At 44.3% G+C, this 576,716-nt stretch overlaps 2 protein-coding genes across 6 annotated transcripts; one reads left to right on the forward strand and one right to left on the reverse strand.

Moving 5' to 3' along the window:
* Positions 1-183,259: 183,259 nt before the first annotated feature.
* Positions 183,260-379,600, reverse strand: LOC135228988 (steryl-sulfatase-like). Of its 4 annotated transcripts, none has more exons than XM_064278727.1 (11): positions 379,096-379,600; positions 335,127-335,254; positions 306,587-306,727; positions 301,604-301,725; positions 301,390-301,512; positions 298,214-298,637; positions 275,273-275,409; positions 244,344-244,481; positions 222,609-222,768; positions 210,020-210,141; positions 183,260-188,017 (listed from the first exon to the last, which is right to left on the reverse strand). In XM_064278727.1, the coding sequence occupies exons 1-11, from the start codon at positions 379,162-379,164 to the stop codon at positions 187,644-187,646; spliced, it is 1,938 nt and encodes a 645-aa protein (XP_064134797.1). In that variant the 5' UTR covers positions 379,165-379,600; the 3' UTR covers positions 183,260-187,643. The 4 variants fall into 4 exon arrangements, with proteins under 4 accessions (XP_064134797.1, XP_064134799.1, XP_064134798.1 ...); XM_064278729.1 differs by having other exon boundaries at positions 379,134-379,599; XM_064278728.1 differs by lacking the exon at positions 379,096-379,600 and adding an exon at positions 372,658-373,930.
* On the forward strand, positions 378,599-469,182 carry LOC135228989 (pseudouridine-5'-phosphatase-like). 2 transcript variants are annotated; one of them, XM_064278731.1, is made up of 4 exons: positions 378,599-378,693; positions 418,033-418,251; positions 438,152-438,381; positions 467,085-469,182. In XM_064278731.1, the coding sequence occupies exons 1-4, from the start codon at positions 378,624-378,626 to the stop codon at positions 467,259-467,261; spliced, it is 696 nt and encodes a 231-aa protein (XP_064134801.1). In that variant the 5' UTR covers positions 378,599-378,623; the 3' UTR covers positions 467,262-469,182. The 2 variants fall into 2 exon arrangements, with proteins under 2 accessions (XP_064134801.1, XP_064134802.1); XM_064278732.1 differs by lacking the exon at positions 467,085-469,182 and adding an exon at positions 443,621-444,678.
* The last annotated feature ends 107,534 nt before the right edge of the window (positions 469,183-576,716 follow it).

The following is a 576,716-nucleotide window of genomic DNA, read 5'->3' on the forward strand; positions in this document are numbered from 1 at the left end:
TGTAGGACCTGTTGTTAGGTGCCGTCAAGTCGGCTCCGACTCGTAGCGACCCCATGTACAACACAATGAAAAGCTGCCTGGTCCCACACCATCCTCACAATTGTTTCAGTGTTTGAGCCCATTGTTGTAGCCACTATGTCAGTCTATCTCATCAAGGGTCTCCCTCGTTTTCATTGACCCTCTACTTTATCAAGCATGATGTCCTTCTCCAGGGATCAGTCCTTCCTGACAACATGTCCAAAGTAGGCAAGATGAAGTCTCACCCTCCTCACTTCTGAGGGGCATTCTGGCTGTACTTTTTCAGGACTGATTTGTTCATTCTTCTGCCAGCCCACAGTAGTGGGATGTGCCACAGTGAATTTCCTGGTTTTTTCTAATTCATTGATGATTATCAGCTAAGGGGCTACCTACTCATAATAATACAAATTTGAAACATGACAGTATATGAATGGAACCTTCATCCAGGGAGTCTTTCCTGATATCTCTGTTTCCATACAGTGAGGTAGCCCCTTAGATTGACAATTCATTACCTGTGACTTTTTAACCCAAGTACTTTTTAAAAAAAAAAAAATAGGTTCATTGTGGTATTCTTGTTGTTAGGTGCCTCAAGTTAGCCCTGACTCATAGCGACCCAGTGTATAACAGAACAAAACATTGCCTGGTCCAGTGCCAAACTCACAATAGTAGGTATGTCTGAGCCCATTGTTGCAGCCATCTCATTGAGGGTCTCCCTCTTTTATGATGACCCCCTACATTCCTACATTTTCAGAGATCAGTCTGTCCTAATAACTTGTCCAATGTATGACTATATAATAAAGACAATGTATTTATAAATGTATCATTTGATACATATATTTATACATACATATATATATATTTTTTTTTGGTGGAAGTAGTCACAGCCGAAGATACATCAGCTTAATAATTTCTACATGTAGAATTCAGTGACATTGGTTACATTCTTCAAGTCGTGCTAGCATTCTCTCTACCCTTTTCCAAATTATTCCAAGACCATTATATTAAAGTCAGTGCCCCCAATCTTGTCAGCCAACCTTTTAAGTTACTGTTGTCCATTTGCTCTCTCCTAGATTATTCTTTAAAACAGTACAATGCTCAAAGAAGTTGTATTTTACTAACTAAAATAAGCAATTTTTTGGTTCAAAGAAGACTTCAAGGGATAGTTTTAATTTAAGGTTTAAAGATGATCTCAGGGCAATAGTTTTAGGGGCTCATCAAGCCTCCATGGCTTCAGAAAGCCTGAATTCCATTGAGAATTTGAAATTCTCTTCCTCATTTTTTCCCCTACTTTTGAAAAAGCACAGGTAACTATTAGAGACAAACATCTAGAAGCCTCTAATAGTGACTTCAGAGTTTTAGGATAGAAAAGAATGGAAAGCACGTAAGATATTATTTAATCCCTGTTTCTCATACAACTCAAAGAGGCCAATACAAATCCCACCCCTTCTCGCACTCTGTCTACCTCCCTGCCCTCTGCGATAATAACTGAATTTCTAATAAAACTCTTGAAGCTTCATAGGATGGAATCATCAAGAAAATAATAACTGGTGTTCAATGTGTACTCCAGCACCGTCTGTCAGTTTGTTGTACTGTGGAGGCTTGTGTGTTGCTGTGATGCTGGAAGCTATGTCACCAGTGTTTCAAATGCCAGCAGGGTCACCAGTGGTGGACAGGTTTCAGCAGAGCTTCCAGACTAAGACCAGGAAGAAGAACCTGGTGATCTACTTCTAAAAAAACTGGCCAAGGAAAAAATTGTGAATAGCAGCAGAACACTGTCTGATATAGTGCCGGAAGATGAGCCCGTGTGGTTGGAAGGCACTCCAAAGATGACCGGGAAGAGCTGCTTCCTCAAAGGAGAGTCGGCCTTAATGACATGGATAGAATCAAGCTTTCGAGACCTTCACTTGCTGATGTGTCATGACTCAAAATGAGAAGAAACAGCTGCAAGCATCCATTAATAATTGGAGCGTGGAATGTGTGAAACATGAATCTAGGAAAATTGGAAGTCATCGAAAATGAAATGGAACACATAAAGAACAATATCCTAAGCTTAGTGAGCTGAAATGGACTGGTATTGGCCATTTTGAATCAGACAATCATATGGTCTACTATGCTGGGAATGACAAATTGAGGAGGAATGGAGTCACATGCACTGTCAAAAAGAACATTTTGAAATCTATCCTGAAGTACAACGCCGTCAGTAATAGGATAATATCTGCACACCTACAAAGAAGGCAAGTTAAAACGACTACTATTCAAATTTAGTAACAACCACTAAAGTCAATGATGAAGAAATTAAAGATTTTTACCAACTTCTTCAGCCTAAAATTGATCAAACATGCAATCAAGATGCATTGATAATTACTGGTAATTGGAATGTGAAAGTTGGAAACAAAGCATCAGTAGCTGGAAAACATGGCCTTGGTGACAAAATCAAGGCCATCAATCACATGATAGAATTTTGCAAGACTAACGACCTGTTCATTGGAAATACCATTTTCAACAACATAAATGGCAAATGTACACATGGACCTCCCCGGATAAACTACACAGGAATCAAAATGACTACATCTATGGAAAGAGATGATGGAAAAACTCAGTATCATTAGTGAGAATAAGGCCAGAGGCTGACTGTGGCACGGACCATCAACGGCTCATATGCAAGTTCAAGTTGAAGCTGAAAAAATATAAACAAGTCCACAAAAGCTAAAGTATGACCTTGAGTATATCCCACCTGAATTTAGAGACCATCTCAAGAATAGATTTGTTAAATCGAACACTAATGACCAAAGACCAGACGAGTTGTGGGAAGACATCAAGGACATCATACATGAAAAAAGCAAAAGGTCATCAAAAAGACAGGAAAGAAAGAAAAGACCAAAATAGATGTCTTGCTCTTGAACACAGAATTACCAAAGCGAATGGAAGAAATGATGAAGTTAAAGAACAGAAAAAATATTCCAAAGGGCGGTTTGAGGAGAAAAAGTGAAGTATTATAATAAAATGTGGAAAGACCTGCAGATGGAAAACCAAAAGGGAAAAAAACTCTCTGCCTTTCTCAAGCTGAAAGAATTGAAGAAAAAACTCAAGCCCAGAGTTGCAATATTGAAGGATTCTATGGGCAAAATATAGAACAATGCAGAAAGCATCAAAAGAAGGAAGAAGAAATACACAGAGTCACTGTGCCAAAAAGAATTGGTCAACGTTTAACCATTTCAGGAGGTAGCATATGATCGAGAATCCATGGTATTGAAGGAAGAAGTCCAAGCTGCACTGAAGGTGTTTGCAAAAAACAAGGCTCTAAGAATTGACACTATACCATTTGAGATGTTTCAACAAATGGATGCAGTGCTGGAAGCCGTCACTCATCCATGCCAAGAAATTCAGAAGACAGGTACCCGGCCAAACGAGCAGAAGAGATCCATAGTTGTGCCCATTCCAAAGAAAGGCAATCCAAAAGAATGAGGAAATAATTGAACAATATCGTTAATATCACACAAGTAAAATTTTCTGAAGATGATTCAAAAACTGTTGCAGCAGTACACTGACAGGGAACTGCCAGAAATTCAAGCTAGATCAGAATTGGGTGTGGAATAAGGAATACCATTGCTGAGGTCAGATGAATCTTGGCTGAAAGCAGAGAATATCAGAAAGACGGTTACCTGTGTTTTATTGGACTATGCACAGGCATTCTACTGTGTGGATCATAACAAATTATGGGTAACATTGCTAAGAGTGGGAATTCCAGAACACTTAATCGTGCTCATAGGGCCAGTACATAGATCAAGAGACAGTCGTTCGAACAGAACAAGGGGATGCTGTGTGGCTTGGGATCGGGAAGGGTGTGTGTCAGAGTTGCATCTTTTTACCACAATTATTCAATCTGTATGCTGAGCAAATAATCCAAGAAACTAGACTAAGTGAATAAGAACATGGTATCAGGATTGGAGCGAGACTCATTAACAACCTGTGATATGCAGATGACACAACCTTGCTTGCTGAAAGTGAAGAGGACTAGAAGCACCTACTGATGAAGATCAAAGACTACAGCCTTCAGTAGGGATTATGCCTCAGCATAAAGAAAACAAAAATCCTTACAAGTGGACCAATGAACAACATCATGATAAATGAAGAAAACATTAAAATTGTTAAAGATTTCATTTTACTTGGATCCACAATCAACACCCATGGAAGTAGTAGTCAAGAAATAAAATGATGTATTGCATTGGCAAATCGGCTGCAAAAGACCTCTTTAAAGTGCTGAAAAGCAAAGCTGTCACTTTGGTGACTAACATTTGCCTGTCACAAACCATGATATTTGCAATCGCCTCACATGCATGGGAAAGCTGGAGAAAAATTGATGCCTTTGGATTAAGGTGCTGGAGAAGAATTTGAATATACCACAGACTGCCAGAAGAACAAACAAATCTTGGAAGAAGTACATCAGAATGGTCCCTAGCAGTGAGGATGGCAAGACTTCATCTCACATACTTTGGACATGTTATCAGGAGGGATCAGTCCCTGGAGAAGCATATCTTGCTTGGTAAAGTAGAAGGTCAGCAAAAAGGAGGAAGACCCTCAATGAAATGGATTGACACAGTGGCTCCAACAATGGGTTCAAACATACCAATGACTGTGAGGATGGTGAAGGCCCGAGGAGTGTTTTGTTCTGTTGTGCATGGGGTCGCCATGAGTCAGAACCAACTGGATGGCACTGAACAACAACAATGTGCACTATTTAAGAAGTCAAGAAAATGTACTGAAACAGTCTTGAATTGTTCGTAATAGTAAGAGCAGGAAGAAAGTGTTTTGATAGCCTTCAGTTAAGCAGAGCATTTAACTGACCTGGCCATTACATTAGCTGAGTGTAGGAAGTGACTCATTTCCAAAAGTGTAAGTAAGGAAGAAAGTTAAGTAATTTTATGATATGCAGTCAAGTAAAAGGTAATGGTAGATATGGACATAGATGTAATGTAGGCATAAATGCAAACGGAGACAAGTCATTTTCAAACACTAGACCCACTCCCTCTTTGCGCATGTGTGATCTAGACGTCCCGCCATGGCGCATACGGCGAGTGGTGAAGGTATAACCAACGCTGTTCGAGCACCTGTAAGTGGAGAATTGCGTAACTCTTTGGCTTGACCTTCATCCATTTAGACATTTGGCTTGTCCTCTAGAATATCAAGACAAACACTGCCAAAGAGTGTGCTCAAGTCTAGGCAAGTCATATCCACGGGTTTTACAAAAACTAGCTTGATAAGGACTCGCACTTGGCAACTCCACTGAGCATCTACAAATCATGATTCCATTTACCATGGGTTTAGGGGACATCTGTTAGATTATCTCTTCTAGAACCTGAAGGATAATTGTCAAAGCCATCCATCTGCCATTTCCAGAGTACTTATCTTTCCCATCTTAGAAAAAAAATTGGGTCAACATTTATCCATCTCTTGTCTCTCAGTAGTGCTCTTGTTAACCGTGATTACTCAGCGATTACTAGCAAATACCTGCTGTCTCTGACATTTTATTTCACCTGGGATTGAATTTATTTTAAAAGGCTGGGTCCTCTCATTGTTTTCTCACCTGCCAAAGGCTTAATCCCTTCTCAACTCTATTTGCTTTAACCTTTAAGCTTTGAGGATCATTTTCTTGTGCAGAAAAGGAAGGAGAAAATTGGTATTTGAAGAAGCCCAGGGCTCAGTGTATATCTGACAACAAACCATTGCTCTCAGTAATGGGCTTGGGATTTTTTTTGGTCTTGCTACCTCAAACCTACTTCTAAAATACCTCTTAGTTTCCCCTGTTTGTTGGGTGCCGTCTGCTTGATTCCGACTCATAGCGACTCCATGTGTTACAGAGGAGAACGGCCCCATAGGGTTTTCTAAGCTGTCATCTTTACGGAAGCAGATTGACAGATCTTTCTCCCATGGGGCAGCTGGTGGGTTCCAACCGGCTAACTTTTGGTTAGCAGCTGAGCTTTGAACCGTCGCACCACCAGGGCTCCATTTTCCAGAAAAAAAAAGAAAAAAAAAATTTCCAGAAGGCCGTGATCAAATGTTCTTGACGTTTGTTCGTGATGATCTTATCATTCCATGTTTGTAAATGTTCTTTGATGTTCCCAAGTCATCAGGGAACATGTCCCAGTGCCCAAAGTTCCCCCCACTCCCCAAAACTGAATCGCCTAGGTCAGAATAAATCATGCTGTAATGGCTCTGATTTTAACTTATATAAAAAAGAAGAAATTTAAAAAGCCCTCTTCCTCTAGAACATGTGGGGGTTTTTTTTGTTTGTTTGTTTGTTTTTCTTTTTTCCTTCTTCTGTATCATCTGTCCTTCTGGCCACCTCCGTCCCCCATGTAATTCTTATATTTTAGCAGTCCCTTTATGAGATAAATATGCCTATGTTTAAATGCACCAAAATTAACTATGCCATTGTGGCACCTGGATACCCCCTAGAACCTACAGCCCTATCATCACAGGGACTATTTTCTTCTTCCCAGTCAATCCTCCAACAAGAAGCCAGCACTGTTTTAATCTTCTCTTTTTGTTTTTTTCACCTTTGATTTCGTTCTGCCTGTTCTAGCAATTTATACAGATGGAACCATGCACTGTATGAGCTCTGTTGCCTCAGGCTTCTTCTGCTCGTCATTCATCCGCGTGGTTCCATAGGTCAGTAAAACCGGGCGCCGTCCACTGGATTCCAACTCATGGCAACCCCATGTGTGTCAGACGAGAACTGTGCTCCATGGGATTTTCCAGGGCTGAAGTTTTGGAAGTAGATCTCCAGGCCTTTCTTCTGAGGCACCTCTGGGTGGACTCAAACCTCCAACCTTTAGATTAGGAGCCAGGCGCATTAAGCATTTGTACAACCCAGGCACTCCTCAAGTCCCAGGTGTTTGTTCCTTTTTATTCCTCGGTGATATTGCACGACAGGAGTACACAAAGACTGAGTTCACCCATTCCGCTGTTGTCCATTTAGGTTGTGGCAATCATAAATAAAGCTGTCAGGATCATTCTCCTACAATTGCTTTTCTTGGAAAAACACCTAGGATTGGAATTTCTGGGTCAAAAGATAGGTGCATATTTAATTTTATAAGAATTTGCCAAAATCTTATTCCAATGTGGTTGGACTATTTTATATTCTCACTAGCAATACAGGAGAGATCTAGTTTCTCCTTATATATGATTATTTTTTGGGTAGTTTTCTTTTATTTTAGTCATTCTAGCAAGTGTATAATGGTGCCCCATTGCGTTTTTTAATTTTTATTTTCCAGATGATTAATGATAATGAACAATTTTCATGTACTTATCAGCTATTCATATATTACCCTTTAAAAAGGAAAAAATAAAAAAAACTTACTTTGAACTAATTTAAGACTTAACTCAGTAACACCACTGCTTGCTCCACCCAGGGACTCATAGATAATATGTTGTGCACGTGCGCGCACACGTGTGCACCTGTGTGTGTATATTTACATATTAATACTACTTCTCCGCTTGATAGCAAAGCTCGATAAAAACCACCTGCCACTGAGTTGACTCGACTCAAGGCAACACTCGTGTGTGTCCGAGTAGAACTGCTCGAAAGGGTTGTCAATGGCTAAGACAACACTCGTGTGTGTCGAGTAGAACTGTGCTCCACAGGGTTGTCAATGGCTAAGGCAACACTCGTGTGTGTCGAGTAGAACTGTGCTCCACAGGGTTGTCAATGGCTAAGGCAACACTCGTGTGTGTCGAGTAGAACTGTGCTCCACAGGGTTGTCAATGGCTAAGGCAACACTCGTGTGTGTCGAGTAGAACTGTGCTCCACAGGGTTGTCAATGGCTGATTTTTTTGAATAACCAGGGCCTTCTTCTGAGGTGCCTCTGGGTGGACTTGAACCTCCAACCTTTAGGTTAGCCAAGTGCATTAGCTGTTCATATTAATAGGTTGTTTTGTATATATACACACATATAAATACAAAACCATCTATTAAATATGGTATTAATACGTGCATATATATATGAATGGTTACCTATTAAGTATATATGTTTATATATACTTATATATTTAAGTATTAAATATATATATATATATACTTTAATAGGTAATTTAGATAATACCTAAATTTAATAAGTAAAAAATCACATAGTTCAAAACCAAAATAATGTAAGAAGCATATATTAAGTAGTCTAGATTTTACTTATTCCTTGTCTCCATTTCTGGCCACCCCTTCAGTATCCTTCCAATGTTTCTTTATACAAACATGAATATCTATTCTTATCCCCCATTTCTTAAACAAACAAACAAAAACAACATACACTCTTTGTTCCTCTCTGGTGTTACTTCTCAGCTTTTCGGAGATTTCACGTATCGGCACGTAAAGAATGTTCTCATCTTTTCTGTGACTACACCATGTCTTATTGTTAGAATGTTCTCTCGTTTGGTAACCTCACGTATTGTCTGAAGAGTCCCCTACCCTCTTATTAGAGTGGTCTCGATGGTATTGTCAGAATGGCATTTCACTTTAGAACTTCTAACCAGGGGATCCTCACCAAGGAATTTCTTAAGTGGGAAGAACACGTGGTAGCCCTCGCCAAGCTTGCCTAGTTTTCGTTTTCATGAGCTCAGAAACCTCAGCCCATTGGTTGCAGGTTACCTAACCTGAACCCAGAAAGCAAGATTCCCATTGGTGTTGGGAGGGTGCCTCTGCTGACTTGTGCAGGAAACAGAGTACCTGATAGCTGTCTCCAGCTCAGTTATGGACGCGTTAACACAGACCGACAAAAAGGCAGAGCCTCCTGCTTCCAGAAACTGTCACCAACCTACGAGTTCTCTAAAATGGAGCAGATTCCTCCTTAAGGGCCATAAAACCCAGCTGCCATTGAGCTAACTCTACCTCATGGCCACCCTATATGTGTCAAAGTAGAACTGTGCTCCATGGGGTTTTCAATGGCTGATATTTTGGAAGAAGATCGCCAGGCCTTTCTTCCAAGGCACCTCTGGGTAGACTCAAACCTACAGCCTTTCAATGGTGAGCCAAGAGCATTAACTGTCTTCACTTCCAAGGGACTCCAGGGGAAGGAGTATACAGGGGGTTACTACACAGCAGTAAATGAAAGAGAGAGCCTTTAATCATCTTTTTCTCCAGAGACAGAATCTTCAGCTCCATCCTCAGTGCTGGGTGCCTGGAGCTCAAGCATGGGGAGACTGGCTGAACCTCCCTAGTACAGAAGCCGATATTTGTACAATCACAAGATGTCACAGACAGCATTTTTCCATTAACAGTGCTGCCACATAAAAAAAAAAAAACAAAAAACAAGTCCAGCAACACAGAAGTTTTTGTTGGTAAAAGTAAGGCTAAGCCACGTTTTAAGTTCAAACTCCATCAAGAGCTGAAGAATGGAAACTATTTTTAATTTAGGCTTGATGCAGTGTGTGTAACCAGGGAAGTAATACACTATTTACAAGTCAGTGGGAAACAAGCCTTAAAAATATACTGTTTCACAGAGTATTCAGGGGAGAAGGTGCGTTCCTACTGTTTTTCCATTTATTTAACCACTGGACCGTAGGCTTCTTTATCTCCCCGATGAAGTATTTGAGTTGAAACAAAGGAAACCATTTTTCAGTCTAGATGTATTAAACCTACATCTTTTTTTTTTTTTTTTTCCAAATGTGCAAATGGCAGGAACAATTTGATTATCCTGTATTTGGAGAAGCTGAAATAGAAAGTGTTTATTTAAAAAGAACAACAATTTGCTGATAAAACCTTTGTGTGTTGATCTGTTATTTGTATACTGATGGAACTACCAGGAATTCTCTATTGTCACATTTTGGCTGCTTTATTTAAAACATATAAAGGTAACAAAAAGAAAGAAAGAAGGAAGAGAGAGGGGAGGGAGGGAGGGAGGGAAGGAGGGAGGGAGGGAGGGAAGAAATAAGGAAGGTGAAAAGAAAGAAGGGAGGAAGGAAGGAAGGAGAAGAGAGAAAAAGAAAGAGTAAGAAAAGGAAGATGAAAGGAAGGAAGGAAGGAGGAGGAAGGGAGGGAGGGAAGGAGAATGGAGGGGGGAGGGAAGGGAGGAGGAAGGAGGGAGGGAGGAGGAAGGTGGAAGAAGGAGGAAGGGAGGGGGAAGGAGGAAGTATGGAAGGGAGGAAGGAAGGAGGAAGAAAGGAAGGAAGGGAGGGAGGAAGGAAGGAAGAAGGGAGAAAGGAAGGAAGAATGGGTGCTGGGAGAGAGGAAGTGAGTGAAGAAGGAAGGGAGTGGCCTTCTGATTCTTTGAATCTACCTGAGCAAATACATGAGTGGTCGTGTGCTCGGGTATTGTTAGCTGTTTCTGAAAGAGAATTATTCTCTTTACTTACCTGGGGTATAAATGAAGAATAAGACAATCAATTCCTTATTCAGTTGTCAGGGATGGTGTGTTAAATGTCCTGACAGTATCTGCAGATTCTTTCTACGAGCTTTTATTGAGCGCCTTCTAGCCGGCAGGTTGTTTTTGTTGTTGTTGTTGGGTGCCGTCAAGTCCATTTTGAATCCTGGTGATTCCATGTGTCGGAGCCGAGCTGCCCCACAGGCTTTCCTAGGCTGTGATCTCTGCAAGAGCAGATTGTCAGATCTTTCTCCTTTGGAGCCACTGCGTGGGCTCAAACCCCCGACCTTTCCGTTAGCAGCAGAGCACTTAACCGTTGCACCGCCAGGGCTCTTTAGGTTGTTTTTAGCCATGGAGAATGTAACACAAAATGAGACCTGGAGCAATTACTAAAGATTTACAACTGTTAAAGCTCATTAAAGAAATAGGAGAGGGTGGTTTGTTCCCTTGATTCTTTCTTGAAAAAAAAAAATCTGAATTCTTAGGTGCTGGCTAGTTAGGGTTTTTTTGGAGGGAGAACATGGACACAGGCCACAGAGCAATTGAGGTCCTATCAGAATGTTCTGTTTTCTACATGGCATCTGTAAAGTCAAGGTCCCATCCTGCAAAGGAATGACTTATATTTACTGAAAGGACGAGGTGAAAGCTGTGGGAAGCAGGCTTATGGAGAGAGGAAACTGACAGGTGAGGCAGGCACTCGGCTGGCTGCTAACTGGAAGGCCAGGGTTTCGAACCCATGCAGCTACTCCATGGAAGAAAGACCTGACAATCTGCTTCTGTAAAGATGACAGCCTAGGAAACTCTATGGGGCAGTTCTACTCTGTCACATGAGGTCGTCATGAGTTGAAAGCACACAACAATGACAACACACGGGTATGGAAACACCCTGGGTTTAGCAACAGAGGGAGCCATTCCTGTCCTGGAGCTGAAGGAGCAAGGGGAGAGAAGAGTTAGCAGAATCCAGAAAGAGACAGTCTCCTTTAGTTTAGGGACAAAGGTGGCTGGGCTGGCCCCTCAGGGAGACAGCAGGGAAGCCTGACTTCGCCCCCAGCCCTTCTTTGTACTCTGCGTCCGTCCAACCCATGGGGTGCATAGGGAGCCCAGAGGAGGACAGGATGAGGAGGGTGAAGGGAAATCCCAAGCAGAGAAAGTTTCCCACAGTGTTCAAGCATCAACAAAAATGCGTGAGACCTCTTTAGAATCTTAAACAGCCAAGACGTCCCTTGGATGACTAAGTTGTGTGTGACTCAAGCCATGGGCTTATCAACCACCTCCTATGCCTGTGAAAGCTTAACAATGAAAAAGATGGAAGCAGAATTGAAGCATTCAAATTGGGATTTTGGAGAAGAATGTTGAATATACTGTGGACTGTTGGAAGAACGAACAAATCTGTCTTGGAAGAAGTACAGCCAGAATGCTCTTTAGAAGTGAGGATGGCGAGACTTCACCTTGCTTACTTTGAATAAGTCATCAGGAAAGACCCACTGCTGGAAAAGGACGTCATGTTTGGTAATGTGGTTGTTGTTGTTGTTGTTAGGTGACTCTGTGAAGCCACCCTTAAGATGAGAAGCTGATTCTGAGGAGGCATCCCCAGAAAACCCGGTAAGGGTATAGGGGTATGACACAGATGGCAGAAGATGGCAACAAGGGAGCTATAAGCAAAGTCCCATGGAGGCTTACTTCGGCTCAATCTCACAGAGGAATTCCAAGGACAGGGGAAGTGACCCCCCAGCAGTGGTCTCCACCAGGGCCAGATGAGCTGAAATATTTCTCCTCATACACTGGCAGTCACTGGGGAGGGGCTGCCCTGGAGGAACATGGATTCCCAAGAACTTCCTGCTGTCCATATAGGCAAAGCTGCATAGTGCTTGGCGTCTTAAAAGCTTGTAAGTGGCCATCCAAGGCACAACAATTGGCCTCTATTCGCCTGGAGCAACAGAGGAAGAAGGAGAGTCAGGAATAGGAGGAGGAAATGGAATGTGTGGGTAACTGCCTCCATGAACAACTGCCTCCTTTGCCATGAGACCAGAAGAACTGGATGGTGCCCAGCTACCATTACTAAGCTTTTTGATCAAAGATTCTAACGAAGAATTCTGGTCAAAAGGGGGACAATGAAGAACAGAATTTCAAATTCTCATGGACCACAGACTTGCTGGAGCCATAGAGACTGGATGAACTGCTGAAGCAAAAAATATTCCCTGAAGTCTTCTTTAAACCAAACAGTGGTTTAGCTTAATTAGTAAGGACGGCCTGCTTTGAGCACTGTGCTCTTTTAAGATCTAAATGTATGGGCTCAAATTGACAGCAGCAACTTGAAAAGTTAGATAGGAGGCTTAAGGGGCAGTGAGTTTACATTAATGGGGGAGGAACAATTCAGAAAAGGAGGGTGAGAACGGTTGCACGACTTGAAGAATGTCATCAATGTCCCTGAATTGTACGTGCAGACATTGTTGGTGTGGGTTCTGCTGTGTATATTTTCAACTACAACAAAAATAAATAAAATAAAATAGTTTTTAAAAAAGCATCCTGAAAATGGTCTGACTGAAAGTAGAAGGACCCCAGAGGTCATAGGCCCCCAGACCTTCTGTTACCCCAAGACAGGAACCATTCCCAAAATCAACTCTTCAGACAGGAGTTGGACTGGACTATAAGACAGAAAATGATACTGGTGAGGAGTGAGCTTCTTGGCTGAAGTAGACACATGAGACTATTTGGGCAGGTCCTGCCTGGAGGGGAGATGAGAGGGCAGAGGGGGACAGGAGCTGGTGGAATGGACATGGAAATACAGGGTGGAGAGGAGGAGAGTGCTGTCACATTAGGGGGAGAGCAGCTAAGGTTACATAGCAAGGTGTGTATAAGTTTTTGTATGAGAGACTGACTTGATTTGTAAACTACCACTTAAAGCGCAATAAAAATTAAAAAAATCCTGCAGAAGCTCAAAGAGCAAAATGGAATCTGAGAAGGTGTGTGCTGTCTAATGACAACCTGTGGTACTACTGCAGAGACCCTTGTTTGAATTGAGTCCTTCAGGAGACCTTGCAGGTTGAAAACATAGCATTTAACCAAAAGGAACATCCAAAAAAAAAAAAAAGAGAGATATTAGTAGTCTGCTCTTGCACTCCCACACCCTGGGTGGTGCACATGGTTTGAGCTTGACTGCTAACCGAAGGGTTGGCAGTTTGAACCCACCCAGCTGTGCTGAGGAAGAAAGGCCTGGCATTCAGCTTTAGTAAAGATTACAGCCAGGAAAACCCCTTGAGCAGTTCCACTCTGACACACATGGGTGGCCATGAGTTGGAATCAACTTGACAGCAATGGGTTTGGTTTGGTTTTATCCCACTCTTTTCCTTCTTACCTGGGAAAAAGATGTGGCAGTCTGACTTCCCTAAAGATTTACAGCCTTGGAAAGAAACCTTATGGGGCAGTTCTACTCTGTCCTACAAGGTCGCTATGAGTCAGAACCGACTCGATGGCAGTAGGTGGGTTCTTCTTATAAGAAAATAACAAAAACCAAACCAAACCCGTTGCCGTCAGATCAATTCTGACTCATAGCAACCCTATAGGACAACGTAGAATTGCCCCATAGGGTTTCCAAGGAGCAGCTGGTGGATTCAAACTGCTGACCTTTTGGTTAGCAGCCAAATTCTTAACCACTGCGCCACCAGGGCTCCCTTCTCATCAGAACTGGACCAAAAATGAGCTTGGTCACGTGGCTCTTTTTTTTTTCCTTAATTTCAATGACTCTGAAATGCAAAGTGGAAATATCTGAGATAATTGTCACTTGATGGAGCTCTAGATCCATGCCTTTCTAGGCTCAGTGCTCCCATTTAACCAAGCTCAGGAAGCCACATAGCAAGCTGGAGTTCTCACTTGGGAGACCACGGGCCAGGAGAGGGCTTATCGTGGCAGCCAGACAACACTAAGACAGAGACAAATTGAGTCTTGGGGGACGGAAACACATGCAAACACTTCAAAAAGAGAGGGTTATCTGGAGGACTAAGAGAAAGGCACCCAGTTGGGTCTGTTTATAGGATCATGCATAATTTAACTTGATTTAGCATGATCACATTTTAATTTAATGGAACGTGACTGATCTTGTGATACCCATTTACACGCAGGCAAATCAAAATCCTGCCAAGACATTAGGCAAACTCCAGGGCCTGAACATCTCCCCGTCCCCGTCCCTGTCTACCTTAATCTTAATAGCTACATAATAAGTTTAAGTTTACATTTCAAAGTAAACAGAAATATACCCTACTCCCCAAATCGCTTCCGTGGTGGATGAGCCTATCTCCAATCATCTCTGAGAAAGGCTGCAATGCGTTTTCTCCTGCAGTCACCAAGTGCGCATATTTAATTGCGTTTGCGTTTTTCTGAAGAATTTAGGGGAATGCAGCAGGGAACCGGTAATAAAGAGTTTCTCAGAACATAATCCCACCAAGGAGAACAACGTTCAATGTTCTTGCCTGCTGTGGGCAGAGACCAGAAATAGATGCTATATTGGGCACTGTACTGGGACCTGGTTTTAGGTGGAAAGGGTTGTGCAAGAATTCTTTTTAGAAGTATGATGTCACGGTGAGTTTGTAACAAGCATTTCTGGGAAGAGAATCAAAATAGCTCACTCTCCCAAAGAGCCTTCGAATGAGACGGCTAAGACAGAGGCTTGAAATAGAATGGTTGACTGGAGAATCCATCAGTCACAAAGCCACGGTGGAGATGGTGACGTTGGGGCGGTGTGGCTTCCAAGCACCTTGCCTCCCTCAGAAAATGCAGACAGTATGGCTGCCCTCTATCCCTCCCTTCTTCCCTCCCTTCCTCCTCCTGGCTCCCTCGCTTCCTTTTTTTCTTCCTTCCGTCATCTCTCCTTCCCTCACTCTCTCTGTTTCCTTTCTCATTCTAATAACATTTTAATTACAGAAAAGGTATATACATTACAGAACCTTGGAAAATGTAAAAACGGCAGCAATAACCAAAATACAACTACGTCTAAGCTATTGTCAGAGAGGGGCAGTGGTGGGTCAGTGGTAGAATTCTCACCTTCCTTGCCAGAGACCAGGGTTCGATTATCTACCAGTGCACCCCACGCGCACCCACCACCCGTCTCTCAGTGGAGGCTTGTGTGTTGCTATGATGTTGGACAGTTTTCAGCACAGCTTCCAGACTAAGACTAGGAAGAAAGGCCTGGTGATTTGTGACCAAAAACCAGCCAATGAAAACCCTATGGATCACAATGGTTTGATCCACAGCCAATCATGGGGATGGCACAGGACCTGGCAGTGTTTTCTCCCACTGTGCATGGGGTCACCATGAATTGGGGCTGACTCGACTTGATGGCAGTGAACAACAACAATAACACGGTTAGAGAAGTCAGAGATCTAGAGAAAGGGCCGCTTAGGGCATACTGACTGGGCTGCAAGTAAGCCCTGTGGGATGCTAGAAATACTTCATTTCTTCATCTGGATGGATGCTACAGGGGGTTGTACATGTAAAAGTATACTGAACTGAACAATGAAAGTTTTGCACTTTATTGTAAATATTTTATACCTTAATAGGAATAGGTATTTTAAAAATAAAACCGTAGAAGTGCCTTAATCTTACTATCTTGAGAAAACTGTTTCCAAAATCAAACCATCAACCCCATTGCTGTCTGACTCACAGCGACCCCAGAGGACAGAGTAAAACTGCCCCATAGGGTTTCCAAGGTTGTAATCTTTAACCCTTTTCGTGACCCAATTATTTTTTCCTTTTAATTTTGCATCGATGTTATGTGTTTTCAGTAATGGAGAGCATGCTGAATCATTGAGTGTGTCTGTTTGGTAATTTTTTTTTTTTTTTAATGCCTCATTCCTCAAATTGTGCCTTTGGAGTCCAGAGGTACCTATGTGTACCCCTTGTGAACACAAACTCTACCCCCCAGAGTCCAGAGGTACATATGTGTACCAAATAAAAAATTTTCAAAATTCATGTTTTTCCTACTTAAAATCCAAAGACTCAAAGTCACCTTATACAACACCCTGTAAAAACAGCTATTTGCGGCCCTCACCTGCCTTTCTCCATCTCAAGCTCTTACACAGGGCCCTGCCTGCGGCAGCACACACCGTTACAGTAGCTTCCCAATGAGCCTCAGAGGTACAAAAACTAAGTGGTATCTACATACACCCCCAGTCCTGAAAGGGCTTTAAGGCAGCAAACCGCCACATCTTCCTCCTGCAGAGCGGCTGGTGGGTTTGAACCAAAGACCTTTCGTTTAGCAGCCAAGTGCTTAACCACTGCGCCTCCAGGGCTCCAACTAATATTTAGCTTCTTCCATTTAAATATATGTGTGCTTGTGTGTACCCGTGAAATTGCGTGTGCATATGGTTTTTAACCTCTTTTTTTCTCCTTAACAATAAACAGGAAAGTTTTGCCAAGCCATTCAGCATTCTTCTGCATTATGCCTTTAAAGGGTAACATTCGGTTCATAGGAAACACTGCTGGCGTAGTGGTTAAATGCTATGGCTGCTAACCAAGAGATTGGCAGTTCGAATCCGCCAGGTGCTCCTTGGAAACTCTATCGGGCAGTTCTACTCTGTCCTATAGGGTTGCTATGAGTCGGAATCGACTCGACGGCAGTGGGTTTGGTTTGGGTTGGTTTATTCTGTTCATATAATTCTTAACCATTCCTCACAGGTAAAGCATTTAGGTTAGTTCTGTTTTTCACCTTTATCATCGGCGGTCTAAGACACACCCTTATAAGCTCATTACGTGTTCCATGTGGTGCCATTTTGTAGAGTTAAAAATATCTTTCTACGACTGCCATTTTACATTTCCTCCCTTAGTGAATTTTCCACTGCCCCAATAGAAAAAAAAAACCAAACCCATTGCCATCAAGCCAATTCTGACTCATCGTGACCCTATAGGACAGAGTAGAACTGCCCCACAGGGTTTCCAAGATTGTAAATCTTTATGGAAGTCAGACTGCCACATCTTTCTCCCAGATAAGAAGAAAAAGAATGCAATAAAACCAAACCAAACCCATTGCCCTTGAGCTGATTCTGACTCATGGCAACCCCGGATGTGTCACAGTAGAGATGCTCAAGGGGTTTTCCTGGCTGTAATCTTTACCACAGCGGGATGCCAGGCCTTTCTTCCTTGGCACAAGCTGGGTGGATTTGAACTGCCAACCTTTTGGTTAGCAGCCAGAGCTGTTAAGCACTACACCACCAGAGGTTCTGCTCCAACAGGGTAGGGGAAAATCCTAAGTTTGATTCTGGGCATGATTATTTTTATATTTGAATGTTGAAAATAAAATCACATTTTTTACAGCAAAGAGAAATATTATTTTGAGGAAATAATTGAACAACATAAGGAAGGCTTCCCTTCTACTTGCTCTTACGTACACCAGTAGAACTTTTTAAAGGAGTACACATTTGTAAAGCCCATTTAACCACTGGGAGTTTTTTGTATTTTTGGGTTTTTTTTTAATGCTTTGAGAGATTGGAGTGGGGATGAGATTTTTCTCATGAATGAGCCAAAGCCCATTTCACTGGAATAGTCTCTCTTTCTCTCCTTTTTTTATTTTAAATAGGAGCTATGTTATTAAACCAATGATTCCCTAAGGTAACCACAATTATTTTTAATTTTTTTCTTATTAATGAATTAAAAAGGGGGAACATCTGATGCCTAGGAAACCAGGGGAAGTGCGAGGCAGGATAAAGGACTGAAACTAAATTTGAACGTGGCCGATTCATTGGCTCGAAAAGCAAATGACACGGGAAAACAAAGCCAGTAATGTCGCAGTCAAATAAGTAAAGAGCAAGAGTCTACCTGTCCTTTCCTGGGTCACCATCACGGACCCTACAGCTTATCTGAAGATTCACAACAGGAAAGGACTGGGCTCTGAGATATGTGAGGGCAAAGTGGGATCTGATTCCAAAGAAAATGAAGAGCCAAGAGTCAAATCCCATCCGTAAATGGCAGAAAGAGCAGAGAGGTTCACTTGGGTAAAAAACCTTTTGTGTTTAAAAAAAAACGTGGGTTCAGGAAGGAAAGGCAGCCACGGTCGAGTCTACACCATCATAACTGAAGTATGTCACATCAGGTATTGATAAACTTGGTTTACCAGAGAAGAGAGAAAGAGTGAATTCTCTAGAAGATAACATTGTTGACGCAAGAAAGAAATTGAGGAAACAGCCTGATAACATAAATTGCAGAGAAACTGAGGAAACAGCCTGATAACATAAATCGCAGAGAAACTGAGGAAACAGCCTGATAACATAAATCGCAGAGAAACTGAGGAAACAGCCTGATAACATAAATCGCAGTCTATAGCTCTTGAGAAGCTGTTTGGTGCCAAGCTCTTTTGTGGGGTGAGGGAAAGGGCAGAGGAAGACTCTCAAAACGAATAAGATGGTTTCTACTCTAAAGCTGTGTTTCCAACTTCAGTACTATTGATATGCTCCCCCATCCGAAGCCCCACTGCCATCGAGTCAATTCTGACTCATAGTGACCCTATAGGACCGGGTAGAACTGCCCCACAGGGTTTCCAAGGCTGTAATCTTTACAGAGCAGGTCACCAGATCTTTTTTAAGGAGTGAGAGAAGCTTCAACATCCCTGCAACCTAACTGACCTTGCTGCTACGCCTTTCCCGTTGACAGGGCAGGCAAGCAGCCACGGAGCTCACCATCTGCTCCCATCTCAATCTCCTTCCACGAAAATTTTCTTCCACATTCAACAAATGTTTACCTCCACTTTTACAATGGTTTTTAGAAAGCTTGGACTTACTAGAACGTTAGACTCCACATCCACCATTGTGGATCCCATAATACATAGTTTTAAAGGACGGTGTCAGATTTCTCATTAGGGATCCGAATTACATCTACCTTGAAAGCTGCTAGAGTCATTTGTAAGGATAGCATGGCGGATAATGAGCTGTGAAGTGTAAATCACTGGTGCACTGACATTTTAAATAAACACTTGTGCCAGAGCTAGATGTATTGGATCTCGTATAGTGTTCGGGACTGAACTGAGTCCCCCCAAAATATGTGCTGTAAATCCTAACCCCTACACCTGTGGATATAATCCCATTGGGAAATGGGGTTTTCTTTGTTATGTTAATGAGGTAGGATTAGTGTAGGGTGTATCTTGAGTCAATCTCTTTTGAGATACAAAAGAGATTAAACAAGCCAGTAGAGGGTCAGTGAAAAAGAGAAGGACCCTCAATGAGATGGACTGACACAGTGGCTGCAACAGTGGGCTCAAGCATAACAATGACTGTGAGGGCGGTGCAGGACCGGGCAGCGTTTCACTCTGTCGTACACAGAGTTGCTATGAGTTGGAACCGACTCGATGGCACCTTACAACAACAAACAAGTGACAGAGGAGAGATGGAGTAAGAAAATGCCAAGACACACGTAGGGTATGTTTCAAGCCAATCCCTTCTGAGATATAAATGGAGCAGAGGAAGCCCTGAAACAGGTGAAGACAAACTGGAGAAGATAGTGATTCAAGAATCACTGAGAAGAACACTAGAGAAGATGAGACAAGGCTTTTCCCCCAAAGCCGAGAAAACAAGACTTCCCCTAGACTATCCGGTGCCCTGAATTCAGACTTCCAACCTCCTCAACGCGAGAGAATAAATTTCTGTTCATTAACGCCACCCACTTGTGGAATTTCTGTTACAGCAGCACTAGCTAGCTAAGACACGTGGGTAAGTTTCTCCTCCAGGTCTTGGCTGGGGTTGAAGTTTCTACAGAAGACCTTCAGCAGTTAGGTAAGAGAAAATCAGCCTTTGAGAAAGATGAATTGTTTTGTGTTCACACTGCATTTGGAGGACAAGGGATAACGGGCAGAACTCACCAGAAAACCTTTTCTCTTTTCTGAAGGTTTCACTCACAGCTCTGCTGACAGAATTATATCACACAATCTACGACACCCCAGAGGTTCCACCAGCAAGTAATTAATTTCCTTTCCAGGGTTATGAGGCCATTTGCAAGCTGTTCTGGAAGCCAAGTTGTTGTTCTTTGGAATCACTTTGTAAAGACTAGTTTGCCGTTGTCGCGTAACAAGACATATGCCTTGGGAGATACGTATTTCATCTGAAGTATTGGCAGTTGGCTGAGGGAAGATCAATAGCATGTATTGCTAATAAGACACAAGCAAGGTACATTTGTGAAGGGCGATGGTTTCCTTGATTATTTCTGCCTTGCTGGGCTATGTTCAGAGGCAGGACTCCAGGGGGACCTGACGACTGTTGGCTCTGAGCATCTCAATGCGTTTGGATTGGTCATCAGCGAACAGTTGGCTTCCTCCTGCTGAAACCAGCTCAGTGTGGTTTGTCATATCCTCCACACATTCTCTTTTCTGGAGGAATGGATCATGTTGTCTGTGGAAGGATGTGATCAGTGGAGCCGGATTACAGTATACCATGCCTTGCGTGGATTTTATCTTAAAATAAGTAGAGACATGCTCAGCTCAGTCACGCATAAACTCGTTTAGTTTATTTCAAGGTAGTCGTGGCATAGCAGACAGGCTAGAAGCCCAGACGTTCATGTGGACCTGGATGGTCAGGGCAGGATAATGTTAGTCAGTGGCGACCCCACGTGTGCAGAGGAGAACTGTGCTCTGCAGGGCTCTCAAGGCTGTGAACTTTCAGAAGCAGATGGCCAAGACTTTCTTCCACTCTGCTGCTGGGTGGGTGTCAACCACCAAACTTTCACCCAGTAGTCGAGCATGCTTAGTGGTTTTCGACACCCAGGGTCACCTCAGTAATTTCCTGTAAAACCATGAAACCAAACCCATTGCTGTCGAGTTGATTCCAGCTCATAGTGACCCTATAGGGCACAGTAGAACTGCCCCATAGGGTTTCCCAGGAGCGCCTGGTAGATTCAAACTACCAACCTTTTGGTGGCCAGCTGGGCTAGGTGGTATTATTTTTATCCTTTTACAGATGACGAAAGTGGAACTTAAAGAAGTTAAATAAGTTACTCAGCCTTTGAGTGACAGAATAGGACCCGACTTTGGTCTGTCTGTCAATAGTCATTCCCCTCCCAAATTATGAAAACAAAACACGTATATTAATATGTGGTTCTGCTAGTTAAGCGCTGGCCTGCTGTTGAGCTCCTGGGGTTAAGCAGGTATCCTGCCACAAGCTAGCACCAATAATGAACACACAGCCCGTCAACTCATGTAGCCTTGTTATTACACTGTAAGCCAGCCCCCAGTAAAAAACCCCGTGCCGTCGAGTCGATTCCGACTCCTAGCGACCCTGTAGGACTGAGTAGAACTGCCCCATAGAGTTTCCAAGGAGCCCCTGGTAGATTCAAACTGCTGACCCTTTGGCTAGCAGCCGTAGCACTTGGTTTGGTTTTTGTAAGCCAGCAGAGTTGGAAAAACAAAAGGCACCATTTCAAAAAGTCTTTTCTTCAGGTTTTTCAACAACCGGACCTGGCTCTACACACACAGGACAGAGTCCATAAATACCCGGGAAATGAATCGAATTCCACTTGCCAATCTGAGTCATCACTTCCATCATCCCCAACAGCCACCCCACTTTGCAATGTCAAAGGAAAGGTCTTTCAGAGACAGAAGGCAATGTTTTTCCTATTTATTACGATTCTTTAAAAAAAAAAAAAAAAAGCCTGTGCCTTTAAACAGTTATTCTTTGTGGATAAATGTGTAGATTCCAGTGTTTCAAGCTTGCCCAGTAAAGAGCTGGTTTTATCTACATGTCAATTAATTCTATTATTGCTGGCTTACAATTTAGTCAGTGACTATTATTCCTATTTAATGGGTGTGACTGAGAACGTACTCCTACTCTAAGATACTTGCTGGTGGGCATGATCTCTTACTGGTATTTCTCTTGTTTCTCCCCAGTGGTGGGCAAGTTGTAGGTCCTCCTTAGTGGGAGTGGGCTCGTGCTTGGGAGAATCTGTGGGTATGGAAACAGCCACTTATCTTCAGATAGGAACAGACGAACTGAGAAATGGACCAGAGCAGAGGCACCGGGGTCTTCTCTTCGTAGTCCCCACTCGGTACTCAACTGCTGCTACTTTCGTTACTACCTTCTGTGGCTCACCCCCATCTCCTTGACCTACAAAGACCTTTACTAAATACATTCAGGGAGACCCTGCCTGGTGCAAACAGTTAATGCACTCGGCTGCCAACTGAATGTTTGGAGGTTTGAGTACACCCAGAGGTGCCTTGGAAGAAAGGCCTGGCGACCGACTTCCAAAGAGTCAGCCACTGAAAACCTTCTGGAGCAGAGTTGTACCCTGACACACAAGATGTCGCCTTGAGGTGGAGTCAACTACCCGGCAATGGGTTCTTAAATGCCTTCTAAGTTGCAGGCTGGAGTCCCAGAGGACCTGGGCTCCTGTCTGTGTGCTACACCCCTAACTTTACGGCCCTGCACGTATTGCCAAGTCCCCTGGTCTGTGACCCGTCTCTCCAAATCCACCCTGTCCTCTCCTCACTTCAAAACATGGACATGATTATGTACCTCTCCCATTTGAGGGCCTTCAGTAACTTCTCACTGCTTCTCAGATAAAGACGGAGGCCATAACCTGGCTCTCCCTGCAGGCCTGGGGTGTCCCGGCCCCCACCCATCTCTCTAGCCTCATCTCCCACTCCTGAAGCTTCGGATACTTTTTTTTTTTTTTTTTGCCAGTTCAACATTTTTTTACATGTACGATTCACTGATATCAATTACATCCGTCAGTCATATCTTTAGCCAGATTTTCCAGCACTGTAAACATAAACACACTGCTTCCTCATCACTGAGTCCCCCTCCCCACTTCCCTCCCACCCCTAATAACCACTAATAAACCTTGGTCTCTCCGCATTTGCCTGTCCTGGATATTTCATATCAGCGGGGTCACACAGTTATTTGTCTTTTTGTGTCTGAGTCACCTCACTCAGCATAATACTTTCTAGGTCCGTCCATGTCGTGGCATTCATCAGGACTTCGTTTCTCTTTGTGGCTGAATAGTATTCCATTGCGTAACTCTTCCACATTTCACCTACCCATCCATCAGCTGACGGATCTGTTGTTTCCTCCTATTGGCTGTTGTGAGTAGTGCTGCCAGGAGCATTGATACGGTAGCTTCAGACATTATGAATTCATCGTAGTTCCTCGATGGGACTTGTTGTTTTCCTGCCCCAGGGCATTTGCACGGTCTTTTCTTTCTGCCCTGGAGAACTTCCCAACCATCTTCTCCCAACTACACTATCACCTTCAACAGGGTAGGGATTGGGTCTCTCTTATCTCTCCTTTGTTATCTCTGCCTTTATTTCCATGGTACCTGGCACGGGGTAAGCTCAGGTGTGTGTGTGTGCGCGCGCACGTCTGTGTTTGCCTGAACACTCATGTGCACACACATACGCACTGATACACAGCAGGCCCCCAAGGGCAGAATTTTTTCCTATTATGTTTATTACCAAGAACAGGGCTTAACATGGGAGATTTCAATAAAATACATGTGGAATAACTATTAGATGTGATTATTATTATTTTTACGGTCCAAATAAGTTCTCAGTAAATAATTATAGAGTGAGTTTGGTTAGGTATTTATTCTCTAAGAACCTTAGTAAGGAGCCCTCATGGTGCAAGGACTAAGTGCTTAGGTGCTAACTGAATGGTCAGTGGTTCAAACCCACCTAGCGGCTCTACAAGAGAAAGACCTGGCGATCTGCTCCATAAAAGATGACAGCCAGCCCAAGAGACAGAAAGGGCCACAGGAACCAGCAACTACATCATCCGGAGACCAGAAGAACTAGATGGTGCCCAGCTACAACCGATGACTGCCCTGACAGGGAACACAACAGAGAACCCTAAGGGAGCAGGAGAGCAGTGGGATGCAGACCCCAAATTCTCATAAGACCAGACTTAATGGTCTGACTGAGACTAGAAGGACCCCGGTGGTCATGGACACCAGACCTTCTGTTGGCCCAGGGACAGGAACCATTCCTGAAGCCAACTCTTCAGACATGAATTGGACTGGACAATGGGTTGGAGAGGGATGCTGGTGAGGAGTGAGCTTCTTGGATCAGGTGGGGACACTTGATACTATGTTGGCATCTCCTGCCTGAAGGGGAGATGAGAGGGTGGAGGGGGTTAGAAGCTGGTGAAATGGACACGAGAAGAGAGAGGGGAGATAGGGAGCAGACTGTCTCATCAAGGGGAGAGTAATTGGGAGAGTGTAGCAAGGTGTATATGGGTTTTTGTGTGAGAGACTGACATGATTTGTAAACTTTCACTTAAAGCACAATAAAAATTATTTATATATATAAAAAAAAAAGATGACAGCCTAGGAAACCCTATGGGGAAGTCCTAATCTGTCACATGGGGTCACAGTGAGTCGGAATCAACTGAATGGCACTCACCCACAACAACTACGAGAACCTTAGTAGGCTTTGTCAACTATGATTCCACAGCCAGGCAGGCAGTTTTATCTCCTTTTTTCTCTTTGATCCCATGAATCGTAACAAGTCTTTGAGGAGCAAACTAAATTTTACACAAGAGCAATGCCACACCTGGTTCTAAACAGGCAAACAACCCAAAAGGTTTCCTTGCCCAAACAGGGGCATCCCAAGGTGGCATGAATGACACTCATCACCAGGCTTCACACTCACTGCAGAGGTCGCATTCAAAAGGGGCAAGGAGGGAGGGACCCAGCCTTCCCCAACCAGGGCCAGGATGAGGGGGAGATCAGTGAAGACCTTGCCTCAGTCTCAAAATTTAAAGTGACACAAAAAACTGATGAATAGAGATAAATCACCTTTTACTGCAATATCTTTCAAAAAATCAAAAGTAATGTAAAAACAAAAACTACGATGAACAGAATATCAAGTTTTCTAATAAAGACAACATCGGTATCAGTTTTCCTTTTGCCTGGGGCTCCAATCTGGCTCTTCATGACCAGTTACTTATCTTCTCTTTATTTAAAATGTTGATGTTTTGTTCTTCTTAAACGTTTTACATTCATTTTTATTTTTCTAAATATTGCAGTTTATATGATATTTTAACCACCTATCTAGATGACTGGGCTGTTTGGAACCCCCCTTCCTCTCCCCCCACTGAAATTTTGCACCTTAGACGAGTGTCTCAATAACTTCACTTAATTTGACCTAATACTGGCCCTTTCTCCAAGCCCCACAAAAAGGTATCTTGTCGCCAACTCTGGCATGTCCTCCAAATTCTTTCTGGCACCTTTAGAAAGAAATGAAGCTCTCCAGGAAAGCAGACTGTCTTTGAAGAAGAATAGAAAACGTGAAACATATGCTGATAACGTACCTCCACTATGTATTATTATTATTTTTTACCTCCCACGAAAAGCAAAAAAAAAAAGAATCTTGGAGTTTAAATCACAATGAAATACATGAAAATATGAATAATTATTTTTAAAAGGATCTGTGTTGATAACCGATTAAATAATGAGTCCTGAACGTGGAACTTATGCCTGCCGGCAGGTTTGCTAAGAAAGTCTTTTACGCTCACAGGCCAGAGATTCTTGCTGGAGAATAATACGGTTTAAGTAGCAGAATCAACACTCTTCTGCTAACCTATTTTAATGTGTAGTCATCGACAAAATCAGAGCCAGGAGACCTTGGACATAGTTCTCAGGCTGAACTGGTTTTCACCAAGGTTGTGAATATTGAAATTCTGTAAATTGCCCATCCCGAAGCTTACCAAGAGTTATGTTGCTGAACAGCTTCAAACATGTCCATAATTTCATATACATATATTTTTTTTTAGGTGAAAATGGATCTCTCTGGTCATCGCCGGTTTTATCAAAAGCCTCCCCTTCTTGATCACATTGTGGTGGTTACCACTCCTATCAAAGGCGCCCTTGTGGCACAACAGTTAAGCGCTCGCTGCCAACTGAAAGGTTGGCACCAGTAGCTCTACAGGAAAAAGACCCGGAGATCTGCTCCCTTAAAAATCACAGCCTAGGAAACTCTGTGGGGTAGTTCTACCCTGTCACATGGGATCGCTGTGAGTCAAAAATCAACTTTACAGCCTCTAACAGCCATAACAACAACAATTCATATCAACTCCTCCCTTCTCTAAACTGTATAATGTTTATCTTCTTTAGGCCACCAATTATCATTTATTTTTGTAACTCTTCGCATTGGCTCTACAATGAGATGGCAAGCACTTTGTGTGTATGAAGGTCTATGTGCTTCTATAACCAGCCTAAGCCAAACCAAAATCCAACCCATTGCCATCAACTGGATTCTGACTCACGGCAACCCAGTGTGTTATAGAGTAGCCCTGCTCCACGAGGTTTTCAAGGCTGTGACCCTTTGGGAGCAGACTCCCAGGACTTTCTTCCACAGCAAGGCTGGGTGGGTTGGAACTGCCAACCTTTAGGTTAGTAGTGGACCAAAAACTATTTGCGCCACCCAGGAACCTATAACCACCTTAACAAGGGATCTGGACTATAATATGAGTTTATGATTGTTAAACATTTTCATTTTTTTTAATTGAGAAACCCAGAATGTGAAATTAATCATGAATTACCATATTTCTGCGCTCTCCCATCCTATTTTATGCAGAAATCATTCTCTTGGATGATTTGCTTTGGATTGGAGGGATCTTTGTAAACTCACTGCGTGTGAGAATTTTGCAGATTTTTAACAGAAGGAAAAAGTGAATTTTTTTTTTTTTTTGTCTTGGCAGATGAAAGGAATAGAAAACAACAGATTGGCTTTCTGGGCATGAATCTCAGGATGAGGAAAATATAGAGTCACATATTGTAAATGAGAAGGAAAAAACCCAAAATCCTCGTGAATCATGTGTAATGTTCAAATGCTAAACTACTGAGACTTCATCATTGGAAAATAGATAGTAAGTAAGAGTTGTACATTTGAGTTCCTTCAAATTCTTTTCCTACTCCACCTTAGTAAACACTTCATGTGGGATATTCCATGCCTCCTATCTGTCTTAAGAATTTCCAGATATTATTTTATTTGGTTGAATATTAGAAAGCAAAAAGCTCTGATGAATATTTTCAGCTGATTTGAAAGATAAGCTGAAGATTGAAATAATGTCCGGCCATCCATCTGTCAGTTGTGTGGTGACACAACTGTGGTGGCTTGGTGTTGCTGGGATGCTGGAAGCTATGCCACCAGTATTTCAAATACCAGCAGGGTCACCCATGGTGGACAGGTTTCAGAGGAGCTTCCAGACTAAGACAGACTAGGAAGAAAGGCCTGGCAATCTACTTCTGAAAATCAGTCAGTGAAAACCCTATGGATCACAGCAGGACATTGTCCAACATAGTGCTGGAAGATAAGCCCCCTAGGCTGGAAGGCCCTCAATGAGATGGACTGACACAGTGGCTGCAACAATGGGCTCAAGCATAACAGTGATTGTGAACATGGCACAGGACCAGGCAGTGTTTCTTTCTGTTGTACATAGGGTCACTGTGAGCAGGAAGCAACTCGACCGCACCTAACAACAAGAACCTCTCAGTTACTAAGCGATATGACAGTGGATGTGTTAATATCCCCTTATAGTTTGGCTTATTTGCTTTGAGCTACATCGATAGTTGACTACAACCTTCGAATTCTTACATTTCCCTGATACATAAAATGTCTTGCATGCGTGCACTACGCGGTCGCCTTCTTTGTCTCTAGTATTGACAATGCATTAAAGACTCTTTTCAGAGAGTTATACGCCTGCAGCAGATTTATGTACTTTTACAACCATGTAATATATCATTTTTCCATCAGTTTAGCTTTACATCCTAATCTTTTAGGTATACACCACACACACGCATCCTAACACACAAATAAAACATGTATGTGGGCGTTTATGATCCATTCTAATATAATCTGTATCAGGAGAGCATAGTTTATGTATATATATATGTATTATTTGTTTATTTTTGAGAGTTGGCAAAATCTCACTATGATACAGTTCCAAAAAATAAACCAAACCCATTGATGTCAAGTCAATTTCGACTCATAACAACCCTATAGGACGGAATAGAGCTGTCCCATAGGGGTTTTCAAGGCAGTAATCTTTACAGAAGCGGATCGTCAGGTCTTTCTCCTGCGGAGTGGCTCGGGGGCTTGAACTGCCGACCTTTCTGTTACCAGCCAAGTGCTTAACCACTGCACCACCGTGACTCCTATGATGCAACTAGTATTAAAAAGCCAATCATAGGAATTAGACATGGGATGACATGTTATTCAGAGGTTAAAAAAGGGCCCAGGCAGGCGTGAGTGGCTAAATGCTCTACCGTCTTCCCTCCTGAGCGCCGTTTTCCGTTAGGCAGTGGTGGTTAGCTGAACCAGGACCAGTGGCCATCGAGGCAACTCCGACTCATGGCGAACGCACACGTGTCAGAGGGACCTGTGCTCCGTAAGGTTTTCAGTGGCTGATTTTTTAAAGGTAGATCACCAGGGCTTCCTTTGAGGTACCTTTGGATGGACTCAAACCTCCAACCGTTTGGTTAGCAGCCAAGCAGGTTAGCTGTTTGCACTACCCAGGGACTCTGGTGGTTATCTACTCCAAATTAAATAACAGTGGTAGCAGGTCTTGGTCCTGTGGCTGACTGGCACCATAGCCCTGATTCCAGGCTTCTCACAATTGATTGGTGCCCAACTGATTAGTCCAATCTGGTAGGTTTGGACCAGATGAATACTGGGGACTTAGACACCTGCGGATGGTTTCCTGTTACCTCTCCACGCCCAATTACTGCCCACCTCTGACAAACAAAAACAATGTTTCAAGATGTATTTATCAAAATGTGTTATGTATTCATATTCTCATTAATTATAATTAATAAAAATACAATGATAAGACATTAAAAGGAAAATGTTAAAACATAAGTCACTATTTATCCAGGACTTAGAACGAAGTTAATTCCCATTTTACATACATACGCAATTGCAGAGTCAGATGCCGATATAAAAATTTATTAAGGTTAAAATTCTTCGGCAAGGTTGAAATGTAAATATTAACTCAAGGAGGAAAGGAAAATAATGTGAAACTTTGGACTGTTGAAGAAGAGTCTGTTAATATATTTTAAAATGAGTAATAGTTTTCAGATCACTGTGGTATGAAGATACAATTGGAAACACCCATAAAAGTAATATGAGTTTTATTTTAATATGTCAAATGTATATACAACTGAAAATTATATTGTTGCCAAATATTTAAATTCATAATGAAAGGCTTTAGATTACCAGTAAAAATGTATGCCTGGGATTAATGCAAGCTTATTCCAGACCAGCATCAGCTATGCATGTTGATGCTTGAATATTAAATCAGATATCATCAAAGACAATGCAATGCCACGGTAAGAAAATGATACGCTATGACCAAGCGGCCCATTCATGCCAGAAGGGCCGGAAAGGATGCAAACTGTCATCACACTTAGTGAACATTATGCTGGTGGTGGCTGCAAATGCAAGCAGACAAAATAAACCAATTAGAAGTATGAGAATTGGAAAAGAAAAGGCAAATTTCTAAAGCTTTGCAGATGGTACCTGGAAAATCTTAAAGAATCAATGACACAACTAATTCAAACAATAAAATAATTTAGTAAAGTAACATATGACTCAATATCATACATATGCCGTTTCTATCTGAGTGACTTTACAAGTTTAGCTCTGTCACAATAAAAATATAAACACACTATCTTAGAAAGTTAGATTAATTGACACTGACGTTCATCTGTAGTAACAGGCATACAAGAATAGCCAGAAAAACCCTTGGTGAGGGGGTGTGGAAAGCTAGAAGATGGTCAAGCCCTTTGAGATTTTAAAACACGTTATAAAGCATCTATAATGAAGAGTGTCTCATAGATACATGGATATACAATACCACAAGAAATACAGACGAGTACATCTAGAAAGAGATGCAAGTACATGAGGAAATTCAGTCTATGACAAAGGTGGCATCTCAAAGCACTAGGCATAGAAGGATTTTTAATAACTGGTGCCGAAACAACTCAGTTGGCCGTGTGGAAAATGATAAATTTAGATCCGTATCTCAAACCATACCCAATAATAAATTCCAGATGACTCGGATATCTAAACACACATACACGCATGCACACGAACATAAGTACTAGGGAAAAATTGAATTAATTCTTCTATAAACTTGATGTGGGGAAAGGGTTTCTAAATATCGCTCAAATCCAAATGCAATCAAAGATTGATAAAACTGACCATATAATTTTTATTAAAAATATTCTGCATGGCAAAATAAATGCAATAAATAAAGCCATGACAAAACAAAAAAACTGGAGATAAATATTTGCAACTTAACAGATAAAGCACTAATATTTTTAATACACAAAAAACTCTTAAAATTAAGGGAAAACAAAGTTAAAAATTAAGAGAACAAGTACAAAATAAAATCTATTTTTTTTTTTTTGAATGAGCAAAAGACTCATCATCAACTGTTTTCCCTGGAATGATTGGCTATCCACTGGTTTTCCTGGATTGATACAATCATGACCTGTCATCTCTAACATTGACTCTTTTTCCTGGCAGGGGATCACATATGTCATCTCATCACTATCTGTTTTCCTTGGACAGAGGCAATCACAGCTCCATCTCGGTAGACCACTGATCTCCTTGGTCATTGTTTTCCTGGATTCACTCCAGCACTGACTATTTTCCCTGGACTGAGGCCATCACTAGTCACCACACTGGTACTAGTTCTTAGAAGTGGAATTTCTGGGAATATACATCTATGCCTGTATTTCTGTATGTCTATCTATCTATCTAATATATCCATCCATCCATCCATCCATCCATCCATCCATCCATCCATCCATCCATCCATCCATCCATCCATCCATCCACCTACCCACCAATTTCTCCCTTATCATGTTGGCAAAAAAAAAAAAAAATTAAAGTGTGCAGCACCTACATGTTTGAAAAGGCACACTCATACATTCCTGGTTGAGATGTAACTTGTACACCTCTTCTGGGAGTAATTTTGAAGAAAATATAGGCAGATGATAGAAGAACAGATGGACAGATGATGGTTAGATAGGTAAGATAGATGATAGACAGACAGTTGGATGAACAGGTAGGTAGATGGGTGGTTGACCGTGATCTTCTCAATGACCCAGTCAGCACAGGGAAAACAGTTGATGACCATGTCTGCTGAGGGAAGGTGACTGATGATTAGGGAAAACAGTCAATGGTGGGGAAGACAGGCTGTGATCACCTCCAGTAGGGAAATCAGTCCTTGACCACGAAGGAACTGCGATTCCTTCTCTCCAGGGAAAACAGCTGATGATGAAATGGAGACAGTGATACTATGAATCCGGGGAACCCAGTCGATGTTAGAGATGGCTGGACAAGATTGTCTCAGTCCAGCGAGAAGTGTCGATGACCTCATCAGTCCAGGGAAAACAGCTGATTACCAAGTCAGTCAGAGAAATGACTGGGATGGGTGGTTGAGATCGCCTCATCAAGGGATATCATTCCTCTACAGAGATGTGGCTGAAATGGGTTTGGCTTTGGATTTTATATATGAGATCTCTCCACGGTGGGTACAGGAACATGCACTGTTCACATCCCAGGGGACGTGTGGTAGTCCTTTACCCTTAGCCTACACGCACAGAGAGTACTGAGCTGGAGACTTCTCTGCGAATCTCAGGGCTCCTCTGTCTGTCTGTGAGGATCCTGCATCACCAGCGAGGGGCCTTGCAAGCCTTCCCATTTGTTGAGCTTGGATCCCTGTGTCCACAATTCAGCAAAAAACAGCTGTTTTTGTTCTTCCTCCCACAGCTGAGGCCTATGAACTGCCTTAAGCAGGAAGCTGGGGCCATCTCGGGGCTTGCCTCTTTTTATCCTGCAGCCTGTGGCCCAACCCATGAAAACCATAGTTTCCAGCACTCTAAGTTACATTCTAATTTATAGTGAGAAGGCAGATAACCCTTCGTTGGCAGGTAGAGACGTGTCTATATTCCCTTCAGTGTGTTTCTCTTTCTTCTACAAGTGTAAATCACATGTGCTAAAATTTACCACTTTTAAATTAATGCTCCCATTGAAATATGTTCTTCAAGAACGAAATTCTGTGTAATGAACTACTTCTGCCCCAAACCAGACCCGTTGCCATCAAGTCAATTCCGAGTCCTGGTGACCCTGTGTGTTACAGACTAGAACTGCTACCTATGGTTTGCTCAGCTGTAATTTTTCTGGAAGCAGGTCACCAGGCCTTCCTTCCCTGGCAGCGCTGGGTGGGTTCCGATGGCCAATCGTTAGCTTGGTAGCTGAGCGTAAACCGCTTGCCCCAACCAGGGACTTCTCGCCAGTGCCCTATACATACATCCATATAACCGCTGACTCTGTAATCCCTGCACAGAGCTCGGTTGATTGCCTTGAACTCAGTAGATGCTCAGAAAATATTGTTGAATGACTGAGAATAGTTTTAAGACCGTTTATTTACCTGTCAGCAACCCAGTTTTAACTTTTTTTTTTTTAATTCCCTATCCTTTTATCCACGTTCCCTTCCCCTGCCAGCAACGCTATTGCCTGGCGCTTTTTAGGTGGGTATTCACACTTTTTGCTGCATTCTGTAAAGTTGCAAACTGTGTTCCTTCTTCACACTGACTCACAAATCGTTTTATTAGCATCATCTCTCTGGTCCTGTTCCATGCCACAGACCATCATCACTGGGTTTAGACGTTTCTGGAGAGCTCAGAAAATCGAACGTCCTTTTCACTGAGGTTTTTGGGTGCCGCTTATGTTGGCGTGTTCTATCTCCCGTGCAGACCTTACTGTTTGCATGTATGTAACCGCACACGTATTTGTGTGTAGCCAATGACGTTAATGTGTTCTCTCTTCTTTTTATGCACACATATAATTACACGTGAATACTTTGTATTTTAACTTCTTAAGATATAATTTACAGCTGATTGACTATGAAACACAAGGATTAAGGACCCACTGACATTTCTTCTTATTTAATGTAATGGGAAAGAGGCCTTCGACTAAACACAGAAGATCTGAAAACAAACTGGCCTTAAAATAGGAAAATGTATTAGTTGGCGTAAGAAAAAGTGGGGTGTTAAGGTGTCTCCCCTTCTTCTTCCATTGCCATTGAGTCGATTCTAACTCATAGCAACTCTGTGGGACAGAGTAGAGCTGCCCCATAGGATTCCTAAGGCTGTCATCTTTACGGAAGCAGACTGCCACAGTTTTCTCCTTTAAGGAGGCTCCACGATCAACAAACTACTTAATTTTCTTCTAATACTAAATTTAACTGCTCGACTTTCTTCTGATACTATGTGTATTTTTTCTTTAGTTATTAAACCCCTCTGGAAAATTCTGGAAAATATGGTTGGATATATGAATGTTTAGGAAGAAGTACAGCCAGAATGCTCCTCGTTGTTGCTGTTGTTAGGTGCCGTCGAGTCAGTTCCGACTCATAGCGAGCGACTCCATGCACAACAGAACGAAACACTGCCTGGTCCTGCGCCATCCTTACAATCATTGTTAGGCTTGAGCTCGTTGTTGCAGCCACTGTGTCAATCCACCTCACTGAGGGTCTTCCTCTTTTCTGCTGACCCTGCACTTTGCCAAGCATGATGTCCTTCTCCGAGGACTGATCCCTCCTGACAACATGTCCAAAGTATGTAAGACGCAGTCTCGCCATCCTTGCTTCTAAGGAGCATTCCGGTTGTACTTCTTCCAAGACACATTTGTTCGTTCTTTTGGCAGTCCATGGTATAGTCAATATTCTTCGCCAACACCACAATTCAAAGGCATCAGTTCTTCTTCAGTCTTCCTTATTCATTGTCCAGCTTTCACATGCATATGATCGATTGAAAATACCCTGGCTTGGGTCAGGCGCACCTTAGTCTTCAAGGTGACATCTTTGCTTTTCAACACTTTAAAGAGGTCCTTTGCAGCAGTTTTACCAAATGCAATGCATCATTTGATTTCTTGACTGCTGCTTCCATGGCTGTTGATTGTGGATCCAAGTAAAATGAAATCCTTGACAACTTCAATCTTTTCTCCGTTTATCATGATGTTGCTTACTGATCCAGTTGTGAGGATTTTTGTTTTCTTTATGTTGAGGTGCAATCCATACTGAAGGCTGTGGTCTCTGATCTTCATTGGTAAATGAATGCTCCTTAGAAGTGAGGATAGGAAGACTTCGTCTCACATACTTTGGACATGTTATCATGGGGGACCATCCCTGGAGAAGGACATCATGTTTGATAAAGCAGACAGTCAGCAAAAGAGAAGAAGACTCTCAAAGAGAAGGATTGACAAGGTGGCTGCAACAATGGGCTCAAACATAGCAACAATTGTGAAGATGGCTCAGGACCAGGCAGTGTTTTGTTCTGTTGAATGCTATGAGTTGGAACCGACTCAACGGCACCTAACAACAAGACACAAGTGTACTTTTTAAAAATTCCAGATGGATAGCGAATTATGCCAGCACGATTTATTAAATAAATCAGTGTTAACCGTCTGTTCCTGCAGAACCGAAACGGAACCACGATGACATATTTATATAAAATGTATTGTTTGTTAATTTGGAGCCCTGGTGGCACAGTGGTTAACAGCTCAGCTGCTAACCGGAATGTCAGCAGTTCAAATACACCAGCTGCTCCTCGGAAACCCTATGGGGCAGTTCTACCCTGTCCTGTATGGTCGCTATGAGTTGGAATTGACTTGACGGCAAGGGGTTTGTTTTTTTGTCTTGTTTTGTTTACACACATACACTTAAGGACCACTGGTGGTGCAATGTTTAAGCACTTAACTGCTAAGCAAAAGGTTGGCAGTTCGAACCCACCTAGGGGCTACCCGGGAGAAAAGACCTGATGATGTGCTCTGGTAAAGATTACAGCCTGGAACACCCTATGGGGCAGCTATACTCTGACACATGGGTTCACCATGAATTGTAATCGACTTGACTGCAACAGGTTGGTTTTTAATTTCTTCTGTGGCACCACTGATACAGATATACGCCTTTTTCTCTTCCAATTTTTCATATAATTGATTATAATGACATCATTCCTGAGGTTGAAGCTGCCCTCATGTCTAGAAAAATTTTACTTTATCAGGGTGTATTATACTTTTGAGGTAGAGCTGGGTAATGCCTGCTAATATTTTATTTAGAAATTTGCATTTGCGGTCATAAATGAGATGATTCTACAATTTTCTTTCTTTTTTGCATTCACCATTCTTTTTATTAATGTTGTACTTCCTTATAAAATTTATCTGGACAACTTACATATTTTCTCTTGCCTGGACTATTTTAAGCCGGTGCGTCTCAAACTGGTTTGAATCATGATGCTCAAACTTCAGCATGCAAAAAAAAAGTCCTCTGGAAATCTTTTTAAATTACAGATTTCTGGCCCATCCCACATCCTTGCCCCACCCCCACTGCACCCTAAGTTTCTGATTCAATTACCCTCCTGTGGGTCCTGTGAATTTTCGTGTCCAAAGTGCTCCCCGGAGGTAGTGAGGGTGCTGGTCCACCACCATTTTTAGTAGCATTGGCATAAATTTCATTGGAGTTATTTGTTCTATAAAGGGTAGATATAAACCAGCTGCAAAGCCATCTGGTGCAGATTTAAATAAGTTTACTAACTTTTTTTTCTTACACTGTGTGGTTAGTTTTAGAAGTATACGTTTTCCTAGGAGATCGTTCATTTCTTTCATATTATCAAGTTTCTTGCCAGAGTTGCACTTAACATTCATAATTTTTTTTTATTAAGCTTTTAAAATCTTCATGTCAAAATCATTTCTCGAATGAAAGCAATCCCTCCAATGGCCTGATTTTCTATTTTGAGAGCCCCTGGATGGCACAAACAGCTAAGCACTCCACTGCTAACTGAAAGGTTGGCAGTTTGAAACCACCCAGGGGTGCCTCAGAAGACAAGCCTGGCCATCTGCTTCCGAAAGATCACAGCCAAGAAAATCCTGCGGAGCACAGTTCTACTTTGCACGCTTGGGGTCACCATGAGTCACAATCGCTTGATGGCAACCGGTTTCAGTTTTTGTTTTTGTGCCTGTGTGTGGTTTCTTCTTTGTGGTATTTTTAGATAGTTTTGAAGTTTTTTCTGTTTGGTTTGGTTCTCCTCTGCCTTTTCCAGTTTTGAAGACTACAGTTCCCAAACAATGACATCATTTATTGTTCTATATGGATATACAGTCACGCATTGCTTAACGTCCACAATACCTTCTGTGAAATAGGACATAATGTGATTTGGATGTTGTTCGAACACCATATTATAGATGAAAGTCCTCTCAGGCACTGGCTTCCAAAATAACGAGGTTCCGTGCATATTAAAAACCAGAACCCAGTGCCGTCGAGTCGATTCCAACTTATAGCGACCCTGTAGGACAGAGTAGAGCTGCCCCATAGAGTTTCCAAGGAGCGCCTGGCGGATTCGAACTGCCAACCCTTTGGTTAGCAGCCATAGCACTTAACCTCTATGCCACCAGGGTTTCCATGCATATTCAAAGGGGGGGCAAATAACCTCCCTCTATAATGAGTTTATCTAAGATTTCAACTAATTCTTCTGTGGCCTTCCCATCAGCACTCGCAGACTCACCACTCACTTTCACATCACACCGCAAAAAACGAAAAACATTGTCTGAAATGGGTGAAGCACCTAGAGTTAGCACTAAACTGGATATCCCAGTCTGGCCCTGCTTTTTCTTTAAGCATCTCAGACAAGCTCGTGCCTTAGTAGTGATCATCAGGGTGCTGAGAGGGGCTCGCTTTGGGTTTTGGTCCTGGGTGCACAGCATTAGCAGTTTCTCCACGTCGGGTGTAGGTCCCTCTTGCATTTTCGTTGGCCTTGTAGCTTTCAGTGGGGCCAACGCTTTAGCAGCTTGGAGAATTTTTTCTTTGTCTTAAGGATCGACATGATTGTTGAGTGAGATGGGCCCACATCCGTTGTGTTCCCTACTCCGATCGGGATTTCTGAACCCTATTATCTATAGCCTTATGGTAACTCTGGTGGTGCAGTGGTTAAGAGCTATCTATGGCTGCTAACCAAAAGGTAGGCAGTTCGAATCCACCAGGTGCTCCTTGGAAACTGTATGAGACAGTTGTACTCTGTCCTATAGGGTTGCTATGAGTCGGAATCAACTCGACGGCAACCTGTTCGGGGTTTTATTATAGCCTTATAGGACCGCGGTATACACGATCCCGCATTACCTAAAAGGACCTTATGTGGTGCATGACTACATACCAAATTCATGGGTGGGGGAAATTTTCCTCACAGTTGCTTACTGAAAGCAGATCCATTATTTGGAAGAAGCTTGGATTCTGGCACAAGAATGACGGGCCCATAGATTAGCAAAGTCCATCACCATAAATTTCTAAACAATGCCATGTGTATGTTTGACTCCGGTTTGGTCTAGAAAAATAATTAATTGCTTAGCTAATATGCTCCGTTTCTTCACCAATATTTTCTGCTTATTAGCAGGGATTCAGGACACCTTTTAATTTCTGGGAAATTATACCCCTACACACACACACACACACACGGAGCTCTGGTGATCTAACGGTTAACCGCTTGACTGCTAACTTGGTTGCTGCTACTTCATTGCCTCTCGTCCACTGTGAAGTCCTCGAAGTCATGAGCCATCAGAATCATCTCTGAGTCGCCACCACAGGTAAGCCTACCACCTGAAAACTTGAGAGTTTCCTCGTGATCGCAGTCTGCGATGAAACGTGCTCACAGAGACTCTTGCTCTGATTCTCACGCCGATCAGTGACTCTGGGAAACACGGATGGGATTCCTGGTCTTGGTAGGCAGCCTCCTAATAATTAACAGCATCCTGCTAAAGTCTTCCCAGTCAAAGCCGAATTCAGGTTGGGATCGACTCAACAACCAGGGGCTTGGTTTTTGGTTTTATTAACCTTCCACACCTTGTAAACATTCAATGAAGTACTCTTTCTTCCCCAGTAAAATGCCCCCAAGTGCCTGTGGAGATGTAGTCCAAAGGGGGGGGGAAAAACCCCAAACCTGTTGTTTTCAAGTCAACTCCCAGTCATAGTGATCTCTGCCCCATAAGGTTTCCAAGGAGTGGCTGGTGGGTTCAAACTGCCGACCTTTTTGGTTAGCAGCCTTAGGTCTTAGCCACTACACCACCAGGGCTCCAAAGTCCAAAGACGGTCACCATAAAAATATGGCACATTTTAGGAAGAAGACCGCAGTTGTGTTTCTTGTACGCTAACTGTCATATGGCAGCCTGAGGCCAGGCTATCCCTTGGAATTGTATTTCTTGCTTTGTTCTTGTTAGCTCTGTTAGAGCAGGTCCCTGACTTTTGTGATCCATAGGGTTTTCATTGGCTGAGTTTTGAAAGTAGACTGCCAGGCCTTTCTTCCTGGTCTGTCTTAGTGTGGAAGCTCTGTTGAAATCTGCTTAGCATCATAGCAACACACAAGCCTCCACTGACAGACGGTGGCGGCTACGCATGAGGTGCAGTGGCCGGGAATCGAACTCAGGTCTTCTGCATGGAAGGTGAGAATTCTACCAATGAACCCCTGCGGCCTCCATTTCCTGTTCAGCATGTGAAAAACAACCAAGCAGGAAGTGTTTCCATGCTTTCAGTCCATGACTGGTGGATAGATTTCAGCAGAATTTCCAGACTAAGACAGACTAGAAAGAAAGGCCTGGCAACCTACTTCTGCAAATCAGCCCAGGAAAACCCTATAGATCACAACAGAACTTTGTCCAGCTCGCTTGCTTTGGATGTGTCATCAGGAGGCATCCATTGCTGGAGGAGGACATCGTGTTTGGTTGAAGCAAAGGGCCAGCAAGGGCGAGGAAGACCCTCGGTGAGATGGATCGGTACAGCGGCCACAGCGATGGACTGAAGCATGCTGGTGGTTGTGAGGGTGACGCAGGACTAGACAACATTTTGTTCTGTTGTGCACAAGGTTGCCACGAGTCGGAGTCAACTCAATGGCAGCTAACAGCATCAATATCGACCTCTTAATTTGTTGCTGCTACTTAAGTCTGTCTTGTCCAGCCTTCCTTCCCTCCAGCTTCATGGTTCCTCTACCATTAAGCTTTGGAAACATTTCTCGCAGGATATTTCAAATTGTGTGTGATTTTCTCCATCTTTCTGATCCTTGCTCTAGACTTGAAATTCTTGGGGGAAAAAAGACCATAACAGTATTTTAGGCATCTCTGTCATAGTCGTGTGGTATAACGCACAGGCCATGGCCAGTACGTAACTATTTATGAATCAGATAAAATTTCGAGAGTTTTTTTTTTTTTTTTTTTTTTCCAGGATAATTTTGTTTCTTGAAGGTCCTCATTAGTTATCCTTTCCTCTGGGAATCCAACCCGGACCATTTCATCAACCTCTCGCCTGACTTCTATTAACCAGTTTTTCAATCATTTTTCTAGATTATGAAGCAAACTGTGTGTACATGTTTATCTCTCAGTCCATACAGCTCATCATAAAAAAAAAGATGTAACATAAGAATTAAACATAAATGCCTTTTTCAGCTGTACTCTGTGCTTGTGTGCTTAATTGGAGTGACAGCTTTTTTAACAAGCTATTCTTACTTAGTTATAACTCGTTTGGTAAACAAAGGCATTTGTGTTTTATGCCTGACTCAATAAACTGAGTGGAGGTGGAAAAAAAAAAAAAAAAAAACTACAGAACTTTAAATTCTGTGCATTGGATCCAAGCAACACGATTCCAAACCCACAAAACAAAACAAAACAAAACAAAGTGTTATAAACACAAGAGTCTGATTTCTCATGTTGAAAAGATAACATAGCAACCAAGTTCCTTGAAAGAACAAGAAAAGACACTCACGGCTTGACAAAACAACTTCTATGTCCACTTACTCTAGGAAATCGAAAAACCAGTAGGTGTAGAAGATGTAAACTGACATTTACTTAGAGACTAAAAAAAAAAAAGTTTAACACAGAGTGTATGTTGAATTTGTTTCTCAAATATGATCACAGTAACCTCGCCCGGAGTCCCTGGGTGGTGCCAATGGTGAACACACTTTGCTGGCAACTGAAGGGTTGGGGGATAAAGTCCGTTCAGAGGTACTTCAGAAAAAAGGACCAGCAATCTGTTTCCAAAAGATCACTGCCATTGATGACCCTGGGGAGCAGTTCTACTCTGACACACATGGGTGCCCATGGGTTGGGACTGACTCCATGGCAACTGGTTTTAATTCTGCCCTCTCTGGCACAGGACCGGCCACCATTTTGTTCCGTTATACATGAGTTTCCCACGAGTTGGAGTCGACTCCAGGGTACCTAACAACAACCATCATGCCTTCTAAACACGACAAGAGCTTCCTTGACTGCAAAAGGGGTGAGGACACCTGGACTGACCCATTCCTGCAATCAGCGTGTCGGGCGACTAGGCCAATGACTCCGTGTATAAAATTTCTAGTTGATTTTAACGATCACCTCACTTGCAGGATCACTGCTTCAGCCAGCAGCTCTCAAGCTTATTAGTCTCAGGACTCCTTTACACTGTTAAAATTACTGAGGACCCCTGAAGAGCTTTGGGGGGTAAGTATCTATGGTTATTTCTCACATCAGAAATTACAACTGAGACATTTTTTATAATACTTAATTAGTAGTATTATATAGGGTGGGAAACCCTGGTGGCATAGTGGTTAAGTGCTACGGCTGCTAACCAAAAGGTCAGCAGTTCGAATCCACCAGGCGCTCCTTGGAAACTCTATGGGGCAGTTCTACTCTGTCGCATAGGGTCGCTACGAGTTGGAATCGACTCGATGGCAGTGGTGGTTATTATATGGGGTTGCTATGAGTTGGAATCGACTTGACGGCAATGGGTTTGGTTTTTTGTTTTTGGTTTATATGTTATTGGAAAATATATACTGGTTTATATGTTATATGGAAAATAACCATATTTTACAAACAAAAAAGCAGTGAGCAGAGGGCTCTTACTTTACATTTTTGCAATATCTGTTTACTATACAGCTTAGGAGGAGAAGGCTGAATTCTAACACCTGCTTCTACCATCAATCCATCGCCCTGCGTTGGGTCGGCCACAGTCTATGAAGAAAATCCAGCCTCATACAGACATGGGGTTGAAAACGGGAAGAGTATTTTAATATGTTTTTCAGATAACTGTGGACATTCTTCTCTGGAGCTGTACCCAAACTCTGTAAGCCGTTGTTTCTTAAAGTTTGCATGAAATTTGGAACCTGCAATCAGTATTAATGAACCTTTCGTACCCTGTTATATTAAAATCTGTTGCTCTGTCTTAAGTTTTGAGTGCATCTTTTAGCCATGTGTTCATTTGGGACGTGATGCGTCAGTCATTTAGAAAATATTGTTTCAGGAAGGTATCCAGCTCTCCCAAACATCCACACGTTACATTATAAGATAGTAAATTATAACATCCGCTGATACCACCATCAACCTCATCAGAGACGTCTTTAAGGATTGGGAATCTGCTGAGCTCACGGCGGCAGAAACATGTCCTCCAAAATTCTAATTTTTGCTTGAAAGCCCAAATGTCATCACTCACAACAATTACTGTCCCTTGTGATGCTTGGACTGGCCGGCTCCCTTTGGTCACTCTGAAGAAAACGTCCACCAAATGATTAAGTCTGAAGGAAAATGGAGCCCTAGTGGTGCAGTGGTTAAGAGCTTGGCTGCTAACCAAAAGATCAGCAGTTGGAATCCACTAGGCGCTCCTTGGAAACTCTATGGGGCTGTTCTACTCTGTCCTACAGGGTCGCTATGAGTCAGAATCAACTTGGTGGCACTAGGTTCTTGCATCAAATTACAAACAGACAGAAGAGGAGGCTCCTCTTTGTTTAGTGCGGTTATTCAATTTATTTGACAAAATGAACCCAGTGTCTTTACTAGTCAGGCAATGAGGTAGATTCACAGTGCAGATTGGTGTATAGAGACTTGGGCCAAGGTGGATGGGAGAAGAAACAATCAGGAATAAATATAGGTGCAACTCCACACAGAGCTCACTGTCTGGCCAAGATATAATTCCAGACACAGGTAATCATACAACCGTGTCATCCTGCTCCAGGAGATGTTTGCGTAAAACACTGAAGGAGCACAGATAAGTTGTGCTCAAGTGCTAAGCACCCTACTGACAGGTGCTAATGAGGACTGAATGGAAGAGGAGAGCAGATGAAAAGCCAAGGTGCCTTCCTGCTCTGCAGAAAGTGCCACATCAAGAGGAAATCCACATGGAAGACAGAATGGACCGCTGATGGTAACATAACACTGAGGGGCCCTCGGAAGAGCCCAGCGTCTAATTAGCTTGCGGCATGGACCAGGGAGACAGAAAGGTGAGTCTTCTCACTTTATGCTTTGTTTCATCTTAGGGGGCAGGCTACGCCAGTATGCAGTTAAATAGGTAAGCTAAGTCTTGCATTTTGCTAGTATAACAAGTATGATGTATGTAAAGCTTTAATCTGAGAACTACAAAGACTGAACCTAACATGCTTATGAACTAAGTAATACAGTGCTTTCATTTAAAAGGGAAATTAAGCTAAAGTAAATGGACAGATGAACCATTTAACTATCCTTATATATGTATATAAAAAGCATGATATTCCATGAGTCAGACTCAACTCGACAGCAACTGGTTAAGGTATGTTTACATAAACCCGTTGCCGTAAATATCATGCTTTATATATATATATATAAGCATAGACTATCAAGCAATAGTATATATATACTCTGACACATATGAGTTCGCCATGAATCAGAATCAGTTAGATGGCAACTGGTTTACCGGTTACCCTCCATAAATGGTTCTAGGATAATATCAACTTCCAGCAAGCTAGGGTCCTTCTCTTTCCCCCAAAGGCTACACTCAACAGCTTCTCTATGCCCTCCTTCTTAATCTTTCTCCTGCCTGCAATGCCAAAGGTAGCATAGCACAGGAGCAGGTAAAGTGACGTTAATCCCCACGTTTGATGACTAGTATAAACCTCTTTATCTCCCACAGCAGAGTTCCCTTATTATAAGCTTCCTTCACTTGCAGAAGTCCTTGGGTGGTGCACATGGTTAAGTGTTCAACTACTAACCAAAAGGTCGGAGGTTGGAGTTCACCTGAGGTGCCTCGAAAGAAAGGCCTGGAGATCTGCTTCTGAAATATCAGCCACTGAAAACCCCACGGAGCACAGTTCTACTCTGACACACACGGAGCCGCCGTGACGTGGAGTTGACTCAATGGCAGCTGGTTAGGTTCTGTTTGTTTGTTTCGGTTTTCAGCCTCAACATCCAGCCCAAATGTAATAACTTTGACATCTAGATGTACCACACGCTCATTCTTCAAAGCTTTTTTTTTTAAACTTTCGTGCATCCTGATCGCCATGTAAACCAGACAACAAATTTCCCCATGGACATACAATGTTTCACCGCCCTCCCTGATGAATTTCCTCCAGACCAGAATGCACCCGTCTCTTACAGAAGAATGTAGCAGAATGAGACTTCTCGCATAGTGAGACTCAAGTTACATCCCTCTAAACCAAACCAAACCCACTGCCATCAAGTCAGCTTTGACTCATGGTGACCCCATGTGTGCAGAGTAGAACTGCTCCACAGGTTTTTCAAGGCTGTCTTTTCTGAAATAGATCTCCAGAACCTTTCTTCTGAGGCATCTCTGGGTGGACTCGAACCTCCAACCTTTCAGTTAGTAGTCAAGTGCTTAGCCATTGCACCACCCAGGACTGTACATCCCCTCTTTCCAACACAGGTATTTGGACAAGTTCTCTATCCGCCTCTGAAGTTTCCCTCTGCTCAGCCCCCCAGGAGGTGCCTGCAGGGAAGTTGACACCCTGAGGACAAGCCTGAGACCGACAGGAGAGGGACACACTGGACAATTGCCCTAAAGTTGCCCTGACCTCGTGTCTTCTTTTACCAAATCCTGTCAATGAGCGTTTGTAAGCATTTGAGTAATGCCTCTTGTTTCTGACCCAGCTTTAATATTAAATGGTAGGCTGGCTGTTGTGGGTGCTGTTGGCTACTGTCGCGTCCATTCCTACACGTGACGCCCCCATGGGTGCAGCGCAGAACTGTGCTTCATAGGGATTTCTATGGCTGTGAACTTTCAGAAGCAGGCTGCCAGGACTGTCTTCCAAGATGCCTCCGGGTGGATCCAAACTGTCAGCCTTCTGGTTAGAAGTCTGGTTTGCGCCACCCATGGACTGTGTTGGCTGGATATAGGCCGAACAGCGTATCGGCATCTGTTTTATAAATAGATAATTGTTAAAGCGTTTGTCTGCTAAGCAGAAAGTCAGCAGCTAGAATCTACCAGCCACTCCTTAGAAACCCTAGGGGGCAGTTCGACTCTGTCCTATAGGGTCACTTTGAGTAGAGCCGACTTGACGGCAACGGGTTTGAATTTTTTTTCTGTTGCAGTGTCTCTGTGGTGATCAATAGCTTAAGATTCTGGGCAAGGCTGTATCCAAAGACTGGTTAAATGAGAAGGCAGGTTCCACTGTAATTTTATCTGGGGAAGTGGTTGAAACAGTAATAGAAATTGCCACCAAGCACAGAAGATTGCTTTTGCCCAATTTCTCTATTTTATCTTCAAAAGCTTTTCATTTTTCAGAAATACCGTCTGCCTTTTCCATTCCTGGAGATCAAATTCACAACTTGTTCTTGGGCCTCTTTTTTTAAATGGTCTTAGAATTAAACTGTAGGATACCATGCTTCTTCAAAACACCCATACCTGGTTCCAGTAAAATTCCTGAAGAGACCAAGAGGTGACTGTTACATCAGACAGCACCAAAGGGCAGTCATGAGTCTCTCGGTTAGACCTTGAGGGCCTGGTGACATCACACACGTCTAACCAGAGGGCTTCATCTCCTGTTCCTTTTCTGACAGATGCCCAGAGTTAAAAAAACAAAACAAAACAAAAAAAAACCCTGTTACAAGGGACAAAGCCTTCAGAGCTCTGTGTCTAGGATCGCATGATGTAACAGGATAAAAACCAGTCAAAACAACCTCACCCAAAGAACTCCCAGAGCTAACTACCCCAATTCTGTATGAGCTCCACTTAGATGTAGCAAATTGCACAGAAAAGTTCCTATTCAGCTCTACCTACTTTCCCTTGAATAGAGTTTTCTCCCAACTGCCTGACAAATTGCCTTCCAATTACTGAAATTTTCTCCGTGGAGACATTACAGCTCACCCTCAGAGTTTGTTGTGATACAGAATCAACTCTTAACATGGCGGACCATTAACTTCCTGCTTCTCCTCCAGTGCACGCGGAATCCAGGGTCTCTCACACAGTTCTGCTCTTTGCCTTGCTAACGGGAGTTTCTGCCACAGCTCCTCAGACACGTCAGAGAGAAACCACAAGACAACGAGCTTAATTATTAGGAGTAAGAGACGATATTACTCATTGGTTCCTTGAGAAGGGGTTGACATTGATCATTCCCTATTTTCCCAAAATAGAAACAATTTAGAGCCCTGCTGGAGCAGTGGTTAAGAACTTGGCTGCTAACCAAAAGGTTGGCAGTTTAAATCCACCAACCGCTCCTTGGAAACCTGTGGGGCAGTTGTGCTCTGTCCTATTGGGTCGCTATGTGTCAGAATCGACTCGCTGGCAACAGGTACAGTGCAGTCTGTCATCCTGTGGTGGCTGGGGGTATTGCTATGATGCTGGAAGCTATGCCACCGGTATTTCAAACGCCAGCAGGGTCACCCATGGTGGATAGGTTTCCGTGGGGCTTCCGGACTAAGACCGACTAGGAAGGAGGGCCTGGTGATCTACTTCTCAAATCAGCCAATGAAAATTCTGTGGATCACAGAGTATTTCCTGGACTTAGGCTCATTTATTTCAGACGAGTCATCAGGAGGGACTGACCGCTGGGGAAGGACATCATGTTTGGTAAAATGGAGGACCAGCGAGGGTGAGGAGACCTTCAATGACATGGATTGACACAGTGGCTGCAACAATGGGCTCAGACGCACCCATTGTGATCATGGACATGGCAGAGGACCAAGTAATGTTTAGTCCTGAGATACATAAGGTCGCCATGAGTCAGAGCCAACTTGATGGCAACTAACAGCAACAACATAGTGCAAAATGTAAATTAATTGAAGCAGTAACAATCATAGTGACATGTTTAGCCTGGGCCTACTGTATTTATCTGTATTAAAAAAACTATTGGTTTATCTCTAGTTTGTAGAAATAAATGAAGACCACCCCAGATGAGAACAAACAGAGGCCCTCTATTCAGAGCTTGCTGTAACAAGGGAGTGAACCACCAACACTTGGGTTTGCCAGAGACTCCAAGGCAGGCAGGGAGTGGGAAGCTTCATAGCAAAAAACGAAAGAAGGCTTAGGTAGGTATGCCTGCTTGGAGGCTGTTGTGGGGAAGCTGGAGATGAGTTAACTAGAAGCGGGGCTTCTTTTGGGGTTGGCTGGGGAGCATATTTGGCTTTCTCTCCTTGATTCTGAGTTGGAAAAGGTGGCAAAAAAATAGAGACGCTGGCCATCATTGACCGAATCCTGAGCAACTTAAATGATAGCTACAGAATTTGTGGTTTATCTTGTCCTGCTGGTCACTGAAGAGGTGGTAAATCAAAAAACCAAACCCATTGCCATCGAGTCAATTCTGACTCATAGCAGCCCTATGAGGACAGAGTAGAACTGCCCCATAGGGTTTCCAAGGAGCACCTGGTGGATTCAAACTGCCGACCTTTGGGTTAGCAGCCATAGCTCTTAACTACTACACCACTGGGGTTTCCGAGAAGGTCATAGATCACAGTTTTATTGTCATATGTGGTTTGTCAGTTGATGCCTTTGAATTATGGTATTTTATTCGTGGCAAAAAAAATTGAATATACCATGGACTGCCAGAAGAAGGAACAAGTCTATCTTGGAAGAAGCACAGCCAGCATGCTCCTTAGAAGTGCTGATTGGGAGACTTCATCTCATGTACTTTGGACACGTTCTCAGGAGGGAGCAGTCCCTGGAGAAGGACATCATGCTTGGTAAAGTAGAGGGTTAGCACGAAAAAGAGGAAGACCCTCGAGCAGATGGATTGACACAGTGGCTGCAACAATGGGCTCCAACATAGCAACAGTTGTGCGGATGGCGCAGGACCAGGCAGGGTTTTGTTGTATTATCCACAGGGTCGTTAGGAATCAGAACCGATTCAAAGGCACCTAACAACAGCAACATGGTTTGGCCATTCCATTTGTATATTCAGTCTTTCAAGACCATTTGCAAAGCCCCACAGTTAAAAATGGATACTAGCCAGGATTAGCAATTCAGTATTTATTTATTAGAACAAAGGACATTTTGGAAAAATTATAAATTGCAATTACGAATTTTACTATAGAGCCAATAGAACTATAGAATGACCATGTTGCTGTGGGGGCATCAAGCCATTTCCAACCCTTAATGGCCCCGTGTGACAGAGTAGAACTGCCCATAAGGCTTTCTAGACTATATTACTTATGGGAGGAGCCCTGGTGGCACAGTGGTTAAGCACTCATTTGCTAACCAAAAGGCTAGTGGCTTGAACCCAGCAGCCACTCCATGGGAGAAAGATGCGACAGCCTGCTTCCGTAAAGGTTACAGCCTTGGAAACCCTGCGGGACACTTCTACTCCGTCTTGTAGGGTCACTATGAGTCAGAATCGGCTCAACAGCATTGCGTTTGGGTGTTTCCATCTTTATAGAAGCAAATCCCCGGGTCTTTCTCCCATGGAGGGGCTGAGTGGGTTTGAACCACCAACTTCTCAGTGAGCAGATAAGCGTTTAACTGTTTGCACCTCCAGGACTCCTTAGAACGATCATAAATATGTTATTACCATACTTTAAATTTGAAATCCATGAGTTACATTCGTAAAAACTATGATTCTAAAAATACAGGACATTTTACGTGGTGTTGTTTTCACTTAGTGTGAATTGTTTGACTCCTAATTAAAAACAGGAATGCCTGATTCTGCATAAATGGTGGAAGGGGCTGCTGAACCACCCAACAGAGAACCGAGGTCTTATCGTATGATCAGTGATGACACACGTCGTGACAAGTGCATTGAACGCGTTTGCAAGGTTCCTAACTTTTCAACATTGATCGAAGATGCCAAGGAAGCCAATGTCCGTTTGTTATGTTAAAGCATTAAAAAGCAAAGGCATTACTTTGAGGTTTGGTTTTCGGTTTCAATTTCACCTGAACAATGAATAAGGAAGACCAGAGAAGAGTTGATGCATTTGAGTTATGGTGTTGGCGAAGACTGTTGCCAGAAGAACCAACGAATGTGTCTTGGCAGAGTAGAACTGCCCCAAAGGGTTTCCTAGGCTATAATCTTTGCAGAAGCAGATTGCTGGGTCTTTCTCCTGTGGAGCTCCTGGGTGGGTTCAATCCACCAACCTTCCAGCTGGCAGCTGAGCACTTCTGTGTTGCATCAAATATCGTTGTTCTGTGCCTTCCAGTAGAAACAAGGATGACGAGACTTCATCTCACATACTTTGGACGCAGTATAGGTAGGGACCAGTCCCTGAAGAAGGACATGCTTGGTAAAGCAGAGGGTCAGCAAAAAAGAGGAAGACCCTCAATGAGATGGACTGACACAGTGGCTGCAACAATGGCTCAAACATAGCAACAATGGTCAGGATGGCGCAGGACCGGGCAGTGTTTCGTTCTGTTGTACACAGGGTTACTATGAGTCACTATGGACTGGATGGCACCTAACAACTTATTTAATATATTTTTAAACAAGGAGAGCCTGATAGATATAACTAAGAACCAGAAAGTCTTCAGATATTGGTCCATGTGAGGGGGTTCTGTGTTTTTTTAAGCACCCTTGCGGTTCTGCACTTACTCCGTCCCCTTCCTCTGATTTTAGTGCGCATCTTGCAAGCAGCCAAGTCTATTTCTAGAGAAAAAATCTTGCAAACAATGTTCAAAGTGAAAATTTATGCAAATCCAATGCTTCACCTTAATTACTTCGCTAGCACTTGTCAGCAGCCGCTTCCATGGTTTTGCTGATTAGCGAGCCATCTCAATTATTATTTCATCTGCAATTACAATGATCCCCAGCTCTGGCTTGCAGCCTGATCACCGCACTGCCTTCCACCCTCCAGTCTGCTCCTGCAGCCCAAATTAACTGTGACCTCGCCTCATGTTTCAACAAAACTCCTCCCTTTAGGATACTGCAAAGCCAGGATCTCTTGGCTGCCAAAAGTAAAGAAGCCACAGAAAACAGGTGACTCGAGCCTTCAACGTGGTGAAGAAAACCTTTGTGTGCTCATTGGATCTCTCCTAGCCACTCAACACACCTTTTGCAATTCTCTATAGCATATGTTAGCTTCCAAAATTCACGTTTACAGACCGAAACCCGGATTCTCGAAACACCCAAAACGGTGTGCCAAGGAAAAAAAAAAAAATCAAAACAATGAGAAGATGAGATGGAAGCAGCAGGGTTTGTACAATCACTAAGTTGCTTTAGTTAGATACTGAAAGGATGAAAAGTTACATTTCACACTCAAGAGGAGCAAATTGACCTAACAGCCTAAACAACGAGGCATACGATTTAAGAAGTCAGACACCCATAGCATAGAGCAGATTGCCAGATCTTTTCTCCCTCAGAGCTGCGGGGTGGGTTTGACCCAGTGACCTTTTGGTTAGCTTAACCATTGCACTTAACCAGGGCTCCTGGCACTACCTGGGTAGTTAATATAAATGGCTGCAGCTGGCCCTAATAGTGACATTAACACCAGGACTACGTCTTGGGGAGGGAGCAGGGTTTGGGGAGAGAAAGTAAAGCTTCCACTTAAATCTAGCAAATGCCTTTTGCCTTCCCTTCCTCACCTGTAAAACGTGTACAGTGAGATATACCTTGCAGGGTGAATGTAAGGATCAGTAGCAGTTTCAGTAAAATCCCTCAAGCACAGTAGGTTGCCAAAAAAAAGTAACTATTGTATTTAAGACATTTGTTAATGGGGGAGGAACAACTCAGAAAAAGAGGGTGAGAACGGTTGCATAATCCAAGAATGGAATCAATGCCCCCCAATTGTACACGTAGAAACTGTTGAACTGCTGTATGTTTTGATGTGTATATTCTCAACAACAACATAATAAATAAATATATTTTAAAAATAATTTTTTTTTAAAAGAACCATAAAAAAAATCTGAATAGATTCTCCTTTTATTGACACAGGTGACTTGGTGAATCTTGACAGCTACCCTTGGAATATCCGATCATTTCTGCCTGAATAATGAAGTGGTTTATTTAGAGTGCGCTGTACCTGAAAGTCTTTGTGGCTTTTTTTCCCCCTTATCCAAACGTAAAACTAATATAGTTAGAATTATTTCTGAAAATGCACATGAGCCACTTTTTAATATATGAAACATACATTTTTCCTCTTTTAATAAAGTCTTTGTTATATTGACAACTTGCATGCTTATTAATAAGAAAACATGGGGGCTGTGTTTCATTTTAGTTTCTGAGACGTTTAACCCTTTTTAGAATTGATGCATTTTTCCCACCGTGGAAGGATTTACTAAGACATGAAATGTCAGCGGAACACTGAGCAAGATATTCCAAGCTACTGAGGTGCTCCTTGGTTTATCAGAGTATGCTTTCAAAGATCTCCTTAGACATCAAGGCTGAGAAAGTATCGTTTACTGTAAAACACCAGAGTTTAAACAATACCACTGGTCAAGAAGTGGCTTCTATACTGGGATAATATGAAATAACATATTTCAAAAAAATTTTAAACCTGATTTTTTAACTATTTATAAGACTACTTTTTGTTGTTAGGTGTTTTCAAGTCCAACTCATAGCGACCCCATATGACAGAGTAGAACTGCCCCCATAGGGTTTCCAAGGCTGTAATCTTTACAGGAGTAGATCACCAGTTCTTCTCTCTCTGGGAGACACTGGTGAGCTCCAATCACCAACCTTTCAGTTAGCAGCCAAGTGCTTAATCATTGTGCCACCAGGGCTTCTTATAAAACAGTAATATCAATTCCATCAGATTAGCTCACAAACAGGTCCTAAAGCATGTAGAGGAGTCAATTAGCACTGCCATCTAGAGGGGCACTGGTGGTTCAGTGGTAGAGTTCTCATCTTCCATATAGGAGACCTGGGTTCAATTCCTGACTGGGCAACATTGTGCGTGGGTGCCCCATGAGTTGGGGGCCCTTTGAGTTAGGGACCACCTCCACAGCTAACAATAAAAACACTAGCACCTAAGCAGAGAATGAATATATACATATATATAGAGTCAAATTTTTCTCATTTCAGAGTTTAAGGGAAAAATCACTTGGTCATTTGGAATACACTGGGTGCTGAGGGGAGCCCTGGTGGCTCAGTGGTTAAGAGCTCAGGCTGCTCACCGAAAGGTCGGTAGTTCAAATCCCCCAGCTGCCCCTTGGAAACGCTATGAGCCGGAATCTACTTGACAGCAATGGATTTTTGGTGTGCTTTTTTTTTTAAGGCAGGCATCTCTGTGTCTCCCTTCATTAGTGCTCTGTCCTGATTTGCTTTGGATGGCTGTGGGATTTCTCCAGCTCCCTGTATCTTCCCTTCACTCTCTTCATCACAGAGATGATGACGTTAGAGACATCTATTCTAGAATTTTCTATCCAGAGTAGGGAAGTCGCATATCAGAGTCTCCTGCAGACCTTTTTCAATGAACCTGTGACACCCCCCCACCAAAGACCTTGAATCAAACTCCTCATCCCCACCCCCTCAACCCTACTGATCGTCACTCCTCTGTCCCTAAACTCAGGAGTCCCGGAACAATGCAAAGCGTTAAGCCCTCAACTACTAGTCGAAAGTTTGGTGATTCGAACCCCCTCAGAGGCACCTCGGAGGACCGGTCTAGTGATCTGCTTCTGAAAGGTCATAGCCTGGAAAACCCTATGGAGCACAGTTCTCCTTTGCACACGTGGGGGTGCCATGAGTCAGAATCGACTCGATGGTAAGTGACAGCAACATCCCTATGCCCTGACTGTATAGATAAGGAAACAAACTCGAGAACTGCATCTGCCCGGGGTTATAATGAGGACTAGGGGACCTCAAATACGAATCTACATTAGAGGAATCCAGGCCAGCGATGACATGCATGGCTTTAAGCTATAAGGAGGTAGGAGAGACACTGTCATTAAAGTCACAAGACATGATGACAAGGGTTTGTGATCTTCTACCAAGAGCCTTGGGTGAACTTTGCTCCCCACTGTATTGCATACATGGAATCTGAGCAACAGCTTTGCCGTGCTCAGAACTCAATTTAGAGTTGGGGAAGATCCTAACCCATTCTGATCCAAATTATCCTCTCGTTTTGACTCGAAGTCGATTAGTTCTATTCTTTGCTGGATGAGGTATATTGAACTAATTCGAGGAAGTCTTCCTTTGGATGAATTGCCTTTTCTGCTGGCACTATCAACTGAGCCAAGCAAATCTTAAAAGTTGAAAAACCAGCGGTGAGTGAGATTTCAAGCATGACAGTCCTAGGTGAAATTAATTTAGGAAAGTCACTGGTGATGGAATAGTTACTAGAATGTTCATTTTACTGAACTATTCCCACTGCTAAGCAACTACCGCACTTTCAATTTCGTCTGTAGCTGGTGATTTTCGGTGAAACTCTCCCACTGAGTTGCCATAGTATATAAAATGAGACGTAGTTTTTTAGAAAGGTAAGTTTGCTTCAGGCATTATAGCAGCACTACTAGCCTTCAGATAGACTCGGACTCATGGAAACCCCACGAGTGTCAGAGTGGAACTGTGCTCCGTAGTGTTTTCAATGGCGGATTTTTTAGAAGCACATCACCAGGTCTTTCTTCCAAGGCGCCTCTGGGCGGACGCAAACCTTCAACCTTTTGGTTAGCAGCCAAGAACTTAACCATTTGCGCCATCCAGGGACCCTCATAAATGTAATAGAAGATCACCTTTTATTATAGAGGTTTGCCCCCTTCATCTGTTTCAAAGCTTCCTAACAAAACTAAGAACTCTAACTGTAAGAAACAGCGCAATCTGACAAAGCCATGTTATTCTGTAAGTGTGAAGGAGCGTAAGAACTTGCAAATGAAGTGATGTTTACTGTATCCTCGTCAGCGGAAACAGGATCTGCCTGCACATAACACTTGGACTTCTGATAAAGACACAGTCAGTCTTCTGCTGCTAAATAATAGTCATAGCCTCTGTGTGCGCTTCGGATGGTAAAATAGAAAAGAAAAAGTGAGGTGGAGGGGAAAGAGAGAAAGTACAATCTCAAGGTCAAAAAACAGATCAAGAGAATTGATTCTGAAGTAAAAGTCAAAACAAAACACCTCGAAGGTCAAAACCGAAAGACGTAATCCTCGTGGTGATCAAAGGTCAACACCCAATGTGGTCATGTGTTCTGGTCGACAAATACAAATATTCTCAGCCAAATAGAAAATATAAAAATGCCAAAATGATCTCTGCAACCTGGGATACAAAATGAGCTCTGTCCATCTATTTCATAACACATATTTTCTAAAGGAAATTTTAGGACGTACTATGTTATCTATTGGGTCATTCTGGAAGTCAAGATAATAAATTGCGGGTGGATTTTCTGGTTGAACACAGTGGTTGGAGCAAAACACTTCCTTCCTCCCTTCTAGGATAGCACAGAAATGACAGATTGATAGCAGCGCTCTTCACAGTAGCCAAAAGGTGGAGACAACCAAAATGTCCATCAACGGATAAACAGAAAAACAAAATGTGGTCTATCCACACAACGGAACACTGCTCAGCGGCAAAGAAGAATGGAGTCCTGAAACAGGCCACAGCATGGAAGAGCCTTGAAAACATTATGCTGAGTGAAGTAAGTCGGCCACAAAAGGACAAAGGCTCTACGATCTCACTTATAGAAAATATCTACAATAGTCAACTGCATAGGGACCAAAGTTTATGAATCGGTAAGATGGGTGGGAGGCGGGGAGGGAGGAGAGCCATTGCTTAGGGGGCACTGAGCAATGGCTATAAAGGGTGATGGAAAAATCGGGAAATGGATAGTACTGATGGTTGTACAACGAGATGAATGTAATTAATGTCATGGTGCATGTAATAAATATCGAAATGGTAAATGGTTTATTATATATACACATATATATAAGAAACCCTGGTGGCATAGTTGTTAAGAGTTCAGCTGCTAACGAAACGGTTGGCAGTTCAAATCCAGCAGGTGCTCCTTGGAAAACCTATGGGACAGTTCTACTCTGTCCTGTAGGGTCCCTATGGGTTTGTTTGTTTGTTTTGGGTTATATATATATTATATATATATATATATATGTATGTATGTATTTATAGATATATATGTTGTTGTTTGCCTTCAAGTCAATTCTGACTCATAGTGACCATATATGACATAATAGAACAGCCCCAAAGGGTCTCCTAGGCTATAATACCACTTTCGATATTTCTATTATAGACTAAGACTGCACCCTGCCAAAGGCCGAAAACTTTGCATGACCCAGAAAAACAAGGCAGTCCCGTCAAGTTCTGGCTCTCACAGATTTCACTCTATTTTTAGAAGAAAATTACACTGACCAGTGTGGAAAGAAACATATAATCATTTCAACATTTAATCTATAACATGCATTGACTCAATACCCATAACGAAGCACTCAAACATACCAACTGTAGTAAAGATGGTACAGGACTAGACAACATTTCATTCTGCTGTCCATGGGGCTGCCATGAATTGGAGCCCTGTCTCTGGCAACTACCACCGCCACCAACCTTGATAAAACCCAATTAGACTAGAAGGTATATCTTTGTAGGTAGCCTGAGTCCACCTACAAAGATATACAGTCACTGTACCCACATATGTCAACTTCACTGTGTGTTTTCAAGGAGAGGATGGATTTAGACTGTGGCACAAAAGATAGAGAAGAAAATCCTTGGCTGAAAATAATTATTATTATTGGGGGAAACCATAAAAAGGGGTAGCAAGCTTCAACAGAGAGAAAAAAGGAAATGAGAATTGCCACATCAACTCAGAATTATATAAAGGAAGAATAAGAAATAATTATGTGTGTTGGGGGGAACAATGCATAATATCAAATTAATCCTAAAGAGGAGATAATTAGATAAAAGAAATCACCACTGTTCATCTGTTCACGTTGACTCTAATTCTCTCCCACATGAGTTTGCATTCAAGTCTGAATGATAAACTGAGTTTAGTATTTATAGTCAGATGCATAAAAGTTTGTACTCTCTTACATCGAGATTATTCTTTTCAAGATCACTATATATTGAATTTTCAGTGTGAATTAAATGGATGGGATTCATTTAGGCAGTGTGTCTTAGTAGAAATTATGATGTGCAGACATGCGTTGGGAAGCAAGGCTAGGTGTGAGTTCTTTTGCTGGGAACCTGGGATACAATGACTGTTACTATTGACGAATATTTGTAAAGGAAATATAACAGGTGATCAATTTAGAGTGAAACCCATGAGAACTGGAACTCGACAGGGATGCCTTGTTTGTCTGAGTCTCGCAGGTTTTCCACCTTTGACAAGGCACAGTCTTGCCACTTTTCAATCGATCGCTATTAAGAATCCTATGTCATAAACACCGGTGAGTTTTCCTTCTCTGACAGGTTCCCACCTTAGACAGGTTCCCACATAGCCAGGTTTTACTGTATCTCCTTTGATTATGAAAGTCACGGTGGAGACAGAAATGGATTGTCTGCGAATGGCACAGAGACTTGCTCTGTGTTTCTTGGCAATGACTCCTGAGACCAGGGGCTCCCCTCCCCCCAAGAAAAGAGATGACGAAGAGTGCAATTTCCCCTTGGGAGTCCCAGGTGTGGTCAGCACTGAGGTATAACTAACTACCTGATGAAATTGGCACCTGGAGCAAGACATCATTCTCCGTGAATGGGGCCACCACACGTACCCCGAGTGGTGCACCCCAATTCAGAGGCCTCAAGCTCCTTCCCTAGATCCCCTGTGAAGAGAAAGAACAGCCTAATGGCCCCACTGCCCAGCTCAGATGCCGATGGCCTGGGGGACAACAGGGCCACCTGCAACCCTTTCATCTAAGAGTCCCCAGTCTGCCTCAGCGACACTGGGCTGTGTCCCTGGGTCCTTCACCCGACAGAGAATAATCAGAGAATGACTGATAGAGTATCACTCGGAGAAGGAATGAAGTTGACAGCGTTAAGATGGTTTTCTATGCACACAGCGCAAAAAATGTTAAGAGATATCGCATGTTGACGTAAATCAAATATTTAGTTTATCTACAGGGAAGATTCCAGTGATTTTCCTTGTTGTCTACTTAACGTTTTAAGGATCTGGTCCTAAAATAGCCTCATGTCCTTAATAGCCCATTTCTTGGCCAGTTATCTACACATTTATAGAAATGCTTTTAAAGATAATCTATTTAACCCCAAAAAACACATTGCCATCGAGTTGAATCTGACTCACAGCAACCCCATGTGTGTCAGAGTAGAACTGTGCTCCCTAAGGTTTTCAGTGGCTGATGTTTTGGAAGTAGATTGCCAGGCTTTTCTTCTGAGACACCTCTGGGTAGACTCAAACCATCAAACTTTTAGTTAGCAGCCAAGCACTTTAACCATTTCCACCACACAGGGACTCTGGATGATCTATTTAGACACCGGATATTCTCAAATAGTTACAAAAATTAGGAAAGGTATTTTTTCACCATGCTAGATGTATATGTCATATATATCACATATATTGCATATGGAAACCCTGGTGGCCTAGTGGTTAAGTGCTACGGCTGCTAAGCAAAAGGTCAGCAGTTCGAATCCACCAGGCGCTCCTTGGAAACACTATGGAGCAGTTCTACTCTGTCCTCTTGAGTCACTATGAGTCAGAATCGATGCAACGTCAATGGGTTTTTTGGGTTATATTGCATATATAAACCAAAACCCAAACCAGTTGCCATCAAGTCAATTCTGACTCACAGTGACCCTATAGGACAGAGTAGAACGACCCAATAGGGTTTCCAAGGAGTGGGTGGTAGATTCGAACTGCCAACCTTTTGGTTAGCAGCCGAGGTCTTAACCACTGTACCACCAGGGCCCCATAGCATATATTTAAAGAAAAAACAAAAAAAAACACTCATTGCAGTTGAAAACCCATTGCCGTTGAGTTGATTCTGATGTTTGTATACAAAGCATTGTAATGTGTTATGTATAAATATATATACAGTTTTGTATATAACAACCATGCAATGTTTTACAATGTATAACATCACAAGATGACATTACAATAAATATACCATTATGAATAGCTATGTATACATACACACACACAGAGAGATATTTCAGCTCGAAGCTTAACTTTTCTCAAATACTTTCTGAATTTCTTAGTCTAAAGTTTGACAATTTTTATGTGTAGCCAAATCAAAAAGAAGTTTATCCTCCCATTATTCTCTGTACACAGAACCAATATCTTTCTCTCAGCACTTTAGCTAATGGGAGTTCCAGAAATAAAGAGAAAAATCTAATAAAAATGTCTCCTTCCTTCAGTTTTATTTTTACAAGTTCTGTGGTGTAGAGAACTTTAAATCCCCTCAGCAGCTTAGGAAATTCTTCCCCATGGCCTATGCTGACCCCATTTATTCATGGTGCCTTCCTCTCCAGTTCTGAAAAAGCTCTGGGTGATACTCCACACGAAAAAAAAAAAAAAAAAGGCAATTTGTTCACTCTCCTTGTTCTAAGGGCATTCAATGACTTTTCAGACAAGTTTCAAAAAATGTATGTATTCCTGAGATAGAGCTTCCCGTGACAAAAGGAAGCAGATATTTTGCAACTAGGGAGACAAAGCAATGCAAGCAGAGCCATAAAATTCATGTATATGTCTTAAATATTGGTTAAAACAGTGGTTAAGATTTATATAAATATTGGTTAAATTCGTGTAAATATTGGTTAAATTTCACATAAACACTGGTTAAAATCCAGGCAAGCTGAATCAACGGTTTCGGCTACTGCATCCCACTGAACACCTTTCTAAGGTCTGTTTAGCAGATTTGCGTCATCCCTTCTCAGTGGGATTATGGGTGGTCCTTTGAAAATGGAGACTCTGCTTCCATGGCAAGTCAAGAGGGAGAACATGGAGGTCAGGTGGTTATCTCACACTCGCAAGTCATTCTGGGTAAAGAATACATCCTAAAGGAGGTCCTTGGACAAGGAGCTCTGATGGAGCTGCCGTGTTTCCACCCCCTCCATGATCAGACCCTGTTTAGCTTTTCCCACGGAGGCAAGCAGAAGGATAGAGAACTCGGCGAGTAGGCTGCTCTCGCTGGGTCATCCCTGCGTAATTCTCTCATCAACACTCGTCTTCACCTGAAATCATCTCATCTTCTCAATTGCTTGCTTATCAACTAAACTCATCTCCCTCTTAAGAGTACAGACCTCTTGAGTGTTTTGCCTTCTTGAAGAAAAAAAAAAGACCCTCAAAATTTCCTCCCTGGTTTACTTTATTGTTTCCTACTTTTAGATTGCCGTTTACTTAGAAAAGATTTTATTTTAACAACTGTCGATCTCCTCATATAGAACAAAAGAGAAAGAAAGAAACAAAATGCTCAGAGAAGAAAAGAGTCTACAGGACTAACAGTCTACAAGAACCGTGACCTCATGTACCCTGAGACCAGAGGAACTAGATGGTGCCCAGCTACCACTACTGATCACTCTGATGAGGGCCACAACTCATGGATCCTGACAGAAGGGGGAAAAATGTGGAACAGAACTCAAATTCTTAAAAAGTCCAGACTTACTGGACTGGTTGAGATTAGAGGACCCCCTGAGACTATCACCTGAGATGCTCCATAAACCTTGAACTAAAACTACCCCCTGAAGGCACCTCGTAGCTAAATAACGGATTGGTTCATAAAATAAAGAATATGACCAGTGAGCACTGTGCGCATTTACAGAATCATCTGTATGACACAATTACTCTAAAGCACAGGAGAAAGGGTAAAGGGGACAGGGAAACTAGACGCCTGGAAGCCAAACATCCAGAAGGGAGTGAATGGGAAGATTGACACACGGTGAAACATGTAACCAAAGTCACTGAATAATTTGTGTAGTAATTGTTAAATGCGAACCTGATTTTCTGTAAAAACACAGTAAAATATTATTTTTAAAAAAGTCAGTAAACAAGAGATTTTATTTTCACTTAAAAATGTATTTGAATCAGTCATGTTTATATTAAAAGGGCAAAAAAGACTAAGGCACAAATTTTGTGAAATAAAATATTGAATTACGGTTTTTCAATTTTCACAAACACTGCCAGTTTTTGTACTCATTTCTGCTAAGGAATAGACATTCGGAGACCAGATAGGTGCCACACTTGATATCCACTTGAAAGAAAAGCATGAGAAAGAACAGGATACTGTCGAGTTTCTTTTTTCACCCTGCGGCCAATGGATCATGTCTTGTGGGTTGTCTTTGATTCTTGTCTGTTCCCATTCTTCCCTCTTTTCCTTTCATTTTGCCCGTTTTATCCACCACTTGTTCCAACCCTCTGTTACTTTTAGGTGTTGTGGCTTCGATTCCGACTCATAGAGACGCCATGTGACAGAGTAGGACTCCCCATAGGGTTTTCTAAAAGGTAACATTTATTGGAGCAGTTAGCCAGGCACTTAAGCACCGCGTCACTAGGGCTCCCAGCTATGAATTACGGAGGTTCATGTAAACTCAAATCCATTGACTTCGATTTTGTTCACTTATCTTAAGGAACTTTGGTGTTGGCGCTGCAAGGGCCCGTGAGTTCCTTTTCTTGTTATCTTCCTTTTCAGTGAACGACATTTTGCTGGAAGATTTTACTCTGTGAGGGGCCTTTTCAATTTCCCGTGCCCTCAGAATTCAGATTAAATGTGAAGATCCTTCTCTGTGAACCAGGCAATCAAACTGTCTCCCAGGCTGGATAGAAAGGCACTCACACAACTGCCTCAATCCAAGAATTTTAGAGAATGAATAAACAATAAACGGTTTTGTAGTGCCGAGAGGATAAATCGGCCCTTAGAAATGGGGGAAATTCTGATCATACCAAACTCTAAACAAGCCAACTCTTACAAGTTAAAGAACGTGGCTCCAGAGACATAACAAGCCCAGAGTAGGTTTCTCTTAAAAACTCTCAATCTCTTTTGTAATATCTCAGGAATCAGGTTCCCAGTTCTGAAGCTTCCTGGGGAAAACTGTTATGTCATAAATAAAAGATTCCTACCTGTAAACCCCTGCTTCCGAACCTTTGCTGACGCTGCCTTGCCACTCAGAAGCCTTCTCCTCCGAGCCCAGGTGTTCCCATCTGTTCTCTTATTCACCGTCCACATGGAATGTGATTTCTACCATAAAGTCTTACTGAATTCCCTCAACCAGAAAGCCAATCTGTCCTCTTCCAGATTCCCACAGATATTTGTAATCCCTCATAGCATGCTCTGGTGGCATGGTGGTTAAGAGCTCGGCTGCTAACCGAAAGGTGGGTGGTTTGAACCCACCCGCTGCTCCCCAGGGGAAAGATGTGGTAGTCTGCTTCCATAAAGATTACAGCCGTGGAAACCCTCTGAGACAATCCTACTCTGTACTATGGAGTCGCTATGAGTCAGATAGATTCAATGACACCTAACAACTCTCTCTCTATGTAATCTGAAAAGTAGCTGTGGATGGGACCATATATATGTAGCCCAGTCCTGCGCCATCTTCATGATTGTTGGTGTGCTCCAGTCCATTGTTTCAGCCACTGTGTATATTGTGTGGAGATATAGAAAATGTTATAATGTATAACATCTTACAATCTAATCCTAGGAGTGTGCCATCCATCCCATCTCTTTTGCCGTATTTTATTGGGTCAAAGCACGTCACTAGGCCAGGCCACATTAAAGACAGGGGCTTACACAGGATGTGAATACCAGAGGGGAACATCTCTGGAACCAAGTTAGTGTCATCCTGCCACAGGTAACACGAATATGGTTAATATAAGGAAGAACTTCAATCTTTGAATGCACGCTCAAAGAAAAGACTTGGTCCCATTAATAATAATAATAATAATAAAGAGTGCTGAATAAATGTATATTTATGCATTAAGTTAAATATAGCTTAAAGTATGCATACATCACCTTGTATGATTCCTCATTTTGACTCACAGTTGATTAAATCAATGTCTATAAGACAGGATCACTTTGGAGAAGAAATGAGCAAACTCATGAAAATTTCTCAAAAAAAAAAAAATGCTGAAAGACATTAGGTTCTTTAAAAGAACTGTCTATATGAGATCAAACTGACAACCGCAACGCAACGGTTACATAGGAAGCTTAGGGGCCCGTGAGTTTATGTTAGTGGGGAAGGAACAATTCGGAAAAGGAGGGCAGGAATGGTTACGCAACTTGAAGAACGTGGTCAGTGTCACTGAACTGTACATGTAGTAATTGTTGAATTGGGGTATGTTCTGCTGTGTATATCCTCTGCAACAATGACAAAAATAATCTTAAAAATGCTCTAATAACTATTTCAGTTTTGCTCAAATACCCTTGCCGTGCCAGTAACCATAACAAAAATGACAGCTTTACAGTAAAGGCAAAGCAGCCACTGAGAACCCTATAAAGTCCAGTTCCACTCTGACACACATGGGGGCGCCATAAGTCAAAATGTTTCCTGCTAACTGCCTGGAGCCACCATACAGGGCTAGAGTCCAGGTGATACCCACCCTGTTCAGGGGAGTGCAGCCTAGAATGGCTGGGACAGGGGAGAACGGATGGTGTTAAAATATGGTTCTGAAATCCCAAGGTTTGGCTTGTGCCCCGAAGTCTTACCGATTTAATAAAGAGCTCCTTTTATATTTTACAGTCTTTGGAAGCTAATTAATGTGGGGCATTGGACAACATGCCTGATAAACTTCAATATTACTTTATTTAACCATCACACTCTCCTGGTGGCACGGTGGTTAAGAGCTATGGCTGCTAACCAAGAGGTCTGAAGTTGGAATCCACCAGCCACTCCTTGGAAACCCTATGGGGCAGTTCTACTCTGTCCTATAGGGTGGCCATGAGTTGGAATTGACATGACAGCAATGGGTTTATACCGATGAGGAACCTGAAGGTTAGAGAGTTGAGGTCACACAACTATTAAGCAGTAGAAAAAACTATTAAGCAGTAGAGCTGGGAATAAATCCGAGTCTCTGAAACTTCACCTCCATACCCGTCAGTTCTCCTTTTAAGTTTGACACTTGTGTCCTGGGGATGGGCTGGAAACAACCTCAGAAGGATTGCTTCTCTCCTACAAGCAAAGTTAATTAACAGGGTGAATTCTATGTCGAGGCACCTTCCTTTGTTGGGGAGAATTTGTTAACCAGAAGTCTTCCAGCCCAGCCCAATAGGTTGTTTAGGACATCTTCTCTGATTGACCAGATGTACCCACAAATGTCTGCCTCTAGGCAGTTGACAAGGAGCCTTAGTGGTGCCACAGTTAAACAGCTGGCTGCTAACTGAAAGTTCAGTGGTTCAAACCCACCAGTGGCTCTGTGGGACAAAAGACCTAGCGATCTGCTCCTGTAAAGATTAAACCTAGGAAAGCCTATGGGCCAGTTCTACTCTGTCCTGTGAATCACTATGAGTTGGAATCGACTCGATGGCACAGACCAACAACAGGCAGTTGACAGATGTTATCTGTAGGGGCGTCCTCAAACCTCATGCATACTGGCTTCAGTGAATCACTGATTCATCAAACAGACACTAATACTCCTGAACCTCCTAGGCTCAAAAGCCCCACCTCACTGGCTGCATTTCCTCAGGGTGTGCTTCTTAGAGCCCTAGGCTTCTGTGAAATGTCCCAAGCCCAGTCCATACAAAACCAACCAAACCCATTACCATCAAGCCCATTCCAACTCATACAGACCCTATAGGTCAGGGTAGACCTGTCCCATATTGTTTCCAATGAGTGGCTGATGGAGTAGAACTGCCAACCTTTTGGTTACCAGACGAGCTCTTAACCACTGCACCACCAGGGTTCCAAGTCCAGTTCATAAGATGGGAGAACGGTTCAAAGGTGTAGTTCCTTCCCATCCCCACCCCTCTCCAACCCTGGTCTCCACCCGCTAGTCACTCTCCGTGGTGGGGGCCATCCTGTGACCTGTAGGGTGTTAGCAGCAACCCTGGTCTCCACCTCCTAGTCATTCCCTGTGGTGGGGCCCGTCCAGTGCACTGTAGGGTGTTGAACAGCATCCCTGGTCTCCACCCACTAGTCATCCTCTGTAGTGGGGGCCGTCCTGTGCACTGTAGGGTGTTGAGCAGCATCCCTGGTCTCCACCCACTAGTCATTCACTGTGGTGGGGGCCGTCCTGTGCACTGTAGGGTGTTGAGCAGCATCCCTGGTCTCCACCCCCTAGTCATTCCCTGTGGTGGGGCCGTCCTGTGACCTGTAGGGTGTTGAGCAGCATCCCTGGTCTCCAGCCCCTAGTCATTCTCTGTGGTGGGGGCCATGCTGTGCACTGTGGGGTGTTGAGCAGCATCCCTGGTCTCCACCCCCTAGTCATTCTCTGTGGTGGGGGCCATGCTGTGCACTGTGGGGTGTTGAGCAGCATCCCTGGTCTCCACCCCCTAGTCATTCTCTGTGGTGGGGCCGTCCTGTACACTGTAGGGTGTTAGCAGCATCCCTGGTCTCCACCCCCTAGTCATTCTCTGTGGTGGGGGCCATGCTGTGCACTGTGGGGTGTTGAGCAGCATCCCTGGTCTCCACCCCCTAGTCATTCTCTGTGGTGGGGGCCATGCTGTGCACTGTGGGGTGTTGAGCAGCATCCCTGGTCTCTACCCACTAGAGGCCAGGAGCACTCCCCCCACCTCCAGTTGTGAAAACCAAAAATGTCTCCAGACGCTGCCAAATGGCATCCCCAGAAAAAACTGCACGCTCACATCGCTCCCAGTGATTTACAAAGTACAGTAGGATGTTAAAGGCTGTGAAAAGTCAGAAGAGTCGGTCAGTTCAACCACATTTTCCAAATGGTTTTAGCCGTTTACCAGAGGACAGGTAATAATGTCTCAGAAAGTTAGACTAGAGCAGGAGAAAATTATGGGACTACTGGTCTGGAAAAGCTCCTTACTAATCCTACCCTTGGCACATGAGGCAAACACATGCCCTTACTAATTCAGGTGCTTGTGAAAATATACCCCGTAAGTGAATGTAGGTTAAAAAAAAAACAAAAAAAAAACTTCTCAATTATGAATGTGAATGCTCTATTAAAAGACACATTTGTAATGGAGATTTATCACCCGAAAATCGCTTCATTACTCTCTGATTTATTACTTGCTGCCACATTTCTCTAACTATACATATATATGTGCAAACGTTATTGTTGTTCGGTGCTGTGGAGCCTCCTAGTTGTGACCCCATGGACAACAGAAGGAAACACTGCCTGGTCCTGTGCCATCCTCACAGTCATTGCTGTGTTTGAGCCCATGGTTGAAGCCATCGTGTCAATCCATCTGGTTGAGGCTCTTCCTCTCTTTCTCTGACCTTCTACCAAGCATGATATCTTTCTCCAGGGACTTGTCCCTCCTGATACCATGTTGAAAATACGTAAGATGAAGTCTCATCATTCTCGCTTCTAAGGAACATTCTGGCTGTACTTCCTCCAAGACAGGTTTGTGAGTTTTTCTGGCAGACCATGGTGTATGTATCAAAGCAAAAACCAAACCCATTGCTGTCAAGTCGATTCTTACTCACAGAGACCCTATAGGACAGAGTAGAACTGCCTCATAGGGTCTCCAAGGAGTGGCTAGTGGATTCAAACTACTGATGTTTTTGGTTAGCAGCCTCAGCTCTTAACCACTATACCACCAGAATTTCCAGTATATGTGTATATATTAGTATATGCATATATACACCTATATAACATATATACCTATAGAACATGTATATACCTATATAACATATATTAATATGCAGTCCCCCAACAAAAGCACCTTAAGGTAGGTGATGTATTCTTTTGAATTGTTTAAACTGTCCACGTCTTTTAATTTTTCAAATTCATTTAGTGCCACATATTTCTTTTATGAAAGACACTGAAAAGTCATGGGCATTAAAGTCAGGTGTGTATCCAATTCTCACCTCACCCCTAAAAAACGTGGTGGCGTTGCATAAATTACTCAAACCTTCTCAAGTAGGAAGGACACTATTCAATCCACAAAACTATTATCCACGGCTACGGGAGATTGTGGAAATTTTTTCTAGTGCTGAAGATGGCCATTAAAGGTTAGTTAACATCCAACACCCACCCCTCACTGTCTACTGATCGGAGGAATGTGTCTGTCATGGATTGAATTGTGTCCCCCCAAAATATCTGTCAACTTAGCTAGGTCGCGATTCCCAGTATTGTGTGATTGTCCACCATTTTGTCATCTGATGTGATTTCCCTATGTGTTGTAAATCCTACCTCTATGATGTAATGAGGTGAATCAGTGACAGGTACATTGGTGAGATCTACAAGGATAGATAGTGTCTTAAGCCAATCTCTTTTGAGATATAAAAGAGAGAAGCCAGCAGAGAGACAAGGGGACCTCATACCACCAAGAAAGCAGCACCGGGAGCAGAGCATGTCCTTTGGACCTCAGGTTCCTGAGCAGAGCAGTTCCTAGTCCAGGAGAAGATTGATGACAAGGACCTTCCTCCAGAGCTGAGAGACAAGAGAAAGCCTCCCCCTGGAGATGACACCCTGAATTTGGACTTGTAGCCTACTAGATGTGAGAGAATGAACTCTTTGTTAAAGCCATCTACTTGTGGTATTTCTGTCATAGCAGCGTTAGATGGCTAAGAGAGCATCTCTGAGATGTTTTCCAAGTTGGTAGACTTCTTAAAAACCACTTTCTAAAATAGAGTATATACATCCATGCTCATTGTAAAAATGCATAAAATAAAAAAATGCAGAAAGAATAAAAGTCATGTATAACCTCACTGGAGCCCTGGTGGCCCAGTGGTTAAGAGCTCCACTGGTAACCAAAAGGTAGCAGTTTGAATCCCCAGCCACTCCTTGGAAACCCTATGGGGCAGTTCTACTCTGTCCTTCAGGGTCATTATGAGTCGGAATCGACTCAATGGCAGTAGGTTTTTGGTTTTGGTTTATAACCTCACTACACCTATACACATACCAAAAAACCAGTGCCGTCGAGTCGATTCCGGCCCATAGCGACCCTATAGGACAGAGTAGAACTGCCCCACAGAGTTTCCAAGGAGCGCCTGGTAGATTGGAACTGCTGACCCTTTGGTTAGCAGCCGTAGCACTTCACCAGTACACCACCAGGGTTTCCACCTATACACATATACACATACGAATGAGTTGGAATCTCGACAGCAACGGGTTTTAGAACCTCACTGCCCAGAGGCAATCCTTGCTTAGACCTGGGTTTATTTCTTTCCTGTCTTTTTTCACTAGATAATTGGAGACTTTTAAAATTAGACCACAGAATACATTGTATTTCTTTAGATTAATTCTGTCCTTTTATACTCTCCTAGGTGACTGAGTGCTCTGGGAATAGGCCTATCATTTTCCTATAAAGCAGTTAGGGACAAAGAGAGGTACTGTGGATTTTGTAATTCAACCCATACCCAAAAGCAGAGGTGAGCAAGCTTCTGTTAAGGGTCAGATCAGAAATATTTTAGGCTTGTGGGGCCTATGGTCAGTGTCACAACTGCCCAACGCTGCCCTTGCAGCCCCAAAACTTCAAGAGACAACATGTAAATGAACGTGCATGGTGTGTTCTAATAAAACTTTATTTACAAAACCACGTCGGGGGCGAGATTCAGCCAATGGGCCAGAGTTTGCCACTTTGTGCCTTACATTGTCAAATATTGATAAGGAATTAACAAGTTGTAAAATCCCAGAAATAAAGTAGCATTTGTATCTAATTAAGGAGCCCTGGCAGTTCAGTGGTTAAGTGCTCAGCTGCTAACCGGAAGGTCAGTGGTTGCAACCCACCAGGTGCTCTGCTGGAGGAAGATGTGGCAATCTGCTCCTATGAAGATTACGGACTCGCGACCCTAGGGGGCGGTTCTACTCTGTCCTATAGGGTCGCTATGAGCTGCATCGACTGGACGGCAATGAATTTATCCAACTGCTAAAAACAAGTTGCCTTCGAGCCGACTCCGACTCATGGCGGCTGCGTGTGAGTCAGACAGAACTGTGCTTCGCAAGGTTTTCGGTGGCTGGTTTTCTGACGCAGATCACCAGGCCTTTCTTCCCAGGCACCTCTGGGTGGACTGCAACCTCTAACCTTTCAGTTAGCAAGCAGCCCCATGCTTTCACCGTTTGCAGCACCCAGGGACTCCTCTCTAACTGCTAGAACAATGCATACTGCTTTTCTGGGTCCTGTTCTGGGGGGAAAAAGAGGAAAATTAAAAAAAAAAAAAAAAAAGAGCATCAGTGGGAAAATCCTCCTTAGCACATGACCGAATAATCACTAATTAAAACCTTTTATCAGAAAGAATATTTTGCCTCAAATTCTTCTCAAACCGGTACGCCGTCTTTGCCTTCGCACCATGCTTCACGGCTGGTTGTTTCTTCGTAGACAGCCCGCTCCCTGCAGTATTGATCACGCTGTAATCTCCAGATTCCGCGTTTCCCGGCTGCTTGCCAAGTGATAACGGTTCCTGCCACGACATAAATCTCTTCAATAATTTTCCCCAAATTAAGTCCCCTCTGTCTTTCCTGGTCAACCCATTTCCCTCCTACAAACCCCAGATTCGATCAGCCACACATGGCTGACAGAATCTATGTTTAAGGGGACATTTTGTGATTAGGCAATTTTCTTCAAGGATGATTGCTGAGAAAGGCCATCAACAGTCATTTTATTTTCCTAGCAAGGAATATATGAGCTGGAGATGGATTTACAAGGCATTCAATTTTTCTTTTCCTTTTTTTTTTTTTTTTTAGGTCTTCAATGTGCCACAGATTGGGCCATAACAGAGGCTACAGGTAAATGGATTTTCAGTTCCACAATTACTTAGCCCCCTGATGCCAGACGTTGTTTCTCAGAAAAGGCCCAAAAGCCAGTGGCTGTCCAGTCAACCATGACTCATGGCGACCCCGTGTGTGTCAGAGCAGAACTGGGCTCCATAGGGCTTTCAAGGGCCAAGTTTTCAGAAGTAGATTGCCAGGCCTTTCTTTCGACATGCCTCTAGGTGGAATCAAACCTCCAAACTGTTTAGCAGCTGAGGGCATTAACTATTTGCACTACTCGGGGATTGCAAAAAACAATTGCCGTCAAGTCAATCCCAGCTCATGGCAACCCCATTTGTGTCAGGATAGACCTGTATTCCACAGGGTTTCCAATGGCTGATTTTTCAGAAGTAGATCGCTAGGACTTTATCCTGAGGTGCCTCTGGGTAGACTTGAGCCTCCAACTTTCCGATTAGCAGCTGAGTGCTTTCACAGTTTGTGCCAACCAGGCATTCTGCAAAGGTCCTAACAGATACCTTTTAAACTAGTTCTGTGTGCCCACCTCTCAAGTTTTGAGTGCTTCCCCGCAAAAGGACTGGCTGACCTTGGGCTACTAAGGCTCAGAGAAGCACATAGGGCTCACTTTTCTTTCCTTCCCATCTGCATCTCCATCCCTCCATCCCACAAAGCCTCAACAGGGTAGTCAGTGATTGACTTCAAGCGGTTATTATGAAAATCCAGCTCCCTTACCTCAAGGCAAACAAACAAACAAACAATCCCCTAAGGTGTGGTGTAAGCTCCAGTGTTTCCCAGGAATCAGCTCCTGGGTGGTACAACTGTTAACACGTTGGGCTGCTGTCTTAGGCTGGGTCCTCTAGAGAAGCAAAACCAGTAAAGCATATAAATACATAGATTTATATCAAAGAAACGGCTCACGGAACTGTGGAGGCTGGAATGTCCTAAGTCCATGGATCAAGATAGAGGCTTCTCCTGATTCACGCAGCCACAGGGGCTGGTGGATCCAAGATCGGCAGTTTGGAGAGCAGGGCTCTTGCTCACAGGCTGTGAAGATCGACAAACCCCAAGATCGTCAGGCAAGACTGCAGGTAAGCTGCTAGCTCAAGGCCCAAGAACTAGAGATCAGATGAACAGGAGCCAACTGCAGGATCCAGAGCAGACAAAAGCCAGGATGTCCACTTATAGTCAGATGCAGGCCACACGCCCTGGGAAACTCCCTTTCAATTGATTGGCTCCTCACAGCAGATCACATTGTGGGGGTGATCATACATCAAATCTCAACAGGGAATTGATCACAACATTATACAACTGCCAAACCACTGAGAATCGTGGCCCAGGCAAGCTGATACACAATCTTAACCATCACAGCTACTAACCAAAAGATCGGAGGTTCCAGGGCACCCAGAGGTGCCTAGGAAGAAAGGCCCGGCAATCTGCACCTGAAAACTCAGCCACTGAAAATCCTAGGGAGCATAGTTCTACTCTGACAGGCAGAGTCGACTCAGTGACAGCTCGTCTGGTCTGGTCTGTCAATTTTCTCCACTTTCTTGTCCTCCCTCCTTCCTCCCTTGCTGGCTTCCCTTCCCTGGGACTCCAAGTCTCCTGGTCAAGATAGGACTCTGGGGAATCTGACCTAAGTTCCTACAAGATGGTAGGCACTGGAGCTTTTCTTCACTCTCTGCTACTGCACGTTCACGTTGATCTAGGATTAGACAACTGGACACAAATGAAATGAGTCCAGTACCAAGTATTTGTACCAACAGAAATCAAGAATACAGCTCCAGCAAATGGAGCCCTTGTGGGGAGCAACCAGTGAGTGCGCTCTGCTGCTAACGAAAATGTTGGAGGTTCAGGTCCACCCAGAGGTGCCTTGGAAGAAAGGGCTGATGATCTCCTTCTGAAAAGTCAGCCATTGGAAGCACGACGGAGCACAGGTCTGCTCTGACACACGTGAGGTCACTGTGAGTCAGAGCCGGCTCCATGGCAACTTGGTTTATCAAAGAAGCAGGATTCTAATTCTTTACGTTTTCTTAGATTTTCCAGATGGGTTACGGCCACCTCCCAGGTGGGGTGAGGTGGGACCTTTCAAGACATTACAGGGATTATCTGGGCACTCAACCTACCTAAGAGTCCTCTAACCACGTAATACCTACATTTGATTCTGCCCAGCTGTGGAGACAGCATAAAGGGTTCAGCCTCTATTGATTTGTATGATTACTTCCACTCTCGGATCAATACGATCCACACTGTCTCAAAAAAAAAAAAAAAAATCACAATTCCTATCTATTGACCCAGCATTGACCAGATCCTGGTCAATGGGCTAGAATGATGATACAGAATAATTCATGAAACAAAATGTCAGCTGATACAATAGCAACGAGAAGAAATTAAGCTTAGTTTCTGGGTATTGTATGTGGCTCAGCTCTTCCCTGGCCAGTGGTTTCGTGCCTGGGAAGCAAGATGTATTGTCAGATGGCAACTTTTGTTGGAATTACAGGAAAGCAATTTAAGAAAGGTCTCAGCTAGGCTTCGGCGTAAACGACCTAACCCGGTAAACAGAAGGGATTTGCATGTGGAAGGAGCTTGTCACTTTCCCTCCTGGATACTCACCGCCGTGTCAGGCTCACTACTGACATAATGACAAGAGGCTGGTGTCAAAATGTCTTCCTTGTTGTACATGTGCTCACACACCTGTGTCTGCTTCTGCTCAGGGTATAAAGGGTTCTTTAGAATTACAGTCGTTATGTTTTTAAAGTTAACATGTTAAAGCAAACATGTCACTTTGAGGACTAAGATGCACCTGACCCCAAGCCATGGTGTTTTCAATCGTCTCATATGTATGCAAAAGCTGGACCATGAATAAGGAAGACTGAAGAGGAATTGATGTCTTTGAAGTGTGGTGCTGGTGAAGAATATTGAATATAGCATGGACTGCCAGAAGAACGAACAAATCTGTCTCCTAAGATGTATAATCAGAATGCTCCTTAGAAGCAAGGATGACGAGACTTTGTCTCACATAGTTTGCACTTGTTATCAGGAGGGACCAGTCCCTGGAGAAGGACATCATGCTTGGTAAAAAAGAAGGTCAGCGAAAAAGAAGAAGACCCTCAACGAGATGGATTGACACAGTGGCTACAACGATGGACTCAAACATAGCAAGGACTGTGAGGATGGTGCAGGACCCAGCAGTGTTTCATCGTGTTGCACATAGGGTCACTATGAGTCGGAACCAACTCGTTGGCACCTAACAACAAACAGCATGTTTTTACTAGAGATTAAGCCTGAGCATGTCATGTGCATTTTATTTCCTATTTTTCCACTATCGTAACAGTTTATCTTAGTCTCTTAGTGCTGCTGCAACAGAAATATCATAAGTGGGTGGTTTTAAAGAACAGAAATTAATTTTCTCACGGTTCTGGAGGCTAGAAGCCCAAATCAAGGTGTTGGTAGTGTTCATTTTTTCCTTGTCGGTAGCCCCACGCATTCCTTGCTCCTTAGTGATCCCCACATGGCATCTGCCTTTCCCCTGTGTGCATCTCTGTGTCCACGCTGCTCCCTAGAACTCAAAGGGGATTAGATTTAGGACCCAGGATGCACTGATAGGGCCTCATTAACATAACAAAGATGACCTTATTTCCAAACAGGATTATATCCACAGGCACAGGGTTTAGGATTCAACATATATATGTGTGTGTGTGTGTGTGTGTGTGTATGTATATGTATGTATATATATACAGATGTGTTTGGGTGAACACAATTCAAACCATAGCTCATTTTTTCCATTTTAATTACTTAACCAGATAACTATTAAAGAGTTTAGAAACTAGCTAAATTTGAAGGAGTGCTGTTTTGAAAGAAAACATTGCACCAAAAGGTGAAAAAGCAAAACTTCAAAATTTCTAGAAGAAAATATATTAAAACAGTGTTATGACTTTGAGTAGTAAAAGTTGGCTCAATCAGATACAAATAATACATTTCCAGAAGTCAATAATAGATAAATCTGATCAACTTAACATTATGAAAGATCGTTCAGCCAAAACTTTAACAACCAATCATAAACAAAGCACAAAAACCTAAACCATAGTTGATACAGTTTCCTGACAAAGGTTTTAGGGCAATAGCATATATTTACATATAAAAGATTTTCTATGAATAATATAGGAGTGTGTATGCATGTGTGTATAAATTTCTATACATCACTGAAAAACAAAACCAAAGCAGAAAAATGGGCAAAAAATATGAACAGGAAATTCTCAGAAAAGTAAACTTCGTGACTAATAAACATACGGAAATATTTTCACCTGCACCAATAATCAGAAAAATGTAAATAAAAAGCACAATGACATATTGTTTAATAAGTATCAGATGAACAAATATTAAAATGTCCATCAATCCCAATAGTTAGCAGTGGGGATCCTCGGTTTAGTTGGGAGTGTAAACTGGTACAAACCCTATATTGGAGAACAATATGTAGAGGCACCTGCCTCTGAGCCAGCAATTCCATTCTTAATTACACATGCTAAAGAAAGACTCACACGTGTGTTCAAAATGACATGTACAAGAAGGCTTAATGTGGCATTTCCTATAACGCCAAACATTGGAAGTAACTTAATTTGTGAGCAATGGGGAAACAAAGGAGTCCCCGCTGCAAACATTTAAATCATTCAGCTGTTAACTGAAAGGTTAGATGTTTGAGCCACCCAGAGGTGACTTGGAAGAAAGGCCTGGCAATCTCCTAAAAAATCCACCATTGAAAGCCCTATGGAACACAGTTGTACTCTGACACACGTGATGTCGCCATGAGTCAAAGTTGACTCCATGTCAACTGGTTTAGTTTTTGGTTTGAAGGAAACAAAATCATGTGTTATATATTCATACAGCGAAAGACTTGTGAGTAGATCAAATTATTCAACTAGAGATCGTATTAATGTGTGAATATTTCTACTGTAAGTGGGGGCTGGAAAGGTAAGTGCCAGATAATAGGCACAAAACAATACCATTTAAAGTTTTTATTTTTAGCTTTTTTTTTATTGTTCTTTCCATGAAGGTTTACAGAGCAAATTAGTTTCTTATTAAACAATAAATACACATATTGCTTTGTGACATTGATTACCAACCCCACAACATGTCAACAACCTTGGGTTCCCTGTTACCAACTTTCTTGTCCCCTCCTGCCTTCTTGTCCCTGCCCCTGAGCTAGTGTGCCCCTTTAGTCTCATTTTGTTTTATGGGCCTGTTTAATCTTTGGTTGAAGGGTGAACCTCAGGAGTGACTTCATTACTGAGTTAAAAGAGTGTCCAGGGGCCATACCCTCAGGATTTCTCCAGTCTCTGTTGGGCCAGTAAGTCTGGTTTTATGTGTGTGTGTGTGTGTGTGTGTGTGAGTTAGAATTTTGTTTTACATTTTTCTCCAGCTCTGCCCAGGACCCTCTGCTGTGATTCCTAACAGAACAGTTGATGGTGGTAGCTGGGCACCATCTAGTTGTGCTGGACTCAGTCTGGTAGAGGCTGTGGTAGTTGTGGTCCATTAGTCCTTTGGATTAATCTTTCCCTTATGTCTTTGGTTTTCTTCATCCTCCCTTGCTCCAGAAGGGGTGAGACCGGCAGAGTACCTTAGATGGCTGCTCACAAGCTTTTAAGACCCCAGAAGCTACTCACCAAAGTAGGATGTAGAACATTTTCTTTATAAACTGTGTTATGCCAATTGAGCTAGATGTCCCCCAAGACCATGGACCCCAGCCCTCAGCCCAGTAACCCTGGCCCTCAGGGAGTTTCGATGTGTCTATGGAGAGCTTCCACGACCTTGCCTTGGTCAAGTTGTGCTGACATCTTCAGAATTGTGTACTATCTTGCGTTTAAACCATTTAAACTTTTTGATCATGCAAGGCAAGTCTATATATTGTTTCTGAATACCTAAGACATAGCAACAATTTAAAGCATACGTGGGAAAAATGAATACCAAATTTAGGATCTAGGTTTTTTTCCTGGGAGGGAGGTACGGGACTGTGTGAAGGGTACAAAGAAAATGTCAGCTGTACATGTAACTTTCCATTATGAAAGATGGAGCGATAGAAAAAAACAAAGAGAGAGGGAGCGAGGGAAGGAGGAAAAAAAGATGGAAGAAAGGAAAGATAGATAGATGACAGACAAATAGATAATAGAGATAGATATGATAGATAGACGAGAGATACAAATACATTAAAAACGCAAAACCAAACCCATTGCCATCATATTGATCCCAATTCACAGCAACCCAATAGGACAGAGTAGAACTGCCCCACAGGGTTTCCAAAGAGGGGGCTAGTGGTTTCAAACTGCTGACCTTTTGGTTAGCAGTCATAGCTCTTAACCACTGCACCACCAGGACTACATTAGGTAGATATATAATAGAGACAGATATGACAGATAAATGGATGGCTGGACGAAACATAGGTAGATGATAGATGTATAGATAAAGGATGGATGGATGGACGGACGGACGGACGGACGGACGGACGGACGGACGGACAGACGGACGGACGGATGGGTGGGTAGATAGGGATGGATGGATGGGGATGGACAGAGAGGGACAGATGGACGGAGAGGGACGGATGGAGAGGGACAGATGGATGGATAGGGATGGATGGATGGACGGACGGACGGACAGACGGACGGACGGACGGATGGATGGATGGATGGATGGAGACGGACGGACGGACGGACGGACAGACGGATGGATGGATAGATGGATGCGTGGATGGGGCGATGAATAGGGGTGGATAGACACAGGGATGGGTAGATGAATAGGGATGGATAGATGGATGGATGGGGTGGATGGATTGAAGACAGGTGGACAGAGAGATAAGTAGGTAGATAATTGTGACCATTTTACTTGTAACTCTGTGAGAAAGGCTGCTAAATATTTGTCAGATAGTCATTATGTATAAATATATGCCATACACTGTGTTAGATCTTGGGGAAATCATAATGAAAAGGGCTAAAAGAGTCCCTCCCACATCAATATTTAGTAAAAAGAAGGTAGTACTTCACTTTCTAAAGGCAAATGCAGTGTATCTGAGATCCTAAGTGGAGTCCTGGGTGGCTGCCAAGGAACTGTCCAAACAGGTCCTGGACTTTGGCCCAATTCTGCCCAATTAGGGATGTTCATAAAACCAAAAAACCAAAGCCGTTGCCATCGTCGATCCCAATTCATGGTGTGTTCATACTAGGTAAAAATTAATTTTGTATCACTGAGAAGTTGATTGTAATATATAAAGTTAAAACTAAAATTCCAGTGAACCCCAAAGCCACCATCCCCCAAATTACCACTAGCGCTGTACCTCTTCATCAGCACAGGTTTGAGAAAGTTAGGGGTTGACATGTGGATTTCAGCTTCCAGTAACGCATTTTCACATGTGCGATTCGGGGTTCGGTGATAGGATCACTCAAAGCCAGGTCAGTATTCTTTTTTGTTGTCTCTTTTCTTCCTCAAGGTCATTTCCAGTAAATAAAGTCCTCTAGTGTTTCTGTAAAAGGAACCCCAAACTTGAAGAAGATCCATAGAAAGAAAAACGTAGAAGAGCAATGTCCAAGAGAGAGGAGAGAAGGCAGTTACTTTCGTGCTCTGTCAGGAAATCTTGGCAGATTACTTTCAGGAATCTTAATGAGAAGGTCGGCTCGCTCTCAGATATTAAGAGAGAGATGAAACCCTTTAATATTTAACTTCTGCAAATCTCATCAACGGTCACTGAGTTATTAATCTGCTCATAAATATCCAAGAGTATAAAAATTCAGTATTTTTGAACCCACCCTTGCCTCATTTTAAATATTTCCAAAAAGTGACGCCACCCAAAGCGTCCCGGGCTGCAGATGATAAAGCTGACTTATAATCACCGTCAGTTTTATTCCACAAATTGTGTTTCCATCCTGAGCTGTTGGCCTCTGACCTTCTGTGTAAACCTAATTTGAAAGCCATGTTTTATTCAGATAACTGACATTTTGACCAACATACACAATGCTTTCTGTTATTCATGAAAGTTTATACAATTTACTCTTAACTCCAAAGTTTATTGAATCTTCGAGATGTGACTTGTGAATAATAAATGTAACAAAATGAACAGGAGGAAACGCCCTCAAGGTTAGGTTTGGACGACTATGTTACATGAAAGAAAAAGGAAACAAAGAGCTGCCCTTGTAAGTAAGAGTTGCACGGGGTTCGCCATAAGGTCATGGTCGACTCAATAGCAATTTTGAGATATTGTTCTCTATTATTCACAAGTGTAAAGATATTGATTAGTTGTAGACTTTAATAAGCTGAATGTGCATATTAAAAGAATAGAAACAGAGTGTATAACTTCCAACTTTGTGGAGGGAAGAAACAGAATAAGGAAAAAAAATGAAACCTAGGTTTCTGCATGAGAACTATCCAGGGCTGAATTTTCCTTCCAGTGCATCACGATACAGTAAATGCAAAATTCATGGTCTAAAAAAAAAAAAGCCTTGAATATCCAGATTAATGAACTGAAGCTAATTACCGAAGCACAGGATAATGACAGCAATTGCTAATGGAATTCTGCGGCCTGAATTTATAAAGACAAAGCAATAAAAGGGGTTAAATTAGCGTCGATGTTTTAGAAACCTCTGTTAGAACAGCCCAAAATGCAGCCAAGGTCGAGATGTATTGCTTAAACCAACACTGGTGCTTTACAGCTTTGCCTGAGCAGGAGCAGACCACGACGGTCTGGTTGAAATACCAAACACCTAGGTGCCTCCCCAGGGTCCCTTCGTGGCACAAATGGTTAAGCACTCAGCTGCTAACCTAAAGGTTGGTGGTTCGAACACACCCAGAGGCACCATCGAAGGGAGTTTTGGTGATCTGCTTCCATAAAGATCGTTGTTGTTGTTACGGGCCCTGGAGTCAATCTTGATTCATCGTGACCCCACGTGACGGAGAAGAACTGCCCCAGAACATTTCCTAGGCTCTAATATTTACCAGGTGTTTCTCCCACGGAAACACTGGGTGGGTTCAAACAGCCAACCTTCGGTTTGCAATTGAGCGCTTAACTGTTGCACCACCAGGGCCCCTTGTGGTAAAGATGACAGAAAACCCTATGGAGCACAGACCTACTCTGTAACACATGGGGTCACCGTGAGTCGGAATGAACTCAGTGACATTGGTTTTGGATTGGTTTAGGTCATCCCCAACCAAATTGAATGAGCCCTGAAAGGTGGGTTAAGGAGGGACTGCTCTGAGGCAATTGAGAAGGAAAAGAAATGAAGCAGTCCTCAGAAGCGGCTGTGATAAAAAGCTCTGGGAATGAAGTTCTTCTCCTCTGCTCCCCCCTCTCAAAACATAAGACCACCACCCATTTGTCAGTGTGTCCTACTACGGTGGCTTGCGTGTTGCTGTGATCCTGAAAGCTACTTCAATGATACTTCAGATACCAGCAGGGTGGCCCATGGTGGACCAGTTTCATCAAAGCTTCCAGACTAAGAGAGACTAGGAAGAAAGGCCTGGTAATCTACTTCCAAAAATCAACCAATGAAAAACTTATGAGTCACACCGTACTGTCCAAGACTTTGATTTGCTTACTTTGGATGCATCATCAGGAGGGACCAATCGCTGGAGAAGGGCATCATGGTTGGTAAAGTAGAGGGCCAGTGAAGGTGAAGGAAACCCTCAATGAGATGGCTTGACACCATCGCTGCAACGGTGGACTCACACATGCCAACTACTAAGACTTTTTGGTTAGAAGCTGAGCTCAGAACCATGTAGTCACCAGGGGTCCTTATTGCAAAGATTACAGCTTTGGAAACCCCATGGGGGCAGTTCTACTCTGTCACATGGGGTTGCCATAATTTGGAATCAGCTTGGCGGCAATGGGTATTAAGGAACTGGGTGACAAGAATTCATCGGTTTGGTCAGGGTCATAAGGCATATTTAGGACTCCGGTCTTCTCTCCACTATCCTCCACTCACTGTTAAAACTCACATCTGCTCCTATTCAGAGCTGAAAATGGGATTAGCATCTGACTTCCCAAAATGCATTAAACAGAAATCACACAACCCCTATAGAACACATCCGAGAAGAGGATGGATGAAGAGACTTCATGTTGTTAGTTGAATCAAATCTGACTCATGGCGACCCCATGTGTTACACAGTAGAACTGCCCCATAGGGTTTTCTTGGCTATGATCTTAATGGAAGCAGATCACCAGGTCTTTCTTCCACGTTGGTACTGATGGGTGGGTTTGAACCGCCAACTTTTAGGTTAACAGTTGGAGGCAAACCATTTTCATCATCCAGGGACCTTTGAAGAGACTCTATTGTTGTTAGGCACCATCGATTCACTTCCCACTCATAGTGACCCCACGGACAACAAAACAAAATGCTGCCCGGTCCTGCGCCATCCTCATGATCGTGGCTATGTCTGAGCCCATTGTTGAAGCCACTGTGTCAATCCATCTCATGGAGGGTCTTCCTGCTTTTTGTTGACCCTCTACTTTACCAAGCATGATGTCCTTCTCCAGGGCCTGGTCACTGTTGATAACATGTCCAAAGTATATGAGATGGAGTCTCGCCATCCTCACTTCTAATGAGCACTCTGGCTGTACTTCTTCCAGGATGGATTTGCTCATTCTTCTGGAAGTCCGTAGTGTGTTCAACATTGTTCACTAGCACCATAGTTCAAAGGTATCAGCTCTTCTTTGGTCTCCCTTATTCATTGTCCAGCTTTCACATTTGTATTGATTGAAAATACCATGGCTTGGGTCAAGTGCACCTTAGTCTTCAAAGTGACATCTTTGCTTTTTAATACTTTAAAGACGAGTTTTGCAACAGATTTGTCCAATGTAACGCGTCCTTTGATTTCTTGACTGCTGCTTCCATGGGTGTTGATTGTGGATCCAAGTAAAATGAAATCCTTGACAACTTCAATCTTTTCTCCATTTATCATGGTGTTGCTCGTTGGTTCCGTTGTGAGGATTTTTGTTTTCTTTATGTTGAGGTGTAATCCATACTAAAGGCTGTGATCTTTGACCTTCATCAGTAAGTGCTTCAAGTCCTCCTCACTTTCAGCAAGCAAGGTTGTGTCTTCTGCATATCACAGATTGTTAATGAGTCTTCCTCCAAACCTGATGCCATGTTCTTCTTCATATAGCCCGCTTTCTTGGATTATTTGCTCAACATACAGATTGAATAAGTATGTTGAAAGAATACAACCCTGACACACAACTTTCCTAACTTTAAACTGTGATGATATCCTCAAATTAAACACCAAGATTCTGTACAAGTATCCCTTTAAAAAAAAGAAATTTTTTATGCCAGTGTTATGATTGCCACACCTCCAGAGGCGACAACTAAAGGCCCTGTATTATTACAGTGGTATAATTTTTTAAACAATGATCAGCATCATCCCTTTCATCTAAGAGGGCTTGCTTTCCTACCCTGCTGTGGAGGAGAACAGTCAGTGTCAGGGAGAGCCTTCTTCACTGAGGAGTTCTCCTCCATGAAGAAGCAAACAGAGGTCGAGGCTGATGGCCAAGGTCTTTGCTATCGAGGGTGCCTCCTACCACCAGCTAACAATGCCTTTTAAGACAGGCGTGAAAGGCTTTCACTTCTCATTCTCCAAAATCCATTCTTCTTTCTCAGCAGTCAAATCCAGTGACAACACAGATCTTGAAGACACCACATCACAGATATTCTCCTTTGCAATTAAATTTCCTTTTAAAGTTTTTAAATGACTCTTTGAATAAATCTCAAAGGAAAAAAAAAAAGCCGCAGGCAATGCTTCCACTGTCTAAATGTTGTTTTACATAGTTTTTTCCCAGCAGACGTGCACGTGGGTAATTCTACAAGTACCTGTCATGGGTGTATGCTATGCTGGACACTGGGTTACGCATGGGACTCGTACCAATTAATAACCAGAAACATAAGAAGGTAGATTCAGTGCACTAGGAGGCTCCCAGGAACTCTGTGGAAGAAAGACCTGGCCTGCCTTAAAGGTTACAGCCAAGAAAGCCCTATGGGGCAGTTCTATGCTGTCACATGGGGTCCTAAGAGGTAGAGTCGACTCAAGGGCACCCAGCAAGAACTACAGGATGCATGTTGACATGAAGAAATATGGATGGTGGTAATGTCAGCAGAAACTAACCCAAACCAGGGGTGAAGTTCAACATGTCCCTCAACGCCTAGCCCAAAAGGTGTTTTCTTTGTCAAAACTCCCTCGGTGTTTTCATTTTCAGTCTATTGTTGGTGGCCACTGGGATTGCTTCCTCTCTGATATTATTGTGAACATTCTTTTACAAGCTAATGGTGGAAAATGTGAGGATTTGTAAGCGTGGAATTGACTCATAAGGTACGGAATGCCTGGGCAGTACAGTTGGGTTTGAACTGCCATTCTTTTGGTTAGCAGCTCAGTCCTTAACTGCTTAACCAGGCTCCTGGAAGATGTAATTAAAAATATGTTATCTCTTCAAAAGCTAGATGAAGGCAGCCGTGTAGCTTAATGGTTCTCTATCAGGATGCTTGAAAGACTTGTTTTATTAGTCGCCATCAAGTCAATTCCAACTCATGGTGACACCAAGTGTGCAGAGTGGAACTGTTCCATTGGGTTTTTGAAAGCTGTGACTTTTAGGGAGCAGGTCCGGTAGTTTGAACCCCCCAGAGGCAGCTCAGAAATCAGGTTTGGCCATCTGCTTCCAAAAGGTCACACAGCCTCGAAAACCCTCTGGAGCACAGTTCTACCCTGCACACGTGGGGTCACCATAAGTTAGACTCAACGGCAACCAGTTTAGTTCTCTTTTGTTTGTTGGTTTGCCTAGGTAGTCCAGTAGTGAATAGAGAGAATTAAAATTATGTGTGGAGAAATCTGAGCCGCGTCTTGCACAGGACAGAAACAGCGACTGAGCGAACCTCGGCTGCGAAGATCAAGGATCCGGGAAGGAAGCATGATAAAAAGTTGCACAGGGCCGAAATAACCCAGATTACAGCAAAGAAAGACCGATGATTAACGTGCAAACTCCACAGAGCAGCTGTCAAAGGCAAGGCGTCCGTGAGGGCTTAAGGGGTGGGCAGGCAGACAGAAGCAGGGCCGAGGGTCCAGAGGATAACCCTCACTAGCAATTGACAGGAAGGAGAGACAGAGAGACTTTGGCAAGAGACGAGGTTCACATGACCAACGGCGGATTTCAAGGCAGTTTTAGACACGTCTTACATCCCGGCTTCTGATCTTTGCGTCACTCCTTTCTAACAGCTGCTGGCCTGCACTGCCTGGATTGGCGTTCACAGAGAAAAGACTGGAACTGAAAATGCCGAGACCGGGGCTGAAGTCAATTTGCTTCCTGGGATCTTCCCTGTCAAGACCACATGAACAAGAATATTTCCCATGGCACCACCACTACCAAAGAAACCACTGCGTAACCAAGGCTCCTTGCATCAGGTGAAAAGGCCTGAAATTGTGGCAGGATATACCTGTAATAGAAACCCTGGTGGCGTAGTGGTTAAGAGATAGGGCTGCTAACCAAAAGGTTGGCGGTTCGAATCCACCAGGCGCTCCTTGGAAACTCCATTGGGGTAGTTCTACTCCGTCCTACAGGGTTGCTATGAGTCGGAATCGACTCAATGGCAGTGGGTTATACCTGTAATAAGGAGCCCTCGTGGCACAACGGTTAAGCACTTGGCTGCTAACCAAAAGGTTGTTGGTTTGAATTCATCCAGCAGCTCTGAGAAAGACCTGGCAATCTGCTTCCACAAAGATCACAGCCTAGAAAACCCTATGGGGCCGTTCTACTCCATCACATGGGGTTGCTATCAGTCGTAATCCACTCAAAGGCACCCAACAACAATATCTGTATTAGTTCTCTACTGCTGCCATAACAAATTACCATAAATTTAGCAGTTTTGAACAATAATCAGTTACCAGTAATCCAGTTACCTTCAAGTTGACTCCCACTCAGGATGACCCCGTATGTGTCAAAGCAGAACTATGCTCTATCGAGTTTTCGATGGCTGCTTTTTCAGAAGTAGATGATCAGGCCTTTCTCTAAGACATCTTTGGGTGGACTCTAACCTCCAACCTTTCGGTTAGCAGCCAAGCGTGTGGGCCTTGCCATCCACCCCGGGACTCGGCTTTAAACAATAAAAAAATTTATCATTCACGGTCTGTGGGTCGGTAATGTGGGTGGCTCACCTTGCTCGGGGTCTCACAAAGCCAAAGGCCAAGTATAGTCTGAGGTGGGGTCTTATTGGGAGGCTCCAGGCAGAATCCATTTCCAGGCTCATTCAGGTTGTTGGCACAATCCATGTCCTTGAAGTTGCCTTGCTGGCTGTCAGCTGGTAGCTGCCCTCAGCTCCTGCAGTCCCCTCTGCGGTCCTTGCACACAGCCACTGTCTTAGTCCCCTGGTGCTGCTATAACAGAAACACCCCAAGTGGGTGGCTCTAGAGAACAGTCATTTATTTACTCACAAGTCAGAAGGCTAGAGTCCAAATTCAGGGCACTGCCTCTGGGGAGATGTCATGGATTGAATTGTGTCCCCCAAAGATATGTGTATGAATTAGACTAGGCCATGGCTTCCAGTATTGTGTGACTGTCCATCATTTTGGCATCTGATGTGATTTTCCTGTGTGTTGTAAATCCTACCTCTATGATGTTAATGATTAGGGAAGTTATAATGAGGCAGGACTCAAGTTACAAGATGAGGTTGTGTCTTAAATCAATCTCGTTTGACATATAAAAGAAAGAAGTGAGCAGAGAGACAAGGGGACCTCGTACCACCAAGACAGCAGCACTAGGAGGGGAGCGTGTCCTTTGGACCCGGGGTTCCTGGGCAGGAAAGCTTCTCAATCAGGGCAAGATCGATGACAAGGACTTTCCTCTAGAACCGACTGAGAGAGAAACCTTCCCCTGGAGCTGACTCCCTGAATTTGGACTTCTAGCCTACTAGATTGTGAGAAAATAAACTTCTCTTTGTTTTTGTTTTAATTTTTTTTAATTGTGCTTTAGATGAAGGTTTACAGAACAAACTGATTCTCATTAAACAGTTAGTACACATACTATTTTATGACGTTGGTTAACATAACCCCATGGCATGGCAACGCTCTCTCTTCTCCACTTTGGGTTTCCCGTTACCAGCTTTCCTGTCCCTTCCTGCCTTCTAGTCCTTGCCCCTGGGCTGGTGTGCCCCTTTAATCTCTTTTTGTTTTATGGGCCTGTCTAATCTTTGGCTGAAGGGTGAACCTCAGGAGGGACTTCATTAGTGGGCTGTGAGGGTGTCTGGGGGCCATACTCTCAGAGTTTCTCCAGTCTCTGTCAGGCCAGTAAGACTTGTGATGCTGTAATGATAGACACATAACATTATGTGTTTGTTAAAATCCAGCTTTCCTGTCTCCTCACGTCATCATAGGGCACGGGGGTGCTAGATCTGTGGGTTTATCTTTGAAAGCCAGCTAGCTACACCCAAACACACACACCCACACACACGCACACACAGAGTCCTTTCATAGGGAGAATAAAGTCACTTGTCTTGTTTCTAGCACTCATTTTCAGTTACTTTGGAGTGGCTCTAAGAATGAACGATGGTGGCAGTGGTGCTATCAAGTTGATTCTCACTCATAGCGACCCCATGTGACAGGGTAGAACTGCCCCACAAGGTTTCCTAGGCTGTCATCTTTAAGAAAGGGAAGCACAATGGTTAAGCACTCAGCTGCTAACCGAGATGTCGAGGGTTCAAACCCACCAGAGGGCTCCAAAGGAGAAAAGACCTAGCGATCTAGTTCCTTAAAGATTATAGCCTAGAAAATTCTATGGGGCAGTTCTTCTCTGTCACATGGGGTTGCGATGAGTCAACAGCACACAGCAATAACAACAACAGCAATCGTTAAGAGGGCAGACTGCCAGGTCTCTCTCCCGCGGAACTGCTGGGTGGGTTCAGTTACCAACGAAACATTAAGTCACCAGAGGTCCTTAAGAATGAATGCAACAGACCCTAAAGCTGAGCTTCTGCTCTCACCAAGCAGAGAGGCTATTCCCCACCCCTTCCACCCCCCCCCACCCCCCGACAGGCACTCTTTGTTGCTGCAAACCTGCTCTCCTCAAGCGGAGGCAGGGGAGGCACTTAGAAGGAAGACTTGTTCTCAGCAATAAATAAAAACAGACGAGAACTCAGTTCTTCTTAATGGGTTTGCAAAAGGCTGGAAATGGTTTCAATTAGAGAGCGGTGCATGCTTCCTGGGAAGGGGAACAATCTGTACCTGAGTCGTTCTCTGATGTCAGATGACAATCTAAGCAAAGCAGTTAACTAAAAGCGTTTAGGAGGGAGCTTGGCAACAAAGGTGAGTATAACAGAGGAGGAATTTACTCTCGATACTCACGTGCAAAGTCCAAGAGTGAGAACCAATATTTTGCATTTCTTGTCTACAATAGGTGAATTTTCGTTAAGTATATACAGGAATTTTAGGTGCCTATGTAACTTTTTTTTTTTTTTTTATGTAACTAGGCTGGTGTTGTCCTTCCTATTAATGAAGGGGTCCTGGTGGTACAGTGGTTAAAGCACTCTGCTGCTAACTAAAAGGCCAGCACTTTGAACACCCCAGCAGCTCCTTGGGAGGAAGATGTGGTCATCTGCTTTCTTCAAGATTACAGCCTTGGAAACCCTATGGGGCAGTTCTACTCTGTCCTATAGGGTCACTATGAATCGGAATTGAGTCCACAGCAATGGGTTTGGTTTTTGGTTTTTCCTATTAGTAAGGCTATGTATCCACCTTGGACAAGGCAAGGGTTGGGGGATGCTTCCCCAAGAGTAGAAAGAGATCGACATTATTCCATTAATACATATGCCCTAGGTCTTTTAAGGAGCCCTGGTGGCACAGTGGTTAAGCACTCAGCCTCTAATTGAAAGGTTGGTGGTTCAAACACACCAGCCACGCTGCAGGAGAAAAATGTGACAATCTGATTATAACGATTGTTGTTATTAGGTGCCATTGAGTTGGTTCCAACTCATAGCCACAACCTATACAACAGAATGAAACACTGCCCAGTCCTGCGCCATCCTCACAATCGTTGTTACGCTTGAGCCCATTGTTGCAGCCACTGTGTCAGTCCATCTCATTGAGGGCCTTCCTCTTTTTCACTGACCCTCTACTTTACCAAACATGATGTCCTTCTGCAGGGACTGGTCCCTCCTGACAACATGTCCAAAGTCTGTGAGACGTACTCTCGCCATCCTCACTTCTACAGTGCATTCTGGCTGTACTCCTTCCGAGACAGACTTGGTCATTCTTCTGGCAGTCCATGGTAAAGTCAATACTCTTCACCTGCAGCATAATTCAAAGGCATCTATTCTCCTTCAGCCTTCCTTATTCATTGTCCAGCTTTCGCATGCATACGAGGTGACTGAAAATACCATGGTTTGGGTCAGGTGCACCTTAGACCTCAAGGTGACATCTTTGCTTTTTAACATTTTAAAGAGGTCTTCTGCAGCCCTCTTGGGGACTCTACGGGGTGGTTCTACCTTGTCCCACAGGGTCACTATCAGTCTAAATCAACTCTAGGTCCTTGGTGAGGCCGGCTGTGTGTTTAAAGGTTCATGCGAGAGTTTGCCTCTGACGCTAACTAGCTCTCGCAGGCCTCTGGCCCGAAAACGTGCTCCCTTAGACTGTCGCTCTGGCCAGCTGTTCAAACCAGCAGAGCCACTTCGGATTCCAAACATATTCATGGCTGTCAGACACATTTGATGCTGACTTTTTATTTATTTTTTATCTTTTTTAAGGTTGAATTGAGGCAGTTCAATGCTGTTAAAGTAGATGTGGAGAAAGAAAACCCACTAGTCTTTAGAATTTGGTAGCGCTCTGTTGTGCAAGATAAGCCTTTATCAGCTAGATGCTCAGTGAAATCGCTTCTATCCAGGTAGCAGAATTTGCTTTTATAGAAACTGTTGAGCCGAATGCGTCATTCCATTTACCAATAGTGGGAAGTTTAAGTAAAGAGAGGTTGTCGTATGAAACAAACAAACCCATCATGTCAAAGGCACTCGTATTGTATGTAAACTAAGCAAAATGGGGAGTCCCTGGGTGGTGCAAATGGCTAACAGAAAGGCTTGTGGTTCGAGTCTACCCAGAGGCACCTCAGAAGAAAGGACTGGCAATCTCCTTCCGGAAAACCAGCCATTGAGCACCCTGTGGAGCACAGCTCTGCTCTGACCTGCGTGGAGTCACCACGAGTCAGAATCAACTCAATAGCAGCTGGGTTTTCTGAGGCACTGGTGGTTCAGTGGTATAATTCTCACCCTCCTTGAGGAGGACCACGGTTTGATTCCCTGGCCAGTGTACTTCAGGTGTGGCCACTCCTGTCTGTCAGTGCAGGCTTGTGTTTTACTGTGATGCCGAACAGGCTTCGGCGAAGCTTCCAGACTAAAACGGGCTAGGAAGACAGGCCTGTCGATCTACTTCCAAAAATTGGCCATAAAAAACCGTATGGACTCCAATGATCCAATCCACAACCTTCAGGGGGAAGGTGCAGGACTAGGCACCGTTTCGTTCTGTTGTGCATGGGGTCGCCATGAGTCAGGGCCGACGTGACGGCAGCTCACAACAAGAGCAAAGACAAATTCTACCCATGTTATAACCTTGACCTTCTTTAAGGTATCGTGAAGGTTGCCTCTTCCCTCCTAGGTTATGCGGTTGCTAAATTTCCAGAAAGAAAAATTTCAAATCAACTAAAATTATGTTTTTCTAAATTTGTCACAAAATAACTCCCTCATTTCCAGCCATCATTTATGTTCGAAGTAGCAAATAATTTTTGTTTTTCTTTTCAAATCAGATTTCTTGTCAAAGGAAACCAGGTTCATTTTCCAGGCTAAACGATTCTAACTCATCGTATGGCCCCCCCTTTTTCTTTTTAATTATTATTATTTTAGTTTTAAATCATATTGGGACAGCATAATGCTACAAAACAAATGCTGTCAATAGACTTTATTATAAGAAAACAGGGACTTAAGTAAAAGTTGATTGCCAAGCCTGCAGCTTGCTTAAAAATAGTAGCCAAGCTTATGTTGTTCTTCTGTGAATGTTTTGTAAAAAAGGGCTTTATCTACCCAAAATTACGTGCTTTGGGCTTATTTCTTTTGTGTTTGTTGTCAGAGTTTGTCTACTAGTTTTCTTAAAATCAAAGAGAGGATTAGACTACATTTATAATTGTTCCTATAAATATAGAGGCTGAACATCTTTTCCTCCCCTCAGGGATAAAAAGAATTGCTTGGAAGCTATGTTCTGCAGAAATTCACATTTCCTCATAGTTTCTACTGAGATCAACTCTCTCTCTCTTTCTGTCCAGGCGGCCTTTTAATTTGTCCTAGTGGTCACGATCCTAATTTTAGCTAAATAAGTCATCACCACACACCTGAATGACAGCTGTGTTTAATGTTATCGGCATTTAACATGTCAAAATAGCTTCACTCTAAAAAGATGACATTTCTGTCTGTTGGCTTTCGATGGCCGGTTCTGACTATAATTTATGATTCCTTGCTAGCGATATTAGGGATGCTTGTTAATGTTTAGGATGTTTCTACAGTTCCCTACTGCTCAGACAAAACCAGGGTCTGTGCCACCCCAAAGGCAGACACCTTGCCCTCTTGGATTCTCTGGTTGAATGAAATCTGTCATTTGGGTTGTGGTTAGTTGCCGTTGAGTCAGTAATGACTCACGGTGATCTTGTGGAAAACAAATGAAACATTGCCCAGTCCTGTGCCGTCTTCCTGATGGTTGGTGTATTTGAGTCCATTATCGGGACGATTGTGTCATTTTTGCTGACCCTCCACTGTACCAAACAGGATGTCCTTTTCTAGCAGTTAGACTTTCCTGATGCCTTGTCCAAAGTAAACAAGACAAAATCTCACTGTCCTCACTTCTAAGGAGGCTTCTGGTTGTATTTCTTCTAAGACTGATTTGTGTTTTTCTGGCAGCCCAGAGTATATTCAATGTTTTCCACCAAGAGCACAATCTGAAGGCATTGATCCTCCTTCTGTCTTCCTTTGGCATTGCCCAGCTCTTACGTAACCGTGTATTAAACAGGGCAAGTGTCAACTACTTTGTGATTCATAAAGAGTTTTGATAGCCTCCCAGGAAGAGATGGTTCAAATAGCATTTCCAGTGGGTGGGGATGCCTGGGACCAGTGTTCTGGAATGGCTGAGTGCATCCTCTAATTTTACATAGATAAACATTGATCATAAACTTACCATCAACAATAAGCATAATTGAGTCTTGTCTCTATCTTGATTTTTCCCCAAGGGCCTTTTAGTCAGAATAAGCTAGGTTATATCACAGCATCTAACCGCTCCAAAATCTCATTGGCTGAAAACAACACAACTTCATTTCTTGCTCATGCTCTATGTTCAATGTGGTTAGCAGAGAGACTGCTCACCATGGTTACTCACAGACTTGGCTAGGGAAGCCTCACCACCTCAGAATAATACCACGTCCACCCAAGGAGTCAGGCTTTGCGTGGGGGGTAGAGGGAGGGAAGAGAGGCCTGGACAGTTGAGCTAAAGCAATTAAATGCTTGAGCCCAGACTGATCTACGTCACTGCTCATCACATTTCATTGTGAAGGGTCAGGAGTAGTCTCCTGAACTAGAAGGCCGGAGGGAACAGGAAAGCTGGTAATAGGGAACCCAAGGTCAAAAAGGGAGAATGTTGACATGTCGTGTACTAAAACGACATGTGTACCATATATGTACTAACTGTTTAATGAGATGCTAGTTTGTTCTGCAAACCTTCATCTGAAGTATAATTAAAAAAAAAGAAGAAGAAACCCTACGGATCACAATGGTCGAATCCACACCTGATCAGGGGGATGGTGTAGGACCAGGCAGCATTGGTTCTGTTGCACAGGGGGTCCCCATGATTCGGGGTCAACTAGACAGCAGCTAACAACAACAACAAAGGGCCCCTACTAGCGCTGTTGTTAGAACAATGGACATCCCCATTCAGGGCTGCCTCCTTCCCCACAGCTACAAAGGACGCCCTCCATGCCCCTTCTTCGTCTTGGCTGCTGAAGATACTCTTGTTTCACGGGCTCCTCTCTCCCCAGTTCAAATTATTCAATCCCTAATTAGACTCTACCCCAGGCCCAGCACTCTGCCATGATGGAGGAGGCAACTGGCTCCAATCAGCTGTGGCAAGTCCAGGGTGTCGGAAGGTAGAAGAAAAGAGAAAGCAGACATAGTTCAGTCTGCTGGCATGCTTTGAGGAACGAGGAAGAATGCTTTCTGGTGGACTTGAGAGGCAGCGCAAAGGTGAAGACAGGAGCAGGGCTAGGCCTGGCTCAGAGGATCAAAGGCTGAGAGTTGACAAAAAGAAAGACCAGACTTGCTGGCCTGACACAGACTGGAGAAACCCTGAGAATATGGCCCCCGGACACTCTTTCAGCTCATTAGTGAGGCCACTCCTGAGGTTCACCCTTCAGCCAATGATTGAACAGGCCCATGGAACAAAACAAGACTAAAGGGGTGCACCAGCACTAGGGCAGGGACTGCAAGGCAGGAGGGAACAGAAGAGCTGGTAATAGGGAACCCAGCGTTGAGAAGGGAGAGTGTTGACATGTTGTGGGGTTGTTAACCAATGGCATAGAACAATGTGTGTACTAACTGATGAGAACCTAGTTTGTTCTGTAAACCTTCATTTAAAGTACCATTAAAAAAAAAAACAAAACTAAACTAAAGTCAAGATCCACAAAGCACCAATACTAAGCTATTTCTGGTTAATAAAATGCCTTACCCACCTCCCCCCCCCCACATACACACACAAAGAGTAGTCTCCTGAGCACATCTAAAATAAAAAATATGCGGTAATTTTAATTCTCCATGTATCCAGAAATAGGCCAGAAGCAGACACAGTGGAGATTTGTAACGCAAACCCCGTATGCGGAATCATAGCTGGTACAAATCGTTAAGCGCTTGGCTGTTAACTGAAAGATTGGCATTTCAAACCCACCCAGAAGCAACTTGGAAGAAAGGCCTGGCAACCTACTTCCAAAAGGTCACAGCCATTGAAAACCCTAGGAAGCATAGTTCTACTCTGACATGCACGGGGTTTCCACGGTTGGAATCGACCCCACGGCCACTGGTAACCACATATACACATTAGTAGGATGCCTAAACCATCCAAAACTACCCAAATCCACTGCCATTGAGTCGATTCCAACTCACAGCAATCCTGTAGGATACAGTAGGACTGTCCCATAGGATTTCCAAGACTGTAAATCTTTGCAGAAAGCAGCAGACTGCCACATCTTTCTCCCTCAGAGCCGCTGGTGGGTTCGAACCGCTGACCTTTCTTTTAGCAGCTGAGCGTTTTAACCACTGTGCCACCAGGGCTCCTTGCCTAAACCACAGTGCTAAGCAAAACACAAGTGTCCAGAGTCCCCTGGTTTATTGTTTTAAGAACATTCATTTATTTCTCTGAATTAATTTAACAAGCCCTGGTGTTGCAGTGGTTCAAATGCACCTCGTGGTTCCGAGGGAGAAAGACCTCGCAATCTGCTTCCTTAAAGATTACAGCCTTGGAAACCCCGTAGGGAAGCTCAAGTCTGTCCCATGGGGTTGCTAGGAGTCAGAATTGGCTATCTGGCAGGTGGTAGACATATTATCTCCAACCATACAAAATTACCCTGGCCAAACACCGACAATTTCATATGGTTCAACATAATACTTCTGCAATGACGTTAATGTGTCTCAAACCGACTGTGTTAATTTGACTGGTCAGGCACGTCACCGTGGGAAGGCAGGGGGTAGACTATGCTCTGGTGTGACAACAGAACTTTACAAGGGAGAGCCTGGGAGAAGGTTGAGAATAATCGTCCCCGTTCTCAGCCTCCTTCTCAGGGCACATAAGGATTATTTATATTGATTCTAAGTAAATTGTACAACAAGGGCTGCTGGGCTGGTGAAAACAGTTTGCTCTCAGCTGCTAACCTAAACGTTGGAGGTGCAAATTCTCCCAGTGGCCCCATGGAAGAAGGGCCTGGCAACCTACTTCCATAAAGATCACAGCCAAGGAATCCCCAAGGAGCAGTGCTATTCTGTCACACACATGGGGCCACCACAAGTCTGAATCAACTTCAGGGTAATGGATTAAACTGCATGGCACCACGAAAGTGAGAGGGAAGAAGAGAAAAATCCAGAGGCACGTTGTTAGGCAATTGTCTTATAACCCGCTCTTCTTTGTTTTTGCTTTCATCTTCTCTCCCTCTTCTTGTGCTTCACCTCTCACCTCTTCCAGAGTACATCAGGTCTGCTTTGTTTCATGTGGAAAACTCTGTCCCAGCAGGGTAAATGTCCTGCCCCCTTGCGTAGACACTGGCTACTGTGGGGACTGAATCAAGCCCTTCCAGGAGACTCGGCGTTAGATAAGATCCCTCTAGGGGAAAATTGAGCCCAATTGGACACGGATTACAGGATCTCTTCCCAAAGAATAAATTAAATCTTGTTCAATGGCATAGAACCCTCTTTTCAAATGTACACCAGCAAACACTTCCCAAAAATACTTTTCAAATTATGACAGCAACTATCTTCTCTTTTTACACTATCTGATCTCAACATTGTTACCGACACAACAGGAGAAATTCAAAAGAAAAATAAAAGAGTGAAAGATGTGAAGCCGGTTGTGGTTTTCATGTACTCTTGGCACTTTGGAATGGAAATATCCACACTGAAATACAGGCAATGTCTTCATGGGTCATGGCTGGTGACCAGACAATGCAAATTGGATGGTCTGGTGGATCCTACAGGTATTTATAAGCCTTTAATCCAAAAGGCCAGCATCTTAGGTTGTGGCTTTTGGAGCTGGGTGTCCAAGGTGATGTTCTGGGCAGTTGCGTTACACGTTTACAGTTTGCAGCACAAATCCCCAAAGATGCAAAAATCCACAGGCTTATTATGCAAGCTTCTTGTGTGTGCAAGCATATATGGCTATGATTACCAAGCAGGCGCCTTCGGAGATACTAAAGAGGAAAAAAATAAGTGGAAGGAATAAGAGATGGGCGGTGCAAATGGTTAAGGGTTCGGCTACTAGCCCAAACGTTGGCAGTTTGAACCCAGCCAGCAGTGCCTCAGATGAAAAGCCTGGCGATCTGCTTCTGAAAGTTCACAATCCTTGAAAACCCTACGGAGCACGGTTCTGCTCTGACACACGTGGGGTCGCCACGCGTTCGAGTTCACTGTAACTGGTTTTATTCATCCTAACACACTCGGCAGGTAGGAGCTCGTGCTTTTGAGTCCAGGTAGCTGTATTTCAGCCATGGTATTCAGTGATCTCTGTCTCTGGGTGCTCAAACAGTTAATGAGCTTGGCTGCTCCCCACAAGACTGGATGTTCAGAGGTGCCTCGGAAGACAGACCGGGTGATATACAGCTGAAAAATCAGGCACTGGAAACTCCGTGGCACACAGCTCCACTCTGACACACGTGGGGACGCCAACAATTGACATCGACTCAAGGTAACTAACAACAACTAAAACTACCAACTAAAACCAGTACCCACTGCAACAACAATGATGTACTCATTGTTGTTTTCCATTTTCAGGAACAAGTACAGACGGACGGAGGTGAGGATCAGTGTTTTCTTCTTCCAGCCTCTTCATTCTTGAACTTATAGAATAACGAACGGCCGCACTTTGCAGGTAGGTGGATTTACATGTTTGTTCCTACCTTATTAATATAAGTGTTCATTTTATATAAGATGTAACAACCTCTGCCAAAAGTCCTTGGCTATCATTCGTGTCTGCAAATACAAACAAAAGAAAATACCTCTTTGAAATGTTTAGTGTCATGAGCTCCTAAATTTGGCGTGCTTTCCAATGCACTTTAGTTAGCCAGCCTCTCGCAAATGCAGTGCTGCACTTTCCATGACCAGACCAAGCTGCTAATGACTCAGTCCAGTGGGATTTCTTACATCACACCTATTCTGGCCTTGTGGTTTCTAATATTTCTTGGTCAAGTTGTACACACTTTGCCCACATTCAGTATTGCCTTTCCCATCACCAAAATAACAAGTGTCTGCTCTCTACAGAGTGATTCCCCCTCCTTCCCACTCTTATCCATGGTAACCACCAATGAACGTTGGTTCAAGCCACCAACCTTTTGGTTAGCAGCTGAGCGCTTAACCATTGCGCCACCAGAGTTCCTTTATATCAGTGTAGGTGTGTCTTACACCTAACCATTTTTGAAATATAAAAGGAGCAGGTTAGGCACAGAAGCAAGCAAGCACAAATAGAGGAAAGACAGATGCCACATAGAGATCTCCAGGGAACTAAGGAACACCTGAGCTATAGAAGCTGAAGGAGACAAGGACCTTCCCCCAGAGTCAACAGACAGAGAGCCTTCCCCTACAACTGGCATTCTGAATTTGGTCTCCTAGCCTCCTGAACTGTGAGAAAGTAAATTTGTGTTTGTTAAAGCCACCTCCTTGTGGTATTTCTGTGAGCAGCACTAGATAACGCAGACAGCATCCTATCCCCTCTCTCCTTTAGATGCAAGCATGTGTTGTAGCCATTGCTGACTCTTCACTTCAGCCCTTCCCACATGCTCTCATGCTTGGATTTCTGACCACCCCCAAGCCCTCTTGAAGTTTATCCTTCCTGAATGTTCTTTGAGCGCTGTTAATACCAGACTTAATCTTACAGGTAACCACAGATCTCCAATGAATTCCGCTAATTCCTCAACTGTTCTCTCTCCCTGAATAAACTTTTCACGGCCCAAGTATCCGGCTGCCTAATGTGAAGAGCAGATGTCAATAAATCATACCAAATGGTGCGCCTCCATGTGGTGTAGTTTTCTTTTGTTTCAGTAATTCACATGGCTCCCATGATTCCCAGTACTGTGTGGTCAATCTCCATTTTTTGTGATCTGATGTAATCATCCTCCATTTTGTGATGTGTTGGAAACCCTAACCTCTATATGTTAATGAGGCAGGATCGGTGTAGGGTGTATCTGGAGTCACAACCTTACAAGAGGGTCACACCGTCAAGTCACACCCTCAATCAAGTGATGCTCTCACCCAAGTCATACCCTTGCTTGAGCCACAAGAGATAAAAAGAGAGAGAAGTGAGCAGAGAGGAGAGGACCTCACTACCACCAAGAAAGAAGAGCCAGGAGTGGGGCACCTCCTTTGGACCCAGAGACAAGGACCTTCTCCAGAGCCAACAGAGAGAGAAAGCCCTCCTATAGAGCTGGCACCCTGAATTCAGACTTCTAGCCACCTAAATTGTGAAATAATAAATTTCTGTTTGTCAAAGCCATTCACTTGTGGTCTTTCTGTTATAGCAGCACCAGACACTAAGACACTGATTTACACCTTTTTTCTAGTCTTAGAAACCACAATTATTTCAACCATTTAAATTCCATGAATGATGCATGTCCTCATAACTATAAATTAAACATCATTTGTTAATGTAAGAAGTCCCTGAATGGCACAGATAGTTCATGCTTGACTGCTAAGGGTTGGCCATTCAAACAACCCATCCAGGGGTGCCACAGAACAAAGCCCTGATGATCTGCTTCTGTAAGGATTACAGCAAAGAAAACCCTATGGGGCAGCTCTATTCTGTAACACATGGGGTCGCCACGAGTCAGAATTGACTCAATAGCAATGGGGTATTTTTTTTTTATCAGTGTAAGAGATTTGCATTGTAAATCTAGTGTTAAAATTTAAAATCACAACATCATTTTTAAGCATAGAAAGCAACAATAAAAGTATAAAAATGCATAAAAATAAACGTACAAATTTCACTTTTATTCTAAGCCTCCCAAAGGGCCATATTTCACATGAATGGAGACCACTGGCCATTATAATGCAGGCAATAATGTGTGTTTGTTGGGCATTACAAGAAAGCAAAAAGAATAAGACATGGAGCAGACCTTTAGGATCATACAGTGCAGAGGAAATGCACGGGAAGTTATAAAACGGAACAAGCTCCGAAGAACGAGCATTCTCTTACCACCGTGAGGGAAATCACAGCAGATCAGCGTCACCCAGGAAGACTCCTTGTGCCTTGAAGTCCAGCTAGAATTTGAATAAATGAGGAAGAGGGGGGAATTGTGGGAGGAATCTTGGGAAGGGCATGTGTGTGGCTTTGTAGAGGGAAATCATGTACCCAAAGTTCTAATCACGTGAATTGTTGTTAGGTGCCATTGAGTCAGCTCCGACTCATAGCGACCCTATGCATAGCAGAACGAAACACTGCCCCGTCCTGCGCCATCCTCACGATGATTGCAATCTTTGAGCCCATTGTTGCAGCCACTGTGTAAGTCCATCTCATCGAGGGTCTTCCTCCTATTCGTTGTCCCCCTACTTTGCCAAGCATGATGTCCTCCTTCAGGGACTGGTCCCTTCTGACAACATGCCCAAAGTATGTAAGGCGCAGTCTCGCCATCCTCTCTTCTAAGGAGCATTCTGGAGGTACTTCTTTCAAGACAGATTTGCTTGTTCTTCTGGCAGTCCATAGTATATTCAATATTCTTCGCCAACACCGTAATTCAAATGCATCAAGTCTTCTGTCTTCCTTTGTTACTACCCACCTTTCCCACGCATATGAGGCGATTGAGAATACCATGGCTTGGGTCAGACACACCTTAGTCATCAAAGTGACATCTTTGCTTTTTAAGATTATGTGAGTAGCACCTAAAAATATGATTTTCATTCCAGAGAACCCAGATGGCAAGAGCAGTTAAGAAAGGCCCATCTGAAACCCATTTACTCAATAACAGCAATTCCACTTTGCCATTTAAACTATAAAATACTTACAATGCAATGGTAAATAAACTGTGCATAATATGTAAACCCTTGAAACAGAACTGGAAAGTTTCGTTATAGAATAAAAAATTTTATGGAAAGATATCCATTAATCCCCATTGAATATTTTCTTCTTTGTTGCAATCATTATTGAGTGCCTTGAAATTGTGAAAATTTGGATTATTCATATTCTGAGGTTTCATTGAGAGCAGAAGTTCTGTAGGGAACAAATCATGTTAACTCTCCATTTCCAAGCTTTACAGCAAGAGAAAACAATCTCTTAGATCCCTGAGAGATCTCCCCCCATTCAGATGTAAACAGATATAACTCTATAAAGATGTCACTTTGAGGACTAAGGTGAGCCTGACCTTAGTAGTTTCAATCTCCTCATATGCATGTGAGAGTTGGATAATGAATAGGGAAGACCAAAGAAGAGTTGATGCCTTTGAATTGTGGTGTTGATGAAGAATATTGAATATACCACGGACTGCCAAAAGAACGAACAAATCTGTCTTGGAAGAAGTACAACCAGAATGCTCCTTAGAGGCAAGGATGGCGAGACTGCATCTTACATACTTTGGACATGTTGTCAGAAGGGATCAGTCCCTGGAGAAGGACATCATGTTTGGTAAAGTACAGGGCCAGTGGAAAAGAGGAAGACCCTCAATGAGATGCATTTAAACGGTGGCTACAACAACGGGTTTGAGCATAGCAACAACTGTAGGCATGGTGCAGGACCGAGCAGTGTTTCGTTCTGTGTTACCTAGGGTCGCTATGAGTCGGAACTGACTCGACGGCACCTAACAACAACAAAAACAACAACATCTTGGATAGAAAGTATGGACACATGCACACACACGCACGCCTTAAATACTGGGGGTGAGTTAAATAAAATCATTATTGCTTATTGGAAGACGGTCTATGTAAATACGTTACATTTTTTCCTTTACCTAGAAACATCTTCCTGTGTGGTGTAGCTGTTCCCCTGCATCTGTAACAAGTTTTGAAAACTGAAACTATAAACCTTTCCCTACACCACTGATACTAAGTTGACAAACCTTTTCCCACATCACTAATACTAACTTGATGTTTTCAGGAAATAAAGTCTAATACTTCCAGCCTGAAAATGGGTACTTTCACAGAGTTAAGATGATCGCTTTGCAAATGCACGAGAACCTCATTCGAAGCTAGCGTTGAGGACAACGTGTACACTTGGGTAAGCAGTATGAGAACTATCGCAAGGAGCTTACAAAAACAGTTCCTTCCTCATACCGTGGCTGGCTGAACTCACTCTAGTTCTAATACTCCTGTTAGAATAAAACTACATGGTATGTCTCGGTTCATGCCGGTTCACTTAACAAAAGCACACCCACTCCTGATTTTTCCAAAGAGGAGTTACGAGGTTTTTACCGGGAAGCGGGAACTCTGGAGAGAGACCCTAATCATTTTGTCATTGTCTTCTCCTTACCAGAATGACTCCAACATTTTGATCTTATTTAATTCTTTATTGCTCCTATCACCTGCATGTTTGGTCTTCCATCTACTCTTCATTCTGATTTTCCCCAAGAGAAAGAAATCTCCCCATATCTTAAGTCCTCCTCTGAGCACCCACTTTAGAAGTAAATACCTAATCCCTAGAATTGTACAAAGGAGCCCTGGTGGCACAGTAGTTAAAGAGCCTGGCTTCCAACTGAAAGGTTTGTGGTTCGAACCCACCAGCTGCTCCTCGGGAGAAAGATGTAGCAGTCTGTTTCTATAATGATTACAGTCTTGGAAACCCTATGGGGTGGTTCTACTCTGCCCTACAGGGTCGCTATGAGTTGAATTGACTCTTCGGCACACAACAACAGAATAGGACAAATAATCAATAAATGATAGCTATTATTCTAAGGAAATATTATGTATTTGTGTTGTAATCATACAAGGTACATGCTGTCCGAGAGAATGCTTTTTTAAACAAGTTCTATATTTTCTAACTACAAAAAATAAAAGTCATGTATTAAGCACAGCTGTCATTGAAACACGTTATACACAACATTCAGTTTTAGAGTTCAAGGTCAACTGTATGGGCAATTGGATCTAAAATAGCAATGTATGCCCCAAATTTCTGTCCCCATAGTTGGCCCCGACAGACATAAGCTTAACAGGTTTTTCTATCATCAGACAATGTTTGCGACATTTCATTTTGGACTTGTGGATTTTTCTGAAGCCATTGTGTCAAAGTCACTCTATCCTTGACTTCTATATTACAAATAGCTTCTTCTATTTCCTTGTGATCCACAGTCCAACAAGCTTGCCTAAAATCGTAACTACGGCTTTCTAAATTTACCGTCACTTCCTGTGATTACCAACATTTGAGCATGGGGCATGATAGAAACAAAGCGAACAAAGAATATAGCCGTGTTTTGCCCTCTGGGTTTGATGCCCTAAGACGCTTTTACCAGGACGTTACTGCATAATTACCTGCAGTTAGCTTCCAATATTTTCTGCCTTTGTCTGGGAACTGGTCTCCCTCCCATTTGCTCTGTGAAGTTGAGAATGATTAAAAAGCCATTAGAATCCTCTGTCTGTGAGGACACTCCATAAATTAAATCTTGGTAGTGTTGAAAAGCTACAACGTGAGTGACCTAACCCTTCCAAAGTCTTGCTTTATCTACAATTCAAATTTCATTTGTGTGAACAGGTCTGTTTCAAGTGTTGTTAATTTGAAACTCTATGATTTGGATGTAAATAAGGAAAGTCAATTATTTGTTATTAATGAGACAGCTTGCAGACGACCTTCAGTGTGGGCGGGTTATGTTACTAGGCAAAGAACCCCAAAACAAAACCAAACCCATTGCTGTGGGGTCAATTCCGACTCATAGTGACCCCATAGGACAGAGTAGAACTGTCCCATAGGGCCTCCAAGAAGCAGCTGGTGGATTTGAGCTGCCGACCTTTTGGTTAGAAGCATGAGCTCTTAACCACCACGCCACCAGGGCTCCAACACACCCATATCATGAATATACCTACACATAAGCCATAAGCTCATTGCCGTCCAGTCAATTCCGACTCATAGCAACCCTATAGGATAGAATAGAACTGCCCCATAGGGTGTCCAAGGAGCGGCTGGTGGATTTGAACTGCCGCCATTTTGGTTAGCAGCTGTAAAACAGTACAGCAAAATCTGTGAGAGCTGGAACTCAATGGGACTGCCTTATTTTTCCAGGTCTCACAATTTTTCTGCCTTTGACAGGTTCCAGTCACGTCTTTTTTGTTGCTCTCTATTTAGCAGAAAATATTTGCATTTTCCTTCTCTGACAGGTTTCCGCCTTACACAGGTTCTAGCTTTTCACAGGTTTTACTGTGTATATGGCCTTGGTGATAGAAACAATGCCAGTGATTGAATGATAGAATTTTGCAAGACCAACGACTTCTTCATTGCAAATACCTTCTTTCACCAACAAAAACGGTACATGGACCTTGCCAGATGGAACACACGGAAAGCAAATTGACTACATCTGTGGAAAGAGATGATGGAAAAGCTCAATATTATCAGTCAGAATAAGGCCAGGGGCCAACTGTGGAACAGACCATCTATTGCTCGTATGCAAGTTCAAGCTGAAACTGAAGAAAATCAGAGCAAGTCCATGAGAGCCAAAATATAACCTTGAGTATATCCCACCTGAATTTAGAGACCATCTCAAGAATAGATTTGATGCATTGAACACTAGTGACTGAAGACCAGACGAGTTGTGGAATGACATCAAGGACATCATCCATGAAGAAAGCAAGAGGTCACAGAAAAGACAGGAAAGAAAGAAAAGTCCAAGATGGATGTCAGAGGAGACTCTGAAACTTGCTCTTGAGCGTCAAGCAGCTAAAGCAAAAGGAAGAATTGAAGTAAAAGAACTGAACAGAAGAGTTCAAAGGGCCTCACAAGAAGACAAAGTAAAGTACTATAATGACATGTGCAAAGAGCTGGAGATGGAAAACCAAAAGGGAAGAACACGCTAGGTGTTTCTCAAGCTGAAAGAACTGAAGAAAAAATTCAAGCCTTGAGTTGCAATAGTGAAGGATTCCATGGGGAAAATATTAAACGACACAGGAAGCATCAAAAGAAGATGGAAGGAATACACAGAGTCATTATACCAAAAAGAATTAGTCGATGTTCAACCATTTCAAGAGGTGGCATATGATCAGGAACCGATGGTACTGAAGGAAGAAGTCCAAGCTGTTCTGAAGGCATTGGCGAAAAACAAGGCTCCAGGAATTGATGCAATATCGATTGAGATGTTTCAACAAACAGATGTAGTGCTGGAGGTGCTCACTTGTCTATGCCAAGAAATATGGAAGACAGCTTCCTGGCCAACTGACTGGAAGAGATCCATATTTATGCCTATTTCCAAGAAAGGTGATCCAATCGAATGTGGAAATTATAGAACAATATCATTAATATCACGTTGAATCAAAATTTTGCTGAAGATCATTCAAAAACGGCTGCAGCAGTATGTTGACAGGGAACTGCCAGAAATTCAGGCCAGTTTAAGAAGAGGACGTGGAACCAGGGATATTATTGCTGATGTCAGATGGATCCTAGCTGAAAGCAGAGAATACCAGAAGGATGTTTACCTGTGTTTTATTGACTATGCAAAGGCATTCGACTGTGTGGATCATAACAAACTATGGATAACACTGCAAAGAATGGGAATTCCAGAACACCTCATTGTGCTCATGAGGAACCTTTTACATAGATCAAGAGACAATTGTTCAGACAGAACAAGGGGATACTGATTGGTTCAAAGTCAGGAAAGGTGTGCCTCAGGGTTGTATTCTTTCACCATACCTATTTAATCTGTATGCTGAACAAATAATATGAGAAGCTGGAGTATATGAAGAAGAACGGGGCATCAGGATTGGAGGAAGACTCATTAACAACCTGTGTTACGTAGATGACACAACCTTACTTGCTGAAAGTGAAGAGGACTTGAAGCACTTAGTAATGAAGATCAGAGATCACAGCCTTCAGTATGGATTATACCTCAACATAAAGAAAACAAAAATCCTCACAAGTGGACCAGTGAGCAACATCATGATAAACAGAGAAAAGATTGAAGTTGCCAAGATTTCGTTTTACTTGGATCACAATCAACAGCCATGGAAGCAGCAGTCAAGAAATCAAAAGACGCATTGCATTGGGTAAATCTGCTGCAAAGGACCTCTTCAAAGTGTTGAAGTGCAAAGATGTCACCCTGAAGATTAAGGTGCTCCTGACCCAAGCCATGGTATTTTCAATAGCATCATATGCATGTGGACAATGAATAAGGAAGACCAAAGACGGGTTGATGCCTTTGAATTGTGGTGTTGGCGAAGAATATTAAATATACCGTGGACTGCCAAAAGAACGAACAAATCTGTCTTGGAAGAAGTGTGGCCAGAATGCTCCTTAGAAGCAAGGATGGCGAGACTGCGTCTTATATACTTTGGACATGTTGTCAGGAGGGATCAGTCCCTGGAGAAGGACATGATGTGTGGCAAAGTACACGGTCAGCAGAAAAGAGGAAGACCCTCAACGAGGTGGATTGACACAGTGGCTGCAACAATGGGCTCAAGCATCACAACGATTGTAAGGATGGCGCAGGAGCGGGCAGTGTTTCATTCTGTTGTGCACAGGGTCGCTATGAGTCGGAACCGACTCGACGGCACCTAACAACAACAACTGTATCTTCTCAAGTGTTTCCAACAGTAAGGAAATCTCTGTTCGTATTTTAAGAGTTGAATAGAGGGTTTTCTTTTATTACTTGTGGACAAAGAGAGACTTAAGCCTTATACTTTCTGCCAATGTTTAGCCAGATGAAGAGGATTTTTATTGGTTTTCTAGTAGAAAGAGTTCAGGTTTGAAAGAAACGAATCCCAGGAGGTTTTAGTAGCAGAGTATAAGGGCATGAAAGGTAAGCCAAGAGAAAGCTATGATGTTTAATTGGATATGTCATCTTGGCTGGGCTATGGTGCCTAGTGTTTGAACAAACACTAGTCTGGGTGCTGTTATAAAGTAGTTGTACGTGGTTAAACCAGTTGGCCTCAAGTAAAGCACATTACCTTCCATGATGTGGGCAAGCTCAATCAATCAACTGAAGGCCTTCAGAACGAAAAAGAAGGTTCCCCAGGATGTCTTCTGCCTCCAGACTAGAAATAGACATTTTGCCAGAACACTCTCTTTTCTTACTCTTCTTCTCTCCTGACTTGTGGATTTGGGACTTCCCAGCCTCCACAATCACTTGAGGTAATAAGCCCTTGAAATAAATCAATCTCTCTCTCTCTCGCTCATCAATTCTGGCGCATAGCAGCACCATGTGACAGAGTAGAACTGTGCCTCATAAGGTTTCCTGGGCTGTAACCTTTACAGAAGCAGACTGCCATATTTTTCTCCCATGGAGCCACTGGTGGGTTCAAACCTTCGAACTGCTGACATTTCATTTAGCGACCAACTGCTTAACCATTAACCACTGTGCCACTAGGTCTCCTTCTCTCGTATGTATATTTATATATTGTCTTAGTCATCTAGTGCTGCTATAACAGAGATACCACAAGTAGATGGCTTTAACAAAGAGAATTTTATTTCTTCACAGTAAAGTAAGCTAAATGTCCAAATTCAAGGTGTCAGCTGCAGGGGAAGGCTTTTTCTCTCTGTCAGCCTTCTCATCAATCTTCCCCCACACTAGGAGCTTCTCTGCACAGGGACCCCAGGTCCAAAGGATAGGCTTTGCTCCTGGAACTGCTTTCTTGGTGGTATGAGGTCCCCAACTCTCTGCTTGCTTCCCTTTCCTTGAGAGATAAAAGGTGGTGCAGGTCACACCCTTTACATTTGTGACTTTAGTAAGCGTGTTACAATTCCACCCTAATTCTCTTTAACGTAAAATTACAATCACAAAATGGAGGACAATCACATAATACTGGGAATCACGGCCTAACCAAGTTGACATATATTTTTGGGGGACACAGTTCAGTCCATGACATATATCGTACTGGTTCTCTTTCTCTAGAGAATGCAAAGGCAGTTATTATTAACATGCATTCTCTCTCTCTACTTACCTTCCTACCTACCTATCTAATCTATCCACCTATCTATCTACCTATCTATCTACCTACCTATCTGTCTGTCTGTCTGTCTAACATCTATTTGTCATCTCTCTATCTTTCATTTATCATCTACCTATCTACCTACCTATCATCTATCTAATCTATCTATCTATCTATCATCTATCTGTCTGTCTGTCTGTCTACCTACCTACCTGTCTATCTTACCACTGATTCTGTTTCTCTAAAGAACCCTGACCAAGACAGTTATTACCAACAAGCATTCTCATATTCTTTCTCCATCTCTCTCCTGCTGTGGCTCACTCTCACTCTTTTTAACTGAGAAGCATGCACCAGGTAACATATTTATAATATAATATAACTGTGCCTGTCAGTGAAAACTCAGAGATGAATAAAATATTCCTTGGCACGGCTGGATCTCCTGGCTTAGGAGAGACAACACTCACTCAAGGACAGCTGCATTACAAGGTCAAGCGCGTGGTGGGAACGGTAAATCCAAGATGTCACGGAAACACACAAGGAGGAACCTAATGATTGCAGGAGAGCATAAGAATGAACTAAGGAGGCTTCACAAAGGACTGTGTGAGTCTTTGAGCTTGAGGAAGAATTAGCAAGGGGAACAAGGGCAGGAAAATTATCTTCTCCAGGAAGAGTTTTATTGGGTGCCATCGACTCAATTTAGATTCATGGTGGCCCCACGTGACAGAGTAGAACTATCCCACAGGGTTTCCTAGGCTGTAATCCTTATGGGAGCAGATCACCAGGCCTTTCTCCATGGAGCCAGTGGGTGGGTTTGAACTGTCAACCTTTCAATTACCCATTGAGTCTAAATGTGAAAGGAAGTGGGTCAAGATGGAAACCTGCTAATGTTGATAGTACCATGCAACCAAGGGTCTCGACACCATGTCAGAAACCATTGCTTGCGGATTTCAAGCAGAGGAATGATAAGGCTGGGTTTTTGCAGGGATCCTTCTGGCTGTCCCATAGAGAACCAATCAGAGACCACAACGAAGAGTGGAGAGAGCAATCTTTTGTTTTAATGCAGGAAACAAATGGTGAGAACATCTGCTAAGGGCAGTAGAAATGGGAATAGAGAAGACTGAAGAGATTTTGATGGTAAATTCTACCAACCCTAGTGGCTAGTTGGTCTGAGATATGAGAGACAGGAAGGAGATAAGATGATCAGAGGGTTCTGGCTTGGGTAACTACAGGGAAAGTGATGTTCTTCACCAAGCTAGGAGATAAAAAAGTAAGAGTCAAACTTATACACAAAACTTATCTAATGCACATAAATAAATAAAGACAACACAAGGACTAATGAGATAGCACTGGAGCCTATCTATCACTGCCAGAGTGGATAAAATGCTCAGGACCCAAAAAGAGATATCAAAGCCATTAACTACTAATAAAGATACCATACCTTAATCTATTCTCTAAATGTCCTTTCTTATTTATATTGTGAATTAGCTGCAGCTTACTAAACCATGTATAAATATACAGGTCAAGTAGTTAACAATCATTAGAGAACGACTATCTATTTAATGGTAGAGTAAAAAAGGGAATTTATAGAAATGCTTGGAAATACGGATGACCCAGCAATCCCAATCCTGGATATATACCCAAAAGGATTGAAGGCAGGGATGCAAACAGAAACTTGTACACCAACGTCCATTGTAGCAGTATTTGCAGTAGTCAAGAGATGGAAACAACCGAAATGTCCATCAACAGGTGAATAGGTAAATAAAACGGTTATCCAAAAATATATACACGATGGAGTATTATTGGGCCATAACATGGATAGACCTTGAAAACAGCATGCTGAGTGAAGTAAGTCAGACAGAAAAGGACAAATACTGTACGATCTTACTGCTATGAGAGAAGCAAGTATACAGAAACCAAGGGTTATTAGTGGTTACCAGGGGTGGGAAGGATGGGGAAAGGGGGAATTTTTTCTTAGGGGCCAGTGAGTTTATGTTAACTGCGATGGAATGATTGGGAAAAGGGTAGTGAGAATGGTTGCACAACTTAAAGACTGTAATCAATGTCACTGAATTATACATGAAGAAATTGTTGAATTGGCGATGTTTTGTTATGCATATTTTAACACAATTGAAAAAAAGAAAAGAAAATCCTATGTCTCAAAAAGAGAGAGAGAAGGAAGTATAAAAATTGCATCTATATATGCAACTGAATGTATAGTACCTAGTTTGAATGTTGGTGAAATGTGTAGCTACCCAACAGAGTAGAAATAAGAAGAACACAACAGCACAAGTGGGGTCCAGTGCAAAATGAAAATGTGAGACCTCTGTTCAAATTTATTAAGAATTAAGAATATATTCAAATTCATTAAGAATTTCAAGATGATGAGAGAAGAACATTAAGCCAACCATGGGGCCCTTGGAAACATGAGCACAGGTCTCGCACCCATAAAGCTGGCCCTGGCTCTCGAAGAAAAACAAACTGGAATCGTAGAACACAGACTGCAATCCCTCATCTGATCCTTTTCAAGAGAGCGGGACCACAACAGAATCACAGAGAGGCAACTACAAAGTAGCCTTCACAGAGAGCTTTCGTGTGGCCATCGTGGACGTTGATGTGCAGAAGAGAAAGCAAGCTAGCTAAGTGTCTGAATGATGACTAAACTTGAAAATGAACTCATATGATCACTCAAATGCACTTAAAATCTTAAGATTATAATTCGATCAAAAAAGACGGATGAAAAAATAATTTGGTATCAAAGAAGGGATGATAGGAAGAGTTTCCAGGTAGAATATTGAAGGAGATGACTTGGGAATTAAGAGCAAATGAAAAGAAGTCAAGACTACACAGGTGGTGAATCTCGAGTGGGAAACACCCATCACACTTTAGGTCCTGGACATCATAGAAGGTGGCATCATAGGAGATGGGGGACGGTAAGGGATGAAGTTGTGTCTTAGCTGCTTAAACCCAAAACCAAACTCAGTGCTGTCAAGGCGATTCTGACTCATACCGACCCTATAGGACACAGTAGAGGCACCCCATAGGGTTACCAAGGCTGTAATCTTTACGGAAGCAGACGGTCACATCTTTCTCCCATGGAGTCGCTAGTGAGTTCGAACCATCAAACTTTTGGTTAGCAGTCAAGCACTTAAGCACTGTGTCACCAGGGCTCCTTTTTTAGTTGCTTGTTGTTGTTAGCTGCCATTGAGTCGGTTCAACTCACAGTGACCCTATGCACAACAGAACAAAATGCTTCTTGGTCCTGAGCCATCCTCACAATTGTTGTTATGCTTGAGTCCATTGTTGCAGCCACTATGTCAATCCATCTCATTGAGGGTCTTCCTCTTTTTCACTGAACCTCTACTCTGCTAAGCACGATGTCCTTCTCCAAGGACTGATGCTTCCTGATAACATGTTTAAAGTATGTGAAATGTGAGACGAAGTCTTGTCATCCTCACTTCTACTGAGAGTTCTGGCTGTACTTCTTCCAAGACGGATTTGTTTGTTCTTCTGGCAGTCCACGGTATAGTCAATATTCTTCACCAACACCATAATTCAAAGGCATCAATTTTTCTTTGGCCTTCCTTATTCACTCTTCAGATTTCACATGCACATAGGCGACCGAAAACCCCACAGCTTGGGTCAGGTGCACCTTAGTCCTTAAAGCGACATCTTTGCTTTTTAATACCTTAAAGAGGAGTTTTGCAGCAGATTTGTCCAGTGTAACACATCCTTTGATTTCTTGACTGCTGCTTCCACGGCTGTTGATTGTGGAGCCAAGTAAAATGAAATCCTTGACAACTTCAGTCTTTTCTCTGTTTATCATGATGTTGCTCATTGGTCCAGTTGTGAGGATTTTTGTTTTCTTTATGCTGAGGTGTGATCCATACTGAAGACTGTGGTCTTTGATCTTCATCACTAAGTTCTTAAGTTCTCTTCACTTTCAGCAAGCAATGTTCTGTCCTCTGCATAACACAGGTTGTTAATGAGTCTTCCTCCAATCCTGATGCCCCATTCTTCTTCATATAGTCCAGCCTTCTCTGATTATGTTTTCAGCATACAGATTGAATAAGTATGGTAAAAGAATACAACCCTGATGCACACCTTTCCCGACTTTAAACCATACTCCTTTGTTCTATTTGAACAACTGCCTCTTCATCTAAGTATAGGTTCCTCATGAGCACAATTTAGCATTCTAGAATCCCATTCTTTGCAATGTTACCCATAATTTGTTATTATCCACACAGTCGAATGCCTTTGCATAGTCAATAAAACACAGGTAAACATCTTTCTGGTAGTCTCTGCTTTCAGCCAGGATCCATCTGACATCAGCAATGACACCCCTTGTTCCATGCTCACTTCTGTATCCACCTTGAATTTCTGACAATTCCCTGTTGAAGTACTGCTGCAATCACTTTTGAATGATATTTGGCAAAATTTTATTTGCCTATGATATTAATGATATTATTGGATAATTTCTGCATTCTGTTGTATTACCTTTCTTTGAAATGGGTATAAATATGGATCTCTTCCAGTCGGTTGACCAGGTGGGTGCCTTCCAAATTTGTTGACATAGATGAGTGAGTACTTCCAGCACTGCATCAGTTTGTTGGAACATCTCAACTGGTATTCCATCAATTCTTGGAGCCTTGTTTTTCACCAATGCTTTCAGTGCAGGTTGGACCTCTTCCTTCAGTACCTGGTTCTTGATCATATGTTACCTCCTGAAATGGCTGAATGTTACCTATTCTTTTTGGTACAGTGACTCTGTGTATTTCTTCCATCTTCTTTTGTTACTGCCTACACTGTTTAGTATTTTCCCTACAGAATCCTTGATTATTGCAACCTGAAGCTTGAATTTTTTTTTTTTTCAGTTCTTTCAGCTTAGAAATGCTGAGTGTGTTCTTCCTTTTTGGTTTTCTATCTCCAGCTTTTTGCACATTTCATTGTAATACTTTACTTTGTCTTCTTAAGCCGCCCTTTGAAATCTTCTGTTCAGCTCTTTTAGTTCATCATTTCTTCCTTTTGCTTTAGCTACTCAACGTTCAAGAGCAAGTTTCAGAGTCTCTTCTGGCATCCATTTTGGACTTTTCTTTCTTTCCTGTCTTTTTAATGATCTCTTGCTTTCTTCATATATGATGTCCTTGATGTCATTCCACAACTCATCTGGTCTTCGGTCATTAGTGTTCAACGAGTCAAATCTATTCTTGAGATGGTCTCTAAATTCAGGTTGGGTATATACTCTAGGTCGTACTTTAGCTCTTGTGGACTTGTTCTAATTTTCTTCAGTTTTAATTTGAACTCGCATATCAGTGATTCATGGTCTGATCTGCAGTTGACCCTGGCCTTGTTCTGACTGATGATATTGAGCTTTTCCATAGTCTCTTTCCACAGATGTAGTCAATTTGGTTCCTGTGTATTCCATCCAGCAAGGTCCGTGTGTATAGTTGCAGTTTATGTTGGTGAAAAAAGGTATTTTCAATGAAGAAGTCATTGTTCTTGCAAAATTCTGTCATGCAGTCTCCCCATCTTTCTATCACCAAGGGCATATTTTCCAACTATGGACCCTTCTTCAGTTAAAACAGAAATATCACAAATCAGTGGTTTTAATAAACAGAAGTTTATTTTCTCATAGTTTAGGAGACTAGAAGTCAAAATTTAGGGCACCAGCTCTAGAGGAAGACCATTCTAAGGACAAATCGTTGCTCTTTTCAGCTTCTGCTCCTCAGTTCCTTGGCAATCTCCACATAGCATCTACTTTCCTCTCCGTTTGTGCTTGCTTCTGTGTCTGATTTTCTCCTTTTATATCTCAAAAGTGATTGAGTTTAGGACACATCTCCACACTGACATGGCCTCACTAACATAACAAAGAAAACCGTACTCCCATATGCGATTACTTTTATGGATATAAGGATTAGGACTCCAACATATATTTTGGGGGGGACACAATTCAATCTGTAACAAGCTGTATCCAAAATCTACATCAAAATTTGTCTTGGCACATGTGATGGTTAAGATTGTGTGTCAACTTGGATGGGCCATGATTCTCAGTGTTTTGGCAGTCGTATAATGTGATCATTTCGCTGCTGAGATTTGATACGTGATCACTCTGATGATGGGATCTGCTGTGAGTAGCCAATAAATTGAAGGGGAGTTTTCCAGGGTGCATGGTCTGCATCAAGTGTGGGCAGACATCCAGGCAGGACTCAGGGGTTTTTGCTCGTTCTGGATCCTGTAGCTGGCTCCTAACTTCTGATTCATGGGACTTGAGCTAGCAGTTTATCTGCGGTCTTGCCTGCCAATTTTGGGATTCATTTATCTTCACGGCCCGTGAGCAACAGCCCTGCTCTCCAACCTGACGATCTTGGGTTCGCCAGCCCCACGTGTGGCTATGTGAATCAGGAGAAGCCTCTTTCCTGACCCACGGACTTGAGACGTTACAGATTCTACAACTGTGTGAGCCATTTCCTTGATACAAATCTCTCTCTCTCTCTAATACATATATATGTGTTTATATGCTTAACTGGTTTTGCTTCTCTAGAGAACCCAGCCTAAGACAGCACATCTTTACCTTCCATGCGATTACTTTCTCAGCTCTGTTTCCCAGAAAAAAGAGAGATAAACATAGAGTCTTTATTTAAAACTTCTAAAAGGAAGTGACACGGTGTTGATGTCGGCTGGGGACATAATTGTGTGCACTGGATTAATAACATATAGCAGATGGAGACAGTACAAGAAAGGAAGGAAGAAGAGGCAGGAATGGGTTACCATTTTTTATTAGCGAGAGTTCTCCTTCCCTTATTTTAGAGTTAACTACAAGATCTACGTAATGGACAAAGATCTGGGAACCTTTTCTAAAGTCTGGAGTGGAGACTAGGGTTTCTCAGCCTTGGCACTGTAGACAGTTGGGGCTGGATCATACTTTGTTGTGGCGGGGCCGTTCTGTGCACAGTAGGCTATTGAGTAGCACCCTTGGTCTCCATCCACAAGATGCCAGTAGCACTGTCCCCCCCTACCCAGTTGTGACAACCAAAAATGTCTCCATATTTTGGCAAAATGTCCCCTGGTGGCAGGGCGTGAGGTTTGAGAACCGCTGGACCAGTGTTGTCCCAATGGTTAAATGCTTGGCTGTTAACCGAAAGATTGGATATGGACCCCATCCAGCGAATCTGTGGAAGAAAGGACTGGCGATCTGCTTCTGTAAAGACCACAGCTAAGAAAACCTTATGGGGCAGTACTACCCTGTCACATGGGGTCACTATGGGTAGGAATTGACTGGACGGCACCCAACAACAACAATAAACAACTATTCTAAAGCAGTAAATATGCACATCTCACTCTTAAAAAGAAATCATGAAAATAGTTTTCAGATGGAAAATATGTCTCAAGTACATAAGACTCCATAAAACATATATATACAGTAAATATTTTTTTTAAAAATAAGAATATATGAAAAACCCAGAAATGTTTAAAAATTCAAATGAGATAATATCAGGAGAAAAATAGACGTGGAGGAAAAAATGATGAAAATTTTGGAAATATATTCACGTAAAAACAATATCAAATGTAGATGCAGATTAAAGATAAGGCATTCTCGTTTCTTTCCCAATGCAAAATAAAAATTCTTCTTCAGCCAGACTTGATGGTCTGACTGAGACTAGAAGGACCCCAGTGGTCATGGCCCCCAGACCTTCACTTGGCCCAGGACAGGAACCATTCCCAAAGCCAACTCTTCAGACATGGATTGGACTGGACAATGTGTTGGAGAGGGATGCTGGTGAGGTTTGAGCTTCTTGGATCAGGTGGACAGTTGAGACTATGTTGGCATCTTCTGCCTGGAGGGGAGATGAGAGGGTAGAGGGTGTTAGAAGCTGGTGAAATGGACACGAAAAGAGAGTGGAGGGAGAGAGCGGGCTGTCTTATTATGGGGAGAATAATTGGGGGTACATAGCAAGGTGTATGTAAGTTTTTGTGTGAGAGACTGACTTGATTTGTAAACTTTCACTTAAAGCACAATAAAAATTATATATAAAAAAAAATCTTCAAAATTCCTCCCATTTCTTAGTGATCAAGCCATAGTTTAGTACCGGGTAACCTTCAAGTTAATGGCGCTTACACTCCTAAAATTGAAAAGCAGGAGTGATCTAATCCCATTCTACCATGAAATCAGTTTTGCAAACATTTTAATCTTTGTCCCTAGATCATAAATCCCTCTGTTTATTGCAACTTTCTTAGAGATAAGCATGTTTTATATCCACAATGCTGCCGTGTGTAATGAACAGTACACCTTTCAATTTGAATCTGATATGGTTATTTGTGCGATAGAAAAAAAATAGGATTTGGGGATAATAGGATTACCTATATAGATTGCTTTTTCCTTTAGATTGTGATATCTGGACTTACCTTAGCCTGTAGTTGGCTTCTTTCAAGAGTCTTTCGTTCACTGACATTTAAGAGTCACACACAGGATCACGCATCTGTGAAAACCTGTGGGACTGTACACCACAAACAGTGAATTTTAATGTAAACTTTGGACTTTGGCTCCTTTAGCTAACAATAATTCATCAACATCGGGTCATTAATTGTAACAAAGGAAACCAGGTGGCGCAGCAGTTAAAGCGCTCAGCTGTTGGAACGCACCAGCCGTTCCACTGGAGAAAGATGTAGCAGTCTTCTTCCGTAAAGACTACAGCCTTGGAAACCCTATGGAGTAGTTCTACTCTGTCCTGTAGGGCCGCTGTGAGTTGGAATTTACTCAACAACAATGGGTACCGGGTATAAATTATAGCAAATATACCACATTGATGCAAGATATTAATAGTAGGGGAAACCAGGTACAGGGGAGGGGGGCATGTGGTAACTCTCTGTACCGTCTGCTCCATTTTTCTGTAAGTCTAAACTTGTTCTAAAACTAAATTGTTATGGGTTGAATTGTGTCCCTCCCAAAAGATGTTGAAGTCCTAATCCTTGTACTGGTGAATGTCACCTGCTTGTTCCCAAGCTTCTCTTCTTTGTTAGGTTAATGGCTTCATATCAGACTAGGGTGGGTAGTAAACTTAATTAATCCCTTCTGAGTGGTCTCTTAAAGACAGAAAACCGACGGACACCCATATAGTGGAAAGACAGAGGCCAGGTAAAGATGCATCTGAAGCAGGTTTCTGAGACCCTCAAGGGTGCAGCCCTGAAGGAACCTTGAAGAGCAAAGGAATCCAGGTTATCAAAGGATAAGACCTGTGCTGAAGGTGGAGGGAAGGCTCTGGAGCCAGAGAAGAAGGGGGCCTGCTTTTCCTGCCTTGCTCCCTCTCTTTCCCCCCATCTGTAGGCCACTGAGGGGGCTCTGTCTCCTCAGCTCCTTAAGACCCAGAGAAGGAACACAGGAGTCGGATCAGCTGGTGGGCAGCTAACAACAATGAGAAGATCCAGCTACGTCTCGGCTTCCTTTGTTGTTGTTGTTGGCTGCCTTCAAGTCGATGCCCACTGATGGTGACCCCAACTCATGGAGCAGATCTCCTCCATAGAGTTTTCTTGTCTGTGATCTTTAGGGAAGCAGATGGCCAGGTCTTTTCTTCTGCAGAGCCTCTGGGTGGGTTTGAACCGCCAACCTTTAGTAGCTGAGAGCAAACTGTTTGCGTCATCCAGGGACCACAGAACCTGAATACTCATTGCTGTCAACTCTGACTCATAGCAACCCTATAGGACAGACTAGAACTGCCTCATAGGGTTTCCAAGGCTGTAATCTTTACAGAAGGAGCCCTGGAAGTACACTGGCTAAGCATTCAGCTGCTAACAAAAAGATTCAAACCCACCAGACACTCTGCAGGAGACAGATGTGGCAGTCGGCTTCCCCCATAAAGATTACATCCTTTTGGACCCTATGGGACAGTTTTACTCTGTTCTATAGCCAAAAAACCCACTGCCGTTCTATAGCGACCCTATAGAACAGAGTAGTACTGCCCCATAGAGTTTCCAAGGACTGCCTGAAGGATTTGAACTGCTGACCTCTTGGTTAGCAGCCGTAGCTCTTAACCACTACGCCACCAGGGTTTCCCTGTCCTATAGGGTCACTATGAATCAGAATCAACTCGAAAACACTGGGTTGGGTTTGGGTTTGGAATCTTTACGGAAGCATGTCACCAGGTCTTTTTTCCCAAGAAGCCACTGGGTGGGTTTGAAGAGCCAACCTTTCAGTTAGCAGCTGAGCACTAACCACTGCTCCACTAGGACTCTTTAGAACCGGAACAATCTTCCTTTACTGGAAGTGGCGAAAAATGGATGAGATGTTATGAGTCTTCTTCCATGAAGTTTTGGCCCCTGTTGGGCTGCCATTTCAAATATGTGACTGCTTCGTACATGAGGTATCATTGAGAGTTAACCAAACTGGACCAAACCCATTGCTATCAAGTCGATTCCAACTCATAGTAACACTGTAGGGCAGTTAGTTGAGCTTAAAGGCATCGTCAGTTAAGTAAGGTGTGCTGTGCAGGGCCGGCTGACCTGGCTTCAGCCTTCTTACTCAGCTCCTGACCCCAAGGACAAGCCAAGATCCCTATGAGTGCTCCCCTCACAAGGTTTTACAGCAGAAATGGAACTCTTATTGTCTTAGTCATCTAGTGCTGCTCTAACAGAAATACCACAAGTGGATGGCCTTAACAAAGAGAAGTTTATCCTCTCACAGTCTAGTAGGCTAGAAGTCTGAATTCAGGGTGCCGGCCCCAGGAGAAGGCTTTCTCTCTCTGTTGGCCCTGGAGGAAGGCCCTCGTCAGCAGTCTTCCCTTGGTCTGGGAGCATCGCAGTGCAGGGACCTCAGGTCCAAATGACACACTCTACTCCCGGCACTGCTTTCTTGGTGGAATGAGGTCCCCATGTCTCTCTGCTCGCTTCTCTCTTTTATATCTCACAGAGATTGGCTTAAGTCACTATCTAATCTTGTAGACCTCATCAGTATAATTGACACTAATCTATCTTATTACATCACAGAGATAGCATTTACGACATATAGGGAAATCACGTCGGAAGATAAAATGGTAGACAATCATACAGTCATACAAGGGAATTGTGACCTAGCCAAGTCGACAGATATTTTTTGGGGACACAACTCAATCCATGACACTTATCTTTCAGTCACTCGATGCCTTCCTTTCCCTCTTTGTTACATGAGTTGGTGGTGCTGAAAATCAAAAAGATTAATCTCCTTCCATCAGAATGCAAATACAGTTGTTAACACAAAATACCTTTTTGGAGAACATTTTTGCAGTTTGTTATAAGGTTAGATATATACCTAGTCATTGTACTGTTGGAAATTTATCCAAGAAAAATAAAAGTATGTGCCTACACAAAGACTTATCCATAAATGATCACAGCAGCTTTATTTACAGGAGCCCAAATCTGGAAACACTCCAAATGTCCTCATCGACAGGTGACTGTGGGTCAGCACATTATGGTGTTTTCATTCAATGGAACACTAACCAAACCCCCTGCCGTTGAGTCAATTACAACTCATAGCAACCCCACAGGGTTTCCAAGGCTGTAAATCTCTATGGAAGCAAACTGTAACATCTTTCTCCCACAGGGCCATTGTTGGTGGTTTCCAACCACCCACCTTTCGGTTAGCAGTCAAGCACCTTAACCACTGTGCCACCAGAGATCCTTAATGAACGTTACGGATTGAATCGTGTCACCCAAAAACATGTGTCAACTTGGCTAGGCCGTGATTCCCAGTATTGTGTGATCACCCACCATTTTGTCATCTGATGTGATTTTCCTATGTGCTGTACATTGTATTTTATGATGTTAATGGAAACCCTGGTGGCATAGTGGTTAAGTGCTACAGCTGCTAACCAAAGGGTCGGTAGTTCAAATCCACCAGGCGCTCCTTGGAAACCCTATGGGGCAGTTCTACTCAGTCCTATAGGGTCCCTATGAGTCGGAATCGACTCGATGGCACTGGGTTTGTTTTTGTTTTTTTTTAAATGATGTTAATGAGGCAGGATCAGCAGCAGTTGTGTTAATGAAATAGGACTCAAGATTAGGTGGTACCTTAAGCCAATCTCTTTTGAGATATAAAAGAGAGAATCAAGCAGAGAGGAGGGGGACTTCATGCCACCAAGAAAGAAGAACCAGGAGCAAAGCGCATCCTTTGGACCTAGGGCCCCTGAGCTGAGAAGCTCCTAGACCAGCGGAAGATTGATGACAAGGACCTTCCTCCAGAGCTGAGAGAGAAAGACTTCCCCTGGAGCTGGTGCCCTGTATTCAGACTTCTAACCTACTAGAATGTTAGAGAATAAGTTTCCCTTTGTTAAAGCCATCCACTTGTAGTATTTCTGTCACAGCAGCACCAGATGACTAAGACAATGGAGTATTATTCAACTATAAAAATAAACGAACTACTGATACACACACGGATGGGAGTCCCTGGGTGGGGCAAATGGTTAATGTGCTCAGCTGCTAAATAAAAGGTTAGAGGTTCAAGTCCACCCAGAGGCACCTCAAAAGAAAGGCCTGGCAATCTACTTCTAAAAAACCAGTCATTAAAATCCCTGCTAAGCACAATTCTACTCTGACACACATGGAGGGGGCCATGAGTCAGAATCAACTCGATGGCAGTTTGTTGTTGTTGTTTACCCACATAGATGAATCTCAAAATCGTCACGCTGCAAAAAAGAAGACAGGCACAGAAGAGTCTGTACTGTACGATTCCATTTATATAAAAGTGTAGAAAATTCAGACAAGTACAGAGTGACTGAAATTAGCTCGCTCACTGCATTTCTGGAGGTAGGGAAAACGTACTGATGGACCAAAAAACAATATGAGGAAATTGGGAGGGGGCGGTTTGGAAATGTTCTCTATCTTGTTCGCAAAGGTGTTGCTTTCAGGGATGGACACAGCCCAATAAATTACAGGTTTAAACAGACAGTTTATTGTATATAAATCATACCTTAATAAAATTGTATATGACGTATAAATACATAAAAATGAATATAAATCATACCTTAATAAAATTACTTTTTAAAAAGCCAGAGAAAGCAAATTACCTTTAAAGTAATGATAGAATGCCTCTGACTTCTCAATATTACATACGGGAAATAATCAATGTAAAATGATACAGATGCATTTAATATAGATACAGTTATAGAAGACAAACATAGAGCTAAAAGACACAAAGGATTGAAATAAATAGGCAGAAGAAGATAAAGCTTATAACCACCCAATAAAAGAAAAGCGGTTCAGCTCTATTATCAGACAAAATATATTTTAGGAATGAATCATTACTACGTAAACAAAATTCATCTTCATGGTGAGAAAAATGTAATGAAGTCTTAAAACACAAACTATAATTGACAGAACTAAGGGAATTGTAGACAAATCTGTAATTATTGTGACAGATTTTACTGTATCTATTTCAGTAATTGATAGAGGAAACTGATGAAAATTTTAGTAAGGAGACTGGCGATTTGAATCATATAACTGGCACAGTCGATACTAATGAACATGTACAGATCATTGTACTAAAAACTGCAAGGTACACATTTTCAGAAAGCACACATAAAACCTTCACTTAAATCGACCATATAGTGCACACACACACACAAAAAGTCTTAACATATTTCAAAAGCTCTCTGACCACTATGCAATTAACTTTGAAATCACCATATGTTTGGCAAGTTTTTTTTTTTTAATTAATGAGTCTAAATTATCCATAAATAAAGAAGCATAATGAAAATCAGAAAATGTTTTAAAATAAATGACCTGGAAAATACAAATGGAATCTTTTGCATGCACCTAGAACAGTATTGAGGGAAATCATGCATGTGTTGGCAAAGAAGAAACACTGAAAATTAATAAACCTAGAAACATCTTAAAATATTGAAAAAAAAACAGTGAGTAATCAAGTAGAAGAAGGAAGGAAGAAAATATAGAGATAAGACCAGAATTTAACACAATAAAAAAGCAAATATATAATAGGGAAAACTGACAAAGCCAAAATTTGGTTCTTCAAAAAGGCCAATAAAATTAACAAATTAGCAAGTCTGATCAACAGACAGGAAAAGAGAGAAGGTAGGAGTAACAAACATTAGGAATGAAGAATGGAAGATAATATCTTCCAGGCATTAAAAAGATAAGGAAACAACATTATGGCAATAGATCTCTAGAAAGATGTAAGTTAAAAGTGTACATCTATCACGGCCTCATCTACCCTGAGACCGGAAGAATTAGATGGTGCCCAGCTACTACTACCAACCTTTCCCATCAGGGCCACAATAGATGGACCCCAACAGAGCAGGAGAAAAACACGGAACTAATTCTTAAAAAGTTCACACTTACCAGACCAGCTGAAACTAGAGGACTCCCTAAGACCTAAGACTCCCTAACATCCTGAGATACTCTTTAAACCTTGAACCAAAAGTATCCCCTGAGGTCGCCTTTTAGCAAAATAACAGACTGGCCCACAAAATAAAGGATATTATCCATGAGTATGGTACTCCATTAAAAAGCCATCTATATGAGACCAAAAGGTCAACAGTTACTGCAGAGCAAAGAAGAGAAGATAAGGGGGCAGGAAAACTAGACTACTGGAAACAGAACAACCAGAACGCAATTAAAAAGAATGCTGACACATTGTGGAAAATTTAACGAGCATCACTGAACAGCTTGTGTAGAAATTGTCAAATGGGAACCCAATTTGCTGTGTAAACTTTCACTGAAAACACAATAAAATATTATTAAAAACAAATTTCATCTAAGTTTTTAGAGAATGAATTAAAAAAAAAAAACCCTCAAGATCATATGTGTTCATTAGGAAAATTAAATTTCTAGTCCAAATATTTCCAGAAAAAAAAAATGCTAGTACTACATGGCTTTACCCTTGAATTCTATATTCAAGGAACGATGAATTCCAGTTTTCTTCAAGCTCTTATGGGGAAAAGAAAATGCTCAATAAATCATTTTATGACGTTAATATAACCTTCATCCCAATATCTGACAAGTCAGCATGAGAGAGAATACTTAAAAGCCAATCTCACTCAAGAAATGCAAACAAAAAAAACCCTACAAATTAAATTTCTGCACACACCTCCAGTAGTATATAAAAAAATGAAAATGCATTATAACCAAGCAGCTTTATCCCACGAAGACAAACACTAGTTTAACATACAAGTATGGTTCCAAAAACCTTCCTTTATTGATTAAGTGTTTTGTTATATTCATTTGCATTGCAATGCAAAATTAATGACTTAATTGAACCCTTTGAATAAAAATGATGTGAAATACAATGTATGATTAGGAAAGATTCAATGTTTGGAAAATGAGGTTGAAAGTAGGTCACATATAAATTAATTCTGGTCAATTGTTGCATTATTCACAAGCTATCTTTGAAAAGAATTTTTAAAGAAAAATCTGTAGAGGTATACTTCCGTGTTACTTTTTCCAGTAAATAACCCTGTTAAGTTAAATGTTTTTCTCTGATAACGCACCTGATTGGGTGTGCACTGGGTTATTGGGATAAAGTGTGTGGAAATGACCTCATGCACAATGGAATGAAACACTGCCCAGTCCTATGCCATCCCCATGATCAGCTGTGGATAGGACTATTGTGATCTGTAGGGTTTTCACTGGCTGATTTTCAGAAGTAGATCACCAAGGCTTTCTTCCAAGGCACCTCTAAGTGGACTTGAACTGCCGACTTTCAGTTAGCAGCCAAGTGTGTTAACCATTTGCACAACCCAGGAGTTCTCACCCCTACCGCTCAATACCCAAACAATGTGTAGACTTCTGGAGGTGCAGGGAAGGGGAGATGTACTCCAGCTTCACTCTTACCCTAAGGGTAGAGCCACTGGGACCCCAACTTGATGAAGCAGGGACTTCTCTTAGACCCTAGTGAGCCCTGAGCTTGGACATCTGCTCTGGTCCCCCTTCAGACTGTATCACCAAAGCCACGTTTTTGCGGTTCTGCAAATGTCTTCAGAAAACATGGCCATAGTTGTTCTGCTGGCCTCTTTGTGTTCCCCATTTCACTTAGATTTGACTAGATAATCCCTTAATATTTTGTCAACTCTTTGGTCCCATTGAGGATCCTCCGTCAAGGACCCCTTCTTTCTGAACATTTTAGCTGTTTTCTGGGGAAGGACTATTTCAGATAAACCAGCTGGCCACATTTCCCTTCTTCCTTCTGGAGACTTGCCGTCTGTCAGTCTGTCAGTCTTGGTGTCATCACAAACAGGCTAGCTCCAAATCTCCCTGCCCGCTCATTCTTCATCTTCTTAACGGGTGCTCCATCTTCCAATTGCCCCTTAAGTATTGTATTCTTTACGGAGACCCTGGGTGGCACAGTGAAGCACTTGACTACTAGCTGAAAGGTTGGCATTCAAACCCACTCAGAGGTGCTGGGAAGACAGGCCTGGCAATCTGCTTCCAAAAGGCTACAGCCTTGAAAACCCTATGGGGCAGTTCTACTCTGCACACATGGGGTGGCCATGAGTTGGAATCGGCTAGATTTGACAGCAACTGGCTGGTTTAAAAACACATTCTTAAAGTTGTCTGTTTCCAGGATAAAATTCAGTCTCCATGACACAGCACATAGGGTCTGGGATGACCCGTCCCCTTCCTATTCTTTAATGAGTCGGACACTGTTTTTGCCGATGATGTAGACGTAACATTACTTCTTAAAACTGCTCATGACAGTCCACAACATCACCTTGTTGGCTTTTCCAGGAAGAATTTTCTTCCCTTTATCTAACTGCAATTCATCCCCACGTCAACAAACTCCTGTTTCCTACTATTCTCACGTTGTATTTTATTTGCCACCAAAACCCAAACCAAACCTGTTGCCGTAGAGTCCATTCTGACTCATAGTAACCCTATAGGACAGAGCAGAACTGCTCTGTAGGGTTTCCAAGGAGCGCCTGGTGGATTCCAACTGCTGACCTTTGATTAGCAGCCAAACTCTTAAACACTGCTCCACCAGGGCTCCTTATTTGCCACCAAACCAAAAAACTAAACCCAATGCCGTCGAGTCAATTCTGACTCATAGTAACCCTATAGGACAGGGTAGAACTGCCCCATAGAGTTTCCAAAGAGCACCTGGTGGATTCGAACTGCCATCCTTCTGGTTAGCAGCTGTAGCTCTTAACCACTATGCCACCAGTGTTTCCATTTATTTACCACAGCTATGGTGAAACCCTTGTGAAACTGTTCACTACAGATGAGTAAGTAAGCACAAGTCAGCCTCTGCTCACCTTGCTTACTGGGTCATCCGCCCCTGCTACTACATCTTTCCCCATGGAGCGGTTGGTGGGTTTGAACAGCCAACCCTTCTGGTAGCAGCGCTTAACCACTGTACCACCAGGGCTCTCTATGCACCAGTGATAAAAACTGAAAAGCAAACCCATTACTGTCCAGTCCATTCCAACTCAAAGCGACCCTATAGGACAGAATAGAACTGTCCTGTAGGGTTTCCAAGGAGCTGCTAGTGCATTCAAACTGCTGACCTTTTGGTTAGCTGCCCAAGCTCCTAACCACTTCTCCATCAGGGCTCTCTATGCATCAGTAATAGACACAGTAATTACGAGAATGTGTTGAAGGGTGGGGTAAAGTCAGGAGTCATGTTGGAAGAGTAGCAGCAAATAGTGTTAAGTGATTTAAAATAATAGTATCGGAATTTTTTTTTTTTTTTTACAGCTTGTTTCAAGAGAAATGTGGTTGACAGTGAAACTGTGTAAGATTCCTCAATGAATTCTTTCCACTCAGCGTTCCCCACCAATCACAAGCTAAAATGGAGCTTAACGGGCTAATTTTCCACAAAATGGAACTGCACCCTCTTTGTTATAAAATTCTTACGTATAAAATACTTTGAACATGTTATCAGGAGGGACCAGTCCCTGGAAAAGGACATCACGCTTGGTAAAGTAGAGGGTCGGCGAAAAAGAGGAAGACCCTCAACAAGATGGATCGACACAGTGGCTGCAGCAATGGGCTCAAGCATAACGATTGTGAGGAGGGTGCAGGACCGGGCAGTGTTTTGTTCTGTTGTACACAGGGTTGCTACGAGTTAGAACCGACTTGACGGCACCTTAAAACAACACCACCACCTATAAAAATAGGAAGAAATTTTGTCTCAACACTAGGTCAGGACTGCGGCCACAGCCACCTCAATGGCTTGTCTACCTTGAATCTGGGGACTTGTTGTTCTCCCGAGCGCAATCATCTTTCGAGCAGGGGATTATATTACTGTAAAAGAAACCCAAGCAGGGCACATCCTCAGAAAACAGAGCCCTGTAACTGTTTGACTTTAAAGCAATCATAAAAGAGTCTTCCAGTCTGGGACGAAACGAGAGCGTTGTAATTTCAGGCTGCCCGGAAACCATGCAGCCTCAGTTTGCGTAACCCAGGATGAGATTTCAAGGTTATCGCTCCAGGCAGTGACAGTCTGTGGTTTGTAAAATTGATGCAGAAGAAATTTTGAAAAGCAACTCTCATCTCTTGGCAGCCGTGGCGTTTTGAAGGTCATGGGGGCAAGCAGGGTCTGCTCACCAACAGCAAACAGGAAGGAGCAATGGAAGGAGATAGTGGGCCACCTGCTTGCTTGCTGCTGCATGTGGTGAGCATGAAGGTGGAAGCCAGGAGGAAGCACGTCCAGAGTGGAATCACCGCTTGGCATTGAGCATCCTGCCATATTGGTTGGGGAGTCCCTGGGTGGCACAAATGGCTAGGCTACTAACCAAAGGGCTGGAGATTCGAGTCCACCCAGCAGCCTGGTGATCTACTTCCAAAAACTCAGCCATTGGAAACCGTCTGGAGCACAGTTCTACTCTGACACACAGGGTGGCCATGAGTTAGAATCAACTCAATGGCAACCGGTTTGATTTTTTGGTTTATATTGATTGGTCCCACATGACCAACAGGCAGGGGGCAGTAGACGGCTCTTGGACACATTGCAAAGGTGAAGGGTTCTAGCTGATGGATTCTTGTTCGATTTCTGTGACTATTTGGCCAATTCACTTAACTGGCTGTGCTGAATTTTCCTCCCTTTGGAGTATAATAAATGAGAGTAGACATCAACAGAAGGCAGATTTTAAGATGGCCCATAGTGTCGCCCACCTCCAGATGTTCCTGCCCTGGTGTAATCCCCTCCCCATGAACCTGGGCTGGACCTAGTGACACGCATCTAACAAATCACCAAACCAAAACCCGTTGCCTTCACATCAATTCAGATGGCGACCCCATGCGTGACAGAGTAGAACCATCCCAAAGGGTCTTCTTGGCTGTAACCTTTACAGAAGCAGGGTGTCAGACCTTTCTTCCACAATGCCAGTAGGTGGGTTCAAACTGCCAACTTTCAGGTTGGCAGCTAATTGCAAACCACCTGTTCCACCGAGGAACCTAACAAACAGGATATGGCAAAAGTAATGGAGGTCACTTCCATGATTAAGTCACAAAAGACTGGGATTCCCATCTTGCTAACAGACTCTAGGTCTTGCTGGCTTTGATGACACAAGATACCACATGGAGAGACCCACATGACAAGGAATTGGAGGTTGCCTTCAGCCAACAACTAGTGAAGAACCGAGACCCTCAGTCCAATGGCTGGCAAGGAACTGAATCCTACCAACAACCAGTGAGTGCACTAGAGCAGACCTTCCCCAGTCCCACCTTCAGATGACCACAGTCCCAGCCAACACCTTAATGGAAGCTCTGCGAGCTGATCTGGCGGACCCAGCTAAGCCATGCCGGGACCTGACCACACATTGTGAAATAAGAAACTTTGCTACTACCAAGTTTTTTATGTATATATAAAATAAGGAAGACAGAAGAACTATTGACGCCTTTGAATTACAATGCTGGCAAAGAATATTGAATACACCATGGACTGCCAGAAGAACAAATCTGTCTTAGAAGAAGTCCAGCCAGAGTGCTCCTTAGAAGCATGGATGGGAAGACTTTGTCTCACATAATTTGGACTCGTTATCAGGAGTGACCAGTCCCTGGAGAAGAACATCATGCTTGGTAAAGTAGAGGGGTCATCGAAAAAGAGGAAGACCTTCAACAAGATGGATTGACACAGTGGCTGCAGCAATGGGCTCAAGTATAACAACGATTGTGAGAATGGGGCAGGACTGGGCAGTGTTTTGTTGCTGTTAGTCAGAACTGACTTGACGGCACCTAACAACAAGTTTTTTGTGTTTTTTTTTTTGTGTGTGTGTGTGCAGCATGTGGTTATTTTCAACTGTAAAAATCTAGGCTGCTAAATTCAGTCTATTTATAGCAACCTATCAGGTCTTTTTTTTTTTTTTTTTCTGCAAAAAAATCTTTAGACTCCTGCCAATGAAGATAGAATATCATGACCTCTGAAAGGATTTATATATCTAATGGAGATCACACCACTCACAACACTCAAATCCTGGAGAACTTACAATATTTTTCTGGATCATTATGGCTAATGCTAAGATTGGAAACACAAGATAATTTTGATAAAATTCCATCTATTCCAAAACCTACAGATATGCTTTAAATATAGAAAATATTATTTTTCTCTTTCCCTTTTAGGAAACAACGAAATCGTCTTCAAATCACAAAAGCAGTAGTTGTGTGAGCCACCATATATCATGCCACAGTGATAACGCACAATCTTGTAGCATGCCAAGTCACTGGCGTCAAGATCTAATAACTCAAGCAACGTGTGCCGCTTACCTTCCAGATAAGAACACATATTATAAAACTGAAACATACTTGACTATTACTTTATATTGTTTTCTGTTTATTTTTGAATTTATATTTGTGTTGCTTTTTTTCTCAAAGAGGAATAGAACTGTCCTGTAGGGTTTTTTTTTTGCCTGGGGATTTAGTTTTTTTTTTTATTTCTCAGCATTTTATTGGAGTATGTTAAGATACAGGCATTCGAAAGCAGTAAGTTAATTTATAATCCTCAATAACCCTTGGTGCCTCGTTATGCAGGTGTTTTTGTCACATTCCTCCCACTTCAGATCACACTTCAGAAGGGAATTGTTGTGTCCTTCTTGGCCCACTTTGAGACCTACTTTGAGACTCTAACATCTGCCTATACTTGTTATTATTTCTCTATGTACTGCCCTTATGTCAGTTACTGTGGTAAAATGTGTAAGTAGCTGATTCTTCCAGCTTCGGCCATTCTATGTATCAGTATAGTAGAAACTCTGAATGTTACATAAATTATGTTTTCCTTAGTTGCCATTGGACCGATTCCATCTCATGGTGACCCCATGTGTGCAAAGTGGAACTGCTCCATAAGGTCTTCAAGGCTGTGACCTTTATTTTTTATTATTATTATACTTTAGATCAAGGTTTACAGAACAAACTAGCTTCTCATTAAACAATCTGCACACATGTTGTTTTGTGACATTGGTTAACGACCCCACAACATGTCAACGTTTCCCCTTCTCGGCCTTGGATTCCCTGTTATACCAGCTTTCCTGTTCCCTCCTGCCTTCTAGTCCTTGCCCCTGGGTTGGTGTGCTCCTTTAGACTCGTTTTGTTTTATGGGCCTGTTCAATCTTTGGCTGAAGGGTGGATCTCAGGAGTGACCTCATTACTGAGCTAAGAGGGTATCTGGGGGCCCTACTCTTGTCTTTTCTCTAGTCTCTGTCAGACCAGTATTATTGTTGTTAGGTAGCCGGGCACCATCTAGTTGCGCTGGACTCAGTCTGGTGGAGGCTGTGGTAGTTATGGTCCACTAGTCCTCTGAACTAATCTTTCCCTCGTATCTTTAGTTTTCTTCATTCTCCATTGCTCGCAATGGGGTGAGACCAGTGGAGTATCTTAGATGGCCACTCACAGGCTTTTGAGATCCCAGACGCTACTCACCGAAGTAGAATGTAGAACATTTTCTTTATAAACTATGTTATATCAATTGAGCTAGATGTTCCTTGAGATCATGGTCCTCACAGCTCTCAGCCCAGTAATTCAGTCCCTCAGGGAGTTCAGATGTGTCTATGGAGCGTCCATGACCTTGCCTTGTACAAGCTGTGCTGGCTTCTTGAGTATTGTCTACTGTCTTACCCTTCTCCAAAGTTACCACTTATCTATTGTCTATTTAGTGTTTTTCCATCACCACCCCTCCCCTCCCTCGTAACTATCAAAGATTGTTTTTTTCTGTGTATAAACCTTTTCATAAGTTTTTGTAGTAGTGGTCTCATACTGAGACTTTATGTTTTTCTTCTTTATTTTGATGAGTAGTTTTGTTAACTTTCTTTGTGGTTACCTTGAAATTTACCCCTATCTTCCTAAGTTTGAACAAGTCTTTTATTACTTGGTAAAAAATAAGTTTTTTTATCACCTTGCCTTTCCTTCCATTTGAAAGTTCTATACCTACATGGCTTATTCCCTCTTTTATTGTTCTGACATCGTTGTCGTTTACAGATTAACCTCTTTGGTTCCCTGTTGTAAATCTCTTAGTTTTGATTATGAGAGTTCATTACCTAGAATCTCTCCTCGCTCTTTGTTCTCTGTCAGTTTCTTATTCCATTTGGTGCTTGGTTGAGTCCTTTACCTCTTCATTTGGCATTTAGGGTTCCAGGAATGACGTTTGTCTCTGTTTTACTTTGTTTTTTGGGTCTTTGCTGTGGAGGGACGGCGTGGTGCTTCTGTCTAGGGTGCCATGTTGGCTCCACCTCCTAGTTTTGTTTTTTTAACGTGATACTCTACCAACACTTCGCGGTGAGCATTATCAATATCATTAATTTGTAAACAAAGAGCCCTGGTGGCACAACTGTTAAGAACTCAGCTGCTAAACAAAAGGTTGGTGGTTTGAACCCACCCAGCGGCTCCATGAGAGAAAGAAAAGACTTGGCGATCTGCTCCCTTGAAGATTACAGCTTAGAAAACCCTATGGGGCACTTCTCCTCTGTCCTATAGGATTGCTATGAGTTGGAATCACCAACAATAACTTTGTCAATGATGAAGAAAGTTATGAGAATTTTTCTGAGTCACACGACTAGAATGTGATCATCCTGGGATTTGCATTCCAACTTCTAACCCTAAATGTAGGGCTGTATCCAAAAATCCCTGCCTTGATCACAAACATGTTAGATATAACTACATTCTACATCGCTTGTTTTCACAAGAGGTTCCTAGATTATCCTACCATCTTCTTCAACCAAAACCTATTTCCCCCAGCTGAAACAGCACCGACAGCTAAGTAGTAACGCATTGCAATAATTCCAGGTGGCCTTCCCCTCATACCAGACAAATCCCTTTCCATCATATGCATACGATGGGAAACTAACATTGATTTTTCTTTTCGTTCTCTTAAGCCAACCGTACATCACGCATGTACACACATACGCAGAGAAAGAGAGAGATATAGAGTGAGAGTAAAGAAACTTGGTCAAAATGATAACAACTAGTAAATTGATTAAATTGTTTACGGGGTTTTTTGTTTGTTTGTTTCTTTACTATTCTTTCAATTATTTCCTTACATTTGATGTTATGTTAAAACAAAAAGTTAGAAAACAAAGTCCTTTAGAAGACAGTTATGGATGAAGACCCTCTGTAATTTCTTGGAGAAGTGTCTTCCATTGTTTGCTTGCCCCGACGTGCTTATCAGCTACAGTAAATGTCTTAGTTGTCTACTGCTGCTGTAACAGAAACACTACTAGTTGGTGGCTTTAACAAACAGCAATTTATTTTCTCACAGTTTAGGAGGCTAGAAGTCTGAATTCAGGGTTCCGGCTCTAGGGGGAGGCTCTCTCTCTGTTGGCTCTGGAGGAAGGTCCTCATCTCTTTTGAGCTTCTGCTCCTGGGAGATCTTCACATGGCTTGGCATCTCTCTTCCCCCATCACTACTTGATCATTTCCTTGTTTAGTCTCTTTTATGTCTCAAAAGAAACTGATTTAAGGCACACCCTATGCTAATACTGTCTCCTTAACATAACAAAGAAAACCTATTCCCAAATGGGATTATAACCACAAGTATAGGGGTTAGGATTTATAACACACATTTTTGGGGACACAATTCAATGCATAACAGTAACAAGAACCCATTGCTGTCGAGTCGATCCCGACTCATAGCTCCCCTATACAACAGAGCAGAACTGCCCCATGGGGTTTCCAAGAAGCAGCTGGTGGATTTGAACTGCCGACCTTTTGGTTGGCAGCTATAGCACTTAACCACTACGCCACCAGGGCTCCTCCTATAACAGTAAAGCTACTAGAAATGAATTATCAGCGATTCTTTCTGCATCTCAGTCCCTCCCAAGAGTCTGCAGACGGTGCAGAACCTGGGCTGAATGGGCAAGTGTGTAGCCAGTAATTTCCACAAGCTTCTCACATCACAAATATGTTTTGTCACCTATTGAATTTGTAATAGGCTATGTCCAAACTATATAATTTTGTTAATACTTTTTCCCAGAAACTGGCGTGGCTTAGAGAGATGGATACTCAGTGTCAGCAGAATTGGGTTTATCTCCTTTTTTTTTTTCCCCACTCATCACGTGATGTATCATTTTTTAAATTGTTTTGGTGCGACAGTTAAGCGCTCAGCTTTTAACAAAAAGGTGGATGGTTTGAACCCACTCAGCACCTCCACAGGAAAAAGACCCAGAGATCTGCTCCCTTAAAGATGACAGCCTCAGAAACCCTACAGGGCAGTTCTACTCTGTCACATGGGGTCACTCTGAGTCCGAAATCAACTCCATGGCAGCTAACAACAATGACAATGGTGAAACTTTAAAAAGCAAAAGCAAAGAAAACACCTGACTTCCTGTGAAAACCAAAACACATCCAGGCAAAAACCCTTCCAAAATGGTAAAACCCTGTGCAAGTATCAGACTTTGTTGTTACACATTAATTATTATGATTGCTGTACTAGAAGGTGCTCCCATGATTTCCATCATCTCAGTTAATAGTATCTTGCCCCTGCCAAGGCACTTAATTTATTATGCACATAGAATATAATTGCATTTTGGATATTTGAAAGGTTTTGAAAATCATTAAAAGACCATTGTAGTTTTGCGCACGTTCTCAGCAGTGAGCTTCATCCAAGACTCGCCTCAATTCGTGTGAAGTGATCATCCATGTCCCTACAGAGGTAGAAAACCCCTAAGCAAACCAAACCCACAGTCCACAGAACGCATTAGCGATGACTAGTTATTAATCTTATAACCTTTTCTAATTAACAGAGCAAACTGTAAAATGAAGACAAATTGAATGTATTCAGGGGTGAGCTGCATTCAAGCACTAGACGCATAACTCAGGTTGAAAAAATAATCCACTAGAATGGAAAGGTGCGCTGTGCTTCCTTACAAGCAAAATGCAAAGATACAAGCTAACCCCTTAGTCATTCACCTCTCTGCTGTCTTCTTTCGTGATGCTGTTGAAAGTGCCAGGGATAAGTACTGTAAACATCGTTGTTATTGTTATTCATTTTATATCGCACGCCTGAGAAGTATCCCAGAGCTGCGGAATAAATAGCGGCATGCGGAGAAATAACAAACAATAAACAAATTTGTAGCAGCAAAACACTCACCCACAGGCAAAACCATCAACAAAGAGTTGAAAAGAAGTAGGAGGCACAAGTCATAAAAATGAACGGGATTAAATGCTGAGGCAGTCGGTGGCGAATATTTACTATTTACGTCTGGAGAAAAACTGTAGAATAGCAAAGGGCGTTTGCGTAAAAGCAGAGTTTGAGAAACAGAGCTGATTAATAAGTCAGGGTGTAGTACAGGATCTCTCAACGTCTATTGGCATCGGAACTACTGACCTTCTGGATCATTCTGTGTGGTGGGGGTTGTCTTGTGCATTGTCTGACATTTACCACCATCCCTGGCCTCTACCCACTACACGTCCTTAGCACTCTGTCATACATTGAATTATCCCCCCCCTCCCCAAAAACGTGTGTATCAGTTGGGCTGGGCCGTGATTCCTGGTATTGTGTGATTTTCCTATACTTTGTAAATCCTGCCTTTATGATGTTAATGAGGGAGGATGGGTGGCAGTTTTGTTAGTGAGGCAGGACTCAACCTACAGGATTGGATTGTATCTTGAGGCACTCTCTTGAGAGATAAAAGATAGAAGCAAGCAGAGAGACAGGGGGACCTCACACCAACAAGAAAGCAGTGCCAGGAGCAGAGTGCGTCCTTTGGACCTGGGGTCCCTGGGACTGAAAAACTCCTCGACCAGGGGAAGATTGAGGACAAGGTCCTTCCTCCAGAGCCAGCAGAGAGAGAAAGCCTTCCCCTGGAGCCAACTACCTGAATTTGGACCTGTAACCTACTAGACTGTGAGAGAATAAATTTCTCTTTGTTAAAGCCATTCACTTGTAGTATTTCTGTTATAGCAGCACTAGATGACTAAGGCACACTCCCCACCCCAGTTGTGAGAAGCAAAAATGTCTCCAGATATTGCCAAATGTCCCCTGAAGGACAAATTCTTCCCTGATTGAGAATCACTGAAACCCATTGCCTTCCAGTTGTTCCGACTCACAGTGACACTGCAGGACAGAGCAGAACTGCCCCATAGGGTTTCCAAGGCTGTAAATCTTTACAGAAGCAGACTGCCACATCTTTCTCCCATGGAGCTGCTGGTGGGCTCGAACCGCCAAACCTTTGGTTAGCAGCCAAGCCCTTAACCATTGTACCACCAGGATCCCTCCTGATGTAGTGTTAAATAAGAGGGAAGAATTTATCACAGGATGCTTTTCAGACTGAGGCTTGGAGATATCAGGGCTTAAAGAGTAGACTTCAAGAGGTCTAAAGACCCCTGACTGATAACACTGGCTCATACAGAAGTCATGAATATTGAGGTCAGACATACCTGGGCTTAAAATACGGTTCTGCCCTTATCGGCTGTATGACTTGGAGGCACTCAAATCATATTTGTGATCAGCAGCTTTCTCATCTGTAGAATGAGATGCAATTAATGACTTCTCTGTATCACTGTGAGCTTTAAAGGAAATAACCCAGTAGCCCAGTTGCCTTCGAGGCAATTATGACTCATGGCGGCCCCTGGGTAGTGCAAATGGTAGAGTGCATGGCTACTAACTGAAAGGTTGGCAGTTTAAGCCAACGTAGAGGGCATCAGAAGAAAGACCTAGCAATCTACTTCCAAAACATCACGACCATGAAAACCCTATGGAGCACAGTTCCACTCTGCAATGGGTGGGGTTGCCATGAGCCAAAGAAGATAATGAACATAAAAGCCGCTAATCCAATGGCTAGTACATAAAATAAATACAAGACTTTGCACAATCGTCCGTGTGATTCCTTCAAAAGGATGGGTAAGTATACACCTGTCTAGTCAGGCTCAGCCAAGACGATTTCTCAGAAGATGAAGAGAATAGAAGTACCAGTTTGCATCACAGCAACACCAAATCTTACGGATAGAACATTTGAACAAATAAAAACCAGTAGACAGCCTCATCCTGTGGATACCTGCCAATATGCTTCTAAATAGATGCTTCTTTCCCACCATGGGTATCCTCGTGGGCAAGTAAAGTGAGAATAACACACATTTTAGTATTTATTCATACTCACATGAACATGGACAAAAATTCTTTGGAGGCTCAGAAAAGAGGAGCTGTATTAGATCAAAAGTCACTTGTGTCTGTTGGATTTTAAAAGGAGTGAACAAGAAGCCTGTCTGGACTTTGGGGTTTGATTTAAGCCGCACGATCAAGGAGGCTGAACTATCGCTATTGTGTGTCTACACTTTCTATTCTTTCAGAAGTCCCAGGTTCAAATCAAGGGCAGGCTCAAACACACCTTTGTTTAAGCAAAAGGGGAAGAAAGTCTGACAACTTTGCCCTAAATATAGAACACAGCTGGATTTCCCTAGTTTCACAGGAATCTAAAGATCTGTGATGTTGTCCACAGTCGACCAAAGGACGTCTGTCTGTATCACAAAGACAGTGCTGCCTGTAATCCGCGAAGCCTGGCAAATCCTTGAAGGTTATACGTTTGATGGCGGGGTTTCATCCCACTCAGAAAATGTCATGATTATGGATGATGATTTAACGGAGCCATTTTTCATCACGGACACTGAAGAAAGATAAGAAAATACATGCTGTCCGATTTGCCAACGTCTTTTATGTTTCCGTGAAAATAATTCATTAGTTTCTCTGGGAAGAGAGGAAGGTAAAGGTTAGTAAGCCAAAGGCTGGCAGAATCGATGCAAAGAAGTTGATCGTTTCAGACTGCGTTTCCTTCCAAATATTTTGGAGGTGCAGACGGTTTTTTGACATCTATGCTTCTGGTAAAAAGTCACATGAGTATCTATTCCAGGAATGAAGATGACAAGCGCCTCGTCTTTCTTGGAATGTGTGAGCTGATGGTTTCGCCGTGAGGAAAAACACATTTGGTTCGTTTTTTATCTGGGTGCCATAGCAACAGGAGGCAAAGATCAAGTGTGGATGCAATGACGGGGTCAGGTTGTCTTGCAATATCTTAACCACTGCTCTGCTGTGGATCTTCGGGAATGTTCTATGAATCAGGACATGGCTTTGAATGTTCTAGAACGACCGGAGGTGTTTTATTGTGCTGAGCAAGGACATGGGAAAGGAAGAAGGACAGGAGATGAGGCTAAGCATGCCTAAGAATTCAGCTCATTGTATAAGGCTCCTCTTGCTGCTATAACAAACAGCCACAAATGGAAGCAGCTTAATCAAAGCAATGCACATGTGTTATCAGACAGTTCTGGAGCTCAGAAGTCTGAAGTGGTTCCCAGGAGGCTAAAATGAAGGTGTGGGCAGGCCTGGCTCCTTCTGCAGGCTCTGCGGGGAGAATCCTTTCCTTGCCTTTTCCAGCTTCCGGAGACTGGAAGAATTGCAGCCAGAATGGTGAGAGGAGGGTGAGACCTGTCTTGCTCACTTTGGACACATCATCAGGAAAGATCAATAGGTAGAAAAGGACGTCATGTTTGGTAAAACAGAGGGTCAGTGGAAATGAAGGAAACCCTCCATGAGATGAAGTGACCCAGTAGCTGCAACAACGGACTCGAACACACCAACAATCATGAAGATGGCACAGGATCATTGTGTTGCACATAAGGTCACCATGAGTGACACACAGCTTACTCAACAGCAACTAACAACAACCACAGGGCTGCCTGCATTCCTTGGCTCATAACAGCATCACCTCTGCTTCCATTCTTACACCCCTCGCAACTGCGAAGTCCCTTTTGTCATGTAAGGCACCGTATCCACAGGTTCCAGGGATTAAAAGGAGTCCCCTGATGGTGTAAGTGGTGAAGCACTCAGCTGCTAACGGCAAGGTTGGTAGTTCAATCTAACCCAGAGGCACCTTGGAAGAAAGGCCTAGCAATCTGCTTCCAAAAAGTCACAGCCATTGAAAATCCTATGGAGTGCAATTCTGCTCTGCACACATGGGGTGGCCAGGAGTCAGAATCAACTCACGGGCAGCTGCTTTGGTATTTTTGTTGCAGGTGGGGGGACGTTGTTAAGAGGTGAACATTTTAGGAGACCATTATTTTGCCTACCATTCTCAAGGTAAGGGACTATCCAAAGAATTCCTTGAATGGATTCTGAGAGCACACTCTCTGTATTTGGATACTACAGTGAATTGCCCACCATTTTCCTCTTCATAAGGAGCCCTGGTAGCACAGTAGTTAAACTCTTGGCTGCTAACTGAAAGGTCGGTGGTTCAAATCCACTGACCGCTTCATGGGAGAAGGACGTGGCAGTCTGCTTTCTTAAAGACTGAAACCTTGGAAACCCTATGGAGCAGTTCTACTCTGTCCTATATGGTCACTATGAGTCAAACTGACTTGACGGCAACCAGTTTGGTTTGGTTTTGGTTCCTTGCGCAGAAATGCATTCTCTTTCACTTGTATGATCCTTGGTTTCTTGACCCCATGCTAGTTGAGCTCAATGTTCTCTTTCCAACCTAGCCCTTTCTGACTACCCATCTGCAAGGTATATTTTTCTCCAAGAACACCCTTTTAATACGCCGTGTCTACCTTCCATCACTGTCATTTAGGTAAAAGGCAGATTTCTACCATCAGATGGAAGGACAACATCTGAGTCAACTTTTCATCCCCCATAACAACAAGCCTAGAGAGCTGTCTACCCATCCATCCACCCATCCACTCATCCCATCCATTTATCTCATCCATTTCTCTCTATCTATCTATATACCCAACCATCCATCCATCCGTCTGTCCATCCGTCCATCCATCCATCCACCCACACAACCATCCATCCATCCATCCATCCATCCATCCATCCATCCATCCATCCATCCATCCATCCATCCATCCATCCATCCATCCATCCATCCATCCACCCATTCACTCACAAATACTCGTTGAACATCTGCTATGTTGCAGGCCGTGTTCTGTTTTTGTTGTTGTTGGGTGCCGTCAAGTCTATTCTAACTCATAGCAACCCCATGTGGCGGAGTAGAATTGCCCCATAGGGTTTCCAGGCTGTAATCTTTACAGGAGCAGACCACCAGGTCTTTCTCCTGTGGAGTCACTTGGTGGGTTTGAACCACCAATTTTGGGGTTAGTAGCTGAGCACTTAACCGTTGCTCCTTGGAAAGGAATATTAAGAAAAAACTAAACAAAACAAAAGCAAAAACCAAGCCCATTGCTGTGGAGTCGATTCCGACTCACAGCAGCCCTATAGGACAGAGTAGGACTGCCCCATAGTGTCCCCAAGGAGCCACTGGTAGATTCCAGCTGCAGGCTTTTATGGTTAGCAGCTGAGCTCTCAACCACTGCACCATATAAAACCAAACTAAAACTGTGCAAACAGAGCTATGCCCTTTGTTCAATGAAAGTTGCTTGGTACATAGCTCGTGACAAGTGTTCAATGAATGCTAGATGTCGTTATTATTGTTCTCATAAGAGTTGTGTTTGAGGGGTTATGTTTGCAAGAACAATGGCTGTTTGTCTCACCAGCAATGTGTAAGCCACATGGGAGCAGGCAGTGGAGACTGTGTTTCTTCTGCAATACCCTGGGATAACCACGAGGCAATGCCAACACACCGCCTTAATAAAAAGTCTGCATGAAATAATTTGTTTGCTTCTCCATTACAAGAAACTTTTTTTTTTCTCTCATTGGCACTTGTATTTATTTCATTTGTCAGGCTCTTACTCAATTTAAATTCTGTTGAGAATTCTGATTATTTTTTAATTGCCTCTCCAAAACTTTTGGGGAAATGGAAACAAAAAATCCCCCATTGGTTTACAGCTTGTGTATCATGTTATAAAGGATGTTGGTTTCTTCCCAACTCCTACGAGAGGGCCTGGAAAAAACTGCCTCTCTATTTTAAACCGAGAAAATGAGTTTTACATTGCTTACGACACAGACTTTTAATAAGTATCTCGAATAGATTTTATCAACTCTGCGTGTTATCGACTCTGCATGTACAAAAGAATAGAAGGATTAAATGCAAAGAAATGAGATGTGAGAAATATAAAATACAGAAAAATGAGTTCCTTTATCTACTCTTCCAACCCTGATGTCATTTCCTTCCCTTCTTCCTTTTTCCTTTTCTTCTTACCTCCTATTGTTCTTGCTAGCTAGGAGCCCTAGTGGCACAGTGCTTAAGTGCTCGACTGCTAACCAAAAGTTTGGTGGTTTGAACTCACATTCACTCTGCAGAAGAAAGACCTGGCTTTCTGTGTCCGTAAAGATTACAGCTAGGAAACCCTATGGGGCAGGTCTACTCTGTCACATGGGGTCACTGTGAGTCAGCACTGATGCGAAGGCACCCAACAGTCATTCCTGCTAGCAGGAGATAGAACCCCTATTCGCAACAAGTAATTTCTCTCCTCCTGGTGGCACAAAGGTTAAGCTCTGGGTTCTTAACTGAAAGGACAGTGGTTCAAATGCGCCCAGTGACTTCACAGGAGAAAAAACCTGGCAGTCTCCTCCCATAAAGATTACAGTCTAGGAAACCCGATGGAGCATTTTTACTCTGTCACATGGGATCGCTGTGAGTTAGCATTGACTTGACGACACCTAACAACAACAGGCCTAGTCCACACTCTAACACTGGTGTTCAAAGTGTTTTCTCAATCTACGATCTTCTACTTTCATTTTGGAAAGGCTTCTGGTTTCCTGGTGTGGAAACAAGCAGGCAAACACTAAATCAATTAACACAACCAGAATGTATTTTTCATTCCACTCCTTTCTCTTCCTTCCCAGCCACTCAGCGGAGGCTAGAAAATGTACATGTCAATTGGCATGACTTAAAAAGGGAAGGGAAAGAAATAAATACCTCTTCTTTTTAACGAATTGCTTTTTCTTAAATGATGGAAGGCTGTGGGGTCAGCCAAAGGTGGTGCAAACAGTTAAACTGCTCGTTGACTAACTGAAAGGTTGGTGGTTTGAGGCCACCTGGAGACACCTCAGAAGAAAGGCCCATCAATCTACTTCTGAAAACTTAGCCATTGAAAACCCCACAGAGCACAGTTCTACTCTGACACACATGAGGGGTGCCATGAGTCCAAGTCAACTCGACGACAATTGGTTTAACAGGGAAAGAAGAGTCCCTGGGTGGTGTAAATAGTTAATGCACCCTGCCATTAACAGAAAGGTTGGAGATTCAAACCCACCCAGAGGCACCATGAAAGAAAGGCCTGGCAACCTACTTCTGAAAAATCTGAAAACCCTATGAAGTACAGTTCTACTCGGACACGCATGAGGTTGCCATGAGTCAGAGTCAACTCACCTGCAACCGGTTATAGGGTGAGTAGGAAGAGGGGAACAGAGGGACCTCATAAGACAGAACTCTCAGCTGCAGAATACAATTACGGTTTTCCATCTCTGAATTGCTGTTCACAAATAAAAATAGAACCTCAGCTGAAAAAACTCCAAGTAGCTTCCTTAGTTCAGATCTCACACCCAGAAGTTGTCCTCCAGTTGTCCAGCTCAACAGATGACTGGTATACCCTTACGCCTTATTTTACACTTTGTTCTGGCTCTTTGAGGCAAGGGTTTGAATTCCTGCTAGGTTAGACCTCACAATGAAAACGATGTTCAACAATCCCCAGCAAAAGACCAGGCTTAAACTGCTTCCACCAACCACAATAAGATGGTGGGGACTTGTAGTGAAGTTTGAGCAGCTCTAAATCAGTAGGATCTTTCCTTTGGTACTCCAGGAGGCTGATTGCTCTTCAGCTGTATGGAGAAGGTTGGGGCCTGAGGGAGTGACTAAAGCCTTAGAGCAAGAAGATAGGTCATCTTTGTTGTCAGTTATCATCAAGTTGGCCCTGACTCATGGCGGCCCCATGCACAACAGAACAAACTGTTGCCTGGTCCTGAGCCATCTTCACGGTCATTGGTATGTTTGACTCCAGGGTTGAGGCCACTGTGTATTTTGAGTGCCTTCCAACCTGGGGGATTCATCTCCGAGCACTGTATTGGATGAAGTTCTGTTGTGATCATTAGGGTTTCCATTGGCTAATTTTCAAAAGTAGATCACCAAGAGTTTCTTCTTAGTCTGTCTTAGTCTGGAAGCTCCACTAAAGCCTGTCCACCATGGGTGACCCTGCTGGTGCTTGAAATACCGGTGGCATAACTTCCGGCATCACAGCAACATGCAAACCACCATAGTGGGACAGACTGACAGATGGGTGGTGGAGATTGTCATTAGAAAGGGGAAATGGTAAACTCAGCCCTGCTTGGCAAGGAAGAGTGAAGCTGGGTCTTTGGTAAAGAGATGCATGTTGAGTAAACCTCCAGGGACAGGTTGTCATGAGGCTTGTCTGCCCCAGAGCTCAGAGAGATACGGTGGGATGTGTGCTCCGCCATATTCTAAGCTCAGAAGGGTCAGGGAAAGACAGGAATCCGAACTGCCACCACAGTCCTAGGCTGACCTTCCCTTTGTCTATGCTGTTTCCTGTTGAGGTGACTCCAACTCGTGGTGACCCTGGGTGGTACAGAGTGGAACCATGCTCTGCAGGATTTTTCTTGGCTGTCATCTTTATGGAAGCAGATCACCAGGTATTTCTTCTGTGGTGCCACTGGGTGGGTTCGAATGCCAACCTCTAGGTTAGTTAAAAAAAAGTCAAGTGCAAACTGTGTCACCCAGGGACCTCAACAATAAAGAAACCTGTTTGTGTGACCCAACATTTCCAGGTTAATTTGACACAAAGCCCTTTGCTGGAGGGAATTGTTTTCGTTGTTGTTAGCTGCCCTTGAGAGTCAGCTTGAGGGAGTGTTGCTTGGCGTATTAGGCTGGGCTCTCTGGAGAAGTAAAACCAGTTCTATACACAGAGAGAGAGAGAGAGAGAGAGAGGATCTATATCAAGGAAATGGCTCGCGTGGTTGTAGGGGCTGGCAAGTCCCAAGTCCATGGGTCAGGCTGAAGGCTTCTACTGACTCACATAGCTATAGGAGCTGGCGAACCCAAGATCGGCAGGTCAGACAGGAGGCCTTGGTCTCACAGGCTGGGGAGGCTGACAAATCCCAATATCGGCAGGTAAGCTGCTAACTCAATGTCAAGAACTGGAGGTCAGATGAACAGGAGCTAGCTGCAGGATCCAGACCGAGAAAAAACCTGAAAGCCTTCCCAGAAAGTCCACCTATATTGGATGCAGGCCACACCCCCAAGGAAACTGCCTTTCAACTGATTGGCTGCTCACAGCAGACCCCATTATGGAGGTGATCATATATAAGATCTCATCATGGAGGTAATTACATCATTATATAACTGCCAAACTACATCATTACTGCCAAACCACTGAGAATCATGGCCCAGCCAAGTTGACACACAACCTTAATGATCACACTTGGGAAGTGCTGAGTGAGGGTATCATACTCCTTTAGAAGAGAGTTAGCCATGGGAAAGGAGGTGGTGAGGATGGAGGAGCTTCCATGGTTACAGTGGCTAATGAGAGTGACATACCATCTTGGGGTGCTCAGAATAGAACCAGGGGGCCCTTGACTTTGAAGACATCTCTGTAAGCCAAGGCATAGCTCAGGGGGACTGACAAATGGCATCCTGAGTAAACAAAAGCCAAGAACACTGAGTTGAAATGTAGGGGTAATCTCTGGGTCTCCCTTCAGAATAAAACATGTGCATGTCAAGTGTGTATAAGAAGGGTCAGCAGAGCGTCAAGGAAGCTAATTTAGGGGTATCTGGTGGTGTAGTGGTTAAGAGCTACTAAACAAAAGGTCAGCAGTTCGAATTCACCATGTGCTCCTCGGAAACCCTACGGGGCAATTCTACTCTGTCCTGTATGGTCACTATGAGTTGGAATTGACTGGACGGCAACAGGTTTGGTTTTGGTTTACTGTGGAAGATAGACCTGGTGATCTACTTCTGTTAAGATGACAGCCAAGAAAGTCCTATGGGTCACAGTTCTACTCTGCAACATGTGGGGTTCCCATGAGACAGAGTCGATTCAGCGGCAACCAACAACTACAAGAACAACAATGCCATCCTATATTACATAGGTGAGAAGGCTCACACAGTGAGATATTTCAGGCATCTCTTGCCACAAGATCGCTGTGCAACACACACCCACAAAGCCAAGCTCACATACAATATGTGTTTGCTGCTCATACATTGGGGTAGAGATCCTGGAAGTTTTGCTCACCTTCTGGGCTCACTCATGGGTTAACTGGCAGTCAGTGATCTAGATGACCTCAACTGCAATGACCGAGGTGACTCAGCATGGCTGTGTATGTCCTGCTCCATTCTCCTTTTGGGACCCATGGGCTAGCCTGGGTTCAGACTGCTGTGTGTGACCTGCTTCACTCTCCTCTTGGGACCCATGGGCTAGCCTGGGCTCAGACTACTGTGTATGTCCTGCTCCATTCTCCTCTTGGGACTCATGGGCTGGCCTGAGTTCAGACTGCTCTGTGTGATCTGCTCCGTTCTCCTCTTGAGTCCCATGGGCTAGCTTGTGCTCAGACTGCTGTGTGTGACCTGCTTCATTCTCCTCATCCTTGTCTTGGAGATGGCAGGGAGAAGGAGCAAAGGAAGCACACAGCCTCTGCCTGTATCATGTCTGCTAGCACCCCACTGGCCAAGACACCTGGGCAGGTCAACTGTATGGTGACATCATAAAGGAGGGGCACACAGAGCAGGGGGTGAATTGCAGCTATCAACACAATGGATCTGCCACAGGAGGCCACGCTAAGGGAACATGGAGGAGGGCTGCTCCCAAACATACCATGAATACCAGTTCAGAAAAGTTCATCTGCTTTAGTTTACCAAACAAAGAGGGTTTGCAAGTGAAAATTCATTTAGAAGGTGGGAGAGCACTTACACGGCTGGCAGAAAGCAGAGGTGACAGATACAGAAGCATCTTTCACCCTTAGGCCGGGCACAGAGACAACAGTTGGTGTCAGCAGAACCTAGAAGCTTGGTCCTCATGGTTCATAGACGGTCAGCAAAGAACTAAGGGAGACCCTCCATGAGGTGGATCTACAAAACAGCAACAACAATGGACTGGAGAAAACCAGCAGTTGTGAAGATGGTGCAGCACAGGACAATGTTTCATTCTGTTGCGCTTATGTTGGCCATGAGTGAACGCCAACTCAACCGTAACTAACAACAATGGAAGCCTGGAAAGGTGGGAACCTCAGGAACTGGGCTTGACCTTGCTGGGTGGGCTCTGCCAGAATCTCTGAGGGTACTGGAACCTGGCTCAGGGAGGTCTAAAAAGATGGGGACTTTAACCAACAGCCACTGCTGGAGGGTGAGCTGGTGCTGGAGTGCCTTCTACTTCCTCCTGCCTTCCCTTCCCCCGTCTTTCCTTCCTCTTTCCCTTCCAGTCTTACCTTCTAGTGTCTTCTCCTTCCTTCTTTCCCTCCTCGCTTCCTTCCTTGTTAGCTTCCTTCCTTCTCTCCTTCCTTCCTCCCTCTCTCCCTCTCCTCTAGTGCCCCATATTGGTGGGTCCTAACAGGAAGCCAGGAGCTAAAGGGAAGACTACGTATTGCCTTGGACCATGTGAAGTTGTATGCCACTGTTTTCGACTCCATGAGAATATCAATTTCATTTGACTCAAACTAATAGTTACCTGAGCTACAGCCTCAGCATCCTAAAGCGGTTTATAAAACAGTGAGCTGGGAGCTCAAGGACACAAGCCAGGGCTCACCCTAAAGACAGTTTCACAGTGTTAGACCTTGTTCTCTGTGGAAATGGGTTCAATCTCCTCTGTATTTCCAGAATCAGTCAGTTCAGCCTCCAGAATAAGAATCCAGTTGCTCGAGGGCACGCAGCCCAGCTTAGGGCATCCCTGGAATTCTGCGTGCATCCCCAAGTCTCTAGTACAGTGTCCTACAGAGCCATAACCAAAAAAACCCAAACCCGCTCCTGTCAAATTGACCCCGACTCATGGCAGCTCCGTGGGTGTCAGAGTAAAACTGTGCACCACAGGGTTTTCAATGACTGTGAAAGAAGCAGATTGCCAGGCCTTTCTTCAAGGTGCCTCTGGGTGAGTTCAAACCCAGCCAGTGGAGATGGCTTTTCTGAAGAAGCATTATCCTGGCTTTGTCCAGTATGGACGCCAACGGTAGGGGCGTGCGAAGAGAAAAGAGGAAAGAGAGACAGTCTCTGTTGCAGCCACTGGTTTTTTGGATGATGAAGCTCCAAGGACAAAGTGCATGGTCAATAGAGGGCTAGGGCTTTGGTAGAAACCTTACGCACCGAGAGGAGTGAGGATTAAAGCCAACAAACACGGAGGGAAGTGGTCAGTGCCCTCACATGCCACGGCTGGCCTTTATCACAGCTGGCACATTTTCCATGGGCCCCATCTAACATGGCAACAGAGCATGTTGAAAAACAGAGTATCCCCAGCGCCAGCAAGGGGCTCAGAGAATCAGAGGGAGGTCGTTCAGCAACATGACGTCTTGGCGTCAGTGTGCGGCTGGGACTGCAGCCTTGCTTCAGTTTCCGGTAGAAGCTAGGGGACCTCCAGGGGTGCAAAACAACAAACAAGTGAAATTAGACATTTTGCTTCCAGGCTAACCAGTGATTTTATGTCAGTGTATTGGGTTGAAATGAAAGCTTAAATCCATCTGTTTTCTGATGCTAAAAAATAAAAATAAAAAACCTTTTCCCTTCCTTCCCTCTTTCTCTCTCTCTTCCTCTTTCTCTCTCTCTGTCTCTCCTTCTGTCTGTCCCTCTGTCTTTCTCTCTCTCTGTCACTGTACTTGTCTCTCTGCCTCCCCCTCTCTGTCATTCTCTCTTTCTGTCTCCCCCTCTTTCTCTCCCTCTCTCTGTCACACATGCACACATATGCACACACACACACATACACACACAAACACGCACCCACATTTCTCTCCAGGTCCTTCTCTTTGCCCACACATCTAATTATACCTTCTGAACCCTAACCCCCATGCCCTCCTGAGACACATACATTTTTTTTCCTCTGAGCAAAAAAAAAAAAAAAAAAACCAATTCTCCTGCCAGAAATTGCATTTTGTTTATGGATATGAGCAAAACTGCTCTGGCTGTAAAGGGCAAACGGTAGACGGATTTTTCCCCATACACAGAACTTTTCAATCATGCAACCCTAATCACCATGCCTTTGGCATGTTCGTGCTATTTTCCTCTTGGTTAATTCTCCAGCCATTAGGCAGACACAAGTGATGAAGTCAAAAACCCTTCCCTCTGATCAACCAGAGTCACATGAATCAACATGATTTTCCACTGACCTTGAAAACCTTGAATACTAAGGACAATAATACTGAAATAGAACCGGGCTTACTTTTGGGGTCCGATTTGCACGTAAGCCTCAGTGTCTGGGGGGTGGCCCTGTAAGGAAACGGTCTGAGGCTGGAGTGAGTATGAGACTGAGGTCATGGGTCAGCACAAAGAAGAGGGGAAAACTGAGAATAGGCTGCTGTCAGGACGCCTCCAGACCCGTTGCTGTGGAGTTGCCCCAACTCATGGAGACCCCATGTGTGTCACATTAGAACTGTGCTCCATCGGGTTTTCAGTGGCTGATTTTTTAGATGTAGATCACCAGGCCTTTCTTCCAGGGCACCTGTGGGTGAACTTGAATCTCCAAACTTTAGGTTAGCAGCTGAGCACATTAACTGTTTGCACGACCAAAGGATCCCTAAAAACCAGTTTCTGTGGAGTTGACGCCAACTCACGGCAAACCACTGTGTCTCAGAGTAGACCTGGGCTCCTAGAGTTTTCAATGGTTGACTTTCCAAAAACAGATCTCCAGGCTTTTCTTCTGAGGCACCTCTGGGTGGACTTGAACCTCCAACCATGCAGTTAGCAGCTGACTGTGTTCACCGTTTGCACCCCATGGACTCCTAAGCTCCAGAAGGGAAGGAAACTGAGCACCGACTGAGGATGTAACTTGCCCTGGGCACTGTCTGCTGCAACATGTGTTCCTCCCAGCAAACCTGCAATTTAGGCAGGCAGAAATAAGTTGGATTTTGCAGGCGAGGAAGCTCAGGTTTTGATAGGTGAAGTCACTTGCCCAGGGTCATACAGCTAGTACATGGCCAGCCAGGAACTTGAACCCAGAACGCTAAAGCTCAGTCTCTTTTATGCCACATTTGGGGAGCATGTGACCTTCCTAAGGAGGTGGGAACTGGTTAGTGGACATTGCCTTAGGGCACAAGATGGTGCTGGGGAAAGTGAGAAATGTAACACCCCTGATGTCACACTGTCTATCTTCCCGCCACAATGCCTCGTCACCTGCTTCCCCTTCGTGTCACACCGTCTATCTTTCCCCCACGACTCTAGGCAACGTGGAGACCTAGAAGAGACTTCAGCAACTCTTCTCAGTGGAAAGGGAAAAATGGGGCTCAAAGTAAGAACAAGCTAGAGTCCCAAGCCAGAACGTCCATGTTGTCCCTCTCCCCATTAGGACAAGGTGGGTCCAGGGACTCTAATGAAGCAGTTGGGGAGTCCCTCGTTTCTCTCCAGGGTTTACAAACTCTGGACTGTCTAAATAAGAGCTGAAGTCCCAGAGTGGAGACAGGGAGGAATTGGAGAGGGCCTAGGATCTGGGGTGAGGACTTGAGCACCCTAGCCAAGCCAAGCCAGTTGCCGTTCAGTCAACTCTGGCTCATGGCAACCCCATGTGTGTCGGAGTAGAACTGTGCTCCATAGGATTTTCAGTGACTGTGATCCTTTGGAAGTGAGTTGCCAGGGCTTTCTTCCAAAGCTCCTCTGGGTAGACTCAGACCTCCAACTTTTTGGTTAGCAGCCAAGCACGTTACTATTTCGATCACCCAGGGACTCCTTCCAGCATGCTACTAATAGACTTTATCTCCCTCATCTTCAAGGCAGAGATTGATGACTTCTTACCTTTAAATTTTACTCACCCTCTCAAATCATTCTGCCACTTAGAATATTAGAGTTGGAAATTGCTACTCATTCTAACTATAAATATGTAAAACTGATTTATTTTAATAACTAGCTGTAGAAATGGAATCCATGATTTGATAGAAAATATACATATATTCATATAGGAGGCAGATAATTTATTTGAGATATTAAACCAATAAATACATATATTTTCTTCCATATTATCCGTGAGGCCCTGCCTGCCTCATCCATTGAACCCGTGGGGATGATTACTTCAAAAGGCAGCACAGAACTCATTGCTCAAATTGGATCTGCAAGGTGGATTTGTTTAAATGTTTAGAGGGACAGTAGTTTTGCATGACTGGCTTTGAGAACAAAGAAACAGAATTTCTAAGTTCCACAAGTCTTCCTGGATAAACTAAGAGCGAGTATGAACACGGCATCCTGCTGTACGCAGTAGAGCTGAGAGGCGCAAACGATGAAGGCAAGTTCTCATCAGACATAAAGGTGAATGGGTTTTGTGGTGGTGTTCGCTGCTGTCGAGTCAGCCCCGACTCGTGACGGCCCCATGTACAATGAAACAAAGTGCTGCCTGGCCCTGCTCCAGCCCCATGATTGGTTGCAGATCAGACCGTTGTGACTTATAGGGTTTTCATTGGCTGGTTTCAGAAGTAGATCACCAGGCCTTTGTTCCTAGTCTGTCTTAGTCTGGAAGCTCTGCTGAAGCATCTTAGCAACATGTAAGTCTCCGTTGACAAATGGGTGGTGGCTGTGACTGAGGTATATTGGGTGGGATTCAAACATAGGTTTCCCGCATGGAGGGCGAGAGTTATACTACTGAACCAATACAGTCTCCGAGGAGGAAGACTGAGGAAAAGCCAGAGAGTTGACAGGATGGTGGGTTGGCTACTCTTTAAGCTCAAAACATTTGAGGGGAAGAGAGAGACTCTTGAGGTTGAAACAAAAACCAAAGTAGAGAAGAGCAGTCAGGAGCAGAGGGGACAACTGGGTACAAAGAAACCTGAAACACCAATTAGCTTTCACTTTTCCCGAGATATCAGGAAGTATTTTCAGAGATGGCACTTAGTGATTTCCTGTGTTTGAGTGTCCATATCCATTGCTGTCCAGTCAACCCTGACTCCTGGTGACCCCACATGTGTCACAGTAGAACAGTGCTCCACAGGGTTTCCAGCAGCTCATTTTTCAGAAAAATACCAGGCCTTTGTTCTGAGGTGCCACTGGGTGGACTCAAACCTCCAACCTTTTGGTTAGCAGCCAAGGGATTGACCATTTGCACCATTCAGGGACTCTTGCAAACAACTTACAGTCCACTTGATTCACACCAGACAGTAGTAAATAACTAAATAACTGTTGTTGTTGGTTGTTGTGGAGTCAATTCGGACTCATGGAGACCCCTGTGTTACAGAGGAGAACTACTCCATAGGGCTTTCTTGGCTGTAATCTTTAACAAAGCAGAAAGCCAGGCCTTTCTTTTGCATCATCGCTGGGTGGATTTGAACCTCCAAACGCAGTCACTAAGATTATTTGGAAAACCCCTGGCCTCCCTGTGTATCAATCATGCATCTATTCACATTATACATAAAAATATCCATCACTGCACAAATATCCATATGGCAGGCTCAGGGATGATGATAATAATAAATGATAGTCAGACGTTATTATCAACATGGTACATTTTGAATTAATCAACATAAGTGCTTAACGTGTGTCCAGGCATGGACCAGTAACATGAAACTTGCCTCCAAAAATGGAGGGTGCCAAGATACCAAAGAAAGAAGCGGGCAACTCCAGTGTGGCGGCGAAGGAGTTTGTTGGGTAGACATACATATGAGGCCAAATCCTGGGCAGCCAGAGGACTAGGGCAGATCTCTGGGCCCTGAAGTGGGAAGGTAGTGGTTTTATAGTGGTGGTGAACAATAGGGGCTACATGCCAAGGACTTACATAAAGATGACTTAGCAAACTGTAGTGAACTAGCAGACCAGATGAGGGCGCTCATGTTCAGCCTTGCAAAGTCTGTTTCCCCTTCAGTCTGCCCCTCCAGGCTGGCTCTTAAAATCTAGCACATTTCCCCATCGGGAACAGACACAGAAGTGGGGTTGGTCAGGTGCCGTATGGTACCCACGGATGTGCAAGAGACAGAGAAAGGTACTGTGTGCCCAGAACGTGGGGAAGGCTTCTCTGATAAGAGAGAGAGCAACCCAACTCCCAGCCTCCTTATCAGAGAATGTTCTGGGCTCAAGGCCTTTACTTAGGCAGCCTGGATGGGAGGCGTAGAGGCAGACCATCCCCCCAACAATGTGCCAAGAATGTGTTTGTTCCAACTTGGTTCCCCTTGACGAGTAGCTTATTCTTCTGCACTCTCAGCAATCAGAAGTTGGAATCTTGAGCAATCTAAAGATCTTTGGGTTTACACAACAACACAACAATGTAGAAGAGGAATTGGATCCCGTCCCATATAAAACATTCCAAACTCTAAATGAACAGCTCGTGGATAAACATGCGGGTTACCCCACATGATAACTGATAACAGATGGTACTTAGAAAATACAGGCAACTCTTCTAATCACTTTGTAGATAGTAATGACATGTACTATTTCCAAGGTCATTACCGACGATCAATTTTAAGGCCAGAGTAATACGGTCTTACCCATGAGTAAGTCTTTTATGTGCAAAAGCTCTCAAAACATTCTAAGACTGCTTATCAGCTCTCTATGGCTGTGCTTAAGGAGCGCTGGTGGTGCAGTGGTTAAGCGCTTGGCTGCTAACCAAAAGGTCAGCAATTCGAACTCACCAGCTGCTCCGCGGGAGAAAGATGTGGCAGTCTGCTTCCGTAAAGATTACAGCCTTGGAAACCCTTTGGGGGCAGTTCTACTGTGTCCTATAGGGTCACTACCAGTCAGAATTGACTCAACAGCCACGGATTTTTTTGGTGATGGCTGTGTTTATATGAGTGCAAAACAGCAAGGTCAAAAAATGCTAATCTTACACTTGGGTTGACTTCGGTCGTATTTATTGGGCATCTGCAGAAAAATTACCGTGTGTAACAGTGATGTGCTGCCAATTAGCCTGAAGAATTTCATTCCCCTCTGACTTAGCTACTTCTGACACATGATTAAACTAACCAGCAATATTTTCCCCCATTTTAGACAGATCCTGAATCTTACTTTATCAAACTCCTAAAATATTTGATAGCCTAGAATATGAAAAACACACCCCCATTAAAAAGGTGCATGAAAGGGAAAATTTATAAGAAGAAAAAAAAATAGCCAGACTCATTAATATGACAAAGAGCTGCATCGTTTCATTAAAATTAGGTGACTGAGTTTAACTCTTTGACACATATTTATTCCAATTAATTTCAATTAGGAAAAACAAGAGTAAATGGATGTGTAGACAGAAAGCAACGAAGCAACTTAGTCTGAGATCATTAGACGCGATATTCACGTGTAAACTACGAGTAAACCTAGTTGACAGTGTAGCGTTCCTTCTCGACAATCAGTTCTGTCGAGAAGATGTCACGGTCTGGCAATCCTCAAATTAAATATGCCATCGAGGATGCTAATCAATCTTGACGTACACTTTTTTTGGTTTTGGTTAAGGCAATTAATAATGCATAAGAATTACAGAAAGCAACTAAAGCAGTCTTCTCTCCCTCTGTTTTATCTCCTCTCAGAATGCTGGCGCAAAGAAAATGCAAACTGGAGCAGATATTTTCGAAGCTGACCTTGGTCATGAATATTCAAGAAAGATCTGCAGCCGAAGCAGCAAATCATGAGACATTTACCTTGGAATTTGAGACCCCGTTTTTGGTTTAAATGGAAGAACTAACGCAGACAAGTCAGCAGGCACCCCATTCTCTGATTGCTCCAGACCCACAGACCATGGAGAGTCATCAAAATGAAATGGGACATGTCGCACCTTTCCTAAATGACTTGGATGACAAAGGTGAGCCTGACCCAAGCCATGATCTTTTCAATCCCCTCATATGCATGTGAAAGCTAGACAATAAAAAAAAAGGCAGAAGAAATGATGCATTTGAATTGTGATGTTGGTGAAGGATATCGAATATACCCGGGACTGCCAGAAGAATGAACAAATCAGTCTTAGAAGAAATACAACAGGAAGGCTCTTTAGAAGTGAGGATGGTGAGGTTCTGTCTTGCTTACTTTGGACACGATACCAAGGAAGACCAATCACTAGAAAAGGACACCATGTTTGGTAAAGTAGAGGGTCAGTGAAAACAAGAGACCCTCTGTGAGATGGATGACACAATGGCTGAAATGAAGGACTCAAACATACCAACGATCACAAAGATGACGCAGGACCAGGCAACGTTCTGTTCTGTTATACATGGGGTCACCATGAGTCAGAGCCCAAAGGACGGCATGCAACAGCAGTAACAAGGCCTTTTCTCAGGAACAAATGGCCATCACAAACTTGCAGCCCAGAGGATGGAAGCACACAATATGAGGACCAAACGAGATGAGGGCTCAAGGTGTATGAGGAGGAGGGGCGAAGTAATTGGGTGTCATTAGCCATAAGTGAAATTCCTTGAGATTGTAGCTTGTAGAAGGTGAGTGTCTTAGTCATCTAGTGCTGCTATCACAGAAATACCACAAGTGGATGGCTTTAACAAAGAGAAATTTATTCTCCCACAGTCTAGGAGGCTAGAAGTCTGAATTCAGGTGCCAGCTCCAGGGGAAGGCTTTCTCTCTCTGTCAACTCTGGGGGACGGTCTTTGTCATCAGTCTTCCCTTGGTCTGGGAGCATTTCAGTGCAGGAACCCCATGTCCAAAGGACACGCTCTGCTCCTCATTCTTCATTCTTGGTGGTTTGAGATCCCTTTTCTCTCTGCTCCATTCTCTCCTTTATATCTCTGAAGAGGCTGACTCAACATACAACCTAATCCTGTAGATTGAGTCCTGCCTCATGAAGATAACTGCAGATAATCCCAACTCATTAACACCATAGAGGTAGGATTTTCGACTCATAGGAAAATCACATCAGATGAAAAAATGGTGGACAACCACACAATACTGGGAATCACGGACTAGCCAAGTTGACACTCATTTTTGGAGGACACGATGCAACCCATAACAGTGAGTCATGGGGATCACTGAATTTTCAAGAAAAGTAGTTTCTCAGATATCACTGAAATGGAAATATGGTTACATGATCATACAGAATAAACCACAAACCAAATCTGACTCATAGTAACCCTATAGGACAGAGTAAAACTGCCCCCTAGGGTTTCCGAGGAGCTGCTGGTGGATTCAAACTGCCGACATTTAGGTTAACAGGCAAGCTCTTAACCACTAGGCATAAAAACAGCAGCTATGCATTAAAAAAAAAAAAAAAAAATTTATGCATATTGAGTGGCTATTATGTGCCAAGTTATTTCTAACTTTTACAAGAATCTTGAAGAGTAGATGTTTTTATTCCATTACACAGAAAAGAAAACAGGCTCACAGAGGTGCCAAGGACCTGCCCCATAATCATCATCACACCCTTGTCACTAGAACCCTAAAGTTCTCCCCTCTCTGCCGTGCTCTGCAGACGATAGTTACGTGAATGCTTCATTACCAAAAGGCACTCCAGGTTAAAAAAAAAAAATGTTGTTGAGCCAATTCCAACTCATAGTGACACTATAGGACAGAGTAGAGCTGCCCCATAGGGTTTTCAAGGCTGAAATCTTTACAGAAGGAGACTACCACATCTTTTTCCCACAAAGCAGCTGGTGGGTTCAAACCATCAACCTTGTGGTTAGCAGCTGAGCACTTAACCTCTGCATCACCACTGCGTCACCAGGGCTCTTGTGTGCTCCAGGTACAATGTGGGAATTTAGGTCTTGGGCAGACATGGAGTGATGACACCTGGTATAAAAATCAACAAATCAAGAATTTATACAAATTTGTGGTCCACATTATACAAAACAAGCTTTAAATTGTGGCTGCTGCTGGGCCATAAGCATTTGAAATCACCACCAAACTTTAAGATATTTCTCCTGTGCTAAGTCAGTTGATTAAACAGCAATTATAGAACACTTGCTTTTTAGAGGTACGTTGTCATTTAATCACTTTCCATTTTAATGCCAATTTATCTCTCTCTAGAACCGCTCTCATTTATAATTGCTAGCGCTGCCTGTGGTATGGATTTTTATGAGTTTTCAAGATGTGTTTTTAGTAGGCGACAATGAAAAGATTGTGTCAGTTTGCTTTTATTTCCAATTCAACATTTTGCTATTACAAAAACAAAGACAGCTGCATCCTATATTGGGTTTATACAGTTAACTAATATATTTTCCAACACATTTTGACACGGTACAGATTTCCATATCTTTATTTAACAAAGATCTTTAACGTGTTTAATATTTCAATGTGGTGTGTCATATACTAGGAAATACAGGATCCTCAAAAGAGTATTGGTTCTGTATGAAAAAGGGAGACATTTACAACACTACAAGAATAAAGTACAAGTGAATGAATACTATATGTAAATGAATGAAAACTACAAGCAACTGAAGAAACTATAAGCAAATGAATTAAAAATAGCAACAGCAAAGAAAAAAAATTTTAAATAAAAAATTGAGTAAGTTCAAAAACATTTCAAAACATCAACAAAAAAACAGGTGGCTGCAAAGACCTGGGTTGGGCTAATATGGAAGCAAGGCAGACTTAGGTTTCTAAATTGAGAAGTTTTGCTGTGATCTTGTGTCCAGAAAAGTGATTGAGGAGGACGATGGTGTTTCATTGAGTTTTAACTGCAGAATTGATGACACAGGGTCCACTGAAGTTTTGAATTAAGTAGACCTTAATGTTTGTGATCTTCCGCAACAATTTCTTCGTGCACAAGTCAGTGGCTTGGATTACATTCTCCAAGTTGTGCATCCATTCTCACCATCCTTTTCTGAATCATTCCACCACCATGAACATAAACCCACTGCCCCCTAAGCAAAAAGCCCCCTCCCCTGCTCCCTCCCATCCCTGGTAGCAACTAATAATTTTTGGTTTCCATGTATTTCGTACAAGTAAGATCTTACAGTATTTGACCTTTTTTGACTTGTTTCAACCACCATGATGTTTTCAAGGTTCATGTGGGTTGTGGCATGCATCAGCACTTTGTTTTTCTTTATGTTGTTGTTGTTAGGTGCCATCGAGTCGGTTCCAACTCATAACGACCCTATGTACAACAGAACAAAACACTGCCCAGTCCTGCGCCATCTTCACAATTGTTGTTATGCCTGAGCCCACTGTTGCAGCCACTGTGTCAATTCATCTCACTGATGGTCTTCCTTTTTTTCACTGACCCTCTACTTTACTGAGCATAATGTCTTTCTCCAGGGACTGGCCTCTGCTGATAACATGTCAGGACAAAGTCTCACCATCCTTGCTTCTAATGAGCATTCTGGCTGTACTTCTTCCAAGACAGATTTGTTCATTCTTCTGGCAGCTTCTCTTCGTGGGTTCCTTGATGATCAATATTTCCGCATTTGTGCTTCTTTGTTTCTGTGCCTAATCTGCTGTTTTTACATCTCGAAAGTGATTGGATTTAGGACACAGTCTTTAAAAGTGAATAAGGGAAAAGATCCTTCAAGAACCATTAGCATGAACCTCGGTATATGGCCATGACCAGGGAGAAGGAATGGCAAGTTATCTGATGTGGCTGGAACGTAAGAAACATGGTGTGCGTAGAAATCCCAGGCAGTGGAGATAAGCTTAGGGCATGAGTGCTGAGAAAGATAGTTGTAGCATCTATCTGTAGGATAGATTAAAGTGGAAATAAGTAGCAGGAAGGATAATCAATCAGACATAACCTGGATAAGAAATGACAAGACCCTGAGCAAAGACAGTGGCCTTTGGAATCAATAAAAGTGTAGAAGTTCAAAGGATGTTTCCAAAGTAGAATCCACAGAACTCGATAAAAATTGAATGAAAAGTTGAGAAAGAAATAAAAAGTGACTTCCGTATTCTGAGACTAAATGAATCAGGAGATGATAATACAATTAACCGAGGCTTGAGGATATAAAAGAAAGAGTCCAAAAAATCAAACTTGATGCCGTTGAGTCGATTCCCACTCATAATGACCCCATAGGGCAGAGTAGAACTGTTCCATAGGGTTTCCAAGGAGTGGCTGGTGGATTCGAACTGCCGACCTTTTGGTTAGCAGCTGAGCTCTTAACCACTGTGCCACCAAGGCTCTAGAGAAAGAGTAGAGCTGTATATTTATATTTTTGGGGGGGAGGGAGAGAAAGGCGGTCAGTTGATTCTGTTTCAGATGTGTTGATTTTAATATCTCTGTCAAAGACTTTATAACACCAACCTTAGGTAAAGGTGAGAGCTACTGAGGGGAGTTGGAAGTCCTTTCTAAGAGAAAGTAGTTATAGCTGGGAAAGAGTATAAAATAAGACGAGTGAAAGTTCAGAGGGAAAAATGCCTACATTCGATAGAAAGGAAGCAGGGATTAGGGTGAGGGAAAATGATGGGGGAAGAGAATTCGGCAAAGGTAATAAGTGATGCCATGAGATAAGAGGAGGACTTGAAATATTTGGTGTCACAGCCCCACAAGGGGGTTTTCAAGAAGGAGGATTTGGTCAGCAGTGTCAAATAGCACTGAGAGTTTTATTAGGATGGGCATGAGAAGGACTCTTGAGGAGGTCACTAGTCCACTGGGAGGTCTGGAAAGAACTCCTGATGGAAGTGGTATGCACGAAACCAAACCCATTGCTGTTGAGTTGATTCTAACTCATGGTGACCCCATGTATGAAAGAGTAGAACTGCTCTGTAAGGTTTTTCTGGCTGTAACACTTATGGAAGCAGAAGAAGCTATATTCCATAGTTGAAGATCAAGCTAGAGATCATAAGTGAAAATGATGAAAATGAACTACTGCCTTATGATACAGCAAAGTTTTATGAAGCAAGAAAGAATGTGATGAAGCATTAAAAAAAAAAAAAAACCATTGCCATTGAGTCAATTCTGAATCATAGCGACCCTATGGGACTGAGTAGAAAAGCCCCATAGCATTTCCAAGGACCACCTGGTAGATTTGAACTGGCAACATTTCAGTTAGCAGCCATAGCACTTAACCACTATACCACCAGGGTTTCTGATGAAGCATTCCAAAACTAGTGCATGAGAAAAGGAGATTTGAAGGAGACCTCCTTGAGAAGGGGGAAGACTGGTGGGAGCATATGGTAGACAGTGAGAGACTGAAGTCACAAAAGACAAGTTCAGATAGATCAAGATCCTAGAGATGTCAGTGGGTGGACTCAAGAATGTAAGAGCCAACAAAACAGGTGAGCCTTTAAAAGCAGTCCGTTAAGCCAGAAATAAAATAAAATATAATGGCACAGAGAATGTTTGAGATAAAGGTGAAAGACCTGAAGATACATTAGCCAAAGGACTTCCATGTTCTGAGTTCAGTAAGAATCAAGAGAGAGGGAAAGGATAAACAGCTGGAGCCTTGAAGACAGTGAGCACAGTATGAAGGACAGGTGCTGCCAGGAATAGGATAAAACATGCATTAGGGACAAAATGCGTACCAGAGGATGGGGCAGGAGGCACAGTACAGTTAGCCCCTGACTTACGACATATTCTAGTTACGATGAACTGCACCTATGACCGTCAGTATATCTGAAACATTGCATTTTCCTGGGAGGTAGTTACAGGAAAATGCATGTAGGAGATAAGGAAAAAATTGTTGAGTTATATGAACACACTCTAAGTATTTGATCACGATAATATGATGGAAGAGACAGGTGGAAAAATCATCCATATGGCAAGAATGCCGAATTTTAGAACTTGACATCACTGATACAGAACAGAAGGGGGCTTGATGGATCAGGACTTAATGGATTTTGAAGAGGAAAGAAACTCTGCAGAAGAAAGAAATAAGGAGGAAGAGGAAGGAGAGAGGATGTGAAAAAAATTTATAGTGAAACGATTAGCTGGAGTTATTTCTACACGAAATCAGGGGCTTCAGTTGCTTGAAAACATGGATTCAAATGCTGATCATGTTGCTAAAGTCAAGAGGCAGATTCGGGAAGCAGTGAGATGTTCCTGTGGAGTCTATGAAGGATAAAGAAAAGGACCACACAGACAGCCCTCACTAATTTTCTGACTAGAAACACCATCCCCATTCCCAGGGGATAATCCCGATGATCCAGAACCTGCCACCAATTGAGTTATTACTACATTCAACAAAATGCCAATGTCGTCCAACTCTTCTTCACCATTGGAGTATGTTTTTATGGACTTGTGTATTTGTTTATGTATAAACCCAGTGCCCTCGAGCACTTAACCACTACGCCACCAGGGTTTCCTGTTTATGTATACATGTATTAAAATATATCTGTAAGTTTATATGTAATGTTTCCAACCCCCAAAGACTAAGATCAGATTTATAAAGATACCAATAATTAAAGGCATAACAACGAAAGCTAAAAAAAAAAAAAAAAATGAGGTATTCAACTTATGTCAGAATCGACTTACAACGGGTCATCAGAACATAACCCTGTCGTAAGTCGGGGACCACCTGTATATATGGATGACCAGTGAATGTTGAAAAATGAACATTGGGGATCAGCAGTTGACACTGAGTCAATCTCGACTCATGGCACCCCATGTATGTGAGAGTAGAAATGTGTCCACAGGGTTTTCTATGACTGATTTTTCAGAAGCAGATTGTCAGACCTTTTTTCAGGGCATCTCTGGGTAGATTCATATCACCAATCTTTCGGTTAGTAGCAGAGCACAATAACCATTTGTATCACCCAGGGGCTCTGGTGTTGGGAATACAATCTTGAAATTGCAAATACTTTGATATACTAGTGTTACTGACTGAATCGTGTCCCCCAAAATGCATGGTGAATTCTGGCCCTTGTACCTGTGGATGTAATTCTATTTGGAAATGGAGTTTTTCTTTTGTTATGTTAATGGGTCCTACCAGTGTAGGGTGGGTTCCAAATCTAATCATTTCTGAGTTATAAAAAGACCAGAACAGACACAGAGACACACACATGTGGGAAAACTCATGCAGTGTGAGGATTGTCTACAAGTCGAGGAATGCCAGGAACACCAAGGAACCAAGGCACATCCAAGATGACCGACAAGGATGTACCAACAAGGAAGGTATCTACATGGCTAAGACCCTCATTTGGACTTTTAGCCTTCAGAAGTGTAAGAAAATAAACTTCTGTTCTTTAAAGCCACCCACTTGTGGTATTTCTGTTATGGAATCCCATAGCAATAATGTGTGTGTACGTGTGAGTACCTATACATTGCATCACAGCATACCCTCCAAAGTGGTAGGTGTTCCTATGTCCACCTTACAGAAAAGGAAACTGAGCAAAAGTTCTCACAAATGGTAACCAGGGAGTTTTAAAAGAGGTGTAGGTAGCTGCCAAGCCCATGTTCTCTCCAATAGTATGAGATGCCAAGATAGCAAGGGAGAGCCGTGCCCTGGGGTGGGGATGTAGGGAGGATTTTGCCTCTGTTACTCATACTGGTGATCCGTGCCTTCATCCTTCATCCATCTCCTTCAGAACCACCCCAGTTCTGGCCCCGTTACAGTCTATGGAAGAACTTTGCTCAGCTAGTCATTTATTCTCTTGCTCCCAGTTGCTGTTGTTGTCGTCCACTCGTTACTGCAGTTCTCTCTCTCTCTCTTTTCTTCAGCAATAACCAACAGCAGTCAATGAATGAATCGGAAATCCCAGGCTTGGGATCAGTTTATGGTTTTAACATAAATGGCTGTTCCAGGGCAGTTGAGAATCTCATATCATAAACGGACCAATTAACACATAAAAGATGCCTTACATTAAATTCACATTTCCTTCAGCTTATCATACAACCTAATCTCTCTGTTTGGCTGCACAGCATAGAGCCTTTGAAGCCATACCGCCCAAGTATAAATTGCAGCTCTGACATCTGCTTATGTGGGAACTTGGGGCAAGTGACTTTCCCCTCCCAGTCTCTGTGTCTGCAAAAGGAAAATGTGAATAAAGTAGGACCTACCTAATACAGTGTTTTGTCTTTTTTTTGTATGTGTGTGATAAATAATGATTTGACACGCAAAAAGCTTTTAGAAAATTGCCTGGCACTTAGTAACTGGTCGATAAATATTAGCTAATTTGGTTTCCCACCACCCGTCTACCCATTTGTGGTGCTGTGGTAGCATGTGTGTTGCTGTAATGCTGGAAGCAGTGTCCCCGTATGTCAAATACCAGCAGGGTCACCCATGGTGGACAGGTTTCAGCTGAGTCGCCAGACTAAGAAAGGCTAGAAAGAAACGTCTGATGATCTATTTCTGAAAACTAGCCAATGAAAACCCTGTGGGTCACACCAGAACATTGTCCAACATAGTGCTGGAAGATGAGTCCACTAGGTTGGAAGGCACTCAAAACACCCAGTTTGGCCACAACAATAGACTCAAGCATGCCAACCATCATGAAGATGGAGCTGGACTGGGCAACGTTTAGTTCTACTGTACATGGAGTCGCCATGACTTGGAGCTGACTCGATGGCATCTAATAACATCAAAAACAATTGTGATTTAAGGTAAGGCTGCTTATTTTTTGTTTATTAAAATAATCAGGAATTCTCTTGAGGTTACTCAATTTGGGGCAGTGATGCATGTTATTGTCAGAGCTCATGAAAATCTCACGAAATCCAAAGAAAGGAAATAGAGTTTAGCCAGGCACCAAAAGACCTGGATATAAAGCCATGTATTTGCACAAAGGCTTTTATTCCCCTTTCTCTCTCTCTCTGATGTTCATTTTTTCTGCTTCTCTTCTTCTCTCTACGTGTCTTCTCCTTTCTATTCTCTCTACCTACTGCCTCCCTCAATTTGCTGGGCTTCTTTCTCATCGCTTCAGTCATCGGGTATCTCCCAGTGTCACCATAAGACTCTTAACGTGTCTTTCCTGGAGCACCCCCCAGCCAACTGCCTCGGTGTCTGAGTTTCCCAAGTTCAAATTCCTGGCAAGAAATGTGACTGTCCCAGCTCTCACATTCACACCAAGCCCCACAGGTCATAACTTTCTTATCAGCCTACAGATGGGTCCAGTTTTCATTCTTTTTCCAAGCTGCCCATGTGTATAATTGAGGAGCAGTGACTTGAGTGAGAAGGGAGTTACATAGTTCAGAAATGAGCACGGCCTCTGAAAAGGGGCTTCCAACAGGGGTCATTCTAGAAAAGATTTCTAGGTTGTTGTTGTTAGTGTCGTCAAGTCATTTCCAACTCATGGTGACCCCATGTATAACAGAACAAAATGTTAGCTGGTCCTGCATCATCTTAACAATTATTGGTGTGTTGTTGTTGTTAGGTGCTGTCGAGTTGGTTCCGACTCATAGCGACCCCATGCACAACAGAATGAAACACTGCCAGGTCCTGCACCATCCTTACAATCGTTGTTATGCTTGAGCCCATGGCCGCAGCCACTGTGTCAATACACCTTGTTGAGGGTCTTCCTCTTTTCCGCTGACCCTGTACTTTCCCAAGCATGATGTCCTTCTCCACGGACTGATTCCTCCTGACAACATGTCCGAAGTATGTGGGATGCAGTCTCGCCATCCTTGCTTCTAAGGAGCATTCTGGTTGTACTTCTTCCAAGACAGATTTATTCGTTCTTCTGGCAGTCCACGGTATAGTCAATATTCTTCGCCAACACCACAATTCAAAGGCATGAATTCTTCTTCGGTCTTCCTTATTCATTGTCCACCTTCCACATGCATATGATGCGATTGAAAATACCATGGCTTGGGTCAGGCGCACCTTAGTCTTCAAGGTGACATCTTTGTTCTCAACACTTTAAAGAGGTCCTTTGCAGCAGATTTACCCAATGCAATGCATCTTTTGATTTCTTGACTGCTGCTTCCATGGCTGTTGATTGTGGATCCAAGTAAAATGAAATCCTTGACAACTTCAATCTTTCTCTGTTTATCATGATGTTGCTCATTGGTCCAGTTGTGAGGATTTTTGTTTTCTTTATGCTGAGGTGTGATCCATACTGAAGACTGTGGTCTTTGATCTTCATCACTAAGTACTTAAGTCCTCTTCACTTTCAGCAAGCAAGGCTGTGTCATCTGCATATCACAGGTTGTTAATGAGTCTTCCTCCAATCCTGATGCCCCGTTCTTCTTCATATAGTCCAGCTTCTCAGGTTATTTGCTCAGCATACAGATTGAATAAGTATGATGAAAGAAAACAACCCTGGCGCATACCTTTTCTGACTTTAAACCACTCAGTATCCCCTTGTTCTGTTCGAACAACTGCCTCTTGATCTATGTAAAGGTTCCTCATGAGCATAACTAAGTGTTCTGGAATTCCCATTCTTCGCAGTGTTATCCATAATTTGTTATGGTCCACACAGTCGAAAGCCTTTGCATAGTCAATAAGACACAGGTAAATATCCTTCTGGTATTCTCTACTTTCAGCCAGGATCCATCTGACATGAGCAATGATATCCCCGGTTCCACGTCTTCTTCTGAAGCTGGTCTGAATTTCTGGCAGTTCCCTGTCGATATACTGCTGCAGCTGTTTTTGAATGATCTTCAGCAGAATTTTGCTTGCGTGTGATATTAATGATATTGTTCTATAATTTCCACATTTGGGTGGATCACCTTTCTTAGGAATAGGCATAAATATGGATCTCTTCCAGTCAGTTGGTCAGGAAGCCGTCTTCCATATTTCTTGGCATAGATGAGTGAGCACCCCCAGTGCTGCGTCTGTTTGTTGAAACATCTCAATTGATATTTCATCAATTCCTGAAGCCTTGTTTTTCACCAATGCCTTCAGAACAGCTTGGACTTCTTCCTTCAGTACCATCGGTTCCTGATCATATGATACCTCTTGAAATGGTTGAACATCGACTAATTCTTTTTGGCATCACGACTCTGTGTATTCCTTCTATCTTCTTTTGATGCTTTCTGCGTCATTTGATATTTTCCCCATAGAATTCTTCACTATTGCAACTCAAGGCTTGAATTTTTTCTTCAGTTCTTTGAAGCTTGAGAAACGCCGAGTGTGTTCTTCCTTTTTGGTTTTCCATCTCCAGCTCTTTGCAAATGTCATTATAATACTTTACTTTCTCTTCTCAAGTCACCCTTTGAAATCTTCTGTTTAGTTCTTTTACTTCATCAATTCTTCCTTTTGCTTTAGCTGCTCGACATTCAAGAGCAAGTTTCAGAGTCTCCTTCAACATCCATCTTGGTGTTTTCTTTCTTTCCTGTCTTTTCAATGACCTCTTGCTTTCTTCATGGATGATGTCCTTGATGTCATTCCACAACTCGTCCGGTCTTCGGTCACCAGGGTTTAATGCATCAAATCTATTCTTCAGATGGCCTCTAAATTCAGGTGGGATATACTCAAAGTCATATTTTGGCTCTCGTGGACTTCCTCTGATTTTCTTCAGTTTCTGCTTGAACTTGCATATGAGCAATTGATGGTCTGTTCCACAGTCAGCCCCTGGCCTTGTTCTGACTGATGATACTGAGCTTTTCCATTATCTCTTTCCACAGATGTAGTCAATTTGATTTCTGTTTGTTCCATCTGGGGAGGTCCATGTGTATAGCCGCCATTTATGGTGGTGAAAGAAGGTATTTGCAATGAAGAAGTCATCAGTCTTGCAAAATTCTATCATTTGATCTCCAGCATTGTTTCTATTACCAAGGCCATATTTTCCAACTACTGATCTTTCTTCTTTGTTTCCAACTTTTGCATTCCAATCACCAGTAATTATCAATGCATCTTGATTGCATGTATGATCAATTTCAGACTGCAGCAGCTGATAAAAATCTTCTATTTCTTCATCTTTGGCCCTAGTCATTGGTGCGTATATTTGAATAATAGTGATATTAACTGGTCTTCCTTGTAGGCATATGGATATCATCCTGCCACTGACAGCACTGTACTTCAGGATAGATCTTGAAAGGTTCTTTTTGATGATGAATGCAACACCCTTCCTCTTCAAGTTGTCATTCCTGGCATTGTAGACTATATGATTGTCCAATTCAAAATGGCCAATACCAGTCCATTTCAGTTCATTAATGCCTAGGATATCAATGTTTATGCGTTGCATTTCATTTTTGACAGTTTCTAATTTTTCTAGATTCATACTTTGTACATTCTAGGTTCCGATTATTGATGGATGTTTACAGCTATTTCTTCTCATTTTGAGTCATGCCACATCAGCAAATGAAGGTCCTGAAAGCTTTACTCCATCCACATCATTAAGGTCTACTCTACTTTGAGGAGGCAGCTCTTCCCCAGTCATCTTTTGAGTGCCTTCCAGCCTGGGGGGCTCATCCTCCAGCACTATATCAGACGATGTTCCGCTGCTACTCATAAGGTTTTCACTGGCTAATACTTTTCAGAAGTAGACTGTTGGGTCCTTCTTCCTAGTCTGTCTTAGTCTGAAAGCTCAGCTGAAACCTGTGCTCCATGGGTGACCCTGCTGGTATCTGAATACCGGTGGCATAGCTTCAAGCATCACAGCAACATGCAAGTCCCCACAGTACGACAAACTGACAGAAACGTGAGGGTATGAACGAGCCCATTATTGTAGTCACTGGGTTAGTCGATTTTATGGAGTGTCTTCTTCTTTTTCGCTGACCTCACTACCACCAAGGAAGAAGAGCTAGGAGTGGGGAACATCCTCTGGACCCAGGATCCACGTGCTGAGAACCTCCTAGACCCAGGAGACAGAAAGAGAGAGCTATAACACCAGAGATGACAAGAGAAGGTGAGAAGCAGTGGCAGAGAAATGGCAACAGCAAAGGCAACAGAACAAGGAGGCTGGCAGGAGGTGGTGAGGTGGACTTCCCATCTCATGGAGCAAGAGAGCCAAGCACCTTCGGGCTGAGGCTTACTGTCGGGGTGGGGTGCCTCTGTGCACTTATCGGGTGGAGCTAAGAGCTTTGTAACCCTTGCCTGAGCAGGGCAGAGGATGGGTCAAGGGGCCAAGAGGCTGAAAGACCTGCAGGCATGGTTGAGAAGAGGCTGTCCTGATCGAAGAGCTGTATCTTGAGTCGATCCGGATGCTGAATTATACCTGTTACTTCCCTAATAACCTCCATAACTGTAAGTATGGTCCGTGACTTCTGTGTGGCCATTGCAATGAACTATTGAACCCAGCAGAGAAGTACAGGGTGCCATAGGAGGGATGGCTGGTGTCAGAATTGGTAAAAAAAAAGGTTGGAGAGAGGAGGTATGTCTGATCCCCGCCTCACAGGAATCAGATCTGGGTTGTTGATGCTGATACTGATTCTCCTTCCCCCTTGTGAAGCTAGAGGAGGTCAGACACCTCCATCACGCCATTTTACAGTTGGCGCCCTATTTACCAAGCATGATATCTTTCTCCAGCGATTGTTCCCTCTTGATGACATGTCCAAACTAAGTGAGATGAAGTCTCACTGTCCTCACTTCCAAGGAGTATCCTGGCTATATTTCCTCCGAGACTGATTTTTTCCCTCTTCAGGCAGTCCATGGTATATTCACTCTTCTTTGCCAACATCACAATTCAAAGGCATCAATTTTTCCGTCTTCCTTCTTCATTGTCTAGCTTTCAAATGCATATGAGGTGATTGAAAAGACCAGGGCTCATCCTTTAAGTTTTCATTTGCTAATTTTCAGAAGTAGATCACCAGGCCTTTCTTTCCAGTCTGTCTTAGTCTGGAAGTTCCACTGAAACTTGTCCACCATGGGTGACTCTACTGATATTTAAGATACATATGGTATAGCCTTCAGCATTATAGCAACACGCAAGCCTCCACAACAAGACAAACTGACAGATGTGTAGTGGCTACGGGTGGAGGTCATTCGAGAAAGGAGTTCTAGGTAGAGTAATTACTTGAAATACCTCTAGTGCAATCTGCCAAGCAGGGGATTTATATCACCTCCCCTCACCATCCTGCCATCATTTGATGGTGAAGCATTTCGTACGGTGCCTCAGGGTAAATAAGAAGAAAGGAAAGAACAGCCATCTTTGCTCAAAGATATACTGAATGGCATAGATGTCATATCTCAAGACAGCAACCAGTGTATTGCATCTGCTCCTGCTCAAATCCATTTACAATTCTAACGTGGTTTAAATGTGCCATGGGACAAGGTGTCAGACGGTCTCACAAAGACCCTCAGCACAGAGGGAAGTTGGGGGGGGAGGGCAGGAAGAACGTGAGCTAAGCACCTTTGTGGTGGATCATAGCATCCTCACTAATCCTCCAAGAAACACCACCCCTTGGTAAAACGGATGCTTTCAATTCTAGAAAGTAAAATTGCAAGCATATGCTTGGCTTTTCTTCTCTGAACCACACACATGCAACTCGCGGAAACACGAGGCTGCATGTCTGCATTTCATGGAATGTTGTGCAAAGGGAACTAATTCATCCTTTCCCATAAAACAGGCTTGAGAATCACCAGTCTGTACAGTGACATATTGCCTGCCTCGTTTTAATTTCCAAGTTTTGTATACTTATGTATGATTCCTTTCACCTAGCTGATGCCCGTGGGATCTGCTCTGGTGCCACTGGGTGAGACAAAGAGCTAGCTGCCAAAGTTTAGTTTCTGAGAAACATTTTAGCTTCCTTCTTAAAATCTTTCCAATGCAGCAATCACAATCCTCGATCTATGCCCTGAAGAAGTAAAAGCAGGAAATACAAACAGGCACACGTGCACCAATGTTCGTTGCAGCACTGTTCGCAATCTCCAAAAGGTCGAAACAACACAAGAGTCCATCAACAGATGAATGGATAAACACAATGTGGTCCGTCGATACAATGGAGTACTACTCAGCAGTAGAGAAATGAAGTCCTGATACATGCTACAGCAGGGATGAACCTTGAAAACATCGTGTTGAATGAAATAAGCCAAGCACAAACGGACAAATACTGTATGATCCCACTCGTATGAAATCGGCAAATGTATAAAGACCAAAGCTTATTAGTGGTTACCACGGGTGGGGTGGAGGAAGACGGGGAGGCACTGCTCAGGGGGCGTTGAGTTATGTTAACGGTGGTGGGATAATTGGAAATGGATAGTGGTGACACTTTTACAACATGATGAACGCAATCAATGTCACTCAATTATACATGTAAAAATCGTTGAACTGGCACATGTTATATATTTTTTTATTATGTATATATATATTAACACAATTAGAAAAACGTAAGGGGAAAAATCTTGTAATGCCTGTCTTTTCAAACACAGTTCTCATTTTAAGCCCTTAATAAATGTGCACACATACACACACAAATATACACTCTAACACAAAGATACACACAGACACATAAACATAAGCATAGAGTCATATACACACAAATGCACATTCACACACACAAACACACACAGAGACACACATAGACACAGACACAAACATACAGACACACACCCACAAACACATACACACAAATACACACATGCAGACACAAATACAAAGACACACCCACATAAACACATAGACACAAACATACATAAACACATGCAGAAATACATAGAAAAACACGCAAATGCACACTTACACAAAGAAACAAACACACACGAAGAAACACCCACATAAAAACATAGACACACACACATAAAACACAGGCACAAATATACAGAAACACACTCACACACAGAAACAAACACACACAGAGACAGAAACACACACAAGAATACCCAGACACAAACTCACACACACTGACATAAAGGCACAAGAACTTTAAAAGGCTTTCAATTGCTACAATGTAGAATAATATCTCGGCTTCCCTTCCTTGGCTCACTTCCTACCTTCTTCCTGGAATTCTCTCACTATTTAATCCACCCACTGAACACTACCTCCCTCCAGTGAGGCACATTTTTCTCACTTGTAAGTTGAGATAATTATTAACTTCCTCCTGGATATATTATGAGAATTAAATGGAGTGACATAGTAAGACTGTACACACACGGGAATATAAGTCATATGGAGTGTAGGTGAGGATGCTATTGGCATCCCAATATCCGTCCTACACTTCTTTTCTAATTGTAGCATTTTATGTGAGCATATAGCTGCCTAGCCAGACTGCATTTCCCAGCCTCCTTTGCAGCTGGGTTTGGTCTTATGACTAACTTTAGCCAATAGGAGTCAACCTCCCAAAACAGACCTTTAGAGAAGAGAAACATGCTTTCCCCACCCCCCTTGTCCTAGTTGCCATAATGTCACATGTTGGGGGATTTTATTGGAAAACAGCACCCCAAGTGTGACAAGGAGCCCTGGTGGTGCTGTGGCTAAGAGCCAGGCCACTAGCGAAAAGGTCAAATCCACCAGCCACTCCTAGGAAACCCTATGGGGAAGTTGTATTCTGTTCTATAGGGTTGCTATGGGTGGGAATCGACCAACCTGAATGGGTTTGGTTTTGTTACCACACCCTAAAAGGTGGGCCCTTGTTCAGTGCACACAGCCCGGCCAATTATCTGGACACAGGTCTCTGAGAAAGAGAAAGTAACTTTATTGCAATGGGCAGAGCAAGTAGCTGGGAGGAAGTTCCTCAGATCTGCCTCCCTAAGCTATGGGGAAGCAGGACTTATAAGAGATTTAGGCAGCAAGGAGGCGGCCACACAGGTGTACTGGGGAGGGAAAATTCTAGAAGGCGATCAGGAAACACAAGGTGATGTGGTTCTTATCAGACTTCTTGCTTCAGAATAGGATCTGGGTGATGATGTAACCTGAACCTATGAATGCCAGTAAATTTCCATTAGGCCTTAAACTAGCCCAAGCTAGTTGCCATGCAGTTGATTCTAACTCTCATGGCGCCCCCAGGTGAATCACAGTCGAGCTGTGCTCCATAGGGTTTTCAATGGCTGGTTATTCAGAAGTAGGTCTTCCAAGGCACCAACCTTTTCATTAGCAGCTGAGTGCCGCTCAAAAACCTATTACATTTCCATCTAAACCCAATTTAATGGGACAGATGCTACCGTCTTGCTGAAATAAAGTAGGCAACATTGGGCTGAGGAGTACAGAGAGGAGCCCATCCGGTTCTATATGCAGTGATGGTGCTGAGGAAGTACCCAGGGTGAAGTACCAATCCCCTCCCACACCCCAGAGACATGCTCAGCCACAGAATATGGATCTCCACGAAAAGGCTCTAAATGCCTCTTCCAACTGGGCTGCCAACTGATTCTACAGAAATTCAAGAGCGTCTCAACCTAGAGCTTCTTCGTTGCTGAATTTCACCATAATAATGCAAGGGCTTAGATTGTGCGTTCACAAAAGAATGGTCTTCAAACTTTATAAAAAGTCAACAGTCTCTTTTTTTTGATAGTTCAGCATAAGTAGATATTACGTTTAGCCCAAATTCTTCTAGTAAGAAATTTTCAAGCGCCATTTTAATAACTCTGTAAAACTGCCACGTTTCCTTGCAATAAACCTACCGTTGCAAGATTATCGGCATATGATTTAATGTGTACGCGTCCCGATTTCCGCTGAATGAGAAGAGAATGTTTCTTCTATGCACACGGAGCAGATAGGATACCCACAGTCATAACTCAGGTAAGCAGGAATCTCCGTTTATTTATTTCTAGAACTACATTTAATTTCTAAATCCGAGCCCCCACTCTGCCTGGTGCAGACAAATTAATGAATCTGGTCTAGTCTGGATTTATGATTTTGTACACGCCAGTGACCTCCTAAGGTATTTCAAAACGTGCCTGTTAGTCACTGTGCTTGGCAAAACCCCAGGCCAGGCTTTCCTGTTCTCTTCCGACTTCAGGAATAGTTCTAACTGCCTGGGAAATAGAATGTAGTGTCCTAGGCAGCCATTTCTGGGCACTGGTTTGGGCTTAGGATTCTCCAGAGAAACGGGGTTCTCTACAGAAACGGTTTACTTCCTGGCCATGCGCATTAGCCCAAGGAATGTAACAGAAGTGGCGGCTCTCTGGGCTGGGTCTCGGGAACAGATATACCTCCTTTTGCCACTCGGGAAACATTTCACCTCTGCCCCACATCCTGGGTCCTAGATGGCAGCATCTGGAACACAACCACAGCAGATGACATCAATGAGACCAAGGATTACGAGCCTTATTATGCATTTTTTATGCCATCGAGTTTGGGGATGGCTTGCTATCCAGCATTATTGGGACAGTAGCTGACTAAACCATAGTCATTCCAAACCAGTCCCCTGGGACTTGAGTCATAGTTATGACGTGTGAACGGACTCAGAGCTGGAAGAATGCAATCAAATGTCGCCGGGGACTCATCCACTGTGGTTCCATGGCGGTGGCTGCTATTGTTGCTGGCCGGTGTCGAGGCAGCCCTTGACTCATGGGTTCTGTGGTGCTTCGAATTAAACCCGTTAGTAGCCCAATTATTTTCTGCTTTAAATTTTTTGTGGATACCATGTGTCTTCATTAGTGAAAGCTTGCTGAATCATTGGGTGTGTCAGAATTTTTGGTAGGTAGTATGGATTTCTTTCGTTACCTCCTCCCACAAGCCTCCCCTAAGTGTTTAGTGGTACATCGGAGGTACCACTAATTATACCCCAGAGTCCCCACTGGGGTCTATTGGTACATATGTGTAACATATAAAAATTTTCAAAATTTCTATTTTTCCTACCAAAAATTCAGACACCTTGTACAACGCCCTGTAAAAACAGTAATTTGCAGCATGCGCCCATTTCTTGGGTTTCAAGCAGTCATAAAGGCCCCTGCCTTGTGGCAGCACGCACTGCCTGGGGTACGGCAGCTTCCCACTAACCCCAGAGGCTGACAAAGTTCATGGTCGCCATATGGACCACCAGGTACGAAAGTTAAACACGAGGAGTCTCCACCATCAAAGAGCTGAAGACCAAACACTGCCAAGAAATAGACTCAAAACCAAGAAACTGACATCATAAAAACAAACCCACTCAGGAAAGGTCAGTTCTAAATTATATCCGTTAAACTTCATGTACTCAAATGTATGTAAATGCCCATACCAACGAATCAAACCATACATGCTGAAGACATGTTGTTGTTGTTGTTAATTCCTGTCGAGTTGGCTCCGACTCATGGTGACCCTGTGTGTGCAGAGTAGAGCGGCTCCACAGGGTTTTCAAGGCCGTGACCTTTGGAAGCAGATCACCAGGCCTGTCTTCTTAGGTGCCTCTGGGTGGGTTGGAACCACCAACCTCTCAGCTAGTATTTGAGCACTTAACCATTTACATCACCCACCCAGGGGTTCCCTTAAGAAATTTAACTGTTTTTTTAAGTCACCAAAATGATAAAAATTCACTCATTAACATTCTACGTGTAAAGTCAGCTTCCTCTGAGGCACACAGAGTCAATGAAAACCAGTTACTTAATTCCAGATGGTAGTGTCAGTATTTTATCTCTGATTGATTCTACTTCTTACTTGAAAAATCCACCCCATCTTCAGAACATCAAGACTTAACCGGTTTCATGTCTTTTATCCCCAAAATGTAAAAACAGCTCAAACAATAAGAGAAAAATGAACCAATCAATATGACTGAAGTGGCAGGGCAAACACATGTACAAATTATTTTGTTCCTTTTCAAGGCTTTAATCCCAGGGGAAATAAAGTCAAATTGTTTATCATTGACAAACCCTCAAGTATGTGAACTCTCAGATCATCGAAAGCTGAAATGCCTGTTATATTTCCTTGAGACGGGTTTTAACTAGGCCATGCCCTGATTCCTATTCTTGTCTTCAAACAGGAGGTAAAGCTATTTTAAGCCTGTGTGATCTGCAAAAAAACACTTCTCACCTTGTGGCTCCAGTATTTTTAATTCCAAGAGCTTGCTGAGTCCACATTTTTGTTTTTTTAATTTTATTTAATTGCTGAAAATCTTACTTCCAAACACACCAATACATCATTTGAAATCCAGAACCCTGGGAATGCCTGGGGTGGGCTAAAATAGAACACCCCATGAGATGTTTGGTTTATAAGTCACAAAGTTGCTTAAAGCAAGGTAAGAATTTGTCCTATAAAGAGAGACTTAGGTGGGTATACATTTGCATGATATAAAAGCAGTGGCTGTTTAAATTCATGAGAAATTGAAGCAACGTGTGGGATATATCTGAATCTAGACTGGATGATTCTTATGGAACAATGACTTTGAAGACAGCCGTTTTTATTTAGGTCAGGGCAATCAGTTGTTGGAGGCCTGGTGGAGCAGTGGTTAAGAGCTCGGGCTGCCAACCAAAAAGGTCGGCAGTTCGAATCCACCAGCCGGCTTCTTGGAAACTCTGTGGGGCAGTTCTATTCTGTCCTATAGGGCCTCTATGAGTCAGAATCGACTCAACAGCAGCGGGTTTGGTTTTGGTTTTTTAATCTGTTGTTTTTGTAACGTTAAGGAGCCGTGGTTGCACAGTGGTTAAGCCTCAGCTCGGCTGCTAACTAGAAGGTTGGCAGTTCAAACCCACCAGCTACTATGCGGGAGTAAGATGTGACAATCTGCCTCTGTAAAGATTACACCCTTGGAAACCCTATAGGGTCTCCATGGGTCAGAATCAACTCATCGGCAATGGGTTTTTGTCGTAAGGTTCTGTTGAGTCTACCACCAGGGCTCCTTATTTAACTTTCTGGATGTCTCAGATGAGCAGACAGTCCCAAAATGTATCCTTCCTTGAAAGATCATGCTAAACCTTTGATTCGGAGGAGAATTTTCCAAGATCGTTTTGCAGAAGTCACTGGATCGGGTACAAACATGTTCCGGTAAAGAATTATGCTGGGATGTGTGTCCTCCAAAATATGTGTCGAAGTCCTAACCCCTGTACCTGTAAATATGACCCTGTTTGGAAATGGGGGGGGGTTCCTTTGTTATGTTAATGAGGTCATAGCATTGTACGAGTCCAGGAATTCCAAGGATTGCTGCCAGCTACTAGAAGCTGAAGGAGCCCTGGTCACACAAACGTTCAAGTGCTGCCCCTCCTTCACTATTTAACCCCATTCCTGTGGAGTCAATTCTGACTCACAGCGACCCTGTAGGACAGAGTAGAACTGCCCCATAGGGTTTCCAAGGCTATAATCTTTACGGATCTTAGGCACTTGAAAGTTAGACAATGAATAAGGAAGACCAAAGAGGAACTGATGCCTTTGAATTATGGTGTTGGAGAAAAATATTGAATATACCATGGGCTGCCAAAAGAAGGAAGAAATCTGTCTTGGAAGAAGTACAATCAGAATGCTCCTTAGAAGCAAGGATGGCAAGACTACATCTCACATACTTTGGACATGTTGTCAGGAGGGATCAGTCCCTGGAGAAGGACATCATGCTTGGTAGAGTTGAGGGCCAGCGAAAAAGAGGAAGACCCTCAACAAGATGGACTGACATGGTGGCTGCAACAATGGGCTCAAGCATAACAACGACTGTGAAGATGGCACAGGACTGGGCAGTGTTTCCTTCTGTTGTACATAGGGTCGCTATGAGTTGGAGCTGACGCGACGGCACCTAACAACAGCAATCTTTACAGAAGTAGACTACCACATCTTTCTCCCACCAAGCAACTGGTACGTTCAAACCTCTGACGCTTCCGTTAGCAGCGCAGTACTTAAGCACCGTGCCACCAGGGCTGTGAAAACACATACATTGAGAAGAAAAATACCATCATAGCAATTATGTCTAAAGATGGTGTCTGCAGACTGGCAAAGTAAGGATGATTTTAAAACCTGGGTGACAGGGTGATGGGGGTTCAATATTAACATTTAGTGTTTAAGAGCTAGGCTGCTAACCAAAAGGTCGGCAATTCAAATCCACCAGCTGCTCCATGGAAACCCTATGGGGCAGTTCTACTGTGTCCTATAGGGTCATTATGAGTCACAATGAACTCCACAGCAAGGGGTTTGGTTTGATTTTGGTTACTATTGAGTGTGTTTGAAGTTTGGCACAACCAAATGCTGTTAAAATGTACTTCATAGTTACAATGCCTTCTTTTTCCCTTGTGGCCCCATTTGGCGAGAGCCGCTCAGGCAGGATTTTAAAATTTAAATGTTCATCTGTGCCTCACTCCAGAAACACGATTGCATTATTTTATTCTAACCTTCCATTCCACATTGCTGGGACGTCAACAAGGAGACTGGAAGTATTTCTCCTTTCAATATGAGCGCCATGCAATCCCACGTGCACTAGAAATAAGCAATCTTTACTGTTTCCATGTTTAATGTGCAAACGCAAAATGCGCAGAGCTTCCTGTAGGGGCCCAAGTCATAGCTCAGTGCTGGATGAAGATGGCTTGATTTTGTCACGCAGCTTCTTGTAACAGCTGAGGTATTGGGAACAAAAATGGCCCACAATGTCATCAGAGAGCTGAGCTCCACGCTGGAAAGGGCTCCCCTGTGGCTTTGCCAAGACAAAAGAAAATCTAGGGCAATATGGTCAACTCCCCCACTAGCAAATCCATATATTATGGTATAGGAGAAGAACCAACAACCACATAGGAAATGGTGTGCAGTGTTATCTCAGCTTGTATTTGTCTTTACAAGCTACAATTAAAACGGTAAACCTATTGCTGTTGAGTCCATTCTGACTCATTGCAATCCTATAAGACAGAGCAGAACTACCTCATAGGGTTTCCGAGGAGTGGCTGGTGGATTTGAACTGCTGACCTTTTGATTAGCAGTCTGAGCTCTTTAACCACTGAACCACCAGGGCTTTTATTAAAAAATAGGGAAGTGTCATGGATTGAATTATGTTCCCCCCAAAATGTGTGTATCAATTGGGCTGGGCCATGATTCCTGGTATTGGGTGATTTTCCTACATGTTGTAAATCCTGCCTCTATGGTGTTAATGAGGAGGGATGGGTGGCAGTTGTGTTAGTGAGGCAGGACTCAACCTACAAGATTGGACTGTGTCTTAAGGCAATCTCTTGAGATATAAAAGTGAGAAGCGAGCAGAGAGACAGGGGTACCTCAAACCACCAGGAAAGCAGTACCAGGAGCAGAGCACATCCTTTGGACTTGGGGTCCCTGAGCGAAGAAGCTCCTAGTCCTGGGGAAGATTGATGAGAAGGGCAACAGAGACAGAAAACCTTCCCCTGGAGCTGACACCCTGAATTCGGACTTCTAGCCTCCTAGACTATGACAGAATAAACTTCTCTTTGTTAAAGCCATCCACTTGTGGTATTTCTGTTACAGCAGCACTAGATGACTAAGGTAGGAAGATACATCAAAATAGATCTCAATATGGTACTGCTGAAAACATTTTCTAATTAGGTCACTCTCTCTTCTTGTCGTTGTTAGTTGCCATTAAGTCAATTCCAACTCATGGGGACCCCATGTGTGCAGAGCTGAACTGTGCTCTATAGGGTTTTCAAGGCTGTGACCTTCCAGAAGTAATCTCCAGGCCTGTCTTTGCAGGTGCCTCTGGGTGGGTTTGAACTGACAACCTTCCTGCCACTTAACTGATCATTTAACTGTTTTCACCACCTAATTCTCTCTTATTGGGAAAATTAAAATATATGTATGAAATAACCGAGTTTAATCACAATGATGTCTTAGAATCCAGCCATCACTATCTTCACCTTCTTCTCTTACCAGGCACTGGTGTTACTTAAGTTATGAAAATGGACTTATTTTATGTTGCAGCTATGTTCTCAATTTGAGTGACACAAGGCAACATTAATTCGCTCAGTCAAATTCTTTTCCTTCCACAGTAAGCACTTTGGTGTTGGTATTTTAGTTGAGAATGCAAATCTCTGCAGTCGTACTGCAGAAAAGAAAAAAGAGAAACAAGGAGTCAGGGCAAGGAGGCTAGTCGGGACTGACAACAGAAGAGAGGGCAGGGCTAACCCCGTGCTATGATTGAACGTTCCAGAATGGACAGGCACTGCTGACTATGGCATTCACGAAGAGGCACTCACGCAGCTGCCCGGGCTGTGGCAAAACCATTTCATCATTGCCATTAATTTCTAGAAATGGCTGCATGCCATCTAGCTGGCCAGATCCCATTGAAGGATAACCCAAGAGCACCATCATTTTCTAAAATAAATCTCTGCCTCTCTGAAAAAAATTTTGTTTTCTTTTTCTTTCATTCCTAGAAAACTCTCACAGAGCAGAGAGGCACCCAGATGGTCCCTTGCAGAAAAAAAATTGCGTCTTAATAGCTGGATAAGTGATGAACTGATACGAGGTGCTGGCACGTTTTAGACACACAAGACAGAGAGCTGTGAGGATCTGAGATTCCGGCTTTTCTCTGCGCCCCAGAGCTAAAATAGCTGTTTGGACAGGAACATTCATTGTGTTCTTTCTCATGCATTATCTAAGATGGTTGAAGACAATTAGAGAGTAACTGCCACACCACAGCTGATGGCGAGTTGGTTTCCCAGCCTCTATTCTATCATCTTTTCAGGGAGCTTCACCATAAACACAAGTGAGGAAGATTAAGATCTCCCTCCATATTTCAAACTAATAATCTTCCCATTGACTTCCTTCTCCTTCCCTTCTCCTGTTGTGATGCAGAAGTCATTGTTTCATTTCTGCTTGATAAAAACCCAATGCCGTTGAGTCAGTTCCAACTCACAGCAGCCCCATAGAGTTCTCCTTCGTAGTTCTCTTACAATTGTCTTCGCCGTTCAATTTAAAGAGGTCCCTAGGTGGCGCAAACAGTTTGTACTCGGCTACTAACTGAAAGCTTGGTGGTTTGAACCCACCCAGTGGCTCTACAGAAGAAAGATCTGGCCATCTGCTCCCATTAAGATTACAGCCTATGCGGGTACCATGGTCTCAGGGAACATCTAGCTCAGTTGGCGTAACATAGAAGTGTTCTACATTCTACTTTGGTAAGTAGTGTCTGGGGTCTTAAACGCCTGTGAGTGGCCATCTAGGATACTTCACTGGTCTCACCCTTTTGGGAGCAAGGGAGAATGAAGAAAACTAAAGATACAAGGGAAAGATTAGTCCCAAGGACCAATGGACCACGTCTACAATGGCCTCCACCAGACTGAGTCCAATACAACTAGATGGTGCCCAGCTACCCCCATTGGCTGCTCTGACAGGGATCACAATAGAGGGTCCTGAACAGAGCTAGAGAAAAAATGTAGAGCAAAATTCTAACTCACAAGAAAAGACCAGACTTACTGGCCTGACAGAGACTGGAGAAACCCTGAGAATATGGCCCCAGGACACCCTTATAGCTCAGTAATGAAGTCACTCCTGAGATTCACCCTTCATCCAAAGATTAGACAGGCCCATAAAACAAAACGAGACTAAAGGGGGACAACAGCCCAGGGGCAAGGACTAGAAGGCGGGAAGGGACAGGAAAGCTGGTAACGGGGAACCCAAGGTTGAGAAGGGAAGAGTGTTGACATGTCGTGGGGTTGGCAACCAATGTCAGAAAACAATACGTGTGCTAACTGTTTAATGAGAAGCTAGTTTGTTCTGTAAACCTTCATCTAAAGTACAATAAAAAAATTTTTTTTTTTAAATTACAGTCTAGAAAATGCTATGTGGCCGTCCTCTTCTGTCACATGGGCCACTGTGAGTTGGAATTGTCTCATCGGTACCTAACTACAACAACAGCTCTCTGTAATTGTCCTCACTGTTGAATTTAAAGAGGAGCCTGGATGGTACAAAAGGTTTGTGCTCCGATGCTAGACTAAAGGTTATCAGTTTAAATCCACTCAGTGGTGCCGTGGAAGAAAATACCTGGCAATCTGATTCTGTAAATATTATAGCCAAGAAAACCCAAAGGAGCTCAATTGTATTCCATAACACATGGGGCCGCCCTGAGTCAGAATTAACTCAACAGCAACTAACAACAACAAAAACAACAGTACACAAAAGGAACCATTTATAGCCTGAGAAATCCTTAGCTTCGCCTGGCCATGACGTACATTACACAATGTGGTTTTAAATATTGTCCCAACACAAGTTGCCCTTTAAAACAATGTCATGGAAAATAATAGCACTATATAATTTTTAAACTTTTTTTTTTTTACCGATACCAGAATTCACAAAACACTCTTGGGGTGAAACAAGGCAAACTTAATACATAGTATATAAAGGTCAAAAGACGGCATCTTTGCATTCAAAGCCTTAATTAGCAGGATGCAAATAAACACTATTGTTCCTCAGACATGTTCTTTTTTACTTTAAAGCGTTTTCAAAAATTGTTAGTATACAATTAAAAGGATAAAGCGTTTTAAATGAATTTTAAATGGCACTGAAATGCAGAGCTGTTTTGTTTTTTAAGCAAAGGTGCTTGTACCATGTTTGCTAAATTTCCACGTCGCATAACATGTTACCAAATGAAGTGATGGCTACTTCCTTAGGACGCGCTCAGTAAAGGTGATGAGATGTATATATTTATGAAGACACGGTCATCCTAAACTTTTTTACCTTGGACCAAATCCCTTCCCATTTTCCTTCTTCCAGTTATTTAAAATATCTTCCCAATTACGATTTAAAAAATTTTTTTAATTATGATTAAGCTTGGAAAATTCCAGCATCCGAAATGCCCCGAGAGTCCTTAGTGTTACAGACTGAATTGTGTACCCCCAAAATGTATGTCAGTTTGGCTAGACCATGATTATGTGGTTGTCCACCATTTTGTGATCCGGTGTGATTATCCTATGCATTGTAAATCCTAACCTCTAAGATGTTAATGAGGCAGGATTAGAGGCAGTTATGTTAATGAGGCAGGACTCAATCTACAGGGTTAGTCTGTATCTTGTGTTAATCTCTTTTGAGATATAAAAGAGAGAAGCAAGCAGAGAGGAGATGGACCTCCTACCACCAACAAAGAAGGGCTGGGGTCCCTGCAATGAGAAACTCATAGACCCAGGGAAACAATGATGACAAGTACTTTGCAGAGCCAACAGAGAGAGAAAGCCTTCCCCTGGACCTGGCACCCTGAATTTGGACTTCTAGCCCCTAGACTGTAAGAGAATAAATTTCTGTTTGTTAAAGCCATCCACTTGTGGTATTTCTGTTTCCGCAGTGCAAGGTAACTAAGACACTTAGCTACAAACTCCCTAAGGGAGAAAAACTGGCCATGAATTATTTTGCAAAATCTAATGGCTGTATTTAATTTTGAAACAAAACCAACAACAACCAAAAAAATGTGTGTTGTTACACAAATATGTATATAGGCATATATGTGTGTATGTGTTACATATGTATGCACAGAAAGATGTATGTACATAACCATAAATATCCAGATTTATAATAAACCACGTAGGGGACAGAGTGACAGATAGTCCTTAGACATAAGCAACCATCTGGCAAGATTGGTTTTCTGGGTCTGAAAGCTTAGGACCATGGTCTTGTGGGACAACTTGGTCAATTGGCATAATATAGTTCATAAAATTTATGTTCTACATCCTAGTTAGGTGAGTAGTGTCTGGGGTCTTAAAAGCTCGTGCGCAGCCATCTAAAATACAACTATTGGTCTCTACTCGTCCAGAGCAAAAGAGAAAGAAGGAAACCAAAGACTCAGAGAAGAAAGTAGTCTACAGGATTAATAGTCTACAGGAACCACAGCCTCATCTACTCTGAGATCAGAAGAACTAGATGGTGCCTGGCTACCGTTAATGACTATTCTGATCAGGGTCGCAATAGGTGGATCCTGATAGAACAGGAGAAAAATGTGGAACAGAACTCAATTCTTAAAAAGTCTAGACTTACTGGACCGACTGACACTGGAGGGCTCCCTGAGACTCTCTCTGAGATGCTTTTTCAGCCTTGAACCAAAACTAACCCTTGAGGTCACCTTTTACTAAATAACAGATTGGCTCACAAAATAAAGAATATCACCCGCAAGTACTCTGCTCCTTTAAAAAATCATCTACATGAGACCACAGGGTCAACAATGACTAAAGCAAAGATGAGAAGGTAGGGGGGCAGGGAAACTAGAGTCCTGGAAATGGTACAGCCAGAATAGAATGAATCAGCGTGATGAAACACCGTGAAAAATGTAGCCAATATCACTGAATAATTCGTGTAGAAATTGTTAAATGGGACCCTAATCTGCCATGTAAACTTTCACCTTAAATCCAATATTATTAAAAGAAATTTAATGACTGTTCCTTTGCAGAAACAGGGTGGTAACGTGACTTACTCAGGATGAACTAGGTTAGGTTGTAGCGGCAACATCAAAATCTCAGTGGCTTAACCAGTGAAAGTTTATCTCTCGTTTACACCATACGTTAATCATGGATCAATTGGGATTCTTCTCCGTGGGATCACCTTCACTCTGGGACCAGTCTGAGGGCGTATTCTGCATCTGGAGTGCTGAGAAAGTGCTGGGGTCCTTATATGGATTATTCGATGGCCTCCCTCAGAAGTAACAACATGTGACATCTCAAGTCACAGCTCACTGGTGGCCAGCAGCACAACCCTACTACATGCTCAGACTGTAGAATGAGCTGCAAACCTTTAGTGAACAGCACCGTTGATGGCCATGGAACGGTAAACCGGGGCTTTGAACCGGTTCAAACTGGTTCAGTCATGGCCAGCAAAGGGAAATAGGCATGGACCTGAAGTTTTACAGTTTGGTGCCCGGAATGGGAAAAATTAAAGGTTGAAGCCCTGGAATGGGAGGCTTGGAAGAGGCATAGTGAACCCTTACAGGAGCCTGATGTGTGGGGTTGGATTATTGGCAGGAGTGTACGAAAGTCACCCACTTTCAGAGTGGCTTGGCTGGCTGCCATCTTTGAGTAGGGCACCACCATCTTTGAGCAGGGCACCACCATCTTTGAGCAGGATGCTGCCATCTTTGAGTAGGGCACCACCATCTTTGAGCAGGATGCTGCCATCTTTGTGCTCAGAATCCAAGGGTGAGAGATTTGGTTGCTGTGCAATGGTTACGCGCCCTTGTTTTCTAAGAGGGAGATTAAGTTTCTAGGAGGGCTTCGACCTGTAATTTTCCCCTTTCTGGCTATCTTTCTAGATCACCATAGATTTAAAAATTTCTTGGCCATGACTGAGCCAGGCAGAATTCGTTTAAAGCCCTGCAGTAAACAAAGAGATAAACAAAACTGTGTGTCTTTTTATCTGAATGCAATAAATCAACTCTGTTAATTTTGGTTCTTTTTTAATGACGAGTGCACTCATATTGGGGTGGGAATCAGTGGTGGCTCATTTATAGAATTCTTGGCCTTTGGTCCCCGGCCAATGCACCCCATGAGCGCCACCCCATGAGCGCCACCACCTGTCTGTCAGTGGAGGCTTGCGTGTTGATGTGATGCTGAGCAACTTCCAGACTAAGACAGACTAGGAAGACAGGCCTGGCGATCCACTTCCAAAAGTCAGCCAGTGAAATCCCAATGGATCAACACAGACCAATCCACAACCGATCACGGGGATGGCGCAGGACTGGGTAGTGTTTCATTCCATTGTACAAAGGGTCGCCATGTGTCGGGGACCGAACTGACGGCAACTATCAGCTAAAACAACAACATTCAGATTGCTTCTTTCACTTTGGAAATTTCTCAGGGTTGCTATGAGTCAGAATGAACCTGATGGCAGCGGGCGTTTTATATGCTAGATCATGTATTCTTTTCATGGTGTAGTCTTGTGTTCCTTGCTAGAAAAATCAAGGAAAAGATTTCTATCCAATCCTTGTACATTCATCTGTTTGCATAATGTCACCATCTAACCAAACAGCTGCACAGGTTGTGCACTGCACAAATTGAGGAAAGCCACTTCTCACTGTGATCAACGTTAGTGCCGCCCCGGAGCTGTGCGGTATGCAGCCTGTGCAGTCATATAAGGATGGTGGTTATGAAGCCATCCATTTACGTTGTTTTATCCAAAAGATTGCTTGCATGAACCTAAGCATAAAACAACCCATTTATGCACTGCTATCTCTGTTCCCTCATGTATAACGAGAAAATAATAGTGTCCACCTGACAGGTGTGTGGTTAGGTTTAAATATGCCAGTCCAGTTGCCATGGAGTTGACCCCGACTCATGGCACCCCCAGGTGTGTCAGAGTAAAACTGTGCTCCATAGGGTTTCCAGTGGCTGATTTTTCAGAAGTAGATCATCAGGCCTTTCTTCCAAGGTGCCTCTGGGTAGACTCAAACCCCCAACCTTTCAGTTAGTGGCCAAGCAGTGCGTTAATCGTTTGCACCACCTGGGCAGTTTGAGGATTAAATATATGACCCCCACCAAAGCAGTTACAATAGTGCCTAGGATTCCTGAGCTTCAGCAAACCTCATTCCCTGCTCCAGCCTCTAACATCAGCCCAGAGCCCCTAAAAACACTTTTCACACTGCTTTCTGGTGAGATGCTGTGCTGTAGAACCTCGCTTTGTCTCTGTCCCTGGGGTGACGGCTGTGAGCAGGTCTCGCTGATAAGGGCTCTAATGGATGGCTGGTCTGATCTCTCTTTCTCTCCGCGGTTAGCAGCTTCATGCAGCCCCTGTCTGATAAAATGCCACGAGTGCCCTTTTCTGAATTATTTGAAGTGCTGACTTCTAACCTTTTCATGTGGCTCTTGTCACCTCCCCACACGTCAAATGAGAGGCCATCTCAAGAACAGTGCTTCAGACCTCGCTATTGAACGTCCCTCCGATTTTAACACGGAGCTGACGCTTCACAAAACGCCAGGATCTGATGAATTCATTGGAAATATTAAATACGAGCCACATCTGCATCCAAGGTCGCTGAAAGCAGCTGGCTGAAAACCATGGCAGCATCTTTGGGTCTTTTTCAAAGACTAAAATCTGACCAATGAAATGAAAATACCACATTTACTGGAGTACTTTATATGTGCACGTGAAAAAAAATTTTTTAAGTATTTCAAAAGTGGTAAAGTTTGATAGCGAAAAAAAATCAAAGGACATATGATAAAAATATACTCGGTGAAAATTTTGTCTTTAGAAAACTAGCATTGTCCCTCAACAGGCTGTATATTTTGAAATCTGCTATGCCTGTACAATCAATGAAGCAAAATACAATATGCCACTTTGAAAAATAACTTCAATATTTAAGCGATCGTCCATTTACGTGTTGAGTAAAGTATCAGACTGTCATCCCATCGACTTATAAGATAATTGCAGAGTCTCCTTTTCTTAATTACCACGTTCAGTGGGCGACTACTATATTCTTACCTTTACATTTCACTAACTCCTATCCTCTCCCACTGACTTTATAGAATCAATGCCTGGGGTTTCTATTCACAACAGCATCACTAAATCAAAGAATCTTTTTTGAAATCCAAAGAATTATCATCAGATACTAGGTTTAGTAATTTAGAATTATAGTGAACCAATCTGCTGTGTTAAAAAAAAAAAAACAAAAAGCTCATTGCTGTCAATTCTGACTCCTGGTGGCCCCATGGAAACCCTGGTGGCATAGTGGTTAAGTGCTACGATTGTTAACCAAAAGGTCTGTTTGAATCCACCAGCTGCTCCTTGGAAAACCTATGGGCAGTTCTACTCTGTCCTATTGGGTCACTATGAGTTGGAATTGAGTAGATGACAATGGGTTTTTTTTTTTTTTTTTTTTGCTAAGCCCATGTGTTACAGAGTGGAACTGCTCCATGGGGTTTTCTTGGCTGTAATCTTTATGGGAGCAGATTGCCAGGCCTTTCTTCTGTGGAGCTACTGTGCTGGGTGGGTTCAAACCACCTACCTTTAGATTAGTAGATGATTGCAAACCACTTGCGTTATCCAGGGGACACCTCTTATTGTATTGCTGTTGTCCTGTGTCATTGGCTCAGTTCTGACTCAGAGCAGCCTATAGGACAGAGTAGAACTGCCCCATAGTGTTTTCTAGGCTGTAATCTTTATGGGAGCAGATCACCAGGTCTTTCCCCCAAGGAGGTGTTGCATGGGTTCGAATTACTGACCTTTTGGTTAGCAGCAGAGCACTTAACCATTTTGCCAGCAGGTGTACTGTTGCTGTTGTGTGACGTCAAATCAATTCCGACTCATAGCGGCCCTATCATGACTCTATAGAACAGACTAGAACTGCCACATAGGATTTTCTAGGCTGTAATCTTTACAGGAACAGATAGCCAGATCTTTCTTCCTCGGAGCTACTGGGTGTATTTGATCCAATGACCTTTCTGTTAGCAGCTAAGCACGTAACCATCTGCAGAACCAGGGCTCCCCTTATTGTATTAACACAAAAAAACCCGTTGCTGTCAAGTCGATTCTGACTCATAGTGACCCTAAAGGACAGAGTAGAACTGCCCCATAGGGTTTCCAAGGAGCGCCTGGTAGATTCGAACTGCAGATCTTTTGGTTAGCAGCCAAGTTCTTAACCACTGTGGCACCAGGGCTCTCCTATTGTATTAGTGGGCAATTAACCCGGGTGCTGTTACACTAAAGGTCCCTCGTGGTGCAAATGGTTTGCACTTAACTACTCACTGAAAGGTAGGCAGTTGGAACCCACCAGCCACTCAAGGGAGAAAGCAAGCTGATCTGCTTCCGTAAAGATTACAGCCAAGAAAATTCTATGGGGCAGTTCTACTCTGTCACATGGGGTCACTATGAGTCAGAACTGGCTCGCCAGCAATGGGTTTGGCTTTTTTGGTTTTGGCTGCTACGTTAACAATCTAAAACTCAGTGGTTTAAGAAAATAAAAGTTCATTTCTTGTTCAGGTCAGTCACCAGTCAGTCTCACAGCTGCACTCCATGTGGTAACTCAGGGATCTAGGCTGTTCTCTTGGTGGCATCACTACGCTTAGAGCCTCCTTAGAGTCCTTGCCTAAGCAAGATCACCCCTAGAGGATTGGAAGGGCACTTTCTGGCCAGGCCTGAGTGGTTTACTTGGTCCTAACACAACCAAGAGGGAGACCAGCAAACGTCATCTTCAATGTCATCTTATCTGGCACCCAGTCCAATAAACAGGACATTTGAACCATGAGACAGTTTCTACTCTACAATTGCACCTGCCCGTAAGGCAATATGACCAAAAACAAAAACAAAACAAAACCCCAAATCATTGCCATCACGTCAATTCCAACCCACGGCAACCCCATTTGTTACAAAGTAGAACTGTTCCATAGGGTTTTCTTAGCTGTCATCTTTATGGAAGCAGATTGCCAGATCTTTCTTCTGAAGCCCTTCTGGGTGGGTTTGAACCACCAACCTTTAGGTTAGCAGTTGTGTGCAAACCATTTTTATCACATGGGAACCTGAGGCAAGAGAACACACCATTGGAAACATGGTGCCACACGTATTCAGTTTTGCAGGCTGCGTTAATTTAGACCATATAAAGTTGGATAGGCCATTCAAAGTATGTATTTGTAAAAAAATATATTCATCGGAAATTCTGCCATTAGCAAAACACCATCAACCCCCAGCATAGGTAGTACAGTTTGAAGCCTGCGATCCTCATATAATCAACGGAGCAAACTTTATATTCCAGACCTCAATAGTCAAGTGATTACGTTGGCTTGCTGTGTAAAGAACGCCCAGATACTGCACAGTTTGCCTCTTTGAAGACATTACCTCTTTGCCTGGTGACATAAACTTAGTGTTAACATGAGAAATCACTTGGAGAATTTGAACTGAATGAGTAGAGCCATTTTAAGGCCCAAAGTCAAGGGTCTCTTCTACAGAGAAGCCCCGTAATGCTCTTCTTAGAATACAGATAGTTACCTGAGGACTTTCCTTTTCAGGCACACGTCAGCAGTTTCCGAATGGCTAGCATTCTAATGAGGGAAGCTGACTCTTCCTGAGTTGGAAAGGTGCCTCTAACATCATATCTGACACTGTTAAATATTGGTAAATGACATGCACTTTATCTAGAGTGCATTAAACAAAGAAATGGTGTCCAGTCATGTTTGCTGGTGGTAGCTTTCTGGCAACACAGCAGCAGCTCCTGGAACAGGGAAACCAAGGCTGTTCAAGGACTCAGGGACCTCAGCCCTGATGTCCCCACATGGATGCTGTCCAAGGGTAGGCGTAAATATGTTTTTTTAAAGGAGTTCTAGGATAGATGTGAAATAAGTAGAGAGCAGACGGCTATGATTTAAGAAGGATTAGGTCCTATTACATTATATACATCATACATATGTGGTCACCATGAGTCAGAGTTCCTGAATGGCCCAAATGGTTAAGTGATTAGCTAGTAACTGAAAGGTTCGCAGTTTGAGTTCACCCAGAGGTGCCTGGGAAGAAAGGCCTGGTGATCTACGTCTGAAAAACCTGGCATTGAATACCCGGTGGAGCTTACTTCTATTCTGACGTACGTGGGGCTGCCATGAGTCAGAATCAACTTGACAGCTTCCGTTTTTTTAATTTTTAGATCCTTTTTACATCATACATCACATTTGGTGGGGACTAAATGGGGATAAATCAATGGAAGATTTCTCAACTTTCACGCAGGAGACCCGGGTTCCATTTCCAGCTGATGTACCCCATGTATGGCCACCACCCATCTGGCACTGGAGGCTGGCTTGTTGCTACAAACCTGGACAGGTTTCAAAGGAGCTTCCGGACTAAGACAGACTAAGAAGACAGGCCTGGTGATCTACTTCCAAAAATCACCCAGTGAAAACCCTATGGCTCACAAGGGTCCGATCCTGTTGTGTTTGGGGTCCCCATGAGTCGGGAGCTGACTTGGCAGCAGCTGCTGATAACAACAGGACCGATAATAAGGCTTCGTTTTTCTATCACTGGAAAACCAGAGGCTGGACTCTACAAAACCAGCGCCTTTTGTCCCATACACATTCTCTCCCTACACCTATCTGTTGTCTAGCAGACTTTCCACGGACATTTTCTAGCCTTTAACCAGCATTGCTGGTTCAAATGATAACCTACTGCAGTCCAGTGTTACTGCACTTTCTACCTCCACTTCTTCCTGCTCCAGAAGTTTGTTAGGACTCTGGTCTGGTTTTCCTGAGGAATCCAATGGGAAGAAGAGGAATGGAGAACAATGGTTTTCATAGCAGATTTTAGACTCTCTTAATCTGTCGGCTCTAAGTATTAGTTGCCGTTGTGTGCCTTCAAGCCGATTCCGACTCACAGTGACCTCATGTGACGGAGTAGACTTGCCCCATAGGGTTTCCTAGGCTGTAGTCTTTATGGAAGCAGATCTTTTTTCAAGGAGCCTCTGGGTGGGTTTGAACTGTCAACCTTTTGGTTAGTAACTGAGTGCTTAGTTGTTGTGCCACCAGGGTGGTACAGCAAAGTAATTCCTTCACCAAGGTAGTCACTCTCTGTTCCAGAGCCAGCTATGACTTTCACGGCCTCACGAAAATAAAACATGAAACATCACAGTCAGCCTTTCGAATCCACGGGTTCTGATTCCCTGGATTCAACCAACAGTGGATCAAAAATATTCAGAAAAAAAATTCCCAAAAGCAGAACTTGGCTTTGCTGCACGCCAAGCACTGTGCCGAAGCCACGTGGATGAAGTGGTGTGAAGCACCCCCTGCTGTAGCCTCCCCCATCTCACAGACCCTCAGTCTCTCCAGCACTCACTGTGTGGGCATCTTCGCCTCGCAGCTCCTTTCTTTGCCCCTTGTGTGGTGTGCACCCTTTGTTTCTGTGCAAAAAAATGGCTCCTACAAAGCAATGAAGTGGCCAAAGCAACCCCTCAAAGGCTAAGAGGAGGCCTAAAGTGCTATCTCTGGGCAGAAAATACAAATCTTAGGTCTTTTGAAAAGTGGGATGTCACATGCCGAAGTGGGCAGTGAGGCGCGTGAGAACGAATCGAGCATCCATAAAACAAAGCAGAAAGAAGCGGAAATCCCTCAAAGTGTTAGTCCTTTCCCTACAATAGCAAAAGTGGGCTCTCTGTCTCCTGATACAGGGCTCGCAGAGACTGAGAAAACACTAAGTGTGAAGTGTCAGCATTAACAAGGATCCACGTGGCTCTCACATTGTACGAGGTTTGATAAGTAACCTAGAGATGATTTAAGTATATCGGAGGATGGGTGTAAGCTCTATGCAAATACCAAGCCAGTTTCTATACGGGACTTGAGTATCTGCGGATTTTGGTATCTGTTGAGTGGTGGGTGGTGGCTGGGGGGGGGGAGGTGGGTGGCAGGGGAGGTCCTGGAACCAGTCCCTGGTGGACACTGAGGGATGACTGTACCTAAAAATACAAAACATTCTTTTGTTGTTGTTTTTAGCGACTGCAGAGTCAGTGCCAGCTCACGGTGATGCACACACAAAGGAAGGAACGAAACGGGTATATATCAGACCTTTGTGATCCGCTGGGTTCTCATTGGTTGATTTGTGGAAGTAGATAACCAGGCCTTTCTCCTCAGTCTGCCTGATTAAAATTGTACTTTATGACTGTGTTGGTATAAAAGCAAATACAATCTTCAACCCTAAATGTTCATTTTTCCCTCCTGATTTTAAACAAAACTAGAACATTTTCATGTACCACTAAAAGTCTTGTAAGCCTTAGGCAGTATGTCTGACGGGTAATTCGGATTTTTTTATAACTATAGAGGTCTGAAGGCCATTCCTGATCCATCTCTGTTCTCTTCAGCCCCTGTCTTACACAACATAAAACAAAAAAACCAAGCCCGTTGCCATCGAGTTGATTCTGACTCATACCTACCCTACAGGACACAGTGGAACTGCCCCATAGGGTTTCCAAGGAGTGGCTAGTGGATTCGAACTGCCGACTTTCTGGTTAGCAGCCGTAGCTCTTAACCACTGAGCCACCAGGAAGCTCAATAAATATGTGTTGAACTGGAAAGTCGTATCCCCAATCCTCAGCACCATGCCCAAAACGTAACAAACGCTCATTTCCACCATTTTTAATTGCAAACAAAGCTTTTATTTTAACTTTGCATTAACACGTTCTAATAATAAGAAAACACTTTTTACTTTATGCAATCAGTTTTGAAGATAGCATTTTTCAGACAGCGTTTCAGACATGGTGTCTGTCCTTCAGAGATGGTTGAGGAGTCTGTTTCCTTTCTTGAACTCCTAGTTACACAGATATGTAGGCTCCAATTGTATTTTTCCCAAAGTGTTACCATGTAATATGATGACAGTCTGTACATTACTACTTGCTTTGCTTTTAACCCATTGCCAGTGAGTCAATTTCAACTCATAGCAACCCTACAGGACAGAGTAGAACTGCCTGTAGGGTTTCCAAGGCCATAAATCTTTATGGAAACAGACTGACATATCTTTCTACCATGGAGCAGCTGGTGGGTTCAAACCGTCGACCCTTCAGTTAGCAGCCGAATGCTTTAACCACTATGCCACCACGGCTCCTCACTTTGCATTGAACATCTATAAATACTAGGGATAAGAGGCATCGTTTGAAGAATTGGTTGAAAGCTTCAAAACCCACTTGGATTTGGACATAGAGCCCAAGACGCACTATTGGTGGGAGGCCGTACAACTCTGTAAGAAAACTGTTCCATCTCTTCTGGACACAACAATTCCAACTTCCTGTTACATCATCAAAGCAAAACTTTCAGATGGTAACTGGTTAGAGACCTAAGGCAAGTAGGGTAACTACAGATAAACCCAATTTTCAAATACCCTGGTATACAATGGTGAGCTAACCCATTTTGAAGCAAACACCTTCAAGCTCAATTTGCTTACCTCTGGAGGTATAAACACAACTACCACAGCCTCCACCAGACTGAGTCCAGCACAACTAGATGGCGCCCAGCTACCACCACTGACTGCTCTGACAGGGATCACAATAGAGGGTCCCGGACAGAGCTGGAGAAAAATGTAGAGCAAAATTCTAACTCAAAAAGAAAGACCAGACTTACTGGCCTGACAGAGACTGCAGAAACTCTGAGAGTATGGCCCCGGGACTCCCTTTTAACTCAGTACTGAAGTCACTCCTGAGGTTCACCCTTCATCCAAAGATTAGACAGGCCCATAAAACAAAATGAGACTAAAGGGGCACACCAGCCCATGGGCAAGGACTAGAAGGCAGCTAGTAATAGGGAACCCAAGATGGAGAAGGGAGAGTGTTGACATGTCATGGGGTTGGCAACCAATGTCACAAAACAATATGTGCGCTGTTTAATGAGAAACTAGTTTGCTCTGTAAACCTTCACCTTAAGCATAATTAAAAAATAAACAACAGAGGTATAAGTTCATCCTTCATTTGATGTTTACATCTTACAGATTAAATAAGTAATTCTATATATAACCATGTGCTCCCCCAATCTGTAATAGCTCGTCACGTAACGTAACCCTCCCCATACATCCCAGACCACAAAGGCCTTCCCAAAAGCTCACTTGCAGGGACTGCGTGACGTGCAGTAAACACTGTCATCTTAATACATAAATTCCTAATAGTGGCTTTAAATAGTTTGTGCGTGACAATATCAGTAGTAATCCTAACGCGTTATCCGCATGCTCCTAGGGTCTTCAGTGGGAATGTTCTCTAAAACCAGATGACAAATTTTCTCCGGTATCTGGAATGGGAAATCCACGGTGAAAGTAACAATTGTGCTTGGTTTCTGGCTTCCAAGAATTACCGGGAGGGAGGGGGATAGGAACTCTTCTTTGTTTTTATTTTTTCAGAAAAGAAAATCAGAATTAAAGGGAAACTTGGGAAACTCTTTGGAAAGCTGGGATTCCCTGAGAGGGACAGAGCAGAGGGCTGTCAGTGTTAAGCAAGCTCAAGGCTGGGCCATTCCAAGTCACGGATCCCTTCTGTACCATGAAGCCCTCCACCAATGCCCATCTGTGGGAATCTCCCAGCATGCCCCACTGGCCCGCCAGCAAGCCGTCACATTCTATATCTGGATAAGATCACACAGGCAACAGCATCTGTCAGCACTTCCCAGATGTAAACTTAAGACCTGTGCATTTAATTGCATGCAAATTTACACAGACAGCACACACACAAAGTGTAAACAACTATTAAATTCTAGAATGTGAAAGGATATGAGAAGGAAGACTGTTGTGAGGAACACTGCCGTCGCTGTTGTTAGCTGCTGTTGAGTAAGTCCCCGACGCACGGTGACCCCGCGCACAATGGAACAAAATGCTGCCGGTTCTGCACCATCTCCACCATGGGTTGGGGATGGGACCAGGACCATTGTGCTCCACAGGGCTTTCCTCGGCTGAGCGAAAGCTGTGCAAAAGACAAGCTGCTCCACCACGTGTTCAGAAGAGAGCCATGGATAAGTGGACGTACAGGGGGGCAGCTTCCTCTGCTTATCACTAAAGGAATCCGCACCTTGTTGTCGGATGTGTGAAAGGAATCCCCACCTTGTTGTCGGATGTGTGTCCGCGGAGGCCACGTGTCTGGCGCACAGGTAGGGACATATTTCCCTCACCGTGGAGTGGTGCTTGACACTTCAGAACTCCCTCAAAAGCTGTGCCAACATCAGCCAATCTCCAACCTGACTTGCTCACATACTTCCCCTGAGTTACAAAAAAACGAAAACAAACCAAGCCTATTGCCGTCGAGAGTCGTTCCGACTCCCAGTGACTCTACAGGACAGAGTAGAACTGCCCCATAGGGTTTCCAAGGAGTGGCTGGTGGATTCGAACCGCCAACTTCTGGTTAACAGCCAAGCTGCCACAGCATAAAATCTCATTAAACCTATGCATTAACTACTCATCTCATTCCATTCACTTCTGCCTGGAAGTAAAGATACCGTGGTTATTTGTATACGTTATGGGTTGCTTCTGAGTGCTATCGTTGTTGCCTCCAAAAAAAAGCACCGTGCAGATAATTCGGAATGACGGTGGGAGGCATGCTGTGAACTATGGCATCCCTCAAGTGGCTTTTGAGTTCAGGGCTTCCATTCGCAAAAGAAACAGCGGACCCTACCTACCATACTACCAGTTGGGGAATAGCAATCAGCACAGAGGGATGTGCTTTGGGGCTTTAGTTCCTGAAGGATTCCACCAAAAGTGTGCTGCACAACCAAAGCTCTATGGGAACCTCTACTGTTCCCTCCTAATTCCTGGTAAACTCCTAGCTCCGTATTTAAATATCTTGACCTACTTTGGGAAAGAAATAAACTGTATATTTATAGAGTATGTTGTACGTAATGTGTATTGTAATTAATACCAATAAGAAACACTTGCTTTCCAATAACCAAGTCAGAACCTACCATCACTATTATTAGTAAATGACGTGGCCTTCTGTTCAACACAACTTTGCTACACTAAACTCTCCTTAGACGAAATTGTCTTTGTCACTGGTGCACGGGGGAACCATGGCAGTCACTGCTGAGCCTCAGGTGACGGAACAGACGACTCGATATACCGTTGATGCAGAAGTATTCGCTGACGGGCAGATCAAGGTTTCCTTTCGCACTTTCCTACAATCAAAATCCTGACGTTGGAAGAACCCATTTGATGGCCCCTCTCTATCCCACTGACACGTTGATCATGGAAGGCATAAATCTAATTCTCCACTGTGCCCTGAAAACCTTGGTCTTTGGGTAACTGTTAAGCTCTCAGCTAAGCGTTCAGATGATAAAATCAAGGACCAGTGCAGACGCAATCGTTGGTGAGGTTAGCGTTTCCCAGGACCATTTGCAGACATGCATTTGCCAGGAAGACTGTGGACCAGGCATCTGGCTTGCTCCAGGGCACATGGCTACTGGCTCACTCCGCTATCCTGCTTTTCCTTGTCACACTGACAAGACAGACCCAGGGAGGAACAACACAGCTGCAGCCAAGGCTTCCAGATAAGGTTCCCCACGGACAGCTGGTTGGGCACCTCGGTCAATGTCTTGGTGTGACCATCCACCGCCTCCTGCATGACCTGAAGGATCTCGTGGAAGCGAGGCTCGGTCTCGGGAGTGAGTGGGCTCCTCTCTCGAGGGTCTCTGGAAATATCAAAGAGCAGAGGCGGGTGGTGATGGGTGACAAAATGTCCATGGCAGAAGCACACGTGTGTGGAGAAACACCCATTGGAGCCCTCCGGGGTGAACTTGGGCGTGAAGAAGAAGGCCTTCCAGATGGATGTGCCTGCGAATGGAAGGGACAGAAGTCGGGGTTCAGTTACGCTGTGCAAAGTGTCATGGGATTCACACCCAGTGAGAAAATACATAGGTATTAGGCTGCCATGTGCTTTATGACAGTAAAGGCTTATCGCCACTTATGAAATGTATGTATTTGTCACCCTTAAGGACCAAAAGTGTAAGGACCACAGCTAAAGGACATGTATTGCTGGCTTTTTTTTTTTTTTTTCCAAAAGTGGTTAAGGAAAGAAAGATTAAAATGATCAAAAGATAGCTGTGATGCTGCCCCTGACTCATGACAACCTCACGCCTGCACTTCGAGTCCTGCACCATCCCCATGATTGGTTGTGGACTGGACTGCTATGATCCACAGGGTTTTCACTGGTTTTTAGAAGCACATCACCAGGCCTTTCCTCCTAGTCTGTCTTGGTCTGTAAGTTGTGCTAGAGTCTCCTCAGCACTACAGCAACATGCAAGCCTCCACGGACAGATGGGTGATGGCTGCGTGTGAGATGCACCGGCTGTAATTAAACCTGGGCGTCCCACATGGAAGGTGAGAATTCTGTCACTACATCACCACTGCCTCACTCATGTTCTACCTGCAGTTAGTTTATTAATTTACAGACTTTTGCCAGACACTAACTGCTGCAGTCCTTGGGTTTGCATCTATGCTGTTGTTGTTAGCTGCTGTCAAGTCAGCCCCCGACTCCTGGCGACCCCAGGCACGGCTGAAGGAAAAGCTGCCCCGTCCTGCTGCTGCTGACTCAGCTCCTGACTTAGGACAATCTCACACTCCAGGGAACCACACACTGCTTGGTCCTGCGCCATCCCTATAGGCTGTAGGTTAGACCACTGTGATCCATAGGATTTTCATGGGCTGAGTTTTTGAAGCAGATCACCAGGCCTTTCTTCCTAGTCTGTCTTAGTCTGGGAACTCCTCTGAAACCTGTTCAGCATCATAGCAACACGCAGGCCTCCACTGACAGATGGGTGGTGGGTGCACAGGAGGTGCACTGGCTGGAATCGAACCCAGGTTTCCTGCATGGAAGGCAAGAATTCTACCACTGAACCACCAATGCTCTCGTTGCGAATTTAGGTTTGTTAAAACCTCAGCAATTTCTTCTTCAGAGAGCCTCTCTCTCTGCTCCTCCCTCCTTTTCCCATGCCCTAATTTATTTGTCAACGCCGAGCTGGTAAGCTTATTAATTGTTCGAGCATAGAACTCAAACAGGATTGTCATCTTAGTTTAATAAACTCTACAGCTTGGAAGGGCAGAGCCGGCACTCAGTAACGACATATTGATTAACACGTTACACGCTCCCAGCTCGGCCATCTTTTGCTCTCCAACTGTACTGCCTTAAACTTGCATCCTGCCTTGGGGTTTAAAACAAAAGCAGAGGGGAAGAGGCAGGCTGGGTGCTCCTGTATACAGGGGAGGTCACGAAGGCACAAAGAGAAATCTGCCGTCAGGAGCAAAGTTACATACGCCGCGCCCCCAGGGAACGCTTTATTTTCTCAGTGTTGAGAATGTCCGAAAATATCAAATCAAGAATGACATTAGGCTGGGGTGGGGACGGGCGGTGACTGCAAATAGATGGGTCTTTTGGGGTGTGGTAAGAATTGTGCAACTTGATACATCTACTAAAAACCAGGTGGTTCTACACCCAAAATCAGTGCATTTAATGGTATGTAAATCAGACCTCAATCAAGGTGTTAACAATTTCACGTCAGGCGAATGCATCAACACCAGGGTAGGATGATTACATAAATTTTAAAACATAATTTCTGTGTTGCATTCAACTACCAAAAAAAAAAAAAAAGAATTTATAAACAAATGAACGGTTATGAAGTAACTGATTAACTTCCTATTCATTCGGCAACGTCATGACCTTCTGGGGAGCTGACTGGTGTGAAAAATCATCCCCTAATCACGGCCGAAGAATGCTCCCTGGGTATGTAAAGAGGCAGAAACACAGAGATGAAGAATTAAAATGCATGAAATAGCCAGAATGAGGTGTAGGAAAAGAATAGCCCTTTTTCACATTATAGCTTTTCGTCTAAAACCGAAGAGGTATTCTACTAGAAAGCAGCCAAAACATACTTCGATTGCTTTGATAACTTGTCAAGTGGCTATGACAGCTATGGTTTTTCATGATCAACTGACCAATATATAAAATACGTTCGTGGAATAAATGCAAAATAATAATTATTGGTGTCTGTGTCATCACCCACCAAATAGCCCCCAACGTCTGTTGTCTTGTTAGTTGCCATCATGTGAGCTCGGACTCACGAGGACCCCATGTACAACAGAAAGAAATGCTGCCCAGTGCCACGCGCCATCTTCATGATGGTTGGTATGCTCAAGTCCATTGTTGTGGCCACTGTGTATTTTGAGTGCATTCCAACCCAGGGGGCTCATCTTCCAGCAATATATCAGACAGTATTCTCTTGTGATCCATAAAGTTTTCATTGGCTGATTTTCAAAAGGAGATTTCCAGGCCTTTCTTCCTAGTCTTAGTCTGGAAGCCCCACTAAAACCTGTCCACCATGAGCGGCCCTGCTGGTATCTGAAATACTAGTGGCATAACTTCCAGCATCACGGCAACACACAAGTCACCAGGGTATGACAAACTGGGGCCTTATTAATGAGCGAATAACTCTCTATGGGGTTCGTTGAAAGAAGCCAGGTAACACTGTGGATGCTATGCCAATGTGTTATAAATGAACGTATCCAAAGATAGCGTATAATGAGATGCCTCCAATCTGTGCCGTGCCTCACACTGAGACGCGTGGGACACATTTCCATGTCAAATTACATGTTTGATGAAGGAGAGGGCCAGCGAGGGGGGGCCCACTTGCCTGTTAAAGATAAGGTCAAGCTGACAGGCAGAAACCTGAGGACGCGTAAGGAAATATCTCTGCATGGCCTCTGTCTCCTGCACGCTTTTTTTTTTTTTGGTTTCCAAATTCATGGTGTGTTTCTTTTTATTATCGTTATTATTTATTGTCGTAAAAAATACAGGTAACACAGCATTGGCCAGTTTAGCATATGTGACTCATACAAGACAATGAAACCAATTCCATCAATCACGTTGTGCACTGTTGCCAATATCCACTGCAGATTTTCCAAAGGAAGTAGGCAAGCTTACCCTGGGTGGTGCAAACAGTTAATATACTCAGCTCCTAATGGAAAGGTTGGCGGTTCAGGCCCACTCAGATGTGCCCTGGAAGAAAGGCCTGGCAACCTACTTCTGAACAATCAGCCACTGTAAACCCTGTGGAGCATAGCTCTACTCTGACACACGTGGGGTCGCCATGAGTTGGAGTCAACTTGACAGCAAGTGGAAGGAAAAGAAGCCTTAAGATTCTCTTCACGTCATCTCCTCTTCTTCTTTCTTCTCAAGTATGACAGGTGTCCCCAGGTGTCGTGAACTGAATTATGTCCCCTCCCAAAATGTATGTATTAATTTCACTGGGCCATGATTCCCTGTATTGTGTGGTTCTCTATTTTGTGATTGTTTATTTTATGTTAGAGAGGATTAGGGTGGAATTGTAATTTTATGTTAAAAATGATTAGGGTGGGATAGAAACACCCTTACTAAGGTCACATCCCTGATCCAACGTAAAGGGAGTTTCCCTGGGGTGTGGCCTGCACCTCTCAGGAGATAATAGGAAAGGGAAGCTAGCAGAGAGTGGGGACCTCATACCACCAAGGAAGCAGCAGTGGGAGCAAAGCGTGTCTTTTGGACCTGAGGTTCTTGTGCTGAGATGCTCCCAGACCAAGGGAAGACTGACTCATCACGAGGACCTTCCTCCAGAGCCGACAGAGAGAGAAAGCCTTCCCCTGGATCCAGTGCCCTGAATTTGGACTTCTAGCCTACTAGACTGTAAGAAGATAAATTTCTTTTTGTTAAAGCCATCCACTTGTGGTATTTCTGTTATGGCGGCACTAGATGACTAAGACACCAGGCCACAGCTGGCATTTGCAGCCACTTAGCCGCCCTGGTCAGGGTCAGCAGGGGAAGGCGGAGAGGATGTTACAGAGAGAGGGAGGCTCGAATTCCCTCTGGCTCTTGGTCAAATCACTGCAAATCTGGAGGGCGTTCTGAACTTGATATTCAAGTCAAGTCTCGGTGCGTTTAAAACCCGCAGAGAGTTCAGCCTTCTGGAACAAATTCATTTCAAGGGCCTCTATTTCCCACTTGCTTTTGAAAGCCACATGCTGTTATTACCACCTTCGCTCCATCCGGCCCACAAGTGAAGATCCATCCCAGGCCAGGTCAATAAACCTCTGGTGTCAGAGCCCGGGAGGCGTGGTGGTTTTGCTAAGCAGTTTGAGGAAGTGTGCAAGACAGAATCCGTTTTTCTCTTATACATGGAAGTGTGTTGAACTTGCAAATATTTTGTGATGTAAATTAATCAATTACCTCATAACTGTTCATTTGTTTACAAAGCCTTTTTTCTGTAAAAATGTCTATATCCTGGGGTGATATACTAGATTGTATTTAATGATATATTAAAGGATGAATTAAAGTGATCTATTTTTTTTTATTAATGATATATTAAAATATATTTGATCCTACCCTGGTATTGATAAATTCACCTTATTTGACATTTTTTATACACAATTAAAATTTTTTTTTCCTGAAGAATTATTTAATAGATGACAGGGGTGTCTGTCCTTGATCCTCTAATTTGAATTTTTTAAACGTTTTGTACAAAAGGATATAAGAAGATAAAAAACAAAACAAAACCCATTGCCTTTGAGTCAATTCTGACTCACAGTCACCCTAGAGGAGAGAGTAGAATGGCCTACGTAGGGTTTCCATAGCAGCGGCTGGTGGATTTGAACTGCCGACTTTTTGGTTAGCAGCCACAGCTCTTAACTCCTAGGTCACCACGGCTCAATGTAAAGATTACAGCCTTGGAAATCTGACAGTGAGTCAGAATCAACTCGGCATCTGACAACAACACACCTATCTCTGTACATCTCTTTAGCTCCGTCTCAGAATGTTTTTGCTGAGTAACGATGCATCTGGGACTTCCCTAAAATTCCAAGCAATTTGTAAAACAGGATCTAAGGAGATAGATGGTTTATTCTCGGCACTGTTCCTTTGCACTGCTATGGAACTGCATTTTGTTAAGCATATGGTCACAAGATTTGGTCCTTATTTTAGGACTCTGTTTGTTATCTGTTAGGAACCAGAGAATTGGCAACTTCCAATGTGGTTTTTCAAAGATGTTCAATCCCGGCCACTTAATAAAGTAGGGAGCACCTTGGGTCACCTTATTATTTTGAGTTGGCATATTTAGTCCTAAATTTCAAATATATTTTAGTAACTAACTGCATTCTGAATTTCCTCATCTATTGGAAAAATGTTGGGTTTTTAAAAAATGTATTTTTTATTATTTGTTTCTAAAATTCCAGCTCCCTGGTTGATGGGGGAGACAGATGTGGAATGTAGACAGCTAGATCGCTGCCGCCGAGTTGGCTTCAAGTTATGGCAACCTTACATATTACAGAATGAAATGCTGCCCGGTCCGGTGCCATCTTCATAATCGTTGGCATGTCAGAATCCATCATTGTGACTATTGTGCCAATCCATCTCACCGAGGGTATCCCTCATGCTCACCAAACATGATGTCTTCCCCCACCAGTTGATCCCTCTTGATGATACGTCCAAAGCAAGCAAGTTGGATGTGTTCTGTTGGGATCCACAAGGTTTTCATTTGCTCATTTTCAGAATTAGATCACAGGCCTTTCTTCCAAGTCTTCCTTAGTCTGGATGCTCCACGGAAACCTGCCCACCAAGGGCATCCCATGCTGGTATCTGAAATACCATAGCCTCCAGCATCCCAGCAACACACAAACCATCACAGTGTCTTAAACGGACACTCACAGTAAGGACGATACAATCAACCTATGTGTCAGGACAACGACAGTATTTACTGCATGATGAGAATCCATGACATGGATTGACACAAGGCCCCAACAAGGGGCTCAGGCATACCAATGACTGTGAGGGTGGTGCAGGACTGGAGGTGTTTCCTTCTGTTCTACGTAAGGTTGCCATGAGTCAGGGCCAACTTGAGGGCAACTAACAACAATGAGAGCAACTGGAAGTAACAAAGACACTGAACCCCATGAACTGCCTTTAACCCCTGTCTTGGTTACCTAGTGCCGCTATAACGGAAATACCACAAGTGTATGGGTCTTAGTTATCTAGTGCCACAGTTATCTAGTGCCGCTATAACAGAAATTTCACAAGTCAATGGTGTCTTAGTTATCTAGCGCTGCTATAACAGAAATACCACCAGTGGATGGTTTTAACAGAGAATTTTATTCTCTCATAGCCTAGGAGTCTAGAAGTCCAAATTTAGCATGCCAGCTCCAGGGGAAGGCTTTTTCTCTCTCCCAGCTCTGGGGGAAGGTCTTTGTCATCAATCTTTCCCCAGTCTAGGAGCTTCTTAGCACAGGGACCCCAGGTCCAAAGGACTTGCTCTGCTCCAGGCTCTTCTTTCTTGGTGGTATGAGGTCCCCCTGTCTCTCTGCTCGCTTCTCTCTTTTGTATCGCAAAAAAGATTGATTTTAGACAAAATCTAACCTTGTAGATTGAGTCCTGTCTCATTAACATAACTGCCTCTAATCCTGCCTCATGAACATCATAGAGGTAGGATTTATAACACATAGGATCATCACATCAGATGGCAAAACGGAGGACAACCACACAATACCAGGAATCATGGCCCGGCCAAGATGACACATGTATTTGGGGTACACAATTCAATCCATGACAGCCCCTTTCTGCTAAGACCTGCGTCGGTGATCTTAGAAGCATCTGGCAATTACTCAGGGGCTCTGGCTGCATCAATATGGCCGCTGGATTGGCCCGCCTGATTTTTCAGAATGGCTAGATGAAGGTTAGCACATCCATCTCTGGGGTGAAAACACATTCACCTTGTGAAGTGCATTTTTATGTAAAATTACCCCCAAAAAACATGACTCTGTAGATGAGAGAAGGAAGTTGGTCGTGGTTTGACAAAACAGCAAACAGAATTTAAGTGAGAAAAGCATGTCCCTTAAGCAGGACCTTGAAGAGAATGCCCTCCAAGTATAATTCTAAAACAGCTATTCCATTGAGTTTAAAATAAGGTAAATGAAGCACTTTTGGGGTTCTCAAGAATTCCTCAGGGGTCTGAAGGACATCTGGTCCTTCCATGGGAAGAGTTATTATGATTTTTATGACTTCCGGATTACAGGAGCTCACCACAGGAAGGAGATGTTCTGAGATCATCGACAGAGAAGTCTCAAGAACGAACACACACAGTACCCAAGAGCTGCTGGCTTGGTTAAGTGAAGTCCTTTCCAAAGGGATGACCCATCTTGGAGAGTATAAAAAATCACCCAGGCCTTTCACAACACCTATAGGCAACATTACCCATGAATTACCCATGAAGACATTGGAGGGGTCCCTGTGTGGGACAATGGCGAAGTGGTCGACTACTAGCCGAAAGGTTGGTGGTTCAAACCCACCCAGAGGCAGCTCGGAAGAAAGGCCTGGCAATCTGCTTCTGAAAGGTTACAGCCTTAAAAACCCTATGGAGCACACTTCTACCCTGCACACAGGGGTCACCGTGAACCAGAGTCCAATCAACGGAAACTAACAACAATACAATCATTGCAGCAACACACTGAGAAAGGCGTCGGAACAGCCTTGGGTGGATACGGTCTGTCATGGATTGAATTGTGTCCCCCAAAATATGCATCAACTTGGTTAGGCCATGATTCCCAGTATTGTGTGGCTGTCCTCCATTTTGTGATTTTCCTATGTGTTATAAATCTTAATCTCTGTGGTTCAAAAGGATTAGGGTAGGATGTAATACTCTTGCTCAGGTCACATCCCTGATCCAATGTAAAGGGAGTTTCCCTGGCATGTGGCCTGAACCACCTTTTTTTTTTTTTTTTTAAATTTTTATTAAGCTTCAAGTGAACATTTACCATTCCAATCAGTCTGTCACATGTAGGTTTACATACATCTTACTCCCTTCTCCCACTTGCTCTCCCCCTATTGAGTCAGCCCTTACAGTCTCTCGTTTCGTGCCAATTTTACCTTCTTCCCTCTCTCTCTATCTTCCCATCCCCCCTCCAGTCAAGAGTTGCCAACACACTCTCCCGTGTCCACCTGATTTAATTAGCTCACTCTTCATCAGTATCTCTCTCCCCCCCACTGACCAGTCCTTTTCATGCCTGATGATTTGTCTTCGGGGATGGTTCCTGTCCTGTGCCATCAGAAGTTCTGGGGAGCATTGTCTCTGGGATTCCTCTAGTCGCAATCATACCATTAGGTGTGGTCTTTTAATGAGAATTTGGGGTCTGCATCCCATTGGTCTCCCGCTCCCTCAGGAGTTGTCTGTTGTGTTCCCTGACAGGGCAGACATCGATTGTGGCCGGGCACCAACTTGTTCTTCTGGTCTCAGGATATTGTAGGTCTCTGGTTCAAGTGGCCCTTTCTGTCTCTTGGGTTCTTAGTTGTCGTGTGACCTTGGTGTTCTTCCTTTGTCTTTGCTCCCGGTGGGTTGAGACCAATTAATGTATTTTAGATGGCTGCTTGTTGGCATTTAGGACCCCAGGTGCCACAATTCAAAGTGGGATGCAGAGTGTTTTCATAATAGAATTGTTTTGCCCATTGATTTATAAGTCCTCTCAAACCAAGTTCCCCAGACCCCAGCCCCTGCTTCGCTATCCTTTGAAGCTTTCATTTTATCTCGGAAACCTCTTTACTTTTAATCCTGTCCAATTAGGCTGACCTTCCTTGTTTTGAGTGTTGTCTTTCCCTTCACCCAAAGCAGTTCCCATCTACAGATTGATCAATAAAAAGCCCTCTCCCTCCCTCCCTCCCTCCCCCCTTTGTAACCACAAAAGTATGTGTTCTTTTCCGTTTTTTCTATTTCTCAAGATCTTATAATAGTGGTCTTATACAATATTTGTCCTTTTGCAACTGACTCATTTCGCTCAGCATACTGCCTTCCAGATTCCTCCATGTTATGAAATGTTTCAGAGATTCGTCACTGTTCTTTATCGATGCGTAGTATTCCATTGTGTGAATATACCACAATTTATTTACCCATTTGTCCGTTGATGGACATCTTGGTTGCTTCCAGCTTTTTGCTATTGTAAACAGAGCTGCAATAAACATGGGTGTGCATATATCTGTTTGTGTGAAGGGTCTTGTATTTTTAGGGTATATTCCGAGGAGTGGGATTTCTGGGTTGTATGGTAGTTCTATTTCTAACTGTTTAAGATAACGCCAGATGGATTTCCAAAGTGGTTGTACCATTTTACAATCCCACCAGCAGTGTATGAGAGTTCCAGTCTCTCCGCAGCCTCTCCAACATTTATTATTTTGTGATTTTTGAATTAATGCCAGTCTACTTGGTGTCAGATGGAATCTCATCGTAGTTTTAATTTGCATTTCTCTAATGACTAATGATCGAGAGCATTTTCTCATGTATCTGTTGGCTGCCTGAATATCTTCCTTAGTGAAATGTGTGTTCATATCCTTTGCCCACTTCTTGATTGGGTTGTTTGTCTTTTTGTGGTTGAGTTTTGACAGAATCATGTAGATTTTAGAGATCAGGCGCTGGTCTGAGATGTCATAGCTGAATATTCTTTCCCAGTCTGTAGGTGGTCTTTTTACTCTTTTGGTGAAGTCTTTAGATGAGCATAGGTGTTTGATTTTTAGGAGCTCCCAGTTATCGGGTTTCTCTTCATCATTTTTGGTAATGTTTTGTATTCTGTTTATGCCCTGTATTAGGGCTCCTAGGGTAGATCCTATTTTTTCTTCCAAGATTTTTATCGTTTTGGTCTTTATGTTTAGGTCTTTGATCCACTTGGAGTCAGTTTTTGTGCATGGTGTGAGGTATGGGTCCTGTTTCATTCTTTTGCAAATGGATATCCAGTTATGCCAGCACCATTTGTTAAAAAGACTATTATTTCCCCAATTGACTGACGCTGGTCCTTTGTCAAATATCAGCTGCTCATACGTGGATGGATTTATATCTGGATTCTCAATTCTGTTCCATTGGTCTATGTGCCTGTTGTTGTACCAGTACCAGGCTGTTTTGACTACTGTAGCTATATAATAGGTTCTGAAATCAGGTAGGGTGAGGCCTCCCACTTTCTTCTTCTTTTTCAGTAATGTTTTGCTTATCCGGGGGTTCTTTCCTTTCCATATGAAATTAGTGATTTGTTTCTCTATTCCCTTAAAGTATGACATTGGTATTTGGATTGGAAGTGCGTTGTATGTATAAATGGCTTTTGGTAGAATAGACATTTTTACTATGTTGAGTCTTCCTATCCATGAGCAGGGTATGTTTTTCCATTTAAGCGTGTCCTTTTGAATTTCTTGTAGCAGAGTTTTATAGTTTTCTTTGTATAGGTCTTTTACATCCTTGGTAAGATTTATTCCTAAGTATTTTATCTTCTTGGGGGCCACTGTGAATGGTATTGATTTGGTTATTTCCTCTTCGGTGTTCTTTTTGTTGATGTAGAGGAATCCAAGTGATTTTTGTATGTTTATTTTATATCCTGAGACTCTTCCAAACTCTTCTATTAGTTTCAGTAGTTTTCTGGAGGATTTCTTAGGGTTTTCCATGTATACGATCATGTCATCTGCAAATAGTGATAGCTTTACTTCCTCCTTACCAATCTGGATACCCTTTATTTCTTTGTCTAGCCTAATTGCCCTGGCTAGGACTTCAAGTACGATGTTGAATAAGAGCGGTGATAAAGGGCATCCTTGTCTGGTTCCCGTTCTCAAGGGAAATGCTTTCAGGTTCTCTCCATTTAGAGTGATATTGGCCGTTGGCTTTGCATATATGCCCTTTATTATGTTGAGGAATTTTCCTTCAATTCCTATTTTGGTGAGAGTTTTTATCATAAATGGGTGTTGGACTTTGTCAAATGCCTTTTCTGCATCAATTGATAAGATCATGCGGTTTTTGTCTTTTGTTTTATTTATGTGATGGATTACATTAATGGTTTTTCTGATATTAAACCAGCCTTGCATACCTGGTATAAATCCCACTTGATCAGGGTGAATTATTTTTTTGATGTGTTGTTGGATTCTATTGGCTAGAATTTTATTAAGGATTTTTGCATCTATGTTCATGAGGGATATAGGTCTAAAATTTTCTTTTTTTGTAATGTCTTTACCTGGTTTTGGTATCAGGGAGATGGTAGCTTCATAGAATGAGTTGGGTAGTATTCCGTCTTTTTCTATACTTTGAAATACCTTCAATAGTAATGGTGTTAAGTCTTCTCTGAAGGTTTGGTAGAACTCTGCAGTGAAGCCATCTGGGCCAGGACTTTTTTTTGTTGGGAGTTTTTTGATTACCGTTTCAATCTCTTTTTTTGTTATGGGTCTATTTAGTTGTTCTACTTCTGAATGTGTTAGTTTAGGTAAGTAGTGTTGTTCCAAGAATTTATCCATTTCTTCTAGGTTTTCAAATTTGTTAGAGTACAATTTTATGTAGTAATCTGCTATGATTCTTTTGATTTCATTTGGTTCTGTTGTGATGTGGTCCTTCTCGTTTCTTATTCGGGTTATTTGTTTCCTTTCCTGTTTTTCTTTAGTCAGTCTAGCCAATGGTTTATCAATTTTGTTAATTTTTTCAAAGAACCAGCTTTTGGCTTTGTTAATTCTTTCAATTGTTTTTCTGTTCTCTAATTCATTTAGTTCAGCTCTAATTTTTATTATTTGTTTTCTTCGGGTGCCTGATGGATTCTTTTGTTGCTCACTTTCTATTTGCTCAAGTTGTAGGGACAGTTCTCTGATTTTGGCTCTTTCTTCTTTTTGTATGTGTGCATTTATCGATATAAATTGGCCTCTGAGCACTGCTTTTGCTGTGTCCCAGAGGTTTTGATAGGAAGTATTTTCATTCTCGTTGCTTTCTAAGAATTTCCTTATTCCCTCCTTGATGTCTTCTATAACCCAGTCTTTTTTCAGGAGGGTATTGTTCATTTTCCAAGTATTTGATTTCTTTTCCCTAGTTTTTCTGTTATTGATTTCTAGTTTTATTGCCTTGTGGTCTGAGAAGATGCTTTGTAATATTTCGATGTTTTGGATTCTGCAAAGATTTGTTTTATGCCCTAATATGTGGTCTATTCTAGAGAATGTTCCATGTGCGCTAGAAAAAAAAGTATATTTTGCAGCAGTTGGGTGGAGAGTTCTGTATAAGTCAATGAGGTCAAGTTGGTTGATTGTTGTAAGTAGGTCTTCCGTGTCTCTATTGAGCTTCTTACTGGATGTCCTGTCCTTCTCCGAAAGTGGTGTATTGAAGTCTCCTACTATATATGTGGAGGTGTCTATCTCACTTTTCAATTCTGTTAAAATTTGATTTATGTATCTTGCAGCCCTGTCATTAGGTGCGTAAATATTTAATATGGTTATGTCTTCCTGATCAATTGTCCCTTTTATCATTATATAGTGTCCTTCTTTATCCTTTGTGGCGGATTTAAGTCTAAAGTCTATTTTGTCAGAAATTAATATTGCTACTCCTCTTCTTTTTTGCTTATTGTTTGCTTGATATATTTTTTTCCATCCTTTGAGTTTTAGTTTGTTTGTGTCTCTAAGTCTAAGGTGTGTCTCTTGTAGGCAGCATATAGATGGATCGTGTTTTTTTATCCAGTCCGTGACTCTCTGTCTCTTTATTGGTGCATTTAGTCCATTTACATTCAGCGTAATTATAGATAAGTAAGTTTTTAGTGCTGTCATTTTGATGCCTTTTCATGTGTGTTGTTGGCCATTTCATTTTTCCACATGCTTTTTTGTGCTGAGACGTTTTTCTTAGTAGCTTGTGAGATCCTCATTTTCATAATGTTTAACTTTGTGTTTATTGAGTCGTTACGTTTTTCTTGGCTTTTTTCTTGAGTTATGGAATTGATATTCCTTTTTGTGGTTACCTTTTTATTTACCCCTATTTTTCTAAGTAACAACCTAACTTGTATCCTTCTATTTCGCCTTGTATCACTCTCCATCTGGCAGTTCAATGCCTCCTTTATTTAGTCCCTCTTTTTGATTATTTTGATCGTTTATCTATTGATTTCCATGATTTCCTGTTGTGTGTATTATTTTGTTTATTTATTTATTTTTTAGAATTAGTCTTAATTTGTTTGTTTTTGTGCTTTCCCTGTTTGAGTTGCGTTGATATCAGGACGTTCTGTTTTGTGACCTTGTATTGTGCTGGTACCTGATATTATTGGTCATCAGGCCAAACAATCTCCTTTAGCATTTCTTGCAGTCTTGGTTTAGTTTTTGCAAATTCTCTAAACTTGTGTTTATCTGTAAATATCTTAATTTCTCCTTCGTATTTCAGAGAGAGTTTTGCTGGATATATGATCCTTGGCTGGCAGTTTTTCTCGTTTAGTGCTCTGTATATGTCGTCCCATTCCCTTCTTGCCTGCATGGTTTCTGCTGAGTAGTCTGAACTTATTCTTATTGATTCTCCCTTGAAGGAAACCTTTCTTTTCTCCCTGGCTGCTTTTAAAATTTTCTGTTTGTCTTTGGTTTTGGCAAGTTTGATGATGATATGTCTTGGTGTTTTTCTTTTTGGATCAATCTTAAATGGGGTTCGATGAGCATCTTGGATAGATATCCTTTCTTCTTTCATGATGTCAGGGAAGTTTTGTGTCAGGAGTTCTTCAACTATTTTCTCTGTGTTTTCTGTCCCCCCTCCCTGTTCTGGGACTCCAATTACTCGTAAGTTATCCTTCTTGATAGAGTCCCACATGATTCTTAGGGTTTCTTCATTTTTTTTAATTCTTTTACCTGATTTTTTTCCAGCTATGTTGGTGTTGTTTCCCTGGTCCTCCAGAAGTCCCAGTCTACATTCTAATTGCTCGTGTCTGCTCCTCTGACTTTCTATTGCGTTGTCAAATTCTGTAATTTTATTGTTAATCTTTTGGATTTCTACATGCTGTCTCTATGGATTCTTGCAACTTGTTAATTTTTCCACTATGTTCTTGAATAATCTTTTTGAGTTCTTCAACAGTTTTATCAGTGTGTTCCTTGGCTTTTTCTGCATTTATCCTAATTTCATTTGTGATATCTTTAAGCATTCTGTAAATTAGTTTTTTATATTCTGTATCTGATAATTCCAGGATTGTATCTTCATTTGGGAAAGATTTTGATTCTTTTGTTTGGGGGGTTGGAGAAGCTGTCATGGTCTGTTTCTTTATGTGGTTTGATATGGACTGCTGTCTCCGAGCCATCACTGGGAAACTAGATTTTCCAAGTAGTCAGCTAAAAAAAAATGCAGTCAGATCCCTATCTGAATTCTCTCTCTGGCTCCGGGTATTCGGATGTTAATGGGGTCGCCTGGGGAGGGTGGGGGAGGGATCTGAGAGCTAGGAGTGTAGCACCACAGAATATAGAGCTGAACACCACGTTCATGCTCCGCCCCCGTTCGCCAAAATCCGGGCTGGACGGGTCCCTGGCTAGGACACTGCTTTCCTTGCTCGGAAACCAGTCCCTTCCTCCTGGGGACTTCCTCCAGTGCGCGGCACCGCTCGTGGGCACTGGGTGGGCGTTTCCCGCAGGAACGGGTGGGCCCGCCCCCAGGGGTCTATTCAGGCGATTATAATTAGATCCCGCGGTCACGCCCCGCCTGTGCGCGTGCCCAAATCCCAGCGGGATGACTTCCGGGTTGAGACGCTGCTTTCCCTGTTCGGGAACCAGTCACTTCCTCCCCGGGACTTCTCCTTCCGGAGCTCCACACCTCTCGCGCGAACTGGGTTGGCATCACCTGCACGGCCAGGTGGGCCCGCCCCCTGGGTCAATTCAGGGCAATAAAAATGGACTCCGTGCTCACGCTCCGCTCGTGTGCGCGCCCAAGCCCCAGCAGGGCGGCACCCCGTCTGGGACGCTACTTTCTGCGCTTCGGGACCAATCAGTTCCTCCGCACGGCCAGGTGGGCCTGCCTCCTGGGTCAATTCAGGGCAATAAAAATGGACTCCGCGCTCACGCCCCGCTCGTGCGCGCGCCCCAAGCCCCAGCAGGGCGGCACCCCGTCTGGGACGCTACTTTCTGCGCTTCGGGACCAATCAGTTCCTCCGCACGGCCAGGTGGGCCCGCCCCCTGGGTCAATTCAGGGCAATAAAAATGGACTCCGCGCTCACGCCCCGCTCGTGCGCGCGCCCAAGCCCCGGCAAGACGGCACCCTGTCTGGGACGCTACTTTCTGCGCTTTGGGACCAATCAGTTCCTCCCGGGGACTTCTCCTTCCGGTGTGCCACACCTCTCGCGCAAACTGGGAGGGCGTCACTCGCACGACCAGGTGGTCCCGCCCCCTGGGTCAATTCAGGGTAATAAAAATGGACCCCGCGCTCATGCCCCGCCCGCGCGCGCGTGCGCGCGCGCCCGCCCAGATCGCAGCGGAATGGCTCCCCGTCTGGGATGCTGCTTTCCCTGTTTTGAGACCAGACACCTCCGGGGATTTCTCCCTCTGGTGTGCCGTGCCACACGCGCGGACTGGGTGCGCGTCCTCCCGCACGAACGCGTGGGCCCCGCCCTGGGGTCACTCCAGGGAAACACAGCTGACCCCCCCCCCCCGCGCGCGCCCCGTCGGCTTCTCGCCTAACTCCCGGCGGGCCGGCACCCCAGCTGGGAGGCTGTTCTCCCCCCTCTCAGATCAGTCACTGCCTCCCGGGTGTTTCTCCCTCCGGCTGCGCCCCTACGCCGCCCGCGCCAACCTACTAGGCTTCCTCCCGGGATGGGTTCGGGGGGGAAGGGGTGGGCCCCCTTTCTGTGCCGTCTGCCCCCCTGGGCTCTGCCCCAGATCGAGCTCCGAAGGTCACCTGCCTGGTGCGCTGGCTCCTAGTTCTGAAAACAGTCGCTGTCTGCCCGTATTTGTTCGTCCTCCGTCTCTAAGTCTGTGCTTATTGTTCAGAGTTCATAGATTGTTATGTATGTGATCGATTCCCTTGTTTTTCCGAGTCTTTGTTGCAAGAAGGATCCGCGGGAGCGTCCACCTAGTCCGCCATCTTGGCCCCCCTCCCTGAACCACCTTTTATCTCACAAGAGATAAAGGGAAAGGGAAGCAAGCAGACAATTGGGGACCTCATCTCACCAAGAAAGCACACCAGGAACAGAGCACGTCCTTTGGACCCAGGGTTCCTACACGGAGAAGCTCCTAGTCCAGGGGAAGATTGATGACAAGGACCTTTCTCCAGACCTGAGAGAGAAACCCTTCCCCTGGAGCTGGAGCCCTGAATTTAGACTTGTAGCCTACTAGACTGTGAGAGAATAAATTTCTCTTTGTTAAAGCCATCCACTTGTGGTATTTCTGTTATAGCAGCACTAGATAACCAAGACAGTTAAAATATGTTTAGTTCTGCCTAACAGATGTCAACCCATTTTTCACCTCCAGTTAATCCAACCTCCCGGTTTTTGGTTTTTGGTTTGGGGCACCAACAGTTTGGTTTCAGATCTCAGGTCTACAACTTCCTAGCTATGTGAGTCTGGACAATGCCTTTAACCTCTCTCTGACAAAAATTTCTTCTCTCTTAAATGAGGATAGAAGCCCTGGTGGAGTAGTAGTTAAGCAGTCAGATGCTAACCGAAAGGTCAGCGGCTGAAATCCATTAGCACTCAGTGAAAGAAAGAGCTGGTGATCTGCTCCCATAAAGATTACCAAAACCAGATGAAACCCATTGCTGTCAAGTCAATTCCGACTCACAGCGACCCTACAGGACAGAGTAGAACTGCCCCATAGGGTTTCCAAGGAACGCCTGGTGGATTCGAACTGCTGACGTTTTGGTTAGCAGCTGAGCTCTTAACCACTGCACAACCTTGAAAACTGCATGGGGCAGCTCTACTCTGTCCTATAGGGTGGTTCTGAGTCGGAATTGGCTTGACAGCAATGGGTTTTTGTTTAAAATGAGGATACGAATAGTACCTGCCTCATGGAGCTGCTGTGAGGATCAAAAATATGATCTTATGCATAAAATTCTCAGAACATTGCCTGCTTCGTATGAATCAGCCGTGAATATAGACAACTAACCTAAGTGAGAAACACAATGGTTTACGTCTTCTTTTAATTCGGTTGCCCACGTAATACATGCCCTAAGACATTTTTTTTCCTGCTAAGAATTCTTCGAAAATATACAAAACTCAATGTAAATAGTTTCAACACTTTGGCTCTTAATTTACCACTTGGATTTTAGACCTGCCTTGATGGACATTGTTCAACTGCTAGTCTTGGCAAGATTTATTTTGGATGCTTGGAGAACTTAGGTATATATATCATATCAGCCTCAGAGGGCCTTCAGTCTTGGCAGTATTTCTGGCCGTACCACCGTGTTGGAATTCTTCAAGAAGGATTTCAAGCACTGTTGTGGTTTTCTACCCTGAGGTCCCTTTGCCCGAGGGACCCTCGCTTGTTGTCCCCTCTGAGAATTTACAGGAATGCTCACATTACCTGTTAAAGCTGTGGGTGTAAACCCACCTCAGGACTCTCCTCGGTGCCATCCTTGAGCCTCAACATACCTCAAAAATCATTCAATACGTCCCCCTCTCCCCAGCCGGCCACCAAATCCCAGGGCTCCGCCCTCTTCAACTCTTCTCCTTCTAAAAAACCGAACTACTTGTTTCCGAATCAGTTCTGACTCATGGCGACCCCACGTGTGCAGAGGAGAACTGTGCTCCACAGGGTTTTCAAAGCTGTGGACTTTTGGAGGCAGATTGCCAGGACTCTTCTGAGGTGCCTCTGGGTGGACCCATATCCTCTACCCTTTCAGTAAGCAGCCTATGGCATTAACGGTTTGTACCACACGTGGGCTCCTGAACTTATTCAGAGACAACAGCCAAGCCCAGCAGTTCTTAAGCTGGTGAACTCGCAAGGCAGAAGCAGCTGTAATTAAAGTCCACTCTTTTATCAGGTGTATTTTAGGGGAGAAATTTTTTTTTTTTTTTTAGCAGAATGAAAATTTTAATGGTGAACAAGGCTAGCATTTTTCCTGACTGCGGCAATGCTGTTTTGACTTTAAACTCTCATTTATCCCCATTTTGTAAAAATACACCTTTTAGGAAGTTGTGTATGAACAAATTTCTCTAGAATGAACTCTTTTATCCTATTACTCTTTGCCATAATTAAGACATGATGCCTTTATTAGAGGGGAAAAACTTTTCCAGCAAACTTTTACTTTAAACCATTACCTTAGTTCCTATTTGGGAAAGAAAGGAGCCCTGTGGTGCTAAGGTTAAGTGCTCGGTTGCTAACTGAAAGGTTGTCAGTTCAAACCCACGTTAACAGTTCCATGGAAGAAAGACCTGGCAATCTGCTCCCTGAAAGATGACAGCCTCGCAAACCCTATCGGACAGTTCTACTCTGTCACACAGGGTCACTGTGAGTGGAAAATTGACTCAACTGCACCCAACAACCATAATTTCAGAAAGAAGGTATCTTACAGCAAGCTGAGCATGAACACATTTCTCTAGAAAAAATTCTTTTATGGTACTGCTTTTTGTTGTCATTAAAAATGACACCTTTTTTTTTTTTTTAACACGGGAAAAAAAATTTTCCGATAAACTTGAATTGCAAATGCAGCCACATCGATGAGGCCCGGCTGGTGCGGCATCAAGGTGTGTGTGTTGTTTTCAGGCCGAGGATACGGCATCAATTCTACACTCCTCTGACCACGTCTTTGTAGCTTCCTGGAGAGCTGGTTTCCCCATAGAAGCATAAAGCTTAAAAAAAAAAAAAAGGGCTGGGGGGGTGATTCTTTTTCTGGATGATATCAAAATTCCATACATACTTACAGAAAATACTTTAAACCATTATTATGTACTAAATGGCAACGTATTCCAGGACAGGCCCAAAGTCATCCAATAGATATGGCCGTCTTGGCTTGGCGGTTCTCACGTTAATGTGACCATCTATTGAAGAATACATTTATTAAACTTGAAAATATGTAACAGAATCCCGAAGCCAAATATCTACCTACCTTCCAAGATAAATCTCATCCCTAATATCAAGCTGTCCTTGTGCTGAATTTTTAATAACACTGATTCACAGGTCAAAACTCAAAGCCTAGAGTTTGATGGCCACTGAACAGGAGTTCTTAACTCCAAGTTCCCATTTGAAAGCAGGGAAAGGTATCCATGTTATACCAACACTTTCAGGAGTTCTTTTAAAATGCAATGGGAATAACCGTTTCAGATCATAATTAAATCACGCCATTCAGCTTTCCGAGACAATTAAATTACAGAGAAGGAATTATATAGAGATGTTAAAAGGGATTCGTGATTTAAAAAGGGGGAAGGAGACTTCTAGCTCTATTTTTTTTGAGCAGAAGGACTTAATGAGTCTGCGATTTTAGTATTTAAACCCTCTGCTAATCAGGACAAATGATAATTGAATCTTAAAACATTTCCAATCAGTTCTAGTTTTCTGGTACCAGTGAACTGCTGGTAAACTAGCTCTCTGAGCAAGGAAAAAAGCCCTGACTCGTATAGGAGCCCGGGCAGTGCAGCAGTGAACTCACACAGCAACTCCTCAGACTGCTTCTGTAAAGATTACAGGCTTGGAAACCCTACGTGGCCGTTCTCCTTTGTCCTATAAGGTCACTATGAGTCAAAAATCGACTCAATACTAATGGTTTTTTTTTTTTGGTGTAGTGTTTGCCAATTTCCATGGTGTAAATACTCCCAACATGGCTGATTTCAAGCTACCAACACTTTAACAACCAGTTGGCAAAATTCCTTAACAATGAGAAGACAGCTCCCGCATACCACTGCTTGTTACTAAAACCTGATATTAAATCTCTCTTTTGTTCTCTAGTGAAGTATTATGAGGGTAGGTGTCAACCCTCTTATCTCTAAGACTTACGGAAAGTGTCCCCCGTAGTCCAGTGATTAGTGACAATCTCCTACCAAAGTAGACCTGAGATGATCTAAGCAGACTAAATCGGCTAGTCCTACTTGCCCATCTGGCTTCCCTGATGTTGTTGTTGGCTGCCCTTGAGTTGGCCCCTGAATCATGGCCACCTCGTGCACAAAGGAATGAAATGCCGCCTGGTCCTGCACCATCCCCATGATTGGTTGCAAATCAGACTGTTGTGATCCGTAGGGTTTTCGCTGGCTGATTTTCAGAAGTAGATCACTAGGCCTTTCTTCCTACTCTGTCTTAGCCTGGAAGCTCCTCTGAAGCCTGTTCAGCATCATAGCAACACCCAAGCCTCCACTGACAGAGAGCTGGTAGCTTCACATGAGGTGATTGGCCAGGAATCGAACCCAGGTCTCCCACATGGAAGGCAAGAATTCTACCACAGAACCTCCACTGCCCTGTGTGAATGGGAAATCCCATGCCGATGAGAGTCGCATTGTCCTTAGGCACCCCTGTAGTCCCAGCTCTAGGATCTAAACCACTCTTAGGCAAGGAAGATTTCCATCCCATTTTCTCACTGACAGACGCCAGTGTCTAAAACAGTGCCTTCCACATAGCAAAATGACTAGATGAAAAATGAATACACAAAACACCAAATAAATAAACACCGAGCCACCCATAATAGCCAGGGCAGCAACCATCACTGCTGAGTTTCAGAGATAATCTGAAAAGTAAGCAAAAGATGATTTACAGACCACATGGTTGATGGAGACCCTGTAGGGGGTGAACGATCCTATCGTTGAAATGCTGTGATTTCTTTCTTTTGTTGCCAGCACAAGGCAGGAGACTGCTAGGGCTGCATTAAGGGGAAATGTCATTTGTGTTTGTCTAACAAGCAAAATTTATCCCAGGGCCAGTTGTCTATGAGAAACTGGGTCTTGTTTTTCTCACTTACTCCTATTTTCTCTATCTCTCTGTCCCTTTTCTCTTCACTCCTCCACATAACATGTTCCTCCAGCCCTGAACCAATATGTTCTTTCCGGACTCTCTAACAGGAGGTGGTGGGGTTGGCTTTAGCTAAGTGCAATTTCGCAAGGCTAGGAATATGTTATCAGACTTCTTTAAATACCCAGGAATGGCAGAAACTTTATTCTTGACTTTTCTCCCAGGCTCCATATAAAAGAAAACTGGTAATCACAGAGCTCTCATTTATTACATGGTGCAGACCTAAATACTGTAAATTAATCTAAAAAAGAAAAAACATTCCTATGAAGATGAAGAATTACAGGCACATTGAAGACATATGTAAATAAAATCCTTCCATAGGAGCTCAATGAATATTTCCTTAATTAAGAATAAAGACAAACAAAAAAACAACTTCTACCATGTTCTTTCATAAAAAATAGGTAACATTTACTAAGTATTTGTTCTGCACCAGACCCTTTTCCAAGCATTAAAAAAATTTTTTTTAATTTTTTTACAGGTCCAACATTCTAAGGCCATGTTTTTAACTCATTATTATTCTACCCCCTGCTAATCTGTTAATTGATAGGTGTGAAGACTTTTGCAAAACACTAACTGCTCCAATTCTTGGGTTTTGCCTCTATGTTGTTGTTCACTGTTGTCAAGTCAGCCTGGCTCATGGCAACCTCAAGCACAAGGGAACAAAACGCTTCCCAGCCCTTTGCTATACCCCACGGATGGGACTGCTGTGATCCATAGGATTTTCATTAGTTGATTTTTCAGAAACAGATTTCCAGGCCCTTCCTCCTAGTCTGTCTTAGTCTGGACGCTCCGCTGAAACCTGTTCAGTATCCTAGCAACAAGCAAGCCTCCACCGACAGACGGGTGGTAGCTGCACATGCAGTGCACTGGCCGGGCATTGAACCAGGGTCTCCTGCAAGGAAGGCGAGAATCCTACCACTGAACCACCAAGGACTACCTGGACAACCATGTGACGGGAAGGAAAAAGAGAAGAGAAGAGGATGAAAAGACAGCAAAGCAAACACAGTCACACTTTTAGGCACCGTTGGCATCTGCAGCTATATGCTCTCTGTTACTGGTATCTATTCACGCAGTATGAATGGAATGAAGTATTAGAAGCGTGGGAGGGTGGGGTGACTCACTGTTTCTTGGGTGCCAGCGCACGGCATTTAGGTAGGAGTTGCAGTAATGGAAGAGGAACTCGTGATCTGACCGTTGGCTTCTCCCTTGGAGGAGAGGCATCAGGTCCCGTCCATCGATGATCCTGTATGGTAAACCAATAGTGCCATCAGGTGGGGGACAACCACATCGCCCTTGGACTAAAACACCCTGAGTTCCAAACTGTCCTTCCCCACAAATGAGAGCACAACAGAGCTGCATTACTCAACACAAAGGATACTAACTAACCCTACGGGCGCCATGTTCCACATTCCGATCCCAGCTCTGCTCATGTGTTAGCTTGTCAGATCCTCCAGACAGCACCATGAGCTGGTCTTATTTTCATCACCACTGTAGAGGCGAGAAAACTGAGGCACAGGAAGTGTTAGCCACTAATCCAAGGTCAAACCACCAGTAAAAGTTGATCTGGCATTTATCCTCTCAACCACTCTACCAGGTGCTTCTGTTAACCCCAGTTTTCTGCCCATTGCTTTGCCAAAAAGTATGGTTCTGTTGAAAATCAGAGGACCTGTAGTGGTGCAGTGGTTAAAGGCTCAACTGCAAACCAAAAGGTTGGTGGTTTGAATCCACCAGCCGATCCTTGGAAACCCTATTGGGGCAGTTCTACTCTGTCCTGTAGGGTCGCCATGAGTCGAATGGACTGGACGGCAATGAGTTGGTTGGTTGTGTGGTAAGGTAAAAAAGATAATATATATACATGGGGCCGCCATGAGTTGGAATCAACTTGAAGGTAACAGGTTTGGATGTTTTGGTTTATAGCAGGGGGCAACTGTAATTGGATAGACTTCAGTGAAAGTGAGTTTCTAAATCCGAATGAGTTAATTTGTAAATAATAATGGTGATGATACTACGATTTGTATGGACTGTCTGCACATGAACATATTACCCCCTCTACCACTGGGCATCTCATATGCATGCCAAAGCTGGACAATGAAAAGGAAGACCCAAAAGCTGATGTGTGGGAACGATGGTACTGGCGAGGAATATTGACTATTCCATGGGCTGCCAGAAGAATGAACAGACCAGTCATAAAGAAGTACAACCAGAAGTCTCCTTAGAAGCCAGGATGGTGAGACTTCACTCGTCATCAGGAAAGACCAATTGCTAGAAAAGGACGTCATGATTAGTAAAGAAAAGGGTCAATGAAAATGAGGGAGACCCTCCATGAGACGGATTGACACAAAACCTCAACAATGGACTCCAACACACCCACGATCATGAAGATGGCACAGGACCAGGCAGTGTTTTGTTCTGTTCTACATAAGGTCGCCATGAGTCGGAGCCGACTCCGTGGCAGCTAATGACAGCAATGACTGCTAGGTATACAGCTTGGCCAAGAAGGGAAACTTCCCAAAATGTAAACGATAAATAAATAAGGTTTGTTATGAACAATGAGGATTACTTGGAGTTTAAATAGAAGAAAAAGCCTAAAATGTTGCTTTGAGTTAAACATCAATGAACAGCTACTTTAGAAACGGGGCTGCTGATACAATTTAGCCTCTGCCCATGAAACAAGGAGTAAAGAACCACTCTGAAAGAGATGCAGTATTTATCGTGTGGGTTTTCTTTCTCTGATGAAAAACACGACACCCTGTCATCTCCTGTTAGAAGGCGTTTAGAAAGCAGAACTTAGCATGGCTCTATAATTTGGGTGAGCCCGTCTTCGAGGTCCTGGTTCCCTCGGGCTCTTTGTGGTTTATTTTGTTGTCACTAAAAACCCATAATGTAATTATAGCCTTGTTGCTTAGCACTTCTCCGGCCTCAGCTCTTGTTATTAATCATTAACGCCCCAGAAGCCTATGGACTGAAAATATTCTATTATCAGCAGTTAAAAATAAGAACAAAAGACAGACTTGGCTCACATCCCAAGCCGGCGTTCCTGTTCACCATGGGCAGAAGAAAAGGAGTGATGGCAGCGACAGGTCTATTCACAAAGAGGGTGTTCTCTGAAACACTGTTTCCATCCTGAAATGACAGGCACTGTGTGCCGTTCTTTTCAAATTCCTTTCAAGGAGGCATCGGACCTTACGATTATGAGATTCTAAAGAGAGTTGAAAGAAAGGAAGGGAAGAGAGGGGTGTTGTGCAGGTAGGAATATTGGATCATGGAATGCCCCTGATGGCCAAAAGGGATGTGGAGACAAGGAGGCAGGGAACAGACGAACGCTAGCCTTCTCCAGCACCTCCACCCCCAAGTGGACCCCCAAAAGTGAGACGGAATCTTCATTTATTGGGTACAATGTCTACCTCAACTTCTTGAAGATGTTTTTTTGTCAGAGGCCGGCGAAACTCAACACTTGACTTAATAAGATGGCAGAAAGAACTACTTTTTAGGATTAGCATTTGATAACTGAAACTGGTCATGGTAATATGAGGGGACATTTAATTTAAAAAAAGAAAAAAGGTGAAGACTTTACCAACAAAGCGAAAAGACAGCTTGCAGACTGGAGGAAAATTTTTGGGAACCACATATCTGATAAGAGTCTAATATCCAAAAAAAAAATGTGTGTATATATATATATATATATATATATATATATATACACACACACACACATAAACTTCTACAACTTGGCAACAAAAAGACAACCAACCCAATCAAAAAGTGGGAAAGGGACTTGAATAGGCAATTCATCAAAGAGGATATCCAAGCGATCAATAAGAACATGAAAAGATGTTCAATGTCATTTGCCATTAATCCACTGCCATCATGTCAATTCTGACTCACAGCAACCTTATAGGACAGGGTAGAACTGTGCCATAGGGTTTCCAAGGCTGTAATCTTTATGAAAGCAGACTGCCACATCTTTCTCCCTTGGAATGGCTGGTGGGTTTGAACCAACGACCTTTCTTTTGGGTAAACAGACAAGCACTTAACCTTCATTACCCATTAAAAACCCACCACCGTCGAGTTAATTCTGACTCATAGAGACCCTATGGGACAGAGTAAACTGTCCCATAGGTTTTCAAGGAGAGACTGGTGGATTCGAACTGCTGACCTTTTGGTTAGCAGCCTGAGCTCTTAACCACTGTGCCACCAGGGCTCCTCATTACCCATTAAAACAAAACAAAACAAGCTCATGGCTGTCTAGTTGATCCCAACTCACAGGACCCTATATTTTGGTTTTCATTAGCCATTAGGGAGATGCAAATCAAAACCACAATGAGATACTACCTCATCCCATTAAAATGGCAATGATCAAAAAAAAAAGTGGGGGAACAACAGGTATTGAGAAGGCTGTGGAGAGTCTAGAACATTCATCTACTGCTTGCGGGAATCTAAAATAGCGCAGCCACTCTGGAAAGCAGTTTCGCTGTTCCTCACAAAGTTGAACATAGAATTACCACGTGACCCACTAATCCCAAACCTAGGTCATACGAAAGATGCGAAGACAGCATCACAAACAGAAACCTGTAAGCCAACGTTCACTTTTTACCACAGCCGTAAGGCAGAAACAACCAAAATGTCCATCCACGGATGAATGGGTAAAAACGTGCATACACACAATGGAATATTACTTGGCCGTACAGAGGAACCAAGTTCTGGTACATGACACAGCACGGACGAACCTTGAAAACATCATGCTAAGTGAAGTCAGTCAGTCACAAAACGACAAGTACTGTATAACCTCACTTCAGATGAAATAAGCAAATCTGTACCCATTGACCCATTGCCATCAAGCTGATTCTGACTCACAGCGACCCTACAGGACTGAGTAGAACTACATCATGGAGTTTCCAAGGAGCGCCTGGTGGATTTGAACCGCCGGCTTTCGGGTTAGCAGCTGTAGCACTTAACCACTACGCCACCAAAGCAAACATTATTAGCGGTGGGAGGGAGGGGCAAAATGGAATTTCTGCTCAAGAGGCACTGAATCGATGCTAATAGTGCTGGAATAATTTGGAAGGAGATACCAGGCAAGACTAGTGGCCCAACTTGAAGAATGTAATTGACGTCACCGAGTTATGCACGCAGAAATGGTGGAAGTGGTACGTATCGTTTATATTTTCGCCACGAAATCAATCAATCAATCAATAAGACTGCAAAATCTCAGAATGTATTTTTCTCACTTTCAAGCCCCATCCTTGAGGGGAACAAAGCCTTCTGCAAACTTCCTTTTTCTTAAAATGCAGAGCTAGGTCTTATTTTTCTCTATTCTCCACCTGACTCAGGTAATAAATCACGCCACTACGAAAAGCCACTGTTGAAGAGTGCCGCAAAAATACGGCCTGTCAAACGGAGACTCATTTCTGCCATGAAAAATTGGAAGTGACCCTGTGGAGGTGAACTTTTAAATGGTGTCTAAGTTATCAAAATACTCAGGATTGTTTCAAACCAGGTGTGAAATTCACAGTTAACCGGGGCAATAACCCGGCCCACACTGCTTGACGCTGACACGCTCCTGTGGAAATGTTTTTGTAAAGTCACAGTGCGGGGCGTGGGGCACAGGGGCAATCCAATTCTAAAGTGACACAAAACATCGTGGCATATTGTTCTCTACGGAAACACTCCCGTGGGCCTTCACTGCAACGTCACTTGAGTTTCTGCAGAAAGTTAGCCTAGATGCCAGAAAATACAAAACAAGCTATTGAGTGGAGTCTGACTCAGGGCGACTCCGCGTGTGCCAGGGTGGAGCTGCACTCCGCAGGGTTTTCAGTGGCTGAGTTTTCAAAGGTGGATGACCAGGCCTTTCTTCGGAGGCACCTCCGGGAGGACTTGAACTTGCAACCTTTCAGTTAGCAGCTGAGCTCGTTAACCATCTGCACCACCTGGGGACTCTCGTCTTGCCATAAGTCAGCAAAAATTAACGGGGGATGCTAACCGAATCACCTTCCTTTGTCTTCCTTAGCAACAAGGAGCAGACACATGTACAACATCAGGGTATTAATTTCTTTTCCTAAACAAAAAAAAAAAACCTGAATCGAATTTAATTTTCTTTTAATTATGGAACTCGAGATCAAAATGTTTGACCTCTAAAAATTGACTCCTGAGGCTATCAGTGCTCCTTCCCTGGGCGGTAAAAATGGTTTGCTCTCATCTACTAACCTAAATGCTGGCAGTTTGAACACAGAGATGCCACAGAAGAAAGGCCTGGCAATCTGCTCCCATAAAGATTACAGCCTAGGAGACCTTATGGGGCAGCTGCGCTCTGTCACATGGAGTTATCTTAAGTCCGAACCTACTCAATGGCAACAGCTCTGTTTTTTGCATTTTTTTTTTCCTCCTTCTTCCCTATCAGCTGAATTGACGAGGTCCAGCATTTATATTTCTTCCCAAAGGTCTAATCATGTTTCAGCTCTTTGTTGCCAATATCAGGAATGGTCAAGGTCATAGTCTCACTGTGTTAACGTTGGAAAGAGGAGGCAGACAGAAATGGTTTTCATTGTAATGAATTCATACATTTAAGGTTATTAGATTTTTCTTTCATGTTAATCCTTGGATTTTATACCACCAGGGCTCTCTCAAAAGGGTTCCCTCCATCTATTCCCAGAATCAGCTTATTTGGAGACGCAAAAGGAAGCATTTTTCTGAATATGCCTGGGGCAACAGCCACCCAAAGTCCTTTTGATAAAACATGCTACAGGATGCGCACAAACCACAGAAGTACACATAAAGAAAAAACTCACCACTGGAGAAGACGTGCATAGTCACATTAAAGATGTATTCTCAAGGCAATGTGAAGATCAAAAGTTTTAAAATCTCACACCCGGGCCCACCTAGTACCCACTGATCATTTTAAAGAAGTAGAAAGCCTGGACTTCTCATCTTCCACAAAGCTTTGACAGGTCAGAAAAGTCTCCCACTGGACACAAAGGCTCCGTGAGAAGTAAAGAGCTGTACTGCGAGCCCTGGTGGCCTAGTGGTTAAAGCACTCAGCTGCTAACTGATAGGTCGGTGGTTCAAACCCACTAGCCGCTCCACAGGAGAAAGACTTGGCAGTCTGCTTCCATAAAGATTACAGCCTTGGAAACCCCACGGGGCAGTTCTACTCTGTCCTATAGGGTCACTATGAGCTGGAATCAACTTGACGGCAGTGGGTTTGGTTTGGGTTTACTGAAAGATTGGTCCCTGGGTAGTGCAAAGGGTTTGCACTCAACAACTAGTAAAGGTTGGTGGTTTGAACCCACCCAACAGTGCTGGAGAAGAAAGGCCTAGGGATCTGATCCCATAAAGGCGACAGCCAAGAAAACCCTACGGACACACTTGCGGTCAGCATGAGCTGGGATCGACTCCACAAAAACAGGCGCAGGCGCTGGGTTCTGCCAAACAGAAATTCTCTAGTGCTCAACAAAGCACACAGAATGAAGGACAAAGGGCTGGAGCTCAACATTGAATGAGTTTATTATTTCCCTGCAAAATATGGTTTTTATATGGCTGTAGCAAGAAACCAGGAAGGCTGGATACCAACAACCTTGGCAGACAAGCTTTAAGGTTATTTTCTAGAGAGCAGGTCTCTATAGATCTAATTCATAGATTGATACAGAAATGAGAATTTTATCTAGGGTTTTTTTTTTTTTTTTTGCCATTTCAACATTTTTTACATGGACGATTCAGTGACATTAATTGCACTTACAATGTTGTAAACCATCACCATTATTCATTTTCAAACTTAACAGGAGCTCAGGACCCCCTAAGCATTGACACTCTCCTCCCCTTCCATCTGTCCCTGGGAACCACCAATCAGCTCTTGTCTCTATGTAGTTCCCTATTCTGTATGTTTCATATCAGTGAGATCATACAATGTTTGTCCTTTTGAAACTTATTTCACTCAGCATAATGTTCTCAAGGTTTATCTGTGCTGTGGCAGGCATCAGGACTTTGTTTCTCTTTCTGGATGAATAATACTCCACTGTGTATATAGACCACATTTTGTTTACCCACTCATCTGTCGATGGACACCTGGGTTGTTTCCACCTTTTAGCTACTGTGAATAGTGCTGCAGTGAACACTGGTATACCCTCTATGTGTTCGAATCCCTGCTTTCAAGTCTTCTGGGTATATACCTAGGAGTGACATTCCTGCCACATAGAGCAGTTTATGTTTGAATTTTTGAGGAACCACCAAACCGTTTCCACTGCAGCTGCGCCATTTTATAATCCCACCAGCAATGGATGAGAATTCCAATTTCTCCACACCCTTGCCAACACCTGTCATATTCCTTTTTTTTTCATGCTTTTACTGAAAAGTTTTGATAGGAGTTTCCATGAAAACAGCACTTTCATAAAAGAGCAATAATAAACTTTAGACATGATTGGTCAAGATCAGCACTATGAGTTGGTTCCAACCCATAGTGACTTATGTACAACAGAATGAAACATTGCCCGGTCCTGCGCCATCCTCACAATCGTTGTTATGCTTGAGCCCATTGTTGCAGCCACTGTGTCAATCCACCTCGTTGAGGGTCTTCCATTGATCCTCTACTTATCAGGCATGATGTCCTTCTCCAGGGACTGGTCCCTCTTGATAACATGTCCAAAGTATATGAGATGAAGTCTTGCCATCGTCACTTCTAAGAAGCATTCTGGCTGTACTTCTTCCAAGACAGATTTGTTCCTTCTTCTGGTAGTCCCTGGCATATTCAATATTTTTTGACAATACCATTATTCTGAGGCATAATTCTTTTTCAGTCTTCCTTATTCATTGTCCAGCTTTTGCACACACAGAAGGTGATTGAAAATACAATGGCTTGGTCAGGTGCACCTTAGTCCTCAAGTTGACATCTTTGTTTTTGTTTTTTTTTTTTTTAACACTTTAAAGAGGTCTTTTGCAGCAGATTTGCCCAGTGCAATATGTCGTTTGATTTCCTGACTTCTGCTTTCATGGGTGTTGATTATGGATCGAAGCAAAATGAAATCCTTGACAATGTCAATATTTTCTCGGTTCATCATGATGTTGCTTATTGGTCCAGTTGTAAGGATTTTTATTATCTTTATGTCAGGATGTAATCCATACTGAGGCTGTAGTCTTTGATCTTCATCAATAAGTGCTTCAAGTCCTCTTCACTTTCAGCAAGCAAGGTTGTATCATCTGCATAACACAGACTGTTAATGAGTCTTCCTCCAATTCTAATGCTGTGTTCTTCTTTATATAGTCCAGCTTCTCAGATATATTGGTCCAGATAATTCTCTGTGGTGGGGGCTGTCCTGTGGACTGTAGGGTGTTTAGCAGCATCCCTAGTCTCCACCCACTAGTCATTCTCTGTGGTGGGGGCTGTCCTGTGCACTATAGGGTATTTAGCAGCGTTGTAGATTGAATCGTGTCCCCCCAAAATGTGTGTCAACTTGGTTAGGCCATGATTTCCAGGGTTGCGTGGTTGTCCCCCATTTTGTGATTGCAATTTTATGTGAAAGAGGATTAGGGTAGTACTGTAACACCCTTACTAAAGTCACATCCCTGATTCAATGAAAAGTGAGTTTCCCTGGAATGTGGCCTGCACCGCCTTTTATCTTACAAGAGATAAAAGGAAAGGGAAGCAAGCAGAGAGACATGGGGACCTCATACCACCAAGAAAGCAGTGCCAGGAGTAGAGCGTGTCCTTTGGACCTGGGGTCCCTGTGCAGAGAAGCTTCTAGTCCAGGGGAAGACTGATGAGAAGGCCAACAGAGAGAGACAGCCTTCCCCTGGAGCTGATGCCCTGAATTTGGACTTTTAGCCTACTTTATGGTGAAGAAATAAACTCCTTAAAGCCCCCCACTTGTGGTATTTCTGTTATAGCACCCCTAGATGACTAAGACAAGCAATATCCCTGATCTCTATCCCCTAGTCATTCTCTGTGGTGACAGCTATCCTGTGCACTGTGGGAAGTTCAGCAGCAACCCTGTTCTCTACCCTGTAGATGCCAGCAGCACCCTAAGTCCGGACAATCAAAAATGTCTCCATACATTGACAAATGTCCCCTAGGGGAAGAGTCACCATGGGAGAACCACTGCTCAAATCATCTAATTTCCCAGGGCAGGTACATAAGATGTATGCAGATGTTAAGGACAGGGTTGCTAAAATGCTTTAACTAGAGTGTTGTTGAAAACCCTATGGAACAGTTCTACCCTGAGCACACGGGGTTGCCATGAGTCAGAACCGACTGGATGGCAACCAACAACAACAACCAGGATGTTGTAGGATACTCTTATTCCCACAAGGGGTTTGGAAGCAGGTTTCTATTTTCTAATCTGTGCTCTCTCTATGATGATAAAGGTATTTTATAGCTGAGCTAGCACTGGGACGACCGGAGGGTTAATAGCGCCATATATCTCAACACAGAGACAGTATCAATAGGCTGACTTAGGTCAATAAGCATCGCCAACACCCATAAAGGGAATAAGCAACAGAAGGGGGTCTTCAAAACTGACAGTGTGCTCTGCTGAAGACTCAGCACAAGCACCAAATACTTGGGTCTACCTGAGAAGGAGGAGCCCTGGTGGCTCAATGGCTAAGCATACAGCTGCTAACCGAAAAGTCCAAGGTTCAAACCCACGAGCTGCTCTGCAGGATCAAAGACCTGACCATCAGCTCTCCTAAAGATTTCAGCCTAGGAAACCCTATAGGGCAGTTTTACTCTTATTACGAGGGGTCACTATGAGTTGGAATGGACTCAGCGACAAACAACAACAACCTGAGACGGAGGCTGTTTCCTTCTTTAACAGGTATGCATAAAAAAAAGAGATTTACTTCACTCAGCCTCAGCCTGATATGGCTACGAGGTTCCAGCAGTAAGATTTTCCTTTATTTATGGGCTTCCTTCCTTGTTTCTGTTTTTTTACCTCACCTCATCTTTCCCCAGTCTAATGGAAAACCCCTTGAAAGATATTATGAAAGTGAACAGTAGTGATGATCTCAGTCTTACGGCCCATGAGAGAAATGATGTAATTAATGAGATTACCTGAACATCAGTTTAGCTACTTGAAGCTGTATTAAGTTTTGTTCCCAGGATGAGAACTAAAATGAATGTGTAGATGAAACAGGGAGTGAGATTTTTGGCTTTCTATAAGAAAACCCCTGCTAAACGTTCATACTGCCATGTTTTCTGCCACTGGAGTGAAAAAACAATATTTTGACTGGAGTAGAAGATCTTAAAATTTCCCTTCATCCCTCATATTCTTATGAGTGTATGACCCTGAACGCATATTAAATGTGGAAGAGAAAAGAAATGGACTTACGTACATCTAACTACTACTTTCCAGTGTGGCAGGTGAAACAAAAATGGCGAATGTCCACATGTTCTCTATATAGTACTTTCATGCACAGACGTTCTTCATCCTCACAACAACCCTATAAGGTCAGGGTTATTACTGAAGCCATTTTTCAGACAAGGAATTAAGGCCCAGAAACATTAAACACCGACCCAGCAACAAAGCCAGGAGTGGAACCCGTGCAGCACCACTCTAGAATCTCTGCCCCTACCCCTGACCAGCTAGGCTCCAAATGTGGTCCTGAGACCCCTGAGGATCTGTGACAACCTTCAGTAGGCTCAGGAAGTCAAAGTTATATTCATAACAACACTAAGAGGTTCTTTGCCTTCTTCACTCTCACTTTTTCAAGGGCGTACAGTGGACTTTCTCAGAGGCCGTATTGCCTCTGATGGCATAATCATCTTTGCGGCCAATGGAATGTGTGCTTGAGGGCTTTTGCATTAAAAAAAAAAATTCCATTTTAATTTCTAATATGATAAAAAAATATGATAAGCATCAATAAATATAACCCACAAAAGTCAAAGATCTTTGGGGTCTTTAATAATTGGAGAATATCAAGGGCTCTTAAGACCACGAAGTTTGAGGACTGCTACACTCTACAATGCTGCCACTTTTGTGTGTGTGTTGGGATGTTGTTAGATGCCATCAAGTCAGTTCTGACTCGTAGCTACCCTATGTACAACAGAACGGAATGTTGCCTGGTCCTACACCATCCTCACGATTGTTGCTATGCTTGAGCCCATTGTTGCAGCCACTGTGTCAATCCATCTCAGTGAGGGTATTCCTGTCTTTCACTGACTTCTCTGCTAAGCACGATGTCCTTTTCCAGGGACTGGTCCTTCCTGATAACATATTCAAAGTAAGCAAGACTTCATCTAGTGTTGGGGTAACCCGTTGCTGTCGAGTCGATTCCCACTCATAGTGACCGTACAGGACAGAGTAGAACTGCACGGTCAGGTTTCCAAGGAGCAGCTGGTTAATTCCAACTGCAGACCTTTTCGTTAGCAGTCGTAGCTCTTAACCACTGTGACACCAGGGCTCGTAGGGGGAGGTATATATCCAAAGAAGAAATTAGAAAACCCAACATAGACATTTGAAAGCTATCTGGAAAACAATGGGGCACAAACAAAGAGTGTAACAGGCTTGGAAACAATGGAGGTGAGAACACCCTCCAGTGGACTCAGCTCTGGCTGAGCTGTCCTTCTGTCTTTGGTCCTCCCTTTCCTCTGAGTTCTGCTGGAAGCTGCCTGCATGCCACCAAACTAATGAAAACAATTTAATCAGCATGCTTTCCCTCAAAACTCTTCAGATGGGTAATACCACTTAGGAAGAAACCACTGGCAATGTCATAGGAAGTTGTATTTAAATTTAAGAGAAAGAAGTTTCATTTAGAACTTGCTAAATGAAGACATGCTGGGAAATAAGAGCCCTCAACTGAGGAGCCAGCTGCCTTTCTTGCTGCCGCAGCAAAGAGCTACTATATGGGGCCAAAAGGAAAGGGTGTGTGATTAAAATGGAGGAGGTCACGGAGGGCAGATGACCAGTTGACCAACAGGGAGCCAATGATCGGGACAGGTGGGAAAGATAATATCAGCAAAACGCTGAAAGAGGAACGTCAAGTGAAAGCCATTCAGTCCATATCGCTGGTCATTTAAAATGTTTAGTACCTGGGAGTTTATAACACATGGGGATAAAAGAATTGACAGAGGGCTCTTTAAGTTTCCTAACCCACTAGCAGAAGTCCCTGGGTGGTGCAAACAGTTAACATGCTCAAAAGATTGGAGGCTTGGCTAAAACCATGCCTGAAGCCAACTCTTCAGACAAAGATTAGACTGGACTACAAGACATAAAAAGATACTTGGGAACAGTGTGCTTCTTAGCTCAAGTAGATACACGAGACTAGATTGGCAGCTCCTGTCTGGGGGTGAGATGAGAAGGCAGAAAGGGACAGGAGCTGGATGAATAAAAAAAAAAAAAAAATTTTTTTTTTTTTTTTGGATGAATGGACATGGGAAATCTAGGGTGGAAAGGAGGAAGGTGTGGTCACATTATAGGGAGGGCAACTAGGGTCACATAACAATGTATGTATAAATTTTTGTATGAGAAACTAACTTTCACCCAGAGCACAATTAAAAAAAAAAAAAATCCCCTCCCACACACACAAAAAATTCAGCCACTGAGAACCCTGGGGAGCACAGCTCTACCCTGACACACACAGAGACCACCATGAGTTGGAGTCAACTCCATGCCAACTGGTTTTTAACCCACCCATGAGCTCCAGAACCGGACACAGATGACAGGTCCAGCTGGAGGCGGCAGGCCATCGCGCAGACCGACCAGGACAGACGGCCTTGGGTCTCAGTACCTGTCCTCAGGCAGTGGTGAGCCAGCAAGCTTGGCCACCGTGGGGAAGATGTCCATGTTGCTCGTTGGTTCATCCACCTCCTGCCCAGCCTGTATCACGCTGGGCCACCGCAGGATGCCTGGAACCCGAATACCTCCTTCCCAGTTGTTTGCTTTTCCTCCTGAAAGCCGAGAGAGGTAACAGGAAGATTTTAATCTCAACACTCACCTGGTTTATAACGTCGGGCAGTCGATTTCAAAGAACCGAGCATTCTCCTTACACTGAGTCTATCATAATGCTAATAATACTAATAAAACACACGTGAGCCCTGGTGGCGTAGTGCTTAAGAGCTCAGCTGCTAACCAAAAGGTCAGCAGTTCAAATCCACCAGCCGCTCCTCGGAAACCCTATGGGGCAGTTCAACTCTGTCCTACAGGGTCCCCGTGAGTTGGAATGGACTCAAGGGCAATGGGTTTTTAACTACAGAGATGGTGTCCAGCTACCAGTACCGACTGTTCTGCTCAGGGCCACAACAGATGGAATGTGACAGAATGGGAGAAAAATGTGGAATGGAACCCCAAATTCTTAAAAAAAAAAAACCCAGACTTACTGGACTGGTTGAGGCTGGAGGACTCCCTGAGACTATTGCCCTGAGAAAGTCTTCAAATCTTGAAAAAACTAACCCCTGAAGTCACCTTGTAGCTACATAACAGATTGGCTCACAAAATAATGACTATCACCCGTAAGTACTGCGTTCTTCTAAAAAAATCACCTATGTGAAGCCAAACGGTCAACAGTGACTTTAAAACAAAGGTGAGAATGTTAAGGGGACAGGGAAACTAGATTAATAGAAACAGAACAACCAGAATGGAAATAACGACAATGTTCACGCATTGTGGAGAACATAACTAATGCCACTGAACGATTTGCTTAGAAATTGTTGAATGGGATCCTAAACTGCTGTGTAAATCTTCACCGAAAACACAATAAACTATTATTAAAGAAACAAATAAGCATAATACTGTCTACTGTGTGTTTTGGTGAAGAAAGTAATAGACATGGCACGGTCACTGCTATGCAAGGGATACTGAAGCGACTTTTCCTTTCTTAAAGGTAACTTCTATAGCTGTAGATTGTAGACTGAATTCATTTTACAGACAAGATCTACAAATTGCATGCATACATATGTTTTATCTGCACAGATGTTTAGGAAGAATTCATATATGAATTCACATAAGAGTCTGCAGGGTTTTTAGCATCTTCCTTAAAAAGCTAAAACTCTTTCCCTTTATCTTTTCAGCATCACCTTGAGGTGCTTATCTGACAAACACTATTATTCTTGCTTCACAGACCTCATATCCAAGACATGGAAATTTTAAATAATTTGCCAAAATTCATACAAGCTGTCAAAGGCAGAGCTGTGAGAGGAATCTCAGTATGTGAGTTACGGCCTGGTTATCCCTCAATAGATCAAGCTCATATCATCACTGCACCTTAAATATAACCACCATGAAAAAAGCACTTGATGGCTACACATCCAAAACGGACTAGCCGCATTAATGGCTTTTATATATACTGAGTAGCCCATAAGCGGCACAAACAGTTAAGCGCCCAGCTACTAACTGAAACGTTGAAGTTTCCAGCCCACCCAGAAGCACCTCAGAAGAAAAGCCTGCCTATCTACTTCTGAAAAATCAGCCATTGACAACCCTATGGAGCACAGTTCTACTTTGACACACTTGGGGGCACCATGAGTCGAAATCTACTTGAAGGTGATTCATTTTTAAAAATTTTTTGCCTATTGGTTAAAATAAAGCTGAGTAAATAATTGAGAAGGTAGATCAAAATAATAAAAAAGCTCTCTTTAAACATTTATCTTCTAGGTGCAAGGTAGCCTTGTAGACTGGATGCTGGAGCAGACACAGGTCATCCTTGGAAAAACTGGTGAAATCTGAATAATGTGTGTAGTCTAGTTAGTGACGTACCAAGATTCATTTCTTAGTTTTGACAAATACAGGGTGGTTCTGTAAGATGTTAACATTAGGGGAAGCTGGGTGAAGGGTATGCAGGAGCTGTTGTAATACCTTTGCAATTCTTCTATAAATCTAAACTTACTCCAAAATAAATGGCATTTATGTCACATGCAACTTTTATGTATATATGAATATTTTATATTATCTGCATATATTTTATATATATGATATACATAAGAAGCCCTGATAGTGCAATGGCGAGGAGCTTGACTGTCAACTGAAAGGTTGGTGGTTTGAACCCACCCAGTAGCTCCTTAGGAGAAATACCTGGCAATCTGCTGCCATAAAGATCATAGCCTAGGAAATCCCATGGAGCAGTTCTACTCTGTTCTGTGGAGTCGCTATGGATCAGATGGATTCAATGACACCTAATAACTCTCCCTCTCTCTCTCTACATAATCTGAAAACTAGCTGTGGATGGGACCATATATACGTAGCCTAGTCCTGCGCCATTTTTATGACTGTTGGTGTGCTGCAGTCCATTGTGGCGACCACTGTGTGTGTGTGATTACATACAGACACACATATAGTTCCATCCACAGCTAGTTTTCAGATTATAGATGATTATATGTGTGATACGTTCCATAGGGAACATTTGAACCCACCTGATAACACTGTCAACTTAGACTTCATAATGTATATTTACAAGTCAAAGAAATGCATCAATGAACATAATCTCATACGCTGTGCTAAAGCCATAAAAGGAGTATTTTTTACAACACCAATGGTAAAATACATAAACATATATATTGAAAACTTTTCACAGACGATAAACACACCTCTGCAGACCCTGCCTATGGAGAAGCATGTTTTATGAAGTACGATCACACGGTCCCAGGCATGTACTGATGAGTAAATACCCTTGCTCGTCCCATGGTGTAACTTTCAGTCTTGTTCTGCCGTCACGTTTCGTGAAAAGGCATATGTACCACACATGCCCGTCAGAATTACCCAGAACAGCACACTGCTCTCCCGGGCACTGCTACCCACCATTATCACTAAATGGGGTTCACAGGAAGTCCACCCCAAGACCTGGAGTCAACGGGATGAACAATGGATACTTGATCCATCCAGCAGATGGCTGGAGTAACGATGGACTTTAGCTCATATGAGGCACTACTCAAGCTCATTATATGCATAATGATACTAAATACTAGACTTTACCGATTCTCAGAACCACACTGTCTTTGTTAGTCGCCATCCAGTCAGCTCTGACTCATGATGACTCAATGTACAACAGAACAAAATGTTACCCAATCCTGCACCATCTTCATGATTGTTGGTATGCTCCAGTCCATTGTGGCAACCACTGTGTATTCGGAGTGCCTTTCAACCTAGGGGGCTCACCTTTCTGTACTGCATCAAACAATATTTGGTTACAATTCATAGGGTTTTTCACTGGCTAGTTATCAGATGTAAATCTGCATGCCTTTCTTCCTAGTGTGTCTTAGTCTGGAAGCCCCGGTGAAACCTATCTACCATGGGTGAACCTTTTGGGATTTGAAATACCGGTGGCATAGCTTCCAGTATCATAGCATCACGCAAGCCACCAGAGTATGACAAACTGACAGATGAGCAATGGTAGAAACCATATAGCAGGACACAAAGCTATATGAATGGTGAGCTCTACCCTACAGATGCTCAGATGGACCCACAGATCACTCTGGGCGCCATTAAAAAAGACAGACCATCTTTTTTACCTCGGATACCTGCCCCAAGTAGTGCACTAGTAGACTTTCAGTTGAGTTACCAGGAACAATTAAAAAAAAATAGGAACAATTAGGTAGGAAAAATGGAGATGGAATTGGGGGATAGGAAAAAAAAATTTGAGGAATCTGATTTTTTTTTTTTTCCCGGAGATTTATGAGAAAAGGGCATGCTCTAAATTTAAGAGGTGGTGGAGTAACTGTCATACTTGTAACATTTTGATGGCATGTTGCCATGATGGGAAGTCATCGAAGAATAATGGCTGAGTTACTCCATCTCTCTAGGCAAGCGGAGACGCAGAGTCTTACACAATTTACCCCAAGACTCTTGTTAGGAACAGCTGTTTCCAAACAGGGCTTCTATTTTTGTCCTTTCAAAAGCTGCCACACAGCAGGTCAGACGACTTTTAATGGCAAGAGCATATGTGAGCTGTTCTTGGGCTTGATTCGTGAGTGGAGTTTTATGAAAGTCTCCATTTTTCATTTTTTCCTCCGGGGTATCTCTCCACCCAGGATGAAACTGATTCCCTGAATGGCTTTGAACCACATGGGAGCCTGTGATGAGAGCAATTCACACTCATTGGCTTCTCACCCAAGATGCCATATTTTACATTCTCCTTGATGTATGCATTTTAGGGTCTAAAACATGCAAATTATACATGGCAGATATAATCACATTATCAGGGTTTTATCAACCTATTGTCAGTCTGTTCTCAGGGCAAGAATGAAGAACAAGGACCTGCTGATGTCAGTATTCAAATGAGGGATAAATAACTGAAGAGGGTTGCTGTCGTTGTTGTTGAGTCCCACTGAGTCCCACGTACTATGCCCTGTAAACAGGGCACCCTTTCTCACTTCCTGGAAAGTTCCCTTGCTCTTTTTTTTTTTTTTTTGGTAATTGTGACAGGGTCAATGTGTTCTACTTATGGCAAGGACATGAATTTTGGGGGGGGGCCAGAGGGTGAGATGTAACGGATTAAATTGTGTCCCCTCAAAATATGTGTTGTAAATCCTAACTTCTATGCCTGTGGTTGGAGCCCTAGTGGTGCAGTGGTTAAGAGCTTCGCTGCTCACCAAGAGTCGGCAGTTTGAACCCACCAGGCACTCCTGGGAAATCCTATTGATAGCCAACACAGCCAGGATCTGCTTACCTGCTCTTCCTTCCATTAGCAAACAAAACTTTAGGTGAGGGCGAGGGGTATGGCTCAACTGGGAGCAGGCTACCTCCTGTCCATTGTCCTCAAAGCACTGGGTGTGGCTCAGTCCAGTCGAACCCAGTTTACTAGCCTACATGCTAAAGAAAAAAACGCAATTTGTCTTATGTGCCTGCAGGCCAAGATAACCTATGTAGTCCATAACGTTTGTATGTACTTCCTTGTGAGACACAACATAAAAAGTTCTGCCTCCCTTTGTTAGGGATGCTTGATTTGAGGTATATACCGCCTTGCTCCTTGCCTTCCCACTTGCAATAAATGCTCTTCCTCCCTCCTCACCTGGGTGCCAAGCAGGAGCAGCTTTGGGTAACACTATGGGGCAGTTCTACTTTGTCCTACAGGGTCACTATGAGTCGGAACTGGCTCGACAGTAATGGGTTTGGTTTGGGTTTGGGTATGCCTGTGGTTATAATCCCATTTGGGAATGGGTTGTCTTTGATATGTTAATGAGACAGGATTAGTGTAGGGTGTGTTTTGAGTCTATCTCTTCTGAGGTATAAAAAAACCAAAAACCAAACCCAGCACCGTCGAGTGTCGATTCCGACTCATAGCGACCCCATAGGACAGAGTAGAACTGCCCCATAGGGTTTCCAAGGAGCGCCTAGCAGATTCGAACTCCTGTCCCTTTGGTTAGCAGCCGTAGCACTTAACCACTACACCACCAGGGTTTCCTTTTGAGGTATAAGGGAGATTAAACAAGCAATGGAGAGAAGCAGAGATACGGGAAGAGAGATACCAAGCTACATGAAGATCACCCAGGAGCAGAAGCTCAAAGAGACAAGGACCTTCCCCCAGAGCTGAAAGAGAGAAAGAGAGAGACAGAGACAGAGAGAGCCTTCCCCTAGAGCTGGCACCCTAAATTCAGACTAAACTGTGAGAAAATCTTTTTCTGTTTGTTAAAGCCACCAATGAATGGTTTTTCTGTTACAGCAGCACTAGATAACTAAGATAATAATATTTTACTGTGTTTTCAGTGAAGTTTTACACAGCAGTTTAGGTTCCCATTCAGCAATTTCTACACGAATTGTTCAGCAACACTGGTCACATTCTTCACAATGTGTGAACATTCTCATTACTTCCCTTCTGGTTGTTCTGTTTCCATGCATCTAGTTTCCCTTCCTTCTTACATTCTCATCTTTGTTTTAAAATAATTGTTGAGGATTGTTCCCTTGCTCTTGATGTATGCCCTGCCTGGATTTGCCTCTCACTCCCAAATCATTTCTATCAACCCTTGAGAGCCTGGTCTACACGCCCCTTCCATTTCATTAAGCCTTGCATGATCACCACTGTGGACAATGTCTTCTTTCTTTCAGTTTCTAAGGCATTTCTCAAACTTTTATGGGATGTTGTAGCTGTTGTCAGGTGCTGTCAAGATGATTCTGACTCATAGTGGCCCCATGTGATAGAGTAGAACAGCCTCTTAGGGTTTTCTTGGCTGTAATCTTTATGGAAGCAGACCGGCAGGTCTTTCTCCTGTGGAGAGACTGGGTGGTTTGAACCCCCAACCTTTCAATCAGCAGCAATTAATTCTATGACTGTCTTATCACTCCTGGACCAATAGTACTTGAGAGCAGACTCTATCTAATTCACTGTTGAATCAACTGAGGTACCTTACAAATGGACAGTGCTCAACATCTGTTTTTGAATGAATGAAATAATGAGTTAATCAAGATAGATTATTGCTAGGAAAAAAAAAAGCCATACAGATGAGTGCTGCTATGGATTAAATTTTGTCCCCCAAAAATGTGTGTCAACTTGGCTAGGCCATGATTTCCAGTATTGTGTGGTTGTCCACCATTTTATCATCATGTGATTTTCCTATGTGTTGTAAATCCTATCTCTATGATGCTAATGAGGCAGGATTAGTGGCAGTTTTGTTAATGAGGCAGGACTCAATCTACAAGAGCGTATCTTGAGTCAATCTCTTTTGACATATAAAAGAGAGAAGTGAGCAGAGAGACAAGGGGACCTCAGTACCACCAGGAAAGAAGAGCCAGGAGCAGAGCATGTCCTTTGGACCCAGGGTCCCTGTGCTGAGAAGCTCCTAGACCAGGAGAAGATTGATGACAAGGGCCCTCCCCCAGATGTAAGACAGAGAGAAAGGCTTCCCCTGGAGCTGGTACCCAAATTTGGACTTCTAGCCTCCTAGGCTGTGAGAGAATAAGTTTCTCTTTGCTAAAGCCATTCACTTGTGGCGTTTCACTTATAGCAGCACCAGATGACTAAGAAATATGAATCACAAATTCATATTTCCAATGTCTTCTCATCCCTGAACTTTGCTAGGTGATTTTCATTTCCTCCATCAGTTCTGTAACCCAAAAGATCTCTTCGCTCCTCCAGAGTCTTACCAAACTCTGAACATCACCTTCCATTTCATCTAGGAAAAAGACCTCAAGAGCATGAACTACTTCAACTCCCTGCCCTCAGAGACCCCAATATATATATTGCTGACACATCCTTCCCACTTTTCCACCTCTTTGTCCCCAAATCCCCTCAGCCTTCCTCGCCCAGAACCATGCCCGATCACAGCGCTTCAATATGCTTCTTCTGAAAGTAAGACATTCACACACCCCATTATTCGACCACGCCTCCTGCCTTTGATGTGGCTTTCTCAACAATGCACCAAGACACTGCAATGTTTATCTTTGTGGTATTAATGCCATAACATTTTGTCCACTAAAGCCAATGCAATCAAATCAGCTGTCTCTGCCTTGTCCAAGGCTGATTATTCAGCAGTTTGGTTCCCTGCTTAAGTGTCAGCCCCTATCTCTCCAAGCAGCACTTCAGTTTTAGGGGTGTTTGCTGATTCTATCCTATCTGTTATGTCCCCACTCCCAGCTGAGAACACATAAAGCACCATCCCAATCACTTTTTTGCCAAAACCCTGAATTACGTGGTCTTCCCCAGAAAGACAGCAGTCCTCACTGAAAACGTCTATTCTGTGTAAATGCAGACTTCTCAGATTTGTGCTTCTTAGAAGAAACCCTACTGGGATGTTACCCCGAAACGAGGATGGCGAGACTTTGTCTGGCTTACTTTGGACACGTCATCAGAAAAGACCAATTGTCAGAAAATGACACCATTTTGGTAAAACAGAGGGTGAAAGAAAACGAGGAAAGCCCTCCATGAGGTGGGCTGACACAAGAGCCTCAACAACGGGCTCAGACACATCAGTGATCGCGGAGATGGCGCACGATCGGGCAACTTTTCATTCTGTCATACATCAGGTCAGCCTGGGTCGGCACCAATTTCATGGCAACTAACAACAATAGGATTGCTATTTTTTTTTTTTACTTTTATTATTATTATTATATTTTTTACTAACTTTTATTAAGCTTCAAGTGAACGTTTACAAATCAAGTCAGTCTGTCACATATAAGTTTACATACATCTTACTCCGTACTCCCACTTGCTCTCCCCCTAATGAGTCGGCCCTTTCAGTCTCTCCTTTCGTGACAATTTTGCCGGCTTCCCTCTCTCTCTATCCTCCCATCCCCTCTCCAGACAAGAGCTGCCAACACAATCTCAAGTGTCCACCTGATATAATTAGCTCACTCTTCATCAGCATCTCTCTCCCACCCACTGACCAGTCCCTTTCATGTCTGATGAGTTGTCTTCGGGGATGGTTCCTGTCCTGTGCCAACAGAACGTCTGGGGACCATGGCCGCCGGGATTCCTCTAGTCTCAGTCAGATCATTAAGTATGGTCTTTTTATGGGAATTTGGGGTCTGCATCCCACTGATCTCCTGCTCCCTCAGGGGTTCTCTGTTGTGCTCCCTGACAGGGCAGTCATCGATTGTGGCCGGGCACCAACTAGTTCTTCTGGTCTCAGGATGATGTAGGTCTCTGGTTTATGTGGCCCTTTCTGTCTCTTGGGCTCTTAGTTGCCGTGTGACCTTGGTGTTCTTCATTTTCCTTTGCTCCAGGTGGGTTGAGACCAATTGATGCATCTTAGATGGCCGCTTGTTAGCATTTAAGACCCCAGATGCCACATTTCAAAGTGGGATTCAGAATGTTTTCATAATAGAATTATTTTGCCAATTGACTTAGAAGTCCCCTTAAACCATGGTCCCCAAACCCCCGCCCTTGCTCCGCTGACCTTTGAAGCATTCATTTTATCCTGGAAACTTCTTTGCTTTTGGTCCAGTCCAATTGAGCTGACCTTCCATGTATTGAGTGTTGTCCTTCCCTTCACCTAAAGCAGTTCTTATCTACTAATTAATCAATAAAAAACCCTCTCCCCCCTCCCTCCCTCCCCACCTCGTAACCACAAAAGTATGTGTTCTTCTCAGTTTATACTATTTCTCAAGATCTTATAATAGTGGTCTTATACAATATTTGTCCTTTTGCCTCTGACTAATTTCACTCAGCATAATGCCTTCCAGGTTCCTCCATGTTATGAAATGTTTCAGAGATTCATCACTGTTCTTTATCGAAGCGTAGTATTCCATTGTGTGAATATACCACAATTTATTTACCCATTCATCTGTTGATGGACACCTTGGTTGCTTCCAGCTTTTTGCTATTGTAAACAGAGCTGCAATAAACATGGGTGTGCATATATCTGTTTGTGTGAAGGCTCTTGTTTCTCTAGGATATATTCCGAGGAGTGGGATTTCTGGGTTGTATGGTAGTTCTATTTCTAACTGTTGAAGATAACGCCAGATAGATTTCCAAAGTGGTTGTACCATTTTACATTCACACCAGCAGTGTATAAGAGTTCCAATCTCTCCGCAGTCTCTCCAACATTTATTATGTTGTGTTTTTTGGATTAATGCCAGCCTTGTTGGAGTGAGATGGAATCTCATTGTAGTTTTAATCTGCATTTCTCTAATGGCTAATGATCGTGAGCATTTTCTCATGTATCTGTTGGCTGCCTGAATATCTTCTTTAGTGAAGTGTGTGTTCATCTCCTTTGCCCACTTCTTGATTGGGTTGTTTGTCTTTTTGTGGTTGAGTTTTGATAGAGTCATGTAGATTTTAGAGATCAGGCGCTGGTCGGAGATGTCATAGCTGAAAATTCCTTCCCAGTCTGTAGGTGGTCTTTTTACTCTTTTGGTGAAGTCTTTAGATGAGCATAGGTGTTTGATTTTTAGGAGCTCCCAGTTATCGGGTTTCTCTTCATCATTTTTGGTAATGTTTTGTATTCTGTTTATGCCTTGTATTGGGGCTCCTAGGGTTGTCCGTATTTTTTCTTCCATGATCTTTATCGTTTTAGTCTTTATGTTTAGGTCTTTGATCCACCTGGAGTTAGTTTTTGTGCATGGTGTGAGGTATGGGTCCTGTTTCATTTTTTTTGCAAATGGATATCCAGTTATGCCAGCACCATTCGTTAAAAACACTATGTTTTCCCCAATTAACTGACACTGGGCCTTTGTCAAATATCAGCTGCTCATACGTGGATGGATCTATGTCTGGGTTCTCAATTCTGTTCCATTGGTCTATGTGCCTGCTGTTGTACCAGTACCAGGCTGTTTTGACTACTGTGGCTGTATAATAGCTTCTGAAATCAGGTAGAGTGAGGCCTCCCACTTTCTTCTTCTTTTTCAGTAATGCTTTGCTTATCCGGCGCTTCTTTCCCTTCCATATGAAATTGGTGATTTGTTTCTCTATCCCCTTAAAATATGACATTGGAATTTGGATCGGAAGTGCGTTATATGTATAGATGGCTTTTGGTAGAATAGACATTTTTACTATGTTAAGTCTTCCTATCCATGAGCAAGGTATGTTTTTCCACTTAAGTATGTCCTTTTGAATTTCTTGTAGTAGAGCTTTGTAGTTTTCTTTGTATAGGTCTTTTACATCCTTGGTAAGATTTATTCCTAAGTATTTTATCTTCTTGGGGGCTACTGTGAACGGTATTGATTTGGTGATTTCCTCTTCGGTGTTCTTTTTGTTGATGTAGAGGAATCCAAGTGATTTTTGTATGTTTATTTTATAGCCTGAGACTCTGCCAAACTCTTCTATTAGTTTCAGTAGTTTTCTGGAGGATTCCTTAGGGTTTTCTGTGTATAAGATCATGTCATCTGCAAAGAGTGATAACTTTACTTCCTCCTTGCCAATCTGGATACCTTTTATTTCTTTGTGTAGCCTAATTGCCCTGGCTAGGACTTCTAGCACAATGTTGAATAAGAGCGGTAATAAAGGGCATCCTTGCCTGGTTCCCGTTCTCAAGGGAAATGCTTTCAGGTTCTCTCCATTTAGAGTGATATTGGCTGTTGGCTTTGCGTAGATGCCCTTTATTATGTTGAGGAATTTTCCTTCCATTCCTATTTTGGTAAGAGTTTTTATCGTGAATGGGTGTTGGACTTTGTCAAATGCCTTTTCTGCACCAATTGATAAGATCATGTGGTTTTTGTCTTTTGTTTTATTTATGTGATGGATTACATTAATGGTTTTTCTGATATTAAACCAGCCTTGCATACCTGGTATAACTCCTACTTGATCAGGGTGAATTATTTTTTTGATGTGTTGTTGGATTCTATTGGCTAGAATTTTGTTGAGGATTTTTGCATCTATGTTCATGAGGGATATAGGTCTATAATTTTCTTTTTTTGTAATGTCTTTACCTGGTTTTGGTATCAGGGAGATGGTGGCTTCATAGAATGAGTTGCGTAGTATTCCGTCCTTTTCTATGCTTTGAAATACCTTCAGTAGTAGTGGTGTTAACTCTTCTCTGAAAGTTTGGTAGAACTCTGCAGTGAAGCCGTCCGGGCCAGGGCTTTTTTTTGTTGGGAGTTTTTTGATTACCGTTTCAATCTCTTTTTTTGTTATGGGTCTATTTAGTTGTTCTACTTCTGAATGTGTTAGTTTAGGTAGGTAGTGTTTTTCCAGGAATTCATCCATTTCTTCTAGGTTTTCAAATTTGTTAGAGTACAATTTTTCGTAATAATCTGAAATGATTCCTTTAATTTCATTTGGTTCTGTTGTGATGTGGTCCTTCTCGTTTCTTATGCAGGTTATTTGTTTCCTTTCCTGTATTTCTTTAGTCAGTCTAGCCAATGGTTTATCAATTTTGTTATTTTTTTCAAAGAACCAGCTTTTGGCTTTGTTAATTCTTTCAATTGTTTTTCTGTTCTCTGATTCATTTAGTTCAGCTCTAATTTCTATTATTTGTTTTCTTCTGGTGCCTGATGGATTCTTTTGTTGCTCACTTTCTATTTGTTCAAGTTGTAGGGACAGTTCTCTGATTTTGGCTCTTTCTTCTTTTTGTATGTGTGCATTTATCGATATAAATTGGACTCTGAGCACTGCTTTGGCTGTGTCCCAGAGGTTTTGATAGGAAGTATTTTCATTCTCGTTGCATTGTATGAATTTCCTTATTCCCTCCTTGATGTCTTCTATAACCCCGTCTTTTTTTCAGGAGGGTATTGTTCAGTTTCCAAGTATTTGATTTCTTTTCCCTAGTTTTTCTGTTATTGATTTATAGTTTTATTGCCTTGTGGTCTGAGAAGATGCTTTGTAATATTTCGATGTTTTGGACTCTGCAAAGGTTTGTTTTATGACCTAATATGTGGTCTATTCTAGAGAATGTTCCATGTGCGCTAGAAAAAAAAGTATACTTTGCAGCGGTTGGGTGGAGAGTTCTGTATAAGTCAATGAGGTCAAGTTGGTTGACTGTTGTAAGTAGGTCTTCCGTGTCTCTATTGAGCTTCTTACTGGATGTCCTGCCCTTCTCCGAAAGTGGTGTGTTGAAGTCTCCTACTATAATTGTGGAGGTGTCTATCTCACTTTTCAATTCTGTTAAAATTTGATTTATGTATCTTGCAGCCCTGTCACTGGGTGCATAAATATTTAATATGGTTATGTCTTCCTGATCAATTGTCCCTTTTATCATTATATAGTGTCCTTCTTTATCCTTTGTGGTGGATTTAAGTCTAAAGTCTATTTTGTCAGAAATTAATATTGCTACTCCTCTTCTTTTTTGCTTGATATATTTTTTCCATCCTTTGAGTTTTAGTTTGTTTGTGTCTCTAAGGTGTGTCTCTTGTAGGCAGCATATAGATGGATCGTGTTTCTTTATCCAGTCCGTGACTCTCTGTCTCTTTATTGGTGCATTTAGTCCATTTACATTCAGTGTAATTATAGATAAATAAGTTTTTAGTGCTGTCATTTTGATGCCTTTTTATGTGTGTTGTTGACAATTTCATTTTTCCACATACTTTTTTGTGCTGAGATGTTTTTCTTAGTAAATTGTGAGATCCTTATTTTCGTAGTGTTTGACTTTATGTTAGTTGAGTTGTTACGTTTTTCTTGGCTTTTATCTTGAGTTATGGAGTTGTTATACCTCTTTGTGGTTACCTTATTATTTACCCCTATTTCTCTAAGTAAAAACCTAACTTGTATTGTTCTATATCGCCTTGTATCGCTCTCCATATGGCAGTTCAATGCCTCCTGTATTTAGTCCCTCTTTTTGATTATTGTGATCTTTTACCTATTGACTTCCATGATTCCCTGTTATGTGTATTTTTTTTAAATTAATCTTAATTTGTTTGTTTTTGTGATTTCCCTATTTGAGTTGATATCAGGACGTTCTGTTTTGTGATCTTGTGTTGTGCTGGTATCTGATATTATTGGTTTTCTGACCAAACAATATCCTTTAGTATTTCTTGTAGCTTTGGTTTGGTTTTTGCAAATTCTCTAAACTTGTGTTTATCTGTAAATATCTTAATTTCGCCTTCATATTTCAGAGAGAGTTTTGTTGGATATATGATCGTTGGCTGGCAGTTCTTCTCCTTCCGTGTTCTGTATATGTCATCCCATTCCCTTCTTGCCTGCATGGTTTCTGCTGAGTAGTCTGAACTTATTCTTATTTATTTTCCCTTGAAGGAGACCTTTCTTTTCTCCCTGGCTGCTTTTAAAATTTTCTCTTTTTCTTTGGTTTTGGCGAGTTTGATGATAATATGTCTTGGTGTTTTTCTTTTTGGATCAGTCTTAAATGGGGTTCGATAAGCATCTTGGATAGATATCCTTTCGTCTTTCATGATGTCAGGGAAGTTTTGTGTCAGGAGTTCTTCAACTATTTTCTCTGTGTTTTCTGTCCCCCCTCCCTGTTCTGGGACTCCAATCACACGCAAGTTATCCTTCTTGATAGATTCCCACATGATTCTTAGGGTTTCTTCATTTTTTTAAATTCTTTTATCTGATTTTTTTTCAGCTATGTTGGTGTTGATTCCCTGGTCCTCCAGATGTCCCAGTCTGCATTCTAATTGCTCGAGTCTGCTCCTCTTACTTCCTATTGCATTGTCTAATTCTGTAATTTTATTGTTAATCTTTTGGATTTCTACATGCTGTCTCTCTATGGACTCTTGCAACTTATTAATTTTTCCACTATGTTCTTGAATAATCTTTTTGAGTTCTTCAACAGTTTTATCAGTGTGTTCCTTGGCTTTTTCTGCAGTTTGCCTTATTTCGTTTCTGATGTCTTGAAGCGTTCTGTAAATTAGTTTTTTATATTCTGTATCTGATAATTCCAGGATTGTATCCTCATTTGGGAAAGATTTTGATTCTTTTGTTTGGGGGGTTGGAGAAGCTGTCATGGTCTGCTTCTTTATGTGGTTTGATATGGACTGCTGTCTCCGAGCCATCACTGGGAAACTAGTTTTTCCAGAAAATCCGCTAAAAAAAAATGCAGTCAGATCCCTATCAGAATTGCCTTTGGATTATAACTGCCACCTTGTTCCCTGTAAGGATGAAAGTCTGAGGTTTGGATCGTATATGCTTGGCTGTAGCTGGTTATGTATTTTTAGTCCAATTAGGGGTGGATTTTTGGTCCCTGGGTTTTTTTTTGTTGTTGTTGTTCCTTCTCTCAGGCCGAAAGAGTGGGTTAGGAAAAGACCAAAAGAAAAAAAAAGGGGGGGGGGCGGGAAGCAAAGCCGCCTCGGAGCCAGAGGAGCCGTTCTCCCTCTGGCTCAGGCAATTCAGATGTTAAGGAAGCCGCCTGGGGAGAGTGGGGGAGGGATCAGAGAGATAGGAGAGTAGCACCTCAGAATATAGCCTGAGTTGCTTGTCTTGCTTGGAATGACTATTATATCTGAGATTCCCGCGGGGCGCGTCGCCTATGTGTGCTGGCTGTGTGGAGATTGCCCCCGGGGGGTCTGGCCTGCTGAAGTCACGGTCAGATCCTTCTCTGCCAGCCCCATGCCCAGCGCCAAGGTTCCCCTGCTGGGACGGTGCTCTCTCGACTCCAAAATCAGTCGCTGCCTCCTGGGGACTTCTCGTCCTGCCAGCCGCGTCGCCGTACCGCCTCCAAGAACCGCCTGGGCCACCTCCCGGGGTTAGTTCAGGTGAGTGGAGCAGCTCCCCGTGCTTGTGCCGTGACCGCGTGTCCCGGCTGGGACGCTGCTCTCCCCGCTCCAAGACCAGTCGCTGCCTCCCAGGGACTTCTCCCACCGGCTGCGTCGCCACGCCGCCTGCGCGAACCGGCTGGTCCCCCTCCCGGGGTGAGTTCAGGGGAGTGGAGTAGCTCTCTGTGCTTGTGCCGTGCCTGAGCCCAGTCAAAATCCCGGCGGGACGGTTCCCCGGCTGGGACGCTGCTCTCCCCGCTCCAAGACCAGTCACTGCCTCCCCGGGACTTCTCCCACCGTCTGTGTCGCCACGCCGCCCGCGCAAACCAGCTGGGCCCCCTCCTGGGGTGAGTTCGGGGGGTAGGGCTGGGCCCCTTGTTTGTGCCATCTGCTCCCCTGGGCTCTGCCCTAAATTGGGCGCGAAAGGTTACCTGACTGGTATGCTGGCTCCAGGCTCTGAAAACAATCGCTGCTTCCCCATATTTGTTCGTTCTCCGTCTCTAAATCTGAGTTTGTTGTTCAGGGTTCGTAGATTGTTATCAATGTGATGGATTCACTTGTTTTTCCGAGTCTTTGTTGCAAGAGGGATCCGAGGTAGCGTCTACCTAGTCCGCCACCTTGGCCCCGCCTCCCAGGATTGCTATTTTAAGAGTTGTTGTTGAAGCCCTGGTGGCACACTGGTTAACAGCTTGGCTGCTAACCAAAAGGTCAGCAGTTCAAATCCACCACCCGCTCCTTGGAAACCCTATGGAGCAGTTCTACTCTGCCCTATAGGGTCACTACGAGTCGGAATTGACTTGATGGCAATGGGTTTGGTCTTTGTTTTTTTTTGTTTTTGGATTTGTTGTTGATAGTTGCCATCTAGTCGATTCAGACTCATGGTGATTCCCTGTGTGTAAAGCAGAACCGCTCTATAGAGTTTTCAAGGCTGTCACCTCTCAGAAGCAGATCAACAGGCCTTTCTTCCGCAGCACCTGAGTGAGTTAGAACAGCCACACTTTGGGCTAGCAGTTGAGTGCATAACCATCTGCTCCACCCAAGGACTTCTTATTGTAAGAGAGTGATACTCAAATGCAACTGTGGTCCCAACCCTCTCCCATGGTCCTATGTGTCACATTGATGTTTCACACACTTCTGGAGTCCCCTCCTCACCTCACCACACCCAACCTCCTTCAGCAGATAACTTCCTCTTCCTTCCGCAGAGAGAAAACTGAAGGCTTCACTTGGGAACACCCTCAACTTCAGCCACTAAACATTGAAACCCATCAGCATTTGCTCTCCTCGCTCCTTTGTATAGAAGACAAGGTCTCTCCCCCTTCCAATGACTAATCCTCCATAGACAGATTGGGTTTCATCTCCCATCACCTCCTCAGGAATTTGACATTCTCTATCATCTCTTGTATCTTAAAATAGACTCCAACATTCCCTGATAAATATTTCCTCCTTTCTCTGCCTACCTTGCCGAATTTCCTAAAACAATTTGAAAAACTTCTCTCCTTCTACCACCCGACTCCATCTGACCCCTGCCTTCACCTCTCCACTGGAAACGGACTTAGTAACATCACAAGTGACCATCATGTGCCTTAAATACAGCGGACTCTTTGGGTTCTCATCTTTACATGGCCTTCCAGCAGCATTTGTTTCTACTGAACACGCCCTTCCCATAATCTTTTCTTCTTTCCCGGTTTCCTTCCAATGTCACCAACCACTCTCTCCCTGTCACTCTTTTTTTTATTATATCAACATCTTTCAGCTCACATTTTATGTTAAAGTTCCTCAATATTTGCCCCTTGACCTTCTTCTCTTCTTACCCTTAATGGTCTCATGCTTTCTCCCCATGTAATCCTAATATGGATCTCTGCCCACAAGTCCTAATTCCATGAAGGGTACCTCTATCCACACAACCACGCAAGCCATAAACCTGGGAGGCAACCCTGGCTTCTGCTTTGCCTTCAAGTCCGATATCCAGTCAACTGCCAATACCAACGGGTTCACCAATGGGTTTATCATGCTCTTCCATCTCCTTCTTCACCCAGTTAAATTCTAAATCCTTAAAACCCAAGCTCGAATATTTCCTCATTCACGTATCCAGTCAACAAGTATTTCATAAAACATGTCAGGTACTGTGTTCTAGGTTCTCGGGATAGAGAGCTTGCACTCTAACATACTTACTAGGTGCACTGACAAAGTACTGGTTTGTTTTCTCACCACAAGAATCCCTTATGCTATTGCTATACTAACAATACTATTTTCCCAATTCTAAAGATGAGGAAATGGATATACATAGACCTCGTGTAACAAGGCCACACAAATAATAAGTGGCAGGGTTAGGATGCAAACCCAGGTGAACATGGATGGATGGATAGATAGATGGATGGGTGGGTGGATGGATGGATGAATTCGGACTGCTAGCTTCCTAAACTGTGAGACAATAAAATTCTGTTTGTGAAAGCCATCCACTTGTGGTATTTCTGTTACAGAAGCACTAGATAACTAAAACAGGCTCCAAGGAAGGGTCACGGCCAGGTGACTGAGGAGTGACCAGAACTCAGAATAGGTCATGAGCTTGGATGAAACCATCTGGAGTGTGTGGAGACAGACGGTGTCTTAGTCTCCTGCTGCTGCTATAACAAACACCACAAAGGAGTGGCTTTATTGAACAGCAATTTATTTTCTCACAGTTCTGGAGGCCAGGAGTTCAAATTCATGGCAGCAGCTCTTGGGGAAGGCTCTCTCTCTGTGGACTCTGTGGGAAGGCCCTCTCCAGCTTCTGTTCTGGGTTCTGTGGCGATCCCCGCATGGTATCTTCCTCTCCTTTTGTGCTTGCTTCTCTGTGCCCAATCTGCTCTTTTTATATCTCAGAGGTGATTTAGGTTTAAGACACACCCTACACTGATACAACCTCACTAACCTAATAAAAACCCCAATCCCAAAATCCTAACCCCTATACCTCCTAATCCTAGGATTAGGATTTCAACACATATTTTTGGGGTGTCTTAGTTATCTGGAAACACTGGTGCATAGTGGCTAAGAATTCGGCTGCTAACTAAAAGGTAGGTAGTTTGAATCCACCAGGTGCTCCTTGGAAACCCTACGGGGCATTTCTACTCTGTCCCATACGGTTGCTGTGACTAGTAATTGGCTCTATGGCAATGGGTTCTTAGTTATCTAGTGCTGATGTAACAGAAATACCACAAGTGGATGGCTTTAACAAAGAGAAATTTATTCTCTCACAGTCTAAGAGGCTAGAAGTCCAAATTCAGGATGCCAGCTCTATGGGAAGGCTTTCTCTCTCTATCAGCTCTGGGGAAAGGTTCTCCTTGTCATCAATCTTCCCCGTCGAGGAGCTTCTCAGAGCAGGGACCCCCAAACCAAAGGACACACTATTCTGGCTCTTGCTTCTTGGTGGTATAAGGCCCCACTGTCTCTCTGCTTGCTTCTCTCTTTCACATGTCAAAAGACACAATCTAATCTTGTAGATTGAGTCCTGTCTCATTAACATAACTGCCTCTAATCCTGCCTCATAACATCGTAAAGGTAGGACTTACAACACATAGGAAAATCACTTCAGATGACAAAATGGCAGACAGTCACACAATTCTGGGAATAATGGCCTAGCCAAGTTGACACACATTTCTGGGGGATGCAATTCAATGCATAACAGAAGGGTAGGAGGTCCAGGACAGAGCGCCAGAGCCCTCCACCTTTGAAAGGTTGGCCAGAAGAGAAGCCAGCAATGTAATCTGGGAAGGAGCACCCACAAGTTAGTTTAAACCTCTTTCTGCAAGGAGAATCCCCAAGGTGCTGAACACCCTGGTGCACACATTAAGCAAAGGCCGGATGGCGACGTTTGCTCCTTTGATATCAAACAAAAAAACCCAAGCCTGTTGCCATCGTGGCAATTCTGACTCATAGCGACCCTACAGGACACAGTAGAACTGCCCCATAGAGTTTCCAAGGAGCATGTGGTAGATTTGAACTGCTAACTTTTTTAGTTAGGAGCAGAGTGCTTAACTACTTACAACACCAGGGTTTCCTAAAACCAAAAAACCAAACCCACTGCCGTCGAGTCTATTCCGACTCATAGCAACTACAAATTGCAGGAGTATTGGCTTGAGCTCCTTGTCAACTACCTAGACACAGGTAATAATGGAGAGTGAAAGAGTTCTCAAGACTCGCCTGCCCACCTGAGCTAAACAGACCCCAATACCTGGCCAGAGGCAGGAACACAACTGGACAGCCACAACCCATGTTTCACAACAGAGAGAATTTCAGATTGCCAGGAAATCCCAAATCCTGTTAGTTGAAAGCTGTGGTTTCTACTCCCAAGTCTCAAAGTAGCAACATGAGCTTTTTCAACATTTCCCAAGGCCCAGTGGAACTTGTGGAGTCCCTGGGTGTTACAGAGGGTGAACGCGCTCAGCAGCCGACTGAAAGGTTGGAGGTTCCAGGCCACCTGAGGTGCCTCGGGAGAAAAAATCAGCCGTTGGAAACACTACAGAGCACAGTTCTACTCTGAAACACACGGCGGGGCTGTGAGTCGAAATCAATTAAACAGCAACTCGTTCTGTTTCAGGGGTAGAATTTGCGCATTTATGATGCCACAGGCTGATGGAGAGGGTATGGGACTTTTTCATCGTTTGTTATTTATCTGGCTCTTGATGGAAATCATAATAACTCAGCAGGGGAATGCTGCCAAATTAATTAGAAACGAATGGAGTGATTCACTAATTCTTCAGGGGGAGAAACAGATTTTTACCTATGAAACTAGTTTTATTAGGTGGATGAAGTCACTTTAAGCATATGGACAGTAGGAAAAGTATCTTAAAAGGGTCTCAGAAGTAACTATCCTAGGAACTACTATATGACGGGCTTATTGCCAAGATTTCTAGAATTTGGCCACAATTACATTCAAAATATTCATATGAGCCTACCCTACCTCCTAATCTCTCATGCTAGTGTCTTTGGACGGATGACATTTACTCATACCTAAATCTAAGCAGGACAATCACAATGCAAACACATTTCCTTAAATAAATAAATAAGAAGAAAAACAATTAGCAATGCCACTAACCAGTAACCAGCTGCTGTCGGGTGGATTCTGACTCATGGAGATTACATGTATGTTAGAGTAGAACTATGCTCCAGAGGGTTTTCTTTTTATTTTTTTAAATAATATTTTATAGTATTTTTGGTGAAGGTTTACAGAGCAGTTTAGGATTCCATTCAACAATTTCTACACAGGTTGTTCAGTGACGTTGGTTACATTCTTCACAATGGGTGAACATGCTCGTTATTTCCGTTCTGGTTGTTCTGTTTCCATTCATCTAGTTTCCCTCACCCCCTTACATTCTCATCTTTGTTTTAAAGTAATTGTTGGCCGTTTGGTCTCAAATAGGTGATTTTTTAAAGGAGTGCAGTACTCCAGAGGGTTTTCAGTGGCCAATTTCTCAGAAGTAGATAGTCAGGCCTTTTGCCCGAGACATCTCTGAGTGTACTCAAATGTCTAATCTTTCGATTAGCATCCAAGAGCAGCCGAGTGTGTTAATGGTTTGCGCCACCCAGGGACTCCATCATGCTACTTTTTGTTGTTGTTGTTGTGTGCCATCAGGCAGATTCTAACTCACAGTAACTCTATAAGACAGAGTAGAACCGTCCCATAGGGATTCCCAGGCTATAATCTTTACAGCGGCAGGTTGCCAGGTCTCTTCTCCCTCGGAGCCACTGATGGGTTCAAATCACCAACCTTCTGCTTAGCAGCCAAGTGCTTAACCATTACACCACCAGGACTCCTCTTTACCCCATAACTTTAAATCATTAGTTTTTAAATGCAGTCGGACAGCAAGCATGCAATGTTGCTATGACAAAAAATAACCTGTTGGATTTTGTAGAAGGGTGATTCAATCCTAACCATTCCATCAAATTAGCTGATAGATTTCATTAGTGAGATAGATTTGACTGAGGAATACAGTAGAATAACCAAGTTCAAATAAAAAAAAGCTCTTTTGAAGAGGCTTTGATTTCAAATTGAAGGCATTATTGCTCAGAAAGGATGCTCCTTTGATCTAGGGGTTAAACAGCATGACCCCTCTGCAACTGTGTAAACAGCTGGTGTGCATTCGAATTCACAGCTTAAGAGCTTTTGCTAGTCAAGAACGTCTGCCTTGAGCATTATGCTCTTGTAAGGACCATCTACGTGGGACCAACCTGATGACAGCAACCCGAAAGATGAGATAGGAACCTTACGGGGCAGTGAGTTTACGTGAGTGGGAGGAACAACTCAGAAAAGGAGGATGAGGATGGTTGCACAACCTGAAGTGCGTCATCAACGTTACGAATTGTACACATAGAAACTGTTGAATTGGTGTGTGTTCTGCTGTGTATGTTTTCAAGAACGACAACAAAAATAAAATAAATTATTAAAAAAAAAAAAGTCTTTGGCCACTTCCCATAACTAGAAGGAGGCCATGTCATTCTTTGAGGGCTTTGCAACCACATTGCATATGGCGCGTCTCACCTTTATAGATCCCGTTGCTCCCACCATGAACCTCTCCTTTGGGGGTCACTTCTTCTACATGCGCTCCCTGGTCTGATGAAAAGTAGACGAGGGTGTTATCAGCCAGCTTCATCTCATCCAGAACATTCAAGACCTGCCCTAAAGGGGAGAAAACACTCAATTTTAACACAGTCCAATCTTCACAGAACAAAGGGAGATGTTTGTCCTGACTGACTCAATGGCTCATCTGTTAAATGGAAATGGGAAGAAAATGCAATATACAATACACAGTGTGAGAGACACTCATTTTGCTTAGATCCACAACCAACGTCCATGAACACAGCAGTCAAGAAATCAAATGGCTTAGTGCGCTGGGCAAATCTGCTGCACAAAAACCTAAAACCGAAACCCACTGCCATCAAGTCTATTCCGATGCATAGAGACCCTACAGGACAGAGCAGAACTGCCCCATATTGTTTCCAAGGAGTGGCTGGTGGGTTTAAACTGTTGACCTTTTGGTTAGCAGCTGAACTCTTAATCACTATGGCAACCTCTTTAAAAGCCAAAAAAGCAAAGATTTCACTTTGATGGAAAACGCTGGTGGTGTAGTGGTGAAGAGCTACACTTGCTAACCAAAAGGTCAGCAGTTCAAATTCACCAGGCACTCCTCGGAAACCCTATGAGGCAGTTCTACCCTGTCCTATATGGTCGCTATGAGTCGGAATAGACTTGATGACAATGGCTTAATAGCTTCACTTTGATGACTAAGGTACACCTGACCCTTGGTATTCTCAATAGCCTTGTACGCATGTGAAAGCTGGACAATAAACAATAAGGACAGAAGAAGAATTGATGCGTTCGAATTACAGTGTTGTCGGAAGAACAAACAAATCTATCTTGGAAGAAATACAACCAGAATGTTCCTTAGAAGTGAAGAAGTGAGGATGGTGAGACTTCATCTCATGTACTTTGGACATGTTATCAAGAAGGATCAGTCCCTGGAGAAGGACATCAAGCTTGGTAAAATAGAAGGTCAGTGAAAAAGAGGAAAAGAGGAGGACCCTCAACAAGATGAATCGACCCAGTGGCTGCAACAATGGACTCAAACATAGAAATGACTGTGAAGATGGTGCAGGGCCAGGCAACATTTCATCCTGTTGTACACAGGGTCACTATGCGTTGGAGCTGATTCGATAACACCTAACGACAACTCAGTCAACAATATACAAGGCAACACAGAAATGTGCTTGTGTATTGGAACCTGTTCATGCTGACCCTGTGAGGAGGTGAGATGTGATTTAGAACGTCCTCCTAATTACAGGACATAGGCAGGGTTCTTGGCAAAGACACCAGGAAGATTCAGTCATCGCATTAAGTGTCATTTAGAAGCATCATTGGAGTGGATCTGTAGAGACAGCCAACGAAATATTCTAGAAAATATCAGGCTCATGGATCATGCTCCACTTGAAGGAAGGTGGCAGAGAGAGCAGCCAACTTGTCATTCTCATCAGCCTGTGATGGCACTAAGGTTATAAAGAAGTCTATTATTTTTCCTTAGTGAACAGGAAAAATGGAGCCCTAGTGGCACAATGGTTATGCACTCTACTGCAAACCTAAAGGTCAGTGGTTTGAAGCCACCAGCGGCTTCACAGGAGAAAAGACCTGGTGATCTGCTCCTGTAAAGATTACAGCTGAAGACACCCTATAACGCTTTCATGACTCATGAACATGTGGCAACCCACCTATTTTTATGCCTCTGGAGTTCTTTGGGAGTACACTTTTCCTGCTGAAAGTATTTGCTTCCCTTCAGCAGTGGGGACTTGTGTAACGGTGAAGGGCAAAAGAAACATTCACTGAAGCAAAATAGCTGGGGTATTAGACAAAAGTGGAGGTGCCTCATGTACCCAAATGGAAGGCACCTCACAATAAAGCCTGCTACCCAAGACCAGTGGATCAGACAGGCTCCCTTAATATTTCTCAAAATCCATATTACCAACCAAAAATTTAAATAGACTCAATGACTCAGCATGAATCCCACTACTGAAAAGGTATGGCATCAAGAAAAAATTCAAAGCAGAAAATTATTAGATCTTGAAAGGGATCGGGGAATTCTACTCTGTTGCATGGGGTCTCTGTGAGTCAGAAATCAACTTGATGGCACCCAATAACAACAAGAACAACAACAACATTGAATGGGAAAGCTGAAACCTCAGTTTTCCTCTTAATAGGAACAAGTATGACCGGAAATATTTTATGACTATCCTTTGTTAACACTTACAATAAACACCCAAATCTGAAACAGTGTATCCAAACTAGATGGTGCCTGGCTACCACCACTGACTTCTCTGACAGAGATCACAATAGAGGGTCCCAGACAGAGCTGGAGAAAAATGGAGAACAAAATTCTAACTCACAAAAAAAGACCAGACTTACTGGTCTGACAGAGACTGGAAAAGCCCTGAGAGTATGGTCCCCAGACACCCTTTCAGCTCAGTAATGAAGTCACTCCTGAGGTTTACCCTTCAGCCAAAGATTGGACAGGCCCATGGAACAAAACAAGACTAAAGGGGCACACCAGCCCAGGGGCAAGGACTAGAAGGCAAGAGGGAACAGGAAAGCTGGTAATGGGGAACCAAGGTCGAGAAGCAACCATGTTGACATGTCATGGGGTTGTTAACCAATGTCATAAAACAATACACGTACTACGTGCTTAATGAGAATCTAGTTTGTTCTGTAAACGTTCATCTACAGTACAATTAAAAAAGAAAAAAGTGCAGCCATTGAAAAGCCTACGGAGCAGAATTCTACTCTGACACACACCACACACACCGGGTAGCCATGAGTCAGAGTGGATCCGACAGCAACTGCTTTATTCATCTTCACACACCCAGCGTGCTTTGACCTGGTGATTCTGAATTCAAGTAGATGCATTTCAGCTGTAGGCTCAAGTGGTGCAAACGGTTAAGTGCTCACTGAAAGATTGGTGGTTCAAACCCTCTGGGAGGCACGTCAGGAGAAAGGCCTGGTGATCTACTTCTGAAAAATCAGCCACCGAAAACCCTACGAAGCACAGTTGTACTCTGACACACGAGGGGCTGCCATGAGTTGGAGCTGACTCCAGGGCAACGGGTAACTGGTACACAAGCTGGGCTGTCCGTTAAAGGCTGGGGCAGGCTCAGGGACAGCTCTTGCTGGCATCTCACTCTCTGTCCAAGCCACCCGCATCTCCTAGTTACAGTTCCTCTCTCGGCTACTCTCGTCTCCAGACAAACTCGCACTGGCATTTATCATACAGAATCCTTGTCCTAAAACATGCTGCATCCTGCCCCAACCTATTATGGTTCCCTGAACATTGTCCCCTAATTGCAAACAAACATCCTAACGTATTTACCTTCTCCCCATCCATGTTTCTGACTCGTTGCCTAGCGTGATAACTTTATCTCCGCCATCAAAGGTGCCATTTACGACCAGGCTGGAATTAAAACAAGAGAATGTAGCCGAGCTCACATGAGTGTATACACGGCCCTGAAACCCACACTCTGGATTCTGTCCTGTTTAAGTTTTAAGGCAGAATCTCATTTGTAAAGCCCAGAGACCATTAAACCATTTAACTTTTCATAAGATGGATCCTATAAAGGGGTAACCTATTTCTCTCTGAAAAATTCTGAACAGACGTCTCCCGTGGGGGAAAAGACAGCTGTATTATTCTTGTTTCCAGAGCTATCCATCGCACGGCTGAGGTCCACAAATAGGATTTTTTAGCAAGGCTCTCAAGGTGTAATGATACCAATTTATTTCAGATGATAGTTTTGAATTACCAATTGTGGGCTGCAGGATAGCTTATAAATGAAATGTTTTCTTTCCAGAGTGTTCTTACATCACTCCCTTGAATGAAACAAATATGGGAAATAAGCCATTTCAAGAGCACTTGGTTATTTAACTGGAGACAACAAGTGAGTGCTTATCAAACACCAGCACTTCCAGACCAGGCTTTTGTGATCCAAAACAAGAACCCTTGGAGGTGGGACAGGCTGGCTCCTTTGTTCTGTGGATGGGGATGTGGGTTGCAAAGGAAGTTTAGAGTCTAGAGAGTTCCCTCCACGACCAAGTGTTCAGCCACTACTAGCCATTCCCATTAAAAAAAAGAAACAAAGCCATTGCCATTGAGTCGATTCCAACTCATAGCAACCCTATAGGACAGAGTAGAACTGCCCCATAGGGTTTCCAAGGCTGTCACTTTACAGAAACAGACTGCCACATCTTTCTCCCAAGGAGCAGCTGGTGGGTTTGAACCACAGACCTATCAGTTAGCAGCCGAGTGCTTACCCACCACACCATTAGGGCTCCTTAGTGGAATATTAGTCAGCACTACAGAAAAATGAGGAAACCCTGGTGGCACAGTGGTTAAGTGCTACGGCTGCTAACCAAAAGGGTGGCAGTTCAAATCCACCAGGCGCTCCTTGTGGCAGTTCTACTCTGCCCTACAGGGCCGCTATGAGTCGGAATCAACTCGATGGCAATGGATTTGGTTTGGTTTCTGGTTTTAAAGAGAAATGAATTTCCGGCACGTGCTACGGCATGGATGATCCTTAAAAATGGTCAGCGAGTGAAGTAAGTCAGTCACAAAAGGACAAATATCACAGGATCACACTTACATGGAATATCTCCAATAGGTCAATGTGTAGAGTGGTTTCCAGGGATGGGAGGGAGGCAGTAAAAGGGAGTCATGGCTTAAGAAGCAGTGAGTTTTTATTTAGGGTGATGGAAAATCTGGCAACAGGCAGCAGTGATGGTTGCTCAACGTGCTTGACGTCATTGGTGTGACCGAATTGTACCTCTGAAAAATGTTGGATTGGCGTATGTTGCACTATCTATATTTTTACAACAACTGAAAAAAAAAAAAGAAGGAGAAAGGCAGCGTGATAAGGCAGCGCAGGAGAGGACAGGTCTCCCACGTCCAGGCAGGATTCCAGGTCTCACGGGAGAGAGATGACGCCTCACAGAACCTGGTGCTGAAGCTGTGGTTTCCGTGTCCTGGTTTACACGCCTGGCTTGGCCCTGCGTCCCTGCTTGCTCACAGATTCTCTGTCTCTGTGCCTGTCTTAATCATCTAGCGCTGCTATAACAGAAATGCCACGGTGGATGGCTTTAACGAACAGAAATTTATTCTCTCACAGTTCAGGAGGCTAGAAGTCCAAATTCAGGGTGCCAGCTCTACAGGAAGGCTTTCTCTCTCTGTCAACCCTGAGAGAAGGTCCTTGTCTCCTTTCAACATCTGTGGGCCCAGCGTTTCTTGGAGATCTCCATGTGTCTTGGCATCAATATTCCCTTGGTCTACAAGATTCTCAGTGCAGGGACCCCAGGTCCAAAGGATGCACTCCGCTCAGGGCTCTTCTTTCTTGGTGTTAGTAGGTCCCTCCTTTCTGCTGGCTTCTCTTTCCTTGTATTTCTTGTAAGATAAAAGGTGATGCAGGCCACACCCCAGAGAAACTCCTCTTACATGGGATCAGGACTGTGGCCTGAGTAAGCGAGTTGTATCCCCCCTAATCCCCATTAACATGACCTAATCCTGCCTCATGAACATAATGTAAAGCTCACTCCATAATGGCACCATAACCATGGGCGTAGAGACTAGGATTTACAACAATAGGACCATTACCTCAGACTACAAAATGGAGGACAACCGTACCATACTGGGAATCACGGCCTAGCCAGGCTGACACAATTTGGGGGACACAATTCAATCCACGGCAGTGCTGGTGATGATAATGGATACCACCCCAGGGTTGCCATGAGGAAGCAATGAGGAACTGCATGCAAAATACTCCGTCCAGGGCCGTTCCTCAGTGAAAGCCCCATGAGCCATTTCTCCGATTGAACCATTGCTGTCGAGTTGGTTCCGACTATAGTGACCCTACAGACAGAGCAGAACTGCCCCACAGGGCTTCCAATGGCTGGCCTTTTGGAAGTAGATTGCCAGGTCTTTCTTTCAAGGTGCATCTGGGTGGACTTGAACCTCCAACCTTTCAGTTAGCAGCTGAGCGTGGTTTGTACCACCCAAGGACTCCGCATACAGACTACCAAACCAAAACTCAAACTCACTGTTGTCCGGTCAATTCTGGCTCATAGCTACCCTGTAGCACAAAGCAGAACTGCTCTATAGGGTTTCCAAGGCTGTAATCTTTATCAGTGCAGATGGCCAGGTCTTTTCTGCCATGGAGTGGCTGGTAGGTTCAAACCTTTAGGTTAGCAGCTGAGCACTTTTTAACCACTGATCCACCAGGTCTCCTTCCAATGCCTCCCATAATGTTTAAAAGCAGGACAGATCCCCCCCTCCATGACAAACAGCTGTTGTTGCTGGATGCCCCAAGTCGATTCAGACTTACGGTGACCCCATGTGACCAAGTAGAATTGCTCCATAGGGCTTCCAAGGCTGTAATCTTTATGGGAGCAGACCACCACGTCTTTTCTCCCAGAGAGTGGCTGGTGGGTTTAAAGTGTTGATCTTTCCATTAACAGCCGAGCACTTTAACTATTGCACTACCTGGGCTCCTCTTAACTCCAACAATGGAGTTAAAAATACCAGTTTGCCTAAATGAAGCCTTGTCACTTCTACTAATTTAGTTTTCTCTTTTTCCCTAAAAGGCACGTAGATGCAGAGAAAATATTACAGCAAAACTTATGATGCAATTATTTACACTTTTGGAAGCATCAGGCTAATTCAGGGGGAAAAAAAAATCTCCTTAAGCAGCCACCCACCAGGAACAATTAAGAAAGAATTTCCACCTACTCAAGGTAACTCCGGATAACACAGAGAAGTCCTAAATCATTCCCCTAAAACTGTATTGGTGAGCAAGTAAGTCCTTCATCTGGCCAGCAGTTTGATGGTGGTCCTCAAATTCCCACTGAAGGCAGTTTTAAGTAAAATAAAAACAGAACAAAACAAAAAAAAAACGAGTTGCCGTGGACTCGATTCCGGCTCACGGCGCCCCCACGTGTGCCAGAGTAGAACGGTGCTCCATAGGGTTTTCGTGGCTGATTTTTTAGACGTAGATTGCCAGGCCTTTCTTCCAAGGCACCTCTAGGTGCTCTCAAACCTCCATCCTTCTGGTTAGTAGCCAAACATGTTAACCATTTGCACCACCCATGCATGGATTCCTTCAAGATAAACAAAAACCAAAAACCAAACATGTTGATCCCAAATCAATTCCTTTAAGATAGAGTTACTCATTGCTCTACCTAGTGGTGGCTACGGAGCCCTGGTGGCACAGTGGTTAAGAAATCAGCTGCCAACAAGAAAGGTCGGCAGTTCAAATCCACCAGCCACTCCTTGGAAACCCTACGGGGCAGTTCTACTCATTTGGCCACGTAGAATGCTAGATGCCATAGCTGCTGTGTTCTGATGCCGTCCCGAACCACATCTTGGCTCAGGAGAGCCTGCTATCATTGCCGTAGAAAGGCAATTCTTTGCTAGTGTATGCAGGATTAAAGACATAACCAACACCCCATGTATCAGGACACGTCTGTCACCTTACAAATGGATTTACTGTCCCCAGTTAGAAGAAACGTCCATTTAATAGATGTGACCTTCACCTGGTACATCCTCCTGAAACAAATGCTCAAGACTTCCAAAAGTTCAGTGCTGACCTTCACCAGCTCTATGAAGCTCAAGGGATCCACAGTTGAGACAACTGAAAGCATGTGATAGATCTAGAGTATAAAATCCAGTCCAAAAGGTTACACACTAAAGCATACAACAGTATAGGACCAAGGCTCTCAAAACTGGATTATTCATCTGCATTCCATAAGTTGGCTGAGATACAAAAATGATGGGCTGGGTTTTGAGGGTTTTTGTTGTTGTTTGTCAAGGCTTTTTACTGGTTATTTCATTTGGGGGTATTTTTAGAAAGAGACAAGCAAAATATTGTAATAGTTAAGTAAAGGCTGCCATGTCTTACTTTGCGGTTGTACTTGGATTACATCCACCTCCTGCGTCCCGGGCTGTTTGTTCAGCACTCAGTTAGTCAAATATCACCTGGCCGTCCAGAGCTGAGCAGGTGTGGAAGTGAAACATTCACAGGGTGGTTTCAGGAACTGAAGAACTGAGAGCAAAAGGGTGAACTGCACCATGGATTTGCATCTTCTGCGTATGAGAAGGAACCCTGGTGGTGCAGTGGTTAAGCACTTGGCTGCTAATGAAAAGATCGGCAGTTCGAATCCACCAGCTGCTCCTTGGAAACCCTAAGGGACAGTTGTACTCTGTCCTATAGGGTCACTGAGTCGGAATCGACTCTATGACAATGAGTTTGGTTTTTTTTTTTTTTTTGGTATACAAGAGGAGGGTGGCCACGATCTCCACTAATGACTGAATCAGAGAAAAAAAAACCAGTTGTCGTCGAGTGGATTCTGACTAAGGGCACCCCCACGTGTGTCAGAGTAGAACTGTGCTCCATAATGTTTTCAATGGCTGATTTTTCGGAAGTATACTGCCAGGCCTTTCTTCCAAGGTGTCTTTGGATGGACTTGAATTTCAAACCTTTACGGTTGGCAGCCCCGTGTAGTAACCGTTTGTACAATCCAGGGATTCCATAGATATATTAGATATATAGACTACAGGTACTTAGATACACAGACAAACAAAAGCCTTTTGGTTAGCAGGTGGGCACTTTTAATCACGTATACCACCCAGAGACTCGAGAGTGGTTCAGACTTTGTAGTAACCAACTTACACTGCACAAAACCACATACTGCCCGACACAGATGACAGAGGAGCATGAAACCCTCCACTTGACGGTCTTCAGGGAGAGGATAAATTCTTCTCTGTACCCAGTGCCAGCAGGGTCACTCACGGTGAGCTGGTTTCAGCAGAGCTTCCGGACTAAGACAGACGCCAAAGAAAGGCCTGGTGATCTACTTCTGACAATCAGCCAGTGAAAATCTTATGGATCACAACAGAACACGGTACCATACAGTGCTGGAAGACGAGCCCCTAGGTCGGAAGGCACTCAGAAGACACAGTGGCCGAAACAAAGGACTACAGCATACCAATGATCACAAAGACAGTGTAGGACCCGGCAACGGTTCACTCTCTTGGACATGGGGTTGCCGTGAGTGCATATCTATTACATATCAGTGTTCCTCAAACACTAGAGTCCTTGTGAATCATCTGGGGATCATGTTAAAACGAAGATTCTAATTCCACAAATTGACAGCGTGGGCCGAGGACCCGCATTTCCAACCAGCTCACAAGAGTTGCTGATGGTGCTGGTCCAAAGACCAGTCTTTGAGGTTAATGTCTAAATGGTTAATAAAGGTTGACTTATTTAAAAAAAAAAAAAAAAAGATGGTTGGTCTTTTATAGATGAGAATCACTCTGATAACGAGATCTGGCTAGAGTTTCAAACGATTTAATAAATAGGTACCTATACCCTGGTGGTGTAGTGTTTAAGTGCTACGGCTGCTAACCAAAGGGTCGGCAGTTTGAATATGCCAGGAGCTCCTTGGAAACTCTGTGGGGCAGTTCTACTCTGTCCTATAATGGTCGCTATGAGTGGGAATCGACTCGACGGCACTGGGCTTGGTTTTTTGTATTCTATATGGTTGTTTTTGTTGTTGTTAATTGCTGTCGAGTCGATTCTGACTCATGGCGACCTCATGTGTGTCAGAGTAGAACTGTGCTCCTTACGGTTTTCAATGCATGGTCTTTCAAAAGCAGATCATCAGGCCTGTCTCCTGAGTCACCTCTGGGTGGGTCTGAACCACCAACCTTTCCGTCAGTAAATAAACATAAAAAAAATAATAATAAACACATATTTAGGATTTGCACTGCAGGTAGGAGACAGGAAAGGTGAAAGACCGGAACGGTGCCGTTGTATAGATGACCTTTTCTTCATTTGCTGTTCTTCCCCTTCGTCTAGTACCCGTTGTTGTTAAGTGCCACCAAGTCAGTTCCGACTCATAACAACTTTATGTACAACTGACTGAAACACCGCCCAGTCCTGCGCCATCCTCAAAATCGTTGTTACGCTCAAGCTCATTGTTGTAGCCATTGTGTCAATCATCTCCTCCAAGGTCTTCCTCTTTTTCGATGACCCGCTACTTTACCAAGCATGATGTCCCTCTCCAGGGGCTGGTCCCTCCTGATAACATGTCCACATAGTCTCGCCATCCTTGCTTCTAAGGAGCATTCTGGTTGTACATGTTACAGAACAGATTTGTTCGTTCTCTTTTGGCAGTCCATGATATATTCAATATTCTATGCCAATACCACAATTCAAAGGCATCAATTCCTTTTCAGCCTTCCTTATTCATTGTATAGCTTTTGAATGCATATGAGACAACTGAAAATACCATGTTTTGAGTCAGGCACACTTTAGTCCTCACAGTGACATTTTTGCTTTTTAACACTTTTAAAGGGGTGTTTTGCAGAATGGACTCCAACTCATAGTGACCCTTTAGGACAGAGTAGAACTGCCCCATAGAGCTTCCAAGGAGCGCCTGGTGGATTCGAACGGCTGACCTTTTGGTTAGCAGCCGTAGCACTTAACCACTACGCCACCAGGGTTTGTTTTTTTTTCAGGCCCAGGGAGATCAACAGCTGCTGAAGGCGTCTTGGGGGTGGGGGGGCGCGGTAAAATATCCGCAAGTCCTTAGCTTTTGCCAAGAGCGCCCTTCTGCTCAGGTTCTGGAGGTATGAGTGGGCTGTGTGGCTGCTGCTTCTCCCTGAGGAAACTGCGGCCCAACGCTAGGACCAGCCCGCCGCCGCAGCCACTCCAGGAATGGGGCCCGAGGGCTCCCCGCGATTCAGGTCCGGCCACTCCTCTCCGCTTCTGGACGGCCTCTTCCTCCCCCTGCCCCTCAATTCATTGTCTAAGTTTGCCTTTGGTGCTCAGGGCTCCCAGCTGGTCACAAATATACTTGTTTCCCTTGTTTTTTCGGGTCTTTGTTGTAAAGAGGGCTCGCCGGAAGCAGCTGTCCATTCTTCCGTATTGGCCCCGCTTCCAGCACCAGAGTGTCCATATACATATATATATATATATACTTCCTTTTTTTTTGCTGCCTTGTCACAAGTTTTCTGATACAGTGACTGACCTTAAGCTTTCTATACGAGCATAACTGAAGCATAAATTTCAAACCAAGAATAGGTTCATGGAGAGATGAATGGCTAAGCAAAATGTGGCGTTATCCCGCACAACGGAGTACTACTCAGCCGTGAAGAGGAATGAGGTCCTGATGCATGCCACCGCATGGATGAACCTTGAAACATTATGCTGAGTGAAATACATGCACTGCAAAAGGACAAATACTATGTGATTTCAGGTACATGAAATGAGCAAATATATAGAAACCAAAGATTATCAGTGGTTACAAGCGGTGGGAGGGAGACGGAAAGAGGGAATTTTTACTTGGGGGGGGCATTAAACTTATGTTAAGGATGGTGGAACAATTTGGAAAAGGATAGAGAGAAAGGTTGAACAACACAAAGAACGTAACCAATATCACCACACTGTACACGTGAAAACTGTTGACTGGTGAAGGTTTTGTTGTGTATATTCTCATCACAATTTAAAAGAAAATAATAACGTGTTAATGACACCCGTCCACAGATGAATAAACAAAATGTGGTCCATCCATACAATGGTTCCATCGGTAAGGAGGAAGGAAGTTCTGATACAAGTTAGGGCATGGATGAACCCTGAAAACATCAAGCTAAGTATTTCAGAAAAGGACACAAAATCACAAAACAACAAATATTGTAGGATCCCACTCTCATGAAATATCGACAACAGGCAAATACATAGAGACCTAAGTTAATTAGTGGTTACCAAGGGCAGGTGGGATGGGACAAGGGGGAGTTATTGCTTAAGGGGTACGGAGCTTTTGTTTGTTGTTGTTAGGTGTGGACCAGTGGGTTCCGACTCATGGCAACCCTATGCACACAACACAAGGAAACACTGCCCAGTCCTGCGCCATCCTCACAATCCTTGTTATGCTTGAGCCCATTGCTGCAGCCACTGTGTCAGTCCATCTCATTGAGGGTCTTCCTCTTTTTCACTGACCCTCTACTTTACCAAGCATGATGTCCTTCTCCAGGGACTGATCCCTCCTGACAACAAGGAATGTAAGACGCAGTCTCGCCATCCTTGCTTCTAAGGAGCATTCTGGTTGTACTTCTTCCAAGACAGATTTGTTTGTTCTTCTGGCAGTCCGTGGTGTATTGAGTATTCTTCACCAACACAATTCAAAGGCGTCAATTCTTCCTTCGTCTTCCTTATTCATTGTCCGGCTTTCACATGCATATGAGGTAACTGAAAACACCATGGCTTGGCTCAGGTGCACCTTAGTCTACAAGGTGACATCTTTGTTTTCTGTTTGGGGCGATGAAAAACTTTTGGAAATGGATAATGGTGGTGGCTGCACAACACAGTGGACATACTTAATGCCACTACATTGTACCCTTAAAGATGGATAAACGGGTGGACTTTTTGCTATATATATTTTACCATGATAAAATTTTTAGAAAAAGGGTTAATGGAGAGAAAAATGCATCTTTGAAGATACAGATTAATCTGCAAGAGCAAAGCATATGAAATAATGTGGAAGAGAGCGGAAGCTGTACTGACCACAGCATGCTTGCAGTGTGCCCAACTGGTGGGCAGGTGGACTGGACAAGGGTCAGGGTGAACAGAGCAGAAAACACCCTCAGTACTGCCACCCGTACAAGCCAGGGAAACAGAGGCAAATAAGCAATTCTAATGCATGTGGCGAAGTCCTTAAGAGCTCAACCACTAACCAAAATGTTGGCAGCTGGGATCCACCAGCTTCTCCCTATAAACCCTATAGGGCAGTTCTACTCTGTCCTATGGGTCGCCATGAGTTGGAATCAACTCAACGGCAATGGGTTTGGTTTTTGTTTTTTTAATGTGTATGCGAGAAGTCCTGGTGGCACACTGCTTAAAAGACTCGGATGCTAATCAAGGATCGGGGATGCGAATCCACCAGCCGCTCCGGGAGGGAAAGATGTGGCAGTCTGCTTTCATAAAGATTACAGTCTTGGAAACCCTATGGAGCAGTTCTGTTCTGTCCCATAGGGTTGCCATGAGTCAGAACAGACTCGAAGGCAATGGGTTTGGGTTCTGGTTTGCTAATCTGCATGCAGAGTCCCGGATGGCATAAGCCACAGGCAGCTACTAACTGAAAGTTCGGAGGTTTGAGCCCGACACTTCGGGAGAAAGGTCTGGTGATCTGCTTCAAAAAGGTCAATCGCTGAAAATCCTATGGACTACAGTTCTACTCTGACACACGTGGGGTCCCTGTGAGTCAGAATCGACTTGACTGCAACTGGTTGTAGTAGGATTACGCACTACAATTAACCTCATAGGAACTTCATTTTTCTATTTGCTCTGGAGGCCCTGGGTGGTATAAATGGCTAAACACCCAGCTGCTAGCTGAAAGGCACCTCGGAAGAAAGGTGTGGTGATCTGCTTACATAAATATCACAGCCAAGAAAACCCAATGGAGCTGTTCTGTTCTGTAACACATGGGGTCACCACGAATCAGAGTCAACTCAATGACAACTTTTTTTTTCATGCTTAAATTGTTAAACAATGTATAGCTCATTCTACTCGTGTAGTAAGTCAGTAGTAACTCACACTTGTGACTGTTATCAGGTCTATGTGCACCATCCTGGTCTAAGGACCCAACCGTACTACAACCGTCTTTGGGCAACGGTATCTCAAGGAGACCCACTGTTGTCTAGAAGAGCAGTGCTTTGTACAGATGCATTTCCACGCTGGGATGCCTTGCCAGAAAGTTCTGTGAGGACAAGGTCATAAAGACTGATTGCCACAGAAGTATCCACTCTATCTGTGGACAGGGCGATTCTTTCTCTTTCAAAACAAATTACAAATCCTTTCACTTCTCTTCCTCGTCTTTGCGTATTTGCAAGGTGGCAGTAAACAAAACCGAAGGAAATGTCGAGTCCTATAAACAAAGCAAAACTTTTTTGTTTTCCTCAAAGATGGTGTTCAAAGCTTCAAAGACTGTCAAAAAGGCTTATTTTCCGTAGATTTTCCTCTTCTGCAAGTATGGCGTATTTACTTGCTAGAAATCAGATGCATAAACGCATTTATTAGATGTTGTTACTGATGAAAGTTGGCAGCCAAGAAATAGCAATGTCGATACAAGTATCTGACAGGCAATTCTACCTTCAGGTGATTAAAGCTAAAAGACTTAAAATGCCGTAATTTTGTCATTTTCCTTCTCTGCTGGCTATTGTCTTAGTTCAGAATGGAAAAATATTATGACAACACCGTTCTTTCTCTAACAATCTTCTATAAACTGGAAATGTGAATTTTTGCCATGGCTGACTACTAGGAGATAATGCTGGTGAATGCAATCGAGTTATTTCTTTTTAAATGTAAGTAATCAATAAATGTCAGAAGCCAGCTGCCTCTAAATTAGTCAGGGGTGCGCTTGCTAAGTTGGTGACCTTAAAGAGATGAAATTTTGTATTAAGTACAGTGAACGCCCAGGTATTTCTGGAAACAACAGAGGTTTATTCAGTTTTAATTTTGTGCACCAATGGATTCTGGGGAACCCAATGAACAAAATCCATTTTGTATTGAGAAGGAGTTGTTTATGGAAATACACCACTTTATAGCTTGTCTTCATCTTTTTCTATTCCTTGGGAACAGATAAAATGAAGTACGGAAGTTCAGGTCCTGCCTTTTTGTGAGGTGGGTAGTGTCTGGGGTCTTAAAAGCTTGTGAGCAGCCGTCTAAGATAAAATTATTGGTCTTTACTCATCTGGAGCAAAATAGAAGGAAAGAAACCAAAGTCTCAGAGAAGAAACGAGTCTATAGGGCTAATAGCCTACAAGAGCCATGACCTCATCTACTCTGAGATCAGAAGAACTAGATGGTGCCCAGCTATCACCTCTGACCATGCTGATCAGGGCCACGATTGACCCTGGTAGAAAGGGAGAAAAATGGGGAATAAAGCTCAAATTTTTAAAAAGTCCAGACTTATTGGACCAGTTGAGACTAGAGGCCTTCCTGAGACTACCGCCCTGAGATACTCTTTAAATCTTGAACAAAAACTATTCCCTAAACTAAGGTAACCTTATCGAAATAACAGTGGCACACAAAATAAAGAATATTAGCCGTGAGTACGGTACTCTGTTAAAAAACTATCTCTAGGAGACCAACAGGTCAAGAATGACTCTAAAACAAAACAAAGATGAGAAGGGAGCAGGGAAACTAGAGCACTGGAAACGGAACAACGAGAATGCAATTAAAGAGATCGTTGACACATTGTGAAAAATGTAACTGATGTCACATGAGAACCGTTTATGTAGAAATTGTCAAATGCGAAAACTAATTTGCTGCGTAAACTTTCACCGAAAACATAATAAAATATTATATATATAAAAAAAATGATCTACAGAGTCCTTCCCAAGTACTCGCATCCCTAAGTTAACAGAATAGCATTAAGCTACCGTTGCTGTCCACCCAGGGCTCCTGGCACCATATTGGGAGATGTTGCCTATTGGATAAGCTTGAAAATCACCTGGAGAACTGCAGACTCAGAGAGTGATCACGAATTTCTACCCTGCAAGGATGCTTGGGGGAGCGGTTTTTCAGATCACAGGAAACAGAGGCACATTCAAATGATGACAGATGACAAAGCCTATGAAAATATCCCATTCATTCCAGTTTCCTGTGGCTAGAGATCAAACCAACAAAAGGTCATGATGATACCGAATTTTACCTAAAAGAGAAGGTCTACTCTGTAATACACAGGGTTGCCAAGAGTCAGGATGGACTCAATAGCAAAGGTTTTTTATCGAAGTCCAGATACATTTTTTATTTGAAGGTCATAAAACTTTAACTCGTGAACATGTGTCCCAGGACAACTTTAAGCATTTTCTTCTCTTTCCCATCAAAGAAGAACCAAAGAACGCGTGGGCAGAGGGGAGAAGGTGGAGACGCCAAGACACACAGTGAGAGAAAAAAGCAGATAGAAGTTATACAATGAAAGCGTTCTGTCTTCCTCACAAAAGCTAAGGTGCCTAGAGCACATTCTTCAAAATGTGTAAGATATGCAATGTTATAATCCCATTTTCTAGATGAGGAAACTGAGGCCCCAGAGAGATTCATGGGTTCAGCAGCCTGGGAGCAGAGGAGTGGAGTGTAATCACAGACCCTGTGCTTATCACAGACACCCTGCTGCTGCCAAAAGGCAGAAGCCCTGAGCGGCACGAGGTTAACATTGCATGGGGTGTGAGCACTTAGACCTGGGCCTGAATTCTGCCACTGCCACTGGCCGGCTGGGAGAGCTTGGTGGGACAAGTCACTTCAGGTCTCTGTGTCTCGGTTTCCACATCTGTAAAATGGGCAAAATAAAGCCCCAGCCCCAGAGTTGGTAGAGGATGGGGAAAACAAGGGATGGATTGACACAATAGCCCTAACAATGGACTCTTGTCCATGATTGCCAACATTGTTGTCTTAGTCATCTAGTGTTGCTATAGCAGAAATACCGCAAGTGGATGGTTTTAACAACAGAAATTTATTCTATCACAATCTAGGAGGCTAGAAGTCCAAATTCAGGGTGCCAGCTCCAGGGGAAGGCTTTCTCTCTGGGTTGGCTCTGGGGGAGGGTCCTTGTCATCACCCTTCCCCTGGCTAGGAGCTTCTCAGAGCAGGCACCGTGGGTCCAAAGGACGTGTTATTCTCCTGGCTCATGTTTCTTGGTGGTATGAGGTCCCCTTGTCTTTCTGCTTACTTCTCTCTTTTATTTGTCAAAAGAGATTGACTTGAGATACAACCTAATCCTGTAGATTGAGTCCTGCCTCATTAACATAACTGCCTCTAGTCTTCCCTCATTAACATCACAAAGGTTAGGATTTACAACACATAGGTGATTGTATTAGATCACAAAATGGTGGACATCTCACAATCTACTGGGAACCATGACCTAGCCAAGTTGACACACATTTTTGGGGGAACACAGTTCAATCCATAATACAAACCAGCGATCGTGAAGATGGTGCAGGACGGAGCAACGTTTTGTTGTGTTATACACAAGGTTGTCATGAGTTGGAGCCCACTTGATGGCAACTAACAACCACCACCACCACCACCCCAAAGGAGCTAAGAGGACAGGCAGACAAATTTAATACAGCCAACAGTGGTCACACATCTTTAAAAGCCTTTGTTGTTGTTGGTTGCCTTTGGCTTTGACATGGCCACTGCAGACTTTGTCCTGTTCTCATGCCAGCACCACCCATTCGTTGATAATATTGATATGACTAATGAAGCCACCCTGAAGGACCTCAGAAGAAAGGCCTGGAGATCTCCTTCTGAAAACTCAGCCATTGAAAACCCGATGGAGCACAGTTCTACTCTGACACTCATGGAGCTGGTGATTTTCACCCTGTCTCTTTATTACACAATTGTCATGGATTAAATTATCTCCCCTCAAAAATGTGTGTATCGATTGGGCTGGGCCACGATTCCCAGCATTTTGTGATTTTCCTGTATGTTGTAAATCCTGCCCCTATGACGTTAATGAGGGAGGATGGCCTGCGGTCGTGTTAGTGATGCAGGACTCAATCTACAAGATTGGAATGTATCTTGAGGCAATCTCTTGAGATATAAAAGAGAGAAGCGAGCAGAGAGACATGGGGACCTCATACCACCAAGAAAGCAGTGCTGGGAGCAGAGTGTGTCCTTTGGACCTGGGGTCTCTGCCCGAAAAAGCTCCTAGTCTCGGGGAGCATTGATGAGAAGGCCAACAGAGAGAGAAAGCCTTCCCCTGGAGCTGACACCCTGAATTTGGATTTTTAGCCTACTTTACTTTAAATTACAAAATAAATTTCTCTTTGCTAAAGCTATGCACTTGTGGTATTTCCGTTTTAGCGGCACTAGGCGACTAAGACAACAACGTCAACAACCGTGGACAAGAGAATGATGCAAAGATGGGCCCGCACCAGTCATTCCTTAGCAATTTTTGGTTGTCATCACCTCCTCAACGTTTTTCTGAAGACTCAAAACCTTATTATGTGTCCCGCATTCAGGCAAACGGTGGCCTATAATGGAAACCGTATCATTTCTCTCCTGTCAAGATCTGCTTGAATAAATAATTTGTTCATTAGACAGGGGTGGCTTAATCCCAGCCCCTGTCAAAACTCCATGGGAAGGTACATCTGATACTGTCTACCTGCTCTATTTTATGAGTATCTCAGCAACATCAGATTACCAAGGCAAGACTTGAGGTCACATTTTATCTGATCTGGCGCTAAGCTACCATCCCAAACAGATAGCCAAGATTCGACAGTCTGGGATAAACGAGTGGGTTTCCTATCTTTTTAAGCTGCAGTTTCCACTTTGGGGAATTTGCCTCACACTGAAGTTATTGAATTTAGCAGATGTTACAGTCATGTGCTTTTTAAATGCGTTGTTTAGGATGTAGTTGGAGAGGAACTCAATGCAAAAGTACCATGTGTAAACACACACACACACCTTAAAGCCTTCTGAAAATTCCAAAAAAGAATTCTTAATGAGGGAAAACAGGGAAGTGGAAGCAAAACCCAGTTCATTGCCAGAGTTGAGTTTTGATAATTATTTCACAGATGCCTTGGGATTTGAGAAATTAAATCTTTAAACTTCCAATGTTAAACCCAAACTATCCCCTGTTGACTTCTGTGAATCAAAAACAGCTTATGTGAATTAGTAAAGTCTGTCTGCCTTGAGCATTGTGCTCTTTTAAAGAATTATCTATGTGAGGCCACATACTGACACCAGCAACTGGAAAGGCTAGAGGGGAAGCTTAGGGGGCAGTGAGTTTAAGATGGCTGCGGTGGAAGAGTTTGGAAAAGGATGGGGAGAACGGCTGCACGACTTGAAGGGGAGAATCAATGGCACCAGGTTGTACAGGAAGAAACTGTTGAAATGGTGTATCTTTGGCTATGTACACTTTCGGAAAAATTAAAAAAGAAAAAAGTGCTGGGTGAAGATTTAAAATACTCTTTGTAAGCCAAAACCCTGTGGATCTGAGTAGTAGAGGGAAACTTAGAAACAATTCTGCTGCCACACCTTCTCCATTATGTCATCCAAGGAGTTTCAGGGCTTAAAAAAATGTACTCACTCCACTTGTTAACTGGCAACAATTTCACCACTGCTTAAAAAAAATAAAGAAGAAGGAAAAATATCAGACGTAATTAGGACTCAATATAGTGTAGATGCACTGGGTTTTTTTTTTTTTTGGCTGGGTATAGTGTAGACCATAAGGCAATCATACGGTCTGCTGTGCCGGAAATGGCAAACTGAAGAAGAATGGTGTAGTATTCATCGTCAAAAAGAACATTTCAAGATCTACCCTAAAGCACAATGCTGTCTGTGATAGGATAATATCCATATGCCTACAAGGAAGACCAGTTAATACGACTATTATTCAAACTTACACACCAACCACTAAGGCCAAAGATGAGGAAATTGAAGATTTTTATCAGCTGCTGCAGTCTGAAATTGATCAAACATGCAAACAGGATGCGTTGATAATTACTGATGATTGGAATGTGAAAGTTGGAAACAAAGAAGAAGGAAGAGAATTGAAAAATATGGTCTTGGTGACAGAAATGATTCCGGAGATCGTACAACAAAATTTTGAAACACCAAGGGTGTATTTGTAATCTTAATGGAAGCAGTCAGAATCAACTCACTGGCAATGGGTTTGATTTTGTTTTTGTTTTTTTAATGGGCAAAATAATGAATGACACAAGAAGCATCAAAACCAGATGGAAGGAATACACAGAAACACTGTACCAAAAAGAACTGGTCAACCATTAACCATTTTGGGAGGTTGCATATAATCAAGACCAATAGTACTGAAGGAAGAAGTCCAAGCTGCATAGGAGGCAATCACGATAAAAAAGGCTCCAGGAATTGACTGAATACCAACTGAAATGTTTCAACAAACGAATGCAGCTCTGGAAGTGCTCACTTGTCTATGCCAAGAAATATGGAAGACAGCTACTTGGCCAACTGAAAGGAATAAATCCATATACTTGCTCATTACAAAGAAAGGTGATTCAACAGAATACAGAAATTATCGAACAATATCACTAATATCACACCCAAATAAAATTTTGCTGATGATCATTCAAAAGTGGCTACAGGAGTATATCAACAGGAAACTGCCGGAAATTCCAGCCAGATTCAGAAGAGGATGAGAAACGAGGGATACCATTGCTGATGTCAGGTGGACCCTGTCTGAAAGCAGAGAATACCAGAAAGATGTTTACCTGTGTTTTACTGACTATGCAAAGGCATCCGACTGTGTGGATCATAACAAGCTATGGATAACACTGCGAAGAATGGGAATTCCAGAACACTTACTGTGCTCCTGAGGAACGTGTAACGCAGACCAAGAGGGAGCTCTAGGAACAGAGCTAGGGAATACCATGTGGTTTAAAATCAGAAAAGGTATGCGTCAGGGTTATATCCTTTCACCATACTTATTCAATCTGTATGTTAAGCAAATAATCCGAGAGACTGGGCTATATGAAGAACACGGCATCAATATTGGAGGAAGACTCATTAACAACCTTCGATATACAGATGATACAACCTTGTTTGCTGAAAGTGAAGAGGACTTGAAGCACTTACTGATGAAGATCAAAGACTACAGCCTTCAGTATGGATTACACCCCAACATAATGAAAACAAAAATCCTCACAATAAGCAATATCATGATAAATGGAGAAAATACTGAAGTTGTCAAATATTTGATTTTACAGTCAAGAAATCAAACGCCATATCCCATTAGGCAAATAAGACCTCTGTAAAGTGTTTAAAAAGCAAAGATGCCCCTTTAAGGACTAAGGTGCACCTGACCCAAGCCATGGTGTTGTTAATCACTTCCTATGCATGTGAAAGCTGGACAATGAATAAGGGAGACTGAAGGTAAATTGATGCCTTTGAATTATGTTGCTGGTGAAGAATATTGAATAAACCATGGACTGCCAGAAGAACAAACAAATCTGTCTTGGAACAAGTACAGCCAAAATGCTTCTTAGAAGAGAGGATGGCAAGACTTTGTCTCATGTATTTTGGACATGCTATCAGGAGGAATCAGTCCCTGGAGAACGACATCATACTTAGTACAGTAGAGGGTCATCGAAAAAGAGGAAGACCCTCAACAAGATGGACTGACAGTGGCTGCAACCACCGGCTGAAGCATAGCAATGATTGCGAGAATGGCGCAGGACCAGGCAGTGTTTTGTTCTGTTGTACGCAGGGTCGCTGTGAGACAGAACTGACTCGACAGCAACTAACTACAACAACAACGACATTACAGTATATTTGATTACATTATTGAACAGTAACTAGTCTAGCGATTGACCAAACCATTGGGAACCAACACCTAGTCACACTGACACATAAAATTAACCACTACGCAGCACAAACTCTGCTACCCTGTTGAATTTTGTGACACTCCCTTGTCAAACCCAAACTTTAGTCAATTCAGAGACCCTCCTCTCTGTTTTTGCAATGGGCTGCAAAGTACATAATTCCACATATTCATGCCTACACCCGACTCCTGGTCTCCAAGCAGAGCTGAACACAGGCACTTTCCTTGGCCCAATTTCGTCCATTCTTGAAAGGGATATCTAGCTTTAGAAATCCCAGCTCTTTGCATACCACTCACTCCTCAATCCACATCAATCCTACGGTTTATAGTTATTAACACAGGCTAAGGTGCGCCTGGGAATCCCTCGTGGTGCAGTGGTTAAGAGCTAGGCTGCTAATCACAAGGTCAGCAGTTCAAATCCACCAGGCGCTCCTTGGAAGCCCTACGGGGCAGTTCTACCCTGTTCTATAGGGTCACTATGAGTCGGAATCAACTCGACGGCAATGGTTTTTTGGTTAAAGGTGCGCCTGACCCAAGCCATAGTGTTTTCAATCGTGTCATATGCATGCAAAAGCTGGGCAATGAATAAGGAAGACAGAAGAAGAACTGATGCATTTAAATTGTGGTGTTGGCAGGAAGACTGAACATACCAGGGACTGCCAGAAGAATGAACAAATCTGTCTCCGAGGAAGAACAGCCAGAATGCTCCTTAGAAAAAAGGATGGTGAAATTTCTTCTCACATACTTTGGACATGTTATCAGGAGGGACCAGTTCCTGGAGAGGGACATCATGCTTGGTAAAGTAGAGGGTGAGCGAAAAAGAGGAAGACCCTCAACAAGATGGATTGACACAGCAGCTGCAGCAATGGGCTCAAGTATAACACTGATTGTGAGGACGGTGCAGGACTGGGCAGTGTTTCGTGCTGTTGTACACAGGGTCACTATGAGTCAGAGCCGGCTCAAGGGCACCTAACAACAGTTGTTAAATCCGCTTGTCCCTTTGAGTCCCTCCCTCCCCATTACCTGACAACTTTGAAACACTGATCCTCCTTCTTCAAGATGCTCTTCATCCCTGAACTCCATGACCCCATTTCTCTTAGCCTTTCTCCTCTGTCTCTGGCTGTTCTTTATGACTTCTTTGGGGGTTCTTCCTTACCTGCCCTTCCTTTGAATGTACCACCTGGCCTTCCACGCTCGGTGTGTACCACAAGTCAGCAGCTTATTTTCGCTTTTCAGAGAAGGTCCCATTTATCAAAAATAGGAATGCTTAAAAACTCGAGATAGGAAATGGATGCACTGGATCCCAAGGGAAAGATACAACCTCAGATTCAAACTGCATTCGGCACGGAACAAGAGAATGTCAGAGGGAAAACACGCCTGGCTTCTTCAGAACCCACAATGCCAGCGTTTGAGAAGGAATGGCACAGAGGTTGAATTCTAAGCTTTTATCCCAGATTCAGATGAAGATCAATTGTGGATCCGAAGTTGCTCAACTGCTTAAAACATTCTTGCAAAGTAATCTTACCCGCTATGACTGGACCGTTGCCCCGTACACAGGTAAGGGAAAAGCACCTTAGCCCCCTTCCTGACTGTGTTCCTTGCACAGCCCCTTGGGCTACGTTTTGTTAGGCACCTTCAAGCTGATTCTGACTCATAGCGACCCCATGTGACAGAACAGAACTGCCCCATAGGGTTTTCTAGGCTGTGATCCTTATGGAAGCAGATTGTCAGGCAACTTCTCCTGTGGAGCCACTGGGTGGGTTCGAACCACCAACCTTTTGGTTAGCAGCTGAGTGCTTAACTGTTGTACCCCCAAGGCTCCTTAACAGGACCTTGCAAATACCAGGGACTCATTGACCTTGATGGCGCTTTTAAAAATCACTTCATTGAGAACAAACGGTATGCCTGGTATATAGGATTCTAAGAGTGCAAGTCTACATAAACTAAGTTACACAACGTTTGCCCAGGTCAAAAATAATAACTGAAGGGTTATTCACTGCACGCTGTATCTCATTACCCTCCCCCCCCCAAAAAAAAAACACCATTGCTGTGAATTACATGCACAGGTATGAAACCCCATTGCCATCCAGTCAGTTCCGACTCATAGCAACCCTAGAGGACAGAGCAGAACTGTCCCGTAGAGTTCCAAGGCTGTAATCTTTACGGAAGCAGACTGCCACATCTTTCTCCTGAGGAACTGCTGTGGGTTTGAACCACTGACCGTTCGGTTAGCTGCCGAGCGCTTAACCACTGTGCCACCAGGGCTCCTTTGTATCTCATTATCTCACAAGTATTTTAGCCTAGCAGTCTTGGAAATAATACACTTAAAAGTGAGCAATTCAACAGAACCTTAGTCAGTCAGGAAAACCCTGCTAGAATAACACTGCATACTTCAGGCTTGTTGTTACTGGGTGCTGTCAAGTCAATTTCGTCTCATAGTGACCCTAGAGAACAGAGAACTGTCCCATAGGGTTTCCAAGGCTGTAATCTTTACAGGAGCAGATCACTAGGTGTTTTCTCCTGCGGAGCCACTGGGTGGGTTCAAACCTCCAATCTTGGGTTTAGTAGCTGAGTGCTTAACTGTGTGCCATTGGGTCTACTTGAGTGGCTTATATCTCAAGACCCCCATTTTCAAACTTTTCTTGAAGTTCTGGTCCCTATCCTGATTCTTGTTTATGAACTCCTCTGATTGATTCTCCATCCCCCAAGAAGGGTTCCATGTGTGGCTGCTGGTACTTCAGTTGTGTTGGAATGGAAAGGAGGAATTCGTTCTGGACCATCTCCCAGCTCATCCGTATTAAAACTGCACCCCCCTTCCTTATTTTTCCTCCTGGTTCTCCATTCCACGTTTGCACCCACCAAAGGTGCACTGCCCAGTTGTCATGGAGGAGGCAACCCTGACTCATGGCGCCCCCATGTGTATCAGAGTAGAGCTGCGCTCCATGGGGTCCTCAATCGCTGACTTTTCAGAAGTAAATTGCCAGGCCTTTCTCCTGAGGTACCTCTGGGTGGTCTCAAACCTCCAACCTTTCGGTGAGCAGCTGAGTATGTTAACAGTTTGCAACACTCAGGGACTTCAACCAGAATCCTTGGGTGGGGGAAAGAGGAGAAACTGAGGGCTGCATGGTCAGACACCGCCATTAGGGGGCGCCATGTTACATAGCCTGACCAACTGGTAGCCAAGCTCCCAGGAGGAATTTCGTAACCCCCGAGAGAACGGCTGGTCTGTCTTCCACCTAAAGAGAAAGGCTCACTTTTTGGTTCAGAAGAAAGAATCCCAACTGGTTCCAATCCTTCGCTGTAGCAGGAATTATTATTTGACAATGGGAAGGTTTTCCAGGGCATGGTTTGAGGCGAGACACGGTTTGGCGTTCACCTTCTTGTTCTCGGCTTGCATTGCTGTCTGTAAGACACAGAACTTGCTAGTTTAATTCCCCAGCCAGAGCCGATTTATGATTCCTTCATGCAGTTCTATTAATAGCATCGGGCTCCAAGTAAACACTCATTGCATGTAATGCCACCGAATAAACTGTCGCTGGGATGGCCACGATGGTACTGGTTCAGATCAGCAGACTGCTGGTGCTAACCACCTGCCTCCCTTCCTGTCTGCCTGCTCTACCTTTCCCCATTAACAAGCCTCTCATAAACAACCTTCCATTTCCAAAGAAAGAGAAAGCAAAATGATAATGACGTGGTGTGCATTTGAAAATAATGAGATTTCAAGCCTTCGTTCCTCCCCGACACCCCACCACTTCACGATAAACTGGGACTGGGAATCGGATTTCGAACCGGCACCACAGTGGCCCAAAGGATACTATTGTGCACGCAACTGGTGAAATGACACGTCCATTTGACATATTCACCCACCCCGCCTCCTTCTCCACCGCCCGAGTACTTTATCTGCACCTTGCTTAAGCCACTCTTCATTTTCAGCTCTAGGTTATTATAAGGTCTTGCGGAAAAAGCCTGAATCCTTGAGCAACCCTTAAACCAGGGTCTTATCCATCATTGTTACTGTTACTCTGACTCACTGCGACCCCACATCCAACAGAACAAAATGCTGCCTGGTCCTGTGCCATCTTCATGATCTTTGGGATGTTCGAGTCCATTGTTGTGGCCACTGTGTATTTCGAGTGCCTTCCCACATAGGGGCTTATCTTGTTGTGATCCATAGGGTTTTCACTGGCTAATTTTCAGAAGCAGATCACCAGGCCTGTTTTCCTAGTCTGTTGGCCTGGAGGCTCTGCTGAAACCTGTCCCCCATGGGTGACCCTACTGATATTTAAGATACTGGTGGCATGGCTTCCAGCCTCACAGCACCATACAAGCCTCCACAGTACAACAGACAGATGGGTGGTGGCATATCATCTTGCTTTCCCCGAAACAATTAGGTGCAAGGTCGGCATCCAGTGCTGTCACTATCGAATGAACGAGCTCTTTCGCTGGGAAGTACCGCTGACCGCGCACCGCCGTGAGGCAGCCATCCTCACCGTGTGGAAAGCGGGCTCTGGATGGGAGGCCTGCATTTGAATTCCTGCTCAGCCCTGATTGATTCTACAAACAGAGGTGATGTACTTAGCTTTCGCCAAGCCTCGCCTTCCTCACCCCTGGAATGGGATGGACGATCATGATTCCTGCTGCCTGAATTACTGGCCCTAAAGTCCAGGACCAGGCACAGGGGCCGGCACTCAACAGGCAGCAGCTGTGATAATTCATGTCACCCGACCACCCCTGGAACTGCATAGCAGCCTCACAGTTCCAGGGTTTAACCCACCCCCGAGTGGCTTCACTGAAAAACCCCTTTCTTTACTCTCATCCCATATTACGGATTGAATTGTGTTCCCTCAAATACGTGTTGTAAATCCTAAGCTCTGTACCTGTGGATGTAATCCCATTTGGAAATAGGGTTTTCTTTGCTCTGTTAATGAGGCCATATCAGTGTACGGTGTGCCTTGAACCTAACCACTTTTGAGATATAAAAAGAGCAGATTAGATTAAAAAAAAATCCAAACCCATTTCCATCAATTCCGACTCATAGCGACCCTATAGAACAGAGTAGAACTGCCCCATAGGGTTTCCCAGGAGCAGCTGGTGGATTTGAACTGCCAACCTTTTGGTTAGCAGCTGAGCTCTTTACTTACAGTGGCCCTAAATGGGGGAAGATAGATGCCACATGGAGATGGCCAGGGAACACTACAAAGAATGACGGAGAAGCTGAGACAAGTACCTTCCCCCAAAGTAGACAGTGAGACTCTTCCCCCAGAGCTAGTGCCCTAGTGCTTCTAGCCTCCGGAACTATGAGAAAATACATTTCTATGTGTCAAAGCCACCCACTGCCGGTATTTGTGTTACAGCAGCACTAGGTGACTAAGGCGCCCCATATCTGTGGAGTCGGTGGTTCCTTGGTTACAATCCCAACACAAGATGGACAATCTCACAGCTAGGAATAGGGCAATAAACCATAATAACGTGGTTGCACGGCAAACAATGAAATAGTAAGAATGCTTCATTATGGATAAGCCTTTGCAGGCAGAAAAACTGGAGTAGAGAAAGCTTTGCTGCCTCTAAAAATCCTGGACGGGACATACTCTAAGTAAGAAACACCAGGCCTCTCCAGTCAATGGCTTCCACCTCAGCTGCCTACGTGCAGTGAGCTTTTCAAGAGTTTCATCTGATTTTTTTTTCTTAATTTTTATTGTGCTTTAAGTGAAAGTTTACAAACCAAGTCAGTCTCTCATACAAAAATTTATATACACCTTGCTATCTATCCTAGTTGCCACCCCCCCCCCCCCGCCATGAGACAGCACACTCCTTCCTTCCTCTCTCTTTTTGTGTCCATTCGGCCACCACACAATCGTTCAACATGCTCCCGGTCTACTGCGTAACCATGAGAGGCCCTTCTTGGAAAGACGGAATGTTTCTCAAAACACTCAAATGTATTAGGCTTACAAAATGAGAAAAACATCCTGAGGAATTAATATAATGGCTTAGGAGAAGGATTTTATTTCTGGGCAAAAAAAAAAAATCATCTATAAATATTATATCAAGGCCTAACGCAGACCTTGGTTTCATAGGTATTGCAAACAATTTATGCTCTTGGCTGCTAACTTGAAGGTTAGAGGTTCAAGTCCACCCAGAGTCGCCTCGAAAGAAAGGCCTGGCGATGTACTTCTGAAAATCAGCCATTGAAAGCCCTATGGAAACCAGCCCCAAAGCAAAGACCATAAGGCAGGAAGGGGCAGGAAATCTGGGCGAATGGATATGGGGAACCCGTAGTGTAAAGTGAAGGGGGGAGAGGGCCGACACATTGCGGTGATTGCAACAAATGCCACAAAACCATTTGGGCATCAATCTTTTGAATGAGGAACTAATTTGCACTGGAAACGTTTACCTAAAACACAATTAAAAAGAGAAAGAAAACCGTATGGAGCAGTTCTACTCTGGCACGCATGGGGTCACCATGCGCTGAAGTCGACTTGACGTCAACTAGTTTAATGCAGGTCTCAAAGATGGAAAAACACTTCATTCTTTTCTGTAGGGAACTAGTAGTGGGATAACTCTGGATTGGAACACTTTTTAACGAATCAGAATAGATGTATGTGCCACTATAATGAAATGGGGAAACCCTGGCGGCGTAGAGGGGAAAAGCTACGTCTGCTAAGCAAAAGGTCAGCAGTTCAAATCCACCAGGCGCTCCCTGGAAAATCTATGGAGCAGTTCTACTCTGTCCTATAGGGTTGCTATGGGTTGGAATCGATTCCACGGCAACAGATTTGATTTTGGTTTTGGATAATGCAATGGGGAAACCCTGATGGTGTAGTGGGTAAGAGCTATGCCTGCTAACCAAAAGGTCAGCAGTTCAAATCTACGAGGGGCTCCTTGGAAACTCTATGGGCAGTTCTACTCTGTTCTATAGGATTGCTAGAAGTTGGAATTGACTTGATGGCAACAGGTTTGGTTTGGTTTTTGGGTTATAATGAAATAGAAATTAATCTACAAGTGTAATGATAAAACACAGGCTTGCTGCCAGCCAGTAGAAGTCTTCTATGTAAGAAACCTGATACATTAAATAGAACACTCATTAAAGAGACAAAATAGTCTACTGATTTATACTACAAACTACACTGATTTCTACTACTTAAAAAAAAAAAGATTTTTTTTTTTTAAGTAGTAGAATTAGATGTGGAAAATGTTCATTGATTTGTATGCAACATTTTAGGAAGGAAAAAATAAAAATAAAAGGAGGCAGGCTTGGATTGGTGTAAGTAAAAGCCCTGCCGTGGACTGAGTTGTGTCCCCTGAAAATATGTGTATCAACTTGGCTGGGCCAGGATTCCCAGTATTGTGTGACTGTCCACCATATGGTCATCTGATGTGATTTTCCTGTGTGTTGTAAATCCTACCTCTATGATGCTAATGAGGTGGGCTGGGTGGCAGTTAAGTTAATGTGGCAGAATTCAATCTACAAGATTGGATTATGTCTTGAGCCAATCTCTTTTGAAATATAAAAGAGAGAAGCAAGCATAGAGACAGAGAGACCTCAAACCACCAAGAAAGCAGCCCCAGAAGCAGAGCACATCCCTTGGACCCAGAGTTCAGCACTAGATAACTAAGAGAAGTTCTAAAAATAATGCATTCTTTTTACGAAACTTGTTCGGGAAAACATCCTGGTTTCGTTTTTCCTAGCATTTACACTTGCACTTTCTTCTGTTCTATCATGAAATCACCATGTTAGAGCAGAAAGGAACTTAGAAGCTGCCTAGTCTGTACTCTTGATGTAAAGACGATGAGCCTGAAGCCTCAAGATTTAAGACCACCCGCGTTCACAGAGATCACCAAGGGAAGGGCCAGAAGGAGTGTTCAGGCTTCTTATTCTTTAAGCCAGTCCTGTTTCTCAAGACGGTTAAAAAATAACAACAGCTACAAACAACTCGCTCTCATAATCACAACAGCTGATCATCTTCACATTCAATTTGCTCCTTAAAACATTAATATTTGGTTTAAATATAACACTCATTATATAATGGGTCAACAGGTCAACATGCTTATGTCTGCTTCTGCATAACAATTAAAGGCCTGTCTCGGAAAGATGGAATGTTCCTCAAAACACTCAAATGTCCTGGACTTACAGAACAATAAAAATATCCCAAGAAATTAATGCAATGGTTTAGGGGAAGGATTTTATTTCCCTCGCCTAAGGAAAGGAATTTAGACTGATATTGCAGTGTATTTTCTTGTCAGGTTGGTGTTTTAGAAGCCTATAGGTCTGTAGGTCCCTATACCAGTTGTTGTCAAGTGGATTCCGGCTCACAGAGACCCCACGTGCTCTGTAGGGTTTTCAACAGGTGATTTTTCAGAAGTAGATGGCCAGGCCTTTCTTCTGAGGTGCCTATGGGTGGATTCGAACTGTCATCCTTTCGGTTAGTAGCCCAGGGCTCAACTGCTCCAATCTGTAAAGATTCCAGCCAAGAAAGTCCTAAGGAGCACAGTTCTACTTTGTAACATATGGGGTCTCCATGAGTCTGAACCAACGTGACAGCAACAGGCTTGGTTTTCTGGTTTTTACAGGCAGAATTAATCTTTGCTTGGTTAACTCTTTTCTGTTGTTGTTGTTGAATATTTTCTGACTGTAAGGGAATCTGGGACATACAAAAGAAATTCATAGGCAATCAGATTAAAGGAATGAAAATAAAGGAAACCCTCCATGAGACAGATTGACACGGTAGCTGCAGCAACGGACTCAAACATACCAATGACCCTGAAGGTGGCACAGGACCAGGCAACATTTTGTTCTCTTGTGCATGGAGTTGCCATGAGTCAGAACTGAGTCGATAGCAACAACAACATATTAAAATATTAACTTAAAGAAACTTTTCACATGGATTTGTTGTGTTTTTTGATCAGCTATTAAGTGCTTTTGGAATTTCTTTTTTAGCAACAGCTCTGAAGATTTCTGAACCATTTCCAAACTGATAAAAAGACAACCAGGATGTTCCCTAGCTGCAAATATGGTGAGACTTCGTCTTGTTGACTTTGGACATGTCATCAGGAAAGGTCCATGACTGGAGAAGGACATCGTGTTTGGTAAAGGAGAGGGTCAGTGAAAATGAAGGAAACCTTCCATGAGATGGATTGACACACTGGCCTCAACAGTGGACTCAAACATACCAACCATCATGAAGATGGCTCAGGGCTGGGCAATGTTCCCTCCTGTTGTGCGTGACGTAGCCATGAGTCACAGCTAACTCCGAGGGGTATTGAGGGAGGACAGAGGGGAACACTTAATGCAGGTTGCAAGAGCAAGGGGGCGCCAGATGAGGCACAGAATGATGTTCCAAGGCACCACAAATATGAAAGGTGCCTGACTGAGGCAGCCGGACAAGAGGGGAAAGGCATTTCTGCTGATGCATCTTTGCTATCAACATCTATTCATCAAACCCATGAGCTGACTCGGTGGCAACTAATAGCAACAACAAAGATCAGAGGAGGAAGCGACTCAACCACTGTTCAGACACACAGTCTTCACACATACGCACCAAGGCTCCAGTCCATCTCCTCGGTGGCATCCCCATAGGCGCCATGCTGACTCTTGCCCTCGAAGTCCTTGGAGGAGAAGAGGGCTGTGTGCACGTGCAGGTAGGACAGGACAAGCAGGAAAGGTGTCTCGGAGTTCCTGCAAACAGAGGCCACAGGCAGCATGAGCACACGAACTATCCTGCTGATCAACAGCGGTCTCCTACTGTGTGCAACAATTCAGAAAAGACCACAGAACCATATCCAACATTGTAATTTTGTTCTGAGAACAGCAGATCTCCACAGTGGCTGGAGGAAGCGGCTTACTGCTACCTTCTGAGAATCAACCTACGGAAGGACGACACAGCCAAAACAAAACCCATTGCCTTCAACTCGATTCTGACCCATAGCCTCCCCATAGGGTTTCCAAAGGTGTAAATCTCTACAGAAGCAGACTGACACATCTTTCTCCCACCCAGTGGCTGGTTGTTTTGAACCGCCGACCTTTCGGTTAGCGATTGAGCGCCTTAACCACTGCTCCATAGCGATCCTCAGATGACCCAAGGCAGGCAGAAATATACTGGGAAATTGCCTGCTTTTCTGGATTCTATTCTTCCTTCTATATAGCGATTGCTAAAAAAAAAAAAAAATTTTTTTTTTTTTTTTTATGAAGCCAAGCACCTTCAAAATAGTATTCTCGTATCTCTGGTGTTCTCTTTGGAAAAACAAAATTATATAGATACTGACATACGTGTATATATAATGTATATGTCTATATAGGGTCGCTATGAATAGGAATCAACCCTATGGCAACAGGTTTTGGTATATAGCCATCTCTACATAAATACCCATATTCATTACTATATCCATATCTATATCCAAATCCTCTACTATATCTGAGGAGCCCTGGTGGCACAGTAGTTAAGCGCTCAGCTGCTAATGGAAAGGTTGGTGGTTTGAACCAACCAGCTATGCTGTAGGAGAAGCATGTGGCAGCCAGCTTCCATAAAGATTACAGCCTAGGAAAACCTACCTGGCAGTTCTACTCTGTCCTATAGGATTGCTATGAGTCAGAACCAACTTGACTGCAATTGGTATCTCTCTCTCTATCCCCCAATCTATCTAATCTATCTGTCCGTCCATCCATCCATCATCTATCTATCCATCCATCCATTCACCCACCCATTCATAATCTATCCATCTATCCATCCATCCATCATCTATTCATCCATCCATCCATTATCCATCTATCCATCCACCCACCTATCATCTGCCTACCTACTGACCTATTCTTGTTGGTTACCTTCAAGTTGATTCCCATTCCTAGAGACCCCACTTGTACAGGGGTTTCAAGGCTGTGACCTTTCAGAAACAGACTGCCAGCTCTTTCTTCCATGGCACCTCTAAGTGGGTTTGAACCATCAACCTTTCGGTTAGTAGCTGAGCGCTTAACTGTTTGCACCACCAGAGATCTATCTATACTATCACCTATTAAAGACAGTATCTTCAGTTGCCAGTTCTTCTAACAATCCATTTTTTTTTATTAACTTTTATTGAGCTTCAAGTGAACGTTTACAAATCAAGTCAGTCTGTCACATATAAGTTAATATACATCTTACTCCTTACTCCCACTTGCTCTCCCCTAATGAGTCAGCCCTTCCAGTCTCTCCTTTCGTGAAAACTTTGGCAGCCTCCAACTCTCTCTATCCTCCCATCCCCCTTCCAGACAGGAGATGCCAACACAGTCTCAAGTGTCCACCTGATATAATTAGCTCACTCTTCATCAGCATCTCTCTCTCACCCACCGTCCAGTCCCTTTCATGTCTGATGAATTGTCTTCGGGGATGGTTCCCGTCCTGTGCCAACAGAAGGTTTGGGGACCGTGACCGCCGGGATTCCTCTAGTCACATCCAGACCATTAAGTATGGTCTTTTTATGAGAATTTGGGGTCTGCATTCCACTGATCTCCTGCTCCCTCAGGGGTCCTCTGCTGTGCTCCCTGTCAGGGCAGTCATCGATTGTGGCCGGGCACCATCTAGTTCTTCTGGTCTCAGGATAATGTAGGTCTCTGGTTCATGTGGCCATTTCTGTCTCTTGGGCTCTTAGTTGTCGTGTGACCTTGGTGTTCTTCATTCTCCTTTGCTCCAGGTGGGTTGAGACCAATTGATGCATCTTAGATGCCCACTGGTTAGCTTTTAAGACCCCAGACACCACATTTCAAAGTGGGATGCAGAATGTTTTCATAATAGAATTATTTTGCCAATTGACTTAGAAGTCCGCTTAAACCATGGTTCCCAAACCCCCGCCCTTGCTCTGCTGACCTTTGAAGTATTCAGTTTATCCTGGAAACTTCTTTGCTTTTGGTCCAGTCCAGTCCAGTTGAGCTTACCTTCCATGTATTGAGTGTTGTCCTTCCCTTCACCCAAAGCAGTTCTTATCTACTAATTAATCAGTAAAAAACCCTCTCCCTCCCTCCCTCCCCCCCTCGTAACCACAAAAGTATGTGTTCTTCTCAGTTTATACTATTTCTCAAGATCTTATAATAGTGGTCTTATACAATATTTGTCCTTTTGCCTCCTACTGATTTCACTCAGCATAATGCCTTCCAGGTTCCTCCATGTTATGAAATGTTTCACAGATTCGTCACTGTTCTTTATCGATGCGTAGGATTCCATTGTGTGAATATACCACAATTTATTTACCCATTCATCCGTTGATGGACACCTTGGTTGCTTCCAGCTTTTTGCTATTGTAAACAGAGCTGCAATAAACATGGGTGTGCATATATCTGTTTGTGTGAAGGCTCTTATTTCTCTAGGGTATATTCCGAGGAGTGGGATTTCTGGGTTGTATGGTAGTTTTATTTCTAACTGTTTAAGATAATGCCAGATAGATTTCCAAAGTGGTTGTACCATTTTACATTCCCACCAGCAGTGTATAAGAGTTCCAATCTCTCCACAGCCTCTCCAACATTTATTATTTTATGTTTTTTGGATTAATGCCAGCCTTGTTGGAGTGAGATGGAATCTCATTGTAGTTTTAATCTGCATTTCTCTAATGGCTAATGATCGAGAGCATTTTCTCATGTATCTGTTAGCTGCCTGAATATCTTCTTTAGTGAAGTGTGTGTTCATACCCTTTGCCCACTTCTTGATTGGGTTGTTTGTCTTTTTGTGGTTGAGTTTTGACAGAATCATGTAGATTTTAGAGATCAGGCGCTGGTCGGATATGCATAGCTGAAAATTCTTTCCCAGTCTGTAGGTGGTCTTTTTACTCTTTTGGTGAAGTCTTTAGATGAGCATAGGTGTTTGATTTTTAGGAGCTCCCAGTTATCGTAAAAACCCATTTTTAATGCTAATCCCCTCTTGTGTTCCCCTGTACCACCCACCAAATTCCCACACACGTCAGCCCATAACACGTATCTTTTACATCTTTCCATCTTTCTGTTCTTGGCAGTTTGAACCCATTCAGGGGCTCCATGGGCCATGTCTTCCCATAAAGACTGTTGTTGTTGTTGTTAGGTGCATTGAGTTGGTTCTGATTCATAGCGGCCCTGTGTACAACAGAACAAAACACTGCCCGTTCCTGCACCACCCTCACAATCTTTGTTACGTTTGAGCCCATCGTTGCCTAGAAAACCCTATGGGGCAGGTCTACTGTGTCACATGAGGTTGCTATGATTCGGATTCGACTCGATGGCGCCTGACAACAACTTTAGAGCAACTTTTGCACAAACCGTGTTGTGTTGATGAACTCTTCCCATGTGCTCCGTGGCTGGATAGAGTTGCTGAAGCTGAGAGAGCCTACGGGATATTCCTTCCAATCACAGACATGAACTGATGCCATGCTAATTGCCAGTCACAGCGCCAAGAACAGCCGGCCGCTTAACTGTTGCACCACCCGGGCTCCTTCTACTCTAGAGAAGGTACTACTAACTATATATAATCAATTCCTGACTTCGGTTCTGGTCATTTTGAAGGGATTATCCCCTAAGCCTAACATCTTTGCCAGTCACTAACAGTTCCAAATAAATATTTACTTAAATCATTTTTACCTTTAGGATATGTTTTAATACCCTAACTCCTCGTGATAACTGAAAACATTTCAAAATTAGATGAAAACAGAGTGGAGTAGCGTATTAACGTAAAGAAAACAAAAATCCTCACAATTGGACCAATAAGTAACATCATGATAAATAGAGAAAAGATTGAAGTTGTCAAGGATTTCATTTTACTTGGATCCACAATGAATGAGCATGGAAGAAGTCAAGAAATCAAATGACATATTGCATTGGGCAAATCTGCAGCAAAAGACCTCTTTAAAGTGTTGAAAAGCAAAGCTGTCACCTTGAAGACTAAAGTGTGCCTGACTCAAGCCATAGTATTTTCAGTCACCTCATATGCATGTGAAAGCTGGACAATGAATGAAGAAGACCCAAGAAGAATCATCGCCTTTGAATTGTGGTGTTGGCAAAGAATATTGAATATACCACGGACTGCCAAAAGAACAAACAAATCTGTCTTGGAAGAAGTACAGCCAGAAAGCTCCTTAGAGGCAAGAATATGTCTCACATACTTTGGACATGTTGTCAGGAGGGACCAGTCCCTGAGAAGGACATCGTGCTTGGTAAAGTAGAGGGTCAGGTAAAAAGAGTAAGACCCTCAACGAGATGGACTGACACAGTGGCTGCAACAATGGGCTCAAACATAACAACGATCATGAAGATGGCGCAGGACCAGGCAGCGTTTTGTTCTATTGTAGACAGGGTCACTATGAGTTGGAACCAACTCGATGGCACCCAACATCAACCCTGCAACTCTAGTAACTTTACCTCGAATAAATAAATTGGTGCATACTTTTCCGAATGCATTTGTAATTCCTAATGCTGGTATAGCTTGAGTTCCTTCAGCCCACACAGCTCCTTCTGGGCCAACTTCTCAGATCTCCCAGTGACAACACTTCTCTTTTAAGGTCAACCCTTGCATTTATTAGCCCCTAAAAAAAAACCCAAAACCAAACCCAGTGCCGTCGAGTCGATTCCGACTCATAGCGACCCTATAGGAGAGGGTAGAACTGCCCCATAGAGTTTCCAAGGAGTGCCTGGAGGATTTGAACTGCTGACCCTTTGGTTAGCAGCCATAGCAGTTAACCACTACGCCACCAGGGTTTCCTTATTAGCCCCTAGTCCTTTGCAATAGAAAAATAAAGCACAAAACATCACACTTTGAGTGACGGCTGAGCCAGACACCTCCTGTTTTCTGCAAACAGGCAGATCAAACTGAGCATGTCATTGTTCATCTTTTGTACAGTGCTTTACAGTTCCAGCGCTTGGTGATAAATTATATCACCTTTTTTTTTTTTTACAAGAGTATAAAATAAAAGAACATTGTTATAATTATACAACTAAGAAGCCCTGGTGGCACTACTGTTAGGCGCTTGGCTGCAAACCAAAAGGTTGGCGGTTTGAACTCACCCAGCGGCTCCCTTTGAGAAAGACCTGGTGTTGTTCTCTGTAAAGATTATGGAGTAGGTAACCCTAGGTAGCAGTTCTCCTCTGTCGTATAGGGTAGCTACGAGCCAGAATCGACTCAGTGGCATCCAACAACAACAACATGGTTTCTCACCATTATTTTCTCTCTCAAGCCTTCTAAAGAAATCCCATAACATCACACAGCGTAGTAGGTTGAATTATGCTCCCCTAAAAGATATGTGAAGTCCTCATCCCTGGTACTTGTGAATATGAACTTATTTGGAAGTAGGGTCTTTGCAAATGCACCCACATTAAGAAGAAGTCATGCTGGAATAGCTATCTGCTCCAGTAAATATCACAGCTTAGGAAACCTTATCGGGGCAGTTCTACTCTGTCACATGGGGTCGCTGTGAGTCCAATATCCACTTGACAGCACCCAACAACAACAAGAAAGCAAAAAAAGTTTCTAAGTGGCTTGTCCTAACTCTCGCCATAACTGGAACTGGAAGACATGAGAGTGGAATGCCCGATACCTGATCCGTAACTCTCACCATTCTTTCTCAGGAGGGACAGAAGGGATGTTGATGTTCGGATGGAGGCGTGGGCGTTGTCATCCTCGCTCGTGATCTACAAGAAAGAATGACTACGGAGCCATCCCGTTGGCTACTTAGGAGGAGAGATGCCCTGAAGAAGCCTGGGACTCTGGCCATACATGGTAGCCTGCTAAGCCTCCTTTCCAGTCCTTCTGGGGGAACTTTATTCACACATGGCCAGACCGCACTTGCAGCTCCTTCTCAAGATGCATGGTGTGGTCCTTAAAACTGGCTTAGATTCCTCAAAACAAACTTTAAATTGCACTCTGTATGCTTATTCCTAAATAGACAGTTACATTATGCATGGGGGCAATTCCACCGCAATTTCTATCTCATCTGTTCTCCCACTTATTTTTAGATTTAAAGTTAAGTAAAAACAGAAGGATGCTTAAAAAGTCAATCTTCTGAGCACAGTATATGGTCATAGCTGGAGATGCTGGCTACGGCTCCAGAATTTGCTGAGAAGGAAAAGCTGTGCTGCTGGGTTCCAGCCCAGGTTCAACTGGGGTCACCATATTTGGATGGCAGCCCTCTTGCCCAAGAAAAAAAGATACAGTTTTAATAAAAAAAAAAAAAGACAAAGAAGAAAGAGGATGCAGCCAACATCATGGGCAGAACCACAAGATGGGGGCATGCATTTAAGAAGTGGGAGGTGAGGATGGCAACATAAATGATAAAGAGGGCATAACAAGCAAGTAAGTGAGCCCAAGATAAATGCCAGGAGTCCCTCCATGGCGCAAATGGTTAACCATTTGACTACTAGCTGAAAGGTTGGTGGTTTGATCCCACACAGAGACACCTCACAAGACAGGTCTGGCAATCTGCTTGTGAAAGACTCCATGGGGAGTCTTATGGGGTTACCATAAGTCAGAACAGACTTGACAGCAACAAACAACAACAATGAGATAAATGATGTTAATGATGAGCTTAGAAAGGGAGGTGAAGTCAAAGACTCACCCTTCAGAGTTCAGTCATGGTCTGGGTATGTGGCTTTCATTTTTGGATATTGGAAGAGGGCCTTTGGTGTAAGGGGAGAAGGTTAATAATGTGCTCATTATTATAAAGTGCACACCTTTATAGAATTTTTTTTCTATCATCTCTCTAGAAAGCAGCAGATTTTTCATTCAACATGCAAGACATCATAGATACCAGTCAAGGTCCAAGGTATCAGAATAGAGTGATGAGGTTTTATATACAAAAATAAACCAGGAAAACGTAGGAATGCATACCCAGCTTGCAAAAAGCCACCATCACACGCAGATTTACCACCCAGGCATAGAGGTACAATCAGTGGCGCGTCAGACAGATATAAATCTTCGGTGCCCCACACACATCCTGGGGCATGACTGACAGCTCGCTCTTGGCTGGAAGAATTGTCCCTTAGCAAAATCCTTTGAGGGATCGGGAGAGGCCACTTCCCTAGGACACCTGGGTCTCCCTTCTTCAGCACGACCTTGAACATGGAATCACCTCCGCGAGGTGGTGGGAGGGAACCACTGAATAAGAGCTTGACTCCTTTTTCACTAGCTGGAGCCCTTTAGTAAACAACTTTTCTTGAAAATTTATCGTCACTGTCTTGCATGCTGTGTGAAAACAGAGAGCTCTCAGCTGCTACATGCCTCCCCTCCGTTTGTTAAAAATACAGCAGGCAGCTTCCAACCTTCCTGGTAACACGCCATCACTCCGACCTCAGGGTGAAAAGAGATTTACATCCTATCGATATGGGGAGAGGGAAACCCATGCAAGAAGAGGGCAGCATCACGGTCTTTTGTTTTGTTGTCTGTCTGTCGTGGGCTATGTTTTTAACGTTTCGAGTATAACATTTCACAATCTGAGTAGCTGACCTTTATTGCTCACACAGCGTTCCACCTTGAATTGGAGGCTTGCTGACTCTTTCCGCAAGCCCTCTGCTGCTAGTGACTAGGCTGTGGCGTAAGCCGGACTACGGCAAAAACAGTCCCCCAGGCAGAGTGACCACCGCTCCTGCTGAGCTCTGCAGACAGACTCGGGTACCCAGTTGTTCATCTCTCCCACCCATGCATTTCACATCTATTGAATAAATGGTCGGCTAACATGCTAGCAGACGCTACAAATACAACAGTCCAGACCCTGCCATCAGTGACCCACAGTTCAGACCAGGCCATTGATGGTCATATCCAGATGTTTTCAATGCCAGTACATGAGACTTCCACCATCCATCTGCATGACTGTCATACTGTGGTGGCTTGCATGTTGCTGCGATGCCAGAAGCTATACCACTGGTTTTTCAAATACCAGCAGTGTCACCCATGGTGGACAGGTTTCAGCAGAGCTTCCAGACTAAGACAGAGTAGGAAGAAGGACCTGGCGATCTACTTCCAAAAATCAGCCAGTGAAAACCCTGTGGAGCACTGTTCTACTCTGATACACCTGGGGTCGCTTGGATCAGCCATAAAAAGAGGTGTTCCTGCTTTCTCTGGCTCATCCTCTCGGGGTGGCAGTCAGCAGGGACTGTCAGTGGCTGTCACCCTGGAAGACGCTGAACAACTGCAGTTCTCTTGGATCCCACGACTCATTCCACCATTCACTCATCTCCTTCTCTGCCTGAACCTCTGGGTATCTGCACTTCCGACACCTAATATACCAAAGCTCACGCTTCCTGATTTCAGTCTAGGTCTCAGAATCCCAGGGCATAAAAAAGACAAGTCCTGAGAGTCCTTTATCCACACTCCAGTTGGGAAAGTATGGACATAGATCTGTCATGGAGAAAGATGAATATCCCTCCATAGCTGTATTTACGGCTCATGGCATGGTCAACGTGTTGGGGACCCAGCCCAGAAACCAGCTCCATTCTGAACGGGGTACCTTGTAGGGCTACAAAGGTTTGAAACAAATCAAGTGGTAGGGGTGGTGTTAGCTGCCATTGAGTTGGCTCTGACTGACAGCAACCTTACGGATAACAGAAGGAAACACTGCCATGACCTACGCCATCTTCATGGTCATTGGTATGTTTGAGCCCATTGTTGTGGCTATTATGCCAATCCATCTCATTACGGGGTTTCCTCATTGTTGTTGACCCGCTACTTTAGCAACCATACTGACGTTTTCTAGAGAGTAGCCTTTCCTTATGATGTGTCCAAAGTAAGTGAGTTGAAGTCTCACCATACTTGCTATAAAGAAGCTTTCTGGCTAAACAACATGTTGGCCCAAAACATAATGAACATCTCCCCTAAGTAAGGTGTTCCTTTAAAAAATAAAATCACCTACATGAGACCAAACAGTCAACAGTGACTTTAAGACAAAGATGAGAATGCAAGGGGGCAGGAAAACTAGATTAAGGGAAATAGAACAACCAGAATGGAAATAAAGAGAATGTTCACGCATCGTGAAGAATGTAACCGAGGTCACCGAACAAATTGTGTAAAAATTGTTGAATGGGAGCCTGAACTGCTGTGTAAACCTTCACAGAAAACACAATAAAATATTGAAAAAAAAAAAGAAGCATTCTGGTTGTATTTCTTCTAAGAGTGATTTGTTTGTTCTTCTGGTAGCCCAGAGTATATATTCAACATTCTTTGCCATCACAATTCACATGCATCTTCTCTTCTGTCTTCCTTTTTTCTTTTTTTTTCAGTGGTATCTACCCATATTTAACAAGTTAATTCTTTGCTGATGATTCTTTAATTATTTAACCTTTCGGTTTCTGGATACGTGTGTGCATTGCCCTTAATCTTTTTTTTTTTTTTACATATATATATTTTTTAATAATTTTTATTGTGCTTTAAGTGAAAGTTTACAAATCAAGTCAGTCTGTCACATACAAGCTTATATACACCTTACTCCATACTCCCACTTACTCTCCCCCTAATGAGTCAGCCCGCTCCCGCCTTTCAGTCTCTCCTTTCGTGACAATTTTGCCAGTTTCTAACCCTCTCTATCCTCCTATCTCCCCTCCAGACAGGAGATGCCAACACAGTCTCAAGTGTCCACCTGATACAAATAGCTCACTCTTTGTCAGCATCTCTCTCCAACCCATTGTCCAGTCCCTTCCATGTCTGATGAGTTATCTTCGGGAATGGTTCCTGTCCTGGGCCAACAGAAGGTTTTGGGGACCATGACCACTGGGATTCCTCTAGTGTCAGTCAGACCATTAAGTCTGTCCTTCTTATGAGAATTTGGGGTCTGCATCCCACTGATCTCCTGCTCCCTCAGGGGTTCTCTGTTGTGCTCCCTGTCAGGGCAGTCATAGGTTGTGGCCGGGCACCATCTAGTTCCTCTGGTCTCAGGATGATGTAAGTCTCTGGTTCATGTGGCCCTTTCTGTCTCTTGGGCTCATAGTTATCGTGTGACCTTGGTGTTCTTCATTTTCCTTTGATCCAGGTGGGTTGAGACCAATTGATGCATCTTAGATGGCCACTTGTTAGCATTTAAGACCCCAGATGCCACATTTCAAAGTGGGATGCAGAATGTTTTCATAATAGTATTATTTTGCCAATTGACTTAGAAGTCCACTTAAGCCATAGTCCCCAAACCCCCGCCCTTGCTCCGCTGATCTTTGAAGCATTCAGTTTATCCCGGAAACTTCTTTGCTTTTGGTCCAGTCCAGTTGAGCTGACCTTCCGTGTATTGAGTATTGTCCTTCCCTTCACCTAAAGTAGTTTTTATCTACTAACTAATCAGTAAATAACCCTCTCCCCCCTCCCTCCCTCCCCACCTCGTAACCACAAAAGTATGTGTTCTTCTCAGTTTATACTATTTCTCAAGATCTTATAATAGTGGTCTTATACAATATTTGTCCTTTTGCCTCTGACTCATTTCACTCAGCATAATGCCTTCCAGGTTCCTCCATTTTATGAAATGTTTCACAGATTCGTCACTGTTCTTTATCGATGCGTAGTATTCCATTGTGTGAATATACCACAATTTATTTACCCATTCATCCGTTGATGGACACCTTGGTTGCTTCCAGCTTTTTGCTATTGTAAACAGAGCTGCAATAAACATGGGTGTGCATATATCTGTTCGTGTGAAGGCTGTTATTTCTCTAGGGTATATTCCGAGGAGTAGGATTTCTGGGTTGTATGGTAGCTCTAACTTTTTAAGAAAATGCCAGATAGATTTCCAAAGTGGTTGTACCATTTTACATTCCCACCAGCAGTGTATAAGAGTTCCAATCTCTCCGCAGCCTCTCCAACATTTATTATTTTGTGTTTTTTGGATTAATGCCAGCCTTGTTGGAGTGAGATGGAATCTCATCGTAGTTTTAATCTGCATTTCTCTAATGGCTAATGATCGAGAGCATTTTCTCATGTATCTGTTAGCTGCCTGAATATCTTCTTTAGTGAAGTGTGTGTTCATATCCTTTGCCCACTTCTTGATTGGGTTGTTTGTCTTTTTGTGGTTGAGTTTTGACAGAATCATATAGATTTTAGAGATCAGGCGCTGGTCTGAAATGTCATAGCTGAAAATTCTTTCCCAGTCTGTAGGTGGTCTTTTTACTCTTTTGGTGAAGTCTTTAGATGAGCATAGGTGTTTGATTTTTAGGAGCTCCCAGTTATCTGGTTTCTCTTCATCATTTTTGGTAATGTTTTGTATTCTGTTTATGCCTTGTATTAGGGCTCCTAGGGCTGTCCCTATTTTTTCTTCCATGATCTTTATCGTTTTAGTCTTTATGTTTAGGTCTTTGATCCACTTGGAGTTAGTTTTTGTGCATGGTGTGAGGTATGGGTCCTGTTTCATTTTTTTGCAAATGGATATCCAGTTATGCCAGCACCATTTGTTAAAAAGACTATCTTTTCCCCAATTAACTGACACTGGGCCTTTGTCAAATATCAGCTGCTCATATGTGGATGGATTTATATCTGGGTTCTCAATTCTGTTCCACTGGTCTATGTGCCTGTTGTTGTACTAATACCAGGCTGTTTTGACTACTGTGGCTGTATAATAGGTTCTGAAATCAGGTAGAGTGAGGCCTCCCACTTTCTTCTTCTTTTTCAGTAATGCTTTACTTATCCGAGGCTTCTTTCCCTTCCATACGAAGTTGGTGATTTGTTTCTCCATCACATTAAAAAATGTCATTGGAATTTGGATCAGAAGTGCATTGTATGTATAGATCGTTGCCCTTAATCTTTAATCTGACTGACTTTTCTCACCATGAATTAAAATCAATATCACCCCTATTCCTTCCTGGCTTCAACTTTCATTTAAACTAATGAAATCACCCTGAAATCCCTTGATTCAGAAGACGGCTTGTGCCAAACCACAGCCAGGCATCAGGGCCACATCTACCACGGCCCCACTCTGGATGCGAAAGGCTAGGTTGGACCGTGCCAGCTGTGGTGAGAAGCAGAACAGGATAAAGGGTCATATCTGCTCATGAAACATTCATCAGCTGTCGCAGACTTGAGGGATTGGTGATGACACCAGCTATGCCTGAAGAGAGGACTATTTATTTGCTGTAAAGCTACAGACCGTAGAAAAGGATAGGGGAGGCTCTTCTCTGTGGCCCTCCACAAAGTGCACCATCTTCCCATGCAGATCTCATCCCAATGGTTACTAGCATGCTTTCCAGCACTCTGACGTGATGGTGGCTTCTCCGTGGGGAGTGGCCAGTGACCGGGGTCCGTTAAAGTCAGAACAAGATCTCACTACTCTGGGACATCAGAGATTAAAAATCGAACTCTATATCAGTTTCAATTTGGGGGTTCATTGTACAGCAGACCTTTTGGTAAAGGACATGTTTGTGAAGCACAAGAGAAGCCCTATAGTAAGCGTAACACAAAATTACATATTAGGAGCTCTGGTGGCATAGTGGTTAATAGATTTGTTGCTAACCAAAAGATCGGTAGTTCAAATCCACCAGCCCCTCCTTGGAAACACTATGGGCAGTTCCACTCTGACTATAGGGTCGCTATGAGTCAGAATTGACTCAACAGTGATGGGTTTGTTTGTTTGTTTGTTTGTTTGTTTGTTTTGGTTTTAACTTCTAAGGAGCCCTGATAGCACAACTGTTAAGTGTTCAGTTGCTAACGGAAAGTCAGTGGTTCAAACTCACCCAGAGGCTTGTTGGGAGAAAGACCTGGCAATTTGCTCACATAAAAACTATAGCTCAGGAAATCCTAGGGGGCAGTTTTACTCTGTCACATGGGGGTGCCATGACTCAAAATCGACTTGATGGCATCCAACAACAAGACTTCTAATTACAGACTCTTAAAATACACACATATATACTACTGACCCAACTCACGTGAACAGGGGCTTGTCGAACAAAACACTCACCGTCAATTTCACATGAATTGATGAATCCATAGATACCATAGGCTATACAAGCTATGCACGTGTGTGTGTACAAAGTCATCATTGTTCTTGGAATATCTTTTCAAAGTGAGCATGTGTATATTTGCACAGAAAAATACAAAGTGGTTTCTTTCAACCTAATTTTTTTTTCTTAGCAATGAAGCACTGTTTTCAATAAATCTATAGAGAAGGGACCAGCCGCTGGAGAAGGACACCATGCTTGGTAAAGTAGAGGGTCAGAGACAAAGAGGAAGACCCTCAAAGAGATGGACTGACACAGTGGCTGCAACAATGGGCTCAAGCATAACAACGATTGTGAGGACAGTGCAGGACCCGGCACTGTTTTGTTCTATTGTACATATAGGGTCACTATGAGTCAGAACTAACTCGATAGCACCTAACAACAACCACATAGAGGAACAGGGACCAACACGTGTCTTTTCACAAAGCAGAATAACCAAGGTGCACCTGTCTCTGTTCACAATGACGTAAAACATCTCATTCTTCCCACTAGCATAAAACACCTTTTTATTTAGCCTTGACTGGAACTAAAGAAAGCCATTTACTGAATAAAATTAACTTGCTAAAATCACTCATTGCCTTGCAGCCTTTATTTATTTATCAAAATATCCAGATACTTCTCCATCACCATGGCAAAGATGATATACCAGCTTTAGGACTTGTAGAAGGAGCTATCAGGGTGCATTCTCCTTTAGGGGTGGCCAAGAGCATCAGGCGTAGGCTCTCCTCTGTGAAGAAAAAGGGCTGAGACACCCGGACCATGTCCTAGTCTTCCTCCCTATAATCCTCACTTAGACCTTATCATAAGGAGCCCTGGTGGCACAACAGTTAAGTGCTCAGCTGCTAGCCAGAAGGCTGGTGGTTCAAACCCACGCAGTGGCTCTGAGGGAGAAAGACCTGCCGACCTGCTCCCATAAAGATTCCAGCCTAGGAAACCCTACGGCGCAGTTCTACTCTGTCACATGGGGTCGCTATGAGTCAGAGCCAACCCCACAGCATCCCACAAGGACAACACACCTTCTCAGTGAGCACATCACGCTAGAGTAAGTGGCAGAACAAAGGATGGACCCACAGCTTTCTGTCCTCTGCTGAGGACAGGGTCCCTGGGTGGGACCGATGGTTAGGCACTCAACTTCTGTCCAAAGGAGCCGTGGTGGTGCAGTGAAGAGCTCAGCTGCTAACCAAAATGTCTACAGTTCGAATCCACCAGGCGCTCTCTGGAAACCCTGTGGAGCAGTTCTCCCCTGTTCTACAGGGTGGCTAGGAGTCAGAATCGACTTGACAGCAATGTTTTTTTTTTTTTTCTATCCAAAAGCTTAGCAGTTCGAACCCAGCCAGATGCACCTTGTAGAAAGGCCTTGGGATCTCCTTCTAAAAGGTCACAGTCACTGAGAACCCTAAGGAGCAGTTCTACTCTGCACACATGGGGTCCCCATGAGTCAGAGTTGACCTTGAGGCAACTAACGACAAACACCAAGTTGAGAACGTTGAGTCAGCTCTTCGTCTAAATCCTACCTGTACAACGACCTGTGTGGGCTTTAGCACACCATCCCACTATTCTGAGCCTCAGCTCATCCACCAGAGGACATCCACTGACCAGCCCTGCAGGGTGGTTTTGAAACATGGAAGAGGTGATGAGTGAGAGGCATACACAACGGCTGTGTCCATCCAGGGTGCCAGTAACTGGCTTCCACTAAGTGTTTGTGGCGCTCCAGCAAGCCCCACACTGTGCCCCTATATGCGCTGGACAGCTGACGTGGGTATGTTTTATGCAGCACTTAACAGAGGGCATGGTATAAGGCAAAGGTTGGGATTACGGGTTGTTGTTGGGTGTGGTGGAGTCAATTCCTACTCACAGTGACCTCATGTGACAGAGTAGAACTTCCCCACAGGGTTTCCTGGGCTGTAACCTATACAGAAGCAGATGGCCAGGTCTTTCTCCCATGGAGCTGCTAAGGTGGGTTTGAACATCCGACCTTTTGGTCGGCAGCTGAGTGCTGAACCTTTGCACCACCAGTGTTCCATAGGTATTAGACCAGTGACTCTCAATCAGAGGTAATTAACCATCTGCAAAGGGAACATGGAAATGTCTGGAGACGTTTTTGGTTGTCACATCCCAGGTCTCTTCCCACTAAATGCCAGTAGCACCCCCAGTAACGGCAACTGAAAGTATCCCCAGATATTGCCAAATGCCCTCTGGTCGTCAGCATTGCCCCCTGTTGAGAATCACTGCTCCAGATCAATATTTCTTTCTTTTTTTTTTATTGTTCTTTAAGTGAAAGTTAAGTGAAATTCATGTCAGTTTCTCACACAAAAACTTAGACACATTGTTATGTGACCCTAGTTGCTCTCCCCCTAATTAGACAGCACTCTCCACCCTGTATTTCCATGTCCATTCCACCAGCTCCTGTCCCCCTCTGCCCTCTCATCTCCCCTCCAGACAGGAGCTGTCCACATAGCCTCATGTGTCTACTTGAGCCAAGAAGCTCACTCCTCACCAGTACCATTTTCTAATGTATAGTCCAGCCTATCCTCTGTCTGAAGAGTTGGCTTCAGGAATGGTTTTAGTTCTGGGCTAACGGAGAGTCCAGGGGCCATAGCCTGTGGGGTCCCTCCAGTCTCAGTCAGGCCATTAAGTCTGGTCTTTTTACTAGAATTTGAGTTCTGCACCTTACTTTTCTAGATCAGTATTTATTTGATGATTATATGTCTTTGTTGTTGGTATTATTGAGTTAACTCTGACTCATTGCAACACCGTGCGACAGAGGAGAACCACCCCAGAGGGTTTTCTACGGTGTCATCTTCACGGAAGCTGATCAGCAGGCCTTTTTCCCTTGGAGCCGCTGGGTGTGTTCGAACCTCCAACCTTTGGGTTAGCAGTCCAACACTTAACCATTTGCGCCACCAGGGCTCTGTATAAGGAGAGCAGGGTCTCCCTAATGACTTCACAATTCCCTCCTCCCTGTGAGAGAGACAAGGATTTCTTGCTAATGAAAGCACAGAAAGGATGAATTACTGCACTGCTCAGAACACGTGATGAGCTAATTCTCTACCTCGCCAATAACGGAAGCGCCTCCCCAAGATAAATTTATCCCTAAATGAGCAAATTAGGATGAGGGACTGTGCGGTGGATGGTTCTACATTCCAACACGTCAGTCTTCTCAATTTAGAAATATGCTCTTATAATCTAAGGGTACGCTCCAAAGCTGGCTAGGCGCACCTCATTTCAGCATCACAAACCAATGAGGAATCATTGCCTTGCCAAAAAAAAAAAAAAAAACCGTTGCTGTCAAGTTGATTCCGACGTATAGCAACCCTATAGCACAGAGTTGAACTGCCGTATCGGATTTCCAAGGAGCGGCTGGTGGATTTGAACTGCCGACCTTTTGGATAGCAGCCGAGCTGTCAACCACTGCGCCACTGACGCTGCATCTGGTTGGTGTCAACTGTCATATACTAGCCAAAAACCTGGCCGTGTGAACCCACCCAGAGGTGCCTCAGAAGACAAGCCTGGCAATCTGCTTCCAAAAGGCCACAGCCGTGAAAACCCTGTGGAGGGCAGCTCTACTCTGCACACATGGGGTCACCGTGAGTCAGAGTCCATGAGACGGAACCCGACAACAACAATCTGCATCTGAACATCTCAAGCTGGCATCTCAGGAGCCAAGCCCTGAGTAGAAGTCATTTCAGCAACACAGTGTACAGCAAGAACGTACATTTTAGAAATAAGGGTTTAAAGCCCAGTGCCTTCAGTGTATCAACTGAGGGGGAGCTTTGTATACGGAATACATATATATATATATATACACATACATACATTTTTATTTTAGTATGTTAATCCATCTAAATAAGGCACTGCTCATAATAAATGAGAGAGTCTGAATTCACAAGCACGTGAAGACATTTCGGGAACACTGCCGTCGCTTTGATGAGACGTTCATGGCTCTGCTTCTGACTAACGTAGATGCATCTCTCACAAAAGTGGTGAGGCCTGCCTAAATTATTCAGGACACTGTGATTAACGAGATAATGCATACAAACGTGTCTTCAGGTCTTGGGAAAGAAATGTTTTATCAACATGGTGGCATCACCCTTGTGATGAATCTTTGCCAGCGTAGCCAGGCAATGCTCTCGGTGGAAGCCACGTTCCGCTAACCAGATTATGTAACATAACACAGGAGGATAGTTTTACCCAAGCATAAATCTTCCTAGATGCCGGACATTTCTGTATCTCTGGGTAATGTGTACCCGAAACTTTTGTGCATGGCACCACGGTACACAAACACTAGTGTCTTCACTGATATTGACAACGCATTATCCCAACGGGGACAGTAAGCATTAACATCAAACCCAGCACTGTCGAGTCTATTCCGACTCATGGTGCCCCCTTGTGTGTCAGAGTAGAACTGCGCTCTGTAGGGTTTTCTATGGATGATTTTTGTGAAGCCAATCACCAGGCCTTTCTTCCAAGGCACCTCCAATCTTTCAGTTAGCAGTGAGTGAGTTAACCTTTTCTGCCACCCAGGGACATCATTAATGTTAGAATTGTCTATTTTGTAGGAAAAAAAAAAAGTCCTCTGGTTATAACTCAATAAACATAACCCTCACCTACAGTGTTGCTTTGGTTGTTAGGTGCTGTCGAGTCACTTCCGACTCATAGCGACCCTATGCACAACAGAACGAAACACGGCCTGGTCCTGTGTCATCCTCACAATTGTTGCTATGCTTGAACTCATCGTTGCAGCCACTGTGCCAATCCATGTTGTTGAGGTTCTTCATCTTTTTACCTGACCCTCTACTTTACCAAGCATGATGTCCTTCTCCAGGGATTGATCCTTCCTGATAACATATACAAAGTATGTGAGATGTAGTCTCGCCATCCTTGCTTCTAAGGAGCATTCTGGTTGTACTTCTTCCAAGACAGATTTGTTCGTTCTTTTGGCAGTCCATGGTATATTCAATACTCTTTGCCAACACCGCAATTCAAATGCATCTATTCTTCTTCGGTCTTCCTTATTTGTGGACCAGCTTTCACATGCATATGAGGTTATTGAAAACTCTATGGCTTGGGTCAGGTGCACCTTAGTCCTCAAGGTGACATCTTTGCTTTTCAACACTTTAAAGAGGTCTATTCTTGAGATGGTCTCTAAATTCGGGTGGGATATACTCAAGGTCATCCTTTGGTTCTCCTGGACTTGTTCTAATCTTCTTCAGCTTCAGCTTGAACTTGTATCTGAGCAATTGATGGTCTGATCCGCAGTCGGCCCCTGGCCTTGTTCTGACTGATGATATTGAGCTCTTCCATCGTCTCTTTCCACAGATGTAGTCAATTTGATTCCTGTGTGTTTCATCTGGCGAGGTCCACATGTATAGTTGCCATTTTTGTTGGTGAAAAAAGTTATTTGTAATGAAGAAGTTCGTAGAGCACCTTAAATCTCTAGTTGGGGGAGAAAACTGAAGAACCCTTAATATAATTAAGATGGACTAGTTGGGCTTCAATACTTATGATAATCAGATTAGTTTTGCTCCCCTCCCAAACCCATATGCTGAGGAATCCATTAAAAAGCCTTGTAATCATATGAATATTCATACATTCACTAAATTAAATCATTTCTGTCAAAATATAACATGCTATAAAAAGCGATTCACCCTGTAAGCTGAGTGTTAACTTCTGAACCCTGACATGTATAATGGATGTTATATTAATCTCCTTTGCCTGCGTTTCTGGAGTACCCAAGCGGTACAAACGGTTCACACGTTTGATGCTGACCAAATGGCTGGAGGTTCAAGTCCTCTCAGAGGCACCTCGGAAGAAAGGCCTGGTGATCTGCTTTTGAAAACTCAGCCACTGAAAACCCTGTCAAGCACAGTTCTGCTCTGACACACATGGGGTCGCCGTGAGTCGGAGCTTACTAGATGGTAGGTAGGTAGTGGCATGTGGTTTTGAGAGATTGCTGGTAGATCTGTAAGTGATGTGAGAATGTTCAGGGGTTTTAGTAAATCTGATCAACAGACTGTTGTAGAGTTTTGGCTTAAATGAGTTGGCCTGCCGTTGGTGGTCAGTGGCAGAATTCTCGCCTTCCATGCGGGATATCTGGGTTCCATCCCGGGCCGATGTACCTCATGAGCAGCCAACACCTATCCGTCGGTAGGGGATGGTGTGTTGCTGTGACGCTAATCAGCTTTCAGCAGAGCTTCCAGACTAAGACTAGGAAGAAAGGCCTGGTGATCTCCATCTGAAATCAGCCAATGAAAACCCTATGGATCACAGGGGTCTGATCTGCAATCAGTCACGGGTCTGGCACAGGTCTGGACAGTGTTTTCTTCTGTTGTGTATGGGGCTACCATGAGTAACCTCCTTTGGAAATTGTTATGGATTAAATTGTGCCTCCTAAAACGAGGTGCTATAAAATCCTAACCCCTATACCTGTGGTGGAGCCCTGGTGGCGCAGTGGTTAAGAGCTACAGTGGCTAACCAAAAGGTCAGCAGTTCGAATCCACCAGCTGCTCCTTGGAAACCCTATGGGGCAGTTCTACTCTGTACTATAGGGTTGCTGTGGATGGCAATGGGTATACCAGGGGTTAGGATCCCATTTGGGAATGGATTTTCTTTGTTATGTTAGTGAGACTGTGTGAGCGTAGGCTGTGTCTTCAATCTCTTCTGAGATATAAAAGGAGCAGATTAAGTCACCAGAGATGGGGAAAGATAGATGCCACTTGGAGATCACCGAGGAACCCAGGAACAAAAGCTGACAAGGGCCTTCCCCCAGAGCAAACAGCGAGAGAGCCTTCCCCTCAAACTGGCACCCTGAAATTGGACTTCCAGCCTCCTAAACTGTCAGAAAACAAATTTCTGCTTGTTAAAGCCACCCACTTACGGTATTTCTCTTGTGGCAGCACTAGATGACTAAGACAGAAATCAATTTAAATCATTTATCACTTTGGAAATAAAAATATACATATTTTCATATACAACCAAAATATTCATATCTATTTTTCTCTGATTCTATTCTCCTCTGGTTAAAAATATTAAAACATTGGTCAACATACACTTTAAAATAATCCTTCGAATATTCAAAATTTTTTAGTGAATTAGGCCCTTATGCTTCATTTCTCCATAAAATTCTCCCAATTCCTTTAAACTCCTCCCATAAATTCTTAATATCAAATAATCCTTTTGAAGACCAGACTTAATGGTCTGACCGAGACTTGAGAAACCCCAGAAGACACGGCCCCCGGACCCTCTTGTTAACCCAGAATTAAAACCATTCGCAAAGCCAACTCTTCAGACAAAGAATACACTGGACTATAAAACATAAAATAATACTTGGTGCTTCTTAGTTCAAGGTAGATACCCAAGACCAAATGGGCAGCTCCTGTCTGGAGGCGAGATGAGAAGGCAGAGAGGGACAGAAGCTGGTTGAATGGACATGGGAAATCTGGGGTGGAAAGGAGGAGTGTGCTTTCACATTATAGGGAGAGCAACTAGGGTCACCTAACAATGTGTGTTTAAGTTTTGTATGAGAAATCAGCTTGAGCTATAAACTTTCACCTACAGCACCAATAAAAAAATTAATAACCCTTTTGTAAAAACCAGAGGATCATGTTGTTTTTATTTTCCTTTATGAGCCTGCCTCTTAAATTTAGCAGTGTATGTTAAATATTAACCGGTCTCGAGGCTTGACTCCCTATGGGTGTGCCCCTAAGTTCTTTTATCCTTTTCTCACTGAGTCTGCCCTTTCTCTCCAGCTGTTCCCAGGTTCCCGTAGGGTTTGACTAAATGTCTGTCATTTCCAAATGCAGCCCTCTGTTCCAGGTCCACCCACACGCCGAGACGTTCATCCCGCTTAACATATTTAGCTTCTAAGAAAATTTCATTTCAAGTATTTCTCAGCTTCAAAACCAATCGGAAAGCCTGCTTGTGGTGTGTCTGTGTGTTGTGTGGCTTCCAGTGGATTCTGACTCATAGCGACCCTATAGAATAGAGCAGAACTGCCCCATAGGGTTTCCAAGGCTGTAAATCTTTATAGGAACAGATCTCCAGGTATTTTCTCCTGTGGAATGGCTGGGGGGTTTCAGCTGCTGACCTTTCTGTTAGCAGCTGAGTGCCTAACCATTGTGCCACCAGGGCTCCTACTGCTTGTGATAGAGGATGCTAGGTATTCATCTAGACTTGTTTAATTTTCTTCTTACTGGGCCCATAAAAAAAAAAAAAAAAAAAAAAAAAACCCGATGCCACTGAGTCAACTCCAGCTCATGGAGAACCCATGTGTTATAGAGTAGAACTCAGCTCCGTAGGGTTTTCTTAGTTGTAATCTTTACAGAAGGAGATTGCCAGGACTGTTCTGTGGCAGTACCACTGGACAGGTTTGAACCACCAACTTTTTGATTTGTAGTTGAAGTCGAATAGTTTGTGGCACCTAGGGACCTCTGGACACCTAAAAAAAAAAAAAAAAAAATACCTGCTGCTGAGTTGTCGATTCTGACTCATAGTGGCCCTAGGGAGACTGTATTTAGCTCCATCACAAGTCAGGTTGGGGATACTGAACTTGTTCTACCTGAAGACTCCTGAGCTAAAGTGGTATGTGTCACTCCCGTAATAAGGTAAGAAAACATCCCTGGGGCACCCACCAACTCTTTCTCCCATGTGGTTGCAACTGTGGAGGCCATGTGTTGAGAAGATGGAGCCATGAGATCTTAGCAGCCTGGATCCCTGAGTCTCCATGTGGAGGAGAGCTTCCTGGGAGTATCTGCCAATCAGCACGGGCAAGAAATAAACGTTCACCTGTAAGTCCGCTGAGATTCTGTTAGTCTTTGCCTGCAGAACCGGAAATTGGTACCAGCACTGGGATGACACATTTAATCCCAAAATAAAAATGTAAATTATACAGTGCTGTCTCTGCCACTGGAGTTGCTGGCGGGCACGAACAGTTAACGCACTCGGGTGCTAACCAAAAGACTTGAGGTTCGAGTCCACCCAGAGGCGCCTTGAAGAAAAGCCCCAGTGATCTACTGAAAAATCAGCGAAATGCTCTGACATACACAGGGTTGCCACAAGTTGGAGTCAACTTGATGGCAACTGTAAAACATTACCTCTACCCTGGTGGTGCGGTGGTTGAGCTCTCGGCTGCTAACTGAAAGGATGGCAGTTCGAACTCATCAGCGGCTCCACAGGAGAAAGATGTGGCCCTATTTCTGTAAAGATTTCAGCATTGAAAACCCTACAGGGCAGTACTACCCTGTCCTATAGAGTAATTGTGAGTCAGAATTGACTTGATGGAAGCAAGTTTGGTTTTGGGTTACCTTCCTTATAAGGAGTCCCTAGGTTGTACAAATGGTTAAGCACTCAACTATACTAGCTAAAGTTGGAAGTTCGAACCCACCCCAAGATGTCTCAGAAGAAAAGCCATGCGATCTGCTTCTGAAAATCAGCCAAAGAAAACCCTGCGGATCACAATGGTCTGATCCCTAAACCGATCACGGAGTTGACGCACAACCGGCCTGCATTTCATTCCACGGGGTCACCATGAATCAGGGGCCCAGCCCACGGCAGCCAACAATAGCAACAACATGGAGGAAAATGCCAGCCAAGAGGCGATACCCACCGCTGGATGAACTGGACCGCTTCAGCCGTCAGCCTCTGCGTGAGGTTGTCATAGGACAAGGGCTGCTGGGTGACCTCATGGTTCCGCATCAAGAAGCAGTTGAAGGGTCGGAAGTAATGAAGGAAACAGAGCAGAAGGCCCAAAATGGTGGCGGCCAGGAGGAGCAGGCAGAGGAAGATGGTGTGAGGCACACACAGCAGCCTCACACAGTTGAGTACGGCCAGCGTGAGCAGTGCCACCCCGATGACCTGCAGTGGTATGAAGGCCACCAGCTGGATGCCAGTGGTAAATACGCTGCCGGCCCCGGGCTTGCAGTCTCTGAGGTTGGTCAACGTGAGCCCATAGAAGTAATCGAAGCCGTGGCTGAGAGGGTGGTGGCAGAAGTCGGATTTGCTGTTACAGTTTGACCCCAGGTGCCACTTCCCTGAGAAGACAAACAGACGAGACCTTGAATCTCTTCCCAGAAACACCAGTCTATCCTGATGCATGGCGACCTCATGTGTGTCAGAGTAGAACTGTGCTCTATGGGCTGTTCATTGGCTGGTTTTTTGGAAGCAGGTCGCCAGGACTTTGTTCCCAGGGGAGCCCTGGTGGTGCAGTGGTTAAGAGGTCGGGAGCTAACCAAAAGGTCTGCAGTTTGAATCCACCAGCCACTCCTTGGAAACTCTATGCGGCAGTTCTACTCTGTCCTGTAGGGTGGCTACGAGTCAGAACTGACTCAACAGCAATGGGTTTGGGTGTTTTGGTTTTCTCACCAGGAGCCTCTGGGTGGACTAGAACCACCAACCTTTCCATAAGCAGCCAAGTGCAAGGGTAAGTATAAGAGTAGTGAAAAATGAGGTTCCTATGGGGCAAATTTGGGAGCCCCGGTGGTGTAGTGGTTAAGAGTTTGGCTGCTAACCAAAAGGTCAGCAGTTCAAATCCACCAGGCACTCCTTGGAAACCCTATGGCGCAGTTCTACTCTGTCCTATAAGGTCATTATGAGTAGGAATTGACTCAACAGCAACAGGTTTTTTGGCTTATGAGGCAATTACAGCAGATAATCCTACTAAAACCAGTTGCCTTCAGATCAATGCTGTCGAGGTGACCCCACATGTGTCAGGGTAGAGCTGAGCTCCATGAGATTTCCGATGGCTGAAAATTTCAAACCGGATTGCCAGGTCTTTCTTCCAAGGCTCCTCTAGGTGGACTTGAATCACCAACCTTTCACTTAGCAGTGAAGCCTATTAACTGTTCGTGCCACCAAAAACCAAAAAACCAAACCTGCTGCCGTCAAGTTAATTCCAACTCATGGTGATGCCCTGTGTGACAGGGTAGAACTGAGCTCCACAGGGTTTTCTTGATGGTAATTCTTATGGAAGTAGATCTCCAGGCCTTTCTTAGGTGGTGCTGTTGAGTGGGTTTGGACCTCCAGCCTTTAGGAGCATAGTTACACCACCCAAGGACTCCCTAATCCCAATACCGGAAAACCAAACCCACTGCGATCGAGTTGATTCCGACTCAGTGACTCTATAGGACAGAGTAGAGCTTCCCCATAGGGTTTCCAAGGAGCAGCTGGTGGATTCAAACTGCCTACCTTTTGGTCAGCAGCCGAACTCTTAGCCGTTGAGCTGCCAGGGCTCCAACAGACACCCCGATTTTAACATCAGCTTCTAAGTCACACACACTAAAAAATAACACCCTTCTGCGTATTTCATCAACCAAGGCTTTGCAATTATAGCTACCTACTGTTTACCCTTGCTTTGCCACAAACACTAGGGTTTTGGCTCTTCTACCAGAATACAAGAGCTAAGTTAGTGACTGCAAAAAAGGTAAAAAAAATAAATAAGTAAGAAGAGAACTAACCTATTTAATAGGCAGGAAAGCAAACTACATAAAAAACTGCTAGCATTTTTTTTTTTTTTCTGGTATAGACGCTTTTCTGTGACACTTCCTCAACACTGAATTTTTATAACCAACTTAATGTTCATCCTTGAATGTTGGGAGTTAAAATGAGTCCTTACTCAAAGAAACTACCCCTGAGGCAGAAGGAAACCATGCTCAATAATCCAGCAATTATTTTAAACACCTATGAAAATTTCTTACAAAATGTTAATCGTACCACTAAATTCGTGAGCACTTAAAAAAAAAAAAAAAGATGATGGTTTGATATCAAGATGCGAGAGGAAAAAGAAGGGTCATTTTGCTCCTAGGAGACTTTCTAGGATCCATCCAAGGAATTGCTTAGACCTGGGCTGTGTCAAGCAATTGGGAAGTACACATCAACACTACCAATGGGGTGATGTCAACACGAGTGCCAGTCGAGCAAAATTCTGTCTCGATTTTAGTATGGAAATGTAAAATGGAAATTTTTATCAACAGCTTGGCGTGAATACATAGATTTGCATGTTCTGTGTGTCTGTTTCTCTCTCATTTATTATTTATCATCTAGTTATCTATCTCATCTAGCTCTGATCTATCATCTAACTCACACAGCAAATTCATCTACCCATCTATCCATACATCCATCCATCTACCTACCTAACCAAAACCAAGCCCACTGCCGTCGACCTGATTCTGACTCACAGCAACCCTATAGGACAGAGTAGAGCTGCCACGTAGGGTTTCCAAGGAGTGGATTCAAACTGCTGACCTTCAGTTTAGCAACTGACCTCTTAACCACTGAGCCACCAGGGATACCTACCTACGTATCTATTTATCTCTCATTTATTTCTGTCTTATACCTATCTATTTATCATCTATCTCATCTCTCCTTCCTCCCTCCCTCCCTCACTCCCTTTCATCCATCCATCCATCCATCCATCCATCCATCCATCCATCCATCCATCCACCCATCCATCCACCTATTTATCTCTCATCTATTTCTGTTTTCTATCTATCTGTCTATCATCATCATCATAATCATCTAACTTGATTATCTACCTCATCTATTTCTCTTTTATCTGTTGTCAATTACCTATCTATCTACACACATACACACACACATACATGTGTATAAATGCACGTATCTACACATCCAAATACCCAGATAAACTCTTCCCTCTTTCATTTAGAAATGAAGTCCTTTCTCCTGTATATAACACTGTGCAAAGCATACGGGGGGATGCAACTGCTAAGCAGGCCACCCCAATACTCTCTCCCACTCTCCTGCTCACCCCTCCTCAGCCGCCCATACCAATCAGAGCCGTCGAGTATCCCTGGTTCTTCAGCAGCCTGGCGAACGTGATCTCACTGGTGGGTAGCCCTCCAGAGGAGGCGGTGACGATATATACACCAATCCTGGATGAGGACGCCATTCCTGCAGCAGGAAAACCCAGCATTAAGGTGGGAGAACACAGGAGTTTGCCCCAAGCAGGACGGGAGAGCAACTGCAATGGTGACAGAGTTACCTGATCTGATGGGGTACCGGCCGGTCATGAAGGCCGCCCTGCTCGGTGTGCACAGGGGTGATGCGGCCAAGTGCTGGGTGAGCTTCACACCCCCTTGGGCCAGCCGGTCAATGTTGGGAGTCCTGGAACAAAAAGGACCCTGTCATCGTTGGAGACTGGGATGGTTCATGTTAGATGTCATCTTGGCTAGGCTATGGTTCTCAGGGGTTTGACAGACACTGGACCGGGTGCTCTTCCGTAATGTAGTGTAATGTAATGTAATGCGATGTGATGTAATGTAATATAACGTAATGTAATCATGTTCCATAATGTAACGTAAGATAGTGTAATCATATTCTATAATGTAATGTAATGTAATCATCTTCCATGATGTGATCTGATGTGAGCAGGCAAATAGTAGAAAGGAGAGTTTCCTAAGGGGTGGTGCCTGAGTCCAGAATATAAATGGATATTCTGGCAAAGCTTGCTCTCTCTCTCAACCCTGTGCTCTTCTTGTTGCCTGACCTCCAGTTCTTGGGACATTGTTGTTGATGTTGTTGTGTCCTGTCAAGTTAATTCCAAATTACAGTCACTCCATGTGACAGAATAGAACTTTCCCATATGGTTTTCTTGGCTGTAATCTTTACGAGAGCAGATCATGAGGTCTTTCCTCCCACAGAGCCCCTGGGTGGGTTTGAACCACTGACCCTTTGGTTACCAGCCAAGTGCTTAACCATTGCACCACCAGGGCTCCTTTCTTGGGACATGAGCCTGCAAAAATCTCCAGACTGCCACCTGACCTGCAGATTTTGGGTTCACCAGCCCATGCAACCTCATGAGCCAGCAGAGTCCTCCAGTCTGCCACCTGACCCACAGATTTGGGACTTGCCAGCCCCCACAACTGCATGAGCCATTTCCTTGAAGTAAATCTCTCTCTCCGTCTCTCTCTATATACGTGTATATACATCTCACTGGATTTGTCCCTCTAGAGAACCTGGACTAAGACAGACACCTTGAAAACAATGGTCTCCCTATTGCATTTTGCGGTTCTCAATGACCCATGGCAACTGGGTGCTGGTGTGAGGGAGGGATCAGAGGTGAGAGGGAGGGGAGGTAATGCAGAACCGAGATCAAAACCATGGAGAGGGCCCAGTGACCCAGGGGTAGCTTCCCCCCGGGGCCCACTCATGCTCTCAAAGGGGCTCTGGGCTACTGTCCCCTCCAGCTCTGGGTTAGCAGAGAAGAACCACACCTTGGAGCTGGGCACCTGCAAGGAGGGAGGTGGGATATCAGCCTTTACTCCTCCCCGTCCCATGGCCGCCCTCAACCAGCTCTCCTCAACCCCTGCCTAATTTCCACATGCCTCAGAGAGACCGGAATAACGGGACCCCACAGAGGCCCTGGAAACCCTGATGGTGTAGTGGTTAGTGCTATACCTACTAACCAAACGGTCAGCAATTTGAATCCACCAGGCGCTCCTTGGAAACTCTATGGGGCACTTCTACTCTGTCCTATAGGGTCACTACGAGTCAAAATCAACGCGACAGCAACAGGTTTGGTTTTTTGGGGTTTTTTTTGGTATAGAGTCCCTGGGTGGTGCAAACAGCATTTGGCTGCTAACCAAAAGGATGGCAGTTCAAATTCACACAGGTGCCTTGGAAAAAAGGTCTGGTGATCTACTTCCAAAAACTCAGCCATTGAAAACCGTGTGGAGCAGAGATCAACTCTACACATATGGGGCTGCCATGAGTTGGAGTCAATTCAATGGCAACTGGTTTGATTTTTTTGGTGATGAGCCTTTACCAATGATCAGCAAAAAAATAAAAATAAATAAAAAGGGTTGATATACTCCAGAACAAACAAAAACATTATTTTGAAAAAAAAAATATATATATATACATATACACATACACATATATATGCATATTTTACTGGGATATAAGCCAAAAACCAAACCCACTGCCGTTGAGTCGATTCCGACTCATAGCGACCCTATAGGACAGAGTAGAACTGCCCCATAGAGTTTCCAAGGAGCGCCTGGCGGATTTGAACTGCTGACCACACACACACATATACATCTATATCTGGAAACCCTGGTGGCGTAGTGGTTAAGAGCTAAGGCTGCTAATCGAAAGGTCAGCAGTTTGAATCCACCAGGCACTCTTTGGAAACTCTATAGGGCAGTTCTACTCTGTCCTATAGGGTTGCTGAGTTGGAATCGACTCGACAGCAGTGGGCTATATCTATATCTATATCTACACTATAAACTACGCACAACGTAGGAGCCCTGGTGGCACAGTGATTAAACGATCAGCTGCTAACCAAAAGGTCGGCATTTTGAACCCTCCAGTGGCTCCTCGGGAGAAAAGACCTGGCAATCTCCTTTCATAAAGATTATAGCCTATGAAACCCTACGGAGCTATTCTAAACTCCGTCGCTATGAGTCGGAATTAACTCCACAGTTAACGAGTTATGCACACCTTTTGTTGGTTTATAGTTTTCTATGCTTAATGAACAGTTATTTGAGGGCTTGTTTCCAAAATATTTCTTTACGTGAGATAAGCAGCCCTGGTGTCTTTCTTCCGTGAATGGATTTGTGAGTGTCTCTGGAAGCCATTCCAGAATTAACACCTGTCAGTTTCTGGACCACACCAAGCTCTCTCCCCAAATCCTCTACCAGGAACCCTGGTCCCTGCCTCTCTGCGTGGTTGGGCATCTTTTACCTTCAGTTCCTGGCGTAGATCTAATTCTCCCAGGAACACCTCCAATGGCCTGTCTGGTTTGTGTGAGGCTGGGCTGTTCTATGGGCTGGGCAGCAGTGCACACTTCTTTGTTACAGCAGCTTTCTCAGGGTTAAGTGATGGCATGGCTAATTGTGCTCCCCTCTAAGATGGCTGTCTCTGTGTTGGGGAGGGGAGGACAGTGTGTTTCTTTCATTGTTGTGGTACAGTGTGGTCCCACAATAATGCACAGCCTGAAGGAGCATGGTATCAAATTGCACTTGTAATGCCAAACTAGTCTGCCATCTACTAATTTAGTTCACATACTTATTTTAATTGTTGATACTTCCACCTCGTTTTTACTTCTAAATTACAAGATGCCTAGAAGAAACTGTGCATTTTACTCAAACCTTATAGGGTCTAGATTGGCCCATTGAGAAATCTGGCTACTTTTTGCTGGGATATTATAATATAAGGTGAAAAATATAATTCGGAAAGAATGCAAATCTAACATGGAAAACAAGACAGACCTACGACAAATATTGCCATGACGTCTTCTTGGAAATTTCATAGATTTTTTTCTTTTGATAATTGGTAGAAATTGAACCTTAAAGACGTGACTGTAAATGTTAATTATGACCCCATAGTAGGAACAGTTACCTATGATCTCAGTAAACTTTAGGATTGGTTATAATATTTTTAAAAAATGAAGAAAATAATAGAAATTATGACCTTGATAAGAAAATATAAATTAGTAATAATGGCCAATGTCACAAAAGTCTAAATGTGAGACTCAAATGTTTTATATAATGAGGCAAAAGGCAGGCTAGAAAAGACACATAATAAACTAAAATTTTAAGAGAACACCGAGTGCCAATCTAAATCTCTGTGTATAGTTCCCAAATCTAACAGGTGTCTAATGGTGGTGGCATAATTTGGAGAGGGAGAGTGAGAATGGTTGCACAACTTGAATAATGCAATCAATGCCGGTGAGTTGTACGTGTAGGAATTGTTGGATTGGTGTATGTTTTGTTGTGCATATTTTCAGCACAATTAAAAAGAAAATCTAACATATGTCATAGATAAGTGTATGTGTTTAAAATAAAAAGCCGTATTCAATGCCAAGAACATGTAGACCCAAGCGTCCAATGCCTTTAAGTCTTCTTTTCATTCTGGTTTCCCTACCACTGTAATGGCGCCTGGCCCCTTGAAAGGTAAGGTAGTGTAAAACACGGCATCTGTCCCCATCTGTCTGCCAGGGTGACTGATAATCTGAGCATGGACTGGGCAGAAGGGCAGGAGGGGAACAGAGGGGAGAATGATTGACAAGCTGGGTGAGGCAGGCTCAGGACGAGCTGGAACCAACCCAGGCGGCAGACTCTGTGCATGGGATGGAAAATTTGGCAATGGATATGGGTAATGGTTATACACTATGACAGATGTAATTGGTCTGTCTCACTAAATTGTACAAAGAGTTCAATTGGCAAATGCTGTGTTATCTATATTTTTGCAGCAATTAAAAAAAAAGAAAATTATAAAAAAAGCTTAAAAAAAAAGAGTATAAGAGGTGAACAACAGGAAAGAAATGAATGTGTCAAAAGCAGTGCAGGAGCCATAAGCCACAAAAAAATTTATTATACCTTTATAGTGATCTCCCTGGGTTCCTATAGCTTACTACATGCCTTCAAACAGGTACATTCACACCTCTCTCCACAATTTCTATATATATCTATGGAGTCCCTGGGTGATGCAGGTGGTTAACCCACTCGGCTGCTAACCAAGAGGCAGGCAAGTCGAGTCCACCCAGAGGTGCCTCAGAAGAAAGGTCTGGGGATCTACTTCTGAAAAATCAGCCATTGAAAGCCTGATGGGGCACAGCTCTCCTCTGACACACAAGGGGTTGGTCGCCTTCAGTTGTGGTCAAACGCACAGCAACTGGTTAACTGGTTAGTATGCATCTATAAAGTCATACATAGTGGTAAAGCTGGGAAGATCGGCAATTTGAACCCACTCAGTGCAAGAAAGGCCTGGTGATCTGCTCCCATAAAGATCACAGCCTAGGAAACCCTATAAGGCAGTTCTGCCCTGTCACATGGGGTCGCTGTGAATCAGAACCAAGTTGATGGCACACAACAACCATGACAACATATAAAGTCACACAAGAGAGTTGCGTCATTTGAGGATTTCAAACGTTTCTGCAGGATCTGTGGACGTGGGTTAACCATCGCTGTGGACTGTTGCCTAAGCACAGATCTGGTGTTCACGCAGCAGCGTGTCAGCCAACCTGAGAGTTTTGTTTCCATAGCACCCGGGGTCTCCAATGCCAAGGTCATCCGCCATCACCAGCACGAAGTTTGGCCTTGAGGCTGGGCAGCTCTGGATTTCGCAGAAAAACAATAGCAGGAGGAGAAGCCTCCCCATCTTCCTGCGAAGGACATGAGAGAGAGAGATGAAGGACTCCCCGTTCTGTTTGCTTGTTCCCCCATCTATCTGAGACGCTCCTCCTCTGCCCAGGTCTTTCAAAAGCGAGCATTCACCCAACTCAACCCCTAAGACAGTACGTGCTCCAAAGAGACATTGTCTAGGAAGCCTTTGGGACAAGAATTCTATTCTCTTTCTTGTGTGTTTGTTTCTAAAACAAATACTTTCTTCTCCATGGACAGCAAAGATCTTTCCTTCAAAAAAGACGACAATAACACAAAAAAGAACAAACCACCCACAGAGATCGAGTCCACTCCAGCTCCTCGTGATGAACCCATGTGTTACACGGTAGAACTCCTCCATAGGGTTTCCTTGGCTGTAATCTTTATGGACAGAGATCACCAGGTCTTTGTTCTGTATTGCAGCATTTGAACCACCAACCTTTTGGCAAGTAGCTGAGGGAAAGCCATCTGTGCCACTCAGGGCCTGACCCCCCTCTTTTTGCCAATTTTCCTCACTCATCAAACTCTAATGAGGATCAAGACCCCCGTGATGACAAAGGCTGGACATGAGGTGTGGGGGGCCCAGGTACAAGAGTGAGTAGGAAGTGGGGGGTGGGTTTCCATCAAGAGCTTACCCCCTTTCTTGCAGAACCTCCTGATTCATAAACAGCAGCTAGATACGCAGGTTTGTACGAAAAATTCGACTGCCATTAATTTAATAATAAAAAAAAAAGTTTTGGGACCAGACTTACTGACCTGACAAAGGCTGGAGAAATCCTGAGAGTATGGCCCCTGGACACCCTTTTAACTCAATACTGAAGTCACTCCTGACGCTCACCCTTCAGCCAACAATTAGAGAGGCCCGTAAACCAAAACGAGATGAAAGGGGCACACCAGCCCAGGGACACGGACGAGGAGGCAGGAAGGCAGGAGGGGACAGCAAAGCTGTTAATAGGGAACCCAAGGTCTAGATGGGACTGTGTTGACATGTCATTGGATTGGCAACCAATGTCACAAAACAATACATGTACTGTTTAATGAGAAGCTAGTTTGTTCTGTAAACCAAAGTGCACTTAAAAAAAATGCTTTGGGTCCAACATGGTATCAAAAACTAAACATAATTCCTGGCCACATACCACCTGTGGGCTGCCTTTGTCCAGTCTGATTTTGAAATGTTGCATGATCGGAACACTTACTGCTACACTGGTTCTTTTCTCTGTTTTTGCTCCCTCTTTGTGAGATTTAAATGCTAATAAATGCCCAGTTTTTATTTCCGGAGAGATCGCAGGTCCAATCGATGGGCAAGCTAAGCTCTGTCTATGGACTTCCATGGGGCATCTCAAATCATCAGGAAAGGTCCACCACTGGAAAAGGACTTCCATTGGCTCCTTCGCTTACACGTTTCCGAATATGAGTCAGCTGCCTCCCTTCCTCCTGGCAAACGCCTTATCTCAACTGAGTTGACACTGTTATTATTAACCTGGACCCTTAAACATTTTTTAAATGATTGGCTTTTAATATTTGAAAAGGACAGAAGAGTACTCACATATGTAGGTATGTATGCGTGTATTTGCTATGAATTGGCATCGACTGGACGGCAACGGGTTTTGTTGTTGTTGTTGAGAATGTACACAGCAAAACACACACCAATCCCACAGTTCCTACCTGTATGTACTTCAGTGACACGAATCACATTCTTTGTTTTCTGCAACCACGCTCACTCTCCTTCTCTGAGTTGTTCCTTCCCCTTAACTTAAGCTCACTGCCCCCTAAGGTTCCCTTCCAAGTTGCTGTTGTCAACTCGAGCCCCTATAGATAGAGCGTAAAGCTCAAGGCAGACATTTTATACAAGTTAAGCTAAACTACTATTTGTTTTTAAGAAGAAGACTTCAGGGGATATTTTTGATTTAAGGTTAAAAGATTATCTCAGGGCAGGGGGTTTTGTTTGTTTTTAATGTACTTCTTTTCACATCTTTTTATTTAAAGGAAAGGAAGACCGCGGGACAAAGTCTAGAACTCCAGGACGTGTTTGATGGTCTGGTCCACTTCCAATGACAGAAGGATTTGTTTACGTTAAAAAAAAAAAAAAAATCATTTGGCGTTTCCAGATTACCCGGCTTAGTAATATCATTAGCTATTCCCACAGAGTTTGTTTGTCTGACAGTCTTGTGTCTTATTTATATTTTATGCTACTTGTTTTCATGAATTATATACACGACCTCAGAGATGACTTGCTCATTGGCATGGTCCTGGAGTTTTTCTTTTCAGTTAAAACAGGCAAGAAATAAATCTGTCCTTTTTCTCATCATGATATTCTCCCTTTCTAGTTAACCAAAACCAAAAACCAAACCCAGTGCCATCTAGTCGATTCCTACTCATAGCGACCCTATAGGACAGGGTAGAACCGCCCCACAGAGTTTCCAAGGAGCATCTGGCGGATTTGGACTGCTGACCCTTTGGTTAGCAGCCGTAGCACTTAACCACTATGGCACCAGAGTTTCCTTTCTAGTTAAAGATCTAGTTAAAGCTTCCTGCTGGCCCTACAATCTGGAGGGTGTGACGAATGGCTGTCAGCTTCCCGGGCAGAACGTCCAGTCCCTTTAAGGTCTTAAACGCAAACTCCCCAGCCATCTCCTGCACACGCTGATCTTGATCAAGGCAGGGCCTGAAGCAAAGAACAAAGTCCCACCAAAACCTCAACTTCTCAATCGCAAGCTTGGTAGCAAAACTTGCGTGATGGGTAATCCTGTTTAAAAAAAAAAAATCAAACCAGTTGCCTTCTAGTCCATTTCAACTCATGTGTGTCAGAGTAGAACTGTGCTCCATAGGGTTTTCTTGGCTGTCCTCTTTACAGAAGTAGATGGCCAGGCTCCCCTGGGTGGGTTCAACCTGTTCACCTTTCCATTAGTAGCCCAGAGCAAACTACTTGCACCACCAACCGACCCAGTAACCTTATTAACAGGTTTTTAAAACACTAGACACAGCCAAGGATGAGGTGACCTCCACCAAATGCCCCTTTTATGAGAAATTCCCTTCCTTCTTTAGAATAGCCATTGTGGATCAATTTCCTCATTTCACTCAATACCCATTCACTCATTCTTCAGATCGCCAGCTGTTTCTTCTGCAGTGCTACCGGGTGGATTCAAACTGCCAACCTCTAGGCTAATAACCTGTGGCCATCGAGTGACCCTACAGGGCAGAGTAGAACCGCCCCATAGAGTCTCCAAGGAGCACCTGTTGTTGTTAGGTGCCATCTAGTCAGTTCCAACTCATAGCGACGCCACGCACAACAGGAGGAAACACTGCCCGGTCCTGTGCCGTGCTCACAATCCCTGCTATGCTTCAGCCTGTTTTTGCAGCCACTGTGTCAAGCCACCTGCTTAAGGTTCTTCCTCTTTTTCACTAACCCTCCACTTTGCCAAGCCGGGTGTTCTTCTCCAGAGACTGATACCTCCTGATGACATGTCCACAGTATGTGAGACGTAGTCTCACCATCCTCACTTCTAAGGAGCATTCCGGTTGTGCTTCTTCCAAGGCAGATTTGTTTGTTCTTCTGGTCGTCTGTGGTATGTCCAATATTCTTCACCAACACCGTAATTCAAAGGCATCAATTCTTCTTTGGACTTCCTTATTCATGGTCCAGCTTCCACACACATATGAGGCGACTGAAAACACCATGGCTTGGGTCAGGTGCGCCTTAGACCTTAAAATGACACCTTTGCTTTTTCACACTTTTTTTCTTTGCTTTTTTTCCCCCCTAGGTGGTGCAAATGGTTAACGTGCTCACTGCTGCTAACCAAAAGGTTGGTGGTTCAAAGCCATGCAGCGGCTCAGCAGAAGAAAGACCTCGTCATCTGCTACTGTAAAGATTACAGCCTAGGAGACTCTATGGGGCCGTTCCACTCCGTCACATGGGGTTACTGCGAGCTGGAATCACCTTGATGCACTCAACAACAGGAATATTCATTTCTGAGGCGTTCCTGCGTGGTGGAAACGGTTAACGCACTCGGCTGCTAACCGAAAGGTCACAGGTTCGAGTCCACCCAGAGGCACCTCAGAAGAAAGGCCTGGCAAGCTACTTCCAAAAAGTCAGCCATTGAAAACCCTGTGGAGCATAGTTCTACTCGGACACACATGGGGGCCACCATGAGTCTATTCCGACTCTATGGCAAATGGTGATAGTAATAATTTCTGACTCACAGAATGGCTTCGGTTAAAAAAAACCAAAAACCAAACCCAGTGCCATCGAGTCGATTCTGACTCATAGCGACACTCATTATTTTATTTTATTACATACACAGTATTTTATCAAATGTGCCTCCAAAAGGTGCCTGGGACGGATATTATCAGGGCTAGAATGAGAAATACCATCTATTCCAATTAAGAAGGCAATAACCACTAAGCATTCAAGTGTGTGTAAATTATTACCACCTTGAGTAACCGAATGTTATTTTATTCACAACCATGGATGAGAACAAGGTGTTTATAAAGGTGTTCCAAACAATTAAATATGAAATAGCGGCTGAAAGTTCTTAAAAATTGAACGAAAGTGCTCACTGTAAAATATGAAGAGTACTTTCATATTAACTTAAAAGAAACTAATTTCCCTTTTAAAAAATTATTTTTTGTAACAACTCTCATTTGGCAAAAAAAGGCAAGAAAAAAAAAATTTTTTCAAAAAATAGCTATTCCTGAAACAGAATTATCGTGGAGGAGGGAGACAAAAGAACATTTTCATAACTAGAGAGGTAATTACGTGAAATTTGTTCATTAGGAAAAACGTTAACAGCGGGCTTACATAATTCCCACTTTACCAGGGCAACTAAAACGTCCCTGGTCCTTTTGCTGGATGGGGGGAAAAAGGCTTATTGAAAATAGAGAAAAACCTACATTACAAAACATGTTTTTTTTTTTTTAGAAGAAATGCAGTTTTGTTTCATTTGAGGTATTCATAAGAGATGAAATTTGGTTAACAAAGGGTTAGCTGTTAGACCTGTTTTAATCAATAAAGACAATATCCTGACAAGCCAGGGAAAACCTGATCTGAATATGTGTTTACGTAAGTGTTGCTAGAGATTTAAGTGGTTTAAATCACCGTGATTTCTCGAAGATAAACGTTTACATTTTATTTATTTAGCAAACTCTTATTCTCACCGTAGATTCCCTGGGTGGTGCAGACGGTTAACGTGCTCAGCTTCTAACCAAAAGGTTGGCTGTTTCAACCCACCCAGAGGCACCTCGGAAGAAAGGCCTGGCGATCTGCTCCTGAAAGGTCACGGCCTTGAAACGAACTATGAACCAGTTCTATTCTGCACACATGGGGTCGCCATGAGTCAACACTGACAACTAACAACCTCATTATAGAAAGAGCACTGGGTGGCATAAATGGTTAACTGCTCTACTACTAACCAAAAGATTGGAGGTTCTAACCCATCCAGAGGTACCTCAGAAGAAAGGCCTGGCAATTCGATTCCATCAAATCAGCTCTTGGAAACCCTACGGGGCACAGTTCCACTCTGACACACATTGTGGAGCCCGAGTCAGAATCGACTCCAGGGCAAGGGGTTTACTGGCTTTGTTTTCACTGACTATGCAACCTCAGCCAGTACTCACCCCACTGTGCTTCTCAACACACTAAACTATATCTACTACGGTGAAACCCACGAAAGCCAGAACCCGTGGAAGGTGGACACCTGTCAGAGAAGGAAAACGCAAACACTGTTTTCCAATAACAGAGAGCGACAGAAAAGTGGTAAAGCTTGCACCCTGTCAAAGGTGGAAATCATTCCAGACAGGGAAAAACAAGGCAGTCCCTTCGAGTTCCGGCTCTCACAGTTTCTACAGTACCATTAAATAGAGTATTCATCAAGAAAACTGAGGCTCATCCAACATCTCCGTTTACACTTGACGTTTAGGTGGCCTTGGGAAATGCTAAGTTCTGCATGTTTGAACACTCACCGCGCTTCTACTGCTTTTGCCCCTTTCCTGTCGTGGTCCAGCAAAAGCTTCAGGAGCCAGAAGGGGCAAGGACAGTGTATAGGAAATCCAGAGACAAGGAAGGCATCCTGCTGCCACTGCTAGTTAACTGCCCAGATGTAAGCAGGTCGCCCAACCTTTGCAAGTCTCCGTTTGAACAGTCGTACAATCAAAGGGCTGCAAAAACGCTGTGATGTTTATGCGGCTGCAGATTTGATGGGTGTTCCCAAAGTCTGCTTGGAACCGACTGCATTATTTTCTCATTAGAGAGCGGAAGGGCAAGCTCTGAGAGCATCAGCTCAAACGAAAATGTTCCAAGAGAAGAGTAAACAGCAGAGACCAGGGAGGATCCCACATTCCACCACTTTGAAGCTCCTGAAACAAATACTCCCCCCGGGTTTTCTGGGTGAGTCTTTTGCTGCGTTCTAACTTTTTTTTTAACTGCATAGGCAAGGCCGAGGGCTCACCCTGAGGCAGGGAAATGCTAAAAGACAGGTGCCCTGGCTGGCCTCTGGCTGATGGGACCGAGTTTGTCCTGACATCAGAGAGATACCTTTCCGCTCAGTCATGGGTTGGAAAACTTCTCGGGCAAAGGTAGGAACTGTGCTGTGGTCTTGTAAAGACCGCACCAGGCAAGGTTAGCTGCAAGGAGACCCTCCCCGAGAGTTTGAGAGCACCAGGAAAAAAACAAAAACAAAAACCAGTTGCCATCAAGTCGATTCTAACTCGTGGCGACCTCATGTGTGTCAGAGCAGAACTACACTTCATAGGGTTTGCAGTGGCTGATTTTTTGGAAGTAGATCGTCAGACCTTTCTTTCAAGGGACAGAGAGAGAGAAAAAAGAAAAAAGGTGAGAGAGAGAGCATCCTGTGGGTGCAATGGTTAAATGCTTGGCTGCTTACCAAGAGGTCAGAGGTTCAAACCCACCAGAGATTCCACGGGAGAAACACCTGGTCACCTGCTACAAGATTACAGCCTAGGAAACCCAATGGGGCAGTTCTACCCTGTCATATAGCAGATATGCTGCTGTTGTTAGGTGCCCTCAAGTCGGTTCCGACTCATAGCCACCCCTATGTACAACAGAACGCAACACTGCCTGGTCCTGCGCCATCCTTACAACAGTTGTTATGCTTGAGCCCATTGTTGCAGCCACTGTGTCATGTCAATCCATCTTTTGAGGTCTTCCTCTCTTTCGCTGACCCTCCACTTTACCAAGCATGATGTCCTTCTCTTGTTTCTTCCTGGTAACATGTCCAAAGTACGTGAGACGAAGTCTTGTCATTCTTGCATCCAAAGAGCGTTCTGGTTGTACTTCTTCCGAGACAGAATTGTTTATTCTTCTAGCAATTCATGATATATTCAATATTCTTTTCCAACACACCATAATTCAAAAACATCAATTCTTCGATTTTCCTTATTCATTGTCCAACTTTCGCATGTATATGAGGTGACCGAAAATACCATGGCTTGGGTCAGGCACACCTTAGTCCTCAAAGTGACATCTTTGCCTTTTAACACTTATATATATTTATATCAATCTTTGTTGATACATAGTATATTATATATACACGTACACATACATAAAACACGTTAGATCAGTATTTTTAGGTATCTATGAATATCAACGCTTTGAAAAGTTAGTATTTCAAGGTTTTCCCAAATTTCCCCAAAGAAGTTTTTACTACTGCTGAATCATGGTTTTCCTTCTAAATAGAAGAATCTCACGTAGCTGGATGTCTGCATCTCATGGTCTGCTCCTAAGACTAACGATACCCAAGGCACTCACTCTGGAGGTAATAATTCATAATTACCGGAAGCAAATATTTACTCTTCCCGGCCTGCTTCTCAGAAGTCGTTTTATATCAGGGAGCCTTGATAAAGTGCGTTTTATAGTTAGTGGATTGCTTTTTAAAGATAAGAGGTCATTTTAATACTAAACTGCATTGTTTTCCAAACGAAGGGACAAAGGGCATTTTGCAATGAGGTAGCACTCTACAGTAGAGGGTCAGCGAGAAAGAGGAAGCCCCTCAAGGAGATGGACTGACACAGTGGCTGCAACAATAGGCCCAAACACAGCAATGGAATCAAACACTGACTCTGGGCTAAGGACGAAAGGATGGAAGGCCAGGTATGTAGCCTCCACAGAAAAAGCAGCTCTTGACTTGACGGACTCCAGTCTACGTCACTGTAACTCTCCTTTGAGGATCAGGGCTAGATCCAGTAATATGGTATAACTCTGCCTATGCGGCTGTCACTGTGTATACAGTCTTCTCAGGGACCTCACAGGAAGGGACAGAGCCTGGACCAGGATAGGCTTTACATATGTGCATATTCAAGACTCCCTGGGCAAACACCACAGGGCACCCCAATCTTGCCTGGATTTCCAACATCCCATATTTTTGACAGCCACGTGTAATTTTTTCCTCCTTTCTTTATTTTCATGTCTTTATTGTCAGACAAATCTGTTGTTATCATTGTTGTTAGTTGACATTGAGTCAATTCCGACTCATGGCGACCCCATGTGCGCAGGGTAGAACCAACTCCATAAGGTTTTCAAAGCTGTGACCTCTCAGAAGGGTGGGTTTGAACTGCCAATCTTTCAGCTAGTAGTCGAACACTTAACTTTGGGGTCTCTTCCTAAGGTTTGAGATGAAGGAAGGCATCTATATTGCAGGGAATCAGGGAAGATGGAAACAGAACCCAAAAATGCAAAAGGACAGCAAACAGAACTCTTGGAGAATCTGGAAGAGACGAGCAAGCAAGGGGTTTGGAAAAAGAATGATGTAAGTACGTCCTTACACCACGACATTGCTATTTGTGCTGTAAATATCACAGTCCTTTGGGGTAGATCTCTTCAGGGTACTAAAGTTCTCTTTATAGGGTTGAGAACCACTCAGCCCAGACACTGACCGGAGATGAAAAAGAAGGACATTATTTTAGCTATTAGATGTCAGGGCCAAGCATGGCTGATTTAACAAGCAGATAAGGGACTAAGTAAAGATGGCCCAGAACAACTAGGACACTGCCCAGCCAGCTGAGACTCCCACGGTCACACTGGAGCAAGCTCGCCAGCCCTTCTGCGGGAAACACACCTCACAGACCTGAACGTCAGTCGGGGTTGCTTTCACGTCATGCAGGGGCATGGGAGTGGGGGCCCTGACTCACATGTTGGGCTCTTTCTAGAACAAACTATCACACGGTGGCTGCTAGTCTTTCAGTGACCGTCCATCAGGGCAGATGGCTGCGTGTTTGTAAGTAGTACGTTGTTGTTGCTGTCAAGTCAACTGGGGCTCATGGTGACCCCGTGTGTGCAGAGTACAACAGCTCCATAGGGTTTACCTGACTGGGACCTTTCTGAAGCAGATGACCAGATCTATCTTCAGAGATGCCTCTGGGTGGGTTCCAACCGCCCACCTTTCAATTAGTAGTAGCTGAGCGCTTCATTGTTTGTGCCACCCGAATTAGAAATCCTGAATTTGAATCCTGGCTCAACTAGAAACTGTAAATCACTGTTGCAAATGACAGTTATTTTTTAACCCATAACCAGTTCCTGTAGCATCAACTCTGACTCATGGCGACCCCATGTACACAGAGTAGAACTGTGCTCCATAGGGTTTTCAAGACTGACTTTTCAGAAGCGGGTTGCCAGGCCTGTTTCCTGAGGCACCTCTCAGTGGGTTCGGACCTCAACCCTTTCAGCTAGTAGTTGAGTGCTTAACTGTTTGCACCACCCAGGGACTCCTAAGCAGAACGCAGAGACTTTTTTTTCCTTTTTTTAACTCGCGCTGGTAGATCAGATGGCCAGCAGCTGAAACACATGGGAAAATCTACTGGAATATTCTCTTCGGGTTCAAAGTCCAGCCACAAAGAGGGCTGAACATAAAATTCATCCAAAGCAGTCATTACCAAAAAAAGACCAGACTTAGTGGTCTGACAGAGACTGGAGGAACCCCAGAGACTACGGCCCCTGGACACCCTGCTGACTCAGAACTGAAGCCACTCCTGAAGTCCACCTTTCAGCCAAAGCTTAGACAGAGGCCTATAAAACGAACAATAACACACGTGAGGAACGTGCTTCTTAGTTCAATCAAATACACGAGACTGACTCACCCGTTTGGAAGCAAGGAAAAATGAAGAAAACTAAAGATGCAAGGGAAAGATTAATCCAAAGGACTAATGGACCACATCTACCACGGCCTCCACCAGACTGAGTCCAGTACAACTAGATGGTGCCTGGCTACCACCACTGCCTGCTCTGACAGGGATCACAACAGAGGGCCCCGGGCAGGGCTGGAGGAAAATGTAGAACAAAATTCTACCTCACAAAAAAAGACCAGACTTACTGACCTGACAGAGATTGGAGAAATCCCGAGAGTATGGCCCCCAGACACCATTATAACTCTGTAATGAAGTCACTCCTGGGGTTTGCCTTTCAGCCAAAGATTAGATGGGCCCATAAAACAAAACAGGACTAAAAGGGCACACCAGCTCGGGGCAAAGACTAGAAGGCAGGAGAGGACAGGAAAGCTGGTAATAGTGAACCCGAGGTCGAGAAGGGAAAGTGTTGACATGTCATGGGGTTGTTAACCAATGTCATAAAACAATGTGTGTACTAATTGTTTAAAGAGAAGCTAGTTTGTTCTGTAAACTCCTATCTAAAGTACAATTACAAAAACAAACAAACAAACAAATATACAAGACTGAATGGACAACTCCTGTCCAAAAGCAGGACGAGAAGGCAGGAAGGGACAGTAAAACTGGATGAATGGACACAGGGAATCCGGGGTGGAATGGCGGAGCGTGCTGTCACATTGTGGGGATTGCAACCAATGTCACAAAACAATCGGTGTATAAATTTTTGAATGAGAAACTAACTTGAGCTGTAAACTTTCACCTAAAGCACAATAAAACTATTAAAAAAGAAAAAAGGAATCATCATATCCTCGGTTACAAGTCTGAAGGGGTCCAGCCAACAGGGCCTGACATCTACAATCACCCAGTGGGACACTCCTAAGAAGAGCCATGTTGGGGGCCAGCGTCTGCCCACTCCACGGTGGTCCTCTGACTGGTGCCAGCCCCTGCCCTCCATCCTCCCATCCACAGGAACCAGCCCTCCCGGTGCTGGGGTCCCCAGCCCTGGGCCTTCCACCGTGGAAGCAGACGCTTCCTGTGTACCCCTGACCCAGAGCAGGAAGCTGGGACGAGCGGCTGGCCTGTTGTGTTTACCAAACTGGTCTGGGCAAAAGTGCAAGTAAATTTGAATTAAAATCTTGCCAGGCTCCTTCTGTTGGATAAAGGAGCTCAGGACCCAGCCAAGGCAGGGAAATACAAAGCTTCCAACAAAGCTAATTCATCTCATCTTGCCTACTCTGGGACCATTCACCATTTCTCAAGGCGGTTAAGTAAATAAATAAATAAATAGACGAGACACATTCCTATAAAAGCCTTCTACAAACCCCAGTGCAGTGTATAAGCGTTAAGTAGTATATTCAACGACTACCCTCCCTCCCACCTGGCTCCTGTACCCCATACCTGATGCCCAGCTTCAGGGGCCACCCAGGACCACACACACACACCCCTCCAGCCCATTTCCCCAAAAGCTTCCTCTGTTCACACCACTCCCACTCTGCTCTTGTCCTCTGGGAGCTGGGTCTGAATTTCATTCCCCTGATCTGATCTTCAACCCTGTGGGTCAGCTCTAGAGTGTCCTATAGAGTCAGTATGAGTCGGAATTGACTCGACTGTGATGGGTGAGTCGGAATTGACTCGACTGCGATGGGTTGTGGGTTTGTATGTGATGTTCTGGAGGAGTCCTGGTGGCGCAGAGGTTAAGCTCCCAGCTGCTAACTGAAAGGTTGGTGGTTGGAATTTACGGATAACTCCACTGGAGAGAGATGTGGCAGTCTGCTTCCGTAAAGATTTACAGCCTCGGAAGCCCTGTGGGCCAGTTCTACTGTGTCCTACAGGGCTGTCATGAGTCGGAGTTGACTCAAAAGCAATGGAATCTTTACGAGAGCAGATTTCCAGGTCTTTCTCCCGTCAAGCCCCTGGGTGGGTTTGAACTGCCAACCTTTCGTTAGCAGCCAAATGCTTAACCATCGGCCAGCAGGGCTCTTCCAGCCTGCTTACGCCTGGTAATCTCAGCAGTAGAATGAATAGTGAGCCTGGCAGTGAATCTGGCAATAAATCTGAAAATCTCCTTCTCCGGTATTGGTGAACGAAAGGAGAATGTGGACTCCAGGTAGCTGAAGTCATAGGTGCTTAGACAGCTGCTCCCACAGAGTGCTGAGTAAAGGGTCGTACTGAACGCGGAAGGTTTTTTAAGAGTATGCTACAAGGCTCTGCACTATGCAATCATTTATATCAGCAATTTTTGTGAATACACTGTCAGAATATTCAAGCATTATGTGGAAGAGAGCCTGGGCTTTGGAAGAGAACAACGATTTGGAAAGACCTTGGTAAAGTAGAATACGAGAGGAAAACTCACAAAATAAATACAACCATGAAAAGCAGACTACCATCACCTGCATACAGACACATGCTTCCATTGACAGACAGGTGGTAGCTGTGCACCGGCCGGGAATCAAACCTGGGCCTTTTGCACAGAAGGCAAGAATTCTACCACTGACCCACCACTGCCCTGTTACACTAATGGGGAGATGTTTTTGCGACAAGCAAGGTAACAGCTCCACTCAAGTCTTCAAGCATCAGACCAGAGTTGAAATAGTTCTCCACAGTTCTAGCCACCACATTTTTGTCGCAGTGGTTGAGAGCTTGGCTGTGAACCAAAAGGTCAGCAGTTTGAATCCACTAGCTGCTCCTTGGAAACCCTATAAGGCAGTTCTACTCTGTCCTATAGGAATTGCCTCAATGGCAATGGGTTTGTTTTTTTTGGGGGGGGGTAATTGGAGTCTCAGAGGAGAACCATCAGGATGCTAAAGGGTACAAAGGCATTTTGCATAAATACAGGAATTGGTAACATTTCATATAGAGGAAAAAAAAGGAACCGGTGTTGTCTCTGGGCTTGGCTGCTAGCTGAAAGGTTGGAGGTTGAAGTCCACCCAGAAGAGCCCGGAAGAAAAGCCTGGTGATCTACTTCCAAAAAACCAGCCACTGAAAGCCATATGGAACACAGTTCTACTCTGACACACGTGGGGGTACCATGAGCCAGAGTCAAATGATGGCAACTGGTTTTTTGGTTTTTACTCTTGCTTGGATGGTTGTCTGTGAGAGAACAGACTCAGCTGATGTTTCGAAGGCCAGAGCTAGGATGCCGTCCAGTCTACAGACCACGCTCTTACAACGTGAGCTGCCAGACCATGAAATGATCAGTCAGCAAACCATCTCCCTCCGTGCCATCTGTCAGGGAGACTGCAGAAGGGATTATTTCATCGGGAAGTAGGGAATTTGAACAAATGACTGCTGTAATCCTTCCTAACTAGAAGATTCTATCACTCCGTAAGCATATTCAACATAGAAGACACAGTGAAGCAGAAATGAAAGTTTTACGTATACCAAACGCAGAAAGGGACCAGGAAAGCAAGTGTCTCCCCCGTGGTCTGGGCAGTGCGTCTCTGCCCTGCTTCCTACGTCTACCCGTTAGGCTATGGAAGCGCTCTCCCCACGAAATAAACTCGATAGGAAGATGATAGGTAACAAATAATTTGGCAACCTGATTTAATTACGGGTCATTTAAATGTTTTGCAACAGCCATAAAAGCAATTTGCATCTTACTAATTAACCCATTTATAACCCCTTCTCAACCTTCCCTTGCTAAGCCTCACAGAAAATCATTATCATCAATGGAAATCAGTAAGCGACAACACATTTAAGAAGCAAGTACAGGACAGTGTGTCTTGAGAGAACACGCAACTAAAGCTGGTGGCTGTCTTTGCAACTCAGTCTATTTCACAGTTAAAAACAACTGGTAGGGCCAGTGGAATAGGTGCTTACCTTCATGGCAGTTCTAAGGAGTCCCCCCACTCCAAAAAAAAAAAAAAACAAACCTGTTGTCGTTGATTCCAACTCATAGCAACTCTATAGGACAGAGTAGAACTGTCCCATAAGGTTTCCAAGGAGGGGCTGGTGGATTCAAACTGCCAACCTTTTGGTTAGCAGCCAAGCTCTTAACCACTGCGCCACCATGACTCCAAGGAGTCCCTGGGTAGTGCAAAAGGCTAAGCAGAGCTCAGCTTGTTAATCCAGTGGTTGAAGGTTTCAGTCTACATGGAGGTGCCTTGGAAGAAAGGGCTGGCAATCTACTTCTAAAAAATCAGCCATTGAAAACCCTGTGGGACACAGTACTACTCTGATACACGTGGGGGCACCCAGAGGCAGGGTTGACTGTGTGGCAACTATGTGTCATTTATTTATTTTTTTATGGCTTCATAGCTTCTGCCCCTGTCGTTGGGATGTAAGCTGCCCATCCAGGAGAGACCATCTTCATCCTTTGCTCATGTTACCAGCACCAAAACCAAAAACCTGTAGCTGCTGAGTCAACTGGGCCAGTGCTGTTCCCCGGGGGACACACAGGAATGTCTGCAGACATTTTTGGGTGTCACAGTCTGGGTAAGGGGGTGCTGCTGGCCTCTAGCAGGGAGAGGCCAGGGATGCTGCTCAGCACCCTACAGTGCACAGGACAGCACCCGAGACAAAGCATCACCTGCTACAAAAGCGGAGAACATGAATAGTACTGAGGGTGAGAAACCCTGCCCTAAGTACCTCATTCCAGGTGACAAAACGTTCTTGTTTCCGGTGATATTTCAAACACCTCTACAATGACTTAGAGTGCTACTCAGTTTTGCTGGGTGGAAAGTACTTAGCAACCAAACACCATCAGGCAGTCGACCTGGTCAGCCCTGCTCCCGCCGCCCACTTTTGAAGATGAGAAAGGAAGTTAATTAAAATGGTATGAACTAATTCTAAGCGAATGCTTTGGAGTGCATTCATCATGAGCCCAAACTTACTAGATGTCAGTTTTTGCTATGGGAAGTTTTCAATTGTTTCATTATTACAAAAATAAGAATGATAATAATAACCATAATAATTTAAGGTCAGTGCTGTTGGCGCTTTGGGTGGTACAAATGGTTAACATGCCCTGCTGCTAACTGAAAGGGTGGAGGTTCTAGTCTACCCACAGGTGCCTCGGAAGAAAGGCCTGGCAATCTACTTCAGAAAAATCAGCCCTTGAAAACCCTGTTGAGCGCAGCTCTACTCTGACACACATGGGGTCACTGTGGGGAAGGGTTGACTCTAGGGCACCTGGTGGGTTGCCTTGTACTTTACATCCAGATTAGAAATGATGTAAATTGGGCAAGTTGAAAACGGAAAATTCAAAACATTAATTTTCATAGAGGTTCAATCAGATGGAAACCCTGGTGGCATAGTGGTTAAGTGCTACGGCTGCTAGCCAAAGGGTCGGGAGTTGGAATCCACCAGGTGCTCCTTGGAAACTCTATGGGGCAGTTCTACTCTGTCCTATAGGGTTGCTATGAGTCGGAATTGACTCGTTGGCACTGGGTTCGGTTTTTGGTTTGGTTCAATCAGGTGCTTGGGATAATACACCAAATGAGTAGGTGGGGGGAGAACTTGAATCCAGCTCCCCTCACCCTGACTTTCGGGCTCTTCCCACCTGTCTGAGTCATCTACTGCTGCTGTAACAGGAATATCACAAGTGGATGGCTTTAACAAATAAAAGTTTATTCTCTTACAGCCTAGTAGGCTAGAAGTCTGAATTAAGGGCGCCAGCTCCAGGAGAAGGTTTTCTCTCTGTCGGCTCTCGGGGAAGGTCCTTGTCATCCATCTTCCTATGGTCTAGAAGCTTCTCCAGGTAGGAACCTCAGGTCCAAAGGACTTTCGCTGCTCCTGGGTGTTGCTTTCTTGGTGGTGTGAGGTTCCCCTGTCTCTCCGTTGGCTTCTCTTTTACATCTCAAAAGAAATTGGCTTTAGAGGAAATCTAATCTTGTAGACTGAATCCTACCTCTTTAACACAACTGCAGATAGCCCCAACTCATTAACATCTTAGAGGCTGGATTTACAACACATAGGAAAATCACATTGGATGACAAAATGGTAGACAATCACACAGTACTGGGAATTATGGCATGGCCAAGTTGACAGATATTTCTGCGGGACACAATTCAATCCATGAAACCACCACATCAAAAATTTTCTCTTCTGGCTATACAACTGAAAAGCAGAGTGAGAGAAGCCTCTCTGCTATTGGGAAAAACCAGTTATAAAAATCCCGATATCCATAAGATTTATATAATTGGATCATCGCAATATTCAAAATGACGGCTTGAAAGTACTATAGGAGCTTCTGAGTCATCGGAAAGAGATGAAGTCACGTTCAGTTACGCTTTACTGCGTTCTAGTGCATCCTAACTCTTAGAGAAGGATTACATATTCAATAACACCATTATTTTAGGACAGTCTTGAAAATCAACTACGGACAGGGTCTTTCATCATAGGTCTAACATGTCTCTTACAAAATGAATTTATTATCCCTGTGGCTGAGCCCTCTTGCAGCCTCCTATGGAGCTGTATTGCTCATGGAAAGTAAGAAATCTTCTGTCTCACAATTGTCCTAGAGCGAATGAGATGTTCTTACCCCGCGTTTATCTCTTCTATCGAAACTCCCAAGATTTTCCATTCTTCAACCAACCAACCAACCAACCCACCCACCCGCCATGGAGTCGACTTCAACTCACAGTGACCCCATGTAGGTCAGAGTAGAACTGTGCTCTGTAATGGCTGATTTGCCAGAAATAGATCCACTACTCCCTTAGAAACAAAAATAAAATGACACTTTATCAAAACCAAAATAGAATGAGTAGCTAGCGCTGACTTGGCAACATGACAGAGTTTCAGCAAGTATTGGTCACATTGAGGAATGAATAAATAACACCATTCAAAGGGTGTACAATTGGTTTCTACTTATGTGTATGCAGAACAAGGCCCTAGAAGAGCCTGGAAAATATTTTGTGGCGACAATATGGAAGGCTTTTAAGCAGCAAAGTAAAAAAAAAAAAAAAAGTGGATGTTATCGACCAACAAATTAACAAGATTTAAAACCCATATGCTGGGATTGTGTTTGTGTGAGATTGGGGCAGGGGGAGGTAGAGGGATGTCAAAAATGAATTGAGGCTCACAAAGAAATATAGCAACTTGAAGACTGATTATATGTAGTGCCTTTCCTGAGGTCAGGAGCCCTGGTGGCGCAGTGGCTAAGCACTCGGCCGTTAACTGCTAGGTCATCGTTTTGAACCCACCAGTTGCTCTGTGGGAGAAAGATGTGGCAGTCTGCTTCTGTAAAGATGACAGCCTTAGAAACCCAAGGGGCAGTTCTGCTCTGTCCTATAGCGGCGCTATGAGTCGGAATCAACTGGGCAGCGATGGGTTCTTTTGGTTTGGTTCCTGAGGTCAGAGACGGATGTGATTTTTTACGTACAACAAAGAAACATTAAGAAAGCTGGGTATCAATTAGAAACCAGCGTCCAGGTCCTCGTTTCCAATGGCAACCACATGCGTAAGATACTTAATCAGCAAGGATCAAATGGAATGCTAATTACAATTGCATGATGCAAATTCATTAAAGCACAGCACTCCCTTGCAAGAAACAGTTTGCTTAGTACAATTTCTCATCACTGGCATCCACAGGAAAGAACGATGGGTTATGAGTATGTAAAAAAAGGGAGGATTCCCGTTATCTCCGAGGGTGTATCTGCAGCATACTGCGGAGACTTGTCTGTTTAAACAAGAACTCTCAGGGCGAGAAGATAAAATGTCAGTGTAAGCATGACAGGGCATCTGAACTATCATAAGACTCCCTAGGTGATTCAACGGTTAACGGTTAACGTGCTTGGCCGCTAAAGGAAAGATTGGAGGTTTCCGTCCACCCAGAAATGGCTAGGAAGAAAGGTCTGAAGATCTACTTCTGAAAGATTACAGCCACTGAAAACCCCATGGAGCACAGTTCTACTCTGATAGGCCTGGTGACTCAGTTATCTAGCGCCGCTATAACAGAGACGTTATAAGGGGGTGGCTTTAATGAACAGAAATTTATTTTCTTACAGTTTAGGGGGCCAGAAGTCCAAATTCAGGGCACTGGCTCTACAGTAAGGCTTTCTGTCTCTGTGGGCTATGGCAATGGCTTTGGTTTTAGTGAGTCTAAATGATACATCTAATCATAAATAAATTCAAAATAAAATTCCTCAGTATAACATTGGTTTCCTCTTCCTTAGACTTAGGATTTAATTTTATTCACACATGGGCCTTTTACCCGAAGCCCTTGGGTCTTACAGTTCCATATTTGCTTGTAATGAAAAAGAAGGTCTTTAATTATTGATAAATGGGACAAGATTTTTTTTGGACCAAAGTGTTAGGACGAACCACTTGAAACAGCCATTTTTGTACGTCAAGTATGGTTATCTCGTGTTGCTGTAACAGAAATATTCCAAGTGATGGCTTTAACAAACAGAAATTTATTTTCTCAGTTTAGGAGGCTAGAAGTTTGAATTCAGAGCACTGGCTCTAGGGGAAGGCTCTGTCTCTGTTGGCTCTGGGGATAGGTCCTTGCCTCTTTTCACCTTCTGTTTGTTGGCTCCTTGGCCATCTTCATGTGGCGTGGCATCTCTCTTCCCCTGTTTGTGCTAGCTTGCTGCTGAATCTGCTCTTTTTATAGCCCAAAGAGATTAATTTAAGACATACCATACACTCAGCACAGGGGCTGCTAACCAAGAGGTGGGCAGTTCGAATCCACTATCTGCTCCTTGGAAACCACTATCTGCTCCTTGGAAGCCCTATGGGGCAGTTCTACTCTGTCGTATGGGGTGGCCATGAGTCAGAACTGACTCGATAGCAGTCGGTGGGAACAAGTTTGGGCGCACGTGTGTGTGTAGACCTGTATACATAGTTCACTAGAAAGATGATATGACTTTGTGATTATCTCCTGGGAAGAAGGACTACCAGGAGCGGTTTTTATCTGAGTCTCTGAAAGACAGATGGTTCGAATCCACCCGGTGGCTCTGCTGGAGAAAGACCTGGCAATCTGCTCCTATCTATAAAGATTACAGCGTAGAAAACCCTATGGAGCAGGTCTACTCTGTCACATGGGGTGGCTCCAAGATGCGGGCAAATTATCCAATAGGCAAGGTAAACACGGGCTTACTTGTGCTTACTTACTAATCTGTAGTGAACAATTTCAAATGGGTTTTCACCAAATGATGTGCTTACCGGGTCATCTGCCCCCGTCAGGGATTGTAAATGTGAAAAGAGGTTTTGATTCTGTAGGAAGGTGCTGCGGGGTTAGGAGACAGATGCCAGCCCTACCTAGAAACAAAACCTTTGATGTGGTGACAAAATGTGCAATTGTTCACTGCAGATGATCTGGTAAGCAAGGTAAGCACCGTGCTTACCTTGCCTACTGGATAATCTGCCCCCGATACTGAGTAGGAATCAACGCGACGGCACACAACATCAACACCACAACACGTTCTTAGATTTTCCAAACATTTTACTTCTTTGCATAATCAGAAAAAAAGCCAACCCTGCAAAGTATCACTTCATCATACTGCGTTTCTGCTGATGGAGGCAAGGTCAGCGATAAATTCACGAAACGACTCAAGAGTGACAATTTGTCCTAATGGGAATAAAGAGAAAATGAAGTGGGACTTAGAAGCTGGCCTCAGGAGATCCTAATTTGGAGAACTTGAGTTTGAGAAGCGCTGATATTTAAATAATGGATGGTCTGCCAAACAGCTGGCCCTTGTCATATAATCAGGAAAAAAGAGAAGAGGACAAGGTTTCCTTTCTAGGGAAGTAATGATAAGTCCTTATTCTTTAAGCACAAGCCCTAGTAAACACTTAATGGATACTCACTGCAGAGAATTGAATTAGCTCCAATTTCTAGTCTCTAGCGTTTTTGTCCCAGGGGAGAAGGCTCTGATTATAACAGGGCAGCATCTGAAATGCAGAGGCAAACACTCCATTGTTCTTATTTGAATGTAAAGAAGCTGGTATCTGCCCTTGGAACCTGCATCAATAGTTAAGAAGCTTGCTTCCTTTATCTCTGCCTTTTTTGTGAAAGAAGGAAGGAAGGAAAGAGGGAAGGAGGGAGGGAGGGAGTGAAGGAAGGAAGGAGGGAGGAGGGAGAGAAGGAGGAAGGAAGGAATGAAGCTTTGTAAAGAAGCTGGGAATATAACTGAAAAAAAAATAATAAACGAAGTTGTAATTTGGTGTATTTTCAAAGGATTAAGAAGAAAACTAGAGGCTAGAGACTAAACAATTTCTTTACGTTCCTAGAGAAGACAACCTAGAATCATACTTTAACTAACCCCCAGCTGTCTTTGTGTCCACTCTGACTCCTGGCGACCACATGTGTGTCAGAGCAGACCTGTGCTCTGTAGGGTTTTCAGTGGCTGATTTTTTTTTTTTTAGACCACCAGGTCTCTCTGCCGAGGTGCTTCCGGGTGGCCTGGAACTGCTAACCTCTCAGTTAAGACCAGAGCACGTTAACAATTTGTACCACCCAGGGACTCCAGACTCCTAGTAGAGAGCCTTATACAACAAAGCCACCAGCTGACACCAAGTCAATTCCAACTCAGGGTGACCCAATGTGTACCAGAGTAGGATAGTACAGTATCATACCTAAACCATGTTTAAAAATTCACAAAGTTCTCAGGTGCTTTGAGCATGTGATTTCTGAATGGGAAAGTAAAAATCGCTTTTCAGTTATCATTGTGGTGCTCAGTATTATTAACACACTTATCTTTTGTATGCAAACGGGAATGTCTCAAGTACCTAGGGACTTTATTAGGGAATTTCTAGCAAAGAGAAATGCCTTCTAAAGATAACTTTATTCTGCAGTCAAAGTTCTGTTCTCAGGATAACTAGTCTGATGCTTATTAAAAAATAAAAAAGTAATGAAAATAAACAACTAATCAAAGTATGATGGCGTTTGAATTGTTATTACCAACGCGCAAGGGCTATGCACTTACGTACTTGGTCAATTCCTTAGTTTTGGGGGCTGCAACCCCTACCCAGAATATGAGGTTCTGGAAATTAATAAACTTACGATGAAAAGCGACTGGCCGCCCATTCATTTGTTATGAAATATTCTACAGTTAAATACGCACAGTGGAAACACACTGAAAACTTCGAAGAGCTCCCAGAGACTAACGGACAGTCATAAAAATGTACAATTCAAAAGATTAGTCCAAAGCACTAATGGACCACCACGACCACGGCCTCCACCAGACTGAGTCCAGTACAACTAGATGGTGCCCGGCTACCACCAGTGACTGCTCTGACAGGGATCACAATAGAGGGTCCCAGACACAGCTGGAGAAAAATGGAGAACAAAATTCTAACTTACAAAAAAAGACCAGACTTACTGGCCTGACAGAGACTGGAGAAACCCTGAGAGTATGGCCCCCAGACACCCTTTTAGTTCAGTAATGAAGTCACTCCTGAGGTTCACCCTTCTGCCAAAGATTAGACAAGCCCATAAAACAAAACGAGACTAAAGGGGCACACCAGCCCAGGGGCAAGGACGAGAAGGCTGGAGGGGCCAGGAAAGCTGGTAATAAGGAACCCAAGGTTGAAAAGGGAGAGTGTTGACATGTCATGGGGCAGTTAATCAATGTCATAAAACAATATATATACTGTTTAATGAGAACCTAGTTTGTTCTGTAAACTTTCATCTAAAGTGCAATAAAAAAAAGAAAATGTAGAATTCAAAGAAAACCCAAGTTTTCAATTCCAAAAAAACGGAATTATGATAGCACTATATTAAATGGTAAATGTCCTTTATGTAATTGAATTCAGAGTTGATTTTAATAAAAATAGAGATAAAAAGTAGTAGATATTAACAGAAATATTATACCAACTACCCGTGATTGCCTGATTATTTGAAAATTTAGAATGCCGGGCCCATAAATGATAAAGTCAATCTAATCACAGGTATTTTATTGCTGTCTTCCAACATGCTAAAGAATTTTAAGTTGGGGTATAGATGATGTCCTGATTCACTTCAGATAATATCATTTTATATTTGAAAACTGTAAAGAAGGCTATCTTTCCCTAGAATTCACTCCTAAAATGGAGAGTTTAATAACCAGCAGCAACAGCTGCTGCCAAGTCAGCGCCAACTCATGGTGCGCCATGTCTGTCAGATTAGAACTGTGCTCCACTGGGTTTTCAATGGCCGATTATTTGGAAGTAGATCACCTGGCCTTTCTTCCAAGGCACCTCTGGGCAAACTCAAACCTCCAATATTTCAGATAGCGGCTGAGCTTGTTAAGTTTGCACCAGCCAGGGACTCCAAATTTCCAACAGAGAAGGACCTTTATCCTCTTCGTGGTTGTGTTTTCAGCGGTAAGAACTATAGTTGATTATCAGTAACCAATGCACATTTGATGAAAAATTGAATGGTTTCAGGATTAGTCTTTTAACTTAACTCATTGTCCTGCTCTGGGGGACATGATCCATTGTTATCCTCAGATTAGGTTGCGGGTAAAGGACATAGTAACATCTTTCCTTTCCAGATTATTCATTAACTGAGTGAAAGGTGTCTTGAAGCAATGCCTGTTGTTAGCTGCTGCTGAGCTGGCTCTGACTCATGGCAACCTCCTGTACAACAGAACGAAACGCGGTCCGATCCTACTCCATCTTCATGATCATTCGTGTGCTCAAGTCCATTGCTGTGGCCACTGTATGTTCTGAGCGCCTTCCAACCTGGAGCTCATCTTCCAGTAATTTACCAGACAACGTTCTATTATGTGGCTGTTCTTCAGAAGTAGGTCACAAGGTCATTCTTCTGAGGTGCCTCGGGGTGGACTTAAAGCTCCAACCTTTTGGTTATCAGCTGAGTGAGTTCACTGTTTGCACCAGGGATGCCAGAGGGTTTATGAAAATCTTTAAGAGGAAAAAGTCATCCGACATAGGACACCTCACATGCAGTAGCAATTAAGAGACTCTGGTGGTGAAGCGGTTAAGGGCTCTACTGCTAATGAAAAGGTTGGCGGTTCAAACTCGCCAGCCGCTTCACGGGAGAAAGATGTGGTAGTCTGCTTCTGTAAAGATTTATAGCCTTGGAAACCCTGTGGGGGCGGGGGGCTCTGCTCTGTCAGAGCCCTGGTGGTACGGTGGTTAAGAGCCTCAGCTGCTTTCTTTCTTTCTTTTTTTTGGTATACTTCTTAATGTCAGCAAGACAACTACAGCACACACAGTGGGATGCTACAGAAAATCCATGGACCTTTTGTTTAAAGCTCTGCTTCTGTCTGTAAAGAAAAGAAAAAGTACTCGCTGCTGCCAGAAATCAGCTGTTTCCGCTCCCTTCAGGAGCCTCAGGCAGGCTAACTGGAGAAGAGTGGTAACGGATATTGGCTTTCACCATATCTGAGGATATAAAGCTCAGCAGACAGTGAGGGAGCCTGACCAACCCTGTCATTGCTGCCTTATTTGGCTGCCATGTTGAGTGGGCCCCTGACTCACTGGGACCCCATGCACAACAGAACAAAACACTGCCCGGTCCTGCACTATCCCCATGGATTGGGTCATTGTGATCCACAAGGCTTTCATTGGTTGATTTTCAGAAGCAGATCACTAGGCCTTTCTTCCTACTCCATCTTAGATGACACAGCCTTGTTTGCCAAAAGGGAACATGACATGAAGCACTTGCTGATGAAGATCAAAGACCACAGCCTTCAGTATGGATTACACCTCCACATAAAGAAAACAAACAGCCTCACAACTGAACCAATAAGCAACCATGATAAATGGAGAAAAGACTGACATTGTCAAGGATTTCATTTTACTTGGATCTACAAACACCCATGGAAGCAGCAGTCAAGAAATCAAACGATGCGTTGCATTGGGTAAGTCTGCTGCAAAAGACCTCTTTAAGGTATTAAAAAGCAAAGATGTCACTTTGATGACTAAGGTGTGCCTGACCCAAGCCATGGTACTTTGAGTCACCTCATATGCATGCAAAAGCCGGACAGTGAATAAGAGAGGCTGAAAAAGAATGCATTCCTTTGAATTACGGGTTGGAGAAGAATATTGAACATACCATGGACTGCCAAAAGAATGAACAAATCTGTCTTGGAAGAACTACAATCAGAACGCTCCTTAGAAGCAAGGATGGTGAGACTGCGTCTCATGTACTTTGGACATGTTATCAGGAGGGATCAGTTCCCGGAGATGGACAGCATGCTTGGTAAAGTACAGAGTCGGTGAAAAAGAGGAAGAACCTCAAGCGGATGGACTGACACAGTGGCTGCAACAATGGGCTCAAGCATAGCAACAATAGTGAGGATGGCACAGGACCGGGCACTGTTTTGTTCTGTTGTGCATAATAGGGTCACTATGAGTCAGAACTGACTCCACGGCACCTAACGACAACAATAGTTCATAAAGAAAATGTTTTACATCCCATTTGGTGAGTAGTGTCTGGGGTCGTAAAAGCTTGAGAGCAGCCATCCCTTCCAAAGCAAAGGAGAATGAAGAAAACAAAAGAATCCAGGAAAATATTGGCCCAAAGGACTAAAGGACCATGCGAACCACAGCCTCCACCAGCCTGAGCCAAGAAGAACTAGACGGTACCCAGCTACCCCCACCGACTGCTGTAACAGGGATCGCAACAGAGAGTGCCAGTCAGGGCAGGAGGAAAATGTACGACAAAATTCAGACTCACAAAAAAAGACCAGACTTACTAGTCTGACGGCGACTGGAGGAACCCCCGAGACTATGGCCCTCAAACACTGTGTTAACTCAGAAGTGAAGCCACTCCGAAAGTCCACCTTTCAGCCAAAGATTACACAGGCCGTTAAAACAAACAATAACACACGTGAGGAACATGCTTTGTAGTTCAATGGAATATACTGGACCAAATGGGCAACTCCTGCCCCAAAACAAGAGAAGGCAGGAAGGGACAGGAAAACTGGACGAATGGACGTGGGGATCCTGGGGTGGGAAGGGAAAGGGAGAGAGAGCTGACACTTTGTGGGGATTGCAACCAATGTCACGAAACAATGTATGTGTAAATGTTTGAACGAGAAACTAATGAGCTGTAAACTTTCACCTAAAGCACAATAAAAATTAAAAAAAAAAAAAAAAAAGAATGTCTGCCTTGAGCATTATGCTCTTTTAAGAACTGTGGGTATGGAATCAATTGACAACCGTCTAACTCAAAAGGTTAGGTAGGCACCTTAGGGGCAGTGAGTTTATGTTAACGGGGAGGAGCAACTCAGAAGAGGAGGGTGAGAATGGCTGTCCATCTTGAAGAGTGTAATCCATGTCGATGAATTATACCTGTAGAAACTGTCGAACCAGTGTATTTTTTCAAAAACAGGAACAAAATAAAATAAATCTTTAAAAAATCCACGGCCATTAAAAAAAAAAAAATCTCATAAAATGAGGAAAACTTCATTTTTATTTTCATAAGAAAACTCTAATTTAGTATCACTGAATTCCGCCGCCCTCCCCGGGAAGAAATTAGATAAATGAGAGATACGAGTATTTTTTGATGATATTCAAAGCCTTCAGCTGCTTATGGAGAGGGAATATAATACGCCATATTCAAGAATCCTAAATTGTGAAATCCGCGGCCCCTTAGAATTCCCTGGGAGGACGGCTTTATGTTGTATGATAGAACGGATATTGTTATTAGGTATTTAGGAGTAGATATTTTCGTCCACACTGAAAGACTCTGGTTTTCCATCAGAACACGAAGGAAGGCTAACGACTGCTGTATTAGTTTACCATGAATTAACCATGAGCCTTTTCAGCCACATCCTTTTAATTAGCTACGGAGTCTGTCAAATTTGTTTCTTTTTCTTTTTTTCCAGAGCTCTTTTCTCTGGGTCTAAAGAATGCCAATCTCCCCTCTGGACGAAAAAGACATAAAAAGTACTCAAAGCATTTCCCTGCAACGCACACAATTGTTTTCCAGAGGAATAAAAATAAAACTCTACTTAGCAGGTGCTTAAGGCTTTGAAAGCTAGGTCAGGAATCAGTGCCGGCTCTTGCATGATCAATGGCTTCAGAAAATAAATCATTCATTCAAAGCCCTGGAAAGATTCTTCCAGAAACAGAGGAGCACATGATCCTTTTAGAGAACACATTACCAAAATCACAACATTTTGGAAATGAATCTGTGAAGCTCCTGGGCATTAAGAACGAATATCAGCTGGCCCTTAAGCCTCTGCGGATGTTCTTTTCAGTGGGACAATCCCATGCTTTGGTGTTTCAGTAAAACAGAAAAAAAAGATCCTAAAGGGTCACTGTCTTTTTGCTCTCTGTAATTCTCATTCTAACTAACTCAGACGCTTGAAAGTAGAAGAGCACTGAATAGTCTACAAGAAAGGGGAGATTAAGTTTGAGAGTCTTGTTCCACAGCGTGGGCTTCCTCATCCTGTATTGACATCTGGGGCTGGATGGTTCTTTGTCATGGGGGCCGTCCTGCATTGGAGGAGGTACAGCAGCATCCCTGGCCTCTGCCCACTAGGAAATGCCAACAGCACTCTCCCTACTCGTGACAACAAAATTGTCTCCAGACATGGCCAAGTGTCCCCTGGGAGGCACAAATGCCATCGATTGGAGAAGTACTGCCACTGAGTAACCCACTCGCCAGAAACTGCCCCCATGAAGATCCTTAAATACCCCTGCAACCCTGTCCTGGTTGCTGTGTGTGACCAGGTCTTCACATTTTACCCAAGACAAAGGTCACCTCTTAGTGTTCAAAACCACCTAAGGGCATCAGCACTTTACAGAGAGAGAAACCATGGCGCAGAGGAGGGAATGAGATCTTGGAGAACATATGGCCAGCGAGGGAGCCCGGCTCTCTGCCTCTATGGCACGCTTCCATCTTGGGGAGCCTCTCCCCTCCAGTGTGAGGCACATATCTCCTCTGAAGGGGTTTCCTGTCCAGTTCTCGGGGATGCTTTTCCAGGAGGCAATGATGAGGCCTTGGGGGCTCTAATTCTGCCCCCGCCCCGGGCTTTACAATGACATGGTGGCATAAGGATGCAAACTCCGTTCCAGAGAAAGGGGTGACAGGGATTCTCACTGGAAGGGCCCCTTCCATCCATGCTGCCTTCTTCCCTTCTCCAGTCATTTCAGCGCGCGCACACACACACACACACACACTCTCACCCTCATACACACAGACTGTCTCTCTCACATGCACACACACACTCTCATATACCCACACTCACGCTCTCACACACTGTCTCATATGCATTCTCACACACACTCCTCACACACTCACACACTCTCTCCTTCATACTCTCTCTCACATGCGCATATACACACACTCACACACAAACTCACATGCATTCTCACACATTCTCTCACATAGTCTCACACACACTCTGTCCCTCATACACACATTGCTTCTCACATGCTCACACACACACTCACACGTAAACTCTCACACACATTCTCACACGTTCTCTCACACCCACACACTCTCTCATACACACTGTCTCACATACAGTCTCACACACACACACACACTCTGTCCCTCATACACACACATTCTTTCTCACACGATCACACTCACACACCAACTCTCTTGCATTCTCTCTCAAATGCATTCTCACACATTCTCTCACACACTCACACACACACGCTGTCTCTGTCACACATACTCTCTCCCTCATACACATACATACACTCTCTCACATACACACACACACAGGCACACACACTCTCATATACAGACATGTTCTCTATCTCTCACATACATGCACATACACTCTCACAGACATACACACTGTCTCTTAAACACCCTTTCTCTACATATACACAAACACAGGTACACATACCCTGTCATATACAGAAAAAACTCTCTCTAACACACACATACCATCTCACAAACTTTCTCACACACTCTCACACACATGCGCACTCTCATACACACACACACACACTCAGGTGCACGCACCCCTTCCACCATAGGGAGGCGCTCTCGGCACAGGAAACGTGCCTGAAGCAGTGGAGAATGACGGGTATACCCTGTGCCTTGGCTGTGTGCCACAAGCACGTGACTTTGCTGAATAAACCACGGTCACTGGTTCAGCATCAAATCCTTTATAAAACTCCTTTCCCAATCTTCTCAAGGCCTCCCACATTTCAGGCCACATGCGTCCGGCCCAACACGGCTTTTCTCTGGGAAAGTGTGGCTTCCCCATTAGAGCTTCCCAGGACAAACGGGATCTTTCAATGGACAGGTCTTCCTGAAGTAAACAGGGTGCTAGGTTAGCTCCCCAGTCACATCATACCTACCATTCCAGAATGTTCCAAACACCATTGCAAAGGTCACCACATACCAATATCTGACTTAGGCAATGTGGCCCGGGTAAGACAAACATTCTGGAAACACACAGTGCTGAAGGTCCCCCACACGCGTTTTACACTCACGCTGATAACGAGACGATCCTTGAGCTGCGCCCCTCAGATGATCTTGACTGAATGAGGTCACCACGTGTGGATCCTGCAGCAGCGTGAGCGGCACTCAGCAGAGCGGAGCTGCGGGCATCGGGGTCAACCTGTAAATCCATTTGAAAGAAGAAGAATCAGATACCGGATAACCGTATCCTGAAATAGTTAAACAACATGGCCTCTTTCTTGCCGACAGGGTTCTTCTTCCCGCACTGTTCTTGCATCCACTCTCTGCCAACTCCTAGTCATCTGCAGGTCTCAGCTCATTAATCACCGCCTCAGAGAAATCCTCCGTGATTACCCAACAATAGAAAGTAGGCTTCCCATCATTGGCTATCACGCTATGTGGAGCTGGCCCCTACTCATGGGGCCCCAGGCATGACAGCAGGAAATGCTGCCAGATCCCGCACCATCCCCACGATTGGTCATGGACCTTTGTCATGTAGGATTTTTCTTTCTTTCTTTCTTTTTTAATTTGTATTATTATTATTGTGGTGAAAACATACAGCAACTCAACAGCTTCTACACGTAGAATTCGGTGTCACTGATTACATTCTTCAAGTTGTGCGACCAGTCCCGCTATCTTTTTCCAAATTACTTCACCACCATTAACGTAAACTCACTGCCTTGTAGGGTTTTCAATGGCTGAATTTTGGAAGTAAATCGCCAGGACTTTGTTCCTAGTTCATCCTAGTCTGGAAACTCTGCCGAAACTGGTTCTTGATCACAACACACAAGCCTCCACTGAGGTGGTTCAATTCCTGGCCACACGGAAGGTGAGAATTCTACCACTGAACCATCACTGAACAGCCTTCTTTCCTTGATACCACTTATCACTGTTTACAATTACATATTTATTTGTTCATTTCTTTATTTGGTATCTCTCCTCCTACCAGGCTCCAAAGGTCATGATGATACACTTTCTGAACAGACCTGGGGTTACAAACTCCTGCCCGGGCCAAATAAGTCCTACCACCTGCGTTTTGTACAGCTGGCGAGCTAAGAATACTTTTTACATTTTTAAATAGCTGGGCGGGGAGGGAGGGAGAAAGGCAGAACAGTCTTTAGCGATACAGGAGAAATATATGAAATTCAAATTTCAGTGTGCCTAAATAACGTTTTACAGGAACGCAGCCATGCCTGTTTGCTTACATATTATCCCCGGCTGCTTTCACGCTACAATGGCAGAGTTGAGAAGTTGCCACAGAGACTGTACGGCCCACGAAATAAAACCTTTACTATCTGGCCCTTTATAGAAAAGGTGTGCAGACCCGTGGTATAGAGCAGCTCTACACATGAATTTAAAACGAGCTCAAAAGAAAGCCATCATCAGGCACGAAAAGGAGGACTGGTCAGTGAGGGGGAGAGAGATGCTGATGAAGAGTGAGCTAATTAAATCAGGTGGACACGGGAGAGTGTGTAGGCAACTCTTGACTGGAGGGGGGATGGGAAGATAGAGAGAGAGGGAAGATGGCAAAATTGGCACGAAACGAGAGACTGTAAGGGCTGACTCAATAGGGGGAGAGCAAGTGGGAGAAGGGAGTAAGATGTATGTAAACCTACATGTGACAGACTGATTGGAATGGTAAATGTTCACTTGAAGCTTAATAAAAATTAAAAAAAAAAAAAAGAAAGCCAAAAAATGAAATGAACCTGTTGTCGTCTGCTGGGTACAATGTCGGTTGGGTACAAGTCCATTCCGACTCACAGCGATCCCACGTGACAGAGTAGAACGGCCCCATAAGGCATCCTAGGCTGTAATCTTTATTGGCGCAAACGCCAGGTCTTTTCTCCTGTAGAGCTGCTGGTGGGTTCAAATGGCCAACCTTTCGGTTAGCAGCCGAGTGCCACCAGGGCTCCTTGCACTTATTGAAGAATATATATGTATATACGTGTTTTTTAATTGTTGACATTTAGACAAAAACTAGCATACGTCTCAAAACAATCCACTTTTAATGTATCAATCTATTGTTTATGCCTTAAAAAAAATGAAGTATCACCCCACTTGGTAGATAATATTTGCAAGAGAACATCAAGTTAGAGAAAAATCATTATTCTAGAGATGTTTGTAAATACGGATTTCACTTTATGGACATTCAGCTTCTAGAAACGATATCTTGGGTTCAATCAGTGGCCCAGAAATGTAATTTTTTCCCCCTGAGATAGCATTTCGAAGTGTCATTTATTTTCCTGAGTGGCCTTTCGTGCTAGATTCTGGTTGGAACGGAAGGGGGTGATGTCAGCTTGACTCTTAACGTCCCACTGCAGGGACATCAGAACCACAGGGCTGGGTCACCTCTTGGCCCGCCCGCCATGACACTTGGCAAGACCACGTGGACATGGCCTTGAACCAGTGGGCAGCTCCCCTTGAGAGGCATGGAAGGCCCATATTAGCCTTTCCCCTTCTCTTGCCCATACCTTTCATTTACAGAAAATAGGTTTTAGAATCTCAGAAAGATCTCACCCTTTGTCCCAAATTTGATCCTTTATGTTGACACCCGCAGTGGGTCATGAAGAAGAAACCTGTCTAGTGGGATTAAGATACAATGGCCATCACAGCGGTGCCACCTGCTAAGAGCCTAATGTGCACAATGAAAACAACACAAAAGAAAATCCAGAGCCCACTCGCACAAGACCTTTTTTCAAAAGGGCATTAGAGCGGTTTTCACTGAAGAGCAATTTCGCCCTGGAGGGGGCATGTGGCAATGTCTGCAGATATTTTTGGTTGTCACAATGAGAAGTTTGTTGTTGTGTGTTGTCCAGTCAATTTCGTCACACAGCTATCCCATGTGACAAGACTAGAGCTGCCCCATAGGGCTTTCTAAGCTCTAATCCCTGGTGGTGCAGTAGTTAAAATGCTCGGCTGCTAACAGAAAGGTCAATGGTTCGAAACCACCAGCCTCTCCGAGGGAGAAAGATGTGGCAGTCTGTTTCCATAAAGATTACAGCCTTAGAAACCCTACAGAGCAGTTCTACTCTGTCCTTTAGGGTCGCTATGAGTTAGAATCAACTCAACAGTAACAGGTTTGGTTGGGTTTAATTAATCTTTACCTATGCAGATGGCCAGGTCTTTTCTCCTGCAGACTGTTGCTGGGTGGGCTCAAATCGCAGACCTTTCAATTAACAGCCAAGCACTTAACCACTGCATCACCAAACCAAAAAAAAAAAACAAAAAAACCCAGTGCCATCGAGTCAATTCCAACTTACAGTGACACTGTAGGACAGAGCAGAATTGTCCGTTAAGGTTTCCAAAGAGTGGCTGGTGGATTTGAACTGCTGACTTTTTGGTTAGCAGCCAAGCTTTCAACCCACTGCACTACCGGGGCTCCTAACTTCTAATATTAGAGATGAAAAAACAGCAAAAAGACTCCAGAATTTTCAACATGGCTGCATATAGATTGGAAGACACGGTCATTCTTTGCAGAGCTTTCTTAAAACATAAAACCAAAACCAAACTTGTTGCCGTCAAGTCTATTGTGACTCATAGTGACCCTATAGGACAGAGTAGAACTGCCCCATAGGTTTCCAAAGAGCAGCTGGCAGACTCCAACTGCCGACCTTTTTGTTAGCAGCCGAGCTCTTAACCACTGTGCCACCAGGGCTCCTTGTAAAACACAGCCAGTCACTTATCCTTGGGAAACAATTAGGATTTTCTGGTCAAAAAAAAAAAAAAAGTTGTCGTCGAGTCGATTCCGACTCATAGCAATCCTACAGGTGAATATAATAACATCTATGACTGCTACGCCATCTGAATGTCTCCAAACTGTGAGGTATACAGAATAAATCTTCATGAGTAAAGTGATTCAAAACCACTAATTGTTAGACCTATTATTAATGCGTTACTGTAGAAAAAGAGTTTTGTGCTGGAATAGAGAATGAGAGCCATGCAGATATTAGCAGTTATTATATATTCTTTGGAAGCTTTCTTGGTTGTGAAATTGATACAATGTAATGGACCATTTCTGCCTGTACATCTTATTCATCAGTGTAAGACAAACGTTCTCAATCAAGTCCAACTGTGCACTCCCCCCCACCCCAACACGTGGCAACGTCTGGACATATGCTTGGTTGTTACAACTGGGGGTAGAAGATGCTACCAGCTTCGGGTGGGTAGAGGCCAGGGGCCTGCTCAACACTCTACAATGCATAGGACAGCCCCCACCGCACAGAAATGACCCAGACCCAAATGTCAAGAACACCAGAGCTAAGAAACCCTGAATTAAGCCATTGGTGTAATTCTCATCATACCAAGTGTGATTATAAAGGAAGGCAAACAAGCTGGAGTGTGGCAGGTCAAATGTAATTTGTTGAAACAATTATAAATAACAACTATTTTATTTTTAAGTGGGGCCCTGGTGAGCAGTGGTTAAGAGCTACGGCTGTTAATCAAAAGGTTTGAAGTTCGAATCCACCAGCTGCTTCTTGGAAACCCTACGGAGCATTTCAACTCCATCCTACAGGGTCCCGATGAGTTGAAATCAACTCGAACGCAATGGGTTTTTTAAGATGCGCCCGGCCCAAGCCAGGGTATTTTCAGTTGCCCCATATGCATGCAACAGCTGGATAATACAAAAGGAAGACAGAGGAATTTATGTGTTGGAACAGTAGTGTTGGCGAAGAATACTGAATATACCATCAACTGCAGAAGAACAAACAAATCAGTCTTAGAAGAAATACAACCAGAATGCTCCTTAGAAGCAAGGATGGCGAGTCTTCATCTTGCTTACTTTGGACATGTCATCAGGAAAGACCAGTTGACAGAAAAAGGACATCACGTTTAGTAAAGTAGAGGGTCAACGAAAATGAGGTAAATCCTCAGTGAGATGGAGTGGCACATAGCCTCAACAATGGACCCAAACCAACCAACAACGGTGAAAATGATACAGGAGTGGGCGACGTTTTGTTCTGTTGTACATTAGGTCTCCGTGAGTCAGAACCAACTTATCCATCTTGGGGGGCTGGAGGAATTTATGAAGCTTGCCAGCGCTCTCAGGTGAAGACCTTAATAAATCACCTAGTACTTGATCACGCCCAAATGCAGTCACCTTCATTAAGCGAACACCTAGTGCTACGGCCTGAAGTCACCTCAGGACAGCTGATCTCAAACGTTAGTCTGCGAGCTTTGGTCAACATGGTTGTCCTGGTTCTACCCACAGGGTAGAGTTGGAGTAACACTGACCAGGAGTGAAAATCCAAATCCCGTGTTTTACAAGTAAGAGGACGAAACCTCAGGAAGACCGAGCACCTCCATCTGTGTCACCCAAGAATGTAGCTGTGAAAGTGCAAAGGGAACCCAGCTCTCCAGACCCCAGTTCTCTGCAACCCATGTGACACCCTGTGGCCTTGGCACATGGTGTGGATACTGGGGTCCTTTTAGACATGGCGGCAGAAAGGCCATTAATCCACCAATCTCTACCAAAAAAAAAAAACCCATTGCTGTTGAGTTGATTCCGACTCATAGTGACCCTATAGGGCAGAGTAGAATTGTCCCATAGAGTTTCCAAGGAGTGCCTGGTGGATTTGAACCGCTGACCTTTCAGTTAGCAGCTGTAGCACTTAACCACACCACCACCAGGGTTTCCCACCAATCTCCAGGGATCGCTAATTCGTCAAGACATGGCTTTCACAACCAGTGCCGTCACTAGGAGGTGGGGGGGGGGGCGTGGACCGCAGCAGATGACACTGTCAGAAGGGGTTCACATCAAAATGACTCTCTATACAATTTTTGTGCAGTGTTTCAGCAGAATTTTATTATATTTTATTTTAAAAATCCCTATAGTTTGTTATAACAACAAAAACATTTTTCGTAATCTCAGCTTACATGTATCAATACACCTACAAGGCTAAAACTCTACGCTAATTTACTTCATGAAACTTCTAATGAGCTCTGGTCAGAGCTGTCATTATTACCCAATTACAATGATGCCTTAAATCACATGGCTTCGTCTGATCGACTGCCTCTTGGTCTCTGTACAGGTTCCTCACGAGCACAATTAAGAGTTCTGGAATTCCCATTCTTCACAATGTTATCCATAATTTATTATGATCCACACAGTCGAATGCCTTTGTATCATCAATAAAACACAGGTAAACATCCTTCTGGTATTCTCTGCTTTCAGCCAAGATCCATCTGATATGAGCAATATTCTTTGTTCCACATCCTCTTCTGAATCCGGCTTGAATTTCTGGCAGCTCCCTGTCCTTATATTGCTGCCACTGTTTTTGAATGATCTTCAGCAAAATTTTACTTGGGTGTGACATTAATGATGTTGTTCAATAATTTCTCCATTCTGTTGGATGACCTGGAAACCCTGGTGGCGTAGTGGTTAAGAGCTACAGCTGCTAACCAAAGGGTTGGTAGTTTGAATCCACCAGGTGTTCCTTGGCAACCCTATGGGGCAGTTCTATTCTGTCCTATAGGGTCGCTATGAGTTGGAATTGACTCGACGGCAACAGGTTAGGTTTGGTCTTTGGATTGGGTGACCTTTCTTCAGAAGAGGAACAAATATGGATCTCTTCCAGTCAGTCAGCCAGGTAGGTGTCTTCCAAATTTCTTGGCATAGACGAGTGAGCGAGCACCTCCAGTGCTGCATCCGTTTGCTGAAACACCTCAATTGGCATTCCATCAATTCCTAGAGCCTTCTTTTTCGCCAATGCCTTCAGTGCAGCTTGGACTTCTTCCTTCAGTACCATCAGTTCTTGGTCATGTGCTACCTCCTGAAATGGCTGAACGTCGACTAATTCTTTCTGGTGCCGTGACTGTGTATTCCTTCCATCTTCTTTTGATGCTTCCCGTGTCTTTCCGTATTTTGCCCATAGAATCCTTCAATACTGCAACTCGAGGCTTAAATTTTTTCTTTTCTTCAGCTTGAGAAATGCCAAGCATGTTCTTCCCTTTCAGTTTTCTATCTCCAGATCATTGCAGATGTCGTTATAATACTTTAGTGTTTCTCCAGCTGCCCTTTGAAATCGTCTGTTTAGCTCTTTTACTTCATCATTTCTTCCGTTTGCTTTAGCTGCTGTACATTCAAGAGCAAGCTTCCGAGTCTCTTCTGATATCCATTTTGGTCTTTCCTTTCCTTCCTGTCTTTTTAATGACCTTTTGCTTTCTTCATGTATGATGTCCTCGATGTTGTTCTACAACTCGTCTGGTCTTTTATCATTTGTGTTTAATGCACTAAATCTGCTCTTGAGATGGTCTCTAAATCCAGGTGGGATATACTCAAGGTTGTACTTTGGCTCTTGTCGACTTGTTCTAATTTTCTTCAGTTTCAGCTTGAACTTGCATAGGAACAATTGATGGTCTGTTCCACAGTTGGCCCCTGGCCTTGTTCTGACTGATGATATCGAGCTTTTCCATCATCTCTTTCCACAGGTGTAGTCGATTTGATTCCTGTGCATTCTATCTGGTGAGGTCCATGTGTATAGTTGCCGTTTATGTTGTTGATAAAAAGTATTTGCAATTAATCAGTTGTTTATTTTGCAAAATTCTATTGTGCGATCTCCCCACCTTTCTATCACCAAGGCCATATTTTCTAACTACTGGTCCTTCGTCTTTGTTCCCAACTTTCACATTCCAATCACCAGTAATTATCAATACATCTTGACTGCATGTTTGACCAGTTTCAGACTGCAGAAGCTGGTAAAAATCTTCAGTTTCTTCATCTTTAGCATTAGTGTTTGGTGCATAAATCTGAATAATAGACCAGTAAATTTGAAAAAGACCAACATTAACGTGGCCTCCCTGTAGGCGTATGGGTATTATCCCATCACTCTCAGTGTTGTACTTCAGGAGAGATCTTGAAATGTTCTTTTTGACAATGAATGTGACGCTATTCCTCTTCACTGTGCAATAAGCCTCCAACTCTCTGCTCTCTCCCCATGGGCTGTGCCTGAACCGACTCAGGTATATCGACCCAAGAAAAAGGTGTCTGTTTGATAAAACCAACATGTGATGACATGGCAGGAAAAGGTTATGTCACACTACTTGTTAAGGGATCCATAAGGATTATTCTTTATATAATAATAATTCCATCTCTGCAAACAGTGCTGTATCTTATTAATCCACTCCCGTACATATGAATAGCTAAGTGATCTCCCCACAAAAGAGTTTGCATCCATGTCTAATTCTCCTACTTGCACCGATGGAAGCCAGGTGTGTTACACACACACACAGATGCACACACACATACACACACCCAAAGATACCACTTGCCATTGAGTCAACTCCGACTCACGCTAACCCATGTGTGTCACAGTAGAACTGTGCGCCATAGGGTTTTCAATGGCTGGTTTGTTTCTTCAGAAGCAGATTGACAGGCCTTTCTTCCAAGGCACTTCTGGGCGGATTCAAACCACCAACCTTTCAGATGAGTAGCCGAGCCTGTTAACCATTATCTCTAAATCCAGTGATAAGTACACAGATATCTGCCAGTACAGTTTCAGAGCTCTTAAAATATAAATGGACACCCTGGTGGCATAGAGGTTAAGAGTTCGGCTGCTAGACCAAAAAAAAAAAAAAAAGGTTGGCAGTTCAAATGTACCAGGTGCTCCTTGGAAACCCTATGAGGCAATTCTACTCTGTCTTATAGGGTGGCTATGAGTCGAAATGCAGTTTGAATGGAACTTGATAAGGCTTGGGTTTAACAGGGTGGTTGTGCTTCAGGTCAAAGGACAAGGTAATTAAATAAGGGTAGACCTAGGAACCAGGAACCCTGACAGTGAAACGGTTAAGCACTTGGCTGCTAACTAAAAGGTCAGAGGTTCAAACCCACCCAGTGGCTCCACAGGAGAGAGACCTGGCAATCTCCGCCCATAAAGATCACAGCCTAGAAAACCCCATGGGGAAGTTTTACCCTGTCATATAGAATCACTATGCATCGGAATCAACTTGACGGCACACAACAACAGACCTAGGAAGTGGATGTCAACAAATGGGCATTTTTATCTGTTTGGCAAATTTAATAAAAAATTTGGAACTGTACAAATGAGTGAATTGGATGGTCTCCCAACTTTATAGGCACAGAGGCAATCAATTCATTTCACGACTGTCTTGCCCGTCACCAGCCTTCCAAGTACTCCCTTTCAAAGCCTGGGTTCACCAGAGGGAGACTCTTTCCACCACACTGTTCCCTTTAAACGCTTCACCCTTTCCCTCCACCCCTGGAGCCTGTATGATTTCATGAGCGTATCAGTAGACTTTCCTTTTTGAGTACATCCTAAGTGCTTGAGCCCTTCCTTTTTCAGAGTCTCCAGTCAGGAGATAATAACTGTATTTTTATCTGAATGACTCTAAAGTCTCTTTTTCCAAAGCCCAGGGTGCACGTCTACTCTGTTGGTCATTTACCACTATAGGTTTTTTAAAGAGTAAGGCCCCCTTCTTCCCAGAGGAGTCTATTACTTCCACTTGGCCAACCCATTCTTCCTTGTTGATCACGCTCAATTTCAGGGCGCTATTTTATCTGCAGGATGAAGTTTCCAGAAAGAAACGAGTTTTATCAGATACGAAGCTCTTAGCTGGGCGAGAGGTCCAGCAGGCAGACCCCCAATAGCTGCAATCCCTCATCACCAATGCCCAAAACCCTGATGGCAATTTTGTGATCTGTAGGTGAGAACTTATTACATATTGCTTCAGCCACTTGTGGTGGTCTGTAGGATATTCCCCAAATTACATCGCTTTGGAGCGTCTCTCTCTTTTAAAAATCATCACTAAATAAAACCCCAGCATGCATCCACATCCAGATTTAAAGATTTCGCTTTACAGACGTGTAATCTGCTAATATTTAGTGTATTTCCATGCCGCCTCCTATTAACTTTTTTTTAATAATGATACATTGTTTAAATGATAGGAGCCTGTGATACACAGTAATGATGACGATGGTCTCATCGACTAATGTGGATTGGCTTGTAAGGGAAGCAGTCTCAAGCCGCTAAGTGTGGGGAACATTACAGAAGCAGTTATCTGGGAATGATTGCAATTAGAGGCAGGGAAAGAGAACAGCCAAAATGGCAGAGGAGGGTTACATGATTCAGTGTCACAGTGGACAAAGTCAAGAAATTCAAGCAGGGAGGGGAATGGAGACTGTCACGGCACCAATATTTTATTTTCCCAAAGCCCAACTGATTCAGTTTTGGGTCATGGTCAAAGGAAAATGCCCAAAGAGCTGTGTTTCTAAACATGTTATATACCCAGAAAAATATATAGCAATTACAGAGCCCTGGTGGCGCAGTGGTTAAGAGCTCAGCTGCTATCCAAAGGGTTGGCAGTTCAAATCACAAGCAGCCCCTTAGAAACCTTATGGGACAGTTCTACTCTGTCCTATAGGGTCTGCTATGAGCTGGAATCGACTCGATGGTAATGTTTTTTTTTTTTTTTTGCAGCAATTACAAATGAACATTGGTCTTTAACTTCACTGACAGCATCCCTTTCAAGAGCCTTTGCTCTTGTGTCATCCCAGGGAAAGGAAGTAGCTGGATTCTTGGCGCCAAAACCAGACATATTTCCTGGAGGAAATGATGAAGAAGAGGAATGTAATCAAATAACGAAGAAATGTGTGCCGTATGCCGGGTTCTCACACTGCAGCATTAGGACGTTACAGGCTTAGTAAAATCAAATCCTGGAAGCCTTGCTTAAAAACGGTGAACTTGATGCAGACAGCAACTGTTGGTGGCGTTCTGAGAAAATTGCTGGACAAATGACTCTGCTACATTGGTTGGAAAATACCGAAGACCCAAACTGGGGGGCTCCTGATGTCCCTGATACGTGCTTACCTTAGGCTAAAGTGACTTAAGCCTCTCAAAAGACCACCATTTGAAGCTAGAAAAAAATAATCACACTCAGAGTATAATTTTATACAGAAGGTCCACTCAGTTTAAAAGACGCCAACAGAAAATCCACGACTTGGACAAAGAAATCGTAGGAACAAAGATTAAATTTGAAAACTTTACTGGCGGATAGCTGGCAGTGTATGGAATTTCTGTAATTCTTTAAAGAAGGTCTCCAAGAGTCATTCTGTTGATCCCTACAATGGGTCTAATCGAAGACATAATTACAAAAAACCCATTGACATCTAGTCGATTCTGACCGTAGTGACCCTCTAGGATAGAGCAGAACTGCCGCATAGAGTTCGCAAGGCTGTAAACCTTTATGGGAACAGCCTGCCACATCTTTCTCCAGTGGAGCAGCTGGTGGGTTCAAACCATTGACCTTTTGATTGGCAGCCAAGTGCTTAACCATTGAGCCACCAGAGCCCCTAAATACATATTTAGATATTGCATATTGTACTTCTACCTTTGTATACTCCTTCCCTATTAATGGCTGGGTGGTAGCCAAGAGCATACTTCTGCTAGAAAAAAAAAATCGTGATTAGACACTTGTATGCTGCCATGTCTAATAAAATCCCTAAGTTCGTAATTTATCAATGAGAGGCCATTGTGTTTGCTGAGAGCAAGGATATGGGGGTTGGAAGAGAGACTGGCTTCACTGAATGTAAATTAGTACAGTAAACCCAAAGATAAGGACTCCTGGGATCACTGGGATTTGAAAAGTCATGAGGCGATTGGCTACTTATTCCCTGCTTAGGCCATTTCTGCCCCCAGACCAGGACAGGAAGGGACGGGGTTGGCAACTTGGGGGTGGCCAGGAATGGAGAGATGAGAGAAAGGAAAGGTAGGCAGCCTGTCTTGGAGAGCAGGCAGATGGAGGAGGGGTTCCCAAAGATCGGGGTTCATCCTGACCTAATCTCGCGGTTAAGGTTGAGGGGCAGACGCCACGGGCCAACTCAGTGTCCTGGGATTGCTGTCTCCTCCTGGAATGCCAGCCACACACAACACCCAGAATTGTTCCTATGGATGTGCACCCACATGGCAGCAGAGAGCAACCAACAGATGGCTCAAACTTCAGCCACACCAAACCTTTGCCATCCAGTCGATTCCAACTCATGGCAACCTTAGGTGTTATAGAGCAGCACTGTGCACTGCAGGTTTTTTTTTTTTTAATCTTTACAGAAGCAGATTGCCAGGCCTTTCTTCCGCAGTGCCACTGGGTGGGTCGGAATGGCCAACTTTCAGGTTAACAGTCAAACGTTAACCATTGGCGTCATCACCAGGGGACCTTTCAGCCACACCAGGGCAGATTTAGATGGTCCAGCCGGACGCCAGGACACTGGCTGCAGAGGACCCTTGGTCGTTTCCCGAACTGCACAACCACATGACAGACAGAAACGAGTCTTGTGACTCCTAATATATAAACGGAGGCTCTGCCAAGGGCACCTTCATGAGCTCAATATATTACCAGCCAACTCAAGATCGGACAGGCAATATTTTAGGGAGCCTCTCAGGCTGCTCAGCAAAGTGGGGAGAAGTCTCTAAGATGACGAGGACCTTTAAAAATTAAAGAGCTATTATAACTCGCTGTGGAAAACCGTTTGGCAAAAATTAAACTTAGAACTACCATATGACCTTTAATCCACTCTTAGGTGTATACCCAACATAACTTAAAACAGGTTTTTATACAAATACTTGTACACCTACGTTCATTGCAGCATTATTCACAATACCCAAAAGGTGGAAACAACCCATGTCCGTCAACAGATGAATGGATAAACAAATTGTAGTATGCACACACCAAAAAAAAACAAAAACCGTAGCCACTGAGTCGATTCCGTCTCATGGCAACCCTACAGGACAGAACAGAACTTCCCCGTAGGGTTTCCAAGGGGCAGCTGGCGGATATGAACTGTGGAGCCCTTGATTGGCAGCCGAGCTCTTAAACACTGAGCCACCGGGGCTCCTCATGTGCACACAAAGGAACAGTATCCAGCCAGAAAGAGAAATGAGATTCTGATGCATGTTACAACACGGTCAAACCTTGAAAACATTATGCTGAGTGACATAAATCTGTCGGAAAGGAACAAATATTGTATGATCCCAAACCAACCGAAAACCAAACCCACCACCGTCGAGTCAATTCTGACTCGTACCGACCGTATACGTATGAACCCAATTATATATGGAAAGGTCTAGAAATAGGCACACACAGAGACTGAAAGTGGATTAGTGGGTGCTGGGAGGTGGGGGGAGAGAGGAAGCGGGAGTTACTGCCTAAGCAGTAGTGAGTTTCTGCTTGCAGGAGTGAAAAAGTTTCAGACTCAGACAATGGTGATGTTTGCACACACTGTTTATGAAATCAATGCCACTGAATCGTACACTTAAAAATTGTTTGCTTTCTGTTGTGTGAATTTCACCTCAACAAAAATTTTGTTGTTGTTAGCTACTGACGAGTCTGTCCCCTGACTTAGGGAGACCCCACGCACGAAGGAACAAAACACCAGCTGATCCTGAACCATCCCCATGATTGGCTGTAGGTTGAACCATTGTGATCAGAGGGTTTTCACTGCCTCTGGGTGGACTAGAACCTTCACTCTTTTGGTTAGCAGCTAAGCATGTTAATCGACTATACCAGCCAGCTACTCCTAACCAAACCAAACCCACTGCTGTCAAGTCAACTCATACAGACCCTATAGGACAGAGGAGAACTGCCTCACAGGGTTTCCAAAGCTGTAATCTTTACGGGAGCAGATTGCCACATCTTTGTTTGGTGGAGCGGCTGGTGGGATAGAACTGCCAAACTTTGGGTTAGCGGCTGAGCCCCTTAACCACTGCACCACCAGAGTGCTACTCAGGGACCCCTAGAAAGTCTAACTTCCTTCTCTGTATTAATGCTAGATACAGGGAGGGGGCAGGCACAGGGGGAAAAATGAATAAGCAACAGCCAACTTGAGGGAAACTTTTGAAAACCAAAAGGAACAAAGGTAGCCAATTTAAAGCATATTTGACTTGCCCAGCCTTCCTTCATGAATTCTTACCCCGAACAAGAATGATTTTTGTACGAAGTCTGGAGTCAGTAATGTACTAATGCGCATGAGACATGCGAAATATCCACCGGCCGCTGCCCTCAGGGACGACAGACGGAGGAAGGAGTCCCGGATGGTACAAGTCCCTCACGCCCTGCTGGCACGGTGGTTAAGTGCTTTGCTGCTAACAGAAAGATGGGTGGTTCAAACCCCCCCCCCCGGCCTCTCTGTGGGACAGCGACGGCCTCTCTGTGGGACAGCGACGGCCTCTCTGTGGGACAGCGACGTGGCAGTCAGCTTCCGTACAGATTTACAGCCTTGCAAAACCTATGGGGCAGTTGTACACTGTCCTATAGGGTCACCAGGAGTCGGAATCAACTCGACGGTAACCAGCTTGGTTTCTGGTTTTTGAAACAGCTGAAAGCTGAGCAATCAAAACCAACCACCCAGAGACACCTCGGAAGAAAGTCTTGGCGATCTGCTTTTGAAAAGTCACAGCCTGGAGAATCCTGTCAAGCACAGCTCTGCTCTGCACACATGTGGCGCCCGTGAGTCAGACTCAATGGCAAGTGGTTTAAAGCTTTTGATTACAAGCCTTTAGCAACCATCACTAAAAAAATGGGTTGATACACTCCAGGACAATATTCACCAATTATCCAGATGCTCCCAGTTCTTTTATTCCCACTGAGACAGGACTCCCACAATGCTGTATTCTTTACCCCGCTTCCTCCCCTACAGTGTTGTATTACAAAATGGTTTCCTTTGCTGGGCTCCCCACCTCAGCTTTGCATTTGAATCCTGCTTTCGCTTGGAGGTCATAGGGAAACCCCACTGCACCTGCCCGGTATGATTAAGAGTCGCTATGAATCAACTCAAGGGCACTGGGTTTTTGGCTTTGGTTTAGTGTGATTAAGAATGATACTGACGTAACTTATGTGAACTCGCTACTGGTAAAAACCCCCTTTAAAGTAACTTACCTGCCGCGCCCACGGTGAGCAGTCTTGGCAGCAGCAGCTCCGACTGACTCCTTTCCTTGTACAAAGAAATATAGGTGCCTTTCCTGTTCTCCCACCTTGGTCTCTCATTTATCGGCCAATACAAGTCATGCCGAGCATGAAACTGGGGTTTCCACCCGGTAACACTCCCAGTGATTATGTAACCCTTCTCCCATCCTACAGACCTCCCCAGTGTATAAATGCTAGAAAGTAATCCCAAGAAACCTATGGAAAACCGGGTCATTGCAAACCCTAAGCCAGGGGCTGGCTGGACACCAGGAAGCTTCAGGGAAGAGACCCGCTTCACCAGCTTGGGCAGCAGTGGGCGGAGGACTCGCAGAGCAGCTGGCCAGGTGAAAGGGGGGTCCAGGTAGAACAGGCCACCGCTCCAGAAAGTAACACAAAGCAGAGGATGAACTCTCCGGGACCTGTCAGTAGTCAGAGGGGTGGGGTGGAGAATCCACAGTGGCCTTGTTCTGTTGACACATTGAACTTGACAGTGATCACAGAAGGCAAGGCGTGAACGCAATCTCAATGCTCAGCCATCCACCCCGTGAAAGCAGTCGGTTCGAGAGGAAAAGAAGTGGAGCTTCCGTCTGGGCGTGCTCTGCTAGGACTCAAATTACTGAGTTCCATTAAGGCTGCAGTTAGACCTCATTTCATCCTGTCGCCTACCAAAAGGTCAAGCTGAAGCCACACACTATGTCTTCCTTATTTCGAACCGAGTGGTGCAAGCAGTTAACAGACTCTGCTGCTAACTGAAAGTTCACCCAGAGGCACCTCGGAAGAAAGGCCTGGCAATCTACATCATAAAAGTCAGCCACCGAAAACCCTTCGGAGCTCAGTTCTACTCTGACTCACATGGGGGCACCATGAGTCAGAATCAGCTTGAAGGCAGCTGTATCTAATGCTTTATTTGATTTTATCTTTTTCAATGTGCCAGGTATTCTAGCCTGCTGCCCAGTGGGGGGTTCAGTGATATTTTCCGTGCACGTTTCAGCAGGGAGTAGTCTATGACAAACAGAGCCCAAGGCTTGGGAAGTGAGGTGCAGATCTTAGTCCACAGATGGGGGGTCACTACTCAAAGCAGTACCTAACAGACCAGTGGCCAACCCTGGGACACCATTTCCAACCTGTAGCACAGGTATGTATCCCATTCATGGTGCAGTATCCCAGATATATTCCTGAGCAAGCTGAAAATATTCCTTTAATGAGTAAGAGGAGAACCTGGCCTTAGCATAGTGCAAGAGTTGCTTATTTAATGCATTTCCCAGTATTATTGTCAGCAAATGTCAAAAATGATAAGGAAAATTAGCCAGTGAGATGCAATACTGGCAAACTTAGCTTATAAATCAGTTTCCCCAAAAGTCTGTTTGTAAGTAGGTCCATTGGTTTCCAGAACACATTTCTGAAATTATATTTAGGCTCCCAGTTTACCCCACGCAAAGGCAGCTGTGCTTGGCAGAATGCTGAGACAGCTTCCCCAATTCCCACTCCATGGTATCCACACCTTGGTGTGAGTGCAGGGCAACCTGTGAACCAATAGGATATGGCGAGGAGGAGAGATTTTGCAGGTGTAATTCAGGTCCTTAATCAGGTGACCTTGAGTTAATTAAAACCAAAATCAATTACCACTGAGTCCATTCCCAACTCATGGCGGCTCCACATGTATAAAAGTAGACTTGTAACATACTCCACTGCTAGCTGAAAGGATAGAGGTTCCAGTCCAGCCAGACCCACCTCAGAAGAAAGGCCTGGCGATCTGCTTCTGAAAACCCTATGGAGCACAGTTCTACTCTGACCCACACGGGGTCACCATGAGTCAGAGTCAACTCGAAAGGAAGTGGTTACTGGTTATTATCTTCCAAGTAAGAATGCTCTGAGTCATACAGTGTCCAGCCCTAGGCACCTGTGACCACATCTACCTAGATCAAGTAACCCTCGCATCGAGCTATGTGGCAATTAGGAGTTCCTAGAATCCTTCGCATATGGCTGTCTTGATGCTATAAGGTGAGATGTAAATTATGTGATATAAGCCACAGGGACAATGAAGGCAAGTGGCTTTGTCACCCCTTGGGGTGAGTCTCCCACGTGATGGAAAGCAATACGGCGGGGGAGAAAAACTCTGGCTCTTATATTATCTAAACAGACTTAAACCTTGTTTGCCCGCCTGTACAATGGGACTCAAAACACCGACTTCACAAGGCTGAAGTGCGAAAAGTGGTTAGAAGCTGTGGTGAGCTGTGGCTGCTAGCCAAAAGGTTGCCCATTGACTGCTCCTTGGAAACCCTATGGGGCTGTTCTACTCTGTCGTATAGGGTCGCTATGAGTTGGAAATGACTTGACAGCAACGGGTTTGGATTTTTTCTGAGCCCTGGTGGCACAGTGGTTAAAGTGCTCGGCTGCTAACCGAAAGGTTGGCAGTTTGAACCCACCAGCCACTCCACTGGAGAAAGACCTGGTGATCTGCTTCCATTAAGATGACAGCCTTGGAAACGAACAGGTTAAGGCATGAGAAAGTTCTTTCTGTAAATACAAGCAGTGGCGCAACAGTTAAGCACTCAGGAGTTAACTGGAAGATCCGCAGTTCAAAACCAGTCGCGGCTCCTCGGGAGAAAGACTTACTGATTTGCTTCCACACAGGTTCCCAAGCTAAAAACCGAACCCGCTGCTGTCGAGTTGTTTCCAACTCCTAGCAACCCTACAGGACAGAGTAGGGCTGCCCCATAGACTTTCCAAGGTTGTAAATCTTTATGGAAGCAGACTGCCACATAGTTCTCCCACAGAGCGGCTGACGGGTTCCAACCACTGGCCTTCTGGTTAGCAGCTGAGCGCTTTAACCACTATGCCACCAGGCTCCCTTCCCATAAAGATTACAGCCTAGGAAACTATATGAGGCAGTTCTAGTTTGTCACATGGGGTCGCTAGGAGTCGGAATCAGCTCTGTGATATCTAACAGTAACATATTAAGTTAAAGCACTGTGACTTCAGAGTTACCAGCCTAAACCAGGATTTCTCGTCTGGGGGTGGGTCTGTCTCACAGGGGACATTCGGCAGTATCTACAGGCATTCTTGGCTGTCACAACTGTGGGAGGGGTGGGGGCTACTGGCACGTAGTGGGGTGGAGGCCAGGGATGCTGCTCAACACCCTCCAGTGCACAGCATGGCCCCACAACAAATAATGAACCTCAGGGAGATGATTCAACAAGCAAGGTAAGCACGGGCTGACTTGTGCTTACTTACTAATCCACAGAGAACAATTTCACGTGTTTTTCACCACATTTTTGATTGTGAAACTGTTCATGAAATTGCTCACCACAGATTAGTAAATAAGCACAAGCCAGCCCGTGCTTACCTTGCTTACTGGGTCATTTGTCCCTGTCAGGGACTGTAAATTCGAAAAAGAGGCTCTGATTCTGTAGGAAGGTGCGCTGTCGGGTTGGGAGAAAGACAGATGCCAGCCATACCTAGAAGCAGAAAATGTGAAAAAAAATGTGAAATTGTTCACTATAGATGATCCAGGAAGCAAGGTAAGCACCTTGCTTTCCTTGCCTGTTGGCTAATCCGCCTCTGATTAACCCAAAAACTCAAACCTGTTATCATCCAGTCTGACTCCTAGCGACACTATAGGACAGAGTAGACCTGGCCCATAAGGTTTTTGTGGCTGTAATCTTTACAGGAGCAGATCGCTACCTCCTTCTCCCATGGAGCAGCTGGTGGGTTCCAACTGCCAACCTTACAGTTAGCAGCCAAGCGCTTAACCACTGCGCCACCAAGGTTCTATAACACAGAATCAGCTTGCCCAAATGTAATTAACCAAAAACAAAACTGCGTGCTGTCAAATCGATTCTGCCTCATGGTGACCCCATGTGTTTCAGAGTAGAACTGTGCTCCATAGGGCTTTTATGTCTGTGATCTTTCCAAAGCAGATTGCCAGGCCTTTCTTCCAAGGTGCCTCTGCATGGATTCAAACCTTTGGTTAGTAGACGAACGCTTCCCCATTTGAGCCACCCAGGGACTCCCCAGACGTCAATATCACCAAGGCTGAGAAACTCTGGCCTAGATGGGCAGCTGTTCCCCAAAGGACAACTTCCTTTCTTCTTAACTACCAAAAAAGGGCTAGATAATTTTTAAGGTTATCTGGTACTGAGACTTTCAAAAGCCAAGACATGCCTTGCACCTTAGTACCCCAGACCATAGGCACCTCCCAGGCTGTACCACCTTCTGACTGATAGATTTAGGGAGTGCTCCTTGGCATCGTGGGTGCACCGGCTGGGAAGGTGGGTGTACAAGGTGCCCAGTAGTAGGCACAGACCCCAAAAGTGGCTGCTGTCCTACTAATACTTCTGCCTTGGTCTAGATTCCCAAGTGTTCTCACGTTTCTGAAAAGCTCAGAGAGAAAAGTAATAATGAGGTTTTATGTGTGGACGCTGCCTCTGAGGAGCTACAGGCGGAAATTATAACACCACAGATGGGAAGAACAAATACTGCAATCTCTATCCTGGAGCTCTGGTGGTGCGGTGGTTAAAAGATCAGCTGCTAACCAAAAGGTCAGCAGTTCGAATCCACCAGCCGCTCCTTGGAAACCCTATGGGGCAGTTCTACTCCATCCTATAGGGTCGCTATGTGTCTGAATCGACTCGCCGCCAATAGGTTTTTGGTTTTTGGGTATAACTGCCATCTGATGGTCAAAGTCACAGTAGGCTTAAAGGTGAACTCCTTTCTGCTTGCTATTAAAACTCCAGGTTCACGGTCTTGAAACAGAAACTTTTGGGGCAGATGGATTTTTTAATTCCAACTTTTTCAGAATTTTTGTTGTCATAGAAATAAATATAACACAACATTTTTCAGGTCTACAATTTAGTTATATCGATTACCTTAATCATATTATGCAACACCTCCCGTAATGGTCGCCAACGTCCCATCACCGTAAACAAACAATTTTTTGGATTTTAGAGGTGACGTGGATATTATGTATAATACCCGACACCTTATACAAAGTCATCACAGATAGTAATAGCCCTGCCGTGAAACAAACAAGTATTCACATTTAGTGGGACAAATAGAAACTTCTCATCCTTATGATGGTTGGTTCAGAACTGACTGCACTGCCAAACTGGTTGTAAAAAAACTTCCCATTTTCAGAGATTTTTCTGTTTTTGTTTTAATCTTATTTATTTTGTTGTTGAGAATATACAAAGCAATTCAAGAGTTTCTACCGGTACAATTTGGTGACATTGATGACATTCTTGAGTTGTGTGGCCATTTTTACCCTCCTTTTCTGACTTGTTCCTTCCCCATTAACATAAAATCACTGCCCCCCAAGAGTCCCATCTAATCCTTCAACTTGCTGTTGTCAGTTTGATCCCACGTAGATAGGTCTTCAAAAAGCACAACGCTCAAGACAGACATTCTTTACCAAAACCCAAAAACCAAACCCTTTGCCCTCAAGTCGATTCCGACTCATAGTGGCCCTATAGGACAGAGCAGAACTGCCTCATAGAGTTTCCAAGAAGATGCTGGTGGATTTGAACTGCCAGCCTTTTGGTTAGCAGCCATAGCTCTTAACCACTGCACAACCAGGGTTTCTGAAACTCGGTAAGCTAAACTACTGTTTGGTTTAAAGAAGACTTGAGGGGATACTCCTGGCTTACGGTTTATCGATTATCTCAGGGCAACAGTTTTAGGGGCTCATTCAGCCTCCATGGCTCCAGAAAGTCTAGAGTCCATGAGAATTTGAATTTTTAAAAAAATTATTATTGTAGGCAAAGGACTGTTGACCTGCATTTTTGCAGGCAAGGCTTGGAAAGCAGTGGTCCTGGAAGTCAGGTACTGGAAAAGCCAGAGGCAAGCCAATTAGATAGCTCTGGAATTTCCTCATAGGCAACTGAGGTGACAGGTAGAGGACACAGGGCTCTTGCCCAATGACCCGGGTTGCATAAGCTATGACAGGCTCCAGCAAAATTGAAGAGTTGTATGGCAACTTGGAAAGGAGGCCAAGAACAGACTATAAGGGATAGTTTTCATATCTCCTCTGTGGGCTAGGGGCTACTTCTCACCTTCCCTAAGTCACTGGTTCTCAACAGGGGGTGGTTCCCCACTCTGGGCAACATCGAACAATGTCTGGAGTCATTTTTGGTTCTCACAACCTGGGGGCGGGGGCGGGGGGAGGCTGTTAGTGGCATCTAGGGGATGGAGACCAGGGATGCTGCTCTACACCCTACAGTACACAGGACAGCCCCCACCACTACAGAGAAACATCAAGGCCAGATGTCAACAGTGCTGGGTTTAAGAAGTCCTGCCTTAGCATGAGAGACTGTCTACCATCTATCTCTCTATCTGTCTATCTCCCTATCTACCTGCCTATCCATCCATCCATCCATCCATCCACCCACCCGTCCGTCCGTCCGTCCGTCCATCCACCCACCCACCCATCTCTATATCCAAACCAAAACTAACCCACTGCCATCGAGTTGATTCCAACTCATAGCGACCTCACAGGGTTTCCAAGGCTGTAAATCTTGGAAGTGGACTGCCACATCTTTCTGCCACAGAGCTACTGGTGGTCTTGAACTATCAAAGTTTTGGTGAGCAGTAGATCACTTTAACCACTGCACCACCATCTATCCATTCATCCATCTACCATCTATCTATCCATCTCTCACCTATCCATCCATTCATTTATCTATCCATCATCTATCCATCTCTCCATTCATCTATCTTTATCCATCCATCAATTCATCTATTCTCTATCCATATATTATCTATCCATCCATCTACCCACCCATCTATTCACCTATCATCTATTTTTCTATCCATCATCTATCCACCCATTTCTTTATCTATCATCTATCCATCCAGCCAGCAATAACCTATAACAGTTGTCCTCCACTGGGGTTGCTACTGCCCGCAGGAGACACTTGGCAATGTGTGGCGTCAGTTCTGATTGCCAGGGAGTGCTACTGGCATCTACTGGGTGGAGACCAGGGATACTGCTCAACACCATCAGTGCCCAGGACAGTCCCCACCAAGGAGAATGTCTAGCCCCAAACATCAACAGTGTCACAGCTGAAAAATCCTGGGTTAGACAAACTAATTGCAAAGAAAGACCTCACAGCACCCGCTACCCCCTTTCCACCGTCAATCTCTGGAGAAGAAATCTCCCAACTCCAGGACCACCTAGAGGAACTCCAAACGCCACATCACCTCTGTCTCCGCGCAGGCTTTCAGCCCCGGCTCCCCTTCATCAGTGCTGCTGCTCGCCAGCCCAGGGCCAAGCCCTCGCCCTGTGCTTCCTGCTCCTAAGAGGCATTTAATTGTTATTGACCTTGGCACTTGGAGTATTTATACTGAGTGCTGTGCACCGTGTTTTACAACACTGGATGTGGTACTGGTCTTCTGTTTCCTCATCGTTCCTCTATTATCAGTACCCTAAGGTCTGTGCTCGGCTGGCTGACTCACTAACCGAGTTTGGCAGGGGTTCATTTCTAAACAAGGCAGGAGTGTTAGTGTAGGGACTGGGTGGAAACAAAACAATGCAGTGAGAGATTGATCTGCAGAGCTTGTGCGATTTTTACACACAAAGTTTTCATGCCCGTTTCATTGAACCGTTCAAGACACGCCTGGCATTGGGTGTTGCAACCTCTAATACAGATAGAAGGAGTCTTTCTACCTTTTTGCAGGCACTGAAAGCTTTTCCATTTCTGGATGTCCATATCAGCAGTTGTTAAGAGGAGCCCTGGTGGCTCAGTGGTTAAGCATTCGGCTGCTAAACAAAAGGTTGGTGGTTTGAATCCACCAGCCTCTCTGTGGGAGAAAGATGTGGCCGTTGACTTGCATAATAGAGATTACAGCCTTGGAAACCCTATGGGGCCATTCTGCTCTGTCCTATAGGGTTACTAGGAGTTGGAATCAACTGCACGGCAATGGGTTTGGTTTTTTTGGTTTAGACCACAGTTCGTAAGGGTATTTTGTCAAGTTATTATCAGTGGGAAGGTGCCCTGGTGGCAAAGAGGTTAAAATGCTCGGCTATTAATCAAAAAGTTTGGTGGTTTGAACCCATCAGCGGCTCCTAGAGGGGAAAGATGTGGCAGTCTACTCCCACAGCCATTTACAGCCTTGGAAACTCTATGGGGTAGTTCTACTCTGCCCTCCAGGGTCGCTATGAGTCAGAACTGACTGGATGGCAGTGGGTTTTTTGGTTTTATTATCAGTGTGTTTGGCGACACAAGGAATTTCTAGAGTAAGTGGCTATAAAATGGTCTATATTTCTATAAACTAGTTTTATCTTTTTTTGTTACAGCATTTTTACTGAAAATGTTTTTGTTCAGCACCTAATTCAATCTGGAAAGGTTAACACAGAGGCCGAAACTCATGTCTACACAACGTGATATCCAGATAAGAAGTAACTAAGAACTGCCCCTGGGTGGTGTAAATGGTGATTGAGCTCTGCTGCTAACCCAAAGCTTGGAGATTCGAGTTCACCCAGAGGCACCCTGGAAGAAAGGCCTGGCCACCTACTCCCAAAAAACCAGCTACTGAAAATTCTATGGCACACAGTTCCACTCTGACACACATGGGATCACCCTGAGTCAAAATCAAGTCTCCAGAAACTGGGTTTTTAAGGAAGAACTGGGCATCTTAATTTATTATAGTCATTCACTCATATGGTAACTTGGGGCAGAGGGGTTTGCCTATAAATGACGACATACGTTTCTTAGCCTCTCCTTTTGGAAAACAAATTAGACATTTGGTTGGTTCATAGTTGGTAGGTGCCATATGGCACCCAGGTCATATTGCCCTGTAAGCTCATTTCCTATAATGAATGTGAATTTTCAGAACAGAGTAGTGTCTTTCACAACTTCACACTCAGTACTTAGGTAACTCAGTTCCTTTACAGAGATAATCTGCAGAGCCAAACAGTCTTCAAAAGTTAGGGTAACAACCATCTTGTGCTTTGACTAAGCCCAAAGAGCTGCTTACAAAACGTTTGACTCAATGGCCCTAATAACAAATCCAGCGACCTGTTTCTGCGCCCCTCAGTTACGTAGCCATCCTTTTTTTTTCTTCATTTTTTTCAGGATTCAAATTCAAGGTGCACGTGACTGATTTTTAAATCTGTATTTAATTTTTTTTTTAAGCCAAAAAGGCTATAAAAGTTTCAAAAAGTACAACTACCACTAATTCCTTCTAAAATGTGTCTTTTTTTTTTTGGAAAGCAGTAAGTAGTAAGCTTCGAATGACACCGATGTTTCATGGAATACATTTGATGGCAAATATATTTTATTTATATATTCATTGTGTTATGCAATGATTATTAATCTAACTCAGAAGTAGTGGTTCCAATATTTTGATATGTAAGGTGGATGAATTCCAATTCTCTTTTGAGTGAGCTACAGCAGACAGTACATGTCTTTATTTGTTCATTTTCTTTTAGGCTTCTTCCTCCTGAACCAAAACCCAAATACATTGCCATCGAGTCGATTCAGACTCAAAGTGATCCCATGGGACAGAACAGGGTTTGCAAGGAGTGGCTGGTGGATTCGAACTGCCGACCTTTTGGTTAGCAGCCGAGCCCTTAACCACTGCACCATCTGGGCTCCTCTTTATCTAAAACTCTCCATTATTCTCTTTACCCAGCTCGTGTTTTCAAACCACCACTTTAGAAAGAAAGACAGAGACTATTTGGCCATTAGTTCCGTTTCCCTGAAGACTACCTCATTTCACTGCAGATGGACAAATGAAAACATATTAATTGTTACAGCTGGTTTTACAGCTATTTTTTTAATGTCACCCTACAGGAAAAAATGCACAAACTTTCTTTTGTCCTACAGAAGGTACTCTGAAGGTTTATCTTCCCCCAGCTAAGACTTAGCTCTCAAATTTATTTAATTAACTCTCATCCAGCATGCCGGTTAGCTACTCCAGAAAGGGAAAGAAACAGAAGCTTTTAGACTTCGTCTGAAGTAGAGCAACTAGAGTAAATATTCCCACCAGTCGTTTCCTGCCATCATTTATCTCAATATCTTAGCAGCTGAGAAGTAGAGAAATTAATCCAACTTACCGGTTCTTAGGAGGCTTTCAGACAGGGCTTGGCACGGGGAGGCTCCGACACCCTAGTGTCCCTCCAAGGATCTCAACCAGCTTTTCAAATAATGACGTTGCACAACATCTGGCCAAACGAACAGTCATTTGACAGCCTGGGCAGTTAACATTAGATCATAATTGCTGGCGTTAAAGTCATCACAGGGTAATGGGCAAATCTATCACAAAAAAGTGATTCAACTGCCTGTCTATGTCTCCGTCCGGTCTTTCCCCCATGCCTCGCATGTTTCAGAGACAAATCTCACAGAAGCCAGACTTCCTTATCTGAATAATCACACAGCAGCAGTCACGTGTATCAGTTCCAAATTCGTCCTTGCCATCCTGATTGCCATGCCGGCACAACATAGTGAGAAAACACGGGCATCCACTGGAAGCATGTCTTGGGTTCACTGAATTTCACATCTCACCACGCAAAGCCAGGGCATGGACCCCATGCTTATGAAGGAGACAGAGGCTATACGACAGGGTGCTGGCCAGGCTCGTGTGTTCACTGCTTTCCCGTTAATGGGAACATGGCATGCAGGTTAGAGTGGCAATAGCCAGGATGATGTTTTTCAATGATATACCTTGAGCCCAATGCCTGTTAAGCCCTGCAAGCCGGTTTGTTGAGTTACAGGCATACACACAACACAGAGCGCCTCGAGGAATTCATTCTCTTTGTCAACAACAGTCGTTGGCAAGGGCCAAGGCCACAGTAAAGCTCTGTGGGCGTCCAGCAGGGAGGTGCTCTCAGCTACGCAAAGGAGAGAAACACCCTGCGAGTTGTCATCTTTGCCTCCCCTTTCCTGGAGGAAATCACACCCCAGAAGAAATAACTCCCTGAGTTTCTCTTTGTTGTCTTTCCCTGCGCCATTGATTTTATTTTATTCGGAGAAGCAAAAAAAAAGGTAAAGCCTAAATCTGAGCCCTTGTTTTCATGATTCCACATCTATAAGTAAAACATCTCTGATTGCTAATTTTTCCCTGTGCCTCCGGCTCTCAGTAGGCACTCAAATAATTAATGCACAATGTCATGGGTATGAACATATTTTCCATTCTTAATGGTTACCTAGGATGACGGTACACCGAAATCTTGAGGAAAAATAAAAAAAGTTTTAACGTGAATAAGAGGGATTCGGATGGGACCAAAAGGCAATGTTTGTCCTCACAGGGCTTTTATACCAGTTATTCATTGGACGGGTGTTTTCTAGCCGCTGCTGGCTGAAATTTCAGTCCCTTGCGTGCTGCTGAGGTTACTGGGCAGTTTATATCTCAAAGTTCAATGGCTGGGGCAATGTTAGACCTAGCGGTATGCAGTTTTAATTTCTCAGGAAGACTTCTTCCTTGCCTCTCAGCTAAGGTAGGCTCCTGCGGCTTCCTGGAAGGGAAGGCAGAAGGCAGCTTCTGGTTTTCTGACCTATCCCACACACCCCCAGCTGCTGTTGCCGGCTGCTCTCTGCCCCATGCAGGCAGTGTGGGGAGGTCGGTGAAGGAGGATAAAAGGGGGCAGAAAGCTGCTCTCTCCCAGTACTGTTGTGAGGTGGCTTCAGGCAGGTAGGACGCTTACCCTTCCTCTGATAAATTCATGGCAGCCCTCTCAACCCTGCCTGCAACTCCTGGGCCGTGGACAGTGCCTTCTCTTCCTCCAGGGCCGCCCTCCCTGGAGGCTCCCAGGTCCTCAGGCTCCCAGGAGGTCTTGATGAGCCAAAGTCCAAATGGCTGCAAGCCTTCTCTTCCTCTCTCCTCCCCCCCACCCCCCACTGCTCATCTCGAGGCACTCTTCCCTACCCCCCCTTTTCTTTTTTCCAAACACTCAGCATCTTTGAGAGATTTGTGTCCTCTACCAGCAGACTATCCTGGTGAACAACACCAACAACCAGCACAGCTAAAGCCCCAGATGGCGCAAACAGTAAGTAATGGACTGCTCACCAAATGCTGGAGGTTTGAACACACTGACAGGCTCCTCAGGAGAAAGTCCTCGTGATCCGCTTCTGAAATATTAGCCACTGAAAATCCTATGGAGCACAGTCCTACTCCGACATACATGCAGCCACCCTGAGTCAGAATCCACTAGAAGGTCACTGGTAGAACAGAGGGTACCCACACAACCTTCTAGCCTGCGGCCCCTTTTGCTCTTTCAGACAGGAGCCAGGGGCCAATGCCTTGCACCCCTCCAGGTGGAGAATCAGACAGTGAGGTCTCTGAGGAGTCCTGCTGAAATGCCTCAACAGGCTGAGGTGCAGAGAGCTGCAACAGCCCCTGGGGACCGGCCAGGACTCCAATGCTGAAGAATTCTCTTTAAAGCCCCCCCGACTCCCCACCGCCGCCTTTCTTTTATAGCCTTGCAGTGGGGCAAACAATCCCCTAGGGTTCTCCACCACCTTTATGGAGATTTCACCAGGCCATCAGTTCTTTGAGTTCCGGTGGTACAAACAGTCAACGTGCTTGAATGCTAACTAAAAGGTTGAAGGTTCGAGTCCACCCAGAGGCACCTTAGAACAAAGGCCTAGTGATCTCGTTCCATAAAGATTACAGCCCAGAAAACCCTAGGGGGCAGTTCTATTCTTGTCATGTGGCAACAACACAGCTGCCCCCTTTTCATTAAAATAACTGCTCTAACGTTCTTTGTGGCTAAAGGTTATACTTCTTTTGTGCCTCCCATTAGCTACTTTTGGCATCTCTTGGTAGTACAAATGGTTAATAACATGCTCAACTACTAACTGAAAGGTCGGTGGTGCAAATCCACCCAGAGGTGCTGCAGAAGAAAGGCCTGGCAATATACTTTGAAAAACCAGTCCTTGAAGCAGTGTTCTACTCTGACACATATGTGGCTGCCACGCGTGAAAGTTGACTTGACAGCACACAACAACACAAACAACAATAAATACTCTTCCAGAATAATTTATCTGAGCGGAGTGAGTACTTTGGAGTCAGGCGTGTGTGAATTCAATCTTGACTCCAGCACTTGCTAGCTTTTTGACCCCGGAAACAGACTTAACCCCTAGGAGCCCTGGCTTCCTCGCCCATAAACCAAACACACTAATATACTCCCTGCAAGGTTATTGATTAAACATAGCGGCCCACTGCACAAGACCTGGCACATTAAACGTTCTAGCCAATCGCACTTCTGACGCCAACAGCAAAGATAATAACGTCTAAATCTAATCCAACACCCCCACCACGTTTTCACTTCTCTGACACCAGCCATCCATGTGGGACTTCCTTTTCTGACCGTAGCCACCTGGAGCTAGGTCAGAGCTCAAAAGTTAAAAGGACACCATTCTTCAGCCTGGCAAATAGACAACAGCCGCAAGTTGGGAGTCCCTCCTGGGCTCCCTAACTTCTGCTCTGCTGGCTACAGATTCAAGGATTCCCTCTGTCCCCTCAGGATCTCGGCCACAAAGGATTTCCTGGCTTCCCTCACTTCTGACCTCCTGGCCCCCCCTACTCCTTTGGGTTCAATAATTCACTGGAACAACTCACAGAACGCGTGGAAAGCCATATACTTACGATTACAGCGTTATTGTATGAAACAAGGATATAAATGAAGAAACGCATTAGGCAAGGTCTGAGAGGGTTCCCAACATGAAGCTTCCATGTCCCAAAAAGGGGTGTGCTACCCTCTCACACACATCCATGTCTTTCACCAACCAGGAAGCCCAGGGAGCTTCTGGGGCCAGAGCTATTAGTGGAGGTCTCATTAGGTAATGCAAACTCCAGCCCCTCTCCTCTGAGGTCAGCTGATGTCACAAGGTGGTCTTTCTGGTCTGACCAGCATCTCTGCCCTGAGCTTAGTTGTTATCAGGCAGTGATCACCAGGTGGATCTTTCTGGCCTGGTTAGTCCACCCCAGAGTCACCTCATAACCTCACCTAGCCTATTAGGTGTGGTCTAGACTCCTTACTAAAACAAAAAAAAAAACCCAAACCCACTGCTGTAGAGTGGATTAGTCCTTACTAAAGACACTTAAATTCCAAGGGTTATCTCTCAGGAACCAAGGACAAAGGTCAGATCACTTGACATGTAAATAAACCCATTGCCACAGAGTCTATTACTACTCATAGTGACTCTACAGGACAGAGCAGAACTGCCCCATAGGGTTTCCAAGGCTGTCATCTTTATAGGAGCAGATTGCCAGGTTATTTATCCTGTGGAGCCACAGGGTGGGTTCAAACCACTGACCTTTCGATTAGCAACTGACCATTTAACCACTGCACCATGACATGTAACAAAGCCCAAAGCCCAGTGCTGTCGAGTCGATTCCAACTCGTAGCAACCATATAACATGTAATACACACTCCTTTTTGGCAATTTTTAGAGTACAGAAGTGTAAAGACTTCACTTTAAGGAACTCTGTAAACCACTAGGCTTTGAGGCTGTGAGAAGCAGGGACTTTGTTTTACTTATCCCTGTACGCACTTAAGGCCTCCGGCTGGAACAAACAGTTTACACTCAACTAAAAACCTAAAGGTTGGCAGTTTGAACCCACCCAGCTGTGCCTCAGACAAAAGACCGGGTGATCCCCTTCTGAAAAGTCCGCCACTGAAAACTCTGTGGAGCTTGGTTCTACTCTGCCGCGCACGGGGTTGCCAGGGGTCAGAGCTGACTTGAAAACTGTTTTTTTTTTTCTAATTTTTTTGGTAGGTGCTTCATGAAATTGTTGAAGGTTGAACCTGTTGTTGGTTGCCAACCCAAAAGCAGCCTTGATCACCAAAGACATCAAAGACATCACACGGGAACCCTTGTGCTAAAATGGGGCATTGTTTCTAAATTTAGACTCTGCGGAGGAGAAGCCTGATGGAGAATGTGCTAGAAGAACTCTCAAGGGCCATGGAACTAGGGCACAGGTGCAGTCACTCAGGGGTTACCAAGCAAAGGAACATTATCAGGGACTAAATGTGCAGCCACTGTGTGAGCAAAGGCCAAGGCTTGATAATTAGGGGCCTGAATCAAGGAACAAGCATCTCAATGCAATTCAGGCAACTAGGGTAAGAACGACAGGGCGCTGGCTCACAGAAGGTTCTTAGGCATAGGGGAAGGAGATGGCCTGCAGAGCCACGGAGTAGCAGTTATGGATGGAAGGGTGTTCTGGGCAGCAGTTACAGATGGAACGGTGTTCCCCCAAAATGTGTGTTGGAATCCTAGCCATTATACCTGGGCATGTGATGCCATTTGGGAATAGGGTTTTCTTTGTTATGTTAACGAGGCCATATCAGTGTAGGGTGTGTCTTAAACCTAATCACTTCCCAGTTAATTAGATTAGACACAGACCAGAAGAGACCCAGAGACTAGCAAGCACAAACCGGGAAAGACAGACGCCACCTGGAGATCACCAAGAAACTGAGAAACAGAAGCTGCTAAGAGACAAGGACCTTCCCCAAGAGCCCACAGACAGAGGGCCTTCCCCTAGAGTCGGTGCCCTGAATTAAGACTTCTAGCTTCCTGAGCAGTGAGAAAATAAATTTCTGTTCTTGCAAACCACCCATTTGTGGTATTTCTGTTACACCAGCATGAGGGGAACAGGACGACAGGCTTGTATCATACCATCCACAGCAGCACAGGAGAAACTGTGGATAGCTCTGTACGCACACAGTGTGGGCTCAGCTACTTTCATATTAGCCTTTTGCCACCTTCATAAACTAACCCCAGCAAAAAAAAAAAAAAAAACCCAAACCCGTTGCCGTCAAGTCCATTCCAACTCATAGCAACCCTACTGGACAAAGTATGACTGCCCCATAGGGTTTCCAAGGAGTGCCTGGTGGATTCGAACTGACAACCTTTGGGTTAGCAGCCAAAGCTCTTAACCAATGCCACCAGGGTTTCCTCATAAAACCTGGGAACGTTTAAATATCTCATGCAATTTCATCTCTCTGCCTCGGGACCCGCCCTGGCGATTCAAATTAAGTCTTTGAAGCAGCAAAGACCTGTCCATCAACAGATGAATGGATAAATATAATGTAGTAAAAACATACAATGGAATATTAAAAACTCATTGCTGTTGAGTCAATTCTGACTCATAGTGACCCTATAGGACAGAGCAGAACCCTCCCATAGGGTTTCCAAGGAGCAGCTGGTGGATTCGAACTGCTGACTATTTGGTTAGCAGTCGTAGCACTTAACCACTACGCCACCAGGGTTCTGATGGGATATTACTCAGCCATAAAGAGAAAAAAAGTCCAGATACATGCTATCACATATATGAACTTGGAGAACATTATGCTGAGTAAAATAAGTCAGTCACAAAAGGACAAATGTTGTATGATCCCACTTATGTGAAATATCTGGAGCTCTGGTGGTGTAATGGTTAAGTCCTCGGCTGCTAACCAAAAGGTCGGCAGTTTGAATCCAGCAGCTGCTCCTTGGAAACCCCATGGGGAAGTTCTACTCTGTCTTACAGGGTTGCTATGAGTTGGAATCAACTTGATGGCAACAGGAACAGGTTTGGTTATATGAAATACCTAGAACAGGCAAGTGTGTAGAGATCAAATTTATTCGCAGTTTACCAGCAGCAGAATGGAGTCCCTGGGTGGCACTAGTGGTTAAGTGTTTAACTACTAGCTGCAAGTTGGCAGTTCAAACCCACCCAGCGGTGCCTTGGACGAAAGGTCTGGTGGTCTACTTCTGAAAAATCAGTGACGGAAAACCCTGTGAAGCAGTTCCACTCTGACACACGGGGGCGCCATGAGTCGGAATCAATTCTATGGAACGTAACACTGAGGACAACCAGCGTTGGGTGGGAGGGAGGAGGAAAGGAGGACTCAGGGCTTAGGGAGCTTCTGTGAAGGGTGATGTGAAACTCTGGGTTTCTTAGGGAGCTTCTGCGAAGGGTGGCGGTTGAACAAAATGATGAACATAATTGATGTCACTGAACTGTGCACAGGAAGACGGTTGAAATGGCAAATGGTTAGTTACGTACGTATCTGTCACGCAAACACACACACAAACGAAACCCCCTCCCAGAACTCTTCCTCTGTTGATCCAGGGAGGGAGATGGGGCGATTCTGAGTGTTTGGGGCTACACATTTTAACTGTCATGTACTTTTCATTCTTTACCAGCAGGGCTCATCACTACCTTTTCTAGATACACTGCATTTGGGGGTTTGAAGTAACAGCTTTCTCATTAAACTAAAATCTACCACTAGTAAACTGCCCTTCTCTAATGAGTCCGGGGAACAACTGCCTCCCCGTCATTCCAGAGGAGTGCACATGGCCCTAGGAAACTGATTAGAAACATATCCTTTTTAAATCTTATTCTTTATCCATCCATATAACGGCAACCAACAAACAGTCTAATCAAAATGTACCCACAAAAGTACAAACTACAGTTATCATACCTGTTTGATCTATCCACTCCACTTAGCCTATTATAAAATTCTCAAAAAAGTGCAGATAATATATACCAGATATTACTCATAAAAGCCTTTCCTCCTAAGTTTCTTAAAATCACACGCATACACGGAGATTATTTTATTTACATATAATACATAACATTTGTGTATACCAAACCCAAACCAAACCCATTGCCGTCAAGTCAAATTCGACTCATAGCAACCCTATAGTATATACACATGCAAATTAAATATATTTAAATTATATATATAGGCCATTCCTCTTATGCTTCTTAAAATCATAGATATATATGTATATGTGCGTATATAAAAATATATGTTATATCTCTGTATATACGTATGCATATATAATGCCTATGTATATATAGGAAATCCTGCTGGCACAGTGGTTAAGAGCTATGGCTTCCAACCAAAAGGTCAGTAGTTCAAATTCACCAGGCACTCCTTAGAAACAATATGAGGCAGTTCTACTCTGTCCTATAGGGTCACTACGAGTCGGAATTGGCTCAATGACAGTGGGTTTGGTTTTCTGGTACATATATATATGTATCCCCCACGTGTCTGTCAGTTTGTTGTACTGTGGGGGCTTGTGTGTTGCTGTGATGCTGGAAGCTATGCCACCGGTATTCAGATACCAGCAGGGTCACCCATGGAGGACAGGTTTCAGCTGAGCTTCCAGACTAAGACAGACTAGGAAAAAGGAGCCAGCAGTCCACTTCTGAAAAGCATTAGCCGGTGAAAACCTTATGAATAGCAGTGGAACACTGTATGATATAGTGCTGGAAGATGAGCCCCCCAGGTTGGAAGGCACTCAAAAGATGACTGGGAAAGAGCTGCCTCCTCAAAGTAGAGTCGACCTTAATGACGTGGATGGAGTAAAGCTTTTGGGACCTTCATTTGCTGATGTGGCACAACTCAAAATAAGAAGAAATAGCTGCAAACATCCATGAATAATCGGAACCTGGAATGTACGAAGTATGAATCTAGGAAAACTGGAAATCATCAAAAATGAAATGGAACGCGTAAACATCGATATCCTAGGCATTAGTGAGCTGAAACGGACTGGTATTGGCCATTTTGAATCGAACAATCATACAGTCTACTATGCTGCAAATGACAGCTTGAAGAGGAATGGTGTTGCATTCATCGTCAAAAAGAACGTTTCTAGAGCTATCCTGAAGTACAACGCTGTCAGTGATAGGATAATATCCATATGCCTATAAGGAAGACCAGTTAATACGATTATTATTCAAATTTACGCACGAAACACTAGGGCCAAAGATGAAGAAGTAGAAGATTTTATCAGCTGCTGCAGTCTGAAATTGATTGAACATGCATGCAATCAAGATGCATTGATAATTAGTGGTGACTGGAATGCGAAAGTTGGAAACAAAGAAGAAGGATCAGTAGTTGGAAAACGTGGCCTTGGTGATAGAAACAATGCCGGAGATCCAACGATAGAATTTTGCAAGACCAACGAGGTCTTCATTGCGAATACCTTTTTCCACCAACATAAACGGTGACTATACACATGGACCTCGCCAGAAGGAACACACAGAAATCAAATTGACTACATCTGTGGAAAGAGACGATGGAAAAGCTCAATATCATCAGTCAGAACAAGGCCAGGGGCCGACTGTGGAACAGACCATCAATTGCTCATATGCAAGTTCAAGCTGAAACTGAAGAAAATCAGAGCAAGTCCACGAGAGCCAAAATATGACCCTGAGTATATCCCACCTGAATTTACAGACCATCTAAAGAACAGATTTGATGCATCGAAACATGAGTGACCAAAGACGAGTTGTGGAATGACATCAAGGACATCATCCATGAAGAAAGCAAGAGGTCACGGAAAAGAAAGGAAAGAAAGAAAAGACCAAGATGGATGTCAGAGGAGACTCTGAAACTTGCTTTTGAGCATCGAGCAGCTAAAGCAAAAGGAAGAATTGATGAAGTAAAAGAATTGAACAGAAGATTTCAAACGGTGTCTCGAGAAGACAAAGTAAAGTATTATACTGACATGCAAAGAGCTGGAGATGGAAAACCAAAAGGGAAGAACACGGTCGGTGTTTCTCAAGCTGAAAGAACTGAAGAAAAAATTCAAGCCTCAAGTTGCAATAGTGAAGGATTCCATGGGGAAAATATTAAATGACGCAGGAAGCATCAAAAGAAGATGGAAGGAATACACAGAGTCATTATACCAAAAAGAATTAGTCAATATTGAACCATTTCAAGAGGTGGCATATGATCAGGAACCGATGGTACTCAAGGAAGAAGTCCAACGTGCTCTGAAGGCATTTGCGAAAAACAAGGCTCCAGGAATTGATGGAATATCAATTGAGATGTTTCAACGAACAGATGCAGCACTGGAGGTGCTCACTCGTCTATGCTAAGAAATATGGAAGACAGCTTCCTGGCCAACTGATTGGAAGAGATCCATATTTATGCCTATTCCCAAGAAAGGCGATCCAACTGAATGTGGAAATTATAGAACAATATCATTAATATCACGTTGAATCAAAATTTTGCTGAAGATCATTCAAAAACGGCTGCAGCAGTATATCGACAGGGAACTGCCAGAAATTCAGGCTGGTTTCAGAAGAGAACGTGGAACCAAGGATATCATTGCTGATGTCAGATGGATCCTGGCTGAAAGCAGAGAATACCAGAAAGATGTTTACCTGTGTTTTATTGACTATGTAAAGGCATTCGACTGTGTGGATCATAACAAACTTTGGATAACACTGCGAAGAATGGGAATTCCAGAACACTTAATTGTGCTCATGAGGAAACTTTACATAGATCAAGAGGCAGTTGTTCGGCTAGAACAAGGGGATACTGATTGGTTTAAAGTCAGGAAAGGTGTGTGTCAGGGTTGTATTCTTTCACCATACTTATTTAATTTGTATGCTGAACAAATAATCTGAAAAGCTGGACTATATGAAGAAGAATGGGGCATCAGGACTGGAGGAAGGCTCATTAACAACCTGCGTTATGCAGATGACACAACCTTTTTTTTTTTATTAACTTTTCTTGAGCTTCAAGTGAACGTTTACAAATCAAGTCAAACTGTCACATATAAGTTTATATACACCTTACTCCATACTCCCACTTGCTCTCCCCTAACGAGTCAGCCCTTCCAGTCTCTCCTTTCGTGACAATTTTGCCAGCTTCCAACTCTCTCTATCTTCCCATCCCCCCTCCAGACAGGAGATGCCAACACAGTCTCAAGTGTCCACCTGATACAAATAGCTCACTCTTCATCAGCATCTCTCTCCTACCCACTGTCCAGTCCCTTTCATGTCTGCTGAGTTGTCTTCGGGAATGGTTCCTGTCCTGGGCCAACAGAAGGTTTGGGGACCATGACCGCAGGGATTCCTCCAGTCTCAGTCAGACCATTAAGTATGGTCTTTTTGTGAGAATTTGGGGTCTGCATCCCACTGATCTCCTGCTCCCTCAGGGGTTCTCTGTTGACAACTTTTTTGCTGAAAGTGAAGAGGACTTGAAGCACTTACTAATGAAGATCAAAGACCACAGCCTTCAGTATGAATTACGCCTCAACATAAAGAAAACAAAAACCCTCACAACTGGACCAATGAGCAACATCATGATAAACAGAGAAAAGATTGAAGTTGTCAAGGATTCCTAATAAGGAAGACCGAAGAAGAGTTGACAGCTTTGAATTGTGGTGTTGGCGAAGGATATTGGATATACCATGGAGTGCCAAAAGAACGAACAAATCCGTCTTGGAAGAAGTGTGGCTAGAATGCTCCTTAGAAGCAAGGATGACGAGACTGCGTCTTACATACTTTGGACATGTTGTCAGGAGGGATGAGTCCCTGGAGAAGGACATCATGCTTGGCAGAGTACAGGGTCAGCGGAAAAGAGGAAGACCCTCAACATGGTGGATCGACATAGTGGCTTCAAGAATGAGCTCAAGCGTAACAACGATTGTAAGGGTGGCACAGGACCGGGCGATGTTTCGTTCTGTTGTGCATAGGGATGCTATGGGTCGGAACCGACTCAACAGCACCTAACAGCAACAACATATATATGTATATGGAAACCCTGGTGGTATAGTGGTTAAGTGCTACGGCTGCGAACCAAAGGGTCGGCAGTTTGAATCCGCGAGGCGCTCCTTGGAAACTCTATGGGGCGGTTCTAGTCTGTCCTATAGGGTCGCTATGAGTCAGAATCGACTCGACGGCACTGGGTTTGGTTTGGTTTTTATATACGTATACGTATATGCACAGACATAACATTATATCTTTATATCAAAGTACATATATTTATAGTTATAAATAAATACCTTACCTACTAGGTTTCTTAAAACTCCTACTGTGGTTGTTAGTTGCCTAAAAGTCGATTACAACTCCTGGCGACTGCATTCTACCTCTATGACAGAGTAGAACTGCTCAATAAATTTTTCTGGGCTGTGATTCTAAAGGAAACATTGCCAGGCCTTTCTTCCATAGTAGTGCTAGGTGATGTGAGCTGCCAGCCTTTAGGTTAGTAGTTGCTGCGCACACATATTGTTTCATTTACGTACAGTGTCTAACATACGTGTGTGGGCATATATACACGTAAATTGTTATCATTAGTTACCATCAAGTCGCTTCCAACTCATGGCAACCCTACGTGTGCAAAGCAGAACTGTGCCAGAGGGTTTTCAAAGCTGTGACCTTTCAGAGGCAGGTCACTAGGCCTTTCTTCTGAGGTGCCTCTGGGTGGGTTCGAACCACCAACCTTTCGATTAGCAGTAGAGCGCTTAACTACTTTGCCACCAGGGCTCCTTGTGGTTTTGATTGCTTACCCATAACATAAGGGCTTTTATAAAACATATCAAAATATAAAAACATACAGTTTTGCTCTTCTGTTTTGTTGTTATTATGACTGTAGATTTTTTTTAGGGGAAGCAGGACCCACATAGGCTGGACTCTCCACCCTGCTCCTTCTCCGTTACATTACCTGAAGCAAGCTATCTAACTTCCCTCAAGCTCTATCCTCTCATTTATGTAATAATTATCCTGCCTCCCTTGCACGGTTGTCAGGGGAATTAAATGTGAAAGCGTTTATAAAATAGCAAGAGCGTCCCCGTCATTCAAGGACTGGTGGCCACGAGTGTACTTGTTATGAAACAAAGAGCCAATTTTAACCACCAACAACCAATCGTTCTTTAATCTGGGACTCTCAGCATATGCCCCTAATAAATATTTCTGAGAACTTACCAGAGCGCTATGAAACATGTGGAAGATGCCGGCAGAATTAAAGACTTGCAGCCTGGTGAGCAGTTTAATCAAAGGCAGCAATTATGGGAGGTACACAGAAAGACAAGGCCAACCACGGGATGTGTCCAAGGAGATGGGACCAGGATGGCGAGGGAGGCAGCACCCGCCTCGTGCCTCTGGTAAGAGACAGAAGAAACATTGCCAGTCACACCCACTATGAGTATGGCTCACCCTAAGTGGGGTCTGAGGATTTGGCCACAGCTAAAGTAAGGACAATGTTCTGCTGGTATTCATAAAGTTTTCACTAGCTAATTCTTTTCAGAAGTCGACTGCTGATTCCTTCTTCCTAAGCAGCAATCAAGAGATCAAAAGACTCATTGCATTGGGCAAATCTGTTGCAAAGGACCTCTTTAAAGTGTTGAAGAGCAAAGATGTCACCTGGAAGACTAAGGTGCGCCTGACTCAAGCCATGATATTTTCAATCACATCATATGCATGTGAAAGCTGGACAATGAATAAGGAAGACCAAAGAAGAATTGAGGCCTTTGAATTGTGGTGTTGGCGAAGAATATTGAATATACCATGGACTGTGAAAAGAACAAAGAAATCTGTCCTGGAAGGGGTACAATCAGAATGCTCCTTAGAAGCAAGGATGGCGAGACTTCGTGTCATATACTTTGGACATGTTGTCAGAAGGGATCAGCCTCTAGAGAAGGACATCATGCTTGGTAGAGTAGAGGGTCAGCGAAAAAGAGGAAGACCCTCAAAGAGATGGACTGACACAGTGGCTGCAACAATGGGCTCAAGCATAACAACAATTGTGAGGGTGGCACATGGCTGGGCAGTGTTTTGTTCTGTTGTACATGGGGTGGCTATGAGTCAGAACCGACTGGACGGCACCTAACAACAACAGCAAGTGGGGTCTGAGAATTTGGCCACACCCAAAGAAAAGAGGGAAGGAAGAAAGGCAGGCAAGGAGGGGAGTGGGAAGATAGGAAGGTAGGAGGACAGGAAAAGAAGGAGGGAGGGAGAGAGGGAAGGAATGGAGGTAGGAGAGAAGGGAGGGAGAAGAGGAGAAAGGAGGAGAAGGGAAGGAATAAAGGGGGAAAGAAGAGGGAAAAATAGGAGAGGAGGAAGGAGGAAGGGGGAGAGATGACAGGGATAAACAGAGGGAGAGAAAGAGAGAAGGGAGGGAAAGAGGGAGAGAAGAAGGAAGGAAAACTCTTGTCGTACAAGCTACACGAGGAAGGAAGAGAAACTGGATGAATTCCCAGTAAGGAGATAACACTGTGCCTCCTCTAGGGCACAGATATCTGGTTTTTCATTATTGGGGAAAGCTGCACCCTTATTCCCAAGCTGTCAGGAGCAGGAGGCACAGTCCCTTCTCCTCAGGCTGAAGTGAGACAGCCAGGTCTTGACATCCCGTGGCTGGAGCAGAGGGCATCCTCTGGGTAGACACCTGCAGGTGGGCCATGAGAACACATTACCTATGCCAGCACATCGCCATGGAGCAAAAGCTTTTGATCTAGGCGGGGTGGGTTCTGTCCCCTGGAGAAGTCAAGAAGGGCACAGAAGAGGGTAAGACGGAGCAGGTAGAACACGGGGCACTGGGCTGGGTATAGGAGAAACGGGCTCTAGTTCTCCAAAGAGCCACGCGACCTTGGGGATGACCTTGGGCAAAGCACTCAGCATTCCCCCAGCCGAGCATCCTGACATCTGAGATGAGGCAGATCCTCTCATGGGCCCCTTCCAGCTCGGATGTCCCAAAGGCATCTCAGAAGTCACATCACCCTTTAGATTAAGTTCCTTATGGGCCAGGGAGTGACAGAAGTTTCCATGAAGGTGATGCCCTCGAGGACAGGTGGTAGGGAAGACTTGGGAACTTCCCACAAGTGTCTGAGGCCGGGGCTATGTCCTCACATTCCTTCTTTCACCATGAGGCACCGTGCACAGACCGCTGGTTCCCTGAGCCTGTGACCCTCTAGACTGACACTTGTGCAGTTTGCTGGGACCTGGGCTCCAGTGTGGATTGTCTACACCATAAGACCATGATGGCTGCACCCAACTTCCCCAGCCTCTCTCAGAGGAATGGTTGCTAATTTGTCTCTGAAGGTATTTCAGTCCTCAGGGGCTGCTTTCTAGTAGGAAAGAAAACCATGTAGCCCAGGGAGTGAGTTACAATGATCCCACTGAATTGGAGTACCTAAGGGCAGAAGGAATGAGACAGACAATTGTTTGTTTTACAAGCACAGAAGGGTGCATTTGCTAAGTAGCAATGGGCCTGTGTTTGTCAGGAACATGTCATAACAATGTCTGCCCTGTTATTTTTCTAGCAGTACAAGCAGTCCGCTCGTCTCTCCCTCTTGTCTTCACAGCAAAGAGCTCTTCTGCCTGGTTGTGGATACCTGGACTCTTGGGCTATGCTGAAAGACCACCCCATGAGGGACAGAATCTCTGAGCTCTTGGCAGGCTATGGGATCATATATATAATCATACATTATATTCTTATTGCTAGCTGCTGTCAAGTCAGCACCCGACTTATGGTGACCCCATCCACAACGGAAAGAAATACTGTCTGGTCCAGCACCATCCCCATGATTAGTTGAAGATCAGGCCTTTGTGACTCATAGAGTTTCCATAGGCTGATATTTGAAAGTAGATTACCAGGTCTTTCTTCCTAGTCTGTCTTAGTCTGGAAGCTCCACTGAAACCTGTTCAGCATCACAGCAACATGCAACAGACAGGTGGTGGCTGCGTACGAGGTACACTGGCTGTGAATCTACCCTGGGTCTCTGGCATGGAAGGCAAGAATTCTACCGCTGGATCGCCATTGTACCCTATATATATTACCTACTAACCCATTCATCGATAAGTTATCTACACCTATAATTCTCTAGAACAGTGGTTCTCAACTATGGTTCATTTGCCCTCAGGGAACATCTGACGGTGTCTGGAGACACCTTTGGTCACCACAACTGTGTGTGTGTGTGTGTGTGTGTATGTGTTCTGCTGGCATTTAGTGGGTTGAGGCCGGGGATGCTGCTAAACATTCTACAAGGCATAGGACAGCCCGCACAAGAGAGAAGCATCCAGCCCCTAATGGCAAATGTCAATCCTATCAAGGTCTAGATGAGGGGCATGCAGGACATGCAGGAAAACGACTTCTGTAGGCTTGTAAAACCTCAGTGCAATCATGGTTTCTTTGAATACGTGAGTACAGGTAAGGCCTGTGGAGTCACCTCCAAAGTCTCCTTAAACTTGCTGCTCCATTGTAAAGGTGACCTGTGTACCTTTCCTACCACCATCTTGTAGGAAAAGTTGGCCCACGTAGATGTTAACACGTGGAGGGTTGGGAAATACTCGGCCACTGTGGGTCCTCAGCGTGATGTTTGCTCTATCTTCTACAGGAAAGACTGGTTCAGCCACATGTCCCTAACCACACACATCACTCAAAATCTCTGCACATCTGATGCCTCCCCAGCCCCTAAAAAAAATCTAAAGATGCTCCCACGTGAGTGTCCCAGCTAAGGAGATTGAGCAATGGGATCCTTGCAGGTGGAAAGGGGATAATGGAATGTCTGCAGCGTCCTGTCACCAGTAGCCCCAGGGTTTCAGTTCTTGACACAATCTGTCCCTTTTAGGTCTGGGTGTTCCTGGTAACTCCAGGGCTATAGAAAGGCAAGATGCAGGACTTGCTTGGCCATCAACCTGGGGCTCCTTCAAAGTAGTAAGAGATCGGGCAGGAAAGCAGGGCTGCTGAGGGAGAACTCCACGGCCGGGAGTGCATCCAAAGGTAACCCAGGCTACGAGCAAATTCCAAATAAAGCAGATGAGACAAACACAGGCAAAAAACAATCAAACAAACAAAAAACGACAACAGGAAACTAGTGGCTTTTCAGACAGAAGAGCCATAGCAGCACAGTAAGAAGCCTGGAATAAGTTAAGACTGCACAGAAGAACGGCTTTTTTTTTTTTTTTTTTACAATAAACGGCATGTTTCAGTTTCCCATTGCATGAGGAAGAATCATCTTTTTTGTTTCTGACAACAGTGTACAATAGTTTACCGGAGATTCTCTGTTGTGCTTTCAGAAAAAGTAAGCTATGGTCCCACGAGGAAAACCCAACTTCGCAAAAATAAATTGTATATAATTCATGAGCGGAAATCACCCTCCTTCGAACACAGGAGCTGTCCGTTTTGGGGCTGTTAGGAGAATTATGAAAAGCTAAAGAGCATCTGAAAAGGCGTCCTGGTAGTGCAGTGGTTCAGCACTCAGCTGCTAACCTAAAGGTCAGTAGTTCGAACCTGCCAGCCACTCTTCAGGAGAAAGATGGGACAGTCTGTTTCCATAAAGATTTACAGCCTTGGAAACTGTCATGGATTGAATTGTGTCCCCCCAAAACATCTGTCAGCTTGGCTAGGTCATGATTCCCAGTATTGTATGATTGTCTACCATTTCGTCATCTGATGTGATTTCCCTACGTGTTGTAACTCTTATCAGTATGACGTAATAAAATGGATCGGCAGCAGTCATACTGATGAGATCTACAAGACTAGATAGTATCTTAAGCCAATCTCTTTTGAGCTATAGAAGAGAGAAGGGAGCAGAGAGACATGGGGACCTAATACCACCAAGAAAGCAGTGCTGGGAGTAGAGTGTATTCTTTGGACCTGAGGTTCTCGCCTGGAGAAGCTCCTTGGCCAACAGAGAAAGCCGTCCCCTGGAGCTGATGCCCTGAATTCGGACTTGCAGCCTCCTAGACTGTGAGAGATTTTCTCTTTGTTAAAGTCGTCCATTTGTATTTCCGTTGTAGCAGCACTAGATGACTGAGACAGAAACACTATGAGGCAGTTCTACTCTGCCCTGTAGGGTCGCTATAAGCTGGAATCAACTCGATGGCAATGCGTTTGATTTTTTTGGATTTAAGAGATGCACAAAGCGTTCAAAAGAACACATTTTCTGTTTTTCCAGTCTACCGTGTAATAAAGACACATTAAAGTACTCATTTTTCTCTTAAGTGTAGAGGTGTCTTCCCTTTTATACAGAATATGTGTTTTTTAAGAGAGTGGAAAATAAGACTTGAAAAAAAAATCATTTGAACCATGTTTTCCTGTGTGCTGGGAGCTGAAATCCACAAGGCTCTCCAGTGCATGGCTTCTGCAATCGCCCTGAAAAGCTGGTATTCGTTCAGGTCCACCCTTGTCCACATTCAATGCGCTTAACCACAAATAAACCCTCAAGTTCTAAAAAAAAAAAAAAGTTTGAAGTTTCTTATTGTATTTCTGCTTCTTGAAAGCTTTAATTTTGTTGTGCTTAGTTGCCCTCGAGTCCATTTCAACTTACGGCCACTTCATGTGCGCAGAATAGAACTGTTTCATAGTGACCTTTTGGGCCCTGGTTGCCAGGCCTTTCTTCTGAGGCGCCTCTGGGTGGGTTCTCACTGCCAAACTTTTGGCTAGTAGCTGAGTGCTCAACCCATTGCGCTGCAACAAACACTAAACGGAAACAGGGACAAAAATTGCATTTCTGAAAATGGCAAAAAAAAAATGCTTTTCAGACTGCCTTCAGAGAGGTTAGATAAGAAAGAGAACTCAGGAATAAGGCAAAACCTGGAGGGCTTTTTTTGTTTTAATATCAGCGTCCTCCTTGCATACCTGTCCCAGCAGATCTGAGCTTGCCGCGCCCGCCCGCACCACTTCCCCGACGCTTGGTGGCTCCTGCTGTGGAGATGACGGCCAGGCGCGCGCACGGAGGCCGCGAGGGGACGGCTCGGCGCGCGCGTGCGCAGAAGGGAGCCAAGGTGCCGGGGCGCGCGGATGCGGCTCCGGGAGCGCGTGCGCAGAGCGGCGCGAAGGTGCCCGGGGCGCGCGTGCGCGTGCGCAGCGGCGGGCGCGCGTGCGCGGTGCTGCGCGGGAGGGCGGGCGCGCGCACTTCTCCCCGCCCCCACCTGGCTGAGGAGGCAGCGCCATGGCGGCCGCCGCGACCCTGCCGCGGCCCGTCACCCACCTGCTTTTTGACATGGACGGTCTCCTTCTGGGTGGGTAGCCTGCGGCCGCCTCCCACATAAACTCACCGGGGGTGAGGGAGGGGGCGGGTGGGGGCGGGGGGCGACCTCTCAGGGCCGGCGGGCTGGGTCGCCTCAGGGAGGGGTCCCTCGGGCCCCCGCGCCCCCGACCGGCCCGGAAGCGGGGTCCGCGGGCCCGTGTCCGTGTCCCCGGCGCGCGGCGGCGGCGCCTACGCGGCCCGGAACCCGCTTCCGGTGGCCGGCCGTGGTGTGGGGGTCGCAGCACGTCCCGGTGAGCCCCCGGGGACCCTCGGCCGGACGCGCGGTCACGTGGCCATCCCGGGTCCAGACTCCTCCATCCCCACCCCGCCCGAGGCCTCCGGCCGCCCCCGCGCAGCCTCAGTTTCCCCATCTTCAAAGCAGCCTCAGTGGTACCTGCCGCCGTCTCCAGGTGACCTCGGAGGTGGACGCACCTTGATTGTAGCAGCCTACGTGGCCGTACATCGCAGCCGGGCGGCTTTGCCCCTCAGGGGACGTCTGGCAGCGGCTGGGGACATTTTGGGGTGTCGCAGCTGCAGGCGGGGAGGTGCTAGCCGGCACCTAGAGGGTGGAGGTCAGGGATGCCGTTTAACGTCCTGCAGTGCACAGGGCGGTCCCAGCCGGTAACCAGCAAGTATCGGCTCCCGAAGTCCAGAAGCGCGGGGGATGAGTGGCCCAGTTATTTGGTTTGGCTGCTCACACTAACCCAGAGCCTGGGAACTGTCTACAAATACAGAAGCTCCGGTCCCACCCCAGAACTGCCCCGTCAGAAGGGAAAGTTTGGGAAGCACTGCTCTGTGCATCTGAGGGGTTAGGAGCACTTGTGTGTGGACTAAGCAGTCGTTCAGCCAGTCAGTCGTGGTAGACGGTGAACCTCACCTTCACCCCTCTGTGACTACGGAAAGCAGTTAAAAGAATAACACAGACTCAATTTATTGTTCTAAACACAACAGAATTAACACCGAGATCATCCAATAGAAGGCTTCATACGTCAAGAAAATGAAACCACTTGCTGTAGAGTCCTTTTGAACTCCTTGTCATGTGCCCTTGAGTCCATTCAGACTCATTGTGACCCTATAGGATAGAGTAGAACTGCCCCATAGGGTTTCTTAGGCTGTAATCTCTAAGGAGCACTGGTGGCAAAGTGGTTAAGAGCTTGGCTGCTAACCTAAAGGTCAGCAGTTCGAATCCACCAGCAGCTCCTTCGGGAACCCTATGGGGCATTTCTATTCTGGCCTGTAGGGTTGCCATGAGTCAGAATTGACTCGACAGCAACGGGCCTAATCTTTATGAAGCAGATCACCAGGTCTTCTGTTCGGTGACTGGGTGATTTCAGACCATCAACCTTTTGGCTAGCAGCCGAGTGCTTAACATTACCCTACCTGGCTCCTTATTTGGGCTCATAACCCCAAAAAAACCAAAACCCTAAACCAGTTGTCAGGGAGTCAATTCCAACTCATAGCGACCCTATAGGACATAGTAGAACTGTCCCTAGGGTTTCCAAAGAGCAGCTGGTGGATTTAAACTGCTGACCTTTTGGTTAGCAGCTGAGCTCTTAACCACTGTGCCACCAGGGCTCCAAGATTTGTAAAAATGTCTGCGTACTTAATGTAAACTGCTGACCTGGTGGTGGTTTCACATACGTGATTGCTTCATTTCATAAAATCCTGCAAGGTAGGAGGAAATAGTTGCATTTAACTAGTTAAAAACACACACCCCCAACTGCTGCTCAGAGAAGTCAAGTTACTTGCCCAAGGTCACACAGCGAATAAGGAGCAAAGCTGAGAAATCAGTCAGGTTCTAATATAAATGATGTACTTATCTTACATGGTGAGGGTGCCCTTGCTAGAGCTGATTGTATTGTGGAGTGATTTAGTAGTAATATGACTGATGATATATATACAGAGGGAGAGAGAGAGAGATAAGGGGTGCCATGGGGTGGTGGAATGGTTAAGTACTCTGCTGCTAACCACAAGATCAGCAGTTCAAACCCACTAGCCGCTCTGCAGGAGAAGCTCTGCAGGAGAAAGACATAGCAGTCTTCTGTAAAGATTACAGCCTTGGAAACCCTATGGAGCAGTTCTACTCTGTCCTGTAGGGTTGTTATGAGATGACTGCAATGAGTTTTTATGTATATATACACGCATGCACAGACACACACATACATATAAATATATCACACAAAAAGCTTCATTTTATGGACACACAGGTGTAAACTGATGAATTCCGAAGTTAAAAAAAAATTCCATAAAAACAAAAAGCCAACCCCACTGCCGTCGAGTCGATTCCGACTCAGCGACCCTATAGGACAGAGTAGAACTGCCCCGTAGAGTTTCCAAGGAGTGCCTGGTGGATTCCAACTGCCGACCTCTTGATTAGCAGCTGTAGCACTTAACCACTACGCCACCAGGATTTCCGAAACATCTCCATAGCGGTCACTAATAGGAGAGACCAGCGTCTGCAGCTACTGAATTTGAAATTAGTCAGTTTCAGAAAGCTTCTGGGATTCATAAGTAGTACAGTTTGTAGACATGAATTTCCCCATGCAGGTGGTCAAGAAGTGGAATTGTCAAATCCTGTACCCTCTAATGCCAGGTCCGGAGAACCTCATGGGGGAGCCTTATGAATTTTAATACAAACAGAGATGTCTCATTAAAATTAAATTTATTAAACTTCTAAATGAGCTTGATGCATGATTCTGATTGTAGGCTCACACAAAGCCATTCCCTGAAGCGATGAATAGCATTTACCTGGCAGAACTGGCAGGGGTAGTTCTCAACCAGGATCCTCTTACTTGCTAGTTAGGACAAGTATAGTGGTTTATCCAGCATCGACCTGACAATGTTAACCCAAACCTCGGAACTGCTCAAAAAAGTCTGTTGCTGGAGTTGAGCTGACTCAACTCACAGTGACCCCATGTGTGTCAGAGTACAGCTGGGCTCTGTAGTTTTCAATGGCTGAGTTTTCAGACGTAGATCACCAGGCCTGTCTTCCAAGGCACCTCTGTGTGAGTTCTAGCTGCCAAACTTTAGGTTAGTAGCAGAGTGCTTGACTGTTTGTGCCACCCACGGACTCCGTTAACTGGTCAGAAAACTGAGAATTAACTGCTGTTTGGGAAGATAAGTCTTAGTGCTTTCTCACTTTCTACCTGTTTTTTTTTTTTTTTCCCCCTTTCCTCCCCTAATCCATCTTTGAAGTGAAAGACCTGCAGAACTTTGTCAGGAGTTTGCCTCTGCTCATTTAGTGATTTTACAAAATGTCTTGTCTAAATGACAGCTTTCCAAAATATACTATTTTATCTCATTTAATCTCCCAAATTATGCTTGCTCTAATTTTTCAGTCTGCCTTCAGTATGTGTGCTGTTTGCATAACAATATATCATCAGTTTATAGTGATCTCTTTAGCAGTAGGTCTGCTTTTCAGGACATCAAATGCATTTCCTCAGGAAGTTCTATTTGTTAATGTAGCCCGTGTACCGGAGTTTTCAGGGAAGTAAAACCGAAAGCAAATAGTTTTGTTGAGGATTCTCACATTACGAGAGAAGTGTGTTTAATCAGAGGAGAAAGAAGAGGTAAAAGGAACTTTTTTTCTGCAGAAATGTGGAGAACATCAAGGCACTTGCCAGTGCTTTTGAAATTTGTTTCTGTTGGTTGTCCTTTCAAACAAAAAAGCCACTTTCGGAGTCTGTTTTTCTTGAAACGAGGTGGCAATTCATAGGCTATGATTTAGGTGAAAATTTTGGCTTTCAAATGGAATTCGGAGAAAGAAAAGGGGGGCTGAGCTTACTTAGGGTTCAGTACAAGATTTTGAAGGCAGAAGACCGCAAGTATTAAACAGGACTCGAGCGACAACTATCTAGCGAAGGATTAACTCAGCTAAGGGCTATGGAAAGGTGGGTGTACAAAGGATGGGTCAAATCTTTTTAAGAAGAAAGCTTGTCTGGAGAGCAGTGCTGTCTAATAGAAATGTAATGGAGCCATGTAAAATTTTCCAGCAGCAACAGTAAAAAGTAAATAAAACTAGTGACATTATTTTGAATGTTAAATTTTATCTACCCTCCTGTAACCACCAATCGGTGGTCAAGTCACTTCCAACTCCTGGCGACCACACGTGTATCAGGGTGGAAGTGTGCTTCATAGGTTTTCATGGCTGGGACCTCTCAGAAGCAGATGACCAGGACTTCTGAGGCACCTCTGGGTGGGTTGCAGCCTCCAACCTTTTGGTTAGTAGCCCAGACCTTAACGGACTGCCCCACTCAGGGACTCCACCAGTTGCCCACCAATTGACTCTGACTTATGGTGACCCCATGTGTCAGAATAGAACTGTGCTTCTTAGGATTTTCAAGGCTGTGACCTTTTAGAAGCACATTGCCAGGCCTTTCTTCTGAGGCATCTCTGCTTGGGTTCGAACTGCCAGCCTTTAGGTTAGTAGTTGAGCACTTAACGGTTTGTACCACTCATGTATCTGAAATATTGTTACCCAGCAGGTATTCAGTATAAAAGATCATTGAGATATTTTTCATTTTTTAGTATCAAGTCTTCAAAGTCGGTGTGTTTTACACTGAAGTGCTCAATAGCTACATGTGGCACGTGGCCACCATATTGGACCACGCAGGCCTAGAGCTCTGGGAAGCAAAGCCTGATGTCTGCTGTGGCAGCAGCCTAGGCGTGAGGGCTGAGCAGAGGGTAGATGCTAACGAGCCACATAATTCGGAATTAGGAGGCGCCCAGCGTATGCAGAATGTGTTTTCCAGGAGTTTGGTACTTAAAATCCCTAAAAATTCAGCAAGTAACATAAGAAAGCCTAGCTTAAAAATCAGCCACAGAAATAAATCTGCGAGGGCAAGTAAGAGCGTTTGTGGTATGAATGATGGATACCACGTCTCCAAAAATGCACAGATTGGGTGATTTCAGTGTGTGACATATGGCTTCTGTGTCACCTGGCTGTAGTCGAATGTATGACCTAATTTGTCCTTGTCCACGCTCCCATAGCTTTCTTCTGCCAAAGGATAGCCCTTGACTCTGCTGACAGGTACCTGTTTCATTGCCTCGAGTCTCAGAGGCAGGGGCTTTGTGGTGTCTGCTGAACACAGTGGTGGAGAATCCCTGGCCCAGAGAACCAGGCACCAACCTGTCCAATCCACCTTCAGTATCCAGTCTCCTACTATCATCCTTTTAACTTCACCTCTACGAATTTCCATAAATACCAGAACATCATAAAGTTGATGACAAAAATAGAATCTCCCTGCCCTGGTAGCTCAGTGCTTAAGCATTTGGCTGCTAACTCAAAGGTTGACAGTTTGAATCCACCAGCTGCTCCTTGGAAACCCTATGGGGCAGTTCTACTCTGTCCCATAGAGTTGCTATGAGTTGAAATCGACTCGACAGCAGCGGGAATTTAATATTAGTACGTGCCACAGATTAAATTTTCTGAGGAACCTCTGTGCATTGTCATTTGACCTGACATCATACACATACAGCCTAAAAGTAGAGATGTGGACTTTTCAGAGTTTGTTGGTTCTTCTCAGTTAATGCCGTTAGTCGCACGATCCCAAGTGGGGTTTCTAAGTGTCGTTTGGCACGTTGGAGTCCCTGGTTGGTGCCAACCCAAAGGTTGGAGATTCAGGTCCACCCAGAGATGCCTGGCAATCTACTGCTGAAAAGTCAGCCATTGAAAACCCGGTGGAGCACAGTTCTACTCTGAGACACATGGAGTGGCCATGAGTCAGAGTCAACTCCACGACAGCTGGTCTTTGGTGTGGCACATTTTTTAGGAAGGTGGAGCAGAATCAAGGGTCATTCGGTATGCCCCTGTGTGTGTTTATTGGTTAGCCTTGGAACTTGCAGATTGAAGTAATCATGAGATCCCCTCTTGTTGGGCATGCTTTGGGGTGTCGCTCAGGATGTTGGGGTCACTGTGTAGTGGTTTACATTCTTTCTTTGCTCTGGCTCTCCTGGGACCTAACAACACACATTTGGGTTTTGCTTCACCTTGCTAGGTGGAATTTAGGTTCCTGTGAACATATGCAAAGAATTGGCTGAAATTTGGAGTACGGTCTGAGGCCTTGGGACAGAGCAGAGCCTACATCAAAGGGGCCCTAACTTTGGCTTTCTCGCTAGAGTGTAATCGATAATCAATGACTATTGTTTCTGAAAACCAGAAAGAAGTCTGAAATTCGGCAAGCACGGGACACGTGTGTTCACATTAAGGGTCCAAAGAGATTTGGAGTTAATATGCATGAAGGGGCCATAGGAAGGAGATAATAGACTAAATCGTATGTTAGAGAAAATTTGTCAATAATAAAACAGTGAGTTTTGGACTAAAATTGAGAACCTCTGTTCTCTTGGGTTCTGCTTTTTCTGGTAGATGTGAGCCATGTCAGCACTGAGTCTGTTCTTGTAGTTAGTGGTTCCTTGTCAGCCACAGTTGCTCCTATTCCTAGAATAATTCAGCAGGGGGTGAGATTTAAATTGTAAAATACTGCAGATAAAAGGGAGTTTTATTAAGCTAGTGATATGACTGAAGGATTCAGCTGGTTTCCGTCATTGCGGGTATGAAATGCCCTTATTTCCTCAAAGCTTCCTTACCCTCCTAACCAAACCAAAACCAACCTCATTGTTGTGGAGCCATTCGGACTCATAGTGACCCTATGGGATGGCCCCTTTGGGTTCCGAGGAGCGCCTGGTGAATTTGAACTGCTGACTTTTTGGTTAGCAGCCTTATGTCTTAACCACTGGGCCACAGGGCTCCCTTATTATATATATATATTTTTTTTTAATTAAAAAAAAATATCCTCCTAGTGCGGTTTTATTTGGAACCTTAGTTATGCACACCGGATATAGTCAAGAGCCAGCACTCATTACTTTTTTTTAAAAGAGTTTTTACCTTTTTCTTCCTTTCTTTTTTTGCCCTAAAAAGCTGTTTGTTGATGGCAGTGGGTATCTTCCTGATTATCATTACTTTTTTCCTCTGATGCTATTTCTTTTTCTTTTTTAACTGATTGTTGTTAATTGCCTGGGAGTTGGCTCTAACTCATGGCGACCCCATGTACGACAGAACGAAACGTTGCCCAGCGCCGTGCCGTCTCCACGGCGTCTTGATGTGTTTGAGTCTGTGGTTGGGGCCGTTGTGTCAGTCCACCTCACTGAGGTTATTCTCATTTTCGCCGACCCTCTGCTTTACCAACCACGGTGTCTTTTTCGAGTGATTGATCTTTCCTGATGACGTGCCCAAAGTAAGCGAAGTCTCTCCGTCCTAGCTTGTAAGAGCATCCTGGTTGTGTTTCCGCTAAGGCGGATGTGTTCATTCTCCTGGCAGTCCATGGTATATTCAGTGTTCTTTGCTAGCACCGTAATTCAAATATGTCGGTTGTTTTTCTGTCTTCCTTTTCTGTTGTCCAGCTTTCGCATGCACATGAGGCGACTGAGGACCCCGTTGCTTGGCATTAGTGGATCTCTGTTGTTTTGCAGGAGTAGATGGAGGTGAATGCAGAGTTAAAGAGCAGGGAAACGTCCACTGAAAGCACTGATGATATATGATGTTATCACAAGGTAAAGCTCTAAAGGTAACCATCCTTGCTAGTTCACAGTTAGGACTTTGTAAACAGAACTGTGAGGAGTGGTAAAATGCTTTTTTTTTTTTCTTAATTTATTTTATTGTTGTTGAGAATATACACAGCAAAACACACCAATTCAACAGTTTCTGCATGTACAAGTCGGTAACGTGGATGACACTCTTCCAGTTGGCAGCCATTCTCCCCCTCCTTTTCTGAATTGTTTCTCCCCCATTAATATAAACTCACTGCCCTCTAAGGTTCTCTTTTGAGTGATTTTTTTTTGAGTGATTAAGTTTTGTCAACTTAATCCCATATAGATAGATCGTAAAAGAGTGTAATGCTCAAGGCAGACATTTTGTACCAGTTAAGCTAAACTAATGTTTGGTTTCAAGAAGACTTCAGGGGATATTTTTGGTTTCAGGTTTAAAGATTATCTCAGGGCAATAGTCTCAGGGGTTGCTCCATAGGGTTTTCAATGGCTGATTTTTCAGAAGTAGATCTCCAGGCCTTTCTTCTGAGGCACCTCTGGGTGCACTCGAGCCTCCAGCCTTTCAGTTAGTAGCTGAGCACATGACCCATCTGTACCACCCAGGGATGCCAAAATTGCCTATGGTTGATGCCTAACGAGAATTTTCTTGACAATGTGACCCCTGTATAACGCACGCACACTTCTGCTCCCGAAACGGTTTTTCCCCTTCGCTTTGCCAAAACAGACCGTGGTCCTTGTAGTGCCTCTTCGCAAACCGGCGGCGTTTGGCTGCTTTGTCATCCCCTCCTTCACCTTCCTGTGTACACTGCCTCCCTCACATATGTATTAGGATGGGTGAGATCAGTAACCAAGCATCTGCAGGCAGTGGTGCCTGTGTGTGGGATGGGAATAGTCACCTCCACGACGCTGTTAGCCAGCAGGAAATTGCACAACATTGCTGTTGGCCCCAGTCTGCACATTTGGTGAGCATCCACCTTCCTGTCCAGCCCTGGGAGAGGGGCCAAGCTTCCTGCCCTTTCCTGAGCGGTGATGCCCTGCTTAGAAAAGGCTGCCCATCACACAGCTAGCCAGGAACAGACCAGGAGCAAAGCTACATATGCGTCTGCCCATTTCTACAGTCACACTCAAGGGAGAGACTGTTGTCTCTGGTGGAATTTGGCCCGGGTGTGCACGTGGCCACGGGGGGCTGCCTGGTGATAAATTCGGCTAGAATGGAGTCGGGCTACCAAGCCGATGATACAGCGATGATGCCAGAGGCTGCTAAAACAGCAAGGACGGTAAAACCCTGTGCCTGGAAAACTGTGTTCTCTAGGAGTGCTTAAGGAGCCCTGGTGGCGCACACAGTTAAGCGTTCAGCTGCTAAATGAAACATAAGCTGGTGGAACTCCGCCAGCTGCTCCGGGGGAGAAAGACCTGGCTTTCTGCTTCTGTAAATATTACAGCTGAGGAAACCTTGGGGCAGTTCTACTCTGTCAACACAGGGTCGTTGTGAGTTGGAATCTACTCAACAGCACCCAACAACAGCAGGAGTGTTAACAGTAAGAGGGTGCATGGTTGGAAAACAAACACTTTTGACTTTTTGCATTAAGTCTCCTCTTGGGGCCAGACTTATTGTTGGAGTCCTGAGTTTGCCACTTGCCAGCACTAGCAGGGTGACTGGGTGAACAAGATACTCAAGCCCTCTGTCTCTTAGTAAAATGAGGGTAATGAAATAGAGCACCTTTCTCAAGGCTGGTTTAGAAACTTAGGCCATACCTGAAGACGTCTTAGGAGTGCCTTTGACATGTAGGACGCAGGACATGTGTGCTTGTTAAGTAACTGCCCAAGCCCCGGCCTCTGGGAACATAGATAGGGACGCGTCTCCTTTATACTCCCTCTGAGAAGGCAGAGGTGGTCCATTGGGAGAATTCTTACCTTCTATGAGGGAGACCCGGGCTGGATTACTGACCAGTGCACCTCACGTGCAGCCGTCACCTGTCTGTCAGTGGAGGCTTGCACGTTGCTGTGTGCTGAACAGGTTTCAGCGGAGCTTCCAGACTAAAGACAGACTAGGAAGAAAGGTCTGGTGATCTGCTTCTGAAAATCAGCCAGTGAGAACCCTGTGGGTCACCAGGGTTGTCCTTTGGGTTGCTGTGAATCAGAGGCCAACGCGAGGCCAGCTAACAACAATAATAAAGGCGTTAAACCTGACAGAGCAGAGAAGTGTGGGAGGACGGAGTCCACTGGTCCGAGTTCTGTTTCTGAAACAGAAATAGTTCTTGACCTTACTGTCCCTCTGTAGCATCTCTTTGCTCCGTTCCCATCAAGCTTCTTAAAACAGCAGGCAGGACTCACCATCCCTACTTCCTTCTTTAGGAGCCCCTGGGTGGCACCAACAGTTCAGCACTCGACTACTAACTGAAAGGTTGGCAGTTCGAACCCCCCCAGAGGTACCTCAGAAGAAAACCGGGGCGATCTGCTTCCGAAAGGTCACAGCCTTGAAAACCCCACAGGGCAATTCTACTCTGCACACATGGGGCCTCCAGGAGTTGAATCAACTCGACAGCAGTTAACAATATCTCCCTCCTTCCCCGTTCCCTCACTGCAAACTGGCTTTAATCCTACAGCCCACAGATTTGGCTGTCATGAATGTACCAGTGACTTCCAGATGGCCAAATCCAGTAAGTTCTCTCACATATTTCCAGAGCTTTCTGCCTCATTTGACGCTTTCCCACTCTGCATGGACACCTGTCTCTTGGTTTCACTGGCAGGTTCTTGTCTTTGTTCCTCATACCCTTCTCTTCCTCTTCACTTCTGTTTGGTGTCCCCATGGACCCTCTTCTAAACTCATGGTTCCAGCTGACGCCTAGGCACCAGCGTGTCCTTGGCCTCTATGGATGGCTCTCCTTCACGTTTCTCTCGAGTGCACGTCTGCAAGTCCCAGGGACCACTGGGTATTCTGCCCTGTTATTGTTAGGTGCCATCGAGTCACCTCCGACTCATAGCAACCCCGTGTACAACAGAACAAAAACAGTGCCCGGTCCTGCACCATCCTCACAATCATTGTTATGCTTGAGCCCGTTCCTACCCTAGTGGCCCAGAAAGAAGCCCTGGTGGTACAGTGGTTAAGTGTTCAACTGCTAACCAGAAGGTCTGCAGTTGGAACCCACCAGCTGCTCTGCAACAGAAAAGATGTGGCCGTCTGCTTCCGTAAAGATTGCAGCCTTGGAAACCCTATGGGGCAGTTCTACTCTGACTTATAGGGTTGGTATGAGTCAGGACTGACTCCACGGCAGCGGGTTTGGCTTGCGGTTTAGTGGTCCAGAGACAGCACAAAGCACCGTCTTCTAAACTTACTCTTTAAACTAAACTATTCACCGCCTGGTAGCTGTTTTTCTGCGTTCTCTTGTAGGGAAATGACAGCATAAGCCACACGGGTCCCAATTGGGAGCTCATCTCTGATTTCTCATCCTCCTCCACCTCCCAGCATTCCAAGTACTTAAAACCCAAACCCACTGCCATTGAGTCGATGCCGACTCACGGTGACCCTGTGTATGTCAGAGTAGAACTGCGCTCCAGGGAGTTTTCAGTGGCTGATTTTTCAGAAGGAGATTGCCAGGCCTTTCTTACAAGGTGCTTCTGGGCACCTCTGAGTTTACTAAAATCTCTGACCTTTCAGTTAGCAGCCAAGTGCATTAATTGTTTGCACCACCAACAACCAAATAAAAACAAACCCACTGTCATCAAGTCCATCCTGACTCCTGGTGGGTGACACCATGTATGTCTCAGTAGAGTTGTGCTCCATAAGGTTTTCAGTGGCTGATTTTTTGGAAGTAGATTGGTCACCAGGCTTTTCTTCCAGGCACCTCTGCGTAGACTCAGACTTCTAATCTTTCGGTCAGCAGCTCAGTGTTTTACTCGCGTGCACCCCCTAGGGACTCCTTAAGCTAGCTAAGACATGGGAATGGTGGAAACCAGTAAACCAGTTACGTTTGAGTTGACTCACGGTGACCCCATGAAGTTTTCAATGGCTGATTTTTCGGGAGTAGATCTCCCGGCCTTTACTTATTTCTAAATATGTCAAAACCATGTTCATTTCATTCTAGCCACCACTGGCTTTCTTTAGACTCTCACCCTTTTCCCTGGTCTGACAGTATTCACTCAGAGCTCTCACCCCGTCTTTGGTATTGTTCCGAGCACTTTATAGGCATTCTCTCACTTCCCTCTCACAGCAAGCAGATGGCCTGTGGTTCTTATTGGTGACACTACCCATTTTGCAGATGCGAAACTGAGGCTTCCTGAAGTCAGGTGGCTTAACTCCAGCGGCACTGACTGTGAGAGTTCTCTCTCTTCTCACCACTTTGGAAAGAGATACAACAATTTCATAAAAAACACAGGGGTCCTTCAGGGCAGTCCCGCTACTTCCAGGAAGATCAGCAGCATTTGTGAAATGTTGGTGGGCACGTGAATGAATCTGCAAACAGTCCTGGGGCCCAGGTGCGTTTTGCTGGAATGGGGCCTGGTGAGAGGAGAGACCTCACCAGGAGGCTTTTCTCTCGCTCGTGTTCCTGGATTTCTTACATGAGAGGAATTTTGTCATAAACTGGCCCTTAAATACGTTTCAAGAGGAAGATGTTTGAGGCCCATAGGAATAGCCTTGGGCTCTATCTGTGACGTACCGGGCACCCTCTCCCCTCTGTTGCTCAGCTCTGTGGTCAACTTGCAGACACGTAGGTTACCTCCGGGTCAGCCAGATAGGGCTGGCTGAACTTGTTCTTCCCTCGGAGCTCCAGCCATATCTCAGCACCTGTCTTGATAAACCAGTTGTTGTCGTCTGGAGTGCCCTGCAAAAAGCATTTAAGTCTCCCACTGGTTATTTGAGCAATCAGCCGGCCAACCCCTGGAAGCAGTTAAAGTGGCTCCATGCTACCAGCCTTTGGATGGATCCATTCCAGTGGCTAAAGATGGAAGGCGCTTTCTGCTCTTGAAAGGTTTTCTTTTGGCTAGTGGGGGTTATTGGAGATAGAGCTTTAAGTTGAAAAGGAATTTCTGAAAAGCATGGCAGAATGGAGGAGCCCTGGTAGTGCAGTGGTTAAGTGCCCAGCTGCTAACCAAAAGGTCTAGGGTTCAAACCTGCCAGCCGCTCCACAGGAGAAAGATGTAGCTGTCTGCACTGGTAAAGATTACAGCCTTGGAAACCCTGTGGGGCAGTTCTTCTCTGTCCAAAGGGTCCAAAAGGTCCAAAAGGTGGGTTTCGTTTGGTAAGGAGAAAGATGTAGCATTCTGCTTCTGTAAAAATGGTTGTTACGTGCCGTTGAGTTGGTTCCGACTCATAGCGACCTTATGTACAACAGAACGAACGAAACACTGCCTGCTCCTGTGTAGTCCTCATAATCCTTGTTATGCTTGAGCCCATCACGGCAAGCCACTGTGTCAGTCCGTCTCTTTGAAGGACTTTCTCTGTTTCCCTGACCCTGTGCTTTACCAAGCATGATGTCCTTTTCCAGGGACTTGTCCCTCCTGGTAACATTTCCATCCTCGCTTCTAAGGAGCATTCTGGCTGTACTTTCAAGACAGATTTGTTCATTTTTCCTGCACTCCATGTATATTCAGTATTCTTTGCCAACACCATCATTGAAAGGCCTCAGTTCTTCTCTGTTCTTCCTTATTCATTGCCCAGCTTTCTCATGCATATGAAGGGATTGAAAATAGCGTGGCTTGGGTCAGGCACACCTTAGTCCTCAAAGTGGCGTCTTTGCTTTGTAGTACTTCAAACAGATCTTTTGCAGCAGATTAGCCCAATGGGATGCATTATTTGATTTCTTGACTGCAGCTTCCACGAGCATTGATTGTGGATCCAAGTAATGAAATCCTTGACAACTTCAATCTTTTCTCCATTTATCATGATGTTGCTTACTGGTCCAGTTGTGAGGATTTTTGTTTTCTTTATGTTGAGGTGTAATCCATATTGAAGGCTGTGGTCTTTGATCTTCATCAGTAAATGCTTCAGGTCCTCTTCACTTTTTGCAAGTAAGGTTGTGTCATCTGCATATCGCAGGTTGTTAATGAGTCTTCCTTCAATCCTGATGCAGTAAACGTATAACCTTGGAAATCATGTGGGGCAGTTCTGCTCTGTCCTGTAGGGTCGTTAAGAGTCAGATTCGACACCAATGATTTTTTAAGGGGCCCTGGTGGCGCAGTGGTTAAACTCTCAGCTGCTAACCGAAAGGTCAGTGGTTTGAACCTACCCAGCAGCACCAGAGAAGAAAGGCCTGGCAATCTGGTTCCATAAAGATTGTTGTCTTTAGTTGCTGTCAAGTCCATTCTTGAGTCATGAGGACCCCATGTGTGCAAAACAGAACTACTCCATAGGGTTTTCAAGACTGTCACCTTCCGGAAGCAGATCACCAGGCCTGTCTTCTGAGGGGCTTCTGCCAGCCTTTTCAGCTAATAGTAGAGTGCTTTTACATTTGCACCTCCTGGAGATTGCAGCCCTGCGTTCAGACCCTCCCTTTCAGGTCCAGTCTGTTGCCTGGTGATGAGCAAGAATTGGCACCACGGAAGCCCTCTCTGCTGCTGTCCTTCCTGTTCAGCTGAGTTGCAAACAGGGAGCTGTAGAGGGCACAGCCCCACTTACCAAAACCAGACCAAAAAATCCATTGCTGTCAAGTTGATCCTGACTCATAGCAGCCCTATAGGACAGAGTAGAACTGCCCCATAGTGCTTCCAAGCAGTGGCTGGTGGATTTGAACTGCTGACCTTTTGGTTAGCAGCCGAGCTCTTAACTACTGCAGCTACCAGGTTCTTCTCCCCCCGCCACCTACCAGGTGGAGTTTACTTAGCTGTGAGATGCTTGCTGGTTTCCAAATGGAAAGTCCCTGGGTGGTACAAACGATTTGTATTTGACTACTAGCCTAAAGGTTGGTGGTTCGGACCCACCCAGTGGCAGCCACAGACCTGTGATCTGCTTCCGTGAAGATTACAGCCAAGAAACCCCCACGGAGTAGCTCTACTCTGTCACACGAGGTTGCCACGTGTTGGGATTGACTCAGCCGCAGCAGGGTTGGTTTGGTTTTTGCAGAGCAGGGGAGAAAAGAAAATGCTTTAGGGTAAATATTGGAGTCAGCTCGCCGAGCTCAGGGGAAACTTTGAAAAGAACCATTGATTTGGTAGTGCTGTTTGCTGTGTTCATGCAACATGGTTTTATACCCAGAGTAATTTTTCTTTTTAGTCCTCGGTGACCATATCAGAGTGGACCAGTGTGTGCTCTGTGGAGGGAGTGCGAGGCAGTCCTGCATAGTTTACATTTCTGGTGGTAACTGAGGTCAGGGTCGCCCCTTCCTTTACCGTCGCCAGAGGGGTCCTGTCCCAAGGAAAAAAAAAAACTTGAGACTCATACAAAGTCCTTGGGTGGTGCAAATGGTTCGGAGTGGTTTGAATCTACCCCGAGGTGCCTTGGAAGAAGGTCTTCGTGATCTACTGCCAAAAGGTCAGCCGTCGAAAACTGTGTGGAGCCCAGTTCTAGTCTAACACACATGGGGTTGGCATGAGTCTGAGGCTTTTCTGTTTTTTTTCCCCCATCTGTGGTTCTATAATCTGTGTATCTGTGGAGTCTCTAGGTGGTACAAATGATTAATGGATCAGCTGCTAACTGAAAGGTTGGGGATTTGACTCCATCCAGAGTTGTCTCGGTAGAAAGCCCTAGTGACTGACTTCTGAAAGATAACAGCCACAGAAATCCGTCTGGAGCACAGCTGTGTTCTAACACACATGAGGGTCACGATGAGTCGAAGTTGCCTGAATGGCGGCTGGTGGTTACACACACAAAATTACGAACTGTCATTTCCAGAGAGGCCGTCCTTGCTGGTTATCCCTCTTTTCCTGAGGGGCTGTGGGATAGGCAGAATGCTTAAAGGACCCTGAAGGCAAAGACAAAGAAGAACGGAGCCTGACCCTTGGAGCTGGGAGCAGAACTGTGAGCAAAACATTAGATTCTAAACTGCGCCCTGGATGAAGGCCAGGATCTAGGTCTGTTTTGTTGAGTGTTCTCCAAGTCTTAGCCCAGTACTTGGACCTGATGAGTGTTGCCAACAGAAACTCCACTCAGTAATTATCTTCACCCTTGAAAGGATGGTTAAGATGTTATAGGACACAGTGAAGACTAGGTGGATCCCATCTGTTAGATCACCTCTTGTTGTTAGTTACCCTTGAGTTGATTCCGACTCACCTAGAGTAGACCGTTGCCTAGGGTTTTCAATGCCTGTGACCTTGTAGAAGCAGGTCACCAGGCGTTTCTTCCGAGGTGCCTCTGGGTGGGTTCGAACAGCCGACCTTTCACTTAGTAGTGCAGCACTTAACCATTTGCGCCACCGGGGCCCTTACCCACCCCTTCCCTAAAAAAAAAAAAAAAATTTTTTTCTACGGGCTCGATTTTCAACACATTGCAGGCAACGTGAGAACGTAGGCTAGACACGAACAAGGACTGCCGTTTTGTGTGTGTCCTGTGATGGCTAGGCATTAGTGAGCGTTGTTAGTGAAATGTTGGGGTATCACTCATTATCCCCTGACACCTCTCTCCCATATACTTGGCTTCTCTAATTATGTTCTAAGCAGTGGCTGCCAGAACTGCCAGAGGCCAAGGGCCCTGTGTCCTCTGGGTCCTGTCCTCCCACGAGGACTGTGTTCAGCTACTGATTTCACCCACAGGAGCTCATCAGCCAGATGCATTCGGGTGTAATTAACACTTAATAAACAGCTACCAGTTCCAGAAAAGATGGATTATGGGAAGTCGGGCTAGATATTTATAATTAAAAAATATATATATATTAATCCCTTATTATTCAGTGGATCACCATCTTGGGCCCTGCTGCTTTTCTGGGCGGCTCTCTGATTCTGCTATGCGTCATTACCATTCATTAGTATCGATACTACAGCGTAAATGAAGAGCCTAAAATAATTTAGGTGCACAGTACTGGAGCACTTAGAGTACGTTTCCCAGGAGAGAAATGTTATAAATAGTACTTAGATGCTCAGAACCACGTTCAGAAAACTTGTCACGCATCTGGGCCGCTGCCTCATTTCCAAGCTTGCCTCTGAAACCCATACCAAACCCATTGCCTTCAAGGCGATTCCAACTCATAGTGACCCTATAGGACGGAGTACAACTGCCCCGTAGGGTTTCCAAGGCTATAATCTTTATGGAAGCAGACAGCCGCATCTTTCTCTGGTGGTAGAGGGACTGTTGGGTTCCAACCTCCAACCTTTCAGTTAGCAGCCGAGTGCTAAACCACTGGGCCACCAGGGCTCCTTCAAGTATATCTGACCCTCTCTTACTTATGGGAGACTCCATCCTAGGCACCAACTTGAAATGGCAGGAATACACTTCTGCCCAGGGCAACGACTCCTGTAGAGGTAGCTTTGAATTCTAGCACTTTTCTATTCACTGCTCTTATGATATAGCTATATTATTATTTATAATATATTTATATTATATATGATAGGGCACCCTGGGTAGGGTGATGCAAACTGTTAAGCACTCAACTATTAGCTGTAAGGTTGGAGGTTCAGACTCACCCATACGCACCTCAGAAGACAGGCCTGGTGATCCACTTCCAAAAGGTCACGGCCTTGAAAACCCTGTGGAAGGGGGCCGCCATGAGTTGGCAATAGACTTCGTGGCAACTAACGACAACAACAAAAGAGAGCTATACACGTGAGAGCTGATGTATTACGAGCACTTGATATTACCAACGTGAGTTCTTATGTTCTCAGAGTTGGCCACCGCGTGCCGGACACTTTGGTTTTAAAAATTTATAAGCTATTAATACTCGAGATTCAAAAACTTACTTAGCTGTTCCTCAAGCTTTTAATCTCTCCTTATCCTGTTTATCAGTCTAGTAAGTTTTAACAGTCACTGTTAAATAATAGTGTTTGATTCTGTCCCTAAGTTTTTTTTTTTTTATAAACTTAAACACCTTTATATTTGTTAAGCCACAGTTACAAAACTAGGATATTTTATCTCCTTGTTGAATACATCAGGTGTCTGAATTTGGGAGTATCCTTTGAAACATTTCCGAGTAGCCGGGGATTGATTTAAGTCCTTGGGGTTTACTGTAACTTTACCCAAGGAATTTGATCTTTGTCCTTGGTTCCTGAGAGGTAACCTGGAAAACCTTGGTATTTCCCCAGTGATCATAAATGTCTTCGTTGAGGGCCCCAGAACACACCTGACCTAACAGGATATGCTAATTGACTCTTGGGTTGGGGCTGGCCAGGCCAGAAAGACCTACTTCATGATATCAAACTCTTTGTCACCTTGTATGTGGACTGGCTTCAGGGGAGAGGGGCTGGAGTCTGCATTACATAATGAGACCCCCAGTTAAAGCTCTCGACATGGAAGCTCCTCGGGCTTCCTGGTTGGTAGAAGACATCCATGCGTGTGGGAGGGCCCCGCGTCCCTGCTTCGGAACACGGGGACTCTGCGCTGGGAACCCTCTGTGACTTCGCTCTATGCGTCTCTTCATTTGTATGCTTTTTGCTATAATAAAACGGTAATCAAAAACGTATAGAGCTTTCCCTGGGTTCTATAAGTTGTTCTAGCGAATTCTGAAACCCGAGGGAGTAGTGGGGAGCCAGCAGCAGGTCAGAAGTCAGGAAGCCCAGGGTGCCCCAACCTCGAGGCTGGCATCCTGAAGAGGTAGTGGGAAGACCCCACATTTATAGCCAGTAGGTCAGAAGTGAGGGTGTCGTGGGACTGCCGTGCTTGTGGCTAGCATCTGTGGTCTTGGGCTGACGTGGCGGGCTGGAGGACTGTCCTTTACCTCCTCACCTCTGACCTCCAGCTCCAGGTGTTCGAGGTCAGGGAGGAAGTACTGCATGTGTGACTGGGGTCAGAACAGAGGGCCGGAATTGAATTTCATTGAATTGATCCTTACAGCTTGGTGTCAGAAAAAAGTGCCAATTCGACTATATCCACTCAAAAGTCTAATAAATTAAGTTCATAAAAATTATGAACCTAAAGTTCACTTTAATGCTCCAGTAGACTTCTGGTAATATTGTCTTAATTGCAAGTGTAAATAAGTAATTCAGGTAGGCGCTTAAAATTATATTTACAGCATTATCTTCTCTAATAGACCAAATTTAATTAAAGTGTCCAAATAATGAAAAGAATAAATTCCACCAAAAAAAAAGAAAATCATTCTCTGGTTTTGTTTCTCTTAAATACCCTTTGGTGCCACGTGAAAGGCCAAGTACTAGATTATTGGTTCGATGTGATGTTCACATAAAAACTTAAATTTTATGGTACGTAGATAGGAAAGATAAAAACTGATTAAAGAATACGGCCATGCTTCTCAAACTGGGGTACCAAAAGAAAACACATCTGTTGCCATTGAGTCGATTCCGACTCATAGCAACCCTATAGGACACAGTAGAACCGCCCTTTCCCCCCCGCCCCGCCATAGAGTTTCCAAGGAGTGCCTGGTGGATTTGAACTGCTGACCTTTTGGTTGGCAACCATAGCTCTTAACCACTATGCCACCAGGGTTTCCAAACTGGGGTAGGTGAATGTGATATGAAGAATAAACTTGACTCCTCCTTCTGAAACATCAGGTTTACACCAAGCTACTCTGTGCCACCAGGGCTCCTTCCATCTATCCATAAAAAAAAAAAAAAAATTTTTTTTTGGATAGATGGAAGGAGCCCTGGTGGCACAGAGGTTAAGCACTTGGCTGCTAAGTGATAGGTTGGAGATTCAAACCCACCAGCCACTTTATTTCCGTAAAAATTGCAGCCTTGGAAACCCTGTAGGGGCAGTTTTACCCTGTCCTATAGGGTCACTATGAGTCAGAGTCGACTTGATGGCAGAGAATTTGTTTTTTGGGTTGATAGATTTTCAGTTTATAGACAGACAGATAGACAGCTGCCACTGAGTAAACTCCGACTCCAGGCTATCTTATATACAGCAGGACGAAGCATTGCCTGGTCTTGCATCATCTTCACAATTGCTGACATAGCCCATCTTTGTGACTGTTGTGCCAGTCCCTTCACCAAGGGCTTCCCTCACCCTCACTGGCCCTCTCCTTCCCCCATCACGATATCCTCCCCCAGGGATTGGTCCCTCCTGATGATGTGTCCAAAACAAGCAAGTTGGACAACGTTGTGATCCATAAGGTTTTCATTGAATTTATTGAGACTTATTTTACGGTCTAACATATAGTCTGGGCTCAATCATAGCAACGACTGTGAGGATGGCACAGGAGCGGGCAGTGTTTTGTTCTGTTATACATAGGGTCACTGTGAGTCGGAAGTGACTCCGCAGCACCAGACAACGACAATAACTTGTGGTCTAGGAATCGACTCGACGGTAGCGGTGGGGGGGATCCTAGAGAATGTTTCATGTGCACTTGAAAAAATATGTGTTCTGTTAGTGTTGGGTGCAGTGTTCTGTAGATGTCAGGTGTAGATTGTTTATTAAAAACACCAAAAACCAAACTGGTTGCCATTGAGTCAATTCCGATTTATAATGACCCTACAGGACGGAGTAGAACTGCCCCATAGGGTTTCTAGGGAGTGGCTGGTGGATTCGAATTCCCGACTTTTTGGTTAGCAGCCAAGCTCTTAACCACTGTGCCACCAGGGCTCCTTGGTGGGTTGTAGCACTGTTCAAGTCTTCTATTTCCCTCTTGGTCTTTAGCCCAAGTACTCTCTCCATCGCTGACAGTGAGGTATTGAAGTCTCCAGTTATTACTGTTGAATCATCTGTTTTCCACTTAAGTTCTGTTTTTGCCTCATGGTGGCTCTGTTGTTGAGTTTGCATATGTTTGTTGCATCTTCTTGGTGGATTGGCTCTTTAATCATAAAATGCCCTTTGTTTCTAGTAAAAAGTTTCTTAAACTCTCGTCTGTTTCTAGTATAGCTGCGGAGCCCTGGTGGCACAGTGGTTAAGAGATCGGCTGCTAACCGAAAGGTTGGCAGCTCAAATCCACCAGCCGCTCCTTGGAAACCCTATGGGGGGCACTTCTGCTCTATTCTATGGCGTCACTGAGTTGGAATCGACTTGACGGCAGTGGGTTTTTGGTTTTAGCTAGCTGTACCAGGTCTCTTTTGGTTTCTGTTTGCGTGGTAATTCTTTTTCCATCCTTTTGCTTTCAGCTTTGTTGTGTCTTTCAGTCTAAAGGGTGCCTCTTATAGACAGCATATAGTTGGATTTCTTTTTTAATCCATTATGCCAACATCTTCTTTTTAAAAGGAGTATTTAATGTTTAACATACATATCATTACAGTGTAATCATAGATACGAGTTTCTGCTGGGCGCAGTTGGTGAATAGGCTTGGCTACTAACAAAAAGGTCAGAGGTTCAAGTTCATGCAGAGGTGCCTTGGAAGAAAGGCCTGGTGATTGGCTTCACAAAAGTCATCCATAGGAAACACACTTCTACTCTGACACACATGGGGTCCCCGTGAGTCGGACTCCACTGGGAGGCAACTATTTTTCTCACTATTGCTAAGATTAGATTTACGGCTGGCATTTTGCTGTCTGCTCTCTGAGTCCATCCTTTCTGCTCATTTACTTTTTCACGTATACCAGCTTCTTGTGCAAATTAATATAGACGCGTTACTGTACTCCCAGGGCATGAAGGATTTAAGACTCTCTGTCCTTTAGACAGGTGTCCCGGGGTGGCACAAATGGCTTAACACTGGACTACTAGCTGCAGTGTTGGCAGATTGAACCCATCCAGGGTGCCTAGGAAGTAATGCCTGGTAACCTGTGTCCAAAGGGTCACAGCCTTGGAAACACTATGCCGCACTTGTACTCTGCACACATGGGGTCACCAGGAGTCGGAATTAACTAACAACAGCCCCTTTGTTCAGCTGTCCTTAAAGATTGTGTAGCTCTGGTGGATTTATAAACACAGATCCGCAGCTCTATCCTGCCACCCGTCGTCCGGGGCGTGGCTGAGAGAGAGGCCTGTCACCCCGCACACCAGTGAAAGAGCCCCCAGGACGGACCAGACCCCAGTATTCACATCACAGTGTCAAACCCTGAGTGACCCCGAGCCCCCCTGCACCCCAGCCTCCCCTTGGCCTCCTACCTGTGGCTTTGCTCCCTGATGATCCTCTCTCGTCTTCATGCATGTGACAGGCTTTCATCCCGTGTGAACCAGGGTACCTGTTCTCCTCTGAAAGCACCCCTGCAATCCCACCTCCCCCATAATTACAAGCAACCGAGGAGTGCAACCTGCTTTTAGCCCCGAGCGTGTGGGGGTGGAGGGCGGACTCCCCGAATCGCCCACGGGTTAGCCGATACCACCCTGGTTTCTGCTCAGCTCTGCCAGGGGCGGACGGACTGGGGACAAGAGAGATGAAACTCGAGGGACCCTGTTCTAAATACAGTCCACTGAGGTTCTCCTCGGGGGGTCATGTCTATTACCTCTGTACATGGTGTCTCAGTCTCCGAGTGCTGCTGTGGCATGCCCCAAGTGGGTGGCTTTAAACAACAGAAAGGCCTTTTCTCACAGTCCCGGAGGCTGGAAGGCTGAAGGCTCTAGGGGAAGGTTCTCTGTCAGCTCAGGGGAAGGTCCCTGTCTCTGCTCAGCTTCTGTTCTTGGTTCTTTGGAGATTTTCCTGTGGCATCTATCTTTCTCCGTTTGTGCTTGCTTCTCTGCTTAATCTGTTCCTTTTATACCTGGAGGTGGTTGGCTTAAGCCATGCTCTACACTGAGAGGACCTCCTTCACATAACCAAGAAAGCCCTATTCCCAAATGGGATCACATCCACAGGTATAGGCGTTAGGATTCCAGGACGTTTTTTGGGGGGACACAATTCAATCCCTAACAGGTGGGTTTCCATCGACTGGTTCTTCTGGATTTGTGGGCACCCCTCTAGATCCTCAGGAGACAAGGTGCCCTTCCCTTTATCTCAGACCTCACCTTGTCACCATAGTAGCTGTTTGTCAAGCACATACTCTCTTTTGCATAATTCCTGTACGTGATGTGTGCCATTGTACCCCCAGACAACCAAGGGTGGTGGAGAAGATCGTCTCTATTTCACCGCTGTGGGGACTGAGTTTCACAGAGATTTTTTTCTGAAACAAGGTGACATGTTGGTGTTGTTGGGTACTGTCAAGTCGATTCCAACTCATAGCAACCCCACGTGACAGAGCGTGACTGCCCCGTAGGGCTTTCTAGGTTGTAATATTTACAGGAGTAAATCACCAGGCTTTCTCCCGCAGAGCTGCCGGGTGGATTCAAACTGCTAACTTTTCGGTTAGCAGCCAGGCGCTTAAGATAACAGTTGTCGTTGGGTGCCTTTGAGTCGGTTCCGACTCATAACAACATCACGTGCAAGAGAACAAAACACTGCCCTGTCCTGTGCCATCCTCACAGTTGTTGCAATGTTTGAGCCCATTGTTGTAGCCACTGTGTCAGTCCATCTCATTGAGGCTCTTTTTTTTTCGCTGACCCTGTATGTTACTAAACATGATGTCCTGCTCCAGGGGCTGGTCCCTCTTGACAACCAAAGTACGTGAGATGAAGTCTCGCCATCCTCGCTTCTCAGGAGCATTCTGGCTGTACTTCTTCCAAGACAGACTGGTCGTTATTCTGGCAGTCTGTGGTATAGTCAATACTCTCCACCAACGTCATAATTCAAAGACATCAAGTCGTCTTCCATCTCCCTTATTCGTCATCCAGCTTTTTTGCGTGGTGATTGAAAATATCCTGGCTTGAGTCAAGTGCACCTTAGTCCTCAAAGTGACGTCTTTGCTTTTTAACACTTTTAAGAGGTCTTTTGCAGCAGATTTGCCCAGTACAATACGTCATTTGATTTCTTGACTGCTGCTTCCGTGGGTGTTGATTGTGGATCCTAGTAAAATGAAATCCTTGTTTATGTTAAGGCAGCATAGGAAATGAGAAAGCCAGTGTGCCAGTCTAAGTCTGCCAGTATATGAACCTAAACATAGGCTCTTGGCATTGTCCCTCCGCCTCTTTCACACAGGCCAAGCTTCCAGAAGCGCCTGCAGCGCTCACCCCCAAAGCCCTCGTGCTTGATGAAACACTCCTCACAGTGAAGAGCACATGGCTGATAAACTAATGCCTGTGTCAGTGCGCTGCGACCTCCAGGATTCTGCACCAAGACAAAGTGCTAACGTAATTGAGACAAGTGGGTCTTCGGCTCAGGTTACTGGAGGTTTTTAAATAGTATCACCATCACCGTGTGCCGCCTGCCACTTTCTCACTTCCACACGTCACGGGCACGTGGATTCGAACGCTCGCCTCCCTGAGTTCTCTTCGAAAGAAGATGTGGCTTTATGGTTTCAAACTCTTAAACTACCTGTCTTCTGTGCCTGAGTCCTCTGCAGCACAAGAGTGAAAACAACGTCTTCTTTGCTTTTTCAGCCTGGAGTGTTGTTAGATTTTGTTCTGTGTTATTGCTCATTATTGATTGTACTCAATGCAGAGGCAGAGTGTTGCTCGTAGGAGGTTTGGGGTAAGAATGAGGTTGCGACAGACGGTGCAATGGTGTAGGGAGACTGAGGAGGATGGAGGAGGATACCGGCTTCTCCAGGGGTAGTTCCTCTATAGGAAAACCCAAAAACCAGTTGCAGTCGAGTTGACTCTGACTCATGGAGACCCCACGTGTGCCGCACTTTGCGACGCCCTACTTTCGTCTATGAATATAGTTGTTGTGTGCTGTTCAGTAGATTCTGACTCACAGCAACTGAGTAGGACTCTGCTCCATAGGGTCTTCAGTGGCAGATTTTTCCAAAGTAGATCGCCAGACCTTTGTTCCAAGGCTCCTCTAGGTAGACTTGAACTTGCAAACTTTTGGTTAGCATCCGAGCATACTAACTATTTGTATCACCCAGAGACGCTAAAACCAGTTGCTGTCCAGTCGACAATAATTCACGATGACCTCACGTGTGTCTCTGGGCTCCCTAGGGTTTTCAGTGGCCGATTTCTCTCATAAGTCAGTTGCCAGGCCTTTCTTCTGAGGCAGCTCTTGATGGACTTGAACCTCCAACCTTTTGGTTAGCCGCCGAGCATGTTAACCGTTTGTGTCACCCAGGGTCTCTGAAGCCAGTTGACACTGAGTCGACTCCAGCTTATGGCGCCCCTTGTGTGTCAGAGTAGAACTCTGCTCCATAGGGCTTTCAATGGCTGAGTTTTCAGGAGTCAATCCCCAGGCTTGTCTTCTGAGTCACCCCTGGGTGGATTCGAACCACCCACCTTTGGGTTAGTAGTAAAGCGTTTCGCCATTAATGTTCATGAGCCACAGGACTCAGTGACCTGACGTGGGGCCCTCCTGTGTCTGATTATGATCAATTCTGTTCCAGGTCTTGAGAGGAACCTTGAAGAGAATTCCCCTTTGGTGTACACCTCAGTGAAAGCCAGCCAACTGCCAGATTCTGGTCATCACTTACCTTAATTTCAGCTAGATACGTTCTCCTCTGATTCAGGGACTGCCGTATGAAAGTATTGCTCTAGGATTTCAGATGAGTTTTCCCAAAGAGATACAGTTCCACAGGGGCAACCATGAAATCTGGAGCTTAGGTTTGCAAAAAGGCCAAGTAAAGGGTTAGGGAGATGAAAATGTAGGTGCCAGCCAACAGCGTGGGGCGCCCTGGTGGTGCAGTGGTTGAGGAGCTTGGCTGATAACCGAAAGGTTGGTGGTTTGAACCCACGCACAGCTCCGCAGGAGAAAGATGTGGCGATCTGCTTCCGTGAGGATTTACAGCCTTGGAAGCCCTATGGGGGCAGTTCTGCCCTGTACTTTAGGGTCTCCATGAGTCAAAATCTGTTCGACGGCAGCAGGTTTTGCTTTAGCTAGCAGTGAGCTGTTTGTGGTGGAGACAGGGTTACATAGTGACTGCGAGCATGAGCGGGGAGATGCAACAAAGGTTGAACCTTCTTCAGCCTCCTACACGGCGTTGGACAGCTTGCCTCCCTCCTCCGGAATCAGTCTGCCCATCCGAAAGTTGGGTATAATTGTCTGCCTCCCTCCTCCGGAATCAGTCTGCGCATCCGAAAGTTGGGTATAATTGTCATACCTACCAGGAAGTGTTGTTGTGAGATTTCTGTTGTACGTGTGGAACACGGTGAAGTGTTCAACAGTTTTTGACTCTATTACTAATTATTTTACAAATAGTGAGAGGTACGCTTTGGCTTGTCATTGCCATGGATGCTAATGAAACTATAGCCGGTCTTGTTAATTGCTGTGAAGTCGATTCCAACTTAACGGCGACCCCATGTGGCAGAGTAGAACTGAGCTCCAAAGTGTCTTCTTGGCTGTTATCTTAGCATAAGCAGATCGCCAGGCCTTTCTTCCCTGGTACCTCTGGGTGGGCTCAAACTGCCAACTTTCAGGTTACTAGTCAAGTGCAAACTGTTTTCAGGTACCTAGGTACCTGAAGCTCTAGCCTAGTAGTTCTCAAATGTGAGCAGGCTTCGGAATCACCTGGAGGGCTGGTTAAAACCGACCTTGCTGAGCCCCGCCCTAGGGATTCTGGTTTAGTAGGTTTGGGGTGGGCCCACAAGCTCCAGGATGCTAATGCTGCTGGTGCAGGACCCGACTTTGCGGCCCGCTGCTGTGGTCTATGAATCTTGTTGTTTTTGTGTGCCATTGAGTAGATTCTGACTTACAGCGACCCTATATGACAGAGTAGGACTGCTCCACAGGGTTTTCTAGCCTGTAATCTTTACGAGAGCAGATTGCCAGGTCTTTCTCCCTCGAAGCGGCTGGGTGGGTGGGAACTGCCAACTTTTAGGTTAGCAGACGAGTGCTTAACCATTGCACCACCAGGGCTCCTGTTGTCGGTGAATGGTGTGCAGAATCAGTGAGGTGTGGTGGGTGTGTGTGGAGACCTGGTGTTAAAATGAAGAGCTCGCTAGTGGGAGTTGTACATACAAGACTTGGTTTGAAGCCCTGGATATTCCATACAAGAGCCGAGTGACCTGGAATTAATCACTGAGCCTCCCTTTTTTATTTTTAAACTTGCTCTGTACCGTATATGTAACAGTAACATATTATTGTACTTGGGAAAACCAAAAAAAACCAAATCCATTGCCGTTGAGTCGTTTCTGACTCACAGCCACCCTGTAGGAGAGAGTAGAACTGCCCCACAGGGTTCCCAAGGAGCGGCTGGTGGATTTGAATTGCCGACCTTTTGGTTAGCAGCCGAGCCCTTAACCACTGCGCCACCATTGCTCCATCCTTGGGAAGGTAATCGCTCAGTTGTAAAGCAGCCTTCTCTGGGTTTCCTGCAGCTGCCCAAATAAAGTACCGCTGAGCTGGGGGGTTTTAAACCACAGGAATGCATTCTCTCACAGTCTGGAAGATGTAAGTCCAGGGTGCCAGCAGGGCCACGCTCCCCTCCTAAGACCCTGGGAGAAGTCCTTCCTTGCCTCACCCAGCTCCTGGCATCCCCAGGCCTTCCTTGGCCTGCAGCCACAGCATCACACTGTTGGCAAGCAGCTGTCTTATCTCTTTGTGTCTCTCTGGGTCTCTTCTCTTCTATAGGACACCAGTCATATAGGATTAGGACTCAGCCTACTGCAGTAGGACCTCATGTTAACTGATACCATCTTCAAAGACCCTATTTCCACACAGGGTCCCCTTCACAGGTACAGGGGTTAGGACCTAAGCATGTCTTTTGGAGGGGGATCAGTTCAACCCATAGCAGGCACCGTGTATGACTTCTGGAGATTTTTAACTTGAAAAACACCTATGTCTACTGCATCCCAAGCTGCCTTTGAGAAGATGGTTGTCTCTTAAGCTTGCACTTGGCCAGCTTGTTAAATGTTGTTCTCTCTCCTTAGCCCACTGCCTCCAACTTTCCAGTGGGCTCTGCTCCTCAATGCCTGGGAACCCAGTCTCTGTTTCCCACCCCTGCCTTCTGGCGCCTGACAGAGCCACTGCTGACACACTTTTCCTCATTCCTTTCAGTATCTTTCTCACTGCCGTAAGAAGAGCAGTAGAGTGTTAGAACAAAAATCATAATTAGCCAAGAACAGACATTGTTTCAAGTTTATTTAATGTACTAAAAAACAAAAACCAAAGCCATTGCCGTCGAGTCGATTCCAACTCATAGCGACCCTGTAGGACAGAGTAGAACTGCCCCATAGAGTTTCCAAGGAGCACCTGGTGAATTTGAACTGTTGACCTTTTGGTTAACAGGCATGCAAATCGAGGTAACATTTTGACTAATATTGTTGTTGCTATGTGCCATTGAGTCAGTTTTTGACTTACAGAGACCCAGTGTGACAGAGTAGAACTGTCCAATAGGGTCCCCTAGGCAGTAATCGATAGGGTCCCCTAGGCAGTCAGTAATCGTCACAAAAGCAGATTGCCAGGTCTTTTCTCCTGTAGGGCCAGTGGGTGAGCAGGTTAGCAGCCAAGCACTTAACCCTCGTGCCACGGGGGCTCCTTAACATTTTGACAAGGGAGTCAGAAATGCTGCCAAGAGGAGAGAACTCCCAAACATTCTTAACACTCCGTCTTACCGACATTCGTCATGAAAATGGGGCCAGAGCAGTGCATTTATATAACAGTTTACTGTAAAACACAGCTTCTAGTCTTACCTGGAGTTTCTCTTCCTGGAAATGGACTACATGTAGAGAATTCCACAAAAGAGCGCAATGCCTACAGCAGAACAGACTTCCCTAAACTCTTCACTTGGCCATTGTTGGCCTTCAAAGTGATATTGGGAAACCACGTTTGTCAAGGCTCAAGGTTCAAAAGAAGACCTCAGGGCGATGGCCTGGTTGGGTCAGCCCAACTCTATGGACCCCAAAAACCTGGATTCCAGGAGAATTAAAATTGTTTCTCAATAGTAATAAAGAGTCCCTGAGTGGTACAAATGGACAAGTGCTTGACTGCTAGTCAAAAGGTCGGTGGTTCAAGCCCACCCAGAGGTGCCTTGGAAGAAAGGCCTGGAGATTGTTAATGAAGGGGCACAGCCTTGAAAACCCTGTGGAGCAATTCTACTCTGCACACATGGGATCCCCATGAGTCAGAATCAACTTGATGGCAGTAAACAACAATGGTATGGTAGGTGATCAAAAGCAGAAGTCAGTGAACACGAAAAGCCTTATTCAAATTGTGGAAAATGAAGATTAGCATGGCACTTTCTAACGCATTGGTCCTAACACTGCATCTCCCTGACCTGTGTTTTCAGGCCTGAGAGGAAATTTCTTGGGTGGCAAGTCTCTGTGGTTGGCTGCAGATGGCCCATCAGGAGGGTTTAAGCTGAGGAAACTATTCCTGGTTTATATAACAGCCTGACCATAATCACTGTTCTGGCAAGGTTTCCCGTATCTCTGCTGGCATTTGAATATCCCTTCCCTTATTTATTTTTCAGCACATGTTACAGACCTTTCTCAACCCTGACGAGTGATTTATTAACTTAAGAAGGATGTTTCTGTCAGCCTTCCCATTTTTCTCAGTGCTTAGTGACATGCTGGTGTGGTGGTGAAGTTGCCGTCTAGTCAGTTCTGACTCAGAGCGCCTCACGTGTTACAGAGTAGATCAGAGCTCCATAGGGTTTTCTTGGCTGTCGTCTTTATGAAGCAGATTGCAGAACTTTTCTTCTGCAGTGCCCCCAGGTAGGTTCGAACCACCAACCTTTAGGTGAGCAGCCAAGAGCTTAACCTTTGTACCACCTAGGACCCATAGCACATAGTAGTAAAAAGTAAAAAAAAAAAAAGTAGCAATGAATAAATACCTGTTGAATTGATTATATTGCTATCAGGTGCCATTTTTATATAGCCATGATTTCTGGTTTCCTCAGGGTCAAGTAGAGGGCCAGGGAAAACCAGGGGGACCCTCTGTCGGATGGACTGGCACGATAGCCACAACAGTGGATTCACACATACCAATGACCACGAAGACGGCACGGGGGCAGACAATGTTCCATTCTGTTTTACACGGGGTGGCCATGCGTCAGGGCCAACTGACAGCTACAGAGTTTGTTCAACTATGATTCTCATGAATATATTTACTTTTGTAATATAGGAAGCTCCCAATTTATAAATATTTGTTCCAGCGAGACCTCTGTGCTCAGTCATTTGAAACTTGGACTGTGTCTTAGGCTGGGTTCTCTAGAGAAGCAAAACCAGTAAAGTATATAAATATATATAGAGTATATAAATTACATAATGTATAGAAATTATATAGAGTATATAAATGTATATATAGAGAGAGATTTATATCAAGGAAATGGCTCACGCGGTTATAGAGGCTGGAACGTCCCAAGTCTGTGGATCAGAGGCTTCTCCTGATTCTCGTAGCCACAGGGGCAGGTGAGCCCAAGATTGGCAGGGCAGACAACAGGGCTCTTGCTCACAGCCTCACCTGTCAAACCCAAGATGGGCAGGAAAGACCACAGGTAAGCTGCTAGCTCAAGTCCCAAGAACCGGAAGTCAGACGAACGGGAGCCAGCTGCAGGATTCAGTACCAGCAAAAACCCCATGAGCCTTCCTAGGCATTTCACCTATATCGGATGCAGGCCACATGCCTGCGGAAACTCCCTTCCAACTGATTGGCTGCTCACAACAGATCCCATCATGGAGGTGGTCACGTCATCAGACCATTGCCAAACCATTGCGAATCATGGCCCAGCCAAGTGGACACAACCTCCACCATCACAGACTGAAATTTCTCGCAGGAAAAAAGTACAGTTTAGGGTGGTTTAGATTCCCGTGTATACCATGAAATTCTTTTTTTTTTTTCTTTTTGGTAAACATCCAAAGTGTGACTGAAGTCATGTACGTTGCAAGGAGAAAATCACACCGTTGTAACAAACACACTTTGGCAAAGCAGGCACACGATACGGTTGAGCACTGCACAGAATAGATTTGTTTTTCGTCGTCGTGGTTTGTAGTCCGGTGTTTTTAATCAGCGGGAGGCAATATGGGTAGAGACGTGTGGATAGGCTGGAAGGAAGTGTGCGTGTGCATGCCTGTGGACGTAGGTGGTACTAGATTCTTGCCACTTCCATGTTTACTTTGAGTTTCCTTATCTGGCTGCATACCTGCATACTTAACTCTTATCTTTGTTGATACCTAGCCTCCCTGCTGTCTGATTTAGAAGTGTTTACGCCGACCACACAGATTGTGTCAGCCTGTATTTGTGTATGAGGGTCAGAGGAAACGGGTTAGTGCAGGCAGCAGGCCTGCAGAACGGAGCCAAGGGTACAAGCCAAGCAGTTCAGGCTCCAGGCCCTCAGAGGATTGGCGGTTTGTTAAACAGCCTTAAGGTTTCCTGTCTGCCTTTGAGTCTGTGCCAGACGTACAGGATGGTGGTTGACTGCCTTCCGTAGTTATTCTCCAGGCCGGGTCACCGGCTACAAATATCATTTTATATTTTGTGGTGATTTATTTCTTGATTTTTGTTTAAGAGGACTATGAATCCGGTGAGTAATCCTTTAGCTATACAGTGTGTCTCCATTCTCGAGTGCTGCCGTGACAGAAATACCGCAAGTGAGTGGCTGTACGAACAGAAATTTTTTTTCTTACAGTTCAGGAGGCTAAAAGTACAAATTCAGGGTGCCTGCTCTAGGGGAAAGGGGCCCAGGTGGCACAGTGGTTAAGCTCTCGGCTGCTAACTGATAGGTCATCAGTTCAAACCCTCCAGCTGCTGCGTGGGAGAAAGATGTGGCAGCCTGCTTCTGTAAAGATTACAGCCTTGGAAGTGTTATGGGGCAGTTCTACTCTGTCCTGTAGGGCTGCTATGAGTTGGTGAGTTGGGATGATGGCATTGGGTTTTGGCTTTAGGGGAAAACTCTTTCTCTGTGTCTGGGGAGGAAATCCTTGTCTGTCCTCAGCTTCTGTCCTTGGTTCCTGGACAGTCATATGGCTTGTTTTTTCCCTTCCTTTGTGCTTGCTTGCTGTGTCTGCTCTTTATATCTCAAAAGAGATTGAAGACACAGCCTACACTAATATTGCCTAATTAACATAACAAAACCCTTTTCCCAAATGGGATTATAACCACTCGTATAAACCAAAACCCAGTGCCTTTGAGTCCCTTCCAACTCAGAGCCACCCTGTAGGACAGACTAGAAGTACCCCATAGGGTTTCCAAGGCCGTAAATCTTTATGGAAGCCAACTGCTACGTCTTTCTCCTGAGGAGTGGTTGGTGGGTTCAGACTGCTGACCTTCCGGTTAGCAGCCAAGCACTTAACTAGTACGCCACCAGGGCTACTTAACCACAGGTATAACAAAACCGCTGTTGCTGTCTAGCCGGTTCCGACTCATAGCGACCCTATAGGGTAGAGTAGAAATGCCCCATAGGGGTTCCGAGGAGCACCTGGTGTATTTAAACTGCCTACCTTTTGGTTAGCAGCCGTAGCTCTTAACCACAGTATGCCACCAGGGTTTCCAAACCACAGGTATAGGGGTTAGGATTTACAACATATTTTTTTGGAGGCTCAAATCAGTCCATAACACAGTGCTCCATTAAGTTGTCTGTATTTTTCTTCCAAGAGAAGTGTTTCTTTAAAAGAAACTAGCTTGTTAAAGAGTTTACCTTTGCCAAAAGGAACTGTTGCTCATGATTGTAGCTTTTCTGAAGAGGCTTACCTTTGCCGGGTGTGTACAATGCTGGACATAATATTTCCTGCTACGTAGATCTCCTTTATGCAGTATCACTTACTCAACTTGGATTAACCAAGAGCACCCATTAACTGACCTTGTTTTCGGCAGTGAACTTGAGAAAGAATGGGTCGTAGATAAGATTTCTTACATAAAAATACCTTGTATGAGGTCATCATAGCTCCATAGACACATGCAAACTCCCTGAGGGACTGCACTGCTAGGCTGAGGGCTGTAGGGACCATGGTCTCTGGGAACATCTAGCTCAATTGGCATAACATAGTTTGTAAAGAAAATGTTCTACATTCAACTTTGGTGAGTAGTGTCTGGAGTCTTAAAAGCCTGTGAGCGGCCCTAGGCTACTCCACTGGTTTCACCCCTTCAGGAGAAAGGAAGAATGAAGAAAACCAAAGACACAAGGGAAAGATTAGTCCAAAGGACTAATGGACCACAACTACCACAGCCTGCACCAGACTGAGTCCAGAACAACGAGATGGCGCCGAGCTACCACCACTGACTGCTCTGACAGGGATCACAATAGGGGGTCCCAGGCAGAGCTGGAGAAAAATGTAGAACAAAATTCTAACTCAAAAAGAAAGAGCAGACTTGCAGGCCTAACAGAGACTGGAGAAACGCTGAGAGTATGACTTCGGGACACCCTTTCAGCTCAATAATGAGGTCACTCCTGAGGTTCACCCTTCAGCCAAAAGATTGAACAGGCCTATAAAACAAAACAAGACTCAAGGGGCACACCAGCCCTGGGGCGGGGACTGGAAGGCAGGGGGAGACAGGAAAGGTGGTAACGGGGAACCCAGGGCTGAGAAGGGAGAGTGTTGACATGTCGTGGGGTTGTTAACCGATGTCATAGAACAATGTGTGTACTAACTGTTTGATAAGAAAGTAGTTTGTTCTGTAAACCTTCATCTAAAGTACAATTAAAAAAAAAAAAACCTTGCATTTACTACAAATATGTTAACAAATCTCATTTCGGGGGAGGGGAGGAAACAGGAAAAGGTATCAAAGTCTAAGGGGTCATGGGATGTAACAGAGCAAAGCATAAATGTTGGGATTTGTGTGATCAGAGATCATTTTGTTTCTTTAATTTCTACTAATGTATTTATGTAATTGTTAATATTTAAGCCACTTTTGGTTAAAATTTTTTTCTTTTTTTTCTTTTTAAATCCCTGACTTCATGGAGCACAGGGTTTCAGTAAAAACATCACGTTAGGTCTGGAGTTTTTAATTTTAAGCCATGTCTGATTCACCTGGAGAGCCTATTCTGGGTCAGGTCCTTTGGCCCCACCCCCAGAGTATCTGATTCTCTGTGTCCGTCTGGGACCATTGATTTGCATTCCTGACAAGCTCCCGGGGTCCCTCACGCACTGCAGGCCCACACTGGGACAACCAGTGTGTTCAGGGAACTTGCTGAGTGCCTCTAAGTCTATTTCAACTCATAGTGACCCCCTGTGACAGAGTAGAACTGCCCCCACAGGGTTTTGTAGGCTGTGAACCTTACTGAGGCCTTTCTTCCTAGGTGCCTCTGATTGGACCTTTAGGTTGTGTGTCAAGCGTATTAACCTATTGCACCACCCAGGGCCTGTAAAGGTATTTGTCGTTATTGTTGGGTGCTGTAGAGTCAGTTCTGACCTTTGGGGGGACTTCCTGTAACAGATAAGAACTACCTTGTAGGGTTTTCTGGACTGTAATCTTTATGAGAGCAGATTTCGAGATCTTTGTGTCACAGAGCAGTTGGTGAGGCCAAACCATCCCATCCACCTTTTGAAACCAGTGCATTTAAGCGCTGCCCCACTGGGGCTCCGTTTCACACAGTGGTTAAGACCTTGGCTGCTAACCCAAAGGTTGGCAGTTGGAATCCACAGCCACTCCTTGGAAACCATGTGGGGCAGCTCTGCTCTGCCCATTAGGGTTGCTGTGAGTCAGAAGCCACTCGACAGCTATGGGTTTGGTTTTTGTTGTTTAGTGGTGGAATGTTTTTATTCTTTTCACAACCCAGTCTTGTGATTTTTTTTTTTTAATTTTACTTTAGGTGAAGGTTTACAGAACAAACTAGCTTCTTATTAAACAGTTAGTACACATATTGTTTTATGACATTGGTTACCAACTCCATGACATGTCAACACTCTCCCTACTCAACCTTGGGTTCTCTATTTCCAGCTTTCCTGTCCCCTCCTACCTTCCAGTCCCTGCCCCAGGGCTGGTACGTACCTTTAGTCTTGTTCCGTTCCATGGGCCTGTCTAATCTTTGGCTGAAGGGTGAACCTCAGGAGTGGCCTCGTTACTGAGCTGAAAGTGTGTCCAGGGCCCATAGTCTCAGGGTTTCTGCAGTCTCTGTCAGGCCAATAAGTCTGGTCTTTCTTTTTGGTTTAGAATTTTGTTCTACACTGTTCTCCAGCTCTGTCTGGGACCTTCTATTGTGATCCCTGTCAGAGTAGTCAGTGGTGAAATAGTTTTGTTAACAAAATTAGAGAATCCACTTTTTAAATCTATTCAACAAATAACTATCCATTACCTACTATGTTCCATACAAATGTCTTAGAAAAATAATACCACCACCACTTTTATCAAAATAAATACTGCATACTGGCTTTTTATTATTAAAACAGTTCACATCACATTTCAAATGTGTGGTTTTCACTTCATTCAAAAATATTGCCCCACACCTGGGTGAGAGCAAGCACGCTTCCTAACTGCTAGGTTATGACAACCTGATTTGAACCCAAGGTAGGGCCTTCTTGGAAGTTAATTTTGCGTTTTTAGGGAACTGATGTATTGGTAACAAAACATTCTGGGTTTGGGTCATCCTTTTTTTTTTTCTTTTCTGTAACAGGAAGTAATGAATTAATAAAAGCAAAACTGTTCAAGATCTGTTAAAGCATGTCTTGAAGAAAACTTGGTTTGTTCAAGATGTGCACCGCGGGCAAGGCCTGACTTGACGAACGAGCGGTGTACATGGGTTCACAGTTCCTTTTCCAGAACGTGCCGAGCCACGTGGGTTTCCTTTTCCTTTTTTTTAATGTTTTAAAAATATTAGAATACGTATGTTCCGTAGCCCCTCAGCGGGCTCTGGGCCAGCACCCACAATCAAACCCGTTGATATTTCTATTAGGAAATGTATAAATATTCATATTCACACTAATCATGTGTGTCAGAGTAGAACCGTATTCCGTAGGGTTTTCAGTGGTGGATTTTTCAGAAGTAGATTGCCAGACCTTTCTTCCTAGGCACCTCTGGGTGGACTCTGACCTCCAACCTTTGAGCTAGTAGTCAAGCTATTAACCATTTGTGCCACCCAACCCCGCTGCCATCTAGTTGATTCCGACTCTCAGCAACCCTATAGGACGGAATAGAACTGCCCCATAGGGTTTCCAAGGCTGTAAATCTTTATGGGAGCAGAGTGCCACATCTTTCTCCCACAGAGCAGCCGGTAGGTTTGAACTGCAGACCTTTCGGTTAGCAGCCGAGTACTCAGTTGCTGCCAGCCTTCTCCAGACCTCCCTTCAGGCCCTGTGCCCGAGTTGCTGAGTTCCTGTCTCATCTACTCCGTTTGCTTTACCTGATTGCCTCACTTGCTGCGGCTGCCACCACAGTTGCCCAGACCGGCGGGCTTCACCGACGGGTCAGATTTAGAGGGAGGTTTGGGTTCACCTGGAACTTTTCTCTCACTCACCGTCGTAAATTGAATTGTGTCCCCCAGAAGATGCGTGTCAACTTGGCTAGGCCATGATTCCCAGTTTTGTGGACTGTCCACCATTTTGTCATCTGATGTGATTTTCCTGTATATCGTGACTCCTACCTCTATGAGGTTAATGAGGGAGGATTAGAGGCAGTTAAGTTAATGAGGCAGGACTGAATCTACAAGATTCGATTCTGTGTTAAACCAATCTCTTTTGAGATATAAAGGGGAGAAGCGAGCACAGAGACAGGGGGGACCTCATACCACGAAGCCAGAAGCAGAGTGCATCCTTTGGACCCGGGGTCCCCTGCACTCAGCAGCTCCTAGACCAGGGGAAGATTAGATGACAAGGACCTTCCCCAGAGCCAGCAGAGAGAGAAAGCCTTCCCCTGGAGCTGGTACCGTGAGTTCAGACTTCTAGCCCACTAGGCTGTGAGAGAGTAAATTTCTGTTGGTTAAAGCTGCCCACTTGTGGTATTTGAGTTAGAGCAGCACTAGATGACTAAGACTGGGGGAAGGTAAAGGTTCTCTTCGTGTGTGTATGTCTGTAGCAGCTTCACAGCAGTGTTGAGTCTCCTGCTAAGAAGCACACAGACACACAGGTGAAGTGCTTAACCCCATCAGCAGGCATTTCCTGGCTTGGCACTGCCACTTCGTGCCCTTAGTTTTGGCTTCCAGAGAATGTCTTCATTTTGGAAAGCTGTCTCATTTAGGTGTGCTGTCATCAGCTGGCGGAGCCAGCGTTTGATCTGAGGAGTTCAATTACTTGTTTGGCTCCTTCCTCATCCCACGGAGAACGGGGAACAAGTTTATCTGAATTGTTAACGAAAGCTACCGTCCGCGCAGTCACTGTGGCTTTATAATCCTGCATTCCCACGTCGTTTAAATTAAAACTCCGTGGCGATTTCCGCAGGGGCAGATGAGCCAGTATGCGCGGTGTGCTCCGGTTTACAGTAAGCAAGGTAAGCAGGGTTACTTGTGTTTCCTTACTAATCTATAGCGAACCGGTTCCCGTGGGTTCCGCCACGTCTTTGATGTGATGAAAAACAGGTGAAGTTGTTCCTTACAGATGAGTAAGTACCAAAAGCGAGTCTGCACATACCTTGCTTTTTGGGTAATCCGGCCCTAGTTAAGCTTTAAATAAACACGATTTGAAGCACTTTGAATGGACACAGCCGTTTTTCTGGCTTCAGGATTAAAGTTTCTTCAAAAGGCCTTTCTTCTTCCTTGTAACCTTGTTTCAGCCCGAGTCCCCGGCTCTGCTTCCTTCCAGCTGCCTCCCACAGCCTCGCCCGGGATGCCGGCCATGTCTTCAGCCCTCCAGTTCTCCTCATTCGATGGGGGCTGCACTTTCTTCTTGTCCCTGTCGTCCTCTCTCAAGTCCTGGAAGAAAGATGTTCATGCTAAGAAAGTCAGAGGGGCTGTCTCACCCTCAGTCTGCCCTTCTCCTTGCCCTGGAGCCCTCTCGCCTCCCCACACTCACAGGGAACACCATCGTGTAGAGATCACCATTGCCCTGGTGGCGCAGTGCTTAAGCTCTCAGCTGCTAACCGAAAGGTGGGCGTTTTGAACCCACCCAGTGATCAGCGCCCATAAGGGTCGACGTTGTTGCTAGCTGCAGTAGAGGCAATTCCCACTGATATCAACCCTGTAGGACAGAGCAGAACTACCCTGTAGGGCTTCCCCGGCTGTAATCCCTACAGGACAAGATCGCCAGGCCTTGTTTCCCGAGGAGCGATTCCAGCCTAGGAAACCCTAAGAGGCAGCTCTGCTCTGTCACTTGGGGTGGCCGTGAGCAGGAATCCACCCGACAGCACCCAACAACAGCTTCTTCCTGGGTGACCTCCATTACCGCAGGCTGTCTCGACCCTGCTCTCAGGTAGAAGGAAGTGGCCCTTCCCTCTCTGATTCACCTTCTTCAGGGAGAGTCAGTGCCTGTGGTTTCAGAAAATCCGACTCACTCCGGCGATCACCTAAAATATGGCTCCCTCTACAAGTGACCTTGGGAACGCCTTTCTTAAACTTGCAGTATCTTCTGTACAAAAAACTAGCAGCATCTAGAGCCTGCCTTAGCTTGCTAGGACTGCCATGACAAGTACCACGCCCTGGGGGCCTTCCAAAAAAACCTGTTACCTTCGAGTCACTTCTGACTCACATGTATGTGTCCCCGTGGGGCAAAGACTTCAGCTTGATCCCGACTAAGGTGGCCATTATCCTTGGCTCCAGAGAAGTAACCTTTGGAGGAATTGAGGGTCTTGGTCTGGGACTTCCAGGCCATACTGGAAGATTCGTGCTGGGAGCCGGGGCTGGCCAGACCAGAAGAGACTCCCCTGAGAGGCCGGCATCCGCTAGACCCAGGAGACATGGTTTTGCCCATCCTGCAGGACTGGTCAATAAAAGCCCAGGCCCCTCAGGCTCGGAGAGCTTCCTGGTTGGCGGAGGGAGGGTGATACGCCCTCTTTAGGACGTGAAGCTCCACGCTGGCGACCTGCCAGACCTCTCCCATGCATCTCTCCTTTATGGCGGTCCTGATTTGTATCCTTTGCTATAATAAATCTATAATGGTATCAATTTCTGTAGAGTCGCCCCAGCAAATTTCGAACCCGAAGGAGAAGGGCAAGCCGGCAGGTGAAAGGAAGGGTGTCCTGTGGACTCCCTGGCTTGCTCCTGGTGTCTGCTTATCTGGCATTCCAAGGGACAGTCGGTCCAATACTCTCCATGAGTCGTCGTTCTCTTAACTCGTGAGCTCTGCCCCAGATCCGGGTGGCTAGGGTCAGAGAGAGCACCACGTGGGTGGCTGGTGACAGAAATGATGGGGAAGGTGGCAGGTGGGCACTGAGTCCGTCTCCACATTTGGGGTGTTGGATTCACGCTGATTCTCCTCACGGTAGTGGGATGTGCGAGGAGGATGTGCAAGGAGACAGTGCTGGGTAGCACTCTTTCCAGGTGTGCTGGGGAGCACCAGGTAATGATGTCACCCAGCGCCTGAGGGGAGGAGCCCTGGTGGTGCAACAGATGAGTGCTCAGCTGCTGGCTGAAACGCTGACAGTTCCAACCCACCCAGCAGGTCCACCAGAGAAGAGAGCTGGTAATCCCCCATAAAGATGACAGCCGAGAAGACCCAGTGGGGCAGGTCTGCTCTGTCACATGGGGTCACTAGGAGTCTGAGCCAACGTGAGGGCACCCAGCAATGCCTGTGGGAATCTGTGGTCCCTAGTACATAGTTCAGTTCAAATCTGTAGTTGTTTATATCAAAGATAATTTCACAGCACTACAGACTCCAGCTTTCTCCTCATATTTAATTCTCTAGACCCCACCCCCTCAGTTTTACTTGAGCAGACTTAGACAAGGGCCTGGGGCGCTATTAGTGAGCACCACCTGCAAAGCTTTCTGCTTTTGACTTAGCTCTGTGAACGCATCTCTCACCGATTGTGACTCGTACATGTATGTCTATGCCTAATGGGTATTGACTTAGTGTAGCATGCGCCTTAAAAATCTCTACATTTCCGTTCCCCTTTTGTCTCTGCAGACACCGAACGCCTCTATTCAGTGGTGTTTCAGGAAATATGTGATCGCTATGGGAAGAAGTACTCGTGGGACGTGAAGTCCCTGGTCATGGGTAAAAAGGCGTTGGAAGCGGCGGAGATTATCATAGAGGCCCTGCAGCTGCCGATGTCCAAAGAGGAGCTGGTGGAGGAGAGCCAGACGAAGCTGAGACAGGTGTTCTCCACGGCCTCTCTACTGCCAGGTGCGGCCCCCTCCCTGTTCTCAGGATTGCGTTGGTGAACACGAGCACCGACGCTGTGAATTGTGCCTTGAGGCTAAGCGCTGACATACTCAGCTCATCTTGTGCCTTGATGGCTTCTCAGAAAATCCTCTCTGTGCGGAAGGCTCCGAGGCGCTGTCCACGGGGCTTGCTTGGTTGATATTGTTGCAGCTAGTGGTTCAGTGTATTCCACTGAATCCAAACCAGTCTTCCTGGAGTCGACTCCAGCTGCTGGTTTGTGTCAGGGCAGAACTGCGCTCCATAGAATTTTCAGTGGCTGGTTTTTCAGAAGCCCATCTCCAGGCCTTTTTTCTTGGGAGGTGCCTCTGGGTGGACTCGAACCTCCAACCTTTCATTTAACAGCCTAGCACTTAACCTTGTGCACCACCCTGGGACTTAGGAGTTTCCTAGCCCCTTAAAATAACGTATATTATTTTCACGGCCTGAAAACATTTGAATTTTGTCAGTACCAAAGTGATGTAGATTACGTCAATGAAAGAATTGCTTCAAAGTTGGCTTGAATGAACAGCTTTGCCTTTTTCTTTTCAGTATTATATATCGTATTAATTATTCAGCAGCTACGAAAACTTTAACAGATTATAAATAAGCAACTATATTTTCCCAAAGAAGCCTAAATTAAAAAAATGAAATTAAAGGTATAATTAGTTTTTTAGCGTGTCTGTATGCTGCTTGTCCCTTTCCTTACTTGTATTCAGTTTTCCTCTGAAATGGAAAGATGACTTTGCTCCCTTGAGGCTTGCTAACTGAAGACCCATCACAAGGTGATTTCCTAGTGTTTCTTGCTAGAAGTGGAAAGGTCAAGAGTGTTCAGGTTACAGGTTGCCAGGCCAAAAAATGCTTGAGATTGGAGTACTATTTTAAGATTTTTCCAGGACCACAGGGCAAAGGCTCAGTCTTTTAAGTTACTGCTACCAAGAGAGAAGTCAATTGCCATCATGGCAGTAATTTTGGATTTAAAATTTGTGTGAAGATGAACATATCCAATTTGAAAGATGTGTTATCATCGACATTTATATTGTGGTTGTCAGTTGTTACCTAGTCGGCTCTGACTCATGGCGGCTCCATGAACAACAAAAACGAAATGTTGCCTGGTCCTGGACCATCTTCACGGTTGTTGGTATGCTCAAGTCTGTGTCCGAATGGACTTGACAGTAACGGGTTTGATTTTTGGTGTATTTTAGGTGTCCTCCAACCTACAGGACTCGTCTTCCAGCACTATATAGGATTATATTCTGTTGTGATCCGTAGAGTTTTCAGTGGCTGATTGTCAGAAGTAGATGGCCAGGCCTTTCTTCCTAGTCTGACTTAGCCTGGAAGCACCGCTGAAACCTGTCCATCATGGGTGACCCTGCTGGTATTTGAAATACCGCTGGCATAGTTTCCAGCGTCACAGCAGCACGCAAGCTCCCACAGTACCACAGACTGACGAACAGTTGTAGATCCGTATTTATACACGTCTCCAAAGACCCAGATGGAATTTTCCTGGGAACTACAGAATATTCCTACAAAGAGCCCTGCTGTCACCAGTGCCCAGTTCACAGAGGTAACATGTGGACTGCTCTTGGCTTCAACGCACGCACACACGCACGTGCTCACACACATGCACGCATGCCCTCTGTGAGCGTTCTGTCTACTTCTGCTGTAAACAGACATGTCCATGGACCCCGGGCGTGGGTACACACATCTTTGCACACACATGCACACACACCCTCTGTGAGCATGCTAGCCGCCTCTGCTGTAAACAGACATGTCCATGGATCCCAAGCATGGGTACACATACCTACGCACACAGATGCACACACACCCTCTGTGAGTGTGCTAGCTGCCTCTGCTGTAAACAGACGTGTCCATGGACCCTGGACATGGGTACACCCACCTATGCACACACATGCACATGTGCCCTCCGTGAGCACTCTAGCCGCCTCTGCTGTAAACACATGTGTCCATGGACCCTGGGCTCGGGTACATGCACAGGGCATGCAGCTTTCTGCACCGCATGCACACAGAGGTACCCCGACAAGGCTTACTGATGGAAACAGCTCCATGCAGTTAGGAGCCAGCCATTCCTGTAGTCCATTCAGTGAGGTAATCCACGGGGCATCCCACGTGTGTCAGCCATGCCAATGCCCTCTTCTTCCTCATCTCCCCAAGCCTTGAAGCGGTTTTCCTTGTAGCATTCTTCATTCTTTGCTGTATTCTGAGGTATATCTGAGTTCTATTCTGTTCCAATTCCGAGATGGTAACAGTGGTTTACTGCACTAGGCTGGTAGCTTGGCCAGGATGTACTCATGAATCCATCTTACCATGTCTCCTTTGTGGTCCCTTCAATGCGGCATCTCCATCTGGCCCTCCCAGGGAGCAGGTATTAGAACAAATTCCATGTCCTGAGTCCTCCAGAGGACATGCTGGCTTCTGGCTGTTCTTCTTTGGTGGGGGTGTGGTCCTCTCTCTCCTGCCTCTCGGATGGCTCACCTCAGGCCCAGCAGGATGGCAAAAATGACCAGTCCCTTTGGTGGGCCACAATTAGCCTAGCACAGAGTCCCACCCAATCATTTGGGTAGGAGTTATAAGACCATGGCTAGAAAGGCCACACCAAAGTGATCCATTGCACCGTGTGGCCGATTCTTAATCACCAAAGCACCTTCACCAGCTAAGCTCCGAACCTGTTATGTTATTTATTTATTTTTTTCCAGTGTCCACCTGATTTAATTAGCTCACTCTTCATCAGCATCTCTCTCCCCCCTACTGACCAGTCCTTTTCATGCCTGATGAGTTGTCTTCGGGGATGGTTCCTGTCCTGTGCCATCAGAAGTTCTGGGGAGCATTGTCTCTGGGATTCCTCTAGTCGCAGTCATACCATTAGGTATGGTCTTTTTATGAGAATTTGGGGTCTGTATCCCATTGTTCTCCTGCTCCCTCAGGAGTTGTCTGTTGTGCTCCCTGACAGGGCAGACATCGATTGTGGCCGGGCACCAACTAGTTCTTCTGGTCTCAGGATGATGTAGGTCTCTGGTTCACGTGGCCCTTTCTGTCTCTTGGGTTCTTAGTTGTCGTGTGACCTTGATGTTCTTCCTTTGCCTTTGCTCCAGGTGGGTTGAGACCAATTGATGTATCTTAGATGGCCGCTTGTTGGCATTTAGGACCCCAGGCGCCACAATTCAAGGTGGGGATGCAGAATGTTTTCATAATAGAATTATTTTGCCAATTGACTTAGAATTCCCCTCAAACCATGTTCCCCAGACCCCAGCCCCTGCTCCGCTGACCTTTGAAGCTTTCATTTTATCCCGGATACTTCTTTGCTTTTAGTCCAGTCCAATTAGGCTGACCTTCCTTGTATTGAGTGTTGTCTTTCCCTTCACCCAAAGCAGTTCTTATCTACTGATTGATCAATAAAAAGCCCTCTCCCTCCCTCCCTCCCCCCTTTGTAACCACAAAAGTATGTGTTCTCCGTTTTTTCTATTTCTCAAGATCTTATAATAGTGGTCTTACACAATATTTGTCCTTTTGCCTCTGACTCATTTCGCCCAGCAATGCCTTCCAGATTCCTCCATGTTATGAAATGTTTCACAGATTCGTCAGTGTTCTTTATCGATGCGTAGTATTCCATTGTGTGAACATACCACAATTTATTTACCCATTCATCCGTTGACGGACATCTTGGTTGCTTCCAGCTTTTTGCTATTGTAAACAGAGCTGCAATAAACATGGGTGTGCATATATCTGTTTGTGTGAAGGCTCTTGAATCTCCAGGGTATATTCCGAGGAGTGGGATTTCTGGGTTGTATGGTAGTTCTCTTTCTAACTGTTTAAGATAACGCCAGATAGATTTCCAAAGTGGTTGTACCATTTGACATTCCCACCAGCAGTGTATGAGAGTTCCAATCTCTCCGCAGCCTCTCCAACATTTATTATTTTGTGTTTTTTGGATTAATGCCAGTCTAGTTGGTGTGAGATGGAATCTCATCGTGGTTTTAATTTGCATTTCTCTAATGGCTAATGATCGGGAGCATTTTCTCATGTATCTGTTAGCTGCCTGAATATCTTCTTTAGTGAAGTGTGTGTTCATATCCTTTGCCCACTTCTTGATTGGGTTGTTTGTCTTTTTGTGGTTGAGTTTTGACAGAATCATGTAGATTTTAGAGATCAGGTGCTGGTCTGAGATGTCATAGCTGAATATTCTTTCCCAGTCTGTAGGTGGTCTTTTTACTGTTTTGGTGAAGTCTTTAGATGAGCATAGGTGTTTGATTTTTAGGAGCTCCCAGTTATCGGGTTTCTCTTCATCATTTTTGGTAATGTTTTGTATTCTGTTTATGCCCTGTATTAGGGCTCCTAGGGTTGTCCCTATTTTTTCTTCCATGATCTTTATCGTTTTAGTCTTTATGGTTAGGTCTTTGATCCACTTGGAGTTAGTTTTTGTGCATGGTGTGAGGTATGGGTCCTGTTCCATTCTTTTGCAAATGGATATCCAGTTATGCCAGCACCATTTGTTAAAAAGACTATCATTTCCCCAATTGACTGACACTGGTCCTTTGTCAAATACCAGCTGCTCATATGTGGATGGATTTATATCTGGGTTCTCAATTCTGTTCCACTGGTCTATGTGCCTGTTGTTGTACCAGTACCAGGCTGTTTTGACTACTGTGGCTGTATAATAGCTTCTGAACTCAGGTAGAGTGAGGCCTCCCACTTTCTTCTTCTTTTTCAGTAATGCTTTGCTTATCCGGGGGTTCTTTCCCTTCCATATGAAATTGGTGATTTGTTTCTCTATCCCCTTAAAATATGACATTGGTATTTGGATCGGAAGTGCGTTATATGTATAGATGGCTTTTGGTAGAATAGACATTTTTACTACGTTAAGTCTTCCTATCCATGAGCAAGGTATGTTTTTCCACTGAAGTAGGTCCTTTTTAGTTTCTTGTACTAGAGCTTTGTAGTTTTCTTTGCATAGGTCTTTTACATCCTTGGTAAAATTTATTCCTAAGTATTTTATCTTCTTGGGGGCTACTGTGAATGGTATTGATTTGGTGATTTCCTCTTCGGTGTTCTTTTTGTTGATGTAGAGGAATCCAAGTGATTTTTGTATGTGTATTTTATAACCTGAGACTCTGCCAAACTCTTCTATTAGTTTCAGTAGTTTTCTGGAGGATTCCTTAGGGTTTTCCATGTATACGATCATGTCATCTGCAAATAGTGATAGCTTTACTTCCTCCTTGCCAATCTGGATACCCTTTATTTCTTTGTCTAGCCTAATTGCCCTGGCTAGGACTTCAAGTACGATGTTGAATAAGAGCGGTGATAAAGGGCATCCTTGTCTGGTTCCCGTTCTCAAGGGGAATGCTTTCAGGTTCTCTCCATTTAGAGTGATATTGGCTGTTGGCTTTGCATAGATGCCCTTTATTCTGTTGAGGAATTTTCCTTCAATTCCTATTTTGGTAAGAGTTTTTATCATAAATGGGTGTTGAACTTTGTCAAATGCCTTTTCTGCATCTATTGATAAGATCATGTGGTTTTTATCTTTTGTTTTATTTATGTGATGGATTACATTAATGGTTTTTCTGATATTAAACCAGCCTTGCATACCTGGTGTAAATCCCACTTGATCATGGTGAATTATTTTTTTGATGTGTTGTTGGATTCTATTGGCTAGAATTTTGTTGAGGATTTTTGCATCTGTGTTCATGAGGGATATAGGTCTAAAATTTTCTTTTTTTGTAATGTCTTTACCTGGTTTTGGTATCAGGGAGATGGTAGCTTCATAGAATGAGTTGGTTAGTATTCCGTCTTTTTCTATGCTTTGAAATACCTTCATTAGTAATGGTGTTAAGTCTTCTCTGAAGGTTTGGTAGAACTCTGCAGTGAAGCCGTCTGGGCCAGGACTTTTTTTTGTTGGAAGTTTTTTGATTACCGTTTCAATCTCTTCTTTTGTTATGGGTCTATTTAGTTGTTCTACTTCTGAATGTGTTAGTTTAGGTAGGTAGTATTTTTCCAAGAATTTATCCATTTCTTCTAGGTTTTCAAATTTGTTAGAGTACAATTTTACGTAGTAATCTGAAATGATTCTTTTAATTTCATTTGGCTCTGTTGTGATGTGGTCCTTCTCGTTTCTTATTCGGGTTATTTGTTTCCTTTCCTCTTTTTCTTTAGTCAGTCTAGCCAATGGTTTATCAATTTTGTTAATTTTTTCAAAGAACCAGCTTTTGGCTTTGTTAATTCTTTCAATTGTTTTTCTGTTCTCTGATTCATTTAGTTCAGCTCTAATTTCTATTATTTGTTTTCTTCTGGTGCCTGATGGGTTCTTTTGTTGCTCGCTTTCTATTTGTTCAAGTTGTCGGGACAGTTCTCTGCTTTTGGCTCTTTCTTCTTTTTGTATGTGTGCATTTATCGATCTAAATTGGCCTCTGAGCACTGCTTTTGCTGTGTCCCAGAGGTTTTGAGAGGAAGTATTTTCATTCTCGTTGCATTCTATGAATTTCCTTATTCCCTCCTTAATGTCTTCTATAACCCAGTCTTTTTTCAGGAGGGTATTGTTCATTTTCCAAGTAGTTGATTTCTTTTCCCTAGTTTTTCTGTTATTGATTTCTAGCTTCATTGCTTTGTGGTCTGAGAAGATGCTTTGTAATATTTCGATATTTTGGATTCTGCAAAGATTTGTTTTATGACCTAATATGTGGTCTATTCTAGAGAATGTTCCATGCGCACTAGAAAAGAAAGTATACTTTGCAGCAGTTGGGTGGAGAGTTCTGTATAAGTCAATGAGGTCAAGTTGGTTGATTGTCTTAAGTAGGTCTTCCATGTCTCTATTGAGCTTCTTACTGGATGTCCTGTCCTTCTCCGAAAGTGGTGTGTTGAAGTCTCCTACTATAAATGTGGAGGTGTCTATCTCACTTTTCAATTCTGTTAAAATTTGATTTATGTATCTTGCAGCCCTGTCACTGGGTGCATAAATATTTAATATGGTTATGTCTTCCTGATCAATTGTCCCTTTTATCATTATATAGTGTCCTTCTTTATCCTTTGTGGTGGATTTAAGTCTAAAGTCTATTTTGTCAGAAATTAATATTGCTCCTCCTCTTCTTTTTTGCTTATTATTTGCTTGATATATTTTTTTCCATCCTTTGAGTTTTAGTTTGTTTGCGTCTCTAAGTCTAAGGTGTGTCTCTTGTAGGCAGCATATAGATGGATCGTGTTTCTTTATCCAGTCCGTGACTCTCTGTCTCTTTATTGGTGCATTTAGTCCATTTACATTCAGCGTAATTATAGATAAATAAGTTTTTAGTGCTGTCATTTTGATGCCTTTTCATGTGTGTTGTTGGCCATTTCATTTTTCCACATGCTTTTTTGTGCTGAGACGTTTTTCTTAGCAGCTTGTGAGATCCTCATTTTCATAATGGTTAACTTTATGTTTGTTGAGTCGTTACGTTTTTCTTGGCTTTTTTCTTGAGTTATGGAGTTGATATTCCTTTTTGTGGTTACCTTATTATTTACCCCTATTTTTCTAAGTAAAAACCTAACTTGTATCGTTCTATATTGCCTTGTATCACTCTCCATCTGAGAGTTCAATGCCTCCTATATTTAGTCCCTCTTTTTGATTATTGTGATCGTTTATCTTTTGATTTCCAGTTATGTGTATTATTTTGTGTATTTATTTATTTTTTAGAATTAATCTTAATTTGTTTGTTTTTGTGCTTTCCCTATTTGAGTTGCGTTGATACCAGGACGTTCTGTTTTGTGACCTTGTATTGTGCTGGTACCTGATATTATTGGTCATCAGGCCAAACAGTCTCCTTTAGCATTTCTTGCAGTCTTGGTTTAGTTTTTGCAAATTCTCTAAACTTGTGTTTATCTGTAAATATCTTAATTTCTCCTTCATATTTCAGAGAGAGTTTTGTTGGATATATGATCCTTGGTTGGCAGTTTTTCTCCTTCAGTGCTCTGTATACGTCGTCCCATTCCCTTCTTGCCTGCATGGTTTCTGCTGAGTAATTTGAACTTATTCTTATTGATTCTCCCTTGAAGGAAACCTTTCTTTTCTCCCTGGCTGCTTTTCAAATTTTCTGTTTGTCTTTGGTTTTGGCAAGTTTGATGATAATATGTCTTGGTGTTTTTCTTTTTGGATCAGTCTTAAATGGGGTTCGATGAGCATCTTGGATAGATATCCTTTCGTCTTTCATGATGTCAGGGAAGTTTTCTGTCAGGAGTTCTTCAACTATTTTCTCTGTGTTTTCTGTCCCCCCTCCCTGTTCTGGGACTCCAATCACTCGCAAGTTATCCTTCTTGATAGAGTCCCACATGATTCTTAGGGTTTCTTCATTTTTTTTAATTCTTTTATCTGATTTTTTTTCAGCTATGTTGGTGTTGATTCCCTGGTCCTCCAGATGTCCCAGTCTGCATTGTAATTGCTCGAGTCTGCTCCTCTGACTTTCTATTGCGTTGTCTAATTCTGTAATTTTATTGTTAATCTTTTGGATTTCTACATGCTGTCTCTCTATGGATTCTTGCAACTTATTAATTTTTCCACTATGTTCTTGAATAATCTTTTTGAGTTCTTCAACAGTTTTATCAGTGTGTTCCTTGGCTTTTTCTGCAGTTATCCTAATTTCATTTGTGATATCTTTAAGCATTCTGTAAATTAGTTTTTTATATTCTGTATCTGATAATTCCAGGATTGTATCTTCATTTGGGAAAGGTTTTGATTCTTTTGTTTGGGGGTTTGGAGAAGCTGTCATGGTCTGCTTCTTTATGTGGTTTGATATGGACTGCTGTCTCCGAGCCATCACTGGGAAACTAGATTTTCCAGGTAATCAGCAATAAAAAAATGCAGTCAGATCCCTATCTGAATTCTCCCTCTGGCTCAGGGTATTCGGATGTTAATGAAGCCGCCTTGGGAGGGTGGGGGAGGTATCAGAGAGCTAGGAGTATAGCACCACAGAATATAGAGCTGATCCCCGCGTTCACGCTCTGCCCCCGTCCGCCAAAATCTCTGCGGAATGGCTCCCCGGCTGGGACGCTGCTTTCCCCGCTCCGAGACTAGTCACTTCCTCCCAGGGACTTCTCCCTCCGGTGCGCTGCACTGCTCGCGTGAACTGGGTGGGCGTCACCTGCACCACGAGGTGTGCCCGCCCCCTGGGTCAATTCAGGGGAATATAACTGATCCCCGCGCTCACACCCCGCCTGCTTACGGCAAAATCCCAGCCCGACGGCTCCCCAGCTGGGACGCTGCTCTCCCTGCTCCAGGACCAGTTACTTCCTCCCGGGGACTTCTCCCTCCGGTGCGCCACGCCACACTCGCAAACTGGGTGGGCGTCCCCCGCACGAACGTGTGGGCCCCGCCCCGGGGTCGCTTTAGGGAAATATAGCTGATCCCCCTGCTTGCGCCACGTCGCTTCCCGCCAAACTCCTGGCGGGACGGCTCCCCGGCTGGGACGCTGCTCTCCCCGCTCCACGATAGTCACTGCCTCCCGGGTGCTTCTCCCTCCGGCTGCGCTGCTACGCCGCCCGCGCCAACCAGCTAGACTCCCTCCTGGGATGGGTTCGGGGGGTAGGGCTGGGCCCCTTGTCTGTGCCGTCTGCCCCCCTGGGCTCTGTCCCAGATTGGGCTCCGAAGTTCACCTGCCTGGTACGCTGGCTCCTAGTTCTGGAAACGGTCGCTGTCTGCCGGTATTTGTTCGTTTTCGTCTCTAAGTCTGTGTTTGTTGTTCAGAGTTCGTAGATTGTTATGTATGTGATCGATTCACATGTTTTTCCGAGTCTTTGTTGCAAGAGGGATCCGCGGTAGCGTCCACCTAGTCCGCCATCTTGGTCCCGCCTCCGGAACCTGTTATTTTTAATTAGGCTTCTTGTATCCATTGGAGATTGGTGCAGTTAAAGGACACTAACAGCTGGGGTGGAGCCCTGGTGACGCAGTGGTTAAGTGGTCATCTGCTAACCAAAAGGTCAGCGGTTCCAACCCACTAGCTGCTCCGGGGGAGAAAGATGTGGCAGTCTGCTCCCCTAAAGGTTGCAGCCTTAAAAACCCTATAGGGCAGTTCTGTTCTGTCCTGTAGGGTCTCAATGAGTTGGAATTGACTTGAAGGCAAAAGGTTTTTTTTTTTCTTTTTGGTTTAGAGTAAAATAAGGAGCCTGGGTGGTCAGTATTGTGTGCCACCTGGCTCCTTCTTTACTCCAGGAGTCTGCTAATTGGCTTAGTAACTTTCAGATTAGTTGGGGGGCCACCAGGACAGGGTGTAGAATTCCTCTTCGTCTAATTGTTGAATAGAGAAGGAATGTGTTTTTGATAGGACATATTTAGGAGCATATCAATTTTCTTTCCCCTGTGACACTTGATATTTGTGTAAGAGCCGAAAACCAAAGCCTTTTCGAGTGTCCTTATCTCATTTGCAGTTTCATGCTGGTTTTGTGAGGCGGTCAGGGTCGCTCGCTTCCATGTGTCATGGGTAAGAAATCAGGTTTAGAGAACTGAAAGATCGAGAAGTTGGATCTCTATGCGTGTGTTGAGAATACCAAGGATGACATTGATAAATCAACTGAACTATCTTAGATCCCGTTTTGAAACGGCCTTAGTATTTATTTCGGTGAGTGAGTTTACGTTGCTGTATCATATTCAGAGTTGTCATAGAGAGCCAGGAAAATTCAAGGTGTGACCAACGTTTCCTAATTTATTTTTTTCCTCTGGCTGTTAATAAGAGGCTGTTTGTGCATTGGTTTTGTAGTGACAGATCCTTAGAAACAGTACCTTAAAAGCAAGTCAAAGTAAACAAATTAGTACATGAAGGAAGCAGCTTTCAAGCAAATGGAATGGCACTGAATGAAACCTTTTCCCCAGGAAGTCGGTGTTTTGAAATAGTAGGTCAGTCTCTCCAGATATTAAGAAAGCTGGTGGAAATACAAGTCCAAATTATAAACGTGCTTCTCCTGTTAGGTTTCCAATCCGCCCTGCTGTCTCTCTGGGTTCTGCTGAAACCTAGGAGACCTCAATTAGACCAGGCAGCCATTGATCAGAAGATACTGCTGCCTGGCGTTAATGGATTGAATTATATCCCCCCAAAATGTGTATCAGCACGGCCAGGCCACGATTCCCAGTATTGCGTCGTTCTCTTCCGTTTTGTCACCTGATGTAATGGTCCTATCTATGGTAAACCCTAACCTCAATGACGTTAATGAGGCAGGATTAGAGGCAGTTATATTAATGAGGCAGGACTCAATCTACACTATTAGGTTGTATCTTGAGTCAGTCTCTTTTGAGACATAAAAGAGAGAGGGGAGCAGAGAGGAGAGGGACCTCGTTACCACCCAGCAAGAAGAGCCAGAGGCAGAGTGCATCCTTTGGACCCGGGGTCCCTGCACGGAGAAGTTTCTCGACCACAGGAGGATTGATGACAAGGACCTTCCCCCAGAACTGACAGAGAGAGGTTTTCTCCTGAAGCCGGCACCCTGAATTTGGACTTCTAGCCTCCTCAACTGTGAGAGAATAAATTTCTCTTTGTTAAAGCCGTCCACTTATGGTATTTCTGTTACAGCCACTCCAGATGACTAAGATGCCTGGTCTTCTGCTCTGCTTTCTTTTGTCATCATCGACAACAGACACGGAATCATGTCCAGAAAGAATGTTGGCATTGTTTCCCTCACGAGGGACAGGAAGCTCCTGATGGTCCTCATGTCTTTTTAATTGGTCACATACTTCATTTTAGAAGTTTTGATGCCATTTCTTTCTGACACGTTGAAGTAAAACGTGGCCAAGTTTCTCTGACGACATCTCATCTGTTAAGCCAGTAAAAAGCCAGTTGCCGTTCAGTCGAGTCCAACTCAAGCCGACTCCATGGGTCTCAGGGTAGAAATGTGCTCCATCGAGTTTTCATTGGCAGATTTTTCAGAAGGAGCTCATCAGGCCTTTCTTCCCAGGTTCCTGTGGGTATTCTCCAACCTCCACCCTTTCAGTTAGTAGTGAGTCGGTCAACCATTTGCACCCCCATCTCGTCTGTTACATCATCCGAAAGAACAAAAGCCACTTATTTTTTAAAATAAATATAGAAGGTTCTGAATTTTCCAAATTGAAATCAGAATTTGCAAATGACATGTGTCCCGTGGAGGTTGAACAACAAATTGTGTCCAAGATGGCAGAGTTCGGCTTGGGGATGGAAGTGAAGTGGGAGAGGGTGGGGACTTCCAGCGAAGTGTCCACTATTTGTATTATGGGGATGAAAGAACTTTCTGTATTGAAACCAAATGTCCTGGTGAAATTGCCGACGTGTCTCCAATTAACTTTTCTCCTATTAACTGGCTTGAAAATAATGTTTTCTGAATGTCCCATGTTGCAGAAGATAATGTCAGACTTCCAACTTGGCCACCCCATGGATTGTATGAATCTTACTAAACTATGTTTTCTCTGTAGTATGCACAACCCATTTAAAAGGCTTTTAATGAGATTTTAAGCATGTAGGTATATCAAATTGACTTTATTTTTATATATGTACTTTTGTCTATTGGGAGTTTCTGTGGATTTAATTCCTTAGGCCCAAGAAAATTTTAGTAGCTTACCCCTCCCGCCTCTTTCTGGTTGCCATTGCATCGATTCGATTCATGAAGGCCCCATGTGTGCAGAGTAGAACGGTGCTCCACAGAATTTTCAAGGCTGTGACGTTTCGGAAGCAGGTCACCAGGCCTGTCTTCTGCAGGGCTTTTGGGTGGGCTTGAGCCATCAACCTGCCAGGTAGTAAGTAGTCCAGCACTTAACTGTTTGCACCCTGCAGAACAGAAAACCCTGCCCAGACTCCTGGGTTTCTGTGGCCTCACCTTCTCCCCGCCCTGTGCTCAATCTGCGTTTCCTGAATGCCCCAGTTGTATGCTGTTTCCTGTTTCCCTGTCATTTTTCTTTGTCGATGTCCCTTAAAAACGTTCTCCACCCTCGCCTGCTTGGCACACCCATGCCTGCTGACTCCTAGCTCATTCACCATCCCCTCCTGGAAATCTTTCCAGACCCTTCCTCCCAGAGTGGAATGGAGTACTTCACCTTTAGAGTGTTGTCGTGTACTGTTGACTCCATCCTGACTCCTAGCGACCCCACATGATGGAGTAGAACTGCCCCGTGGGGGTTCCTGGGCTGAAGTCTTTGCGGGAGCAGGTCGCCACATCTTTCTCCTGTGGAGCAGCTGCACAGTTAGAATGTCTGCTTATCACTGGCTTGCTAACCTGAGTCTGAGCACAAGTGTCACAGGAAAGCAGGAGGGGAATTTTCCATTTTCACAGTTCCTGGTAATACTTGCCAAATCTAAGCGTGATCACGTGCTGGTGAATAAAATATGGACGGAGCCGTGTAAGAGTAATACTCTGTACCTGGTTTTTTTAGTGTCGTTGTGTGCCATCAAGTTGATTCCAACTCATAGTGACCTGATAGGACAGGGTAGGACTGCCCCACAGGGTCTCCAAGGCTGTAACCTTTACGGAAGCAGATCACCCGATCTTTCTCCTGGGGAGCCATCCCGTGAACCTTGCCTCCAGCCTTTCAGTTAGCAGCCAAGCACTTAACCGTTCAATCACCAGGGCTCCTTTTGTATCTTTGTGAGCCTCTGTAAATCCTCACAGAACCTGTAGTCTGCTTTGGTGCCATCTTTTGGGCGTCTGTTGATAACCCTTCTGTTCAGGGACTAGGATTGACTTTTGTGGTCTCAGGATTTTGCATGGGGAGATGCTTGCCACAGTTCGTTCAGTGGATGGTTTGCTTTATTCCTGGGAAAAGCTTGGGGGGTTAGGCACGCTACCTTTTCCCCCGTTCTCCTTTCCCTCCCTTCTTACGACTGGAGGGTAGTGGTAGCAGCAGGGACTGGTACCTTGACATTTCTTGGGTACATGTGTGTAGCACATACAATAGAATGTCAGTTGATTCAGGTCAGTCATTTGAACATGAGCTTTTTTCATTTTTGTTGTATCAGTTGATGACGTAGCAAGTTGTGGTTTATGTGAGCCTGTCGGGAGCGCCAAGGTGGTTCTTGCAGTAGACCAGAATATTTGGGATTTCTCAGGTTTTGTCTTTTGCAGCGGGAGACTACACCCACCCCTTTCATATGCAGCTGATCTATTTGGAGCTCTCAGTAAATATTTGTGGAATATATCGAATGATGAAAGGGAAGGTCATTAAACATAGCACTAAGCTATTTCAGTTCACAGGGGGAGGCTTTTCTTGAATCTGTTAGTATTCTCTGTACAGCATAAACATGTGCATTTTATTTAAAATATCAACGTTTGCAATTGTTTATTTAGGCAGCAAATATGCTCCAGTAAACCTCATTATTGTGGTGATATATGGATAGGTAGGTAGGTAGATAGATAAAATAGACAGGTAGATTGATGATAGGTAGACAGGCAGATGGATAGATGATAGATAGATACAAAGATAGACATACGGATAGACAGATGATACATAGATAGATGATAGGTAGGTGGATAGACAGGTAGATAGACCTGTAGACAGGCAGGTAGATACATAGATAGACAGGGAAACAGACAGATGATAGGTAGGTGGATAGACAGGTAGACAGACCTGTAGACAGGCAGGCAGATACATAGATAGACAGGGAAACAGACAGATGATAAGTAGATAGATAGATGATAGGTAGATAGATTGATGAAAGGTAGCTAGACAGGTAGGTAGATAGGCAGACAGATGTCATTGGGTTGGCTCTGACTCGTCGTGACCCCACGCACAACCGAAGGAAACATCGCCTGGCCCTGTGCCGCCTTCCCAATTGTTGCTGTGCTCACAGAAGTGAACCGCGTGCTGTGACAGTGCTATGCTTTCAACAGGCTCATATTTTTGGAAGAACGTGGCGGCTGGTCTCTGGTCTCTGTCTCTGGACTTACGGCCTCGCTGAGGCGGGTGACTATAAGTGAATAAGCACTCTGTCCTGGACAATCCGGTGCAACATGGAGACAGACTGCTGGGGTGTGGGAAGACGGAAGTGTGGAATGATTAAAAAAGAGAAAAACTTAAACAGGTTCGGTCTAGGCACCTGGGTCTCTGGGTGGAACAAATGGTTTGCGATCTGCTGCTAACCTAAAGGTTGGCCATTTGGACCCACCCAGTGATGTGAGAAAAAGGGCCTCATGATTTGCTTCTGTAAAGATTAAAAACCAAAAACCAAACCAAACCCACAGCCATCGAGTCAACTCTGACTCAACGTGCCCCTGCAGGACAGAGCTGAACTGCCCCACAGGGTTTCCTGGGCCGCAGTCTTCTCAAAACAGCGGGCGGGTCTGAACTGTGGGCTTTTTGTTTCACCGGCAAGTGCTTACACGCTGCGGCACCAGGGCTCCTTCCCGTACAGTTGCAGCTTAGGAAACCCGTGGAGAACAGCCTTACTTGGTAATGTGTGGGGTCACAATGAGTCGGGGTTGACTCGAAGGCAAAAGGGAGGGAGGAAGTACATGGAGCCCATGAAATGGACTCCAAAATAAAAAAATCCAGTGCTGGCAAGTCGATTCCAACTCATCGCGACCCTATAGGACAGAGTAGAACTGCCCAATAGAGTTTCCAAGGAGTCCCTGGCGGATTCGAACTGCCGACCCTTTGGTTAACAGCCGTAGCACTTAACCACTACATCACCAGGGTTTCCGAAATGACTCCAGTAAATTTTAAACAGTAATGGAATAGTTTGGCAGGTCAGTGGGTCACATAAAACCAAAAAACCAAACCCATTGCCATCGAGTCGATTCTGACCCATTGCGACCCTGTAGAACAGAGTAGAACGGCCCCATAGGGTTTCCAAGGAGCACCTGGTAGATTCAAACTGCCGACCTTTTTGCTTAGCAACTGTAGCTCTCAACTACTATGTCACCACGGTTTCCTTGGTGTGTGTTGGTCGCACAGAAGTCCCCATTCTCCTGGGAGGATGTGGCTTTCTCAGACATCACTGGTTTCCACAGAGGGCTTCTGTCCTTTTCTAGCCATTCCACGTGCAGTCTGTTCTTTTGTCAAATTGCTTGTCTGTACTCAGAAGACCCTCAGTACTAATATACGAAGAAGCTCAGTGTTCTCAGCACCAGCCTAAAGCTAATACAAGACATTAGGACTGTCTGCAAAATGGGATCCTATCATGGAATAAGAATTAAACAACTTTAATATATCATACCGCCATCCTTCTGTCAGATTGCCATACTGCGCTGCGATACCGTGTTGCTGTGATGCTGGAAGCTACGCCACCGGTATTTCAAATACCAGCAGGGTCACCCATGGTGGGCAGGTTTCAGTGGAGCTTCCAGACTAAGACTAGGAAGAAAGGCCTGGCCATCTACTTCTGAAGATCAGCCAGTGAAAATCCTATGGATCACAATAGAACACTGACCAATACAGTACTGGAAAATGAGCTCCCTAGGTTGGAAGACACTCCAGGTACACAGCGGCCGCAACAGTGGGCTGGAGCGAACCAGTGTTTGTGAAGATGGTGTAGGACTGGGCAGTGTTCCATTCTGTTGTGGTTTTAGTTTTCACATTTAGGTCCTTGATACGTTTGGAACTGGTGTTGTGCGTGGTGTGAGGTATGTATCCTGATTCCTCCTTCTGCATGTGGAAATCCCATTTTCCTAGCACCATTTTCTGAAGAGTCTGCTCCTCGCCCACTGAATGGACTTAGCGTCTGTATGGATTGAATTGTGTTCTCTCCAAATGTGTGTTGTGAATCTTACACCTGTAGTTATCACCCCATTTGGGAATGGGTTGTCTGTTACATTAATAAGGCAGCATTAGTGTAGGGTGTGTCTTTAGCCAGTGTCTTTTGAGATCTAAAAGAGATGAAATAAACAGTAAGCAAGCAAAGATGGGGGAAGATGGATGCTAAGCCACATGAAGACCACCGAGGAGCCAAGGAGCAGAAGCTGAAATAGACAAGGACCTTCCCCCAGAGCCTACAGAGAGAGAAGGTTTTATCTAGAACTATTCCCCTAAATTTGGACTTTAGCCTCCTAAACTATGAGAAAATAAAGTACTGGTAGGGAGAACCACCCACTTGTGGAATTTCTGTTATAACAGCACGAGATAACTAAGACAGCATCCTTGTCAAAAATCAGTTGACCATAGATGTATGGATTTATTTCGGAACTCTCAATTCTATTCCACTGGTCAATATGTCTGTTATTATACCAGTACCAGGCTGTTTTAATTAGTGTGACTTTATCATATGTTTTGAAATCAGGAAGTGTGAGTCCTTCTATTTTATTCTTCTTTAAGACTGCCTTAGCATTTTGGGGTTCCTTGCCTTTCCATAGAAATGTTTGAATGTTGGCTTTTCTATTTCTGTAAATAAGACTATTGGAATTTTGATGGGGATTATATTGAATTTATAGATTGCTTTGGGTAGTATCGACATCTTAACTATATTAAGCCTTATAGTACATAAACATGGAATGTCCTTCTGTTTGTTTAAAAAAAAAAAAAAACTGTCGATTCTGACTCATAGCAACCCTGTAGGACAGAGTAGAACTGCCCCATAGGGTTTCCAGGGAGCAGCTGGTGGATCTGAACTGCAACCCTTTTGGTTAGCAGCTGAGCTCTTAACCACTTCACCACCAGGGCTCCAATTTGTTTGGTCTTCTTTAATTTCTTTTAGTAATGTTTTATAGTTTTCTGAGCGCAAGCCTTTCACCTTCCTGGTTAAATTTACTCCTGGGTACGTTATGCTTTTAGTTGCTATTTGAAATAGTAAGGTTTCCTTAATTTTCTTTTCCACCGGCTCGATGCTGGCATATAGAAATCCGACTGATTTTTGTGTGTTAGTCTTGTTCCCTGCCACCTTGCTGAATTCACTCATTAGTTCTAATAGCTGTCTTGTTGTCAACAGCGTCTGTGACGTTGTCTGTAGTCTTATTTTCTGTCTACTTGCTCTGTCAGTTACTGAAAGCGGAGTTGTGAAATCTCCATCTAAGTTTGTCTATTTCTCTGTTCAGTTCTATTGGTTTTTGCTTTATGTATTTTGATGTGTACACATTTAGGATTACTATGTCTTATAGATGAATCGACTTATTTGTCACATAAAATAGCCCTGTTTATCCTAATGGTAGTCATTCATTGTTCTAAAGTCTAGTTATCTGTTATTGATACAGCTACTCCAGCTCTTGTGAATAGTGGTTGCATAGTCTGTAGTTTCTCACCCTTTTGTTTGTTACCTGTTTAAACTAGATTACATATAGGTGGGTCTTGCTTTTTGTTGTTTTATTTCATTTTGCTATTTTGGGCATATATAATATTTATAAACCTGGCATAAGATAATTATCTGCCGATCCCGCCATCTCTGTCACTTCTTGTCCATTTCTACTGAATGTGTTTTCTTCCGGTTATGGGTTGTTTTTGTCTGCCTGTTTGCAGGCCTGATCATTTTTGATTGGATGTCAGACATTGTGAATTTTACACCGTGGAGTGCTAGCTAGATCACGCTTCATTCTCCAAAGAGGGTTGACTTTTTCCCCGTACAGAGTTAAGATCTGACCACGCCTTGCTTTCAGGCTCTGTTGGGGTTATTTCTCTAAGTTGTCAAGCACTCAAACAGTATCTGTTGCCTTGCCAAATGGTTTTAGGTATTGAGAAAATGACTGTGTCGATTTTTTTTTTTGTTCTTGACAAAGTAGGGACATTATGTCATTTAATTTTTAAAACAAGAATGATCATTATATAAAATACCACCACAGCAATTTATGTGGATTTAGATGTTACTGTTTTACTAATCAGAGTCCCTGAGTGGTGGACCAGTACCTCCGCTGCTAATGGAAAACTTGGAGGATTGAGTCCACCCAGAAACCCGTTGCCGTCGGGTTAATTCCAACTCATGATGACCCTATATAGGACAGAGTAGAACTGCCCCATAGCGTTTCTAAGGCTGTGTATCTTTATGGAAGCAGACTGCCACATCTTTGTCCTGCAGAGTAGCTGGTGGGTCTGAACTGCCAACCTTTCGATTAGCAGCCAAGTGCTTAACCACTGTACCACCAGGGCTCCTTTTCAAGTCTACCTGGAGGTGCTTCAAGAGAAAGGCCTGGCAATCTACTTCAAAAAAAACTCAGCCATTGAAAACCTGATGAAGCACTGTTTCTGACACATAGGGTCGCCACGATTCAGAATCGACTTCAGTGCAACTGGTTCGGTTTGGCGTCCTACTCAATCTAAGTTAAAGGTGGAAAGTGTGCCTGTTATTGCTGGCACTTTTCAGATACCAGCCTTCTTAATCGGCTCGACGAATAACCACACTAACCTGTGTGTTTGCTGTCGTCAGTCCTCACAGTTAATAAGAATGTGGGAATGTTCTTCTCACATGGTGCATGGTGGTTGTTCCTGTTGCTGTTCAGCACTGTCAAGCAAGGTTTATTATATTTTCTTATCCCTCGTTAAGTGGTGTTCAGCTGTCCCTCCAGCTTTCCTGCCCAGCCTCTGGTGGGGCCATTTCATGATTCCCTCTCCTGAGCCGTCCGAGGAGTGATTGGATAGCCTTCCGTGCTGATGTGGGACCACCGCCTTCCCCAAGCACAGTGGCCTGCTCCCAGGTAGAGGCCCCCTCCCTGTGCCCCTCGCTTCTTGTTTTCCACGTGTCAACAAGAGAGTCCGCCAAGAAGGCAGCCTTTCCTTCCAGTAAAGCCACCTTCTGTTCCTTTGGGAAGTGTTACCGTTAAACCCTGAATTGCTTTGTAAATTTTTTTTCTTTTGGTGTAGGGATGTTTCAAAGCTGATAACCCCTCTTAAGACAGTTGCCTTAGATCAACTGACTCCTTGGAAGACTTAGCAAAAGACTGCTGCGTCACACAGTTACACCCCCGTTCCTGAGAAGGCCTTGCCGCCAGGTGCTCACCCACCTCACCCAAGCCTCTTCCTCCTCCTCCTCTTCCCTAGGTGTTGAGAAACTGATCCAGCACCTGCGGAAACACAACATCCCCTGTGCCGTTGCCACCAGCTCGGGGGTGGCGTCCTTTGAAGAGAAGACGAGCCGACACAAGCAGTTCTTCAGCCTGTTCCATCACGTCGTGCTGGGGGACGACCCGGAAGTGCGGAGCGGCAAGCCAAGCCCAGACATCTTCCTGGTATGCGCAAAGAGGTTTTCGCCCGCTCCACCTGCCAACAAGGTCAGTTGTGTATTGATGGAAAAGGGCAACCTTGGGCTGTGCTTCGGAATCGTAGCCACGTGGCATTAGGTAGATAGCTGAACTCTTTGTTTGCACGGCTCGAGGGCTCCTGTGAGATGCCCCTTAGAGCCGGGAGGTGGGGGAGTAAGATCCCCTCGTTGAGAGTTGTGCCAAAAGATGACACTGATTTGTCTGTAGGAGTATACCTGCCTAGTGAGCAGGTCGGTGAGTCTCAACTGGAACCTTCTGGAACTCACAAACATATCTAAAAAAGGAATGTGTGTTGTAGAACACCACGTATCTTAGTTGTCTAGTGCTGCTGTAACAGAAATACCACAAGTGGGCGGCTTTCACAAATGGAAATTTGCTTTCTCACCGTTTTGGAGGCCAGAAGTCTGAATTGAAGGTGACGGCTCTCTCTGTCTCTGTTGGCTGTTGGGGAAGGTCCTTGTCTTTTGCACCTTCTGTTTCTTGGTTCCTTGGAGGTCTTCATGTGGCCTGGCGTCTGTCTTCCCCAGTCTGTGCTTGCTTGCCTGCCTGCTTGCTTGCTTGCTTAATCTGCTCTGTTTATGTCTCAAGAGGGATTGATTTAAGCCACACCCTACACTTGTATCGCCACATTAACATAACAATGAAAACCCGTTTCCAAACAGGATTATAACCACAGGTGTAGGGGTTTGGATTTACAACAGACACTTTGGGGGGATGCAATTCAGTCCGTAGCAGTGCCTAATCCACCACTTTGCAGAGAGAGAAGGAAGAGTTTCAGTGATTTGGGCCTACAGCTTCCTTATTACTTTTAAGAAGTAGACTTTCAGTCACATGTTCCTTGCGTACACACTGATCCATACCATGTCGACGGGTACTGTTGCTGAGCCTCGGGGTCTGTGGGGAGACGTGTAGGAGAAAGGGGCATGGAGCCCTTTGCATGCTGTCTCGAGAGCAGTGAAGAAATAACTTCATTAAATACAAGAGAAAGCGGCAAATCTCTTTTCCTTCATAACTGCTTGTCGTTGTGTGCCATGGTTATGTTTTGAATTCCTTCTTAGCACATTCTCTGGAGGAAATTCTTATTAGTGCTATGTTCTAGTCTCTGGGTGGTGCAAACAGTGAAGCACTCAGCTAATAACCAAAAGGTTGGAGGTTTGAGTCCACCCAGAGGCACCTCGGAAGAAAGACCTGGCGATCTTGTGAAAGATCACAGCCTTGAAAACCCTATGGAGCACGTTCTACTCTGACACACGCGGGGGCGCCATGAGTTGGAATTGACTCGGCAACACTTTAAGTCAAGAAAAAAATGGATGGGTAACCCCTTGGCCAAGCATCAGTTAGTAGGTTTACAATGAAAAACCTATAAAATCAGTCTTAAAGTCTATTTCAAGTGTGTTACTTGCTCGTTTTGTGGTTCTCTTTGTCTTTTAGAGGTAGGATTGTTGTATAATGAGGGAAAATGCCAACAAGGCTTCATCTAATCGGCACCTTTTTCTTCTCAAGTGAAAGATTGATATTTATTGTGAAAAAAAGCTTATGTCTCTGGGAATAGTTACCCACAAAAGAATTTGACAGGTGAATATTTATACTGATGCTGTTACAAAACCTGTTGTTGTTGGGTTGATTCCAACTGATAGGGCCTTACAGGGCTTCCAAGGGGCAGCTGGTGGATTCGCACTGCTGACCTTTAGGTAAGCAGCTGAACTCTTAACCAGCATGTCACCAGGACCCCGCCGATGCTGTCATAAAACCAAAAAACCCCATTGCCATTGAATCAGTTCTGACTCAGCGACCCTATAGAACAGAGTGGAACTGCGCGACACGGTTTCCAAGGAGCACCTGGTGGAATTGATCTGCTGGCCTTTTGGTTGGCAGCCATAGCTCTTAACCTCTACGCCACCAGGGTTTCGGATACTGTTATAGTACTTCCTATACATTTTAAAAAGTCCCTAAACGTTGTAAACTAAAGAACATTTACGCTTTATTGCATCCTCCAACGTACGCTGTTTTTTTATTCTTTGACCTCTACTTCCACTGATACAGCGACCCCATAGGGTTTCCAAGGCCGTAAATCTTTACGAAAGCACAACGCCGTATCTTTCTCCTGCAGAGCAGCTGGTGAGTTCAAACTGTTGACTTTTCAGTTTGCAGTCGAGTGCTTTAACCACTGTACCACCAGGACCCTTAGTTAGACCTCCACCTAGTCACCTTAATAGTTCCCGAGCTTCCTTAAAACACAGACCAAAGTTGGTGACCTGACCAGGTAAAAATGCTGCCTCCTCTGTGTGTACTCCTGGTATTTAACTGTGCCATGTTTGTTTTGCTAAGGGCAGTTTACTTAGGAAGCCTTTTCTGGCGTTTGGTAACTTGAGGTTTCAAAGAACCAGCCAGTAAAAGTAGAATCCAGACAGACACCTAGAAACTACTTCATCAGATTAGTCGGTCCTACATGTAGCAATTAGAGTTGTGTCAACTTTTAAAATTTATTTTGGCTTCTAACTAGGCATCATGGTTCATATTTATTGACTTTGCGCTAAGTACTCTGCTAAGTATTTGACATCCAGTTTCATGTAGGGGATAGATGATTCACAGATTCGGGGAGTTTCTTCATTGCTGTAACAGGAGGGGGATGGTATCATTCATAGAATATCTGACACATAAATACTACTGCTCTTCACTGCCTCGTGTTTCATAGCATCGGCTTTAGTTAGTAGCACTGATTTTTAAAGTGTGTGATTTGGACTAATCTTCAGTGAAACCTGGACATGATGTACCTTTCTTTCGTCGCTCACCAAGAAGTCCATACATGATACTGAGTGCAGGCTGTTTGCCTTGCACACAGCCAAGCCAGAACAGTGAGAATAAGCAATGGGTTCGGCCCCCCATTATGCTTAGAGACATATGCCCTGACAAGAGGGGGATTCCAGATAGCTGAGGAAAAGGTGGGCACCTCCAGTGAATAGTCTCCAGATCTGTGCCTCGCCAGTGGAGGGGGGTATACACCCTGGGTCTCCAACTCCCTTCTGACGCTGAAATGAATTCCAACGGGTTCACATGTTAAAGGGTAAAATGACTTAGGGAGCTGTGGTGGTTATCTAGGCCATCCGAACTAACTCTGCCTCTAAGAACAATGAAAACATTGGGCACTAGATTGAAAACATCTTTGAAGGGATCCGATTACTTAACAGGCAGGGACTGGGTGCAGGAGCAGGCTCCCAGAGAAGGAAAACCAAATGAGGGAAGTCCGCATTTTTGGCCCTTTTCCCCCGGAGTCTGCTTTTTCCAGACGAAGTGGCTGGCAAACATTTGGGGGTAAGTTAAGTGCTCGTCTGCTAAACGAAAGGTCAGCAGTTCAAACTCACCAGCGGCTCCTTGGGAGAAAGATGTGGCAGGCTGCTTCCATGAAGATTACACCTTAGAAACCCGATGGGGCAGCTGTGCTCTGGCCTACACGGCCACTATGAGTCAGAATCAACCTGATGGCAGGGGGAGGCTAAAAGAATACAAATCGGAGTTTAGGGCCTGCCAAAGAGGAGCACGGGGGTGGCCCTGCCAAGCCCACAGGCCTTGAGCTGAGACACCAAAGGGCCGTACCTAGAAGTAAGAATTGACAGGAAGGAAATAGAATGGCGCCCGGCCCATATAAGAGAGAAGACAGCCCCTAAGTGACACAAATGATTTGCACTTGACTGCTAGCCGAGAGATTCGCAGTGCGGACCCACTCAGCAGCACCACAGAAGAAGGTCCTGGCTGGTGATCTGCTTCCCCAAAGATCCCAGCCGGGAAAACTCAGCGGAGCAGTTCTACCCGGTAACACGTGGTGTCGCCAGGAGTCGGAACTGACTCAACAGCAGTTAAGTTTGAATTTTCAGGAGAGAGAGGGCAACATGTTCAACAAAGGAACAACAGAACTGGATCCCAGAGAAGGCCAGAGTTACCAGACTCAGACTTTAAAGCAGTTAGGCTCCACAGAGAAACCCTGTTGGCGTTGTGGTTAAGTGCTACAGCTGCTAACCAAAGGGTCGGCAGTTCGAATCCCCCAGGCGCTCCTTGGAAACTGTACGGGGCAGTTCTACTCTGTCCTCTAGGGTTGCCATGAGTCGGAATCGACTTGACGGCACTGGGTTGGGTTTTTTTTTTTTTAGGCTCAACAGATGAGACGCAAGATTGAGAGTTTCGGCAGAGAACACTGTGAAAAAATGAGCAAACTGTAACAGCTATATATGCCAACACAGATGAATCGCATAAGCAGACTATTGAGCAAAAGAAGCCAAACACAAAAGAATGTATAATAAGTGCATTTAGCAGGATTGCAGGATATGATAAACCAAACCTGTTCCCGTCGAGTCGATTCCAACTCATCGCAACGCTATCAGACAGGGTAGAACTGCCCCATAGGTTTTCGAAGGCTGTGATCTTTACAAAAGTGAACTGCCATTTCTTTCTCCAGAGGAGTGGCCGATGGGTTCCATCCTTTGGTTAGCAACTAAGCATATAACACATCACCACTGCACCAGGTCAGTGTTCAAAAATCAGTTGCGTTTCAATATACCATGTACAGTGTGTGTATATAATGTATAATGCAATTTAGTATGCTAGCAACAAATAGTAGGAAAAAGGAATTGTAAAAAATTCAGGTACAATAACATCAAAAAGCATTGGATACTTTGCATAAAGTTAACAAAATGGGCAATACGTCGACACTGAAATTGACAAAGCATCGCTTGTATTTATCATGGCCGAATATATCAAAGTGAAGTAAGGGCAGCATTTATTAGCATTATATAGAGCTCGAAAGATTAAAAGAATATATTTATAAATTGGACTAGAGGAACACTAAACACTTCCATATAACTAATATTAATAATCGGACTCAAAAGACTTATTTACATAAAGTGAGAAAAAAATCTCCACCACAGATCAAAGGACTACTTTTTCTAATATCCAAAGAGATTTTGTAAATTAAAAAGGGAGAGATCAGAAAAGGGGCCCAAGAACATGAATATGTAACTCACAAAGCGCCAATAACCATATGAAAAGGTACTGTATCTCGCAAATAAGAAAATGCAGAGTACAAAGACTTATTTTCCCACCCATTAGCTCTATAAAGACAAAGATTAAAATTTGCATATTTGGTGTGTTTGCCGGGACTCTCTCAATGCCATTGGCTGGAGCATAAGTCAGAGGGCGCATTGGCAGTCGCTGTCAGACTGAAATGTACACATTTGTCTTTCCTGTTCACTTTCAGGCCGCTGAGCAAATAAAGGAGCCCCTGGGTGGGACAAATGGTTAACATGCTCAGCTCTTAACTGAGAGGTTGGGGATTCCAGTCCATCCAGAGGCACCTTGGAAGAAAGGCCTGGCTATCTACTTCCAAAAAACCAGCCATTGAAAACTGTGGAGCACAGTCCTCATCTGATTCATGGGGGCGTCATGAGTCGGAGTCAACTGGAAGACACCTGGTAAGGTTTGGTGTCACTTGTCCCGGTGCACGGTTAGGCACCGGCTGCTTTTCCTGCCGTTGCCTTTGCACCATCAGTGCAAATGTCAACTCAGGGTAAATGGCAGATAATGCCTGAGTTTAGTTGTGAGTGTAGATTTGACCTTGTGTATCTCCTATAAGTATCTTAGGGGCCCTCGAGGGTCCACAGACCACACTGAAATCTGCTGGCGTAGAGAACAGAAATAAGCAAGAGAAAGGTGAATGGTTGTTCTCACGTGCATAGAATTTTCTAGGGAGTCTTCGGGAATGTGTTTGTATAAATGCCTTTGATGATGGGGTAGCAGGCCTTGGTTGTTGTCGTTGGGTGCCATGGAGTCGATTCCAACTCATGGAGACCCCATGTGACAGACTAGAACTGCTCCATGGAGTTTCCTAGGCTGTAATTTTTACAGGAGCAGATCGCCAGGTCTTTCTCCCTTAGAGCACTGGGTGGGCTTGAACCACCAACCTTCCATTAGCCAATCCCTTAACTGTTGTGCCACCAGGGCCCCTCTGCAGACCCTAGTAAGGCTCTCCATTCACATGTGACACACACCCTCAACGATGTGCATTGGAGTTGCAGTCTGTGCGCCGAGGCCCAGGAAGCCCTGCTGGCTCTGTGTGGGGGCAGAAGAGAGCTTCCCTCTGGTCCGCTACGCAGGGGTTAGTTTTAGCAAAAACAGACAGGGCGAAAGGCCCAGCCTCCTGGATGGGACGCAGGCCAGAGGTTTAGGAGCCTGCGTTGATGTGCCCTGGAAGCAAATGTCCAGTAGGAATGGTGGCTCTGGCACAAGGCATGCTTTGATAAGATGCAGGCTATTTTGGGGTGGGGGGAGAGGGAGGGAGGGGATGCTTGTCTAAGATGCCCTTGGAAGATGAAAGGTGCCCTTGTTGCAGGGTCACTAGAGAACACTGCTCCTTCCAGTATCTGGTTCTGCAGCAAGACGTCCTCTAAAACAAACAAGATCATGCGTGTCATTTTTTTTCCTAATAAATCTGAAATGGCAAAACAGCCTCTTTATGTTGTTTAAAAAAAAAAAAATGGAGGAAGGAGTGCTTTGTTCTTGTTAGGTGCCCTTGAGTTGGTTGTGAATCGTGGCGACCCTGTGCGTGCAGAGTAGAGCTGTGGTCTGTAAGGTTTTCAAGGCTGTGATCTTTTGGAAGCAGATTGCCAGGCCTGCCTTCCAGTGCACCGCGGGTGTGTTTGTACTGCCAACCTGTTGGCCAGTACTTGAGTCCTTAACCATTTGCTCCACCCAGGAATTCCTGAGGGACTACTAAAACCCAAAAGCAAAAACCTGGTGCCATTGAGTCGATTCTGACTCATAGCGACCCTATAGGACAGAGTAGAACTGCTCCATACATAGGGTTTCTAAAGAGTGGCTGCTGGATTTGAACTGCTGACCTTTTGGTTAGCAGCTGAGCTCTTAACCACTGTGACACCAGTGCTTCTGAGGTACTACTGGTTTTCTCCAAATCCTCCAAACATTAAATTGCTCGCTGAATGGATACATTTTGATCCTAATTCTCTTGACTTCCCCTGCTCCTTTACCTAGTGATTCTGACCAAGGGCTAAGGACATAGGATTTCTGTAGAAAGAAGACTTTCTCTGGGCATCATGCGGACTACTGCTGTTTGACCTAAATGACTGTAGATAAAGGCATCAGATATTGTCTGGAGCCAGCCTGGGGACTCTTGGGGGCCTGTGACTCAAGAGGCTTCACAGCATCCTCCGTGTGCTGTCCCCGGAACCCAGGTCTCTCTACAGACAGTGGCCCAGCCTTCCAGAATGGCTCATGGAACGCCCATGGCAAACAACGGCCGTCTCAGGACCTCAGAAAGTCACGGACTGAAGCGCTTTCTTTCACTTGATTGAATGCTGAATGGGAGCAAGGGGCTGAATGTTGTTTCCCCTTGCTTTCCTCTCTCCCAGCTCCATGCTGCAGGTCTGAATATATCCTTATCTGAAAAATAATATAAGGAGCTACTGTTTCTGGTTGTGATCTCAAATGGAAATGTCACCATCCAGAGCCATAAACCCAAAAAACCAAACCGTTGCCCTCAATTCTATTCAGACTTACGGCAGCACAGGGTAGTACTGCCCCATAGGGTTTCCAAGGAGTGGCTAGTAACTGCAGACCTTTTGGTTAGCCACCGAGCTCTTAACCACTTTGCCACCATGGCTCCATCCAGAGCCACAGAATGTAAAAACCATTTCCCATCAAAGTGATTCCAACTCCTGGAGACCCTATGTGTATCAGGGCAGGGCTGTGCTCTGTAGGGTTTTCAATGGCTGTGGTCTTTCAGAAGTAGATCGCCAGGCTTCTCTTTCGAGTTGCCTTTGGGTGGACTCAAACCTCCAACCTTTCGGTTAACAGTGAGTGTGTTAATTGTTTGCACCAGCCAGAAACTCCACCATGGACTGTAAAATGTCTCTCATTTCTCAGATTTTGTTGTGCAACGTGTGATGGTTTCTTAAACTTTGTGCCTGCCCCCTTAGTGATCTTACAACCATACACTGAGCTTTTCCGTCTGTAAAGTCTTTCTCTTCAGCATGAGAAGAACTACCAAGATAGGTGCCAGCATAGTGAAAAATCTTCGATACGTAATGTTTTTTCTCTTATAAAAATGCTTCAGCTAAAGACCGTAGTACATGATCGTCATCGTTATGGGGTGAGCTATCCAGCCATTTGTAAGTTTTTGCAGATGCCATTATGGTGTTGGAAACCCTGGTGGCATAGTGGTTAAGAGCTATGGCTGCTAACCAAAAGGTCGGCAGTTCAAATCCATCAGGCTCTCCTTGGAAACTCTATGGGGCAGTTCTACTCTGTCCTATAGGGTCGCTATGAGTCAGAATTGATTCGATGGCAAAGGGTTTTTTATTATAGTGTTGACAAAGAATAATAGACTGCAAGAAAAGTGAACAAATCCGTCTTAGAAGAAGTACAGCCAGAATGCTCCGCATAAGTGTGTATGGTGAGACTTTGTCTCACGTACTTTGGACATGTTATCATGAAGTACCAGTCCCTGGAGAAAGACATCATGCTTGGTAAAGTAGAGGGTCAATGAAAAAGAGGAAGACCCTCAATGAAATGGGTCAACATAGTGGCTGTAACAATGGGTTCAAGCATAACAACGATTGTGAGGATGGCACAGGACCAGGCAGTGTTTTATTCTGTTGTACGTAGGGTCACTATGAGTTAGAAATGACTGGACAGCACCTAACAACAGCAACATTAAGGAATGGGTTATGCAGCCATTCATAGGTTTAGGAATGTGTCATAGATTGAATTATGTCCCCCAACAACATGTGTCAACTTGGTTAGGCCATGTTCCCAGTATTGTGTGGTTGTCCTCCATTTTGTGGTTGGAATTTTATGTTGAAAGTATTACGGTGGGATTGTATTACACCACCCTTACTCAGGTCACCTCCCTGATCCAACGTAAAGGGAGTTTCCCTGGGGTGTGGCCTGCACCACCTTTTATCTTACAAGAGGTAAAAGGAAAGAGAAGCAAGCAGAGAGACAGGGGGACCTCATACTACCAAGAAAGCAGCTCTGGGAGCAAAGCGTGTCCTTTGGACCTGGGGTCCCTGCGCCTGAGAAGCTCCTCGACCGGGGAAGATTGAGGGCAAAGAACTTCCTCCAGAGCCGACAGAGAGAGAAAGCCTTCCCCTGGAGCTGACACCTTGAATTTGGACTTTTAGCCTACTTTACCTTGAGGAAATAAATTTCTCTTTGTTAAAGCCATCCACTCGTGGTATTTGTGTTACAGCAGCACTAGATGACTAACAATACCATATCTGCAATATTTAAAAAGTTAATTACCTAGTATCCACTATAGCTAATGGAAAGTTGAGAAAGCTTTGGTTTTCTTAGACAGCAAATTCAGTGCCTCCTACACGTCCTTCTTCCCACATCACTGAACGGGTGTACATCTTCATGTTGAAATGAACTATGGCTACTAATCGCCCTTGATCTTTTTCCATCCTCTTGAGATAAACAGAGTGAAGTAAACAAAATGATAGTCGTGGCATTTTCGTTTGCGATTACAAAGACAGTGAACCCAACAAAAGCGACACACCGTATCTATTTCTGGTGTGTTTGTTCAATATTTTTCAGTATGAGTGCTAGCAGTTAATTGTCTGTCTCTCGTTACTTAGCTCCATGCACACAGACACATACATCAAACAAATCATCAAATGCTGAAATAATGTGCCAGGAGCCACTTTTTGTTGCCATGATTTGCCACATTTCTTGAGGGGCTCTTTTATAATTTAGTCTTATATTGTTCTAGTTGCATAAATGCCAGGTGGTTTTCTCAGTGCTTGGTACATCTGTACACAGGATTTGTGAAATCGCCCCATATCAGCAATTCCAAAGAACAGTGGTTCTCACCAGGCCATCGTACCAGCATGTACCATGTGCCTGTACGTGCTGGTACGATGTACACGAAGCCACCATCCCAGAGTGAGAAATCAAAAACTAACCCAGGTATTTAAAAGGATCTGTTGTAGCTTGGCTTTCTAAAGAATCAAATGCACAATCTTACCCTCAAGCGCTCATACTAAAAAAAAACAACAAACCCGTTGCCACGAGTCAATTCCGACTCATAATCCAAAAAAACACCAAACCCATTGCCATCGAGTTGATTCCAACTCATAGTGACCCTAGAGGACAGAGTAGAACTGCCACACAGGGTTTTCCAAGGAGGGGCTGATGGATTCGAACTGCCAGCCCCTTTGGTTAGCAGCCATATCTCTTAACTACTGTGCCACCAGGGCTCGACTCAGCGATCCTACAGGACAGAGTAGAACTTCCCTATAGGGTTTCCAAGGAGAGGCCGGTGGATTTGAACTGCGGACCTTTTGGTCAGCAGCCAAGCTCTTAACCACTGCACCACCAGGGCTCCAACTGTTCATACTAGACATTCACGATTCTGCTTAAAGTAGACATCCTAATAGAGCAGTGAATAGACATTGAAGCAACGATTAAGAGTTTCTTTGTAAATTAGTGGTTTGGCCTTTTGAATGCTTCTAAGGTATCACCCAGCCGCAGGTGTGTAAAGTCACCCGTGCCATCGAAGGACTCCCTGAAGTCCACAGCTGTGGAGTTGTGTGTCTTACCACTGGGAGGTTGAAGATTCTACGTGGCAGGTCTTCCGGCCACCGAGGGGCGGGTATTCTCTGTAATGAGAATGGCCCCCTCCAAAATCGTCAGCTACTCCCTCCTCTAGGGGACTCTTGCCTCTTGGTCAGCGGGGCCCTGTTTACTTCCTCCAGTTCCTTCAGCACACCTGTTAGTAAAAAAAAAAAAAAAAAAATTTTTTTTTTTTTAGTAGCTCCTCCCAAAACTGCTGCATTGAAGGAAATCGAATAGAACAGTCTGTGCGTGTTGTGTTGTCTCATGATGCAAACGTGGCATGTTGGGAGGTGAAAAATAGCTGACTTTTTTATGTATAAAACATACAGGCACACACACAGTACATAAACTATATATACAGGACATCTCTTACTAACATTTCATTAGGGGAATCTGTTAAGGAAAAAGACATGTTTCAAAGGGCTCCTTAGGGGGCATTGTAATGGAGCGGGGGCGGGGGGGGGGAGTGGTAAGACACTGGAAGAGTCCGATATTGGATTAAACAAGTCCTGGATTCATAGTCCCAAACCGTTTCCAAGGGTGAAGCCGAGCAATTCAAGATTGATTTTCCAGTTTTTAGAGAATGTCCGGAATAGAACGTGTCCACCAGGACACTTTGTGTGTTCAAGCTGGGTGACCCCATTGCCCCGGTTCGGCCAGGAATACCATCTCTTAGCATTGAAGCCCCATGTCCAGGCCCCGCCATCTGGACGATTGGCGACCCCAATTTAAGCCCAGGCTTGGCAATAGCTGGTCTAAGCTATGCCCAAACCAAAAGCAAACCTGTTGCTGTCAAGTCAATTCCAACTCAATAGCAACCTGATAAGACAGAATAGAACTGCCCCGTAGGGTTTCCAAGGAGCGGCTAGTGGATTCGAACTGCCGACATTTTGGTTAGCAGCCAAGCTCTTCAACCACTCTGCCACCTGGGCTCCATAAATTTTCCAAGGCTGTCAGTCTTTACAAGAATAGATTGCCACATATTTTTCCAGCAGAGAGGCTGGTGGGTTCAGTCTGCCAGCCTTCCGATTACCAGCCAAGGGCTTAACCAATGCACCACCAGACCTTGAGCTGTGCCCAAGAGGGTGCAAATCTCTGAGGGGGCTTGGGGGTCTCAGGCCAGGTATCCTTCAATGATCTAAGGGTCCTGAGAGTTGAGAATGCTATCACTCGCTCTGGTCTTTTTTTTTTTTTTTTTATTAACTTTTATTAAGCTTCAAGTGAACGTTTACAAATCCAATCAGTCTGTCACATATAAGTTTACATACATCTCACTCCCTACTCCCACTTGCTCTCCCCCTCTTGAGTCAGCCCTTTCAGTCTCTCCTTTCGTGACAGTTTTGCCAGCTTCCCTCTCTCTCTATCCTCCCATCCCCCCTCCAGCCAAGAGCTGCCAACACACTCTCAAGTGTCCACCTGATATAATTAGCTCACTCTTCATCAGCATCTCTCTCCTACCCACTGTTCAGTCCCTTTCATGTCTGATGAGTTGTCTTCGGGGATGGTTCCTGTCCTGTGCCAACAGAAGGTTTGGCGATCATGACCGCGGGGATTCCTCTAGTCTCAGTCAGACCATTAAGTCGGGTCTTTTTATGAGAATTTGGGGTCTGTATCCCACTGATCTCCTGCTCCCTCAGGGGTCCTCTGCTGTGCTCCCTGTCAGGGCAGCCATCGATTGTGGCCGGGCACCAACTAGTTCTTCTGGTCTCAGGATGATGTAGGTCTCTGGTTCATGTGGCCCTTTCTGTCTCTTGGGCTCTTAGTTGTCGTGTGGCCTTGGTGTTCTTCATTTTCCTTTGCTCCAGGTGGGTTGAAACCAATTGATGCATCTTAGATGGCTGCTTGTTAGCATTTAAGACCCCAGACGCCACATTTCAATGTGGGATGCAGAATGTTTTCGTAATAGAATTATTTTGCAAATTGACTTAGAAGTCCCCTCAAACCATGTTCCCCAGACCCCCGCCCCTGCTCCGCTAACCTTTGAAGCATTCATTTTATCCCAGAAACTTCTTTGCTTTTGGTCCAGTCCAGTTGAGCTGACCTTCCATGTATTGAGTGTTGTCTTTCCCTTCACCCAAAGCAGTTCTTATCTACTGATTAATCAATAAGAAACCCTCTCCCTCCCTCCCTCCCTCCCCCCTTCGTAACCACAACAGCATGTGTTCTTCTCAGTTTTTACTATTTCTCAAGATCTTATAATAGTGGTCTTATACAACATTTGTCCTTTTGCCTCTGATTAATTTCGCTCAGCATAATGCCTTCCAGGTTCCTCCATGTTATGAAATGTTTCACAGATTCGTCACTGTTCTTTATCGATGCGCAATATTCCATTGTGTGAATATACCACAATTTATTTAGCCATTCATCCGTTGATGAACACTTTGGTTGCTTCCAGCTTTTTGCTATTGTAAACAGAGCTGCAATAAACATGGGTGTGCATATATCTGTTTGTGTGAAGGCTCTTGTATCTCTAGGGTATATTCCGAGGAGTGGGATTTCTGGGTTGTATGGTAGTTCTATCTCTGTTTAAGATAACGCCAGATAGATTTCCAAAGTGGTTGTACCGTTTTACATTCCCACCAGCAGTGTGTAAGAGTTCCAATCTCTCCGCAGCCTCTCCAACATTTATTATTTTGTGTTTTTTGGATTAATGCCAGTCTAGTTGGTGTGAGATGGAATCTCATCGTGGTTTTAATTTGCATTTCTCTAATGGCTAATGATCGAGAGCATTTTCTCATGTATCTGTTGCCTGCCTGAATATCTTCTTTAGTGAAATGTGTGTTCATATCCTTTGCCCACTTCTTGATTGGGTTGTTTGTCTTTTTGTAGTTGAGTTTTGACAGAATCATGTAGATTTTAGAGATCAGGCGCTGGTCTGAAATGTCATAGCTGAAAATTCTTTCCCAGTCTGTAGGTGGTCTTTTTACTGTTTTGGTGAAGTCTTTAGATGAGCATAGGTGTTTGATTTTTAGGAGTTCCCAGTTATCGGGTTTCTCTTCATCATTTTTGGTAATGTTTTGTATTCTGTTTATGCCCTGTATTAGGGCTCCTAGGGTTGTCCCTATTTTTTCTTCCATGATCTTTATCGTTTTAGTCTTTATGTTTAGGTCTTTGATCCACTTGGAGTTAGTTTTTGTGCATGGTGTGAGGTATGGGTCCTGTTTCATTCTTTTGCAAATGGATATCCAGTTATGCCAGCACCATTTGTTAAAAAGACTATCTTTTCCCCAATTAACTGACACTGGTCCTTTGTCAAATATCAGCTGCTCATACGTGGATGGATTTATATCTGGGTTCTCAATTCTGTTCCACTGGTCTATGTGCCTGTTGTTGTACCAGTACCAGGCTGTTTTGACTACTGTGGCTGTATAATAGGTTCTGAAATCAGGTAGAGTGAGGCCTCCCACTTTCTTCTTCTTTTTCAGTAATGCTTTGCTTATCCGGCGCTTCTTTCCCTTCCATATGAAATTGGTGATTTGTTTCTCTATCCCCTTAAAATATGACATTGGTATTTAGATTGGAAGTGCGTTATATGTATAGATGGCTTTTGGTAGAATAGACATTTTTACTATGTTAAGTCTTCCTATCCATGAGCAAGGTATGTTTTTCCACTTAAGTATGTCCTTTTGAATTTCTTGTAGTAGAGCTTTGTAGTTTTCTCTGTATAGGTCTTTTACATCCTTGGTAAGATTTATTCCTAAGTATTTTATCTTCTTGGGGGCTACTGTGAATGGTATTGATTTGGTTATTTCCTCTTCGATGTTCTTTTTGTTGATGTAGAGGAATCGAACTGATTTTTGTATGTTTATTTTATAACCTGAGACTCTGCCAAACTCTTCTATTAGTTTCAGTAGTTTTCTGGAGGATTCCTTAGGGTTTTCTGTGTATAAGATCATGTGATCTGCAAATAGTGATAACTTTACTTCCTCCTTGCCAATCCGGATACCCTTTATTTCTTTGTCTAGCCTAATTGCCCTGGCTAGGACTTCAAGTACGATGTTGAATAAGAGCGGTGATAAAGGGCATGCTTGTCTGGTTCCCGTTCTCAAGGGGAATGCTTTCAGGTTCTCTCCATTTAGAGTGGTATTGGCTGTTGGCTTTGCATAGATGCCCTTTATTATGTTGAGGAATTTTCCTTCAATTCCTATTTTGGTAAGAGTTTTTATCATAAATGGGTGTTGGACTTTGTCAAATGCCTTTTCTGCATCAATTGATAAGATCATGTGGTTTTTATCTTTTGTTTTATTTATGTGATGGATTATTTTTCTGATATTAAACCAGCCTTGCATACCTGGTATAAATCCCACTTGATCATGGTGAATTATTTTTTTGATGTGTTGTTGGATTCTATTGGCTAGAATTTTGTTGAGGATTTTTGCATCTATGTTCATGAGGGATATAGGTCTATAATTTTCTTTTTTTGTGATGTCTTTACCTGGTTTTGGTATCAGGGAGATGGTGGCTTCATAGAATGAGTTGGGTAGTATTCCGTCATTTTCTATGTTTTGAAATACCTTCAGTAGTAGTGGTGTTAACTCTTCTCTGAAAGTTTGGTAGAACTCTGCAGTAAAGCCGTCTGGGCCAGAGCTTTTTTTTGTTGGAAGTTTTTTGATTACCATTTCAATCTCTTTTTTTGTTATGGGTCTATTTAGTTGTTCTACTTCTGAATGTGTTAGTTTAGGTAGGTAGTGTTTTTCCAAGAATTCATCCATTTCTTCTAGGTTTTCAAATTTGTTAGAGTACAATTTTTCGTAGTAATCTGAAATGATTCTTTTAATTTCATTTGGTTCTGTTGTGATGTGGTCCTTCTCGTTTCTTATTCGGGTTATTTGTTTCCTTTCCTCTTTTTCTTTAGTCAGTCTAGCCAATGGTTTATCAATTTTGTTAATTTTTTCAAAGAACCAGCTTTTGGTTTTGTTAATTCTTTCAATTGTGTTTCTGTTCTCTAATTCATTTAGTTCAGCTCTAATTTTTATTATTTGTTTTCTTCTGGTGCCTGATGGGTTCTTTTGTTGCTCACTTTCTATTTGTTCAAGTTGTAGGGACAGTTCTCTGCTTTTGGCTCTTTCTTCTTTTTGTATGTGTGCATTGATCGATATAAATTGGCCTCTGAGCACTGCTTTTGCTGTGTCCCAGAGGTTTTGATAGGAAGTATTTTCATTCTCGTTGCATTCTATGAATTTCCTTATTCCCTCCTTAATGTCTTCTATAACCCAGTCTTTTTTCAGGAGGGTATTGTTCATTTTCCAAGTAGTTGATTTCTTTTCCCTAGTTTTTCTGTTATTGATTTCTAGCTTCATTGCTTTGTGGTCTGAGAAGATGCTTTGTAATATTTCGATATTTTGGATTCTGCAAAGATTTGTTTTATGACCTAATATGTGGTCTATTCTAGAGAATGTTCCATGCGCACTAGAAAAGAAAGTATACTTTGCAGCAGTTGGGTGGAGAGTTCTGTATAAGTCAATGAGGTCAAGTTGGTTGATTGTTGTAATTAGATCTTCCGTGTCTCTGTTGAGCTTCTTACTGGATGTCCTGTCCTTCTCCGAAAGTGGTGTGTTGAAGTCTCCTACTATAATTGTGGAGGTGTCTATCTCACTTTTCAATTCTGTTAAAATTTGATTTATGTATCTTGCAGCCCTGTCATTGGGTGCATAAGTATTTAATATGGTTATGTCTTCCTGATCAATTGTCCCTTTTATCATTATATAGTGTCCTTCTTTATCCTTTGTGGTGGGTTTAAGTCTAAAGTCTATTTTGTCAGAAATTAGTATTGCTACTCATCTTCTTTTTTGCTTATTATTTGCTTGATATATTTTTTTCCATCCTTTGAGTTTTAGTTTGTTTGTGTCTCTAAGTCTAAGGTGTGTCTCTTGTAGGCAGCATATAGACGGATCGTGTTTCTTTATCCAGTCCGTGACTCTCTGTCTCTTTATTGGTGCATTTAGTCCATTTACATTCAGCATAATTAGAGATAAATAAGTTTTTAGTGCTGTCATTTTGATGCCTTTTCATGTGTGTTGTTGGCAATTTCATTTTTCCACATACTTTTTTGTGCTGAGACGTTTTTCTAAGTAAATTGTGAGATCCTCATTTTCATAGTGTTTGACTTTATGTTAGTTGAGTCGTTACGTTTTTCTTGGCTTATATCTTGAGTTATGGAGTTGTTATACCTTTTTGTGGTTACCTTATTATTTACCTCTATTTTTCTAAGTAAAAACCTAACTTGTATTGTTCTATATCGCCTTGTATCACTCTCCATCTGGCAGTTCAATGCCTCCTGTATTTAGTCCCTCTTTTTGATTATTGTGATCTTTTACCTATTGACTTCCATGATTCCCTGTTACGTGTCGTATTATTATTATTATTTTTTTAATTAATCTTAATTTGTTTGTTTTTGTGATTTCCCTATTTGGGTTGATATCAGGGCATTCTGTTTTGTGACCTTGTATTGTGCTGGTATCTGATATTATTGGTTTTCTGGCCAAACAATATCCTGTAGTATTTCCTGTAGCTTTGGTTTGCTTTTTGCAAATTCTCTAAACTTGTGTTTGTCTGTAAATATCTTAATTTCGCCTTCATATTTCAGAGAGAGTTTTGCTGGATATATGATCCTTGGCTGGCAGTTTTTCTCCTTCAGTGCTCTGTATATGTCGTCCCATTCCCTTCTTGCCTGCATGGTTTCTGCTGAGTAGTCTCAACTTATTCTTATTGATTCTCCCTTGAAGGAAACCTTTCTTTTCTCCCTGGCTGCTTTTAAAATTTTCTCTTTATCTTTGGTTTTGGCGAGTTTGATGATAATATGTCTTGGTGTTTTTCTTTTTGGATCAATCTTAAATGGGGTTCGATGAGCATCTTGGATAGATATCCTTTCGTCTTTCATGATGTCAGGGAAGTTTTGTGTCAGGAGTTCTTCAACTATTTTCTCTGTGTTTTCTGTCCCCCCTCCCTATTCTGGGACTCCAATCACACGCAAGTTATCCTTCTTGATAGAGTCCCACATGATTCTTAGGGTTTCTTCATTTTTTTTAATTCTTTTCTCTGATTTTTTTTCAGCTATGTTGGTGTTGATTCCCTGGTCCTCCAGATGTCCCAGTCTGCATTCTAATTGCTCGAGTCTGCTCCTCTGACTTCCTAGTGTGTTGTCTAATTCTGTAATTTTATTGTTAATCTTTTGGATTTCTACATGCTGTCTCTCTATGGATTCTTGCAATTTATTAATTTTTCCACTATGTTCTTGAGTAATCTTTTTTGAGTTCTTCAACAGTTTTATCAGTGTGTTCCTTGGCTTTTTCTGCAGTTTGCCTTATTTCGTTTGTGATGTCTTGAAGCATTCTGTAAATTAGTTTTTTATATTCTGTATCTGATAATTCCAGGATTGTATCTTCATTTGGGAAAGATTTTGATTGTTTTGTTTGGGGGTTTGTAGAAGCTGTCATGGTCTGCTTCTTTATGTGGTTTGATATGGACTGCTGTCTCCGAGCCATCACTGGGAAACTAGTTTTTCCAGAAAATCCGCTAAAAAAAAAAATGCAGTCAGATCCCTATCAGAGTTCTCCCTCTGGCTCAGGCTATTCGGATGTTAATGAAGCCGCCTTGGGAGGGTGGGGGAGGGATCAGAGAGCTAGGAGAGTAGCACCTCAGAATATAGCCAGAGTTGCTTGTCTTGCTTGGAATGACTATTATATCTGAGATTTCCACGGGGTGCGTCGCCTATGTGTGCTGGCTGTGTGGAGATTACCCCTGGGGGGTCTGGCCCGCTGGAGGGTGGGGGAGGGATCAGAGAGCTAGGAGAGTAGCACCTCAGAATATAGCCAGAGTTGCTTGTCTTGCTTGGAATGACTATTATATCTGAGATTTCCACGGGGTGCGTCGCCTATGTGTGCTGGCTGTGTGGAGATTACCCCTGGGGGGTCTGGCCCGCTGGAGTCACGGTCAGATCCTCTGCTGCCAGCCTGGGATGGTGCACTCCCGACTCCAAAATCAGTCGCTGCCTCCCGGGGACTCCCCATGCCGTCTGCTGCGTCGCCACGCCGTCCCTGAGAACTGGCTGGGCTCCCCCCCGGGTCAGCTTAGGCGAGCGGAGCAGCTCCCCGCGCCTGTGCCGCGACCGCGCATCCCGGCTGGGACGCCACTCTCCCTGCTCCAAGACCTGTCACTGTCTCCCGGGGACTTCTCCCACCGGCTGCGTTGCCACGCCGCCCGCGCGAACTGGCTGGGCCCCCTTTCGGGGTTAGTTCAGGGGGGTAGAGCAGCTCCCTGCGCCCGCGCCCCCCCACAATCCCGGTGGGACGGCTCCCTGGGTGGGACGCTGCTTTCCTCGCTCCAAGACCAGTCACTGCCTCCCGGGGACTTTTCCCACTGGCTGTGCCGCCACGCCTCCCGCACAAACCGGCTGGGCCCCCTCCCGGGGTTAGTTCAGGGGGATGGAGCTGCTCCCCGCGCTTATGCCGCGCCCCCTGCCCGCCTAAATCCTGGCAGGACGGCTCCCCATCTGGGACTCTGCTCTCCCCTCTCCAAGAGCAGTCACTGCCTCCCGGGGACTTCTCCCACTGGCTGTGCCGCCACGCCACCCGCGCGAACCGCCTGGGCCCCCTCCTGGAATGAGTTTGGGGGCGAGGGCTGGGCCCCTTGTTTGTGCCGTCTGCCCCCCTGGGCTCTGCCCCAAATTGGGCGCCGAAGGTCACCTGACTGGTACGCTGGCTCCAGGCTCTGAAAACAATCGCTGCCTCCCCGTATTTGTTCGTTCTCCGTCTCTGTGTTTGTTGTTCAGGGTTCGTAGATTGTTATGTATATGATCGATTCACTTGTTTTTCCGAGTCTTTGTTGCAAGAGGGATCCGCGGTAGCGTCCACCTAGTCCGCCATCTTGGCCCCGCCTCCCTCGCTCTGGTGTTAAACAGAATGGCATTAGAAACCCCCCGTATTTTCTAAAACGAGATATTTGCTTCCCGAGATGGACCCACAGGGAACTTGTAGCAGACTGGCCATTTGGTTTGGGAACTCCGGCAGGTTCCTGTCTCCCAGCCATTGGCAAATTATCCTTCTTTAATACTATTTTTTGGCAATATGGGGTTTGTTTTATTAGCTGAAGGCCTCTTAGCACAACCAGAGGGCGTGTCTGTTTTATTTTCTTCTTCTTCCACCATTATGTACGATAGCCTTGTGGTTATTGGGTCAGTTCTGACTCATGGTAGCTGTAGCTAGGATTAATAAAAAAAAAAAAGGATTAATAGGGAAGGCTTAATCTTGAATCCTAATGTCTGACCGCGGGCTTGTTGTTAGTTGCCATCGAGCTGACCCAGACCATGGAGACTCCATGTGTGCAGGGTGGAACGGCTCCGTAGGGTTTTCGGTGGCTGTGAGCTTTCAGAAGCAGATTGCCAGGTCTGTTTTCCGAGGCACCTCTGGATGGGCTGACACTGCAAGCCTTTCAGCTGGTGTTCTAGCTCTTCACAGTGCTGACTGCTCACCTGTATCTGCATTATATCACTGCCATAACAAAGGACTGCAAGCTTAGCAGCTTAAAGCAGCACAGACTGACTTCTCCAAGCTCTGCGGCTGGCCTCTGCACTCAGCGTCCTCAGGTGTCGGCCGGTCCGGGATCTTATTCAGGGCTCTGGAGGGAATCTGCTTCCAGGCTTGCTCAGGTTGTCCCTGGAATCCAAAGCCTCCGGGTTTTGACCTCAGGTCTCCCGTCCTTGCCGGTGTGGGTGGGGGGTGGCCCTCAACTCCTAGGGACTTCTCTCCAGCCTTTGCCAGTGGCCCTATATCTCAGACCCTGCGAAGGCAGGTCAAGCCCCTCTCACACCGGAACTCTCCTGGCCTCCCTCCCCTCTGCCGCACCTCTGCCCCCAGCCCCTCATTTCTTTCTTTTTTTTTTTTTAATTGAACTTTAGGTGAAGGTTTACAGAGCAAACTAGTTTCTCATCAAACAGTTGGTGCACACATTGCTCTAAGACATTCGTTAACAACCCCACAAAATGTCAACACTCTCTCTTTTCAACCCTGGGTTCCCTGTTACCAGCTTTCCTGTTTCCTCCTACTTTCCAGTCCCTGCCCCAGGGCTGTGCACCCCCTGTAGTCTTATTTTGTTCCGTGGACCAGCCCCTCATTTCACATGGGGAACCTCCTGTTGATGAAAAATTCCAAGGACATGACATTAAACAGTTTAGGACCGGGCATTAAGATGAGCATTGAGAGAAGAAGGAAAGGAACGTGAGCTTCAGTTGGAATTCCCCGCACATCTTTGTTCCCGGAGGTCCCGACGCTGCCAGGACGCGTCTACAGTCCTTCTGAGCCTGATTGTCGGAAGGGGAAGTGATGGTGTCTTTGTGGAGATGGAAAACAAATCCTCCAGGGCGTTACCTTTCTGGGCCTCTCAGCACTTGTTAAATATGCTGCTTGGCCTTGAATGTCAGGTGTCATTATCGAGGACAGCTGGAGAGAGATCTGCTGTGACTCGTCTCGGTAATTCAGACTTTTAATCGCCTCCGGTTCCAGGCAATTACCAGTTACCATCAAGTCGGCTCTGACTCGTGGTGACCCTGTGTGTGTCAGAGTAGAACTGGGCTCCGCAGGGTTTCCAGTGGGTGATTTTTCGGAAGCAGGTCCCCAAGCCCTTTTTCTGAGAAACCTCTGGGTGGACTCAAACCTCCAACCTTTTGGTTAGCAGCCGAGCACATTAAGCATTTGTGTCACCCAGGGACACCTGGGAATTTCTTCACCTTTTTCCGCTGGGCATATTGTTTCCGTAACAATCACGAGGCTCTTCTCAGCAGAACACTTGGAGACAATATGGAAAAACCACATAGGTCCAGGAAGGCAGTCTCTTTGTACTGTGCTAATCCCATTTGGTTAAGCCTCTTATGTAGGTGCTGTCCGAGGCCAGCCAGAACCTGGCTGTGCCTTTCATGATACCTTTTCAAGAGCAGCAAGCGGCATCTCGTCGTATTGGAAATGCCCCAAACCAGAAGCAGTTCTGACCTAAGATATCCAAAAGTCATCATTCCACTTGAAAGGCGCTGGTGGGGAATTGAGTACAACTTATCGTTACAGACGTTTCAGCGTCTTACCCGTGTGTTTGGCGAGTCTTCGAGGGGTGGTGTCAGACTTTAGGTCTTAATACATGAGGCTAGTAGGACCTCCTTGTATGCAGCCTTGTATATCATCAGCTCAGTGCAAAAGGTGTGATTCTGCACATTTTCCTTAGATACTGGAATAGAGGAAGTAGGAAAAAAGAATGCAGTTGACCATTGAGAAACTATCAAGACTTCTTTTATTAATCTGTAAAACAACGGGTTGCAAATCAATCAGAAAGAAGGTTTAAGGCCCCTCTGAGATTCTGATGTCCAACAATATGAAAATCAAACTTGGCATTACAACATCAATGTATAGAAAAAGATCTATGGCAGAAAAAAAAAATGGGATAAAATAAGATATTTAACTTCGAAATAGTGGTATAGCTAAAAGTTATCGTTTGTCATGGTTAGGTTCATATTCAGAGGATACCTGGCTTTATAAATGATGAATACGCAAAGGTACTGTTAGTACACTCCATGCGTTCAGGAGTAGAACTGTGCTCCGTAGGGTTTTCTTGGTTGTTATCTTTACAGAAGCAGATTGCCAAGTCTTTTTTCCACAGCACCACTGGATAGTTCCACGGAGCCTGTAGGCTGGTAACCAAAAACTACCAAGCCCACTGCTGTTGAGCCGATTCCGACTCAGAGCAACTCTATAGGACAGAGTAGAACTGCCCCATGGGGTTTCCACGGAGCAGCTGGTGGATTCAAACTGCCGACCTTTTGGTTAGCAGCTGAGCTGTTAACCACTGCGCCACGAGGGCACTGCTATGGGACATACTTAAAATGCATGTACTGTATTTTTCACAACTAACGCACCGACACGTAAAACACGCATAACACACCTAGGAAAATAATGCGTGAAGGAGTTGCGTGACTGGCAAAAAAAAGTATAAAACACGTGTTTTTTGTGTAAAAATATGGTACGCATCATTCCAGGTCTTCTTAATGACAGTTTTGGCAAGCAAACCTTATGTAACTTTATATCAAGTTCTGTGCGTCACTGAGCAAATGAAAAGGTGATATTCTCTGAGGTGATATTCTTATATTTGAAAACATTTGGTCGTTCCAGAAAAGCTTGTAATTTAAAATAAATACTTGTAGTTATTTCACACTTGTAATTGTTTAATCATTGTAATTGCTTTTGGTGGCCGATTTTTCAGAAGTAGATCACCAGGCCTTTCTTGGGAGGCACCTCTGGGTGGACTTGAACCTCTAACCTTTTGGTTAGCAGCTGAGCGTGTCTGCACCACCCAGGGATGCTCATCCCATGCACTTTCATTCATTTCCCTTAGCACTGTGAGACAGAAGTTGCTACCTTACTACCTGGAGCTCACGTGGACTTCTTAATTATACATATGCTGTTTGACATTAAAAATTAACACGCAGAAACCTGTAAGTCCCCCGTGACTCTGATCTGTGGCCAGGGTCAAGAATGGGGACTTACACCACCCTGCAGTAGGTTGTGCTGAGCTTAAATGTCTTCCGAGAAGTCAGCTCAGTGCCTCCAGGTGATAAGCCGCTGAAATGTCTTACCTCCATCTTAGTTAGAAATGTCACTCTTTCCAAATGGAACCCCCCCGGCTACACTTTAATTATGCTCATCTGGTCTCCTGGAGATGGAAATCACATATATTGCAGACTGCAGCTTGGTAGGGTGACAAGAACTTTGAATGCTGGAGACCTGCATTCTGCCCTAAATCCTGTCATCCATGTGACTGCGTGGCTTCAGCCCACCTTTGACCTTCCCATGGCCTAGGTCCCTCCCCTGTGGAAGGAGAGGGCTCAGAGAATTCTGCGGTTCCCTGCCGCTCTCAGCCCTGCGTGGCGACACCCCCAGCATCTTTGCTAACTTAGCAGGCATTTGTCAGACGCCCTAAAGTCCCTGGGTGCTGCACACGGTGAACGTGCTCGGCTCCCGACCAAAAGCTTGGCTGTTTGACCCCACCACAAGCGCCTTGGGAGAAGGGCCTGGCAATCTGCATCTGAGAAGTCAGCCACCGAAAACACCATGGAGCACAGTTCCCGGGGTCGCCAGGAGACGGAGCCCGCTCAATAGGACCTGTTTTGGTTTGTTTTTTAATGTCCTAGTTTGGACTTTTAGCCTCCAGAAATGAGACAATAAATTTCTCTAAAGCCACTTGCTTGCGGTGTTTTGTTGTAGCAGCCTGAGGAGACTAAGCCAGCTTATTTCCACTGCCTTCTGCTCATGCGGTTGGTTAGTAGGTAGTGGAGCGCACCCAGAGGCACCTCAAAACAAAGGCCTGAGGATCTACTTTGGAAAATTCAGTCATCGATAACCCCATGAAGCGCAGTTGTACTCTGAGACGCATGGGGTCGCTGTGAGTAGGAATGACTCCAAGACAACTGCTTACTGATTATTAGATGCTCACTGTTTGCAGTGGTCCCAGGGGAAGAGCAACTGAAACCGCGCCCTTCCCGGGTCACTGTCAGGATGTTAGTGTCAGCACAGGTTATGAAACGGATATCCTGAGGACTGCCTTCTTGGCCTGAAACCTCCCGCGAGGCAAGGAAACCTGCTCTGGAATGCCCACTGGATGCGCCGTGCTATGAAAAGCCATTCGATGAATTAAAGGAGTATAAAGCCTGTGTACCCACATGCATGCGGTGCCCTGGCAGAGATATCATAGTTACCTGGTGCTGCTGTAACAGAAGTAACAGAGATACCACAAGCAGGTTCCTTCAACAAAGAGAAATGTATTCTCTCACAGGTTAGGAGACTACAAGTCTGAATTCAGGGTGCCAGCTCCAGGGGAAGGCTCTTTTTCTGTCGGCTCTCGAGGAAGGTCCTTGTCTCTTCAGCTTCAGTTCCTGGGTTCCTTGGAGATCTCCATGTGGCTTGTCTTACCCCATCTCTCTCTCTCTGTTCCCTTGTTTAATCTCCTTTATATCTCAAAAGAGACCCATGCAGGATATAACCAACACTAATCCTGCCTCATTAGCATAACAAAGACAACTCATTCCCAAATGGGATTATAACCACAGACACTGAGGTTACTGTTACTTCCCTGATAAACACCACAACTGTGAGTGTGGTCTGCGAGTTCTGTCTGGCCGTTGCAATGAATTATCAAACCCGGTAGAGAGTGCCGTGGGAGGGACAGCTGGTGTCTGAATTGGTAGAGGTGGCGGAGAGAGGAGGCATGTCTGCCCTCTGCCTCATAGGAATCAGCCTTGGGCTATTGGTCTTGGTTCTCCTTCCCCTTTGTGGGGTAGAGGAGGTCAGACCCCTCCCTCATGCCACTTCTACCATTGTGGTGGAACACAGTTCAATCTATAACAAGAGGGGTGGGGTGGGGGAGATTTCCAGAAGAAGGGGACCCCCTGGGAGCGTGTGCAGGCCACACACCATTATCCCCTGGACCAAGCCCTGGTCAGTACTTGCTGTTTCACTGATGGTTCCAGGGCAGGGCTCGGCCTTCCCAGCTGGCCTGGCCCGGCTACCTGAGGTGATCCCTCGCCATCTTGGCCTAGTGAGAAGCTGTTTGCCCGCCCAGCCTCTCCCACTTGCCTGCTGCTGCTGCTGCTGTGGCTCAAGTCCGTTTACTTAGAGGGAAAGGTTTCTTTCCACAGAAACTAAAACTCAAAGGCCTAAGTCATAATACACATGTTGGCATGAGTAAGTTTGAGGTCAAGTGCCATCAGTCAAGGATGGGAGGAGACGGGCTAGTCCCTAAGGGGGAAAAAAAATAAGTACTTAGTGAGCATTGAGTTTCCGTTTATGGGGATGAGAAACACGGCAGAGGGCTTTGTGATGGTCACGCAACCTGACTGATGTCATTGGTTTCATTGAGTTGTATAAGTGAAAAATGTTGGATTAGCAAATGTGGTGCCACCTATATTTTTACAACCATTAAAAAATTTAAAAAGAAGAACAATAGAGGCAGCCTGACCTGGGTGAAACTTGTTTTTTAGCTGGGTGTGTCAAATAGAAGCCACACAGAGATACCTCAGTGTTTTAATAGAAGAACACACTTCTTCTTTTGCGCAAGGACAAATAAATAAATCCTACAATAGAACGGTATTATTTTAGCTTCTAATACTTTCTCATAGGCAGAATCTTTCTGGGTGACTTTTAAGGTCTTATTCTCTGATTTCAATAGAGAGACAAGCCACCCTATGAGAATTCTTAAAACGTATAGGTTTCCGGGAACTGGTTACTTTTCTTGTATTTAGAAACATTTGATTTTTGGATTCAAGATGCGTAGTGTATCAAAGACATAGAAACCTCTTGAGACGTTGTTATAGATGTTTCAAAATACATTAGCTGCTCTGCTTTATAATTCTACACAGTCTAAGAAAGCAAACAAACCTAAACTCCCAGGTGCTGCTGAGTCACTGCGAAGGCACTCCTGCAGGCGTGCTGTCTCTGCAGCTGACCACACAGAGCTGAGAGAGAAGAACGAACGGGGTTCCTCTTAGCAGGATCTGTGTTTGCTGTTTGCGTTGTGTTCTGCGTTTGGCCACCGTGGTCAGAGTTTGCAAAAGCCTCCTGTGTCCCATGTTTTTCTGTGGGCCGCTCACTCCTGTCCTCCATCTGCTCACGGAGTTTCCGTGCCGGACCCTCCACATGTCCCATCTCCAGTCCACTCGTCTGTTAACTTCCCGTACTTCAGATTCGATTATAAATATCTCCACTTTCCTCAAACTGAGTTGACTCAGCCTAGCCACCGACAGCGAAGAGCACCTTCTGAAAGCCATTCAGTGAAATCAGCACAAGGCAGGGAGGGAGATGAAAGGAATTCCAGGTGTCCTGGGTGTCATGCACACAGGCAGGGTTTCTGGGCATTGCGTGCGGCTGAAGGAACCCGGGACCATGTTTACGTCGGCAGCTCCGGCAGTGTTTCTCCGTTTAGAGCAGTTGGCGTTGGAAGTGGCTAGAGTTGGAGGGGAGCCCAAGCCAAGCGTCCTGTCTTGCTCAGTTTTCCCTGAATAACTTACTCAGGCTCTTCCTTACTTATGTACCCTGACGTACTGCAAATAGCCCTTTTTTTTGCAAAAGTTATTATATCCAGGAGCACTGGTAGTACAGTGGTTAAAGCACTCAGCTGCTAACTGAAAGGTCGGCGGTTTAAACCCACCATCCACTCTGCAGGAAAAAGATGTGGCTGTCTGCTTCTGTAACGGTTTACAGCCTTGGAAACCCTATGGGGCAGTTCTGCTGTGTCTTACAGCGTTGCTGTGAGTTGAAACTGACTCAGTGGCAACAGGTTTGGTTTATTATATCAGCATCTTACTGTTACCAATACTTGGCTTTTCGTCATCCTTTATGCGTTTTCATGGAGTCCCCGGGTAGTGCAAATATTTGTCATGCTCAGCTGCTAACAATACCAGGAAGTTCTAGTCCCAGGTGAAGGACAGCAGGGCCAGTCAGGACGTTTTACATCATGGGAAGGCCTCTGTGCCCCTCACAGCCTGGCCGGCCTGTGCTCTTAGCTGCAAAGAGAGAGTAAGCCTCTTTTCACATGAAACATGTGGTCATTCCATGAACATGGGAATTTTCTAGATGCCTGTTGTCCTAAGATGGAGAGTGTCTTAGTTATCTAGTGCTGCTAGAAATACCACAAGTGGATGGTTTTAACAAACAGGAATTTCTTCTCTCACGGTCTAGAGTCTAGAAGTCCAAATTCAGGATGCCACCTCCAGGGGAAGGCTTTTTCTCTCTGTCGGCTCTGGGGGAAGGTCCCTGTCATCAATCTTCCCTTGGGTATAGTAGTTTCTCAGCACAGGAACCTGGGTCCAAAGGATGTGCTGTGCTCCTGGCTCTCTTTCTTGATGGCGTGAGGTCTCTGTTTGCTTCTCTCTTTTATATCTCAGAAGAGATTGAAGATAGAGCTTAATCCTGTAGATTGAGTCCTGCCTCATTAACATAACTGCCTCTAATCCTGCCTCATAAACATCATAGAGGTTAGGATTTACAACACATAGGATAATCACACCAGATGACAAAATGGAGGACAGCCACACAATACTAGGAATCGTGGCCTAGCCAAGTTGACACACATTTTGGGGGGGACACAATTCAATCCATTGCAGAGGCCTATGTAAAGATAATGTGCCCTGGTTCACTGTTGTTTGCTGCTGGAGTAGCCTGTTGTGAGTGTACGAAATGTACTGTAGTGTTGTTTACCTGATAGAGCATTATTGAGCACACTGGTAAACACAGAGTACAGACACCCCATCTTCAGTGTGGATATCCGAGTGGGAGAACACACTGTGTCCGTACCCTCATAGGGTAAAAGCCTGAGAAAGTCAGAACCTGTGGAAGGTGGAAACCTGCCAGAGGAGGGAAACGCAAATATTTTCCCCTTATAGAAAAGTGGTAAGCTGCACCCTGTCTAAAGTGGAAAACGTGCCAGAGCCAGAGAAATGAGGCAGCCCTGTCGAGTTCCGTCCCTCACAGGCTTCGCTGTAGGACGGTGAATTTCCATGGCACACGGAAAGAGATGCCATATGTAACACTGAAACTTCAAACTAAGGAGATCTCTGTTGTATAACAGGGCACACACAGGCACTGAACATTGAACTACAACACCCTAATCATTGAATTTTCAAACTGTGGTACAGAAAACATTAACAGCTCAGAAGTTATTTTGCATTTAAAAAGCATGATTTTTTTTTTTCCCAATTTCCTCCCATGCTCAGAGTATTCAATTACTGATTGAGCAGATTTTTGTGATTCAAATAAAATAAAGTTTTAAACAGAGAAGCCTGGCCGGCCACGCGGCTGCTCTACACTTCCATAACACCTTGGCAGGGGGCGTGGAAGCTTCTCCCTGCTAAGGCAGCAGTGCCGGGAAGTGCGAGGAACAGAGAGAAACGCCTGCGAGGCTAGTCACATGCGTGGTCAGCAGGAAGGGCCCTCGCCACCTTCTGTCTGATCTTGCATGATCACAGAGCTGGCGGTGATGCTAAGGAGGAAAACCTAATCTGGATGTCTCGTTACGTAAAAGGCCATCTTCCCTTTCTCTTTCTCTCCCCTGCCCCACAGTGCCTCGTGTTTGAAGACGCTCCCAACGGGGTGGAGGCGGCCCTGGCGGCGGGCATGCAGGTGGTCATGGTCCCGGATGCAAACCTGAACCGAGACCTGACCAGGAAGGCCACCGTGGTGCTAAATTCCCTCCAGGATTTCCAGCCCGAGCTGTTTGGTCTGCCGCCCTACAACTGAGCGGCCGGCCGATCTGTCTTCAGCGTCCACTCCGGGGGCCCCCACAGCCGGCGACACGAGTGAACAAAGGACGACTCCAGATTGCCACTTGCACCCTCATTTCAGCTACCTCCCAGGACATGTTCTTTTCTCGCTCCCAGGCTTCTCATGAGTTAATGGGACGCCTGCCTTTTCACTGGGCGGGTGCGGCCTGCTCGCTCAAAAGTGCTGAGAAACCATAACCTGATACTTGAAATAAAATGAAGTGTAGAGGCAGCCCCGAAGACAGATCAAACTCTAACTACCATTTGAATAATTAGGCTGATTGGACACATGGTACATACACACATACGGAGATGTGTGTATGTATTTATTTGTATATATATGTGTATATAAGCATATATATGTACATAAATTTTTCTTTTCCAAGACAGACTGAAATTATATTGGCGTTCGTTAGTTTTTTAAGCAGTAGCTGGAAAGTGGGAGTCCCCAGGAGGCAAAAACGGTTAACTGCTCACTCGACTACTAACCGAAACGGGGCAGTTCAAACCCACCCAGAGGTACCTCAGAAGAAAAGCCTGGCAATCCACTTCTGAACGTCAGTCATTGCAAACCCAATGGAGCTCAGTTCTACTCTGACATATGTGGGGTCACGGTGAGTTGTTGTCGACTCGACGGCACCGCAAGTGGTTTGGCTGCAAAATGTAACACGCATACATATATGTATGTGCCTGTAGATAACATGTATGTATGTTATATACTGCCTTAGTCTCCTCAGTGTTGGTCTTAACATGTAATAAACCAAACCAAACTCACAGCCATCGACTCGATGCCAACTCATAGCGACCCTATAGGACAGAGGAGAGCTGCCCTGTAAGGTTTCCAAGGAGCAGCTGGTGGATTTGAACTGCCAACCTTTGGGTTAGCAGCCAAGATCTTAATCACTACACCACTAGGGCTCCAGCCTGCAATAACAACTAATGCAAACAAGACGGTTCGATTCCATTTGGCTTGTAACCCGAGTGAGAAAGCCATGCAGTTGATCACACTTGAGAGAGAATCTTCTCGTGAGGAACTCTTAAAGTTCCTTTTGACCCCCGCAAACATCTCTTTAGACTTTCAGTCAGAGGCCGGCTCCGAGCCTTGGAATCCACACTTACCTTGTAGTATGGATGTAAGCATAGCACGTACCGTATTTATCCACACCCTCGTCTATACTTGAGAATGTTGCTACCTTACTTCAGCGCAGTCATCTCCCAGCGTGGAGAATGTTCATCTCCTACTGCAGTCTTCGATACAAATATAAGTTTATTTTCACAGCACATACTTGACAAGATTGAGCATCGTGGCACACTTTTGGGAGGAATTGTGGGACGTTATCTGTCTGCGGTTAGCCCCTCTTTATAGATTTATTCTGCCTTTGAGATTTGTCCGTAATGCATCTGGGCACAATTGTGAGCCTTCGAAATGGGGAAGAAGGGTTACTGGGCATTCCGTGTGTGGTGGTGTATCCTTTTAGGTGCCCTCTGCCGTTGATTGTTAGTTGTGGGACAGTCACGTGACACACGGAGTTGCTGGCTGGGGCCCTTGTCCAGTGAGTGCTGCCCCTGGCTCCTGACCAGCTTCGTGTCTGTTTACCAAATGTGTTTCAGCATCCCTGACTGCCCGTGTCTGTGGCCTACTCCTTGAATTCTCCCTTGAACCTGCTGTATCATCTAATAGTTCCCTTGTTAAGTTAGTTAAATAACATTTTTGGAACATGTTCATAGTTATTTGTATGAGAGTTATGATTTTACCTTTTGTTTCTTTGTTTTGGTTTTAAATTATCCAACACAGGTAACAGATGTATGTGACTTTTTTTTTTTTACCCAAACGGGACTCAACTGTTGATATATTTTAACGGAACCCTACTGTACTTGAATAAAGACTCTCAATGAAATGGCCTCTTGTTTGATTTGGCATCGAGTTCATCCACAGAAGGTATCCCAATGTTTCCTAAGCACTGAACCGTTCTCCATGCGTGAGACAAAGAGGCTCCACTGACACCCAAACAACATAGCCGCAGGGGCAGGGTGGTGATGGTGTTACGGTGTTGTAACCGAGGCTGCAGCGAAACTCTTTAATTTTTGTGCAAAGGAGAAACACCGACAGCTCGGACAGAGCACACGCATTGTTCTTACTCTTTCCCGTCAGCCTGGTTGCTTCGGTACATGCTAGGGTTATTATTTCACTGAATAACTCATTGACTCAGGCATAATAATGAAAATTTAAAACAGAACGTACTCATCCCCAGAACGTTTAAAGAGTAATTGTCATACTTTCTTAGCTCGTTTTAAGTGCCTTTCATTAGGGACGTGCAGCCATGAATAGAAATCGTAGAGATTTGTGCTAACTAAGCAGCTGGTGTTTGCATATACATTACACATCCTTTAGCAGGATCTTTAAGCCTCAAAGATGACATATAAGCCTCTTCTTAACTCCACTTAAATGAAGTATACACAGCACGTTAAAGACCTGACTGATGACTACTAATTAGTATTTTTTTTCCTCCTGGCCTAGTAAGTCCTCATTCAGAGTTCAGTGATTATAAAAGAAGAGAATTCTGGAAGGCACCTGTTTTACACCTGAAAGAACCAATTCCTTCATCAACAGGAATTAATGTCTGCTGTACAATGGTAGCCAATGTCTAGATACAGTACCACAGCTCATATGTGAATATAACTGGCAGTTTGGTGCTGAATTTGGCACACTTTGAATAGTCTTTCCAGTTTTTAAAAACAAATCTGCGTGTTACATGCAAAGGAATGACTTTTCACCTACTTATAATAACTCTAGAAACCCTGGTGGTGCAGCGGTTAAGTGCTGTGGCTGCTAACCAAAGGGTCAGCAGTCAAATCCATCCAGCGCCCCTTGGAAACTGTATGGGGCAGTTCTACTCTGTCTTATAGGGTCACCAGGTGTCGAAATCGACTTGAAGGCAACAGGTTTGGTTTTGGGGTTGGTGTATAGTCACTCCCTTCTTAACGGTTTTCCCAGGTGTACACGCTGTTCTTTTCCCCTACAGGATAATGTTCACAATGGCCTAGCCTGAGACAAAGGCTTTCTGGCCCGAAAATCTCTAGAATGATTTTCTTTACAGAAAACTGAAGTGCTAAAGAGCAAAGCACTTGAAACTAAACAAGACTTCAACTCAGAACCCGGCCCTGCTACTAAATAATTGTGTTACCTTATTTTGCCCCTTTCAGCTGCAGATTCTTTATCTGTGAAACAGGGGTGATAAAAACTTTGTAGTGCTGGGCGGCACAAACGCTTCAATGCTTGACTACTAGCTGAAAGGTTGGCCGTTTGAACCCACCCAGAGGTGCTTTGGAAGAAAGACCTGGTGATCTGCTTCAGAAAGTTCACAGCCTTGAAGATCCCATGAAACTCAGTTCTACCCTGATACGCATGGAGTCAGTCACCATGAGTTAGAGTCAACTCAGCGGTAGCTAACAACAACACCGTTGGTGTGAACATTTGATACCCTGATACGCATGGAGTCAGTCACCATGAGTTAGAGTCAACTCAGCGGTAGCTAACAACAACACCGTTGGTGTGAACATTTGATACCCTGATACACATGGAGTCAGTCACCATGAGTAGAGTCAACTCAGCAGTAGCTAACAACAATACCGTTGGTGTGAACATTTGATACCCTGATACACATGGAGTCAGTCACCATGAGTTAGAGTCAACTCAGCGGTAGCTAACAACAACACCGTTGGTGTGAACATTTGATACCCTGATACACATGGAGTCAGTCACCATGAGTTAGAGTCAACTCAACGATAGCTAACAACAACACCGTTGGTGTGAACATTTGAACAAAGCCACACGTGGTATGAAAATGCTTAGCACACTGATTTATAAAGTGACAGCTACAGTTCTTATTAAACAGATACACTTAAAGAGATACATTTTTAGACTCCACTTTAGACAATAATTGTCACCTATTCCGTATTCAAAGTCATGCTACAGTAAGAATAGGTATACTTAACTACCGCAGCTTCTCACTTAATCAACACGGTTGGGTTCCAAAGACCAGGCTGTTTTGTGAAAATGGAGTATGACCACATCAGATCACAAAATGGAGAATGACTACATCATGACAGGACTGCCCAACTGCATCATTACGTAACGGCCAACTGAGAATCATGACCCAGCCAAGCTGACACATAACCATCACAACACGCGTTACTCTCGCCTCACCCCTCAGCATTCGTGACAGCCAGATGTATGCCATTAATGTGCAAAATAGTCGAATAGTAGTTATTTTACTACTGTCATAAATGCAAAACGTCAGCTAATGAGAGAGTTGATAAGTGAGGGGTGGGTGTGATATGATCAAGATGCCTATATTTTACAAACCAATATAACCAATATTGTACTTTTATTGACAAAATAGGCATTCATTTAAAAGCCAGAAACAGGATTTCTAGTATCATAAAATTTGATCATTGGTCTAAAAGTTCTAGTCAGTGAAGATTGCCATTTAACATTTATATCTGTGGGTCTGATGATGAAAAAGCCTCTCCATTTTTGTCTGAAAAAGCCTACTTCACCACCACCAAGGTGTTTTCCCTGGATATTCATTTCTGGTTTGCATATAATTTCACTATTTAAAGGTGTAGTTTCCTTGCTATATCTAGCTTTTGTTGCTTTGATAGAAAACTCAGCCTTCAGGTCCTCCTGTTAACACCAGTGAAGGCAGTCTGTCTTTTCTCTTTAACTGCTTTAAGACTAACCAAAAAGCTGGCGTTTCAAGTCCGCCCAGAGGCACCTCAGAAGAAAGCCCTGGCAGTTTGCTTCCGAAACGTTAACCATAGAAGAGCCCACGGAGCACAGTTCTCCGAAACACACGGGGTCGCCATGAGTTGGAATTGACTCGACGGCAGCTGGGTCAGGGTTATGTATAAGCTTGTCAGCCTGTCGGAACGGGCTTCCCTAGAGAAAGGCAGAGAGGCGGGCAGTTGCTGAAATATGAAGAACTAACAGAAAACACTTTTAATTAGTATGAAGTATTCACAGATGCTGATCGCTTGAACGTTGCAACAGCACCCCACGTTTCTGCGTAAATAGGCTGTCTAACATTTGTCGGGAGCTGCTCACGAGCCAGGCACTTTGTATGTATGAATGTACACCCCTGGGCTTCTGCTTTGCTCTTTTCGTGTCTTGAGTCCCCACCCTGTAGTGGTCGAGAGTGTCTCAACGGTCCCCTGTCTTATACCTGGGGAAACTGAAGCACAGTTCGGGTAAGTCACGTGCCCAAGGTCAGTTACCAAGTGGCAGCTGTTGGTCTTAGTTGCCTAGTGCCATTGTAACACAGGTGGGTGGCCTTAAAGAACCGAAATTCATTGCCTCACAGCTCTGAAGGCTGGAAGTCCAAATCAGGGTCTCAGTTGAGCCAGTTCCTTCTGTGGGCCTCTCTCCTAGTTTCTGGTGTCTGTCAGCAATCCTTGATGTTCCTTAGCAGCTGCCTTCCTTCTATGTCTGTGTGTGTGTGCGTGTGTCTGTGTGCGTGGGTGTCTGTGTCTAATCCGCTCTTTTTATTACTCAGAAGTGACTAGTTTCAGAACCCATCCTACTGGGGTATGATCTCATTAGCGTGACTAAGAAAACTCTGCTTCTCAACAGGATCACATCCACCTGTATGGTGTTACCGCCCTGCCGCGTGCCCTCAAGTCCATTCCTACCCATAGCGACCCCATGTGACAGAGCAGAATTGCCCCATAGGGTTCCTAATCTGCCCTCTTTGTGGGAGCAGATCACCAGGTCTTTCTCCCGCAGAGCCGCTGGTAGGTTCGAACTGCTGACCTTTTGGTTAGCAGCCAATGGTTTAACCACTGCATCACCAGGGCTCCTTTCCACAGGCATAGGGGCCAGGATTCCAACCCCTATCTGGGGGAAGGGGAGCCACAGTTTAATCCAAAACGAGGATCAAAGTTATGAGTTAAAACCTCTTCACGCTCCAGAAAACCCAATAATTCATGGCATGACCACCTTCAGCCATTTGGAAAGCGGTACATTCCCTCGGGAATTAGAATGAAAAAGAGTGTTTGAGCTTAATTGTGTCTCCCCAAAATGTGTGTTGAAGCCCTAACCCCAGGCACCTGTGAATGTGACCTTGTTTGGAAATAGGGTCTATGGAGACGTTATCAGCTAAGGTCATACCGAGCAGGGTGGGCCCTCATCCGTTATGACTCTTGCCCTTACCAAAGAGGAAGAGGGAGAAGGGCACAGAAGCCGCATGGCCATGCAACATTGGAGGCAGAGACAGAGTGGTGCAGCCACCAGCCAAGGAGTACCTGGGATCACCAGATGCTGGAAGAGTCACAGGAGGATTTTCCCCTAGAGGCTTCAGGGAGGCCATGCCCTGCTGACACCCAGATGTTGGGCATCTAGCCCCCAGAGCAGCCAGAGAATACGTGCCTGTGGTTTTCAAGCCACTCTGAGAAACTCATGCAAGCCCCCATGGTCCATTTCCCAGTGTAGACCCAGCCTATGCAGGTCCCACCATATAAGGAAGACACCCGGGAGATGGTTGAACATCTCCACCCTGTTTGAGAAGCCCTGATGGCACAACAGTTAAGCACTCAGCTGCCAACAGAAAGGTGGGCCATTCGAACCCACCCAGTGGCTCCATGGGAGTAAAGACCAGGCAATTTGATTCTGTAAAGATTAAAAACCAAACCAAACCAAACCCATTGCCATTAAGTCGATTCCGACTCCTAGCGACCCTCCAGGACAGAGCAGAATTGCCCTATGGGGTTTCCAAGGATGGAATCTTTATGGAAGGAGGCTGCCACATCTTTCTAACGCGGGACTGCTGATGGTTCAAACCACAGACTTTTGGGTTAGCAGCAGGACGCTTAACCATTGTGCCACCAGGACTCCTCCCATAGAGATTTCAGCCTAGAAAACCCTATGGGGCAGTTGTTCTCTGTCACATGGGGGCTCTGTGAGTTGGAATCGACAGCACACAACAACTATGCCATGTAAGGCAGCACGGAAAAGCCATTTCTGCTTCAGCTGCATGATCAGTTGTATCTAGAAGAATCTTTTCCTTAAACGAGCTTGAGATGCCTAATTAGGAGAATCTGGGGCTCTTGAACTGCTACAGCTCATCTCTGCATGAGGCCACTCATTTCTGTGGCCTTCAGTGTTCTCAACCTGCCTCCGGAAAAAAAATCTCCGTTTTGAGTAGTCCTTCTTTGCAAAGAACTCGTCAGGCCTGTGTGGTGAGCTGTTTGTTCTCTGCGGATTTCCTTGCTAATGTGTCATTGTGTTTATGAAGCAAGTTATCCCCCAGTTCCCTGGAAGGCTGAATCTGAGTTGACAGATTGCGGCACGCTTTTTTTCAGACACCGTGCCGATTCCTAAAAGTCAGAATATCCCCAGGCTCAACTTTCCTCAAGGACAGCATCTCACTAGGATGATGCGGTTTTTGAAGGCTTCTCGAGGGTGGAGATCTGAAGCTTCCCATCCATCTCCTTCCCTCCCGTTAACGACTCTAGCCTCAGCTCTTCAAATTCTTGACCTTGATCTCTTCTCACCAGACTGGCAGATTGGGAGGTTCAAGTAGCCAGTGGTCTCATTGGTTGACCAGTAGGACCTCTCTCTACCTGAACTTCAGTATCAGAAAGTCAGACTCAAATCCATTGGCTAAATTGTTCCCAATATCAGAAAGTCATCCAGTTAGAACCCTGTGGCTCACAAGAGAACATGGTCTGATATAGTGCTAGAAGATGAGCCCCCTAGGTTGGAAAAAAAAAAAAAGGTTGGAAGGCGCTCAAAATACACGGTGGTCACTACAATGGGCTTAAGCATACTAATAATCATGAAGATGGTACAGGACCAGGCTACCTTTCATTCTGCTGCACGTGGGCTTGCCATGAGCCCAGAGATGACCCGATGGCAACAAACAACAATATACGATGTTAAGACTAGGAAGAAATGCCTGGCGATCTACGTCCACAAATTAGCCAGTGAAAACCACATGGGTCACAACAGAACGTTGTCCAGCACAGTGCTGGAGGATGAGCCCCCTAGATTGGAAGGCACCCAACATACACGGTGGCTGCAACTATGGGCTCAAGCATGCCAACAATCGTGAAGGTGGGGAAGGACCGGGCAACACTTTGTTCTGTGGCACAGAGGGTTGCCGTGAGCTGGAGTTGACTCGGCAGTAACTAACAACAACAAACGTCCCCAGTACTGCTCAAGGCCCCAGGTGCAAAAAAATGGACATTCCATCAAACTGAGTGGGATTAATTAAAGTTCACGCCAACACTCGTCTGTCAGTTTGCCGTACTGCGGTGGATCGCATGTTGCTGTGATGCTGGAAGCTACATATAGCATATACCAGCAGGGTCAGCATGGTGGACAGGTTTCAGCAGAGCTCCCAGAAAAAGACTAGAAAGAAAGGCCTGGTAATCTACTTCCAAAATTCAGCCCATGAAAACCCTATGGATCACAACAAAATATTGTCCAATACAGTGCTGGGAGATGAGTCCCTTAGGCTGAAAGGCACTGAAAATACACGGTGGCTGCAGCAATAGACTCAAGCGTACCAGTGATTGTGAAGATGGTGCAGGTCCGATCAACATTTCCTTTTTTGCATGTGAGCTCGCCATGAGTTGCAGTCGACTCTGCGACAACTAACCACAAATCCTGGTGAAAGTCCCAGAGACAGGCGAGTCCAGGGCTCCTGATAGCCCCGCCGATCTTGTCCTGTCCATTCATGCCCCTTGCGCTTGTCTGACCAGCACGGCCTTGACAGAGATGTACCCCCAAGAGTTCTGGGGAAAGCCAGCACCACCCAGCTCCCGTCACCATTTTGCTTCCCGGTGCTTGTTGCATCTCCTGTGTTCAAGGCACTCAGCTAGGCAGTGAGGATACAGCGGTGAACAGGTGGGCATAGCCCCGCCTCCTGGAACTAACAGCCTAGGGAAAGACAAAATAAAGAATATCACATATAAAGATGCAGTTAATTGCCAATTGTGATGAACATTGCAAAGCGAAAAACAGAATCTCAGAGAGAACACCAGTGAGCAGTTGCTTTAATCTGAGTCTTGTAGGGCTAAAAAGGGGGTGCAGATGGTTCAACGCGCAACTCCTAGCTGAAAGTTGGAGGTTTGGACCCGCCCAGAGGTGCCTCGGAAGAGAGTCCTGGTGACCTGCTTTTGAAAGATCAGCCCCTGAAATCCCTGTGGAGCACAGTTCTGCTCCGACACACATGGGGTCACCCTGAGTTGGAGTCAGCTGGACTGTAGCTGGTTTTATATGTGTGCATGCGCTATACATGTGTGTGTGAGTGTGTGGGGGGAGTCCCTCGGTCGTGCACATGGTTACTGCACTCGGCTGCTAGCACAAAGGTTGGAGGTTTGAGTCCACCCAGAGGAGCCCCAGAACAAAGGCCTGGCAATCTCCTTCTGAAAAATAGTCCCTGAAAACTCTATGGAGCACAGTTCTACTCTGACACCCATGGGGCCGCCATGACTCAGATTTGACTTTATGGAAACTGTTTTTTGTTTTGTTATTTTTGTTGTTGTTGTTTTATTACACTCACATGCTCCAATGCCTATGAAGAGCCCACTCAAGCCTCCTTCATCTCCCAAACCAAAAAAAACACACCCTTTGCCATCGATTCGATTCCCACCCACAATGACCTGTCGGACAGAATAGAACTGCCCCATAGGGTTTCCGAGGCTGTAAATCTTTACGGAAGCAGGCTGCCACGTCTTTCTCCTGCAGAGCAGCTGGTGAGTTCGAACCATCGACCTTTCGATTTGCAGCCGAGCGCTGAACCGCTTTGCCTCTAGGGCTCCTCTTCCTCTCCTGTGCTTCATATTCAGAAGCTCTTCACTAGTAACCCTCCTCCTTTCCCTGCCCTTTTCCCTCCTGCAGCAGTTCTCAGCTAGACATGAGAAGGAAGCCGCCTGATTAAACTGCTGAAGAGGGAGTCACATTCTCAGGTCATTTGCATTTTTAAGAAGGGGGATAATTAGCCTATCTGACATCGCCACCCAGGGATTTTATGCCCTGTGATGGAGAGCAGGAACTAGCTCCATCGGGCAGGCAGCGAGATTTGTGATCACAAGTGTTGTTCAGGTGCTTAAACCATCTATGCACGAGGGCCCTTGCTTTGCGGAGCTGTAAAGACCTCTTCAGATGAGTGGGGCTGGAAGGGCTAGAGAGAGCAGGGCGATCCAAAGTCCTTTAGTTTGTGTGGCTGGGTATGACTACATCTCAGGAAGAAATGGGGAAAACGTCTTAAGGACTGGTGTGCAGTCCTTTCCTCTAGTGCTGCCCCGCCACCGGGCTGCTGCTCACCCTTTCCCTCTAAGCCTCCATTGCTTGAAAGAGAAATTTTAATCCTTTGTTCACCCCCCAAGGGGTCCTCATTACCTTTAGAATAAGATTGAAATCACTCTACAAGGTGTTTTACTACTTGGGCAGTGCAAACTGTTAGCTCAGCTGCTAACTGAAAGGTTAGAGATTGGAGTCCACCCAGAGACACCTTGGAAGAAAGGCCTGGCAATCTGCTTCTGAAAAATCAGCCATTGAAAACCCTCCAGGGCACAGTTCTACTCTGATGCACACGGGGTCTCCAGGACTCGGAGCTGACGCAAAGACAACTGGGTAGAAGTCCTTGGTTGGTGCAAAGAGTTAACACACTCAGCTGCTAATCGAAGGGTTGGTAGCTCAGGTCCACCCAGATGCACCTCGGAAGAAAGGACTGCCGATCCACTTCTGAACAATGAGCATTGAAAACGCCATGGAACACAGTCCTACAGACATAGGGTCACCGTGAGTCAGAATCAACTCCACAGCAGCTGGTTATACCTGTTTATCTCACTGGTTCTGTTTTTCCGGAGAACCCTAAGACAGGCATAGACTGGGCCCGTGGGTCCTGTGCTCAGCCAAATCCTAGAGCAGCCTCCAAACCTCTATGCCCTGGTAGTGCCCAGATGCCCGGCTTCATGAGTGTCTAGATGAGGCTGACCCTGTTTTGGGCTAAGTTCCAGAGGACGTGGAGACTATCATAGTCCTCCCTCAGGAAGACTGGTGCCCAGGGCTGGGAAGCAACGTTCGGACCGACAGTGAGTGAGTGTCCAGACATTTCCTTCTGAGCCAACTTTGCAACCTTTTTTTTTGGGTGAAATATTATATTTAAGAATGGCAGCTCTCTGTGTGATGTTCTTTGCTGTGCTTCGTCCTCCATGCTTACCACTGAGGGTCACAGGGCGGGAACACTCAGAAAGAAATCTTTATGTCCTGTCTTTTCCAAACTTCACATTTTACGATTGGAATGGTTGGTTTTCCTAACTGTCTTAGTCACCTGGTGCTGCTATAAGAGAAATGCCACAAGTGGATGGCTTTAACAAAGAGAAATTTCTTCTCTCACAGTGTAGTAGGCTAGAAGTCCAAATTCAGGGCGTCAGCTCCAGGGGCAGGCTTTCCCTCTCTGTTGGTTTTTGTCATCAGTCTTACCCTGGTTGAGGTGCTTCTCAGGCACAGGGACTCTGGGTCCAAAGGATGTGCTCTGCTCCCTGCACTGCTTCTTGGTGGTATGAGATCACCCATCCCTCTGCCTGCTTCCCTTTCCTTTTATCTCTTGTAAGATAAAAGGTGGTACAGGCCACACCCCAGGAAAACTCTCGTTACATCGGATCAGGGCTGGGAGCTGAGCAAGGGTGTTACAATTCCACCCTGATCCTCTTTAACATAAAATTCCAATCACAAAATGGAGGACAACCACACAGCACTGGAAATCATGGCCTAACCAAGTTGACACACATTTTGGAGGGACACAGTTCAGTCCATGACACTAACCGTAACCCAAAACCATATGGCGCCTTGGAGGAAATCCATAAAAAAAAAAAACATCGTCTGTGCCCTTTCTCCACCTGCCAGGCACAGAACTTTCCCAGAAGAATGCTCACATTATGTCTTTAAGAAGTGTCTTTTTACCCGCAGCAACTGTATCCGTAGAGTTTCTGAGCTTGCCCTAGGATAGTCATTTACAAATGAACATTGGTACGTATTAAGGTTCTTAAACGTTGTACAAAGTTGATTCCAAAATAAGGAACCCCTGTAGGTCCAAACAGTTAAGCACTGAGCTGCCAAACAACAGGGTGGCTGTTTGAACCCACCCAGAGGTGCCTCAGGAGAAAGGCCAGGGGACCTGCTCCCTGAAGGTCATGGCCATAAAAACCTCACCGAGCAGCTCGACCCTGACACGCACAGGGTCTCCATGTGTCTGAATCGACCGGAAGGCAACTGGCTTGGTTTTGGTTTTATTACAAAATAAACCTATAAATATCGGATTCATTTTCCAAAGAAGACCTGGCGATGGGTGCCGCAAACACAAAATCCTTTTTAAAAATGCCTGTTGCGAAATGTTGAAAACTTTCCTCCGTTAGAGAGGAAGTAGCAGTCTGAGGAAAGAACGCTGTTCATCCCGGTAGAATATTCAGCTCCGAGTTGAATATATGATTTTTTTCTAAAATTATCTTTTTTTAGTTCAAAATACATCCATTGCCACATGAAACTTTTCAAGTGTGTGTTAATTTCCTCTAAGCTATAATTATATGAATTTTTGAGAGCAGGATTGGTTTATTTTTCACCATTCTGAGTATTTTCCCCTCACCACCCATTGAATAATGGTAGTGGAAAGAATTGCTCCTTTTAATTTTTTTTTTAAATCATTCAACTGCTACCTGCAAGAGTTATCAAAACCAACATCGTTCTCTAATCTTTTCTCAAAAATCCCAACACTACACCTACTTTTAACTGTTTCCAAGGGTGATCTTAAACACCAGTAAAATAAGAAGTGCCCACGTGTTCCTCCGGGGAGCTCCGAGGATGCTTTCACCCAGCACTTTGAAAGGCTTCCTCTGGAGGTGCCGGCAGAAATCGTGCAGCCCAGATGGAGCCCTCCCTGCTATTTCCTATGAATCTCAGCTGAGCTCATCTGGCCCAATACGCTGTGCACCCCAGCAGGCCCGGCACAAACAGGGAAAAAGCCCTCTGCAGACAGAATTGGGAGGCAGGGAGGAAATAACAAATCAGGGTACAAACGGGATTATATCTATACCCTCCGGTTCATTTAAATCAAAGAGAAAATGGAATGTAGCTCTCTCTATAAGCAATCTAATTGTGTTCTGAATTAAGGAAAAATTACCATCCTTCCCATACAAAGAATTAAAATTCTACATCAGCTTTGTACCTGTAGGGCTTTATCCTTGTCAGTAGTATTCTTGCATAAACCAAAAACCCAACCCCTTCCCATTGAGTGGTTCCTTCTCATAGTGACCCTGTAAGACAAAGTAGAACTGCCACACAGGGTTTCCAAGGCTGGAGTCTTTAGGGAAGGTGCCCTAGTGGTGCAGTGGTTAAGCACTTGGCTGCTAACCGAAAGATGGATGGTCCAAATCCACCAGCCACCCCTTGGGAGAAAGATGGGGCAGCCTGCTTCCATCAAGATTACAGCCTTGGAAACCCTATGGGGCTGTTCTACTCTGTCCTGTGGGGTCGCTGTGAGTCAAGATCACCTTGATGGCAGTGGGTTTGGTGTTTTAGCTTTTAGTCTTTGCAGAAGTGGCTCCCACAGAGCCACTGGGTGAGTTCAAACTAGCACCCTTTCAGTTAGCAGCCAAGCACTTAACCATTGCACCACACTGTGCTTATACAGACCAATTAATAAAGAAGCGTTCTAGTCAATTACTAGTATTTGAAGTTCTGGAAAGAATTCTGTGGATATTCAGAAAAAATTCTAGGAAGCTCAGACTTGTCTACAGCAAACGAGATGTGCTAGAAGACAATGGAGCAGTAGAAAAAAAGTCTTCAAGGAAAGAAAATGTGTCCCAAGATGCAGCCACAACTGTTTATGTATATATATTTATTTCAAAACCCAAACCAAACCCACTGCCATCAAGTCGATAGTAACCTTGTATATTCTATATATATATATATATAAAAATATATACATATGTATAATTGTGAAAATACACACGACAAAATATAAGCCATCTCAAAAATTTCTGCATGTACCGTTCGGTGACATTGATCATATTCTTCAAGTTGTATACCCATTCTCGCCATCCTTTTCCAAATAGTCCCACCACCATGAAGATAAACTCCGTGCCCACTAAGCAAAAACTCCTGCCCCCTCCTCACTGATAACCACTAATAATCTTTTCATTAGCAGCCAAATGCTTAACCACTGCGCCACCAGGGCACCAGTAATCTTTGGTCTCCATATATTTGCTTATTTCATGTAAAGTTCATAAATTTTAATGGCACAAAGACATAGGTTCCAGTTTGCAGCAACTCAGGGAATATTCATATACATTCATAAAGAACACAAACAAACACAGGTAGAACATGGAGTCTAACCAATCAGGAGAAGCTTTGCCTAAAAGACTCACAGCAAATTTAAGGGTGCATTAAATGCAGCGCTACCGTTAAACTTACGGAAATTATGGTTAGAGAGCAGAAGATGAAGTCCACCAGCCATGACCATATAGAGGTAATAATGTCAGTTTTTTGTTTTTTTTCCAAAGCAGCAATTGTGGTTGAAAGGATAAGTGAGGCACAGGACATGCTGCTTTTCTCGTCTTTAATTCCAAGCTTTAAATAAATACTGTTTTTAAACTCACATCAGATAAGAGCGATGTAAATATATTGTTTAAAGGTAACCACTGGAAGAACTCAAAGTGGACTGAACTTCTTTCAGAATTTTGAAGGAAACCTGAGTAATTCAAATTAAATATACATCACACATCTACCCGTACGTGTTTACCCAAAGAAGTAGGGAAAAAAAAATGCATGCCAGCGGACTATGAACTGATTCAGTAAATGCTGAAGTATTGGGGGGTTCGTGCCTTCCATCTTATGTGGGTATATATTCAGAGAGTGTTATTCGCTTCTGATACTTACTTGAGGATAGTTTCAACTGTGAGTTTACATTCCTTAATCTAAACTTTCAAAATAAGGTGTGAGTCATAGATGTATTATCATACTTACATTGGAACTATGTGCACCCATAAACATAAACTAATTGAACTCATAAAGGGGAGTCTTATTTTTGATATCTAATAACCTCTTTATATATATAAAAAAAAACCGCATGCATTCTCTAATAAAACTAAAAGCCCTCTGTGTCGATAGAGAACTCACCCTGCTGGCATAAGAAATGAAAAGCCCAGCTGGACGTTGCAGGCTTTTGTGAGCAGCAGTGTGACCCACTGGACACGAGCTGTTTCATTTTGTGATTCACAGCCCTGTGTGTAGCAATCTGATTTTTAAGATGAAAAAAGGGAAGGGAACACAGGCCAGTGCTGTGATTTTACAGCTCCGCCTATATGCATGTCTGTGATTTTATCTGCATAAATGGAAACTATAAGAACCACTGCCTGCCTCCTAGTCTGTCTTTTGGTGGTGGCTTTTGTGTGGCTGTGATGCAGGAGGCTATGCCACCAGTATTTCAAATACCAGCAGGGTCACCCATGGGGGACAGGTTTTAGCAGAGCTTCCAGACAAAGGCGACTATGAACAAAGTCTTGGTGATCTACTTCTGAAAATTAGCCAGTGAATACCCTATGATCACAGTAGAATATTATCCAATATCACACTGGAAGATGAGCCCCTCAGGTTGGAAGACAAAATTCATGGTGGCCACAAAAATGGACTCGAGCATACCAACGATCATGAGGGTGGAACAGGACCGGGCAACATTTTGTTGTCATATATGGGGTCTCCACGAATCTAAGCCAAGTCAGGGGTGATGAATGGCAACAGTCTCTAAGAAACAGCCATATAACCCTACAACAACGATTGGACCCAAGTTGTAAGAGATATATGTACTGACATTTGGGGCTAGAAATCACATCCCCCTGTCTTTCATGCAACTTCCTTAGAAACATTTGCAAGAAGATGACATCTGCTTGGCACTGGTGAAAAGTCCCCAAAAAGAACTTTTCACACAAAAACTATTACACAGATGAATGTCTCTGTGCTGCTTACTGGCTCCACGTCACCACTCATTGGTCAGCATGGTTCAGCTGCAAGTTAATAGGAAACATGGTTCTGAATGGCTTAATCAATACAGACTTGTATCTCCCCATGGGCTGCCAGAAGAGGGAACTAATCTGTCTTGGAAGAAGTTAAGCCAGAATGCTCCTTAGAAGTGAAGATGGGGAGACCTTGGTTCGCTTACTTTGGGCATGTTATCAGGAGAAACCATTCCCTGGAGAAGGACATCATGCTTGGTAAAGCAGAATGTCAATGAAAAGAGTAAGACCCTGAACACGATGGATTGACACAGTGGCTGCAACAGTGGACTCAAACATAGCAACAATCATAAAGATGGCGCAGGACCGGACAACGTTTCATTCTGTTACGCGTGGATTCGCCACGAGTCGGAGCCGACTCGATGGCACCTAACAACATCGCTCATGTAAGAAAAAGTTCAGAAGTACGGCCAGCTTCTCCCTTGGTGGATTTAACCACCCAGTGTTGTCCCAAAGGGGTGTAGGTTCTTTCCTTTTTTCCCACTGTGCTCTCTACAGCTTTGGTTTCACATCTGTATGACATCCGTTTGGACTTCTATGTGATCCCGTTGAAAAATCTCCAGATAGAACTACAGATGGTCTTAAGATGGCTGTGCCAGCAAGGGAATAATCTGCTCCCTTGTTCCCTCTGGAGGTAGAAAGGGAGATGCGCTGAAGGGCTTTCTCCAGTCTGTTTGGGTCAGGTTAGGGCACGTGGTCACTGTGTGCCCCACAAGGTGTCCTGAGCAGGGGTCTTTACATGGCCCAGAAGTCTGGGAAATGCAAAGACACTAGGTAGTGCAAATGGTTAACACTAGGCTGCTAACCAAAAGGTTGGGGGTTCAAACCCACTCAGAGGCACCTTGGAAGAAAGGCCTGGCAGTCTGCTCCTAAAAAGTCACAACCTTGAAAACACTGTGGAGTGCAGTTCTACTCCACACACATGGGTTCTCCCTGAATCATATTTGACTCCACTGCCACTGTGGTTGGTGCCCTGTTACTGGAAAATCTCCATGCCTATTGTTAGCATAGGAACCCAGGTGGTACAGTGGTTAGAGTGCTCGGCTGCTACCCACAAGGTCAGTGGTTCGAATCCACTAGCTGCTCTGTGGGAAAAAGATGTCACAGTCTGCTTCCATAAAGATGACAGCCTTGGAATTCCTGTGGGGCAGTTCTACTCTGTCCCATAAGGTCGCTATGAGTCAGAATCGACTCAACCGCAATGGGTTTCTGGTTTTGGATCATGATCATGGCAAAGGCTTTGGAAGGCCCTCGTAGCTCAGAAAACTGTCCAATTTTGTTGAGCTCAGCTTTTCCAATCTCATTTCTTCATGGAATGTTCCACCCAGTACTTTGTATTAACTAGCCTTGGCACACTTTGAGAGGTAGGGGACCCTCAAAGGAGCCGTGGGACAAGTGTTAGTTTTCTTTTGTTGTTTTTCCTGTCATCTAGCCAGCAAGAATTTACACAACATATCAGTGGTAGGATGCATTGGTAGCAAAGCATCCCAAACCCCTGGTAATTCTCCACATTTCCTAGAGATGATTTAGTCAGATTGCAGTCATAGAGCAAAGTGGGAGGCAAAGACAGGAAGAGCCTGTGTTTTGATGAGGACTGTAAGCTAGATGACACAATGATAAAAATGCACTCCATAAGTGAGCAAAGAGTGGGGGACCTCACACCACCAAGAGAGCAGCACTGGGAACAGAGTGCATCCTTTGGACCCAGGGTTCCCACAAGGAGAAGCTCCTAGTCCAAGGGAAGGTTGATGACAAGGACCTTCCTCCAGAGATGACAGAGAAAGCCTTCCCCTGGAGCCGACACCCTGAATTTGGACTTCTAGCCTACTAGAATGAGAAAATAAATTTCTCTTTGTTAAAGTAAAAAAAAAAAAAAAGGCACCCCCATCCTGTGTTCCAAGTCCTTCATCCTCAGCAAGGTGGGAGTGTGGGAGGCTGAAAGTCTGAATTCAGGGCGCCACTCTAGGCGCTTTCTCTGGGGAAAGTCCATGTTTCAGCTTCTTAGCCCCGGTGTTCCTGGGTAACTTGGTGATCTTCACATGACATCTGTCTTTCCCCCATTTTGCTTGCTTGCTTCTGTGCCTAATCTGCTCTTTTAATATCTCAAAAGTGATTAGGTTAAGACACCCGTACATTGATATGGCTCCATTAACATAGCCCAAAAATTCTATTCCCGAATGGGATTATAGACAAAAGCGTACACATACACACACACACACACACACACCATGAAATAAGCCTTCTGAGCATTCCTTTAAGATTGTCTTAGAAGAGCTTTAGAAAAAAAAAATGCAAACTTTTCTGAAACTCTAAATTCCTCAAATTAATATTGTTTGAAATAACATTTTCAGAACCTTTCTAGAACCTGGTTTCCAACTCCATCCTCCCTCCCAACAATGTGTATCAGGTAAATTGAATGAAATTAAACTGCCATTTAAGGATCTAAATGAAGGCTATTGATTCACTTGATGGCTGTAAATAGGTTATCCTCAAATAAATAAGGGATTTCTCCCCCCTCTCCAACATCCCTCAAGTGCATACGTCTGGAGGGGTATGTTCCTTACAACATGCTGTCTTAGTCTGGGTTCTCTAGAGGAGGCAAACCAGTGAGAGAAATATAGAGAGATTTACTACTTATTTGAAGGAAATGTCTCACACAATTGTGAAAGCCGGCAATTCCCAAATCTGTGGGTCAGGAGGCAAGCTGAAGACCTCTGCTGGCTCACGGGGTTGCAGAGGCTGGTGTATCCAAGACGTGCAGGTCAGGCAGCAGGTTGGAGGCTTTTGCAGGTTTACATCCCAGTAACCAAAGGTCAGGTGACAAGAAGAGTGTAGGAGGAGAGCAAGCTTTGCTGGAACATCCATTTGCATTCTGGAGGTGGACCACGCCCCCAAGGAAACCCCCCTTTCAACCAATTGGCTGCTCACATCAGATCACATCAGGGAAGGTGATTACATTACATTACATTATATTATATTATGGAAGATGATTATATTACATTAGATTATGGACGGTCATTACATTACATCATGGAAGGTGATTACATTACATTACACTATGAAAGATGATTACATTACATTGCATTATGGAAGATAATTATATTACATTGCATTATAGAAAGTGATTATATTACATTATGGAAGATTATTACATTTTATTACATTATATTGTGGTAGGAGTTTACATTACATTACATTACATCACGAAGAGCACCCAGTCCAGTGTCTGCCAAACCACTGAGAATCACAGCCTGGCTAAGGTGACATATAACATGGACCATCACTCACCCTAAATGAAAATCTATCAGGAGATTAAAATCAGCACTAGTCAGTGATCCTTCACCACTCCCATAACCTAGTGCTAGTGGTCCAATGCCATCAAGAGATTCAATTCCTCACCCTATCAGTGCCTTATCCTGGGACAGTCCCATTGATTATGTTGTACCTTTTTCATTTGCCCCAAAATGACATCCCATTCCCATAATGTCCCTAGAAAGAGGCTCATGGACTTGTCCCACTCACAGCAGGTGTGCAGTTTCAGACAACCCTTCCTACCCACTTCATTTGGTGGCTGGCGGCATCTGAGTTCTGTTTAGGTCCTGTGACCATTGGACTGTTGTTGTTAGTTGCCATCAAGTTCCTTCCAACTCATGGTAACCCCATGTGTACACAGAAGAACTCTGCTCCATAGGATTTTCAAGGCTATGACAGTTCAGAAACAGATTGCCTGGCCTTTCTTCCAAGGTGCCTTTGCGTGGGTTTGAACCGCCAACCTTTTAGCTAGTTGTCAAGTACTTAACCTCCTGTGTCACCCAGTGGGCCTAAGTACCGTTTACTGCGCTGTTGCTGTTTTCATGCAGGAAAGCTTACTTTTCTAGTTCTCTTGTTCCTGCCCACCTAGTCTGATGGCTCTCCTTGAATCTCTTCGCTGGACCAGCAGCTCCAGTATCCCCTGCCCTCACCTCATTGTCTTGCTTCCCAAATGAGTGAGGGCTCTCATTCCAGCCTAGAGCGCTCACGTGACCCAGCCTGTGTGTACATGCTTGCGACCCAACAGAGTAATTTGCTGTTGTTAAGTGCTAATAAGATATATAGATGATTATATATCTTATAAGTGCCTTCGGGAGTTCTGACACGTAGCGACCCTATATGCACAACACAATGAAACACTGCCCGGTCCTGTGCCATCCTCACAATCATTGCTATGTTTGAGCCCATTGTTGCAGCCACTGTGTCAATCCATCTCACTGAGGGTCTTCCTCTTTTTTGCCGACCTCTGCTTTACCAAACATGATGTCCTTCTCCAGGAACTGGTCTCTCCTAATAACAAGTCCAAAGTATGTGAGACAAAGCCTCACCATCCTTCTAAGGAGCATTCTGGCTGTACTTCTTTCAAGACAGATTTGTTCATTCTTCTGGCAGTCCATGGTATATTCAATATTCTTTGCGAACACCACAATTCAAAGGCATCAGTTCTTCGGCCTTCCTTATTCATTGTCCGGCTTTCACATGCATATGAGACGATTGAAAACACCATGGCTTGGGTTGGGCTTACCTTAGTCCTCAAGGTGACATCTTTGTTTGCTTTTTGACACTTTAAAGAGGTCTTTTGCAGCAGATTTGCCCAATGCAGTACATCATTTGATTTCTTGACTGCTGCTTCCACGGATAATCCACCTGACCCAGTAATTTGATTAGTAGCAAAAAAATGAAATTTATATATTTTTTCACAGTTAAATATAGTACCTTGCCAATAATTTGAATCTTCCTGTCTCTGTTGAGATATCTTTGCTCTGTAATCCATGTTTAGGGGTTTCACCTTGGATAAAAAACGAGCAATGTATCCTCCTGCTTTGCAAGTGAAGTGTGGAAAAGTTCTTTCAGGATGGGCTAAGAAAAAATCAGCAAAGTGCGAGATGCTACCAGCGTGCACGGTTGGTCCTGCAGCGGGAGGTTATTTATTCAGTTTCTGATGGGCTGCCTCTGGGAGGATTTCTGAAACTGCCATGTCAGGTGTTGGCTATCTGCCACAGCCTCATCTCGGGGAAGAAAGCTCGGGTGGGAGACCTGCGGTGACCTGGTAGCAGGAAGGAGTGGGGAAATGGGCTGAGGAAAGCAGCAGGGAAGGGTGCTGGCAGCAGAAGCTGTATCATCTAGACCCCGTGTACCATGCTCAGGCTGGGTGCCCGGGGAATGCAATAAAGGGTTTCCAGGAAACCGAGAAAACAAGAAGTCAATCTCCAGCTGGTGAGCGTTGGCGGGGCATCGAGTGTCCTGGGGAAAAGCTGGTAACATTTAGGTAGCAAAATGCCAGCCCGGGAACCCTGTGAGAATGGGAGAAAAAATGTGAAACACAACCTCAAATTGCTAAAAAACAGAAAACAAAAAACAGGCCTACTAGACTGGTTGAGACTGGAGGACTCCCCGAGACTGTCACCCTGAGATACTGCTCAAACCTTGAACCTAAACTATCCCCTGAGGTCACGTTGTAACTGTATAACAAACTGGCTCAAAAAATAATGAGTATCATTTGTAAGTACCGTGCTCCTTTAAAAAATCACCTATGTAAGACCAAACGCGGTCACCAGTGACTTTAAAACAAAAAGGAGAATGGAAGGGGGCAGGGAAACTAGATGAATGGAAACAGAACAACCAGAATGGAAATAGTGAGAATGTGTACACATTGTGAAGAATGTCTCCAATGTCACTGGACAACTTGTGTAGAAGTTGTAGAATGGGAACCTAAACTGCTGTGTAAACCTGCACCAAAAACACAGTAAAATATTATTGCAAAGAAAAAGCCAGTCCTGTAGAGTTCTCTGCGACTGCACCCAGCCCCGTAGGAAGCAATCTCAAGTTGCCTTGTCAATGTAACAGGTCCTTGAACCACAACACTACTGATGTTTTGAGCTGAATCATACTTTGTTATGTTAATGAGACCATGTCAGTGTAGGGTATGTCTTAAGCCAATCACTTCTGAGAGATAAAAAGAGCAGATTAAGCAGAGAAGCAAGCCAGCAAGCATGAGGGAAGATAGATGCCACGTGGAGATCTCCAAGGAACCCAAGAAGAAAGGACCTTCCCCCAGAGCCGACAGAGAGAGGACCTTCCTCTAGAGCTGGCACCCTGGATTCAGACTCCTAGCCTCCTAAAGTCTTAGAAAATAAATTTCTATTTGTTAAGGCCACCCTCTTATGGTACTTCTGTTATAGCTGCACTGGATAACTAAGACACCGTTCAAAATAAGAATGGGTTAAACAGCCTCTACCCTCCAAGACAACCACCTAGGTTTGATTCCCAGCCAGTGAGCCTCAGGGTAGCCACCACCATATTTTAAATACCAGCAGGGTCACTCATGATGGACAGGTTTCCAGTGGAGCTTCCAGACTTAGGAAGAAAGGCCTGGAATCTACTTCTGAAAATTAGCCAATGAGAACCCTGTAGATCACAATAGAACACTGTCCAACTTGCCTGCTTTGAATGCATCATCAGGAAGGGTCCATCGCTGGAGGAGGACATCATGTTTGGTGAAGCAGAGGGCCAGCGAGGGTGAGGGAGACCCTCTGTGAAATGGATTGACACAGTGATCGCAACGATGGACTTGAACTGCCAGCGAGCGTAAGGATGACGCTAGACCAGGCAACGTTCCGTGCTGTTTGCACGTACAGCGGCCGTGAATTGGAGTCAACCCGAAGGCGGCTGTCTATTTGGCTTCTGTCTATCTATCTCTATACACCAAGAGCTTAAAGACTGATGGGAAATAGACCCACGCTAATTTAGAACTTTAGCAGACGTTTCTGAAAAGTGAGGTGAGCCTTGGTCTACCTCCTGTTCCACATTTAACTAAATGATATGTTCCCAATCGTGCAGATTGATCTCGGATGATGTAAAGCAGGTAAACTAAAGCATCTGCTTGCTTACCGGAGGAGTCTGAAGTGTTTGTAGTGAAAACGGCTAAATCAAATTCAAAGTCGACATAGTGTATTTATCACGTTATGCCTAATGGTCTCTCTGTGATGAATTGACTTACGAGCTGTGCACCAGGGAATGAGCACAAATTACGTTTTTAAATCAGGGCAAGGCTGAAGCCACAAGCTTGTCTCCCTCAGGTTAGCAAACACAGTTCTCTTGGAGATGAGGGCATTTTCAAGTGGGAAAAGTTCTCAAAGCTCCATTTTCATCCCAACTGCCATTGTCAGGGAGTCTGTAGGTGGTGCAAACAGTTAAGTGCTCAGCTGCTAACCAAAAGGTTGGAGGTTCAAGTCCACATAAAGGTGCCTCGGAAGAAAGGCCTGGTAATCTACATGGAAAATCAGCCATTGAAAGCCCTATGGAGTGCAGTTCTATTCTGACACACATGGGGGCGCCATGACTTGGCGTCTACTCCACAGCAACTGGCTTTTTGCCATCTGCAACTGTAATGGATTGAACTGTGTTCCCCAAAAATGTGCGTCTGCTTGGCTAGGCCATGAGTCCCACCATTGTGTGATTGTCCACCATTTCATCATCTGATATGATTTCCTCTGTGTTGTAAATTCTACGTCTATGATGTTAATGAGGCAGGATTAGAGGCAGTTATGTTAATGAGGTACAGCACTCAATCTGTAAGATTAGGTTGCATCTTGAGTCAATCTCCTTTGAAATATAAAAGAGACAATTGAACAGAGACATGGGGACCACCAAGAAAAAGAGCCAGGAGAATAGTGTGTCCTTTGGAACCAGGGTTCCAGCACTGAGAAGCTCCTCAACTGGGAAAGACTGATGACAAGGATCTTCTCCCAGAGCCGACAGAGAGAGAAAGCCTTCCCCAGGAGCTGGCGCCCTGAATCTGGACTTCTAGCCTCCTAGACTGTGAGAGAATCAATTTCTCTTTGTTGAAGCCATCCACTTGTGGTATTTCTGTTATGGCAGCACTGGATGACTAAGACAGCAGCATACATCATTTACCAAGGAATTAAGGGTCCGAAAGGTCAGGTCCAGCTATAGGAAGTGATGTGTGCAAGGCTTCACTGCTGGGAGTTCTCATCACATCTCCACAAAGGTAACCCTCAGCTGCCTACCACAGCCCTTGTGGTCCATCTGATTTTGAAGACATTATGCTCAGCGTCATGGTGGAATGTTAGGGCACTTTCCTAATCACCGGAGGCTACTTGGATCACATAGAGAGAGCCTTGCTTAGAAAAGACTTGAAGACAGAAGTGACTTTAGGAAAATGGATATACTTGCTGTGTGACATTTTGAGTTTAGCACAGTCCAAGGAAAGGCTAACAGGCAGCAGGTGAGGAGACGAGTGAGGAAGTGATCCCTGAATACATCCAGAGGAAGAAGATGGGCACTACCAGACTGCCTGTGGCTACAGCTGAAAAAGGGAAGACCAAAAACAAGAACCACAGCAGTCTACTGACCAGCAGGAAGGACCATCTTTCTCCTTTGAGGGCCCTCTGAAGAAATCGCTGTGTTTCAGGAAATACCATCCTGGAACACAGACTAGAATAACCCAACCGTGCCTGGGCAAAGGTACTCTTATTCAGTTCACTGAAGGCGTTGTTCAGGTTCAGGTGCTAACCTGGCAGGACGGGGCTATGATGTAGTTATGTGCGTCATAATAGACTACGCTATTGTGACCTATTTAGTGATGCTCACACAGTCAGCAGAAGCCAGCTAGATTGTGGTACAGGAGTGTTGCTGTTGTTAGTTGCCATCGAGTTGATTCCGACTCATGGCTCCCCATGTGTGCCATAGTAGAACTGTACTCCACAGGGTTTTCAATGGCTGGTTTTTTGGAAGTAGATCACCAGGCCTTCCTTACTAGGTGTTTCCGGGTGGACTTGAACCTCCGACCTTTCAGTTAGCAGCAGAGAGCATTAACCAAGAGTGTCTGCCTTTATCTCAGTATGAATAGAAGGAAGGTGGAGGAATAGACTGGCGTTGACAAGATGGTGCCCATGGTCCACTTTGTTAATGATATAGGTGGAGTGTTTTGACTGATGATGGTAACCCAAAGGATATGACAAGGACAGGGAGGAAAACACTTTTCCAGGAGAATGAGTAAACCACTTGGGAGAAGCAGGCTTCCATCTTTTATCTCATAATTAATTTTGCATAAAATCAGCGATATTACATTGTCCTGAAAATTAGATAGCAGCCTATCCTTCACTTGCTTTTATGAGTTTGCAGCAAGTGTCAAAAAGTTGGCTGGCATTAAAGGCATATTGTGAATGCTGCACTCCAGTGAATGTCTCCAAAATAATACCCGGCCACTGCTGATTATACCCCCAAAACCAGTATATTCATTTGGTATGGCTTTGACAATGGATGGATGGGTGGATGGCTGGATGGATGGCTGGATGGATGGGGTGGGTGGGTGGCTGGCTGGCTGGCTGGCTGGATGGATGGATGGCTGGGGTGGGTGGGTGGGTAGGTGGATCGCTGGATGGATGGGGTGGGTGGGTGGCTGGGTGGATGAATGGATGGGTGGGTGGATGGATGGATGGATGGATGGATGGATGGATGGATGGGGTGGGTGGGTGGGTGGATGGATGGATGGATGGATGGATGGATGGATGGATGGATGGATGGATGGATGGATGGGTGAACGGATGGATGGGTGAACAGATGGATGGACGGATGGATGGATGGACAGAAGGAGAGACAGAAAAACAGACAGGCAGACAGATAGCTAGCTGCGTTGAGTTGACTTTGACCCATGGTGACTTTGCGTATAACAGAATGAAGTGCTGCCCAGTCCTGCGCCATCCTTACAATCGCCGATGTGTTTGAGTCCATCGTTGCAGCCACTGTGTCAATCCATCTCATGGAAGGTCTCCCTCATCTCCTCTGGCCCTCTACTTTACCGAGCTTGATGTCCTCCTTTAGTGATTGATCCTTCCTGATGACGTGTCCAAAGCAAGCAAGTCAGACAATGTTCTGTTGTGATCCAGAAAGTTTTCACTGGCTGATTTTCAGAAGTAGATCACCAGGCCTTTCTTCCTAGTCTCTATTAGTCTGGAAGCTCTGCTGAAACCTGTCCACCATGCATGACCCTACTGGTATTTGAAATACTGGGGACGTAGCTTCCAACATCACAGCAATTGTAAACCAACCAGGTCTGAGAGCTTCACCCACAAAAGTCTGCATAAAAGTATAATTTTAAGCAGATTTGCAAAAACGACAATAAGTGAAGTTTAGCTTAGACATTTCAATGCATAAGTGGTGAGCACCACAGTTCATGACAATTATCCACAACATCTTTTCCCAGATGGTGTTGAGCAATTGTGATGGAAATATGATAAGAAACAAGGGGGTGGGGTTAATAGTGTTTGTGGCAGGAACACAGGATTCGCTTGTGGGCCCTTAGGGTCTGTAGTCTATAGCCCAAACCCCTTTACCTAATTCTTTTCAGATTGCTGAGGAATTAGATCTCAGTCTAGGAAGCCTTCTGGTTGATTTTTCTTTCTTAGGAGTTTGCCTCAAAGCAAAAATAACCTTCCCAAACAGCTGCCATGTAAACAAAAGGCAATGCATTGCTCTTGTAATAAAGGTCACTTCTCTGAGTGGGAGTACCATCGCAGCTAACAAGAGACGAGATCCTGGCCGTGGCCTGCTCAACAGATGCTAAGGGTCTCATCAAGCACAGTCTGTCCTCATGACCCCTCTACAGGGGTTTAAGGTCGAGGTGGAGCCAGAAAGCCCCTGCTGTGCTCATCCTAGCAGACACGTGGTGTAGATTAGCTGTGCGGTTTCTCATAGACCATCCGGCTGCAGCTAGATGACTCCAGGCACTTTTCCACTGCCCCATCCAGCTGGCCATGCAATTCCACCTCCAATTGCAAATTCACAGGGATATGTGAGCAAGACTGCTCTGGGCTGGACTGGGGGCATTGCGATTATCCGCTGGTCTTGCCACCAAGGCCTGTGTCTGCTCTGAAATGGATAAACCCAGCCACTAAGGGGATGCATAGGAAGAAAGGCCTGCTGATTTCCTGCCTAGTGTGACATCACATTTAAAATGAAACCATCACCAGCATCCAGAGAAACTCTGAAAAATAATTGAATTTTCCCGTTGAAATCTCTCGAACAGGTGCATAGCAGAACCACTTAAACCCTTTTACTGTGCGTGGTGTAGACAGTTGACCACCCACTTTTTCCAACTCTCAGGTTTCTTGGTAGTCTACTTATGTCGCTGAAAGTATTTGCTGCCCTTCAGTGGGAACTTGTGTAGCAATGAAAGGTGAAAGAATCATTTGTTGAAGCAAAATAGGTGGGGTGTAGAAGGCTTAAATGTAAGCTACTGCATCTAGGAAGTGTGACTGGGTATACATTTTGTCTTTTTTTGCTTTTGAACCCCTGGATAAATAAGCCTTATAGGCATATTTATGATTTCCTGTGTGATAGTTAGGGCCTCCTTGTGGGCTTGGTTTTGGGGTTTTTTGTGTGTGTCATATTTGGAAAACCAGAGGTTCCCCATGTAACCTAGTGGAAGGTACCCCACAACCAATCCAGCAACTAAGGTCTAGTGGTAAACGTGGGCACACACCAATCATAGCACCCAAGAACCCACAAAGGTTTTTGGTAACCATGTATTCCCACATAATATTTCTCAAAAATCCATGCAATCTACCAAAAATTCAGACACATTCAATGATTCAACATGCTCCCATTAATGGAAACACATGATATCAACAAAAAATTCAAAGCAGAAAATAATTGGACCATGAAAGGGTTAAGCTCACATTTCCCCAGTTTGTCTTCTCAACGTCTCATTAGCGCATCTGTGGGTCTCGGGGCAGTGGTGGTTCAGTGGCAGAATTATCACCTTCCATGCAGGAGACCTGGGTTTGATTCCCGGCCAGTGCACGTCATGTGTAGCCACCACCCATCTGTCAGAATGGAGGCCTGTGTGTTGCTGTGTGCTGAACAGGTTCCAGTGGAGCTTCCAGACTGAGACAGACTCAGAAGAAAGGCCTGGCAATCTACTTGTGAAAATCAGCCAGTGAAAGCCCCGTGGATCACAACAGCTCGATTCACAACAGATCACGGGGATGGTGCAGGACCGGGTAGCATTTGGTCCTGTTGTGCATGGGATCACCGTGAATTGGGGGCAAGCTCAACAGTAGCTAACAAAAACATAACAAACATCATCAGGTATATGCTCAAACTCAGAAGTATCCTCTGAAGACTTCTTACGACCAAACGATAGTTTAGCTTAACTAGGTAAAAAAAGAAAAAAAGCCTGCCTTGAGCATTATGCTCTTTTAAGAACTATCTGTATGGGATCAAACTGACAACAGCAACTCGAAAGGTTAGATAGGAACCTTAGGGGGCAGTGAGTTTATGTGAATTGGGAAGGAACAACTCAGAAAAGGAAGGGGAGAAGAGTTACACCACTTGAGGAATGTAATCAATGTCACTGAATTCTACGTGTAGAAACTGTTGAATTGCTGTATGTTTTGCTGTGTATATTCTCAGCAACAAAATAAATAAAACTTATTTTGTCTTGGAAGAACTACAACCAGAATGCTCCTTAGAAGCAAGGATGGCAAGACTGTATCTCACATACTTCGGACATGTGATCAGGAGAGACCAGTACCTGGAGAAGGACCTCATGCTTGGTAAAGTAGAGGGTCAGCGGAAAAGAGGAAGACCCTCAATGAGGTGGATCGACACAGTGGCTGCGACAATGGGCTCAAGCCTAACAATGATTGTGAGGATGGCACAGGACCGGGCAGTGTTTCAGTCTGTTGTACATGGGGTCACCATGAGTTGGAACCAACTCGATGGCATCTAACAACAACAACAACAATTTTTGGCTGACGGGTGAACTTCAAGAGTGAAAAAGAGAAAAGAGAAAGACCCTCAACGAGACGGATTGACACAGTGGCTGCAACAACGGGCTCAAGCATAGCAAGAATTATGAAGATGGCACAGGACCGGGCAGTGTTTCGTTCTGTTGTACACGGGGTGGCTATGAGTCGGAACTGACTGGATAGCACCTGACAACAGCAACAGAAACAATTATGGTATCAGTGAAGAATATTGAATATTCCATGGACTGCCAGAGAAATGAACAAATCTGTCTTGGAAGAAGTACAGCCAGAATGCTCCTTGGAAGCAAGGATGGCGAGACTTCATCTCACATACTTTGGACATGTTATCAGGAGGGATCAGTCCCTGGAGAAGGACAGCATGCTTGGTAAAGTAGAGAGTCAGCAGAAAAGAGGAAGACCTTCAACCAGGTGGACTGACACAGTGGCTGCAACAATGGGCTCAAGCATAGCAAGGATTGTGAGGATGGGCCAGGACCAGGCAGTGTTTTGTTCTGTTGTCCATAGGGTCACTATGAATCCGAACCAATTCAACAACACCTGAAAGCAGCAATGTTCCACATTTACTCATGTTACTTTCCTTTTGAGGAAAGGAAAAAAAAAAATGAGGTTGGTTTGTACCCTGTGAGCTAATCAGGCCTTGGTGTGGGTGAGTGTAAAATAAATCCTGAGTAACATCCAGTTTTAGGGAGGACTCCAGGAAACCTCAGGCACCAAGAAGAAATAACGACTTGCTTCTTCTCCATGTGCACAGCAGGTAAATGACCTCTATCCTCGCTTCCTACACCTCTGCTGCAAAGGCTGTCTCAGCACTGGGCAAACTAAAACTACGATTTGCAGCTGGAACATAAGGCTGAGGACCGTGGGTTTGCAATTTGCCGAGTCCGGCTCACCGCCGCAATGGGGTATCCAGTCCTGAGAAACGGAGTGTGGCAATAAGATCTCAGGGGTCTTTTGTAGCGGTTTGTGAAACACCCCAACTTTATGGCTATACCCAGTAACCAGTTGGTGTTGAATCAACTCTAGCTCACAGTGACCCCACCTGTGTCAGAGTAGAATTGGGCACCATAGGGCTTTCTGTGGCTAATTTTTCAGAAGTAGAAGACCAGGTTTTCTTGGGAGGCTCCTCTGGGTGGGTTCAAAGCTCCAACTTTTTGATTAGTAGCCCAGCGCATAGCTGGTTGCACCACCCAGAGACACATCAGTGTTCAACATGAGTTAAGAATTTCAAGATGGCGACCAAACCAAAACCGTTGCCGTCCAGCTCATTCTGAGCCATGGCGAACCGTGTGTCAGAGGAGAACTGTGCCCCATAGGGTATTCAATCACTGGTTTTTCAGAAGTAGATTGACAGGCCTTTCTTCTGAGGTGCATCTGGGTCGTCTCGTATCTCAAACCTGTCCGTTGGCAGCTGAGCGAGTTCACCATTTGCACTACCCAGGGACTAAATTTTGAGTTAATATTAGAAAACCCTTTTTAAAAAATTAATACGTGAATGCTTAGAGCAGCTTTCTTCATAATTGCCAAAAATTGGAAGCAACCAGGATGTCCTTCAGTAGGTGAATGGGTAAGCTGTGGTACGTGCACACAGTGGACTGTTATGTAGAGATAAAAAGAAACGGGCTATCAGCTGCGAAAATACATGACAGGACCTGAAACGCATATATTGCTAAGTAAAAGAAGCCAGTCTGAAAAAGCCGTATGACACTCTGGAAGAGGCAAAACTATAGAAACAGTGAAAAGATCAGTGGTTGCCAGGGGCTCAGGGGAGGGGTGATGGATGAATAGGGGGAACAGAGGGCATTTGGGGGGCAGCAAAATGCTTCTGTAACATCCTGTAATGATGCACATATAACATTAGGTATTTGTCAAAACCCATGAGACTGTACAACGTAAAGAGTGAACCCTAATGTCAACTATAGATTTAAAAAATATATATATGCTGATTGTCAGTGGAATGCTGTCATTTGTTAAATCTGTTTCCCATCCCTGGAAATATTCCAGCCTTCCAGGATTCTCCGGGTTAGGTTAAACCCCTCTTTGTCCCTAGATGCCCTAGAGTCAGTTCTGACTGTAGCAATCCTATGCACTACAGAACGAAACACTGCCCTGTCTTGTGCCATCCTCACAATTGTTGTTATGTTTGAGCCCATTGTTGCAGCCCCTGTGTCAGTCCATCTCCTTGAGGGTCAAACTCCTCTAGGTCCCTTAAATGTCTCCCCTTTGTGCTCCATCCCGTTTCCAGCATTTTCCAGATGAGCTATCTGTTTTTTGGCTGTCTTCCACACGAGGTTGTCAACCTTTTAAGGGCAGAGATCAATTATGTCTTACTCATCTTTGTGCTTCTATCGTCTAGCATCAGCATTATGGGAAAAATACTCCTGGAATGGAAAGGGGAGCTGGCAGAACGCACGCTGGGATGCTGTGGAGGTGATCGTTGGGCTGATTGAGAGAGAGTAATGGATTAATTTCCTGATCAAAAGGGGGAAAATGCAGAACAGGCACTCCAGTTCTCATGAACTCCAGTCTTTCTACAGCCACGGAAGCTGTATGAACCCCTGAAACTATTGCCCTGAGATAATGTTTAAACCTTAAACCAAAAATATCCCCTGAAGTCTTCTTCAAACCAAACAATAAAAAAAATTAGCTTAACTAGTTAAAAAAAAGTCTGCCTTGAGCATTATGCTCTTTTAAGAACTATATGGGATCAAATTGACAAAAGCAACTTGAAAGAGTAGATAGGAAGCTTAGGGGGCAGCGAGCCTGTGTTAATGGGGGAGGAACAACTCAGAAAAGGAGGGTGAGAAGGGTTGCACACAACCGGACAAATATAATCACTGTCACTGAATTGTACGTGTAGAAACGATTAATTGGCATATATTTTGCTGGGTGTATTCTCAACAATAACAACAGCAATGAAATAAAAAAAAAAAAAAATCCTGAATCTCAAGATTCTATGAGTTGTCCCCATATTTTTACGTAAATAACATACGCCTTCCTATTTGTTTGCCAGCCATACTCTCCCCCCTGAGATATTTTCCTAAGCGCTGCTATGCCAATTATTTTTTACATGTTGCATGTTGTTTGGAAACCCTCGTGGCCTCATGGTTAAGCACTACAGCTGCTAGCCAAAAGGTCAGCAGTTTGAATCCACCAGGTGCTCCTTGGAAACTCTATGGGGCAGTTCTATTCCATCGTAAAGGGTCGCTGTGAGTTTTTGGTTTTACGGGGCATGTTGTTTACATGCTTTGAATCGACACTCCAGCAGGTTTAAATGGATTCACTCCTGCTTTCCAAATTTCAAATTCCTGGTGCACGTGTGACCAGACATTCATGACGTGGCTAGCTGTGGGTGTTGATGGGAGCTTCGATACCTGTAAAGGATTGTAGCCAGTACATTTTAACCAGCTTAGCTTGCTGCCTGCACGCCGCAAAGCTGAGCAAATAGAAACAAGTCCTAGGACAAAATGTTCTCCAAATGAGTATTCCCACACCACCGCCTTTGCCATAAAATGAGAGCAAGGAAAACCAACACACGCTTACCATCCTAATTATTTCACCTCTAATTTCATTGCTGGCTGTTGGCCTGGTCCCTTAAAATTCATATTTACTGATTGGATCCCATATTCTATGAGTAGACATTTTTTAAAAATCTCTCCATCCTATAGTTGGGGAAATCAGTGTGAATCTCAGTCATCATCTTACAGGACTGCTGAGAGTGACATCTGTGATTCCCCAAGCCAAATTCTCACAGAGCAGGGCAAGCTTTTGTTATCAGTGGGTCGCAGCATTTACAGCAGTTTCCACAAATAACGTGCACGCACATATAACGCGCAGAAACGATGAAACTAAGCAAAATGGTTCTGGCACAGTAGCTGGCAAAAACGTAAAACGTGCGCGTTATTAGCGTAAAAATGTGGTACGCTTGTGTTTAGACACAGCTTGAATCTAATAAGAAATAAATTATTTGAACTTTATATTTACAGTTTAAGAAGTGAAGGGAATTAACCATTTAATTCTCTGTCCTCTTAATAATTCAAAGTCTCCAGTTACAAAAATGAAGAGAACAATGGAGAGTAAAATCTCCTCACGTAGGAAGGAAATCTCTATCTTTTCACAATTCTACCCCCAGAAATGACATTTGCAGCGTGGCTGAATGGATAACACTTTTAACCGGGGAGAATGCCTTTAAGATAAAGAGGGGGAATTGAGTTTAAGACGGGTTAGAAGCAGAGCTATTTTCATGAAAAACAAAACACCAACTTGATTGCTATGGTCTGATTTATGGATCTGTGATGTATATGGCACGTTAGCTACGTCCAGGACCAACCCGCTGGTAAAGAGGGCTCCATCGTATGTCAGATCTGAACCATTGCCATTTTGCCCACTTTGGCATGCGTTCCTTCCGCGTTGTGCATTTGCTGGCTTAGAGCCCACTGAACGAGACCATCTCCTTTCTTCCTAATCCATTCCCATCACATAGATGGGCATGACAGGATGGGCAGCTGGTCTACCCACTGACCCTTCTAAGCAGACCACTCAGTAGCAACTCAGAGCAGAACGTGGCTGCTGTTTGCAGCCAAGTGGATTTGTGTCACAGAGAGCTGTTAGGAACATGTGTCCAGGGGCTAAAGATTGGCAGTTTTGGAAGAGATGTGCTTGTCAGTTTCAAAAGATAAAATCTCAGGAGGTCACTAATAATGTTTATGTAGCTCCTACCCGCCAGGAGCTCAAAGCTTTTTTCTCCTGTAATCACATAACAGCCACATCCAAACAGAACTCTGATATGGCTCAGGGGTGTGTGTTATCCCCAACTTTCCCACAAAGGAAACCGAGATAAAAGGTTTAAGTGGTGCTGCCCAGAGGGACTCTCAAGTCAGTAGAGGTAGAGTCAGAAATAGGAGAGAATTCCTACTATAGACTGTGTTACATTATACAACTTTCCAAAATAAATACATGCTTTGGCATGTATGTTTACACACATATGCACGCACTTACACACACACACACACACACACTTTTATTTTTGGTAGTGTATGCTTGATGTAATAACATTCACTTTCAAAACACAAATCACCTAGCTATCACCACCAACCTCTCTGACAGGGATTACAATAGAGGGTCCCAGATAGAGCAGGAAAAAATGTAGAACAAAATTCAAATTCACAAAAAAAGACCAGACTTACTGGTCTGACAGAGACTGGTGAAACCCAGAGACTCTGGCCCCTGGACACCTGCCAACTCAGAACTGAAGCTACCCCCAAAGTCTACTTTTCAGCCAAAGATTAGACAAGCCCGTAAAACAAACGATAACACACATGAGGAATGTGCTTCTTAGTTCAATCAAGTATAGGAGACCAAGTGGGCAACACCTGCCCAAAAGCAAAGACCAGAAGGCAGGAAAGGGCAGGAGATCTGGACGAAAGGACACGGAGAACCCGGGGCAGAAAGAGAAAGGGAGAGAGTGCTGACACATTATGGAGATTGCAACCAATGTCACAGAACAGTTTGTGTATAAATTTTTGAATGAGAAACTAATTTGCACTGTAAACTTTCACCCACAACACAGTAAAAAAGAAAAACCACAAATCACTTGAATGAAAATACTTATATTCCAGTTCAAGAGCTAATCCTCATATAAGTCACAGATCCATTAACCAGTAACCATAGACGTGCAGTGAACCCTCACCAGCTACATCTCCACTGGCTGTTTCAGGAGGGAATTTTGGCTGTGAAGACATAAGCGTTAATGCATGTCTTGGGCAGAACTTTATGATTTCTTCTAAATTTATCACTCAGTGTCCATATGTAAATGATTAATTTGTCTAGGGTTGTTCAGAACCTGTTTACGAACACTGCGTTCTCACTTTATAGCTTCTCGATACATTACCTGTTTTTGTAGACCCATGGGGCAATTCTACTCTGTCCTATAGGGTCACTATGAGTTGGAATCAACTTAACAGCAAAGGGTTTGGTTTGGTGTTAGGCTACGTTGTAAACATCACCACAAAAGTTCAGATACTTTTATTCCTTCTAAAACATTCATGCCTCTGCCCCACATGATGTCTCTGATGTCTCATGACCCCAATGTCAGATTGTTTGGACAAAAACTTTTGATGACAGGACTCTCCCCTCAGGCCTAATTAATTTTTTTCATTTTAAAGCCTGGGTTTGTTTTATTTCGTTTTAATTCAGAGCCATGGTGAAGAAAGAACCTCATTTTAATGACTGTGTATCAGTGTCCTGTGTGGTTGCTTTGGGCAGCAGAATTTGGAAGGAAGAGCATTCCAAATGAAGTTGTCAAGTAAAGCACTTTTCTACCTCCAGTGAAAAATCAGAGATTGAAAATTCTTTTCCATGCCAATGGCCTGAGTGCAAGGAAGACATATCCTTTCAGAGACTACAGTGTGAAGGAAGTGTATTTCCTTGGAGACCATGAGTTCCCCGAGGCTCTCATGCCTTGCCAAAAAAAAATATATATATATATATATCTCAAGCCAGTTACCCTTGAGTCAATTCCAACTCATGATGACCTTGAGTGTGTCAGAGTAGAACTGTGCTCCATAGGGTTCTTAATGGCTGATTTTCTAGGAATAGGTTGCCAGGCCTTCCTTCCGAGCCGCCTAACCCTAAATTTTTAGCAGGGAGTCCAGGCCTTGCAAGGACTGTGTAAATTTTAGTTGTTGTTGTTAGTTGCAATCAGTTCAACTCAGACTCATGGCAACCCCGCATATACATACACAGACGCACACACATACACACACACACACATACACACATAGGTACAGAGATATACTGGTTCTGTTGTTCTAGAGAACAGTGAGTAAGTCATATGGAAAACACAGACACCAGCGCTGGGCACCCACTCCTGTGCCAGGTTTAGCTGTTATGACACAAACTATGTTGGGGTCATCGCCAAGGGTTTGGAGGTAGACACCGACTCAGGAAAACTCCCAATTACATTCGCAATGATCAGGCATCTCAGCGGATATCATCGGTGTCCTCACCCCCACTAATGTCACCAGATTCAGCCACATGAGCCAGATGAGTGGTGGCTGAGCTTAAACTATTCTTCATCCTTCCCTTGCAGGCAAATCCACTGGCATAAAAACAGGGACCGAGGCCAGGTCTTTACGCCAGGTTTGCCACTGACTTTGCAGCTAGACTTCAGGTTTAGTGGGTCAGGGTAGAGCTGTGTTCCACGGGGTTTTCAATGGCTGAGTTTTCAGAACTAGATCGCCAAGCCTTTCTTCCAAGGCACCTCTGGGTGGACTCAAACCACCAACCTTTCAGCTAATACTCAAGTGCTAAACCATTTGCGCCATGCAGGGCCTCCATAAATATTAGCTAAACGGACTTTCACTTGTGCCAACGTTTAAACAACCCAAGAAAAGACAGGAACCACTTCCTTTAGAGGAGATTCACCGGGGGCTTAGAACCGGTTCATTTCGGTTTAACCCCTGCTGAGAATTTGCATTTCTAAGGAGTTCCCAGGCAATGCTAATGCTGCTGGTTAGGGACCAATCCTGAGAGCCACTGGCAGAGCAGTGGTTCTCAAAATTGACCATACATAAGAATCACTGAGGACCTTGTCAAAATGTAGATTCTGATTGAGTATATTTGGGGTGTAAATGCAGATTCTCAGCAGGACTTCGAACCAGAACCAAGTGGTTCAGATCCCTGGATTCACCTGCCTCGGGATAATATCAGAAACAAACTGCTTTCTTTTTTCCTTTCATTTTTTTCAGTTAGCATACTTTAAAACTTCCTGGTAAGTAATATAGTTCTCGTGGACCTCTGAGACTGGGGAATTTGTATGGCTTACTTGGGGTTTCGGAGAATAAGATAATCGTTAATTAATGATGAAAATCCCCACAATCCTTTTACATCGGGCAGCGCCTTGACGACCTTCATTTCATCTACGATGGAGATTAAAGGACTAATCCTGATGTCTGCCTGAGATGTCAATCACAAAGCTGGCGTGAGGACTTGGCCCCGGTGCCTGCATGAATGCCAAGTGGTTTGGCTGCAAGGGAAGGACAAGGAACGGTTTAAGCTCAGCCACTGCACACACTGCTCATGTGTTGGATCTGGTGACATTACTGAGGGTGAGGGTACTGATGATATCTGCTGAGATGCCTTATCATAAAAAAAATAATTGGGAGTTTTCCCGAGTAGGCATTTACCTCCAAACCCTTGGCGATGACCCCAAAGTAGTTTGTGTCATAACAGCTAAACCTGGCACAGGAGTCAGTGCCCAGCGCTGGTGTGTGTGTTTTCCATATGACTTACTCAGTGTTCTCTAGAAAAACGGAACCAGTATCCCTCTCTCTATGTATGTATGTATATTCGTATGTATGTATGTATAGATATATATGTATAGATGTATGTATACATTGGGGCCCTGGTGACACAATGTTTAAGAGCTCAGCTGCTAGCCAAAAGGTTGGCAGTTTGAATCCACCAGCCACTCCTTGGAAACCCTATGGGGCAGTTCTACTCTGTCCTTTCGGGTCGCTGTGAGTCAGAATCGACTCGATGGCAACAGGATTATGTAGATACACCTATATGTAAAATTAAACCAAACCCATTGTGGTCAAGTCAATTCCAACTCATGGTGACCCCATGTGTTACAGAATACAGCTGCTCCATAGGGTTTTCTTGGCAATTATCTTTATGAAAGCAGATCGCCTGGCCTTTCTTCCGCAGTGCTGCTGGGTGGCTTTGAACTGCCAACCTTTATGTTACTAGTCGAGCACAAACCATTTGCATCACCTAGTGTGTGTACGTATGTATACATATAAATATAAATATATATATACACAGATACACATAGAGAGAGAGGCGGAGAGGGAAAGGGACTGATTTATTCTAAGGAATTGACTTAACGTGATCGTAGAGGCTGGCAAGTGTCAAATCCATTGCTCGGGCAACAGGCTGGAGACTCCTGCAGACCTGTGTCCCAAAATCTGTAGGTCAGGTGATGGGAAAAGTGAAGATGAGGGAGTTCTGGCAAGATGTCTATTTGTGGTCCATAAAGATTACAGCTTTGGAAACCCTATAGAGCAGTTCTACTGTGTCCTATAGGGTTGCAATGAGTCGGAATCAGCACGACAGCCACGGGTTTGGTGTTTCGGTTTAATCTTTACGGAAGCAGACTGCCACATCTTTCTCCCACGGAGCTGCAGGTGGATTCCAACTGCCGACCTTTCAGTTAGCAGCCGAGAGCTTAACCATTGCGCCAGCAGGGTTCCATTTCAGTAAAGATTATAGCCAAGAACACTCCATGGGGCCGTTCTTCTCTCACATGGTGTAAAAACGGCAGAGGGGCAGCATCTGACCTTCTCTAACTTCACAAGGGGGAAGGAGAATCAAGATCAACAGCCCAAGGCTGACTCCTGTGAGGTGAAGGTCAGACATGCCTCCTCTCTCGGCCATCTTTACCAATTCTGACACCAGCCGTCCCTTCCACGGCACTCTCTACTTCTCTGCTGGGTTTGATAATGCATTGCAGTGGCCACGCAGAACTCACAGGCACTACTCAGAGTTATGGGGTTTATTAGGGAAGTAACAGGTTACCATTCAGGTTCAGGAATGCTGAGGATACAGTTCTTCCACCAGGACAGCCTCTTCTCAGCCGTGCCTGCAGGCATGCACCTCTTGGCCCCTCAGTCTCTGCCCTGCTGAGGCAAGTGTTGCAAGGCCCTTTTAGCTCTGCCAATAAGTGCCCAGAGGCACCCCACTCCGCCAGTAAGCCTCATGCCCTAAGCACTCAGCTCTAACTCCGTAAGTCAGCAAACTTATATCCACCAAGTGCCTGGAGGCACTGTATCTGCCAGCAAGCCTCCTGCTCAAAGACACTCAGCTTTCTCGCTCCATGAACCATGACCCAGGCCATCTCCTGCCAGTCTCCTGGTTCTATTGCTGCCATTTCTCTGCCACTGCTTCTCACCGTCTTAGGTGTTACAGCTCTTTCTCTCAGTCTCCTGGTTCCAGGAGCTTCTCAGCACAGAGATCCCAAGTCCAAAGGACACGCCCCTCTCCTGGTCCTTCTTCCTTAGCTGTGGTGAGATCCTTTCTTCCCCATCTCTTGAATGGCTCATTTTAAGCCTAGCACAATGGCAAAACCAATGACCAATTCCATTCGTGACCACAATTACCTTATTTGTACAGTCCCATCAATCACTTGGTTAGGAGTTACAGGACCATGATGAGAGAAGCCATCCATCACACTGCACCTGAATCAGAATCGACTTACTGGCAACCAATAGAAGCAACAACTACTACTTCAAAACAGCAACTAGACTAGTGGTTGACCAAACAACCAGGCACCATCACCTATCCAAGTGGGCACATACAATAACCGTTATAGCATTTGCTGCATAACTTAACCCTCACAACAACACTACGGAGAGACTGAGATACACTAGTATGTAATGGAGCAGGGGATTTGAACCACAGATTCTGAATCTGGAGTCCTCCGGCTCCACCACTGTGTCAATCTCCACTTTCCCACTGGCCAGAAAGGACTGCTGTGCTGCCAGAGTGACCGCTGGCGTGCTGAAGCCACTTTTCCCCAGTGGAACATGTTATCTCTTCTTTCAGCCTGCTCCTGCCCCCCGTGCAGACTTCTCACCGCCCTTAGATTGAAGTCCCCGAATCAGGGAACAGTCTGGTGTGCTCTTTGCCGTTGCAGTTGGTTGACCTGTGTCCCCACAAAAGATATGTTCAAGTCCTAACCCCCAGTACCTGTGAAAGTGACCTGGTTTGCAAATAGGATATGTAATCAAATTAAGTGCAGGTTAGAAAAAGGTGTGCATCAGGGTTGCATTCTTTCACCATACCTATTCAATCTGTATGCTGAGCAAATAATATGAGAAGCTGGACTATATGAAGAAGAACGGACATCAGGATTGGAGGAAGACTCATTAACAACCTGCATTATGCAGATGACACAACCTGGCTTGCTGAAAGTGAAGAGAACTTGAACCACTTACTAATGAAGATCAAAGACCACAGCCTTCAGTATGGACTGCACCTCAACATAAAGAAAACAAAAATCTTCACAACTGGACCAATGAGCAAGATCATGATAAACGGAGAAAAGACTGAAGTTGTCAAGGATTTCATTTTACTTGGATCCACAATCCACAGCCATGGAAGCAGCAGTCAAGAAATCAAGACACATTGCATTGGGTAAATCTGCTGCAAAGGACCTCTTCAAAGTGTTGAAGAGCAAAGATGTCACCCTGAAGACTAAGGTGCGCCTGACCCAAGCCATGGTATTTTCAATCACATCATATGCATGTGAAAGCTGGACAATGAATAAGGAAGATTGAAGAAGACTTGATGCCTTTGAATTATGGTGCTGGGGAAGAATATTGAATATACAATGAACTGACAGAAGAACAAACAAGCCTGTCCTGGAAGTACAGCTGGAATGCTCTTTAGAAGCAAGGATGGTGAGACTTCGTCTCATGTACTTTGGACATGTCAGGAGGGATCAGTCCCTGGAGAAGGACATCATGCTTGGCAGAGTACAGGGTCAGCGGAAAAGAGGAAGACCCTCAATGAGGTGGATTGACACAGTGGCTGCAACAGTGGGCTCAAACATAACAACGATTGTTGAGAATGGTGCAGGACCAGGCAGTGTTTCCTTCTGTTGTATGTAGGGTCCCCATGAGTCGGAACCAATTCAAAGGCACCTAACAATAACGACAACATACTGGATTAGGGTAGGCTGTAAATGCAGTGACTGGTGTCCTTATAAGAAAAAGGGGAGGGAGATTTGGATACAGGGACACAGAGGAGACACCGGGACGGATGTGTGACCATGAGGAAGAGACTCCAGCGATGCAGCCACAAGCAAGGATAGCCTACAACCACCAGAGGCTGGAAGAGGGAAGGAAGGACCCGCCTTTAAAACCTTCAGAGGGAGTGTGGCTTCATTGACACCGTGAATTCGGACTTCTAGTCTCAAGGATGGTGGAAGAATAACTTTCTGCTGTTTCAAGCCACCCGGATTGTGATGAAATACATACTCCATCTCAGACAAGGCTTTGAAAGCCACTCTGATCTGAACTGAGCTCACACCCGTAGATTTAGTGCCTAGGGACCCAGCCTCAGGGAAACTTCCCCAGTACTCAGACTCCTCCTCCACCTCACCTTCACTTCTCTGCCTCAGCTCTTTCTGACCCTTCTTCCTTCAATGCCTGCCCTACTTTTAAAACCCTCCCAACTCCTGGAGGTCTAGTTCAATGGGACCTCCTCCTCAAACAGCTCTTCTTGCAGACAGTTGAAGTGAACACTGTTTTCTCTGAACGGCATTCACAGTTTTCTTAGATGTTGATCGTAGCTCTTAACGTGCATGCCCAAGCATTGTTAGGTAGCGCTGGTCCCGGCAAGAGGTTAAGCGTCATGAGAGTGCTGTTCTTGTCAGGTGCTGTTGAGTCAGCTCTGACTCATGTCGACCCCACGTATAACAGAATGAACCGTTGCTGTGTCCTGAACCGTCTTCACGGTCCTTGGCCTGCTCAAGTCCGTCGTTGTGGCCACGGCGTATTTGAGTGCCTCCCCATCTAGGCGCTCATCTTGCAGCACTATACTGGAGTATGTTTTGTTATGACCTATGAGATTTTCATTGGCTGATTTTCAGAAGTAGATGGCCAGGCCTTTCTTCCTAGTCTGTCTTAGTCTGGAAGCTCCACTGAAACCTGTCCACCATGCATGGGTGACCCCGCTGGCATTTGAAATACCGATGGCGTAGCTCCCAGCATCACAACCACACAAGCTGCCACCGTACAATGCCCGGACAGACAGGGTGTTGAATGTTATTCTAATCTGGAACTTATCTTTCAAATCAGCTCAGGATATTCATCAAAGCTTTCTGCTTTCACATATTCAATCAAATAAAATAATAATGTTGAAGCCGCCGTGTATTTTGAGTGCCATCTAACGTAGGGGCTCATCTCCCAGCACAGTGTCAGACGATATTCTGCTGTGATCCATAGGGTTTTTGAAAGTAGATGGCCAGGCCCTTCTTCCTAGTCTGTCTTAGTCTGGAAGCTCCGCTGAAACCTGTCCACCCTGGGTGACCCTGCTGGTATTTGAAATACCGGTGGCATAGCTTCTAGCATCACAGCAACACACAAGCCACCACAGCAGGACAGACTGATGTGTGATGGCCGTGAGGACTGGAATCATGTTTTCCTCCTCTTTGTATCTGTGACTTACACGTAGGTATTTAAATTAAACAGTCTGACAGTTATTTTCTTCCTTCTCTCTTTTTGCCAGATTTTCAGGGAATGCATCGGAATGGTCTACAGTACTTAAGAGATTTTGCATTCTTTCAGCGTTGGACCACATACGGTCTTTCATTTAGCAATTTAAATTTTGCTGAAGGCCCTCAAGCTGGCATACGCTCTTTGAATGCCTGGAGATAAGCTCCTTTCTGAAGACTTCTTTCATACCCTAATCTTTAAATTATGTCTCTAGCAATAATTCTATTTTCCACAGATGGGGCAGAAAGTCTGGGCATAATCTAAATATAAAAACACTATTTGTCAAATATGATTAGGTTTCCGTTTCACCAGGAACAATAGCTCTGTCAGTAGACTAGATACAAATAACTGGCCTACCAAAGGCAATAAAAATCACCCCCTTATTTATGGTCTCTTATGGCAGGTTGTATATGTTGTTGTGTCCCTGGGTGACACAAAGCTTAAGCACTCAACCACTGGTTGAAAGGTTGGCAATTGCAACCCACCCAGAGGCACTTTGGAAGAAAGGCCTGGCGATGTGCTTCCGAAAGGCCACGGCCTTAGAAACCACATGTAGCAGTTCTACGCTGCACACATGGGGTGGCCATGACTCGGAATCCATTCAACAGCGACTAACAACAACAATGTAGGCAGTTGTGAAAAATGAGTTAAATGTTAGGAGCAGATCAAGTGTTTTATGCTTAGTCTTTATAAGTCATTGAACTTTTAAGGGGTAAGTCAAAAGCAGACTTCTCAATAAATCTACCCAACTTCAACTTAATAGATCTGGCTCATAGTAAATACTTACCGCGCTATTGGTTTGTGCTTGAATATGCGATTTTAGAATGGTTGGATGGTGCCCTTTTCCCTTAGTTTCAGTCTTATTATTTGTCTTGATTACTTAGTGCTGCTGTAACAGAAATACCCCAAGTGGGTGGCTTTAACAAACAAAGATTTATTCTCTCACAGTCCAGGAGGCTACAAGTCTGAATTCAGGACACCGGCTCTAGGGGAAGGCTCTCTCTGTTGGCTCTGGAGGAAGGTCCTTGTCTCAGCTTCTCTAGCCGGCCGTCCTGGTCTGCCTCTGAGTCTTCTGATAGTACCGCTCTTCCATCTGTGTCCTTCTTCCTCTGTGCCTGATCTGCTCTTTTATATCTCAAAGCCATTGGTTTAACACATGTCCTACACTAATACACGACGGGCTTAAGCAGAGCAACCATTGTGAGGATGGCTCAGGACCGGGCAGCGTTTCATTCTATTGTGCACAGGGCCGCTGTGACTCGGAGCCAACTCGACAGCACCCAGCAACACTGATATGGCCTCAGTAACACAGAACAAAGAAAACCCTATTCCCAAATTCAATTACATCCACAAGTATAAACCAAAAAACCCACTGCCAAGTTGATTCCGACTCAGCGACCCCATGTGACGGAGTAGAACTGCCCTGTAGGGTTTTCTAGGCTGCGATCTTTACGGGAGCAGATCTCCAGGTCTTTCTCCTGAGGAGCAGCTGGTGGGTTGGAACAACCAACCTTTTGGTTAGCAGCCAAGCGCTTAACCACTATACCACCAGGGCTCCTCATACACGGGTACACAGGTTAGGATTTAGAACACATATTTTGGGGATAAACAATTCAATCCGTACCATTATTTTGTAAGAAAACAGGTTCAATTCTCCAAAGAGACAATCATGGGTTACCTACCTGTTCACCTGCTGCTTTCTGATGTTTTAAGCAGCGTTTGTGCATTTTCTAACTGTCTCAAGTCAAGTACTTCTCCAGGAACCTGCCACACACAAGCTCCTATTTGGACGTGTTCTTTCAATTTGGTTCCCTTCCATTCTTCAGCTTCACATTGCCTCGTCCCGTGTGTCCAGGCAGGATATTCGCTGCTAATTTGGCTCCTTTGCAGAAGGGCTTGCTTTCAAAGCCCTGTAACTGGCGTGCCTCCAGTATTGTCTATCCCTGTGGGCGGCTGGCAATTTTCCTCCCCGCTCAGTCCTGCCACACCTAGTCTGTCTGTCCAGCTGGACTCCGTCCAAAGCTAACATTTTCCTATGCTCCTCGGGAGGTGAAAGGGCCCGGCGGCCGTTTGTCAGCGAAATCAAGTTCCCTCTCTGAAACATCTTTAGGAAATGAGGGTTTAAGAAAGAAGTCACTTGCCGCCTCACCGCAAATTACCTAAGTGGGAATACTAAGATTTGAGGCTGGCTCGAACACCTCTCAGTCCTGAAAAGACAATTAGTAGTAATTTTCTTCTTGTTCTTAACTTTTTCAGGAACCAGAATGATTGTGTAAAGCTTTGAAGAATAACAGATATGTGAAGTTGGGGTTGGTCACAAATATTTCATTGATTTACTTCCTCCTCCTTTTCTTCTCCTCTCTCTATGAGTCAGAAAGGAAACCCTGGTAGTCGTTAACAGTTCGGCTGCTAACCCAAAGGTTAGCAGTTCGAATCCACCAGGCGCTTCTTGGAAACCATGTGGGGAAGTTCTACTCTGTCCTGTAGGGTTGCTATAAGTCAGAATTTACTCAATGGCAACAAAAAAATTTTTTTAAACAAATGGAGAGGAGCCCTGGTGACGCAGTACTTAAGCGCTCAGCTGCTCTCCGAAATATCAGTGGTTCGAACCCACCAGCCGCTCCTCAGGAGATAGATGTGGCAGTCTGCGTCTATAAAGATGGCAGCCTTGGGTTTGTGTGCACTGCTGGGGCTGAGAAATAGAAAAGGATGGTGGGTAGAGAAAAAGACCTTCTTCTTTTTGGAAAAACCATAAGGTTTCTATGAGGCAGTTCTACTCTGTCCTATAGAATTGCTATGAGTTGGAATCGACGTGACAGCCGCGGATTAAACAAATGGATGTATTTGATATTGAAAGATATTAATATTTGTAGAGTGACCATAAGTGACCATCCCAATCAGGACGAGTGGAGGCTGAGACAGGGTATTATTAATATAATAATTAGTAGACAGCAGGGATCAGCTAATATAGCCACTGCAAACCAGCCATATAGCTGTCCTGCTTATGTTCTAGCGAGGCTCCCCAGAGGCCAATTCCTGGGTATCTTAACTAAAGTAGCTAATAAAAATCAGAAAGCCTTGTGGAGAAGAGAAGCTATAAATCTTGGCTGGAAGGACTTTTTCTCTACGGAGATACCAGCGTAACTGCTTGGGTGGAGAAGCTTTGGTCAGCTCTGCCTAGCCCACAGAGCCAGTGCAACCCAGTTTCAACCAGCGAGGAAACACAGGAGTCAGCCCGGGAATAAGCACAGGACTTGGGCATCCAGTCCCACAGTCCAGAAACATGCTAGGCCATCCCTTGCTTCCAGGAGCTCATTAACCAGCAATTGCAGGGCCCTGGTGGCGCAGTAATTAAAACACTCAGCTGCTATCCAGAAGGTCATTGGTTTGAACCCACCAGCTGCTCCACGGGAGAAAAATGTGGCAGTCTGCTCCTGTAAAGATTTACAGCCCTGGAAACCCTATGGGGCAGTTCTACTCTGTCCTATAGGGTGGCTGTGAGTTGGAATTGACTTGACCGGGAAGGATTAACGTGTACTCAGGTCCGTGGTGTCCCCAGTTGGCCGTGGACACATAGACCTGTTGCCGTCAAGTGGATTCCGACTCATTGCAACCCTATAGGACAGAGTAGAACTGCCCCATAGGGTTTCCAAGGAGCGCCTGGTGGATTCAAACTGCCAACCTTTTAGTTAGCAGTCGTAGCACTTAACCACTGTGCCACCGTGGTTTTCATGGGCACATGGAAGAAGTACATTAACTCAGGAGACAGGTGATGATGGTGGGCGTTTGTGGTAGACAGGATAATATCCCCATCCCTCTAAGATATCCAAGCCCTAGCCCTGGGAACCTGTGAATATGTCATCTTACATGGCAAAAAGGGTTTCGCAGATATGATTAAGTTAAACATTTAAGAGAGGAAACTTACTGGACCGATCAAGACTAGAGGACTCCCCAAGACTATCGTCCTGACATACTCTTTGAACCATAAACCAAAATTATCCCTTGAGGTCACCTTTTAGCTAAATAACAGATTGGCTTATAAAGTAAAGAGTATCACCAGTAACTCAGCTGTCCCAAGGTAATCACTATTAACGTCGTGGATGTCTTTGAAATCTTACTAATGTTTTCCTCCGCTCCTTAGGTCCTCTGTGCTCCGCCCACACCGTATCCCCCTTTCAAACATCAAGGCCGGTTTGTGCCACTGCTGGGGGTGAGAAATAGAAAAGGATGGTGGGTAGAGAAAAAGACCTTCTTCTTTTTTGGAAAAAAAAAAATTATTTTTGCTTTTATTTATCATTATTTAATATTTTGTTTTTCAAAAGCCTGAAAGCGTCAGGTCTGTGCCACTACTAATTTTAGAGCAGGAGACTTTCGAATAGAAGAAAAAGTAAGAGAATCTCTAAAAAAAACACCCAGTGCCATCGAGTCGATACGGTCAGATAAGTAAGCACATAGGTTTTCTCTTAGTGTTTTGTGTGTGTGTGTGTTTTCCCTTTAAGCATTGTTTTACATTTAACACTGACTCAGGAGAAACATGTTTACAGCAGAGGAGTAAGGAACTGGGAAGAACGGTACATCAGCCACCTGCACCCACCCCCTTCTATCACAGGACATTGCCTGCACGTCAGAGGCCTTGAGGTGGCCCCTCCTGAATTCCATCCTGCTGCTTCTCCGCCCACCAGTAACAGCTTCCCTGAATTATGTGTCTGTCATGCCCTGGCTTTTCCTTGTAACTTTCTCACCTTCGAAAGCAGTATGCAGTTGGGATGTTGAACAAGCCAAGCCAGTTGCCCTTTTTGTGACTCTGACTCATGTCGACCCCACGTATGTCAGAGTAGAACTGTGCACGATAGAGCTTTCAATGGCAAATTTTTCAGAAGTAGATTGCCAGGCCTTTCTTCCAAGGTGTGTCTGGGTGGACTTGAACCTCCAACCTTTCGGTTAGCAGCCGATTGCACTTAACCATTTGTGCCACCCAGGGACACCTGTTGAACAAGCACGATGACTTTATTTTCATCCCCCACCGTCCTGTTTAAACACTTGCACAGGCTTATCCTACTCAAAAAATAAAAATCCTCCTGGAACTTTGGGTCATAAAACTTTCTATTTCAGTAATTAGCACATCCAGCCCCATGTAATAGTCAAAACTCCAAAACGCATATAACATTACATCCTCTCCCGTTTCGCACCCGGACATCTTTCTCTGGTTCCATGTTATTCTTGATTCCATACTCTTGTTATGGGGATTTTTATAAGTGGGCGGGGCAGGTCTGTCTGTATCCCTGGGTGGGCTGTGGAAATCCGAGCTGGCGCTTTCTCTTATGGGCCTCTTCCTAGGGCTCTTTGTGGTTCTCAGGAGTCCCTAGGTGGTACAAACCGACAAACACTTGGCTTATCAAAAAGGTGGAGGTTCAGACCCACCCAGAGGCACCTCAAAAGAAAGGCCTGGCATTCTACTTCTGAAAAATCGTCCATCAAAAACCGTATGTAGCACAGTTCTACTCTGACACACGCGAGGTCACCATGAAGAATCGACTCAATGGCAACTGGTTCGATTTTATTCTATGCACTGGAGCCCCTGGGTGGTGCAAAGAGTTAATGCTGCTAACCGAAAGGTTGGTGGTTTGAGTCCACCCAGAGGCACCTTGGACGAAAGGCCTGGCAATCAACTTCTGAAAAACCAGCCATTGCAAACCCAATGGAACCCAGTTGTACTCTGACACACATAGGGTCGCCATGAGTTGGAACAGACTTGACAGCAACTGTCTTTTTAGTTTTGTGGTTCTCATTTAACAGGGGATGAAGGAACGTGTCATATTCTGGGAGGTTGCCTGTAGCTCTGTCCTGTCCCCAGAATGTCCAGGAGCACAAAGCGATACCAGGCCAGCGCTCCCTCCATAGGGCTCCAACTAGACCAGGAAATGCAGGCCGATCCTCCAGAATCAGCCTTTCTTGGACCTGCCCTCCCCCTTTCCTTGCTGTCTTGGTACCACAAATGAGTGGCGTTAACAAACAGGAATTCGTTTTCTCACAGTTAGGAGGTCAGAAGCCCTAATTCAGGGCACCGGTCTATGGGAAGGCAGTCTCTATGTCGGCTCTGGAGTCCTTGTCTCTTTCAGCTTCTATTCCTTGGTGATCTTCGTGTGGCATGGTGTCTGTCTTCCCCCATCTCTGCTTGCTAGCTTGTGTTTAATCTCTTTTATATCTCAGAAGAGACTGACTCAAGACATACCCTATACTAATCCTACGTCATTAACATAACAAAGACACTCATCCCCAAGTGGGATTATAAGCAGAGGTGTAGGAGTTAGGACTTACAACACATATTTTTGGGGGACACAATTCAATCCGTCAACACTTGCCCTCTAGACTCTGTAGATGAGAGTCAGAAGCCAGGTCCACTATTCAATTTAGCTTTTCCAGGAGAGGCTCTGGAGTCTTGTCAGTTTCCTCGAGAAATCCTGTTGGCATTTTGATTGAAACTACATTAAATCTGTAGATTGTTTAGAGGCATTACTGACTGCTTTAATGACTTGTATCTGCCTTTTCAAGATTATCTCTCTTCATTTATTTTTGTCTTCTTTACTGTTTTTCAATGTATTTTTTATAATTTTCCAGATAAAGTCTTTCACCAACTTTGTTATATTCATCACTACTTATTTACTGTATTTTTAAGCAAATAACGGCAACATGTTAAAAAAAAAAAAAAAAAAAGGCATAGCACACTTATGAAAATACCTCCCAGGGTAGGGCACAGTTGGCAAAAAAAAAAAAAGTAGGATGCATTTTTTTTCCATAAAAATACGGTATATTTTTATGGCTTTTGTGAAAGATATCGTCTAAAAATCTATATATTGTCATCATTGCTGGCATATACATTTACAAGTGATTGTGAATATTTAGGTTGTATTTTTATCCAGCAACCTAATAAACTCTCATTGATTCTAATAATTTATCTTTATATCCTCTGGGGTTTTTGACACCCATCCTCCATGTCTTCCAACTGCAAGGAGCATTTCAGGGCTCATAGCAGTCCCCGTGAAACCTCACTCATTAGCGGCGAGCAGATAGTCGCCCTCATTCCTGCAAAGAGTGGGGGTGCTCGTAGCGTGTCAGCAGATTCCTCCAAACGAAGCCCATCAGTAATCTCAGATCTGAGCCCTTTGTATATACTCAAAGCAGGCAAGGACACTTGAGGACCTTGCAACAACAGATTCTAGAGCCCTCCCGGGAAATTCTAGCATTTTCCATGAAAGCCTGCCATATGCAGTTTTGCTCCACGTTCACCTTGCTAACTGATACGGGTTCCTCAGCTGATATTTTTAAATGTTAAAGCTTTTATCAGTCTGGTGAATGTAAAATGGTATCTCATTTCTCTGATGACTAGTGAAATTCCAGGCAGCCCCCAGGTTAAGACCTTCTGACTTAAGGACAACTCATTGAGATGGCTTCCAGCCTTTTTTTGCACTAGAAACCAAAAAACCCATTGCCTTTGAGTCCAACTCATAGCGAGCCTATAGTACAGAGTAGAACTGCCCCATAGGGTTTCCAAGAAACATCTGGTGGATTCGAACTGGTGACCTTTTGGTTAGCAGCCAAACTCTGAACCACTAAGCCACCAGGGTTTCCATTCTTGCACTGGAGGAAGGCTAAATAAGAACCGTACACACCTTTTCCTACTTACCTACAAATTCGACTTAAAGACAGTTTGGAACAGATCTCGTTCGTAACCCGGGGACTGCCTGTAATCCTCTTTTCATGCATTTTTGTATTCCCTCTTCTGTGAAATCCGTGCTTACGCGTTGTCCTCATTTTCTTTTTAATTGGGTGGTTTATCTTTTTAATATTTATCTGTAGGAGTTGTTTATGCCTTCCAGATGCCAAGCCTTTGTCAGCTATATGTGCAACTATCCTCCTTTATTTATGACTAGCTCTTTTTTAACTGTGGCATCTTTTTTTTTCTTTTTTATTGTTGTAAAAATATAAGTAAAACAACTCTTTTGTTTAAACACTCAGCAGTCATCCTGTAAAATAATCCATTCCCAAACTGTCCCCAGGGATGACATTAAGCTCAAGTTCTCCCAAAGCTAAATTGCTTTCTGGGCGACCTCAAGTGGGTCGTCTAATCGTCACGTCCAACAGCCTTGTCTCAGCCCCCCACCTCACCCTTGATCTGTTCGTGGTGTTGGATGCTGTCGACCACCCCATCTTTCTTCCTCACTAATTTGTGCAATCCGTCTTCTTCTTGTCTTTTGAAAAAGCAGAACATTTGTTTATGTTCAGCTTCCCAGAGAGACAGCTCAGCTGTTTTATAAATGATTCCTCAACATTTCCAATGATGACGACGTCAGGTAATTTGGAAGCTCTTTCGTGGATCTGAGAAGCAATTTAGGTTTGTGAGAACTCGAGCTTAGTGTCCACAGCCAGGTTCCCTTTGAACTTCCTTCCGAAGTTTATGGGACTGTAACATTCTTCTAAACGTTCATTTCACAATGACTCACATGCAGGTTATTTTCCAAGACAGAGAACCGGAAGGAAAATAAAAGCCCAGAAGATATTTCTTCTTGTTGTGGAAGACGTACTTTATGCTTCTTAAGCCAGTTTAGGTGGTGGAACACCTGGAATTTACTCTCGTGAAACACCTTGATCTTGTGAAAGGCCGTCATTATTGACAACTACTTTATATATATATATATATATGTATAGGTGTTATTAATAAGTTATATGTGTATCATTGTACAAATATATTACATACAATATAAAATCCACAGACACAGACATTAAAAAAGGATGACCTGAAGACTTCCAGTTAAAGAGGAAGTATTGAACACATGTGTTTCTCCAGTCCCTTCTGAAGACCCACTACAGCTATAGTAAATGTTTTTTTTTTTCTTTAATTAATTTTTAATTATGCTTTAAGTGAAAGTTTATCAGGTCAGTCTCTCATACAAAAGTTTACAAACACCTTGCTATATACTTCTAATTGCTCTCCCCCTAATGAGACAGCACACTCCTTCCCACCACTGTCGCTCCTCATCGACAGCGACTTTTATGATCGACTTGGCTAGCCGAAGATATTACATAATACCTTTATATAACGTCTAAAATGATACACGTGAGCAAATTACATCTCCTGCCAGCACAAGTTATCAAACTCATCTCCTGCTGGGCTTTTCTGCTACTAATCACTTGCTTCTCTTTGCTTACTTGTTTGTTTATTTGTTTTCATATAGGACTTAAAGACTAGAGAAAGTAGGGTTTGCCAAACCATTACGAAAAAGCAAAAGGGGGTAGAATTTAAAATTGAGATGACTTTTTTTTTTTTCAATTCCAGTTAATTTTGGTGAGTTGTAAAAAGATGACAATGGTAAAGTAAGTAAATAAATAAAAATAAAGCTAAATTAAACAAAACACAGTGGTCACATAACTTGAGAAGCAAGGGTGTGAGGGAAATTTGGTGCTGCTAAGATGGGTGTGGAGTGGTTGGGGTGAGGAGAAGTCCTGGAAATACCCATTACTTATGCCAGAAAGCAGTTAGCCTGAGTGGAAATGCTTCCCACCTATTTTTCCACCCTGGGATGAGTGGTCTTTTAGGAGGAAAGAGTAGTGTAATCCATTATGCATTTTCATATCATTCCCTCTCTATTTAAAAGGGATTAAAGGCAGAATCAGCTTTTCTAAAGAAAGACTAACGCCTGCAGAAGGTGGGGAGACTTGAAGTGCTGCAAAGCAAAGAAGAGGGGGTTAGGAACCATCCACCAACACCACCAGCTGCCATCAAGTCGATTCCAACTCATGGTGCCCCCACGTGCATCAGAGGAGAGCTGTGCATCCTAGGGTTTTCATAGGGTGATCCTTCTGAAGTGCACTGCCAGGCCTTTCTTCTGAGGTGCCTCTGGGTGGCGTGGACTTGAACCACCAACCTTTCTGTCAGCTACCGAGTGCCTTCACTGTTTGCACCATCCAAGGACTCTTTTGAGCACACTACAAGCTCTAGATAGATGCTGTCCCTCATCTTCAAGGCAGAGATAGAAAAATGGTAGCTAGATAGACAGACAGATAGATGGGTACCGTTGCCATGGAGTTGACCCCGACTTATGGCATCCCCACATATGTCAGAGTAGAACTGTGCTCCACAGGGTTTCCAATGGCCAATTTTTCAGAAGTAGGTCACAAGGCCTTTCTTCTGAGGTGCCCGTGGGTAGACTTGAACCTCCAACCTTTCTGTTAGCAGCTGAGCACTTGAACCATTTGTACCATCCAATGACTCCTGATGCTGTAGGATAGGGGACTTTTCTTACTTTCCAAGTTCAGTCTCCCATATATATTTTCCCAGACTGTATCAGTTACGCCTTGAAAGAACTAAAGCATGTTTAGGCTTCTCTCCAGGAGTGTCGTGGAGTTGGGGGATCAAGGGTGACTGTTGAAGCCACAGCTTGGCTTGGGGAAAAGAAAAGAGATACAATGAGGAACTAGCAAGGACCGTGTCAGGTGTAAAGGGTACCTGAGAACAGGAAACTGCTGGGTCTGTGGACATAAAAAGGGCTAGAGAGCAGTGCTGGGCCAGCCCTGAGAAGTGCCTGTGATGGTCTCACATATTGGGCCCGCTGATCACCTTGGACACAGCTGAGGTCTCCTCGCTTTGTTCTAGCTTTTATGTCCACTCAGAGGCCCCCTTGAGGCCTTTCATGTTTTTAGACAGCTTACCGCATTGTGGACTTAAGGCTTTCTAACACTTTTCCTACAACTTTCCGCAAAGACTTTGTCACCCTTCGTTGGTTATCATCCTTTCATTTTTGCCAGCCCTTCTTTCTATATTGCAGTTCAGCGATTTTGTGGTCCCTCATTTTATCAGCGGTGAGTTTTTTTTAAATGTCCATTGTGCTAAAATATATATATATATATAGCGCAACGTTCACTAATTCAGCATCTTTTCCGTGTACAGTTCAGTGACACCAATGACATTAATTATGTTGTACGACCATCACCGGTATCTGTTGCCAAATTTCCATCGCCCTGAACAGATACCCAGGGCTTCCTGAGCAATGATCCCCCTGACCCCCCCCAATCTTTTTGTTAGTTACCCGCCAGCGACGACCCCACATGTGCGTAGTACAGCTGTCCCACAGGGTTTTCGAGGTAGTGACCTTTCAGAAGCAGATCACTGGGCCTTTCTTCCTGGGCACCTCTGGGTGGGTTTGAACCACCAGCCATTGAGCTAGTAAATTTTTGTGCCACCTAGTGGCTTTTGCCCCTGATAACCGCTAATAAACTTTGGTCTCTAGGCGTTTGCCTGTTCCTGTTAGTTCAGGTGCATGATGGGCTTCCTTCACTCAGCACCATGTTTTCAGGGTTCACCCATGTTGTAACATGTATCAGGACTTCATTTCTCTTTACGGCTCAGCAATATGCCATCAGAGGTGAAATTTAATTTTCATATTCTGTCCTTCTCTGCGTTGTTTTCAGTTGGTTTCCATCAGGAGAGAGGCGGTAGCTTCCCAGTGGAGGAAATTTATCGTTTTTGTTTCCTTGTAGCTTATTAACTCAGTCACCCTTACAACTGTGAAGTGTAAAACAAGTATAATATGCTAATTCTCTCAATTTTAGTGGCCACACAACTTCATATGAGTTCCTTACATGCTTTCAATAGTCTCTTTTGGGGTTGTTAGGTTGCCGTTAGTGGCCATTAAGTCAGCTCTGGCTCATGGCGACCCCAAGCCCAAGAGGACAGGCTGTCGTCCGGTCCTGCTGCATCTCCGTGATCGTCGGTGTGTTTGAGCCCACTGTTGTGGCTATATTGTCATATCTCCTTGAGGTTGTTATTGTTGTGTGTCATTGAGTCAATTTCCCACTATGGCAGAGCTCTGGTGGCACAGTGGTCAAGCATTCGGCTGCTAACGGAGAGGTTGGCAGTTCCAATCACCAACTGCTCCTTGAAAACCCTACAGTACAATTTAACTCTGTCCTATAGGGTCGTTATGAATCAGAATCGACTTGACGGCAGCGGGTTTGGTTTTGGTTTGTAGAGTGATCCTATACAGCAAAGTAGAACTGCTCCATAGGGTTTTCTAGGCTGTAGTCTTTATGGAAGTAGATCACCGGGCCTTTCTCCTGAGCTGCCACGGGGTTAGATTCAAACTTAGCCTCTCACTTGGTAGCCAAGCACAAACCAGTTAAGCCACCCAGGGACCTATTCTGAAAGATCACAGCCATTGAAGACCCTATGGAGCACAGTTCTACTCTGAAACACACGGGGCTGCCATGAGTTGGGGTCACCATGAGTTGGAATTGACTCAGTGGCAATTGATTTAGTTTTTGGTTTTATCGGTAGATAGTGTCATAGAGTTTGGGAACAGGAAGTGACCTTAGAAGCCATCTATTCCAGCTCCCTCTCTCTGCAGACCTAGGAACTGCAGTTGGGAGTCGTTGGATGTCATCCAGTCGATTCCAACTCATAGTGACCCCATGTGACAGACGAGAACTGCCCCATAGGGTTTCCTAGGCTGTGATCTTTATGGAAGCTTATCACCAGGTGTCTCTCACAGAGCTGCTGGGTGACTTTGAACCGCCAACCTTTCCGTTAGCAGCTGAGCACTTAACCATTGTACCACCAGGGCTCCTAAGATGAAAAGAGACCTACGCGGGTTCTCCCAGGTGGTGGCTGGCACAGCTGATTTTCCTGAGAGCCAGTCTCATGTTCTTTTCAGTACACCGCGCTGCCTATGGCTGATGCAGCCTGAGGTCCACCAACACGGAACACGCTCATTTATAAACACTGCCCACGTCCACACATGGCCTTATTTTGAAAGAGAACACCAGCTGGGTAGACAGGTACATCTGATGCAACTGCAATTATATTCTCAGAAATTGATAACCTCGTCCTCGAGCTCAGCAACTTGTTGGCAGCCACCCAAACTTCAGCTTTACTTACAAGTGGGGGAAAAAAATATATATATATGTATATATAAAATGTGTGTCATTAACATAAATATGACATTCAGGTAAATTCAAGGCATAAGGCTTTGTGTTCTGAGGTGATGAACTTTTTTTTTCCTTCACCTAGATGCCCTTTTTTTTTATATATATAATATATTTTTGTTGTTGTTATTGAGAATATGCATAACAAAACATATACCAATTTGACAGCTTCTCCATGTGCAATTCATTGACATGGATGACACTTTTCTGGTTGTGTGACCCTTCTTCCCCTCCTTTTCTGAGTTGTCCCTCCCCCATGAACACAGACTCACTGGCCCCTAAGGTTCCCATCTAATCTTTCGAGTTGCTGTTGTCAGTTTGGTCCTGTACAGAAGATTTTAAAAGAGCACAATGCTCAAGGCAGATATTCTTTTTTTTTTAATTTTTATTGTGCATTAAGTGAAAGTTTACAAATCAAGTCAGGCTTGCATACAAAATGTTATACACACCTTGCTATGTACTCCTAGTTGCTCTTTCCCTAATGAGACAGCACACTCCTTTGCTCCACTCTCTTCGTGTCCTTTTGGCCAGCTTCTGTGCCCCTCTGCTCTCTCATCTCCCCTCCGGACAGGAGATGCCAACATAGTCTCATGTGTCTGCTTGATCCAAGAAGCACATTGTTCACCAGTATCATTTTCTATCCCATAGCCCAGTCCAAACCGTATCTGAAGAGTTGGCTTTGGGAATGGTTTCTGTTTTGGGCTAACAGAAGGGCTGGGGACAGTGACCACTGGGGTGCTTCTAGTCTTAGACCATTAAGTCTGGTCTTTTTACGAGACTTTGGGGTCTGCCTCCCGCTGTTCTCCTGCTCCATCGGGGATTCTCTGTTGTGTTCCCTCTCAGGGCAGTCATCGGTTATAGCCACACAACGTCTAGTTCTTCCTGTATCAGGCTGATGTAGTCTCTGGTTTATGTGGTCCTTTCTGTCTCTTGGGCTCATCTTTACCATATGTCTTTGGTGTTCTTCATTAGATGGCCGCTTGCTAGCGTTTAAGACCCCAGATGTCAAGGCAGATATTCTTTACTAATGAAGCTAACTATTTTTTAACATAATTTTTATTTATTTATTTTTTTGTTGTTGAGAATACACACAGCCAAAACATACAACATTTCAACAGCTTCTACACATACAATTCAGGGACACTGATGACATTCTTTGAGTTGTGCAGCTATTCTCAATCTCCTTTTCTGAAGTGTTCTTCCTCCATTGACATAAACTCCCTGCCCCCTAAGTTTCCTATCTGATCTTTTGAGTTGCTGTTGTCAGTGTGATCCCATATAGAGAGATCTTAAAATAGATGCCCTTTCTTTGTTTACCTCAATCCCAAATTCCTTTCTTCCCCAAAGACTGTACAAACAAGATGTTTCCACCTGCCACTCACTTTCTCTATTTTGAAAGATACTTTTTTTTTTTTATAACCTCAAATAAAAGGTGAAAATAATGGACTATAGCAGCTGACACTGCAGTCGCAAACGGAGCATTTACCTGTAGGGTGGGTATCATGGGTTGAATTGTGCCCCCCAAAGATACCTTTTGGACTCCTAACCCCTATGCCTGTGGATATAATCCCATTGGAAGCGGGGGTTTTCTTTGTTATGTTAATGAGGCAGTATGTTTGTAGGGTGTGCCTTAAAGCAAGCACTCAGAGATATAAGGGGCACATGAAAGGCAGAAGAAAGCAGATACGGGAGCACCAACGCCATCAGAAGACAACGGAGACAGAGCAGGTTAGGACTCCAGAGATGGCTGGCTAGAGAAGCTGAGACAAGGACCTTCCCCCAGAGCCCGTAGAGAGAGAGGCCCGCTCCCTGAATTCATACTTCTAGCCCCCTGAACAGTGAGACCATAAATTCCTGTTCTTTAAAACCACCCACTTGTGGTGTTTCTGTTACAGCAGCACTAGAGAACTAAAGAATTCTTAAAGGGAGATCCCTCTGGTGAGAGTGGTTTGGGTTCGAGCGGCCAGCTGGTCGGCCCTTCACTGTGGCTTGGAGGATAGTTGAAACAGTCTGGGCAGCTGGAGGAGGGCGTCCTGGGCAAGCTTGCTCACTCACGTGGGCTCTGCAGGCCACCTCCCTGTCTCTGGTCTGAGGCTGGAAATGAAGTCCTGCTTTCGGGACATTCTGATGCAGAGGAAAACACAACGTGAACCCAACTTGTTTCCCAATGACTCCTCTACCTCTGTGTTTCCTATCTGCTGATCTCACTGCTTCTGAACGGCCGCCTGTGTTGACGCCGAGGGCTGGTGGCTGTCTGCAGCCATGCTTCTCTGGAAACCCATGAGGCAACTTTAAATTCAGACAACAGCAGCCACAGAAATAGCAAGGAGGGAAGGGCTATGTCAAACCCGAGCCCCAGGCTCTTCCTCAGTTTTCTATTTGGTGGTCAAGTTATGCCTTTAAAGTGCTTCCAAGGGCGTCACTTCTTCAGAGTACAATTTACTGCATTTTGTTTAAAATACAGAGCCACCTCTTTTGGGCCCCCTCTGGAGCCCAGGGGCGATTGTATCGTCAGCAGGTTCTCCTGATAAAGAAAGCTAACCTCCCACAAGCCTGCTGGGCCCTGGCTGTCCAGGGACAGGGCGCGGTGAGCGAGTTCCAGCTGGGAGAGCTGAGTATGAGGAAGGGCAAGCTAAGGGCAGCTTCCGAGCAGAGCCAGCCGGGCTGCAGCTAGGGAAGGTGGGGATTCTGAGGCCAATCTGGAGGGGGAGCTTGCTGAAGCCTATCCCAAAACACAGTCCCTGGGTGGCACACACAGTTAATGCACTCAGCTGCTAACCCAACGGTTGGAGGTACCAGTCCACCCAGAGGCATCTCGAAAGAAAGGCTTGGCAATCTACTTCTGAAAAATCAGCTGCTGAAATCCCTATGGAGCACAGCTCTACTCTGACGCATATGGGGTCGCCATGACTTGGGGTGGAACTGGTGGTACAGTGGTTAAGAGCTTGGCTGCTAACCAAAAGACTGGCAGTTGGAATCCACCAGCTGCTCGTTGGAAAACCTATGGGGCAGTTCTACTCTGTCCTGTTGGGTTGCTGTGAGTCGGAATCAACTCAATGGCAATGGGTTTGTTTTTTTTTTTTAATGTACCCGGCATCTAGGACACTATAATTTACAACTTGGCTCTATTCCCTTCATGAATATGTCTATGAATGGCTGAGTAAGGAGGGCCCCGGTGGTGCAACAGTTAAGCAATTGGCTGCTACCTGAAAGGTTGGCGGTTTGAATCCACCCAGTGGCTCCCTAGGAGAAAGACCTGCTGATCTGCTCCCATAAAGATTACAGCTTAGGTGACCCTATGGGGCAGTTCTACTCTGTCACAGGGTCGCTAGGAGTCGAAAGCCTAGTCAAAGGCACCCAGCAACAACATCCTGTCCTTGAGTGTTATCCAGATGTTAGGGGCGGTGAAAGAGTGGTTAGCTATGATACGGACAACTAAACCAAAGAAATGAAGGCAATTTTCAAAGACCCTGCATTGTATTTATTTTGAAATATTTGAATCACAGTACGTTTGTACCCCCAGGGACTCCATGCAATTGGGGGGGCCTATCTGAGTTTTACTGGTTGGTCCTGAGTGATTAGCAGGGGCAAACATTAGGGGAGCTCTCTTTGATCCGAGTCCTGGCCGACTGGAGCTGATTGCTACAGAACTGGTGGTTTGGCTTCCTGGACTGGTTACTGCAGATTGTGGGCAGAGCTCTGTTGTCACTCGTGGTCTGCCCTTGCCCATTTATGTATTCAGTCTCCCAACAGGTTGACAAGACTGGACCATGTGGAGAATTCTATTTAATAAGATAGGCTCCGTGGTCTCTTTGACGTCTTCACACTGAGACCATGGTTACTACATGCTGAATGGTGGAGGACAGGGTCAGATGGGATTCTCACTCTGTATCCAGGCTATGTCCATTGAGCTGATTTTCTTTGCTATGGGTGGTTTGTGGCCTGGCTGGATAAAGGTCTTAGCGTTTTAGTCTCTGCTGGGGGAGTCCTTTTCCCTGTCTTTGGTTCTCCAGGTCACTGATGAGATAACAGCATCCCATGGAGACCCATGAAGAGGTCCCAGGTAGTGATACCCAGGATATTCTAGCTTTGGTGCTGCCAGTGGTTTGTGGTGGTTGTGGTTAGTTGCTGTTGAGTTGGCTCCAGCTCATGGCAACTTATGTACAACAAAATGAAATGCTGCCCGGTCCTGTTCCATCATCATGATTGTGGTGGTTAAGCTTGTGTGTCAGCTTGGCTGGGCCATGATTCTCAGTGGTTTGGCAGTTTGACTGTTATGTAATGATGTAGTTTGGCAGTTATGTAATGATGTAGTTATCCTCCGTTTTGTGATATAATGTAATCACGTCCATGATGTGATCTGATGCCATCAGCCAATGGGTTGTAAGGGGAGTTTCCTTGGGAAGTGTGACCTACACCTGATAAAATGGACATTCTGGCAAAGCTCACTGGGCTTTGCGCACCCTGGATCCTATATCCAGCTTGTCGTCATCTGACCTGCAGTCCTTGGGACTTGAGCCAGCAGCCTGCCATATAGTGTGCCAATCTTGGATTCATCAGCCCCTGCAGCTGTATGAGTCAGGAGAAGCCTCCAGCCTGATTCCTGACCCAAGAACTTGCCAGCAACTACTGCTGCGTGAGCCATTTCCTTGAAATAAATCTCTCTCTCTCTCTATATATATGTGTATATGTGTCATTTGCAGGGAAGGGACTTTTCATCTGTTTAAACACAAGCTGAAATATGGCAAATATAGCAGAACATGTGGGAAGATATCTTGTACAGAGCACATTTCCGTTGCCTAGGATATGAATTCTTAGAGTTTTTCAGAGCAGTGATTGGAATCTACAAACAGAATTTTCCCTGTTTTGCATGGACACGTGTTAGCAGAAGTTGGACATGCCTTTTGAGTCGTTAATTATTTGGCTTGTAGTCTATGGTCAGAAAAATGACACAGGAAGACTTTCACCTCAGTGTTTTGGCTCCAAGAGCGGTGAATCAGAAGCTTTGATCGTCACGTGTGAGGTGTGACGTGAGGTTGGAATCTCTGAGTAAGCAGTACTGGGGTGCCAATTTGCCGCTGTGCTGTTCTTTAACGGAATCCGCATTCTGAATTGGTTGTATTTCTTCTAAGACTGACATGTTGGTTCTTTTGGCAGTCCACCGTATATTCAGTCTCCTTGGCCAGCACCACAGATCAAACGCATCAGTTCTTCTTCGGGCTTCCTCTTTCGCTGCACAGCTATTGCGTGCCCATAAGGCGATTGGAAAGACTGTGGCTTCGGTCATATGCACTTTAGTCATCAGTGACATGTTTGTTTCTTAAAACTTTAAAGAGGTCGTGTAGTTCATAAAGTTACGTTCTACATCCTAGTTCGGTGAGTAGCGTCTCGGGTCTTAAAAGCTTGCGAGCAGCCACCTAAGGTACCACAATTGGCCACTACTCACCTGGAGCAAAAGAAAAAGAAGGAGGGCAAAGACTCCAAGATGAAGCTAGTCTGCAGGACAGACTACATGAACCATTGCCTCATCTACCCTGAGGCCAGAAGAGCTAAGTGGTGCCTGACTATCAGTAACCATTTTTAATCAGGGCCACAGCAGATGGACCCTCATAGAGTGGGAGGAAAATGTGGAACAGAACCTCAGATTTCTGCTTGAAACTGGAGGACTCCCCGAGACTAATGTCCTGCAGTACTCTTCAAACCTTAAACTGAAGCTAACCCCTGAGGTCACCTTGTAGCTAAGCAACAGATTGGCTCACAAAATAATGGGTATCACCCGTAAGTTCTGTGCTCCTTTAAAAAATCACCTATATGAGACCAAACGGGTCAATAATAACTTTAAAACAAAGATGAGGATGTAAGGGGGCAGGGAAACTAGATCAATGGAAATGGAACAACCAGAAAGGAAATGAGAATAGTCATGCATTGTGAAGAATGTAAACAATGTCACTGGACAACTTGTGTAGACATTGTTGAATAGGATCCTAGATTGCTGTGTAAGCCTTCACCAAAAACAAGATCAAATATTATTGAAAAAAAAAAATTAAAGAGGTCTCTTGCAACAGATTTGTCCAATGCAATGCTCCTTAGAAGCAAGGGTGGCAAGACTCTATCTTGCTTGCTTTGGGCAAGTCATCAGGAAAGACCAATCACTAGAAAATGACATCATGTTTGGTAAAGTAGAGGGTCAATGACAATGAGGGAAACCCTCCATGAGATGGATTGACACATTGGCCACAACAATGGACTCAGTCATACCAACGATCCTGAAGATGGCACAGGACTGGGCCATGTTTTGTTGTGTTGTGCATGAGGTTGCCATGATTTGGAACTGACTCAGTGACAAGTAACGACATTCAGAATTCCCAAAGGAAGTAGCTGGGACAATGATGCTAAACTCTACTTTGGAACCAATATTCTCACGTCTCCGTGAGCACATCTATGCCCAGAGCTATACAAGGAGCTGCTTTCACAGCTCCAGAGCACCATCTCATTGAAGTCTATGTAAACAGATCTGCCAACCGGCGCCATGTACATGGACCTCCATGTTGTCAGTGGTGGCACCTTCTACCCTGGAGGTCTACCACAGGGGCTGAGACTGGAAGTTTCTCTGACTTCTCCTGACCCTATCCGTCGTAAAAGTTGTTCTCCCTTTTCCTGCTCCAGGCTAACTTTATAGATAAATAGCTTGGTTTGTATAGATAGATCCTGCAAATCTGAGTTTGGAGGGGGGTGGAGAACAATGATGTTTCCTTTCTTTGGAGAAACAAATATTTCTTCTCAGGGGCAATTTCATTTTAGAATTTGAGTGCAAAGAGATGTGATGCATATGGCCAAATAGGAGCACAGTCTATTCCACATGCCACAGTATCCTAGATATAGTCTTTCTCATCATGGGCTTGCCGGGACCCATTGTTAGCCCATCTACCACCCCTTGCCCACTCCCCAACCCACATGAGACCCCAAAGTTATTTTTTCTGACAAAAAGGAAATATCTATTTCAAGTCGCCCCTTTCATTTACCATCTTGCATTCTACAGTGTCGTACAACTCAGAGTAATAGTTGTATAAACGTCCAGCCTTGAGTAACAGCATGCTTTTCAACAAGCATTACAAAACGACTAAATGACTGATAAATTGGTGACTCTATTGCTAAGTTTTGTTAAGTCAAAATCTCTTGTCTAGAGCTACAGGTATTTAATAGAAATCTTATTAAACGTGTGTTCTTTCTGATATGCTTAGACGGAGGAAAGTAAGTACTCTGGGTTCAGAAAATACAGAAAGTCTGCTGCTTACGATGGGGTTCCATTCCAATGACTACCCTGTTGTCAGTTATGACCTAAATTGAATATCTCATTTTTTTTTTTTTTAGCTTTCATTATTATTGCCTTTTATTATCAGTATCTTTATAAATCCAATCTTTATTTGTCTTTGGCAGTTGGCATGAGAATGATAACATCCCCAGATAAGGCTCTATAGCACTGTATATAGTAGATATTGCTAACAATAAGATGTACAAAAAAATCAGTTGCAAAAGGACAAATATTGTATGAGATCACTATTATAAGAACTCAGGAAAAGGTTTAAACACAGAAGAAAACATTCTTTGATGGTTACAAGGGTGGGGAGGGAGGGAGAGGGGTATTCACTAATTAGATAGTAGACAAGAATTACCTTAGGTGAAGGGAAGGACAACACACTATACAGGGGAAGTCAGCACAACTGGACCAAAGCAAAAGCTAAGAAGTTTCCTGAACACATCCAAACACTTTGAAGGACAGAGTAGCTGGGGCTGGGTCCTGGGGACCATAGTTTCAGGGGACATCTAGGGCAATCGGCATAACAAAGTTTATTAAGAAAACATTTTGCATCCCGCTTTGGTGAGTGGCGTCTGGCATCTTAAAAGCTAGCAAGCGGCCATCTGAGGTGCATCAGTTGGTCCCAACCCACCTGGAGCAAAGGAGAATGAAGAACACCATGGACACAAGGAAAATATTAGCCCAAGAGACTATTGGTCCACATGAACCAGAGACTCCACCAACCTGAGACCAGAGGAACTGGACGGTGCCTGGCTACCACCAAGAACTGCCCTGACAGGGAACATAACAGAGAGTCCTGGAGGGGGTGGGAAAAAACTACAGAGCAGAACTCGAATTCATGCAACAAGACCAGATTTCATGGTCTGACAGAGACTGGAGGAACCCTGGAAACTGTCGCCCCCGGATGCTCTGTTAGCCCAGAGCCAGAACCATTCCCAAAGCCAACTCTTCAGACAAAGATTGGACAGGAATATAGATCAGAGAATAATACACGTGAGGAGTGTGATTCTTGGTTCCGTTCGATGTACGCGATCAAATGGGCGGCTCCTGTCCAAAATCAGGATGAGAAGGCAGGAAGAGACAGGAACTGGTCAAATGGACACAGGGAACCTGGAGTGGAAAGGGGGAGAGTGCTGTCACATTGTGGGAATTGTAACTAGTGTCACATAACAGTACCCACATACCCACTGCCATTGAGTAGATTCCGACTAATAGGACAGAGTAGAACTGCCCCATAGAGTTTCCAAAGAGCACGTGGCGAATATGAACTGCCGACCTCTCGGTTAGCAGCCATAGCACTTAACCACTACACCACCAGGATTTCCTCACATAACAATATGTGTATACATTTTTGTATGAGAAAATAACTTGAACTGTAAACTTTCACTTAAGGCACAATTTTAAAATTTTAAAAATCCCTGTGAGCAGCCATTTAAGATACATCAATTGGTCCCATCCCACTTGGAGCAAAAGAGATTGAAGAAACCAAAGACACAAGGAAAATACTAGCCCAAAGGACTAAAGGACCACATGAACCAGAAACTCCACCAACCTGAGACCAGAAGAACTAGGTGGTGCCCTGCTAACACCAATGATCGCCCTGACAGGGAACACAACAGAGAGTCCTGGATGCAATAGGAGAGAAGTGTGGAGCAGAACTCAAATTCACATAAAAACATCAGACTTAATGGTCTGAACCCCCAAAACTGTGGCCCCCAGACACACTGTTAACCCAGAACTGAAACCATTCCCTAAGCCTATTCTTCAAAGATTAGACAGGAGTATAAAACAAAAAATAATACATGTGAGGAATGTGCTAGGAGAAAAAAAAAAAAAGATGTACCAAAAAAAAAAAAAAAAAAGGACGGTGCAGTCCATCATAACTTGAATACATCTTAAGTTGGGGACTACCTGTATAATGACACTGTCAATGTTATCAGATGATAGATTATGTCCCGCCGTTGCTATTAGGGTTGCTAACTGTAGGCGGGATCAACCTTTTTCCCTACCATGGACTCCTGCATGGGCACATTTCTTCATGCCCCCTTGGTTGCTCACTAGGATAGAGTCTGCCTTGGAGTAGTTGCCAAGAGACAAGGCCACACACATGGCTCCGGTGGAGGCGAAACACCAGGCTGTCCCATTGCCTGTGGACAATGAGATGCAACGCTCACACCTATTTCAAGAACAATTGGTTTGGGGAGAATGTGTGTGTCAAGGTTTATAGTCGGACATATCAGCCTCAGGGTGATGGTGGAACCGCTCATACCCGCACTTACGGATTGAATTTTGTCTCCCAAAACTATGTGTTGTAAATCCAAACCCCTATACCTGTGGTTATAATCCCATTTGAGAATGGGTTTTCTTTGTAATGTTACTGCAACACTATTAGGGTAGGCTGTGTCTTAAATCAATCTCTTGAGATGTAAAAGAGCAGATTAGGCATAGAGAAGCAGACAGGTGGGAGAAGAGAGATAGCACACCACATGAAGATCACCAAGGAACCAAGGAGCAAGGACCTTCCCCCAGAGCAGACAGAGAGAGAAAACCTTCCCCTAAGGCCCCTGTCCATTGCCTGTTGCTGTCCAGCCAATTCCGATCCATAGCGACCCTGGAAGACAGAGTAGAACTGCCCCATAGGGTTTCCAAGGAGTGCCTGGTGGGTTCGGTCTGCCGACCTTTTGGTTAGCAGCCCAGCTCCTAACCACCGTACCACCAGGGCTCCACCTGACAACTGGTTAGGGGAGAGCAAACTTACAAACTTGTAATCACCTGGGACATGCTGGGGAATTCTTGACTGAAACATTTGTTAAACTCGGTTATAAATTTCTTAGGAGAAGGGAAAATATCTTATTCAACTTCATAACCCTGACTGCTTACAACAGTGCCGTGTTCCGATCACAAAGGAGCTCGCTGCCCGATTGTTGAATTGAGTCAGCAAACCTCCCTGCAGTGAAGAATCAAGCCCCTTAGTAACTTAACTGCTGGCTTCTCCTCGGTATTCAATAGCTCGGTTCCCCTGGAAGCACATAGAACGTGCATCTCTCATGCGGTTTTTAATACGTTTTCCTGAAAATAAGATGTATGCTAATGCCATTGCAATTGAAAGGGCTTTTGAGGAGGAGTATTGTGGCCATTTGGAAATAATAACTTTCTATTTGTATTATGCAAAGGAGTTTCTCCTTCTTTTGTAAATAAAGCTTTCTAATACTGATGCAGGCCCACACTGTACTTCCTACAACATAGTTCTTGAAAAAGTACCAGAATAGGCATGCTAATGAGAACTTCTTATCCCCGCGTGGTGGGAAAGATTGTGTTTTTGTAGGAAAATATGACAAAATGAAGAACCTGACAAACAGATTCTCTGTCTGTGTTCTTTGTCACGGAATAATCAGGTCCTCTCTCAAAAGAAAAAAAAAAAAAAATTTTTTTTTTTTTTCTCTCAAGCAGAAAGTGACTTTTCCGGAGACTGAACTCATGGTAAACATCCCAGAACTACTTCCCCTTGGGGACTATGTTAGTGTCCCACAGCTGCCATAACAAAATACCACAAAGTGAGTGGCTTTGTTGTTCTTTTTAGGTGCCAACGAAGGTGCCGACGAGTCAGTTCTGACTCATAGCAAACCTACACGCAACCAAACGAAACACTGTCCAGTCCCGTGCCACCTCAGAATCATTGTTATGCCTGAGCCCATTGTTGCAGCCACGGTGTCAGTCCATCTCGTTGAGGGTCTTCCTCTTTTTTGATGAACCTGTACCTTACCAAGCATGATGTCCTTTTCCAGGGATTGGTGCCTCCAGTAATGGGTCCAAAGTCTGTGAGATGCAGTCTCACCATCCTTGCTTCTAAGGAGCATTCTGGCTGTACTTCCTCCGAGACAGATTTGTTTGTTCTTCAGTATTGTTTGCAAATACCATAATTCAGAGGCATCAATTAATGAACAGATATTTATTGTCTCACAGTCCTGGAGGCTGGAACTTTGAATTCAGGGCTTTTTTGTAGGGCCACGTCTATCCATTCTAGGGAAAGATCCTTCCTTGTCTCTCCCAGCTTCACTAGCCCCGGGCGTTTCTTGATGTTCATTGGCTTGTAGATGGGTCCTCAGCTGGGGTCTTTCTTTGGTTTGTGACTCTGTTTCCATGTCTATTCTCTTTTTTATGACACCACTCAGAAGGAAGTAGGGCTAAAACCCACCTATTCTAGTATGACTTAACTGATAACCTCTTCAAAGACCCTGCTTCCCCAAACAAGGTCACTTTCACAGCTACAGGGGTTAAGACGTTAACATATCTTTTGGGGAAGACAATTCAATCCATGTTGTTGTTGTTGCTGGTAGGTGCCATTGAGTTGACTCCAACTCATGGCGACCTTCTGTGTAACAGAACCAAACACGACCCAGTCCTGCCCCGTCTTCCTGATCGTTGCTATGCTTGAGTCCATTGTTGCAGCCACTATGTCAATCCATCTCATTGAGGGTCTCCCTCTTTTTCGTTGACCCTCTACTTTACCAACCATGACATCCTTCTCCATAGCAGGGAATAATTACACGTGTGAGCTGACAGTCATCTTTGTCCCTGCGTCAGGGAGTCACTTCTACCCCCAATATTGAGCAGTAATGGCTGTGCCCAGTGGCTGGATCTGGGTCCTCACTCATCATCCCATCTTGTCTCACACCTTCACGCGGACCAGGTTATAAAAATAGTCCCCTGCGGCATCCTCAGCAGTAGCCAGTCCATTTTACCAAGCTGACTAGAAATACATGGACGTCGTTGTTAGATGCCTTCGAGCCAGTCCCCGACTCATGGAGGCCCTGAGAATAATAGAAGGAAATGCTGCCTGGTCGTGCACCACCCACACGATGGGTTATGAATCCAATCAAATACACTGTTAAACATTCAGTACTTTACGAAAATGTCAAAGAAAAGTTAACACAGAGCAAAAACCAAAGGAGCCCTGGTGGTGCAATGGTTAAGCGCTTGGCTGCTAACCGAAAGGTTGACGATTTGAATCCATGAGCTGCTCTGTGGGAGAGTGATGGAACAGGCTGCTTTCATTAAGACTATAGCCTTGGAAACCCTTTGGGGCAGTTCTACTCTGTCGTACAGGGTGGTTATGGGTTGGATTCAATGCGAAGGCGATGGGTTTAGTGAAAAAGGGAAGTTCTGGGTACAGGCCAGCCAGTGAAAGAAAAGAAAGGTCCGGGAAAAAAAGTCAGCCTGGATAAGACTGGCAGTTCCCTGTATACCTTGCCCTGGGATTGCTTAGCAGGGAGAAAGCAGAGCAGGATGTTAGAATCCAAGGTGTGTCCTTTGTAATTCGTTATCTATAAAGATGGAATCCCGGGTGGTGCAAATGGTTAACACACTTGGGTGCTAAGCCAAAAGGTTGGAGGGTCAAGTCCACCCAGAGGCACCTCGCAAGAAAGGTCGGGTGCTCTACTTCCAAAAACTAAGCCATTGAGAACCTTGTGGAACACAGTTCTACTCTGACACACACAAGGTCACCATGATTCGGGATTGACGTCACAGCAACTGGTGGTCGTGGTTAAATATAAAGATGGTCATGGTATAATCCTCATTGCAGATGGTCAACCCAGCAATCAGCAAAAATTCCTCTTGCCTTCTTCAAAAAGTTTTGAGTTAGAGAACTTCTCCAAGGATTGCTGTGTTTTGAGAGTTTGCTTACTGGGGTGAATAATTCAACATGGCTAAAAAAAAAAAAAAAACTAAGAGGGCAAAGGGAACTGAACAGGTAAAGCAAAGAGATTGTTGCAGATGGTGTTTTGTACTCCCTTAAAAGTTATGCTGAAGTCTTAGCCCCTGTACCCCTAGAACTGCACCGTAGGGTTTTCTTGGCTGTAATCTTTACAGAAGGAGCCCTGGTGGCACAGTGGTTAAGTGCTGGTCTGCTAACCGAAAGATCGGCAGTTCAGACCCACCACCGCTCCTTGGGAGAAAAGGCCTAGTGATCTGTTCCAGTAAAGATTGCAGCCTAGGAAACCCTATGGGGCAGTTCTCTTCTGTCACATGGGGTCGCTATGAGTCAGAATTGACTCAACGGCACACAACAACGATAATGATCTTTACAGAAGCAGATCACCAGGACTTTCTTCCACAGTGCAACTGCATGGGTTCAAACTGCCAACCTTTAGATTAGTAGTTGTACACAAACCACTTGCACCACCCAGGGACAGCCCATTGGATCCAGCTGGACCTTAATTAAATCTGGCCAAAGGGCATTCAAGCAGTTATGGATAGAGACAATATATGGAATTTATGACCATAGAAACTTGGTTCTAGTCCTGTTTGGGCTACTTACTAGCTGTGGGAGACACTGTTTGCCTACCCATTTCTCTCTATGCCCAACTGTGGTACAGTTTCCAGTCTCACTTGTAGTTGGGTATACCCATCTATATAAGTCTCTCACAAGATGGCCGAATCCCAACAACTTGGATCCATGAATGACTGTGTGGAACAGAGGCATCCACTAACCTGCAGCCCAAGCCCACATGGTTTACAAAAATGGCCATAACGAAGCCAAGACATTTTTGCACTATTTGTTACAGCAGCTTAGCCTACTCTTAGACATTAAAGCAAAAAAAAAAAAAAAACCTCCCAAACCAGCTGCCATTGAGTTGACTCTGATTCATGGCTACCCCATTGTGTTAGAGTAGAACTGTATGCCATAGGGTTTGCAATGGCTGATTTCGAGAAGTAGATCACCAGGCCTTTCATCCAAGGAGCTGCCAACGTTTTAGCTAGTAGTGCAGCATTTAACTGTTTGCACCACCCAGGCACTAGCTCTGGCAAATAGTCTTTCCCCCCTGGGAACCTTGTCTTAGTCATCTAGTACTGCTATAACAGAAATACTACAAGTGGGTGGCTTTAACAAAGAGAAGTTTAGTCTCTCACAGTCCAGTAGGCTAGAAGTCAGAATTCAGGGTACCGGCTCCAGGGGACATCTTTCTCTCTCCGTCGGCTCTGGAGGGGAAGGTTCTTGTCATCAGTCTTCCCTTGGCCTGGGAGCATCTCAGTGCAGCAACCTTAGGTCCAAAGGACACGCTCTGCTCCCAGCACAGCTTTCTTGGTGGTATGAGGTCCCCATGTCTCTCTGCTCACTTCCCTCTTTTATATCTCAAAAAAGATTGGCTTAAGACATTATCTAATCTTGTAGACCTCATCGATATAACTGCCACTAATCCATCTCATTACATCATAGTGATAGGATTTACAACACATAGGGAAATCACGTCGGATGACGAAACGGTAGACAATCATACGATACTGGGAATCATGACCTAGCCAAGTTGACACATATTTTGGGAAGACACAATTCAATCCATGACAGACCTCATTGATCAAATGTGAATGATTGCAACCAATATCAGCTGCCCTGCTGAGGATGCATTAAACAATGCATGAAAAGCACTTTGTAAGTATACCAAAACCTGAAAACCGAATCTGTTGTCATCAAGTCTATTCCTACTCATAGCGACCCTATAGGACAGAGTAGAACCGCACCATAGGGTTTCCAAGGAGTGGCTGGTGGATTGGAACTGCCGACCTTTTGGTTAGCAGCTGGGCTCTTAACCACTGAGCCACCAGGGCTCCCTGTAAGCATACAGTACTGTATAAACTTCTGTTGTCAGAATGAAGAGAGGTAAGCGAAACCATTGCCTATCAGTCACGGTTTAACCTCTATAGGTTTATTCACATAGAATGATGTTTTTAGAAAACAGAGAGCCAGACCGACAAGTGACTACGGAAAGCAAATTTTAAAGACTCTGAATACAGTGAAACCTGTGAGAGCAGGAACTTGACGGGACTGCCTTGTTTTTCCAGGTCTTTCAAGTTTTCTGCTGTTGATGGGTGTTGCCTTACTGCTTTTCTGTGGCTCTCTCAAAAAAAACCCAATGCTGCCGAGTCGATTCCAACTTATAGCGACTCTCTATTGAGTTTTCCTTCTCTGGTGGGTTTCTGCCTTACACAAGTTCTGGCTTTGTATGGAATGCGATAATGACAAATAAACGAAAGCAATCACTTGCGATGGACATGGTTTCCACTCCTAGGGAAAATAAAGAAACTTTCCCACTAAGTGAATGCCACAGCGTAAGAGTACACACGTTACAGGCACTCAGCGGCTTGGACCTACGCCCAGGGACTCTGCTCACCAAACCAGGACTGGCCTGAGTGACTGCGTTGTGCAGAAGGTGAGTTCACATCGCAGAAATAACAGAATCTAAGCCAAACACGGGGCTTCCTGGAACTGCCTTCTGTTTTATAGGCGAGAGCTTACTGAAAACCGGGCAGAGAAATGTGAGCAGTGAAAACCCACGCTTCTCAGCCCCTTGAATTTATCATGTGCAAATGTGCTGTAGGGTTTCAATAAAACAAGTTTTATGGAATTAGGTAACTTAATGAGAAAGTGTGCGTTCTTTTATTCAATTTCCCCCCCATTGTCTTAGAGGCAGACTCCGCAAAATTGAAACAGGCATCAAACGATTGTGACTAAACGTCCTTAGCACTGGTTAAAAATCACACCTCCACGCCATGGGGAACGGGTCCTGTAAACCCAACAGCACGGATAACGTACGGGTTCTCGTTGCCTGTGAAGTTATCAGCATTGTTCCTCCCTGTTACTTCTTGCAGGATCATTAATTGATTTTTTCTTTTTGTATTTGAGTTACAGAGTACAATTTAAAAATGATTCATTCATTCATAGCATACCTCAAATTCCTTGAAAGTAGGTTTGTGCTGGGGAAGCAGTTAGTTGTCCTTGTAACATTAATGAAGGGGGTGTTGATTCTTTCTCGGTATAACGGACACTTCTTCCAGGTGCCGGAGTCCCTGGGTGTGCAAAGAGATAGCGGGCTTGGCTGCAAACCAAAGGTTGGAGGTTCAAGTCCACCCAGAGGTGCCTTGGAAGAAAGACTTGGCGATATACTGCTGAAAAATCAGCCAATGAAAATCCTATAGAGCACAGTTCTACTCTGGCACACATGGGGTTTCTACGAGTCAGAAATGACTGATGGCAGCTGGTTTGGTTTGGTTTGGATGTATAAATATATTCCAGTTATGTTGGGAAACATTTGGAGGAATAAGAGTTGATCAAGAGGACCTGGGTCTCCAAGAGGCTAGAGACACTCAGCATATGGCCAGAAATGCAGAGGAGGGCCACAGGGAAGATCAAAGCTTCCAGGTGACGCTAGGAGCTGACTTGGGTTGAGGACTCGGCACATGGTTCCAGCCAAGGAGATAGAGGGCTCTCCTGGATGGGCTCCTGGTACAGATATCGTCAGTCACGCCTGGAAGGTGTATCCACTTCATGTAGTGCAAATGCTTAATGGCTTGGCTGCTAACTGAAGACTGGAGGTTCGAGTCCACCCAGAGATGCCTCAGAAGAAAAGCTTGGCAAACTACTGCCAAAAACCAGGCACTGAAAACCCTACAGAGCTCACTTCTACTCTGACATTCATGGGAGTGTGTCTTAGTTATCTAGTGCTGCTGTAACAGAAATACCACAAGTGGAAGGCTTTAACAAAGAGAAATTTATTCTCTCATAGTCTAGTAGGCTACAAGTCCACATTCAGGGCATCAGCTCTGGGGAAAGACTTTCTCTTGTCTGTCGGCTCTGGAGGAAGGTCCTTGTCATCAATCTTCCCTTGGTCTGGGAACATCTCAGCGCAGGAACCTCAGGTCCAAAGGATACGCTCTGCTCCTGGTGCTTCTTTCTTGGTGGTATGAGGTCCCCCACTCTCTGCTCACTTCCTTTTCCTTTTATCTCTTGAGAGATAAAAGATGTTGCAGGCCACACCCCAGGGAAACTCCCTTTACATTGGATCAGGGATGTGACCTGAGTAAGGGTGTTACAATCCCACCTTAATCCTCTTTAGCATAAAATTACAATCGCAAAATGGAGAACAACCACACAATACTGGGAATCATGAATCATGGTTTAACCAAGTTGATGCATATTTTTGAGGGACACAATTCAATCCATGACAGGGCACCTTGAGTTGAAGGCAGCTGGCTTTCTGGTTCATGCATGGTGCACAGACCAGCCAAAAGGGGGCACAGATGATCACCACATGCCAGTGAGGGCTAGTAACAGCAGTTCCGTGGGAAAGGAACAAGTGATGTGGGATCCAGTAGTCTGGGAGAGCTTACCAGAGGCTTGGGGCTTCAGCTCAGCTTGCAGAATGTTTGATACAAGGGGTAGCCACTTGGAGAATGGAGGCTGCAGAAGCGAATGTTCAAGGCACTAATGCTTTGGGAATACATCTGCTACCGGGCATGTTGTTGTGTGTGATCGAGTCAGTTCAACTCATAGCCACCCTATGTGACAGAGTAGAACAGCCCCATAGGGTTTCCTAGGCTCTAATCTTTATGGAAGCAGATCGCCAGGTCTCTTCTCCTTCAGAGTTACTGGGTGGATTTGAACTGCCAAACTTTCAGTTAGCAGCCAAGTGCTTAACTGTTGCGCCACTAGGGTGTCTTCTACTGGTCATAATTCTGACTGATAGCAACCCTATAGGACAGAGTAGAATTACCTCATAGGGTTTCCAGGATGGACCCCTGGTGGTGCAGTGGTTAAGAGCTATGGCTGCTAACCAAAAGGTCAGCAGCTCAAATTCAACAGCTGCTCTTTAGAAACCCTATGGAGCAGTTCTACTCTGTCCTATAAGGTCTCTATGAGATGGAATTGACTCCATGGAATAGGGTTTTTTTTTTAATCTTTACAGAAACTGACTGCCACCTCTTTCTTCTATGGAGCAGCTGGTGGATTTGAACCACTGACCTTTTGGTTAGCAGCAAAGTACTTAATCACCACACCACAAGGCTTCTTCTCTGTCGGGCATAGACATAGCCGATTTTGAGATTGGTCCTTGTAGAAAAACGTCAGGAGTCAAATTTGAAAAGTTAGTGGGAGACCTTGAACTTCTGGCTAAGAAATTTGTTATTTCTACCTGTTTACTACTTACAGTCTTCTTCCATGCCCTTGGGAAAATTGGTTTCCTCATTTGAAAAAAAAAATGGTCTGTTAATATTTAATGTAGAAGGGTCTTGTGAAATCTAAGTAGGAACTGTACTTAAATTATTTATCACATTCTCTCATGCCTGAGATATGCTCAGAATATGGGTTTCCTTTCATCCCAACTAAAATAGCCTCCAGGCTTAAGCAGGAGGGTTCCAGGAAGAATGCAACGTTTAAGAAATGTTTATTGCTGGGAGAAAGAAAACAACAAAGTTAGAAATAAATTGAAAACAGAATAAAAAGAAACCTGATAAAATAATAAATCTGAATTCTGGCATTTTGAGAACTAGTGAAGTAAAAGAAAAACCCCAGAGCCAAAGTGAAACAAGAAGTTGGTATCACTGGAGAAACTTGGCAGCTGCTACCTCTTGTAGGTGAGCAAGGTGAACACCTTCAGCGATAAACTAAACCTGTCGCTGTGGAGTCCATACCGACTCACAGCGACCCTATAAGACAGAGCACAACCACACAGGGTTTTGAAGGAGCAGCTGGTGGGTTTGTTGTTATTTTCAAGCATTTTATTCATTTATTTTATTGTTGTTGTTGAGAATATACACAGCAGATCAAATTCAACAGTTTCTACACGTACGATTCAGTGACGTTGATTACATTCTTGGAGTTGTGTAACCATTCTGACCCTCCTTTTCCAAATTGTTCGTCCACCATTAGCATAAGCTCACTGCCCCCGAAGCTTCTTATCTAATCCTGCCGTTGTCACTTTGATCCCATATAAAAGCCAAAAACCAGTTGCCACTGAGTCAATTCTGTCTTATAGCAACCCTGTAGGACAGAGGAAACTGTCCCATATGGTTTCCAAGGAGCAGCTGGTGGGTTCGAACTGCCGATCTTTTGGCTAGCAGCTGAGCTCTTAACCACTGCACCATCAGGGCCCCTTGACCCCATATAAATAGTTCTTCAAAGAGCATAATGCTAAAGACAGACATTCTTTAGTAATTAAGCTAAAATGTTATGTGGCTAAGGAGCCCCGATGGTGCAGTGGTTAAAGCGCTTGGCTGCCAACCAAAAGGTTGATGGTTTGAACACACCAGCCGCTCTGCAGGAAAAAGATGTGGCAGTCTGCTTCCATAAAGATTACAGCCTTGGCAACCCTACAGGGCAGATTTACTCTGTCCTATAGCATCGCTGAGAGTCAGAATTGACTCGACAGCAGTGAGGTTTTTTTTGGTTGTCTGGTTCAAAGAAGACTTGCCCCAATCCACATTCATGAAAAAATGAGGACGGTAGAAAATATCCCTGTGATTTGAGTGTATGACATGCAAAGGAAGGGAAACTGTTATTGGTCTTGAACCAGCAGCATCGGCCCCACTTGGGAGCTCGCTGCAAACCCAGGATTTCAAGTCCTTTCTCTCCCCCACCCCCCACCTGCTGAACCTAAAAATCGAGGATTTTAACAAGAGCCCCAGCAGATCTGTGTGCACATTAGACTCGGAAGTACTGTGTTCTGAAACAGGAAATAAGAAATCTCGGCGGCCCCCACCAGTGCAGAGTTGGACCTTGGACGGCTGAGCATGGTGCTCACGGTAGATGGTTCGTCTGCCCGTCTGTGTTCTCTGAGTCTCATGGGGGTTTTATCAGAAGACCAACATGTCACTTTAGCACAATGACCCTTATTCCAACAATGATTGGAAAAGGCAACCCTTTCCGCCCCTTTCTTAAAGCTTGCAAATAATAGCTGTCAGAACCAAAGAATGAGTTTGGGCAAGCTGTCTGCTGAGTCATTATAAAAAGAGCACTTCTGTGTGCTGGGAGAATGGGGAAGCGGCTGTGCTGGGAGCAGGACCTCTTCCTTTGTTTATCTGTAGCTGCAAGTCACGGAGGTGTGGGGGACAGGAATTCTTATGCCCTGTCTAAGGTTCCTGCTTTTCCCTTTTCCTTTTAAGAAGCCAGATGTGAACGCTAGCACCATTAAAAAGCCCAAAGGAGACTATAATGGTTAGAGGCTAACGTAGCTTGTCCTGCCTAAAGGACAAGTGGGTTCATGCAGATCTTTCCACCTGTATATAACTTTGTCGTTGTAGCTGCCCTTGGGTCGTCTCTGACTCACGGCAACCCCACGTACAACAGAAGGAAACATTGCCCGCTCCTGCGCCAGTTTCATGATCATTGGTACATTTGGGTCCGTTGTTGTGGGTACTATGTCAACCCATCTTGTGGACGGTTTCTCTCGTTTTTGCTGACCCTCCACTTTACCAACCATAACGTCCTTTTCTAGCGATTGGCAGGGCTGAATTATCCAACAGGCGAGGTAAGCACGGTGCTTACCTTGCTTACCAGATCATCTGTAGTGAACAATTTCACATTTTTTCCACCACATCAGCGATTCTGCTTCCAGGTGTGGCTGACATCTGTCTCTCTCCCAACCCCACAACACCCTCCTACAGAATCAAAACCTCTTTTGAAATTTACAGTCCAAGATAGGGATGGTTTATCCAGTAAGCAAGGCCCATGTGAATTTGGTCACTACGGATTAGTAAGAAAGCACAGGTAAGCCTGTGCTTACTTGCTTACAGGATAATCTGCCCCTGGCTATTGGTCTTTTCTGATGACATGTCCAAAGTAAGTGAGCCAAAGTCTTGCCATTCTTGCTTCTAAGGAGCGTTCTGGAAAAAAAAAAAAAAATTATATATATTATTTACGTCTCTGTACAGTTCATACTTTTTTGATATAATTGTTATTGCTACATAGTCCTCTGTATATGAATATTACATATTTTATTTAACCTGTCTACAATTATCAGGCATTTAAGTTGTTGCCAATTGTGCTAAAACAACATTGTCGTTAAAGTATTCTTCATATCCGTGTTTATTTCCTTTGAAGCCCTGATGGCACAGTGGTTAAGAGCTTGGCTGCTAACCAACAGGCTTGGCGGTTCGAATGCACCAGCCGCTCCTTGGAAACCCTATGGGGCAGTTCTGCCCTGTCCTGTAGGTTCACTATGAGTCGACTCAATGTCAACGAGTTTGGGTTTTGGTTTTATTTCCTTTAGGTACATTCCACTGTGGGGTTTGGTATTTTTTTGGATGTGATGCAAGGGTTAAGAGCAACAGCTGCTAACCAAAAGGTCAGCAGTTCGAATCTACCAGCCATTCCTTTGAAACTCTACGTGGCAGTTCTACTCAGTCCTATAGGGTCACTATGAGTAGGAATCAACTGGACGGCAATGGGTTTGGGTTTTTGTTTTTTTCTGTGTCCATGCTGCTCCTTGTAACTCAGCAGTGATGAGGCTTACAATCCACCCTACAGTGATATGGCCTCATTAACATGACAAGAAAGCCCTATTCCCAAAGGGGATCACATCCACAGGTATTAAAAAGCAAGCAAGAAAGAAACTTTGCTGTGGAGGCAATTCTGACTCCGCAGCAGCCCGATAGGACAGAGCAGGACTGCCCGCTTAGGGTGGAACAGACTGCCACAGCTGTCTCCTGTGGAGCCGCTGGTGAGTTTGAACTGCGGACCTTTCATTTAGCAGCTGAGCGCTTTAACCGCTGCTCCACCAGGACTCCTTTCCACATGTATAGGGGTTAGAATTCCATGTCCTATTTTAGGGGACACAATTCAACCCATAACAATCCCAAACAGAGAAATGACCCTATGCAGAACTTCTTCGTATTTTGAACAGGTATTTATGGGATTCCTTCTATAAGAGCAAAACTCCTGAGCCCATAGCCTTTCCAGGTTGGAGTAGTAAATATGTCTCTCTTTTTTAAGAATTGAGAGATCTCATAATAAAATATTAGATGATTTCCTCTAATGCCGAGGTCCTTGTGACTCCTTTAAGGAAACCTCTCACACAGAGGAGTAATATTATTTTCCCCACATTTTTGCAAGACTGTTGATCAAGATAAAAACCTACCTTGCCTAAAAAAAAAAAAAAAAATACCAAACCGGCTACCGTCGAGTCAATTCTGACTCTTGCGACTGTATAGGACAGGGTAGAACTGCCCCATACGGTTTCCAAGGAGCACCTGGTGGATTTGAACTGCCAATCTTTTGGTTAGCAGCTGTAGCTCTTAACCCCTACGCCACCAGGGTTTCCATCTTGTCTAGGTGGGGGGAAAAATTTGGATTTCCTCTACTTCCTTGAATGTAAAATGTTTGGCCAGATCTCTGGCAATGGATGGAGCCTCGAGATAAAAAGTTGTGATTCGCATACATCAGAAGAACCCAAGAGTTGAGAATGAGTTTGTAAAAGATAATTTTTAGCATAGACTGTAACTGGTCTGCCAGAGTACATACCCGTTATCTGCTTTTTTTAACTTATTCCCTATTTTCCAGGACATAATGGATAATTGTGCTTCAGAATTTGAAAGTAAAATGTGGCATTTACATCAACATTCTGTGTTCACCTTTATACCTCTTAGCTTCGGCAGGTTGCTACTGCAAAAAACAATAAAAAAAAAAAAAAGTTTCTTTATGAAGGCGCTCCTTAAATTGCATAACTTGGGTGACTTTTGACCCAGAGTGGGTAGCTAGCTCTCTTTTTTTGCAAGACTTGATCCAAACTTTAATCTTCCTAGCCAAACAATGCTTACCTCTTTGAAGAAGAAAGGACGCAGGTTGCCATGTATCGTATACAGGATTTAAAATAAATAAATAAATAAAACCTGTTGTCATAGAGACAGTTCCAACTTACGACGACCCCATCGGTGTGTAACCCAGTAGACAGGTGTTCGTTGGATTTTCATGGCTGCAGTCTCAAGCGACGCAGATCACCAGGCCTTTGTCCCACAGAGCCACTGGGTGGGTGTGAACCGCCACCTCTTTTAAATATTGGGAGATTTCATATTAATATATTAGAGAGATGAGCGCTTAACGATTGCATCACTAGAGCTCAGCCTAGAGGGCCTCTTTAAGGAGCCCTGGTAGTGCAGTGGTTAAAGCGCTTGGCTGCTAACTGAAAGGTTGGTGATTTGAACCCACCAGCTGCTCTACAGGAGAAAGATGTGGCAGCCTGCTTCTGTAAAGATTACAGCCTTGGAAACCCTGTGGGGCAGCTCTTCTCTGTCCTATAGGGTCGCTGTGAGTCAGAATTGACTCCGTGGCAGCGGACTGAGTTGGGTTGGCTTAGAGGGGTTCTCTAGATCCTTACCAAAAACCCAACCCCATTGACATCGAGTGAACTCCAGGTCATGGCGACCCCTTGTGTGTCAGAGTAGAACTTCTCCATAGGGCTTTCTTGGCTCTAATCTTTATGGAAGCAGATCTCCAGGCCTTTCTTCAGTGGCACCACTGGGTGGCTTCGAACCGGCAACCTTTAACCTAGTAGTCAAGTACCAACTGCTACCCAGGGACCTATGGAAGGAAACACACACCCAAAAAGGCGGCGGCACAGAAAAACCGAGAGCTCCCACCTATGCGAGTAGGGACTGCGGAGTCACACACCTCATGCGTTTGATCATCGGTGGAAGGTGCCCCTGGCAAGAACTGTTTATCATCTGTCAGGTGCTGCGTTGGAACAGATGATGGGGAGCGAGGTACGCTTTGCTTCACCTGTTCAGTATAAAGTCCTTGGCCTGCCAGTAATGCTGTACTTACTGACTGCAGGACTGACTTAATAGGCAGCTGCCAAACCCAGGACCACAGACAGGCAGGTTTTTATATAGTGCACACACAGACACATACAAACCCACCTACATTTATTTATAAAAGTATATATTCACTAAAGACGAAGCTGGTTGCATAAGATAGCCACAGAGATAAATGACAAATTATGTTTTGCTAATTTTTTTTTTTTTTTTAATATAAATGCTTGTAATGGGTTGCATACCACCCACCTGTCTGTTTCTTGTATTTTGGTGGCTGGCATGTTGCTGTGATGCTGGAAGCTGTGCCACTGGTATTTCAAATCCAGCAGGGTCACCCACAGTGGACAGGTTTCATGGAGCTTCCAGACCCAGACAGACTAGGAAGAAAGGCCTGATGGACTGCTTCTGAAAAGCGGTCAGTGAAAACCCTGTGGATTCCCACAGAATATTATCCAACTCCCTTGCTTTGGACACACCATCAGGAGGGGTCAATCACTGGAAGAGGACATCGCACTTGGTGAAGTAGAGGACCAGTGAGGGCGAGAGAGACCCTCCGTGAGATAGATTGCCCTGCAGATGCAACAGTGGACTCACACATACCTAAGATCATGAAGATGGCACAGGACAGGGCAAGGTTTCCTTCTGTTGTACATGGGGTTGCCGTGTGTTGGAGCTGACTCGACAACAGCCACAACAGCGGGCATGGAGCAGCCTAAGAGTTAAATATCTCTGAGTTAGCATTCTAAACATTAAAGATGTGTTTTAATCAGCAAGCAGGATTGTTAATGCACTCCCTACAGCTGAGACTACAGGAAGAGTAAGAAAGAACTGGAAAGGAAGGCAATTGATCTTAGGGCTGCATTTTACAGGGACTGCAGCCTGGCCACAGCTCCAAAGGGCCCTGGATTCCTTCCCCTCCAGCTGTGGCTCTTCGCATTTCAACATCCTCCCGTGGAAGAGCGGCCCCCCTTCAATTTCCTGATTTACACCAACTTGCTCAGTGGCAATTAGGAACAGAAATAGCAATAGCAAACGCTATTATTGTATGGGCTACATACACTCCCATCCTATTGTACATAACAAATTTACCTAATTATTCCTTTAGTGGAAGAGTGTTGGGAGCTCACAGAGCCGTGGGGACCAAGAGTGCAATGAGTTGTCGTTATTGTTAGTTGCCATCAAGTCGACTCTGACTCGTGCAGGATCCTAGTGTTTCAGAGTAGAACTGTGCTCCGTAGGGCTTTCCATGTCTGACTTTTCCGAAGCTCAGTTCCCAGCCAGTGCACCTCATATGCAGCCACTACCCATCTGTCAGCGGAGGTTTGTGTGTTGCTGTGATGCTGAACAGGTTTCAGCGGAGCTTCCAGACCAAGACAGACTAGGAAGAAAGGCCTGATGATCTACTTCTGAAAACCAGCCAATGAAAACCCTATGAATCACAATGGTCCAACCCACAACCAATCATGGGGATGGCACAGGACCGGACAGCATGTCATTCCATCGTGCATGGGGTCGCCACTAGTGGGGGGGGGCCACCTCGATAGCATCAAATAACACCACCTCTTCCTAGTTGCAGCGTTCTGCCTATGACATAGTAATTTAAGTTCTCTCTAGAGCTAGAAGCACGATCAAGACTCACTCTCTTAGTTGACATTGGAGGTCTTGGCTAAGTCCGTTTGTAGGAAAAAAAAGAAAAAAAAGCATGCATGGTGCCAGCCAGTGAAAACAATACGATGATTCTAGAGATGTTGGTGGAGAGTTTATTTCACTCACCCAAAGCAAGCCAGCCAAAAAAGCAAACAGTCCTACCTTCTCAAGTGTTTATAGGAAACGTAAGCTCCTTCTACAGGAAGTTTATGGGAAAAGTAATCTCCTTCTAAAGGAAGTCTATAACATGGAGTTCCATTCTTGGTCACTCAGAATGTGTGATAACGTGGTTTTGGAAGCAAGCAGAGCACTTAAGGAAGGACAGACATAGTTATCTTGCATTTTCAGTAATTGTTTGCAGACAGAAAGAACAGGTCCAAGTTTTGCTGTGGCCATTAAGGTGTGTCTGTAATTCTTAGCTCCTCTGTGTTTTATAAGGTGTGTTTATTCAGGTATATTTTTAGATACTCTAATTCCACGGCACACTTCCGTCTCCCCATTAGCACAAGGCAGACACAACTGCAGAAGTTGTTTGAACGTTTCAGGTGGCAGGGCTCTCTCAAGAGCATTTTCTCTGTCTTAAAAAAAAAAAAAAATTTTTTTTTTTTTTTAAAAACACAGCCTCATCCCCTTAGGAAAAAGCAAGGCATGCTATATTGGAATCTACCTAGTGCCTCAGAGTACCCACATCCACTCCTCTTCCTCCTACACCTTCCCTATCCTGCTCAACATACCTTTTATTCAAAGACCAAAACCTGCCAGGACAAGTACACCCACATGCTGGCCACTTATTCAGGAGATGTGTCAAAGAGAGAAATTGATAGCCGATATCTTGCTTTGATCTGGGGGTTTTCTTCACTTGAAAGAAATTCCTGACCAAAATGAATCCCCCAGAGGCTTTTCCTTCATCCAGAATTGCAAATCCTTTCTTCCCGGTTTGAAGCCGCTCTTAGTAAATTTGAATTCCAAAAGATATGGCTGAGTGGAGGGCCAGAGGCCACCTCATGACCTGGTATCAGTTGATCTGAGTAAAAGCCAAAGGGCAGGGTTCAGTGGATCATGTTAAGTAAGGTTAGCTGGTGGTTGACCTGTTCTTCTTCCTCCCCTTCTCTTTAAGAGCCTCATTGTACCTAGTCTTTGAACGATTTGCTTTTTCTGGAATCAGAATGGTCCCCTTATATGCAAATTCTGCTGAATTTCGATTATCTTTAACAGTTGTTGTTAGGTGCCGTTGAGTTGGTTCCGACTCACAGCGACCCTATGTACAAGAGAAACACTGTCTGGTCCTGCACCATCCTCAGAATTGTTGTCATGCTTGAGCCCCTTGTTGCAGCCACTATGTTAGTCCATCTCGTTGAGGGTCTTCCTCTTTTTCACCGACCCTCTACTTTACCAAGCATGATGTCCTTCTCCAGGGCCTGGTCCCTCCTGATAACATGTCTGAAGTGTGTGAGACAAACTCTCACCATTCTTGCTCCTAAGGAGCACTCTGGCTGTACTTCTTCCAAGACAGACTTGTTTGTTCTTCTGGCAGTCCATGGCATATTCAGTATTCTTCACCAAGACCACAATTCAAAGTCAACAACAAATGTGAGATGGCAGACGTCTAAGCTGAAGCGCTGTGATTTTCCTTTGAACAATGTTCATTGTGAATGCATGTAGTGACCCATGGGGCATGGGTTTCTTCACTCCTTCCCGTGACATCCAAACTATGTGTTGTGGAATGAACTGTGTCCCCAAAATATGTGTTGTACATCCTAACCCCTATGCCTGTGGAGAGGAGCCCTGGTAGCACAGTGGTTAAGCACTGGGCTGAGATGTGGCAGTCTGTTTCAGTAACTGTTACAGCCTTGGAAACCCCACGGGGACAGTGCTAATCTGTCCCATCCGGTGGCTGTGAATCAGAATGGGATTGAAGGCAATGGGTTTGGGGTTTTTTGGATACCTGTGGATGTAATGGAAACCCTGGTTGCACAGTGGTTAAGACCTGTGGCTGCTAACCAAAAAGTCGGCAGTTCGAATCCAGCAGGTACTCCTTGGAAACCCAATGGGGCAGTTGTGAGTTATGAGTTATGAGTCAGAATCGACTAGAGGGCAATGGGTTCTCAGTTTTTTTGGTGGATGTAATCCCTTTTGGGAGCAGAGTTCTATTTGTTATGTTAATAAGGCCATAGTGTAGAGTATGTTTTAAACCAGTCACCTTTGAGATTTAAAAGGAGCAGACCAGGCACAGAGAAGCAAGCAGAGATGGGGAAGATAGTTGCCTCATGGAGATCACCAAGGAGCTGAGAAACAGAAGCTGAAAAGAGAGCCTTCCCTGGACCCCACAGAGAGAGAGCCTTCCCCTAAAGCCAGAGCCCGCAATGTAGACTTCTAGCCTCCTGAACTATGAGAAAAGAGATTTCTGTTGTAGCAGCAATAGATAACTAGGACAGTACCCTCTACCACATCCGCGCTGTCTGTTCTCACGGGCCTTCCATTATTCGGGGTTGTTTCAGCTCTGCGTTAGAGAGACCGCAAACAAGTGGCTCTGGAATTTTTATAATTGCTCTAGTAGACCCATCTAAGACCTCTCCAGGAGGAGGACCTCTGAGCTCTATTTTGTGGAAATTCGCATTTCACCACTCATTTAAATGATAATTACACAGACGTTTGACGCAACAAGAAGTTAAGGGTGAATTAATAAGAACACTAAGTGGTAACTCCACAAGGCTTGTTTCATCATATGTACGCACCAACCCTGTCTTATTATTTTCAGAGATTTTTTTTCAATGATTTTCCATTTTCAGCTATTTGTTTTCCAACTTGTTAGTGTTTTCAAACTTGGTAATTTATCAGCAAGATGTATGAGCTTTTTCATTTAACATCAAACCAAACCAAGCCAAACCCATTGCCGTCGAGTTGAGTCTGACTCATAGCGACCCGATAGGACAGAGTAGAACTGCCCCATAGAGTTTCCAAGGATCGCCTGGTGGATTCGAGCTGCCGACCTTTTGATTAGCAGATGTGGCTCTTAACCACTACACCCCCGGGGTAAGAGTGCTATAAATAAAATGTACAGAGGGAAAAAAATTGCATTTTTGTTTGCCTCCTGAACGCATTTAAATATTTTAATGTGTGTTTTCCATAAACATACACAAGGAAATGTTAAATTCCCTTTCTTTAGAATCCCGGATATTGTTTCTTTTTCCTTGAAAAACTCTGCAAAGATTTAGAAATAATGATTTCATTAATTGCAACCTTGTTTTATAAATGCTTTCCAGTTAGCATTGAATGAGAGCAGAGGCTAACGTTATGGTTAACCATAGATATGAACTCACACACTGCAGTTTCCTTAAAGTAGACAAACGTTTGGAAATAAAAGATGCCAACCAAAATCAAATTGAAATACTAACTTGTTATGAAAATGATCCAAAGATGACCTCTTTGTATTAACCCCTAGGTTATTTATTTCTTCATAGCAAGCTGGATCCTGTTAACCCCAAAAGCCCGCCAATGCCATAGTAATTCCCAATGCATAGATTTATCAGGAATATTAAATAAAACCACAAAGTATAACATCTAGAGCAGTAATCATCTAACAAATAGATGTTGTTCTGGACAAAGCATCAGAATCAGAAATATCAATATTACAAGATTTTAAGTGTCTTCTATTTAAATCAAGCAACTAAAACAATCAGGTATTTTATTGTTTCTTTTGGTTTTGGGTTGCTGTTGCTGGTTGTCATTGAGTTGGCTCCGACTCATGGAGACCGCATGTAAAACAGAACAAAACATTGACTGGTCCTGCATGATCGTCCCAACTGTAGGGCTTCTAGACTCCACTGCTGTAGCTACTGTGTCATTCCATCTCATGGAGGGTTTGCCTCGTTTTTGCTGACCCCGTACTTTACCAAACAGGATGTCCTTTTCTAGCGATCAGTCCCTGGGATGCATCAAAAGAAGATGCAAGGAACACACAGAGTCACTGTACCAAATAGAATTGATTGATGTTCAACCACTTCAGGAGATCGCATATGATCAAGAACCAACTAATGGTATTGAAGGAAGAGGTCCAAGCTGCACTGAAGGCATTGGCAAAAAACAAGGCTCCAGGGATTGATGGAATACAATTGAAATGTTTCAACAAACAGATGCAACACTAGGAGCGCTTACTCATCTATGTTTTTGTATGTAGGATTACCAAAAATTTTAAGAGATGGCGTCTGTCTCCAAGGGTCTTGAATATTACTTAGTAGAGGAGATTCACACACGTAGATATAATCAAGGATCAAATTCATGGTCAGATAATTATATTTGCTTATGATTACAGAATTGAATTTTTCCTTTTCTCCTTCAATTCTCTATCCCTCCTCCCCTCCCTTCCTCTCTTTACTTTCTTTTTTTCTTCTTCTAAGGCTAAAAAATGAGACCAGAGCCTCTCAAACATCCTTTTAAGGTGGTGTGTGTGGAGAAAAAGAGTGCATTCATTCATTCATTTATTTAAAGTTTCTCACACTTGAAATTATTTACAAATATAAAAGGAAGTATATCTCCCTGAGTACAATACCAAAAAACCAAACCCACTGCTGTCAAGTCGATTCCAACTCACAGAGAACAATACATACGTATATAAATACATATATACCGGCTTGTTAAAAGTTTGACAAAACTGAGGCAAAATCACAATAAAAATATGTAATTGGTCTGTTTTACATAATTACTGGAAGCAAACAATGTATGTGTTGGACCCATAAAGCAGTTTTTCAGAAAAACATCTATGGGAAAATTAGTAGCTATTAATGCCATCCTTCAAATGAACTATTTAGAAATGGCAATTCACAAATATAAAGGTTAATTCTCTTTGTGAGCTGAAAATATAGCCTTAGCATAGTTAAAGGGAGTTCATTTGAATGGCACATTAAAAAAAAAAAAAAAAAAAAACACTGTGAGCTAGTGTTACTCTATATAAAAATCAAATGTTAACATGCTTTATGAAACCATGTTCTGTGTAGTTAATGGCATATTTTCAATTTTTAAATATATTATTACTTCTGAATTATAGTGAGAAAAAATGCTGATAGATTATCCACGAACACCTGTCTGTCAGTTTGCCATACTGTGGTGGTTTGTGTGTTGCTGTGATGCTAGAGGCTATGCCACTGATGTTTCAAATACTAGCAGGGTCACCCATGGTGGACAGGTTTCAGTGGAGATTCCAGACTAAGGTAGACTAGGAAGAAAGGCCTGGCCACCTACTTCCAAAGACCAGACAGTGAAAATCCTGTGGATTACAACAGAATATTATCCAATGTAGTGCTGGAAGATGAGACCCCTAGGTTGGAAGACACTCAAAATATCCAGTGGCTGCAACAATGGACTTGAGCCCACCAAGAATCATGAAGATGGCTCAGGACATGGGGTCGCCATGAGCTGGAGCCAATTCCTTGGTGGCTAACAACAACAAGATTATCAACAAATTATGGTAGGACAGTTGACTTCATATCAAACAGAATGAAGAGAATCAGGCTCTGTTTCATTTAGTTACTTCATCAACGTGGACCCTTTGAGCATTGCTATAATCTGGGCAGGGATAAGCTTGTATCTGGTCTTTGAAAAACAGGCTTGCCTAGGAACTGAATGAATGATATACTGTGGGAGATACGCAAACAAATAATTGTACCTAAAGGTTTCCTAGAGTCCCTTGGGTTGTGCAAATGGATTCTGGCTTCTACTCCACCTTTCAGGCCCACTGGGACTGCAACTCTGCTCCCTCAGCTTTGGGTGGCCCCACTTTCCCAATTCATCTGGGTGGTGACCTCACCCCCTCAGCCCTGGCCCTGTTCTTCTGCCCTTTGGGCATGGAAGCCCTGTCCCCTAAGCTTTGGACAGCTCCACCCCCCTGTCACACCTTAAGGATAACCCTACACTCTGGAACCTAGTCAGGAAAGATCTGACTCATTGAAACCTTGGAGGCTATGGCCCCACCCTTTGAAACCTAGGAAACCGCGGCCCCACCCTTTGAAACTGAGAAGGCTCTGCTTCCATCAGTTCTGCTGATCTCCAAGATGCTCCAGGGATGGTCTTTTTCTTGGAGGACAACAGATATAGCTCCTTTGGCCTGTTTCCCCCCTGTAGAATTCCAAGAGGCAGGAAGAGTTATTTCCTTTTGTTCTGTCTCTGTCCCCATCAGTCTAAGATGGTGAGTTTTCTGCTGTGGTTGTTGGTTAGATACATTGGTCACAGGCTTAATCTTAATCTTATTCAGAAGATTGTGTTTTGGTGTCCTCGGTGAACATGCTAGGACATGTGTCCTTAGTTTGTACAACAGAATTTTCCATATATTTAAGTTTTGTTTTCATTTGGCACAGTTCATTTTTAAGTCCATGTCTTTCCTCTCACTCTTTACTGTAAGTGGCAAGGAGAAACCACATGGCACCTCTTCAGGTCTTACTTAGAAATCTCATCAGCCAGATATTCAAGTTCATCACTTGAAAGTTCTACCTTCCATCCAACGTTTCAACATAATTCAGGTAAGTTCTTTGCCACTACATATTAAAAAAAAAAAAAAACCCTTCTTCCGTTTTCCAATCACAGGTTCAATCACCAGGAGCACATTTAACATCCACATTTCTGGTAACTTTCTGTTGCTGGGGCCACATGCATTCTCGAAGATGGTAGAGACTTTCTCTATAGCTCTCCTCTCTTTCTTCGGAGCCCTCATCAGGATCTCCTTTTTTGTCCATAATTCTACCAATGGTCTCTTCAAAGCAATCTAGGTTTTTACTACTGAAAACCATAAAAACCAAACCCATTGCCATTGAGTCGATTCCAAATCATAGTGACCCTATAGGACAGAGTAGAACTCCCCCATAGAGTTTCCAAGGAGTGGCTGGTAGATCCAAACTGCCAACCTTTTGGTTAGCAGCCATAGCTCTTAACCACTGTGCCACCAGGGCTCTGGTTTTTACTATTAGACACCTTAAAACTCTTCCAGCCTTAGCCATTACCCAGTTCCAAAACAACTTCCACATTTTAGGTATCTGTTGGAACAGCACCCAACTTTTCCAGTACCAAATTCTGTCTTAGTCATCTAGTGCTGCTATAACAGAAATACCACAAGGGGATGGCTTTAGCAAACAGAAATTTATTTTCTCAAAGTGTAGGAAGCTAAAAGTCTGAATTCACGGTGCTGGCTCTAGGGTAAAGCTCTCCGTCTGTCAGCTCTGCAGGAAGGTTCTTGTCTCTTCATCTTCTGCTTCCTGGTTCCTTGGAGATCTCCATGTGGCTTGGCATCTATCTAACCCCATCTCTGCTTGTTCAATCGCTCTTATATCTCAAAAGTGATTGACTCAGCCTACACTAAACCTACCTCATTAACATAACAAAGAGAACCCATTCTCAAAAGGGGTTATAACCACAGGCTAGAGGCTAGGAATTATAACACATATTTTGTCAGACATGATTTAATCCATAAGAGATTTCAAACTTGGAAAAATTCTGTGATAGTCTAAGTGAATAAAAATACCAAAACCAGTTGGCATTGAATTGATTCCAACTCATAGCAACCACCGCGTGTGTCAGAGTAGAACTATGCTGCAAAAGGTTCTCAGGTTTGTGCCCTTTCAGAAGTAGATCACCAAGCTTTTCTTCCGAGGCACTTCTGGTTCGAATTGCCAACCTTCTGGTTAGTAGTTGAGTGCTTCACTGTTTCCCCCACCCAAGGAATCCTAGCCTAGGTGAGTCAAACAAAAAATCAGACCCATTGCATTCGGGTCGATTCTGATTCATAGCAACATTATAGAACAGAGTGGGACTGCCCCATAGGGTTCCTGAGGAGCAGCCGGTGGATTCGAACTGCTGACCTTTTGAGTAGCAGCTGTGCTCTTAACCACTAAGCCACCATATATTTTATAGACAAAATATTTTCAAGCCAAGTTTTTGATGAAGCATTGGAGTTGGTACTTATTTGAAAAGTAGGAGGTCAATCTTTTATGCAAATTCTATTCTATAGAGAATTTGTAAATAATTGTCCCACTAATCTTTTTTTTTTTTTTTTTTTAAAGATTATTATTACCTTGCCTAGATTATGGTAAAATTAAGACAGGGAAGGCCAATGGGGGAAAAAATGCTCTTGAAAATTTAAAACACTTTAATTAATGTTCCCTTCATGAAAATTTTCTAGAGTTTTCTCCAGTTCTTTCTCATAACTTGGTAAGTTTCACAGATCCAAAATATTATGCATATTAAATGTGTATTTTTTAGTACAGATAAGCATGTGTTTCTCCAACTCAAACTACTTTCATAATACCAAAACCACACCAAACCCATTGCCATAGAGTCGATTCCAATGCATAGCGACCCGATAGGACAGAGTAGAACTATCCCATAGAGTTTCCAAGGAGCTCCTGGTGGATTCGAACTGCCAACCTTTCGGTTAGCAGCCGTAGCATGTAACCACTGTACCACCAGGGTTTCTGCATACCTAATGGTGTTTAGTTATTCTAGTGCTTAAAGGAAGGAGTCACTAATAATCTAAGCAGCACATCAATATATTGATTGTATTGCCCTAGTCATTCCATTTCTAGAAATTGAACTTTAAGAAATAATTCATGGTTTGTCTAAAAAATACAGCTGCTAAAATATTTGCTGGAGTATTCCTTATAAAAATGAAAAATGGGCAAAAATTTATATGCCCAACCCAATCAATTGTGACTGGACAAAGTTAATTCTGAAACATCTATGCCATAAATGATGGGGTAGAAATGATTCATTGATACGGAAAAGTGTTTGGGGTATTAAGTGGAAAGGGCAGTATTTGAAACACTGTTTTGTAAAGTATGTTTGCAAATATGTGTCTAGAAAAAGACTGGTAATGATTTATATAGAAATGTGAAAACTTCTGTGGGTGGGACCGTGGATAGGCATTCTAAGCATTGTTTTTCTTTTGACTTATTTTTCTAATAATGTACTTTATTTTGTTGTTGTTGAGAATACAGACAGCAAAATATACACCAGTTCAGCAATTCCTGTACACGTACAATTCAGTGACTCTGATTACGTTCTTCAAGTTGAGCAAACATTCTCACCCTCCTTTTCTGAGTTGTTCCTCCCTCCTGAACATAAACTCACTCCCCTGAGGTTCCTACATGCCCTTTTGAGTTGCTGTAGTCAATTTGTTCCCCTATAGATAGTTGTTAAAAGAGCACAATACTCAAGGCAGACATTCTTTACTGGTTAAGCTACCGACTGATTTTCACATTCGAATTTCTCTAAAATGAAACTGATTATTTTAGCAGGGAGCTTCCTGTCAAAATAGCTACCTCTTCTCTAGACTCTCCCTTAGCTAAAAATCCATGGTAATAATAAAATGAAAAGGTAAAGAGACAATTAACAACACATGTTGTCGTTAGCTGCCGTCAAGTCAGTTCCGACTCCTAGTGACCCTTTGTACAACAGAATGAAACACTGCCTGGTCCTGTGCCATCATTATGCTTGAGCCCATTGTTGAAGCCACTGTGTCAATCCATCTCCTCTTTCTCGCTAAAGATCACAGCCTAGAAAACCCTATGGGGCAGTTCTACTGCGTCACAAGGGGTCACGAGGAGTCGGAATCGACTCAGTGGCACCTAACAACAACAACAACAATAATGTTTAATATACTATTCCCAAAATTGATTGATCGAGCCAGCCAAAAATACTAAGATTGAAGAGCATTTGAAAAGCACAATTAATAAGCTTGATCTAGGAAACCAACAAGTAAGACAATTCAAATTTTTTTCAAGCACACACAGACGATTTCTAAAAATTGTGCATTTAGTAGCTTACGAGGTATCAAAAACTTCCCAGCCATTCACATATTACACTACTTTCTCTGATGACACTGAAATTTAGGAAGAAACAAAAAATGAAAAGACAGTAAAAACAAATACACATTTGAAAACTAGAAGCACACCTGAAAATAAATTTTCAGTTAATAAGAAAGTCAAAATGGAAATTCCAAATGTTTAGAACTTGCTATCGTGTGCTGCCAAGTCAATTCCGACTCATAGTGACCGTATAGGACAGAGTAGAGCTGCCCCACTGGGTTTTCCAGACTAATCTTTATGGGAGCAGATTACCAAGTCTTTTTCCTGTGGAGCCGCTGGGTAGGTTTGAATTGGCTGACCTTTCCGTTAGCAGCCGAGCACTTTAACCATTGCTCCACCAGGGCTCCTATTTAGAATTTAGTGACAAATAATATACCATACATCACGACATGAGGGATGTTAGCGAAAGTAGAACTTAGGGACAAAAACATGTCCTTCCGTGCGCTGACTTAAAAATCATTACACGTTAGTGCGACTAAAGAAACAAGGGAAAGATGAATAGAGTAAAACTAAAGCAAACGTTGGAAGGAAATATATATAAAAACATATCAACCATCATGAAGCTCAGGAATGGGCAACGTTTCACAAACTACTTCTGAACCATCAGCCACTGAAAACCCCGCGGAGCACAGTTCTACCCTGACGCATATGGGGTCGATATGCGTCCCCATCAACTTGATGACAACTGATTAACAAGGTAACCACATCTATGAAGATTCTTAAACGTCAAAGTGCGTGAGGATGCCATTATCTTTACAGGGCTTGACACCCTAAATCTAAGGTAAAATGGAGTAACCTGGAATGCTTCACGTCACCTATCCTGGCCATCTTTTCTTCCGATTGTATTGAATTGTTTTCTTCTCCCCTGTCCTCAGGAAAAACGAGTTAGAAAGCAATCTTTGCATCCTCAAACTTAATGCATTCTCTCCCTGAAAACTGCGAATCATAACCTTTTCATTATCCTTCCCAAGGCCCCAAGCCCCAGGACACTGTTCAAAACACTTAATGAGAGGTATTTTACCTTCCGATGGTTCTAAAAGGGTGGGAAGGGCTGTTGTTTCTGTAGAGACAAACCCGTTTAGGAACACCTGCGTATTGCCACCACAATTGAGTATCCAGAAAGCGGCTGGATTTTCACTTTCCGCCTGGATAGCATGCCCAGCTTCCTACCATAAGGCGTGAGATCACTGGCATCAGCAGCACACGTTTCCGATAACTTAGAGAAAAATTTAAAGCACGTCTCCTCAGGCCAGTGAGGTGTGAAAGGCAGAAACTATATGAAGCCAAAAAGGAGCTAACGAAACGAGCATCAGTTCCCTTCGTGGGTGTGCTGGAAGTTGCTATCGCGTTTAGAGAAACGGTGAGATTCCAAGTTATTTGTTCGGTGCGGAGACGCCAAGGAAGGTCGATTCTTATTGGGCTCGCTCTTGGCAAAGCTGACGCTCAGTGTTGGATGCTTCTGGGCCACTGTCCTGCTGGGCGTGATAGACACCCTGAACCCAGGCAGGGCTAGTGGCTGAGCAGGATCGGGAGCTCACCTGGGATTGCTGTGAGTCAGCTCAGACCCACAGCGACCCACCTGACAGAGTAGAACTTCCCCATAGGGCATCCTAGGCTGTAATCTTTACAGTGGCGCAGTGGTTAAGAGTTAGGCGGCTAACCAAAAGGTCGACAGTTTGAATCCATCAGCTGCTGCTTGGAAACCCTATGGGGCAGTTCTACTCTGTCCTATAGGGTCGCTATGAGTCGGCATCGACTCGATGGGAATGGGTTTAGTTTTGGGTTAACCCACAATGCAGACACTGAGTGGTGCTAAAGGTAAATGCGCTTAGCTGTTAACCAAAAGTTTGGTGGTTCGAGCCTACCCAGAGGCACCTCAGAAGAAAGGCCTGGCGATCAGCTTATGAAAAATCAGCCACTGAAAACCCTACAGAGCATAGTTCTGTGTTCACACGCATGGGGTCGTCATGAGCCGGGGTCAGCTCGAAGGCACCTGGTTCCCCGGTTTAACCCCTGGTACAGAGCCTTTGCAGTGATACCCTTGCCTCTCACATGTAAATAGAGTTATTTAGAAAGAGCGATATATCACAGTCAGCAACTCTGAAGTTTAAATTATAGTGCAACTTTTTGGAAAATCACCGTCCTTGCTCTTTTTCAGGCAAGTGGAGAGCCATCATTGCCCAGCTCTTTATTAGACAGACTCAGCCAGAGGACAGGTCGCACCCTGCCTCTCGAAGCATACACAGACTCGTAAGGCCTGGGCTGTCCCTTCTCTTAGTTCATCACCTAGTGACAAAGACGAGACACACGCTCGAGAAGTTAAGTAGAGATACAACTTCAACCAGACGCAGGATAAGCAGTGGGGCCCAGTCGATGCTTGTGTGCCCGGCTCGGGGTGGCCGGCCCACAGGAAATCCACTTTTGATTCTTGGCGAGTAGATACTCACTTGCTCATTTATTTGGCCTTCCCTTTTCAAGTACTTTTCCTTGAATGTTTTCACAGTTAAGACAAAGCTGGCGTCGGTCTCTGAGGCCCAATTATATCAGGTTTCCATCAGTTCTCATCGTTCGTCATCTCTGGCTCTGCTCACCCTCCTCTGACAGCCGGGACTCCACGCCCTCCAGCTGAGAGCCATCCAGCTGCCAACGGCTAATCTTTTCTGTTGGCCTCATTCCTTTATCAGCCTGCACAGAGCAATTTTAATATAATGGGTCACCTGGTATACGCTTGCATTGCTAACGTTTAGTGCCCTCTTTATATGGCAAAAAACAGGGTCCATTTTAGGCCATCATGATTTAAGAACAGAATGAAGTTTAATTGTTCAAGAAATCTGCTTATAGAGCAGGGAGTGCATTGTAGGGCATTGGCTGTCTGTCTCCCCGCCTCATTCCTCCCTGTGTCTCTCTCATTCTGTGTGTCTATCCCACCCCTTTGTTGGATTTCTCAACATTGACACTATTGTCATTTGGGACCAGATAACTGTTTATTGGAACCCTGGTGGCATACTTGTTAAGTGCTACAGCTTCTAACCAAAATATCAGCAGTTTGAATCCACCAGCCGCTCCTTGGAAACCCTGTGGGGCAGTTCTACTCTGTCCTATAGGGTCGCTAGGAGTCAGAATTGACTTGACGGCAAAGAATTCTTTTTTTTTTCTATTTAACTCTATTATGGAAGCTTTCCTGTGTGCTGCAGGATATTTGGCAACGTCCTTGGCCGCTGCCCATTAGGTCCCAGCAGCCTCTCCTTTCTACCCTAAGTCGTGGTAACCAAAAATGGTCGTAGTCATTGCCCTATGTCCCTTCGAGGAGGGGTGGCAAAGTTGCCCCCGGTTAGCCAGTACGTTAAGGTAACATAGACTTTAATATCTTTATTTTCCCAAGTAGACCTCAGGCGGCCATTTGCCAGAGATGCAGATGTTGAGACTTTAAATTTTTTTAACCTAGAAAGGGCATTTACCTTTGGGGTAACCCACCAGGTGCTCCTCGGAAACCCTATGGGGCAGCTCTACCCTGTCTTGTATGGTCTCTGTGAGTCAGAATGGACTTGACGGCAGTGGATTTGGTTCTGGTTTATAACCACAATCAGCTTTAGCACGGAGGGTGGGGGATGGTTCCACTTTGCAAAGCTTGGTGATCAGTCTGGGCCGCTGTATGTCTTCCTTCCTGGTTTAGATATCTCATCTTCTGTATAAACCTGACAGCCACCCAGGTAGAAATATTGTCCCCTCTTACAGATGAGGAAACTGAGGCCTAGAATTGGTGCCCAAGGTCACCCATGCCAGTACACGCAGGACTTAAACTCAGGCAGCTTGACTTGAGATATTGTATGTTTAGCCCTGACACACGGCCTCCCACGAGAAAGGAAAACTTTTGATGTGGAGAGTCTGTGGGTAAGGCCGGGGGAATTCCTTTGATTCCTTCTGTTGTTTTCCCTTAAATAACACAGAGGGATTTGTGGTCTGCTCCAAGGTATCTCTGATAACACACACACGCATGCACACAGCTATTTTAACATTCAGAATCGTCTATGTATTAATATATGGTTGGAGGCTCGAGTCCACCCAGAGGCTCCTTGGAAGAAAGGCTTGGCAGTCTGCTTCTGAAAAATCAGCCACTGAGAACCCAGTGGAGCACAGTTCTACTCTGATACACACAGGTCAAAATGGACTCGGTGACAATTGGAAAAAAAAAAAGAAATGCATTAAACAGTCAGCCAATACTGAGTTATGGGGCAGAGAAACCAGAGGCCCACAGTCGGTGTTGGTTTGTCATGGCCACAGGGTGTTTAAATGCCTTAGCAGTTGAACAGCGTGCCCCACCCAGGAGCCCCAAGAAGACAACGTTGTTTCGCTTCCTTACGGCCTGTCTACTTATCCCCCTGCAGGTCTGAGAGGTGAAGCCCTAGCCATCTAAAGAGCTAGGACAAGGGGTGGGTCTGTCCTTCTGCATCCGTATTGCCTTCTGACTGTGGACAACAGCCAGGAAAAAAAAATTATCATGCAAACTGTGTAAACTATTGTAAGCTGCGTGTAAACTATGTCAACTTTGTAAACTATGTAAACTCTAACTATATAAACTATGTAAACTTTGTAAACTCTGTAAAACCGTTATAAATTGTGTAAACCTGGTTAAGTAAACTATCTAAGCCTAGTTTTAAAATCGGTTTATAAAATATTTGGCAGAAATTTCCCAACAACGGATTTTAAATAGTTGTACTTTTCGGAAATCCACAAAAGAATAGGATCCGCTAGCTTTCCTGTGTCCCGCCAAATCCATCATAACTAGCAACTGCGTGGAAACAAAGGCCAGAATAGCCTGAAGGTAGAAGCTTCTGATCCCCAGGGGCCCAGGTTTATAGGAAAATGTGACTTCAAGTCCACAGCCCTGGGGCACCTTCTGAGGTGCAGAAACGAAAACATCAGCTGCCACGCTTCTCGTTCTGCAGGAGCTGGTGGAAATCGTATACAGGATGTGGGGGGACCCTGCCACATCATATCTGGGGGACAACCCGATTAACCACAGTCAAGGGTGAAATTAGACACCCACCTTTAGATAACGGCTGTAAGCTCTTGATCCCTGAAATAGATCTGGGATGACAAGGAGTGTGTGGGTTTGAGTTAGAGACACACTTATATTGTTTTATCCGTGATGGCGAAAAATGCTGACGAGACGGTGAAGCGGCCAAAAGAACGAACAAAATCCGCCTTGGGAAAAAATAAAACCAGAATGCTCCTTAGAAGCGAGGATGGCAAAACTTTGACTTGCTTACTTTGGACGTGTCATCAGGAAAGACCACTGTTAGAAAAGGACACCCTGGCTGGTAAAGCCAAGGGTCAGCAAAAAAGAAGGAAACCCTCCATGAGATGGATTGACACGGTAGCTGCAACCTTGGGCTCAAACGTACCAACGGCCGTGAAGATGACGCAGGACCGGGCAACGTTTTGTCCTGTTGTAGTTAAGGTCACCGTGATTCAGAGCCACCTCTGCAGCGACTCACAACACCACATCTGCCCTGGTGTTCCCTGTGTGAGCAGTGAGACGCGGAGGTGAAAAAGTCTAACGTCCAGGCAGAAGAAAACAGTGAGTTTTCCAGAGAAACAACGTTAACTCACGAACGTATCACAGCACGGTTTTACCACGTTGGATGCTCAGATCGACTCATTCTGTTCCAAGACAGGACTCACTGGAGACGCTGAAGATGGAGCGCAGGACTATCATGTCCTGATGACTGCCAATCACAGAGCCAGAAATAAAAGTGTAATTCGAGGATGACAACGCAATGTAGAAAAACCTGCTCAGTCATCTGCTTCTAGGAAAAAAAAAATCAAGCTATAATCTATGATATAAACAGAGCAGAATTCAAAACTCCCGCCCGTCATGCTAGGTAAAGGCGGCTTCACAAGTCCCCGTTAGGGAAACCGATTCGATGTCAGGGAAGAAGAGCCCACACTGCTCAGGATTGCCTTTCCACAGTTAGTCATTCGGTGGCTTTACTCACTCATTCGGGCCCACCAATGGCTGCCGTTTCATTCTTGGTTCCGTGTCCCTGTGGTAGAGGGTCCAGATCTTTAAGAAGAGTGTGGAATTAGCAAGTATCTTTACTTCTGAGGAGAAATTGTGTACATATTGTATGCACTGAAAGACCCTGAGGGGTACAAACGGTTTGTGCTCAGCTGCAAATTGAAAGCTTGGCGGTTCAAATCTACCCAGCAGCACCTCGGAAGAAACACCTGGTGACCTGTTTCTGTTAAGATGACAGCCAAGAAATTCCTGTGGAGCTCAGTTCTAGCCTGTGACACATGGGGTCGCCATGAGTCGGAATCAACTCCATGGCAACTGGTTTCGGTTTGGGTTTGTATACCCTGATACACAATACTTGAGGGCAAAAAAAAACAAAAAACGAAAAACAACCCATTGCCGTTGAGTCAATTCTGACTCATGGCGACCCTATAAGACAGAGTAGAACTGCCCCATAGGATTTCCAAGGAGTGCCTGGTGGATTTGAACTGCTCACTTATTGGTTAGCAGCTGTAGTTCTTAACCACTACGACATCAGGGTTTCCCAGCCGGGGGATTTAAATATTCTACATCCTTGTCTTCTCTTCTGTCCTTGGAAAAAACCAAACTCTTTGCTGTCAAGTTGATTCCGACTCACAGTGACCGTATAGGGCAGAGTAGAACTGCCCCATAGGGTTTCCAAGGCTGTAATCTTTACAGAGGCAGACTGCCACATCTTCCTCCCGCAGAGCGGCTGCTGGGTTCAAACCACCACCCTTCTGGTTAGCAGCCAAGGAGCGGCTGGTGGATTCAAACTGCCTGCCGTTTGCTTAGCAGCAGAGCTCTTAACTGCTGCGCCCCGAGGACTCCTCTGCTTGATTGCAAACATAATTTCTTTTTTTCCCGAAACTTCTTGTTGTTAGTTGCCATCAAGTTGACTCTGACTTATGGCAACCTTATGTATAATAGAACCAAAACACTGCCCAGCCCTGTGCCATCTCCAGCCTCATTGGTGTGTTTGAATCCATTGTTGAGACTATTGTGCCAATCCATCTCATGGAGGGTTTCCCTCATTTTTGCTGACCCTCTACTTTACCAAATGTGATGTCCTTTTCCAGGGATAGGTCTTTCCTGATGACATGTCCAAAGAGAGCCATTCTTGCTTCTGGTTATACTTCTTCTAAAACCGAGTCCTTGGGACTGGCAACTATTCCCTTCTTAATATTCCTCCACTCTCACTCACATCCATGACCAGGACCAGCAGGTGGCAGGTCTGCTGGCCAGCATTTCAACAAGAACCCACCCAAAATCCATGTCAGACTCATAGCGACCGCATAGGGTTTCCAAGGCTATAAATCTCTACAGAAGCAGACTGCCACATCTTTCTCCTGCAAAGTGGCTGGCGGTTTTGAACTACTGACCTTTCAGTTAGCAGTTGATTGCTTTAACCACTGCGCCACCAGGACTCCTTTCAACAAGAACCACTATCTGGCAAGTGTGATAGCAGCATTGGTGCAAGGCGGACCAAACATACCCTTTTTGCCAGGCGATCCTTGGAACGTGGACTTCGGAAAGTACAAGTTAACGTCTTAAACCTCTTCAAGACTTCTTACGTAAGTGCGTTTAGAAGCAAAGAAACACTCCCACTGTCTTAGCTGCCCAGCGCTGCTGTAACAGAAATACCACACATGGGTGACTTTAAAGAACAGAAATGTATGTTTTCATAGTTCTGGAAGCTAAAAGTCTGAATTCAGGGCACCAACTCTAGGGAAGAGCCCTCTGTGTGTCAGCTCTGGAGGAAGGACCTCATCTGACCTCCCATAAACCAGGCAGTCCACGGTTCCCTGGGAATTTCCGAGTGGCATCTGTTTTCCCTCATTTGAGCTTGCTTCTCCCTGTGTCTAAGGCTCGGAAGCTCTTGCTATAAGATATTGCATTAGAACAGCTTCTGTGCCGTACTTGGGGGTGGTTATGGTTGTGAATAAAGTTAGCCAAAAAAAATCCTCCAAATAGGTAATAATAACAGTCTTCCCATAGCGGGGCTTTGAGAGCTGGTTTTAGGCTATGATTTCCTGATATTTATTCTTCTAATTAGGCTTCTACTGATCGCACATGGCTGTTGCTGGGTGCCATGTAGCAGATTCCAACTCCTAACTGCCCCATAAAGCTTCCTAGGCCGTAATCTTTACAGGAACAGATCATGAGGCCTTTCTCCTGCTGAGCCACTGGGTGTGTTCAAGCTGCCAACCTTTCATTTAGCAGCCAACTGCTTAACCATTGCGCCACCAGGGCTTCTCTACAGTGACTGCGCAGAACACTTATTTATAGGAATTGCCATTATAAAGAATTGTCATCATAGCATATACAAGTACCACTTCATAGACTTTCATTAATTAATTCCATGGTTTCCTCTGGGGAACAGCTATGAGTCTCTGGATGGTGGAAATGGTAAATGCACTTGGTTCCTAACTGAAAAGTTGAAGGTTCAAGTCTGCCCAGAGCCTCCTCAGAAGAAAGGCCTGGCTATCTACTTCTGAAAACTCAGCTATTGAGAATCGTATGGAGCACAGTTCTACTCTTAGACACACGTGAGGTCGTCATGAGTTGGAGTCGACTCGATGGCAATTGTTTGTTGTTTTTGTTTTTTTTCAACCCTGACGTTGATGTATTTTATGCATCCTCAGCCGTTATATTCACATGTCTCTGTATAAGCTCTCCTTTGATTACAACGTCCTCACTAAGGCTGAAAGCTTTCCATTGTGCTTGCCTGCTCGTCACAGCTAGGAGACAGGAAGTCTGATGGATGGTTGTTATTTCCTGAGGAAGTAGTTCATTTCCATAAAGTACAGGTAGTCCCAGACTTAAAACGTATTGGAGTTACGATGAATCACACTTAAGAACTGTCAATGTGTCTGGAAAATTGTGTCTTTCTGGGAGAAAGTTCCAGGAAAATGCATGCAGTGAATATGGGAAAATTGCTGACTTACGTGAATACGCTGCAAGCATTTGATCAGCATAATATGGCAGGAGACATCGGGAGAAAAATCGTCCATATGGCAAGAACACCGATGTGGGACAGCTCACAGATCACAAAGAAGGGGAATGGACAGATCAGGACTGAACAGATTTCGAAGACTTAAGAAATGCTAAATGAAATCAGGGGCTTCAGCTGCTTGAAAACATGGACCCAAACGCGGATAGCTTTGCTAAAGTCCATGGGCAAATTCGGGAGGCAGTAAGATGTCACCGTGAAATACGTGAAGAAAAAAAGAAAGGACCATACAGACAACTGTCTCTAATTTTCTGACTAGAAACACTGTCCCAACTCCCAGGGGTAATCCAGATGAGCTACCACCTCACCTGACAAAACGCCAAAAACCAGCCAACTCTTCTTCATCGTTGGGGTAAATTTTTATGATTTGTGTATTTTTGCATGTATGTATGTATGTATTAAAATGCAAAGGCACTCGACTGTGTGGACCATAACAAATTATGGATAATATTGCAAAGGAGGAGAATTCCAGAATATTTAATTGTGTTCCTGAGGAACCTGGACATAGACCAAGAGGCAGTCATTCAAACAGAACAAGGGAATTCTGTGTGGTTTAAAACAAGGAAAGGTGTGCATCAGGGTTGTATTCTTTCACCACACTTATTCAATCTGTAGGCTGAGCAAATAATCCCAGAAGCCAGGCTACTGAAGAAGAACACAGTATCAGGACCAGAGGAAGACTCATTAACGACCCACGTTATGCAGATGACACAACCTTGCTTGCTAAAAGTGAAGAGGACTTGAAACACTCACTGATGAAGATGAAAGTCTACAACCTTCAATATGAATTACACCTCAACATAAAGAAAACAAAAATCGTCACAACTGGACCCATAAGCAACATCATGATAAATGGAGAAAAGATTGACGTTGTCAAGGATTTCATTTTACTTGGATCCACAGTCAACGCACATGGAAACAGCAGTCAAGAAATCACATGACGTATTGCATTGGACAAATCTGCTGCAAAAGACCTTTTTAAGAGTTGAAAAGTAACGATGCCACTTTGAGGACTCAGGGGTGCCTGACCCAAGCCATGGTATTTTCAATTGCCTCATATGCATGCTAAAATCGGACAATGAATAAGGAAGACCAGAGAAGTATTGCTGCCTTCGAATTATGATGTTGGTGAAGGATACTGAACGTACCATGGCTGGCCAAAAGAACAAACAAACTTGTCTTGGAAAAATACAGCCAGAATGCTTGAAACTTTGTGTCAAGTACGTTGGACATGTTATCAGGAGTGACCAGTTCCTGGAGAAGGACATCATGCTCCATAAAGTAGAGGGTCAGTAAAAGAAAGGAAGTCCCTCAACGAGATAGATTGATGCAGTGGCCGCAACAGTGGGCTCAAGCGCACCAATGACTGTGAGGATGGCGCAGGACTGGGCAGCGTTTCCTTCTATCCTACATAGAGTTAGTATGGCTTGGAACCAACTTGACAATATCCGCATGTTTTAAAATATATCTGTAAGTTTATATATAATGTTTCCAACCCCCAAAGATCAGATTTATAAAGATACCAATAAAAAAAGGCAATAATAATGAAAATCAAAAAAAAAAAAAAGGCATTTAAGTTACATCATAACCGACTTCCTGCAGTCATTGGAACGTAACCCTATCGTGTAAGGGGAGGAGCTATCTGAATTGAGAATTAAATCTGTTGTTGGTAAGGTTGCTAGATGTAGCAAATAAAAATGCAAGATACTGAGTGTTATGGATTGAATTGTGTCCCCCAAAAATATAGGAGCTGGAAATTCTAACCCTTATGCATGTGGTTATAATCCCATTTAGGAATGGGTTTTGTTTGTTATATTAACGAGACCACATCAGTGTAGGGTGTGTTTTAAGCCAGTCACTTTTAGATATGAAATAGCAGATTAGGCACAGAGATGGCAGCAGAGATGGGGGAAGATAGGTAGGTGCCAAGCCACATGAAGCTCACCAAGGAACCAAGGAACAGATGCCAAAAAGAGACAAGGACCTTCCCCCAGAGCCCACAGAGAGAGAGAGCCTTCCCCTAGAACTTGCACCCTGAATTCAGACTTCTAGCTGCCTGAACTGTGAAAAAATAAATTTCTGTTTGTAAAAGCCACCCACGTGTGGTATTTCTGTTGTAGCAGCCCTGGATAACAAAGGCACCCCATTAAATTTGAATTTTAGATAGACAATGAATAAATGTTTAGTGTAAGTATGTCTCTTGCGATATTTGGGACCTATCTATACTAAAATAGCATTCGTTGCTCATCTGCAATTCAAGTTTAACCAAGTGTCCTATATTTTATGTGGACCCTCCAGTAGTGGGAAGCCTTGATTTGAAGGAAATAAGACCAAAGTCTAACCAGCAACTGTGCCAAGTGCTGTGGGACCCCAAGGTAACTAGTTACTGCCCCTAAGAAATTTTTGGCCGGGTGACTGTGCAAATTACTAAGGAAGTAGACTATGTTAAGACGCTTTGGTGGTGCAATGGTCAAGTGCTCAGCTGCTAACTGAAAGGTTTTGGTTTAAACCCACCCGGAGACTCCACAGGAGAAAGACCTGGCGACCTGCTCCCGTAAAGATCACAGCCTGGCAAACCCTATGGGGCAGTTCTGCTCCGTCACATGGGGTTGCCGGGAGTCAGAGTCACCGTGGTGGTACACGACAACAGCAGTCTTTGTTAGTTTGTGAGGTCAGCGCTTTGGGCTACGGGAGCTTCAGGAGGATAGGGAAGAAGGGGTTGCTGTGGGATGGAGGGGCTGCAGAGGGCCTCGTGTAGAAGGTGTTTCTTGAGCTGGACCTCATAGACAGGGCACGTCTCACTGGGTGGGAAGGAAGGTGGACGACCTTAACCGGCACCAGCTGCCATCCAGTCTACTCCAGCTCGTGGCCACCCCGTGTGTGTCAGAGCACAGCTGTGCTCCACAGGGTTTACAAAGGTTGACCTTTCAGGAGTATATCTCCAGGCCTTTCTTCCGTGGCACCTCTGGGTGAACTTGAACCTTCAGCCTTTGCTCCACAGGGTTTACAAAGGTTGACCTTTCAGGAGTATATCTCCAGGCCTTTCTTCCGTGGCACCTCTGGGTGAACTCGAACCTGCAGCCTTCAGTTAGCAGCCAAGCACATTAACCATCTGTGCCACCTGATGACATTAAAGGCAATGGCAACTACCCTGGGCATTTGATGGCTGATTTTTGGGGAGTAGATAGCCAGGCCTTTCTTCTGAGGTACTTCTGGGTGTACTCGAACCTCCAACCTTTCAGCTCGTGGCCTAGCACATTAACGGTTTGTACCACCCAAGGACTCACTCCCAAGCTAAGCTCTAGAAAATAATGACGTCACATGACAAGGCAGAAGATAATTTCATAGAGATGACTATCAAAAACCAAATTCAAAAGAATGGTAAAAAGGAAAATATTATTCAGGAGAGAAGGAGGGGCAGAGAGAGAAATACTGAGAACGTCTCTTATACACAGGAGCTAAGGACCCGGCTGATCTTCGCTCTCACATTCGTGCAGACGGGAGTCAGCTCAGCTAGCCGCATCTCTGTCCACACACATGTGAATATAAAGAGTTCCAGTCACCTTTCCGTTTGGCCACACCTTGGTTTTTTTAATGCTCCAAAAATGCCTCTTGTGTAACAACTCATGATGTGTGTCCTGGATAATCAGCTCAGTAAGTTGTGTTTAATTTTCCCTTAGACTTCCCAATCCCTGTTGCCAACAATGATGGCCAAATTGGACTTTCCCCTTGCCAGGATCAAGGGGGAACTCTAAAACTCTTTTGTTCAGGGAACGCTCAGCAGGCCTTCCTCCTGGCCACACCATCTCTCATTAGGAGATCTGGCTGAGTGATGGCAAGGCACCCTGAAATCTCATTTGGAAGCGTTGTGCCTGCTAAGCCTTCCAGTTCCCCATTTAGCCAAAACAGGAGATTCCAGCCTCCGTGGTCACGTTCAGCCACTGGCAGGCAGGTCTGCTGAAGCCATGAACGAGGACACCAGGTCCTGCTGACCCCCACATGTCTTGTGTATTCTGTGCCTGTGGAATGAACTTCCTCTTGATACTCAAGTACTCGCCCCCTTGTATCAACTACGTTTTCTGGGGCCATTTGCATCAGATTTAACGCAGCCTTCTTTCCCACCTAGAACCCAAGAGGAAGGGGCAGCGGTTCTCAGGCAGCATTCTGCGTCAAGAAATCAGTTATTCTTGGGAACTTTCTGCTGCCCTGGTGGCGCGGTGGTTAAGAGCTCAGCTGCTAACCAAAAGGTCGGCAGTTCGAGTCCACCAGCCGCTCCTTGGAAACCCTATGGGGTAGTTCTACTCTGTCCTATAGGTCGCTATGAGCCAGAATCAACTTAATGGCAATGGGTTTGGGACTTCCTTTAGCAACAAATGTTAACATTTCAAACTTGCTTACTATTGATATTGAATATTGGTCACTAGACAAATAATAACTATTGGTATTTTTAGAGTTGAATAATTCCATGTTGTTTTCTTTCTCAAAAATGGCACAATTCAAGTTAATATTGCCATATGTATGTTTTCTAAGAACTGGGGATAAGAAACATGTTCCAACCTCTTACTCTGCCTTGAGGTTTAGGCAAAATGTCTCACATGTTCCTGAGCCCACTCTTCAGAACTTCATCTTGGGGTCTAGACCCTGTTGCTGTAAAATCCTGGGGCTTCCTTCTCAAGACAAGCTCTTTCCAGCTTTACCAGTCACGGGTTGACAGTGAGTCGATCCCGACTGCTGGCAGCCCCACGCGTGTCTGGGTCGAACTGTGCTCCACAGGGTTTCACTGGCTGCATTTTGGAAGCAGATCACTGGGACTTTCTTCCAGGACATCTCTGGGTGGATTGGAACCTCTACCCTTTCATTAGCAGCTGAGCGCGTCAACTCTTTGTACCACCCAGGGGCTCCTTCTAAAAAAAAAAAGTGCAAGAAGTGGTCAAATGACTGACTTTGGCTTGTTTTTCAGTACCCAGAAGTCTTAGGAATGGCAGACTCTGAGCGAGACCAAAGACATAAATATCCAAGGGACGTTTTGAAGGTTCTTTTAACAAACCTTTGGTATTAAATGACTAATGCTGCTTATGCTGATACTCTTTCTAAGTGCCTGTTTGTTATGGATCGAATTGCGTCCTCCAGAAATACGTGCTGTGAATCCTAACCTCTATACTTGTGGAGGAGCCCCGGCGGCACAGTGGTTGAGAGCTACCGCTGCTAACCAAAGGTTTGGCAGTTTAAATCCACCAGCTGCTCCTTGAAAACCCTATAGGGCAGTTCTACTTTCTCCTATAGGGCAGCTATAGGGTTACTATGAGTAGGAATGGACTGGACAGCAACAGTTTATACTTGTGGTTGCAATCCCATTGGGGAACAGGGTTTTCTTTGTTATGTCAGTGAGGCCATTATCAGTTTAGGGTGTGTCTTAAACCAATGGCTTTTGAGATATAAAAAGAGAAAATTAGGCACAGAAGCAAGCAAGCAAGAATGGGGGAAAGGTCTCTAAGGAACTCTAAGAAAAATGCTAGAGAAGCTGAAACAAAGATTTTCCCCCAGAGCAGACAAAGAGAACCTTCCCCCAGAGTGAGCACCCTGAATTCAGGCTTCTAGCCTCCTAAATGGTGAGAAAATAAATTTCTGTTTGTCAAAGCCACCCCTCGTGGTATTTCTGTTACAGCAGCACGAGGAGACTAAGACACCCTTTAACACATTGTATTCGTGGTTACTGAGTCTTATGGGTATAATTTACTGCCACAAGGAGTTCTCAAGGAGTCCCTGGGTGACACTACCAGTTAAGCAGTGGGTGCTAGCCGAAAGGTTGATGGTTCAAACCCAGAGGTGCCTCAGAAGAAAAGCCTGGTGACCTGCTTCTGGAAGGTGACAGCCTTGGAAACCCTATGGAGCAGTTCTACTGTCACATGGGGTCACTGTGAGCTAGAATCAACTCCATGGTAACTAATAACAACGAGGCTACTCAACTGGACCCCACTTAGAGGTCACCTAGGGAACTACTCAGATCCTGATGCCTGAACCCCCCACCTCCCCTGAGATTCTGGTGTAACGGGCCATCGGAGTTTTTAAAAGTTCCAGGAGATTCTTTGTGTGGCCAAAGTTGAAGACCCCATCTCCTGAGGTCCTTCATTATACTTCTTTGTTGTCGCTGTTGAGTCAGTTCGAACTCATAGCGGAACAGAACAAAATACTACCCAGTACTGTACCGCCTTCACAGACGTTGCTATGCTTGAGCCCACTGTTGCAGCCACTGTGTCCATCTGTCTCGTTGAGGGTCTTTCTCTTTTTCACTGACCCTCTACTTTACCAAGCCTGATGTCCTTCTCCAGGGTCGTTATACTTCTGGCTTTGCCTACATATGTTCTACCATTAAAAACAAAAACAAAAAACCCAGGAAGTTTTTTTCAAGAAATAATCCAGAAGTATTTTAAAATATACCAAGAACTGTTAAAAGTGTATTTGTCAATTTTTTTTTTTCTTAATATTTGGGGCTGCTGTCTTCTTTTACTACCCTTTGCCACTTTTAAGACTTTCTTGGAACCCTGGTGGCATAGTGCTTAAGAGCTCAGCTGCTAACCAAAAGGTCAGAAGTTGAAATCCACCAGGTGCTCCTTGGAAACCTTATGGGGCAGTTCTACTCTGTCCTATAGGGTTTCTATGAGTCGGAATCAACTCAATGACAATGGGTTTTTTTTTTTTTTTTTTAAGATCTTCCTCCTGGTACTAATTTCATGCACAAAGGTGTATTTCTAATGTCAGTAAAGGCTGTCAGTTTCATTTTCTGCAAGGCAAGGCTGGATCATAAAACACTTGCACTTCATCAGGCAATGTTATTTTTGTGAGCTGCTCTCAGGTCAGGTTGGCCCCGACTCACGGCAACCCCGTGCTGCCCAGTCCTCTGCCATCCACACCACTGGTTGTGGATTGGACTGTGTTGATCCGTAGGGTCTTCACTGGCTGATTTTCAGAAGGAGATCAGCAGGCCTTTCTTCTGCCCGTCTTAGTTTGGAAGTTCCACTGAAAGCTGCCCACCGTGGGTCACTATGCCGGTGTTTGAAATACCAGAGGCGTAGCTTCCAGCATCACAGCAACACACGGGCCTCCGCTGGCAGGTGGGCGGTGGCTGAGCACGAGGTGCCCTGGCCAGGAATCGAACTCGGGTCTCCACATGGAAGGCGAGAATTCTACCAGTGACCCACCGCTGCGTCTCATCCAGCGATACTTCAGCTAATGATATTTTAAAAGAGACTTAGGAATTTCCTATTCCTTGTTCAACTCTTTGTATCCTGAATTTATTAATTCTGTTGCCTTTGGATTAATAACTGCTCAGCACACTAGAAAAACCAACCAACAAACGAATCTCTTTGCTAACGAGTTAAGAAGCCTCATCAGTTCCAAATAAAGACATGCCCATCCGCGCAAACATAAAAGGAAGGGATAAACCTCGCTTGGAGAAGTCTGTTACCTGCAAGAACTTCTTGGATTATGAGGACTTTTCATAAAAAAAAAAAAGTTTTTTTTTTCCTTAAGACAGAGGAAAATAAATGGTCTCTTTTTTTTATCCACACTCCCACACGCCTTTTAAAACCTTTCTCAATTCACGCTATTTTACGAACAAAGCAAAAAGTCCATCTGTTACAAAGACAGTTGCTGTGATGATTGAATTTATTTGCTTCCGGGACTTCAGTTGTTGGCTTTGTGAAAAAGTGTGTATAAATTAATAACGGCTCTGCCCCTTTTTTGTATACATCCATTTCTAGGACAAGCGCAATCACGGGGGTTGAAAATGAAATACCCTATGAAAGTATTCTGGAAAGTGATTCGGCCTAATGCAAATTCTGTCAGGAGAAGAATCAGCTCCTATTTGCATAGGTATTTTGGGATCACTGTTTATTTTACAGTTAGATGCTGATGGCCGGGAGCGTGATAGTAATATAGCCTAGATAGTATTTCTGTTCTTGTTTCCTGGGAAAACCAAGAGACAGGAGTTTTTTTTTTTCAACAACAGAAAAACACATGGAATTTCAAATCTTGGAAAGTTCCAAAGATCAATTATACAGTATAAAAACAGTCCTTCCATGTATTTCTACAAAGGATGATAGTAAACTATAAGAAAAATGCAAATATTTTTTTTTATTGAATTCCATCTGTTCAGCTTTGAGATTTCACTGTATACATAGTATATCTGGTGGTGTAGTGGTTAAGAGCTTGGCTGTTAATCAAGAGGTTGGCAGTTCAAATCCACCAGCCGCTCCTTGGAAACCCCATGGGCCAGTTTTCCTCTGTCCCACAGGGTTGCTATGAGTCGGAGTCCAGGCGACAGCAACAGGTTTGGTTTTGGTTTGTACCGTATAAGTAGTTACAAGCCTTCATTTGTTTGTTTTCCCTGCAATGTATGGTGCTATTCTATAAATCTGGGTTTGGCAAAACTTCTTCTGTAAAGGGTCAGGTAGTAAATGTTTTGAGTTTTGCGGGTGACAGTGTTGAATTTTACCTGAACCTCGTGCTCCTGGAAAGCCAAGACTGTCAAAGAAACCCCACCACTCATTACGTATCGGAAAATGGTTTACTACAAATAACCGTAACCTCAGTTTCATGTGGTTCAACCTAAAAATCAAGGCCCTGATGAACCCTACAGGGCAGTTCTACTCTGTCCTATAGGATCACTGTGAGTCAGAATCGACTTGACGGCAACGGGTTTTTGGTTAAGGCAATTCTGAAACCCTGGTGGCGCAGTGGTTATGAGCTTAGCTGATAACCAAAAGGTCAGCTGTTAAACCTACCAGCTGGTCCGTGGAAATCTTATGGGGCAGTTCTACTCTGTCCTATAGGGTCGCTATTAATTGTAATCGACTCGACAGCAGTGAGTTTGGTTTTTTAATTTGTGATATACAAAGGTGACCAGTGACCACTGGCTTTCTAAATAGGGATAACGGCCAGGGGTTAGAAGAGCATTCCCCAAACTTTTGTGATTCTCCACCCTCATCGATCAAACTATAGATTCCTCATGTGTTTATTATATGTAAACTGTTTACACATCTTAGACCATTATCTAGAATGCAGTGGCACGATCTACATTAATAGTGAAATTGCTCATTTATGATGTTGTTGTTAGCTGCTGTTGAGCCGACTCCAACTTGTGACAATCTTATGTACAAAACAACAAAACGTTGCCTGGTCGTCCTGCGTCATCCTTACAATTGCTGGCAAGTTCGAGTCCACATTGCAGCCACTGGGCCGGTCCATCTCACCGAGGGTCTCCCTCGCCTTTGCTGCCCCTCTGCCTCACTAAACATGCTGTCCTCCTCCAGTGACAGATCCCTCCTGATGCCGTGTCCAAAGTGAGTGAGTCGAAGTCCGTGATCCACAGGGTTTTCTTTGGTCAGTTTTCAGAAGCAGATCACCAGACCTTTCTTCTCAGCTTGTCTTAGTCTGGAAACCAGGACTTGGTCTGGAAGCTCTGCTGAAACCTATCCACCATGGGTGACCCTGCTGGTATTTGAAATATCAGTGGCATAGCTTGCAGCACCACAGCAACGTGAAATCCATCGCACAGAACAAACTGACCAACCCCCCATAACATCTGTTATAGGAACAACGTAAAGAGAAGACCCTAGCATGCATTTCAGGTCTTACTAAAGCTCCGTTTTGAACTTACTCATTGAATCCCAGATGGAAATGCTAACATTCCCTTCCCTGTGACCAGTGGATTTTCTTGCAAACCCCTTGAGCTCTGCATTCCCCATCATGAGAGCTGCTGGGCCAGGGACTATTTATAACTGAGGCGACCACAGAAATATCATAAACAAAGAGGCTGGTGCGAGCAAGGGTT

Source organism: Loxodonta africana, chromosome Y (assembly GCF_030014295.1).
Source record: "Loxodonta africana isolate mLoxAfr1 chromosome Y, mLoxAfr1.hap2, whole genome shotgun sequence".
Classification (NCBI taxonomy): domain Eukaryota; kingdom Metazoa; phylum Chordata; class Mammalia; order Proboscidea; family Elephantidae; genus Loxodonta; species Loxodonta africana.

What these genes read in the sequence shown, in the direction of transcription:
- LOC135228989 (XM_064278731.1), top strand. Translation starts at nt 378,624, where the DNA reads ATGGCGGCCGCCGCGACCCTGCCGCGGCCCGTCACCCACCTGCTTTTT. An exon ending in CATGGACGGTCTCCTTCTGG is followed by an intron (nt 378,694 to 418,032) that starts GTGGGTAGCCTG and finishes TTGTCTCTGCAG; the next exon opens with ACACCGAACGCCTCTATTCA. An exon ending in CACGGCCTCTCTACTGCCAG is followed by an intron (nt 418,252 to 438,151) that starts GTGCGGCCCCCT and finishes CCTCTTCCCTAG; the next exon opens with GTGTTGAGAAACTGATCCAG.
- LOC135228988 (XM_064278727.1), bottom strand. Translation starts at nt 379,164, where the DNA reads ATGTACGGCCACGTAGGCTGCTACAATCAAGGTGCGTCCACCTCCGAG. An exon ending in TCACCTGGAGACGGCGGCAG is followed by an intron (nt 335,255 to 379,095) that starts GTACCACTGAGG and finishes ATGGATTTACAG; the next exon opens with GTTGACCCCGATGCCCGCAG. An exon ending in AGGATCGTCTCGTTATCAGC is followed by an intron (nt 306,728 to 335,126) that starts GTGAGTGTAAAA and finishes TGTCCTTCGCAG; the next exon opens with GAAGATGGGGAGGCTTCTCC.